Source organism: Haliotis rufescens, unplaced genomic scaffold (assembly GCF_023055435.1).
Source record: "Haliotis rufescens isolate VD_foot unplaced genomic scaffold, xgHalRufe1.0.p SCAF_4, whole genome shotgun sequence".
Classification (NCBI taxonomy): Eukaryota; Metazoa; Mollusca; class Gastropoda; order Lepetellida; family Haliotidae; genus Haliotis; species Haliotis rufescens.
The window spans coordinates 16,668,343-17,153,138 of record NW_025964112.1 but is presented as its reverse complement, the minus strand read 5'-3'; the positions used below and the strand labels follow the sequence as shown (position 1 = coordinate 17,153,138).

The 484,796-nt window shown below is 39.6% G+C and overlaps 14 protein-coding genes and 1 long non-coding RNA gene across 29 annotated transcripts; 13 read left to right on the top strand and 2 right to left on the bottom strand.

The window, feature by feature from the left end:
• Positions 1–2,496: 2,496 nt before the first annotated feature.
• LOC124149215 (ubiquitin-conjugating enzyme E2-24 kDa-like) lies at positions 2,497–61,817 on the bottom strand. 3 transcript variants are annotated; one of them, XM_046520655.2, is made up of 6 exons: positions 61,799–61,817; positions 61,617–61,684; positions 60,992–61,184; positions 60,489–60,539; positions 13,404–13,536; positions 2,497–7,410 (listed from the first exon to the last, which is right to left on the bottom strand). In XM_046520655.2, exons 3-6 carry the CDS (start codon positions 61,153–61,155, stop codon positions 7,165–7,167), a joined length of 594 nt encoding a protein of 197 aa, XP_046376611.1. In that variant the 5' UTR covers positions 61,156–61,184; positions 61,617–61,684; positions 61,799–61,817; the 3' UTR covers positions 2,497–7,164. The 3 variants fall into 3 exon arrangements, with proteins under 3 accessions (XP_046376611.1, XP_046376613.1, XP_046376612.1); XM_046520657.2 differs by lacking the exon at positions 61,799–61,817 and having other exon boundaries at positions 61,617–61,738; XM_046520656.2 differs by lacking the exons at positions 61,617–61,684; positions 61,799–61,817 and adding an exon at positions 61,303–61,459.
• A 39,363-nt stretch (positions 61,818–101,180) lies between these two features.
• Positions 101,181–101,816, top strand: LOC125372466. The gene has a single exon (XM_048382551.1). The coding sequence runs from the start codon at positions 101,181–101,183 to the stop codon at positions 101,814–101,816; it is 636 nt and encodes a 211-aa protein (XP_048238508.1).
• An 8,971-nt stretch (positions 101,817–110,787) lies between these two features.
• LOC124149214 (protein phosphatase 1K, mitochondrial-like) lies at positions 110,788–118,409 on the top strand. 2 transcript variants are annotated; one of them, XM_046520654.2, is made up of 4 exons: positions 110,788–110,947; positions 114,121–114,707; positions 115,140–115,453; positions 115,818–118,409. In XM_046520654.2, the coding sequence occupies exons 2-4, from the start codon at positions 114,149–114,151 to the stop codon at positions 116,091–116,093; spliced, it is 1,149 nt and encodes a 382-aa protein (XP_046376610.1). In that variant the 5' UTR covers positions 110,788–110,947; positions 114,121–114,148; the 3' UTR covers positions 116,094–118,409. The 2 variants fall into 2 exon arrangements, with proteins under 2 accessions (XP_046376610.1, XP_046376609.1); XM_046520653.2 differs by having other exon boundaries at positions 114,118–114,707.
• A 2,090-nt stretch (positions 118,410–120,499) lies between these two features.
• On the top strand, positions 120,500–134,636 carry LOC124149213. The gene is made up of 5 exons (XM_046520652.2): positions 120,500–120,663; positions 121,700–121,810; positions 124,092–124,240; positions 129,164–129,233; positions 132,597–134,636. Exons 2-5 carry the CDS (start codon positions 121,721–121,723, stop codon positions 132,621–132,623), a joined length of 336 nt encoding a protein of 111 aa, XP_046376608.2. The 5' UTR covers positions 120,500–120,663; positions 121,700–121,720; the 3' UTR covers positions 132,624–134,636.
• Positions 134,637–143,633: 8,997 nt separating this feature from the next.
• Positions 143,634–238,211, bottom strand: LOC124149212 (ankyrin-2-like). Of its 7 annotated transcripts, XM_046520649.2 has the most exons (25): positions 238,118–238,211; positions 203,267–203,338; positions 200,818–201,684; positions 165,347–165,469; positions 161,150–161,343; positions 160,562–160,634; positions 160,134–160,261; positions 159,663–159,766; positions 159,341–159,500; positions 158,977–159,135; positions 158,578–158,645; positions 157,987–158,107; positions 157,593–157,663; positions 155,893–155,998; positions 155,516–155,590; positions 154,867–155,080; positions 154,195–154,400; positions 153,713–153,846; positions 153,052–153,134; positions 151,846–151,960; positions 150,900–151,015; positions 148,994–149,202; positions 147,763–147,881; positions 147,144–147,287; positions 143,634–146,769 (listed from the first exon to the last, which is right to left on the bottom strand). In XM_046520649.2, exons 3-25 carry the CDS (start codon positions 201,611–201,613, stop codon positions 146,736–146,738), a joined length of 3,552 nt encoding a protein of 1,183 aa, XP_046376605.2. In that variant the 5' UTR covers positions 201,614–201,684; positions 203,267–203,338; positions 238,118–238,211; the 3' UTR covers positions 143,634–146,735. The 7 variants fall into 7 exon arrangements, with proteins under 7 accessions (XP_046376605.2, XP_046376602.2, XP_046376604.2 ...); XM_046520646.2 differs by having other exon boundaries at positions 200,818–203,338; XM_046520648.2 differs by lacking the exon at positions 238,118–238,211 and adding an exon at positions 222,924–223,011 and having other exon boundaries at positions 200,818–203,338.
• On the top strand, positions 205,342–221,791 carry LOC125372465 (extensin-like). The gene is made up of 2 exons (XM_048382550.1): positions 205,342–205,617; positions 220,766–221,791. The coding sequence occupies exons 1-2, from the start codon at positions 205,342–205,344 to the stop codon at positions 221,789–221,791; spliced, it is 1,302 nt and encodes a 433-aa protein (XP_048238507.1).
• A 3,327-nt stretch (positions 238,212–241,538) lies between the features above and the next one.
• On the top strand, positions 241,539–268,045 carry LOC124149232 (krev interaction trapped protein 1-like). Its single transcript, XM_048381826.1, has 17 exons — positions 241,539–241,777; positions 245,752–246,017; positions 248,012–248,116; positions 248,453–248,591; positions 250,490–250,760; positions 251,676–251,755; positions 252,937–253,080; positions 254,499–254,649; positions 255,662–255,775; positions 256,640–256,744; positions 259,201–259,267; positions 261,243–261,397; positions 262,684–262,850; positions 263,355–263,478; positions 263,861–263,956; positions 264,934–265,002; positions 265,927–268,045. The coding sequence occupies exons 2-17, from the start codon at positions 245,756–245,758 to the stop codon at positions 266,119–266,121; spliced, it is 2,244 nt and encodes a 747-aa protein (XP_048237783.1). The 5' UTR covers positions 241,539–241,777; positions 245,752–245,755; the 3' UTR covers positions 266,122–268,045.
• An 11,565-nt stretch (positions 268,046–279,610) lies between these two features.
• Positions 279,611–316,060, top strand: LOC124149208 (mutS protein homolog 4-like). 2 transcript variants are annotated; one of them, XM_046520642.2, is made up of 25 exons: positions 279,611–279,900; positions 281,113–281,242; positions 281,632–281,849; positions 282,411–282,559; positions 283,235–283,358; positions 284,240–284,306; positions 284,741–284,862; positions 285,433–285,576; positions 286,440–286,711; positions 288,570–288,689; positions 289,120–289,132; positions 289,343–289,396; positions 289,737–289,921; positions 290,995–291,007; positions 291,478–291,523; positions 292,005–292,129; positions 292,934–293,028; positions 293,438–293,485; positions 294,336–294,503; positions 296,826–296,898; positions 297,782–297,846; positions 307,088–307,158; positions 309,721–309,824; positions 311,613–311,701; positions 313,143–316,060. In XM_046520642.2, the coding sequence occupies exons 1-25, from the start codon at positions 279,870–279,872 to the stop codon at positions 313,311–313,313; spliced, it is 2,697 nt and encodes an 898-aa protein (XP_046376598.2). In that variant the 5' UTR covers positions 279,611–279,869; the 3' UTR covers positions 313,314–316,060. The 2 variants fall into 2 exon arrangements, with proteins under 2 accessions (XP_046376598.2, XP_046376599.2); XM_046520643.2 differs by lacking the exon at positions 281,113–281,242.
• A 142-nt stretch (positions 316,061–316,202) lies between these two features.
• LOC124149210 (chitinase-3-like protein 1) lies at positions 316,203–366,009 on the top strand. 5 transcript variants are annotated; one of them, XM_048381769.1, is made up of 8 exons: positions 316,203–316,892; positions 352,632–352,702; positions 355,073–355,509; positions 356,092–356,216; positions 358,531–358,651; positions 361,962–362,150; positions 365,051–365,170; positions 365,359–366,009. In XM_048381769.1, exons 2-8 carry the CDS (start codon positions 352,642–352,644, stop codon positions 365,644–365,646), a joined length of 1,341 nt encoding a protein of 446 aa, XP_048237726.1. In that variant the 5' UTR covers positions 316,203–316,892; positions 352,632–352,641; the 3' UTR covers positions 365,647–366,009. The 5 variants fall into 5 exon arrangements, with proteins under 5 accessions (XP_048237726.1, XP_048237727.1, XP_048237725.1 ...); XM_048381770.1 differs by lacking the exon at positions 316,203–316,892 and adding an exon at positions 331,888–332,148; XM_048381768.1 differs by lacking the exon at positions 316,203–316,892 and adding an exon at positions 332,965–333,067.
• Positions 366,010–369,539: 3,530 nt separating this feature from the next.
• Positions 369,540–401,199, top strand: LOC124140533. The gene is made up of 14 exons (XM_048382537.1): positions 369,540–369,618; positions 374,944–375,018; positions 377,098–377,540; positions 378,873–378,991; positions 379,914–380,034; positions 380,570–380,758; positions 381,725–381,844; positions 382,836–383,929; positions 390,874–390,876; positions 391,468–391,535; positions 392,993–393,402; positions 397,642–397,760; positions 399,270–399,390; positions 400,765–401,199. Exons 2-14 carry the CDS (start codon positions 374,958–374,960, stop codon positions 400,981–400,983), a joined length of 3,087 nt encoding a protein of 1,028 aa, XP_048238494.1. The 5' UTR covers positions 369,540–369,618; positions 374,944–374,957; the 3' UTR covers positions 400,984–401,199.
• A 1,688-nt stretch (positions 401,200–402,887) lies between these two features.
• LOC125372318 (acidic mammalian chitinase-like) lies at positions 402,888–407,741 on the top strand. The gene is made up of 2 exons (XM_048381772.1): positions 402,888–403,040; positions 405,504–407,741. The coding sequence occupies exons 1-2, from the start codon at positions 402,903–402,905 to the stop codon at positions 405,846–405,848; spliced, it is 483 nt and encodes a 160-aa protein (XP_048237729.1). The 5' UTR covers positions 402,888–402,902; the 3' UTR covers positions 405,849–407,741.
• A 1,373-nt stretch (positions 407,742–409,114) lies between these two features.
• On the top strand, positions 409,115–417,115 carry LOC124128697 (multimerin-2-like). The gene is made up of 3 exons (XM_046492139.2): positions 409,115–409,737; positions 412,088–412,225; positions 416,695–417,115. The coding sequence occupies exons 1-3, from the start codon at positions 409,446–409,448 to the stop codon at positions 416,943–416,945; spliced, it is 681 nt and encodes a 226-aa protein (XP_046348095.1). The 5' UTR covers positions 409,115–409,445; the 3' UTR covers positions 416,946–417,115.
• Positions 417,116–453,698: 36,583 nt separating this feature from the next.
• On the top strand, positions 453,699–454,718 carry LOC125372354. Its single transcript, XR_007218086.1, has 3 exons — positions 453,699–453,808; positions 453,955–453,987; positions 454,607–454,718. It is a non-coding gene; the product is annotated as an uncharacterized LOC125372354 (long non-coding RNA).
• Positions 454,719–455,288: 570 nt separating this feature from the next.
• LOC125372462 (sushi repeat-containing protein SRPX2-like) lies at positions 455,289–464,283 on the top strand. Its single transcript, XM_048382536.1, has 5 exons — positions 455,289–455,302; positions 457,859–458,001; positions 460,950–461,123; positions 462,704–462,886; positions 463,976–464,283. Exons 1-5 carry the CDS (start codon positions 455,289–455,291, stop codon positions 464,281–464,283), a joined length of 822 nt encoding a protein of 273 aa, XP_048238493.1.
• A 418-nt stretch (positions 464,284–464,701) lies between these two features.
• Positions 464,702–484,075, top strand: LOC124140530. The gene is made up of 21 exons (XM_048382657.1): positions 464,702–464,916; positions 465,568–465,771; positions 466,485–466,967; positions 467,596–467,751; positions 468,630–468,791; positions 469,933–470,128; positions 470,709–470,890; positions 472,891–473,058; positions 473,499–473,741; positions 474,470–474,634; positions 475,035–475,220; positions 475,558–475,827; positions 476,249–476,404; positions 477,664–477,837; positions 479,708–479,863; positions 480,173–480,409; positions 481,250–481,418; positions 481,845–481,960; positions 482,489–482,627; positions 482,810–482,913; positions 483,325–484,075. Exons 1-21 carry the CDS (start codon positions 464,709–464,711, stop codon positions 483,432–483,434), a joined length of 3,984 nt encoding a protein of 1,327 aa, XP_048238614.1. The 5' UTR covers positions 464,702–464,708; the 3' UTR covers positions 483,435–484,075.
• Positions 484,076–484,796: the final 721 nt, after the last annotated feature.

Sequence of the window (484,796 nt, the reverse complement as noted above, 5' to 3'; positions counted from 1 at the left end):
TGGCGAGACAGGCAGACCAATGGTCGGTAGTGAGGTGAGACGGGCAGACCAATGGTTGGTAGTGTTGTGAGACTGGCAGAGCAATGGTCGGTAGTGAGGTGAGACTGGTAGACCAATGGTTGGTAGTTTGGCGAGACAGGCAGACCAATGGTTGGTAGTGTGGTGAGACTGGCAGTACTGGCAGAGCAATGGTCGGTAGTGAGGTGAGACTGGTAGACCATAGTCGGTAGTGAGGTGAGACTGGTACACCAATGGTCGGTAGTGAGGTGAGAGTGGTAGACCAATGGTCGGTAGTGAGGTGAGACTGGCAGACCAATGGTTGGTAGTGAGGCGCAACTGGTAGACCAATGATGGTATTGTGGTGAGACTGGTAGACAAATGATGGTATTGTGGTGAGACTGGCAGACCAATGGTTGGTAGTGTAGCGAGACTGGCAGACCAATGGTCGGTAGTGAGGTGAGACTGGTAGACCAATGATGGTATTGTGGTGAGACTGGCAGACCAATGGTCGGTAGTGAGGTGAGACTGGTAGACCAATGATGGTATTGTGGTGAGACTGGCAGACCAATGGTTGGTAGTGTGGCAAGACTGGTAGACCAATGGTTGGTATTTAGGTGAGACTGGCAGACCAATGGTCGGTAGTGTGGTGAGATAGGCAGACCAATGGTTGGTAGTGAGGTGAGACTGGCAGACCAATGTTTGGGTGTGTGGTGAGACTGGTAGACCAATGGTCGGGAGTGCAGTGAGACTGATAGACCAATGGTCTGTATTGTGGTGAGACTGGTAGACCAATGGTTAGTAGTGTGGTGAGACTGGTAGACCAGTGGTCGGTAGTGTGGTGAGACTGGTAGACCAGTGGTCGGTAGTGTGGTGAGAATGGTAGACCAGTGGTCGGTAGTGTGGTGAGACTGGCAGACCAATGGTTGGTAGTGTGGTGAGACTGGTAGACCAATGGTCTGTAGTGTGGTGAGACTGGCAGACCAATGGTTGGTAGTTTGGTGAGACTGGCAGACCAATGGTCGGTAGTGTGGTGTGACTGGCCGTTTTGGCAGAGCAATGGTCGGTAGTAGGTGAGACTGGTAGACCAATGTTTGGTGAGGTGAGGTGAAATGGGGTTTAATGTCGCGTCCAAGATTATTGCACTTATATAGCGACGTGCATGTACTTGTGTGTGTGTGGCTGCTTGTACTAGTCCGGACTGATGCCGATTTATAGTGCTAGATCACTGAGATACCATGCCGCAGTTTAACATGAATACCCCGCTCAGACACAGTATACTGACTCCGAGCCGACCAGTCCTTGTTTTAGCCCCTTAATGCCGAGCTCCAGACAGGGTAACAACAAGTACCATCTTTTAACGTCTTTTGGTATGACGCGGCCGGGGATCGAACCCCGGACCTTCCGCTCTCCGGGCGGACGCTCTACCACTAGACCACGGAGGCGGTCAATGTTTGGTAGTGTGATGAGACTGGTAGACCAATAATTGGTAGTGAGGTGAGACAGGCAGACCAATGGTTGGTAGTGTGGTGAGACTTGCAGACCAATGGTTGGTAGTGTGGTGTGACTGGTAGACCAATGGTTGGTAGTGTGGTGAGACTGGCAGACCAATGGTTGGTAGTGTGGTGAGACTTGCAGACCAATGGTCGGTAGTGAGGTGAGACTGGCAGACCAATGGTTGGTAGTGTGGTGAGACTGTTCAACCAATAGTTTATGGTGATGAGACTGGTCAGAGCAGGAAAACAAATGATCTACAGCGTGACGGTGCAAAAGACAAATTCAAGAATTGGAAGATAATCAATGTCATGGGCGGATACAGCTTTTTTGAAAAGGGGTGGTGGTGCATAATTAAGGTCTATTTAATGTCTTTGGTGGTAATTTATACAGAAATAAAAAGGGGGGTGCGCATCCCCCCTCTGTATCCGCCCATGAATGTTCTTGAACACCATGAGATCCGAGCTGTTAACACACTCAACAAAGTATAAAAACCAAGCTGTACTTGTGTTGAATGAGTGAGTGAGTGAGTGGGAAAATTAAGCAATATTTCAGCAATATCAACTGGCAACAAGAAGAATGGGCACAGATTCACATCCCGATCATTGAAATAATGACAAAATTTAACCAGAAGGTTCCCTGAGGACAGAGGGTTTTACTGCATCAGGAAAATATTTGTTCTGACTTGGCAGATTTGACAGGACGTACTATCCCCTTGTTGAAATACATTTCAGTAACAGCTTTGATTCATGAACAATACTTCAACTTTACCTTTGGTAATGTCGACAACACTACCAGATTCTGAATAACAATTGTTTCCCTCATGAAGAAATGGCAAGTGCTTTCGTAAACAGCAGGCAATAATTAGTATAAATGGTGTTATCTACCACTGACAATGTGATTTGATCATCCAGTCTCCAATAATAATCAAACACAGAAGGCAATGTGTCACATTCATTCTAAATATCCAGTACAAATGGAGTGAAAAAAACAAAACAAAGTCTATTAATAGCACATAGTTTATATCATTGATAAACCACATACATACATATACACATATATTTACATACACATGACAAACCATGTTGTTATCTGTTGAACGAAGACTATACCCCTGACAGTATGCAATGAAGCGGATACAGAGGAAACGGGTTTCACAAGGCTCCGGGACTGTTCATGTCATCCTCGGGGGGTGGTGGGGGGCTGGGATATTACCTAAAATATAATCTAGTCTGAAAGGGGAAAAACATAACTTCTGCACAAAAAATAAACTTCTAGATGATGGAAGGGATTTTGGTGTGTAATGGATGCCCAAACTAATGTCAGGTTGAAATAATAACAACAAAAGAGAAGTATTTTCTTGAACAAAAATCCCAAGGCTACCCCTTCCTATTAATCAAAAAAATTTGAGGTTTGTATAACAGCTTTTACATATTACCCTGAAAATTTAAACATATGAACATTTGTGACAGTGTATCTTGGGAGTATGCATACACTACTTGTAACAGAGGTCAAATATTCCAAAGTGTCACCGTTATCTAGCTCAGATTTCATTCTTTTTCAAACTTTCCTGCACACATACAGTAAGGTCTTGAAATTTTAGTGGCATTAAATATATCATGCACAAGCAAGTGAACACCAGACTGCCAAAATTAATATTTTTTCTCTCCATGCTACAAGAATATACTAAATGAGGTAGCAATTCACAGCTGAGACGAACTTATGTCAATAAATATTTCATAATTTTACAAACCAAGAAATACAAAATGTCAAACTCCAGTTAGATCCACCAACATCAATGGGTCAAACAGGATGGCATGAAGGAATCAAACATATCATGGCAACTAATTTCTTATGGTTTTGGGTCAAACTCAAGTCAAACATGATCAAAACTCAAAGTTGCAGTCTGCTAACTGTAACATAATGTTAAATGCGAAAACAGGCCAAAGATATTGGTAATGTTGGTACTCTACTCATAAGAGAATAACTAACAACTGAAACAGAGCAACTAATATTGATGAAAGGAACTAATATCATACACTGACTAAAATCTCAATTTTGTCACAAATAAATACAAATTATATCCATTACACAATTATCCACAGTTTATACCGTTCAAATTATCTTGACATTAAACCAGTGAGTCTACAATACTAATTACAATTAAATACATTTAATTTTTACTGTAGTAATATTCCCTGAAGCATCAATAGTTTAAATACATTGTGTACAGAACAAAGGAAAATACCAGACAAACATCATCAAATGGAATATGATACAGTCAGGCATAATTAATCCCTTGGGCAGTCGATCAACTTCCGCAGCATGTCCTTGGATGAAGCGATGGGTTGTATTCAAGTAAAACATGCTCTGTTTTATCGACAGACGTAAGCATGGTAAGCAACCGGACAGGCACATCTACTTGTGCTCAAGAGTCAATGTCAAGGCTTATACATGTTGGATTTAGCAATTTGAAAGCCTTGTTAGGGGTGTAACATTATTGTATTACAATCAACATCACTGATATGCATCCTTTTACAAGACTCAGATGACACATAGTGATGTTATGATGAATGATTAAAAAAAAAGATTTACTAGTTGCACCAAAAATAAGTACTTTATGGATACATTGTCAGGAAAAAACAGGAAACAGTTTTTGAATAACATTCTGTAATTTGAAATTATGATGAAAATGGGCACTGACATGTTGGGAAAACATATGAAACGGAACCAATTATGATGAATTAGTTATGACAAAAAGATTATGATCAATAATCCTCAATGAAATCCCAACAAAACTGCAAATAATGACTGGATGTATGTGAAAAATTATGAATACTAATTCCGACCTTAAAGACATGTTACTTCAGCTTACCCAAATACATGTTCTGCTGCAACCCATTGATACTGTTCCCCTAACAAATGGCAACTGTCACAAAGGTTATGTACAAGAGTGATCTCTATGTCCAACACTGTAAAGAAACATCACTCGTATGCGACATCAAACATAAACCTGGTACTTCGGTGCTCTTGTTGTTGAGAAGCAAGTCCTGATCAATATCACTGATTTTATACAGCACATGCTGTCATAGTCATGATTAAGACAGAAATCTTATATCAGCTAACAAAATAGCCACTGGCCTATCAATGCATCTTGGTAATACTAGGGTCCTTTTTATTGGATGGCTTAACTGGACACAGATAGATGAAAAGGCATGTTTGCTGCTGTCATTGATGTCTTGTATTTCATAGGATGAAACAGCTAGGAATCGTATTTTGAAAAAAAAGAAGCAAATATGTTTCTGAAACGATTGAGTAAGCCCTTCAAAGTTGACATACAAGGGACATATTCGAAAGAAACTAAAAGGCTAAAGTAACAATTTAGTAACATCCATATAACTCTTGGTTGAAAATTTGACATTTAAAATAATTATATAATCAATTTCAAAGACGTCTGTGAGTTAACTTAGTCTAACTCTCCTGCTCCTCTCCCGGGGTCCAGTTTCCACCAATATATACCCAGGTGAGAAGTAATATTTTAGATCACTTTTGTTTTTGCAATATTGCAGCAATATCACAGCAGGGACACATGCAGAGTGGTTCAAATAATGTTCAGGGATTTATCTAGGATTCAAAATAAAGGCTCTTATTTTCTTTATTTCAGAGACATATTAACATTGCATTCGATACAATAATGCAAAATTAATGTGAAAGTTTCTTCCTCTTCATTGGTCATGTTGTCAGTGAAATACAGGTCACCTGGACCAAGTCATCACACCATTAATAAACATTACCATGAAGTTTTCAATTTGGGATTTTTTCTGACATTTACAGCAGACTTGGAGCCAGAGATCGGCATTTAAGCAGGTCCATGATGGGCTTCTTTGCGACTGATGACTACGTTAACTACTAGACTAACCCATGCCCTCATAGATCATGATAGATGGCATCATAACAGGTCACATTATTTACTCCCTGAAATTATTTCTTCCAACCCTTCCATACATCTTGCTCAAAGGAATCCATGTGCGACACTTAACACAGGTATGGTGTACTACTGGAGAGAATAATTTTGGCGATGAAATTTCCTTCAGCAAGAGATGCTTGGGTTGTTGGAAAAGAAGAACCTGCCAGGTGCCAAACAAATGGAGTTCCGAGCAGACTTTTCGGTGTGGAACAAACTGAATACATTCACCAACTATATTTATATACAACTGCTGAAGACTGGGACTGTGTACTGCTGGTGGGGTCCCAAAATTACTTGCAGTTTTCACCCTTGACACATGGTATAAAATAGCCACAAAAAACAAACAGATCAAAATAATTCCACAGTAAATTTACATGAAATATGATAGGATGAAAGACAAGCTATTTCTTGGGATTGCAGCTACTTTATACCGTGAATCGAGGTCAGGGTTAGATTGCGACGGTCTGGTTTGGAGAACAATTTGGGATACACTAGTTATGACACCAGGACCGTAACTAAGTGACTAGTGTTTAGGAAGTTTATCACCGACAAAGATTGCTCCATGAAACAATATTCTCAAAAATATTGTTCCCAACAAATTCTTTCTAACATATATGACATATACTCATTTTAGAATCCTAACATCGTAAAAATACCCCTCAGTACTAGTAAGGGTAGTATATGATTTCAGCATTCGTAAATGGGTTTGAAAATACAAATAATTTGTACAACATTTAAGTTGACATACAATCATACCATCAGTATCATAACATATTTAAGTCTCTTTTTATGGAATCCTGAGGCAAATATACAAAGGTCTTACCATTCACCAATATGAAAGATTATGGTTAAACATTTCAAAGCCAACCATTAACTTCTAAATTGTTAATCTTTCAACCAAAGTGTTCAAACTGACATGTTAATCAAATCTGCAAGACACTTCTCCAATATGATTCTTTTCTAAAAGCAACGACAGAAGACATAGTTTGCAAAAAACAAAACGCATAGACACCTTACAAGAGTGGATCAACTTAAACATGCTGAAATTGTTACCATGGTTACTAAGCTGAAACAGTTAGCATGGTAACCATGTTGAAATTTACCATGGTAACCATGCTCAGGTGATCTGTACATGAGTAAAGTGCTTCACAAAGTCTGACTATATCATCCACAAACCTCATGGCAAGTTTAAACTTACAATCAGGCAAAGAGCTTCAGAGGGTGGCTTAAACAGAGGATTTGTCCATTCAGCACTGAGAAATAGAGCTGAATCCAACCCTCTTATCTAGCTCAGTTGTAGTGATGAATCTACAACCTTACTGTTCAAGGACAAATCCCCTCAAAGCCTCATCTTATCCTACAGATATTAATTGAATATTTTGGCAGTAATATCAGAAAAAGCTTCGTCTAAATGAACCAAATTGTACACTAATTCAAGCACGTGACTCCACATCAGTCCAGGAGCGCACAGACTTTCAATGACGAAAAACAGTCCAGAGTGACCATGACACCTCTTGTTCTCTACTTTGATTGATGCGGGTAATTGGCACAATATATAGCCACTCTATTCACTCGCGAGAAGTTTAATGGCTTCATGGGAAGTCACATTTACTGCACATTTTCCGCATTCAGAAGGTGCACTTCAGCATACATAACATCGACTCTCAGTCATCAACCCAAGCAACTCAAACATCCAAGGAACTATTTTACGTGGCGTAGCGTTTTGTCCACTGTCGTGCAATGCGGTCGTGCTCCTCGCGGTTGTTGGTGTATTGTTGGGCAATGCTGCCAACCAGGGGGTCGTTGGGGTTGCAGTCTGTTAACAAGGAACATACAGACAGCAGGACTTTAGAAATGGTAAGTGCTGGACTCCAGTTGTCCTTGAGTATATCCAAGCATATGGTGCCTTGACTGTTTATGTTGCAATGGTAGATGCGGGTACGGAATATCACCTGAAAGAAACAACAGCTTGTTTATCGACCAACCAGATATATTTGAAGACATAATTAAACATTCAAGTGACAATAAATCCCACCACTTAACCTTATATCATTCAACTGGTGTCATGTTACTTAATACCGACTGAATGTTGTTTAATGTCAGAGTTAGCCTCTGAAATGCATGCTTTCATAACAGATTTTGGATGGCTACCCACCTGCCCTACGCTTATCTCTTCACTTGTTAATACATTGGATTTATCCAAATTAATATTTGTTGAAATTGTCAGCTGTAAAATAGTTTTGTTGGTTTGTTGTTTAATGCCGCACTCAGCAATATTCCAGCAAAATGACAGCGGTCTGTAAATAATTGAGTCTGGACCAGACAATCGAGTGATTGACATCATGAGCATCGATCCATGCAATTGGGATCGATGACATGCATCAACCAAGTCAGCGGGCCTGACCATCCGATCCCGTTAGTTGCCTCTTACGACAAGCATAGTCACCGTTTACGGCAAGCATGAGTTCCCGGAGACCTATTCTATCCCGGATCTTCACGGGTCAGTTGTGAAATAGTACTGTGGTAAATCTTGTCTAGGTCATCTGAATGGCGACAAGGTTTATGATATTGAACACCAATCAGACTTGACCTGTTCCACAAAGCGATCATAGCGCCAAGATGATCATAGCGCCAAGGTGATCGTAGCTCCCATACTTTAACATAGACTTACGACAGTTGTAGTGCTACGATCGCTTTGTGTAACGGGGCCCTAATAACATTATGAGACGATTCTTCAGGTTTTACCTCCTATGTTGGAGGTTCAAACCCAAATAAAAAATGTTATACCTTAAACCACAGGGCCCAACCCATAATAAATTGTAATGCAGGTTAGTCTGCCTTATGCATGAATTCAAAACTTGACCTGACAACATCATAAGATGATACGTGATGTCTCATCGCCCATGTTGTCACAGATCACCAAACACACTCAATATGTATCATATATTAGGTAAGATCTAACCAGCATATCATCACTGAGTTAGTATTTTCAGTAATATCATATTGTGTCAGCAAAATCTGGGATTCAAACTCATGACCAGTAAAGTGTTGCACCTTTAACCACAGGGCCAACCCATAATAGATTGTAATGCAGGTTAATCTGCCTTATGTGTGAAATCAAAACAGGGTCTTAAGCAAATGTCCTAACCACTTGGCTACCAACCCAACCTCAACTTTTTATGAAGTTTGTCAACTGAAGATGTTCTTCACAACAATCAGCATACACAGGTACTTGAGAACTGAAATACTGTATTTATCCAGAAAATATCAATATTTCACTTGAGTGAAGAAAAACTGAATGTCAAAACTACTTTCAATCACCTCTATGACAATGGTTTTCAGAGCGAGTTCTTAAGGAAAAAACAAAAAAGAGAACATTTGTCTCTTCTTGTCAAACAACATGTTTATCTCATCTTGTGGCCTGACAATGTTGACATTTTCACATAGCTGTGTCACTCACAAAAAGATCAGAGATGATCTAAACATGTCATTTGACAAGATAACTCAAATATCCTGTTGAAAACAGTACTTTATGCAGCTGATGCACAGCTGTCAATACAAAGGGCACTGGACTCTAAATATGCTGTTTGATTCATTACAGTACATTATGATGTTTGTGAGACAGCTCAAATCACAAATGTCTGTGTGCCTGCATCATCTGATGCACAAGGAAAACAGTGGCATGAACTACTTGTCATCAAACACCACCAGGGGGTACGGGTGGCCCAGTCGTCTAAGGCGCCGCAATTCGCTGTGCAGAGTTGTGTCTCTTGGACACGCCAGAAACCTATGATTGTGGGTTTGAATCTCGGTTCGCCCCAATTATGTTTCTAGGCTTGTCAGCACCATACCCGTGCTCGTGGGTTTCACCGAAGTGGTAAACGTCTGAGACTTGCATCACTTCGGGCTTTCCTCCCACATTAAGCTGACACACCGTGATATAACTTGAATACTGTTATAAGCGGCGTTAATCCCAACTCACTCACTCAAACACTTACTCAACTTACATGACCTTTGAAGTGTCTTCCATGATCATGATGATAGTATTGAACCCACATAATATACTCCCTACTCAATAGACATTTTGATCATCTGATCCTCGTTTTGAGGCAAGGATGAGGTGCAAGAACACCTGGACTCCAGGACCTGACTACAATGCATGGCCTGTTACATTGCTGTAGGCAATCTGCTGATTATCAATACACTGTCATCATACACAAGGCCATAACACACTGTGGCTGATTGTTACAACACTCCAGCCTCAGTAAAAAACACTGAGTGTCATGTCACAAAGTGCTATTTCATAAACTATATAGCCTGATGCCATTATCCAACAGTGTAATCTCATACACCAGTCATAATAAAATCAAAGCTAACATTAGGCCCAACTACTGCCTGAAGCAACAGAATAGCCAATACTGACTAAACTATATTTGCTGACACTATCCCTTCTCATATTATAAACTGCATATAGTAAGACTGCATGGTATTGCTGGTACCTAGGTAAACCGTGATAAAAACTTTCAACAGAATGTATTGCGTTATGATCTACATGGGTTGGTATATTTAGAACATACGTGGGTAGGTGTATTTCTTTGGGTTATGGCCATAATGAAATAATTAACATCTTCCTCGTACAGCTAATCTCAGGTGAGCAATATTTCGAGTACACCAAAGCAAATTGTTGCTGTGTTTCCTCCTTGATTAAATGTTATCAATGGTGGCTGAGCCTCTCGACTACAAGAATGTTCCGATAAAAGGGGTAAAGCTGATATATGCCGCTATTTTGGGTCTTAAAAGGAAGGGAAGTTCAAAAGATGCAACTCCTTCTGTCGCTACTTCCTTCTGCAACTACATCCTTCTGTAACTACTTCTTTACTACCTCCTTCTGTAACTACTTCTTTACTACCTCATTCTGACCTCTTTCTGTAGCTACCTCTTTCTGTAACTACTTCTTTACTACCTCATTCTGACCTCTTTCTGTAACTACCTCTTTCTGTAGATACCTCCTTCTGCTACTACCTCCTGTAGATACCTCCTTCTGCTACTACCTCCTTCTGCTACTACCTCCTTCTGCAACTACCTCTTTCTGTAACTACCTCTTTACTACCTCATTCTGACTTCTTTCTGTAGCTACCTCTTTCTGTAGCTACCTCTTTCTGCAACTACCTCTTTCTGTAACTACCTCCTTCTGTAGATACCTCCTGTAGATACCTCCTTCTGCTACTACCTCCTTCTGCAACTACCTCTTTACTACCTCATTCTGCAACTACCTTTTTCTGCAACTACCTCTTTCTGCAACTACCTTTTTCTGCAACTACCTCTTTCTGCAACTACCTCTTTCTGTAACTACCTCCTTCTGCAACTACCTCCTTCTGCAACTACCTCTTTCTGTAGCTACCTCTTTCTGTAGCTACCCCTTTCTGCAACTACCTCTTTCTATAACTACTTCCTTCTGTAGATACCTTTTTCTGCAACTACCTCTATCTGCAACTACCTCTTTCTGTAACTACCTCCTTATGTAACTACTTCCTTTAGCAACTACCTCTTTCTGTAACTACTTCCTTCTGTAGATACCCCTTTCTGCAACTATCTTTTTCTGTAACTACCTCCTGCAACCACTTTCTGTAGCTTCTGCAACTACCTCTTTCTGTAACTACCTCTTTCTGTAACTACCTGCTTCTGCAACTACCTCTTTCTGTAGCTTCTGTAACTACCTCTTTCTGTAACTAACTCTTTCTGCAACTACCTCTGTCTGACCTCTTTCTGTAGCTGCCTCTTTCTGCAACTACGTCCTTTCATAACTACCTCTTTCTGCAACTACCTCCTTTCGTGACTACTTATTTCTGTAACTACCTCTTTCTGTAACTACCTCTTTCTGCAACTACCTCCTTTCGGGACTACCTTTTTCTGTAACTACTTCCTTCTGTAACTACCTCCTTCTGTAACTACCTTCTTCTGTAACTACCTCTTTCTGTAACTACCTTTCTGTAACTACTTCCTTCTGTAACTACCTCCTTCAGCAACTACTTCCTTCTGTAACTACCTTCTTCTGTAACTACTTCCTTCTGTAACTACCTCCTTCTGCAACTACCTCCTTTTGTCACCACCTCCTTCTGTAACTACCTCCTTCTGTAACTACCTCTTTCTGTAACTACCTTTCTGTAACTACTTCCTTCAGCAACTACTTCCTTCTGTAACTACCTTCTTCTGTAACTACTTCCTTCTGTAGCTACCTCCTTCTGTAACTACCTCCTTCTGTAACTACTTCCTTCTGTAGCTACCTCCTTCTGTAACTACCTCCTTCTGTAACTACCTCCTTCTGTAACTATCTCCTTCTGCAACTACCTCCTTCTGTAACTACCTCCTTCTGTAACTATCTCCTTCTGTAACTACCTCCTTCTGTAACTACCTCCTTCTGTAACTACCTCTTTCTGTAACTACCTCCTTCTGTAACTATCTCCTTCTGTAACTACCTCCTTCTGTAACTACCTCCTTCTGTAACTATCTCCTTCTGCAACTACCTCCTGTCACCACCTCTTTCTACAACTACCTCCTTCTGTCACCACCTCTTTCTACAACTACCTCCTTCTGTCACCACCTCTTTCTGTAGCTTCTGTAACTACCTCCTTCTGCAAATACCTCCTTTTGTCACCACCTCCTTCTGTAACTACCTCCTTCTGCAACTACCTCTTTCTGTAGCTTCTGTAACTACCTCTTTCTGCAACTACCTCCTTCTGTCACCACCACTTTCTACAACTACCTCCTTCTGTCACCACCTCTTTCTGTAGCTTCTGTAACTACCTCCTTCTGCAAATACCTCCTTTTGTCACCACCTCCTTCTGTAACTACCTCCTTCTGCAACTACCTCTTTCTGCAACTACCCCCTTCTGTCACCACCACTTTCTGCAACTACCTCCTTCTGTCACCACCACTTTCTGAAACTACCTCCTTCTGTCACCACCACTTTCTACAACTACCTCCTTCTGTCACCACCTCCTTCTGTCACCACCTCTTTCTGTAGCTTCTGTAACTACCTCTTTCTGCAACTACCTCCTTCTGTCACCACCACTTTCTACAACTACCTCCTTCTGTCACCACCACTTTCTACAACTACCTCCTTCTGTCACCACCTCTTTCTGTAGCTTCTGTAACTACCTGCTTCTGCAAATACCTCCTTTTGTCACCACCTCCTTCTGTAACTACCTCCTTCTGCAACTACCTCTTTCTGTAGCTTCTGTAACTACCTCTTTCTGCAACTACCTCCTTCTGTCACCACCACTTTCTGCAACTACCTCCTGTAACCACCTCTTTCTGCAACTACCTCCTGTCACCACCTGTAACTATGTCTTTCTGTAACTACGTCTTTCTGCTACTATGTCTTTCTGCAACTACCCCTTCCTGCAGCTACCTCTTTCTGGGGCTACCTCTTTCTTCAACTACTTCTACACCTACATCTACAGCTGTCACTCTCTGCAACTACCTCTGCATCCTTGTTCCTCTCTGCAACTTGCCACCTCTACATCACTCTCTGTAACTACCTATAAGCCCCTCTGAGCAACTACCTGTACATGACTTTCTGCAACCAACTCTACTTCACTCCTTCAACTACCTCTATGTCACTCCCTGCAGCTACTTCTACATCACATGAAGAATTGTGATCAGTGGGAATATTCGATCCGAACCCAAGGCTAGTGGATACTTGAACTGTGAAAATGGGCCTGCCTTAAACTGCTGGGCGGTCATTGTCCCTGTTAACAAATACCCCAGACTGCTAGCTAGATGTGTTTTGGCTCTGGGTTACATTACTATCAAAAGACCCAATCCATTAGCGATCAGCACATACTTATCTCATTGGTATATTTTTATGATCAGGGCCTATTTCCACATCAGTGATCAACTCAACGTCTACTTGATGGTCAGTTGTGCCCTTGTAGTGACCTACCTTTGGTGGCTTGAATGGATAGTCCTGAGTGAAATGTATATCCAGGAAGAAGACTCCTCCCTCGTAAACTGACCCCTTGGGTCCCAGGATGGTGGACACCCACTCATACAGGTTGTCTCCCTTTGGTCCAGCACTGCAACAGAAGGTCAAGGTCAGGTTAACCAGTTCAGAATCATAACTGTTTGCGTAATTAATGCTTAAGTAACATGTGATCAAGCAATGTCATTACATGTATGCTTTTTGCTAACATTTGTAAATAATAAAATGAAGCAAAAGGAAATAAAACAACTTATTTTGAAGGTTCTTAAATTCTCTAAAATGTTCTGGCTGGGTTGCTGTTTAATGTTACAACATTCCATGACACTGTTTATCTGGCCTGCATGAGCGACATCTCTTCTAGGATATTTGTGCTCAACTGATTTTGATGTGCAGAATTGTGTGACTTCACAGCCGTAAAAAGCAGTGTTAATGCTGATGCAGCTATAAACATTCACTCACTCACTAATGCTGACTGATTTGGTTAGCTTCTGTGTCAACATGTCAAACATGTTTTCTTATATTCAAATCCAACAATCTTTGCCACTGTTAATCATGCAAAAATGAGTCTTTCACGAGTAATAGCCTGTTCCTGTGATCTATGACCTACTGGATATTGACCAAATGACATGCTGTCAAAATTGACAAATATGGTATTCGGGAATGTCCATAAAGCACAATCAGGTCAAAATAATCAATATCAAGTAATCTGGAAAACAAAAGTATTACCAGGATGAGGACTGTTGGCCTGACAACTGAATACCACCATGCTTACTGCATGAGCTCTATCATCTCCAACAACTAATAAATACAGAAAACAAACCAGTTCATCAAAATGTCAACACACTTCTCAGGCAGCCTTCTGTCAACATGTCCCTAGCATTATTTTTTTATACTCCACCAAACTTCCAGGAATTCTTTTTTTCTCTATTTTACACCAGCAACTGCTGACAGCTCTCTATAATTCACTTCTGACACCTAATTGTATGGAAAAGGCAGGCTGATGATCAAAGTGGACTGATGACAAATCAAATCAATACCTCAATGGGTTTTTATTCATCACAATTGCTACACATCAGTGAAGCAGCACTTGTGGACAGCTGCCCCAGATTACAGCATCTGTCATTGATCTATCAGAACACAGTTTAACTTATTTAAAAGGTATCAAAAAAGAAAGGTTTCATACACACTTCATAGTGACAATATTTATTTTAACAACAGAATGTAAATGACAATGAGTACAATATCAACCAGAGCTGTTTGTGGAGACCGATAAGATTGTCTCTCTCAGAAATCAGAACAAAACGCTTCAATATTGGCAAAAGAGTGACTTTTGTTTGCTCTTGTGATTAAAGGCGCTTAATTCAATTCGCTTAAAGATCTGGCCCTTAATTCAAGCAGTACTCCATGAATCAGATATTTATTCAAACATCTATTTCACATGTTTAAATTTTGCCCCCAAATTCTATTCACTGTAGGTTGTAAACCCTTGACTACACTATGTTCTTAAAACTAAACCCAAAAAGAAAGAAAAAAGTATTGTTTTCATTATCTTCAATTCCATTACTTTCTTAAAGTACATCAATCTACTTAAACTTTCAAGAGAAAAATATTAAGGAGATATTCCAAGCCATATTTCAGCAGTATAATTTCACTGCACAAGGCACGCTAACCAGGGCTTGATAATGTGGGCACAAAGGTACAACATTCTCTCTCTCTCTCTCTCTCTCAACATGTTTAAATCAAAGATGACAGACTTCTGCAGCACAATATGTACTCATTTGTCCTCATGATTGTAACTGAGGTTGGTTGGCTGGTTTGTTGTTTAATGGCAATATTCCAGCTTTATGATGGTGGTCTGAAACTAAGAGTCTGGACCAGACAATCCAGTGATTGATATCATGAGCATCGATCCACACAATTGGAATCGATGACATGCATCAACCAAGCCAGCGAACCTGACAACCCGACCCGTTAAATGCCTCTTACCACAAGAGGTCTGTATGAGTCAAGTTTGTTTTGTTTTTTGGGGGGTTGTTTAACGCCGGCTATATGATGGCAGTCTGTAAATAATCAAGTCTGGACCAGACAATCCAGTGATTGACATCATGAGCATCGATCCACGCAAATTGGGATATGATGACATGCCTCAATCTAGTCAACGAGCCTGACCAACGGACCCGTTAGATGCCTCTTACCACAAATATAGTCACCTTTTACTGCAAGCATGGGTTGCTGAAGACCTATTCTACCCCGGATCTTCACAGGTCTATTAGTCAAGAAACGATGTTAGAAGTAACTTAAGTAACTATCCCCTACCAATGGTTGATAGTGAGAGCACCTGGGGCGCCATGACAGTCAGTCAGGGCACAGCAGGGACTTCAATTACAATCAAACCAAAACACACCAGACAAATGTGGATCACATCACATTAATTAAACCACTTGTAAATAGTCATTAATGTCTACTCAAAATACCCTAACCTGAAAATGTTAACTAAATCTGAGGACAATTTTATCCCTTACGAAGCCTTCCCAAAATTCCTTACACCTCAACTCACCAATAAGCACATAACTCTATTCATCAAAGCATTAGGACATATGTTCAGGTTCGGAGTAACAGATGCACTTTGATGGGGCCCTCAACGGGTTGGAGAAATATTGATTTTCCCCTTTTCTATAAAGAAATAAGCAAGGCTGACGTTGTGTGTTCCATGTCTGTATAAATATTTAAGCTGACAAGTCAATAGTTTCACTAGCCAGTCATACCCAGTCAGCCAAAAAAGCCATTTATGTCCTGAGGGTTGCAAAAGGTTTGAGATTCAGAGCCGGCTATTTCGTGAAAATCTGTACCAGTTAAAAGCAGCAGTGTTATACCCTCTAAGTTTAAGGTTTTCTCATTTAGGTGTATAAGTAAATTTATTAACAGACTTTGAAGGAATCATTTAATGATTATAAATCCAACTGAGCTACTACCAAATACACAATTATATTACAAAGAGACTGAAAAGTAAAAAAACATTGAATAATGTTTGAAACATCAGTAAACATTTAACTATATCAGATACTATCTTGTCAGAGCAAGCCATGCATTAAATAGTGTCAGAGTTGAATATCTTTTATCTGTCAACACTGTTTAGAATAGATATGCAGCAATTATGCATGCAACTGATATGCTTATGCCTTGAATAGCAGACTGTCAGCATAATGTCAGCTTAGATGTCTGTCGTGAATAGTAGGGTTGGTTGATCAAGCCTACAAGTGTAGACAGCCTCCACTTTCTCAAATGTTTGAGAGAATAAATATTTTGACTTGACACTTAAGCTGAATCAATAAAAATAACTGCTCTGGAATGACTGTGAAAAACAACCAGAGTGAATAAACATGCTAAAAGCAAAAATAAATGCCTTTGTCGGACTCGTTTAAGTTAAGTTTTTCAAATTAGAAATATGTTTTTCATGTTCATTTAGAATGGGTTAAATTTTTATATTGAAAGTCTGTTTCTTTGTTATTGAAGCGTGTTTAATTGAAAACACTTAACTAGTCATTTTAACACCCCTTCCCTCCCACGCTTTCTCTGCACTACAACACCTGCAACCTATTGCAAAATTCAACTTCAAACAGCTGTTGCAGGAAGATGACTGCACATGGAAAAGAAGTCATACAATATCTTGTCACATGTCCCCGTTTCATGACATTCCAATTTTGTCCTCACTGGATAACATGACATGATATATATAAGAAAGAATTATTACAGAGAGGCCATCACAAGAATGAAGGAAAAGATAGGCCATCACACAAGAATGAAGGAAAAGAGAGGCCATCACACAAGAATGAAGGAAAAGAGAGGCCATCACACAAGAATGAAGGAAAAGAAAGGCCATCACACAAGAATGAAGGAAAAGAGAGGCCATCACACAACAATGAAGGAAAAGAGAGGCCATCACACAACAATGAAGGAAAAGAGAGGCCATCACACAACAATGAAGGAAAAGAGAGGCCATCACACAAGAATGAAGGAAAAGAGAGGCCATCACACAACAATGAAGGAAAAGAGGCCATCACACAACAATGAAGGAAAAGAGAGGCCATCACACAACAATGAAGGAAAAGAGAGGCCATCACACAACAATGAAGGAAAAGAGAGGCCATCACACAACAATGAAGGAAAAGAGAGGCCATCACACAACAATGAAGGAAAAGAGAGGCCATCACACAACAATGAAGGAAAAGAGAGGCCATCACACAATGAAGGAAAAGAGAGGCCATCACACAACAATGAAGGAAAAGAGAGGCCATCACACAACAATGAAGGAAAAGAGAGGCCATCACACAACAATGAAGGAAAAGAACATCCATCACTCAATAATAATCAGAGAGGCCATCATCTCACAGCAAGGAATGATGACAGATAGAGGCTAACTCCCCTGTCACTCACTATCCCATTTGTTGCAATTATACAACTAACATGCAGTCTAATGAGCAATCAATGAGACACATAATAATAACACCTGCTTGAAGAGCCAGCCCAGCTTCCATATTGATCAGGGAAATATAGCAGGGTAAACATGTGCTCCGTCAACACATCAACTTCACTCAGCAGAGCCCAACAGGGAATGTTTCCGTTTATTGTAGTTTCTTTTGAAAAGTAAAAACAAACAGATCTAGCAAAGCTAGTTTTTATGTGGCGGCCTGAATCTGTCAGATAAAACCATGTAAGTTTCACTGTAGCTTTGGCAGAGCTTATCTCAGTTTAACAAACCATTGGTGGGAAGTTAATCGGACGTTATAATATCTATGGTAACTATAAAACAGTGCTGGAAATTGAGCCCGCATGTTGCTCTGATATCTGCAAAAGTCAGCTGAACAGATATATAAAATATATTTCTCTTTAATAATAGAGTTTCAGAAATGCTTCAAAATTGCTTATGTTGTGTTTGTTATATTTGTGTACAGATACTGTTGTTTCTGTGACTCCTAGATGCAGAAGATATCCTTTGGCGCTAATAAAAGATCATCTCATCTCAAACTGACTCGACAGTTTCAAGCTGCCCAAGTTTCAGACCAGAAATGCCTGAGTGAGGATTTACCTCACCCTCAGCAATATTCCAGCCCTTTCAAGGCAGAGGGCACTACAATAGGCTTCCCACATTGCACCTATGAGAGGTATCTGACACAGGTCTTCAGAAGCGACCTGGCAACGCTTCATCCGCTAGGCTACCCCACCTGTCAAGACTTGAAATGAAACTCAGTCACAACAAAAGTAACCTTCATGAGCTTTCATTCAACACAACTATGACCAGTGGGTACACATCCATGTTCTCCACTTAGTTCATTCCAACGGTCACTTGAGCAATACGTTAGTTATTGCTTTTCAACTTGTTTGTTGTTTAAGGTGACGTGAGGTAAAACGGGTTTTATCATAGTGTTTAAGATTATTGCACTTATATAGCGACGTGCATACGTGTGTCTGCTTGTGCTATAAGGACTAATGCCAGTTTTTACAGTGCTTGCCCCCTGAGATGCCATCTTGTAGTTTAACATTGATATCCCACTCAAACACAGTATATACTGACTCCAAGCCAACCAATCCTTGTTTTAGCCCCCTTAATGCCAAGCGCCAGGCAGGGTAACAATTACCATCTTTTAACTTCTTTTGGAATGACACGGCTGGTGATTGAGTTTGGAGTTCGTTGATTAACACCACACTCAGCAACATTCCAGCTATGTCGGACCGACACTCCCTGCTGTTCGCATACAATGATGACATCTACCACGTCACCATTTCGTCGCCTGTTACAACCAGCAAAGGTTTCTCTTTGCCCATGGTCAAGCAGTAACCAGGCTTCACAGTCTAGGATGATTCAAAATCTCAGCACAATTATAACAATGCATCCAATCAAATAAATACAATATTCTTTATGCTAAAGTTTTTCTTCACAGAAGGAGCTCAGGTCATTAGTTAAAATGTTTGCAAAAATAGCATTCTTACTGGCAAAGTATAAAATAACATGAACAATTTGGGATCTTCACTGCCATATTGTTGTGGTCTACATCACATTTATGTGATCTGAATGGCTTGTCAAGTTACTTCCCAAAAGTATTGCAACAGGACTTGCCAGACAAATAACAGGATTTTTTCCCCTCCCGCACTGATAAAAGTGATTTAATGGCTTACACATGAGACCTTCACAAAAACAGCATTTGTTGTCACTGAAGTTTTTCTGTGCCCAATACAGTCTGTGGTTGAAAACAATTGTATTCTGAGAAACTGAATCTATTGCTACTGACACAACAATCACAAACCTATGGGGGAAAACAAGATGGAATGAACATAGGACTTCATTTTCTTTCTGATGAAATAGTCTAAACAGACCATTCGGTCTCATGAACGATCATAACCACGGACAGGAAGACAAAACAAAGCCTCCAACAATCTGTTGTGTGTCTGTATGTCAACATCTTGTCAACTTTTGAAACAAATTTTTTTTTTGTGAAATACAAAGGAAATGGTTAAGACAAAACCCTGAGGTGATTCTGGAATCAATGGGCACCAGTTTGTTCAATATCATATATATCAGTGAATATTCCCCAAAACATTAAGACCATAATAAATGTTTTTGATCTATTGCTTCACATCAATGACCCTAACCTGCAGACAAAATATGTGTGCCCTTCTTTCTTCTTTTGATGAAATACACCATATTATGGAGCAAGATGCTTAATACAGCAAATACATTAAGTACAATTTTGACCACCCACTCCCCACAGCATGCACGTCCTTCTCCCCCTCACAAGTGGAGCCTCCAAGCAGGGCAATCACCATAATATTCACCTTCTCCTCCTACACACAACAGGGAGCCTCCAAGCAGGGCAATCACCATAATATTCACCTTCTCCTCCTACACACAACAGGGAGCCTCCAAGCAGGGCAATCACCATAATATTCAATTCCTCCTCCTACACAAAACAGGGAGCCTCCAAGCAGGGCAATCACCATAATATTCACCTTCTCCTCCTCACAAGGGGAGCCTCCAAGCAGGGCAATCACCATAATATTCAATTCGTCCTCCTACACAAAACAGGGAGCCTCCAAAGCAGGGCAATCACCATAATATTCACTTCCTCCTCCTACACACAACAGGGAGCCTCCAAGCAGGGGAATCCCCATAATATTCACCTTCTCCTCCTCACAAGGGGAGCCTCCAAGCAGGGCAATCACTATAATATTCAATTCCTCCTCCTACACAAAACAGGGAGCCTCCAAGCAGGGCAATCACCATAATATTCACCTTCTCCTCCTCACAAGGGGAGCCTCCAAGCAGGGCAATCACCATAATATTCACCTCCTCCTCCTACACACAACATGGAGCTTCCAAGCAGGGCAATCCCCATAATATTCACCTCCTTCTACACGCAAGGGGGAGCTTCCAAGCAGGGCAATCCCTAAAATATTCACCTCCTCCTCCTAAACACAACATGGAGCTTCCAAGCAGGGCAATCCCCATAATATTCACCTCCTTCTACATGCAAGGGGGAGCTTCCAAGCAGGGCAATCCCCATAATATTCACCTTCTCCTCCTCACAAGGGGAGCTTCCAAGCAGGGGAATCCCCATAATATTCACCTCCTTCTCCTCCACACAAGGGGGAGCTTCCAAGCAGGGCAATCCCCATAATATTCACCTCCTTCTACACGCAAGGGGGAGCTTCCAAGCAGGGCAATCCCCATAATATTCAGCTCCTCCTCCTACACACAACAGGGAGCTTCCAAGCAGGGCAATCCCCATAATATTCACCTCCTCCTCCTACACACAACAGGGAGCTTCCAAGCAGGGCAATCCCCAAAATATTCACCACCTTCTACATGCAAGGGGGGAGCTTCCAAGCAGGGGAATTCCAAAACATTTCACCTCTTTCTCCTACACACAACAGGGAGCTTCCAAGCAGGGGAATCCCCATAATATTCACTTCCTCCTCCTACACAGAACGGGAAGCTTCCAAGCAGGGGAATCCCCACACAACCATAAGAATAAAAAATCTGCAGTATTTGGCACGGATATTAAGCTTTGTTGACACAAAGTGTTAAAACTTGCCAAACAAATAAACACACACATGGATAATTTTAAAAGTTTTTCTATTGTCTGTAAAGAAGACTGATGAGAGACTTGATTAAGACCCAGACAAGCGTGTGTGTTTTGTCTTTCTGGAATACAAGGGAAACGCTACCAGAGATTGTGCAGTGGGCTGTGTAGGCTGTGCGTGGTGGACTAGTTGCTAGGAAATGTGTACCAGATCATGGATAGGGAATCTGTATGTTGTTGCTTGTCAGGTCATGGGAAACATGGGAATGAACATTGTACAGCATTTCCTTAGTAGGACATGAAAATATACGCGAACTTTACAGCGACAATTGTATGGATAGAGTAGGTTTGATAAATTGTCAATATTAGTTAGTTGGGATAAAATGTTGAGGTGGAACTGACAGACGTTGAGCAATACTGAAGTGGATACATCCAACTCCCTTTCCCCATTTTTCCAACTCTACCTCCTCCCACACCTTTTTCGCCCCAGAAACCACGTGTCAATTCAGTGTGCAGTCGGTCTTGGATGTGTTGTTCACTTCTTGTCTTTGGTCGTATGCAGTGTCCTTTTTCAAATTCAGACTCAGTTACAGAGACACTCACACAGACAGAAGCGTACTGTGAGACTGAGAACAAAGTCAAATACATACAGTCAGATTGAGACAGACAGTCAAAAACAATCACACATTCAGTCAGATTCAGACAACCAAACAGCCAGATTCAGACAACACATACTGCCAGATTCAGACACAATCAGCCACAGTCCGACACAACCACATATACTGCCAGATTCAGACACAATCAGCCACAGTCCAACACGACCACATATACTGCCAGATTCAGACATAATCAGCCACAGTTCGACACAACCACACATACTGCCAGATTCAGACACAATCAGCCACAGTCAGACACAACCACATATACTGCTAGATTTAGACATAATCAGCCACAGTTCGACACAACCACACATACTGCCAGATTCAGACACAATCAGCCACAGTCAGACACAACCACATATACCGCTAGATTCAGACACAATCAGGCAGTCAGACACAGATACATGGTAGCCAGGCACACAGACGACTCCTTACACAGGGGTAGTTGATGATATCCCATGTGATGGTCGAGGTGCCTTATGCCTGGTAGGATGAGAAGCTGCATCAGATTGAACCCTGTCTCTTCTCTCTCCCAACAACAAAATGCAGGCATCCCACAGTGTTCCCTCTGACCAAAAAACAATACAACTACTTCCCTTTCATTCATGTTGAATTATTTCCTGTGATTTTTTCCCCATGGCAACTGAGAACTAAGTATCAATGACAGACCGATTGGTAGGCATTCACTATCTTGGACTGGCTGGAAGCAAAGAGCTCATGAGTAACAGCCACAACAGATTCAGCTATTCTGGTCTACAATGGCACTGGGAACACAGAAGGTCATTAACATTCTTCAGATTTGCCAACCCAAACTGGGCCCCCTGCTACAAGTCAGGCATTCTCTAGGCAGATTGACTGAAACTGACAGCCTGGCTGAAGACAAGATGGACCAGTCCACTTCCTGCCAGGGGGGATGGGCTGTGATTCCTATCAGCTGTTGGGTCAATAGTGATATTATTATCTTTATTAGCAGGTGATTAGGATGAATGAATTCGATGGCCTGGGAAAGCAATTCAACTATTGAATTGCAAATATTCACTTTGAGAATCTCGGAGAAATTTGGCAGAGTATGTTTGCAGTACTGAATTAGAAAAGAATATTGATTTTTTTCACTCTCTTCCTGTTCATACTGGTTTAACTTTTTTGTGTATCAAACCCATTTGTACAAATCATAAATACAGCTGTTGAACCTTCATGCACAGAGTCTGTGACAGTATTTAAAGAGAATTATTTCTTGTAACAACAAGCTTTGCGCTAAATTAAAGTCTAAAGAATTTCTCAAAATTTAATCAAATTCTATTATTATAATATTACCTGTGGCTAGAAAGAACAGGTGGGATTGCAAAACAGACCTGTGAAGAAGTATTTACATTACACACACTACTCACAGAAAAACAATATTGACAAATTGTAAACCTGCCACATATTGTTTAGCACAAAAAAGAATTGAGGGAATAAAATCTGATTTCAACTGAACAGCATACTCAACACCTTATTTTTTGCCTGAAAAGATAAGATACATTCAATGTTAAAATGAAAGATGCTCTGTTGGAAACATTCCAGGTTGTTCTTTAGACATATTGTCTAAAATGGGATGTTAATATTAGTGAGCGACAAAATTCTTAGTTTTATCATTGCATTACAGTTTAACATTAGTGAGTGAGTTGGGTTTAATGCTGCTTTGACAATACTCCAGTTATATTACAGCATGTCTTAACTCTTTCCAAAATGCAGGTCGGTACACCAGCCAAGACATCCTGAGTCCCGAGACTCCGGCCACAGGTAGCCCCGTCAACATAGTATATACTTTAATGAACCTGTCATATCATTCTTTTATAAAATGTATCATTTCAATTAATCATATTTTGTTGACAGATTAAAAAATTAATTATCTATTTCCCTCAATGTTATTGGAAAAAAATATTCTCAGACAAATGCTTTGACGATTGGTCCATACTTACATGTCAAAGAGCAAAATAAAAACATTTCAAGCAAATCCTTAAATAAATTATATTGGTGTTGAAAGAGAATATGTGAGGAAAGCCTGAAGTGATGCAGGTCTCAGGCATTTACAACTCTGGTGAAACCCACGAGCACAAGTGTGGTGCTGACAAACAAAGAAACATTATTGGGTCGAACTGGGATTCTAACCCACAATTTTAGGGTCCTGGTATGCCCAAGGGATGCAACTCTGCACAGCGAACTGCGGCACCTTTAACAGATGACTGTGCCACCTGCGCCCCAGTTTAACATTAACTGCCCTGCCTTGTAACTTTAGTAACTGTAATTACACTTGATTTCCTTCTACACCAATGTCACATTTATATTCTAAACCTTGCAGTAATTAACCAAGAAAGCCAACTTCTTTTGTTTGTTGTTTATTGGTTGTTCAATGCAGCGACATTTCCAAAGAAGGTGGCCAGAAGATAATCCAGTCTGAACCAGACAAACCAGTGATTGCAGTTATGAGCAACCACTGTACGATGACCCGATCAATGCTGCTGATGACCCATTGTAACCCAGATTCCAAACAGGGTAGAACATACAAAGCTCAAGTTTGCTAATTAAGGACACCATGAAAACACTGTAACTATTAAATAAGCCAAAAGGTTGATTCAAGAGAAGGGGAGTGATTGAATAACTGAAGGGGGAGGTAACTCTTCATTTACTATATGTTTTTGTCCTTGACAACTACTTCAACAACTCTGGTTAGCATTGGTTAGCAACTTAAACCTCAAATAAAACATTTATTGTATAACTTTTAATTTACATGGCTGGTCTGGATTAGCAATTCTTATTTACCTTTGTTGATGTCCGGATGATGTCTGACAGTTCCGAAAATCTGACAGCCATTTTGGATTCATTTCGATCGAATATTCCAAGATCGTAATGATTCAAGTTACAGTTACAGCTATAAAATAGGTGGTGAGGAGTTTGGTGGCCAAGGTCATTCCAACCAGATTGTTTACAGTCGATGATGCCGTCACAGTCAAGGGTTTTCATCTACCGATGTTATTACAGGAAAATTTAGGGTTTGTCTTCATGCTGACTTATCATTCAAAGTCATGTGACTTCTGGAATGTACTGTTTATTACATTGCATGGGTCCAGTTCTGGATGCAGCCAAGTTCGTACACTTTCAAGTTTCAAAGTTTATTGTACAGTTCAATTGTTTTAACAGTTCAGATATATCAATTGTGGGAGGGATACAGACAAGTACCGGATTCTAGAGCCAGGATGTGACAGACAATGCCGAGCGACTGATGTTTCCAGTACAGCTGACAGCCAGTATCGTGTCTCTGATCTTGAGACCATGTACAAAAAATTTCAGTTCAATGATTAATTAATAAACTAGTTATTGAACTTTACCTACTTGTTGTGTGGTCCTTCTGCATTTCCCTAGTTTCTACATTCATAACTTTGGAGATTATTTTGATATACTTTTAGTAAACCTTGTCTCCCAGCTCTGGTATTTATCTTGCCACATTTTCTTACTGGCAGCATCATCCATTTATTTTAGTAGTGCATCCTCTAGTAATGATCAGCCAGTCTACGGCCGTTTCATTATAATACATTCAATTTAAGGAAGTAATTGTATAGGTGGGTGACATAACCCTGTGTAGAAGCTTGTGAATAAAATGGGCTATCGATGTCTTCCAAACCATAATAACCTTGGCCTGAGAATTCTTTATCAGTGTGTGATAAAAAGTGCTCACCTATGGAAGCAATGATCTTAAAATTTCATTCAAATCTCATTATGCTTTCAATCAATAATATTACCAGTGGCTTTTTAGCCAGAAAGAATTTAATCAATTTTATCAAAGAGTGGCAAAGGAATATTAAATGGTTATTTATCAAACATATTAAAGCAGAATAGCATATTTATTCAGGACAACAAACTTTAAAACCTGTTTAATCTGGATGGTGTAGATTCCATCAATATTATCCCGATAAAGATAGTGGAGAAATGAAAGAATTATTGACAATCAGATTAGCAAGTTTGTTGTTAGTTGTTCTGAGGGGATAAGCATATTCAATCAAAGGCTTACTGTAGGTAAGGCAACAGAAGAAAACTTTCAGTTACCATGAACACCTGTGAAAATATTCCACCTTCTGAGTTGGATTTAAAGTATCTAGCCTTTCCTATTATGACTTCAGTTAAAAAAACAAAAAGTATTAATTCCCCATGTTCTAAATGACCAACCAAACAGGTCTTTCAATCGTCTAAGGTGCCACAATTCACTGTGCAGAGTTGCATCCCTTGGGCATGCCAGACACCTATTTATCTTAAGTTGTTCGTCTGCACCATATCTGTACTTGTTGGTTTTACCAAAGGAGTTAATGTATTACACCTGCTTCACTTTAGGCTTTCCACCCACATCAATCTGGCACACCGTGATAGAACATAAATACCGTTGAAAGCAATGTAAAACCAACCCACTCACTGCTTACACTTCCATTACCACCACAAACTCAAAAAGTAACCTATCCAGTTATCGATGAAATCCTGTAATTACCACTGTAAGTAAATGTATCACTTTCACTGATAAAGCAGAGACTTCAATGACAAAAGATAGTGGGCTTCATAAATCTTACTGCTGTACATTGGCAAGCTTGACTTTCCCCCCTTAAAAATGAAAGAAAATAATCTTCTTTTGAACACACTATTCCTCCGTCAGTCTTAAAAATTTATTACTGGAAACTGTAAAAAGCATGGTCAGTAAATATTTACGCCTTGAAAAAAGCCAGGTTTTGTTTTGTATGGCTCCCTGTCAAAATTTGTCCCTGGCTTGGGAATTGAATGTCTTGTTTTGTGTGAGACAAATGGACGCTACAAGGCTACTGGCTCGCTCTGAAGCTTGTCAGGAAGCAAGACAAGTGTCTCCAGAATGGACAAGCATCCCCCTGCAGATAGTCCCCGTCCATCTGTACTGGTGGCAGATGCAGCTGCAGCAGCTTCAGCGGCTCCATCGGCTCCCGCCCCAGACACAACCCATGATGGACTTGCTTGGGTCAGCTGCCATGCTTCTAGACATACTTAATGGGTGTGATATATGCAGGATGATATATTGATATATATATATATTGATCAAGGCTAATCTCTCATGATCTTTCATTCTACTTGTTGAATGGACAGACGGAGCAGGGTGAGTGACTAAGTCATTGTACTGTTGGAAGGGAGTGAGTTGAGTGTGATGCCGCTTTGAGCAATAATTGAGTTGTATCACAGCTGGTCAGCTCAATATGGGAGGAATCCTATAGTTACACACGTTTTAGACATTTACCACTTTAGTGAAACCCATTAGCACAGGATAATATCAGTGTCAATCTGCGTTGGAAACCACAATGAGAGAATCCTAGCAAGTCTAAGGGAAGCAACTCTGCACAGCAAATTGTGGTACATAAGACGCCTGGGTCTAATGTCATTGTCTCCATCACAACCACCCAATCCACATTATAATCACTTCAAACATTTACAAGCACGATGTAAATGACACCCACTCCATCTGCATTCCTGAAGCAGCTGATGAAGCCAGGAAAAGACTCACAACTTACACTGCAGGCAAACATTCAAGCTATGGCAAACTCACACACCTCCACATGATGTTGATGGAAGCTAACTTTAAGATAAGTTTCAGAATAAAAACACCATGTTATCGGAGACAAACAAGTGTTGATACATGGAGAAATGTTAGGAGAGATTTGCCAATGAAACACCACTCATGAAATGATACCACTTCCACACTGCCATGAATGAAAGTTAATACTTCTACATAAATATCCTTCATTAATCAGTTTCATAGCTGAAGGCTAAATATGTTAGAGAGCTATTAGAGAGAGAGTTGGTGTCCTGTAATCAAGCAAGTTAATATACAAATGAGCAGGCAGTTTTGATAACTGGCTATTCTTGTCAAGGATTCCTTGTGTCCAACACTTTGTATAACATTTTCATTGACCAGTGCAAGGCAAGCATCTTTCTACAGCACATTCATGTGGTCCCTGGCACTAACAACTTTAATTTATACCATGTTAACACAATGAAAAGTGCTCACACCAATCTAATTCCACATAAACTGGACCACTGCAGTTACTTGATATAAATGACTGCAAGAACACAGCCATGTGAGGGAACTACATGAATCTACAACAGAATGAGGAGACGAAGGTTGACCCCCCACAGTACTATAATGGGCCAAACAAATCTCTCTGTGACTCTGAAATGGTAGGAACAAAGAGGCATGTGTGGACACCAAATATTATTCTCAAACCTCCCACACGGGTATACCCCAGACCAGTGATTTACCACTAAACAATCACCAGCAGCTGTGCTATCCCCATCAGTGGTCTTGATGTATCATTCCCTTGCTGACCACCAGAGCTACTTCAAAAACCTAATATACACAAAAAATGGCAGCAATATAAAGTTACAGTATTCAAAGTAATGGATGCCCATAGTTGCTGCATTAATACATCATCCATCATACACAACTTTGAGACTAAATGTTCACAAGTTTCAAAATCCATCCTTTGGGCAAAGGACTTGCAAATTATTCATTGCATACCGCTGTTCTCCATAACATCAATGGCTACCGATTTCAGACATGGCAATGATGTGAAGTGAAGACCCGTGTAGGCCTGTGAGTGAGTGTGTCCTGAACAAATCTACATGGAGGCAACAGGAGCAGATTGTTGTTTGGTTGTTTAATGCGCTATATGACAGCAGCCTGTAAATATTGAACAGTATCTTGCTCGGTGAGGGTAGAATGAAACAAAATCAACCAAGTCTGCCTTTCAAATTCATGATAGTCTGCCAGCCCCAGACTACTAAATTGTACTGAAGGCAAGTAAAAATCCAATGATGGTATTCCTCACTGACAAGTGGCATTTGAAGACTATAATTCTGAACCTGTTTTCAATGTTTCAACACTGCTACAAATTGGAACTTAGTTAACTGATAATTGAAATAAGGTTTACATTAGTTCTTTGAACTAGACTCAGGAAAAACAATTTCTAAAGCTGTGTCTACAAGCCTGATTCCTGTTCTATTTAGTGGCCCTTATGACATAGAGAGCCGCATGGGGACAAATTCTATTCTGGAATCCCCATGGGATACTGAAGCAGGCAAACAAGAGGCCACATCAATCAATGTCATGTTAGTATACTGACACCCTGCATGACACCATCTAGTCACTGCATCACAATCTATAACCCAATATCCAAAGGAGTTCCAGAAGATAATACCTGAGTTAGGTTTAACACCATTTTCAACACTATTTCAGTCATAAGTGACATGTACTCTAATACAACTTTAATACAGAGCAATCACAGCACTACCAATTCAGACAACAAAGCTATCATCAGAACACCCGAGAATCTTGATTTGACACAAGCTTACTGTAATGACTTCAGCCATTCATAATGTTTCGATTGACACCCTTAACCGATCAACGACACAGTGCACTGATCGAACACAATGCACATACGTCTTTTCCTGCCCTAGTCTTAAAGAAACAGTATGGCCAGTATGTTCACCAGACAGGCCACACCACCTGCAGACCCAGCACAAGTGGGAATTACTATTGATCTGTCCTTGTAAGTGACCTAATACTAGGATGACTAATGCTTTGAATGGTAATCTGCTCGTAACGCACCGAAAAAATATGAATGTTCAAGTGTCAACATTATCAGTAGCTTAAGTGTGTTTATACCACTGAGCAGGAACAGACAAGATCGTGTGGGCTATAACATGACATAGCTTAATATTGGCTGAAATATAACCTACTGATAAAGTAGGCCTGAATGTGCTGGTGCAATGTGACTCCTTGCCTTATGAGGTCGTGTCCCGATACCAAACCACACTAAGCATCAACGTGAATGTCATTTTTCTTCGGGTATGGACAAGAGTGGAGAAGCAGTTACCAGTTCACAAAATCTGTTGTGTGAAGACGTTTGTTTCTTGTTTAACACTGCACTCTGTGACCTGTAACTCATCCAAGTCAGAACCAGACAATCCAGTGATAGATGTCATGAAAAACTATCCACATTATCAGGGTACAATAACATGCAATCCAATAATTAATCTAGCCTGATAGCCTCTTTTCACAAGCATATAATCCTGGTAGGGTTGTGACGAGTCCAAATTTACTACCCGTGTACCTAACCCCCTATTACACGATCCTACCCGGGTACCCACTGTAGGTCTCAAGAGTTGGGAACACTTGGGAATAGTTTAACTATAGCCTTGGCAAAAACTGTTTAGATACATGTATAAAACCAGAGACCATATAATAGATATATGGTCTCTTATGAAACGATCGAATCATGCGTACACTGAAGTTGACTGAAGCTTTATCTTTACTCAAACATATACAAGTCAAAAGGAATGTGTGCATCATCATAAAGAAATGGGAACATTAGCGACTTGTAGTGTAACCACTGAGCTCTAGTGAGTTTTTGTCATTAAACAATATGTCATGTGACTAAACACGGGTCCGGGTAGTACTGTGGGTACCAGGGTCTTACTCAGGACCCACCCAACCCGAGTACCCGAGTTACCCGTCCCAGCCCTAGATGCTGGGGACCAACTCTAACTTGGAATGTCCACAGGGGTTATCTGAAGTCAATCTTTTTAATGATGGGTAACATCTTCTGAGAAAAGAAGTACAGTCTCGTTAATCCGACGATCGGCTTTATCCGACAATAATGATGGGAACCGATTAAATCAGTGCTATTTAGACCCGTTAATCCGACAGTCTTGCATTCCGACTCCGACACACCTAATTTGCAACGAATTACCGAAATCACTCATTAATCAGTCTCATTAATCCGACACAGTGATCTGCGTACTCCATGGTCTTCTACCTGTGAGTTCACTGTAACCACTAGGCCACTCTACTACCCTACAAAGAATAAGCAGCTCAGGGCATTTCTTTGACTCGCACAAGTCTCAAAGGCAATAAGTATTAGTTCAAATCATTATTTCTTGATAATGTAAAGAATCAGAACAAGTTGTCCCTATAAGAGACTGGAGTCCTTGTACTGTCCACAAATCTAGACTTGCCTATTAGGATGGAATTACAACACATCCATGGACTTTTCCTTTAGTTCAGCCTTATAGCAAGGCTAGGCATCTCCATGCTAAATTAAAGTGTTATACACAGGCCAACCCACATGCACCTAAATTGAGTGCCAGCAGATATTCAGAGCATCCAAAAGTATGGAACAGACTATAGTCTTTTCTCAAGGCCAGTGACTGAGGTCATCTGCTATCTGTATTGTCAGACCGCAGGGTAACACAAGTGACCACTCCGTCAGTTTCATGTACATCATGTCAATAAGCTTTCATGCTACACAACTGATCACGTATAATTTCCAACTAGAGTGGATCATGACTGTAATGGGGGGAAATTCCCCTCTAAAATATGACATGAAAAAAAGATAAAATATGGCTTCTCTTGATCGACAATTGATGGTAATTTCTGGAAGATATTCAAAAACATATGACTGAAAACAGACAGAAGTCCATAGAAGATACACATGGACACATGGTTTCTTTTTCTCTACTATTGATCATGTTGATGTTGATCTGAATTTCAGGAAAATATTTCTCAAAACAGAATGCAAGATAAGTTCGAATTCAATTAATGGATAGACCAGGATCGTAATATGTGGAAAAAATCTACTTCAAATTCAAACATAACATCAGCAACAATAATCAATGAGCCTCCCTATCGACCCCTGTGAAGATAAACGTTATCACACATCTCCCTACCAGTCTCACAAATTTATGTGGATGGAATGTCAATTATTATTGGATTTTGTTGTGTTTGTTGTTTAACGCCGCACGCAACAATATCCCAGCTGCATGACAGCGGTCTGTACATAATCAAGTCTGGACCAGACAATCCAGTGATTGACATAATGAGCATCAATCAACACAATTAGGATACGATGACATGCATCAACTAAATCCTCACCAAGCTTAGTGTTGTAATCATTTCCGAGAACATTGGCTGCCTTTTTTCCATCATGTATTGATATCACAAAAGATGGGCCCATGTGTGTAAATCTCAAAGCTTGATTAGGTTGGGTAAGTTCTGATAAACATTTTCTAAATGTTAGTCCACCATTTTTCTGTCATGATTACAACAGGTGGGTCTGCATTTATAAATTGCGAAGCTTCAATTGGTTGGCCTACCGTATTGATAATCTTTTTTAAAATGAGGCCCACTTTTACTCCATCATGATTGTAACAGGTAGGCCCACATTTGTCTTTGTTTCCATGGATAAAAACAACAGATATTCTCGTTTTGTTGTATTGATTGAAATTGTCTGTCAAAGGTGTTGTGTGCTTTGACCTCCATGATAGGAAGAAAAAGTCACTCATTGCATAAGAATTTTGCAAAAATAGTTTAAAATCATGCAACTTACTTGAAACTAAATACAAAAAGGTGTCCACGGCACTTTTTCCTAAAGATCAATAATCTAATCTTGTACATCGTCTGTCACATGAACAGCAAAATTATGTCATAATTTGGACATGAGACAAATCTATGAGTGATCACATCAAACACTTTTGGAACTTCCACAAAGAACGAACAAATATTAACGAGTCGACAACCTCGTTCTGTGTGTTCGTAGAATGGAGATATGATTTGTGTTTTCAATTCCAATTAAAAGTCAGGAACATTACATATTGTCAAAAGAGTAAAAATGGTAAGGCACATTTTTTGGAACTGGCTACATATTCTTTGTAACAAGTGCATTAAGCTTCAAATGTGGGCCCACCTTGCACCTTGCGATAAGACAGGCATAGGGAGCTCCCGCCTCGGTATGCATTCATAATGGAGGGAAAAGAAGGGGTTTAATCTTAGCACAGGACAAAGGTTATTTATTTTCAAATGTCTTATGTCTTTATTTGCTGTAGAAAATAGATCTATTTACATGATTACATTCCTAACTATGCATCACCTCTTTAACAAATATCCTCCACCAGAGACAAATCATTTCAATTCCTACTTGTGTGACGGTAGGTGTTCATAGGCTACCATAGTATTACCAGTTCCCTGTGTTGCAGGCTACTTACAGGGAAACTACTTACAGGGAAACTATTTACAGTGCAACTATTTATAGCTACAGTGGTCAGCAATCTTTTGGGTTGTCCTAGTTCAGTTTTCACGACATGAAGACCTTGCATATATATAGTCCTGATAGCCCTGTTGACAACACAACATAAACGTCCTTCACTAAGGACACATGAAACTTTCACAACAGAAGGTTTACATTTAACGGAGAACTGCCCTTACATCTACCTAGGCCTGCAGCCAAATCAACCCTACTCTAATGATTACAGAGCTTCATGGGTTAACGTTGCCTTGAACATACTCAGCTGTCAGAGTGTGAAGTGTTTGTGAGAATACATGTATCAGATAAACTGTATTTGGTTTCTTTCTCCAACTCATTTACTATTTCTTGTGATGATTTATCTGCAAAATCTTTGTCCAAATGTCACCATCCTGTATGATTTTAGATTAGGTGATTTAGTTAATTTTGTTTTAATCCAAAGTCAGCAAATTTCCAGCTGTATCTAGATAGCCTGTAAATAATTATGTTGGAATTATATCTATGATGCAAGCACATTTTCTCCTTTACTCCCTGTAACCTGCTGTTCACACCTTCAAAGAGTGAGTGAGAGTCTGGTTTAACACCGCTTTGGACAGTATATTTCCGTTACATCCCTGCATGGCAGCTAAATGTTGGAGGAAAGCCTGTGTCCTACTTAAAGTACTCTGCCTCAAAGGAAAGTGAACTCCTGTGCACAGTAGGCTTACAACAGCCCTGGACAGACAGGCTGACAAACAAAATCAGGTGACAACCAAATTGAAAGTTGACATGGCCAGGCATGATATAAGGCGATCTGAAACATGAGCATATAACCTAATTGTTGAAATTAACAAAAAGATTTGTTTGTTGCCTAATGCTACAGCTTTATCATGGCAGTCCATAAACAATCAAGGCTAGCCCTGACAATCCAGTATCTGATATCGTTCTTTCGTTCGTTCGTGAGAGTGAGTGAAAGTAATTGAAAATGTTTTTACGCCTCTTTTAGCTCTATGCCAGCAATAACAAGGCAGGTGACACCAGAAATATGCTTCACACATTGTAGCCACGTGTGGAATCGAAACCGGGTCTCCGGCGTGACGAGTGAATGCTTTAACCACTAGGCTACCCAACTGCCCCTGTGAAATCATGAGCATCAATCCATGGGATATGACTACATGCGTCAATCCTGATCACGTGATCCATGTAGTCACCTCTCTTGACCAGGTGAGGTTACTGGGGACCATTACCCACAAAAAGTGCAGCCTAAACAAGACGGTTTTTCAAAAGTCAACTGTAATCAGAGATCAAATGTTAAATAGAAAGTCCATCTCAGTTCAACCAGTTGGTAGAATATTTACTTCAGCTGATCGCACACTGACAAAATATGTCAACTGATTCACTGCAAGTACTGTGTTCGGCATAGCTTCCTTGATATATTCTACTCAAAAGAAGGTAAAGAACATTTGATTCTTTCATATGACAGTAGTCATACCATGACAGATAACTTTAGTAATATGAAAGAATTGGGTGTTCTTTAATTTCTTTTGAGTAGAACATGTTGGTAAACTCACAGGGTTGTTTAACAAAACATATGATGACAATGATAATGGATATAATTTAATTTTAACAAAAGCATGTCATCTCATGAGACAGTAGACTGACTTACTAGTCCTAGAAATAAAGTTATTCAAAAATATATATCAACAAAAAAAAAAAAAAAAAAATCCAAATGGAGCCCCAAACAATCCTTAATTTCAATCTAGACTTGCCACATCATTCTAGACTTGAGCTGGACTTCTTCAACTTAAACTCTAGGATCTGGGAGACAGACTTAGGAGACAGATGCTCAACTGAAAACCTGCCCCAGCTCAGTGTGGCAGATAGATGAGGACTGAGCCTCAAGCCAGGGACACATGAGGTGTTAGCTGCAAATGTAAGTTGCAGTGATAGAATCAGCTGATTTGATATGAACAATGGTACTTTTGTCTTCATACATGCTAGGAGACCCCAACTTGGAGGATTACATGAGTTTCCAAGCTGTTATCAGCTCCTGCCTACATAGATTTTGTGGGTTACTCATTTTATACTGAAACACTTTGAAAATGTATAGTGGAAAAGTAACAAGTAACCAGAAGCTTCTGCCCAGGTATGACAACGTGAGAGGTATGACGTGAGAGGATTCAAACTCAACATCATTACTGCAGTGCTTCATGCCTCCAGGCCCCTCTCTACAACATACTAATTTCTTTGTTCTGTCAACTGGCTGAAAATTATTTCCAAAATTCGACTGTGTTTTCGTGTGTCAGTATTCGTAAAATGAAAATCAAGTGTCACAAAGAAATACAGACTGTAAATGAACAACTGTTGAGGAAAATTGTTATACAAAATTGTATCACTCCCTCACCCCTCCGCCAACAGCTTGGTGGAGTAATATACACCTAACCTCCCATTATTCAGACAAAAATCTATATGAACTAACTTGTGAGCAGATAATCAAATTTGTTCACTGAATCACTATATCAAGATGACACAATCTTTTCTAGCTTACTCAACAACAATGTATTCATATATTTCAGGACAGAATCCATTACACTATTTCTGTATACATATTTATATTTGATTTGTCCATTACTCTGATAGACAGCCATGTTGCATGAAGCATCTCTTGTTACAAATCATGTCAACGTCTCACTCTAAAATAGATGCACCATGACATGTAATGAGTGGATGACATTTGATATTTTCTATCTACAACATGTTTTTAACACAACAGTGCTGGAGAACCTGTTGGAACTCTGCCATTATAAACACACTGTTCAGAGTTCATCAGTATAAGCATACCACACATCAATCATCAATACCTTGAAATCAATGAACGGCAGATTGTAACCACTCTACATCATTTAGGATGTGTAGCCATCTCAAACACAATTTGTATTGACCATAGATCAATTTTGTCTTTCACTGTAACGAACCATTTCAGAGACTAGTCATTATTGATAAGCAATTGTTTTATCACTCGCAAAGAAGAGAAGCGCTCAATTTATAATCTATATACAACTTGGGATTTATTAGTGTTGAAATTCACAAGACTGGTAGTGTTGGGATTCACCAGCAATGGGTGTTGGGATTCCCTAGCAATGGATGTTGGGATTCCATTGCAATGGGTGTTGGGATTCACTAGCAATGGGTGTTGGGATTCACTGGCAATGGGATTCACTAGTGTTGGGATTCACTGGCAATGGGATTCATTAGTGTTGGGATTCACTAGCAATGGGATTCAGTTATCTGGTTATTATTTCAGGACTGTTCAGAGATAATCACTTCGTTTTCCCTTATCCTCTCTGATAATGTTCCCGATAATTGTTGAAGAATGTTTAAGTAATAAATGTGTTAAAGCACCTGTTTTATCAGACTGAAAATGCACTCATTGGCTGCAATATTTATCTTGTGTAGAAATTAATACACAGATTTGATTAACAATTTAACATTTAAAACATTTTACCATCAAATAACACTTCTCTCCACAATCAATTCTGGACACTTACTATGGATTATTATATTGATACATGGTTAACAATCAATCATTAGAATATCAATACATTGTGGCATGTGCTGCCTAAATCAAATGAACTACTTATTCAAGCATAGACTTCAACATGAGGATTAATGAAATACAGCAACACTAACATACAGTATCATCTTGTGTAAAGTGCACATTTTCTTTTCCATACTAATACAGCTAGCTGCACAGATGGCAGTGTGCATCATGCATACGAGGAGTTTGGATGTGAATACGTAGCACCGGCAAGACTGATAACAAATCCATACTGATCAATGCAAGTTAATCCTGTTATTACACTATCTGATTAGAAAAAGTGCTCATTGTATATCTGGAAATGTTTATAATCTATTTAATTAATTCTATTCAAAATTTCATTCAATATTGTGTGAACTAATCGCCAGATTGTACCAACTCACTATTACTTTCAACAACCACGATAAGATTACCGCTATTTACGCCTTGAAACCAATAAATTGACAGAGCATGGATACATATATGATAATGCCATGCTTTGACTTGTTAAGAGTCATATTTGTTGTAGTTCAACTATAATATTTCAACATATTGTTTTCGTGATCAAAATAGGCAGACTCATCAAACTCTTCAATACATAAATATACCCTGCTATGCACAAAACTGCTGCGCTTAAGTTGTTTATTATTTAAATAAATGCAGTAAAAGCTGCAACTAAACATGATATGGGCAATAATTATTCGTGGTAAAACAATAGTTTAAGATACAATTTCTTCCAATCAAAATTCTAGTATTGGGTATTTTCTTAACTGAATCACCGACAGAAATGGGAGAAAATGTCTGTTCAGCTGATTGCTATTTCTGGCTTAGTTTACCAGACAAAATACACACAGTAATCTTTACATATAAAACAATGCCTAGCAGGACAGTAAATACAACTGAAATGGTAAATCATCATGTCCAGTGATCTTTTAATACAAATTTATCATTTTCTTTTACAAAGTTTATGTCTCGTTCATTCACCTGATGCTATACTACCATATTCGACGAAATAAGCGCCCACAGCAATTTTTTTGCTTATATATTGGCTATTGAACAATCCCAATTAGCACCTCTTCCGATTGATCAATGTACACAACACTTATTTATTCGCCTATAATACGCACTCGTGTGTTATATGCACCCTTTATTATGAGCAATTAAATTCTGCAAAAATGTATCTCTTGTATTTAAACATTTCAGGCTGTCAGCATAAACCACAAAATTTATCTTTCAACTCTGTTTTTTTCCACCAAAATAACATTCTAATAAGAGCCCCCTATTTCTAATTTTGAGAGCGCCCTGGGCTCTTATTACGTCGAATACGGTATGTAGTTTGTGTCTACGCATAATATTCGAAAAATCCTATTTTAAATAGTGCCTCCCCTTGACAGGTCTGCATATTATGCTTGTGCACACTACAGTCAAGCCAATATGGTACTTAATACTTAAACAAGTTAGCTCAGCAGTTAATCCATCACTTTGCCTCATCTGACAAAGTTATGTTTAACATAACGCCAGCTCGGGCATGACTAATTTATTACTGACAAATGCGAAATTAGAATATACATATTCATAAGCACTCACAGGGTACAAGAGCAACATAGTAATGGAGCTGCATGCACTAAGGTGATGGACCTTCTCAACAATGTCCCAGAGTTGTTGACAATAAACTTCTAACAGTCTGCTTAAATGGATACAGTTGTTTGAAGATAAACATCTTGATATTAAGGTAAGAAAATGATAAAAGGGGTGCAGAAAGAAAACGAGGTCTGTGCTGTGGCGAAAAGAAACTGAAGTGGCACTAACAGCCAAGGATGCTGACTAGACAATCAAATGACCCGATGTTCCAGTTTAAAAGCAATTGATTCTAAATCCTCACATTATTGTTGAAAGGATCATTTTCTTTCACTCTCCAATTAGTCAGAATTTATTAGTTTCATAATAAGATAGAGTTCTCCAGTGACAATCCTATTTGATTTGTCACTTCCCGTTTTCTTTTGTTGAACAATGTCATGTTAATTCAACTTAATACCACCAGCAGCATGCAATCCACTGAACACTTTTTTCATGTCTACTTTTGTTCAAACATCATTAAATTCACATTCAACTTCCTACAATTCCTTTCCAATACCACAATAACAATATGTTTGAGATCTCAACCAAGCTTTTGTCCTGAAAAACAAACAGCACTAATTCACTAGCTTTTTGACATAAGCATCCTCCAAAGGATGCAAGTTAGGTCCAAGAAGGTTTCACATAAACTGCCACAGGAAAGGGTTAGGTATATTTGAGAGCCTTAATCAGAACTGCCTTGGACTGACAGAGTAGCCGATGATTGCCACACATTGAGATCAATTACTGCTGACTCTGCCAGAAGCACAAGCATTTTGGTAGAATTAATTGCATGATGACATGCTAGGATAAACCTCAAACCTATATCAAGGCTTACAAATGTTACTCAGTTCATCCAAATATGGTCGGGGCCTACTTGCAGAGAGAGGTCTAACACTATAACTATAGTATCGTAACTATATGGCTGAAACAATTCTGATGCAACGTTAAATTTTAACTCATTATTACCATAGCAACTTCTGGTCCCTGATCCACAAAGCGATCATAGCACTACGACTGTCTTAGGTTAGTGTAGAGGTTGGTAGTTACAATAGTTGAAGCACAAAGATCTCTTGGTTCAAAATTGTCTGGACCACTCAGTGATGTTAGTTTTTGTAAACTTCCAAAATATTGAAATATTACAGAGTGAGTGTGGTATTACACAACCTTAGCAGTATTGCAGCAAGGTCCAGCATGGGACATCAGAAATGGACTTCACACATTGTACCCATGAGCAGAGTCAAACCCAGATTATTTGTATGATGAGGAAACGCTTTAACCACTAGGCTACCCCATAGCAATGTTAAGCATGGACACTGAGAACAGGATCTGCAAACTAGACATTAAAGTCTTCCTTCTGCCAACACTGTTCCAAGCCTGTCTGCTGACACTGTTCAAGCATCCGTATTTCACCTTCAATCTGATAAGGTGGCAAGCTGAGGGAATGCACCCATCATCTGGGATAAGGACTGCTTGGAAATGAAGCTGTCAGGGGATTTACAGTATCAAGTTGGTCAAGAAATATACTGTGTACTTCATACAAAAGCAATACAATTTTTTGCATGACGACAGAAGAGGACAGATTTGTCATGTGCATTAATTTTTTTCCCTTCATCTGCTTTGGGGAGAGTCTGCCTTGATTGAGGTTGTTGCTTTTGAACAGATGCACAGAGATTGTAATGAAATCAGCAAAATCTACCAAAAAAAATCAACATTCTCAGGCAAAGCACCTGGGCAAATGGAACTAACTTTCTTAATGGGGAGAGAAGGGGGAGAGAGTTATCTTGACATAAGGCCTGTTACTTGTTCGGTCTTGTAGCAGAAGTATATCTGAAGCTTGCCAGCAGCTCCTAGTACCCAACTGAACTGTGTAGCAAACAGGAGCTATGGCGTTTAAATTCACTCTGGGTGAGAATATACTTCCAAGCAGCCTATGCTTGTCGTAAGGGATGACTACACAGACGGGTTGACTTGCCTAATTGCATTTTATTGTATCCTAATTGCATGGATCCATGCTCCCTATGTCAATCACTGGATTGTCCAATCCAACCACAGATTATTTACAGACCCCCATCACAAAGATGGATAATATTTAGTGAGAAGTTTAAATAACCAACAAAACAAAAACCATCTTATATTAACAGATCCAGTAAGTGTGTGGCCATACAACAACACGTGGTCATTAAAGGTGGGGGACACAACAAAAGGGCTTCAAACTCAAACTTCAAGCTTCAAACTTCAGCCTACACAAGGATTTGAGCCAAGGTTTAATGCATGACATGTGAACCTTTTAAACAAGGTTACCCACGTCCCCCTACACACTGACAAGAGGAAGTGAGGTGTTTCACGGTGTACCATGGAAATGAAACCGAACAAACCAATGGTTGACATTAAACAGTTAACACAATGAACTTCAATCTACATCTCTATAGTAGATCTGTGAGTTGATCATCTCTGTGGTCAGGTATTCCAATTGATTCTCATCATCCTGACTGTCATCTCTTCTGACAAGAATCGGGCACTGGGGACCAATTCTGCCACAGACTCACATATAGCCACACTTCCAGAAGAGTTGTCCAGTATTGGTGCTGTTTCACTCTCCTTTGACGAATCCATGATTTGGACAATATCACGCCATGAGTCATGTCAAGGATCAAACCATTATTCACAAGGGCACAGTAATTGTACAGGGCTGAAAACTGTTGCATATGAAGGTCAAGGTCATGAAAATATTCTATTCTAATGAAACTGGCACAAGACGCCATCAATACTGGTACAAATAGTTCTGGTCACAACCCATGAAATACTTCGTGTGATTGGGTGAATCCCCAATTTAGGGACAAACAAAAGTGACGGGAAGCTATGCCCTCAGGGACCAAGGGGTGAGGTCATGTACAAAACTGTACAACAGCAACATCAGTCAGATCTTGGGAAAGTGTAACTGACGACTCATCAGAAACAGGGGACTCCCATGTTCTTGTTTTCAACCACAAACAATAAATTATATTACTGGAGTCCTTGGATAGCCAGACCAGGGCAAATCCCTGCCCTAAATACAAGATGTCTCGAGTCACTTTTCATCAAATGATTCAAATCTACTAAATAGTTCTTTGTTAGGCTGCTGTTAATTTCCTTTGAAGATGGAACTGTTTCCTTAACTTGACAACAGGGATGTATCGAGGCCTCCTCAGAGGCTGCAGTCTGCTGTAAAGGTCAGAAGTCCCAGCTTATATATAGGATATATAAAATTTCCTAATTCATGTTAACATAGTCATGTAAGTAGTCAGTAACTATTGGAATGGCTTTCTAGAGATGACTTGTATTTCATTGACAACACGACAAATAATAAGATATAAAAGCTTATTTTTACTTTATTGCACTGAATTCAATAATATAAAATGCAAAGGTAACATACCTCTCAATGGAGAAAATCCCATTTATGAAGAAAACAACTTGTCCCCAATTTTGCCTGACAAGGACACTGATCCCTAGTATATTGATAAATTCCTGGTCAACCATCAAGTTTTCATGTATCATATCTCAGATCCCAAACATGCTACCGAGAAACGTATAATATCGCATTGAAGTGTATCAGTACAGCCCTACAGTGACACAAGGCAAATGGGCATACTGTGAGAACAGAAAACATAGCAAGCCATACAAGATCATGGGTAAAGACGACATATACTCATCGTTCAGCCAGTCTATTGTCTCTTGTAAAACACATTCCAACATACAGATCCTACCTACCTGTTGCTGGATCTCCACACTCATAATAACACATTGCATAAGTTCTATCACATTCACAAATAAACATGCACACTTATTACCTCAAGGGTTAGAGACCAGGCTAAGAATGTGATCCCTACTCTTACAAGGTTAAGCCGCTCATCATAACAACTTAAGAGAAAGGTTGCCGTACAGGGTTAGGATTACATGTAAGGAAGCAGGTGGAACGAACAAAAACTCTGTGGGCAGCCATGCACGGTGCGTATTACTTTAAACACAAACATATCCCATTATACCTGCAGTGTCATCACAGGCGATATCTGCATACGTGTGGGATACAGTGTCATCACAGGCGATATCTGCATAGGTGTGGGATACAGTGTCATCACAGGCGATATCTGCATAGGTGTGGGATACAGTGTCATCACAGGAGATATCTGCATAGGTGTGGGATACAGTGTCATCACAGGAGATATCTGCATAGGTGTGGGATACAGTGTCATCACAGGAGATATCTGCATAGGTGTGGGATACAGTGTCATCACAGGAGATATCTGCATAGGTGTGGGATACAGTGTCATCACAGGAGATATCTGCATAGGTGTGGGATACAGTGTCACCACAGGCGATATCTGCATAGGTGTGGGATACAGTGTCATCACAGGAGATATCTGCATAGGTGTGGGATACAGTGTCATCACAGGAGATATCTGCATAGGTGTGGGATACAGTGTCATCACAGGAGATATCTGCATAGGTGTGGGATACAGTGTCATCACAGGAGATATCTGCATAGGTGTGGGATACAGTGTCATCACAGGAGATATCTGCATAGGTGTGGGATACAGTGTCATCACAGGAGATATCTGCATAGGTGTGGGATACAGTGTCACCACAGGCGATATCTGCATAGGTGTGGGATACAGTGTCACCACAGGAGATATTTGCATAGGCTTGGGATACAGTGTCATCACAGGAGATATTTGCATTGGTGTGGAATACAGTGTTATCACAGGAGATATTTGCATAGGCGTGGGATACAGTGTCATCACAGGAGATATTTGCATTGGTGTGGAATACAGTGTTATCACAGGCAATACTGGCATAGGGGTGGTTTATTGTTTAACACCGCACTCAGCAATATTCCAGCTATATGACGTCTGTCTGTAAATAATCGAGTCTGGACCAGACAATCCAGTGATTGATATCATGAGCATTGATAGATGCATTGATCGATGACATCCATCAACCATGTCAGTGAGTCTGACCACCCGATCCTGTCAGTAGCCTTTTATGACAAGTATAATCGCCTTTTATGGCAAGCATGGGTTGCTAAAGACCTATTCTACCCCCGATCTTCATAGGGGTGGGATACAGTTGGAGTGAGTTGGAAACTGAACAGTATTTCAGTTCAATCAAAGTGTGTCAGCATAAAGTGGGACAAAAGACCAACATGACGTAAGTCTTACACAATTTAACTTTTGGAGAAAAGTATGAGCACCAGGTAGGTGCCAACCAACCTTGGATAATAAGCGCCACAAATCTGAAATCTGAACTGCATAAACAGTAGACCTGGTCACAATCACGGGCCTCTGAATGGCAGTATCTTACATCAACGGACATCACAATTCATTGTTGCAATAGTTTCCAAATTAATTGCATAAATTGTGCTATTAATATTTACGCCCAAATGCCGGACTGAATTTACCTCAGTTCCTACTTACAGCAAATCAAAGTTTTAACAATAATTTTTTTTATCATATCTTACTGCATTTTCTATTTAACATGCTTAAAGACTGACAATTACAATTAATGGCATAGATAGCAATGGCAAGTATTAACTATTACCCCGCTGCTATCCTGATAAATTTGTGTTTCAGAATGAACAGCTAGAAATCAAATACCTGACAGCAAACATTGCTGACTTGCAACATGCTCTATATCATGTGGAAAGTTCTTACCATGTACGAGGTATTTCCCAAAAACTAATGTCTAACAACATAAAATATATCTCCTAACACTAGATGCTATCTGTCTTACAACATACTAGATATTTCCCCAAACCAGATACTATCTGGCTTACAAAATACTCAATATTTTCTGAGACCAGATACTATCAGTCTTACAACATACTCAGTATTCCTAAAACCAGATAGTGAATGTCTTACAACAATTAAGATATCTCCTAAAACCAGATAGTATACAGCCACATATTTCTCAGCCCCATTAAACTAGATATATCTCAATACCAGGTACTATCGGCCCTAAGACATATTGACCATCTCTCACCAACAGAAACTATCTGTCTTGCAACATACCAGAAATGTCATAACACAGGGTACCATCTGTCATGCAACATAATTGATATAACAAATACTCTTCCAAAATACAACACATTTTGTACCACTTGACACTGACAACTTCACAACATACTTGACTTTTACTTCTTGCCAAGTAATGCTGAAAACTACTTTAATTGCCATTAACATTCTTGTCGGCAACTTTTATTTTTTAATGTTTTTCTGTGGAAGGGAAAAAATCACAAACCCACAATGTCCTTCAAGGCAGAGAACTAACCATCTTCCTCAAAAATCAATATTCCTTCATAGCTAAATCATAGCATTCTGTGGTAGCTCCCTAACCAAATAATTTCTCGAATAATAGATCTAATATCTATGCATTTAAAGTGTGTGATACCAGATGTCATACACAGACACTTGTGCACTGATGTCAATCACTTCTACAGCAAGCACAGAGTAATTTCCTCTAGTTTGGTGGCATTAGAAGTCCACTGTATATTTAAGCAGACAATCCACGACTACCGTTACAGCACGCAATAATTACCTTTTCTATTGATCGAGAGGGACATAGCATTGCCAGTCAAAAAGCCTGGCATACATCAACGTGAAGTAACAAGATTATGCTTCACAGTCGTAGTCTTACTCAACCAACTACGCATGCATGCATGTATGAATGCATCGACAAGCAGCCTACTTTATCAAGCGGTAATTCTTACATTCGCCTTTTTATTTCATGAACTAAATATTCTGTTAACGGAGTTACACAAACTCTTCACACTGCATCATGAACTATGTCTTGTCATATTAACAGGAAACTGTCTGTTTAAAGAGAAACTTACATCAGGGCAATTGGCAGCTCGGGCAATTTTGATCCTCAAACAACACTTTGTCTGCATGATGTAAGTAATGATGAACAGGAATCTAGCTGTGAGTGAGTGAGGAGTTAGGTTTTACACTGCTCTTAACAATATTACGGTGGAGGACACCAGAAGTGGGCTTCACACAATGTGCCCAAATAACCCCAACAGGTAAAGGATAACCTAAAATAGAAATGGATAACACAAACTAGCAGTAACTGATAACCCAACTAGCAGTAAATGAAAGCCCATACAAGCAGTAAATGATAACCCATACAAGCAGTAAATGATAACCCATACAAGCAGTAAATGATAACCCATACAAGCAGTAAATGAAAACCCATACAAGCAGTAAATGATAACCCATACAAGCAGTAAATGATAACCCATACAAGCAGTAAATGATAACCCATACAAGCAGTAAATGATAACCCATACAAGCAGTAAATGATAACCCATACAAGCAGTAAATGAAAACCCATACAAGCAGTAAATGATAACCCATACAAGCAGTAAATGAAAACCCATACAAGCAGTAAATGATAACCCATACAAGCAGTAAATGATAACCCATACAAGCAGTAAATGATAACCCATACAAGCAGTAAATGATAACCCATACAAGCAGTAAATGAAAACCCATACAAGCAGTAAATGAAAGCCCATACAAGCAGTAAATGATAACCCATACAAGCAGTAAATGAAAGCCCATACAAGCAGTAAATGATAACCCATACAAGCAGTAAATGAAAACCCATACAAGCAGTAAATGATAACCCATACAAGCAGTAAATGATAACCCATACAAGCAGTAAATGATAACCCATACAAGCAGTAAACGATAACCCATACAAGCAGTAAATGATAACCCATACAAGCAGTAAATGATAACCAAACTAGAGTACATGATAACCCATACAAGCAGTAAATGATAACCCATACAAGCAGTAAATGATAACCCATACAAGCAGTAAACGATAACCCAACTAGCAGTAAATGAAAACCCATACAAGCAGTAAATGACAACCCATACAAGCAGTACATGATAACCCATACAAGCAGAAAATGATAATCCAACTAGCAGTACATGATAACCCATACAAGCAGTAAATGATACCCCAATTAGCAGTTAATGAAAGCCCATACAAGCAGTAAATGATAACCCATACAAGCAGTAAATGATAACCTAACTAGCAGTACATGATAACCCATACAAGCAGTACATAACCCATACACGCAGTACATGATAACCCATACAAGCAGTACATGATAAACCCAACTAGCAGAACATGATAACCAAAACTAGCAATGCCACTTGAATTTGAAACAAACAAAAATACTTGTGTATGTTAAGTATGCATATGAAACCTGCAATCCTTAACATTACTGAAAAAACCCACCTTTATCAGTCAGGATGTGCATATTAAAATAGCAGCATTTCCCATCTACACATGAACCTTTAAAAGGAAGTATGGAGAATAACTAGATATTGCCTGTTTTTCAAATAGATTAGTTTATAGCCTAGGTAAGTGGAAACAGAACCAAGTTGTTTTCCCTGTTCTTATTATCGTGATGGTTTTCAAGCAAAAAGAACAAAATGCCAGCTACAAGGCTGATCACAACAACCGTTTCATTCCCATTACAACTTGTATAAAGCACTCTTTGAAACCCAAGTCCTGAACAAAAAAAAACAAGTACCAGCCAGATTGTGTGATCAAATATTTTTATGAGTGGAAGTTTGGATCAATAATTCCATTACTGATTGCAACATACATGGCTTGGAAACATATTTCATTTTCAAAAATGTCATTACCACAGGAAAAACTCATATTTTTCAAAACTATTTTGAGAGGTCTTAAATTATTCTTTAGAATTTTGTCTATTTGATTCAGATACAATCAAATATAACTTCCCTCAGCCTTACTTGGAATTGTGTCCATGGAGTGTTGAAACCACTGCCATGGTCTGCATCAATATTAAAACATTTCTGATAGATCAGATAGTCTCCAAACATTTGTAAAAACATTTCAATTATTAAATGGGCATTGAGCTTGGGAAATCTCGTAAACACACTGGTGGCACATCCAACACATTTATCATGACAAGTTCTTAAACGACAAGATTTGGTTTTGCTGAAATATACTAACTCAAAAGAAGTTAAACAATACCTGATTCTTTCAAATTACTATAGATAATCTGTCATGGCATGACAGATTTACTAACGTAATTTGAAAAAAATTGGGTGTTCTTTGACTTCTTTTGAGTTAGTATGTCAGTTGGTTGGTTTGTTGTTTAACGCCGCGCTCAGCAATATTCCAGCTATATGACGGCGGTCTGTAAATAATCTAGTCTGGACCAGACAATCCAGTGATTAAAATCATGAGCATCGATCATATGTAAAGGATCAATTATTAAGATATTACAAGCAAGTGACGTCATATCAAATATTATGTTTGTTTCTTGTTTAACACCGCACTCAGCAATATTCCGCTATACTGCAAATAAATGACGCCTGACCAGACATTCCAATGACTGATACCATGAGTATCAATCAACACAATTGGGACACAATGACATGTAAGCCTGACCACCCCATCCTGTTAGTTGTCTCTTAAGACAAGCATAGTCACCTCTTATAACATTCATGGGTTGTTGAAGACTTAATCTATCATACAGTGGTGTAGCGATACGGTGCATATCCCAATGCCATGGATGCAATACAATACAGTACTGTTATTTCACAAGATGATCTTCTTTAATTTTGCAGGTGAATCACAACCCTGAATCATTTGTCATTACATTTCAGAGATCAAAGATGGGATATTGTAGGGCAGAAACTTATTGGTAGGGCACTGTGAATGTTATGTTGTTTATGACAAACCTTTAAATTCCTAGAAAATCTGTGACAGCAGGTGCTTGAACAATTTCTGTTACTATTCACACGTTTTACACCAAGGTAGCTTGTAATGAAATGTATATAAGACGAAACGGGTCATAAATCAAGATATTGCATCGTGGGCCTCGTATCGCAATACCATACTGTATCAACGTATCATTACACCACTATGTACTCAGAGACCCATATTAAGACCTTCATACTAAGAGCTCCATACCAGGAGATCAATATCAAGAGCTCCATGCTTTGAGATCCATATTAAGAATTCTATATCAGGATATCCATATCAAGAGTTCCATTATAGGAGCTCCATATCAAGAGATCTATACTAGGAGCTCCATACTAAGATATCTATATCAAGAGTTCCATACTAAAAGATTCATACTTAGAGATCCATTTAAGTGAGTGAGTGAGTGAGTGAGTGAGTGAGTGAGTGAGTGAGTGAGTGAGTGAGTGAGCGAGCGAGTGAGTTCGGTTTAACACTGCTTGTAACAGTATTCCAGTCATATCATCATGATCATGGCATGTCAGCTTAATGTGGGAGGAAAGCCCGAAGTGATGCAGGTCTCAGACGTTTACCACTTCGGTTAAACCCACGAGCACGGGTATGGTGCTGACAAACCTAGAAACATAATTGGGGCGAACCGGGATTTGAACCCACAGTCATAGGTTTCTGGCGTGCCCAAGGGACGCAACTCTGCACAGCGAATCGCGGCGCCATATGCGACTGGGCCACCCGTGCCCCCAGATCCATTTAAGAGCTTCATACTGCGAGATCCATATCAGGAACTTTACACAATAAGATCAATATGTAACTGATGTAAATAGATACATCGAGGGTTCAGATCCAGTCCACATTTCCTTCATAACCATCTATGTTGTTTATATCAGCTTCAGGTTCTAGAATCCTGCTTTGCACTGATTAGCCTCCAGTTATAAGTTGCCAACTCTATGACTGTATGACATGATGACACTGCTACTGAAAGAATGTCTGGCAAACACAATACCACTTAAGAAGTCTGATCTCGCAAATGGGCAAATTGTCTACATTGAGAGTGAATACATATCCTGAATGCATTATCTATTTCAAACACTCTTCAGAAATCTTCTCAAAATAAGAAAAGAAAAAGAATTGATCATATATCAGCCATAAACGTTCTGGAATACCATTACAACAAACACCAATAGGTTACAAACCGAACACTGGTATCACACTACATCAGTGGGTTTGATATTTCACAAATCTGGTTGTAAATAACTCACAAACAGATATAAACAGTTCTAAGCACTTTTTTTTCTACGGATGTACAATTACTAAAATCACACAAACCTAGTCGTATACAGAGGAAGCATAATAAACTAAGCTCCGATAATTTGAGATAAAAACCATTTTAGTTAAGGTTATATGAACCTGACTAAGACATTGTCTTCTTGAGTACACAAGTGTCAGTAAGTCAATGCTCACTGGTACATCAAACACTTCCCAGCCAAAACGTAATGTTGATTATTTCCCCAACACATACACATACATTTCATTTCTGACACAAGCTTCCGGCCAGTCACAAAGTCCTGGTAATTGGATACATTTTCGATGGTCGAAGCACTCCATGTTAACAAGGCAAAACAAATTCATTTAAGACAAATAATGTCTTTTTTGAAACAGTTAAAGGTACACGATCATATTGGCATGTTCTAAACAATGTCCTTTGGCCTGTGATATTTCATATATTTCTGCGAGAAATTAATTTATGCGCTTAGGTCTTTTTAATATATTTTTCTTTGACTTATTGGAGCATTCAGGTGCAAATTCCAATTAGCATAGTTAAATATACAGATAACCCGGCTCTACATTGAAAACACTGCATGTTTATCTCCATTCTACCATGACAACTTTAACATGAACTCATCTGTGTTTGTTTAAATAGTGAATCAAGCAGCGCGGGGCAAGTCTAAAATGTGAAGTGGGTTTTCGGTCGGAATTAAGGCAACACCGATAATGGTCTTTAAAAAAGTAATGCAGCTGCATGTACTCAAACACTTGATTTTGTTACATCATTCCACTTTATTCGCATACATGACAGGCATTGAATGTTATGTTAATAGTACACCCTTCAAAAAATTTAAGCAGGCCTTGCATGGTTTATATCACACTTATATTTCATGATATAACATCCTTTATTGTGACACAAAAGATATGTCACTGTTGGATACAGAAAGGTGTCAAATTTTAAGCTCTCTGATGTCACTAAAACTTGAAACATATTTCAAACATCAATGAAACTGTTTTTAGAACAGTTACAAGGCAATTATATTCCGCCTCTACACAGCTGTTTATATAAGAAAACTGTAACATACACAAGAAAATACAGACTGTCACGTAAATGTTCAGTCTTAATAGCCTGCACTTAAAAAGACTATACGCACAAATTGGTCTAGAAGTTTGAGCAGGCTCTTAACATGCCGAATACATTATTAATATCACATACTTTGAAATATTGCAGCATTATAATTATACATATCAGTATTTCAAAATGCCTACTGATAATGATTAAGGAAGGAATACTACTTTTTAAATACCAGCTTCTGCAGTGATGCAGCCATCAAATCAGCTGTTTCAATAATAGGTGCTTAATGTGATTTGAAACCTCTGAATTACAAATCAGAATCAAATAACTTCCAAATTCATGGTACAATAATATATACTCCAACCCCAATCATTTACGTCCAGTACTATCCTGTACGTGGTTTTGTGTGAAAACTGATAATAGCATATCACTACCGAACACATTACAACTGTATGACAAGCTGCAAGGTTTTGTGTGAAAACATTTACTTGCATATCACTGCCTCACCGAACACATTACAACTGTATGACCAGCTGCAAGGTTTTGTGTGAAAACATTTACTTGCATATTACTGCCTCACCGAACACATTACAACTGTATGACAAGCTGCAAGGTTTTGTGTGAAAACAGATACTTGCATATCACTGCCTCACCGAACACATTACAACTGTATGACAAACTGCAAGGTTTTGTGTGAAAACAGATACTTGCATATTACTGCCTCACCGAACACATTACAACTGTATGACAAGCTGCAAGGTTTTGTGTGAAAACAGATACTTGCATATCACTGTCTCACCGCACACATTACAACTGTATGACAAGCTGCAAGGTTTTGTGTGAAAACTGATACTGGCATATCACTACCGAACACATTACAACTGTATGACCAGCTGCAAGGTTTTGTGTGAAAACAGATACTTGCATATCACTGCCTCACCGAACACATTACAACTCTATGACCAGCTGCAAGGTTTTGTGTGAAAACTGATACTGGCATATTACTGCCTCACCGAACACATTACAACTGTATGACCAGCTGCAAGGTTTTGTGTGAAAACATTTACTTGCATATCACTGCCTCACCGAACACATTACAACTGTATGACAAACTGCAAGGTTTTGTGTGAAAACAGATACTTGCATATCACTGTCTCACCGAACACATTACAACTGTATGACAAACTGCAAGGTTTTGTGTGAAAACAGATACTGGCAATATCACTGCCTCACCGAACACATTACAACTGTATGACAAGCTGCAAGGTTTTGTGTGAAAACATTTACTTGCATATTACTGCCTCACCGAACACATTACAACTGTATGACAAACTGCAAGGTTTTGTGTGAAAACATTTACTTGCATATTACTGCCTCAACGAACACATTACAACTGTATGACCAGCTGCAAGGTTTTGTGTGAAAACATTTACTTGCATATCACTGCCTCACCGAACACATTACAACTGTATGACAAACTGCAAGGTTTTGTGTGAAAACAGTTACTTGCATATCACTGCCTCACCAAACACAATACAACTGTATGACAAGCTGCAAGGTTTTGTGTGAAAACAGATACTGGCAATATCACTGCCTCACCGCACACATTACAACTGTATGACAAGCTGCAAGGTTTTGTGTGAAAACTGATACTGGCATATCACTGTCTCACCGAACACATTACAACTGTATGACAAGCTGCAAGGTTTTGTGTGAAAACAGATACTGGCATATCACTGCCTCACCGCACACATTACAACTGTATGACAAGCTGCAAGGTTTTGTGAGAAAACAGATACTGGCATATCACAGCCTCACCGAACACATTACAACTGTATGACAAGCTGCAAGGTTTTGTGTGAAAACAGATACTGGCATATCACTGCCTCACCGAACACATTACAACTGTATGACAAGCTGCAAGGTTTTGTGAGAAAACAGATACTGGCATATCACTGCCTCACCGAACACATTACAACTGTATGACAAGCTGCAAGGTTTTGTGTGAAAACAGATACTGGCATAACACTGCCTCACCGAACACATTACAACTGTATGACAAGCTGCAAGGTTTTGTGTGAAAACAGATACTGGCATATCACTGCCTCACCGAACACATTACAACTGTATGACAAGCTGCAAGGTTTTGTGTGAAAACAGATACTGGCAATATCACTGCCTCACCGAACACATTACAACTGTATGACAAGCTGCAAGGTTTTGTGAGAAAACAGATACTGGCAATATCACTGCCTCACGGAACACATTACAACTGTATGACAAGCTGCAAGGTTTTGTGTGAAAACAGATACTGGCAATATCACTGCCTCACCGAACACAATTACAACTGTATGACAAGCTGCTAGGAAGCTTCCTCACAGGCTGACCAGGCTATTTTTGCATTGAGTCACCCTGAGCTGAGAGTTGTAATAGATTCTCTCAGCATTGTGATGAATGCATATATAGCCTACAGCAAGATAAAATAGCCACATATAAAACATCCCATATCTTTTACCAGGGCACAGTAATAAAGCCTAGAATCTTTCGCCTCCCATATCAAGTACATCCATGAGCATAATGAAAATATAAAACCATTGTTGCTCCATGTACCCATGTCGGGAATCGAACCCGGGTCTTCGGCGTGATGAGCGAACGCTTGAACCACTAGGCTACCCGTTCGCCCCTATAGAGGAATGAGGAAACTAACACATCAACTTGTCAAAGATCATAATCATTCCCATTAAATCCACCTATTTCAATTACAGACCTAAGCCATATGACTAAGCCAACATTAGACCTGATCATAATTTGTTTAACACTGTGTCAAAGCCTCAGCTTCATTAAGCATGTTCAGAATGTTATTATTGTTTGTTTGTTTGTTTGTTGTTTAACGCTGCATATTCCAGCTATATGACGGCGGTCTGTAAATGATCGAGTCTGGACCAATCCAGTGATTGACATCATGAGCATCGATCCACACAATTGGGATTGACGACATGCATCAACCAAGACAGCGAGTCAGAACGTTATTAACATGTTTGAGGTAATATGACCTTTGATCACTAATTTACATCTTACAGTAACCTCCATGACTTAAATAAACTTGTTTCTAATTCACAGCAAATCAGGCACAGTTACCATAACATCCTTACTCAATCTGACCTTTGACCTAAATCTTAAGTAGCAACCAGTCTTAGAAATACAAAGAGAGTTTGGCTAACCACATTGGCTTGTAGTCAGAAACATTTACTCAGTACTAGGCTGCACTTCATACCTTTATTTACCCCCTGGGGCTCCCGGGTTACAATAGGCCTCCACCAATCTATGTTTGTCGAAAATGACAACCAAATGATTGGGTGGACCGGACTTGGTTGACTGCATGTCATCGTACCCCGACAGTTTGGATTGTGCCTGACAATATCAATCACTGAACTGTCATATAGCCGGAATATTCCTGGGTGCGGCGTTAAACAATAAACAAATAAACCCTCAAAACATCATACTATATTTAGCTGAAGCTCGTGAACAAGTTTTCTGAACCGTATTCACTATTACAATGCATCGTGCTACACACAATAGAGTTCTGTGAACATCAGCTGATATCATTATTTTCAAAAGATAAATTTTTTTGTGAACTTGTCAAACAAACCCCACTTGTGATTCTACCAGATATGGGCTAGTGTGAATGTGTTATTTGTTGTACACTGAACACCCATGTTGTTCATGGTCATGGCCACACTCAACATCCTCAACTAAACTGCAACCACTCAATCAGACAGAGTCAACTAAGTGCACCTACACTATCAACGCAAACGAGGGGAATGTACATCCAGTCTAAAAAATACATGCCTCTAAAAAGGACTGGAGAAATATTTATCAGTGAAAATGAGTGTGACTCATGGTTTTATGTCAAGGTGAGCAATATCAGCAATATATACAGCAATATATACAGCAATATCAGCACTATATACAGCAATATATATAGCAACATCAGCCCAGCAATATCAGCAATATATATCGCAATATCAGCAATATATACAGCAATATCAGCAATATATACAGCAATATCAGCAAATATATACAGCAATATCAGCAATATATACAGAAATATATACATCAATAGCAATATATATAGCAATATATATAGCAATATCAGCAATATATACAGCAATATATACAGCAATATATACAACAATATCAGCTAAATATACAGCAATATCATGGTAGGCTGTCATAATCAAGCAATCAAACCAGTGACTGATAGCGTGAGCAACGATCCACATTGAGTTCTATGACACAATCAGCCAGGCAATCAGTAGCCACCTTAGAACATGTTGTGAACACAAGCTTGAACAGGTGACAAAGTTCAGCAGTTCAAATGTATTATCTATTACACCTATCTGTACTATATCTTACCAACACAATCCCTAGTCAATGGTAAACACACAGCCAGTATGACTGTAAACTGTACCGATCATGTTTTTGTTTATTTGTTTGCCCCACTCCATAACATTCCAGCCACATGACAGCAGCCTGTAAAGTATTAACTGTAACAGACAATCCAGTGATTAATATTATGAGCAGCAATCCCGTCGGTGTACAAAACATGCTATCAACCAATGTCCGAGTCTAACCACCAGGGTTTGTATTTTCCTAGTACGTATTTCCCTGTATATAGCAATATTCCAGCCATATCATGGTAGGCGACACGACAAAAGGGCTTCGTATAATATACCCATTTGGGAATCAAACCCTGGCCTTCCACATGATCAGCTAATGCTTCAACCACTAGGCTACCAAGTCAAAACTGAATTCAAATGGTGATTAGTTTAGTTGGGATCTAAAACAACTTTGTTTTCAGTTGTATCCCAGCATGTTGATAACAGCTCAAACAAAGCAGCTCGCAGATGAATGATTCCTATTCTGGGTAAATCTTAGTTTAATCCACCAGCAGCGGCTCCTGGCAGATTCGTAACACAGCTGCATTGGGAGGAGTGGCACCTTGAAATACCAGCCCGTAACTTGTTGAGCGATTACTGTCAGGATTTGAATTTCAAAAGCCTTAATATTTAACTGTTTGTTTGTTTGTTTGCCGCACTCAGCAATATTCTAGCTATATGATGGTGGTCAGTAAATAATCGAGTCTGGACCAGACAATCAAGTGATTGACCATGTTGACGTCACAAGCTTCGATTCACAAAATTGGGATACGATGACATACATCAACCTGACCACCTGGTCCCGTTAGTCGCCTCTTACGACAAGCATAGCCGCCTAATGGCAAGCATGAATTGCTGAAGAGCCCGGATCTTCACGTGTCCCTTAATATCTAACTAAAAATGACAGAATGAATAAATATTGAGAGAACTAAATACAAATTAATACGAATGACAGATTATCATTCCAGAGTGAATAAAAGTTGTAACTGAGAGTAGTTTTTTCTGTACATTACTAGAGAAAATGTAGAAAAGTGCGAGTTTCATGATATGACCTTGTGACATCAGTAACACTATTGTTGGAACCACATCACATAAATTCACCTGTGACATCATGCCAATGGATGACTTCATCTTCAAGTACTTGCAACAGTGTGTCCATATGACTTAGTTTCTGTGGCCCCCTTGTACACAATAGAACAATTGGCGCAGAATAGCCAATCAGCATGAAGGAAAAATGACAACACTCAGTGAGAATAACTGAATATAATTGCACCGATACCCTTGCCCTAGGGTAATAATTGCTTGACGATACATAAGCACTTACACCATATGCACCTCGTTAATGAAACCTAATCATAAGTGCAAATCTGCAGACCTACAGAACTGCTCAACACTGAACATCTAAGATTAAATAACATTTTTCTCCATTATCAGTTTACATCAATACAGGGCAATGGATCAATAATTTATTACCATCAATCAATAAAACAACACTATGCTACACAACATGTTTTCTTGACAGATTTTCACTGAACGTATCATAACCACTTATGGAAAACCAGGATATACCAAACATGACCAACAAATAACTTTCAAACAAAACATCACTCTCAGAATGCTTAGCAACTCAAAACATTTCTATTTCAGGTGCACAAATGTAAATTATCAATGGATGAGCATGCTATTGCATATATATCAATCATAGCAAAGTTGCTGCCATTTTACTGTGGGGGAATGCAAGCATCAGGTTCATCACTACCCACGTGCAGCAGAACCTCGTCTGATCAAGCTGCGTGGTTCATATATGGAGACCCATGAAGATCCGGGGTAGAATAGGTCTTCAGCAATCCATGCTTGACGTAAAAGGCGACTTTGCTTGTCGTAAGAGGCGACTAACAGGATCGGGTTGTCAGACTCGCTGACTTGGTTGATGCATGTCATCAATCCATATTGCATTGATCTATGCTCATGATATTAATCACTGGACTGTCTGGTCCAGACTCGATTATTTATAAACCGCCGTCATATAGCTGGAATATTGCTGAGTGCGGCGTTAAACAACAAACCAACCAACCAACCAAAAAAGTTGAATAAAAAATCATCAATTATTAACCTATTTTCAAATTAAACACATAACTCAACATAGCATTATTAAAATCCATCTATCTTGCTTCAAAGGTCTCCATAAGCTCTCATAACACGCAAGTTAAGCTAAAACAGTCCGAAAGACCTCCTGGACATTGAATAAATGGCATGGAGTAAATATCAATACACGTACTTGAATGACCTGTTTGCTTTCTTCTAAGTGCAAATTGAACAAGGAAAGCGGCCAGTATTCAAAGCAGTGGCAATTTCCTTTTGTATCAGAAGTAGACCTGTTTTTTTCATTTACATGCCACGTACGGAAATAATTTAAATCTGACAGCTGTATCTATATTAATGAGAAGGACTACAACATGAACCAATGCATGTATATAAACAGTCATGATAAAATAGCTCAGGCCTTGAGATTTAAGGACATTCATCTTTACACAATGAGAAAACACATACTCCATCCTGTTTCCATCAGGATCACAAACCTACAGTATCTTCAATACAGAAAATGGCTTCTGTAATGAGCAATTTCAATTTATTTTCAAATGCTCGAGACCAAACCCATGTAAAAAAAATCAGGCTATTTAAAAAACCTGTGATAGGACTACGTCACAAAATACATCTTAACTTGCATTTTCGTATACACCATTTATTTTTGTTTGTTGTTTAACGTCGCGCTTGGCAATATTCTAGTTAAAATTAAATCCTATGATGATGATACTATCTAACACCTAAATGAAATTAAACAACCTCAATCAAGAAGAAAAAAACAATTAAGCAAAACATAAGCTTCACAGTTTGGGGCATATGATCCCCATGAGTAAGCAGAGACATTTTTTAAATTAAGGATGGTTTATCACATATTCATTATTGATATATAATCATAGGAAGCATTCTGGAGAAAAACCTATTGTACATTCAACAATTAATAATGGTATATATGTGGTTGTCGATGTTTGAATGACAATACCTTCACCCCTTAATAAAAGCATCTATATTCTAGTAGTCTTAGAAGTAGAGTGTCATGGTCGACTCTACAGCCAAAACAGCTTTCAGGGTTTTACGTGACGCACAAGAGTGCGTCCATTACTCACAAATGTAGAGAATGGACGCAGAAAAAAATATACTGCATCCTAAAGGATGCACAATAATATTCATTGTACCTACTGCACATCAAGAGCAGTGATGGACGCAGAAAAAAGTATTCTGCGTCCAAAAGGATGCACAATAATATTCATTGCACCTACTCCATTTCAAGAGCAGTGATGGGTGTTATTTCATCCATCAATAATGACCACTGTCCACATGGGCATTGATTCATTCAGGCTCTAAAGTATCATCAAGATGTACAGTAGACTACACCATATCCTTCCTTTACAGGACCCTCATATTGCCTGCAAGGACCCTAAGAGTAATTATTGGGGGTCTCCCGGACTCCCAGTTTTGTAAGTCAAGGTAAAACCTTTTCAATAAGCCTAATCCAGACCTTGACAGGGTGAAACATTTTTTCCAATCATCCACTGCAGTCACTCCTTTTTTCCCTAATCTAAGACATTATTTCACAAGGTTTGTTATTTACACAAAACTATTTCTCGTGTGTGTATTATAGTAGGGAGTTGCAATGCAACAAAATTACTTCCTGCAAAATATGGTTGCAACAACTCATAATTCAAACGGAAGTCTTCTATCAGATAATTTGCACATTTTGTCTAGATCCTCTTAATCAATAAGAGAACATGTTAATCTCTTATTCATACCAGGATACTTATGTAACACACCAACTATCGTTAATCACCACGTCACTCCACCCATGACAGGTGCGAAATTCATCGAGACACAATAACAAGACCCTGTAACAGTATAGTCATCCTACGATGGGTAGATTCTCAACAGCATAAAAGAACTGTCTACAGGGTGAATGTTTACATGGGAATATACACAAACTAAGGATATAATATGACATACACAGCAACCTCTTGTTACAAACGTGAAGCCAGTAATTTACAAATGTCAGTCAATCACATTAGGAGGGGCCCATAAACTTCTTTTCCTTTTTTCATCATGGTTTTTGTTTCCAGCAAGAGCACAGGTATATAAGATACATAGAAGAGCACAGTTTGGTATGGCTGGGCATACAAACTTAATGCCTATGAGACCTACTGAGAGAAAAAATGAAAGAAAAATATTTCATTGAGGGTTCGGGGCAGGTTCTGGGGGAGAGAGTTCGGGGTGGGGCCCAGGGGAGAGAGTTCGGGGCGTGTCCTGGGGGAGAGGGTTCGGATTCAGTTAGACTGTACACTGGGTTACCATGAGGAAGACCTCACACTTGAGGGCATGTGGCATCCTGGCCAGGTAACGTCTTTATCCTGTGCAGGGAAGTTCCTCTGGGGAGAATATTCCAGTCAAATTGTAAAATATAAACGCTAACTTCAGCAAATTAAGCCTACCAAATACAAGGCCCAGGCAAACACTTGTCATTTGTTAATCAAAACTTCTGAAACTGTAGAGATAAAAGCACCACTGAGAATATTCCGCTGTCAGATAGACTACATCTAGTGGTCGGTCACACTCATCAGTCACTTCACTTTCTCAACTGTTGGAGTTAATCCTCAGTGTACTGGCTGGTGTCCTCTTACCTTCTTGAAAATTGTGTACAGGTAAATTCCTAGGGTGGGAACTATAAGAAAGTCATTACATAATGACAGGCTAATTAAAGCTTTTACTGCTCCTGTTTAAAAGACAGTAAAGCTTTCATAGGGGATTGTAGGCAAATGCATAGAGATATTTTTCAAAGCAATACCGTAATAATATCAACATAAAAAAGGAAAAACTTGGTTATGGTGATCAAGGTCAATAACCTCCTATTAAATCATATCATTCATATTCACCCGGTTGGCTGTAATATTATCAGTGCTTGAGGATGTTGACACATTACAGGGCCTAAAGTTTTACAAGCTGGAAGGGGGTGTGGGGTGGGTGTTTGGGGGGGGGGGGGGGGGGGTGTTGGGAGAAAAGCTATAAAAAATTTAGATGTCAAACTAAATTCATAAACTGTATCCCTTGATTTGATAATGACATTCATTATGGGGAATCAGCTCTTCAGATTTCCGAATCTTCAGAATTGTAATGCGTTGTTAACAGATCTTATTTTGCATACTGGTATGTATAATACCAGCACAAATTGAATGTTTTGTTATCATAATAACTGACAGTGCTGGAATGGAAGTGTGAAAAGAAAGTATGTTGAATATGTAAATAATCGTCACGCTATCATCATCTCATCACACAATCTATAGGTAGGCACATGCTATAAGGCTGTTATCACATGAGTTAGTAATAGTATTGAATGTACCTACCTGCAATTTGGTGGCGGATCCAATGTTATTTCGGCCAGTTCTCTTTGCAATCTAAACAGAATGAAATACCATGTGTCATGTGACGCTGCGAAACTGATCACAATCTACAATGTACGCCAAACTTGTCTTTGATTAGGTCAACTCGAGTAAAGATCACCAAACAATATGGCGATCGAAGGTTTGGAAAGCCACGAAGGGTAATTCGCAAATTATCACTTAACCGTATATCGGATCCTAAATTGTCATACACCATTGGAAAGATCGTATCGAGGGCTTTCCAAATATGTTCTTACTTTGACCGTAGAGTGTTTTCACAAGCGACAAGAGGGCGAAAAAGCTTATATGCAAATGAGCTAGGGTAGAGTTGTGCACGTGGGGATATAGCGAATACACTGCTGCTGCTATTGAACTGTATCAAGTTATAGAGCGTGGTATGCGTTGTATACACTGTGCAGGTATATTGAATCAATCTGTAATATAAATATATTCAGTAAGACAGTTACCTGCGTGCACTGGTGCTAGGAGCCTTGCTCAATTTTGTGGGTTTTGTTTCTTTTTCGCCTTGCCCCCCTCTTCCACTACTAGCACTGGGGTTCCGCCCGCTGGTCGCCCCCACCCCCGAGGCCGAGCCTCCGGAGGGTCCGGGCTGTGCATGTGACGTAGACATATTCAGGTAGATCCAGTATCCCTTCTGAACTGAAACAGAAATAAAGGCCCTCGGATCTCAATCTCGTTCACCACCGATAACAAGGATCGAGTGACCACAACACAGGAGAAGTTTTAGCCAACTTCCTAGATTTCGTGAAAATATTACCTGAACGGGTGAATCAGGACTCGCCTGTATGTGGCGAAGAGGTAGAATAAGAAGTATAGGTGATCAGAACGGACAAAAAAGGCAGGCAATAGTTGAGATAAACCAAATGTTCTCCAAATACACTCAGTCGACAAACATGAGTTATTTGCACACAAAGGACTCGGCTCGGATCAACCTAGACGGGCACTCATGCCGTCTTGTTGGCTATATTTTATCACAAAGTGAAGAACTATTAGAGACCTATTACATCAAACAATAGAAATCGATCAAAATATAACAAATACTCAATAAAATAACATAGAAACAAGTCACACCTCGTAGACGATTCGCTCGCGCGTCTCCGACTATCAAGTTGTCATCAGGCTGTTCCGTTCTCCTCCCTCTGAAAACACAAAGTGCAGAATATTCACCGGTGTCTGACGCACAATATACACCATATCTTCACAAAATAATCACGGATATTTATTCATTGGAATTTATTGTGTAAGCTCCATACAAAAAAATCTACTCATCGACCACGATTGCTTTAATATTTTCTTTGTTCTGTGAATTGTCCGATTTGTGCGGAGGGGGGAAATCAGTAAAATCCTGTCAATTAGGCGTCCGGGCGAGAACATTTTGAAGGAGAGGGGGGAAGGGTTGAAAGTTGTTCCATATCGCGGTCAGATGACTCGCTGACCTCGTGTGTGAAGTTGAATAAACCATGAAAATAAAATCGTTTCACGTCTCATGTAATCCACCAGGCATCCGGGATTGGCGTTTGTGTATTGCTGATGGATTGTCTCAGGTTAACTGTATCTCAAACCTACTGCCGATCCCGTTTATTAAGTAGTAATCCTTTTTTGCCTGACTTGCCTAATTCTATCATTAAATTTAGATGGGTTGATTATCAATTAATACCATTGCCGTTTTTCACTTCGTTTATTAGGTATGTCACAGTGCGTCCCGTATCTGACACACATTCACTATAGACAATCGAGCGGTGTGTGTGTTTGTTGTTTAACGGCACACTCAGTAATGCTCCGGCTCCAGCGGTCTGTAAATAATCGAGTCTGGACCAAGCAATCCAGTGATTGATATTATAAGTAACGATTCACTACGTCAGGTTAAGTTGACACGTGATCACCCAAGTCACCGAGCCTGACCACCCGATCCTTTAGGCTTCAAAACCCTGAATCCCCACGGGCAGTGTGGAAAGGAATAACCCGAACGTCTATCGGAATTATCAGTTATACGTCTCTTTAATTTTCACATAATTTCATATAAAAATAGGAAGGACGTACATACGTTATACGCGATGGCACGTGCCCCATTACATTTCTCCGAAATATACAACGGCTAACTACACATCATTCGATTACTATACTCGCACGACAGTGATGGAACGCCGCATTGGTGTATAATTTTAATTTCCGGGTTGTGTAATTTCCACTTTAAAATTCAGGGAAAATTGAAACTTGATTTATGATTCTTTTCAGAAATACCTGTCTGTAAAATAGCTATCTTCCAAATCATTTCTTCTTATTATTTCTTTGCTATGTAATTATGTTATTGTAAAAGTCATATGGTACTTTAAGCAAAGGTATATATTTGGTGAAGAAAATACTGCATTTATATTCAAACAATTATTCATAAAGATGCTTGTCTCATTTGATAATGAATGTTTGACATATCATATTGGCATTGTGAGTCATCAGTTCGGATTCATTATTGAGCAGTGATTGTCGTTAAACTTAGACCTGACATACTAGATTCTTCTTCATGGAACATTTAGCTCATGCATTTTATATTTGTCCGAATATTAATTGATCTTGCAATAGTTAATAGAAACGCGACAGAAAGGGTGTAAATGTGTCTGAAAGTCATGAGAGAGAGAGAGAGAGAGAGAGAGAGAGAGAGAGAGAGAGAGAGAGAGAGAGAGAGAGAGATTTTGATCGGGGATATCAGAGATATAGTACACTTAAAGGTGTAGATATGTCTGTTTGTTTGTTTATTGTTTAACACCGCACAAAGCAATATTCCAGCTATATGACGGCGGTCTGTAAATAAATCGAGTCTGAACCAGACAATCCAGTGATTGACCACCCGATCCCGTTAGTCGCCTCTTCCGACAAGCACAGTCGCCTTTACGGCAAGCATGGGTTGCTAAAGTCCTATTCTACCCCGGATCTTCACGGGTCATGTCTGTTAGTACCGACCTTAGCCGGACCGGACTCAGTAGAAATAACCAACAATTAACGACGTCACTCCGAATTAATGAATGTGTTGTGCTCAAAGATTTTATAAAAACAAAGTCATATATAAATACTTCTCAAAAGAATTTAAAGACCACCCAATTTAATTTTTTTTTTATTTATCTGCCATGCCATCACAGATACGCAAAAGAAGTTAAGAGAACACCCGCTTATTTTCATAGTACTAAAGTTAATCTGCCATGGCATGACCGATTAACTGTAGTAATATGAAAGAATGTTTTTTCTTCACTTTCTTTTTGCTTGATTAACTATAATAACATATAGGAATTGAGAGTATTAATAGGAATACTATATCTGGGCAAACCCTGCCTACCAAATCAAGATTTAACGATTATCAAACGTGACAAAAATATGAAGGAAGAATTTGTTTAGCATTTATCGTTAGGCAATACAAAGGTCGTTCATAACACTTCCCAATTTCCTGTTCTGCTCTGTTTCGTTTTCGATGTAGTGAAGCTCTTAGCCATTTATTATTTGAAAATAATAGCAATACTCTTCTTTTTACGGCGTCGGAGAAATAGATTCCTCCCATCCATAACCATTCATTTCAGTAGGAAGAAGGAAGATATGTAATACAGCGAAGTATGGGGCCCTTCCCCGCCCACCTCATTATAAGAAGACTCATCATGTATACAGCCGGACCCATTGTGCTGTAGTATTACCCCCTCCGAAATTTACTTGAAAATAACCAACGTTACCAGAACGTTACTTGACCGAAAACTGTCGCCGAAACACTGCAAAGTTAATGTCCAAAACACAACTATGATACCTGAATACTTCCGAATAACCATTTCCTGTTGATTTCATTTTTAGCCACCATTTGAAATATATAAGAACTCGTAGTATATAGTATTATATTGTCCGGTCACATACGTGTAACGTGGGCAGCTGTTGGGGAAATCAACGGGAACCTTTCACAAAATCTTCCGGTTCAGTGAGCGGAAGAACATATTGAAAGAAGTAAACCTGCAACCTCTCCCAAATATCCCGGATCTCCCCACCCACACAAATATCTCACGGGGGGTGGGGGTGAAGTTGGTGGACATTCCTCATCACGTGAATCACTTGTTTTGCCGTGAACTGAGCTCACTAGAACTTGATTTGGTAGATTTCGGTTGGTGTTCAGACAAGGCGATGTTCTTGTTCAGCATTTATTTATGGTATATGTCACTAATTATATGTTTCAATGTCATTGTCGACACATGACCCCTGTGTTGGTGTTCTTTCGTATCTAAACATTACTGTGCATGCCCACATATGTTGAAATAATCTCTATGCATATTGATTGTCCCCAAGCCGGTTATCGATTGTTTGTTTTTTAAAGGTGAGGTGAGGTGAAATTGGGTTTAACGTCGCGTCCAAGATTATTGCACTTATATAGCGACGTGCATGCATGTGTATGTGTGTGTGTGGCTGCTTGTACTAGTCCGGACTGATGCCGATTTATAGTGCTAGCTCACTGAGATACCATGCCGCAGTTTAACATGAATACCCCACTCAGACACAGTATACTGACTCCGAGCCGACCAGTCCTTGTTTTAGCCCCTTAATGCCGAGCGCCAGACAGGGTAACAACAAGTACAATCTTTTAACGTCTTTTTGTATGACGCGGCCCGGGATCGAACCCTGGACCTTCCGCTCTCCGGGCGGACGCTCTACCACAAGACCACGGAGGCGGTCTTGTTTTTTAAACTTCGCCTAATAACATCAATGCAGCAGAACACTGCTATTCTGAAACTCGTGGCCATTACAGTCGTATAGAAAGTATTTATCATAAATTATACGCCCCGCGAAATGGATCTACGTTATAAAAAAATATTTAAAAAGAGGCGACTGAGTTGGGGATCCGGTGGCCACAATGATTGCTGTGTGTGTATGAGTGTGCACGTGCGTGTGTGCCTGTTTGTTATTTAACGCCGCACTCAGCAAAAGCCCAGCTATTTGACGGCGGTCTGTAAATAATCGAGACTCGACAAGACATTCCAGTGATTGACATCAAGAGTATCGATCCACGCTGCAGGAGTACGATAACACGCCAATAACCAAGTCACCGAGCCTGACCGCCAGAACCATTAAGTCTCCCTTACGACCAGAATAGGTTGCTGAGGACCAATTGTAACCTGGAAACCCCACGGAGGTACGGCTGCAGCATGAGTACGAGTATGAGTATTCATTATACATGGGGCAGATGGACACTCAGTTCTCACATGATCATGATTCAACTCGGAAATATTTCTGTAAAAGAAAATATTCCCTGCATATGTCAAAAAGGAAGATATTTGCATTATTTTATTTTATTTAAAAAAACACATTGCTAACATGAAGGCTAACATCATGGCGCAATATTGCCGTCGGTCCTCAGTCGGGAATACGTGAGGTGAGGTGAAATCGGGTTTAACGTCGCGTCCAAGATTATTGCACTTATATAGCGAAGTGCATGAACGTGTGTGTGTGTCTGCTTGTACTAGTCCGGACTAATGCCGATTTATAGTGCTAGTTCACTGAGATACCATGCCGCAGTTTAACATGAATACCCCGCTCAGACACAGTATACTGACTCCGAGCCGACCAGTCCTTGTTTTAGCCCCTTAATGCCGAGCTCCAGACAGGGTAACAACAAGTACCATCTTTTAACGTCTTTTGGTATGACGCGGCCCTGGATCGAACCCCGGACCTTCATCTCTCCGGGCGGACGCTCTACCACTAGACCACGGAGGCGGTCCAGTCTGGAATACTCAGCAACACGGGCTGATAAGTCGAATTCCCGAATAACCGGAAACTCATTGGCCCCATGGGGATTCCGGGTTAGAAGAGACCCCTGGTAACCCATGGTGGTCATAAGTGATGTGTCGGATACTCCGACGGCGTTGGAAGTTGCTCAGATCTGTTTCCAGATTCGGAATCAAACCCGAGTCTTCTTCTTTATGAACAAAACATGAACTTGGTCATCCATCGCCGCACATGAACATTGCTGTCTGTACAAACTAGTTGTATTTTAGAGTTTGTTTGTTGTTTAGTCAGAAATATTCCAACTATATCACAACGTCATGTAAGTAATCGAACCTGCATGGTTTGTAGGGGCGGTCGGGTAGCCTAGTGGTTAAGGCGTTCGCTCGTCAGGCCGAAGACCCGGGTTCGATTCCCGACATGGGTACAATGTGTGAAGCCCATTTCTGGTGTCACCCGCCGTGATATTGCTGGAATATTGCTAAAAGCGGCGTAAAACCACACTCACTCACTTACTGCATGGTTTGTATTTGTTTGTTTGTTTGTTGTTTAAAGCCACACTCAAGAATATTCGAGCTATATGACGGCGGTCTGTAAAAAAACCCATCGAGTTTGGATAAGACAATCCATTGATTGACATCATGGGCATCGATCTACGCAGTTGGGATACGATGACATGCATCAACCGAATCAGTGAGCTTGACCACCCGATCCCGTTAGTCGCCTCTCACAAGCACAGTCGCCTTTTACTGCCAGCATGGGTTGCTGAAGACCAATTCTAACCCGGATCTTCACGGGTAGAACCTGCATGGACCACCCAAATAGGTTATTAATATTACAGTATAATAAATCATCCGTGAACCTCTGAGAAACGCCTATAAAACAATTTGGTATTAAGAGCAACGTCCCTCGCCGTCGGGCGCGATGACGGCAATCAACCAATACACTGTCCAGTCAATCCATTTAATCGCCTCTTACAATAAGTATAGGTTGCTGGGGCCCTATTCTAGCCATGAAACCCCAAGGGGTGGTAACGGTAAGTACCCCGCCCATAACACGTATCATTATCCATTCTGTCCCCAGCGCGGTAGACGAACATCTAGTCTCTGAAATGAACTTTCATCTTCAGATACTGATACTGCAGTAATCTAGACTTGCCAAATGTTATAGACTTGCATGGGCTGTACTGGATATATTTGTTTGATGGTCTGTATGACAGACCACCAGCGCCGCTTCACTATAAGTTTTTCACAAGCGACAGATGACAGGTGGTCTCAATAAGAAACAGACTATATTCAAGTCACTCCCTTCGGCGTGACTCAAGATGCGTGGTCACGCTCGACTGATTCTCGACGTCTGGAGAACCACGTGTGTTGTCAGGCGGGACAAACAATGAAATTACGTCAGTGGGAGATAATTATATAATCTCATCTAACCTCCAGTGACCATGTACCAAATGACTTAATGATACCATCGGTAGAGCAATGTATACATCGATCCCGTCTCACTTGCAAGGATGTCAACACATCACCAATCACGTACACTCGACTGTGTGGGTCGTTAACGATGCCTTTGGTTCAGTATAGCAATTAGTTAACGCCGCTGTAAGTGCATCTTGTTCAGTCATCTGGAGAGTAATACCATTAAGGATACTACATGTTTAACATTTAGACAGGTAATGTTTCAACAGTGCTATTAAAGTGAACTAAGGGTCGTGAATGGTTACACTTATTACCCGGAGTATGATAGTCATCGGGTATACGAAAATACGGGACGCGGTGAGGTGAGATGCTGTTTCAAGCCGCGTTCAAGATAATGCACTTATACGTGTGTATGGCTGCTTGTACTAGCCCGGGCGTTTCACGACAAGTAGACACAATGTATGGAAAACAACTTCTTTAATTACTGTAAAGGCGACGTTTCAGATTCTTATAGGTGGAGAAGGATGATGGGATGGAAGACGGATGGATGGAGAGGTAGATGGATTAATGGGGATGGTAAAAGGATGGAGGGGTAGATGGATGGATGTGATAGTAGATGGATGGATGGGGATGGAAGAAGGATGGATGGGGATGGTAAAAGGATGGAGGGGTAGAGTGATGGATGTGATAGTAGATGGATGGAGAGGTAGATGATGGATGGGGATGGTAAAGGGGTGGAGGGGATGGTAGACGGATGAATGGAGAGGTAGATGGATGGATGGGGAGGGTAAAAGGATGGAGGGGTAGATGGATGGATGGGGATGAAAGAAGGATGGGTGGAGAGGTAGATAATGGATGGGGATGGAAGAAGGATGGGTGGAGAGGTAGATAATGGATGGGGATGGAAGAAGGATGGATGGAGAGGTAGATAATGGATGGGGATGGAAGAAGGATGGGTGGAGAGGTAGATAATGGATGGGGATGGAAGAAGGATGGGTGGAGAGGTAGATGGATGGGGATGGAAGAAGGATGGGTGGAGAGGTAGATAATGGATGGGGATGGAAGATGGATGGATGGGGATGGTAAAAGGATGGAGGGGTAGAGTGATGGATGTGATAGTAGATGGATGGAGAGGTAGATGATGGATGGGGATGGTAAAGGGGTGGAGGGGATGGTAGACGGATGAATGGAGAGGTAGATGGATGGATGGGGAGGGTAAAAGGATGGAGGGGTAGATGGATGGATGGGGATGAAAGAAGGATGGGTGGAGAGGTAGATAATGGATGGGGATGGAAGAAGGATGGGTGGAGAGGTAGATAATGGATGGGGATGGAAGAAGGATGGATGGAGAGGTAGATAATGGATGGGGATGGAAGAAGGATGGGTGGAGAGGTAGATAATGGATGGGGATGGAAGAAGGATGGGTGGAGAGGTAGATGGATGGGGATGGAAGAAGGATGGGTGGAGAGGTAGATAATGGATGGGGATGGAAGAAGGATGGGTGGAGAGGTAGATAATGGATGGGGATGGAAGAAGGATGGGTGGAGAGGTAGATGGATGGATGGGGATGGAAGAAGGATGGGTGGAGAGGTAGATGGATGGATGGGGAGGGTAAAAGGATGGAGGGTAGATGGATGGATGTGATAGTAGATGGATGGATGGGGAGGGTAAAGGGCTGGAGGGGATGGTAGATTAATGGATTAAGAGGATGTAGACGGATGGTAGAGGGGTGGATGGAGGCGTAGATGGATGAGGGATGGTAGGATGGGTGAAGAGGATAGTTAATGGATGGGGAGGATGGTAGATTTATGGAAGGGAATGATGGTAGATGGATGGATGGATGGATGGATGGATGGATGGATGAGTGGGATGGTAGATTGATTGCTGGGAAGGATGGTAGGTTGATGGAGAGGATCGTAGATTGATGGAGAGGATAGTAGATTGATGGAGAGTATTGTAGATTGGTGGAACGGATGGATGGATGGATGGAGAGGATGGTAGATTGATGAATGGGAAGGTAGATTGGTGGATGGAGAGGATGGTAGACCGATGGGTGGGAGGTTGTAGATTGATGGGTGATGGAGGGAGAGGATGGCAGAGAGATGGATGGAGAGGATGGTAGATGAATGGAGAGGTTGGTAGATGGATGGATGGAGAGGATGGTAGAGAGAGGGATTGGGAGGATGGTAGATGGATGGAGAGGATGGAGATGGATGGATGATAGAGGGAGATGATGGTAGACAGATGGATGGTGAAGGGAGAGGATGTAGATGGATGGATGATGGAGGGAGAGGATGTAGATGGATGGATGATAGAGGGAGAGGATGGTAGACAGATGGATGATAGAGGGAGAGGATGGTAGACAAATGGATGATGGAGGGAGAGGATGGTAGACAGATGGATGATGGAGGGAGAGGATGTAGATGGATGGGTGATGGAGGGAGAGGATGTAGATGGATGGATGATGGAGGGAGAGGATGGTAGACAGATGGATGATGGAGGGAGAGGATGGTAGACAGATGGATGGTAGAGGGAGTGGATGGTAGACAGATGGATGATGGAGGGAGAGGATGGTAGACAGATGGATGATGGAGGGAGAGGATGTAGATGGATGGGTGATGGAGGGAGAGGATGTAGATGGATTGGTGATGGAGGGAGAGGATGTAGATGGATGGATGATGGAGGGAGAGGATGTAGATGGATGTATGATGGAGGGAGAGGATGTAGATGGATGGATGATGGAGGGAGAGGATGTAGATGGATGGATGATGGAGGGAGAGGATGGTAGACAGATGGATGATGGAGGGAGAGGATGTAGATGGATGGATGATGGAGGGAGAGGATGTAGATGGATGTATGATAGAGGGAGAGGATGTAGATGGATGGATGATAGAGGGAGAGGATGTAGATGGATGGATGATAGAGGGAGAGGATGTAGATGGATGGATGATAGAGGGAGAGGATGTAGATGGATGGATGATAGAGGGAGAGGATGTAGATGGATGGATGATAGAGGGAGATGATGTAGATGAATGGATGATAGAGGGAGAGGATGTAGATGGATGGATGATAGAGGGAGAGGATGTAGATGGATGGATGATAGAGGGAGAGGATGGTAGACAGATGGATGATAGAGGGAGAGGATGTAGATGATGTATGATAGAGGGAGAGGATGTAGATGATGGATGATAGAGGGAGAGGATGTAGATGGATGGATGATAGAGGGAGAGGATGTAGATGGATGGATGATGGATGGAGAGGATGTAGATGATGTATGATAGAGGGAGAGGATGTAGATGATGGATGATAGAGGGAGAGGATGTAGATGGATGGGTGATGGAGGGAGAGGATGTAGATGGATGTATGATAGAGGGAGAGGATGTAGATGATGTATGATAGAGGGAGAGGATGTAGATGATGGATGATAGAGGGAGAGGATGTAGATGGATGGATGATAGAGGGAGAGGATGTAGATGGATGGATGATGGATGGAGAGGATGTAGATGATGTATGATAGAGGGAGAGGATGTAGATGATGGATGATAGAGGGAGAGGATGTAGATGGATGGGTGATGGAGGGAGAGGATGTAGATGGATGGATGATAGAGGGAGAGGATGTAGATGGATGGGTGATGGAGGGAGAGGATGTAGATGGATGTATGATAGAGGGAGAGGATGTAGATGATGTATGATAGAGGGAGAGGATGTAGATGATGGATGATAGAGGGAGAGGATGTAGATGGATGGATGATAGAGGGAGAGGATGTAGATGGATGGATGATGGATGGAGAGGATGTAGATGATGTATGATAGAGGGAGAGGATGTAGATGATGGATGATAGAGGGAGAGGATGTAGATGGATGGGTGATGGAGGGAGAGGATGTAGATGGATGGATGATAGAGGGAGAGGATGTAGATGGATGGATGATGGAGGGAGAGGATGTAGATGGATGGATGATGGATGGAGAGGATGTAGATGATGTATGATAGAGGGAGAGGATGTAGATGATGGATGATAGAGGGAGAGGATGTAGATGATGGATGATAGAGGGAGAGGATGTAGATGGATGGATGATAGAGGGAGAGGATGTAGATGGATGGATGATGGATGGAGAGGATGTTGATGGATGGATGATAGAGGGAGAGGATGGTAGACAGATGGATGATAGAGGGAGAGGATGTAGATGATGGATGATAGAGGGAGAGGATGTAGATGGATGGGTGATGGAGGGAGAGGATGTAGATGGATTGGTGATGGAGGGAGAGGATGTAGATGGATGGATGATAGAGGGAGAGGATGTAGATGGATGGATGATGGAGGGAGAGGATGTAGATGGATGGATGATAGAGGGAGAGGATGTAGATGGATGGATGATAGAGGGAGAGGATGTAGATGGATGGATGATGGAGGGAGAGGATGTAGATGGATGGATGATAGAGGGAGAGGATGTAGATGGATGGATGATAGAGGGAGAGGATGTAGATGGATGGATGATGGAGGGAGAGGATGTAGATGGATGGATGATAGAGGGAGAGGATGTAGATGGATGGATGATAGAGGGAGAGGATGTAGATGATGGATGATAGAGGGAGAGGATGTAGATGGATGGATGATAGAGGGAGAGGATGTAGATGGATGGATGATGGATGGAGAGGATGTAGATGATGTATGATAGAGGGAGAGGATGTAGATGATGTATGATAGAGGGAGAGGATGTAGATGGATGGATGATAGAGGGAGAGGATGGTAGACAGATGGATGATGGAGGGAGAGGTTGGTAGACAGATGGATGATGGAGGGAGATGGATGGAGAGGATGTAGATGGATGGAGAGGATGTAGATGGATGGAGAGGATGTAGATGGATGGATGATAGAGGGAGAGGATGGTAGACAGATGGATGATGGAGGGAGATGGATGGAGAGGATGTAGATGGATGGAGAGGATGTAGATGGATGGAGAGGATGTAGACAGATGGATGATGGAGGGAGAGGATGGTAGACAGATGGATGATGGAGGGAGAGGATGTAGATGGATTGATGATAGAGGGAGAGGATGTAGATGGATGGATGATAGAGGGAGAGGATGGTAGACAGATGGATGATGGAGGGAGAGGTTGGTAGACAGATGGATGATGGAGGGAGAGGATGTAGATGGATGGATGATGGAGGGAGAGGATGTAGATGATGGATGATAGAGGGAGAGGATTTAGATGGATGTATGATAGAGGGAGAGGATGTTGATGGATGGATGATGGAGGGAGAGGATGGTAGACAGATAGATGATGGAGGGAGAGGATGTAGACAGATGGATGATAGAGGGAGAGGATGGTAGACAGATGGATGATGGAGGGAGAGGATGTAGACATATGGATGATGGAGGGAGAGGATGTTGATGGATGGATGATAGAGGGAGAGGATGTTGATGGATGTATGATGGAGGGAGAGGATGGTAGACAGATGGATGATAGAGGGAGAGGATGGTAGACAGATGGATGATAGAGGGAGAGGATGTAGACATATGGATGATGGAGGGAGAGGGTGTAGATGGATGGATGATGGATTGAGAGGATGTAGATGGATGGATGATAGAGGGAGAGGATGGTAGACAGATGGATGATGGAGGGAGAGGATGTAGATGGATGGATGAATGAGGGAGAGGATGTAGATAGATGGATGATGGAGGGAGAGGATGTAGATGGATGGATGATAGAGGGAGAGGATGTAGATGGATGGATGATGGAGGGAGAGGATGTAGATGGATGGATGATGGAGGGAGAGGATGTAGATGGATGGATGATAGAGGGAGAGGACGGTAGACAGACGAATGGAGGGAGAGGATGTAGATGGATGGATGATAGAGGGAGAGGGAGATGATAGAGAGATAAAATTGTAGAATTGTTATTCAGTTTTATCACTTATAGCTTAATGTGGGATAAAAGTAGAATAAGAGGGTAGAAGGTTGTGTGGAGAGGGTGGATCGAGGACTGAAAAAGGTAGATGATGACACTGCTTTAACAACGCTTTATACATTGCAGTTCAGTTTTATCACAAAGTTAAATGTGGGATAAATGCCCAAAGTGACGCAGGTTCACCGCCTGAAACCCGCCATTGTGGGTTTAAAGTTCTGAGGTATAACATCCCCGGGGTGAACCACGTACTAGTTGTTTGTAGTGTCTGTCTTAGCTACATGGTGCATGTTTGGTATATAGGAGTGATGGTGATAGAAGTAGCTTGATGAAGGTGCATACGTTGTATATAAGGTGAGTGAGTGAGTACGGTTTTACGCCGCTTTTAGCAATATTCCAGCAATATCACGGCGGGTTGTATATAAGGATTGGTGTTACAAGATTAAGATGCATACTTTGTATATAAGGATGGGTGTTACAAGATGAAGATGCATACTTTGTATATAAGGATGGGTGTTACAAGATGAAGATGCATACTTTGTATATAAGGATGGGTGTTACAAGATGAAGATGCATACTTTGTATATAAGGATGGGTGTTACAAGATGAAGATGCATACTTTGTATATAAGGATGGGTGTTACAAGATGAAGATGCACGCCCTGTACATAGAGGGAGAGGATGGTAGACAGATGGATGTCTGTGTGAAGGTGGGCAATGCCGAACGAACGTTCCTCTGTACACGTGTGGCAACTGCACATACTCACATGGGGCGGTCGGGTAGCCTAGTGGCTAAAGCGTTCGATCGTCACGCCGAAGACCCGGGTTCGATTCCCGACAATGTGTGTTCTGGTGTCCCCCGCCGTGATATTGCTGGAATATTGCTAAAAGCGGCGTAAAACCACTCGCTCACACACACACACACACACACACACACACACACACACACACACACGTACGTGAAGTATGTATTCCTGGCTACGAACTACGAACTCTGACAATTTTCTTTGTGCAAACCTTGTCCAAATCACAATTATATTGAAACACATATACTTCCGACGTGAGTGAGTTTGGTTTTACGCCGATTATAGCAATATTCCAGCAATATCACGGCGGGGGACACCAGAAATTATCTTCACACAATACCGACATGAAATAAGGGCGCTTAAGATTAGAGTGTAGCTATCGGTAGTATATGTCGTATTCTTAGAACCAGACTGATGAAATCAAGTTAATATCTTTGTTGATTAATGTAACATGTGTTGGTCCCACAAAGGGATCTGAATGCTGCGATTACCGTAAGTACGTGTTTATGCAAAGGAGTACCAAGAGCTCAGTGCTGAGGTCGGTTTGTGCACGTTGTTCTTGAACAGTTTCCAGTCAAGATATAGTCACGTCAGATATAGAAGATGTTCAATGCGAAATAAATAATTTCTAGTCTTTTTGATAAAAAGGAGCAAAGTAGTGTTTTAGGCCATTGAAAATGTAACGACTTGAATCTGTATTTATTTCATAGGCAAATACTCTCTTTGTCTAATATTTATGAGAAAGGTCAACGCGCTCAAGCTAAAATGTCACCACTACTATTATATTATTATTAACGAGAGGTGCAACCTTTGAAATAGTATTAAACCCCTCAGCTTGGCACTTACAACAATGTTCATTAGCATTGCTGATATTTTCGAATTGATTTGGTTTGTTTTACACATATTTTAGATTGTTACATCTGTAATCTTCTTTAGGTATTTAATTTGTCACGAGATATTGGTCATAACCAAGAGATCAGGCACATTAGTTCGTTTACAAACGTGTAATTGTACGAATGTGTGACTCGGTCAATGTGAAAGCTGCACGAGTCTATAAAAATACAGTAATGTGTCAATCAATCTATTGAAGAAATGTATACAACAGTTCCTGCTATATTTAGGGTCTAGTCGTGATGTATGTACTGTATTTCCTCTAATTATCACCGGGCATCCAATAAGCGCCGGGTCTCTAATAAAGCACTTGTCTCCAATACGACTCGGGTCTCTAAAAGAGCACAGGTATACCATAAGCGCCGGATCCCCAATAAACGCCGTGTCTCTGATAAACGCTGGATTTCCAATAAACGCCGGGTCTCTGATAAGCGCCGGATCTCGAGTAAACGCCGTGTCTCTGATAAGCGCCGTATCTCCAATAAACGCCATGTCTCCGATAAGCGCCGGATCTCGAGTAAACGCCGTGTCTCTGATAAGCGCCGTATCTCCAATAAACGCCATGTCTCTGATAAGCGCCGGATCTCGAGTAAACGCCGTGTCTCTGATAAGCGACGGATCTCCAATAAACGCCGCGTCTCTGATAAGCGCCGTATTTCCAATAAACGCCGTGTCTCTGACAAGGGCCGGATCTCCAATAAACGCCATGTCTCTGATAAGCGCCGTATCTCCAAAAAACGCCGTGTCTCTTATAAGCGCCGGATCTCCAATAAACGCCATGTCTCTGATAAGCGCCGCATCTCCAATAAACGCCATGTCTCTGATAAGCGCCGGATCTCCAATAAACGCCGTGTCTCTGATAAGCGCAGGATCTCCAATAAACGTCGCGTCTCTGATAAGCGCCGTATCTCCAATAAACGCCGCGTCTCTGATAAGCGCCGGATCTCGAGTAAACGCCGTGTCTCTGATAAGCGCCGTATCTCCAATAAACGCCATGTCTAGGATAAGCGCCGGATCTCCAATAAACGTCGCGTCTCTGATAAGTGCTGGATCTCCAAAAAACGCCGTGTCTCTTATAAGCGCCGTATCTCCAATAAACGCCGCGTCTCTGATAAGCGCCGGATCTCCAGTAAACGCCATGTCGCTGATAAACGCCGGATCTCCAATAAACGCCATGTCTCTGATAAGCGCTGGATCTCCAATAAACGCCGTGTCTCTTATAAACGCCGTATCTCCAATAAACGCCATGTCTCTGATAAGCGCTGGATCTCCAATAAACGCCATGTCTCTGATAAGCGCCAGATCTCCAATAAACGCCATGTCTCTGATAAGCGCTGGATCTCCAATAAACCCCGTGTCTCTTATAAGCGCCGGATCTCCAATAAACGTCGCGTCTCTGATAAGCGCCGTATCTCCAATAAACGCCGTGTCTCTGATAAGAGCCGGATCTGGAGTAAACGCCGGTACTGATTCATCCCTGATACTGTTGGTCGCGGCTTAGAAATAATAACTAGCTGGCCTTAACTTGACAGAGGACGTCTACATAAATGTTGAAGCTTGATGAAATACTAAGCGCTTATTAAAGGAAAAACGGTAGTCCGAGTCGTTGAAGAAGTTATGTTAGGCCCAACTACCGCATTGTTTGTTCGTCGAATTTACGAAAAGGTTCGATAACAATACTACAAAGTTACTCCGCTTGCGTAAAAACCCCTCCGACCCTTACTTATGTATTACGAATGCAATGGTAGATAAAGGCTTGGGCAATATGTTAAAAATGCGGGAATATTTACTTTGTATTTGAAAAAACATGTCCTGTCATGCCACTTTGATATAAATATCTGCCAAGTAAACAACCCTTTTTGTGGACTGTGTGTGTATGATAAGAATGTATTCTCAGTGTACCCCCACCCCACCCACCCCCACTCCCACCACCCCCAAATCTTTTAAACAACTTTATATGCTCTACAGCTCCGCTTGCACAATCAACTAATCAATCCTACCGATATAATTAGTGTAATCATGCATAATAGATATCATCTTTGATGAAAAAGTACATGCATGGATACAATTTAGGCCAAGTAATATATAGCATCACAGTTTAGAGATAATCTTTATAGGTCAAGATCACTCAGTTATCAGCTTCAACTTATCAAACTGAATTAGACTGAGTGGTGGGGTATTGGAGGTTGGTGGGTTTGAAACACAACATGGTATACTGAACCGCAAAAGAAACGTCACCCCAAGTAACATTGCATGAAAGGTTGTCATTTAAATGTCTGGGTAATTATTGTCAAAGTTTCTAAAATTTAACATTACCTTGTCCGGAAAATGAAATTTTATAATAAAAAGACAAAGCAGATGACAATAAAACCGATCGCCTAAACGCATCACGGCAACGGCCATTGTAACCCGATGCAGTTGAAATGTACATGGGTTCCCAGATTTCTTGCCCAACAAAATTTCACCCAGATCGGATAACATTCATTTGTTATTGAACTGCTACCACATGCCAAGATTGACAAGAAATCAGCGACAACAAGCCCTTGGACGATTGCATGCTGGACAAACCGCCCGGCAAGTAGCCAATGCATTTCATGTCCACGTAAGGAGCATAAACAGGATCCAGCAACGGCACCAGACCACCAATACTACAGATGACCGACCACGTATTGGAAGACCAAGGGTCACCACCGACGTCAGGATCGTCAGATTGTGCGACAGCAACTTCAAGATCACATTGTTACTGCTGCGGAAACTGCGCGACAGACCATGGGGATACACAAGCGACACATTAGTGCGGACAGCGTGCGTCGACGATTGACGAGCAGACACCTCCACTATCACAGGCCACACCGAGGACCCATTCTGACACCACGTCATCGCCGGGACCGTCTTCAGTGGGCAACACAGCACTAGCATTGGCGCAACCAGCAGTGGAGAAAAGTCCTCTTCTCAGACGAGAGTCGTTACTGTATCTCAACAGCAGATGTCAGGGAGAGAGTCTGGCGACGCCGTGGGGAACGTTATTCGGATGCTTGTGTTGTTGAGAGAGACACGTGGGGTAGTCCGAGCACCATGGTGTGGGGTGGAATTGGTCTTGCACAGAGGGTCGGCCCTGTGGACTTTCAGAATATCGGTCCAGGGAGAGGTAACGGTGTCACAGCATCTCGGTACATTGATCAAGTCTTGAGACCACACGCTATGCCTGATTTGGCTCATCGCCGCAACCACGAGTTTCAGCATGATAACGCCCGTGCCCACACTGCGAGAGCAACAAGAGAATTGCATCAGAACCATGCAGTTGCCTGCCCTCAGTCCCGATTTAAATCCCATTGAGCACCTGTGGGGCGAGATTCAAAGACGACTGGATGACGTCGGACCAAGGCCGACAACTGCAGCTGAACTGCGTCAGGTGTTCCTCAGAGTGTGGGCTCAAGTGCCTATGGCCTTCATCAACCGCCTCATCCATTCCATGTATCGACGTTGTACGGCAATCATCAATGCACATGTCTGACACACGAGATACTGACTTGTGATGCCATTTTCTCAGAGACTAGTGTTGTGTTTCACTTGAAGAACTTTTGACACTTTAATTTCAACCTTAATGATCAGTTTTGCCAAGTTTCATCTTTTTCATATGTCTCAAAGTATGTTTACAGTGTTTGGACAAATAAGGTTTCTCATATATCTATCAATCCTGACGTTTCTTTTGCGGTTCAGTATATAATTGTTTCTTTTTTAAACACACAAACATGTCATTTTCAGGCCCCCGGCGCATTTGGTGTTGGGCGTGTCCATCTTAGTTAAGCCACACCGAAATACGTTTGTTTATTCATATTTTGCGTGTAGATAAATACTGTACAAAAAACGGTTAGGGATCATGAATATTGTAAGAGTTCTTTATTAAAAAATTGTGTGCTCAGTCTACAAAAAATATCCCCCAAATCCAAAGATATTCTTGATCCCTAACCTGTTTTGTTCAGTCTATATTATCATAAAATATTTTTACAAGATAAAAAGGCAATTGATGATGAAACGATCTGTTCCTCGTTCGGTTTCTCCTCGCCAAATTTTTCTATTTATCATGGGTAAAATATATACATTAACACAATCCATCAATTAAACCTATCCTCGTGCTAGCAAACCACACATTTGTCTGTCCAAGCTGAATTGTTAACAGACCGCGGTGATGAAGCTGAAATATTAAAGCGCCGTAAATCAACATTCACTCCCGTCCTTGTTGCGTGGCGAGACACGGGGTTGTTAGTGTACGTGACCTTAAAGGTACATTCAGATTGTCGCCACAGGAATCATATTTCTAACAAATGTCTTCAACACAAAGGTTCCACTGCATGTTCTACAGCGCTGAACGGGATGCTTTCTCGAGCATGCATCTTTTATGACGAGAGGCTGTCGAACTGTATTGAGTGTCACAAAGAGCGTTAGCATTCCACGGTGCTACGCATGAGCCCTTTCAAAACGATCCGTCGTTAAGGTGAGCAAACGCCCACGACGAGAGTTCGATTCAGACAAAGCGGGGGGAATGTCGATATGCTGAGAGAATTCTGCAAGGCGAACTAATTGTCCATTTAGCACCGAATTATTCACTGAGTAATTGATTGCCACTTACATTTCAAAACAATCCGCTTCGGATTAAATATTTACCATAAATGTTTAGTAAGGCAGGCTAAAACGGGAGTTTATTATTTTACGTGCAAGGTTTCAGATTGATTTTTTTCATGTTCAGTTGCGAAATTGTTACTGTCCAATCACAGGTTTCTGAAAAGAAAACAATATAATGGTGTTTTCACGGATCAATATTTCCAAACATAAACTAAAACTTTTGATTGTTTACAGTGTTGCATTTAATCAATGAAAAGATCAAAACACATAGATGAGGTCCTGTCTAGTATCCCGATACCTGCTCTCATCTAAGGACGACCGCGCATTCCAGCACTAGAACCTGATAAATTTAGACGGCCCAGGCATCCGGTCTTGTTTTCTTCAGTTGACGTTGTATTTCCGCTTTTTACAAGCTCCATACACTAACGTTTCCGTTCCCTTTACTCCCCTATGGGATTTAAACAGGAAGTAGTGTGTGATGTATACGAGTACAACAGTCACGTGTAGATTAACGCTGGATCTTTGGTCTCCTCTTCAGATGAAATGATTGATCAATTCTTACACCTCTCTAAGTATCTTCGGCTGTGTATTCAGCGCCGTCGGCTGGGAATCCGTCTACTGACATTGAAACTGAAAGACGATTGTGTGTACTCACGAAACAGAGAGCGAGAGTAATGTTTTAAGACAATATTCCAGCATTTATTGTACCCAAAACTGGGCTTCACAAATTGGGAATTGTGTTCATGCACGAATCTACTGAATCGAACAGGATCCTTGGTGTGACTAGCGAAAGCCCACAATCTACCCTACTACGATATTCGTGTAAAGGCCTAAAACCATTGTTACGCGTTAATGAAAATTAATGAAAGAAAATTAATATGTTTGTTTGCTTGTTTGTGGTTTACCACCGTACTCATGCTTGTTGCGAGACGCGAGACGTTTTACGCAACAATAAGACAAAAGTATATTCCTGTAAGATTCTATAACAATCCATGTATTAAGACTTTTAGTAATCTCTTAAATAGCAAAAATGACTGTATACTCAGAAATGTAGCTAAGTATGTGAAGGAAGCCCTATTATTACGTACCAAGTCCTAATATTATACCCTTAAGATTGTTTGCAATGTAAATTGTCTCAATTGTATATTACTATATATAACTGAAATGTACATGGGCCTATGGCCTCCCATACATGAATAAACACACATATAGAGAGACGCTCGCTGACTTGGTTGCATGTCATCGCATCCTAATTGAGTAGATCGATGCTCATGATGTCAATCACTGGATTGTCTGGTCCAAACTCGATTATTTACAAAGTGACGTTACATCGCTGAGTGCAGCATTTAACAATAAAGAAACATGCAGACAAAGTACTCTTGTGCTATCAACATGCTAAATTTGACATTAGGTAGTTCTACCGAACATTAATTCTTCATTTGAATCACATCCATCGACAGTTAATGCGTATAGATGCACTGAAAAGTTCGCTTGTGAAAAACATAAAAAATAAAATGGCACCCGCCTCACATTTGGGTGGAAATCTAATAATTAATTTATCGAAACTTAACCTGGAAGTTTTAACAGCAGGCTTTCAAACGGTAACAAGTAACCCCAAACAAACTTGACGTGTGAGTTAGGCTACTTGACCCCTTTCACTTAGCTGCACGGTTCTGACATAAAAGTTGACCTGTTAAGGTTTTGAAATAGAAATATATCGCATATCAGGATATATTTCAGAAACACTTGTCTCAACCCGGTCTGCAACGTGATATAACACGAAACCAACTCTATACACTGCGTCGCAGTGGTAACAGCTTACCGTAAACCCTTGAACCCGTGAACCCTTTCAATTTCAAGGGCGACTTCACCCGACGTCTATTCAATGCAGGCATATTTTTTTAATTACAGTAAATACTTTTAATTAAATGAAGATGGGACGTGTAATTTGTGTGGTTTGCATTATATATGATAACGGATTTCGCTACAACACACTTTATTGAGTACATAAAGGAATATCTATATGTTTAGAGATTTTTATCTGGCGTCTATTGAAGGCAGACGTTTATTTATTTCGCCCGTCTGCCAGACCCGCCGTGTATTTAAGGTAGTGTCTTTTCAAGGATTTACTGTAACAAGATTCCGATGCTCTCCATCACAATGCCTCGTCATTGTATAGTCGCTAGTTTCTGGACGATGTTGATGACGCGAGGCAAGTGGGAGGCTGTAACTTCACCTTGCTGTCGACTCGGGACTACAGTCGACCTCCGCTCCCCTGATTAACAACTGTACTGTAGGACAGTAGCTTCTTATATTCTTCTACGAAAGTAATGGTGCGGTTCGAGTTGTCTGGTCAATTGGCAATGTCGGAACTTCTCTTTTCCCTTATCATTTATCTTGGTGATAGAACAATTTCATGGAAAACGTTTGTCGCCAGCGGGATTCGAACCTGCGAAGTCCGCACTGAAGGCTAACGAATGTTGTCAACGAAACGAAGAGATAATATCATCTTGATCAGGGCTATGTTTGCTAATACATGATAGGCCCATCAATGTGGGCAAGTAATATTTAGGTGACTGATACATGTGCTCGAGTTGGTCCAAAATGAATGGTATACTTGCCCAAGGATATGCATTTCATAACCCAAATCGGCGAGGTGCTCTTGCGAAAGGCCCGGGGAACACACACACACACACACACACACTCTCTCTCTCTCTCTCTCTCTCTCTCTCTCTCTCTCGCTCTCGCTCTCTCTTTCGCTCTCTCTCTCTCTCATAACGAATAGGGATAGTTGATTTTTCTACATCGCAATGGCATACTAAACAATAGGTACATCGTAGACGGCATTGTTCATCGTTGGTCGTGGACGTCTGAACCACTTTACGACAAAAGCTTTCTATACATAACTCTACACAACATCTTCATCCTTGTTATGTTGTCAGAGTTGATTACTGAAGTAGACAGGAGGACTTACAGCCCTGTGTGGTGAATCAATTCCGTCAGGTTTTCACGGTGACAGTATACAGGTCATTCAACTGATACTGCTATAGCTGTTTGTTTCCGTGTTTATTCAACCGCCTCCGTGGTCTAGTGGATAGAGCGGTTCGAACCCCTGCAATACAGTCACTTAAATAGTCCGTTACACAGCAATACAGTCAACTATATAATCAGTTACACAGCAATACAGTCAACTATATACTCAGTTACACAGCAATACGGTCAACTATATAGTCAGTTACACAGCAATACAGTCAACTATGTATTCAGTTACAAAGCAATACAGTCAACTATATAGTCAGTTACACATAAATACAGTCAACTATATAGTCAGCTACACAGCAATACGGTCAACTATATAGTCAGTTACACAGCAATACAGTCAACTATGTAGTCAATTACAAAGCAATACAGTCAACTATATATAGTCAGTTACACAGCAACACAGTCAACTATGTAGTCAGTTACACAGCAATACAGTCAACTATGAAGTCAGTTACACAGCAACACAGTCAACTATAGTCAGTAACACAGCAATACAGTCAACTATAAAGTTAGTTACACAGCAATACAGTCAACTATGTAGTCAGTTACACAGCAACACGGTCAACTATGTAGTCAGTTACACAGCAATACGGTCAACTTATTAGTCTGTCACACAGCAATACAGTCAACTTTATAGTCATTTACATAGCAATACAGTCAACTATGTAGTCAGTTACACAGCAATACGGTCAACTATATAGTCAGTTACACAGCAACACAGCCAACTATATAGTCATTTACATAGCAATATAGTCAACTATGTAGTCAGTTACACAGCAATACGGTCAACTATGTAGTCAGTTACACAGCAATTCGGTCAACTATATAGTCATTTACACAGCAATATAGTCAACTATGTAGTCAGTCACACAGCAATACAGTCAACTATATAGTCAGTTACACAGCAATACAGTCAACTATATAGTCAGTTACACAGCAACACAGTCAACTATGTAGTCAGTTACACAGCAACACAGTCAACTATGTAGTCAGTTACACAGCTACACAAACATGAATATATAATCATCTGTACAGTTGCTCAGACATCAATACAGTCAGCTAGACAGTAACACAGACATCAATACAGTCAGCTACACAGTAACACAGACATCAATACAGTCAGCTATACAGTTACACAGACATCAATACGGTCAACTACACAGTTACACAGACATCAATACAGTCAGCTACACAGTTACACAGACATCAATACAGTCAGCTACACAGTTACACAGACATCAATACAGTCAGCTACACAGTTACACAGACATCAATACAGTCAGCTACACAGTTACACAGACATCAATACAGTCAGCTATACAGGTGCTCAAACATCAATACGGTCAGCTACACAGTTACACAGACATCAATACAGTCAGCTACACAGTTACACAGACATCAATACAGTCAGCTACACAGTTACACAGACATCAATACAGTCAGCTACACAGTTACACAGACATCAATACAGTCAGCTACACAGTTACACACACATCAATACAGTCAGCTACACAGTTACACAGACATCAATACAGTCAGCTACACACGTGCACAAACATCAATACAGTCCGCTACACAGTTACACAGACATCAATACAGTCAGCTACACAGTTACACAGACATCAATACAGTCAGATACACAGTTACACAGACATCAATACAGTCAGCTATACAGGTGCTCAAACATCAATACAGTCCGCTACACAGTTACACAGACATCAATACAGCCAGCTACACAGACATCAATACGGTCAGCTACACAGTTACACAGACATCAATACGGTCAGCTACACAGTTACACAGACATCAATACAGTCAGCTACACAGTTACACAGACATCAATACAGTCAGCTACACAGTAACACAGACATCAATACAGTCAGTTACACGGTTACACAGACATCAATACAGCCAGCTACACACGTGCAGCTACACAGTTACACAGACATCAATACAGCCAGCTACACAGACATCAATACAGTCAGCTACACAGTTACACAGACATCAATACAGTCAGCTACACAGGTGCACAGACATCAATACAGTCAGCTACACAGGTGCACAGACATCAATACAGTCAGCTACACAGTTACACAGACATCAATACGCGGATCCAGATTGCGGCGGGAGGGGGGGGGGGGGGGGGGGGGGGGGGTTGGTCCAGGATCCTCGTTGACAGCTTCATCAAGAAAACGTCTGGATTCCTTAGTTTGTGATATTAGTGAAGTAAATTGATATTAAAATCACAAACACTTTGCTGTGCAGAGTTGTGTCCCTTGGGCATGCTAGGAACCTATGATCGTGGGTTCGAAAGCCAGATCCGTCCTGGTTGTTTCTAGGTTTGACAACACCATGCTTGTGGGTTTCAGTTTGTGTTTTTTCTTTTGTCGTTTGACGTCGCACACAGCAACATTCCAGCTGTATGTCGGGGGACTCTAAATAATCGAGCCTGGGTGCCGATGTACACACAACGATCACCTGAGGGCTGAGATCGCTTTGTACAGCGGCACCCTGGATCATACAGTCCAAAGACTGACATCATGAGCATCGATCCACGCGATTGGGACACGATGACAGGCAATGAAACAAGTCACGGAGTCTCACCATCCGATTCATTTAGTCGCCTCTTACGTGCGACAAGCATAGGTTGCTGGGGACGTATATTGTTACCTGAAATCCCCAAAGTGGTTAACGCCTCACTCACTCACTCACTCACTCATTCTGTTCATTCTTGTTAACCCCAACAATTCGTGCTCCTCCTCTTGTACCGAGTTACACGGCAAATCTCTCCATGTACGCCATACACAACACAAGCAGTATTTACTCGAGGCCTCGTTTGTATCATTAACAGGTGATAAGAGCTTGAGTTATCGGCACAACATGTTGATAAAACCCATTACTCAGTCAGGAGAGTAAACTCATTACCTGTAAAAATAATTGGAGCCAGTTTATGATCAAAGCAGGAATTTCAATGTAAGTAAGCTCGTCACGTGATTACAAAAACGACCAGCAGGCTTCAGACATGCCCTCAACAATTACCGCATCGATTCGTTTCCCTGGATAAGATGTACACACACGTTAAGTCGTCGGAGAAGAATATCTATGACATTTTGAAAACCTGGTTTCGGGGTGAAACGAAAAACCCTTCCGGAAAAGTATACTTGTGTAATATTTTTCCGTGATATGCAAGTTCATTTCCTGATTCAAAATAACATATAAGGAGTAAAAAAAATGTTGGCTTAGGGAGGCAGTACACTCACTCCCTATTAACTGTTCTTGTCCCTCTACGCATCCTCATCTATCCAGGGTGTATATCTCATTTCTATTATAATAAATACTCTGGATTCACCCTCTCCATAGCTTCGTTCCGGAAGTGACGTCACGTCTTTATCTCGACCTCTTAACTCCGCTCAGCATTTCACTCGCTCATGGATGTAATTTAAGTGGACGGCTATTTTTACCGTCGTCTATTTCAAATCTAACTCTAAACGTAGCACTGATGGCAAATGGCAGTCCTACACCATGACTGGAACATGTTTACTTTATGAAAACAAAACCAATTGGGATATATATATATACAAAAGCAAATACAAAAGTCTAGCCAACTATAGCCAGCTCTATTCCATCAGGAAGATTATTTGTTTTAATTTTAGAAAAGAAACGTATTTTGTCATAAAAGATTTCATAGACTATATGTTAGTCTAGGCAAATAAGTCCAGGGTATTTGTCCTATCAGATTGAAGACATAGTACCCAGGATTATCGAAGATGTTATCTGGCATAAATCCTTCCCGATATAATCATGCGCTTATTATCATTCATATTATTATAGAAATTAAATAGGATATACGGGTCCTCATGGGTGAAAAATCACATTTTGACTTCTCATTATATTTCAAAACTACAGTATTTTAGGAACACAAATATAATACACAAGCTTCAATTCGTATTTATTACAGAGATACATGGCATCAAATATTTGGACTCATTTTCTGCAAAGTCCCATTTTCAGATTTATAACTGTTTATGTCGTAATTGCAGATTTTAGATATACTGTTTGATATTAATTGAAAGAAGACATGTATGCTGATGGGTTTTTTAAATGATGTTTTTTATTACATTTGGAACTAACAAGAAAAAAAGAAGATATTTCTGTAGTCCGTACACGTGGCCATTTTTGACGGAAGTGAGTTGACACCAAACGTCCCTCATTACGACGTCACAGCACAATTGTATCCTATCATCCATACGGTCCCCTTTCTTCTGGTTGGTCACACATATATTAAAAATGAAGTAGTTTAAACGCTTCCTTCGAAATAGTGTACCTCAGGTGTTGAATCATTCGGATCGATTTCCCACCTGGGTGCAATGCGTGAAGACCTTTTTCGGTGTTCCCTCTGTGATATTGTTGAGGCATTGCTCAATGTGGCGTAAAAAATATAATCCCATTAATGCTTTCGAAATGATTAACAAAAGAATACAAAATCCACTCAACGCTACACTGAATAAATCAACTGCTCGCATAACGTATATGTGATATCCCAATGACTACTGGAGCAATGCCTACACAATACAAAAATGATAAGCTAAAACAATTGTTACTGGTTGACAGTAAATTCATATTACTATATATAATCAATATATATTACAAATAATTTACAAAATTATAAAGAATAACTCCTGCTCGACAATTGTGACACGTGACTTTCCTGAATGCTTTTCATGCAACGATACATGCATTTCACACTATTATGCACGTTTTGAATTATTTTCAATTGCTTCCGTGTTTTTAACCTGATATTGCGCCAGTCTTCAAACAACCTACGTCAAACGAAAAAATACTTTTTCATTTCGTGTATGTAAACATGTTTCATACTTCACGCTTGTCCACAATACATGCTGTCTGATTTCCTACTGATTTGACCCAAATCACTCACATGAAAGCGTGGTTGTGAAAGACGGATAAACGGATACATATATAGAGACGAGTTTACATTATGACAGCCGGCACCACGTGTTGTGACTGCAGATAACGTATTCATCATATAACACATGTTCCAGGGCTGAAACATCCGTCAACCGACCTTCGCGTGTATAGAGTACGTGGGGAAAGCACTCGGATTTAGTCGTTTTGTCAATCAGAATGTTCCTGTCGGGGGCACGTTCTGTTGTGACACCTGTTCTGAGTTAGTCATCTGATGTGCACAGTCGTGCGAAAGTCAAATGTCACTATGAAAATATATGCTTTTCACGTGTGAAATTATAAACCTTATTAGTCAGTGTCAGTCAGAAACGATGCCATAACTGAATTGTTTGGGTGTATGTAGATCACGAATTGACAATGGTTTTTTTGCTGATTTGTATAAACTTATTGTTATAGACAGCGCTTTGAAATACCTTTCCCAAAACTTCCGAGGGCTATAATAAAACAATTGACATAGCACACTGTTCATTGACGTCACTATTCCGTCATGAAACAAAAACATGACGTCATCGAATAGTCACACCCAGTCTGGTTACAATGTTTTGCTGTGTCATTTTTTCAGATTTAATGTGTCCTAGGCCTTTTGAATGTTCATCTAAGGAGTCCCATGTTATTGAACAATAGAAAAAATCGTTAAAAATTCGATAACTTGAATTCCATTACTACCATATATCGTCTAAAGCGATGTAACGTTATGTTCTCCTCGGTATTCTATCGCCCAATATCAACACTCCATTTGTCTGAAACTATGGATAACCCGAAAAAATTCGATAGTCGAAGGTCATCATGTTATCAACCATTAGTTGAGGAGTAAGCGTCTACTGACTCGGAATTGCATGACTTTCAACATGCGTTTTCCGTTTGGGTACATTCAACAGGGAATAGTTCCTTGCAGGATATATTCAACAGGGTATAATTCCTTGAAGAATACATTCAACAAGGAATAATTCCTTGTAGGTTATATTCATGAGGGAATAATTCCTTGAAGGATACATTCAACAAGGAATAAATCCTTGCAGTATATATTCAACAGGGAGTAATTCCTTGATGGCACATTCAACAGGGAATAATTCATTGTAGGTTATATTCAACAGGGAGTAATTCCTTGAAAGGCACATTCAACAGGGAATAATTCATTGCAGGTTATATTCAATAGGGAATAATTCCTTGAAGGGTACATTCAACAAGGAAATATTCCTTGCAGGCGTCATTCAATATTTGATTTGTTCTCGTTTCACTCCTTATTTGATACCTTATAATTTTCGATAAATTTATTTGCACAATTTGAACGTTTCTCGCAAGACCAAATGTTCTTGTTAACGCCATGAATAAATCGGATTCCGGTCAAGGTGGTCGAATCTTTCCTTATTTTAAAAAAGGCGGACGACGAACAACGCCAGACTCAAATTTGTACCCGATGAAAACTTAACGTTATCCAAAACGGAAAGCCATGCATTTTCCTTTAAAATTAATGAACATTTTGGGGAAACAAATATATGAGCCTAAACAAAACGACTCGGAAGAACCCGCTTCTAAAAAAATGTTCAAGTTTCCCAAGACACGTATTCTAACCACATGCAAACGTGTTCTGGTATGAATGTTGTCATATCGTAAAGGAATATGATTTATTACCGCGTTATGCCTCGTTGATGATCGGAGACATCAACGTCACATACGCTCAGCGGGGTGCGCCAGTATTTGCCGACCCAGCTCCAAGTCTATAATTACACCTAAACCTGTGTTGTCGACACTCAGGAATCTCAATCACGGTGCACTGATATGATTAATATGTCCCAGTCAAGGTAATTTACCTTCCACTCCATGCGACAATTATTCATAATTAACATATGCCCCACAGAGTTTCTCGTCGGACGTTTTTTACAGGGGCATAGGTAATGAGCCTTACGTGATTCGGTTCACAACGTTGGTAAATGCTGCTATCAATATTACATTCATGTCATGGTGTTATTCAGTTTCTTAATGTAGGGGTGTCGAGAAAGCAAATGTGTAGCGGGGCGTAACACGTAGATTTAAAGAGGTTTTCCCAGTTTTTTAAGAGTAAATGTATATGCAGTATAACTCGGAAGAGCTGAACAATTAAATACTATTATAAGGGTAACGCTATTTTCCAGGGCATCATCATTTGCAGAAGCCTGAGATTTTCCATTAACTGACTGACGGAGGGCAGTTGAAAAGACCGAGGGCTTCTGCAAATGATAATGCCCTGAGAAATAGCGTTACCGTTATTATCGCTAAACGTGGGTCAATGACATTCGTTTTGTGCTGATTGCAGTATATAATTCAAAACCGATATTGTTGTTTATTTTTATTTGATAAATTCTATCCATTTTAGCTATAATAACGATTACGCTATTTTTCATGGCATTATCATTTGCAGAAGCCCTCGATCTTTTCAACTGCCCTCCTTCGCCGGACAGTTAATGGAAGACCTCGGGCTCCTGCAAATGATAATGCCCTGAAAAATTGCGTTACCGTTATTATCGCTAAAAGTGGGTCAGTGACATTCGTTGTGTGCTGATTGCAGTATATGTTTCAAAACCGATATTGTTGTTTATTTTTATTTGATAACAAATTCTATCCATTTTAGCTATAATAACGATTACGCTATTTTTCATGGCATTATCATTTGCAGAAGCCCGAGGTCTTCCATTAACTGTCCGACGAAGGAGGGCAGTTGAAAAGTTCGAGATAATACCTGGCCCAACTGGTTTTGCGTCATCTTTACTCCGGCGGCATATATTGCGTCTGTAACCAACCGCTGGTTATCCCTTTCTGGCCCAGGCTCGATTATGACGTTTACAGAATGAACAAAGGCGTCATACATATATAGTTGATTGTGGCGTAAAATACATTCATTGCATATTCCAACAACATTAGTTGTCAATGACAATAACCTGTGAACCAGTTCTTAATCATAGAGAGCACGGAAGGAAACTAATACTTGCTTTAAAATAATCCTGTATTAAAAATATCTTAATATTTTTTCCTATTCCTACATTGACGCCCACGCTTCTATTTATAGCCATAAATAGTGACAGTTTACATGTCTAAGCTGTGCCCTTGTCTGGGAAATACGCACCCCGACGTCAGGACTTCCTTATGTCAATTTCATGCACGAAATTCTCCTGCCTTGCTCGCCACACATAACTCCCCACACGACACCTGCACTGCTTTGTTATCGAATACCTCTGCACGTGCTGCACGTTTAAATCTCCGGTACATTGACAACGGCGTTTACACGGCGAACTTCTCGTGTCACTCAAAAGCTCTCAAGGGGACAAAGCCTGTGTGACTGTATCTCTATTCAATCGTACTCCAAACATTATACCAATGCGTTTTCTGTTACAAGCGGGTATGGCTATAGTCTGTTTCATTCAATTGTTTGTGTGGGTGCATTCACGGGCGGCCGGCGGCCGGGTGTTAGCTGTTTGTTAAAAGACGGGTTTATTTGTCAAGTTGTTAAAGCCATGGCATCAATTTCCTGGAAATTGAAAGGAAGATTAATTTGTTCAGGAATTATCATGGCAAGCAAAACTTGTATCCTTGGTGGAATTGTTACGAATGTTTATCGTCAAAATGTAAATTACTTCCTGATAATGTTAATTTTGATAACTTCATGGCGAATCTATATGTCAATTTCAAGAAAGTTATTATCTTGATAATATGTTTGACAAATATACATTGAAAACAGATATTTATTTGATAATCTAGGTTTTCTTAATGACTTCCAGTGTGAAGTTAGATGTTTGGTTCGACACACTGATCGCACATCTTTTGGTTTATTATTGTGTTGATAACAGGGGTTATGTATAAGTGACTGAATGTTGTTTAACGCCGCATTCACGTTGTATACTTCTTTCACGATAGCTCGAATATTGCTAAGTGCGGCGTTAAACAAAAGAGCTATATCACATGGGATTGTAATTAATCGAGACGGGGAGAGGCAAACCTGTGACTGAAAACATGAGCAACGGTCCTCTTCGTCGGGATGTCAGCCAAGTCACTATTTTTGTCGGTTCTTACAAGCATTGGGTCCTATGGGACTAATCTGGCCTGGCATCACCCAGAGAAATACATATGGTGCATTGAGAGACAAGAGTAGTGGAAACAAAACAATAATGTATGTTGTTGTTTGTTGTTTAACGCCGCACTCAGTAATATTCAAGCTATATGACGGCGGTCTGTAAATAATCGAGGTTGGACCAGATAATCTAGTGATTGACATCATGAGCATGACAAAACAAATGCACTGAATCCATGTTCTTTGTTCAAAAGAGTTATTTTGGAAGTAGTTTCCGAAACGTGCACCCAATGGCGAGAAGAAAGTGAATGTTGCAGAATGCCGCAGTAAGTGATATAGTAAGATATAGTACAGTCAAGTAATGTCTAAATGCCTGTAAATAATCGAGTCTGACGAACCAGAGGTTAACAGAATGAGCAACGATCCACAATTACAGGGTACGGAGAGGGTACGATAACACAAAAACAGCCAGGCGATATGTACAATTAAACGTGTCACCACCTGATAATGTTCTTGTCACCTTTACGATCTCTTCAGCTCTGAAACCAACAGGACGGGAAGAGATATGTGTAGTTATATGTCTAGTAGCCATGTTATTTCTTGTGTTTCCCAGGTTCAGAGGGTGCGGGTAGATAGCAAACCCCTTGAACAATTTTGAATAAAAACAAGCCTGCCTTTTAATTGTTGAGAAGGATGCTGATAACGTTACCCTTGTTTTAGATATGTGCAACATTGATTCACAATTAAGTCGTCTATATTGTGGTGTCGGTGTAGACAACTTTGAAGGTGAAACAACTGAGGCTTAAAACAACGGAAAAACAAACAATGAAACAAACAAAATACCCTTCACGATAGCTCAGTCTAGCTCACTTTGCTGAAATTTGGGTTAGCTGCCACGTCGACGTCACTTAACCATCTCCTCAAAGAAACACACCGGAATTTGTTCAAAACATCTGATTCTCCATATGACTCCCAGACCAGACAGTCCAGTGATTGATATCATGAGCATCGATCCACGTCATTGGGATCGATGGCATGCATCAACCAAGTCAGCGAGCCTGATTGAACATGGATTGAACATGTAACCACAGGACCCCTACCATTTTTTCAATGTAAACTTGTGCCGAAAAATTACATTTATTGATAATTATAAGATAATTTGTCTAAATTACCCATCAGCAGTTATGTATTATTCGACTTTTTAAATATTTAAAAGTATTAAATCAAATTAAAAACAACACCTATTCTTTGAGTGCTGACTAAGCACCAGTAGAGTTCATCTTTTGGATATAACAGCGCTAACTTGAGATATTTTCAATTAAAAATCAAACACTACATGATAAAAAAACGATAACAGTCAGGACTAGTTCAAGCAGACACGTACACACGTGGATGCACGTCACAAGTCAGATAATCTTGAACACGACGTTGAACTCCAATCTCACTTTTATCCCCGAGTCATCACGATGCCTTTAAATTACCTTGTTCGATTACGATTGTTTGATTCGATTAACGTAAAAACTAACGTTAATAAATGCTGTCAAAAGGCTTTGAATTGATTCGTTTGGTATTTACAATCATCATTCAATAGAATATACAATTGGTTCTTCCAGCGGAGAAACATTGTACACATCAGCGCCAGATTGTGTTTTCGAGATCCGTGACTTGTTATTTACATCTGATGTTTATAATGAATCACGACACACAGCGAGTGGGCCTGCCGCAGAGTTCTACACCACGTGGGGTCCTTGTACTGGTACGTTAACTATGTACCAGTCACTGGCGAAAGACTAGACTAACATTTAGTCTCTGAAATCTTATATTACACAATATCCTTCTTGACTCTAAAAATAAAAAAATTCCCTATGCTGATTTCAGAATAGAGCTAGCTTGAGCTGGCTAGACTTGCTTTTGTATGCATTTCTAGATTATTATTTTTTCATAAAATAAATATATTCCACGGTCATGGTGCAGGACTAGCGAAAGACATGCTATATTAATAAACTGTGGACAGCTTACGTTAGACTGACATTTTGTCCCAGAAATACGTTAGACTGATATTTTGTCCCAGAAATAAAGTTATCTTATTTAAAATATACATTTACGAAATAAAAAAACTCCAAATGGAGCCCAGAACAATTCTTAATTTCTCTAGCTGAGGCAATCTAAACTTGCCAAATCATTCTAGACTTGAGTTGGACTCCTTTTTCAATTTTATTCTTTAGGGTGAGTGAGTGAGTTGGGTTTATGGTCGCTTTCAACATTATTCCAGTTATATCACGACGTGCCAGCTTAATGTGGAAGGAAAGCCCGAAGTGATACAGGTCTCAGACGTTTACCACTTCGGTGAAACCCCAGAGGACGTGTATGGTGCTGACAAACCAAGAAACATAATCGGGGCGAACCTGGAGTCGAACCCACAATCATAGGTTTCCTGCGTGCCCAAGGGACGCAACTCTGCACAGCGAATCGCGGCGCCACCCTCTCAATATGTTTCAATATTCGTTCGAAACATTAAGTGCATGAATGCGGTCAACTCTCACTTGTTTGGTTGAATTCTAGTAACTGTCATTTCAGTAAATATATTAACCATATTGCTGCCGGGTGTAGGGCCTGCCTTGATCCAGTGAGCAAGGTGACTTCAAAGCCTGTCGGCTATTTCTAACACATACCTTTGTCAGCTGATCGCTGTGGTGATTCATGCCTGGTAAACAATGTTCGCCGTACGTGTTTGATAACGCTGATACTATAACCAGATTTGAACCTTGCTTTATCACGTTCAACCCACAGTAAGAGCCTAAACGACACGAACGATATTTCATACAAGTAAGCCATTCATTGCGTGTTGTAAAATATTTTTTCAGTCGTTATTTTCTAAAGTGACCTGTATTATCTTAGCTCATGTAATACTTATTGTCCCAGGTGATATATGACAGATTTACAACTTCACGTCATCGGCAATATTTCATCCATTAAGTGTCGAGAAGAAATGTAAGAACATACGTCAAGCTCTATACTATACATGTAGATAGTTAAGTATATTTGTCGAAGTCGTGAGTGAGTGAGTTGGGTTTAACGCCGCTTTTAACATTATTCCAGTTATATCACAGCGTGTCAGTGTAATGTGGGAGGGAAACCCGAAGTGATGCAGGTCCCATACGTTTACCACTTCGGTGAAACGAAACCCACGAGTACGGGTATGGTGCAGACGAACCTAGAAACATAATCGGGGCAAACCGGGATTCGAACCCACAATCATAGGTGACGCAACTCTGCACAGCGAATCGCGGCGCCCTAGACGACGGGGCCACCCGTGCCGTCTGTCGATGTCGTGGTTTTGTGAACATAGTTATCAAACATTAAAACTGTTGATAGTTTATTTCGACGTGGAAAAATAAGCTCTTATTCAGAACTGTTGTTGTGTGAGATTAATCCAAGAGCCAAATCTATTTACTGCTGGGAATAGCGTCGATCATGTCTGACCCACAAGCAACACAGCACCAACATATGTGCAGAAGTAACGATATGAGCTCCCCACAGCACAAAGTAGGAAGCACTACAATGTGATCTGAAACCACACACCTCTGTGGAGTAGATGTGGTTTCCTCAAACATGTTCTTGACAATAATCACCCTACTTCCTGATCAAGAATAGAACGACACCAGCAGTCTGCGCAGGTCACCTTGACCTTGTGCTGCCAGAAAGTGCGTTAGCTATTGCTATCTGATATTTTTTCTCGTGCATTGTTTAAAGTGATCATGTCAATTATTTAAAATATAAACTTGACTTTGAAATTATATTCCGTTTGTTGTCAAAAGTTGAACTTACAGCTATGTGACTGCAGCCAGTGAGTGAGTGAAAGAGTGAGTGAGTATGGTTTTACGCCGCTTTTAGCAATATTCCAGCAATATCACGAAGGGGGACACAAGAAATGGGCTTCACACATTGTCCCCATGTCGGGAATCGAACCCGGGTCTTAGGCGTGACGAACGAACGCTTTAACTACTAGGCTACCCGACCGCCCCTATAAAGATGTCAGGACCAGAGAAACAGGTGATTGATCTCATGAGCAACGTCCCATGTTGTCCGGGTACGATGACACGCAATCAAGTCACCGAAACATTAAGTCGCCTCCTCGCACGACAAGCATATTAAGATGCTAACTCGGAGTTGTATACATAAATAAATAGATAAAAAAAATATCATATCATAATTAAAAAGCCGAAGGATTGTTTGACTGGTATGAATCATCGTGTAGCTGTTTTTATAACACATGTAGCTTACGATGCCTTCGCAAATAACAAATATATTTCTTATAAATGTTTTCGTACTCCGATGAAACCATTCGTACTTATTATGCTAGTACAGAGTTGCGTCCCTTGGGCAAGCCAGAAACCTATGATTGTGGGTTCGAATCCCGGTTTGCCCAGATTATGTTTCTAGGTTTGTCAGCACCATACCCGTGGGTTTCACCGAAGTGGTAAACGTCTTGAGACCTGCATCACTTCGGGCTTTCCTCCCACATTAACTGACACGCCGTGATATAACTGGAATTATGTTAAAAGCGGCGTTAAACCGATCTTACTCACTCACTATTATGCTAGTACCACAAGATTATAGCAACTGAAATATGTTTAAAGCCCAACTATACCACGAAGGTCCATACACAATCGAGTCGGTTCCAGGTAAGCAAGTGATTGATAGCATGATCACCGTTCCACGCCATTAGGTTACGGTGACAACCGATCCACGAAGTCACAGCTGACATTCCATTGCCTTCCCGCAACCCAGGGAGGAGTGGAAATATGAAACTAAAAGACTTACCGACCCCGTGAAGATCTTGGTTAGAACTGGTCTTCAACAATCAATTGTCGTAAGACTAACGGGATCAGGTTAGCCTCGCTGACTTGGTTAATGCAGTCATCGTATCTAAATTGCGGCCAAACACAACAAGCAAACAAAGCGTTTCGCATAGAGATGGGTTAAAATTTAAATTTAACGTCGCATTGGCATCGTTTCAGCCATAAAGCGACGTGTTTCCCATATATAATAGTTGTATCTTGTTGTTTAAGTAAATACTGACATAATTATTTTACCATCTTATATTCCCAAATCTGAGTCTACCGCATTCCAAAATACTTGAAAAGTGACTGCATAGCATTAAGGCGCCAGCATCAATTCTCGAGATACTGAAATTTTAAAGAGAGCGACAAAGCTTAAATCATATCTCTCAGGTAAAGTCTGATTCATCGCAAAACGTCGCGTCTCATTTCAGACATTGACCTTTAAGTTGTTTTGTTTTTGGTCGCACTCAACAATATTCCAGCTATTTTGGTCCGTAAATAATCGAGTCTGGACCAGACAATCCAGTGACTGACATCATGAGCATCGATCTACGAAACTGGTACACGATGGCATACATCAAACCATGTCAGCGAGCCTGACCACCCGATCCCGTTAGCCTCCTCATACACAACAAACATGGGTTTCTGAAGACCAGTTCTAACCAGGAATCCTCACGGGGTTTTCCTGCACTGGTGAGGACGTTAGTGATTGGGACAGTGTGGCATACAATGTAGTTGTGTAGTTGATTTGGGAAACATCCCCATGGTAACGTATTGTGTTTACTCCGCGTAATGAGGGTAGCGTCAGCTGACTGTCGCATCAATAACCAGTTCAGAGACCACTGAGAGATTTTTAAAAGAAATTAAATCGCTTATTTTACATTTTATGGAACGCGCCGAAATAGATCACATAACTTCCTTTTTTATCCCCGTATACGTTTATCATGTTGGATAAGAAGCGAACAAGCTCGTCTACATAAAGCATTTATTTATAAGGGCCCTTCAAACTAATGGCGACGTTTCGAATCTAAACTGTTATCTGTTTCAGATTCCAGACACATACCCAGGTCAGGTTCGGCATTTCCCGGAAATCTGAGTCGACTTTTGTCATACATTAAGATCACATTCTGTTAGACGGGGTTTATACCTTTAATAGTTGTGCCCGGAGACTGGAAGGTCGGTGGTTCGATCCCCTGGACGCGTCATACCAAAATACGTTAAATGATGGCACTTGTTGTTACCCTGCTCAGAATTATGGGGCTAGAACAAGGACTGGTCGGCTCGGAGTCAGTTTACTGTGTCTGAGTTCGGTATCCATGTTAAACTACATCTTCCCGAAGCAAGTGATTTAACTGACTTTAAAAGTCCAGTTTCCACCCTTGCCGAACTAGGCTGGTATTATGGAGTTACATTTTGGCTGGACTTACGAGACTATGTATAGTCCAATCAAAATCGCGCAACGAAATCGAAATCCGGCTCGTAAACTGTCATGCAGATTTCGGTGGATCAAAACATGTGCACCGCCAACTCGTTGTCAACAGATATTTTCCAAATTTTTCATGTTTTTAATCAAGAAGCTCACGTGATTTGATGCACTTCGCGATGTACGACCCGTTTTATCACAATATAGATCTTGATTATCGATCAGATCGTCTTGACCGGGCGCCGCCATTTTGTTTGAAGCAAATGCAAGTGATACGAGTGTTGGAATGAGAGGCCATAGGGGGGACATAGCTCGTAATAGCCATTGGTGGCGCTACGATCGAGCCCAGGAATTCCAGCCTGGTTCGGCAAGGGTGGAAACTGAACTTTCATAGTCAGTTAACTCCCTTGCATCGGGAAGATTGTTATACTACGGAATGGTATCTCAGTAGACAGCACTATTAAAACCGTCAAAACTCTGGAGTAGTACAAGCAGCCACACACACACAAACTTACACACACACACACACACTTACACACACACACACCCTCTCTCTCTCACACACACACACGCGCACGCACGTCGCTATAAGTGCAATATAACCTTGAACGTGACGTGAAACCCTACACACACATACACACACACACGTCGCTATAAGTGCAATATAATCTTGAACGTGACGTGAAACCCTGTTTCATCTGAATGCACCAATGCCATTTCATATAGGGGGACGAATCCAACATTCTAGGTGCGTCAGCACCATATCTGTGCTCGTGGGTTACGCCGAAATGCTCTGTGCTAACCGTGATGTAACTCAAAAAGTGTTCAAAGCTGCGTTAGACAAGATATACTTACTCATATCTTTGTTTAATAGTAAATAGAGGCGACTAACGGGATCGGTGGTCAGGCTCGCTGACTTGGTTGATGCATCGTATCCCAAATGAGTGGATTGATGCTTATGTCAATAACTTGATTGTCTGGTCCAGACTCTATTATTTACTGACCGCCGTCATATATAGCTGGAATATTGCTGAGTGCGGTGTTAAACAACAAACAAACAAAAGAAAAACCTCATAAGACAAGCATCTAAAACCAACGCCACTTTCCTCTCACATTTAGCAGACATGCCGTGATATAACTGAAATACTTATCAAAGCGCCCTAAAACACAACTCACTCACATAATTACATCAGTAGTCCGTGCTTCACGTGCATTGGTCTACACAGATAGTTGATTTTCACACGACCAACCAGTAAACAAACATCGCGCCGTATAGTGATTCCCGGTTAAAGGTCGCTAGCAACTGATGTTGAACGACAATTAATGTATCGGCTGGCGTGGCTCGGGTTGCGTGTTGTGAGTGTTTGAGAGAACGACGTTATTTTGCATATGTGAGTGTGAGTTATGTTCTTTCACTCGGATGTTTACACCTCTCTAACAATGGACGGCACTGCTGGATATCACCGAAGGCATAAAATATAAACACAAACAAACACATGGGAACACAAGATTAGCAGCATGCGTATGCATGGACTTGACGACCATCTACAGCAAGACGGATAAAAACAGCTGATAAATGACCTGTTTGTCATGTTCATATTCCTCATTTTCCAACCCGGTTTTCGTATATGTCATGAGTGGGCAATTATAAACACGATTCGTTAGCAGGGCTTACATGATTATCTTGGATAAGTTGACGCTTTTGATTCAGACATCTTTATTGACAATCAATGGGATTAGAAATACTCTTTTTCAAAAGTACAGATTGGATAATACATCAATATATGCAATAACAGTATGTTTTACAACAAACATAACTGGATACAAAATCATGAATCATGCAAAAGACTTATGACAGAATATAGTTATATAGTAAAGGAATTTCTTGACACTGTCATCTAAGTTTGGGTCGCCATAAAGCATAATGTTAACTTTTAATTTCAGGCCAAATTTGGAAAATTCATGTAGCAGTAATCTACGAGATCTAATGATATTACAACATTCGAGGAAATAATGGTCCCGAGTCACCTTCTGCATGTATGCTTGTCGGGGTTATCTCCCAAAACCCCTACATCCCATTTCCCCTACAACCCAGTTCCCCTACATTAGTTAAAACAACACGCGGCATTTACCTGTCTGGCATTATGAACTCACCTAAAGGAGAGATTAAGGTCTGGAGTAGAGGTAGTAGAAATGAAAGGGGTAGAGCTTTAGGGGATTTGATGGTTATCTTCACACTAAGAACGTCGAGAGACTGACTTGCGTACACTGGAAGTGTGTCAAGTCCACATGTAGAGGAAGACTCACGACAGTAGGAACCGTGATGAGGAAAGCTACAGAGCATAACCATGCCCCTGAGGATAGCCAGAAGGTCCGGTTTATGAGCACCCTGGGGAAGAGAGCGAGAGAAGAGTCAACCCCGATGCACACCCTCTACAACGACGAACTCTCCAACTTGAACAACGACGAGACAGGAATGATGCCATCCTTCCCCACCACGAGCAGCGCGTTGTACCGGCACAGACAGGAGACGATTCCTGTTTTACCACAGACAAGATCGGAGGTGGATCTTCAGGATTCCTGGACGCAGACAGCAGATGGACGACCGTTCCTCCTTTTTGCTGACGGTGATGATGACAAGATTCTGGCGTTTGGCAGTCTAGAGAGTCTCGAGGCCTTGCAGTCATCTGAGATTCTATACATGGATGGGACGTTCACTGCCTGCCCTGGACTGTGGAATCAAGTGTACATCATCCATGCAAGACTCGGAGCCACGACCTATCCCCTCATCTGCGCCTTACTCATCGACCGTCAGACAGACACCTACTCAAGACTCTTCGGGCTACTCAAGGATGAAGTTCAACAGAGACTAAACAGACCACTTTCCCCGTCATGCATCCAGACAGACTTTTAGATGGCTGCTATTCGAGCTGTCCAAGTCGTGTTTCCTACTGCCGATGTGAAGGGGTGTTTCTTCCATTACTGCCAGGCGATATGGAGGAAGGTCCAGGATCTGGGACTAGCTGTCACGTATCGAGAAGATCCTGAAGTCTGCAATTGGATAAGAAGAGCAGCTGGCCTACCCCTACTCCCCCAGAACAAGATCCAGGACACGTGGGTTGACGCAATGGACAACACACCAGATGTACCAAGAGCTGTCGCCTTCAACGACTACATCGTCACTACCTGGGTCGTCCACGGAGCACGATTCCCCCTACCACTGTGGAACCATCACGGTACAACAGGTCCCAGGATGAACAACAACCTGGAAGGCTTTCATAACCGACTCAACCGAGGTCTCCCTCACCGACATCCCAACATCTACCGATTTGTGGAGGTAGTCAGGAAGGTGGAACAGGCAGAACGAGCTAAGATTTTACAGCTCGACTTTGGAGCAGCTCCAAGAGGCAGGAAGAGAGTGTACAGAGAGGTGGAGAACCGTCTCTGCCGCCTGAAGGACGAGTTGAATAGAGGAGAAATCCCCAATGCAGTTTCTAGATGCGGTTGGCCATCTCCTCAGGCTGGGATAAAGAGTGAATTGAACATTTGAGATGAAATTTATTATAATGTATTATGAATTTTGAAAAATGAACATTTTATTATAATGTATTATGAATTTTGAAAAATGAACATTTTATTATAATGTATTATGAATTTTGAATAATATCGTAATCGTAATTAAATATTTATCTCAATCTATTCGTGTTTCTTGGGTTGTTCCATTGTATGAAATAGGTAACAGACTAGGGATTAGCAGTGCCATGGACCGTGAACTTTGTTGTCTTAAGCTGTAGGGGAAATGGGATGTAGGAGTTTTGGGAGGTTACCCTTGTCGGGGAGGGGGGAGGGGAAGCCATGTGAATGGATCCGTGGTCTTGGGAGTGCACATGCAAATCATGCAGCTGGCTGACCTCTACAGTCGCACGATATCCGCACAGATCGCAGCTGTATATTTGCCCCGGCTTTGTTTGCAGGTCGTACTTCATATGCACATGCCGACTCCGTGGTCTTGTGGTAGAGCGTCCGGGGTTCGATCCCCGGCCGCGTCATATAAAAGACGTTAAAAGATGGTACTTGTTGTTACCCTGTCTGGCGCTCGGCATTAAGGGGCTAAAACAAGGACTGGTCGGCTCGGAGTCAGTATACTGTGTCTGAGTGGGGTATTCATGTTAAACTGCGGCATGGTATCTCAGTTTGCTAGCACTATAAATCGGCATCAGTCCGGACTAGTACAAGCAGCAACAAACGCACACACACACGTACATGCACGTCGCTATATAAGTGCAATAATCTTGGACGCGACGTTAAACCCAATTTCACCTCACCTCATATGCACATATTGCTGTTTCGAATTTCGCTGAAAATACCTTTCGTGACGACAATTTACCTATGTCAATACGCGGCAGATATCTTCAAGTGTAGGTGGGAAGCGTGTAAAGTTGTTACATCTTTACGTGCTTTCATTATTGAATACAATCAAAATATGATGCGAAATCATTTTCCAGGATATTTGGGAACGAGCGAGCGAGCGAGTGAGTGAGTATGGTTTTACGCCGCTTTTAGCAATATTCCAGCAATATCAGGGCGAGGGACACCAGACATGGGCTTCACACATTGTACCCATGTCGGGAATCGAACCCGGGTCTTCGGCGTGACGAGCGAACGCTTTAACCACTAGGCTATCCGACCGCCCTATTTGGGAACGAAAAGACAAAAACGATGTCCAGAGGTTTGTTCTTTAGCAAGAACGCCTCAAGTATAGTGTTCACCGTCGAGCACTACCCACGACCACTGAAATGTGAGTCTCCCGTTTGTAACATGATATAGTCATTACACAACACGGCAACCTTGGAAGGTCAGACAAAAAGCATACATTGGCAGCTAACCCTGCCTCCTTGTATGGTGAGTTAGGAATAAGACCAGACCGTGCTGAAATATTAATGTCACTTGGCTGTGCTGATATCTAAATTAATGAATTAATTATTCAAAGTTTATTTTACGTCAGGCTGTGGAGTGCATAAAACTGATCGATACACATATGTAGTGTTGGCACGATGCATATGTTGCACCTCTTAAATGCTTTTGGGAAACAGAAACTCCGATCTGTTTATGGGTACCCGGTAGAAAGTGAATAAAGGAATGATCACCCTAAAATCATGATTGACTGGGCTCCTTCTACCTCTCGACTAAAAGGACTGGCTGTGAGGTCCAACTTTTGAACTAAACTGCCGGACGACGTTGGTAATTTTTTGGTCACTTCAATTTTTAAGTGTATACTTATACTATCTATCTTTTGCCCCGCAATTTAGTTTAATCATTACAGGACATGTGGGGGAGTTGGTCCGTTATTTCATTTTGATTTCTTTTGATATTAAAATTGAAATACATGTTACAGAGCCCTAGTTCTTTTTACCAGATTGCGGCCAAGGATGAGGTGAGGTGAAATGGGGTTTAACGTCGCGTCCAAGATTATTGCACTTATATAGCGACGTGCATGTACGTGTGTGTGTTTGTGTGGCTGCTTGTACTAGTCCGGACTGATGCCGATTTATAGTGCTAGCTCACTGAGATACCATGCCGCAGTTTAACATGAATACCCCACTCAGACACAGTATACTGACTCCGAGCCGACCAGTCCTTGTTTTAGCCCCTTAATGCCGAGCGCCAGACAGTGTAACAACAAGTACCATTTTTTAACGTCTTTTGGTGTGACGCGGTCGGGGATCGAACCCCGGACGTTCCGCTCTCCGGGTGGACGCTCTAACACCTGACCACGGAGGCGGTCTTGCCAAGGATGAAAAGCGAGTACTCATTAAGACTTTACATAACCGACCCGTAAAGATCCGGGTTAGAATTGGTCTTCAGCTGCAACCCATGCTTGTCGTAAGAGGCAACTAACGGAATCGGGTGGTCAGGCTCGCTGACTTGGTTGATGCATGTCATCGTAACCGATTGCGAAGATCGATGCTCATGATGTCACTCACTTGATTGGTTGGTTGGTTGGTTTGTTGTTTTACGCCGCACTCAGCAATATTACAGCTATATGACGGCGGTCTGTAAAATAATCGAGTCTGGACCAGACAATCCAGTGATTGATATCATGAGCATCGATCCACGCAATTGGGACCTGCATCAACCAAGTCAGCGAGCCTGACCCCCCGATCCCGTTAGTCGCCTTTTACGACAAGCATAGTCGCCTTTTACGGCAAGTATGGGTTGCTGAAGAGCTATTCTACCCCGTATCTTGACGGGTCTCTCACTTGATTGTCTGGCCGAGACTCGATTATTTACAGACCGCCGTCATAGAGCTGTAATATTGCTGAGTGTGGCGTTAAACAACAAACAGACAAATCCTAACAATGAGAGCCTATAACGTGACGCAGTGAAACAAAAACGCATTCGACTTGAAATTACAGTTGACGTCACGTCTAACAAAACATCGAATTCAACAGCTGCAAGTGTGGATTTAAATAATGGCTTGTGTAGTATAGCCGATAAAAATCTCCAAATCCTGTTCAAAGCTTGCACAAACATATTGTGTTTCGGGCTTCAATCATGACCCAGCCATTTATTCAAATCGAATACTCATTTTATCAGCGCATCGCGACAGGGGAAATATCTACCCTTTCTTTAACCCTTCTGAAACCTGAGCCGTGACGGCCAAATAAAACATAAGTAATATTTGCCCCGATGTTTCTACCTGGACATAAAGAGCAGCTAGTGTTTGCCACCAGCGTGATGCATTCCCTGTCACAATGAGCCGATCCGCACAGCGCGGGCAGTCAATAGAGGTAACCAGGCGTAAAGGTAAAGAAACGGTGCATCTAGACTTGCTGAATGTCGAAACGAAAGCCTATCTTGACACATTGCTTTTTGATATGTTGCAGCTTATACCATGTTAATAAAAGTTAAATGAGGTATTAACACAATTAATCTAAATTTGCTGCGCTGGAGTCGCTCAAGCCGTTGAGACCCGTGAAGATCCGGGTAGAGTTAGGTCTTCAGCAACCCATGTTTGACGTAAGAGGCGACTAACGGGATCGGGTGGTCAGGCTCGCTGACTTGGTTGATGCATGTCATCGTATCCCAGTTGCGTAGCTCGATGCTACTGGTGTCAATCACTGGGTTGTCTGGTCAAGACTCGATTATTTACAAACCGCCGTCATATAGCTGGAATATTGCCGAGTGCGGCCTTAAACAACAAACAAACAAGTAAGCTGTTTCCCGGTGTCTGTTCTGTTAATGGCAACTCGCTATACCTTACCGAATCCCAGATTCTACATCCATACAAAGGGTACATTTTAGAGAACAGGCGTCCAATAGAGGCCTGTTCTATATTTTTGGGACAGGGTGTATATGGTCCGGCATCAGTTAGAGGTGGATACTGGGCGTCTAATAGAGGAAATACGGTATTCTAATCGGTGTCCCCACGGGAAAATGTTTGGATTAACGTAAACATATCCAAGGTAATCATGAAAGCCCTGCTAAAGAACCGTGTTTATAATTGCCCACTCTTGTCATATACGAAAACCCGGTTGGAAAATGAGGAATATTAACATGACAAACAGGACGTTTATCAGCTGTTTATGTCCGTCTTGTTGTCGATGGTCGCCAAGGCCATGCACACAGCATGCTGCTAATCTTGTGTTCCCACCTGTGTGTTTGTGTTTATATTTTATGCCTTCGGTGATATCCAGCAGTGCCGTCCATTGTTACATTGTTAGATAGGTTTAACGCCGCACTCAGCAATATTCCAGCTATATGACGGCGGTCTGTAATTAATCGAGTCTTGACCAGACAATCCAGTGAATGACATCATGAGCATATCGATTTACGCAATTAGGATACGATGACATTGCATCAACCAAGTCATCGAGCCTGACAATCCGATCCCGTTAGTCACCTCTTATGACAAGCATGGGTTCCTGAAGACCTATATTCTCTACCCTGATCTACACGGGTCTGAAATCAGTACATACCCACACAAGAACAGTTAATACTTATCAAATCATATTGAGACACACATGATAAGGTTTACAATCATAAAATACAATACAATGGGTCAAATATGTGGCAACAGCACTATTTCATAAGTCAATGCACACACGAATTTACAGAATTCGTATCTGTCGAATGTTTTGAGTGTTCCGTTCTAAAATCCGACAGAAATGTCGGCACTTTCAGAAAGGTAAAAGTAGCATGTCAGTTCGTTGAAGGCGTCGAATCACCCTAGTCTCGCTATTTTGTAGGTAAAGCCGGTCTTTTAGAAACCGTTCCCTCGCAAAACTTTACGAATGACGGAGGAAGTCCCGAAAGCGAATCAACGCCTGTAACAAGCTCATCACAGCGCAGATATCTATAACGGGAGGATAACAAAGGTGTCAAGCGGTGAGACGGAGCTTCTACTGTAAACAACTAAGGGAGGTCACTCTTATTTACGATCCCTTGAATTTGTTACAACCAACAATCATCAGAAATAAACTTACAGCATTTAGAACCAGCTTGTGATCACGGGGACAAGGTCAATTAGGGCATGACAAGCAGTTGACGTCACAGCAAATATTAAGACGTCATCTTGTCCGTGCAGGACGGCGAGTTGACTTGTCTGGATTTTCACAAGATGACGACTGACCAATCAGATAGCCATATATTCTTTAACGAGTAATGATAAATGATAATCCGGGGAAAATACTTTTTACATATTAACAATATTAATATAGATAGGTAACGTACTTCCTCTATTAATTTCGCGCAAGCTGTTGTATATTCTGTTTAATGCTGTCACAGTGGCAACTCACTACATTACCGAATCCCAAATTCTACACAATTCTACACTCATTAAAAAGGTACATTTATAGGAAACGGTCATTGTTAATAAAATTCCGGCTTCTTTTATCTGGACAGACCCTATGACCCGGCGTCAATTAGAGTCCGGTGTCTAAAAGAGGAAATACGGTAAACTAATATGTGTATGTGAGTGAGCGGCGTGTCAGTTTAATATGTGAGTGAGTGCAGTCAGCAATAAATAGCCTATATCAAGGCGGCCTGTAAATAATCGATCTCAGATCAGACAAGCCAGTGACTCCAAACTGAGCAACGATCGGGGCATGACACGCAATCAGCCAAGTCACGCAGCCTCGTCGCCCGATACACGAAGTCGCCCCTTCCGACAACAAGCAATGCAGAGTGTGGGCCTACTGTGACCAGAGTGACCAAGGAGGTTTATGTTGGAGGAAAGTGGCGCAGGTCAAACACGTTTAACACTTTGGTGTAACCCACGAGCACAAGCAGGATGCTGCTAGACCAAGGTTCGTAATCAGACCGAATCTGTAATTCGAAGACACGATCAGAGGATCCTTCCATGACTAAGGGACGCAACTCTGCACAACAAATTGCGGCGGCCTGTTGGCCACCTGAGCCCGACGTGCGGCCTTCTTTTTTTATTTCCTGTTTCTTTTTAATCTATCTGCAAACATTGTTTAGAAGCTTACGTAACGTATGATGCTTCTGGTTGGTAAACAAAATTACATCTGTTGAAAGAATGACGAAGAAGGTAATTTGTCGCAAACTAAATTTGCCACATAAAGTATACACTTAATAAGTGGATTTGACCAGAAATTACAAACGTTATCAAAACGTTATTTTGATGAAAACAGTCGCGGAAACACTGCAAACTTAAGGTCCCATTCGTGACCAACTCGTCCCATTCCGGGACAAGCCTTGTTCATTCGTGACCAACCTTGTGTTATTCCGGGACAAGGTGCAGGTTACGGAAAGGGGCGAGTGGTGACGAATGAAGCCTTGTTGTAGGTTACGGAAACAACCAAGACACAACTAAGATACCCGAATCAAATACATCACCATCGAAAAACAGTTTCTTGTTTGTTCCGTTTTTAGCCACCATCAAACATCGGTGTATTTTTTCTTCAGCCTGGCAGTTCAGATGACGCTTGGCGGATACAGTATTGACGTGTCTGGTGGGTTTACTGGTTCCTCGCCTCTGTTCCGTCACTGTTGTGTGACAAACTGGGTATCTTATCCTTACGCAACCGTCAACGGGAAGCAGTTTACTGTTTCAGTTTTCCGTTGTTGTGTTTAACACTCGACTTCTTCCAATGCCTATTATACGGCGCTTGGGCTGGCGCAGAGTCGTGTCCGACAAGCCGCGGTATAACGAGGTATGGAAACTCCCAGGTATGTGCGTGATGAGGTCAGCGAACTTGTCACATGGACAAGTGATAGGCATAGCTATTACAATTACAGTAAAGTAGTTTTTACAACAGTGTCGTAAAGTTTTGACTTGGATCACAAACCATTATGAGTGTCGTTACGTGATGTCAGGAGCAACAACGCAAGTAGGGGCACGGATGGCTGTGCATAGGGCACACCAAAGCTTCTGAAGAGCTGAATGAGTGAGTGAGTTGGGTTTAACGCCGCTTTTAACAGTAGTCCAGTTATATCACGGCGTGTCAGCTTAATGTGGGAGGAAAGCCCGAAGTGATGCAGGTCTCAGACGTTTACCACTTTGGTGAAACCCACGAGCACGGGTATGGTGCTGACAAACCAAGAAACATAATCGGGGCGAACCGGGATTTGAACCCACAATCATAGGTTTCTGGCGTGGCCAAGGGACGCAACTCTGCACAGCGAATCGCGGCGCCTACACAACTGGGCCCCCGTGTCCCCCGTGAAAGGCTGAAACATACCGGAGCAGGTGTGTGCGTGCGTGCGTGCCTTCGTGCGCCTGCGCGTGCGCGTGCGTGTGCGTGTGTAGAGAGGGGTAACATTAGTGTTAAATAACATCTTTCTAGCGATATAGTTGTCCTTGTTGCCATACACCGTCAACTATAAGCAAATGACAAAGGTTTTCTGTACAAATACAAGTTCAGTTTCACCGACAGCAGTTGGGGCATTTCCTAAATGTTTGGTAGATATCACCTACCCCATTAAATAATTATTACAGTCCCTTAAGTAGAATTTATGCCTTGAAATATTACTTCAGACTCGTCCCCTGTGAAGATCCGGGTTAAAATCGGTCTAAAACAATGTGTTGTCTCACCCCGCACTCAGCAATATTCCAGCTATATGACGGCTATCTGTAAATAATCGAGTCTGGACCAGACAGCCCAGTGAATATCATTAGCATCGATCAACGCAAATAGGATAAGATCACATGCATCAACCAAGTCAGAGACCCTGACCATCCAATCCCGTTAGCCTCCTCTTACGTCAGGCATTGATTGCTGAAGACCGACTGTAACCCGGATCACCACAGGTAGTAGTAGTAGTAGGAGCAGCGTAGTAGTAGTAGCACAGCAGGCTGTGAAGCAATATTAGTAGTAGTAGTAGTAGCAGTAGTAGTAGCAGCAGACGCAGGCTGAGGAGCAACAGCAACATTAGTAGTAGTAGTAGTAGTAGTAGTAGTAGTAGTAGTAGTAGTAGTAGTAAATAATCGAGTCTGAGCATCGATCAACGCAAATGGGATAAGATTACATGCATCAACCAAGTCAGCGAGCCTGATCATCCGATCCCGTTAGTCGCCTCTTACGTCAGGCGTGGATTACTGAAGACCGACAGTAACCCGGATCACCACGGGTAGTATTAGTATTAGTAGTAGTAGTAGTAGTAGTAGTAGTAGTAGTAGTAGTAGTAGAAGAGATACAGGTTACAGTTGTAGTTCACATCACCTTCCCCTTGGTTTTTGACAGAAACCCTGTGTGAAGAGTTCCATTTGAAACATAATTACTCCCACCTTTGATGGTCATTTTACTGGTGTATCTTTCAATCGCATCGCTACGACATCACTTGAAGAGTTAGGCCCCTTACATAACTGATGCATTGCTTTTGCAATTTAGGTGGCATTTCACCAGATGTTTTGTCGGCATCTGGTGAAAAAAATAGTGAAAGTTATTTTAAAAGCACTACGTCCTTTAAAGGATGACACCATACAGAATAATGTTATAAAAAGAGGATGAATCATCAACAAGTTGCATGGTAGTATTTCAACGTCCTTGTGCAACAAACAGAGAATAAAAAAAAAGGTGGAAAAGGAAATATTAACAACAAAATATTTTAGGATATGAAAAAAAACAACTAAGTAAAAGATCAAATAAGCCGCAATTATGTTTATTTGTGACTGGTAATTTATTATAGGGGTGGATAGGGGGAGATTGGTGTCAAGACTATTCATATTTGCCTGACACCCCTCAGTTTTTTTAAATAATTGTCCATGACACACCCCATAACAAATTATCAGTCTAAATAATTTTTAAAAAATAACTTTTTATTGGAAAAAGTAAAACTGTATAAACATTACGTATGGCTTTTGTTATCTGGCTAGTATTCGTATAGATCTATATTTTCATTGAAAAAAGATTTGCGGTCTAAGTGGCAAATAAGGAAAATGTTAATAGCAGTCGTAGAACTTTGGGCGAGCTTGGACCAGTAAAACTTAGGTCTTGAACTAACTTGAGCGAACGGAAAAAAGAACAGCTGGTGCGGAGTTGCCTCCCCTTGCACGAGCACTTGACAACATCCGGTGAAAATACTGGCAGACTAGCAGACGGGACGATCTCATTTCTTGACCTCAATACTGCCTCATCTGGAACTACGGTCAATTAGGTCATCTTCTATCGTGCCGGGGACGTGATAGAAAACAGTGTTTGCAAACTTTGTATTTGCGTAAGTACGTTTATAAATAGAATACAGAGGCCGAAAATGGCTTCATGCAAACGTGTATTTAGTGAAGATCTAGGCCCCAAGATCTATCTTCATGATCATGTGATGTCGGCATGTTGGGGTGTGTGTATTGCTTTTTGCCGGGTCACTTGTCTCACCGTGGACCCAAACCTATAAATACCCCACAATAACTCCACTCTAATTCCTAGGTATGTGATTTAAACACATGGTAAAGATGCAAAAGTTCCAGCACAACCCTAAGCATGCTAAGTGTACGATGGTAAAGGGGTCAAGGACTAAGATCATAAAGTAAGCGAGATTAGTAAAGTCAGTTTGTGAGATGTGAGGCAGCAGTACTTAGTTACCAACTCTCTTGTGCACATCAGTGCCATCTTCTGCATTGCATCAATGTGCTGTACAAATGAGTACATATTGGACCCATGAAGATCCGGGGTAGGATAGGTTTTCAGCAACCCATGCTTTGCCGTAAAAGGCGACTATGCTTGTTGTAAAAGGTGACTAACAGGATCAGGTGGTCAGGCTCACTGACTTGGTTGATGCATGTCATCATTTCCCAATTGCGTTGATTGATGGTCATGATGTCAATCACTGGATTGTCTGGTCCAGACTCAATTATTTACAGACCGCCGTCATATAGCTGGAATATTGCTGAGTGCGGCATTAAACAACAAACAAAACAAACAAACCAGTATTATATAAATACATGGCTCTTGACTTACAGCCATGTATAAGGGGACAACTTTCCCTCATTCTGACCAGGAAACATATGCATATATACATAATTGTATTGATCTGTACTCAAAAGTGTCTGTGACATTATCAGGTATACATAGGAACCACAATAGGCCTGTTCTGAGTGTTCAACAAATACTTTCAGGAAGAAATGACAGAAAGATTGTTACCAATAACAGAGTTATATGTGCAAGTACCATGATCATCTAGTTGATGGATTTTTGTTTCTGTGAACTAGTCCTTTCTGAAGTTGTGTTGATGGAAGGTGCTTATCTGGTGTATAATATTTCGGACTACCTTTAGAATACAGGACCACAAACTTTTCAAACACGTGACAATACCCTATGACGTAATTTGTAGTATTTTGTTGCCAGTCACACCGGCGAAACAATGCCCTGTGACGTCAGGGGTCATCGAGTGTGCTTAAGCTCCTCCCAGTGATCTATCATCTCTACACGAAATGTCATTGAATACGCCAAGCGCTGTTGAGAGTTTTGAATATTTGTTTACTGAATATAGCCTGCAGCGGCGCATTTTATAGCAAGCGCAAGTCTACGAAAGCACTTTTATTTTTTTTATATTTTATATTTCGTTTATCTCGTAACTCATTTTTTCGGTGCATTAATTTTCATTATTGTGCACAAGAATGTAGTTTATTGGGGATAATATATTGGCGCTGAACACATCCAAATATCGCTAGTGTTAGGGTAGGTTACCCCGAACTCTATCCTTAGCCCTTGGATCCCCTTTACGATCAATCACCCATTTTCGATCATTAGGGTTAGGTACCCATTTAGTGGCTATTAGATTACCCGAATTCTGACCTTAGCCCTTGGATCCCCTTTACGATCAATCATCCCTTCACGATCATTAGGGTTCGGTAAATCTGCCCGTTTAGTTTCTATTATAGATTCTATAGCAGCTCCTAAGATTCTTCACACAAAAACATCGAGTAAAAAGAATGAAATGGTTTTGTGTCGAATACTTTGGCTACTGGAAACTGTCCTGGAACATTCACACAAGCCACTTTCACCGGCTACATTTTTTCAGTACTGATTCAAAAGCAAACTCACTGTTGTGTCGTCACTAGCCATGCACATGCCTTCCTCGTTCCTTAATATTATCCACATCATCCTTACAGTGTTCCATTGTTCCCTACCACACTTTTCTGTCACAAAATCCATCTGACGAATTATTAAATAACACGTCATTCATGCGTACCTGTGAGTTCGACGTCTGATGCCTGGAGCCGTTTTCAGTTCTCGCCATTTCGGATCATTCCTCGCCACTCGGTATCTTGTAGATTACAGAATGGCACGAGTGTGCCATATGGCATCGGGATCATTCGTAAGTGTAGATAGACTAAAGTCACGAGACACCATGCCTACTCATAACCTTCGTAAGGATCCGTCACCTATTCGACCCTTTTTGTTCAGTTCAGTAACGTCGTGGCATGACTAGGTTAATTTGCACTTTGTTTCACAGTGTGGACGTAGCTCAGTCGGTTAGCTGTCGGGCTAACAATCTGAAGGTCACGAGTTCTCGTCTGACGGATTCTCACAAAAACTGGTTGCTTGTCTTTGAGACATGTGACCTACGGCAGAGACCGTCCTCACGAGAAGTTGTGGTACTGTATTCTAAAGGTGCTCCAATATTTCCTTACAACATGTACAGGAATCAATTTTCCTCATCACTTTCCAATAAAGTAAAAGGAGCCGCCGTCATGTGCACTCTATAACATATATCATGTTGTGTTGGCGATAATAGGTACTCTGCAATTACAGATGACATTGTGTTGTACTGAAAGATCACGACATGAGCCATGTTGACCATGTTAACAAATATAGGTTCATAGCTTAATATATCAAAACTTGAGACTTATTAACATGATTAAGTATTGCATACTCATCATGTTCAAACAGGTTATGGTACTTTTCAAAGACAAATTGCAACAAAATTTATTAAGTGTATATTATCTTTTTGAATTTATTTGTCCCCAAAATGACTTGTGTCCCTGGTGTGATTGTGAAGACATACCTGCATCAAATGTCAATCTTTTTAATTTAACATGATATCAATCATTAAATATGTATAATGACCATAATGACATTCTTCAATTATTCCAGGCTTAACATCATCAATTCTTTGTCCTAAAGACTGCATAATTTCTGTCTGCTGATTGTCTTCATCATGTTCGTAGCTGGCAAACGTTTGTTTAGAGTGATTAGGAGCCAGAAGTGTATAGTAATCACAGTAATTGCATATGAACTGTATGCAGGGGTCTTGCATTTTCTACACAGCCATTTGCTATGGGCTTTTTTAAACTATGGACTCCCTAAATGTACATTTTGATATTTAATTTCTTTGATTTTGAACAATGAACATGTCTCATAATAATCAAAGTCATCTTTATGTTTCAGAAGGCCTCCAACAGACAATACTGATAATTGAATGTCTGCACTCCAGGAAACTTTTCTGCTCAAATGGCGACAGCTTTATGTGCTACTGTCATCAACTGCCAACAGCTGTCAGCCAAGAACAGCTAACCAGCTGCAGCCAAGACGACATGTCCACCAGTCATGCAGCCACAAACATCGGGCCATGACTGACCCAGAGAACAAGGGTCATCACAGTCGGGGAGTCAACTTTGACACTCTCGGGTCATGGAACAACCGTCTGGATATGCCCATTTGGTATGAGCAGAGTATCATTAAAGGGATACCAATACCTCGTATCCCCCTGGATGAAATTGGAATTGCCAGTGTAATTGGTCGGAGAAAGGTGAACGAGGATAGATTCATATTCAAGGAGCTGGCGCCACAGTCTCTGCTTTATTTTGGTATGTTTGATGGACATGGGGGATCCTATGCTGTAGACTATGTCTGCAACAACCTTGAGAATCATATGCTGTACTGGCTCACCCAGACGTCTGACCTCACTAAAGTCCTCCACCAGTCATTTGTGGATATCAACAATGTATTAACTCGCCATATTGTTCACTATCACGCTGGTAAGTCTGTACAAAGGGAAAAAGGGTTAGTCATTTATTATGTTTACAGGTCTGTAGAAATCTGTAATGGTTCACTTGTTCAAAACTTCATCAGATACCCTATAAACATATTTGGCCCATTGGGTCAGTATGGACTTCTAGTTGACTGGCTATTTGTGGACACATCTTGTTTTCTTTTCGTCTTTTGGAACCATCTGGAGTTTGAATTTTAATTCCAGTCACAATTTGTCCATTTTGAACTTACATCGTGATTATTGCATGGCTTCTGGTAAAACAAAGCATTGCTACATGTCAACATGCTCAAACAAGGTATCCCAAATATTTCAAAATTTTTTTTGTATCGATGTTAATCCAACTGTACATTCAATCGTCATCCCGTTCACAGCATCATCCTTAACAACCGACACCACTGTATCCTTCCATTGTTTACAGGCAAGGAGACTTTCAATACTGGAACAACAGCTACTGTGTGTTTGTTGAGAAACAGTGTGGAGTTGGTAGTTGGTCATGTTGGGGACAGTTGTGCTCTACTCTGCCGGAGTGGGAACCCGATACGCCTGACACAAGACGATGACCCAGATAATGCTGAGGAGAGCAGGCGAATCCAGGAACATGGAGGCAAGATCGTGCACAACAGTCTGGGTATTGCCCAGGTGAACGGGCGGCTCTCTATGACCAGGAGTATTGGAGACGTGGAACTGAAGCAGTATGGTGTCATCGCCAAGCCTCATGTCAGGTCTATTGAGGTGAGCAGACTGGGAAGGCTTAGTGATGCTGCTGTTATAATTTTGTGTTCAGTGCTCACTTTGTGTGACATCATAGCACTGCATGGCATCACCATTGAAAGTTGTTGCACAGTTGAAAATGAGGGAAATACATTAACATGGTAAATGCACATGTGTTTATCCATTTACTGTGTTAATTATTGTTAAGTTCAATTGTGATAAAAAAATACAATTAAAAGGTTGCATTTTGTGCCTTACTCTGCTGGTGATGTTTAATAAGTATTGCGATGCATATTATATCATGAACAAAGTACCGCGATATGTTTCATATTGGGAGATAGTCATATCGTGACATCCCTACTGTATTTGTTACTTTCTGTTGCAGGTGAAACACGGGAAAGATGCTTTCCTGGCTCTGGGCACGGATGGGCTGAGTTTTGTCATGGGCGACCAGGAAGTGGTGGACATCGTGGGCAGCTGTCGTGATACCAATGAGGCTGCCAGTATGCTGACTGACCAAGCACTTCAGTTCGGCTCGGAGGACAACACAACAGCAATGATTATACCGTTCGGGGCATGGGGGAAATATCGCAGCACTACCAATTCCATTCCATACAGCTTTGGGAGAAATTTGTTTGGAAATAGATTTAAATATGGTTAACTTGGTTAAGCATGTTTGTCTTTCAGGAGAACAGTATTATGACATTTGCTGATAGTTTGATAGACTTGTCAGAGAATTATTATTTGGTTTGGTTAAATCTGTGAAAGAAGATGTATTTGTTTAAGCAATCATGTGTTTTCAATCTCCTTACAATGACATTGTTTTGTTGAATAAAATTGTATCAGTTGTTATTGATATACATAATTTTCTCTGCTTGGTCAAGCTGACTGAATTCATTACTGATCTCACTGACAGATTCTTTAGCTTACAAATAGTTATTTATCAAAGGAACATTCTTCTATGATAATAAGTTCCAGTTGGGATGGGTTACCCCTAACTCTATCCTTAGCCCTTAGATCCCCTTTGCAATCTTTGGGTTAGGTACCCTTTTCGATCAAACACCTCTTCATGATCCTTAGGATTGGGGGCGCCCCTTGTCAATAAAACACCCCTTTAGAACCTAGGGGTTAGTTTTGTGTAAGGATATAGGTTATCTCTTTGGACAATTTTATCCAATTTAATTTGAGGAAAATCCTAGCAATTTTTATCAAGTTTCAAGTTTCGCAGAGAAAATGGCTTCTGCACATGTGCTTAAAGGTGAACAGTCAGGTGCTGATCACTTGGTAAGTGAGACCTAAGTACCGGTATTTGTGATAGCACCTGTGGTATTAGATTAACTCACTAACCTAGCTTAGCTTCAAGCTGGCAACATGAGTTTGATCCTCCACATTGTGCTATTTGAAATCCGAAAGAAAGTGGGCCTTGTAAAGTTCATAACTCCCTAGTTTTTTTCAGATTTTTTTCAGACCAGTTTCAAGAAAAGGGTGTCTAAAATTACCAATGCATTCATAAAAAATATATAAAATTCCAGTACCAATTTTAATTAAATGTATTCTAAAATGACCAATCCTGTCATAAAAAATTAGAAATACCAGTAGGACAGCTTGAAAAAACTATGGTCTTCATATTTCACTGAACAACTGAAGGTTAAGATTATGATTCACATGATATAGATTGATCCTTCTGTCTCTTTGTTACCAAACAGAAATTTCATCACCTCAAATTCCTTGAACTTAAAATATGGTTGTAACTTAAGGCCCTGTCAGTATCCCACACAACCACACTTGGATCCCGGGGTGGTGCCCAGCAACATTAGCTTGGTGTAAGAGATGACTTGGTTGATAGCATATTTACATTCATGATGTCAATCACTGGATTGTCTGGTACAGATTGGATTATTTACAGGTCATTCTCATATATACTACTCAACATTTGCTAAGGTTCACACCGTTGACTAAAGGTTACTGTTTTGGTCCATGTCAGCTGTTGAGTTGTACAGTTGGAAAATTGCTTAGTTAGGGATTAAACAACAAACAGTATCGACACTATGGCTTGATGTCAGAATTCTGCTTGTCTCAAACTTGGTAGAACTTAGTGTAATTTGGGGGCGGTCGGGTAGCCTAGTGGTTAAAGGGTTCGCTAGTCACGCCGAAGACCCGGTTTCGATTCCCGACATGGGTACAATGTGTGAAGCCAATTTCTGGTGTCCCCCGCCGTGATGTTGCTGGAATATTGCTAAAAGCGGCGTAAAACCATACTCACTCACTCACTAGTGTAACTTGGGTAGTTCTTAATTTTCTCTGAAAAGTTGAAGTTGTTGAATAACAGATTAATGGAAACCTGTATGAAGCACTTGAATCAGTTAATGGAATGCCATCATTTCTTATGTTAGTTGAGCACAGTGGATCACACAGACTAGTAATCTTCTTTTGTTATTTATTGCTTGTGTATGATAGTGTCAGCTGCTGTATTCGTGATCTGAGTGCCCACCTTATATACTCCTGTTACATACAGATTTATTTCACATTTGGACATGTTGAAGATTTATTGAGCTAAGAAACTTATCACAGATTTGTTATGTAATTATAAGGGTTTAGAATAAACTTGTGACAATTAAAAATGAAATCCATCGGTTATCTAGTTTGGGCTTTCTTTGGGGTGATTAACTGAATTGTTTCATAAGAGAAAATCTTGGGCTTAACCCTAGTACACATGGTGGTAATATCCATTGTTGTGTCAAAGTATTGACTAATGCAACTGAAATCAGATTCCAAAGTGTTTTCTAAATGATGTTATAATAATTTTATTGAAACGTAATTTGATTTCTTGTGTTCATGCTGGTCAGCTTGCATAACATTCCCATTTATCAGCAGCCAAGAGGCTTAATGTGATCATGTAATATACATAGTTATTGGCTAATGTTGCAAGTGCTTGTATTATGTATGTGTAGTTTGCTTGATAAAAGATTTGACTATACATTGACTTTATTGTACTTTCATTGACAAAGTAAGACCTTGTCAAGGGCCCCATCCACAAAGCGATCTTAGCACTAGGATTGTTTTAAGTCTATGTTATTGTTTTGGAGTTATGATCGTCTTTGCACTGAGACCATTTGTGGAACAAGTCCCAGTTGAAGTTTACTTCAGCCTATGAATGTCATTATCAAGTTATGAATTTCTTTACCAAGACTCAATGACATGTTTTTTAAGTGATTTCTGAAAAGAATTGTGGGTCATGTGAAATAGGGAACAAATGAAGTTTTCAAGGATCACTTTGCTTTGAATATTGACCAACTTTGACCCTTTTTTTAATTAAATCGCTATGGAGGGTTGGGGGTGAGTGGCCAATACATCATGTTTCTTTTCATACTGCATTAGTGAAATGTTTGCTCTATGGGCCACTTGAGAAAGCATACCTTATGGATTGTGTTTGCTGGAATGGTCCACATGGAGAGGTTACTGCAGAAACAATGTTTGAATGTTGTTCGTCATTCATCTAGAGGAATTACAGTGATGTTCAACCATGATGGTCTGGTACTAGGGAAATGGGAGAGTTTATGGAACCAACATAATTTGGCTCATAAAACTATAACAAACACACTGACTTGTACAAGGCAGACTGTATTGCTGACATATGTTGTATAGAAACTTGTAAACACCATCAATATGGACAGGGTGTTAACACACTGATAAAGGAGACAAATAACTACATCAGAGGTGCCAAGAGCAGCTACATGGGTACAATGTGGTGGACACTGAGATGCGGAGATGTGAAAAGTAGGCGCCATGCAAGCAGTGTATAAACTTCCCCAAAATTCCAGTCAGACAACCAGACTGACAACATTGCAGAGGTATCAGACCAGAGAGAATGTTGCCAGTCCAATTCTCTTCAAGGTGGTGTTAAAACCATCTCACTCACTCTTATTCCAGATCAAAAATGGGTACAGGTACATTATGCACTGACATTTTATTGTGTGCATAATGACTAATAAGAGACGGAGTATATGGATGTCAACTTCTTTTTTCAACAGATCATGAAGGAGGAAGCATATATTCCGAAACGTGTTCCTTATAATAAAGAAGTTGACATCCATATATTCTCTGTGATGTTAGTTCTCTTCTAAATGCCGTTCAAAGACTTGATACTGACAGAGCTAATTCTACACAGCTAATGTTCATTTCTTAGACCACTGGGCCACCAAGTTATTACGTATGAGGTCCATGTTAAGTGTATGAGTGTGTTACAATTTTACAGCATCCAAATACTTTGGCCATATAGCAGTTAGAGTTAACAGATCAATAAGGTGGTATATGGGACAGGTAGTGTAATATAAAGAAGCCACAGCCTTGGGATACTCTGCCTGACTGGCAGATGCTTTGGTGACGGGTTTGCCATTTATAGACACGGTGCTAATTGTAAGGTTTGGTAAATCTTTCATGTGACCTGTGCACCCCTAAACTTGCCCTCCCTCATTATAGTCCTATTTATATTACCGGTAAAGAAAAAAACTTTTCAATTCACAGTTTGTCTTAAGATCAGACTTTTGCACATACAATGGCACATGTTCTCATAATGAGTCCTATTCAAAGGGGAACCTGATGGTCATCACCATGGCCTCAGTCACATCACTTCCTTCTTCTAGTTTTTGGGGGGAGGTCATGGCATTAGAATTAGAGGTGATATGGTATAATAGATTCAAGCTAATACATTTGTAACCTGATAATGAAATTAAGAACACACACAAACACAGACACTCCATACACAGTCAGTTTAGTATAGAGTCATGCGAATCAAATCTTTTTTTTAACCAGACCTGGTCATGAGATGATCTACATAATCTTTCTTATAATATCTGCCAAATTTTTTTTTTTTTTAAATGAACTTCTACAGATAAAATCACATCAATTGTGACTTTCCTGTATAATCCAACAAACTCATTTCGTCATACGAAATACAAAAAAGGAAAGGCAAATACGGATTCGATCTTGGTCAACAGCGCGTATATATCGCCAGCTTAAAAACCTACGTTACTAATGTAGAGTTGCGTCCCTTATTATGTGTCAAAGGTCAGGATCTGTGTGCTAGGCAACGCAAGTCAGGTGTGGATAGGACCCGTTTCAGTGATTCAGTGTGCAAGTGATCTCAGCGGTTGATCGACAGGTGGTTTGTTACAGAGCTAGCTGTGGTGCATTCCAAAGTTTGATTTCTAACTGTCGTCACTTTTTATAAGGTAGGTTGAGTTTTATACCCATTTGAATATAGCGTACGTCCCATTTGAAGCATCTCAACAAATGAGCCATCTCACCAAATCCACTTTTAACCAGCAGATAGGCCCTAATCAAACGGTCGATGCCATTTCATGCTGTGTTGCTAGGTCTAACAAATACATCATTTATAATTAATTAACTCTTTCTTAATTTACATTCTTTGGCGTTTTTTTTCTTGATCGCATTATAAAAGGTTAACGTATTGGGAACACTAAGTCTTGTATTATTGGTCCAACAAGGAAATCCGAAATTATGTTTTGAACTGTAAATCGAATAATATGATCACTTGATTATTTGATATAAATATATCCTAAATAACAATTATTTATAGTAATAAGAACTTATGAACTCCCAGATGTTTATATATTAGCATATCCTATTTCATTTTATTCTTGCAGTTATAATTTGGAATTTACTAGACAAACTTCAAGATGCCCATTTTGTTTTGTAAACACACAGTTATAACCATTTCTGTCTTGAGTTCTCATTCAAAGACAAACTAATATACAATATATATTTTTATGTGTATATTAGGTTTCTAATTAAGTCATGAAACAGGAGGTTACCATAGTCAAGAAAATTACAGTAATCAGTGTTTGAAATTAAGCATGAAATTCCACATAGACAACAGTGCATGGTCAGCTGATGATACTTGACAGTGTTATTTAACTCAATTACAGAATGTCTTGACATGAAGTTTAAACAGGGTATGCCCCATGTTGGTTATTGAATATTGTACGAAAAATCTGAACTGGCAACTTTTTAACCAGGGTTGCTTTTGGATAGTTAACACTGGTTAAAAGTGGATTATTTAGAGTCCCAGGATACCATTGGAGCAAACCTCAAACACCCAAGTGGCCTCCATTAATTTCAAACACCTAATTTAATACAAATATTTGCTATAAAAATGCTTAACTTCATTTTAAAGTCATCTAGTTTCACAAATAGTATGATAATTAACCTAATTTTAGAACGTTATCAAACTGAAATTGTTTTCAGGAAACAGGAGTTTTGATAAACATGGCTGCCTCTGGAATAGCTGAACATGCTGAAGCTCGCAGGAAACAGATCGTCATCAACAGGAGAGCCTACAATATCAAGAATATGATTGTAAGGAACATACATCTTATATATCCTTACATCAAACAGTGTTTGAAATTGAGCCAAGAGTCTGCCATCTTCAAATCAGTTACATTTCTCTAGTCAATTAAAGGGTACCGAAACCCAACTGTCTGGAGCCTGTGTCCTGTCTTGGTCTAGACTTGGTACTTGTTCCATGTATGATACTGTGACATTGTCTATTTGAAAAAGGTGTACTATTGAACTGCCACACTGACGTATACATGTTAACTTAGGTTAGGAGACAGCGTGGTGTTTGAGAGACATCCATTCATTTTGTTAAAACTGTAAAAAAAATGTTTCTACCCCAGTGCTTCTTTAAGTTAATTTGATTTATTTTAATTATTCTTACAATGGATTATTTTCATATGAGTTAAGCACTCAATGTTAATGAGGTATTGTCAGTGAAACATATTATATTTTGATGATTAGATCTGACCCTGCTTTCTGAACTAAGTATTAGACTTGGTATTAACATTTAGCATGCAGAATTGTTTTAGCATAAGGCACTGTAAAGAGGGTGTATGGTTTCAAACAGTCAATGCTTCATTAAACAAGTGACAATTGTAGAACTATTTTGCACATTTATTCCCGATAGAAAACTATACCTTACTATACAAAAATATCCGGATGTTTTCAATCATACCAAGGTTAAGACCAAAGCGAACATAAAATTTGTAAATTTTCTTGAACTTTCCTGAATTACATCATTGATACTTTCTTAACTTGAAATGTTTTCTTTTTGAGGTAAATAAACAACTGAAAGTTTTGATATTTTGCAAGCTGAGCATTTACGTATATTACACGTAACTTAAATGGTATGCAATGGCTACTCGTTACACTGTTATTGAGGGTGTCATTTGGAGGGTGCTTTGACTAAGCGCTGGTTGAATGGGTTTGAGAGTTTTAAGGTCACTGAGTACAGTAAATGGTGTGGATTAAAATTTCTTTGAGTAATGTTTTATATCAAGCATTTGGAAGATGTAAATTGATTTAGTTTGGGAATAATTAATATTGTGAAAAGAATATCTTTCTACTTATGTGAATATTTTTAACTGTCCTAGGAACAAAATTAAGTACCTTTTACAACACATCTTTCATTTGAAAAATTCATAATACTATGTTCAAATGGAATTAACACAAGCACTGAATGTACTGAGAGAGATAAGCAACAGGTGTCATTGTATTTTCACATACCGGTATTTTTCTTTCTTGTCATGTGAATATAGTGAGATCACCGTGAGGCCTTATAATTAAATGCCTTTAAATTGCTAAGATAGACACACGAGCCACAGTCAACAGACAGAAAAACTCAACAAGCACTAGCGTCTGCCAAGTAGAGTTGAGTCATGTTAGTTCGGACCTCATTAGTCAGTTTCTGGAGGATTCTGTTGGCTATATCGGCAGACAAAAGGCATTATCCTGTTACAATTTAATCCAGATATTTGTTAATCCGGATATAGTGTTCCTGGAAACAGTATCATCTGGATTAACAGGGTTTGACTGTATGTAAGAATTATCCCAATGCTGGTCCAGGTGTATCAGCTAGTACACCAACAGTTTTGTTGTGGGATCTGGGAAACTTTAGCCTAAGATATTCAATAATAAAACTGTTGGTGTATTTGGTCGATGCTCTGTGAAAGGTATGGGTATAACTTATTAACATTTATTTCAATCATTAATTGTGATGTTCATAGCTGACAAAAGTAACTGAAAAAGCGATAAAATATTTTCGAAAGCTGTCCTTAATACATAAAAAGTTAGTTTCCAAAGGTTTGTTCCTCTACTCAGTGTCGATATCAGTGACTTGACAATCACACTGTTCAAAGTTTGTTAACACCAAGGTTACGGTTCCCAAATTGTGTCTATTTGACAGACATCATAGAAAACAAACTCTTTATGTAGGATACTTTTTGAGATTTAAAAAAAAAATTTAATCTGATTATTCACTGCTGTGAGTGAGGGTTCAGTCTACAAGTACAACTGGGTAAAATTACTCCATGTTTAAGTTAGATTTACTCTACACCAGTTATTACATTGTTATTTTTGCTGGGGAAAAAACCCTACGAATTTTCTTGTTCTGCAGACACATCTACAATAAATTGCCAGTATCAAAAGGTCAAATATAATTTTACATAGACTAAACATTCCATATCATTTTGTTTGTAATTTTCTCAAGATATTCCATATCTGAAAACAAGAAAAGTTGTTGGTTAGTCCTTTAATGTGTTTCACAACTTTAAGAATTGTAATAAATATTTTCCCTTCACAGGAGGAACTAAGAGACAACCCGGATATGTACATGCCCCCACCAGCAGAGCGTCCCCAGTCTAAGTACGACACAGAGTACTCCTCCTCACACATGAGGAAAGTTGGCAGTCCGCCAGGGATCTCCGACCATCACGCCCCCATCATTGACAAGTAAGTTACACTCTGGGAGGAGACGGTCTTGCAGATCTGATGGAGGTCAGAATCTTGTTTCAGCTAACTGTAAATAATCCAGTCTTGACCAGACAAACCAGTAACTGAAAAGGAGGGAAAGAGCAACGATCCACACTATCAGTGCGTGATGACACGGTGTTAGATTAGTCATTGAGTCTGACCAGCTAATTCTCTTTAGTCGGTTCTTACAACAAGCATGAGATAGTGGGGATCAATCTACTCCAGAATCCTCAAGATGTACAAATCTAAAAGAAGGTGAAACGAGGAGATCCTGTGACAGCTAAGGGATGCAACTCTGCATAGCTATTTGCAATGGCTTACCTTTTCTAAGGTAATCCATTTGGCCTCCTGTGTATAAATTCAATATTAATTTGATATGCTTTTTTTATTGGGTATACAATAGCATACATATCTTTGCCTCAGGAGATTAAAGCTTTGTTTGAATAAAACTATTGGTTGACCTTGCTGGTACTTTGTCCATTGCCAACTGTGGCTTGCTCATGAGAAGAGTTAGGAAAAGGATTTGATCTTCTACCATTGCCATTCACTGGTGACCCTCATTGTATCTTTTCTCATGAATCTCCCTGTGATGTCAAACTGTTCTTTTATAACCCACCCCTGGCATGGGTGTGTGTGTGAGAGTGCATGTTTGTTTGTGTGTGCGTGTGTGTTTTGAGCATGCTTATCATCTTGATGTAGAAAAAAAACATAACTAAATCATTTGATGACATATTTTCAACAAAACAATATTCATTAGCTGACCGATTCCACCATTTTTCCAGTCAGCCCATCCCTGATTAAAAACAGGTCCCTAATACTAAGCTTTAAAATCTATCACCCAAGACATGGTAGACCTGTCTGATATAGCAAAAAATAATGTTAATTATAAGGAAGCACAAGACCTAAAGTTAAGCATCAAGTTTCTGAGACTGTAGAATAGGTTATAAGAATAGCTCAGTGACCGTGAGGACCCGTGAAGTCCCGGGTAGAATAGGTCTTCAGCAACCCATACTTGCCGTAAAAGGCGACTTTGCTTGTCGTAAGAGGCGACTAACAGGATCGGGTGGTCAGGCTCGCTGACTTGGTTGATGCATGTCATTGATCCCAATTGCGTGGATCGATGCTCATGATGTCAATCACTGGATTGTCTGGTCCAGACTGGATTATTTACAGACCGCCGTATGAAGCTGGAATATTGCTGAGTCCAGCGTTAAACAACAAACAAACAAACAGTGACTGTGAAATCAGCTCTGGTCTCTACTACTTACATTCATTGAAGACTCAGCGTCTCATAAACAAACACATCTTCCCGAGGCAAGAGAGTTAAGTGACTTTAAAAGTCCAGTTTCTACCCTTGCCGAACTAGGCTGGTATTATGGAGTTACATTTTGGCTGGGCTAACGAGTCTTTGCATCGTCCAATCAAAATTGCGCCCCGAAATCGAAATCCGGTTCGTAAACTGTCGTGCATAGGTCGATTTGCAAAGCATGTGCACCACCAACTCGTCAGCAAATATTTTCCAAATCTTTTCATGTTTTTAATCAAGGGGCTCACATGATTTGATGCATTTCCAGATGTTTTATCACAATATACATCTTGATTATCGATCAGATCGTCCTGACTGGGTGCCACCATTTTGTGTGAAACAAACACAAGTGATACGAGAAGTGGATTCTGATTGATCCATAGGAGAGGCTTAGAATGGACATAACTGGTAATAGCCACTGGTGGCGCTACGATCGAGCCCAGGAATTCCAGCCTTATTCGGCAAGGGTGGAAACTGGACTTTTAAAGTCAGTTAACTCTCTTTCCTCGGGAAGATGAAACAAACAATACAGTATACAACATGCATGTCAAAACAGCTCCTTAGACACTTGATCTGCCAGGCTTCCTCTCTGTGGACAGTTGAATAGCTACACTTGTTCACTTGTCCTATGGTTACCATCAGTATATGTCATAGAGTGGGTATATTGCAATATACGATCGAGCCCAGGAATACCAGCCTTGTTCGGCAAGGGTGGAAACTGGACTTTTAAAGTCAGTTAACTCTCTTTCCTCGGGAAGATGAAACAAACAATACAGTATACAACATGCATGTCAAAACAGCTCCTTAGACACTTGATCTGCCAGGCTTCCTCTCTGTGGACAGTTGAATAGCTACACTTGTTCACTTGTCCTATGGTTACCATCAGTATATGTCATAGAGTGGGTATATTGCAATATACGATCGAGCCCAGGAATACCAGCCTTGTTCGGCAAGGGTGGAAACTGGACTTTTAAAGTCAGTTAACTCTCTTGCCTCGGGAAGATGAAACAAACAATACAGTATACAACATGCATGTCAAAAACTGCTCCATAGACACTTGATCTGCCAGGCTTCCTCTCTGTGGACAGTTGAATAGCTACACTTGTTCACTTGTCCTATGGTTACCATCAGTATATGTCACAGAGTGGGTATATTGCAATAACCCGAAGCCTGAATACGCTATATACCATGTATACACTACCAATAACTAAAACCAGTTTGGGAAAGAATTGTGTCCTTTCGATCCATTAGTTCATTAAACTCGTATCAGTTGTGAGTGGTATCAGCTGGGCGCTTTCAACATACAAGCTCAATACACTGCCGTGACAGACATACTCTGTAAAGAGTTGTGGCCACAATCAGCATGGTGTTGGTGTAATAAATATGGCTTGACGGTGAAAAAGCTATCCTTTATCGCCACCTAATACTTACTGTGCCTTTATATCAATGATCAGAAGTTTGTCTGGCTGTGAATACGTGTATTTAACTGGGCTATGGGAAGCTTGTACAGGAAGATCGATATCAAGCGACTTGACATTTTCACAGGTGAAAGATTAACTGTGATTATATCTCTGAACTTTAAAAGCCTATTCCTAAGGCGTCAGACTTGTTTAGAGATACAATGGCTTCTTAAGAACCTGTTGATCCTGAAAATATAATAAAGAGGAAAATATTTTCATGGCGAAAAAGCTGATAAAAACTTTATTATATATATTGTTAACATTAACATGATTAGGTTAGTCGAACTTTATTATATTTATTGTTAACATTAACATGATTAAGTTAGTCTAACTTTATTTTATCTATTGTTACCATTAAAATGATTAAGTTAGTCTTGAATTTTAAGCTACATGGTTGGTCATTACCTATATGGTACATCCCATGTCATCCCATGAGGGGTTGAACAAATTAAAAAAGTTTATTTCGGGATGTTTTGTTTATGTTTTTGGGGGACCTTTTTTTTCCTCTGATCTTTTGGTTTGTTATTACTCACTGGCCATTGCAAATCTTTGAAACAAGAAATTCAATTGGTTGGCCTCGTAAAGCATCATGAAAAGTATCCCTTGTCAAATGATATATTTTCATAAATTTTGTTCAACAAGTTAGGTTTAATAACTTAATGTACAAAATCTCCCCAGGTAGTTAAAATTAATCAAGCCACTTACTTCCTATCTCGCTCACGGGACTTAATTCTCAGGCCATCGAAAGCTATTAAGTCGTCATCAAATGAAAGGATTAATACTTCAGTCACTTCGACACTTCTGGCTATTTCTCCTAATCCCTCAGATCAGGGACATCAAATACCATTTGTGCAATCAGCCAGGCTGTTTTATACCAGAAATCTCACTTCTCCCGTTCGGATCTATTTCTCGTTAGAGACAAACTCGGTCCCAGTCAGGAAACTGGTGATTACCCTACAGCATGCTGATCAATGAATACACGCTATTCACCGCAGGCGTCGAAGCGTTGTGGCGTTTCCCTGTAGCTGTCAGTAGTCGATATGGACAAGCCAAGCCATTGATCTAAGCTAAGAATGTTTCTCTGTGGCTTTACTGCCTCTACCTGACTGTATTAGCAAAAGAACTGCTCATGAAATTAACCCGACCAAAGGGCCATTTTCCGCAGACTAATATACAGTGTCTGCAGAACTAAAAGACTTGAGAGTGCTTTGTGTTCTACATTGTTGTCTAACTATGGGATATTGCTGGTTTCAAAAGGCAATGAACTTGGGTTATTTGACAGCAGTCTGTAAACATTTCATGCCAGGCATGTAGAATGCTGTCTTGTTACACAGTGTGTATGGGTATTTGCTTCTGATCAAAGAAACTGACTCACTTAAACAAACTTTTTCTAGACTGTTGAGCTTGATGAGACTGACACTCTGGGAATACTGGGTAGTTGCTGAGTGCTTGGTCATCAGATGTTTGGTTATAATGATGTAATGGAACTTTATCAGACAAACTGAATCATCGTGAGTACTATATGGACATGTCTGAAATGCTGTTCCTTCCTGAAATTGTTGAATATTTAGCAGTATATATATAATTCTTTCATGTTTATTGATATACCAATTGATTCTCCTGTATAACATATTTTCATTGTCATTATGTCTCAAGTATGTGCAAAAGATAAATAATCACAAAAATAGAAGTTAAATCCCTAAAAATATATATGCTTAAACAATAATGCAAACATATTCATTCATTCATTCATTCATTCATTCATTCATTCATTCATTCATTCATTCATTCATTCATTCATTCATTCATTTATTCATTCATTGTCTTGTGTGTAAAACAAGAGAATTACTTATTTTATTGTAAAACAAAATTGAGGGACAAACAAAATAAAACAGCAGCATCCATCATTTCTGTGGGATTACCAAACATCTATTCAGAAAGATTCTGCACTCATATGCTGGATTTGGTGCAAAACTAAATCAACATTTTCGAGGGTAGCCTAATTGTTAAAACGTTTAGTTGTCTGTCGAATAACTCCGGTTTGATTTCCCACATGGGGGCAATGTGGGAACTCCATTACGCGTGTCCCCGCGGTGATATTACTGTTCAGCTGATGTTTTTATTCCTGTTCTTCAGACTGCGGCGAGAGCAAGTGAGACAACAGCAGCTAGTGGACTACTCCGCCAAACTACCTGGAAGGCTTTCTGTGAGTACCTTGTTACACTGAAACCTTCTTAATCTGGAAAGTCCTATTTCCAGGGAAAACATCTGGATTAACAGAATTATGAATACCGTATTCGACATAATAAGCTCTCAAAATTAGAAATAGGGGTCTCTTATTAGAATAATAATTTGTGAAGAAAAAACAAGAGTTGAAAGATCAATTTCGTGGTTTATGCTGACAGCCTGAAATGTTTATATACAACATATATATTTTTCCAGAATTGAATTGCCCATTATAAAGGGTGCATATAACACTTGAATGCATATTATACACGAACAAATAAGTCTTGTGTACATTGATCAATCGGAAGGGGTGCTAATTGGGATTGTTCACTGGCCAATATATTAGCAATTATCGCCATGGGCGCTTATTACGTCGAATACGGTACACGAACCATGGGTTACTGAGTAAGCTTCCTGGAGTAATCTGGTAATCGTCCAGGAGGGGCATCTGTATTGATGGAGTCTGGAATAATGAGCTTTCACTGTAATTACACTGTGAATGTGAATTTCACCATTACTAGGAAATACTCAATTGTGATTGGCTTATCAGAGGTTTCAAATCCCAGTAACAGGCTTCTTATAACAAGAAAAATGCTTATTTAGAACACGCATCATCATGTAAGCTAATAGAGAGACTGGGGAGATAAAAAATAATGCTTTCTTAAACCTGGTCAGTGGGAGTTTCAAATATTTATATTTGAAGTGTATGTAACATAATGATGAGTTATAATTATAAGTATAATTCAAATTATTGCCAGTGCAACTTCAGGCCAAACAAATATGGATACGCTGACCCTAACAAAATGAAAAAAGGAAAAAAGAAATACTGAAAATTATTATACCGACTGCAAATGAACTTTTCACCACAAAACAATTGTATATACAATAGTTTAAACTGGAAAACTGATTAGACCAGATTCAGAAACACTGCAAACATGGCAGATATTTGAATAACTTGAGGAACAAACCCTAAATTTGAAATCTTTTTATCGTTTTTTGTTTTTCCAACCTACCAACCTGGATTTTTCAAAGACAAAATATGTAAACTGAGAAATTCCTCTCTTAGGAGCTTTATATTAAATGAAAAATCTGCAGTCCTCTCTCATCCTTTCTCCAGCTCTAGCAGTCTATACTCATCCCCTGTTCAGCTCAAGATAGGGGCCACAGGTGGCCCAGTCATCTAAGGTGCCGCGATTCGCTGTGCAGAGTTGCGTCCCTTGGGCATGCCAGAAACTAATGATTGTGGGTTCGAATCCTGGTTCGCCCTGATTATGTTTCTGGGTTTGTCAGCACCATACCAGTGCTCATGGGTTTCACCGAAGTGGTAAACATCTGAGAACTGCATCACTTCGGGCTTTCCTCCCACATTAAGCTGACAAGCCGTGATATAACTGGAATACTGTTAAAAGTGGCGTTAAACCCAACTGACTCACTCACTCACTCAGCTCTAGCAGCCGAAACCCATCCCTTCTCCAGCTCTAGCAGCCTATACTCATCCCTTCTCCAGCTCTAGCAGCTTATACCCATCCCTTCTCCACTTCTAGCAGCTTAAACCCATCCCTTCTCCAGCTCTAGCAGCCTATACCCATCCCTTCTTCAGCTCTAGCAGCCTATACCCATATCTTCTCCAGCTCTAGCAGCCTATACTCATCCCTTCTCCAGCTCTAGCAGACTATACCAATCTCCTCTTCAGCTCTAGCAACCTATACCCATCTCCTCTCCAGCTCTAGCAGCCTATACTCATCCCCTCTTCAGCTCTAGCAACCTATACCCATCTCCTCTCCAGCTCTAGCAGCCTATACTCATCCCCTCTTCAGCTCTAGCAGCCTATACCCATCCCCTCTTCAGCTTTAGCAGCCTATACCCATCCCTTCTTCAGCTCTAGCAGCCTATACCCATCCCTTCTTCAGCTCTAGCAGCCTATACCCATCCCCTCTCCAGCTCGAGCAGCCTTTACTCACCCCCTCTCCAGCTCTAGCAGCCTATACTCACCCCCTCTCCAGCTCTAGCAGCCTATACCCATATCTTCTCCAGCTCTAGCAGCCTATACTCATCCCCTCTTTAGCTCTAGCAGCCTATACTCATCCCCTCTCCAGCTCCAGCAGCCTATAGGGGCGGTCGGGTAGCCTAGTGGTTAAAGCGTTCACTCGTCATGCCGAAGACCCGGGTTCGATTCCGACATGGGTACAATGTGTGAAGCCCATTTCTGGTGTTCCCCGCCGTGATATTGCTGGGATATTGCTAAAAGCGGCGTAAAACCATACTCACTCACTTACTCACTCTAGCAGCCTATACCAATCCCCTCTCCAGCTCTAGCAGCCTATACTCATCCCCTCTTCAGCTCTAGCAGCCTATACTCATCCCCTCTCCAGCTCTAGCAGCCGATACCAATCCCCTCTCCAGCTCTAGCAGCCTATACCCATCCCTTCTTCAGCTCTAGTAGCCTATACCCATCCCTTCTTCAGCTCTAGCAGCCTATACTCATCCTCTCTTCAGCTCTAGCAGCCTATACTCATCCCCTCATCAGCTCAAGCAGCCTATACCCATCCCTTCTTCAGCTCTAGCAACCTATACTCATCCCCTCTTCAGCTCTAGCATCCTATATTCATCCCCTCATCAGCACTTGGAGATTAAGAGACTTGAGGGCCCCTTGATACATGAGGGTTACTTTGTAGAATCATTAACACTTGACCTGATATGACTCTATTTTGGAGATTATACATGTATAAAAAAGTGTCAGTTTTTTTTAATGAGATTTAAAACCTGAATCAAAGGGAGAAAATCAAGGGGTTCATAGCTCATAATAACCCAAGGGAAAGTGTGTTTATCTAACTTAGAAACCGAAAAAAGAGAAACTTAAAACAACATTTGTCAACATTGTTATGTTTCAAACATACTTTACACGAACATAAGGAAACGGACATCTCTGTTGCTGGTGTTCAGGTACTTGAAAAAGACATTCTTAAAAGCATTGTGGTTTATCAGCGCCTCTGTAGCCTATATACTAATGGAACACTCACTGGGCTACAGATACAAAGGTCGGGTGTTCGATTCATGGAGATATAAAGAAAACATTTGCCATTTGATGTGACATCATTCCGCCCCTTTCATTACAATATTAATTTCTAGCAAGAGACATTCACATGTTACAATATAAACGGAAGTTGCATAAATAAAATCCCCGGGATATTATAACTGCCCTGGTTATGAGATTTAACCCAATTTGAGAACAATAGGATGATGTCACTAGAGGTACATCTAGAACTTTCCTCACACCTTTGCTGTTAATGTAAAGAAATCTGTTTTAGTCGTGTGAATTAATTGTTTTATCTTCCTCTTTCAGTCCACAGACTACACCCAACAATGGTAGAAATACAGTATCACCTGTCCTACTTCGACAACCTGTCTCCATGGCAACCACTGCGCTTGGAAGAGCTTTGCCGATTGTTAATATAAGCTGTCCTAACCTACTTTTGGGTGTTTTTCAACAATGCAACAGGGTTTTATGAAGTCACCTCTGCATTAAGTATTTAAATTTTGAAAATTGATCCAAATGTATAATTGTGATGAGTGATTATAGTGTTAAGACCGTCAGTATTACTTTATCCATATACAGTATTTTTCATGTTATCTGGTAACACAATCTTCCTTTCAAAGAACAGCACAAAAGCCGTCAAAGCTGGAACAGAATAATTTATGATTTTTCCATTTGGCATTTTAACTGTTCTTTAATAAGATGTCATTTCAAGTTTGTGATCATTTTCATATATGTTTTAAGTGGCAATATTTCCTGTTTTATGAATATTATAACACTGTTAGAACTTTTGATTTGAAATACATCTAGAAGTTTGCCCTGTTATTAAGCTCCTGTGATATTTCTGTTTTGTTAGTGTCAAGTGATACATTTATTTTATGTCACCGAGTAAGCTATTCTTATTCACCCTGAAAACACTTAACATTCTTTATTTTATTTTCACAAACATAATACTGTGACTTCTTTATCACAAGATTTGAGGCCTGTTTGTCATGTTAATTGCCCCATTTGATTACCTAAGTTTGAATCGTCTATTGATTTGAGAATCAATGATCTATCTTGATTTTCTTACGAGATATGAATAAGCCTTTCTTTACGTTTATATCTTCCTAACTATCAAGGAACTTATGCTACAATAATCATGATAATAGTATTTTATTGTACTGTCATACTCATCAACCAATCAAATGAGGACCACAGATGTTTTAGTGCATATGAACAAACAATGATTGAATACCTCTTTGGATCAAAGCCAGTCACACAACATCCTTCAGAGTGACCTCTGTTTAAGGGGAACTTGCCTAATCAGGGCTGAGATTACTTTGTCCTGAACACTGGAAGTCAGGTCTGACTAACATTGAACATACCTAAGCATTCTGTTCCAATAAGCTTTGTTTTGAAAACTACAATTGTGAGTGTTTTCATTTTGATATTTGAATGAAGTACTAGTATTCCAGAGCTAACATAGGGGTAAGTATTCTTTAATAAATGCCTGCCTTTAATTCTTTTTATGTTTCTCTGGGTGCAGACAAGTAATACCGTATTCGACGTAATAAGCGCCCCGCTCTAATAAGCACCCACAGAAATATTTGTTAATATATTGGCTAGTGAACAATCCAAATTAGCACCCCTTCTAACTGATCAATGTACACAAGACTTATTTATTCGTGTATAATATTCACTCATGTGTTATATACACCCTTAATTATGGGCAATTAAATTCTTGAAAAATTTATCTTTCGTGTATAATAGGAACAGACTTTTCTTTTGTATCATTTCAGGCTGTCAGCGTAAACCACGAAATTTACGATCTTTCAACTCTGGGTTTTTTTCACTGAAATTTTATTCTATTAAGAGACCTCTATTTCTAATTTTGAGAGCGCCCTGGGCGCTTATTACGTCGAATACGGTACATCATGTATTTCAAGGGAATCAGAATAGGCTAGTCAAAGATATCTTGTTTGTAGTAACTGCTTTACACACTTGTTTTTGTTGAACAATGTTACAGTGTCTTACATCAAATCAGATCCCTTTTCAGAGATCAAGTTTTGGTATAACCTTTTAATTACTGTTCACTTATCATGCTTAAAATATAAGAATCAATTCATTTGTATATATTCTTGACTTAAAGACAGTAACTAGTAATGATACATCATCGTTGCAAGAAAAATCAAACAGGTGAAAACCTTTTATAAGTATTATTGTCAGGATATTTACTCAGATATGCACACATGTATTTGAAGCACCATTCAGTATTACTTTTGTAGGTTTGCTTTACTGTGTATATTGTATGTGTTTATCATGCACTGGCTGCCTTATGATTTATACAATAAACTGTTTATCACATGATGTGGTTTGTATTTTAGTTCACTTCAAGTGAGTGAGTGAGTTGGGTTTTACGCCGCTTTTAACAGTATTCCAGTCATATCACAGTGTGTCAGCTTAATGTGGGAGGAAAGCCCGAAGTGATGCAGGTCTCAGACGTTTACCACTTCGGTGAAACCCACGAGCACGGGTATGGTGCTGACAAACCTAGAAACATAATCGGGGAGAACCGGGATTCGAACCCACAATCATAGGTTTCTGGCGTGCCTAAGGGACGCAACTCTGCACAGTGAATCGCAGCGCCTTAGACGACTGGGCCACCCGTGCCCCCCAGTTCACTTCAAGACAGCAAATATGTATCCTGTATGATTTATGACATCAGCAGAAAACAGAGCAGCCAGGTGACCAATGGTTCAAGTCTTGTTTCTTATGCTGATGGCCGAATTTGATTCCCCTAAGGAAAACCATGTGAGAAGTCTATTATTCATTATGTGCGTGCATGCGTGCATGCATGTGTGCGTGTGAATGTTGTTTACATCATACTCAGGTACCGGTATATTACAACCATGTGACGATGGCCTGTGTGTTGCTGAGTTTTTGAATGGCAAACCAGTCGTTAACAATAGGAGCACCAATCCATGCCATCAGGCACAGGGACACACAAACAGCCAGGTCACAGATTGTAACTGCCCAGTGCTCTCTACTTGACACTCCTGACACGAGGGGGGACGGGTGGCCCATTCTTCTAATGCACCCAGATTCACTGTGCAGAGTTGCCTCCCTTCGGCAAGCCATAAACCTATGATCGTGGGTTCAAATCCTGGGACACCTCAATTATGTTTCTAGGCTTATCAGCACCATACCCATGCTTGTGGGTTTCACCAAAGTGGTAAACGTCCGAGACCTGCATCACTTCGGCCTTTCGTCCCACATTGGGCTGACACACCGTGATATAATAATAATACTGCTCAAACCCAACTCACTCATGACAAACATGGTATAATGATGAATTCTTCTACCTAGAATCACTCTAGGACAACCTTTATTTGAAGAATGAAATAGTGCTAAATATTGTATTAAAAGATAAACCTTGTACACACTGCACACAGGGTAGACATTTCTTATCACAGTTCACAGAGTATTTATTGAAAATGTCTTCAAAATGTAATCTGTATATACAACCCTGTGCACCATGTTTATTAAACAGGTCAAATATTCATCTTGCAATGTAACATATTGTAAGCATGATCGTGTTGCAAGATGTGAAATATGAGTAACTTTCTTACATGGATAAACAAGCTTGGTAAACATAGATGAATAACCCTTATGTTTTTATTTGTAATGGAATTAGGTTGCATCTTTTCTTGGTAAACATGTACATGTAAGTTGAGGGTTGCATTCATACTTCTTCCCGAGGTAAGGAAGCTAACTGACTTGAAAGATCCAGTTTTCACCCTTGCTGAACTATGCTGGAATGTACTAGCTTGACCAGTGGCTATTATGAGTTATGTCCCTTCTATGTCCCCTCTACTGACCAATCAGATTCCACCTCTGATATCACTTGCATTTGCTTCAGACAAAGTGATGGCGCCCAGTCAAGACGATCTCATCAATAATAAAGATCTTATTGTAACAAAAGGGGTTTTACCTCGAGAAGTGCATTATGTCACTTGAGCATCTTGATTAAAAACATGAAAGGATTTCGAAAGTATGCGTTGACGCCCAGTTGACAGCACACATGCTCTGCAAATCCTGCTATTAAACGAATTCGGCGTGGCAGTTGCAATAGTGGAAATGAACTGGATGTCGATATCGTTACAGGATTTTGATTGGACTATGCATAGACTCATTAGTCCAGCCAAAGTATAACTCCATAATTCCAGCCAGTTCGGCAAGGGTGGAAACTGAGCTTTTAAAGTCAATGAACTCCCTTGCCTCGGGAAGATGGTATTCATAGGAGGATGTTAGGTAACAGATCCCCCCACCAAATGAGAATTTGATTGCACTAAAGGCTGTTGAGTGAGGACAGTTTGATAGTTGTTTGTGACATGGCTGATTGAGTGTACTCTGAAGTAAGTGAAAGCTGACATTGATTCATGTGCCTGATACACTTTGCAGGCTGCTGTGATATAGCTGGGTACAATCTCACTCCATCACCTACAGACAATATCAGTAATTGCCTGTCTCAGCTAACACTGTCAAGATACAAATCCATTAACTGGTTACTAATCATTTAAGAATCTTAGCTGGAAATTCTGTGACAAAATATTCAATATATGAATAATAAATACTTGTAAATAAATAAATTGCAAGTAATTCCATGGCATGGCTTACCAACCTAATTTTTAACGTTTAAGTTTCCACAAACCGAAAAACAATTAGGCCATGCCAACTAATGGACTACTGTTTCCTGATTGGCTGATATTTGGTTGGGCTTGTGTTATTTGATTGGTTTGAATGATGTCAGTTGTTTCATATTGTCTACAATTTTTTTATGTTAATGATTATAATAAAAAACAAGTCGGTGAAGTAATTATTGTTGAGGGGGACATGGGTGGCCCAGTTGGCAGAGTTGCGTCCCTTGGGCACGCCAGAAATCTAAGATTGTGGAATCGAATCCCGATTCGCCCCGATTATGTTTCTAGGTTCGTCAGCACCATACCCGTGCTCGTGGGTTTCACCAAAGTGGTAAACGTCTGAGACCTGCATTACTTTGGGCTTTCCTCCCACATTAAGCTGACACGCCGTGATATAACTGGAATACTGTTAAAAAAGTCATGAAACCCAACTCACTCACTCACTATTATCGTTGATTTATTTATTTTTAGAAGAATTTACTTCAATATTATTTTGCATATAAGATAGAAACCAGTGTACGCACCTTAAAACTACTTCCATAAAAAACAAAAACAATATTGTTTGTTGTTTAATGCTGCACTCGGCAATATTCCAGCAGTAGTCTGTGTAAATAATCAAGTCAGGTCCAGACAATCCAGTGACTGACATCAAGAGCAAAAATAAAATTAATCATACAGGAGTGTCACTATTTCACAATATATATTGTTATAGTTCAAATCACTTCCTCTAATGTTTTAATATAAATACATAGAATGTACATCAGGCTAACTTTTAGTTTGGCCCAGATATATATGAAATTCACCAGATGTTTTACAATATTTTTTAAGAGACAACACATTACAGATAATGATCTAGACAGACATAATTATTTATCTCTTTCACTATGCCCAAGTCACCCCAATTAAACTGTGCAGAGTGTTGTTTCATACCCTTAGAGGTAGAAATTTATATATATTATTCATTGATTAGATATTTGAACAAGAGGGTCGGATAGCCTAGTGGTTAAAGCATTCGCTCGTCACGCCGAGGACTCGGATTCGATTTCACGACATGGGTACAATGTGTGAAGACCATTTCTGGTGTCCCAGATATTGCTGGAATATTGCTAAAAGCGGAATAAACCATACTCACTCACTCACTTGAACAAGAAGGAACAACACATTTCATTGTTACTTGGTCCATGTTAGTGCAGCATGTTCATGGTGAATCAAGTCATAACGTTATCAAGAAAACAAAATGAAAAGTTATTTATCCTACTCAAAAGAAGTTAAAGAACACCCGATTCTTTCCTATAACTAACATATGTATAGTTAATCTGTCATGTCATGTTCTCTAACTTCTTTGGAGTATCGTATGTTATACAAATAATTGTAAATGTCAGATTGATGGAGGTAAACCAGATGTGATGCATGTTTGAGATGAGACTGCTTTGACGAAACTTACAAGCAGGGGTATGGTGCTGACAAACCCTAGAAACATATTCACCACAAATCTAGGATTTGAAACCATGATCATAGCTCTCTGGCAAACTCAAAAATATGTTCCTTATTTAATGTTGTTTACTGATCAAGAGCTTTTAAAACTATGATAAACACTAGCTATCAAAACTGTTATGAGAAATTTGTAGTGCTCCGCAGAAAGTCAACAAGTCAGTTGTTGAGTGCGACTTGGCTTCGGGGGTCGCCCCTGCCTTGAGACTCTCCCACAGTTCGTACTGGTTACTTGTATTAAAACACAAAACAACAGAAAATATTTTATGTCTTTAATATAAGAATAATCTGTCTTTTGTACAGATTAATTCAGTATACAAATATTTACAGCATTTGTACATCAGAAATGAGTCAATAAAGTGTGAAAATGACACGGATAAAATGAGTATATGAGGAACATATAAAAAATGAATTGTGTGAGGTAAAAACATAAAACAATGTCTCATCTTTCATCAATACACATGTTGACACAAAATAATATCTCTGGTGTGCCGAATGTGTTATAAAAACAAAACAAAATAACAAATTACATACCAAATAACATTTATATTAAATACAAAAACAGCTATAGCAGATTATAATATCCCATTTTCCAATGGCCACCAATAGACAAAGGTTTCTCCAAGCATACACTCTGATACTATTTGATTTTGATATTAAAGCTAATAGGTATTTCAAATCTTAAACAATCTAAAATATTGTTTGAACTAAATTTATGTTCGAAACTTCACGTCCATTAAGCAGAAAGTATTTTTGATTAAGGAACAACAGACCATCTCCTTAGGATGGTGCAGCTAATAGGATATACATGTATTATAAAGCATGGGAATAACACATTCCAGGCATTGCAGGTATCCATGACAATACAGATACATGCTACCTTGTCTCAGGTATGATATGAGGGTAACGCTATTTTTCAGTGCATTATCATTTGCAGAAGCCCGCAGTCTCCCATTAACTGCCCAACGAAGGAGGGCGGTTGAAAAGACAGAGGGGTTCTGCAAATGATAATGCCCTGAAAAATAGCATTACCTTTATTATAGCTAAAATGGATGGAATTTGTCATCAGTTGAAAAGAAATAACAATATCGGTTTTGAAACATTTACTGCAATCAACACGAAAGTCACTGACCCATTTTTATAAATATGGAAACGTCATAGAACAAACCAGATGACGTCACTATTAAACATGACCTCACTATCCCTACCTTATGGCGTCACCTATCAACGGGCGTGATAATGGCCCGTTGTTAAGCAATATGAGGGCATTATCAAGTTACAGTGGCCCACCGATTTCTGATAAAATGCGGATAGTTCAATGATAAGTCTATCCATTTTAGCTATAATACAGTTTTAGTCAAGACGGTTTCATTGAATGTAATTACATCATCACATTCCTCATTCCAGTCAACTGAAGGGAAGTGAAATACTACTTACAATAACTTAAGGATCACCCGATTCTTTCATATCACTATAGTAAATCTGTCATGCCATGAATATTTACAGCATTTGTACATGAATGATTCAGTAATGTATGAAAATTACAAGGATAAAATGAGGATATGAAAGAATTGGGTGGTCATGAATTTATACATAGGGTATGCATTGAAGTCAAGGAAGAGATATTCTCATTCACATATACACAAGAGTGTTAGTTTAGGGAGGGACTTTCTAAACATAGAGGTATCCCAGTGAGGATATTTGAAAGTGGAATTATAACTTCATCTTCATTTTATTTTGATCAAATAATGTCTCTAATTCCTGTAAACAAGACATGAAATAAGCCTACAAACAAAACATTCAAACATTCATAAATTTGAAACACTGTCAAAAGATGTTCTAAAATAAAACCCTGTCAACTTTATGCATTTGGAACACACCAGTGGTGAGGAAAACACATATCTTAGACTTTTTATATTATTTGCATTTTCATGTTGGAAGCAGAGACTGGTTCCAGTCTAACTAGACACAGACATCTGCTGCCTGACCACCTGGATAGGGAGTCTGCCCAGAGAGTGGAAGGTCTGTGGTTCAAGTCCATATATAAAGATGTCAAAAGATGGTACTTGTTGTCACTCTGCCTGGTGTTCAGCACTAAGGGAAGAAAACAAGGACTGGTTAGCTCAGAGTCAGTATGATGTATCTGAGTGTGGTATCCATGTTTCACTGAGCATGGTATCTCAGTGGGCTAGCACACACTATAAAACCGGGATAAGTCAGGACTAGTAGAAGCGCACGCACGCACGCATGCACGCACACCACACACACACACACATATGTTATAAGTGACATTAAATCCTATTTCACCTCACCTACACCAAACATCTGCTCGTCATCCATTCAGTAGACACAACATATGTACCATCTTCTCAACATGGCAACTAGACCGTTGTAAAATGAAGACCTATGAGGGGAGTGAGTGAGTGACAACAGTTCTAACACTACTTCCAACAGCATTTTAGTTATGTCACATGTAGATGTATGGTGTAGATGTCTGCCACATCAGTTGTCCAAGAGGGTAAATCACCTTGCTTGCCAGTAGATGGTCTTGACAGTTTGAGCTAAGTGGTTGTGAAAATGGTTACACAAAGCTGAATATATTTCCTAAATGTACGTTTTACAGGCTTTGAACTTGGTCTTGGGTACACCCTGACATGACCTTGGTCCAGGGTACACCCCGACATGACCTTGGTCTATGGTACACCCCGACATGACCTTGGTCCAGGGTACACCCTGACTTGACCTTGGTCCAGGGTACACCCTGACTTGACCTTGGTCCAGGGTACACCCTGACTTGACCTTGGTCCAGGGTACACCCTGACTTGACCTTGGTCTATGGTACAATCTGACATGATCTTGGTCCAGGGTACACCCTGACATGACCTTGGTCTATGGTAAAATCTGACATGACCTTGGTCTAGAGTACACCCTGACTTGACCTTGGTCTAGAGTACACCCTGACTTGACCTTGGTCCAGGGTACACCCCGACATGACCTTGGTCCAGGGTACACCCCGACATGATCTTGGTCCAGGGTACCCCCTGACTTGACCTTGGTCCAGGGTACAATCTGACATGACCCTGGTGTAGAGTACACCCCGATATGAGCCTGGACTAGGGTATACTCTGAGGTGACTTGTCTCAAATGCAACAATTTAACAGAAAACATCACTGCATCAAGATTACAAGACTCTATTAAGCATTGTTTAAAGATCAGAGAGGATTCAGGACATCAATGGAACCAAGGTGATGGACCTGCTGCCCCATCTTGCAGAATAGGCACAGCCCGGAAATATTATCCCTGAAACAGAAGGAACTTGAGAGAAACAATTAGCCCAACTCCATGTGAATCCAACAGATGGCCCCAGGTGCATCCAACAAAATGCATTATCACCTTCCCAGAAGCAAGGAGAAGCTGCAACATACGAGCCATCAACGAGGCAGAAATACCAAAGCCCACAGTGACACTGCTGAATCAAACAATTGTACACAAGCTCCAAACCCAGACAAATACACAGTAAACACGATACTTGACTAGTACACAACCATAAAGGACATGGTTTTACAGCACTTTCAGCATCTTAAAATCTCAACTCTTCAGTAACTTGTTAAAAAAAGGAATCAAATCACTTCAACCATTGTAACTCCTACACTGTAAGCTTGTAATAGTCGTAGTGTGATATATGATATAGTGGGCATCGTACAATAGACTGTTTTTAGCAGAGATTTCTTATGAATATGGACAGAATTATTATTATTATTATTATTATTATTATTATCATCATTATCATTATTCAAAACAAAGGCCTGGTCCTCCTCCCAGCTTGACATTCTTCACACAAACAGAAGCAGGCTCTAACACATAAAACACCTGTCTGCCCCCAACAACACATCAATATGACATCGCCGTGAACAAATGACAGTGGCACAGTGAAGGGGTTATATCTAAACACATCTAAATGGTATCACTGATGCAGGACCCAGTAAAGGTCACGGACATCTGACTCCACACAAGAAACACCTCCAGTGTGACCTCCTACCTCCCTCTTTGTAATAGCAAACTAACCCAGCTACTGACACAGTACCTGCTCAATGAACACATCTACAATGACAAGACTGTCGATCTGGGGGTCATGGTGAGAAGATGAATGCCTCACTGGATAACCTACGAGACTTTAATATCTCCTGTATTCCATTGTTCAGCAACTCTCGAGGAGGTTCTGGGTTTGTGTAAGACTCCAGTAACCTATGCCAGTCATAAGAGGTGACTAAATGGATCAGTGATAAGACTCTGTGACTTTGTTGGTGCATGTCAGATTCCATAATATACTGGAATGTGGTTGTAACAACAAACAAACACAAATTGTTCTGCAATCATCTCTACTCTACCTTGTGGACCCTACTGATGCCAAAACATGGTTTGGGTTTGAACAAGGTCTGACTGTTGAACAAGCAACGGATGTTGATTGTTTTACCGTGTCAGCTGGTTTGACAATCTGCATCGAGGAGAGGGTCATTTCAACTTTATTTGCAGAAATTATTAAACTTTATTCAAGGAAAAGAGATACAAATCATGTTTATGTATGGAAATAGTTATTGGAACAGTTATTTAGGACGAAATGCGAAGTTTTATTGTCAAATGCTGGGCTGGCTATCGGACGCCGATTGACATCGCCAGTGGAAAAAAAGGTGAGATCTTCGACTCCGTGTATAAGACGACCCCCCTTCTTAGCCCCCTCATTTTAGGTACGAAAAACTCGCCTTATACACAGCGATATACGGTATTTATAAAAACATGGAAGGACCAACTTGCCTGTCTGGGTAGCAGGCCTTGGTCTCAAACGTCTAAATTCAAGCATTCCTGCAAACTGTCCCAACAGTGTTTGCAAACATTTGTGCACAACCCTTCCCAAGATTGTTTATTGGTATGGGGTCGGTGTTTGTCAAAGTTCAGCTATTACAAGATCTTTACACATCATAAAATATTGATTCACCTCTTATCTGTCACATATCTGTGGAGACCTTTCCCATTTGATAACTATCTATACATAAAGTTTAAAACATCCGACATTATGAAATCTATCAAGACATTTTATTTTAGTGTCATCTACATTTGACCTGCAAGCCATGTGGTAACTATTGATCAAAAATATTGCACTGACAGTACACATGTAAACATTCCATATGAAGAAATTTAATTCACATATTTGATACATTTGAATTTCTTCCCTTGACTTCTTGGAACAGTATCTGTCATTTCTATGTCAAATAAACATATACACACCTGGATAAAGGTTAAGCACCACCTTCTTCATATTCATACTTCTACATATTCATATTTATACTCGCCCCTTGAAGATAACACTGTTTAATCAGAACAAGCTGGTATCACACAGTGTTTAATAGAAAAGCGAACGCTTATGTACTGCCAGAACTAGTTTCACTAACAAAGATTGAAAACTCCCAACATCTCCCGGCTTATTCAATGACATTGCGTGTAGGGCCCTACAGGTGATCATAGCCCATAGACTGTCCTCTTTGTTAAAGTATGGGTGTTACGATAACCTCAGCGCTTCGACAGCTTTGTGGAATGGACACCTGAATTCTAAAATTAGGCAGTTGTATGGTATTAAATAAACACATGTCAACTTTTGATGTGTTTGAAGTATTATTCTGTTAACCCCAATTGGATTATGCTCTGCATCACATACGGCAGTGAAATTTTAACAAGAGTCATCAGGAGATGACATGTCCCCCTGGTCTGGTGCAATTTGGAAATAGAATTTAGCTACCCGACTATTGGTTCATTGCCATGGTATTCCATCTTCCCAAGGCAGGGGTGTTAACTGACTACAAAAGTCCAGTTTCCACCCTTGGCGAACTATGTTTGAATTTCGTGGCTGGATCGTAGCACCACCAGTGGCTCTTACGAGTTATGTCCCTGCTGTGTCCCTCCTATTGACCAATCAGATTCCACCTCTAATGTCACTTGCATTTGCTTCAAACAAAATGGCAGCACCCAGTTAAGACGATCTGATTGAAAATCACGATCTATATTGTAATAAAATGGGTCTTACCTCACGTAGTTCATCAAATCATTTGAGCACCTTGATTAAAAACATGAAAAGATTTGAAAATATCTATCAACACCCTGTTGATGATACAGATGCTTTGCAAATCTTGCAGTTGATGGAAATCTGCAATTCAAATCCAAGTTGTTTACGAACCAGATGTCTAGCTCATTGCGCAATTATGATTGGACTATGCATAGACTCGTTAGTCCAGCCAAAAGGTAAGTCCGTCATTCCAGTCTATTTCATCAACTGTGGAAACTGGACTTTTACAGTCAGTTAACTCCCTTGCCTTGGGAAGATGACTGTTAGTTAAGTGTAGGGAAAAATAATGCTGTTCAGTATTTATCAAAACCCAAGGCACCAATTCAAGTAAAAGTACCTGTTTCAATGAATTTTTTAAAAACAATTAATAGTTTAAAGTTCTGCTCCGGAAACGGAAAACCGACGGACAGACATGGTGATCTCTATATCTCCAATTTTTCAAACCGGGGGGATAAAAACAAACGGGAATATCCACATTTGAAATTGATCTCATTGGATAAATGTGTTAGATACCAGCAACACCAGCTAAAATGTTAGTACAAAAACACAGTAGTATGTTTTGCCAGATATTCACAAGTACTATTAATGCCTGTGAACCAAAGAGGCAGAGGAAGCATAGACTGGGTAGACAAATAACTATTGCCATGGAACAGTTACAAAAAACATTATGAAAAAATATATTTTACTTCCAGTATCTCAATACAAGTATTTAACTTTTTAAACAAGATAAATATGTTTCATCAGAAAACTGACACAGGATGTAATTCTTAAAATGGCCACTTTACATTGAAGAACAAAAGGTAGTGCTTAAATTCTTCCCAGGTGTGTTCTTAGAGATCATAAGAAAAATCCCTTAAAGTTCAATACATCTATATCACATGGGTAAACATCTGTAACATCACATGTAACAAAAACAAATACATGGAATACAAAACAGTAACATATAACAGTCATAACAGGTCACATACCACATGCTGGTACATACCATTAATCACACTCGTATCAGAGCAATCTTGACTTTCTTTCATTTGTTGGCTTACAGATTTCTTTTCAAAACCTGTGACTATAGCAACAAATAAGCACTTTTGGTAGGAAACATTCCTTGTGTACCGGTATCTCATAGTCTTTGGAGATTTTCTCACCCCACCACCTACAGGAATGACGTGGGATATTTTCGAGTGTCCTGATGGTTCATATCACAGATTGATTGTCATTTTCCACATCATGAGACACTTTGTCCCATGAAGACACAGACAGGTTTAAGAATGTTGGCCAAATAATATTGCTGTCGTCTCTATACAGGTCATATATAAACAGAATATGTTGTTTTGTACAGTGTGTTAATGGTCAGTATAAACACAATGTAGGGTTCAAGTCTGTACTTTCAGAGTACTTCATTGTCTAATACCCTGTGTGTTAAACATAACCTAATCATTTTCAAACAGGCTTTTCACGTTTTTGTCAGGTAACTGGGTATATCTGTTGCTTTGTGACAAGACACTGAGGTAGATGTCTGATACTTGGAATCAGACGTCTGCTCTCCTTGTTCAGATGTCTACAGCTTGTGGGCACTGTCTGAAGTAGACGTCACCTCTCCTTGGTCAGACATCTACAATTTGAGGGTGCTGTCTGAGGTAGACATCTGCTCTCCTTGGTCAGAGGTCTACAGCTTGTGGGTGCTGTCTGAGGTAGACGTCTGCTCTCCTTGGTCAGACGTCTAGAGCTTGTGGGTGCTGTCTGAGGTAGACGTCTGCTCTTCCTTGGTCAGACACGGTTTTCAGCTAGTGGGTAGTTCTCCTTTGTCCCGAGTGAGATGTTCTATCCACACTCAGTAACCCTATACATGTTTGCTTACACCATTTGGGATCTCCACATCACCCAAATCCTACAGCTTGATGTGAAAGTGAATCCTTTGCTGCTGTTAGTTTTGTAACAGGACTGTCACACAGTCAGACACCAAACAGTGAACACACACATATCCATGCACCAACAGTAACCCTAGTGTTAAACCCTACACCCTGCCCACCTGTACTGCCTCATGCTGAACAAAAGTAAGTCCACAAAACACCCATGTCACAAGCCAGTCAATATCAACAAACGTGTATACACATGCAAAAAGTGAGCTATGTTTTAATAGTCCATAAATACCGGTAAATATTATCAAGGATAATCTTGGCTGTGAGAGTCTTCCAGTCTGAAAAATAAAATCTGTCCAATGATGGCAGAATATTATGGCCTTCAAAGTTTATTCAGCGCATTGTGACGAATAATTTTTACAAATCTTCCTAAATTTGTAAAATCCATCTTCTGCCACCATCCTTCTATAAACATTTCCTTTTCCAAATCATCTCCATTAGTCTCACAAGCTAACCAACACATCCAACCACCCCGATATTATTACATTGTTAGGGATTTCACCAGAATGTAAAGCTTTCAAAATGATGTTAAGATGAGATGTCAAAGGTGTTATGTAAGTTGATGATGTTAATCAGTGTTTCAATGAAGCGTTGCTGACGTCCATTCTCCATTGCAGCCCATGTTAATAAGTCTACAGAAACTTGACCTCACATTTTGAACATGGCCTTCGCCCGAATATCCTGTTTAAGTGTTTCATATCGCGTCTGTAGCTGATCGAAGCTGATGTTTGTTCCTTCAATGCTGGAAGCTTTTGATGCATCCGGTGACTCTGGAGCCTTAGTGTTGGGGAGAATTCTGAAATGCAGAGAATCAGCTGTCATGGCAACAAACAACAAGAAATATTGCTGTTCACCTCAAACACTATCTTTGGAATTTAAAATAATAATAATAAGCATTTTATTTCATGTCATTGATAATTGGGGGTCTTGTTTTAATATCCTACTTCAGAGCAAATTGTAAAACCTTGGAAGCATTGTATAGCCTCAGTGCTGTTAAATGCTATCCATCTTTCTGCTGAAGAAGATTTCAGTAACTGAGACAGGTGCTCTGTCATGAGAAAATATGTCTGCTGTCAGCTCAAGAAACTTGGAATCCACATCTGTCAGCTCAACAAACATGAAATCCTCTGTCAACTCAACAAACATGAAACCCTCTGTCAGCTCAACAAACATGGGATCCTCATCTGTCAGCTCAACAAACATGGGATCGATCCTCTACATGGCAGATAGTTCTTATACTGATGGTAAGGTAGAGAGAGTAGGATACATACGCTCCTGTCTGAATGAGGCGAGCCTTTTGGATGAGTTTGATAATGCTCTTGTTGGATGTCATCTCCTCCGCAAGATGTCCGTCCAGAGTGCGACAGTTCAGATCTATCTCCTCACGAGCCTGGGAATAAAACAAACAAAATAACATTGGAAATGGTCTTGAAGAGATATTTAGGAAATGACAAGTGTGATCACTTGTGGAACAACTTGATCCCATAATGTCCATATACTTCTAAAATCTCTCACAGGTTTACTTTTTTCTCAAATAATTGTCAATAAACATGACAACCAGGTTCGATGTAGAGCAGTGAGAGCAGTTAGGTATCGGTCATTGTCTAAAATAGCATGCGGACTAGCGATCGAAGACGAGTCTATACCCGCGACACTATGGGTATGTGCAAATATAGGATTTGTTTCCAAATTTAAGATATGGTTTCTTGACAGTTGCTACCAGCTGTGACAAAAACATTTGGGTATGAAGTGAAACAATGGGTCAGTCGGGTTACCAGAACCACAAAGATTTTGTTTTTGGCCTAACCCTCCTGGTTGATGAGTTGGATCTGAGAGTTGGAGTGGTGAGTTGGATCTGAGAGTTGGAGTGGTGAGTTGGATCTGAGAGTTGGAGTGGTGAGATGGATCTAAGAGTTGGAGTGGTGAGTTGGATCTAAGAGTTGGAGTGGTGAGATGGATCTAAGAGTTGGAGTGGTGAGTTGGATCTAAGAGTTGGAGTGGTGAGTTCTAGTGGTGAGTTGGATCTGAGAGTTGGAGTGGTGAGTTGTATCTGAGAGTTGGAGTGGTGTGTTCTAGTGATGAGTTGGATCTAAGAGTTGGAGTGGTGAGATGGATCTAAGAGTTGGAGTGGTGAGTTCTAGTGGTGAGTTGGATCTGAGAGTTGGAGTGGTGAGTTGGATCTGAGAGTTGGAATGGTGTGTTCTAGTGATGAGTTGGAGTGGTGAGTTGGATCTAAGAGTTGAAGTGGTGAGTTCTAGTGGTGAGTTTGGTGTGATGAGTTGGAGTGGTGAGTGCTGGATTTGTATAAAGTGTCAATGGTTTGGATGTCAGTGTGCTAGGTGTTTGGTGTTAAATTGTTACATGCCAAAGTGTGGAGGTGTAGGGCACAGAGATGGCTGTTAAAGGACCATGAATACACCTTATGGATGAATACCAACTACACAAATGCCAGTCTACAGGCTGACTTACAGTCAACAACAGGAATTCTTCACCAACACCTACCAACAATATTTCGATGGTTTTCTTTCTCCCGTTGGTGCAGGCGAGATGCAGCGGACTCAGTCCTGCATCGTTCTGGACGTTGAGACAGGTGGCGTCCTCCCCCAGTAGCGCCTTCACGATCTGAACGTTGTCCCCGCCCTCGATCGTGCGGTGCAGTGACGTGCAGCCATCGAAGAGATTCACAGCAGATACATGACTTACGCAGTCATCTGTTTGCAAACAATAAACAGAAATTTGAAACATACTCTCTCTCAGTCCATCTCTATCATGTTTTCTTTCTAATATCTATTGCCACACATACTTTGAATATTTCAGCAAATGGAATTAAGATTAAGTACATATAATTATTTCAAAATGCCTACCAAAATGATCGAGACAGAAGTTCTTGTCTACAAACATTAGCTTGCGAATTCAAACTCTGGGATTCAAACCCATGATCTTAGGATTCTGTAATGTCTAAAGGACATAACTCTGCACAGTAAATTCTGGCACTGTGATGACTGGGCCACCCGTGTCCCCAATGTGCAATAGAGTACTAGAGATTATCATCAACTAATCATCAACAAATCATCAATTCATCATTAACAAGTCATTATTTCTCTTTCAAAAGTCCTACAGAAAGTAAGAAGCCAATACTTCCACTAGCGCTGAACTTCAAATGTTTTTTTTCTCCAGCTGCATGTGTACATCAGCATGAAAGCAATCAGTAACATTCCATCCATTCCAAGGTGAGCGTAAACAAATGAATCTGGGCCATCCAAACCAGTGATTGATGTTACGAGCAACACCATCGGGGGACAAAGACACTCAATCAAACAAGTTATCACCTGATCTGACATAGAGAACAGAACAGAACAGAATTTATTTCGTATAGTCTGGCCATGAGGCCAATGTTCTGTTCTGATCTGACATAGAAGTCTTTAACGACTAGCTATTCTAGCGCAGGTTCCTACAGGATCGGATGAAAACTGATTGACATGTTACAGGCACTCTCTGGCTATCTTTAAAGGGGACTTATCTAAACTAAAAAGTAAAAACATTTCTAAAATGTCCAGTGTATCGACAGGTAAGGTGATTAATTATTCACGGACATGAAAAATAGCAACATGAAAATAAGATCAAAGTGGCTTTTCTGTTGTTATTTTTTTTATACCGCCAACTCTATTGGTATAAAAAGAAGTAACAAAAATAAATTAACATGAAATATCACTCAAATTAGTTTTTGTTGTAACGAGGATTCATTTCAAAATTTGAAAAACTGTATTTGACGTGTTAAGCGCCCAGGGCGCTCTCAAAATTAGAAATAGGGGGCTTTTATTAGAATATAATTTTGGTGAAAGAGTTGAAAGATTGTAAATTTCGTGGTTTATGCCTACAGCCTGAAATGATACTAAAGAAAAGTCTGTGAGTATTATACATGACAGCTATATTTTACCAGAATTTAATTGCCCGTAATTAAGGGTGAATATAACACACGAGTATTTTACACAAATAAATAAGTCTTATGTACACTGATCAATCGGAAGGGTGCTAATTGGCATTGTTCACTAGCCAATATATTAGCAAATATCGCCGTGGGTGCTTTATAAAGCGGGGTGCTTATTACGTCGAATACAGTATATACTGAAATGTTTACTGCAAAGTTTGAAGCAATGTAGACTGATAAAGATTTCAGGCCCTTTGATATGACATATCTGGTTATATAGTAGTTTAGGCGGAAAATTTTTTTCAACATTTTTGTGCCTTGTGAGTGCAGTCTCGGGGCATAATTCGGGAAATTCAGACATGTTCATTTGAAAATTATTTTTCCTCAACACCACCAACATTGTAAAAACAAAACAAAATTCCAAACATACCCCACCAGGAACGTAGGGAGGAGTAGATAGCTCTCGTTTGTCTCACTCACCATGATATATAAAGAGACCCTTAGGTCTGCTGACATCTCTCAGCAGTGCATGTACTGTGCTGTCAATCCGCGCCGACAACAGAGGGCGATGGATCTTCATCTCCCCAAGTCTTGGTCTGGTTGAAGAGAAATGTAACTGAATGTTTTGATGATGGAGTTACATGTAACCATTTCATGGATGTTTCATGTTTGCCAGCTGCTAACACTGTACCCACTACAGGTGTCAAGAGTTGGAAATTGTTTTATCAGAGCCTGTTCCAAAAACTTTTTAGATAAACATATAAAACAATCTGATCATGCATGTACTAAAGTTGACTGAAATTTTAGTTTTACTCAAACACATACAAAAGTCAGAAGGAATGCATGCATAGTCAGAAAGAAATACGAACACTGTCAGGTTTTATTGTTATTGTCTTTAAACAATATATCCTGTGACTGACCACAGGTCCAGGTAGCCCAGGTTCTTCCCAGAAACTAACTGACCAAACTACCTGAGTTCCCCATCCCAGCCCTACACGAAACCACTCTCTTACAAGGCAGGCAGCAGTGGTTGCAGCTATATGGTCACAGAAGATATCGGCACCGGAATAAACACTGAAATCCTCATAGTAACATAGTAACAATCCTGGTCCACTACCATGTAACTGGTCAACATCCGGTGTCCGCATATCGACACAGTGCATACACTGAGGTTACGAATTTAGCTTGTGTTACGATCTGCTAGAGACAGGTCCTCCACAATCATTGAAACCCCAGGATGATGTTTAATAGCTGGGAGTTCATCCCACTGTTGGTAAGCCTGCATGGCTTGATTGAAAACTGGCTGGGCACACCCTCAGTGGTCACTTCCACTTATGAGTATCTCTGCTCTGTTGTCAAGGCAGTAGTGATGGAGAAATAACCCCTGAGACAAGCTTCCACAAGGGTGGCAAAGCCCACTACCCACCTGGCTTCCACTTCCATGGAACGTGTGAAGTCTCCACTGGTCTGCAGTCGGTTCCCGTTATGCACCTCCACTGACTGAGAGAAGTTACCACTTGCTGCAAAGCCATCTTCACAATCTGAACAAGAAGGTAGAGAACTCAGTATCTCAATAGGTATACAGTTCAGTACTATCTCAAACAGTTGGTGTACTGAGGGGAAAGCGGTCCAAAGCCTTCAGTTAATCTTATAGAGTTCCCCCCCTCTAGTTCAGCCAGGATCCACTGACCTAAGTTTAAATCTCAGATTCCTTCTGAATTATCCTTGATCCATCTAAATCATGTACATCTATGATCTGCATCATGATGTTTTTTCCCACATTAAGCTCAAAAGCCATGACAAAACTGAAATACTGTTCAAAGTGACATCCAACAACCCACTCACTCACTCGCTCACTCGAACAGGGTTATCTGGTAGATAGCTATATCTGGTCCCTACAGGTCATCTGACCTTATCTTTAAGGTCATGAGAATCAACTGAAGACCACATTCACGTGATACTGCATCAGACACATCACCAAATCATTGATCATATTATTTATACTTATCTGGAGGGACGGAGTTCAATTTCTTTTACATGTATCTACAATACATCAACAAAAATTACATTTTTATCTGGTAATATATTTTTTCATCCAAACATGATGCATTACCGTATTTTCTTGAGTATGGTGCGCACCCAAGTATAATCCACACCCCCTTCTAGCCGATTCAGTGTTTTGGAGAAAAAAATTCACACTTCACACAAAACTTTGCCAAAATTAATTAAAATAATATTAAAAGGAAATTTGAATAAAATCAATGAAATAAGTTACAAACACAAGTCCAGATATACAATGAACACTTTTTATAGACGGACAGTGTAATTACATGATTAATTTGTGTACTTCAGTATGGATTCGTTGACATGGTATTTCCGGTGTTGCGTGCTCACAGTAATGTCTTTGCGTTTGGGGTAAAAACATCAAAACTCATTATGGCATGTATAATGTGCACCCCCTTCTACACAGCTGTGTGTTTTGGAAAAAAAGTGTGCACTAAACTCAAGAAAATACGGTAATTTCTTATCAGCTTTACATAGGTGAAGTGACTTTTTTTTCTCCTAAGGCAACAAAACTTCAACTGTACCAACCCCAAATTGACAAATTTATCTTTTCTCAGTCAGAACCTACCTTCCATGTGTCTTGGAGTTCGTGACCTCAGTGGTCCTCGGGTTGGGTCATTGACTCCGGAGTCTACATCTGAATCATCCAAACTGAAGATAGAAAATCCAGATGGTTAATATGTCAGGATGTGATGTTAGATGGTTCACAGAAGCCCCCACACCAGAATCAACAACTGATTGTTTCTACTGATTAGGGAACACAGACCAACAGTTAGTCTCAGAAAAGAAAACATCTAACTATTTTTCTTGTTAAATATTTTCATAACATATACATGTCATGGAAAAGGGGTCCACAGAATCTATTCAGTTTCACAGAACTGAAGGCATCTAGACTTGCCATAGTATTCTATACCAATATTTTTTCAGATATTTTGATTTTGGGGTCTGTATGAGAACTAAGAGATTACAACGATGCTTGCAACTGCCCAATTTTTACTAACTGATTTTATATCTAATGTTACATGACACGAGCTATTGTACAAGGATAACAATATAATGAGGAAGACAATGGGATTAATGAGAGAAACTTCATGTCTCCATATTCTTCCAACTTCTAATGCTTCCAAATACTTAACCAAAGTGATGTATGAATGACTGTTATACAACATGCTAGGGCTGCCTATATGTTGGAGCCTTGTCCTCTAGGGATAATAGAACATGTGACTCACTCCTCCTCCTCCACATCCTTGGAGTAGACGGCGGACTCCAGGAGGAACTTGACTGTCGGCAGCCGCCCCGCCCGACACGCCACCATCAGGGGGGTGTCTCCCAGCTTCGTCCGCAGGTTGTGGTCAAAACAGGGCTGCAACACAAACACGCATATCATAACAAGAGCGCAAAGATGGCTGACACACAAATCAAGTAAGTGAATACAACAACCTATTTGTACACATACATATGATTCCGGGTAAGAATATAGGTCTCCAGCAACCTGTGCTTGTTTTAAGAAGTGACGCAATGGATCACGTTGTCAGCCTCTGTGACTTGTTTCATTGCATGTTATCATGTCTCAATTGCTCGGATAGATGCTCATGAAGTCAATTACTGGATTCTCTGTTTTAGCCTCGATTATTAACAAACAGCAACATATAGCCGAAAAATTGCTGAGTGTAACATCAAACAAGAAACTACCACATAAATGTACACATACCAGCCATGATTTCTGTAACATCGCCAGAGCCTTTTTTGACTTGTCTTGCACACACTTCATGATGAGTTTGGTCTGTTTCTCTCTGTGAGTCTCAATCATGATCCGTACACCTTCGTACTCAGGACATGTGAACAGTGCACCCCGGGCATCCAAGATGGCCGTCGTGGCACCATGTTGAAGCAGAAGTAGAACAATTTGACTGAACCCTGAAAGGTAAACCAAGGTTAAGTTTTCAAACTACTGTATTGTAGTTGACAAATGAAGACACCATTACTACAACAACAGTATCCAAGGCATTAGGCAAGTTAAGCTTCTTCAATTCTTAAGCATAATCTGGGACAGTAAATAAACCTGACATTCTTGGCTAAAAATAAGACAAAGTTATGTCATATATTCAGCATCCATATTGAGACCGGCCAGTGGGGATCCATCATACCTGGCTGACATGGACCATTCCCTATGCATCAACCACTTTTTGGCCTGGACAGGAGTATTACCAAGACCTGGCTGAGATGGTGTTCGATCATGCCAAAATGGAGAGGGTATGTATCCACATTATCACTAGCCTGTCTACAGGTCTGAAGTCACTCTGCAGGGAGCCATGACAACATTGCTGACTATTGCATTCACATCATATCTTCTCTCCTTTGCCAAATCCCCCAATTGTTGTACCTTTCTCAGCAGCCAACTGTAGAGCTGTCTTGTTCTCAGCATCGACAGCGTTGATGTCCAGCAGCTTCTTGCCCCGCCCACCCTGGTCTCCGGGCGTGGCAGTCCGACAGAACTGGATGAGGAAGTCCACAATCTTATAGTGTCCCATCTTGGCAGCCCTATGCAACACAGTTGCACCAGTCGATGAATGTCGCTTGCGAATGTCACCACCTTTCTGCAAGAGCAGACCAAAGTTAAACAACTATCCCATTATTAATCAAAATTAAAATCCTGTTTCTTTTAAAAACAATTCATCTCTTTTTCCAGCTTACATGAAAAAAGATATTACTTTTTGTAATGAACCATTTGGCTACGACACTGAGCATTGAGTCAGTCTCATAAATTCTGATTAAAATAAGAACATTTCTTTCATCAAAGACTCTTTTTAATACATAACTACAACACACTGGAATCTGGTCTGATCAGAATTACAAACTGTAATTTTAGTCTGAATTTCAGATTGTTGTGATGGAGTCTTGGGACTGAATCTAACAGAGTGTAACAATGAACCAATCATTACTTCTGTGCACACAACATTTATTTTATGAGTAAGAAAGCTGTATTAACCATATTTGATATCATTCTACACCTATCTGTGCCAGGGACTGACCTCAAAGAGGAGCTTGACCACGTCGAGATGTCCGTTCTCTACAGCCAGGTACAGAGGCCAGTTCCCGCTCCCACTCTGAAGGAACCACATCAGCAATTGTTACTTTAAGCAAGTATTATCATACATACACCTGTTTCAGATTTGTCAAAATTACATTCTATTCCTCGATGAGCATAGAGATCAATGATATAAGTACTAACATAACAAAATATGAATTGAAGAAATGTTCAAAAAGACTGAAAAAAACTCTGAGCATAGACTAATACTTGCTCCTATTAGCAAAGTCAGATTCTACTCCAAGATGAGCATAGAGGATAGTGATGAATGTTTGACTGAAGCAGGTCGTGTTGGAGACACAGTATGCAATGTTTGACTACCTTGAGGTTGATGCTGTCCCCCTCGTCCAGGACACAGTAGAGGTCTTCAGCATTGCCGTTGAGGGCACACTGGATCAGTTTGGGCATGACCACCTCCTCCTGGCGTCTGTGGACATACATCTGACATTATCCATATTGCTCACGATTCACATCTGACATCATCCATATTGCTCATGATTCACATCTGACATTATCCATATTGCTCATGATTCACATCTGACATTATCCATATTGCTCACGATTCACATCTGATATTATTCATATTGCTCACGATTCACATCTGACATTATCCACATTGCTCATGATTCACATCTGACATTATCCATATTGCTCACGATTCACATCTGACATTATCCATATTGCTCACGATTCACATCTGACATCATCAATATTGCTCAAGATTCACATCTGACATCAGCCATATTGCTCATGATTCACATCTGACATTATCCATATTGCTCACGATTCACATCTGACATTATCCATATTGCTCACGATTCACATCTGACATTATCCATATTGCTCACGATTCACATCTGACATTATCCATATTGCTCACGATTCACATCTGACATTATCCATATTGCTCACGATTCACATCTGACATTATCCATATTTGTTCACGATTCACATCTGACATTATCCATATTGCTCACGATTCACATCTGATATTATTCATATTGCTCACGATTCACATCTGACATTATCCATATTGTTCATGATTCACATCTGACATTATCCATATTGCTCACGATTCACATCTGATATTATTCATATTGCTCACGATTCACATCTGACATTATCCATATTGCTCACGATTCACATCTGACATTATCCATATTGCTCACGATTCACATCTGACATTATCCATATTGCTCACGATTCACATCTGACATTATCCATATTGCTCACGATTCACATCTGACATTATCCATATTTGTTCACGATTCACATCTGACATTATCCATATTGCTCACGATTCACATCTGATATTATTCATATTGCTCACGATTCACATCTGACATTATCCATATTGTTCATGATTCACATCTGACATTATCCATATTGCTCACGATTCACATCTGATATTATTCATATTGCTCACAATTCACATCTGACATTATCTATACTTGTTCATAATTCACATCTCAAATTATCCATACTGGTTCAAGAGTCACATATAAAAATTATCCATACTTGTTCACAATTCACATCTGACATTATCCATATTTGTTCACCATTCACATCTAACATTATCCATATTTGATCAAGATTCAAGTGAGTGAGTTCAGTATTACACCACTTTTGGCAATGTTCCAGCAATATCCCAGCCCCAGAATTGGGTTTCACATATTTTACCCCTGTGGGGAATCAAACAAATGCTTTATGCACCAGGCAACCCCACCGCCCCATTCAGTGCTTAAGTTCCCGGGTTGTGAAATAAGACCTTGCCTAAGACCAATGCAAGGCCTTGCACTATCTACTGATTTCAAATATATTGTACTTCATATTTGTACAGGAAAACAGCATAGGAAAATTCAACTGGCCACATACTCTTGTCAGAAAAGTAATGCAATAAAAAATACTCTTAATCTATAATCATGATAATCAAATAAACAGAAATAAAATTATAACTTTAAAAAAATGACATAAAATGAAGCCTTTATAACTGATATTCCATTTAATGCATATGTACTGACCGTTCCCATGCCGACTTCACTTTGTGATGAATGGAGGACTTCTTGATCAGTCTCTGGGCTGTGTGCAATCCCTGGAAACAGAAATCCAATCCAATGCAGTCCGTGCCAAAACAGTTGCGTCCATTGGCCCGAAAATGGCTCAAAGCATCATTTTCAGCAGAGTTTAGAGATATCATATGGAGTATCAAACATATTGAACATAATTTTACTAGACACGGGCTTTGGACTAATGACTAAGGTCACAGACCCATGAATTCAAATGAACTCAAAATTCAAATAACAAAAAGAGAAACTATTTTCCGTAACCACCGAAACAAAATTACACAAGGCTATTATATGATTATTTCAATCTTATCTGAAATAGTATCAGCTTTAAAAAGGCAAAGGTTCTAACCACATATGTATCTGGGAAGAAATCAAGAAATAAGTCCACGACCGCTTCATGATTGTTGAGCACTGCATGGTGTAGGGGGAGATAACTCTCCATGTCAGAGATGGAGGGGTTAGCACCGTTCCTGCGAACAAAGGTTCATATTATATATGTATCTGCCTACCCTATATCAGCTGATTACCTTTACCACTACGTATTTCTCAACATAATATGCAGTCCCATGGCCCACATCACAGTTAACTTACTTAACGTATGTTTGTTTGAGGCCACACTCAGCAATATTCCATATAAAAGATAATATTAATATCATAAGGCTAAAAAAAAAAATTGTCTTGGTTCTCAGGCACTGCCCACATCATCATTAAGTTCATTGCACATTTCGTTTTTGTTTCAATTTTCAATTTTTTTTTTGTGCATTGTGAATGGAAATAAAAACAATAAAACATGCAGCAGACTTTATGATGATGTGGGTGGTGCCTGAGAACCGAGACTATTATTTATTTTAGCCTAATCTTGACTTGGCAAAACATGTGATTGATATTTCGTAATTCACCAATAAGTCCATCATATGAAGCCATTTCTTGCCCCACTTACTTGAGAAGAATCTCTACTGCCTCGACATTGCCCATCTGTGATGCAATGCTGAGAGCGGTCATTCCAGTCTGGTAAAGAGAAACAGGTTTCAAATAAAGCCTTCTCAATATGGTATTAACTCTTTACTACAAATTACATCCAATTTCTTCAAATTTCATTAAATTCAATTGAACTTTAACTTATCATCAGATACTTTGCATGATATAATTACAAGGATGATGGTTCACTATACCTTTATACCATTAAGCATAAAATTTGTTATACAGGTGATTAGTTTTAATTTCCAATAGAAATAACAATCTGGTCCATGAAAATGAGTTTTTACTAGATTTTTAACTTGATGATCACATAATTGTATGGAGAATTGGTGTATAATTCTTTCAGTTGAGCTGGACACACCTTGGTATGTTGAGCATCTATGGTGGCTTTATTCTTTGCCAGCAGATGAGACAATGTGTTACCACGGTTGTAGATGGCCGCTATCATCAGCAGCGTGTAGCCGTCATCGGCAACTACACACAGGTCAGTCGGCAGCAACATGCTGGCTTCTACATCTCCCTGCAACACACATGAAGACATGAAACTCAAACGATTACTCAATAGACAAGCGTAAAGTCAGTCCTAAGTTGGGTTAATGACTACACCTATTATATTTGGCGACCTTTCTTTTGAGTGTAGACTGTCATTTGAAGTTCTAAGCCAGCAATGCCAACAGAAGATTTGATTATGCCATTTTTAGATTTCAATTTAAATGTCAGCTTACCTTACGGACTTTCTCACTGAGTGTCTCAAGACGCTGCATTCTGTTGAAGTCAATGACCTCTTTGCAGTCATCCTGCACATTCTGGCATGATGGGATATCATCAGGGCGGCGGCCATCATGGTCCTCGATATTCACGTCTGCACCACGTCGAATGAGACACCTTGGAGACAATTAATAAAATAATTTGAAAGAAGCTTAACTCAATGTTTGGCTTGAGAAGAACTATGAGTAATTAACCTTTTAATAGTTCATAATCAGGATGTTATCTCCCCTGATAAGAGCAAGGAAATCCTAATTGTTTTTCAAAGAGATGACAACTCACTCGACAGACTTCTTGTGATTGCCTTCTGTAGCATAATGCAATGCTGATCTCCCATTGTTTGGGTTGGGTTTGTTCGGGTCCGCTCCAAACAGACACATCAACACCTGTGAAACGTAATACAGAAATTTCTACTTGTGTCTGCAAATGTCCTAAAAGAATGTTCAAACATAATTAAAACTTGAATTGTAAGCAAAGGTATCTCAAATACAAAATACTGTTTCAATGTAAAGTAAAATGTGAAATTTGAGTTAGCCTTGAAAATCAAACACACAGAATCTCCCTACAACATGAAATATTAATCATTTTGTCTAGTTTTACAAATCATGGACATGACATACATGTACTTTGTTATGTTATGTGTAGACCTTCCAAACAGAAGGCAGCTATTTCCGGACTATTTGGGTGCCACAGTATATAACACATGTCATAACTACAAGACAAGCTTGCTGCAAATAACGATGCCAAACTCACATCACAGAGTACACAGTTGCCAGCCGTGGCAGCCAACATGAGTGACGTCATCCCGTCTGCATTGCACAGCTCCACGTCTGCTCCCTGGATCTTGACCAACGCCATGACCAGCGGCAGCTGACTCAGACCTACAGAGGGAGGGAATGAGTGAATGAAGGAGAGAGAGAAGGGGGAAGGAGGGAGGGAAGGAAGGTCTTATTTAATGGTCAATTTTGCATCCCTATTACAGGTAGGGAAACTAAGAATTGGTTACCCAGTTGGGGAATCAAACATGAGTCTAATACATGTGAACAAGCCTTTTAGCTACTGGGCTCTCCCTGGGAAGGTTTACTATGATTATCACACATATGGACTGTTTCATATATTTATGAAAACAATAATATGGTCCTCTTATTATTGAATAATACATATTCCTTTTGATAACTTACCTCCCTTGCATGCAATGTGAAGTAGGAAGTCACCATTGCTGTCACACTCAGTGTTTACATTAAAGTCAAATATCTGAAAAATAATTGAAGAAAGCATAAAAAACTGACCATGAGTAACAACATTGCTGATTATTCCAGTCACTTGTATGTTTTGTTTTGGTTACATGCAGGTCATCAACTTGACCATTCAGTCATCATGGCATGCTTCATGCAATACTAACACTGGATCCCCTGACTCATTCCACAACTGACCACAGTGTTATACTATAGTAAATCTGTGTAAGAGTAGGAATTGTGGAAGTTGCAGCCCTCAGGGAGCAACTAGAAAAGTTGTGAGTGAATTGGGGTTAAGACAAAAACGAACAAGACCAATGTGATGCAGATTGTACAAATTTAGAACCTTTGTCAAAAACCCATGAGAACATGTATCTTGCTGCCAAACCAAGTATTAAGATGGGGGTAAATTTGGTGTTCAAATCCTTTTCCAACAGATCCTGTAATAGCTAAGGGAAGCAACTCTCAGGCTATGTTTCAAACATGTTAATTCTTCAGACATTTTGATACATTTGGGGAAATAATTTTACATACCTGCAACTTTTTCTGAATCTCATCAAAGAACTTTGGGTTCTTGGCGAGACTGAATATATTGTCCTTGTCTTGGAGGCTGGGGTTCATCAGCATCCTGTGTCCTGTGGCCGAAACCTCACTCTTGGACACCAGGTAGCGCTGGGGCAACTGCCGCTTGACCGAAGGGCACATGCAAACTTCATCAGCGGTACTACCTGCAGAATGTCACAAACAAACTGATGTGTTGAACAGTGTAGAAGTAAATACAGGTCCTTCTTCCTACTGACTGACTAACAGATGTGTTGAACAGTCTATAAGTAAATACAGGTCCTTCTTCCTACCGACTGACTAATGTGTTGAACAGTCTATAAGTAAATACAGGTCCTTCTTCCTACTGACTGACTAACTGATGTGTTGAACAGTGTATAAGTTAATACAGGTCCTTCTTCCTACCGACTGACTAATGTGTTGAACAGTCTATAAGTAAAAACAGTTCCTTCTTCCTACTAACTGACAAACTAATGTGTTGAACAGTCTATAAGTAAATACAGGTCCTTCTTCCTTCTTCCTACCGACTGACTAATGTGTTGAACAGTCTATAAGTAAATACAGGTCCTTCTTCCTTCTTCCTACCGACTGACTGATGTGTTGAACAGTGTAGAAGTAAATACAGGTCCTTCTTCCTACTAACTGACTAACAGATGTGTTGAACAGTCTATAAGTAAATACAGGTCCTTCTTCCTACCGACTGACTAATGTGTTGAACAGTCTATAAGTAAATACAGGTCCTTCTTCCTACTAACTGACTAACAGATGTGTTGAACAGTCTATAAGTAAATACAGGTCCTTCTTCCTACCGACTGACTAATGTGTTGAACAGTCTATAAGTAAATACAGGTCCTTCTTCCTTCTTCCTACTAACTGACTAACTAATGTGTTGAACAGTCTAAAAGTAAATACAGGTCCTTCTTCCTACTAACTGACAAACTAATGTGTTGAACAGTCTATAAGTAAAAACAGTTCCTTCTTCCTACTGGCTGACTAATGTGTTGAACAGTCTAAAAGTAAATACAGGTCCTTCTTCCTACTAACTGACTAACTAATGTGTTGAACAGTCTATAAGTAAAAACAGTTCCTTCTTCCTACTAACTGACAAACTAATGTGTTGAACAGTCTATAAGTAAAAACAGGTCCTTCTTCCTTCTTCCTACTGACTGACTAATGTGTTGAACAGTCTATAAGTAAATAAAGGTCCTTCTTCCTACTAACTGACTAACAGATGTGTTGAACAGTCTATAAGTAAATACAGGTCATTCTTCCTACTGGCTGACTAACTGACTTGTTGTGTCTGCTATTAATCACATTACGAGACAGATGGAAACAATCATCCCTTGTAAATCCCACATTATCATACTTAGGTCTCTCGAGTCAATGGGTACTCTGTCTGATGTCAGCTTGTCACGCAAGTAGTGTTAATACCACCACAGGCAGTGACCAACAGTTATCTCAGCTCTAAGATACACTGTCAGAACATCCTTGAACATTAGCACTTGTGACATAAGGACTTTATGAATGTTGGTTTATTCTGTCCGATGATTTTCTGCTGCTATGACTATACCACAATCTGGCACAATTTAATCCCATAATGCCTATGGTATACTAATCCTAGCAGTGGAACAATTCCAGTTGAACTGAAGTTTGTGTAGACTGAACTTTTTGTTTTAGCTTTGTGAGTGAACATTGCATTACGGTGCAATTTTGAAAACTATTCACAGCTTTTTCGCTTAAAAGTAAAGTGAAAAATAAGTTACTTAATAGGATTCACCGGAAATTTGTTGTTATACTATTAAAGAGAAAAATAAATAAAAAATGACAACACACCAACATCATAAACTGTTTCAACTCTGAAGCTACGCAAGATTAAATCACAACACTGACTCTTGCTTGCAATGAAAACATGCATACTCAATATTCTACATATATAGTACTTATCTCAGTCAGCTTACACAAACCCCACCTCTTCTTTCATGGTGGTCTATACATAAACATGAGTTTACACAACCCAGATTACAGACAACAACTAAAATAGGAAAATCATATCTCTTTCCATGATATACATTCATCAAATAATTTTGGTGAAACCCATCAGCCCATTAAGAAGCCTAACAAACCTAGAAACATAGTCAGGTAGACTCTGGGATTCAAACCCATGATTCAAACCTCTGATCATAGGTTGCTGGTACACCAAAGGGAAGTAACTGTGCACAGCAAATTCTGGCACCTTGATGACAGGGCTACCCGTGCCCTGACATGCAACAGAGAATGGGGGCCTATTCTCACTCCCATCCCCATTGGGTTAAAAGTTGTGATAACAAAAGCATGATTCCTATACAGCTAAATGTCACAGTGGGGTTGTTCTACAGATCTTCTACTTACCCATTGGCCTGTAATGATAACTGTCCTTAGGTCTTACATACATCCGTACATCACTCTCTGACAAGTATATGACACTATTAGATTCAGGAAACACGAATGTTCTAAAACTCTCCCCAATTACAGCCATTACGCTGAATCATGCCAATGTGATCTGTCCTTGTTATATATACCCTTACGATTCACTGACTACAAGCTGGGCATTATGGGTAATATCAGTACTTATTGACGTGAGAATCAGTGCAATAACTACCACCTCTGATGTTGAGACATCAGGATAATACTCCTAGTATTGGTCTTCATGTCTGGACACCCATATTGACACACAATAAACTAATCATGTCGTAACAACCACATTCATAATATGCTTAATTTCAGATTTATTCTAAAAGAATTAATTTTTCCTATTGACCTTTTTTAACATTTTTTCAACATCTTTCTATGAACTCAATATCCTCTAATTATAATGTACAGCTAATCCAAAGTTTGTTATCTTAATCTCTTAATAGCAACTAATTAACAACTCAATTGCTAATTCCAGATCCCCTGCTGATTAGGAGATCATAGGAGGCGGGTCTTAAGATTAATGGGGGTGACAAGTCAGGGAGAGTAAGGACCTGAGTGTTATTGAATGCAACAGTCAGAAATATTCCAGCAAACTGCAAATACTCTAGAGCTGAGCACCTTGTAATTTAGTATATTCTTGTAAATGTTCAGAGTTGGACTTGATGAATCTTCCATGTTGGTACTCAGTCCTCCACATCCCAGAATACCATTTTTATTATTTCATAGCCTTATCAAAACACGCTCTGCTGATTATTCCAATTACTGAATTTCCTGTTTGTCCAGCTACATAGAGACACCTATATACACAACATATTAAAGTAGTTTGTTTGTTCTGGGAGAGCAGGTGGTCATTGTGCTGTTTTCATGACTGGTTTCATTTGCAATAACTGGATGTTGTCAAAAAGATATAATAAAACAATTATGATTTCCCTGTTCAACCTACCATGTTCTATGTCCGTTTTTTGTTGTTTTTTCAGTTACCAAGGGAAAAGTCTGTTGTTGTTTTCTGTGTTATCTATAACTATATCTACACAGCCCTTATTTGACATTTATTGAATGGCAGCAAGAATCAAAAACCATCCCTCATGCAGACATTCAATAAAAAACTTATATCAAGGTTCGGTAAATCCTGTGGCATGCCAAACTAGTCAAAGTCATTTTAATCTTTGCAAGATATTTTTAAACTTTTAAAAATATTTTTAAACTTGGCAAAAGACTTTTAAATGTCACATTACAATAAAACTTTGCAATCCACAGTTTTTACCGGTTTGGTGCACCACCGTGCTAGTGCACACATTTCATAGGTCATACATAATAAAATATAAATAAATGAATTGAAAGAACATATGTAGGTCCCGGAAGAGAACCGCCCTGTACAGGTGTATGTGCAGTCATTGCATGATAAATAGAGATTATCAAGTCAGTGTGTTTGGGGATGGTAAATATCCTGTATTAGGAATACTCATGGTATTTAGTGCGTCTGGGCTGTGTGTTGAGACTTTCTACACTTGATTTAACACCATGTACATAGTCCTGTGAAAGACTCATGTTTCACGTGAATCACATCTGTCCACAGTTTATGTTCACATATCCCTTGAAGAATTAGTTTTAAAAAAATATAAAAATACACACATGTATTTATGCAATGCCTCCTGCCTAACTAAAATCATAATTGGATGACAATCTAATAATCTATATATTGTGGCATGGGGATCTTACCGTTTTTATCCCTCAGTTTTGGAGAGATACCAGTGTTTATCAGGTACTGTACAGCATCATTGTTGCGGGCCAGACACGCAAGGTGAAGCATTCCGCTGCCATTATCAAACTGCTGGTCCACACCTGCAATAGAGAAATAGGAACTTAGTTTCCAGCTTTATATATAATATAGCATAGATAAAGGATGAAAGATATATCTGAAGATACTCAACCATCCATGGATCACACATATCACCTAGAACCTGTCTAGCAGAGTAACTACTATGTATACATGTGCAAAACTGGACACTTATCTCTGTCAAATGTATGATCAATGAGCATACACAGGCCTTTATATGACCCCAACATGTCAGGTGGAAGAACAAGAAAAACAAATCATCCTAAGGAGTTATAACATGCCTCATTGGTAAATAATTAGTTATTGTTACAGACCCCAAAGTATATATTGAATAAAACAATCCCCCCATTCCCTCCATGCCTCTAGAACATTAAGAGACTTGGGGGTTCCTCAATACTTGGGGGTTCCCTTACAGAATTATTTTTATTTAACCAAGGTCTTTTTTTATATCTGTTGGCTTTCAGATTAATTTTTTTCTCAAAAGCTGAACTCAGTGATTGAAAAAAAATCACTTTCAAATTTGTGAAAAATATGGTCGGTAGTTATTGAAAATATATTTTGTACTAAACCCTGATGGGACAGAAATTGGAATTGTTGCTGCAGTGGTGATCCATTGTTGCGTTCCTTTGGAATTACTACACTTGCTACACACAGTAAATACAGAAATTATTCAGGGACTATATGTTAGTCTAAAGTCATACCATGCCTCAGAAGTCATAACATGCCTGAGAAAAAAAATTAAATCAAATATTGATGAATAACATATTTTTCTATGTGATATTACAAGGTTTTTTTATATTCTGGATTTTTACATTTTTTATGTTATTAATGCAAAGGCAATAGAACAGAGCCAATGCACATTAAACTGTTTGCAGCAAACATTTTATGTAAAAATAATACAGACAAAAGATGGGTAATACTCTTCTATGGACACCATTATCTTAAGTCTGACAAAGTGACTGTTAACCAACTAGCACCAGACAAGGCAGCTTGAGTTGTATACTCCCCAAAGTGTATGCAGCCTAGCACAATATAAGTACACACATTATTCACATCATGACAAACAAGCTGTCACTTTCACCACGACATGTTTAATAATAATAGTATATCCAACTGGAAGAAAAACAATATTTGCTTACCATAAACCTGATAAATCAGTGATTGAACCTTGTTGCCAACTAAAGCATATGGAATAAGGCCTAGGGTCAGTCTGAGGACATCTGACCAAGGCAAGCGACCTCGGGGGCAATAACCCCAGGCCTGTCACGATCTCAACCGAATCCTTCCCATTTAGTTTATGAGGATGTGATGTTCAGAAAGAGAACTACAGTAGCATGACTGGTAGACAAAATAGCGGCTCCTTATTGTGTCCACGTCTTTGGGAAATGATGTCACTTTAACCACACAACCCAATCATCCCTTAGGCGACACTTTTTCTAATATATGATTCTCAGATTTTTGCTCTCCAAATAGTTTGAGTCGGTCTACATAGCCAAAGAAACCTATTATTAGAAATTTGTGTAACTTTTTGTCATTCTATTTGTCATTGGACCGATGGGAGCGAATCAATACTGATAGTGTTTAAAGTGCAGGTTGTTTAGTATTTGTTAAGAGATGTATCTGTATTTACTGCTGAGAAGTTTTGTTCCTTTTAAAAGAGACTACATACAATTCGTTCATCAATCATTACACAAAAAGTTGATAGTTAGTTTACTTTCATATCATTTTTGTAGTTGTATCTTTTTATTGTTCTTATCCATCAAAGATGAAACAGAAAAAAATGAAACATTGCAACTATTCCAAATTTTGTTGCCTGAAGTAGCTTTAGGATTGGTTGGTAGAAATCATAAAGACTGTTGACCTAAATGCAATGTGTTTTTTAATACTCTTTTAACCATGCAAAAAAAACTGAAAAAATCAAGAAAGTTATAATGATAATTGTTCAGCAATCAACTGTATCCTGATTACCACACTGCATGCAAGATTATACACAGGAGAAGAAATAACTTCTGCGACATAAAAGTATCTATTGTTCATCAGATGTTTTAGCCAAAATGAGGAGCTGGTCGACTCATCCTCAATAAACTAGGTTCAGGAAGCCATAAATGCATCATATATACCTATTGTCCAAAGTACATTTAATTATGTATCACTCTTATAAGAACATTCAGTTTTGGGAGCTAATAGAAATTGCCTTCACTGCAGAAATATGAAATACCTGATTGCCACACATCAACATGATAAACATGAAACTGTTAACAAATACTTACCCAGATACCAGATTGTGAACTAATAGTTTTGCTAACACATAATGATCAAACAATCACACAGTCCCAGTTCCCCCAAGCTGATGTAAGAAGACACATTCTGCCACCAAGGACACATTAGATAGTGAATGACTTATGTAGGTGACCGAATTTCAGTTAGAAACAGGTGGGTATAGATACCACAACAGTAGTATTCTCCTATCAACTGCTACAGAATAGAAACACCTGCAGAATGTCCCACAACATGTCAGGTTGTGTTCCTGTATAGGATTATAGTCAGTGAGTACGGTTTTACGCCGCTTTTAGCAATAAACCAGCAATATCACGCTGGACACCGGAAATGGGCTTCAAACATTTTATTACATACTTCGGTGTGAAAATGAGTTTCTGAAGTTGAGAAAGAGTGATATTTTCACTGCAGTGAACATAATTATGACTTGATATTTCACTGCAGTGAACACAACACTTGATACTTACATTGCAGTGAACATAACACTTGATACTTACATTGCAGTGAACATAACACTTAATATTTCACTGCAGTGAACATAACACTTGATATTTGACTGAAGAGAACATGACACTTTGACGGAACTATTGGCACACAAGAGTTACCTCCCCAAGTCGTCTCCCTTTATTGTAAGTGTCTTGCCTGTTCATAAACTGTTAACTTCATATTCACTTTAGTTCCACATTGACAAGGCACAATAGTGACAGATGGTCACTTATGGAGTTAATAATGCTTCTTTCTGTTTGTTATTCTCTTGAAAATGTTTGGTTATAAACTGTAAATTTCTCATTTAACTCGTCAATATATAGAAACTGTTCATTTCCCCAAACACCATTTTTTCACTTGACCAGCATGTATTCTTTCGCTTCCAACAGCAGTCTCATAGATTTCAATAATCTTTTTGTTGAAGCAGAATTTGTATATAATCATACCCAAACATATGATAAATATTTTAGTAACCTCAAATATTTTGTTACTTTTGTCTATATTTTTTCAGATTTTTGCAAACACTGAACTATATTTTAAGTCGTAATTACAAGGGGTGGTGAAACGTCCCTGATGTTGTTGGCATGTACATAAATGGCACGTACACACCCCAGGGCACAAAAAAACCCACATTATCAGTGCCCTGGGGCACACTTAAAAAAACACTTGTTTTTATCACTGCTGAATTTTGTACTCTTTATTCTGTGAGCAGAATTCCCAGAGACATAATGTTTGTGCTAATTCAACAAAATATATTCTTAAATTTGTGTAGGCTGTGGGGTGACCTCAGTGGTTGACAATACAGTGGTTCACCTACAATACACACAAAATGGGTTGGATTCACCACGTGGGTACAAAAAGTAAAGCCCATTCTTGGTGTACCTGCTGTAGTATAACTGAAATATATCTACTGCCTAAACTGGTATGTACATGTATTACCAGATTTGGCTACCATGTACCAGCCAAACAGAAATTTTACTTGACTGAGTGTTTAAACTTATATGAATATATAGCTGAGGATTAAAGGTCTTGAGGTACACATTTTACATTCATGTACCAAGATTACAAACCCAACTGAAATTTTACCAGACTGGTGTAATCTCATGGTTAATGCAACGATCTTGTAATGTCAGCATCATCCTCAATAACAAAACCCTTTCCATCTATGTAACTCTTCCAACACATGCACAATGCGACTTACCTCAACAGATCAGCAAAACAAGATGATATTCATGCAGTGTATTTACTTATAAAGTCATAGCTAAATTTAGTCTTAACCAAGTTTATGTGACGACACCTGTATCACTTTATACCCGGATGAAATAAATTGAATATATACACACCTATATAGTGCTTACTGCTGCAGTCACACATGAGTAATTCTATTTATATTACAAAATAAAAGTTAGCTAAGATTAATGCGACTCTGAAAGTATTTCAGCAGTATGCGAGCATGTCAGCTTTATGAAGGAGAGAACAGTCAGAAATAACACTGTTAGAGGTTTATCATTTTGGCAAGACACTTGAGAATAGGTAAGGTGATGATGTATGAAGAATTATCAGGAAGAATGTGGGTTTCCTGCTATCAGCAGATCCTGGCATAACTAAGGGATGCAACTCTGCACTGTCAATGACAGACCTGTTAACCCTCTCGCTTTTTGTGAGAGACTTACGCAAATTGATGAAATCTCCCAGTCTCCCACATGAGGTACTATTTCTCCCATAAAACAGCATTTTTCAAGAATGTAAAATGTGCCTCCATTGTCCTACGCGTAAAAACCAAGAACAGGAAGTTGATGATTACAGAATTCTACAAGTAAGTTTTCTGATTAAATTCATATGCAATCGCCCTTCTCCGTGTAAAACTCAGAGCTTTTTGTAACACCTGATGATATTGACTAATAAATACACGTGCTTTATAATCATGGTGATTCGATTCAAAATTCAGGTTGTTTTAATTATGGCAACCAAATGCCCCACGGATGCAACACCAGGATCAATTTTGAAAAGAAGAAATTTGCTGGCATGTATCAAGAAACCTGGAAGAAAGACCATCCGTTCCTTGCTCAAGGGAAACGTGAGACAGAAGTCCTGTGTATGCTTTCTTCAGGAGGATATTATGATATGAAGTGACATATTAAAAGTGAAAAACATTCTCAGGTTGCAAAGGAGGTTTAATCCTTTCAACTGATAACATCACTCACATGTGTGGAAAACCTAGCTGCATCTGAAATGGTTGAATCACAGACACCTTGTTAACTAAGATGGTCATGGACTGCAACTTGGCATTTCACTTTACAAAGATGGTACCAAAGGTGCTCCTGGAAGGCGAGATTGCAAAACTATTCAAGTGCGGAAAGACTAAAATGAATATGACCGTAAAGTTGGTTGGTTGGTTTGTTGTTTTACGCTGCACCCAGCAATATTCCAATTTTGTAAATAATCGGTGCAGGTGATATTGAGGGCTTTTTCAGCAGTTGTTCAGTGTCGTCTTTCTGTGTTGAGTTTGTTTGTTGTTTAACGCCGCACTCAGCAATATTCCAGCTATATGATGGCAGTCTGTAAATAATCAAGTCTGGACCAGACAATCCAGTGATTGATATCATGAGCATTGATCCACGCAATTGGGATATGATGACATGCATCAACCAAGTCAGCATGACTGACCACCCAATCCCGTTAGTTCCCTCTTACGACAAGCATAGATGTGTTGATGTCACTCAGGAAGAAATAGTCACAAAGTTCCTGGATATGCCAGTGTGCAATCTCTCATCAGCAGTAAATCTTTTCGAGGCCATTGACAAGTGTTTCGAGTAAGTAAATACAGCTTCAAGATTTATCCCCAATGTTTATCATTCATCATTAATAAATTTTGAAAACTGTGGATATGTTGAAACCTCTGCAATTAATGAATTTTGAGAACCATATATGTGTTGAAACATCTGCAAGTAAATGAAAAGGATAATAAAATGAAGAGAAAATCTTTTGACTAATATTGACATGTTTCTTTGATATGTGATTCTAAATTGTTGTTTTAAAATATATTTTGTTTTCTTAATAAGATGACCTTATCATCTGTAAATGTATTGTGTTGGCATAAGAGAGAGAGAGAGAGAGAGAGAGAGAGAGAGAGAGAGAGAGAGAGAGAGAGAGAGAGAGAGAGAGAGACGGGAGTATTATAACTCAGCTGCATTTTGCCATCTGGCAAACCTTGTCATGCTTACTTGATGTTAAATATCAACTTTTATAAGTCATTGACATGTAATAAATCAATCTGACATTGACATATTATCATAAAAGAGTAGATGAATAACACAAAATTAAATTATTAATTTCAGATTGCATGTTGAAATTTTAATTTCATTATGATAGCGGTGTCTTCATCTGCTCAAAGCCTACTTCAAGCAGGAGCAGATGAAGATGATGCTATCACGTCTACAAGTTTTATGTTCTGAAATAAGTCTGATCATACTATCTCTCCATTGGTCAATCAACATCACGTTAGCATTAGATAAGCGTATTTGGCCGAAAGGTTCCAAACCCCCTGATATTGTTGGGTTAATGAGGCCTATATAATCACTTGCATACTATCAACAAAAACATGAGTGGCACCTTATCAATGAAATGATGACATGGTAGTGATACGAAGATTTCAAGTTACACAATCACGGGTGATCTGTTTATAACTTGTGACTGTATAATGACTCTGTCAACTTGAATACATATTCATAAATATATAAATCTATTTATGACAATATCATGCATAATTTGACTCTAAATAATATTCAAGATAATGATAAAATGGATGAGACAGCACTACTATTACTAAGTTAAAAAACAATAATGGCAACATCTTAAGATAACAGTAAGTTGACAATCGTAATCTGACAAAGTATTCCTGTAATTCAGCCTGTGACTTTAGACACTAGCCTGTTGCCTGAGTCTAGTAAAATATCTTTCAGTCCAGTAAGCTTTGTTCATCAAAGTCCATACATTAAGATCAACTGAACATAATTTTAAGTGACAGGTCCGGGCAAGTAAAGTCAAATTGTTTTTGGCACAGACTGTAATAGAAGTATATAAAAAGCCCATTAACAACAAACATGTTGGCAGGCACTGAAGACACTAAGTTTCTGTGAACTCATCATTCACTGTCAAAACATCTCCCACTTGCTTCATATATAAGGTGAGGTGAAACTGGATTTAAGGTCAAGTCCAAGATGACTGTACTTATATAGTGACATGCTTTCACGCGTGTGTGGCTGCATGTACTAGTGCGGAAGAGTTTATAGAGCTTGATCCCCTGACATTCCTCTCTGTGGTCTACCACTAGACCATGGAGGCGGTCTCCTCATATAGAAGGCAGGTAAAGTCCTCACATGGGAGTGAACATGAGGGATTCACAAGACTGCGTTCTCCTGTACAAGCATAGTTTCAATACAATAAGAAAACTTCATACTAAGGCTGGGACGAGTCTAAATTTACTACCCAGGTACCCACTGTAGGTCTCAAGTTGGGTACAAAAAGTTCAATTTGGAAGTTTTTTACAGGAGCCCTGGCAAAAAATATTTAGATATAGGACAAAATGATCTGATCGTGCATACACTGAAGTTGACTGAAGCTTTGTCTTTACTCAAACATATAAAAATCAGAAGGATTGTGGGCATAGTCAGAAAGAAATGCAAACATTAGCGACGTGTACTCATAAAGTGTAACCATGAAATTTTATAGTTAATGTCATAAAAACATATATCACATGACTAACCGGTAGTCCTGTGGGTACCCAGGTCCTACTCAGTACCCACCTGACCAGAGTAACTGAGTTACCCGTCCCAGCCCTACTTCATACTATGACTGTTGGTTTAGTTCTAGTGCAGTATTACTCCCAAGATGGATCACATAATGTTCAACATACCATTCTTCACAAAAAAGAACACAAATATTCAAAATGAAAAACATTAACTTTTATATATTAAATTATGATGCTTAGTGGCAGCAAGTAGCAAAAATGTTGTTCTCATTATAGCTTTGACACTTAATCAGGGAAAAGGCAATACAGGGATTGTGAAGTCTAGTCAGTATATTGTGTTAGGAGCCATATCTTCACTGCCATGGACACAGAAATGCTCTCATTAAGATTGATAGCAACGTTAAGACATAATTTCAGGTGCTATCATTATGTATCAATCAGTTTGTCCATTTCTGAAAGTCTTCCTTTTGGCTCTGAATTAACAGATATTGTTACAATAATCCCCTCAGGATCTACTCGTGTACAATATGTTACACCTGGAGGCATTATTATCAAATCTATATACATTCAATACTAAATTAGTCAGTGTATGAATCAATGTATCTGTTGCTGTCAGTGTTCAACGTAAACACGGTCAAAGACAAATTCTCACCTTTACAGGTAAAGTAAAAATATACCCAGCAGTGTGTACATTCAGATAACAGCCCTATTTCCCACCACAAATAAAGTTGTCACATGTCAAACACATCCATAAGGGTACCAAGCATAATGTACATTGACAGCCCAGCACAATACAAACAGATTAACTACTCGGGATCTATAGATTTAGCACAGATTATAAAGCTTGGAAATGGATTGTTAAGATACGACTTGCAAAGTTGAGCAATTAGGAGGGAAAAGTATTCTGCTTGAAACAAATATCCACATGCCATGGTTTATTCCAGGTAATGATTAGTATATCATCAAGTGATTTTTGGTCCTCCTAGGGTTAAATCTCAGTGTTATAAAACTTACCTTGGCTCAGAGATGGGTGTTTATACATAGTACAGGAAAATGACTTAGAAGCCCAAGCGAGAAAAGTAGAAACTTTCCCTTGTTTTGTTTATATAGTCCATTACTTAATGTATGCATCTAATCCAGAAAAACCAATACACTTTTCATCAGTATTCATTATTGTAATGAAGGCAATCAATGTTGGCATTTCATGAGAAACACGTCACAAATCTTGACAATTTAAAGGGGGTGGATTTTGTACTGCGAATGTTGATGAGTGTAAAGCAATAAAGAGTTCCAGTATTGCTATTCATACCATGCAAAACCTTCCTGAACACAGGAATCTATTCCTATGATATATAAAGCGTGCAACAAAAGTCCTTATTCTTCTGTCTTTACTGGGACACTGAGTACACAACAATCATGATAAATGACAAACTAAGACATTATCCACAGAAATAAATTAAACTGTTCAATGTTAAACAGGGCTGAATATTACACATCACTCAGATGCACTGTTAATGTCGACATCTTCTAACAATACATTGTACACAATATCGGTACATGTATGTAGGTCAGTTTACATTTTTTTTTAATACACTCATTAATAAAGTGGTTTTCAGTTCATAGCTCAGGAAACTGTCAACTTTTTGAATGGCAGTATGCTACAATTTTGCACTTACAATAATCCAAATAGTGTCAGGTATGAAAAACCCTTGCTAAAAGAAGGTTTGTGGAGATGTGATTTGGTGCTAGCTGCAATACATATCCTAAACCATGAGGTGCCCTTACCCTGTCAAGAGCTTGAAGAATGTCTTCAACTCAACTTGTCCTGCAGGGCAAGTATATATTATTTCACATTTGTCCTGCAATAAAGTTTAAATTTCAGATTTCAAAAACTTCATGTTCTAAATTAATATTACAATTTCTGTAATTAAGCAATATAAAATAAATGCTTACAAATCTACTGTTTTCTAAATCCACAGTTTGTACCTTCAATAACTCTGCAGTATTTTGTGAGAACATATTGCAGCCGTTTTTTTCGTCAACTTAGCACTTCATGTGTTTTCTACTTTCCCCGTGAAAATTTAATGTTTCTGGCTGTGTCATACTAAAAGATGGTACTTGCTTTTACCCTGTCTGGTGCTCGGCATTAAGGGGCTAAAACAAGGACTGGTGACAGCTCGGAGTCAGTATACTGTGTCTGAGTGAAACTGCGGCATGGTATCTCGGCATTAGTCCGGACTAGTACAAGAAGCGACACACACATGAGCATGCACGTCGCTATGTGAGTGCAATAAGCTTGGACGCGACGTTAAACCCCATTTCACCTCACATTTCTGAACATATTTTCTAATCCAAGCACAAGTTCAGATTTTGGACCTGACAGATGAGGATATTTACGACAGACAGTACAAAATTATTCACAGTCACTTTCATTTATGTTCTTCTCCACCAATTCAAACTCGCTCAACCATGAATCTTGAACAAATTGTTTGGCTTTTTTAGTCATACTGCTTTGGAGAAGTTTTTCCTTGTTCAGCCTGTTCCGTAATCAAATCGTGATATTCCTCATCAACCCCCACCATCCGTGATTATTAACTTCTGTATAAGAAAACTGTTTCCCTCACACAATAATTACTTTATCTTTGTCATTTGAGTGTCTGTGATGAGTAGTTTACAACAAATATAATAAAAATAATTATCTTCCTTCTAAAAGTAGTTTTGAGACCACACACTCTTTCTGTTTATTTCTTTAACAGACAGTTGCCAAGAATGCTGTCTGTTTATGTTATGAGTGACATATATATTTCATTATTATTAATAAGAATGTGAGAGAGATGAAAACTATTATGTTAGGATCAAAATTATCAAGCATATTTTTATTGAAAACGAATTGAGATAAATTGATACAATTGAATTATGTACAAGCTTTTGATTACTTCCTTATCATCCTGAACATGCTGCCACTTAATATGAGTGGACAAGCAGCTTTTCTTCAGCCGTGTCTAATCAATATAGACTCGAGAACTCAACTGCACACAATAAATCAAAATAATTATTCAAAATGAAAAAGTTGAGAAATGATAACTTGTAAGAATTGTTTTTAATTAAATGACATGATATGAAGTTTCTTTTTGACACTGAGAAGCTGAACATGCTCAGTGGGAGCTGTGTCGTCAGGATAAATACTCATTGAATGAAACTCATGACTTTTTTAAATGATTCTCATGCACTGATGTGTCACACTAACTCAGAAATAAAAAAAAGTGCACAATAAAATTTATCAAAATACATGTATATTGAGATAATGTGCAAAAAACAAATACCCTCCAAAGACTAGATGCAACCAGCTTCTAATCAAATTCACACGTGTACCAATAACTTTCTCGTCACAAGTACAAGTACGTCGATATTACTTTAAACTAGTCAGTCTGAATCAAGGTGGAAGCAATTTTGTAATTGTACAGAATGAATTATACATTCTGATGAATAAACAACAATTTCTACTTACGCGGACGTGGATGATGAATGTTTGTAGATTTATAAACATCCACTAAACCAAAAGTCATAATGGAAGCAGCCATTTTGAAAGTTCCAAAAGTTTTGCAAGAATGAAGAACTAGCTCCTGCTTGGATGAATTCTGGGAGTCAACTGAATGCTAATTGTTGTCATTGGCCTACCAATGTGACAGTGTGATTAAAAGGTTCGACAATTGTGACAGTCGGTATCATCTCTGCTCAACGTGATGTGTGAGATAAAAACAGGTTATCAGTGGCAAAGGCTTGGTGTTGACACTGTCATACATAGCATGCTTACAGGAAATATCTAAACATCAAAATATTTACTCCGCAAGACAGTACTCAGAGTTATCACAAGATTATGAAACAAATAATATTTACATGGAACACTCATAGATAACTGCGCAATAGCAAGACTGATCCAGCCACACAATTCATGTAGGTACAGTGTGTGAGTGGGTTGGGTTCTGAACCACTTTCAGCAGTGTTCCAGCAATATCACTGAATGGGCTTCACACATTGTACCAATGGGGGGACTAAAATCCTGGACTTCTTCAACAACTAGCCTGGACTGCTTTTACCACTTGTCTAGCCCACTGTCACTCATGTAGGTACACACACTTGGTGTGGAGTACACGTTCTGCACATATCATCGTCATCTCATATCATTTTAATGTTTTCATGTGCATGGACATTTGGCAAACCAGTCATGTCAAATCCCATGACTGTAACATGGGGAATGAAGGGAAATGTGTAACCAGGCTGTTTGTGGGGCATCAGGATGGATTGTGTTCATGCAGTTTGCCCAGACTGGACTAATAACAGGCGGTTGTGATATAGCTAGTATTCTGGTGACTGATGCATAAAACACCATTCACTTGCTTACATTTACTTACACTTGCACGATGCACGCACACATCTGACATGAGAACACTCAACTACTTTGCTATCTACCTTTACCATATCTACAGACAATAGCTGATTTAATTGTACTAATATATAGTGTCAGGGTCACAGTAACACAGCAGCAATTATCAACCTTGAGTGAGAATTTTTTACGCCATCTGCTCACCACCATTCGTGACCAACTTGTGTTATGCCGGGACAAGCCAAATAGCGACTCATGCCCCTCTCGTGGCCATTTTTGTGACCGGGTTCCGTCTTAGCACAAACGGGCATACTTAAAACAATTGTCAACTCGTTGTGTAGTGGTTCACATATATTTCCCCATATATTATATATATTTCAGATGCAATTTAAAGCACATCTGGACATGCGGAATTATACAGTATGACTGAACACATTAAAACTGTGTCTTGGGTATATTTTTAGATGCAAGACATATGTCAAATCAAAAATTATTTCTGAGGGATTCTTTGACGAAGAACTTGAAATCATACGCGCGTTCTGATTGGTTTGTCATATTTCTGCACATAACATTCATCGATAGGAGGACGAGTCTTCTTGCAGGTTACGGAAAGGGGCGAGTGGTGACTAATGGCTTACCACCTATTGATACGATGACAGGTTATACTAATGGTATCCAACTACTAATGGTAGTTGACATGTGCTTGAGGGGGCGGGGACAGGCCACGTAATGAAGGAGGGGTGGGTGACGAGTGTCCAACCACAAGATCATCCTCCAATCAGTGAGTGAGTGAGTGGAGTTTCATGCTGATTCATCAAACGCCCAGTCACATAACATCAGGGGACACCAAAAATGCACCAATGCGGGAATCAAATTCAGGCTTTGGAGTATGACAAGCAAACACATGAACCACTAGGCTGAGTCTCTGCCCCATCACAAACAGTACAGTGGTTTAGAAAATGTGAATCAGTTTTTGACATCCCCCCAACGAGCGATGTTTTTCAATAATTCCTAACAGTGTCCACAAACACAGTCAGTGTTTATCTCTACCCAACTATCATGTGCATCCCACAATGCACCAGAATGAGTTACATTGAGAAACTGTACCACATGTTTAATATACCTTTCTTCCTCTCTTGTTGCAAAACTGTACTGTTTATATGTTTTAGTACTTTATGCTCCAGAATTTTATGAGGGAAATTGACTTGTATACTATAAATATAAACTTATTTTCCATTAAACATAAATGTGTGACACTATTAGTATACTGATACAAACTGTGCATGGAGAGATAGTGATGTCATATGACATCCTGGTATTCATATACGCCAGCCAGCCAGCCGATTTCTATGTTTTGGACAAGATGGTGAGGCGAGGTGACATTCAAGATTATTGCATTTATATAGCGACGTGCATGGATGTGTGTGTGTGTGCCCCTTAATGCCGGGTGTCAGGCAGGGTAATCTACATAAACCTACAGACACATGATATATATCTACCGCACCACTGCATATGACGCACAGTGAGTGAGTGAGTGAGTGAGTGAGTGAGTGAGTGAGTGAGTGAGTGAGCGAGTGAGTTTGTGAGTCCTTGAGTGAGTGAGCCTGTGATTGAGTTAGTCAGTGAGTGATATATACAAAACTAAGAAACTAACCCTAGGTTTCTGATGCAACTCTGTACAGTGGTGCCACCTGTGCCCCATGTCTACAAAATGAACATGTGGCTAAAACATGGACTGAGCTGTTAGGGACCAGTTGAGTGTACTGTGTACATGAATACATCTTTAATGTCAATCACTTTTGGAATTACAACATTGATTCTGGTTTTGACAATATATCCGGAGTACTGGCAATGAAGTAAAGTAAACCTCTTTCTTTAATCTGAAGGAAAGGAAAACGTCAATGCAAGAAGTGAATGTCATCCTTTCTTACTAAACCCGTCAGCAACACTGTGTACTTGGCGACTGTGCTGTCAGTCAGAACTTGTCATAAACAGCTCATTCAAGCTGGTCAACATGAAACCACTGGGTACACACACTTCAGTTTGGAAATATATCTTGTTTTGGGAGGGAATTTAGACAGAATAATTTATATATATTCAAAAATGTGGAAGAACCAACTATCATCTATCAACTATAAGGTAGGGAGAGTGGGTGTGGCATGAGGTGTAGGATGGAAGAGCAGGTGTGGCATGAGGTGTAGGAATGGAGAGTGGGTGTGGCATGAGGTGTAGGATGGAAGAGCGGGTGTGGCATGAGGTTAGGATGGGAGAGTGGGTGTGGCATGAGGTGAAGGATGGGAGAGCGGGTGTGGCATGAGGTGTAGGATGGAAGAGCAGGTGTGGCATGAGGTGTAGGATGGAAGAGCGGGTGTGGCATGAGGTGTAGGATGGGAGAGCGGGTGTGGCATGAGGTGTAGGATGGAAGAGCAGGTGTGGCATGAGGTGTAGGATGGGAGAGCGGGTGTGGCCTGAGGTTAGGATGGGAGAGCGGGTGTGGCATGAGGTTAGGATGGAAGAGCGGGTGTGGCATGAGGTGTAGGAATGGAGAGTGGGTGTGGCATGAGGTGTAGGATGGGAGAGCAGGTGTGGCATGAGGTGTAGGATGGGAGAGCGGGTGTGGCATGAGGTGTAGGAATGGAGAGTGGGTGTGGCATGAGGTGTAGGTATGGAGAGCGGGTGTGGCATGAGGTGTAGGATGGAAGAGCAGGTGTGGCATGAGGTGTAGGATGGGAGAGCAGGTGTGGCATGAGGTTAGGATGGGAGAGTGGGTGTGGCATGAGGTGTAGGATGGGAGAGCGGGTGTGGCATGAGGTTAGGATGGGAGAGCAGGTGTGGCATGAGGTGTAGGAATGGAGAGCGGGTGTGGCATGAGGTGTAGGATGGAAGAGCAGGTGTGGCATGAGGTGTAGGATGGAGGAGCGGGTGTGGCATGAGGTTAGGATGGGAGAGCGGGTGTGGCATGAGGTTAGGATGGGAGAGCAGGTGTGGCATGAGATGTAGGATGGGAGAGTGGGTGTGGCATGAGGTGTAGGATGGGAGAGTGTTGTGGCATGAGGTGTAGGATGGGAGAGCAGGTGTGGCATGAGGTGTAGGATCGGAGAGCGGGTGTGGCATGAGGTTAGGATGGGAGAGTGGGTGTGGCATGAGGTGTAGGATGGGAGAGTGGGTGTGGCATGAGGTGTAGGATGGGAGAGTGTTGTGGCATGAGGTGTAGGATGGGAGAGCAGGTGTGGCATGAGGTGTAGGATCGGAGAGCGGGTGTGGCATGAGGTGTAGGATGGGAGAGCGGGTGTGGCATGAGGTGTAGGAATGGAGAGTGGGTGTGGCATGAGGTGTAGGAATGGAGAGTGGGTGTGGCATGAGGTGTAGGATGGAGGAGCGGGTGTGGCATGAGGTTAGGATGGGAGAGCGGGTGTGGCATGAGGTTAGGATGGGAGAGCAGGTGTGGCATGAGATGTAGGATGGGAGAGTGGGTGTGGCATGAGGTGTAGGATGGGAGAGTGTTGTGGCATGAGGTGTAGGATGGGAGAGCAGGTGTGGCATGAGGTGTAGGATCGGAGAGCGGGTGTGGCATGAGGTTAGGATGGGAGAGTGGGTGTGGCATGAGGTGTAGGATGGGAGAGTGGGTGTGGCATGAGGTGTAGGATGGGAGAGTGTTGTGGCATGAGGTGTAGGATGGGAGAGCAGGTGTGGCATGAGGTGTAGGATCGGAGAGCGGGTGTGGCATGAGGTGTAGGATGGGAGAGCAGGTGTGGCATGAGGTGTAGGAATGGAGAGTGGGTGTGGCATGAGGTGTAGGAATGGAGAGTGGGTGTGGCATGAGGTGTAGGATGGAAGAGCGGGTGTGGCATGAGGTGTAGGAATGGAGAGCGGGTGTGGCCTGAGGTTAGGATGGGAGAGCGGGTGTGGCATGAGGTGTAGGATGGGAGAGCGGGTGTGGCCTGAGGTTAGGATGGGAGAGCAGGTGTGGCATGAGGTGTAGGATCGGAGAGCAGGTGTGGCATGAGGTGTAGGATGGGAGAGCAGGTGTGGCATGAGGTTAGGATGGGAGAGCAGGTGTGGCATGAGGTGTAGGATGGGAGAGTGGGTGTGGCATGAGGTGTAGGATGGGAGAGCGGATGTGGTATGAGGTGTAGGATGGGAGAGCGGGTGTGGCATGAGGTGTAGGATTGAAGAGCGGGTGTGGCATGAGGTGTCGGATGGGAGAGCGGGTGTGGCATGAGGTGTAGGATGGGAGAGCGGGTGTGGCATGAGGTGTAGGATGGGAGAGTGGGTGTGGCATGAGGTGTAGGATGGGAGAGCGGGTGTGGCATGAGGTGTAGGATGGGAGAGTGGGTGTGGCATGAGGTGTAGGATGGGAGAGCGGGTGTGGCATGAGGTGTAGGATGGGAGAGTGGGTGTAGGATGGGAGGGTTGGCGTATGGATGGTTGCTGGTGGATGGGAGAGTGGGTGTGGCATGAGGTTTAGGATGGGAGAGTGGGTGTGGCATGAGGTATAGGGATGGTCGCTGGTGTAGGATTGAGTGGAGGGTTATTGTAGAATGGAAGGGTGGGTGTAGGGAGAGTGGATGTGGCACAGGGTGGGAGGGTGGTGACTAAGGATAACAATTTTATCTTGACTGTCTCTCCGTGTTGATGTACAGCGACCCACAACTGCTGCAGCACTATGACACAGCAGCATCCGCTATCTGAATGCAGGCACCGGTGACAGTTACGCCAGATACTGCAAGGTGACTATCTCGCCTGCAATCAGTCGCAATTCGACCAGGTCACCTTCACATTTCATCCCGACTCAAACTTCAAGGACAATATGTTCATTTTCTTTAACAAAGCAGTGTTTATTATCAAGGGAGCATTATGAAAACTTATCCTTAGAACTCAAAACCAATCTGATTGTGGTCAAAACAGAAATTAAAAGCTTAAATTGTTAAAAAAATGTCTGTGAACTTTTTTTATTGAAAGTATGGTACGTAGGACATGTAGGATGTTATACAATTTTTTTTAAATATACATATTCATTATTTTGTTAATCATCCTACATGCATGCATACACACATGCAAACACACATATACATCTTAAATTAAAATCAGGCATGTACGGTTGTATCTATGATAAAATGACAATTAAAAATATTACTTCCCTCCCTCTATTTATATAAACCTACATAATAAAATCATAACTTAGAACAGAATCATTGGGAGCATATCCATTCTGATAATATTTTTTTCATCTGACTCTTATTAATTACGTTAATTATAAAACAATTCTAAGCAGTGGTGAGATGAACATTATTTTTTAAAGATTTCTGCTGATGTGTATACAAAATAATTAACTTTTCTAAGATGGTTTATTTTATAAATTGTTATCCCCGGCCGGGTCATACCAAAAGACGTTAAAAGATGGTACTTGTTGTTACCCTGTCTGGCGCTCGGCATTAAGGGGCTAAAACAAGGAATGGTCGGCTCAGAGTCAGTATACTGTGTCTGAGTGGGGTATTCATGTTAAACTGCGGCGTGGTATCTCAGTGAGCTAGCACTATAAATCGGCATCAGTCCGGACTAGTACAAGCAGCCCCACAAACACACACACGTACATGCATGTCGCTATAGTGGTGCAATAATCTTGAACGCGACATTAAACCCCATTTCACCTCACCTATAAATTGTAGATGACTTAAACTAAATTTGTAGAAGGAAATTAGTATGCATTCTATAAGGCTGGGCCCATTTTATAACTGGTGTGCAAAATTCAGTTTGCTATACATTGAAATATAGGGAATACCCTCTTCTTATATACGCTTTTGCATAAAAGTATGATTAACAGTACGTAACTTTAAATAAAACGAACCAGGAGACGACAGCCTTTACTTGGACAAGAACAAAATTGTCTTGGAATGAATGTGGCATGAACATTAGACTTACAATTTGTTAAAAAGCTAAGCAGTAAAGTGAATGAGATGTACATCACACCACGATGAGAATGCTTACAATGAAACATTGACATTATCTGCATCAATTCAAAATGGTTCATGTCCATACCAAAGACCCAAGCTAGATATATTGTATCTGTCTCTACACATATTATGAGAGGATGGCTGTTTATGGCCATTGTACTCATGAATAAATATGAGTACCAGTAGACACAAATAAACCTCTTCACGATCAGATCTTCCTTGTATCAACCAGTACATGTTCATCAACAAGTACATTCCAGCAGGGCTCTATGACCCCTGACAGCTGACATGACTGACAGCTATGTCAGACCGACATGCTGTTAACAGTCTCATTACTTAGCAACTATAAACCAGCTGTAAATGTGAACATAAAACATAAAAAGCCAGTATCTGTTCCATCACGGACTTGTATAGGTCCGTGGTTCCATGTACATCAGATTTCAAATAAAAACTATCATGTGTAACTCAACATGCTCAAAAGGCTAGATGACCAAACAAGTAAAGTTTCTCCACTATCTCAAATTCTGCAATACTTATTAATCTCTTGTGAAACAAAGCTGACTATTTTTAGAAACTTGAATTTGGAACCTTTAGATTTCAACTGAATGTACACTGTTAATTTCTCAATTATTAAATTTGGTACCATGTGAATTAAAAACAAATTAGTAGCATGATGATTTAGGTGAATAAATCATAAAATCTTTCAATGAATGATGATCATATAACAAATTATTTAACACAATTTGGTTCTCTTTGCACCTAGCTGATACTGCTGTGGCAAATAACCATGCTTGCTTCATTGATAAAAGTACCACTCATGGTCACATGACCACAATGTGCATCCTCATTAATTATCAATGTTGACATACCTTGAAAAGGAGAATCACAGTTACACATGTGAGAAATATCAATCAAAATTCTGCATTCACTGTGAATGCAATATGACAAAATAGCTCCCCTTGCTTCACCCCAGTTGATGAATACTGGCCACATGTGTGATAACAGGGAATCATAACTGCAAGGAGTGTCCTATCTCTCTCTTTCACAAGTTGTCAATAAACAACCTTTATGATTTACTCATATTGCATTTTTCTGTACAAACAGGCATAGCTAAATGGCAGAAAAATGTATTACAATCACCATGAATCTATTGTTATGTACATATGTGACTAAATCAATTCTGTCATGGTTAATTGTGAAACAACAACTAATAATCTCTATCTACAGTGAGTGAGTGAGTGAGTGAGTGAGGGGTTGGAGTGGGGTATACGGCCATACATACTATATTTGAAGCCCTATGGAGAGCTTTTTATACGGCCACTTTAATGTGTAAAGATATATTGTCATGCACCTCACTGTTGTATTTCTAGTAGCATATCTATATAATTATGCAAAGCAATATGGAAAGTGCACTGAAAGGCTTTCTTTGGGCCTCTGTGTTCTTATTTCAGAAGAAGTGCATCTTTTACAAACAAGAGAAAAGTTTGATCATGTGTTAAGCCAACACCCACTGTGGAGTCACTGGAGCAGAAACTTCATTAACAGAGTAAGGCGAATCTAGTCGAGTAAACTCTATTGTCTATTGTTTGCAAACAATGCTCCAGATCAGTAGACGTACTGACCCTTTGAGCTGTCATGTGGATGTAGCTGCTTCTCAAAGATGCCTTGTATTACATGCTAAACGTTGAAAATATCTTCAAAATAAATAACTTGACTTGTCTTCACAAGAAAAATATATGCCCTACATAAATCTTTTCACAAACAATTGCATGCACAATGGGACTTTGTTGAATGACTAGAGAAAAAGAAGAAAAATATTTTTTTGAAGAGGCACACATGTAAAGCGTAAAATGTAAGTATGAAAATAAACATATTCATAAACTGTATACAATGTCAGGCCATGTGGCCTAGGAGAGAAACAACACAGCATCTATACATACATGCATATCTTATAGCAGAATTTGTGGCAGTTGTACATTTTGAGAATATTTTAAGTACTCTGCAATTAATTTTGCCAAGTTGTATAAATCTGGAGACAGTTGAGCAGCTGTATGTTAATAGGGACTATGGAAACTTGGCTTCTGTGAACAGTTCAGTTAGTGTTGCGTGATCTGGCTAGGTTCAGTTGATACAGTTAGTGTTGCGTGATCTGGCTAGGTTCAGTTGATACAGTTAGTGTTGCGTGATCTGGCTAGGTTCAGTTGATACAGTTAGTGTTGCGTGATCTGGCTAGGTTCAGTTGATACAGTTAGTGTTACATGATCTGGCTAGGTTCAGTTGATACAGTTAGTGTTGCGTGATCTGGCTAGGTTCAGTTGATACAGTTAGTGTTGCGTGATCTGGCTAGGTTCAGTTGATACAGTTAGTGTTGCGTGATCTGGCTAGGTTCAGTTGATACAGTTAGTGTTGCGTGATCTGGCTAGGTTCAGTTGATATTCCAGTTAATGAGGCATTTACAAGTTTGGTGAAGCCCTTAAGAATGTGAACAGTATTCAGGATCAAATAGGCTGAATCTGGGATTGGAACCATGGCAACAGATGCTGATACTGCCAAGTGATGCAACTCTGCTAGTGATGCGATGCAGCACCTCTGAGTGAGAGCATCAGGTAACCAAGGCAACAGATGCTGATAGTGCCAAGTGATGAAACTCTGCTAGTGATGCGATGCAGCACCTCTGAGTGAGAGCATTAGGTAACCGTGGCCTTCACCAATGTAGCTCAAACTTGGGTAGAATGGAGATTACTTGGTCACTATGGGTACTGAGTATGGACAGTGATGTGATGATCACGGGACGACCAGTGCACTGCACATGACTGTGTCATTTCCACCCAATGGTCAACCAATAGGCTGCTGAACCAGCAGGCCACAGTGTCATAGCTGTAATATATAGCATGTTAACTATTGGTTCTATATATTGCTGTCAAATTTCAATGCACCCATCTGGAAATGAGCTCTCATGATGGAGGTGAGGTGAAATTGGGCATAACGTCACTTTCAAGATAACTGCACTGATATAGCGATGTGCATGCATGTGTGTTTTTGTGTGTGACTGCTTGTACTAACCAAAGATGTATATACGTCCGTGTACTAACCAGGACTTAATGCTGATTTTTTTTGGTGATAGTCCACTTAAATACCATGCTGCAGTTTTACTTGAATACCCTACTCAGACACAGTATACTTAATCCAAGTCGTCCAGTCCTTGGTTTATCCCATAATGTTGAAAACAGGCAAGGTAACAACAAGTACCATCTCTTTAACGTCTTTTGGTTTGATGTGGCCAGGGATGGAACCACGGAGCTTCCACTCTCCATGCAGTTACATCACCTTGGCCACAGAGACAGCGTTATCATGAGGAAACACTCCCTACATTCAATGTTATCTGCTAATGAAGCGTACATCCCATCTCTGCTGTTACAGTACAAGGCAGTGTCACTGCTTGGATCACCAGTGTATCTTCAATGATAAGTTAAGACAAAGCAGGGACTGATTCATCGCTGGCATGTATATCAGTTGCATGTTGTGGGATCTTCCTTTATCCAAGGCACAAAGTGATTATTACCTGAATGTTCCCAGTCATAACATTTATCATCATGTATCAGGAAAAACATTATGTATAATGCTCGCATAATACAGTTTATATTTCTTATAATGTACATGATATTTATAATATGGAAATACACTCAACTAATAATCTCTATCGAGTGAGTGAGTGAGTGAGTGAGTGAGTGAGTGAGTGAGTGAGTGAGTGAGTATGGTTTTACGCCGCTTTTAACAATATTCCAGCAATGTCCCAGCGGGTGACCCCAGAAATGGGTTTCACACATTGTACCCATGTCAGGAATCAAACCTGGGTCTTCGGCGTAACGAGTCAACGCTTAAGCCACTAGGCTACCTGACCGGCCCCTCTATCTATCACCAGCATGTCTTTTTGAAAGAAAATATTTTCCTCTTTCAGCTACCACAGATACAATTTTTACTTTCATTCATTTTTTCTTCATGAATACAATACAATACAAGCTGTGCTTGTGTAACAGGACGAAACATCCCCCTGGCCAGTTCTTCCCTAGGGAGGTCACAGCATAGGCCAATTCTTCCCCACCTTTGGCCAGATATTCCGTCCTTGAATTGAGGTGGGGAAGGTTCAGCCTAGGCCAGAAATTCCCCTCTTTTGACTTCTTGACAGTTCTGCTGCAGGTACACAAACATGTATTTACATAAGGAAAGAGGTTATCACACTAAGTCTCACCTTCTTTCAGGATTTCTTCAGGAAAACCATGTCCTACATATTTCTCACATTTTGGGAAACTTCATCGTCATCTCTTCGTCTTCATCCTCATCTATTCTTCTTCACATATTTTAGATAATGTCCACATTATAGAAAGGGTAATATTTCTAATATTATGGAATATGAGAATGTTAATATTAATTGATGATAGACAAATGTTTTAAAGCTTCTAGGCTCGAGTGATATTCATGATCAAACTTTCGCACTGCCCCTCTCCTATTGGTATAGATAGTGTTCACCAAGTTTGAAAAGAATCTATGCAGTAGTCACACACAAATATGTCCTCGGAAGGACGGTCGGAATTCCTTGGTATGACCATATACCCCTGCCGTTTTAGGTCGGGAGTATAATAAAAAGCGTTTCCTTTAAACACATGTCAATAGCATTGAAATATTATTAAACACTCTGCCACATTGTTTTCATTGATGAAAATACTAATACTATTGTTATTCAAGATTCAAGATTCTTTATTCAGTATTTAGGGCCATGTGGCCTAGAGTACAATTACAATTTCAATAATTGCTGCGTCACGTGATGTCAGGAAAATAAATACATGTAGTCTTATTTCACATTAAATACACGATTTAAGTATAAGGCCAAAGCCTTTACAATGTTGATATTTTTGGAGTTGAGTAGATTACATAAACTGTGATTATCATGATGGACATTGGATAACCAAGGCAAATAGTGGTTTCTGACAGAAGAATATTTTGAACATATAAACAAAACATGAAATTCATCCTCTAATTGCCTCCCTGTACAGTGGGTACATAGATATAAACTCAAGTCTTCATTTGTATGTTTTGACTTTCGTAGCATGTTAATCTTAAAACCGTGTAGCGATATTCTGAATTTACAATATGCTCTCCTGAGTGATTTATTCGTGAGATTACTGATGTAAAATTCTGGCTGTAAAAGTGATTTCAAATTTGCATAATGTGACAGATATTTTGATGAAGAAATAGAGTCATGCCACTCTGAGTATACATATCCCTCAGCCTTTGTTTTATTTTTAGCAAAAAGAGATTTCCATCACAAATATGTTGAGAGATCCATACAAATGAAAAGCCTGAAGAAAACAAAATATATCTTACATCAGACACCCAGGTGTGTTTATCATTATCATCTAACTGTTTAAGTAGATTGTAACATTGTTTTGGATATCGACACTGATTCATACGTAGCAATCTCAACCAGTATTTAAGTACCCTTATTTTGCTAAACACGAACATATTTAATCGTCCAGTTTCACCAAGAATAGCTTTATTAGAGGCTAATTTCCGATACAAAGATAATTTTTAAAATAGGACGTATGTACTTTTTCTATACATTCATAATATTTTGCCCCCCAGATTTCAGCCCCATAAAGTAATATAGGAGCAATCTTACAATCAAACATTGTACAAGCTGTTTCGAATGTTATATAGCTATTTCTTTTGAAAACATGATAAATGACTCTAGTGGCTTTAGAAGCCTGTGATGCTAGGCTTTTACAGGCCATTGACCAGATTAGCCTTGAGGAGAAAAATACTCCAAGATACTTGTAGTAAGTGACAAGTTTTACATTTATAGAACCATAGAACCATTTTTCATTTTTTCGTATAATGCCACCGTTTCGGAAAACAATTGTTTTTGTTTTATCAAGATTCACACTTAGGCCCCAGGTAATGCAAAATTTTCTTAAGATATCTAATTGTCTTTGTAGACCAATAACTGTATATGAGAACATAGTCACATCGTCGGCAAAAAGTAGTAGCATAATATCTTCAATACTTTCTGAAACAAACACACCATGACAGCACGTTTTATAAATGTCAGTTACAAGCTCATTAATAAAGAAGATAAACAGAAGCGGGCTTAAGATACAGCCTTGTCTTACACCGGAGCTAGTTGTAAACAAATCTGTTCTGCCTTTGTCTGTTTTTACACAAGCCTTAACAGCAGAATACATACTAGCTAAGACATTATACAACTTGCCATGGCAACCTTTTTGTAAGAGCATATATAATAATTTTTTCCTTTCCACAAAGTCAAAGGCTTTCTTGAAATCAATGAAAGCACAATAAAATCGCCCCCCTCGCTTTGATAAATATTTAGTACAAAGAGCCTGGAGTGTGAAAATGTTGTCTGTTACTGAATAGTTCGATCTGAATCCAGCTTGTGCTTCATGTATTAAATCGTTTATATCCATCCATGATCGTAGTCTTTTTTCAAGTATTGACGTGAATAATTTCCCAGTTGCATTTAGCAGGGATATTCCTCTATAATTGTTTGGGTCAGAGGTAACACCAGATTTATGTATAGGTATTATAAGTCCAATGTTCCATGCTTCAGGGAATATACCGGTATCTAATATTTTATTAAATAAAGGTCTCAAGTATTTAATAAGAATTGTTTCTGAAAGTTTAAAAAATTCTGGAGGGATTCCATCTTCACCAGGAGATTTCCCGAGTTTTAATCTTTTTAACGCTTCAGCTACTTCTTCATCAGTAATAATATCTGATAACAACTCATCTGTAATGGGTAAGCTATCACAATTATCACAAGAGTGACTGTCAATGAATTCATTTACAGGTACATTAAAATCTTCATTCACTTCTGTTTTGTTAGAGTTTAACAAATCTTTAAAATATAACTGAAGAGCATCAGGAGATATTGCACATTTAGAGTGTTTGCTACATAAAACCCGTTTAAGGGTGTTCCAAAATGTTTTACAATTACCATGTTTTGCAGCATCTTTCAAATCTTCAACTATTTTACCATCAAATTGTTTCTTTTTCTGACCACAGCATATTTTGAATTTTCTTTTGGCTGCAACATATTTTTGCAAATTTTCATTACATTTGAACTGCTTAAATAAATAAAGATACCTATATTTTTCCTTTTTCAGTTGAGTACATTCATGGTCAAACCAAATTGGTTGATTTCTGGATTTATTGTTGAATAGTGTACAAAAACCTCCAGAAGAACAAGCAATGTGGATCAGTATATCTCCCAAAGTCTTGACTGCAGTATTTACATACTATTGTTATATCACCATGTAAGTTATTCAAAAATTATGTACGATATGATATATACCGGTAATGCACATATACGAACCGCAAAAGAAACATCACCATGGATAGATATATGAGAAACCTTATTTGTCCAAACACTGTAAACATACTTTGAGACATATTAAAAAGATGAAACTTGTCAAAACTGATCATCAAGTTTGAAATTAAAGACTCAAATGTTCTTTAAGTGAAACACAACACTAGTCTCTGAGAAAATGGCATCACAAGTCAGCATCTCGTGTGTATGCCTGCCGTGTGCATTGATGACTGCCGTGCAACGTCGATACATGGAATGGATGAGGCGGTTGATGAAGTCCACACTCTAAGGAACGCCTGAGGCGGTTCAGCTGCAGTTGTCGTCCTTGGTCGGACGTCATTCAGCCGTCTTTGAATCTCGTCCGACACAAGTGCTCAATAGGATTTAAATCGGGACTGAGGTCGGGCACTGCATGGTTCTGATGCCATTCTCCTGAAGGAAGTCTCCTGTCGCTTTCGCAGTGTGGTCACGGGCGTTATCATGCTGAAACTCGACGTGCCAAATGAGGTTTGGTGTGTGGTCTCAAGATCAATGTACCAAGCTGCTGTGACACCATTGCCTCTCCCTGGACCGATGTTCTGGAAGACCACAGGGCAGACCCTCTGTGCAAGACCAATACCACCCCACAACATGATGCTCGGACCATCCCAGGAGTCTCTCTCAACAACACAAGCACCAGAATAACGTTCCCCACAACTCTGACTCTTTGCCATCTGCTGTTGAGATACAGTTACGGCTCTCGTCTGAGAAGAGGACTCTTCTCCAGTACTGGTGGCGCCAATGCTGGTGCTGTGTTGCCCACTGAAGATGGTCCCAGCGATGACGTGGTGTCAAAATGGGTTCTCGGTGTGGCCTGTGACAGTGGAGGTGTCTGCTTGTCAATCGTCGACGCACGGTCTCCGCACTAATGTGTCGCTGCTGAGTCCCCTTGGTCTATCGAGCAGTTTCCGCAGCAGTAAGAAAGGATCTTGAAGATGCTGTTGCATAATCTGACGATCCTGACGTCGGGTGGTGAACCTTGGTCTTCCACTATGTGATCGATCACCTGCAGTGTTGTTGGTCTGGTACTGTATACCTGTATATGGTCCGGACGTGGACTTGAAATGCATTGGCTACTTGCCAGGTGGTTTTTCCAGCTTGCAATTGTCCAAGGGCTTGGTGTCGCTGATTTCTTATCAATCTGGGCATGTGGTAGCAATTCAATAACGAAGGAATGTTATCTGATCAGAGTGGATTTTTATAGGGCAAGAATGGGGGAACGCATTTGCATTTCAATTTGCACGGAACTAATGTGCATCAGGTTACCATGGCTGTTGCCGTGATGCATTTGGCCGATCAGTTTTATTGTCATCTGCTTTGCATTTTTATCATAAAATTTCATTTTTCCGGACAAGGTAATGTTAAATTTTAGAAACTTTGACAAAAATTACCCAGATAATTAAATGACAACTTTTCATGCAATGTTACTTGGGGTGACGTTTCTTTTATGGTTCAGTATATAAACTACATAATTTGTTGGATAGTAATTTCTCTCTCATAAGCGCCAGGTAAATTCTGTATAAAGAACATAAAATTCTATTGTATGTCAGTGTATAACTGACTGTAGCTTATGCTAGACAGTAGTTGAAATATTAAGCGCCAGGTCTCTAATTGCCAGCGGGCCTCCCACTGGGCTTGGAAACTTGTTCAAAGAATAAGAGGAAATGTGATAGTCTCGTCGTCATCTGATAAAACTCATGTGTAGACATTAGTTACATCCATGAAAAGCAAGGTCAAAGCTTAGCAACAGCATTACAAGCGATAACACATTTATATCACAGAGGTTACTAGGGTACTGCACCAGATAGTACAATGTAGTAATAACTATACTATATAACTACACATTTCTACATTTGTTCTAGTATGAGGACATGGCCATGCACCATGTAAGTGTCAATTGTCATGATGTTATGAACTATATATAATTATATACTGAAATACATGAAGTAGGCGTTATCAGAGATCATGTATGGTCCAGATCTATTTCAATATCAGACCAATTGTTCAGTATTTTCTTTATCATCAAGTTAATAATCAATGCTCTAAAAAGCATACTTACAATTTAGACACTTTCAAACTTAATGTTCATATTTTCACAAACCAGAAATTGAATTTATTTTAAAGAGTTTCATCAAAGGCTTGTACAGATTCTTCTTTCAATTGATGTAATTGCCAAAATCAGCCAATCAGATTCTAAATAATTGGTCAAATAAGAAATGCATCCAGACAAGCATATCTCATCTCTGTATCTAAAAAAAGTGTTATTGGGTAGTTCTACATGCAAAACTTAAAGCCCGGCAATACATTGTTGTTTCATATTGTTGTGCCATGGCATCTACACCCAACGGTTGTATTATGAAAGCTCCCATATATCGCTGTCTATAAAACAACCCCACCTATAATTTAGGGGACCCCCACCCATAAGGGACCCCCACCCACCCTGTAAAAACCTTCAAAATCAATGCTAATTCATATACCCTTCCATAAAGCGTTCCGGAATATAGCACATCACAAGTACCTACACAGTTCTGACAATGTAAACATGTTTGTTTCCAGCACACAGCACCATTTTGTGTGTTGATGCTGTGCGACACCAAATTGGTCAGCACCATGGCATCTTCACCCACAACGGTGTACTAGGGAGGGTATTGTGTTGTTTCTGAGTGCCATGGCATCTTCATCCACAACGGTGTACTATGGAGGGTATAGTGTTGTTTCTGAGTGCCATGGCATCTTCATCCACAAAGGTGTACTAGGGAGGGTATTGTGTTGTTTCTGAGTGCCATGGCATCTTCATCCACAACGGTGTACTAGGGAGGGTATAGTGTTGTTTCTGAGTGCCATGGCATCTTCATCCACAAAGGTGTACTAGGGAGGGTATTGTGTTGTTTCTGAGTGCCATGGCATCTTCATCCACAACGGTGTACTAGGGAGGGTATTGTGTTGTTTCTGAGTGCCATGGCATCTTCACCAACAACAGTGTAATATGGAGGGTATAGTGTTGTTTCTGAGTGCCATGGCATCTTCATCCACAAAGGTGTACTATGGAGGGTATAGTGTTGTTTCTGAGTGCCATGACATCTTCACCCAAAGGTGTACTATGGAGGGTATAGAGTTGTTTCTGAATGCCATGACATCTTCATCCACAATGGTGTACCATGGCGGGTATACTGTTTTTTTCTGAGCGCTGGGCATCTTCACCCACAAAGGTGTACTATGGAGGGTATAGTGTTTTTTCTGAGTGCCATGGCATCTTCATCCACAAAGGTGTACTATGGAGAGTATAGTGTTGTTTCTGAGTGCCATGACATCTTCATCCACAACGGTGTACTGTGGAGGGTATAGTGTTGTTTCTGAATGCCATGGCATCGTCACCCAAAGGGTATACTATGGTGGGTATATGTTTGTTCAGTAGCATTTTTCTTTTGTTAAGATCAAAATTTCCAAATCAAGGAGGCTGAATTGTTTTAGACAGTTGACATCTTGACTCAAGATCCCATGCACCTGTCATTTTCATTGGGCAGTCCAAGTTTGCTCGTGGTTCAGCTGATGTGACATGGAGGTCTTGTCAGGTCTTGACACAGAGACACATCTGACTTAAATGAGATTGCTCACACTTCAAATTCATGAATGGAAGTCCACAATTTGACATTTTTTCGGTATTTTGTTTGGATTTTCTCTTAAAATGTCTAAAAACTCTTACTGCATGTATCAGCGTAGGCCAAAAGTTAAAACAAGCAATTCAACAACATGTATCATGTGTCAGGTACTGCAATCAATACATCAACTCTGAAGCCTTGAACAAAGCTCCTTACCTATTCAAAACATATTCCCTTATGTTTTTATTTTTGAAACTATCCATCCGACTTCTGCATGCAGTTTATATTTCAGTGTCATAACCAAAACAAATATGTCAATGCCCTGATGGCCTGATGCCCTGTTTAGAATAAATGCTTTGTCCACATCTGCCACCATTTACTCTGAATAAAACTCTGTCTAATTTCAAAGTTCTGCTATCATGCAGGATAGTTCAGGTGCATGGTGGTCAAGGCTATGTTCCACAAAGCAATCTTAGCGCTAAGATGATTGTAACTCCTATACTTTAACATAGGCCTACGGTAGTCCTAGGGCTAAGATCGCTTTGTGGAATGGGGCCCAGGTCCTAATACCAACAGACTGTGCCACATCAGCCAGTCAGATAACCCCATCACTTGTATAATGTTGAAGCATTGCCAACAGTCCAGTGGTTATCTGATAAAGGTCAGTCTCTTACATCAGTGAAAGTCAAGGACAATGCCATTGATGTGATATGTCATGAACACATTAATAAGATATCATAGATGGTAGTATTAACATTCATTGGCTGAAAGAGCTCATATCAAGATTTATTAAGCGTCAAAGTGAGATTGACCAATCAGAGAGTAGAACTACTGACCCCACATGAGCACATAGAGCATCAGTAAAATTCCAAAATGATTGTTACTGACCTAATACGAGACCGTGTACCGTCAGTAACAGCCATCTTGGATTTTCCAACATCAGCTTCACATAGTTTACATGAAAATTCTGGTACAGAAATCTGTTGTTATGGTGTCTTTAGGTGCCGTATACAAAATACTGAGCCAGTATTTTTCTGCTTACCTAACATAACACTGTATACGTCCACAAAAGACACCATAACTAACATTATTCTGATGTGTGGACATCCTTTCGCAATTGTTAATTTCCAAATGTTACACATGTTATATATATCATAAGTGAATCAGCTTTAATTGTGATCATGCATATAGTGGAATCTTTCAAAATTGGACTTATCCAGATCTCTGTCAATTTACCACGTTATTTTATCATGAAGGAAAATCTGACGACCCCACATTGTGAACTGTGGGACAAATGACCAATTTATCATTCACTTTTCACAAACAATAGTAATAATATTTCTTCTGCGTCAAAATGTTAAGTACCACATGTTTGAAATATACCAGTTGCATGTTCAGATTCCTGACTCCTTGACCCTAACAAAATCTTACCAGGGAGCCAGAAAACAGGGTCCTAGGCAATTTTAATTACTTGATTTTATCTTTATTTACTTCTTTAGAAACTGGTTGGTGGGTCTCAACTGAAATATTTAACCTCCCACTAGTGATTCTATTGTAGTCACCCTTTTACTTAAAAACACAGTTCCAATGGCCTTATGTAAACAATGCATTGAAATAACTGTTAAAATAGAGAACTCTTTTCATTTCAAGTCCTCCTTGCAGCAGATGTTTTTAGTTGCCCATCCACATGTTAATCAAAAATGATCACACTATCAATGATGTTGTGGCCAACCTTTAAGATAACAGGGAAAAGATGTTCAACTGTGGCATCACTGTAATATTACAGTGAGATGTTTAACTGTGACATCACAGTAGTGTTACAGTGAGATATTCAACTGTGACATCACAGTAGTGTTACAGTGAGATGTTTAACTGTGACATCACAGTAGTGTTACAGTGAGATATTCAACTGTGACATCACAGCAACCTTACAGTGAGGTATTCAGCTGTGACATCACAGTAATGTTACAGTGAGATGTTTAACCGTGACATCACAGTAATGTAACAGTGAGATGTTCAACTGTGACATCACAGTAATGTTACAGTGAGATGTTCATCGGTGATATCACAGTAGTGTTACAGTGAGATATTCAACTGTGACATCACAGTAGTGTTACAGTGAGATGTTTAACTGTGACATCACAGCAACCTTACAGTGAGATGTTCAACTGTGACATCACAGCAACCTTGCAGTGAGATGTTCAACTGTGACATATACAGCAACCTTACAGTGAGATGTTCAACTGTGACATCACAGTAGTGTTACAGTGAAAGTTCAACTGTGACATCACAGCAACCTTACAGTGAGATGTTCAACTGTGACATCACAGTAGTTTTACAGTGAAAGTTCAACTGTAACATCACAGTAGTGTTACAGTGAGATGTTCAACTGTGACATCACAGCAACCTTACAGTGAGATGTTCAACTGTGACATCACAGCAACCTTGCAGTGGGATGTTCAACTGTGACATCACAGCAACCTTACAGTGAGATGTTCAACTGTGACATCACAGTAGTGTTACAGTGAAAGTTCAACTGTGACATCACAGTAGTGTTACAGTGAGATGTTCAACTGTGACATCACAGCAACCTTACAGTGAGATGTTCAACTGTGACAACACAGTAGTGTTACAGTGAAAGTTCAACTGTGACATCACAGCAGTGTAACAGTGAGATATTTATTTGTGACATCACAGCAAAATTACAGTGAGATGTCCAACTGTTGTCACAGTGTGTTCTAGTAAAGCAATGATACTCTACTTAAGTAGCTCTGTTCAAGTAAAACAAAACCTGGTTCAAGGTAATTACCACTCTGTTCTAGTAAAATATCACTCTATTCAAGTAAAGTATCACTCTGTTCTAGTAAAATATCACTCTGTTCAAGTTAAGTATCACTCTGTTCTAGTAATATCACTCTATTCAAGTGAAGTATCACTCTGTTCTAGTAATATCACTCTATTCAAGGGAAGTATCACTCTGTTCTAGTAAAATATCACTCTATTCAAGTGAAGAAACATTCTGTTCTAGTAAAATATCACTATTCAAGTGATGTATCACTCTGTTCTAGTAAAATATCACTCTATTCAAGTGAAGTATCACTCTGTTCTAGTAAAATATCACTATTCAAGTGAAGTATCATTCTGTTCTAGTAAAATATCACTCTAATCAAGTGAAGTATCACTCTGTTCTAGTAAAATATCACTATTCAAGTGAAGTATCACTCTTTTCTAGAAAAATATCACTCTATTCAAGTGAAGTATCACTCTGTTCAAGTAAAATATCACTCTATTCAAGTGAAGTATCACTCTGTTCAAGTAAAATAATACTCTGTACAAGTTAAGTACAACTCTCTCCCACTCTCTTCTTTCACTGAGGTTTAGCAGAAACCAAGCTACATAACAGCAAATGGCATTCACACTGTAACACAGACATCAACTATAAAAATCAATGAAGTTCAAACCATTCATGTGCAGGCTTATAAAAGCTAGTTTGTTAACATGCCTAAAAAAATCAGCTTAGTCTGAAGTTGCTGTCTTACCTGTTCATTCAGTGCAGTAGTGTCTATCTCCAGATTACAACTCATTTTTTCAAGAGAACACAATAGCAGATTGTAAGTTCACTGATTAAGTTCTACACAGTTCTCTATACTCAACTTATGCAGGAAACAAAACTGGAGAATACATTTTTTCCATACAACTGATGCTATTATGTATTCATTGTACATAGGTTGCACTGGTGCATATTATATATAGCTAAATCAAGCCCTGGTAAAACATTGAACATTTGTCTTTTCTTGTTAAACAACATGTTTGTCTCATCTTGACAAAATGTCGAGAGTTCCACATAGCTGGGTCACTCATGAAAATATCACAGATAAGCTAAACATTTCATTTGGCAAGATTACTCAAATATCCTGTATAAAACAGTACTTTACTCAGCTGATGTACAGCTGTCTTAACACAGGGCGTTGGACTCTAAATATGCTGTTTTTTAAATCAATATTCACTTTAGAGAAGTAATACTGAATGTCAGAACAACTGGTACTTTCAATCGCCTCTATGACAATGGTTTTCAGAGAGAGTTCATAAAGAAAATACATGATTAAGAGAACAGTTGTCCCTTCTTGTCAACTATCATGTTTATCTCATCCAGTGGCCTGACAATGTTGACATTGCCACTCGTGGCTGTGTCACTCAATGAGATAAAACATGTTATTTGATAAGAACAAACAAATATCTTCTCTTCATCCAATGCAAAAAAAACTCTTACCTACATTCCCATAATTTGTTGAATCTCACAGCTGCATCACAAGATCAAATTGCAGACCTATGACAATCGTGTTTCAAAATACAAATGTTTATATCCTCCTGCCATGTCACATGCTTGTATGACTTAGTTCCTGTTTGTGGTCGGTGTGGCATTAGCAAGTCATCATGGGGTTCAACAATGCACCACATCAGTATTCACATCCCTGCCTGGCTAACAATTCTTAGAAACCTCCTGTGGCATGATCTGTTCTTCTTATTTGCCTCTGATTAGGTCTGGGATGGGTAACTCGGGTACTCGAGTTGGGTGGGACGTCAGTAGGACCTGGGTGCCCACTGGACTACCCAATATTCTACCTGAAAATGGTGCAGGTGGGGTCTAGAAACACAAAATGTTGTTTGGGGAGAGAAGGGGGCATATATATTGGCAACTATTGAGTAAAGACATGCCACAGGGATGCTAATTGACACAAGTGAACTTGAGAGTATATCCAAAGGGCGAGTAGAGTTTCCGGCATAAGTGGGTGTTCTTCAGGCTTGTAAAATGTTTCAGGTTAAATGAATAAATGAGTTGGATTTAGCCCGCATTTAGCTATATCCCAGCAAAATCACAGTGGGGGACATCAGAAATGGGCTTCAAACATTGTACCTATGTGGAGAATCTAACCTGGGCTATCAGCACGACAAGCAAATGCTTCAACTATTAGGATACCCCACCTCCCCCATTTCAGGAAATGTTGCATCCTTGCCGGCATATCTTTTATATACGGTACACTTTCATGAATGTTCCACAAACATAAGTGTACATGAAATAAAATGAGCCATACAGGATAAAAACTTCTCATCGAAATTATTACCTGTAACCTGGTATACAACTCAACAACTGAGGGATTTAGGTGGGGAATAGATCAAATATCATATCCACGAAGAATATTTTATTATTTTCCTTGTTGAAGATATGCCTTGGACATGATGCAGCTCATTAAGTATCACAACAATCTCTGTGAAGAAAACGAGTAACAAATCTCCGTAGCTCACCTGAATATTTCTGGAAATATTATTTTTCAGAATGCTCATTTAAGAGTAATGAAAAAGACTAAAGATGTTGGATTTTTGCTGTTACAATATGTTGTATGAACACTTTGATATTAAAAAAGTTTCTTCTCTTCTTTCAACCTTTCAAATTTGTTTTCTGTTTTCACAATCCAACAAAGTTGGGTTTTTTATTTTATCCAAGCTTCATTCTTGCAAATCTAGAATCACCCATTAACAATGATTGTATTTATTCTTATGGAAATAAACATGGGAACACAAAAATATTGATGGATTCACAGCTGCATACACTCTCTATCACGGCAATACATACGGGAACACATAAACATAGTAATGCTTTCACCATAGATACTTCCTATACATGAAATAAGGTACATGGTGTTTCACTTCAGTTCCAAAAGAATGTTGTTTCAAACAAACATGCCATAAGTATACGCCAAGATCTCGTTAATCTGGAGGGTACTGTGAAATTTCTGGATTAAAAAATAATGGTTGCAGAGTAAATGTTGCATTTAATAATATAACATCTACATATATTAAACAAATATATAAATGTTGACAACGATATATTGTTTTTTGTACTTGGTCTGCTCTAACGCATCTTCCCGAGGCAAGAGAAATAACTACATTTAAAGTCCAGTTTCCACCCGAACAAGGCTGGAGTTACTGGGCTCGACCGTAGCCCCACCAGTGGGGATTTCGAGTTATGTCCCTTCTATGCCTCTCCTATGGACCAATCAGATTCCACCTCTCGTATCACTTGCATTTGCTTCAAACAATGGCGGCACCCAGTCAAGACGATCTGATTGATAATCAAGATCTAAATTGTGATAAAACGGGTCTTACATCCCGAAGTGCATCAAATCACGTGAGCACCTTGATTAAAAACATGAAAAGTTTTGGAAAATAACTGTTGACAATGAGTTGTTGGTGCACATGCTTTGCAAATATTGCAATCAACCTAAAACTGCATCACAGTTTACGAACCGGATTTCTATTTCGTTGCGTAATTGTGATTGGATTATGCATAGACTCGTTAGTCCAGCCAAAATGTAACTCCATAATACCAGCCTAGCTCAGCAAGGGTGGAAACTGGACTTATATAGTCAGTTAACTCATTTGCCTTGGGGTTAACGAGGGTCATCCATAAAGAATGATACTCACGTATAAGAGACAGATCGATGAGACATCGCAGCAGACGCACAGGGCCACAGGTCACGGCCAGCTTACACAGGTCAAGGACTGCACCACGTAGCATAGTCAATTGTATCCCAGGGTTCTTCAGGTGATTCTTCAGCTCCTTCTCTTTCAGCCAAAGTGAAGGAAAATCTACCAATGAATCACCATGTTTGTAAGGGTGGAAGGACAACTCAGGTGACCAGAAAATATTTCTTGGATCATCATGTGTGTCGACTTTGGAAGTCGATGAATTCAATGCTGCAATCACTTTTTCCCTTTTCCGCATTTCAGCAGCAATGCTTTTGTTGACAGGTGTACCCACCACTACAAGAGGATGGGAATGATACTCCTTGCAACTGCACTGAAATTCATGCTCACGCGTCATCTTTGCCGGAAGAAGGGATTCATGATGACTTATTCGCTCTTGAGTACCAGCATTATGATGCCTTGACACATACAATGATCTCGTCATTGCTCGTTTTTTCTCATACACTATCGAGCGTTCGATCTGCATCTTCTTCATCTCAGGATTACGAATGTTATGTTTGTATTTGGAAGCTGCCATTTCTATACTTCGCGTTAAATCATTTCGAATATCAGCTTTCTTTTCATCCTGTTTTTGCATATACTCTGCAGCTGCGTTAGGTTGGTAGATTTGAAATCCCCCTGTCGTTCGGGGTACAACTTCACAAGATTCACCCATCCAACGCTGTTGGACTGGAGTGTGTTCTCTAGGAGTCCCCGTCACAAAGACGGACTGAGTAAAATGATGGTTTGCCATTGTTCGATTTAAAACACCTCTTCTCCTCAGAATCCGATCGTTCCCACTTTCTGTGTTGCTTTGTGACTGAACTGTGTTAGGGACATATGGTAGCATGATAGTGAATCTTTATGACAAATATATTTGTTGTAATATATTATTTCTGAGAAAGGTCCATGTTCCTTGTGTATTTGTTTTATATGTTCTTTTCTTTAATTACAAACTATAAGTTATTAATTAGATATTTTCTATATAAAACTATTAATAAAATTTTATAAAAACTGAATAATAATCATTTATATATTTTCAGACAAATGTTTTTCATTAATATTTATTCATTATTTGCATTATCTTTATAACAGTCACATTTACCTTGATGGTTACGGGCAACAGTTAAAGGGACACAACTCTTTCCAATATGACTTCAGCATAAGCAAGCTATAATAATAAAGCTGTAGCAATTTATAGATTAAAAAAAATGGGCTAAGAATAATTTAAATAATAGGAATATACAGTTAGTGTTGTAAGATGCTAAGGAAATATTAAAAATATATGTTTTTTTATCACAGAACAAAAATTAAAAGCAAACACTTCCTAAAAAGAAAGATGTATTTCACAGCTACTTTAGAAGATCATAAAATATTCATGGTCTGTTTAAAAAGATTTAAAACTTTTGGCCAGATGATCTTCATGTACCTGTGCAGTGCGGGTTTTGGAATGATGGGGGTGTGACATATGTTAGTTTCAATTCAGAACTAAAAACAAATTTTCTCAGAAAACATGAAGCTCTTCTTCCAACTTCATACTCCATTTTATTCACAGACTTGTTTTTAGACAACATTTCAAATAGATATCTGTATCATTTAAGTTAATTTAGTTCGGTATTTGTACCTGTAATCTACAAACATAAACTTACATACTCATGATTCTGTCCCTCTGTTCATGTTTCTCTCAAACTTCACTTATTTTGCAAACATTATCATACTTTCATGTTATGTACACAAACTCGTACCTCCACATTATTAGACTTACAGTTTTATATTTTATTGGCAAATACCAGTGCAGTGGTGTGTACTGTATTGCATCTGCAGCATGTATTGGAGTGAGGGAGTGAGTATGGCTTTATGACAAATCAGCAGGGTGACAAATTTTGGTTCAAATGTCAGATTAAAACCAGTCCACAATGTTCTAAGAAATCAGTGTGAAGGTTGATGATGGGAGGAACTCGCTTGGGGATAATGAAGCCAGTGCAGAAGTCTTCAAATGTGCAGTATAGCGAGATACAATTGTCAAATCTCTTGGCTCTTCATAAAATCCTATGGTGCCATAGTGAGAGAAGAGTTGTAAAATCTCCAGGACTTCTCCACCTCACTGAGGAACTATAAATACTGAGCATGATGTCCAGCTCAACGTGCTCATCTTGAAATGTTTCCCTTGACGCACAGAGAGACTGGATTCAGATTTAGATCTGATCTGAGGCAGACTGAATAATTCATTATTGCAGATGATTTAATCATTACACAAACTAGTGTAATCTTATGTAGATCACTGATGCAGTGTGAGGCAAGGCAGGGTTGGAGTTGGGCTGGCCGGACACTGTCAGTGTGGTATAGGGTATTTGGAGTGTGGTATTGGGTAGTCTGGCAGGTGTTGTAGTGCGGAATGCGGATTTACCAGGAAAGACCGGGTTTTCTATCACAGGGTCTCGTCATTTTCAAATTGTAATGCATTTTTCCTGAACATCATCTGAAACAGAATTTGAAAACATGTTAGAACAAATACGAAATATCTGAATTTCTGAGTTAATGAGCTGCTGTACCTCTGCAGAATAGTATCATGAATATTGTAAATGATTGTCACAGCTCAATCACTTTGGAATCACGACCTCAATCCGCAAAACGGTCTAAGGCTACAGGTATTATAAGTAAAAGACAAATCTAACAAGGTAAAAAGTGAGCAGGACTCACTAATACACCCGACTTTGACTACAGTAAAAGATATTTCAAAGCAAATAAACAATATTTTCTTAGAAAATCCACTTAGCAAAATCAAACTTTGCACTGCACCTCTCCTATTGGTATGGGAAGCTGTACCCCAAGTTGGAAAAGAATCTATGAAGAAGTAGTTATCAAGCTATAGGTCGCACAATTGTTGAAGTAAAAACATTCAAAGTTAAAAAAGAAGAAGAAAATATTGTATTTTTTCAGAAAATTCAAACATTGAAAACAAACTATAAACTGTTCCTCTCCTATAGGTATAAAAAGTGTTCACCAAGTTTGAAAAGATGAAAAGAATCTATGCAGTAGTTTTCAAGTTATAGGTCTCACACAAAAAATGTTCCTGGAAGGACAGACGGATGGAATGAAGGACAGATGGAATTCCTTGGTATAACTTTATAGATCGGGGGTATAAAAAAAGTACCGTATGGGAGCTACAACAGTTGTATCACATAGACAGCTTTGTGGAATGGTGCCCAGGTCTTATATTTTATAACCAAGACAAGAGCTCCTCACTTTCATGTTTTCAATAACATCACTTTTACCAAAACTTTTCCAAACCAAAATGACTATAACTAATCTGGTTTCATAAACTAACATGACTAATTGTTGAAACACATCATTTAAAATTAGTTTTTTTAATTTTGTAAAATTTAGGGTAGCCTCATCCTGAAAATAAGCAAAAACTGCATCAGGCCATAGAAATTGCTTTCAAATATTCTTCAACAACCTACCGAGTAGAGTGACGATAAGTGTAAATGTCATTGGCACTGAGTATCTGGGTCACATGCTAATGTGCGAAAGTCAATCACTTGCTGTCATAAATACATTCAGTGAATAGTGTTGTTGCAAATAGCAAATTATCCATGATTAGGGCAACAATAAACTATCAAGAGGCCTTGAAAATGGATGTTTATTCTAAGACAAACAGATATTTGCGGGAGATAATTGTTATCAATCATGATACAACAGAAGTGAAAGGTCACATCTAGGTGCCACATTATGAGTACACACGTCCCATTGTTCACATGTATACTCAGTGGCAAAAGTAACTGTTCTTACTTTCAGCAATTTCACGGAGGGCAACTTCAGAAATGGGCTTTACACATGGTAAATATGAGGGGAATTGAACCCGTCTTCGGCGAAACGAGCAAATGCTTTAACCACTGAGGCTACCCTACTGCTAAGAATGTATTAACCCTCTCTTATAATACTTACTGTCAGAAGTTTTTATATGTACTTGTATTTAAATGGACTGAAAGTTGACTCCAAAAGTTTTCTTAAAGAGTTTTCTTTTTTTAAATTAAAATAAATTCAACATGTTCAAATTATGCCTCACAATTTTTGCATATTTTACACAAATTATGCCAAAGAGTCTGGTCACGTTATTTCCCCTGCAGTTGGAAAGGCAAAGAAAAGCGGAGGTGTGTCATTTTCTGACTTCTACCACACATTAATATGGCATCAAACAGTTCTTGGTTTGTTGTGTACTCAGAAGATTTATCAGTCTGCAAAGCAACATAATCCACACCATAATTATCATAAAATGACTTTTATCAATAAAAATATTATCAAAGTTATTTTTCCTTTGAATACTAAAACAATTTGCTACACAACTGATAATGTTTTCAATATGTATTCAAGGAAAGACTGTATTTACCATGAGCAGCAAAAGTGTCCTATCTACCTCATATGCAGTATATCATTCTTGAATACTCACTCCCCACAGCAGAACAGTCCTGTCTACCCAATATGCAGTATTACATCCTTGAATACTCCCAGTCCACAGTAGAACAGTCCTGTCTACCCAATATGCAGTATTACACCCTTGAATACTCCCAGTCCACAGTAGAACAGTCCTGTCTACCCAATATGCAGTATTACATCCTTGAATACTCCCAGTCCACAGTAGAACAGTCCTGTCTACCCAATATGCAGTATTACATCCTTGAATACTCACTCCCCACAGTAGAACAGTCCTGTCTACCCAATATGCAGTATTACATCCTTGAATACTCCCAGTCTCCAGTAGAACAGTCCTACCTAACTTATATGCAATTACATCCATGGATAGTCAATGTGTGAAGTCAAACAGTTCTGATTACCCCCTCAACACACACATAAATAAATGCAAAACAAATTAATATTAAATCTTCTGAATATTGTGCATTTATACTTTGCATATATAATATTCAGAATTGTTCAGTTCCATGTATTTCACACTATGTGACTGACAATGTTTCATTGAAACAAGACCAAACACAACTTCCATAATTTCCAGGAATATGTCAACACAGTGTGAGACTGTGACTGTGAGAGACACCAGTTAGTTTCACTTTTGTGATTAACAAGAAATCATATTTCACCATGCAAATAATAAAAGGTCATGTTACTGGCATTACCTGTTGAATAGGTCTGCACAGTATTACTGGTACACTGGTATACTGTGTTACGCTTTCAAACAACATGTATTGCAATATTTTTTGTGTGTTCTGGTATATTGATTTAAAAATAGTTTGACAAATGTTGTTATTATATGTTTCATTTAACCTACCATCTACACAGACATTCATCCACAAACATTTCCCTTTGATATTGATTGACAAAATGGCAGAAATACAGAAGTGATTTTTCTATCATGTTATCTCTCCTGTGTCCATGACTCCAAAATGGCGATGATTGACCAAACTGTCTAACACTTTCTTCACTGTGTAGAAAATAGGATCTGCATGTACAATCAGTGTCAATCACTGTACTTCAGCTCCCAAAATATATCGCAATATGTATCACAATACAGACGACCTGTGAAGATCCGGGTTAGAATAGGTCTTCAGCAACCCATGCTTGCCGTAAAAGGTGACTAATCTTGTCGTAAGAGGCGACTAACAGGATCGGGTGGTCAGACTCGCTGCCTTGGTTGATGCAATGTCATCTTTTCCCAATTGCGTGGATTGATGCTCATGATGCCAATCACTAGATTGTCTGGTCCAGACTTAATTATTTACAGACCGCCGTCATATAGCTGGAATATTGGTGAGTGCAGTGTCATCTTGAAGTGTTCCTGAAGGTAGTATATCCTTTCAATAAGAGACTGTCACTTCCTACAGTATTGTGAACCATATGCCATGCTGCAAAGAGGTACAGGAAAGGACAGACTAAGAAGTCTGTCATACCCGGATTCTCCACCAAATTATCAACGCGTGTCGGTCTTACGTTGATTAATGAACAATTTGTATACTCGTATATATGCAAGGGGCCGACATATGGTTCTCAGTAGGAAGTGACAACTTTGAGACGATGGCGTGCGGTATATACAGTTTTACTTTATACATGTAGATATATACATACAAAAGACACTTTGTGCCAGGTCAGCACATGGTGGTAGTGGTTGGTGTCTAGGTGCCCCGGAGCACCCAGCCTAACCCTAGCTAGGCTAAGGGTAAGACCTTTTTTTCCCCCTTTTCTCTCTCTCTCTTTCTGGACCAAGGCTTATATAGCCAAGGTCACCTGACATTTAGTAAGTAATAAATATAAATGTAAACAGTAAATCATCAGTGACATACTTGCACATCCTGTTCAGGATGGCAGACGGTCGATGTACACAAAACTGGGGATTAACAAATAGGATTAGCATCTAATAAATAACAGCAATTAAGTGTTTCAAGGCATATAGATGGCATGGCTCCAGGGTAATGAGCCTTTGCAATCAAATGTTCTTCAGACAATGGATGTCGTAAATCAGTCGCTATGACAGCAGCATTAAACAACCAACAAACAAACTCAACATAGAAAGATGACACTGAACATGTACTGAAAAAGCCCTCAATATCACCTGTACCTGACTTTTGCCTGCCAAATACAACCGGAACAATTTGTCTGTTTGTTTGTTTGTTTGTTGTTTAACGCCACACTCAGCAATATTCCAGCTATATGATCAAGTCTGGACCAGACAATCCAGCGATTGACATCATTAGCATCGATCCACGTAACTGGGATACGATGACATGGACCAACCAAGTCAGCGAGCCTGACCACACGATCACATAAGTCGCCTCTTATGACAAGCATAGTCCCCTTTTACAACAAGCATAGGTTGCTGAAGACCTATTCTACCCCGGATCTTCACGGGAAGGAACAATTTGTAGCATAATTTTAAGGCACAGGACCGTGTAACTACTAATAATACATAAACAAACTCGCAAAAAAATTGCAGACAAGTCCTCGTTTATTATTATTATTACATGGTCCTGTGCCATTAGTTATCGTTTCTTGACTGCACCTTTCAGCTTATCAATAGCAAATAAAATATCAATAATCCCCAGAGCTATAAGGCATGATAAAGTGTTTCAGGGTTTCTTTCTTAACATTTAAGCAGCCAAACAAACAAGGTCTTCCCTCACATTTCACCTAATCTAATGTTTTCCAGCTACCAGTTATTCATTAGTCTTCTGCAACAATTAAATATTCTACTCAAAAGAAGTTAAAAACCACCTGATTCTTTTATGTTAATACTATAGTTAATCTGTCAAGGCAACATGATAGAATCAGGTGGTCCGTAACTTCTTTTGAGTAGTAAATCTTGAGGGCTCACTCAAACAAGATCATGAATATAGATCTCTCTATTTTGATTGTTTGTTGATTTCAGGACCTCTGACGATGATGAGTGAGTGAAATTCTACCCTGAATCAGGAGGAGCTAGTGAGGTCACTGTAGTGGCGAGCAGGTCCAGGGTATATAATGAATGTACATAGATTATTACCTTAGATCATTGAGGACTGGTATTCATATTGAGTTCAACTCACAAAAAGAAACAGAGTGAATGTTGTTTTGCACTGCTGTCAGAATTACAGAAAACTGTGGTTATAACAAACTCAAAGGGACCACTAATTTTTGTTCGTAATAACCGTAGTTCGTTATAAGCATATATACAACAACTGGCCGGGACTAAAAATAAGTTTGTTATATCAGTCAGTTCATTACAGGCGTGTTGGTTATAAACATAGTTTACTGTCGCTTGGCAAACCAGTGGTTGATACCATGAACATCACTCCACATCCTCAGGATACAATGACAAACCGCAAATCACACTTAAGTAATCATGAATGATCGATACTCATTATAGTTACTCATACAGCAAGCTTGGGGTAGGGGAGACTGCTGCACCAAAATCCCAGAATAAAAGTTAGGAAGAAAAGCAAAAGAAAGATGAAAAAAGGAAGATAGAGGGAAGAAGTCAAGCAGTGACGATATACCTGAGATATATCTGATCTGTGCTCTCTGTGTCCAGTCATGTAGCAATGAAACATGAGACTTTTGACCAGCGTTCACTACAGCAGGCAACTCAACCTTCACTGCCCAGGAATGACGCTTAAATCCATACCAATTTGCCATAAAAAGCGAAAATTATCGATGAAACTAAAACTATTTTGAATATATATAGTTGGCAATTATATATGCCTTCTACACTGCTGTTCTTTTTTCAAACAAATCTGAAATTAATCAAGAAAATATGGACTGGCATGTTAATTTTCGGGCTGAGTAAGGGGTGGTCATAAAGATCACTTACAGTCTATAGTCTAGAAGTTGGTCAGGGATCTCCTGGGCAGACCTGTTCTGCCATGCTGTATACAGTGATCTGATCACACTGCTAGTCATGAATTATTCAGTAAGCACATGAGTTGGGAGGATGAGGACTTCAGGGATGAAAGTACAGTAGCTCATTCTTGCCTGTCACCGATCCAGTGTCAGCAACAGGCACTGACATATGAGAGCTGTGTCAATAGTGTATTAAACCAGTTTGAACAATGGGATTGCTGTGAATGATACCTACACGACTTTCTTCATGTAACTCTCTACCTTCTAACATGAGAAGCAGCCAGGACAACAATCTAGTCAAGGCTAAAAACACATATCTACATTCAACATGATCTACACATATATACCAAGGATATCCCCAGACTTTTTCACAAGTGCTTTTGGGCAGTTTTTTGTTTAAGTGTATAGATTTGACTATTATTATTTGAGCATGTAAAATTGTTCTGATTAAGTCAGTCTTTTCTGATACCTCCCAAGGCTGATGGTCACTGAGCGGCTATTGTCCACTGAGATGGCCCACTCACTGACCAGTGACAACAGGCTCCTGTTCTATAACACTATGGCCATCATTTTGTACAGTTAAATCCTCAAAGTTGTGAATGCCCATTTATAACCATCTTCATTTTGATTGTATAGTTCACCTTTATCACCATGTTGACATTGTGTAGACTGATTTGGGCAAAAAGCTACAACATATTTTCTGTCTTGTCTGTTTCCTGTTTGTAAGTTCTTCATTTAAAATAGAACTAAAAAAACGTCTACTATCTGTCCAAATGTCTGTCTTTTTTTTGTCAACCATATAATTCTATCTGCCCACTTTGTTCAAGAATGTCAGTTATGAATACAGTGTGTTTTATCAAGTTGGTACGTGCTCTTGTCTGGTGACCTTCACTTGTGGTCATCTTTTTATCACATATTTACATTACACAATTGTTGGTTGCCAGAAAATCTACTCAGCACTCCTATACCAGTTATTCTATCAAGTTTTCATATTATCAACTAAATTTAAACATCAACAGACAAACAAATTCATGTCAACCAAGTCATAGATGTACACATGGTGAGTCATGTGAACGTGATGCATCATCCAATACACTGTGCACTGGCTACATGGCTACCTAATGTTTCAATCAAGACGGCACAGTGAACAACCAGCACATCGTTATCAAACCTGGAACACAAGCCACAGATGTGTAGTGACAGTGTATCAAATGAACAATGAAATGAAACGAATCCTTGTCGGACTTGTGGTCGACTGCAAATTGATAAAATGTTCATTAAGATCCAATGCCTATTCTGTATCAAAATTTGATATTGTAGTTATTTTTTATTATAAAGTGTAGGGCATTGAAGGTTCATCAAGGCGCAACCGGCTAAAAATATTTTTGCGTCCTAACATATAAAAATTAAGAATAATACATACCGCCAGTCTCATGGGCCAAAAGCAAATTCCTGTTTGAATAATTAATGATTATCAGAGTAATCATGTGTCAATAGCAGCATATTTTATGATGTACATTTAAATTAACTAGGTTTCTATTTGAATTTAATTTATAATCAAAATAATCCCCTGACATTACAATTACAATTATTATATTTGTTTCCAACAAGGAAACCACATATGTGTATAATTATGGTGGGTTACAGAGCCTGGACAAGGTTATGGTGGTGAGGTGAGGTGAAATGGGGTTTAACGTCACATCCAAGATTATTGCACTAATATAGCGACATGGATGCACATATGTGTGTGTGGCTGCTTGTACTAGTTCGGACTGATACTGATTTATAGTGCCAGCCCACTGAGATACCATGCCGCAGTTAAACATGAATACCCCACTCAGACACAGTATACTGACTCCGAGGCGACCAGTCCTTGTTTTAGCCTGTTAATGCCGGGCGCCAGACAGAGTAACAACAAGTACCATCTTTTAACGTCTTTTGGTATGACGCGGCCAGGGATCGAACCCAAGACCTTCCCCTCTCCAGGCGGATGCTCTACCACTAGACCTCGAAGGCGGTCAACAAGGTTATGATGTCTGCCACATGTTGCCAGCCTGACGATGATAAAACCTTGGACTCCCACCTTCATGCTAATTCATGAGGATCCTTAAAAGTACTCTTCAGCTTTCCCAGGAACCAGGTAAATCCCTGGTGCATACAGCTGAATATGAACTCATTTCTTGCAGCTGGTACAAAACACGGCATACTTTAACATAGGTTTATGATAGGCGTAGTGCTATTAGGACCGCTTTGATGAGCAGGACCCTGATGCTGAAAGTCGGAAATGATAAGGGAATTAACCATGTTAACACATCCTCGATTGTCCTGGGCATTTGACTTGATTCTATTTATACAATGAAACAATGATGTCATGACTATTTACCACCACAGCTTTGTTTCAGAAGTGAAATCTCCATCTCCATCTGTATTACCATGACCAATTTAGCACAGAATGTCTCTAGTTCACATGCTGCATATCAATAACCAATAAAAATGAATCTTGTTCAAGTGAGATCAGCATAGATCTACATTCAAAATCGCAGCTTCATACAAGCAGGAATATTTGGGCGACTCAGAGGACTGTTCTAAATTATATTGTTGATGGAAAGGTTGTTATCAGGATTATGAAGATGAGAAGGATGTCCTTTTTCTACAAGGCATTCCCAGTATCATTTGAGTGTACATGGAAAAGGGTGAGACGAGGACTGGTCATATCAGGCGTCATGTTTCAATAATTAAAGAACACCTTCATTTCACTGGATAGCTATATTTAGCGTTGTGTCATTAAACGGCATAAACATGACACATAATTATTTTTTTCCGGGCTTAAATATTTTATGCCAAAATGGTCTTTTCACAGTTGACTCATTTGGGAATCAAACCAGGAAAATCTGTCAAATGAGCAAACACACTGACCACTTGCCTAAGAGGGGGCACGGGTGGCCCAGTCGTCTAAGGAACCGCGATTCGCTGTGCAGAGTTGCGTCCCTTGGGCACGCCAGAAACCTATGATTGTGGGTTCGAATCCCGGTTCGCCCCGATTATGTTTCTAGGTTGGTGAGCCCCATACCCTTGCTCGTGGGTTTCACCGAAGTGGTAAACGTCGGAGACCTGCATCACTTCGGGCTTTCCTCCCACATTAAGCTGACACGCCGCGATATAACTGGAATACTGTTAAAAGCGGCGTTAAACCCAACTCACTCACTCACTCACTTGCCTAAGAAACAACCCTGGTCCAAGGTGTATGAAATCAGACCAAAACTTGTCATTAAGCAAGATACAAAACCTAGCATACACTCACCTACATGTCAAACACGTTGGCCATTATCAGTTGTGTGTTGGCGTAGAAAAAGATTATCTTAAACCACAGAATCTATGTCCCATCTTGACCAGGCAAATAGTCATTGACTTTATTATCTTGAATATGTTCTCACAAGCTTGAAGACATCAAACAAGTGAGGTCTTGAGCCATACCTTAAGAATATCCTTGAACTATGTTTAGTGACACCATGTCATAATCAACATAATGATGACACGGGGTGAATATCATCATGTTTCTAGTTTCATATACAATCATACATTGTGTAATAAAGAGATTAACAACAACAACAATAATAATAATAAATAATAATACAGTAAACTATGTTTTTAACAAACACCTGTATGCCGAACTGACGGATATAACAAACTGTTTTGGGGTCCCGTCCATTTCCTGTATATAGGCTGTATATAATGAACTACGGTTATAAGTATAACTAACTAAAATTAATGGTCCCTTTTAGTTCGTTATAACCGTAGTTTACTGTACTATATGGAAAGTAGTAATGCGCTAGTCCATCCGTTGAAGCTCAAAGCACTAACACTATCATTATCCTGGTCAAAGGATCAGTGTGCACTTATTATCCTTCTCAGCTCCCTGGGAAGTATACAACCCAAGCTGCCTGTGAGGCATAGAAGGTTAACAGTCACGATCAGCTACTGGGTACCATTCATTGCTGGGTGAAAAGAGGCATATTTCGAACAAAGTCACATGCCTAAGAAGACATCACATGTGCTTCCTCTGCTATATATATTTCATGTGAAGAAACAAAACCTACACAATGATATTTATTTCCGTGTTACGTTCAAAGAAATTGGGTGTCAACAATATCTTCTGCTCTGATTTATCAATCACTTTGCACAACTCCAACTGTCAAGTATGTGAGTGTTGTGAGGACATAAGGTATGCTGATAATAAATATCAAATAGTCAAAGATATAACCAATAAGTCCCATCTTATAATATTGTGTAGAGCTTATTGCAAAGACGAATGTGAGTAGTACTGCAATGTTCTTGTCATCAACAAACTAAAATTTACGATCAATGGGAAAACATGATAACTTTAAAACGATAATATCGGACAGCATGCCTATCAATGTTAAGTGCCTGAGGTCAACAATGGCTGTTATGGGTGGTTGTGTGCAGAGAAATTTGAAAAAAAAATCCTTGCCTTGTTCACAATTCATGCTAACTTTAGCTGGAATGAGTCACTTGAGTAATGATACAATATCCCGGCCATACCTTTTTTTATCTTCATATATATATATATATATATATATATATATATATATATATATATATATATAGGATCAGTACAATTGTGACTATAGAACAGGATCAGTACATGTGACTATAGAGCAGGATCAGTACATGTGACTATAGAACAGGACCAGTACATGTGACTATAGAGCAGGATCAGTACATTTGACTATAGAACAGGATCAGTACATGTGACCAGAGACCATATAATAGAGGGACGGCCCTCTAGCCTATGCGCGAAACCATCAGTGCTACGGCTTGTACTGCGCAGCCTGTCCGGAAGCGAGCAGAAACGCGTTAACTGCAGTCATCGCTGTCGCCTTTTTTTCCCATGCAAAAGATATATTTTACAAAACAAAATTACACTCATGTATTTCTTAACATTGTTAACATTACAACTGAGATTTGTTGGTGCCCTAAAGCATGTCGTTGTCACTGTATTTGATGACTGTGATCACGCTTTGTCTTTGTCCGAGAGAACAAAATGGCGCACATGTAAAATCGGCAAAAGTGCAGATTTTAATTTTCAATAACGGCCTCTAATTCGCAATGAAAGTCCTTGGTTACCAAGGTGTATAAAAAGGATATATGTTAAAAATTGGCTTAGTGCCATTTACAAATTTAGGGCGGATGCGATATTTCAGATTTTGACTCAAGAAATGGGACTAAATCTGACTTTTCCCGAAATAATTACACCACAACTCTTAATTTCCGCATGCTTTCAGACGAATGTGTTCCTATCATCGGTCCTGAATTAAATAGTTTTACATTCATCACGATTTCCCCTTTGGCTTGGTACCAAAGTTATTTAGGTACGATCGGTAGTTTTTTTTGTATGATTTTTGGCGCAAGGCCATATTTTACGTCACATATTTTAAATTAAATTACCATATAGCAGACGAAATAACATGCATTTTGTCTGTGATTATCATCCGCATATATCTTTTGAAACATTATACAAAGTGACTTATATTGTATGATATTAGAATTGTTTTTGTAAGACGCGTATTTTTTTTACCTTTGCTTTCGCCATTTTTTCGTAAGTTTAACTTTGTTTCAGTTAGGCTTCTATCACATATCGCGCATATACTACATACTACAATACTACATATTTGTTATCTTCTGAAGATTTTGTCTGTATTAATCATGACTACATTTAATCAATTATTTATTTTATGCCGTGTAAATATTGATTATGAGCAAAATGATCTTGGCCTAAACCCAATCATAATAATGTAAATATGATGAAGGTACTACTTACTTTGTGTATTTACACAACAATGAAAACATCATACAAAAATAAAAATCCGTTAAATGAAATATTTGTATTATAAAATTATCATTTGCTTTGTAAATGCCAAGAAAAAAGAAGGATTATATCGGCAGTCGTCGGGAGAGAAGTTCCAGACAACAAGGTCGAAGGTGTCAAACTTATCTCGCTCCGGCAAACCCTATTATCACTGCTAGCCCCAAACTGGCATTAACCAATAACATTTGATTCTTTCGAAGCCCATTGTCAGACACATCGAAAATTCATTTAACAACGCTCGTAGTTTAATGTGTATTTTTAATTCATTGGAACTATTAGCATTATAAAATAGTAGCGAATTTACATGAAATAAAAACATTAATATGGCGTCATTTTTTTTCTGGCTAATAGTAAAGCGTTTACACCAGTCGGTGATCATGCATTTTTGCAAGTAAATCTAGTCTGGACTTAATATAAGATATGAAGTTAATCTGGAGATATATTTTGTGAACATCGGGAATATGGTGATATGTTACAAGTGTCTTCCCTGCTTCTGAATGAGTTTTATTTACACTTCCTGAGTTCCTGTGCAATTTACCGGATCGTAGTTTTCTGTGGCGTTCGTAATAGATTTGGTATATTTGTTTATTTATAATAGTTAACAATTGCAGCATAAAATGAGATATGTAAATTGAAATAAATGTCCCGGAAGACACACATGTTCAGCAAATAATTTGCAGCCAACTGACATGTCCTAATGAGAGATATCATACAAAAATCTTTGTAATCCGCTAAGAGACGTCCTTTTATTGGATTGTCGCTGGTCGTAGTCGGAGAAATCTCGGCTAAGGGAATTAACTCTTACCCCGGATATTATGTAATATTGTTTACGTGGTTACCAGAATGGTCAGTCGTGAATGTCTGCGCATCTATTGCGCATCTGCAGCGGTACAGGGAGGTTAACAGCAGGGTGTCGGGGTGTATCAGTTACATGCCAGACCGTAGCGCTGATGGTTAGTGATAAACTGTTGGTGAGGGCCGTCCCTCTATTATATGGTCTCTGATGTGACTATAGAACAGGACCAGTACATGTGACTATAGAGCAGGATCAGTACATTTGACTATAGAGCAGGATCAGTACATGTGACTATAGAACAGGATCAGTACATGTGACTATAGAGCAGGATCAGTACATTTGACTATAGAACAGGATCAGTACATGTGACTATAGAGCAGGATCAGTACATGTGACTATAGAGCAGGAACAGTACATGTGACTATAGAGCAGGATCAGTACATGTGACTATAGAACAGGACCAGTACATGTGACTATAGAGCAGGATCAGTACATTTGACTATAGAACAGGATCAGTACATGTGACTATAGAGCAGGATCAGTACATGTGACTATAGAGCAGGATCAGTACATGTGACTATAGAACAGGATCAGTAAATGTGACTATAGAGCAGGATCAGTACATGTGACTATAGAACAGGATCAGTACATGTGACTATAGAACAGGACCAGTACATGTGACTATAGAACAGGATCAGTACATGTGACTATAGAACAGGATCAGTACATGTGACTATAGAACAGGATCAGTACATGTGACTATAGAACAGGATCAGTACATGTGACTATAGAACAGGATCAGTACATGTGACTAAAGAGCAGGATCAGTACATGTGACTATAGAGCAGGATCAGTACATGTGACTATAGAGCAGGATCAGTACATGTGACTATAGAACAGGATCAGTACATGTGACTATAGAACATGACCAGTACATGTGACTATAGAGCAGGATCAGTACATGTGACTATAGAACAGGATCAGTACATGTGACTAAAGAGCAGGATCAGTACATGTGACTATAGAACAGGATCAGTACATGTGACTATAGAGCAGGATCAGTACATGTGACTATAGAACAGGATCAGTACATGTGACTATAGAACAGGATCAGTACATGTGAATATAGAACAGGATCAGTACATGTGACTATAGAGCAGGATCAGTACATGTGACTATAGAACAGGATCAGTACATGTGACTATAGAATAGGATCAGTACATGTGACTATAGAACAGGATCAGTACATGTGACTATAGAACAGGATCAGTACATGTGACTATAGAACAGGATCAGTACATGTGACTATAGAACAGGATCAGCACATGTGACTATAGAGCAGGATCAGTACATGTGACTATAGAACAGGATCAGTACATGTGACTATAGAGCAGGATCAGTACATGTGACTATAGAACAGGATCAGTACATGTGACTATAGAACAGGATCAGTACATGTGACTATAGAGCAGGATCAGTACATGTGACTATAGAGCAGGATCAGTACATGTGACTATAGAGCAGGATCAGTACATGTGACTATAGAGCAGGATCAGTGCATATGACTATAGAGCAGGATCATATTTTAATTCTCTGATCGATAATGCTAAAAACCAAAAGGACATCTTCAGGATAACAAATCGACTTTTGTACAAAGGAAAACCACATGTGTTACCAGATGATGACACAACTGATGAAGAAAAAGCTGAAAACTTCTCCAGATTCTTCTCAGAAAAGATTTGTCTTATCAGAAAGAACATTGCAGACCTTCCTTCAAAACCTGTACAACCCAATCCAACGGATACATTATATCAAATGTCCACAGATCAATTACATCATTTTCATCTGACAACAGAGACAGAGATCAAACGAGTCATCCGTGACAGTCCAGCGAAATCGTGCTCCCTGGATCCACTTCCAACTTGGCTGCTAAAAGAGTGCCTTGACGAGTTCACTCCTGTCGTTACTCGCATTGTGAATAAATCACTCGAGGAATCCTGCGTTCCAGATGATCTAAAGTATGCTCTTGTCACACCTTTGATAAAAAAACCTCAGTTGGATGCAAATGACCTGAAAAATTACCGTCCAGTCTCCAACCTCTCATTTATATCTAAAGTGATTGAACGCATTGTTGTGAAGAGGCTGACGGCTACCCGACCGCCCCTTGTAGAAAAGGAAATGTGGGGAATTCAACTCCTGAGTTCACTGAAGTGTTTTCTCCTGAAAATAACACCTTGCATTCCTGAAAAAACAATGTGTGCGATTACTGACAGACCACTCAAATATAGTAGAGGTGTAGTGATCACCTGTAGATAACTGACAGGTCAGTCTATGATCAAATCAAAAGACAGTCCAAGTTTTTGACTACAATAAGTAGAGTCTTGGTAAGTAGTTTAATAACATAATATTGTCTGTTAAAGCCTTTTGTTTACTGTAGATGGAATTTTGTATAATTTATTATTTTAGCGATTGTTGCTCATAGTTAGGTAGTTGGTTCATAGCCAGAAAAGTTGGTAAATAGCAAAGGTGTCATGGGTCACATGACTGATATTACTTGACTGGTAGTTTTATGCTGTTGTTAGTTAATGTTCAGTGTCCGGACAAACATTACAAGTTGTAGGCCGGTCTCGAGGGGGACATGGGTTGATGTACCCCCTATGTTAATTTATATTCCGTGAAGGGATCGATCGGTGGACACCAAATTTATCTTATTGCAAACCTAATTATATTGCAGGTATAACATATGCATTCATGCTTTGGTCCAAATCGGTATACCATAGTTTGGCATTAATATCCACTTAGCAGATGACAGACTTAGAGTCTTTGATCTAGTTCATTCTAAAAATATTGTAAATATCTGGAGAATGGCTTCCTTCTTCATTTATTCGAGATACAAAATTATCAGTAGGTATGTTGCGAATGTCATGCCAACAGTTGGGCAATTCCAGCAGGGAACATAAGAAAAGTACCTTACATGTTGGCGCGACAGATTGAAATAATAGAATGAGTCTGAGCCATTCAGAATCCCACATTTGTATGTAAAGTAAGATAAGAAGTTATCTATCACAGGTGTGTGAATCATGTTCAGAGAATGATGATCATTACTTCAACACATATTGATGTACTTGACACAATTCAAAGTCAATTGTGTTCATGATGTGAAGACAGATTATATTTGATAGCAAGCCATACTGGTGAGTGTCAAGGAGGTTACCAGTCAGTTGTAGATCCAAGTCTGGTTAGATAGATTGGGGGCCATTGTGCAAAGTGATCTCATTTCTGAACTTTTCATTCAACATAAAAATGTAAATTAAGCACCTAACAAGGGTCTCTTTAAAAACGATTAATGAATGTTTCACTCTTCCGCCTTATCCTAAAACTCCTGCTTAGATATGGCTGAGTGAACATGGTGTTGACAGCACATCACAAGGGGAACAAGATTAGAGAACATCACTTCCTTGCTTAACTGGCCAGATATTACTGCCGCAGATAACAAGATTCATTGTTTGTCTTGACTGAGTCTTATGTGTCCTACACTTTTGTCGAACAACAGTTAACAAAAACAACTCTCAACCCAGGATAGAATGGAGCTGTTACCAAGTTTAGTGAATGAATAGTTACACAGTAACTAGAGAGGTCTGACTACAGGTGATGGTTGGTAAAGAATAGAGAATAGTTAGACAGTAACTAGAGGTGAGTGGGTGAGTTGGGTTTAACGCCGCTTTTAACAGTATTCCAGTTATATCACGGCATGTCAGCTTAATGTGGGAGCAAAGCCCGAAGTGATGCGGGTCTCAGACGTTTACCACTTCGGTGAAACCGAAACCTAGAAACATAATTCATAACCGGGATTCGAACCCACAATCATAGGTTTCTGGCGTGCCCAAGGGATGCACAGTGAATCGCGGCGCCTTCGACGACTGGGCCACCCATGCCCCCAACTAGAGAGGTCTGACTACAGGTGATGGTTGGTTGGTAAAGTATAGTTTTAAAGTAGAGTATTAGTTGGTATCCAGTGATAATGACAAATGATATCTTACTACAGGTGATGTTTGGTATTTTATAGTCAGTAGTTGGTTTGTAACATGTGCTGTTTGACTATCTACATTTGCATGGTGTGTAATTAACCAACAATCTACCAAGCATATCTACATATGACATGTACAATGTCAGTCACTGATCATCTATCAAACACTCGAGTCGATTTACAGAAATCTGTAATGTAATGTCAAAGAGAAAATTAATAAACATTAAATATGAAAACTGTTAATTTTCATACAAGTATGAAAGTTGAAAAGATATTAGATCTTGGCCATTACATGTTAGCTTCAGTCAATGATAGGATTTGTGCTTCCACTGACTGTTGGTAGTTGGTTAAGGCCATGATTCCGTGTCTCTTCACTGGTGATAGCTGATGTCAAGATACACCTACCTATTAATACATATCACTTGAGTGACGATATGATTATCACAATACTACTTTTTGTGTGAACTATTCCATGTTCCATGTGGCCGCGCTTGCAAGAAGCTGCAACTGTCAGACCAGAGTTGTGTTAGCCCTCACTCAGTCACAATAGTGTTTAAGTACGAGGGTTACAGCCACTTTCAGGTGTTTCATAATCACTAATACTTCATGATTATCAAGTAGGCGTTGTGTTTGTCAGCAAATGTGAATGTGATACAAGCTGCAAATGTCACATGACATATCTGTATCCAACACCGTCATGTTGGATGACATTCACACCCAAATACCAGTGTCTGCCCAGTACTGACAGCTGTTGACATTCACTCCCAAATACCAATGTCTGCCCACTACTGACAGATCTTCCTTCCTGCCCTCCCACCAGTGTCCATCTCCTCTAACCACCTACAGTGTCCATCTCATCTACCATCTATAGTGTCCATCTCCTCTAACCACCTACAGTGTCCCATCTCCTCTACACACCTACAGTGTCCATCTCCTCTACCCACCTACAGTGTCCATCTCCTTTACCACCTACAGTGTCCCATCTCCTCTACCACCTACAGTGTCCATCTCCTCTACCACCTACAGTGTCCATCTCCTCTACCCACCTACAGTGTCCCATCTCCTCTACCCACCTACAGTGTCCCATCTCCTCTACCCACCTACAATGTCCATCTCCTCTACCCACCTACAGTGTCCATTTCCTCTACCACCTACAGTGTCCCATCTCCTCTACCCACCTACAGTGTCCATCTCCTCTACCACCTACAGTGTCCATCTCCTCTACCACCTACAGTGTCCATCTCCTCTACCACCTACAGTGTCCATCTCCTCTACCCACCTACAGTGTCCATCTCCTCTACCCACCTACAGTGTCCATCTCCTCTACCATCTACAATGTCCCATCTCCTCTACCCACCTACAGTGTCCATCTCCTCTACCACCTACAGTGTCCATCTCCTCTACCATCTACAATGTCCCATCTCCTCTACCATCTACAATGTCCATCTCCTCTACCACCTACAGTGTCCATCTCCTCTACCCACCTACAGTGTCCATCTCCTCTACCATCTACAATGTCCCATCTCCTCTACCACCTACAGTGTCCATCTCCTCTACCATCTACAGTGTCCATCTCCTCTACCACCTACAGTGTCCCATCTCCTCTACCCACCTACAGTGTCCATCTCCTCTACCCACCTACAGTGTCCCATCTCCTCTACCACCTACAGTGTCCATCTCCTCTACCACCTACAGTGTCCCATCTCCTCTACCATCTACAGTGTCCATCTCCTCTACCACCTACAGTGTCCATCTCCTCTACCACCTACAATGTCCATCTCCTCTACCACCTACAGTGTCCATCTCCTCTACCACCTACAGTGTCCATCTCCTCTACCACCTACAATGTCCATCTCCTCTACCACCTACTAACATGGTATTCGTGTGTGCATGCTAACAGGTGCCATGACAACATTTTTGAATTATTCAAAAGTAAAACCTTACTTCATTGTACATGTACAGAAAGATTTTATGAACATCTTTTGACAACATTCTGTACTGTGGCATCAAGTAATCAAATATGACATGTGTCATGGGAGTTATAAAAAAGCAAGTTAGTGTACGGTAAGTCATTCTACAATGGCAGAAGCACGTGTGCAATTTGTTCCCAATTCCTGGGGTGGCTAGAGTTTAGTATTCAATGGATATAAGTTTAGAAAGAAGTCAAGAAGAAATCAAACTGTCAACTGGACATGGGCATGTCTGGTATTTCAGCTTTTGCTGATTACATCACCGAGTTTTGGGTTGAGGGAGGGGATAGGTTGATGTGGAACCACTTCTGCACCACTGGCCCCAGAACCACCAATCATGTGGAAGGGTGGCATTCCAAACTTAACAACATTGCTGCAAGCCACCCAAACATGTTCAAATGGATTAACATCATCAAATCAGAACAATGCTACAATGAAGTGACCATTCTTCAGCTGAAGGCCGGTGGTTCCCTGACACCAAAACGAAGAAAATATAGAAACCTGGAGGAAAGAATTGACATTCAAAAACATAGACTCGGTTCCATCACACCACTTGTTTATGGTGACGCTGTTTCTCATCTTGTGGGATTGTAAATTTGTGTATTATGTCATGTGTATTAATTCATATTCATGTATATTTAGTAAATTAAAAATTTAAAATGCGTTATATACAATAAAAACAAAATGTGATAAACTTTACTTTTTTCCCTTATTTGCCTGCATACTTGCATTTAAAATACAGACTATAGCCGTAATCCCCATTGTTCTAGGGATTTAGTACGGGCCACTAATTTTAATCCCGAAACAATACGTGTCGGCAAAAAGAGAACACCCCGTTCAGTAGATCTGGACAAGAACAGACCTTACATTTCAATGCTAATGGTCACAGCCAGCCCACAGCCCATAGCCATGATAACAATTAACCTATTTTCCATTGTCGATGGTCCAAGACATACATGATGTATGTGCTATGATAATACAGCTATTCTAACATTCCTGAAAAGTGCCATGGTCATTAGCAAATAAGTTTTGTCAGATTTGACTGTAGCATGTACTCACTGCATGTCTTGCAAAGAGGACTCCAAGTCAGCGTTCAACACCTATCTTGTCCTGACATCACACAGATAGATGCATGCATGAGGAAGGCATGATTAAAGAGATGCATGAAGAAGGAACAAGGAAAAATGACATATTCATAAAAATCTCACATGCTTTATTTGTCTCACAACTGACATTGCTGCATCGCAGTTCACGAATATTGTTGAAACTACAAATGAGGAGCAGGAAGTATAACTTATACTCTTTTGTCTGCCCATTAATAGGAAAACTATTCACAGGAAACAAGCAGGAAACAAGCAGGAAACAAGCCTTCACTCATCCAAATATACCAATATGTTGTTGTTGTTGAAATTCCTATATATAAGTCCACGACACAGTGATCATCAAGTCACAAGGACGTCACACTCTCTTGAGTCAAACACTGGATTAAGAAATACAAGCCTTTATCAGTTAACTTGATACTTAGTGACAGACAACAGTGTCAAGTATACAATCAGAATTACTGTACATGCTGAAGACACAAGCAAAAGTATATTCAAATGACTATTGATTTTAGTAAAAATATTATTAATGAATTTTTTTAGAGGCATTTAGAATTTGGAGAACTAAGTAAGGATAAGATATATGGATGAACGTCTTTATAACAATTAGGAGCGACGTTTTGGTGTTGGTTCTCACACCATTATCAAGCTAGTGCAAACGGGCAATGTACAGTGGAACCCTCCTTATCCGGACCTCAGATACCCGGAAACCTCCCCAACCAGATGATATTTACGTGAACGAAATATATACTACATAAAATGCTACTTTTATCTAGAAATCCACTTTCTGGATCCAGACAGTGATTTTCAATCACACAGAGTGCAAAATACACATTTTGTGCCAGACAGCAGTTACGCCTGACCATGTTTGTTTAGCAATTTATCATCTGGCACCCAACATCATCATTTACATATTCCCTGTTCTGCTTAGCATTGTTGCAGATGTAGGGAGTAAGATTACCATGTGTATTTCTCATCAACTAAGCTGGAAATAGCAATCAGCTGTACATGCATTTCTGCCAATCTACCCGTGATTCAGTTAAAAAATACCCAATCACATAACTTCAAAGAATTTTGGTGCAATGATTGGACGAAATTGTATCTTAAACTATTATTTTATCAGGAATAATAAATTCCAATATCGTGTTATTTTAGTTGCATTTACTATATATATTTGAAATAATAATAAAATAAGTGTAGCACTTTGGTACAGCTGATTGCTATTGCAAGAGATGTTTTACATATGGAACAGTTTGATCGGTCACCGTAGAGACTTCCTGCAGGCTTGCTATTTCGATCGTGAGAATGTTACGTTGACATATAATAGTTTAACTATAACACGCATGACTACTAAGGGAAAGTAAAGCTTTAATGGCATATGAACCCATTCTTAGACAACTAAAGTTAGTTTCAAGGGAATCTGATCATAATCTCAGTAAAAAGACAGAAAGTTGGTGCGATCTGCTGATTAGTGCACTAACGATTTAGCCAAAATTATTGAAAACAATATTGTTAACTATGAAAAAAAGAGACAAATTCATACTTCCAAAAACATGAAGCTTTTACCATTACTTCTTATGGTGTTCTTGATGATTAACTTAGCCAATGTCAAGATAACCTACTTTAACAATCCTTTAACATATTGGATTATTTAGTAACAGATAATGCTTTTACTAACAGTAATGATAAAAGCTCCATCCAGTGTTGAAATTTTAATTACCGGTAGCTCTGATAATGGTAACCCATTTATTTTCTTCAACCTGTTAACAATATTGTCAAACTATTATGCAAGGTTCAGCTAATAGAGACTGGCCAAGGAACATGTATACTGAACAAAAATAGTCATGGATATACAAATGTTCAGTATAATACAAAGTGGGGGATTTTCTGCTTGAATATACAAAATTTGCTTATTGTAAGATTAAGTTACCCATACTGATCTTCTACTTGGGTTTAATGCCACTTTTAACAGTATTCCAGTTATACCTCGGCATGTCAGCTTAATGTGGGAGGAAAGCCCGAGGCGATGCAGGTCTCAGACGTTAATCACTTCGGTGAAACCCATGAGCACGAGTATGGTGCTGACAAACCTAGAACCTGGATTCGAACCCACAATCATAGGTTTCAGGCGTGCCCAGGGGACGCAAGTCTGCACAGGGAATCGAGGCACCTTAGACGACTGGGCTACCCTGCCCCCTCTACTTGAGTGAGTGAGAAAAGGTTTTACACAATGCATATGTAAGATATTCATTCCAGGTATCAAACCATAAATAGTTACAAAGGACAGTTCATAATAATATGTACATGGTTTGTACCCAATGTCATACCACATACTAAGTCACAAAATAATCTCCTTCAGTGAGACTGTAATATCCTGGCATAACTGACTTGTAGGCCTGTATGAAACAGTAACCACACAGAGAACTGAATAAGGGTCTTCAGCTTGAGGTGAGGTGAAATTGGGTTTAACGTCGCGTCCAAGATTATTGCACTTATATAGCGACGTGCATGCACGTGTGTGTCTGTGGCTGCTTGTACTAGTCCGGACTGATGCCGATTTATAGTGCTAGCTCACTGAGATACCATGCCGCAGTTTAACATGAATACCCCACTCAGACACAGTATACTGACTCCGAGCCGACCAGTCCTTGTTTTAGCCCCTTAATGCCGAGCGCCAGACAGGGTAACAAGTCTTCAGCTTGATGAGTGAACGCTTGAACCTCTGTGCTACCCTACCGCCCCTCTTCCATTGACATACAGTGTTCCCGCTGGCTTTTGAAACTGCCAGTCCCGGTGGACTGGCAACTATAAAAATTACCAGTCCCCCTAATTTGTGTCAGTCCCAACTTTCAACAAATAGAAAAACATATAAAAATTACCTGGATTTCATTCTTTCAACATCATGTTCAATGCAATGATGTCATCTCTGAAGTAACTTAGATCTACAAGTCATTCACACAAAGTGAAGCTGACTTCGAAAAATATACCATATGAACATCGCCGATGTTTTGTTCAACAACAAAGATTTATGAGGTACTTTATTTGCCGGTTCACGGGGACTTGCAGAGACATGAATTACTGGTTCAAGCCTAATTTTACCGGTTAAAAACTGGTAATCACCGGTAAAGGGGAACACTGGTGAGATGATCATCCAATAACATGCCAACCCTATGTCAATATATTTATCTGTGACAACAAAGGTTCGTTTCAAGGCCCCAATAACGATTGTCTGGTCAGTGTTGCTGTAAATGGTGGTGAGTTGGTGCTGATAATCAGTTTCATCATGATTTTGCAGGAAGTAAACTTCTCCATATTGCATAAAATATTGTATAAATCAACTGCAAGTGACTCCATGGCATTTGATCGGCTAAGCAAGCATTTTTTTTCATGTTCGTGTTTTTATATACCGAAAAATAGTTTGGCCACACCCACTAGCTAACTACTGTTTCCTGATTGGCTGATGATAGGGTAACTGGGCTTGGATTTCGTTATTGCACCAAAAGATGTCACTGATTTTGTGTGGTTGTGTGCGTTTATTGTGCTAACCATTAAATCTGTGAAGATATTATTCTTGACTTATATATTTATAACAGTTGACTTCAATATGTTTTTACGGTTTTAGAGGTATAAACGTAAAAAACGGTGAACACACTTTGTGTAAATCCTGAAGGTCATGCAAGTGTATAACAATTCACACAGTGTACACACCGGGTTTACGTTTACAGAAATATGTGTGTTGAGATCAATTCTTAAATAATATGACTGTGGTAATGAGATGCATCATAAATACTGAAAGATGGTGTTCATCACTTTATTAAATCTCAGTACCAGCATACCTAAAAGAGGATCTGTTGACATGGCATTTCCGGTGACAACATGTCCATGGTAATATCTTCACTTTGAAATAAGTCAATATTCATTGTCTGCATGTATAATATGCAGCTGTTATTCCTGGAAAATATGTGTATTATATAAAAGATAAGATGGTCGGTTATGTAACCAACCATTAAGTAACTGTTATGTAAACATTATTTGCAGACTGGACTAAAATATGGCCGTTTGGAGTGCTTGTTGGAGCAGGGTGCCTAATACCCAAATGTTCATCCAATTGTTTATCCCACCTACCTTTCTGATTAACAAAACATTTGTTTCTCCTCTAACACCCTTCCCCCCCACCAAAAAAAAAATCAAAAAATCTCCATCAATGTGTTAGAAACTTCTACAAGAACAATTACAGGGTAGGAACCATATCCTGAATACAACATATGAACGACCACAGTCTTACAACACTTCACCATGACTGTCACATATCTCGCCTACCTCTGAGTGTCCGACCACATCAACTCCTGCTTCAAAGTCAGTGAGCACGGTCAGAGAAAGTTGTGTGATAACACAACCAATACTTGATAACCCAAACCCTCACTGACACAGCAATACATAGGTGTGTGTTGATGATACATGAGTGAGCTCGTTGCTGTGTTTCAGTTACCGGTATATCCCAGAATGCTGGCTCAATTTGGGAGAGAGAGTAATGCAGGGCTTGCTTTGGTTTATTACCAACAGAACATGAAGATAAAGACATCCCCGGCCAACTTTATGGGTTTACAGTTGTATGGTAACATTCTGTGAAACAATATATAGGCACCAGTCCCATCTAGGCCAAAACAATGTATTGAGGGCCTAAGAACATGAAGAACATTGGAAACACAACCAATAAAGATTTCACAAATTTCTAAATACATGTAGCAGAATAGCACCAGCTCAGCATTTGTCTGTATACAAACTTTCACAAAGAAATGTTGAATGATATATGAGTAATACAGTAAACTATGGTTATAAAACTCAAAGGGACCACTAATTTTAGTCTGAATAACCCAGTTCGTTATAAGCATATATACAGCATATATCCAACAAATGTCCGGGACTAAAAAATAGGTTCCTTATATCGGTCAGTTCGTTATAGGCGTGTTCGTTATAAACGTAGTTTACTGTAGTTAATAATGAATGTAACACTCATTTGTACCAAAGTAACGGTACATGTGTTTGCCTTGGAAACTCAAAAATGATTAATTTCAGAAATTCCTTAATAGTAAAAGGCACCAGTTCAACACAAGCATGATGGGTGTACAAGGTTCACAAAGCCATACTGAAAGGTGTACAGGCAGATGGACAAAGCCCATTTCTATATGCCATGCATAAATGATTTTGTTTTGTTTTTTATCTCTGTACACAGCAATATATCTGTTATATGATGTGGCCTGTAAATAATCATGTTGAGACCAGACCGTCTTGTGACTGACATCAATCAGTGCAATTGGGATACAATGACATGCAATCAATCAAGTCACCAAGCCTGACCACCCACTCCCATCCATTTGACCGCCACTTATAACCAGCATAGGCAGTTCTAAACCAGAATCTCCATGCTCTCTGCCCAAAAGAATGATAAGGAGAGGCATGCTATTTTACATGCATATATTATCTCCATGTCAGTGGTTAACAGAATCTTGATCAAATACTACGTATCCCGCCTGGACGTTGTTTACGAGTCATAGAAAGTCACGTGACACAGCACAAGTTCACCTACGCTCAATCGAACAGCTGTTGTCTATCAGTTATCAATTTGTTTTAATTCTTTTACAATAGCCGATTGAAACAGGTCAGCAAGATAAATTTGTAGTAGCAGTATGTGTAGGGTAGATATGGCTTTAGGTGTCCCTCATTAGATCTTATACCACTCGCTGCAACCTATAAAACCACGTGTACCCTTACTGCGGTAACGTTTAATAGTGTACAAAGTCTGTGGCCAGGTAAACAGTTGATATATCTTCAACACCTATAATCTTACGTACCGGTACTTAAAATGCCCAGTATGTGGAATGTATGTACAATTATGTCAGTCTGGATGTATCATGGTCTAATTAATTATCATATCTGGGTGCCGTTGTACAAAACAACCTTAGCACTATGACTGTCGTAAGTCTATGTTAAGGTAAGGGTTTTACAATCACCTTAGCGCTAAGATCGCCTTGTACAATGGCACCCTGACATTCAACGATAAACTAACCATGTTAACAAGGCAAAAAAAAATATTTGACAATTTATTGTCTGTACAAGAGGAAGAAGGGAGGTAATTCTGAGCACCTTTTTCCCTAAGGAATTTTATCTCCCTCATTTCACAATCACTTCAGATCATCAACAGCCAGGACAGCATGGAGAAGCTAAAAATAGCCCTCATTTAGTGTTCCTCATTGTCATTTAGTCAATTGTAACTCTTCTTACAGCTGCATTGACATCATCGTTCAAGTCATAATAGGTTCCGCAGTCAACACCAGCTGATCAAGTCACTGACAACACACTGACACCATCAGCTGGTCCTGTCACTGTCAGCATCAGATGGTCCAGTCACTGTCAACATTAGATGGTCATGTCACTGTCAGCATCAGATGGTCCAGTCACTGTCAACATCAGCTGATCAAGTCACTGACACTATCAGCTGGTCCAGTCACTGTCAACATCAGCTGGCCCAGTCACTGTCAACATCAGCTGGCCCACTCACTGTCAACATCAGATGGTCCAGTCACTGTCAACATCAGCTGGTCCATTCACTGTCAACATCAGCTGGCCCAGTCACTGTCAACATCAGATGGTCAAGTCACTGTCAACATTAGATGGTCCTGTCACTGTCAGCATCAGATGATCAAGTCACTGCCAGCATCAGATGATCTAGTCACTGTCAGCGTCAGATGGTCCAGTCACTGTCAACATCAGCTGGCCCAGTCACTGTCAACATCAGATGGTCAAGTCACTGTCAACATTAGATGGTCATGTCACTGTCAGCATCAGATGATCAAGTCATTGTCAGCATCAGATGATCTAGTCACTGTCAGGGTCAGATGGTCCAGTCACTGTCAACATCAGCTGGCCCAGTCACTGTCAACATCAGCTGGTCCTGTCACTGTCAGTGTCAGATGGTCCAGTCACTGTCAACATCTGCTGGTCCAGTCACTGTCAGGGTCAGATGGTCCAGTCACTGTAAACATCAGCTGATCAAGTCACTGACAAGACACTGACACCATCAGCTGGTCCTGTCACTGTCAGCATCAGATGGTCCAGTCACTGTCAACATTAGATGGTCATGTCACTGTCAGCATCAGATGGTCCAGTCACTGTCAACATCAGCTGATCAAGTCACTGACACTAACAGCTGGTCCAGTCACTGTCAACATCAGCTGGCCCAGTCACTGTCAACATCAGCTGGCCCACTCACTGTCAACATCAGATGGTCCAGTCACTGTCAACATCAGCTGGTCCATTCACTGTCAACATCAGGTGGCCCAGTCACTGTCAACATCAGATGGTCAAGTCACTGTCAACATTAGATGGTCCTGTCACTGTCAGCATCAGATGATCTAGTCACTGTCAGCGTCAGATGGTCCAGTCACTGTCAACATCAGCTGGCCCAGTCACTGTCAACATCAGATGGTCAAGTCACTGTCAACATTAGATGGTCATGTCACTGTCAGCATCAGATGATCAAGTCATTGTCAGCATCAGATGATCTAGTCACTGTCAGGGTCAGATGGTCCAGTCACTGTCAACATCAGCTGGCCCAGTCACTGTCAACATCAGCTGGTCCTGTCACTGTCAGCGTCAGATGGTCCAGTCACTGTCAACATCAGCTGGCCCAGTCACTGTCAACATCAGATGGTCAAGTCACTGTCAACATTAGATGGTCATTTCACTGTCAGCATCAGATGATCAAGTCATTGTCAGCATCAGATGATCTAGTCACTGTCAGGGTCAGATGGTCCAGTCACTGTCAACATCAGCTGGCCCAGTCACTGTCAACATCAGCTGGTCCTGTCACTGTCAGTGTCAGATGGTCCAGTCACTGTCAACATCTGCTGGTCCAGTCACTGTCAGGGTCAGATGGTCCAGTCACTGTAAACATCAGCTGATCAAGTCACTGACAACACACTGACACCATCAGCTGGTCCTGTCACTGTCAGCATCAGATGGTCCAGTCACTGTCAACATTAGATGGTCATGTCACTGTCAGCATCAGATGGTCCAGTCACTGTCAACATCAGCTGATCAAGTCACTGACACTATCAGCTGGTCCAGTCACTGTCAACATCAGCTGGCCCAGTCACTGTCAACATCAGCTGGCCCACTCACTGTCAACATCAGATGGTCCAGTCACTGTCAACATCAGCTGGTCCATTCACTGTCAACATCAGCTGGCCCAGTCACTGTCAACATCAGATGGTCAAGTCACTGTCAACATTAGATGGTCCTGTCACTGTCAGCATCAGATGATCAAGTCACTGTCAGCATCAGATGATCTAGTCACTGTCAGCGTCAGATGGTCCAGTCACTGTCAACATCAGCTGGCCCAGTCACTGTCAACATCAGATGGTCAAGTCACTGTCAACATTAGATGGTCATGTCACTGTCAGCATCAGATGATCAAGTCATTGTCAGCATCAGATGATCTAGTCACTGTCAGGGTCAGATGGTCCAGTCACTGTCAACATCAGCTGGCCCAGTCACTGTCAACATCAGCTGGTCCTGTCACTGTCAGTGTCAGATGGTCCAGTCACTGTCAACATCAGCTGGTCCTGTCACTGTCAGCGTCAGATGGTCCAGTCACCGTCAACATCAGCTGGTCCTGTCACTGTCACCATCAGCTGATCAAGTCACTGACAAGACACTGACACCATCAGCTGGTCCTGTCACTGTCAGCATCAGATGGTCCAGTCACTGTCAACATTAGATGGTCATGTCACTGTCAGCATCAGATGGTCCAGTCACTGTCAACATCAGCTGATCAAGTCACTGACACTATCAGCTGGTCCTGTCACTGTCAACATCAGATGGTCCTGTCACTGTCAACATCAGATGGTCCTGTCACCGTCAACATCAGCTGGCCCAGTCACTGTCAACATCAGATGGTCCAGTCACTGTCAACGTCAGATGGCCCAGTCACTGTCAACAGGAGATGGTCCAGTCACTGTCAACATCAGATGGTCCTGTCACTGTCAACATCAGATGGTCCTGTCACTGTCAGCGTCAGCTGGTCCTGTCACCGTCAACATCAGCTGGTCCTGTCACTGTCAACATCAGCTGGCCCAGTCACTGTCAACATCAGATGGTCCAGTCACTGTCAACATCAGCTGGTCCTGTCACTGTCAACATCAGATGGTCCTGTCACTGTCAACATCAGATGGTCCTGTCACTGTCAACATCAGATGGTCCTGTCACTTCAGCGTCAGCTGGCCCAGTCACTGTCAACATCAGATGGTCCTGTCACTGTCAACATCAGATGGTCCTGTCACTGTCAACATCAGATGGTCCTGTCACTGTCAACATCAGATGGTCCTGTCACTGTCAGCGTCAGCTGGCCCAGTCACCGTCAACATCAGCTGGTCCTGTCACCGTCAACATCAGCTGGCCCAGTCACTGTCAACATCAGATGGTCCAGTCACTGTCAACATCTGCTGGTCCAGTCACTGTCAGGGTCAGATGGTCCAGTCACTGTAAACATCAGCTGATCAAGTCACTGTCAACATCAGCTGGTCCAGTCACTGTCAGCGTCAGCTGGCCCAACATAAATCCACCCCTGAACAACAATTAACTGGCAAAACAAAACATTCTAAGACTGCCCAAAATAATTCCAGACCTCACCTTTTAATCTTTATCATTATACACCATCCTTCAAGATATAATATACAGATCATGCAGATAGAGCAGGTTCTGACTAGGATAAGCCAGGATTAAGACAACAATACCCATCCTCAGTGTGGCCATGATAACACAGAGCTGTCTCGATGGTGGGTATATCACTGTTACTTGGTTACTGCTAGGGCTGCCTCCAGGTCAGGTCACTGTGAGACTTAATGTCCCACACAAACAGCATGACAAGATAACAGCCATCTGTCACTCAGATGTTAACAATGTTTATACATATTTTTTTTCCCTAATTTAACAAAAGACTATCAGACTACTATTTATTTAAAAATAGATATTTCTCTCAGTCAAACTGGGCTTATTTAAATGCTTAGATCACAGGTAATCCTGCTCAAGTCTTATTTAAGGTGGGGGCACGGGTGGCCCTGTCGTCTAAGGGGCCGCAATTCACTGTGCAGAGTTGTGTCCCTTGGACACGCCAGAAACCTATGATTGTGGGTTCGATTCCCCATTTGCCCTGATTATGTTTCTAGGTTTGTCAGCACCATACCCATGCTTGTGGCTTTCACCAAAGTGGTAAACGTCTGAGACCTATATCACTTCGGTCTTTCCTCCCACATTAAGCTGACACGCCGCAATATAACTGTAATACTGTTAAAAGAAACGTTAAACCAAACTCACTCACTCACTTATTTAAGGAGTTGGGGATTAAAATTGGGGATAAAAATTTGATTTGACTTCATCCTTTCTTGTGCCACCTAACAGCATGATTGAAAAGTATTATTTTCATTCAAAAAGTCAAACATACAGAAGGCTCTTTTGCAACTCTTTCAAACAAGGAAGAGGTTTTTTTGGTTGTGAAGAAATAAGTTGCGTGTTTATTTGTACTTTTCCTTGCCTATTCAATGAAGGTTTTTATTACCAGTATTAACACAATCAATTCCTCTTGTTATGCACATTCTGGTTCAATCTATGTTTGTATTATGTTGAAGGATAAAGGAACAGGGATACATGGAAGTTTTGTAATACATTGAATAAACCTTGGAAGTTGGGGTATGGAAGAAATCTCTACGAAATAAAATATTTGTATATCAGAGGTAATGGAGAAATCACTCAAAACTGTTGATTCCAGAAGTATAATGAGAATTCTATGATTTAAACATTTAAACATATGGTTTACATATAATTTCTCAATAATTTTGCATAATGGCAGTTGCGTCAGTTTTACTTGTTGAAAATGCATTCAGAATGGCTGGTAATTCCTAGATTTGAAATCAGCTGCAACAACTACTGTTTGACATCATCATAACTGTTTAATATGAAAAAAATCATCATGAAAGTATGCACAGACATTAATAAATCTATTACTGTCCATGACATAGGCTACAAAAAATAAAATTCTCACTGCAACTTTGGTATTGCTCCTTCTCGAGCAAATCTGAAGTCATAGCAAGTTTTCAAACACCACTTAGCTTTGACTGCCATGCGATTTCTGTTTATCAATCCATCAGTTACTGAATATCCTAATTTCACAGAGATATTATTTCAGTATAACACACTGCAGTAATCATGATAATGAATACAAGTTTACAACATCTACATCAATTAATACTGGAAATGGGCAACAACTCTGAAGCAGCAAAACAATATTGCAACATGTTGTACATTGTGATCCTGGAGACACAGCCTGTTGCAATAAGCATGTTATCCAACATCAGCCATATTAAATGAAATAGCCCTAAAAAAGAAACATATACAAGGTATGGTGCATTGATATTCCCTCTCAACACAATGACATAAATCATGTCAGGCTTGGACATCAGCCACTATATATAGTCCAAAGTCCAAGTTTCATCAAACTGTCTTTGATCTGGTACACTTATCGAAGAGAGTCCATATTAATACTAATATAATGCTAAAATCTACTAATAATGATGCCAAGAAACAATTTTGGGAAGTAGACCCAGGAGGTTTTGGTAATTAAGCTGTAATGTTTACAATAAGAGTTTGTTTTGTTTGTTGTTTACTCCATGATCAGCTTTATTCCAGCTGTATGATTGCAGCCTGTAAACAATTGATTCTGGACCAAACAATCCTGTGATTGTTATTAACAGCAACAATATATCTTGGCCATCAACCAAGTCACCAAGTCTGACCACTGAACCCATTAAGCTGCCTCTTGCAACAAGCAAGGATTCCTGTGGACCAATTCTAACACTGAATCCTGAAAGAGTTTTCATAAAAAGAGAAGGACTGGACATATATATTACAATGATATGCCACTGCCGGGCTGCAGACAGACATCTGGTACCTGCTAACTGTCATAAACTACCCATATAATTCCAAACATATAAAAATGGTCCATGACAACAACAATGTGGGACATTAGCAATATAGGCTGACAGCCATAATCTATAGTAACAGTAACTTGACTTGATTGTGCCAAACCTATCTAAATGGTCTGTGACAATATTTTTCTCATGTCTTTGATGGGTATTTTTTTCTTGTTAATCTGATCAAAATTTTATAAATATGACGAATGGTCACAGATATTATAATAATTAAATATTATGTAATTAATGTGTAGTCTCTGTACCCTACATCAGGGCCCACTTGCACAAAGCGATCTTAGCGCTAAGACTATTGTAAGCCTATGTTAAAGTATTGGCGTTACGATCATCTTAGAGCTAAGATCAATTTGTGCAAGTGGGCCCAGGTATTAACATTTGTATCTTTATTGGTTACTTCTCAGTCATCTATGAGGGTGCCACCCCCGACCCTCTTTGCATCCGGTATACCACTTAATTTGTCTTGGCATCCAATTAAATAACTCTGGTCATATCAGTGTACACTGTGCGTGCATGCTGAGGAGCTTAAAGGGGCACTGATCTAAAGCAATTCCCTGGGACTGGTTGTTGCCTTTGTTATTGTTTTTTCCCTGTGAGTACCCGGATGTATAGCAGAAAACGAGACTAGTTCGCGACCTCTGCTGCGCCATTCGTAAGTGCATTAATCACTTTTATGGGTAGTTATAAGGGCATATGGTCACATTGATCAACAAAATGAAATACAGTTTTCGAGATAATAAGGAAATGTAGGTATCTTTGTGGGTAGCATCGGTAATGGTGACGAAGTTTTGATAAGTCACTTGTTTTGGTAATTTTGCGATTTTCGTTTACACTATTTTGACTTGAAACACAAAGAAAATATTTCACCTGAGCATTGCTTTTTTTATAGTGTGTATATTTCTTTACTGTCAAAATGTGTAACATTTTCAAATTTATTAAACGCCTAAATATTCAGTTTTTTTACAAAGTGACTGAAAAACATTTCCATCTGTATTATTATGATAACGAATTCCAAACATTTTGATGTTTAATGTCATCACCAAGAGACTGAAAATGATACGTTGAAAAGTACATTTCTATGTTGTTTGGCTTCTAAATCCTACATAATAATCTGTTGTAATGTTTTTAGGCCATTTTGATCGTCTTAATCAATTTAAGTCAATCTGGACAGATTTTTCCGTCAAAATGACAGAAATATTTACAAATTTTATAAATTGCCTGAGAGAATCACATTTTACAAATTCGGTAATATATACACGCTTACAAAGGAAAAGCCTTGTGAAAACAACGTCTATCACGCATTGAAGAATTTCCCAACCAAGACGTAGAGGAACAAGAACGAATCAGTTCAATGCTACAGCAAATGAAGGAAAACAAAATGCAAATACCATAATTACAACCTACCAAATTTATGTATATAATTTTAGGCAGCTTCCTTATTCGAGGAATGTATCCGTGAATATCCACACAAAGGAGCAATTTGCCACTCATCTGCAGCTGTACAAAGAAACTTATTCGATGTCACGTGTCTCTGTAACAATCAAATACTTTAAAAGATATATATCGTTTCGGGATATTATAATCCGTGTTCGTTTCTCAACTGATCACTTAGATTGTTTCAGGTGTTTCACATAGGTGTCAAGTCTCAAGGGTCGGCTGAGAAAACCCACGTGACAACTATTTTCATAACGTCCACGGTTCCTAAAAAATCAATTGAGTGATAGATAACAATGAGCAATCAATCAACGTATTATCAGTTAACCCTTTGAACAAAGTATGTTATCTTTACATCGGCACTTCACGCCATGATATGAGTGTATTCCCTTTGTTTTAGTAAACCTAGACATGTAAACACTCACTTTTGACATATCCACTGTGCAAGATAACAGTGATTAATCAATCAACGTATTTCTGTTAATCCTTTGATGACTACGAACGATCCGTTGATTTACAAAAAAAGTAAATCAACTGATCATTCACCTCTTGCTGGGCTGCCACATGCATATTAAACAACACACATTTCACCTTACTTCAAACCTGGATTTAGATTGAATAATTACCCCAGACACAATAAATGCCAAATGGGAACCTTTGTCAGGTAATCTTAGTGGCGCCACCACTAATTGTACCTGTAATAAATTCATTAACTGAGCATCAAGTGAATGACGACAAATACACAAGTGTAGGGTTATACCAGAAAACGTGGATGACAACAAGGGAGTAGTAATCGTATTATCGACACAATCCGAAAACCGAAAATGCTATCACTGCATGGATACTCTTTTTTATTATTAAACTATAACCATCTGGGGTATTTCCAAATGATGACATCCGATGAGCTCCGCCGTTCTTTTTGTCTGTTTGTTTAGGCTGAAGAAATTAATTAACATGCGCCCTTTGTCGAAATCTTTATAGATCACAGTTAACCCATCAGTGTTCAAAAATGCGTAAAACAAATATTGCCTCCAACCTCTAAGTTTATTTAGCTGTCCTTGCAGACGGTAGCCCAGTCTCTGGTCACGCTCAGTTGCGTTGCGTATCATCCGGGTACTCACGGGGAAAAAACAATAACAAAGGCAACAACCAGTCCGGGGAATTGCGTTAGATCAGTGCCCCCCTTTAAGGCGAAATATTTTAGTGATTTATCACTCAAAAATATATTTCAACATTGCTATACAAGCATCCATACCAGATAAACATTTCATGGCATCCAACATGCTACATTGCAATGCAGACAGTAGAACTAAAGGGGCTGTCATCAAGTGATCAGGTAGATGGGTCAATCCTAAAAAAAATCACAAAGTGTCACAGTAAGTTGTAAGCCTTACCTCAGACGATCAGCTGATGATATTACTCGGCTAACAGACGTCACTATATTAAAGCATCATTTGAGAGAAAAGCGACCAGCGTTATACGATGTGACATGACATTTCCGCGTTATGAAATAAAATTACACGTGACCCAAAGGTCTATCCACAGGTGTAAACAATGATATAAGACATTCCGTCTGCTCCACCCCTTTTCATTCAATACACTTTAACGTGGTAAAGTAACGCTGGCGATCACATGTTGTGCTCGTTTACAAATATGCAAAATAATAAATTTCTCCTACCTTCAGAAAGAATATTCCACAAAACTTCACTCTCAACACCTGCCGATATGTTTATTGTGGTTGGTTCATTGACCACACATTTATTCACCTGTAGTTACTTCCCTTTGAATGACGAACACACATCCTGTTATGACTGCAATGTCACAGGTTCATTTGTGCTGCAGATGCCCCTTCGAATGTATGTTTCGTAAGAACTAATGTTAATGTATTCATATTAGTAACGCATTTCTTTTAAAATGAATTTATTCGCTTATCAAATATAACAGAATCAGTTATTTCAGTAATGTGTATATAAAAATAGATATAGTTTGTAATTATATATCAACAGTGCATCGTCAAATTCATAGAGAAGACAAGCTAAATAGCTAGTTGTAAAGAATAGTACCTTGTATTCGTGCTCAGGGAGCAGTTATTATGCTGACATTTTAAAGGCACCACTGATATAAACTGGATTCACGTTACATGGCTAAACGTCATTTTACCCCTGTGACGCGCCGTCTACGACGTCTATACCAGTCCAGTTTGGGACTATATATGGATCAAATATTAGTCTTATATGTGTGATGTTTTGGATGAGGCTAGATTATTCAAATACATTTCAGAAGTGTTCTACAAACGTCCAATATCTCGAAACACAGGCACTGTCTCCAAATACCACCATGCACTTTGAGAGATGCCTAGACCCACATGGGAAACAGACCGTGGAAGATTGAAATCAACGTGCACAGATCAAACACAACTTATAATACTAGTTAAACACTGGTTAAAACCTTGTAAATCTGTATCCTCTAACGAGTTGAAGAATCTTACTCTGCTCACAGTTGGGAGATGCTCATTAATTAAGTAGGTAGGCAGGGATACTGGTCACACTGTCCGATGATTGGCACCTCTGACATTATTGGGAGTGAACCACAGTTAATTGATGTTAACCTTATATCACTTGTGTACATAACAGGCTTCGCCACTCCAATGTAACTACACCCAAATCTACTCAACTGTATAAACACTGCCTCATACCTGTATCCCTATCACTTGCTTGATAACGGTGTTAGAACCTACACCGAAACGTCGCTCCTAATTGTAATAAAGAAGTTGTTCATCCATATATCTTATCCTTACTTAGTACTCCAACTTCTAAATACCTCTCAAAGAAGTCACAGATGAAGATTGTTGACGTCATTCGACAATTGTGGTTTTCTGAGATGGCGTTCGTTATCGGTGCATTTTTCTAAAGGGGCGCTCAAAAGGATTAAGAGAAAATGGGTATCAAAGAAATTATTACACTCGCATGTGTCATCCTGATTTGACGAAACTCGTGTAAGAATTCATATATTATCCTCTCTTCTCGCGGAAATACAGGAATAATGACACTCGTTTTGTATAATCAGTATGACACACATGCTCGTATAATAATCTCTATATATTCCAAACAGCATTGTAATACGGAGAGCGTAAAATAGTGACGTGATGACGTCACAATGATAACGTCACCGAGTCGTGTTTACGTCATGTTGACCCTGTTACCAGACAATCCAGTGATTGATATCATGAGCATCGATCCACGCAATTGGGATCGATGACATGCATCAGCCAAGTCAGCGAGCCTGACCACCCGATCCCGTTAGTCGCCCCTAACGAGAAGCATAGTCGCCTTTTACAGCAAACATGGGTTGCTGAAGACTCAGTAATAATCTATATCTATAACCCTAAAAATAGAACACATGCATGTGTCGCAAAGATATGTTTACACATTTCATTCCATGTAACCGACTGTACAATGACGAAAAGGATTCTATAAGTTCAGCTATGAACATAATTGCATATTGTTCATTGTTATGTTTTAACGGGGTGTTTATGATGTGAAATAACCTTGATTAGTTAAAAAATAAAATTAAAAAATCTACTTTTGGTTTTACTGATAACGACGTCATTAAAGGGGCACTGATCTAACACAGTTCCCCGGACTGGTTGTTGCCTTTGTTATTGTTTTTTCCCCGTGAGTACCCGGATGATACGCAACGCAACTGAGCGTGATATAGAGACTGGGCTACCGTCTGCAAGGATAGCTAAATAAACTTGGAGGCTGGAGGCAATATTTGTTTTACGCATTTTTGAACACTGATGGGTTAACTGTGATCTATAAAGATTTCGACAAAGGGCGCATGTTAATTAATTTCTTCAGTCTAAACAAACAAAAACAGACAAAAAGAACGGCGGAGCTCATCGGATGTCGTCATTTGGAAATACAACAGATGGTTATAGTTTAATAATAATAAAAAAGTATCCATGCAGTGAAAGCATTTTCGGATTTCGGATTGCCTCGATTACTACTCCCTTGTCATCCACGTTTTCTGGTATAACCTACACTTGTGTATTTGTCGTTATTCACTTGATGCTCAGTTAATGAATTTATTACAGGTACAATTAGTGGTAGCACCACTTAGATTACCTGACAAAGGTTCCCATTTGGCATTTATTGTGTCTGGGGTAATTATTCAATCTAAATCCAGGTTTGAAGTGAGGTTAAATGTGTGTTATATAATATACACGTGGCAGCCCAGCAAGAGGTGAATGATCAGTTGATTTACTTTTTTTTGTAGCATTGAACTAGAGACCATATAATAGATTATTATATGGTCTCTGATTGAACCGATTCGTTCTTGTTCCTCTACGTCTTGGTTGGGAAATAGACGTTTTCTCAAGTCTTTTCCTTTGTAAGCGTGTATATATTACCGTCAATTTGTAAAATGGGATTCTCTCGGGCAATTTATAGAATATGTAAATATTTCTGTCATTTTGACTGAAAAATCTGTCCAGATCGACTAAAAGTGATTAGGACGATCAAAAGGGCCTAAAAACATCACAACAGATTATTATGTAGGATTAGAAGCCAAACAACATAGAAATGTACTTTTCAACGTAACATTTTCAGCCTCTTGGTGATGACATTAAACATAAAAATGTTTGGAATTCGTTATCATAATAATACAGATGGAAATGTTTTTCAGTCACTTTGTAAAATAACTGAATATTTAGGCGTTTAATAAATTTGAAAATGTTACACATTTTGACAGTAAAAAAATATACACACTATAAAAAAGCAATGCTCAGGTGAAATATTTACTTTGTGTTGCAAGTCAAAATAGTGTAAACGGAAATCGCAAAATTACCAAGCTAGTGACTTATCAAAACTTCGTCACCATTACCGATGCTACCCACAAAGATACCTACATTTCCTAATTATCTCGAAAACTGTATTTAATTTTGTTGATCAATGTGACCATACGCCCTCATTACCACCCATAAAAGTGACTAATGCGCTTACGAATGGCGCAGCAGAGGTCGCGAACTTGCGTGCAGTGTGAGAATGCCGTATGTCAGTTTCCCTAAATGACTGCTCCCTAGACTGCGACTCTCCTGTCACAAATAGTAGCAAACTTTTATGGTCGAAGTTTATGGAGTTTACTTCCGTGCAAAGTTTTCTAATTAAACGCGATGTTTCATATGTGAGATCTACATAGTTGCAAGACACCTCGGTTAGCAATAAATGCGAAGTAGCTGAAATAATGACAGTGTTTCTGCAGCGGCCGCCCTGACGATAGGCTCTGCCACGGCAAGTTCATGTAGAAATACGGTCATTAATGACTTCAGATTGCGAATGTGAGTACGATATCTTTTGTTGCTACCGTCATATTTCTTTATACACAAAAGCAGTTAGCTTATATTTCGAGAGACTGGTTGTCTCTGACATAAAGGAATCCCTCAGTTAACTGCTAAATGAGTGGAAGTTCGAAAGCCTTATTTTATTACTTGTAGATTGGAACAATGTTGCACATACTGCATATAACAACACTGTAGTAAAATGTTTATACCAATGTTTAAAACTGTTATAGGGTTGGTTGGTTTATTGTTTAATGCCACACTCAGCAACATTCCAGCTATATGATGGCGGTCTGTAAATAATCAAGTCTCGACCAGACAATCCAGTGATTAATGTCATGAGCATCGATCCACGCAATTGGGATTGATGACATGCATCAACCAAGTCAGCGAGCCTGACCACCCGATCCCGTTAGTCACCTCTTACGACAAGCATAGTCGCCTTTTACAGCAAGCATGGGTTGCTGAAGACCTATTCTACCCCGGATCTTCACGGGTCCTAAAACTGTAATAACATCAGCATGATCAAGACAATATATACATCAGGACAAAATGATAAAATTTTGCGGTTTTGATTACAGTGCTTGGATTAAAATAAAATGCAGAGATCAGTTGGAAATTAATCAAAAACATATTGGTGTGTGAGTTAGCATGTTAGAAGCTTGTGATGTTTAGGATGTCACTTCATTTTGAAAGTTATGTTTGGTGACATGACTGTCAGTTTTTTTGATGGGAGGGAGAAAAGTCAAAAGAACTGAAGTATTTGGCATGTACTACTTTGGTGGACACTCTTGAGGTTCTGGGTTAGTATTATTCTCCAGCAGACTATGCTGGTTGTAAGAGTTGACTATGTAGATTGGGTGGTCATGCTCCGTGACTTGGTTACATGCGTCTAACATTCATTTCTAGACATATTTCCCCAAAATTATATTATGATTACTTTCTTTAGTTTAGTGCACACTTTTTTCCAAAAAACACAGCTGTGTAAACTTATTGTGGAGGGGGTGTGCATTATACTCGCCATAATGACTTTTGATGTGTTTTTTTCCCAACACAAAGACATTACCATGAGCAAGTAACACTGTAAATACCATGTCAACAAAACTGAACTGAAGTATGCAAAGAAATCATGCATTTATACTGTCTGGTTACCAAAAGTGTTAATTCTATATTTGGACTTGTTTGTAACTTATTTTATTACTTTTATTCAAAATTTCATTCAGTGTTGTTTGCATTAATTTCTTCGAAATCGTTTGTGAAGTGATCAGTAGATCACATAACTCACCATGATTTACAGAAACCACGGTCAGGTTACTGTTACTGATGGCTTGACACAAACTTTATTTGACAGAGAATGGATACATGGATAATAAATGCCATACTTTGACTAATTGAAAGTCATATTTGTTGTGGTTTGTCTGTTATATGTCAACATGGCGCTTCTAGCGCGAATGCAGGGAGCCTCGACAGTGACTGGTTTTATTGTTCAATACGTAATATATGTCTGGCAATAGCGATCTGCTGTACGAGAGTTAGTAGTACGCTAATGCTTATTATTATTTTAGATATATGTAGTACGGCTGCAACTAAAATAACATGATATTGGAATATATTATTCTTGATTTGATAATAGTTTTCAGGTACAATTCTTCCGATCATTGCATCAACATTCTTTCAAGTTATATTAGTGGGTCATTTGTAACCGAATCACCGGTAGATTGGTAGAAAATGTGTGTACAGCTCATTGCTGTTTCTGATTTAGTTTACGTGAAAATACACACAGTAATCTCAATCTCTGCATGTAAAACAATGGCTAGTAGAACTGGAAATACAATTTAAACAGTAAATCATCATGTCTAGTGATATTTAATCTCAAATTTCAATATTGTATTTCCTCAAATATGTTATCATCTGTTCGTTAACCTGACTTTACTGAAGGGGATTTGATGTAAAAGTATTCTGCTCATAATACTCAAATTCCCCCCAAAATACTGAATACTCCAGAGGGGAGTGCGCATTATGTACAACCATGAAGTATTATTTATTGTTTATTGACCTGTTTACATGAGAGTAGAAATGCTGTCATGCATATCTAAAATGAAATACAAGATTAATCCATTAAATTCCATTCAGCACTCTAAGTGTATTCTTTAGTTTTGCCAGACCTTCTACAGTAAAATAAGAAGTACATACTCCTGATGCTGAAAAATTATCTGGAGCCCTGTGGAATATTAAGGTGTTAAACAACAAACAAAGTTTGGTGAAATCCCAGCACAGATCTGATGCTGACTGTTAAACTTCCAAGAATCGTAACCTTGGATTCAAACCCACAGTTATGAACTCCAGGGCCCACTTGCACAAAGCCTACCTATGTTAAAGTATGGAAGTTACGATCATCTTAGCGCTAAGACTATTGTTAGTCTATGTTAAAGTATGGAAGTTACGATCATCTTAGCGCTAAGATCGCTTTGTGGGCCCAGATAGGTATAATGTACAATTGTATGGGCCTTAGCCTCACAGCAAGTTACTACGCCTTACATCATGTAGATCACTGGACCAGCAATTTTCTATATTTATGTCAAAATACTGGGTTAAACATAAAATATATTTTGGTTACGTTTTTGATTGTATAATAAAGATTAAGAGATTGTGAAGATTGAGATGGTGATGTCCCTTCTGTGTGGAGCTTTGGTGGTGAATGGGGCTAGGGTGTTTATATAAGAAAGAATGAAGGGTTGATACACTGGATAATCGAGGATGTAACATGACTTGCAAGTTCCCTCCATCCAAAGTTGCCACCTACGTTTGTACATTTAGCACTAATCTGATTTACAATATGACCTACACAGCAGCTGTGTGTGGAACGTAAGCACGTTTCTCCAACAATTTTAAACAATGAATTCATGATGTCAGTATATACATGCTCACAAATGTGTGCAATTTCTCAAGGTGTTGAAATGTGTCTGATATGATATAGCCAGGTGAGGTACAGTATACAGCTGTTTTTATATCTTCAGGTACATTCATGTTATTTTGATGGCGTGTCATTGACATTATTTCAGAAATACACCTGTGAAGATCTGGGTTGGAATCAGTCTTAAGAAACCCAATCATGTTGTGAGCTGCAACTTACGCGATCAGGTGGTCAGACTCACTAACTTTGTTGATGCATTCCATCGTAACAATACGCATGATGCCAATCACTGGATTGTCTGGTCCAGACTTGAATATTTACAGACCGCCATCATATAGCTGGAATATTGCTGAGTGCAGCTGACAAACCAACCAAATATATCATTTCATAGATGAGGTGGGAGCTTGGAGTGAGGCACTGTGTCATTGCAGTAGTTGATGCTTGGTTGGACACAACCAATCAAACAATCACTAAAAATGTTTCATAACTTAAGTCAGGAAAAGTTACACAAGGTTTGTCTTAATGAAGGTTTATATTATTGCTCATTAGATAGAAAATTAAGCTAGTGTGGTACCTAAATATATTTTCTGTAGCCAGAACAAAAGAAAGTAGCCATGGGCTACTGGACAGGCATTAATTACGCTAACATAACTAACATAACTAACATAACGATATATTCATTGTCCTAATGGTGTGACACAAACAGTGAAGTGGGTTCACCAAGTGTGAATGAAGAGAAAGAAAGAGTGAATGAGTATGGTTTAATGTCACTTATAGGAATATTCCAGCAATATCATGGCAGGGGCACTAGAAATGGGCTTCTCACATTGTACCCATGTGGGGAATCAAACCTGAGCTTTCGCTGTGATGAGGAAATGCTTAAACAACTAGACTACCTCCCCTCCCCAGAAACACTAAGTATCTGATGGTAGGTGACTATAGTTGGTCGGTTGAAAACAGTAAATTATTTTGGATTGTTGACCATGTCAATCGATTCCAATCTGTAGTAGGTAACAACGTTAGCGCTGAAAGTAAAACATTGTAATCATTATGTTTCCAGATAGATGATTATCGACCAGAACCCACACAACATGGAAGGTGTTTTAGCAGTCATACGCCCCAAGGCCAATGTTGCCAGGGGCGACTACCGTCCACGTCTGTACGATATCCTCTTACTGGACAGCAAGACGCCTCCTGGGGACAAGGTCAAGGCCGCCAAATACCTGCCGATGGTCTCGATGAAGCTAGGCGAGGATGAGCCGAGAGAGATGGTCCTGACCCACCTGTATACGCTGACGGGAGGAGATATGGGGCTGGGGATAAAAGGTGGGGGACTCAGATAGACAAATATGGAATACTAAACTCACTCCTGAGTTATAACAATTTTATGAAACGACTGAGTATCTGATGAGCGAAAGTGAGTCAGATACCAGAACTCTTCATGAGTTTAATACATTTGTTGTTACACAGGAGTGAGTTTAGTATTGTGTTTATTACTTGCTGTTTGTAACTTAATGTAAAAAGTTCACTGTCGTGTGTAAATAGGCAGACATCTGTTGATCCACAGCATTATCCCATTGAGTTTAACAGAATAATACTTCAAACACATGGAAAGTTGACACATTAATTTAATGCAATAACAGTCTACCATTAGAAATCAGGGGTCCGTTCTAAAAAGTTATCATAGCGCTAAGGTTAATGTAACTCCCATACTTTAACATATATTTACAACCGTTGTTGCAAAATGATCGCCTTGGGGCAGGGGCTCTTCACCAGAAAGTTTACAATCATGTCACAATACCCTATGACAAATTTGTGGAATTTTGATGCAAGATCTACCGGCAAAACAATGCCATGTGATGTCAACAGGGTTGGTGGGTAATCGAGCATGCATAAGCTCCTCTTAGTGACCTATTATCTCTACACGCAATGTCGTTGAATAAACCCAGGGATGTAGGGAGTTTTCAATATTTGTTTGTGAAACTTGTTCCCACAGTACATAAGCACATGTGTTGGTATTACACAATGTGTAATACAGCTGTAAATGTATTAAACGGGGCATCTCTTAATGGTCGAGTAGTAAATAGAGTTTAAACCTGTGGGGATTCCAGGTTAAAACAGGTAGCAACGTATGCTAGTCATGTGAGTCAACTAAATGGATTGACTTGTCAGGCTCAGTGACTGGCTGAATGGACAGGATGTGATGTGGGATGATGCTCATAATATCATCCAGTGGTTTGTCTGGTCCAGACTCAATCATTTCCAGCCCAATGTCATACAGCTGGAATATTGCTGAATATTACTCTACCATGGAGGCCTCACAGGATGGGGAAGGTGGGAGGTGGAGTGTGCCTCAGTCAGCTGTATTATCACTAAAGCATACGTCAGTCAGTATACCTTGGCCAAAATAAAAATTCTGCGGTCAATAAACACCCAATCCTCATTGTTGGTAATCCTTTGCATCATGTGTCAATAAAGGCCTACACTACCATGGAGGCCTCACAGGGTGGGGAAGGTGGGAGGTGGAGAGTGCCTCAGTCAGCTGTATTATCACTAAAGCATACGTCAGTCAGTTTACCTTGGCCAAAATAAAAATTCTGCGGTCAATAAACACCCAATCCTCATTGTTGGTAATCCTCATTGTTGTGTCAATAAAGGCCTACTCTACCATGGAGGCCTCACAGGGTGGGGAAGGTGGGAGGTGGAGAGTGCCTCAGTCAGCTGTATTATCACTGAATCATAAGTAAGTCAGTCCCCGCTTTATTCCTAGGCCAAAATACAAATTCTCAATTTTTGTAAATTCTGCAACCAAATTTTGATTGTTCTACACACAATTCTGCCAACTTTTAACTTTAGTTTTCGTAAATTTCATACTTTTGCACCTGTTTGACTTGTGGCAGGCATTTTTTGATAACCCTATCCCTGTCTAGGATAGCTTATTGAAGTGAATCAAGAGATCAATAGTTTAGACATACAGACATGCACTTTCGGTAAGCAATTATACAAAAGTCAGTTTCACTTCAAAACGAAATCAATGTCCGTTTTCATGTTTAAAACCAGGTTTGGACTCACATGCTAAAGTTCTGCAGTGCATTTGATGAATTCTGCAGCATATAAATGCAAAGTTCTGCTCAAGTTTGGCACAGCATGTGATTTTTCTGCAAGATAGGTACATTTATGCACTGAGTGGCCATTTCTGCAAAATATTCTGCAACCACGGAATCACGCAATACACTGGGGACTGAAATGGACATTGTAACAGCTGATACTGAGAACATGGAATACAGCTTGGACTTCAACTACTGATGTATCTGTTTCAGGAGAGAGGGCAATACTGGTCCCGCCACATCAGTCCGACAGTTCCAGAGGCCCCCGGGAATCCCTGTCTAGATTTTCCTTGTTCTGTGTGCCTATTTCACAGCTAGGTAAGTTCTCACGAGATTCACACCATGCATAAGAGGCAGGTCCTTGGTTTTGAAAAGTGGGAGCAGTGCACAAGCAAGCAATGATCATTTTCTCATTCTGACATGAAATTGGTAATAGAAGATGCAAGGGCTTCAAAACCTATAATCCTACACAGGTTTTAGTACAGCTATTAAATTATGTTCATTCATGCTTTCTCCAGTTCAGTATGTGTAAATTCGATGGAAATATTTTACATCCATTAGGTCCCATGAGGTTTGATAAGGAAGCTTTATGAATTCGATTTTGGAAACAAAATCTGAAAACAAATATGACAGTGAGTTGGTGTGATGTTGCAGAGAAGCTCAGTAAGCGCTATGTGGACCAGGCACAGAACGCTCCGGGCTTCTACTCCATGGAGGCAGTCATTGAGATGCTCAGCAACGGCAGCGTCAACTTCCCCTCGCCAACATTACCACTGCTGCAGCACCTTGGAAAGTGAGGAGAATGTTTAAGGGGAGGGAACTCATTCCAGGGCCTTAAAGCTTTGTGTTTCATAACTCCATACTTTACCATACAATATGATAGTCACAACTCTGAGGTCCCTTCGTTGAGAGAGGGGCCGGGCACTAGACTGGAAAGCCCTTGGGAGTCGCGAGGGTATTTCAGTGTGACCTGACGGCATTGGAGGTTTGATGTATCCTACATAGTTGATACACACATTCTTGCTCTCTGGCTGAACAATAAATCCAATTCCTTGTAATAATTTACATTATTTATCAGGCCTGGCAACCGGGCAAATTCCATAGTAGCAAATATCAAGGAACCCAGGACCCTAAATTTCAAATGTAGTCATGCTTGGTGGTTCAACAGGTTTTTTGAGGGGCGGTCGGGTAGCCCAGTGGTTAAAGCGTTCGCTCGTCACGCCGAAGACCTGGGTTTGATTCCAGACATGGGTACAATGTGTGAAGCCCATTTCTGGTGTCCCCCACACTGATATTGCTGGAATATTGCTAAAAGCGGTGTAAAAGCGCACTCACTCACTCACTCAACAGGTTTTCATAGGCAGTGCAGTGAAAATATTTGTTGTGCGGAGTTGTGTCCCTTAGATCTGCCCAGATCTGCTCATTGTGAATTTGAATCTTAGGTTTCTCTGATTATGATGGTGCCTGCACCCACCTCAATCTCCATATCCCAGATACTCTGTAATTTGTCATTGCATCCCATCTGCTGCCCCTTCATCTGCTGCCCCTTCGTCTGCAGACCAGTCGGGCAATGACCACATATATTGTGCAAGGTTCATATTCTGTACGCCATGAACACAATGACGTACTGACTGGGTCTTATTGTTGTATGTTGAGCAAACAAGTTCCTGATACATTTTACACTTTTGACATCTTCGAGTGATTTGTGTAAAAATATGCCGTTATGATAAATAGATAATTTGTTTTGGAAAATAATCATGACACGAACCACACTTCTGCATCATGAGTCCTTGATAAATGAGTGAGTGAGTTTGGTTATATGCCGCTTTTAGCAATATTCCAGCAATATCACAGCACTGGAAACCAGAAATAGTCTTCACACATTGCACCCTTGTGGGGAGTAGTAACCCAGGTCTTTGGCATTATGGGGCGGTCGGGTAGCCTAGTGGTTAAAGCGTTCGCTCGTCGCGCCGAAGACCCGGGTTCGATTCCCGACATGGGTACAATGTGTGAAGCCCATTTCTGGTGTCCCCCGCCGTGATATTGCTGGAATATTGCTAAAAGCGGCGTAAAACCATACTCACTCACTCACTTTGGCATTATGAGCAAACGCTCTAACCACTAGGCTACACCACCACCCGAATACTCTATGAGAAGGCCATAAATCTTGCATACCAACACAGAGACACACACCTTCTCACATGGTAAATGTTATTCTACACTTCAAGCTCCTTCCCACGGGTCGTGTGGCGGTCGGGTAGCCTAGTGGTTAAAGCGTTAGCTCATCACGCCGAAGACCCGGGTTAGATTCCCGACATTGGTACAATGTGTGAAGCCCATTTCTGGTGTCCCCCACCGTGATATTGCTGGAATATTGCTAAAAGCGGCGTAAAACCTCACTCACTCACTCACTCCCACAGGTCGGTCGGGTAGCCTTGTGGTTAAGGCATTTACATGTCACACTGAAGGCCTGGGTTTGATTCCCTACATAGACCATTTCTTGTGCCCCCTCCATCCCCGCCTTGATACAGCTGGAATATTGCTAAAAGTGTGATAAAACCATACTCAGTCACTCCTTCCCACATGAGGTTGACAAGTATAATACACACTATTCAAAACAGGATTAAACCATACTCACTCACTCTTAAAATGGGCAATGATTTGAAGTGTGACACATGTTCCTGTCTGCAGCTGGCTCCGAGAGAAGCACATGCGGTCTGGTTCCGTGGAGGCGTTGTTCCGGTCTCGGGCGGAGTACAGGATGCGTCTGACGGTACACAACCCCGTCTTCCTATCCAGCAGGATCTCCCCCGAGGACAGCGGAACTCAGAACTTGGGTGACCTCCCCGCGGAGATACAACTCACAGCCAATGAAGCCCGAGCCAAAATGTTGTCCATAGAGAAGTGTGATATTGTTGTTATCAACCCCTTGTTTGGGTCCGGCCTACAGTATAAGACAAAGGTTTGTGACCAAAATATATTCTTCTATTTAGGTTGAACTGGCCAATGTTTTCTATGATTCGCAATGAGAGTTCCTCCATTTGAAAGTTTCAGATAAATTCTGGAAGTGTTTTCAGTGTTGTCAAGGCAAAGGGCATGACATGAGTTGTACGATGACACGCAATCAACCAAGTCAAAGAGACCAGCACACCCGATCCATTTAGTCGCCTCTTATGACCAGCATAGGTGATAAGGCCAACAGGGTGATAAGACAGTCAGTTTGTCAACCATTTTGTTTGTTTGTGCATTGCTGCAATATTCCTGCAATATGTTGGTGGCCTGTAAATAATCAAGTTTGGACAAGACAATCCAGTGATCGATATTATGAGCAGCATCTAATGTAGGACCATGTCATTATACCTTAAACATAACATGAATGTTTGCAATAAGGAGAAAGGAACAAACCAAGCTTCTGCAGAAAATGGTATAATTTTGATTCAGATGTAGATAGTCTGTCTACCGCCTCCGTGGTCTAGTGGTAGAGCGTCCGCCCAGAGAGCAGAAGGTCCGGGGTTCGATCCCCGACCGCGTCATACCAAAAGACGTCAAAAGATGGTACTTGTTGTTACCCTGTCTGGCGCTCGGCATTAAGGGGCTAAAACAAGAACTGGTCGGCTCGGAGTCAGTATACTGTGTCTGAGTGGGATATTCATGTTAAACTGCGGCATGGTATCTCGGTGAGCTAGCACTATAAATCGGCATCAGTCCGGACTAGTACAAGCAGCCACACAAACACACATACGTACATGCACGTCGCTATATAAGTGCAATAATCTTGGACGCGACGTTAAACCCTGTTTCACCAGATAGTTTGTGATGAGTTTCCAGCATCCCAGTGATTGTCTCCCTTACCCAGAAGAACTCTGTATGTTTGCAGGTGAACAGACTGATAGAGAACAACTTCTGGCCCCAGAAGCCTGACTATGGAAGAATAGTGGTTCCAGACCCCATACCAGAGTATGTACACAACAACACAAAAGTTTGATATCGTATTTTGTTGTAAAAGTACAATTAATCTGTGGATAATTGGTGGATATGTTGTGAATGATTTGTGAATAGTCTGTGGATATCTGCAGATTTCTGCGAAACTATGTTAGTCTTCTATTGGACTATGACGCTCATGCGTGTCAGGCCATGGCAATACGCTCCATACGTGTACATGTACAATGGATACTAGGATACTACGCTGTGAATGGATTGCAGGTACATGTAATGTTTGATAAATATGTGTAAACACCAGTTTGTAAACTATTCCTGCTATAATAATGCTGTCATTAAATCTTTTATTTGAATATTTGATTTATCATCACTTTCCCTCATCAGATACCAGAACTTTTCACTCGTTTCATAAAATTGGTATTAAATGGGAGCTCATTTTAGTATTCTGTATTTACACAACACCCGATGAACTTATGTTGATATATGTCTGTATACAAATATTCACATACATGTATGTTTCTTTTAGTACATATTTTCAGTGAATGTCTTTGGTCTGTGGAGAGTTGTTGCATGGCATTGCTTCCCACTGTTGACTAACAATACCGATGCTTTGTATGCCTGACAGGGTGTTACCATGGTTACAGACACTCTTGCTCTCACTATCAACCCCTAGCCCACCTGGCTTCCTGATACTGTAGGGACCATGATATTGGCAGGATGCCAAGACTGAAATCCTGCCGTCATATAGCTGAAATATTGCTGACAACAAACCAACCAACCAAGACTGGAATGATCCACTGATTGTATATCACATGATAATGTTCAACAATGCCATGCCGTGTATGCATCATGTCTATTAGTGTCATTTACAAAACATTTTATTATCTGCAAATCAGATGGCTTACTAATCTCACCACAAACTACCTAATTTCATCTCACTACAGGGGTGGCCGAGTAGCCTAGTGGTTAAATCATTCGCTCGCCACGCCGAAGACCTGGGTTCGATTCCCAATATGGGTACAATGTGTGAAGCCCATTTCTGGTGTCCACCGCTGTGATATTGCTGGAATATTGCTTAAAGCGGCGTGAAACCATACTCACTCACTCACTCACTCACTCATCTCATTGCAAGTTCTGTAGATTTGCTGATTGCTCTGACCCAGCAAGCTAAACACTCTGTACACTGCATGGTATTACAGAGCCCTGAAGTGGAGGGAAAAGTACCCCGTCCACAGCTGTGCTGCCGAAGGTGACCTTGATGGGGTCAAGACACTGCTGAGTCAAGGCCAGCTGCATTCCAAGAAAGATTCCATATCGTGGGCACCTATACACTATGCAGCATGGTAACTGCTTCCTCAACCTCTCTCGCTTCACTCATCCTCGTGTAGCAGGGTCCTTCTTCTGTTACCATGGTGACAGAGAAGTATAGTTGTTTTAAAACAATTGCAACACTAACATAGATAAATGTTTTATCCATATGTGGTCAAAATATTTTAAGAAGTTATGTACAACTAATTATATTTTTATGCGATACTTTTAACACAGTGAATGATTTTCCAATATTCCTCAGTAGTAAAGTGGGAATTTGGAGCAGTAGTTAACAATTCTGTCTCGCAATAAAATGCACACTAACCCCTTTCTTTTCTGATTTGGACAATTAGATTAAATAATAACATTTGCTACAAATACCTATCTCAGTTTAATACTCTGAATACAGTTCAATGGACACCCTTGTAAATTTGAAACATATGTCTCTCAAGATGCATCAATTATTTGACTTGTTATTCCCACTGGGAAATGCCAAACTTTTTAACAATACTAATGACATGATTATATGATCTCAAAATTGAACCTCTATCATATGCACTTTAGCGATCTTTACTGAGCATATCCAGGTGTTCTGATGCCTTTGATCTGTACTTACTCAAGGTCAAGTTGCAGAAAGTGTCCATCTAGAACGGTCTTGTCTTGTAGTAAAACTGTCAGCAGGTCAGTAATGTGTTGTCAGCAGACCTTTCAGTGTTCCCCACCCAAGTGTGACTCAAGTCTGCATCATACAACTGTAAACAAGCGTTGTGTCTAGCCAGTATAGGAGGAACTCAGTTCCCATCACAAACCTGGTCGAAATTGACCCCGTTCCACAAAGCGATCGTAACTACAATCAATCTTAGAGACTTATGTTGATTCTAAAATTGTCTAAGCTAAAGTTTACAACCGTTCCACAAAGCAATCTTAGGGCGATTGTAACTTAACAAGTTCTTAAGTAGCCGATCTTAATAAAGATCGGAATCTTCAGCCATGAAGATACGAAAGTTTCGCTTAGAGTGACCTCCCTTGGTCATGTTTAGCAGACGACGCATTTCCTTGCACACCATAATAAAAGTCGCCATCTTTGTTGTTATGGTACAATATTTAAGATCGATTTTAGCAATCCTAAGTTGGCCCGGAGCAACTTAGCATTTTGATCTTAACTTACAACTCTCTTAGTGGAACGGGCGGCTGATCGTAACAAAAATTTAAAATCGTATACTTAGTGAGTTACAATCAACTTAGCCCTAAGATTTCTTTGTGGAACGGGGCCCTGATGTCTAATTGACTTTGACAGGCACCGGCTGTAAACAGGACAGAGCTGTGTGGTGCACGAGTTAAGGCAGGGGTATTAGGTACTTGATTTTCATAGTCTATGGTGATTTTCATAGGAGTATAATGTACATTTCAAACAGGGCTGCTGGTTATTGAGCATTCAACTGCATGTTGACAGGTATGGTTACTCTAATGTGGTGACGGCCCTCCTAGATGCTGGCTGCTCCCCAAACATTGCCGACCGTGAGGACAGTACACCTCTCCACCTAGCAGCGCGGAAAGGTCACTCGCTTGTTGCAGAGACCTTGCTGGTGCACAGAGTTGATGTGGTAAGGGTTGGAATGGAGAGTGGTGCACTCTGAGATAGACATTGTAATTTGTGCTGTGTGATGCATATTTATGACAATATTTGAGTTAGCAGACATAAACATGCTGGGACTGCCAATTTGGACCAAGCCTTGTCCCCTTTAAGTGCCTGAGGGGCAATGTACACACATAGATCGGATAAAGATGGAGCATAGATGGCATATAGATGGGATATCAATAGAATAAAGATGGGATATAGATAGGTTATAAATAGAGTATAGATGGGATATAAATAGAATATAGATGGAATATGCATGGGATATAGATGGGATGTCAATAGATTATAGATGGAATATAGATGGGATATAGGTAGGTTATAAATAGAGTATAGATGGATATAAATAGAATATAGATGGGATAAAGATGGAGCATAGATGAAATATGCATGGGATATAGATGGGATATCAATAGAATAAAGATGGAATATGAGTGGGATATAGATGGGATATCAATAGAATATAGATGGGATGTAGATAGGTTATAAATAGAGTATAGATGGGATATCAATAGAATATAGATGGAATATGAGTGGGATATAGATGGGATATCAATAGAATATAGATGGGATGTAGATAGGTTATAAATAGACTATAGATGGGATATAAATAGAATATAGATCGAATATTGATGGAATATAGGTGGAATATAGATGGAATATAGATGGGATATAGAGAAAAATAGATGAAATATAGATGAAAGATAAATGGAATATAGATGAAATGTAGATGGAATATAGATGGAATATAGATGAAATATAGATTGAATGTAGATGGAATATAGATGGAATATAGATGAAATATAGATGAAATATCAATGGAATATTGATGGAATATAGGTAGAATATGGGTTTCCCCAATGTGTTAAATGTTTTATACCTGCATCACTTATGCTTTCCTACCAAAATGAACTGACATGCTGTACAAACTGGCATCAAGCTGAACTCACTGTCACACTTTCTACCACCTCCCAACACAGGCTGCACGTGACAAGAATGGCAAGACAGCGCTGGACATTTGCCAATCGGGTCCGGACCACACCTGGAAACACGAGCAGGTGGCCAACTTCATCAAACAGTCAGGCACACGGCCGGTAAGCTGTGTCTCCTTCCTCACCACTCTGGGCTTGTTGTGATGGATAAAACAGGGGCTAGGTTGGAAATGTCTGAGGAGCTGTTGTGATGGATAAAACAGGGGCTAGGTTGGAAATGTTTGAGAAGCTGTTGTGATGGATAAAACAGGGGCTAGGTTGGAAATGTTCGAGAAGCTGTTGTGATGGATAAAACAGGGGCTGGGTTGGAAATGTTCGAGGAGCTGTTGTGATGGATTAAACAGGGGCTAGGTTGGAAATGTTGTAGGAGCTGTTGTGATGGATAAAACAGGGGCTAGGTTGGAAATGTTCGAGGAGCTGTTGTGATGGATTAAACAGGGGCTAGGTTGGAAATGTTCGAGGAGCTGTTGTGATGGATTAAACAGGGGCTAGGTTGGAAATGTTCGAGGAGCTGTTGTGATAGATAAAGCAGGGGCTAGGTGCTAGGTTGGAAATGTTATAGGAGCTGTTGTGATAGATAAAGCAGGGGCTAGGTTGGAAATGTTATAGGAGCTGTTGTGATGGAAAAAACAGGGGCTTGGGGCTGGGTTGGAAATGTGTGTGGGATAAGGGAAAAGCATGCAAGCTGATGACCCTGGGATTTTTCCTGCATAGGAGTATTTACATTTCCAACCAGACACTTCGAAAACTGTTTTATCTGCCCATGGCCTGCTTTCACTTTTGAACACAGCACTCTGTACCTGCCCAGTGCCTGCTTCCAATTTGTCATGGTGAAGTTGTGTACACTTACAGTATTTACCCTGTGGTTGGATACCAAGCAGTGTCTAACACTGGAGGATGTGCATGTGACTGTTGTATTGACTGTCTTGGGGTGTAAGAGTTGTAAGAGTTGTGTTTATGTTGTAGAGTCCCACAATCGCTGTCAACACAATGGATGCAAACATCATCAACCTCAGACTGACCTCTGGATACCATACATCTGTCAGACAGCTCAATGAACAGATGCTAAAGGTTAGTACACAGTCATTATTAGATGTCATCTTTGAACAGGTCCTCAATGTCAGATATCAGTGAACAGATTCTCAATGTCAGATATCAGTGAACAGGTTCTCAATGTCAGATATAAGTGAACAGGTTCTCTGTGTAAGATATCAGTGAACAGGTTCTCAATGTAAGATATAAGTGAACTGGTTCTCAATGTCAGATATCAGTGAACAGGTTCTCAATGTCAGATATCAGTGAACAGGTTCTCAATGTCAGATATCAGTGAACAGGTTCTCAATGTAAGATATCAGTGAACAGATTGTCAATGTAAGATATCAGTGAACAGGTTCTCAGTGTAAGATATAAGTGAACAGGTTCTCAATGTAGGATCAGTGAACAGGTTCTCAATGTCAGATATCAGTGAACAGGTTCTCAATGTCAGATATCAGTGAACTGGTTCTCAGTGTAAGATATCAGTGAACAGGTTCTCTGTGTAAGATATCAGTGAACAGGTTCTCAATGTAAGATATAAGTGAACCGGTTCTCAATGTAAGATATCAGTGAACAGAATCTCAATGTCAAATATCTGTAAACAGGTTCTCAATGTCAGGTATCAGTGAACAGGTTCTCAGTGTAAGATATTAGTGAACAGGTTCTCAATGTCAGATATCAGTGAACAGGTTCTCAATGTAAGATATCAGTGAACTGGTTCTCAGTGTCAGATATCTGTAAACAGGTTCTCAATGTCAGATATCAGTGAACAGGTTCTCAATGTCAGATATCAGTGAACAGATTCTCAGTGTCAGCTATCAGTGAACCGGTTCTCAATGTCAGATATCAGTGAACAGAATCTCAATGTCAAATATCTGTGAACAGGTTCTCAATGTCAGATATCAGTGAACAGGTTCTCAGTGTAAGATATTAGTGAACAGGTTCTCAATGTCAGATATCAGTGAACAGGTTCTCAATGTAAGATATCTGTGAACAGATTGTCAATGTAAGATATCAGTGAACAGGTTCTCAGTGTAAGATATAAGTGAACAGGTTCTGAATGTAAGATCAGTGAACAGGTTCTCTGTGTAAGATATCAGTGAACAGGTTCTCAGTGTCAGATATCAGTGAACTGGTTCTCAGTGTAAGATATCAGTGAACAGGTTCTCAGTGTAAGATATAAGTGAACAGATTCTCAATGTCAGCTATCAGTGAACCGGTTCTCAATGTAAGATATCAGTGAACAGAATCTCAATGTCAAATATCTGTAAACAGGTTCTCAATGTCAGATATCAGTGAACAGGTTCTCAGTGTAAGATATCAGTGAACAGGTTCTCTGTGTAAGATATCAGTGAACAGGTTCTCAATGTAAGATATAAGTGAACCGGTTGTCAATGTCAGATATCAGTGAACAGGTTCTCAATGTCAGATATCAGTGAACAGGTTCTCAATGTAAGATATCAGTGAACTGGTTCTCAGTGTCAGATATCTGTAAACAGATTCTCAATGTCAGATATCAGTGAACAGGTTCTCAATGTCAGATATCAGTGAACAGATTCTCAGTGTCAGCTATCAGTGAACCGGTTCTCAATGTAAGGTATCAGTGAACAGAATCTCAATGTCAAATATCTGTGAACAGGTTCTCAATGTCAGATATCAGTGAACAGGTTCTCAGTGTAAGATATTAGTGAACAGGTTCTCAATGTCAGATATCAGTGAACAGGTTCTCAATGTAAGATATCAGTGAACAGATTGTCAATGTAAGATATCAGTGAACAGGTTCTCAGTGTAAGATATAAGTGAACAGGTTCTGAATGTAAGATCAGTGAACAGGTTCTCTGTGTAAGATATCAGTGAACAGGTTCTCAGTGTCAGATATCAGTGAACTGGTTCTCAGTGTAAGATATCAGTGAACAGGTTCTCAGTGTAAGATATAAGTGAACAGATTCTCAATGTCAGCTATCAGTGAACCGGTTCTCAATGTAAGATATCAGTGAACAGAATCTCAATGTCAAATATCTGTAAACAGGTTCTCAATGTCAGATATCAGTGAACAGGTTCTCAGTGTAAGATATCAGTGAACAGGTTCTCAATGTAAGATATCAGTGAACAGGTTCTCAATGTCAAATATCAGTGAACAGGTTCTCAATGTAAGATATCAGTGAACAGATTGTCAATGTAAGATATCAGAGAACAGGTTCTCAGTGTAAGATATAAGTGAACAGGTTCTCAATGTAAGATATCAGTGAACAGGTTCTCAATGTCAGATATCAGTGAACAGGTTCTCAGTGTAAGACATCAGTGCTTACACAAAACAAAGTTGGCTGTTGGTATGATAATAAAGTGTTGAGTAATCATGTTCATATAAACTATTCTCTTAAAGCTTTCTCAGTGTTTTAGCATGAAATTCCAAAGTTGTTCTGTTGAAACAGTATGAAGGCTGTAGACAGCAAGCACCTGCCGACATTCATGGGTTGTACTGTGTGTTTCAGGAGTTTGGGATGCCGCCTGTTCCATATGCTCAGATCTTCACAATATGGATCTGCTCTAACAGTCTCGGTAAGTTGTAAATGAAACCGTATATAGTTTCCTGTATGATACTGTTATTTCTTTATGATGTCTTTGTATTATATCTGAAATGGATGTTAGGGTAGCCAAGTGGTTAAAGTGTTTGCTCATAATGCTGAAGGCCCATGTTCAATGCCCTGTGTGAGTAAAATGTGTGAAGCCCATTTCTGGAGTCCCCTGCCATGATATTGCTGGAAGTGCTTACAGCAACTTTAAAACCATATTCAACAATAATCGGAAACATTGTTTTATCTAACTGTCATTACTTCACATGCTGTAGGCGGGATGGTCGGGCATCCTAGTGGTTAAAGTGTTCGCTTGTCACGCCGAAGACCCGGGTTCGATTCCCGACATGGGTACAATGTGTGAAGCCCATTTCTGGTGTCCTCTGTCGTGATATTGCTGGAATATTTCTAAAACACGGTGTTAAACCATACTCACTCGCTCACTTCCATGCTGTAGGCACTGTGTTCCTCCTTCAGCCCTGAATACATAAACCTTTAGAAGTGTAGTGGTGAGGCATCTCTATTTTCTGTCAGCTTTTTAAATGAGGACCTGACTCACAGAAGTCAAGTGAAGCTGTGTGTAGAGCTGATGTTGTGCATGTTGTCAGGGTACATTTGTGAATTCTGATTTTAGCTAGGGTATATTTCAGTGTATGTCTGTAGTACTGTAGATTACAAAGACCCCTTTAGTGTAACAGCAAACCCTGGCAAATAAACCACATGTACTCAAATGCCTTGTCATTTCTCCTGTGAGGATTCCATGGCAACAGAGGTTCCCATCACCCTATGACTGTCATGAGAGCCCTATTTTAGGATCTCCTCTCGTCCCAAGTATCCTAAGCCCTATTTTAGGATCTCCTGTCGTCCCAAGTATCCTAAGCCCTATTCTAGGATCTCCTGTCGTCCCAAGTATCTTAGGCCCTATTTTGGGTGCTCCTGTCGTCCCAAGTATCCAAAGCCCTCTTTTAGGATCTCCTGTCGTCCCAAGTATCCTAAGCCCTATCTTAGGATCTCCTGTCGTCCCAAGTATCCTAAGCCCTTTTTTAGGATCTCCTGTCGTCCCAAGTATCCTAAGCCCTTTTTTAGGATCTTCTGTCATCCCAAGTATCCTAAGCCCTATTTTAGGATCTCCTGTCGTCCCAAGTATCCTAAGCCCTATTTTAGGATCTCCTGTCATCCCAAGTATCCTAAGCCCTTTTTTAGGATCTCCTGTCGTCCCAAGTATCCTAAGCCCTTTTTTAGGATCTCCTGTCGTCCCAAATATCCTAAGATTGTCATAACAGCTATTGAATGGATTGAGTCAGTAGGGCTGGGACAGGTAACCTCAGGTACTCAGGTCAGGTGGGTCCTGATTTGGACCCAGGTACCCACATGGGTCGTTTGAGTAAGGATAAAGCGTGTATCAACTACAGTGTATTTATGATCAGATCGTTATATACGTGTATCTAGATATTTTGCCAGGGCTGCAGTTAAACTATTCCCATTCAGACATTTTGTACCCAACTCTTGAAACCTATAGCGGGTACCAGGTAGGGCCGTGTAATAGGAGGAGTGGGTACCCAGGCAGAAAATTTGAACTCGTCTCTGGACTTGGTTGATTGCTTGTCATGGGAGCCCACAACTGAGCTCTAATGGTGATTCTCAGTTAGAATAGGTCCTATGTAACCTCAGTGACGTGATCGATTGCTTGTCATTGTAAGCAGACAGCTTGGAATGTTGTTCGTAATATCAATCACTGTTTTCTTAGGTCCAGACATGATCATTACCAGGCCACTGTGCTAAGGCTGATGTAAAGCAGACTGCATCGCTTGACAACAAATATGCAGGGGCGGACTGGTAGCCTAGTGGTTAAAGCGTTCTCATTTGGAGCTCATTCTCTCATCCACTGGTTTGTACTTATAACAACTGCAGAATAAAACAACATTCACTCAATCACTCACCCCTCCCTCTTTGTCATGCAGAGCTGCAGCTGAAACCGGAGCATGAGCCGATGAACCAGTTGCGAATATGGCAGACGCGCACTGTGGGGATGTTGTCGGACGCTAACCCCGACCATGAGGAGCCGGTCCTGAAGTGGAGAAGAAATGCCAAAATTGGTGTGGAGATTGAAAAACAGGTATATTCACTTCTAACATACCACATGCCTGCTTTATTCTACAATAGCAGACAAACAACTGACAACATGGATCTTACTTGACAACATGGTTTTCACACCTTAATGGGGGGCACGGGTGGCCAAGTCGTCTAAGGCGCCGCGATTCGCTGTGCAGAGTTGCGTCCCTTGGACACGCCAGAAACCTATGATTGTGGGTTCGAATCCCGGTTCGCCCTGATTATGTTTCTCGGTTTGTCAGCACCATACCCGTGCTCGTGGGTTTCACCGAAGTGGTAAACGTCTGAGACCTGCATCACTTCGGGCTTTCCTCCCACATTAAGCTGACACGCCGTGATATAACTAGAATAATGTTAAAAGCGGCGTTAAACCCAACTCACTCACTCACTCACACACCTTAATGGGTACATCGGTATCCAACAAAAGTAGTGGGATGGATTTCCTTGTACATCTCTGAAATGCTTAGTTATTTATTAGTCAGACGATTGTGAACCATTTCCTCAATTACACACACCAGTGTTTCCATTGGTCCAGAATTAACTTGATCAACAAGCAAATGTTCAACAAGAAATTAGTATTGGAAGACTTGATTTAGCATGTTTAGTCTTTGACGTTTCTGTCTGGACATGAATGAGAGAGTGTTATTTTATATGATGAGTACTGCAATTGACACTTTATACTTGTTTGTACAAAAACATAGCGGGAACTAGCGGGAGATGAGTACAAAGTTTCCAGTGCCTCGTGTGAAGGGTCCAACCATTGGATGTTTTGGAGCCAGATATTTTGGGGAAACAAATAATTACGGATAGTTTGTTCCAGAAAATACTGGTTTGATAGGCATGTTTTAGAAGTTGACGGATGACAAAGTAGACACAATTTATGGACAACAACTTCTTTATTTATTGTAATGGCGATGTTTCGGTAAAGAAAATTTCCAAGCAGAAAATACTTGACAAAATAATTGTCCTTCAGGTATTACCACAATTAAGTTTTTGTGGGACATGCTAGATGACCTGAAAAAATTGTGTTGAGAAAAAATTATTGCATGCCGCCTCTATTCATTGATAATTCATTTCTCTGACAAAATATTCTTTCTATAACCAAAATCCTTGGCCCCCCAAAATATTAAATGATTGGTCCCTAAGAGCCAACTAATACAGTGATGGCATGGTATTATGCATCTACACTTTAAGTGAGAGTGGTATTTGACTAAAAACTTATGGCTGAAACAAAAGAAACCATGGCCACAAAAGTGGGATATGATTGTCAGATAATTATCTTCTGTACAGCTGACACATCAGAAGGCCATCGACCTGCTCTTCCACGAGGCATACTACAACTACATCAACGCCCTCTACCCATGCAAGGAGCAGGATGCAGTTATATTTGCCGCCATCTTGTTTCTTCTCTGGCATGGCAACTTGGACTCCAGTTCAGCGAAGTCTTTCCTGTCAAAGTAAGTCATTGTGATTATCTCACTGCCACGGTTCAGTCCCTGTTGGGATCCCAGGGAAGGACAAGCATTTATTCCATAATTATAAACTTATCCTATCTCACACTTTGCATTTGTTCCTTCTTCTTTCGATCCTTATGTGGAAAAGTGTTTGAACAAAGTTTCCAGCTTCTAAAAACATTTTGCCCGAACACATCCCAGCATCACCATGGTCATTCACTTATTTTTTCATATGTGGTTTGTTATTGGTACACAACCTGAAAATACAACAGTGTATGGTTGTAGCCCTGACATCAAGATGTTCTCTGTGTCATGTGCTAGGTATTCAACCTGCAGAAGCAGATCCAGGATTTTGAAAAAGGGTGTGTGCCCATAACACCCAAATAAAAAAAGTGACTTGGTCGAGGGTGGAGTTAACGTGTATGGTGTCTGAAAAAAGGAGGGGTGTACACTCCATGCCCCCTACCTCTGGATCGTCCAGTGACCTGTGACTGGTTCTCATTGCAGCAGAGAGAAGCAGCAGGAACTCGTGCCTCAGCCTATCCTGGTGCAGAGGGGAGCCACACACTGGGCCAACAAGATCCTCAGAGAGTGCCGGGAGATCATTCAGGGCAAGGACAGGACTCCTCTGGTAAGTCACACACACGAGTGCCATGAGATCATCCATGTCTCCTCTGGTAAGTCACACACACGAGTGCCATGAGACGATCCATGTCTCCTCTGGTAAGTCACAGAGACGAGTGCCATGAGACGATCCATGTCTCCTCTTGTAAGTCACAGAGAAGACTGCCATGAGATCATCCATGTCTCCTCTGGTAAGTCACACACACGAGTGCCATGAGACGATCCATGTCTCCTCTGGTAAGTCACAGAGACCAGTGACATGAGACTACCCAGGGGTAGGACATATTTCCTCATACGTCACACACAATCATCACTCATCTCATCTGATAAAGATGCACAGTTTGATAGCTGCATCAACTTTTTAATTTGATTCTTTATGTTCTTTGCAGGCATTGAAACGTCAGTTTTTAACACACTGTCACTACCTCACTGTCTACGGCTCTGCTTTCTTCACTGGGACTTTACCAAACCCCCAAGGCATTAGGGTAAGACAGCATTCACCTCAGACTTAACGACATTCAGTGTATATTCATATGGCTGTTGAGACAGGAATGGGCGAAACATTAAAGTGTTCATATTAGAACAATACAAAACCAACCCCTGCTTGGGGTGGACTGGTGAAGCCGTGAATAGTATCAATTGATGCTAATCAAATTGCAAGATTTTTTTCATTTGTTGACAATTTTAGCTGTTTAGGTTAATATGACATAACTTTTTGAGCTGATGAACTTTATAATTTTCTTCTCAAGTTTTCACAGTAAACTAAAAGTAATTATGATATTACTGAGAAAATAATCGGTCCTCGGGTTCTGTTCTTCACAAGTTTTAATTTTGGGCCTTTATTTGACCTTCGTACTTTGACCATGTTTCCAAATTCTCTCAAAATGCGCAAGTGGCTTTGTAAACTTGTCCTCTTCTGGAACTGCCGGACTGGGGGAGCTGAATTTTGGCTTGTATGTTAATCCTTATGATCACTTATTTTTTCGAAATGATTTGAAAAAATATGTTTTTGCTCAGGATTTATGCAGAACATATTTGAATAATAATACTGGCAGCAACTTTTCTGAAGTGTTTGCCAGTGTTGACATTTTAAACTACATATCCAGGTGAGCTACAGAGCCGCGGCACTAATTTTATCCCATGCCACGAAGTCTCTTGCTACGTGTTTCTAGATTTTGTGCATCCTGTCTTCAATGAAGACAAATTTCCTGAGAAACTACATAAAACTTTACGTGCTTAATAGAGAAACTTGTCAAGGCTGAGATAAAAAATAGATGGGATGTGACCAAACAAAGTTCTAATGTGTCCCTTGGCTTGGGATAGTGATAACACTGTTTTCTTGTTTAATACTTATTCGACCTTTGTGGTAAAACAGAAAAGGGTTCTGTTGTTGAGGGTACTTTTACAGTTGCTGGGGGAATCATTTCCGTGTATTTAGTCTCATTTCTTTCTTTTTTCCCAGGGTTCGCCAACAAAATGTCACATAGGAGTGAACGATGTCGGAATACATATCATCAGCATGCAGAACAAGGTGAGGACTACAGTTAAAAAGATTAATTAGTTTTCAACAGTTACTTATGCCTCTTTACTTCCTTTTTACTTTATACTTTTTCTTTACAAATTTAACAAATCTTTTGATATAGTTTGTTTGTTTGTTGTTTAACGCCGCACTGGATTGTCTGGTCCAGACTCTATTATTTACAGACCATTTCCTTCCTCATATAGCTGGAATATTGCTGAGTGTGGTGTTAAACAACGAACAAGCATATGAAAAAAATATGTAAGGCAGGTGTGGGGGTAAATTTGTTAATTGTTGGCGTTGCTTAACCCAAAACTCACCTTTCCCATAGAGGACATTTAAAGTTGTATAGCATGTGGTGTTTGAGCCAGGCTTTGTTAAGATTTGCATTGTGTATGATAACTTCAAAATCTTTGCTGTACATATTCAAATATATAATATTTGTTCTACGAGGCATATTATGAAAGAAAATGGTTGGCTGGAAATACAGTCTGGATGAGGAATCTTGTTGATGTGTAGCTCATCGTTGTAATGGTTCCAAGTTATATGGGGGGCACGGGTGGCCCAGTCGTCTAAGGCGCCGCGATTCGCTGTGCAGAGTTGCGTCCCTTGGGCACGCCAGAAACCTATGATTGTGGGTTCGCCCCGATTATGTTTCTAGGTTTGTCAGCACCATACCCGTGCTCGTGGGTTTCACCGAAGTGGTAAACGTCTGAGACCAGCATCACTTCAGGGTTTCCTCCCACATTAAGCTTACACGCCGTGATATAACTGGAATAATGTTAAAAGCGGCGTTAAACCCAACTCACTCACTCCAAGTTATATGACACATTGTTTTAAACATGAACATAGACAGGTGAGCTGCAGTGTTATGGCACTATTGGTTCTGTGCTTGGATTGATCAGTTCATTAAGTGTGCTCTGTCTTTCTCCCCAGTCAATGCTTCAGTCATACAAGTACTCTGAGATTGAGTGGCAGCATGTCCAGGAGTATTCTCTGCTGGAGATTCACGTCACAAGGCCGGAAGGAAAGACTGGTCGAATCTCACCCAAAACTGTCACCAAAATCCGCTCCAAACAAGCTGGTCTCATTAACTTTCTCATGGTCAAACTGGCCCAGATGCATGACTGAAGGCCAAGATGGTGGCTGTCAACAATTTGTGATATAATGGACAAGAAATTTGGAAGATCGAAGTGCTTAGTTTCTTTTATCTTTCAGTGTGAGAGTAATTTGGAAAGTCAGCAGTGAAGGTAACTGTACAGACTAACTGCTACATTTAAAAGTAATTTGTAATTATTTATTCAATGTCAACAATAAGATGATATTTTTGTAAAAAGCAAATCAAATTATTTGAAAAGAGTTTTCAGACTGCCATGCAATCAACAGGATTGAAAGAATCTGGTCACAACTGTAACATGGAAGTATGACAATGTATATGTCGAAACATCCTCAAGTAACGACTGTCAGCATCCTTGCTGCTGGGACAAGACCAGGGTCAAGCTGGGCACAATATCTTGCATCCTATAGCAGGAGTGGATGCAAATGGTTTGACTGCAAGCCCCACTGCTCAGTTATGGCGTTAAATTTAGCATACATCTTAAACTCTACTGTCCAAGTCCGATTTTCTTCACTTAATCAAAAGGTTTTGCTTCAAAGAAGAAATGTCCCATATGATTGTGATAATTTGTTGTATTGGAATGAGGATTTGGCTCCCTTGGTTTCTTACTTTCCCTATCAGTTAGATTGAATCATTTTACAAGGCCAACATTTTTAGAAGTCACATAATTTGCAGTGAGAGTTATCCATGGTCTTATCCCAGGGCTGGGGGTGAAGTGAATAGTAGACATATATCCCTGTTTCGAGGATGATCCTTAAAAGTTATCAGTGATTTTGATGACCAGTATAAGAATCAGATTGTGAGCCCAAGTCAGAGATGAAATTGCCACAGTTCTCTCTGATTGGTGTAAAACCTGACCAATCAAATCAAGATGACCACAGCTTTGAATGATTCAGCTCCCATATGAACAGTGTGATATGGGAAAACTAAACAGTCAAGATTCAAGTATTTCTCCACAAACTACCAAAAAGGTAGACAAGCATGATGTACATCGAGAAAAGGGGAATATTTGCAATATTGCTCATCTGAAAGTATATAGTTCAGCGTTTGTGATACATAGATGGTTGTGTGATGTCAATATGACTCTGGAGGTCAAGACGACATGTCAAGATGACATATGTCAGGTCATTATGACCTACTTGCCACATGTTATGCTTATGTCAAGATACCCCCACCTCAGTGCTGAAGCTCATGGCTTACTGTATACCTCATGGAAACACAATGCCTCAGTGTCGACTGATGTGGTACATCTGGGCGTCCCCACCATAACGCGGGGTCACTGACCTGCATTGTGTAATACACAACATTTCTTAAGGACAAAAATAGTCATCTTTAGTCAAAGGTGTGGTCCTTAGCAAATGTTGAGAAGTATATTAGAACATTTACAACATATGGTATAGAAATAGACACAGTTTGTCCTTCTCGATTGGTTATTTTCAGAATATTTTCAAACCCTACTGGTACAAACAGAAAATGATGAGACCTCCATTGTGACCTCAATGAACAGGATGTGTGGCCTGGTCAGAATGTTGTAGGATTACAGCTGCACTGTTGACTGTGTAATCATGAATTTAGGTGCAACCTCTGCATCTTGGACATGTGCACTAAGCAGACTACCCTTTGGGATCATCCATGACACCCACTGCGTCGCTGTGCACCTTCAACACATCTGTGTATACCAGTAGATACAGTACATTTATCACCATGCTCAGACTTCTGACCCGTGCATCAAACATTATGCAAATTTTAAGTGTCAGTTATCATCCTGACTCACCCCAAGTTATATGATCGACCTTGACCTTGACCTTGTGTTCCAACCAATACGAACATAGATCTGATGGGCTGTACATTGATATTAGCTTTTTCCGATAGCTGAGCATAATGGTGCAAGGTATTGGGTTTGGATGTTTTTCATGAATGAAGGCTATTTGATTGTTACCTGTTTGTTGTTGTATTGTGAAGGTCCAAATTGTTGTAACAGTTACAATGCCTGATGTACAACATATCATTTGTACATTTTGAAAATACCCAATATGTGAAGTTAATGTACAATTGCCGAAAAAAAAGAACAACAGTGACATTTCAATCCGAAATTTCAGATTGTGTTTATTGTTTTTAGTAATTAATCTGTAAACTTCCATTTCAACAATCTCGTCACAGCTGGAAGTTCTACTTGCCCTCAGATTAAGTATGTTTAACACAGGGAATACTGGCACATATAAGTGATTCCTCAACAATGATTTTTCCTTCTAAAAATGAAAATAGAAAATGATGACAGGCTGTAATTTGTTAATATACGCCCAGTGCACTTTCCCTGTCATAATAGAGATGATTGAAATATTACAATCATTGCTCCCACAACCAAACTCAGCCCTAGCTATGTAATATACAGGCTGCCTTTCGGAAGCTGGTGGCAGCTTTTTTCTCACTCATTCACTCTGAATTCTGTATTGTGCTGCTCAAGCAACTAATGGTTATGAAATAGCTTGCAGATGTATTTCTGATTTTCCGGCAGTTTTTAGTAAACCTTTTAAACCGATGGCTCAAGCAAGCTTATGTCATGGCGCTTTGTCTTACCGCTTTTAAACCTCTACATTTTGAAACCCCTCCTTCTGAAACCACAAGGCGGTCAGGTAGCCTAGTGTTTAAAGTTTGCTTGTCACGCCTAAGACTCGGGTTCGATTCCCAACCTGGGAACAATGTGTGAAGCCCATTTCTGGTGTCCCCCGCCGTGATATTGCTGGAATATTGCTAAAAGCGGCGTAAAACCATACTCAATCACTCCTTCTGAAACCACAAGGCCTACGATGAAGAAATTTGGCATACATGATTCCAACAATGGCTTCTGTAAAATTCTGAAATGATTTTTGCATGACCACCATATTGAATTTGTCATTTTTGCAGATAAGTCATCTGTTTTTGCATATATTGTTGTGAAATTTGATGTGCTGTTAGTATGTGGCATGTGGAAAGACATGTCAGAAGTTTTGTCCTGTTTTGAATTCTGACCCTGAAATGGCCGATCATGAAATGTTCAGGTTCTTTTATTTGTGTGGAAATATTTACGCTTACATATTCTTGTTTACCATTTTATGATGAACTTGAGACCCTATTTTGTAAATATTCCAGACAAGTTGAGGTAAGCTTCAGAGCTGTGTGACTATTTTTAAAGCATTTGTTGTTAAACTTGTGTCAGGTTTGCTCAAAGAATTAACCTGATTTTTAAAAAAAGTAATTGTTTAGTACAAAGGCAATTTGAGTATGTGTTTGAAATAGTGCATGTTGAATTTTAGACCTAGTTTAGATGTTTAGTTGTTATCAGACTTTAATCAACTTATTTGCATTTGTCCATAAGTTTGATGCAGAACAACATTCCATAAGTACATCTCTACCACATTACAGATTTTTCAGGGAAAAATGTTCAAAGATTTCTTTCAGTACCCAATAATCTAGGTCAGTGAACATGCTATATAGAAGTAGACAAGAAAATACACAAAATGAGATCTGTTGTAGAATTGGACATTTCCAAGACGATATTGAAATTCCTTGTTCTCAGCCAACAAGATTGGTGTGATTGTATGAGCACAGAAGTGTCAATGTTTGCCAGTTGAGCTGTTAATTTCTGATTTTATTTCCCAACTATAATTTGTACTGATTAAGAGTCAGTCTAAATAATAAATAGGTCCAAGTTTCAGTGTCCCCTGCTCCTGAATAGGAATAGGTTTAGGAATAGGAATAAGTCCCGGGCAACCTGTTCTTGGACCCGTGAAGATCCGGGGTTGAATAGGATTTCAGCAACCCATGCTTGCTGTAAAAGGCGACTATGCATGCCATAAAAAGCGACTATGCTTGTAAGAGGCGACTAACAGGATTGGATGGTCAGGCTCGCTGACTTGGTTGATGCATGTCATCGTATCCCAATTGCGTGGTTCGATGTTCACTGAATTGTCTGGTCCAGACTCAATTATTTACAGACCGCCGTCATATAGCTGGAATATTGCTGAGTGCGGCGTTAAACAACATGAAACTGAAACAACCTGTTCTTGCAACGGATCAGGTCCAACTCCGTGACTTGGTTGCTTGTGTGTCATCACACCCCGTGGAGTTTTGCCTTTAATATCAATCACTGGATTGTCTGGTCCAGATATGATTATTTACAGGCCACTGTCATATAGCTGGAATATTGCTGAGTGTGGTGTTAAACAACGAACAAGCATATAAAAAGTATATGTAAGGCAGGTGTGGGGGTAAATTTGTTAATTGTTGGCGTTGCTTAACCCAGAACTCACCTTTCCCGTAGAGGACATTCAAAGTTGTATAGCATGTGGTGTTTGAGCAAGGCTTTGTTCAGATTTGCATTGTGTAATATAATATGAAATTTTGCTGTACATATTCAAATATATAATATTTGTTCTACGAAAGAAAATGGTTGGCTGGAAATACAGCCTGGATGAGAAAAAGGCTGTGAGTGTTTAGTCAGATATCTTGTGTGGTCGATTGTATTTGTCTGAGTGTGTTTCGTGAGTGTACCACTTGTGAATCGTTGCCTTCCTTGACTATCCAGGATTATATCTCCATTCTGTTATGCAAATATACCCTGGACTGCTTCTCCACCAGAGCTTTGTTTCTGTGACATCTCCATGTCTCCCACCATTAACTTTCATTTCTCTTTCTTGTGAGCTTGGAACCGAAGAGGTGATCAAATGACTCTGAACGAGAGTTTGGCATAGACCTACATTTAGAATTATGCTCTCAAACAAGTGAGGCCTTCCTGTGTTTTATAGAAGACGACTATTACTAATGGGGGGAGGGCAGTCGTCTAAGGCACCGCAATTCACTGTGCAGAGTTGCGTCCCTTGGGCACGCAAGAAACTTATGATTGTGGGTTTGAATCCTGGTTTGCCCTGAATATGTTTTAAGGTTTGTCAGCACCATACCAGTGCTCGTAGGTTTCACCGAACTGATATAACTGGAATGCTGTTAAAAGCGACGTTAAACCCAACTCACCCACTCACTCACTATTACTAATGGTCTTTTAGTTGAAATGGGCGGTTTGGTACCCTAGTGGTTAAAGCGTTCGCTCGTCACACCGAAGACCCGGGTTTGATTCCCTACTGTGGGTGAAGCCCATATTCTGGTGTACCCTGCTGTGATATTGCTGGAATATTGCTAAAAGAAGCGTAAAACCATACTCGCTCACATTTTTGTTGAAAAAGGTGTTATCCTCATTCTGCCAGGCTTTCCTAGGTGTCTTTAATATAGTGTGCAACATGGTGACTACGGTAATGTGATATCATGTGATATTGCCCCTTGTACTAATCATGAAATAACTGTACCGTACTCGACGTAATAAGCGCCCAGGGCGCTCTCAAAATTAGTAATAGTGGGCTCTTATTAGAATATTATTAAGATAAATTTCTGACAGCTGACAGCCTGAAATGTTTATATTTTTCCAGAATTTAATTGCCCATAATTAAGTGTGCATATAACATATGAGTGCATATTATATGCGAATAAATAAGTCTTGTGTACATTGATCAATCGGAAGGGGAGTTAATTGGGATTGTTCACTGGCCAATAAATTAGCAAATATCGCTGTGGGCGCTTATTACGTTGAATACGGTAATTTGATTGGATGGCTTTTTGTCAGTCAAACTGAACTAATGGTGGTGAATGGGCCCAGGGTATTATAGAATGGAGACTACCATACTGGGTAATGGTGGATGCTTTAGACGTTGCTGTGTCCTTTATACATCATCTGTGTAACACGATTATTGCCTGTAAGAACAAATAATCCTAGATTGATAGTGCAATTTAGTCATTACGTATCATCATGCAATATGGTTTGAATTTCTATGCAATATTGTCGAGGCTGGTCGTGCTTTATACTTTATTTCAGATCAGAGACTCATACTTTAGGGATGGGAGTTGTCATGAAATGAACATATCCACAGCAAGTAAGCATCATGCAGGATTTAGAAAGATTAGAAGTGTCTTTATTTCCCATTTATTTCCCAGAGTACTTTGGGAAAGCACATGTTGAGTGAGCCAACACATCCGTGTCTTGTCTTGACGGCTTGTCCATATTTACCTGCTATTGGGTGTATACCTCATCAAAGGCTGTTGTTCATCCTCAACTGTTGAGATATGTCAGCTTTTGCATTGTTTCTGTGAGTCAGGTTCACAAATACAGCGCGTTTATAGAGACTAAGACAGACTTTAGAAAATAACTTATTCTGTAGCCTGTATAGCAGATCAGCACACTATGATTATGTTTGAATGATTCTATAAATCTTAGCTTCTGTTATTGATTATGTTGGTTTGAACCCCAGAAAATGTTCAGATAATTGTCAATGGTCTGTTAGTACCATAGCCGTACTGGTGGGTTTCTTCACAGTGGTAGATGTCTATGACCTTTCTCACGTGACCGGTTCCCCCCGATTATGTTTCTAGGTTTGTCAGCACCATGCTCGTGGGTTTCACTGAAGTGGTAAACGTTTGAGACCTGCATCACTTCGGGCTTTCCTTACACATTAAGCTGAAATAACTGGAATTCTGTTAAAAGCGTTGTTAAACCCAACTCACTCACTCACTCTCACGTGACATTTCCTCTGACATAGATAAGAAAAGGTGTTGTCAATCTAAACTCACTCATTCAGTATCTCAAATTGTTCTGGTGAAGGTCCTGCTCTATCTGTAACATTGTTTACCATGTCAAGAATCTGTGTATATTGTTTTCTGTTTGACTACACCAATGATAGATACAGCAATTTTGTTCCTAACAAAATGTTTATGATGTAGAAACTTGCACGTTTATAGATGTTGTTTGCAGTCTAGTCTTGTGTCTCAGTTGGTGGGATGTAACATGGAGATTCTTGGTCAGCACCATTTCACTACATCACCTGGAACTTCCCACCCACTGCATGTGTTAGACCAGCTCCTTCAGATAGTTCTCACTGAAGAACCTTTCACGATCTTAAGTGGTTTACTATGTTCATGATGTTCAACTGACCAAAATGGTTATCACTCCATTTCACTATCTGGATCTATGGGTGGCCCAGTCATCTAAGGCACCGCGATTCGCTATGCAGAGTTGCGTCCCTTGGGCATGCCAGAAACCTGTGATTTTGGGTTTGAATCCCGGTTCGCCCCCGATTATGTTTCTAGGTTTGTTAGGACCATACCTGTGCTTGTGGGTTTCACCGAAGTGGTAAACGTCTGAGACCTGCATCACTTCCGACCTTCGTCCGACATTAAGCTGACAAGCCGCGATATAACTGGAAGCGGCTTTAAACCCAACTCACTCACTCATTTCACTATCTAATTTAGGGTCTACCCACCCTCAATGAATAAACAGGATCATATCTCCATTCTTTCATGTAAAGTTTCCTGGACCCACACGTCCCTATATAAGTGTAATAATCTTGGACGTGATGATAAACCCCAATTCACCTCACCTCACCATTCATAACTTCCTTGAGCCTGATTCCAATGAAATGATAATAAGAATGCTTAGAATACCTGCCCAATCCAAATTGTATTTGTGAGCAAGAGACATTCTTTGTAACAAGAATATGGATAGTGAAAATCACTTCTGAAACAAAGCTTTAGTAGTGAATGGGTCCAGGGAATGTATCATGATAGAATAGAGATAAAATACCCAGGGAAATAAAGGTATGGCCGTGTCTGGCACCAGAATCAAAGGAACTGGTAGTTTGTCATCTTGTACATGGGCGGATACAGCTTTTTTGAAAAGGAGGGGTGCACAATTAAGATATATTTATTGTCTTTGGTGGTAATTTATACAGAAATAAAGATTTTTTTCGAAATAAAAAGGGTGTGTGCGCACCCCTGCACCCCCCCCCCCCCCCCCCCCCCCCCCCTCTCTCTGTATCCGCCCATGTTGTACATGGTAGAGAAAGTGTTTGACACATAGAAAGATCTAATCTGATTTGGGTGTGAAGTTAATTGATAAATGTGGCGTTGAGTTGATGGTTCAGTGATAGTTAGTCATTAGTTGGTTTACACTAACTTGTAACTGCTCTCTGCTTCATATATCGAGATATTCCGTTTCACTCACATTTATTAATCCGAACACAACTGCCTAGATTTTCCCTGAATCTGATAGCTTCCATAATATTCTGGATTTTTAACACTGAAAATAGAATGTGCAACTTATGCCAAATATTGCATCAAAAAGTAGATGTTGAGTACTTTTTCCAAAAGTAGTAGTAGTATTTTTAGATTTTTTTTATATATTTAAATTTAAATATTTTGTGACTATTGTTTTCAGAAATGCATTCTTAGTGGTTTGGATGGTTGGATATATGAGAGAAAGAAGCATAATATATTTTCAAAGTGAAGTCATGGTTATTTTTTTGTAAATGATTATTAATTTTATGCCATTGTTACAGTGTTATTACCTCTTAAAAGAGGTTTCAAAGTGTGTACAGTGTGGCGTTTTTAGTGTATATTTACCCTTTGTTCTCAGTAACACTTCAAATGTCTCAGACCATGAAATGTTGAACATAATATTTACATGTATATTTTGAAGTCATGGGATGGGACATATTTGTTATCGCAGCATCCACATTTTGTATTAATAAAGATTTTCTACAATGTTTTTGTGGGGTTATTTGTTGCACATGCCCATGTTCACTAAATCAGTGAAGGCAAATACATGGCATCAACCAGCTGCTGAGAATGAATGTTACCGTATTCGACGTAATAAGCGCCCTGCTCTAATAAGCGCCCACGGCGATATTTGCTAATATATTGGCTAGTGAACAATACCAATTAGCACCCCTTCCGATTGATCAATGTACACAACACTTATTTATTCGCGTATAATACGTACTATGTTATATGCACCCTTAATTATGGGCATTTAAATTCTGGAAAAATGTATCTCTCGTATATAAACATTTCAGGCTGTCAGCATAAACCACGAAATTTATCATTCAACTCTGTCTTTTTCACCAAAATAATATTCTTTCTTTTTTCCAACATTTTTATTGTTCCCAGAGTTGTAGAATAATACCGTATTCCTTCAAAGACATATTTCGGATTGCATAGAATGGCACAATACACTCTTTATAAAATTAAAGGGTTGGAAACAAACAATGTCCTATTTCAAACAGAAAACGGCTGCAACACACAATCAGACTCAAACATATCATGTATCAACAGAGAGCTATGAATCAAATGTTGAGAATAAAGGTGACCATTTTCTGTTAAAGTTACTTTTGTCATCCTTTTTTATAGCACCAAAATAATATTCTAATAAGAGCCCCCTATTTCTAATTTTGAGAGCGCCCTGGCCGCTTATTACGTCGAATACGGTATCCCTTTTGGGGACAGGGCCAATTTAGGAACTTGAATTTACTTGCACAGAATGCATGTAGACATGTAAACCCCATGCAGTAGCGTCAAACAAAACCAGGCTGCACCTTGGTCCCAGAATTATCAACAGATCTATCATTAGATCTACCAAATATTTGACAATCTAAACATGTCTGGTCGACTGGCACATGTAGTGAAAAAACCCATCACCACTCGCTGAGGAGCTTGGTTTTGTCATGGTCAAAGGGAGACAATTCAGCTCATTTTTTTTTCCAATTGGTAAAATTTGTGGTCAAAGGGAAGTAATTCAGCTTAGTAGACTGTGCTCCTGTTTGTCTAAAAGCGCTAAACTTGCAGCGCGTACCAACAGTGGAACCAGTTTACTTCAAACGGAGTTACGTCCCTTGTACAAGCTCCCTTCAGGGTTGAGATGTAAACTTCAGACACTGCGTTGTAACTAATCAAAGGGGAGTAACTGTGAAAATAATCTGCGCATGTCCAAACTAAATTATGACGTCATTAGACCTTCAAGCTCCTTCCCAGCGCGTGACACCTTCGTTACACTCTCCGGGAACGTACTATCGCTGTGAGGAGCTTGTTAGACCTTTAGCAAGGGAGATAACCATACATGTCTAAGCTCTTCGTCAGTGCGTGTATGGAGCTCATATACAAGGGACTTTACCCTTACTTATTATTAACATATCATAACACGATTATTTCCCTTAGACCATTAACATTGACGGCGCTACACGGCTTGCCGCCTTCACAACACACCGCACTGGCGGTAATCTTTCAACGACGTTTATATATCTTGATTCATTGTTCGTTATTCATGTACATCTATATTGCGATCGCACACGACATTTTATGTAACAGAACAGACCTACCCGAAATATCCTATTGTCCTCGCCACTTGAAATAGAATCACGAAATATTTGCATGTGTGCTGATACGTATTTCCCGTTTTTATAATGAAAACAAGCCATTCCGCCGACAACGAATATTACTTACAGTGATGAAAAAAATGCAAAGAGCCCTTTTCAAGAAAGAAATCCGGTTTCATATATAGCGATAAACATCATCATTGAGTTTTGATCACATGGTTGCAATCCCGGTAATAATCAACAGCAAGGTGACTGCGATCGATTATATTTACCTGACCAGGGTCAATAGCTCTTTAAATACTACATCTGCACAAACATTTCTTTCAGTCCGTGCTGGTAATGTACGTACGCTGCTAAACATAGTCCTCATTCGGGTTTTATGCACATGTCGATAAAAAAGAAACCTTCAGCCTAAAGTCATATTGTATTTAAAAACACATTCTTGCCTTAGACCCATTCTTACTCATAATACAATACACAGGTTCGAATCAATTCTAAAATCACTTCAATTTTACACATATGAATCCTCTGATATACAGACCCCGGAAAAATGGAACCGGAAACTGTATTGTAGAACAACGAACGACTGAAAAACCTGCACAGATTTAGAACTGGATAGTTCTTAAAATGTTTTTTTATTCATTAAATTAGGATGACAGATGGACCTGATTGAAATTTTACAACAAAGAAATGCACATTATGTTTTCCTTGGTGAAGCATGTTTCATATTTTAAACGCATTCGTATAACAAATTACAACACTATTTACATGGATATAACATCAAATGTTTGTTTTCAATTTTCACAGCTGACCGAAAACAGGATAAATATACAGTCAACGTGGTAGAAAATACACCTCTCATATGACACACAGATCCCAGAACTAGTTAATACTGTAAGCATGGATTAAACTGAGGATTCTACAAAAAATGAATCAGAATGTCTCTAATCTTCTTGAAATAAGACAGCCGATCGAAGCACCACTGGTTTTATTTTAAATAATGTATGTATTTGGCTACTTTCGTATGTATGTATGTATGTATGTATGTATGTATGTATGTGTGTGTGTGTGCGTGCGTGCGTGCGTGCGTGCGTGCGTGCGTACGTATGAGTGTGTGCGTGTACGTATGAATGTGCGTGCGTGCGTGCGTACGTATGAGTGTGTGCTTGCGTGCGTATGAATGTGTGTGCGTGCGTGCGTGCGTATGAGTGTGTGTGCGTGAGTGCGTGCGTATGAGTGTGTGTGCGTGCGTGCGTACGTATGAGTGTGTGTGCGTGCGTGTGTGCGTATGAGTGTGTGCGTGCGTGCGTACGTATGAGTGTGCGTGCGTGCGTGCGTGCGTATGAGTGTGTGTGCGTGCGTGCGTATGAGTGTGTGTGCGTGAGTGCGTGCGTATGAGTGTGTGTGCGTGCGTGCGTGCGTACGTATGAGTGTGTGTGCGTGCGTGTGTGCGTACGTACGGACGGATGTATGGGGGTATAAAATGACAAAATATACGTCCCAGATGGAATAACTGCAAATGCTACCAAATTGGCTCATTGCAAGTGAACCAGGTGTATATTGTTGATGTCGGGAAACCTGAACAGGCTGGGTTGGTGGGAGTCAAACCATTTGTGGTATAAAGTAACTTTAACTCTCTTATCGCTGAGAGAATCACCAAAGGTAGTACTCAGGAGGCTTTCAAATGTGGTGGTCACTTATGTCTACTTTTACGACCAGGTTGCATCCACTCAAACCGTCGCAATTAACAGAGAGGCCAATCTGTGTGATTGCCATTGTCGCAGGTTTTCATGCCATGTACTTTCTCAAACATCAACACATTTCTAAATATTATAATTCAAAAACATTTACGTAACAAATATTAAAGGAATAAACAATGTTTTAAATCATAAAGAAATACACGGAAAGACATTGATAATGACGAGTTGTTCCTTGCAAGAAGTCTAAGGCGCCGCGATTCGCTGTGCAGAGTTGCGTCCCTTGGGCACGCCAGAAACCTATGATTGTGGGTTCGAATCCCAGTTCGCCCAAATTATGTTTCTAGGTTTGTCAGCACCATACCCGTGCTCGTGGGTTTCACCGAAGTGGTAAAGGTCTGAGATCTGCATCACTTAGGGCTTTCCTCCCACATTAAGCTGACACGCCGTGATATAACTGGAATAATGTTAAAAGCGGCGTTAAACCCAACTTACTCACTCCTTGCAAGAAGAAACAGAACCATCATTTCTTTTACTAAAACGAGGAGCGTAATGGAGAAAACCATAATGAAGGCTCATTGATTTAAGTTTGTTGTTTAACGCCGCACTCAGCAATATTCCAACTATATGACGGCGATCTGTAAATAATCTAGTCTGGGCCAGATAATACAGTGATTGACATCATGAGCATCGATCCATGCAATTGGGATCGATGACATGAATAAACCAAGTCAGCGAGCCTGAACACCCGATCCCGTTAGTCGCCTCTAGCAACAAGCATATAGTGGCCTTTTACGGAAAGTGTGGGTTGCTGAAGACCTATACTACCCCGGATCTTCACGGGTCCTCAAATTCATGTACCGAGGGAAAGCTAACAATGCACCGTTAAATTGCAACTTCATTTCAACGTTAAATATTCACTTGAATGATGATGTTCTTGCAAATGGTACTACTATAGCTGAAGGGCTGGGACGGGTAACTCGGGTACCCGGGTCGGATGGGTACTGAGTAGGACCCGGGTACCCACAGAACTACCCGGAACCGTGGTTAGTCACGTGATACTAGTATATTGTTTAATGACAAAAAATATGCACCCATTCCATCTGACTTTTCATATGGTTGAATAAAGATATAATTTAAGTCAACTTCAGTGTGTGCATGACCAGATTGTGTCTAAATACGTTTTGCCAGGGTTATGGTTAAAAAAATAAATCCCAATTGGACATTTTGTACCTATCTCTTGAGGCATACAGTGGGTACCCGGGTAAGGTCGGGTAGTAGGGGGTTTGGTACCCGGGTAGTAAATGTGGACTCGCCCCAGCCCTATATAGCTGTGATCTCAGAAATGTTTCTTTAAAAATAACTTGATATGTCGGATGTGTTTGGTTGGTTGTCAGACGGATAGGTCCTTATAATATGACCCACGCTTACAATCTCATTAAAATCAGATCTGCGTCATGCTGAGAGGTATCGTATCGGCGCGTAAAAGAAATGATTTCAATGAGATTGAACGAGACCAAATAATATTCACGGTTTAGTCTCAGTTATGTCCCCTGATGCGTCAAGGGAGATTACTCTAACCAAGGTGCGCGATCTTGAAATCGTCTGCTCGACAATAGAAGGGAAAGTGCAAACGAGTGCTCAACTTTTCATAAATATTTCGCCGAAGAATGACGCATATATATCAAACTCTACTAGTTTTCATTGCGATTCCTGCACTGAGGGATGACCGTCCGAACTGACGGACGCAAAGTTGCTGCGAACGAAACCCACGCCACGTTCCTTGGGTCCTTATTACGAGAATGCAAACTGTAATCAAATGGCTTAAATTTCTACAATATGGCGTCCAAACCTAAACAGCCGAAATATAGTAAGTGTCCCCTTATTTTAGTCAGAACTAGTCAACTTGTACACACGAAGTCTCATCGTCGTAGCCTAACCGAATATGTTGCTAATAGTGTTGAACGTGCATTAGGCTCGCCTACAGTTTAGCTGACTGTACACAAGAAAATCACAGTCGCACTCACGAGACGTTCATCAAACGTTACAAACAGGGGTTAGTAATAAGTCGGTATTAGAATTTAGACACCGCATGACCCCAGATGATGGTTAAAATGATGATCTTTGAACGGAAAGAGACTATTAAAAACCGGAAAATATAATAATCATAACAGCTATCATAATCAAAATATCTTGCCAAATTGTTTATGAGTAAGCCAGTTAATTAAGCTTGTGAGCCCAGACTGAATATTAGGAGATTATGAGACCTCATTATTAACATGTTCAACAGACACACATGGAAACAACAGACCTTAAGGAATTAGGCTGTTCTAGTTTAGATAACATATTTTGTATTTATGCTTAATGAAAGAACTGTTAATTTTGAATTTATTGATATGATTGATTGAGTTTTCAATGCAGAAATTATGAAAAAATCTATCTGAAACGCTTTCATATAATTTTGAATCTGTATCAACATATCAAATGTATTCAGTGTTCGAAATAAGCGCCTGTGGCGGGTAGATCTTGTCGGGCCGTAGTTTCAAATTTGTATGGGTCCTTATTGCCTTCAGTAAATTTACATGCCTTGTTTTGTGTCACAGATTTGTACATGAGGGCCTGTAGAGTTTGGTCAGGGGCTGCAGCTTCTAAAGTATTTGTGTCCTCATGGCAGCTAGATATCTTTTTTCTTTCAAACACGGTGTTTATTATTCTTTGATCTGTGATCTGTTTAATGGTATTATGTATCAATCAAATTGATTATTTATTGGGTCAACCAATGCCTAAATGTTCTTACCCATGTAAACATATGGTTATATCAGTCATCAGTGTATGCTTGAACCAATATTTTGACAAAGTCACAACTATTTTTTCACAGGTGTGCCAAATTTCATGCATGGATCTCCTCATCATGATAATCATTAATGCTTGTATTTTTTGCCACAAAAATGAGCTTGAATATTGAGTGGTGTTATGCTTCACTGGAACAAAAGAAATATAAGCTCTTGGGTTAGAATTATAATTGACAGTAATTTTCAAGGTTTAACTTTGATATTGTTGCAATGGTATGGTGTAATAACAGATTTTGGACTTCTTGAGACACCAGACACCACAGATCTATCAAGCTCTAGTTATGTACCAAGCTCGAAAAGTGACGTTCACCAACAAGCTCATGTGCCTACAGCCTGTTGTGACAGCACCTCATCCAGGAGGTATAGTGACCAAGACATCACTTTTTATGAAAACAAATTGTTATTGTTATATGAAATTGCATCTAAAACTTGGACCTGTCCACTACTCTTTCATGAGATTCCTGATAGAAATGTTCAGGACACAAGTTAAAATTTTAGTTGAGTAAGTAAGCATTGATTTTTTTTGGACTTCAGATTACTGAAATGTTTGTTTGCTGCACTTGCAGTGATAAGACATTCAAAACAATTATCCATAATTATGGCAAAATTGTCTAAAAAGGAAAAGATTTTTCTGACCTTATTTCACATAACCCTAGCTGCTCTAAATAAATCATATCTTAGACCAAAGAAGTAGAACATCTGTCATTGCATGTTAAGTAGTTTCAATTCGAATGGTCTTTTCTATGTAGTTCCTCTGTGTCGAAGTACCCTCAAGAATCCTCTTCCTTTGCCACTCCGGCCATCCCACATCGCCGCTCGCTGTTCAAGACACCTGCCTCAAGAACACCATTCATCACACCGAGAGGCCCATCCTCTAACATGCGCACCCCAGGGTCAAGGAGAACTCCATACAACACCGGAGGGTCCACCACTACACCGGCTGACCATAACTCATCAGTCATTGTTGGTAAGATACTGAAAATCTTGAAATTAATTCTTACCAAATTAATCTGAGTGCTGTCCCCTGTCCTAAAATGTGTCATGTAGTTATTGCAAGTATCCCAATGCCTTTGAATTTGAAAAACACTATCTCCTTAATCAGCAATCAACAACACCAAGGCTGTTGTTAATTTAGAATACCAGTATATGTGTGGGGAATCATTACCATTGACTGAATATTAGAATTTCCTTTTCTCACAAACTAAACTCCTCCTCCTTGACAAATGATGTAACTCTGCCAAATCTGGCATATTCAGATAACATTGGTCAGGTCAGTCAATGAAAAATGTAATGGTTCCAAGTTATATTACACATTATTTTGAACATGAACATGGACAGGTGATTTTATATATTAGCTAGGCATCACCAAATTTACTGTTACTGTACTGGACATTTTCACTATGTGGATGAGCAGTTTTGTGCCTTTTAATTATAACATTATTTGACAAGGCTACAAAAACGAAGACACCATCAGACATGTTTGGCAAGTGTCATAACTGCTTAGTCGACATATATTATGGTGTTTCAGCCATTGTTGAGGGACGTGGTCTGGCTCGTGGAGAGATTGGCATGACAAGTTTGGATCTGAAGTCACCTGTTCTGAATCTCTCCCAGTTCTCTGATACACAGACGTATGTGAAGACCATGACAAAGCTGGAGATTCTTCAGCCAATAGAGGTGAGAACTGCATGTATCTGATCAACTAGCACTCTCTATCAACTATCACATGAATCAACAATAACAGTTGATGCCCAATGTCTGTCAGTGTATGATTTTGAAAAATGAAAGTAGATACTGTCATTCAAATAAATCCAAAAGTTCAAATAAGAGAAGTAAATCAGAAATTGGTAAAAGATCTATTTAAGTAGTGAAAAAAACAACAATAAGGAATTGTTAAATCATTTACTTAGAGTGCTTTCCTGGTACATATTTATTTTTTTCTGAAGTGCAGCGTTAGAAACTAATTATTTTAGTCCACAAGTCCATATAATGATAACATATAGCAAAATCCATAAGAATGGAAAATTTCTACTTGTCCTTATGATTCCTTAACTATTGGGCAGTTTGGCAAGGACTACAGGACCAGTGCCAATTTCTGGTCAGAGATGACTCCCTTTAAAATGTAAATTGTTTTGAGTGACTATGTTTTAACAAGTATATTACAGTATTTCAGATTCATGTGGGAGGGAAGTCAATATTGATGCAGGACAAAGATGGTGTGATATTGGTGAAACATGCAATCATGGGTATGGTGCTAACAAACCAAGGATCATAATCATGGCCATGACGGCTTATCTGAAATTCGAACCCAATACCTATGATTTTGCAATTGTTTTTGGACATTTTGTTCAGATTATCATGCCCAACACGGCCTGCGAGACTGGCAACATGACCAAACTTTACACCCTCATCAACGATCACTTCCAAAACTCTACAGTATCAACTGTGCAGAGAAAATACTTTAATGAAACAAAAGGTATGTTAGTTGGCTAACTAGTGTTTGTTTCAATAGTCCTTACAAGTGACCACTCATATCGTTCATTGAGATACATTTAATTTCTCACATTGTATGATATGTATTGTATTACATGGACTTTAGGTTGGCAGCAGGATATGTAACAGATATCATGGCAATGTAAATTATATCCTTGAACTAGAATTTTGAATATATGTTGTGTTTCATACTAGTACTAACTGATAGAGAGGGAGTTATTATTGTAAGAGAAAAACAGGAAAATGGAGACTGGCAACTTTTGAGCTGGACTGGTGGTGATTTTGTGACCAGTTTTCACCCCTGATAGAGACATGATATAAGCTTGTGAATATTATTTTACACCACAGTCAGTGATATTCCAGCTGTATCATGCAAGCTGTTAATTGAGTTAGGGACAGTCAAACAAGTAGTTGATACCATTGTCAACATTGGGTAGCCACTTGATCCTCGTTCTATTGAGTTCTTTTGACCAGCATTGACAAGCATAGGGGTACTCAGGACATTCTTCTCTGGAGTAATCTGACTTTAACTAAACAGATGCCCCGAGCTCACGTTGTTGGGATAGGGACCATTCAAACATAATGTATTGACTTGTTTGTGCCCAACCTACAATTTAAGATTTGAGTTAAATAGGTAGGTCTTTTTTTTTTTCATCCTTGTCATTCTAAGATGAAGTGAATATTTACTGTAAATTTAACAAGAAATAAGACAAGTAAATTGTATTGAGCTGAGCTGGTTTTGGGGTATAATGAGCAATCAAGCTGTAGATTTCAATCATGCATAATAAAACTGCACTGGTTGAGGATGTTTTGTGGTAGTCATGCTTGCTGATATGTTGACAGTATGGGTTATCTCCCTTCCAGGCCTGCAGCAGATCCGCTACCTTGTCGTGCCAGACCTGAAGACTGTAGAAATAGAGGTGGCATCCAAGTACGTGAAACATTTGCTCTGGGTAATAAATATGTTAGGAAGGAAATGAAGGATTTTGTTCTTTATATTTTATTATATTGCTCTTTGAAATGAGCAAAAGCTTAAAATAGGGTTGTTTTAATGAATTCAAACATTGTAATAGGAAAAGAAGAAAAACAGAGACATTGTTTCAGATTGGTTCATTTTCTACTTCTAGGACACTGACTGATTTTTTTCTGAGATGTCCCACAGATCTTCTTCAAATTTGATAATGATATAGAAAAGAGACTTACATTATCATGATTGTTAAAACACTTGTGTTGGTGCAGACATTTAATTCCACTGTTATGTATTTATGTTGTGTGTTCAAGCCTTTGAATATTGCTTCCCTTTACCGAAAACAAGTAAAACTACCGGTATATCATCCATACTGATGCCCTACTGCACACCACTAGGTACTACTGTCTGGCAACCACAGCAGCGCTGCTCAAGTACACAGAGTTCATACAGAACATCATGTATGCTCCAGCCTCCGTCAAGGTGATCTTCAAGGGCAGTGAACAGACCACAATGATAGGTGAGATATACACAACTAGATATTGATATCAGGACATATGAAAATATGATTTTTTCAATAACCATATGCTAAATAGACATATTGCAAAAAAAAAAATCCACATCTTACAAGAGGAAGTGTTATATGTCTGACATTATGTATGGAAATTTAAACTTTTGGTTTGTGTATATAGTTATCATTCTTCTTGGATATGGTTATTCTTTATTCATATCACACTGTAGGCCGACAACCCATTGTACATTTGGGTAGTCAGGTCCACAACTGACATTAAAGAACTTCTAACATTCATTGCATTGAACATATATAATGAGAGGTTTTTCATGGTTGCAGCATGGCATGATGACTATTTATTTAATGTAGGATGGACATAATATTTTCCTGGAATATATTTATGTCTAAGATTATTATATGTTTTACAAATTAACAGAAAGTGGTATTCATTTTCGATAAGACCAATGTTACAGAGGTTACAAAATCTTTGATCTCTTGGGACATTATGATATCTACCCATTTCAATATGATCATTCTTCTTGTGTGACACATATTCGAGCAGTGACATGTATACTGCAGATGCATCAACTGCAAAGAACTTGGAGTTGCTTCAGAACAGACGAGATCCAAAGAGTGAGCATACACTGTATGGCGTCCTGAATCACACCAAGACGCATGGTGGGGCCAGGATGCTCCGCTCCAACATATTGCAGCCCCCATCAGGTTCACATCTCTATCCTAATCTGTCAATATTAAATACTGGGATCTAACTCCAACATAATGTAGTATTCCCTCAGTTTCACATCGCTATCATTATCTGATAATGTTACCGGTAATAGCTTGTCCTTTCTCTGCTCTAACATACTGTTGTCTCTCTTAGGTTCACATCTATATCATGACTTGTCAACATTAATTAGATTGTTTGTTATCAGTAGGGAGTTAAAGGTTTAATGTTGCATCTGCAGAATTTCAGCTGCATATAAAAGAAATCAAGTCTAGTCTGTGGATAAATAAAGTTGTTATGATAATTGTCTTTGCTCTAAAAAGGGTTTCCATAACAGAATATGTTTACAATGCCGACTCTTTAAGCTACACATAGTAGACCTACATTTACTTGACTTGGCTGGTATCTGGACTGCTTTTGTACAGTTGTAGATTCAGTAATGCATTGAGTTTGACTGCTGTATTACTTACATTAACACTGGTAGCACATGCAGCTAATTGGTCACTGTTGAAAATTGTTCAGATAGCCCCACATATACAACTTATAAGGATTTTTTGTTGTATTCTGATTGAAATTTACCACTTTCTGTGTACATGATACCAAATCGATGAAATAATGAACTGTCACGTTTGTTATCATGTGTTTAACACCAGCCATGCTAATATGTCACATAAGATAATATGTTCTCAAATTAGGCTTAAACAAAACATTGTCATATGATGGCACATATGGAAATATCTTCATTCTATTGTAAGGCAAAAAAAATTAACATTCTGGACCCCCAAGTAATATATCTTTTCCCATTTCAAAACTGTCTTAAAAAGTCTTTTCCAGATATGAAAACATTTCTTTTCTGTTGTAGATTTTGAAACAATATGCACCAGACAGGACATCGTGGCGGAGCTGACTGAAAAGGAGGAGATATTTCTGAACCTGCAGTCTGTGGTCAGTCGCTTCCTGGACATAGATCACCTCATCTCCCTGTGTGTCCAGCTGCCCAAACAGGAGACGCTCAAGACTGCCGAGTCGAAGATCACCAACATCATTCACCTCAAACACACACTGGAGCTGGTGTCTCATCTCACTGAGTTCCTCAAGGACTGTGAAAATGACTTACTTAAAGCATACTGCAAGGTAAATATTTTATGAAACAATAATAGTAATATTTCATTCCTGATTTTTATGATAATATTTAAAAATAAATAAATATACAATATGTTTGATGTAGTAAGCGAGACAGTATGTTTGTTTCCATTAACTGAACATGTTTCTGGCTCACAATACACTTGTTATGAAGAAGTTAACAATTCAATTCAAACCTGTATCTCATGAATTTGTAGTCTGAAATAAACAGATTCATCTGCATATGATTATTTCTGCCAGTATCGTGGTCATAATGAAGATACATATACATATATCTCTGGTGCTCTCCTTAACAAGGTCTGTCGTTTAGATACTCAATGTAGCTATGATTACAGGCATTTAAGAATTGACTGTGCTACACAGATTCATCCAGTTTGCACATCATTTTTGTAATCCATACCTCAATGAACCGAAAAAAAAATACACAATCAATCGATCCTTACAATTAAATTTGACAACAAACACATGTGTTATCTACAATAGTTTAATAAAATACAATTATATAAGTCAAAGAAGACAAATATGACAAGATTGATAAACAGGCATAGGAATACATGCTGTGACATGACATGAATCAGGTGATTGTCTCATTTATGCACATAACTTGACATGCCCGCAAAGTCTGCAACCAATCACCAGGGTAGCATAAAAAAAAGTTCATAGCACATGTCAAGCGGGGCAAGAGGCAAGAACTGCAACTATCAGACTGTCACGAATGGAACAAATATGTCAGGGATAAGGCGTCTGTTTCAAATGACATGGTCAGTAACCACCAGATTCAAACATTAGTTCCCTGAGAACGGGAAGACACAGTGAAAAAATGCGAATTAGAAATGAGACCCATAGACATGAAGTTTATGGAACCCAGGCAAGCGAGTCTGCATGTTTGCTGTTTTATCCCTTCTTGGCCTTCAGCCTCAAAGGATAGTTTGGTCTATGAATATGCATGAATTTCACTAAAAACTCCTTTGAATGATGATACTGGTAATCAGAATGCAGGAATTGCAGTGAACACAACAAAAATTTAATTAGTTTTAAAAGTAAATACAGTGTTCCCTTGTTATTGTACCCTTCGATATAGCGTTAACTCGGTTTTAGCGCGCGGTAAAGCATGGCTACCAAAATTTACTAACATTTTCAATGAACTCAAGTTTTCCAATGACGCGATGTTTTCCCCCCCATCTCAGAAAACATTATCAGCTGATCACCGCGATCACGTAACACCGGAAATACCAGTCAACAAATCCAAAATGAAGTACGCAATTTGATCCTATTATTATAATATCTGGTAATAAAAAAAATGTTCATTGTTTATCTGGACTAATGTTTGCAATATATTTTTTTAAATTATATTCAAAATTTCATTCAATAATGTTTACAATAATTTCAGTGAAATCGTATGCGAAGTGATCGCAGAACTCACCGTTATTTACAGCAACCACGGTCAGATTACCGCTATTGACACCTTGAAACGAACTTTAGTTGCAAGAGAATGGATACACATATCATAAATGCCGTACCATGACTCGCTAAAAGTCATATTTGAAGCAGTTTTGACTAGAATTAATGAAAAATTTGATGGAATTGACTACATGTATATATATTTATGGCTTTACCATTGTTTACAGCTTGATCATTTCTAATTGTGTAAACAGGACTTAATTCAGTTACACTCTGCAATGACATTTGTGGTAGAAAAGAAAGTCATCTAAAACTTATCTATTTATCAGCTGCTGTACATCACTAATGGGAAGTTTTGAAGTTTTGAAACATGATAACAGTTACTTTTTCCTTAAAATATTTGTTATATGAAATGAAAACAATATATGTATTTATCATGAAAATCTAGTCTCTTGAGGATCCACGTTTTGAGGCAATCATGTCAAAGATCCACACAGTGATTCATGAAGACACAAAGTACGAGAAAGGAACGCTCAACATAAGGACACAGAAGTGTTTTGCTGTCAAGGTAGGCATGTTGAAATCCTGAATAAAACATTACCATCTATTTCTGGGGAAAAATATCTAATGAATGTAGTTATTAGTATTTCATGTTAAGTAAAGCTTATCTTTGCAAATTTTCTTACATTTCTACATAAGAAATGGATGTTTGTTTAGTTCCATGCCTAACAGCTTTGTTATGCAAACAATAAACACCAAGACCAGCAATACCATCTTGGCATGGCACACATGGCAACATGAAGAACAGAAGAATGTCTTTTTTCCCCCTTACTGACTAATATTTTTTTACAAAAGGACTTCCCTCAGAACCATTTAAACTTTTAGAGGTAATATCTGTTTGCCAGAACCACATCACAAGCTATTCAAATGATAAAAATGACCAAAATTATACTTGTTGTTTATCATATGATGGCATAATTTCATTTGTATTTTTTCAGCCAAATCTCAATGGTGAGTGGATAACAGTGTATCTTATGCACAAGAAATGAATCACATTTACCTCAAATGTTCATTCACACAATGTGTAGACTTATTTGAAAGATTTAATGTGATGTGTCACATGTTTCTAATATACTAATATTATTAAATATTTCTTTTAAATTTTCACTTCTTTGTATTACCTGTATATAGCAGTAATATTGCTTCTTCTATTGATTCCAGGTTTGTTGGATGTTGGTCGGAGGACGTACACTGAAATTGTGGATGACATTGCTGGTAAGTGCCTGTTACTGCTTTCTGCAGCTATAGACAGGTATACAGTGTACCCCACCCCATTGCCCTATATCCCTGACTCCTGGCCAATCTTTTTTACAGGTACTGGTTCAAGTGACCATAACTATTCACATCAGTTTGCAGTGTTGGATGCACCATACTCTCACAGATCAAAACTATTTCAATTTCTTCACCTAATATCTAAAATATTAAAATAACTTTGAGAGAAAATAATGGGACCTTTGTGCTCTTCTATTGTGAACACCACAAAAAACGGGTATTTTTGTGGTTGAAAGCAACCCCTGATGTCATTAGCAGAGACCCTGTTGTGGCAATGTTCCAGAAATGGTGAAACAGATTGGTGAGAAGTACAGCCTCCCATTACGGACAGCATACAACACAGTGCGTGGGTTCTACATCCAGCTGTACTGCGGAGGGAAGGAGGCCTACACACAGGAGACCCTGCCGGGCATCTTCATCAAGATCACCAAGTGCAAGAGCACTCTCAGTTTCACCACGTCAGACTTGGTAAGTAGTTCACCTATTAGCCCAGATGGGATTCAGGATAGAATAGGTCCCCAAATCATATGCTTATTGCCAGTGCCCAGTAGTGAGGATTGGGTAGAAACATTGTGTGACCTGATTGAATGTGTGTAATTGTGGCCAGAAAATAATTGGATGTTTGATCCCAATGTTAGCCTCTGGTGTGCCTGGTCCACTTCTGATTATTTATAGGCCTCTGTGAAATAGCTATGATATTGCGTCCAGCAGCATAAAACATAAATTAACTCACTCCCACTATTTTGAAAATAAATTGGATGAAAATTTAATAGTTCATTTATTGTGGTCTAAGGAGGAGGATACATGTACAATAGTTGTGTTCTTTGGGTGATATGTTTATGAAGTATGTGAAAGCTGCAACATGTCAAGAGTTTAAGTTTGCCAGGAGGCACAGGTCATTGACCAGTTTTGTTGACCCTGAAGAAACCCAAATGATTTTGATATTCCTGAAACCCTGTTTGTACTGGGCATCATTTGACCCTTAAACACATGTTAAATGTTGAAATCAACATTATGTCATAAGATAACTTGTAAATTTTTGGCATTGCTAAATGCACCCAAAGTATCTGCTCGTTCAAATTTTATGAGTCTGTTGCCCTGTATTTAGACATCCTTATCAAAAACAACTCTTGATAGACTTATACATACAAGACTTATACACAATTTGTACATGTTATGTATTGTATTGTATTGTATTGTATTGTATGTATTTATGTATTTATGTATGCATGCATGCATGCATGCATGCATGCATGCATGCATGCATGTATGTATGTATGTATGTATGTATGTATGTATGTATGTATGTATGTATGTATGTATGTATGTATATGTATGTATGTAATTGTATGTATTGTATGTATGTATGTATATATGTGCGTGTGTGCGTGTGTGCGTGGCAAATTAGTCCTTTGTTAATTTGTGTTTTCAAATATTGAACAAATAAAATATGGTGGATGTCTCAACTGTGTTAGATGATGAACCTTATGGTATAATTATGTTGTGAAAATACGATGTTGGTAAAATCCACTTATCCACAGATCAAACTGAATGGTAAGTTGTGTTTGGTTAACAGAGAAACTCATCCTCTGAGGTTATTTTGTTACTGTAGAGTTTATGTTGTTTATAGTTGGCTGTTCACTTGGGTGAAGAAATGTATCATTAGATGAAAAATTGTTAAAATCATTGTTCATATTCCTTAGTAAAAGGCCGTTAACCCACAGAGATAATTTACTGTTAACTCATGTTTTTTGTTTTTTCTTTGATGTTTTTTAACTTTTGCCCAGCTAATATTATTATCATGAAATTGTTTATATGATACATCGCTTATTATTGATTATATGTGGTCTATACCAGTACATAATTACCATGTTGGTGGTAACGGATCAGTAAAGAAATAAGATTGAGTGATTGAATATGACCATGATGACATGGGGAAGTATGTCTGCCTCTCAAATCCTTTAAAACATACAGCCTATATCTGATTACTGGTCTTTTAGTGAATGCATTTATTGACTCTTCAGATCGTATTAAAGAATCACTACAGGAGATTTATCTCATGACAAACATGTAAGTATGCATTTTGCAAATCTGTTAGCATTTGCATATATTTATATGTTACAGTTACTTTAATATATCTTCATTCTTCAAGGTCATGATTAATATATTAATAGATTTTCTTATGCCTCGTCCTGCGTTACATAATTATAGTGTCCTCAAGAAGAAAATTGCTGTGTATTCACTTCTTTCGTTCCTTGATGAAATACCGCATATACAAAATTCTACCAAACATCTCATCCATCAACAACCAATGTATACAGATGTTTATATCAGTTTGTTTTCAAAATATAGAATATAAAAAATGTTATGCCTTCTGGCTTACAGGATGAAAGTATTTTGATGAAAATCTAATAATTAATTTATTGTTGCGTAATTGCTGAGAATTCTTATTCATTGAATGTTTAATGTATCAGGGAATTGATATGGATTTCGATTAGACTCACAGGTGACCTTATCTGTTTCATGTGATAAATTACAATGTTTGTTCCAGTGTCGTGTCTGATCTCCTAAGTGACATTCGAGAGCATATTGGCTGCTTGTACAAGCTGTCTGAATGTGTTTCAAACCTGGATATGCTGCTTGCATTTGCCAAGGCCTGTAGTCTTTCCTCGTATGGTAAGTTGTTTGTTCAGGAAACCAAAAAAACCCCTAATTTAGCCTAATCAGCAATCAATCAGTGACAAACCATCACTATTGGTATGTAAACCCTTGTCTGAGGATTAAAAGGTACCCCTGGTATATCATTTTTGTCTTAAATGTGAATGTCTGCATAAAACCTTGGTAATTTGAAATGGTATATGACATATTAACATGATTAAAATGTGATTTCTCTTAATCATTTAATGATTACATTGAGAACATGTTTCATTCACTACATTGCCTCAATATTCATCTAATTTGGTCATGCATGTTCCTATTTCTTTTGTTTTAAGACTTTTGAAAACATTATTCATGTATTTTAATGAGATTTCATGTTAAGTTCTGTATTTTGTGTTATGTTGTATAAACATCATAAAGTATTGTTCTGATCCTGTTACTAAAGGAATACCCAGTACATATATTGTAAGACTGTAAGACTATATGAGATTGAGAAAATGAGAATATTATTTAGTTGAGAAAGAATGTTAAAGTTAGCCTGCTTTGATGACATCTTGACATTTTTTTCATGATTTGAGCTCTAATTGTTGAAACAGATGAGTGCAACTGTAAGTTATCATACAAAAGAGGGCATTGTGGCCTAGCAGTCTCTAGTGTGACCTTACTCTGTGCAGAGTTGCATCCATTGGTTGTCCACTGGCAAGATCTGCTGATAATAGGGTTGAAACCCAAGACTGACCTGATCCTTGGTGTGTCTGCACCATGGTTTGACATGAAGTTTCAGGTACAATATTACTGTCAGTGGTGTATTCTTTTCTACAGTGAGACCAGAATTTACAGACACATTAGCAATCAAGCAGGGCCGTCATCCCATTCTAGAAAATATTGGAGTAGAAGCTCCAGTACCAAACAATACTGTGAGTATGTACTGAGTCCTTGGATTAAAACTGTTTTGATTGTTGTTTGTTCGTTTTCGAGCTCAATTATACCGATGGCAGTCTGTAAGTTATCAAATCTGGACCAGACAATCCTGTGTTTAACATCTTAGCATCGATCCACAATTTGGGATATAATGCAGTAACATGATGTGCATTCAACCAAATTACTGAGCCTGACCTTCCGATCCATTTAGTCATCTATATTCTTACCAAGAATCCCCAAGGTCATCTTTAAGTCATCAAGATATATCTTCCTTGCTGCTAATGTATGAAAACAATGAGATATGATTTGAAAAGTCAGTCCTATTTGGTAAGGATAAATTAGATTGTTATCTTTTTGTAAGTGAAACATTTATATGTGCCTAACTGAATCTTTTCCTGTTTTCAGTATGCATCTGAAGACAGTAACTTTATTATCATCACAGGTCCTAACATGGTTTGTATAATAACATCTCTCTGGTTATTTGATAACAAATCCATTGACCTGCTCTTTGTGAAGGAATTATGTGTTGATCAAAAGGACACACGCATCAAACGTTTATATGAATAGATTGTGAACGTCACTTATCAAAAAACTGTTGTAGTGCAAGGAGTAAGTGACTGTTGCTTAACACAACATTCAGCATTACTGTAGCTTTATTTGGGTGGCCTATAAGTATGTTTGGACCAGACAAATGTAACCAGGAACAGTCCTATACAAGGGGGTTAAGTGACACATTCAACATGATTCTGAAAGATGAGATATTTTAGAATGCTTGTGCATCTGTGCATGTGAGTTATTGGAGGTTGGTGTGTGTTTTGGCAATTTGATTGACTGGAGAAATGTTTCTTTAGGAATGACCAATTTAATTACTTGTTTACAGATGTTTATGCCAAAAGTAACTGAACACAGGAAGGAGGAAAAATAAATTCACATGTCTTAATTTATTACTGCGTTATTACATGTTATTTCATGTCATACACTCACATTTGGGGGTTAATCCTTTAGCAGTGTTTCAGGGACACAATGCTTTTTTTTCCATTCAGGTGAATTATGAATGTAACTGTAAATAGTGAGATGAGATTACTAGTCACCATTCCATTAGTTCCTGGTTCCCTTCCTAGATGTTTTTTACATGATTTATAGATGACAGATTTTGCCTGTAAAACAAGTGATTGCCTAATCTGGCCTTTATAGTACAAGTTTATGCCAACTTGACACAAATGGCCATTGAATTGAAATACCAAGGTTATATTTTCCCAGTGCAGCTCAAGTGGTATGCATCAGCTTCCATAACTTATTTCAGAGTGGGAAGTCGACCTACTTACGTCAAGTGGCTCTTCTGCAGATCATGGCACAGATTGGGTCATTTGTTCCAGCACAGTATGCATCCTTCCGGATTGCCAGTCAGATCTTCTCCCGTATTGGCAGTGATGATGACATGGAAACAAACTCATCAACGTTTATGTTGGAGGTTTGTCAAACTTTGTTTAAATTAACCTGGCAGTAAGCAGTTGCCATCTGCTGATATAGGAGGTCATTGATAGGCATTTCTTGCCTCTTCATCAGGTGAAAACTGAGTGTGAAAATGGACATCTTGATTGTTAACTTTTTACGTTGTCATATTGTAATCCTTGTCAGCTCTAAGTTAGCATGCTCAGTCCTATCACTCTGTTTTCACTGCAGTTATTTTAGCTTCTTGGTTGTTATCCTACTGGCTTCTTCATTGTACTGTTTATCTTTGTACATTAACCTTCACCCTGTGTAAACATATCAGCATAGGTGTATATTTTAAATCACATAATGTTTTCTCAGTAGTCACCTGATAAAACTGCCAATAGAATCCCTGATACAAAATCACAAAGTTGCAAATAATAAAGAAATGGTTATATATATCAATAAAAGTTTCATGTCTTCATATTTTTGTCATATCGGTTGTAAGTAAGGCAACACATTTATGGATTCGACCGACTACAGCCAAAAGACACAATAAGATAAAATATTTATAAACCAGAGATTAAAAATAGGCCCTAATTTGTAGTAAAATCTTCTATAATAGTTCAGTTTTCCTGTGTTCAGTTCTAACCATGATACTTACATGGGACTTATCTACACCTGCTCCGAGGCCAATATTCAGCTCTAAATCTGCAGCAAATTATGGAATAAAACATGTCTCAATTCATGCTATGATATTTATGACTCATCATGCTAATGCTTTGGTTTGTCAATAAGACTTGTATTTTACTGATAACAAGACCAATCAATTAGAAGAGGATTTAAAGCTAATTTTTAAATTACAACTGAATGCAATGTTTATATACAGTGTTAAATGTCTCTCATGTAAGGAAAATAAAAACTATAACAAAAATCTCAATTTTGAACCAAATAATGATTTTTGTCCCAATTTGGTCACTTAGTTTAGAATCCTGGATAAATTACTGTGCTATGTTAACAACACATTGTGACATGAATGTTATAAACATATGGAAGCAGCGTTAGAAATTGGCACAAGTCCTGTAGTCCTTGACAAACTGCCCAATAGTTAAGGTATCATAAGGACTAGTAGAAATTTGCCCCTTTTGAGGGTGTTGCTATATGTTATCATTATAAGGACTAGTGGATGAAAACTGTTAGTTTGTAACCCTGTGGAAGGAATGATATGGAAAGTGGCTTTGTGAGAAGATATGTATGATCAGTGATGTTAAAGTGAAGTTATTTACCAGTATAGTTTCTCTCAGCATTCTCATACACTGTATACACTCACTATTTTCAACACAAGTGATGTGTAGTGGTATGCATGTTAAAGGCCACACTAGATTTATCATATAATTAAATTTTTGAGGCAACAAATTAACTTAGGTACACCAATAAAAAAAACTGTAACTCAATATTTTAGGTTGGTCAGTTTAGTGTGAAAAAAATAATTACTTCTTTTAATAGTGATGAGTATTTATTTCTGTCAGAAAGGGATTGGTTTCTTCATCATCTGTTTGCAGTGATCTCAGATTATACTGTTCTTTTCTAAGATAATTTTTTTTTGGTAGTTATATAGATATGGGATCTGTCCGTCCATCATGTTTCATTTTCAGACATTCACCATATGGTGTAGATGTGCCTTTGGCTATTTTGGTTTCCCCTGCATTATTAATATAATATTTTATATAAGTTTTTGAACTTTGGACTTAGTCTCTGAACCGACTGTGAAACAGTGGTTTTTCAGTTCTGGAGCAGAGTTCGAAAACTATTCGAGCCATCTTCTGAAACTTAGTACATACATTTACCATGTAGTGTAGATGTGCCTTCTGCTATTTCATGATATCATACAATTCATGATATCTAAGTGAGTGAATTGTCCTAAGGTGGGGGATATAGATGACCTCTTCTTGTCCATTGTCCATTATCCATTAGAAATAGAATTGTTGGGAAAATGAAACTCAACTTATCATCAGATCATAGGTTTTTGGACATAGATGTAATATGTTACTCGTGCTATAATTGGGGGTGTAGCATCACACAAACATTGTAAATACTCGATGATGGCTTGTTTTTAATAGAAAGTTGTCTGTTATATGTGCATGAGATGTTTTACAGTTGTGCATGTGATTAGAGAGAAAACTAAAAATGTTTCTGAAGCATCCGAAAACCCATAACACAGCCAACATGATTTTGATGGTGGCCTTTGGCTTTGTTGTTTCATAAATGATTTCTTTTGTTTTATGTTGTGTAACAACAAATACTCCTACTAATAATGTGCACCACCTATCTCACTGAAGCGTGTGTAAAATATCTGCTTCAGATGAAGGAAATCAACTATATCTGCCAGAATGCCTGTAATGACAGTCTCATCATCATTGATGAACTTGGAAGAGGTGAGACATTAAACATTACCAGTATTTAAATCAATTACTCCTCTGTTTGAAAACAGCTTTGTCTAATCACAGGCTTGTTTGCTTATTATAGGCAAATCAACATGGGCAAGCAATATCTTGGTTATTGATAAATATGTTCAAGTTTTTCCTATATGAATAGGGCAAACAGTATTTTGGCAATTGTTAAATATACTTGAATTGTCCTGTATCCTTGCCCTGGGACATGCATTTCATAATCTGAGTTGCCAGTGAGCTAGGTGTATGAGTGTGCAAGGCTCAGTGAACACATTTCATGTTCATCATTAAGAGTGACTCACACATAGGTCTCACAGTTAAGCATAGATTTCACAAATATCTTTTGAAATATGATTCTTGTGGAAGCATTTTGAGTCCTTAGGCTCTTTGACTTTTAGCCATAGTTTAAATAGGTTAGACCATTTGGACCCAAGTGTAAATTTACTGAAATTGTTTGGTAGACTAGTTAGTGGAACTGGCCATTATGACAATTAAACACAAGCTCAGCGTTTCTTTATCTATCATCCTTTTCTTCTCATTTACTCAAACAGATAATATAAACAGATTTCAAACTTTCAAACATCATTGGCAGAAAGTGCATTTTAGCTCATCCTCACGTTTGACATTTACATTTCTTTTTCAAACAGTATATATATGTTTGTCTTTGTATATTTATATGCATCATTATCCTAAGATAGAAAACAAACACAGTAACCGAAAAACAATTCTCATGAAGTCATCTTTCAAACTTGGATTCTTGAACTTTTAAGATTCTAAGGCACCAAAAAAGCAGGTATTTATGTTATGTTATGTTTTCCCATTGAATTAACACAAACTATGGAGGGTCCTTGTTTTTTGTTTTTTATAGGCACCAGTGCTGAAGAGGGTGTTGGGATCTGCCATGCTATTTGTGAATATCTGCTCAAGTTCAAGGTAGGCTAGTGAACAATATCCTGTTAGAATGCATGATACTGTGTGAAATGCAGTGAAACAATCGATCATTGAAAAGGTCTGCTGTGTACATATTGATACATAATACATGTACTTCATTGGTACTTGCTACTTGCTACAGTCAGTGAGAGAGTGATTAGTAAAGGTCAGCAAATGTCCAGCTGTCATGGTAAGTAAAGAAGTTTTAGCCATGGAAATCATTGGTTTATGAAATGAGCAAACTCCCAGATTTTAGCTTTCCTGGCTTATAGTCAAGTAAAGTTATGTTGTGGTCCGTTTGTCCATCGTCCATTGTAAACATGAAGACCAAGACCAATGAAGCTGACGTCACTTTTTTCTTCCTACCAATTGTGCCAATCCAAATTGTTCAAAGATTCGAGTCTAATTTTTAGTATGGCCTCCACAGCAGTCCTATTGAAAAACTTATTTATGGCTGTTACTCAGCCATTTTTGTTAAAAATGTAATGAAATTTGGTATTGTTCTATGCTTAGCTAGTATGGGTCATATGGTTGTTTTTGGTGATAATTTAAAGATGGACCTTGAATTAAGCTTGGTGTTTTGACAATTCTCATAAATTCCCTCAAACTGCATTTCTTTGCACTGTAAGCATCATCTCTTTAGAAACTAGTTTAAGTTGCTCATGCTTATTCCCACCAATGATGACAGCAACTTATGGTGAGAAGCTGTCTTTGTTGACATTTTAATCTCTTGACTACGTGTTCCTGTGAGCTACAGTGCAATGGCACTGCTTTTATTTTTTAAAGGCTACTAGACATACTTGTAACTGGAATACCACTAAACAACATTTGCTTACTCAATGTAGGTTGATTTTGTTAACTTTTTCATATATATACTACCGACCACCATGACACTACCACCTCTAATATCGATCAAGGCCAAGAATTGTTGCCCTTGCATACCACTTTCCGCAACATCGCCAACAACGTTTTCTGCAATCGGTGAATAGGAGACAAAACCTTGATTTGTTGGTGCACAATTTGTCCCTAGGTTTGCATAGGCTATCCCAATCTTTGCCACCAGCTGTTAGGGTCACCCCCTTTGCAGGATGCCATGCTTTCAGGCTACCTGCATAGAGCATTTTTTAATGGTAGATGTTGAAATTTGCCTTAATTTTTGTTATTGTATGGAAGTTGCTTTGATAACAGGAACAGATTTGAATCTGTTGTGTAGTGTAATTAATGTAATGAGATGATCTTGGCTAGGTGTCATTTTTCTGGCCTGACACTGTGACACACCCACGCCACCTGTTTGACTGTACTTGTCCCACAGTTGAAAAATTACACTTTTTGATTTGCCAAACATTTGGGCAACTTGGGATATTGATGTCCCCATTCTGTCGTACACACAAGTCTCTATTCTGCCTTTTTGTTGAGATACTGTCTCGGAGGCAGTTTTAAGTGTGTGCAAAGCTAAATTACATTTGTGATGCCCTGTTGGCACACATGACTGACTCCATGGTCTAGTGGTAGAGCGCCTGCCCAGTGAGCAGAAGGTTGGGGGTTAGATGACCAGCTGCGTCATACCAAAAGACGTTAAAAGATGGTACTTGTTGTTACCCTGCCTGGTGCGTGGCATTAAGGGACTAAAACAATGACTGATTGCCTTGGCGTCAGTACACTGTGTCTGAGTGGGGTATCTGTGGCATGGTATCTCAGTTGGCTAGCAATATAAAATCAGCAATAGTCCGGACTAGTCCAAGCAGCCACACACACAGTTACACAGACACGTGCATGCACATTGCTATATAAGTACAATTAACTTGAACACGGCGTTAAACCCCTTCTGTGTTCATGTGCATCACATGCTTTATGTCATATGCCTGATGAGAAATTTCATTAGATGTTACAGGGTTTGACAAATGTCTTATCTACACGCTAGCCCACTGGTCAAGTAAGAAATATTACAGATATTAAGTTACAAGTCTAACAGAAATTCAGAAATTTAAGAGAGCAAACACTTGTCAATATAGTTAAGGTCATTTTATTCATGACTTTACTGACTTTGTTTGTTTCATGCTCTTCTGACTATGGAAATTTGAGCTTCCACGACTGTTGGAATGTCCTTCCCCTCTTTCTTACACTTTGTGTTGGTTCATAGGGCTTTTCCATTTGCCGCAGTGGCTTTAGGTTTTAAATAATTCCACAAAGCGGATCCGGCTGTGACGGCCATTACAGAATAGCGGTATGTGAAGCGTAGAAAGTAGCATTAATTTGAATGGTCACATTAATCACTTCCTGTTTGCTACGATGGAATTTATTGGTTATTAACAACTGGTCTCACACTTTCCTATGTAGAGTTCTTATCATAGCATGTACATGCCACACGGACATAAATAGCGAGTTTTCAGATATTTTATACATCGTGTTACGGTCTCAGTAAGGGAGGTAACTAAGATTGGTAGTTGGCAGAGACATGTTAGTGTACGGCTTTTGTTTACTGAATAAAAGATCGAGTGAGTTTTAACCTGACTTAAAGCGATTGGTACACTATATTATTTCAATAACCAGCTGGTCCAGTATAAATATAAAATTACCGGCCCAGATCAAGTTTCACTAGCATTTGTCTAGTTGGCCCGGCATATTTGTCGAACCCTGTGTTACATTCAGATGCAATGCCACGGTAATGAACATGTGCTCCTCAATCATAGCTACATTGAAATCATTAGTGATTTTGTGTCGGTAGAATATGTACTTGTAGTTTTCCTAACCATGTTACCAAGGTTAGATATACCCTGAACTATTAACTTCTCAGGTATCAGTTTGAGATTGTGGACCCATATTTACTTAATCGAGCTGTCTGTAATTAAGATGTGTTTGGTGAAATCTTGATGTGGCAATATACCCTGGGTACTTTCTTGAAATAGAAAGAAACAGGATGTTAATCTCATGAGTAAATATGTACACAGTATCAAAAGCATTAATTTTAGTTCAGCGGAACACGTCAGCAACAAGTTGATCACACTAACAGTTGCCCAAGTAAATCAGTTGATACTTTTATCTCTAAGTACATGAGTCGTATTTTGAATCCGGTTAGGAATTTGTACCCAAATAGCCAATACTTGTCAAAGTTGTCATAACAGGCAACCATGTGGATCGGGTGGTCAGATTCAGTGACTTTGATGATTGTTTGTCATTGTGTCCTGAAGGACTAAGCTCATAATGGTAGTGTCAATTGCTTAGTTTGTTGATCCAGACTTCATTATGTACAGGCTGCTGTTATATAGCCGGATCATTGCTAAGTGAAGCATTAAACAAATATACAATCTATTGTCCTTATCTAGATCAATGAGATGAATTCAATATTGTGGGAAATATCCTCCCCATGTTTGTACATATATCACAGTTTGTTATGAAGTGCATGCATTCAAAAGTGGTCTACCACTTAAATATCAATGGCTAATAGATCACCAATTGTTTCAGTCCCAATCCACTTGAATATAATAGTTAAGGGCTACTGTTACTTGCAAATCTAGCATCGAAAATCATTCTGTATAAATGTGTGTCAAAGATGTTTTGATCATGAAAGATTTAAGTTTGACGAGTATCTTTGGTATGAGTTGATGTAAGACCTTCCCTTGTATGACTGGATTTGTGAGAATGCAAAAGAAAATATTTGCTTTCTTCCTACCTGTACTGATAACACTGAGCAGACATGGAATGTGCTTTATCATGGACCTATTTAAATGTCTTACCTATCCCACGTTCATGTTAGATTGGTTGAAATACCCTTTATTAATCACCTATGCTCTGTTGTAGTCTCCTGCCCACCCTAACTGAATGAGTCAGTTTGTCATTACCGTATATGACCATAGATAAGTCGATCTCATAGATAAGTTGAGGTTTTAACTTGGTCCTTGAAATCTGTATCAAAATGTCATGTGCAGTAGATAAGCTGGACCTCGACCTAAAACTTTGTCTCATCATGATCCCTCATGATAGAATATAAACAAATACATATTTAATTACGCAAGTTAATCCTGTCGTTACACCATCAGAAGAAATAGTGTTCATTGTATATCTGGACTCATGTTTGTAATCTACGTAATCTATTTTATTAATTTTAATCAAACTTTCATTCAATAATATTTACTTTAATTTCGGCAAAATCGTGTGTCCTTCCGGTACTTACAACATCTGATTGCCCCATTCCTTAATGTCGGCTTTACCAACTCACCGTTATTTTCAACAACCACGATCATATTCCCACTACTGACATCTTGAAACGAATCTTAGTTGACAGAGAATGGAGACATACTTTGACTCGTTAAGTCATATGTGTTGTAGTTTGATGATTAAATGTATATCAAAATATATGTTGCCCCTAATAATCATCTGATCAGTCACTCAATGGTTGTAACTGATTAGTTGAAGGGGATGAATCATCATTGAAGATTGGTTGCTAATATATTACGTATCTTCAACATATTTGCATTTCAATGGGCCTGTTTTATCATTTTGAAATTAGAAAATGATAGAACATGAAAAAACTGTCTACTTGAATAGTGTATGATATGTACTTGGTATCATGTAAAATAACAGTGTCTTTTTCATATATACTTGGAGTTTAAAATGTGGTAAAAGTGTACATGATGAATATAAATTTCACCCAAATTGATTAGATTCTATTTTTCCTCAAAACAACAAAATGAAAATCGTCATTTGTTTCCAAAACTAACTTGCATGAAACAAGAAAATGATTCAGTGTAACTTTAGAAAGAGAGTTTGATTTTATGTATTTCTAGATACCACCTGTCCATAATGATAATACAAGCCTTTGACTTGGGAATAATAAAACTGACTATAAATAATGCCAAGATACTTTGAAATGCCAAGAAAAACTAGATTTAATGCATCTTACAACAATGGAATTTGCCACTAAAATTTACACCAATGCCTACAGATAACACAAATCAAACTACTGATAAAAATGATGATGAGGTTGCAAACTGGGTAAAATATGAGTGGAATAAGGAAAATGCAAAATCTTTTCTAATTAGATTTCAGGGTTTATTTCTACCAATGTATGATCAGATATCTTCAACAATTGAAGATAACATCCTGGAAGGACTAGATCTGTTAGTTAATATTTTTCAAAATGTAGCTGAAGACTCAAGAAAATTATATATGGGCAATAAGAAAAAACACATATCAAATAGACAACCACCCTAGTGGGATAATTACCTTCAATGTGCCAAAAATACAAAATATTCATCTCTTAGAGCCCACAGACACTATGCTTTAGATATATGTAATTACAGAACTAACTGCAATAGATTTAAAAGACTATTTGCCCCAAAAAAGAGAATATTTCAGAAAACAAAATAAATAATGATCTAGATAAAGAAATCTCAAATGAAGAAATTTACTTTGGCTTAAAGTCATTGAAAAATGGCAAATTGCCAGGTCCAAATGGACTCTATTAAAGTAACAAAGCATTATACAACACCTATTTTTTCCAAATTGTTTAATGAGATACTGAATAAGGGTGAATTCCCATATGACTGGGGTAAAAGTATTATGTGTCCAATCCACAAATCAGGTGTGACCAATAACCCCAACAATTACAGAGGAATATCTTTAATCAACTCAATATGCAAACTGTTTACGTCAATTGTAAACAATAGAATTAAAACATGGCGTGAGTCTAGCAATATTGTATGAATCGCAAGCTGGCTTTAGACAAAATTATTCAACAATTGATAATATTTTTGTATTACAGACTATGGCTCAGAAATATTTATTAAAAAAAACCATGGAAGATTTTACTGCCTCTTCATTGATTTCTCAAAGGCCTTTGACAGCATATTTTTTCACATGTATGTAGAGGAGCAGTGTTTGTCAGCAGCAAATACTCAATTCAATGGAAATGTTTCCATGCTTGCTATTACTCTAGCCCTAGGTGTCACAGTGATTTGTAAAGATTAATTGGGATCTGTTGAATGAATGTTGTCTTTTGGTTCAGCTTTGTAGCCCTGTTTTGTGATGCCTAGACACTGAACAGCACAACTTCGCATTGCAGTATCACAGTGCCTACTTGACCCACACCCTTTCAATAGGTAAAGGGGAAAATTCATTCGTATTCAGTTCTTAGCCAAGTGTTTCAGCACAAGACTTTGATAAGCTTTATGTAACTTCAACAAGGATTAGTTTTGAAACAATGGCAGAGTTATTGTTAAGGCTGTTGTGCCCTTAACACATTAAGAAAAGTGTGAACAGTGATTTCAGTGCCTATTCATAATTTTTTTTCACAGAGGGTTCTGTGTATTTTCTAATGAATCTCCTTGAGGAGACTTTAAACCTTTATTGGAGATTGTTTGCTTGTCTCACCTTTCCCTGTTAATAGCACAGGGAATGTAGAGCATATGGGACATTTTGGCCACATGAATGGCATGTTTGAGAACATTTTTTGCACTCCTATGACAGTAGTGTTGACAAGAATGTAAATAATTCAAGGGAGTGCAGGGAAAATGACTCACTTTTCACAGCACTTGTCTGAATAATGATAACAAATGGGCAACTGATAAAAATATGAAATTTGTGCATATTCAAAGAAAACTTTCAACACTGGACCAATTGCTTGGTTGAGTGAGCACCTTGTGTTTTACCTTAGAGTATTTTATATCAACATGATCAATAAAGTATCCAGTATTTACAACACTCACAATTTATATTTATTTTTGAAGAATAAGAAAATCTTTCACAGATCATCTATATGTTTGGTTATAGAATTATTATAGATATTGATATGCTGTTACAATTTAATACATATTTATTACATTTAGCACTGTTTCACTTATATAACAGTTTATTCGTAACTGGTGCTTAAACATGACAGTTGAAATGTATCATCTACACCTATTTACAATGAATTGATGAAATGAAGGGTGACAGATGACATCTCGTTCCTTTTGATTTTGATATATGTATGATAAATGTCTCCATAATTCAATTTATGAGCACCCCTGGGCCATGACACATCTATTGAGGTAACACAAATGAATTTATGGATCTTATGTCAAATTCAAATGCTTGTACAAGGTATAAAATTCCTAGCTTGTTTAATATATTAATGTTACAAAAAAAATATAATTTATGTATTAGGCTACCATAAATTATTATATGTATTCAATTTCCATCCAAATTTCTAAAAAATCTGAAGTGGAAGGCATTTTAATGAATATGTTTTATATTTTGTAAACCAACTGTTCAAGACTTCTGCGTACATTGATTGTCATGTCACGAAGCATGAATGTTTGGGAGGACTATGTATATGGTGTATTTCATCAAGTAAAGAAAGGAAGGAAAACACAGTGATTTATAGTGAGGTATTTCTGGGATAATATAATGGTGTGAGGCAGCATGTTTGGTATCGAACCACATCTTCGGGCCACAGTGACAAGAGATCAGCCAAGTCACATGGTTGCCACCCAGTCCTCATAATAGGATTTTACAACATTTAATGCCCTTAGGCTAATAGCTTGTGTAAACTTGTTATAATAGTCCCGCTAAAAGTACAATAGGAATATTGTTTTGAAATCTTTGTCAACAGTATGATCTTCATTTAGATTTGACTTGTTATAGATTAGTTCAGTGTACTGAGACTATTCCATGAGTCCCTGTGTCATACTGATTTAAATATTTTTAGACAGGCTTTTGTATTTCTTGAGTGTGAAGAAAATACAGGATTTCTGACACAACTTTAGTGAAATCAGTATAACACACATTTGCAATTTTAAGATCTATGTCATCAACAATTCATGACAGCGTGACTGTGTTTACAGTATTAGTCACCATCCCACTGGCAAGGATTGTGGCACGACTGAGGCTGTCCAATTGGTGTTTGTCATTTGGGGTCATGCATTACAATTATATCTAAAATATGTACTCCTACATATAGACTTTGTACAACAGTGCCACTGAGCTGCATACATGTACAACTAGACTAACTGCATGAACACCTATGCCATCTGTTCGGCGCTTTGAGTAGAAAGTAAAAAGTGATGTTTGTGTTTTGCCTTAACCATTGTTCTTACAACTACCATTATAGCCAATAAAGTACTGTCACTCGTCTTCTACTACTAGGAGGTAGTGTCATTACACATTACTTCAACATTGTTGTGTGTTTTGTAGAGTGGTGTCTTCATGATTAAGTCAACAATGCTGTAGGCACGTGAAGTCATTATTACATGTGTGATTCATATTGATTTTAGCACACTTCAACTGAAAGTTCAAGCTTCTCTGTAATGTCTGTTGGCTATGAGAACTAAAGGAAGCCTGATATTAGTCTCTTAAAAACAATGTTTAGTTTTCTTGTGCATTTATCTGATATTTAAGTAAATCTAATGCATGGGTACAACCTATCTAGGACATAAATGTATTAGGTAGGGGTGCGCAATATTACCATTATGACCTTTTTGTTGCAATATGGCTGTCAGTTTTACATCAGTCATGTATCACACTATGACTCTTGTGTATTGATATTTTCCAACACAGTCACAGAAGAATTGAAACATTAGTATATTGATTATATCTACTACCTTGAGGCTTTTAGGTGAACTGGGGTTTGCGCTGTTTACACTAACATTCCATATTGATCAGTTTGGGGCTTTTTGAACAGTACAAATATGGTACAAAAAAAGATACTTTGGTCATCAATATGTATCGCTATATGTATTGCAATACAGCTCTCCTTATTGTGATATATCAATACAGACTTTCTTCCAATACCCACCCCTAGTATTTAAAGGAATGGAATTTGAGTCATGTGACATGAGGTGTTGTTGAGAGTTTTGTCTCTGGAATCTCCAACGTGTTTCTAAGTTGATTAGAAAGGATACATATTTTTTAACTTTTCAGTTGGTGCAGGCTTAGCACCTACAATTTACCAGACCAACAACCAGTACTGAAACAGAACTTTCTAAATCTCAGATATGTGAAGTTTGTACTTGTATTAACATTTGAACAATTGTACTTATTATCTGCTCTGTTATGTGTGTTCATGACAATATGAATGACAACGTTAACAATGACAATTTGTATTCTTTGTTTGTTAAGTAATTGAGCACAGGCTCATTCTGAAGCACTAATTTTGTATGCATGATAGTTTTGAAATGAGTCAGCAAGAAAAAGAATCTCTTTTTATATTCTCTTCTGAATGTTAGGCATGTTTTCATGCTTTAAAAACAATAACTTTTTTTTTCAGGCATATACGTTCTTTGTGACACATTTCATGGAACTGACAAATATGGATAGTCTCTATCCAAATGTGGAGAAGTAAGTGGGACAAATACTAAACTGCTTGAACAACAATCAATCTCATACAGTGTTTGGCTTACCTGAACTTTCAGTATCAAGTGACTTATGGAATGGTGTGTTGTCCACAGTCCATCTTTTCATCTTTTACATTTTCAACATCTCCTTTGAAAACACAAGGCTTGGGAACTTTGTAAGCATGTTTCCAGCCATGGTGTCTCTAATAATTGCTCACAGAATTCTGATCCAATTTTTCATATTAAAATGTCATTATTGCCCATTACTCAGATATTTCTGCATGAACCATTTTGAAATTTGATCGACAAGTATGTGGTATACAGAATTCTAGTGGATGCCACTACTGGGAATTGCCTTTTTGTCTATCACAACATGTCTATTAAACCTGAAGCATTAAGCATTGAGCATTTTTGTTTTGATGGTGTGACTTGTGCCTATTTCTGAAACTGCTTATAAAATAAATAAATATTGACCGATTGAATACTGACCATGATGTATACAATCAATCATTTCAGTGTTACTGAGTATCTGATTGATTACTGATTATAATAAGTAATAATTAGTGGTAAATGTGCTATCATTTGCGAGTGTGTGAATGTTGTTTTATGTCTCAATCAGCAATATTCCAGCTATATCACAGCAGCCAGCAAACAATAAAGTTTGGGCCAGAAAAGCAAGTAATTGATATTATGAGCAATGTCCAATAATGGCATGCAACAATGAACAAGCGATAAAATCTAATCACACAATCCATTTACAAGCATTAGGTAGTGAGGACCAATTCTATCTCAGAATCTCCACAGGATGCTTCCATACTTAAATATTTTAATACAAATAGACAATATTACTTATACATACTGCTATATCTACTGCCACCTTGTGAAGCTAGCTATCATTTTCCAACTTTAACATGAGAGTGTTAGAAATTGGCACTAGTCCTGTTGTCCTTGCCACACTGCCCAATAATTATGGTATCATAAGGACTGGGAGAAATTTTTAAGGGTTTTGCTATATGTTATCATTATAAGGACTAGTGGACTAAAAAGGTCAGTTTCTATTGCTGCATAAATCCTCAGCTTCAATAAAAGGAACTTTGCATATTTTGCCGAAGTGCGTCTTTACTAGGAGAAAAGAGATTCATACAGTTAGCGACAACTACTTTGCCAAATTCTCTTGAAATTCTCAAATATTGACCCAAAGGAAAAAGTTAGCTGTGGTCTCATGGATGATGCCTGATATTTACTGACTGGTCAGTGTTTCGGACATTTCAAGTTCTGTCACAAAATGGTCCCATATTTGTCAAGAGTTTGGAATATTGACTGTCATGATGGCAGCACCACAATGGCCACTGTCTGTCAATATGGCACAACACTGATGAAAACAAAATTTCAAGAGCCATGTTAACACAACAATGTTTTGCAAACTTTTCGATTTGTTTTAATAAAATTTCAGTTTGGGTGAAGAGTGAGTGAGTAATGGGTTGCACCGCTTATAGCAATATTCCAGCAACAACACGCAGGGGACACCAGAAATGGACTTCGCACTTTGTACCCATGTGGGTAATCGAACCCGAGTCTTTGGCGTGACAAGCAAAATCTTTAACTACTAGGCTACCCCACAGTTCAAGTGAATGTTTGGAGAAGTATCCCCCTTAAATAATGTTCATGCAGTTGAAATAAAGATCTCGGTTGAACAGTTTCTGGTTACATGCTAAGACAATGTGCTTTAAAATAGTATTTCTAAATCTCATCAAATATGTCATGAAAAGGGTGTTAAATCATCAACTGCAAGAACATCCCAGTTTGGTTTACAAAATCAAGACTATAGATTTTCACTCTCCGTTCCCAGTGGATTATGTGATATGTTAGAATTTGGAAACAGAGATTTGTGCTCATCCTGTTTACAAATGGCAAAGCAAGACTTGAAATAACTTAGTTTGAACACTTCTGGAACAATGTGACAGTGACTGTTTGATAATATCAATAAAAAATGTTACGATGTGCATGCAAGTCAGAAGTGAACACTGGGCAAAACTTTTAACTAGCTATTGTTAATATTTAAGAAATTGATACATGATCTTAGATTGTTTAAGATTAATAGCCAGTCCTTGGTCTAAACTGCTATTATTTGACATTCAGGGAAACTTCGGTAGTCTGGACCATGTTTGCCTTGAGCAACCAAACTGTGGAATATGTGCACACTTTAAACAGAAATAGCCACACTAATTACAAACAAGAGACAATCCCAATTAAGTATCCATGTAATGATGAAAACCTGCCACATTGTCAGTGGAACCAATAATGTACGCATTTAGTTTATTGCTGTCTCCATTGAAAAAATGGTGGGTTTTAATCATTTTGATGCACACTTCATTGAGATTGAGTCTCTTTTCTTATTTGTGTGGCTGTTTCTATTTAAAGTGTGTACATATTCAATGGTTTTATTAGTTGCTCTCTAGTTACAGTCTAAATGGAAGTGGAATTAATATCTCTACGTGTGGTCTGAAAGACTGCAAATACATGTCATAGTTTATCATCTCGAAGCTGGGTTGTAACTATGTTTCAGCTATTTCTTCGAGGTTCAGCGAGTGTTTAGCACCGAGGGTAACTGTGAGAAGATCAACTACACGCATGTGCTGTCAAAAGGGAAAACACAGGAGAAACATTATGGTATGTCTTTTTGGTCAAATTGTCTTTTACTTAACAAAACTGTTCACAGGCATTAAAAACTACACAAACGCATTCAGAAAGTTACCTTGTGGACAGAATATATGACAAAACTGTAGGAATGCAGCAACTGAAATGACTATATTTAGTTACTAGAACTTAACTATCAAAGTTTAGCTATACCTCTTGATGTGATAAGTACCCCATCTCTTTCCAAAAGCATATGCTTTCAACTTATTATTATTTTTCATATTTACCAAACTGTCTTAGTTTGGGTGTCCAGTATGTGAATTTACTTGGAAGCTGAAACTATTGATTTGTATATAAATCCTTAAATGAAAGAAATCCCAATTACTCACAACATTGTTTGTGATGTTGGTATGCTGAAAAGTAACACAGTGTTAGTATAACTTAATTGATTTAAATGAGAATGGGTCTGTTTATATAAAATGAGTTTTCAACAGATGAAACATATAAAGTTACATATCTTAACTAACAGTTTTTTCTCTATGTATGTAAATTTATCTTCTCATACATGTATTAAAATTTTGGTGTTTTCATCATGTAAATTTTATTTGTTTCCCTTTACTTCTGAAAGACAAGGTCTATATTACAGTACATGCTAAAATAATGTTTACAAACTAATTATAAAATAGTTGAATTGATTTGATCTATGATGAGAAATTCTGTTAAATGCAATGGAGCTTCTGTGACTGAAAAACTGATCAACAAATATACATTATCAGCCAGAAACTAGAAGACAGTTTATAGCACTAATATGCACATTTTTCATTGTCTGTGGTTAAAACAGCAGCATTTCTGAAGCAGTGATAGTCAGTGGCCGTGATAATCGGCTGTCCAAGGTTATCCATCTGCATATAGAGTTCTGTAAAAGCATATGATTCCCAGGTATTAAAGTTGTGTTAGATATTAAAAGTCTGCAGCTGAGGTATGGATTGGTAGGACAATAAGCCGATGTGCTAAAGTACAGACAAAGCTTCCATTATTTAAATGTTGACATGACTGTAAGAAATATTCCAGCTGAAGCTCTTCTCATATCTTGATTATGTTTGACATGCTGCAAATCTCAACCCAACTTGTGAATTGTCTGAGGAGTATCCTCCAACCTCTGCATTTCTGAGGTATGTGACAAGGCTTCTATTCTTGTCTCTGAGATTTCAACACAGCCAACTATTTCTCTTTGCACTGCTTGGAATAACTATTGTTCCTGATGCTACTTTTTGTAACAAATTTATTTCCTTGTGTAGATGTACAGTCACATCTTAATTGGAAAGTAGTATTTCTTCCAAAGTCTAGACATTTTCAATAAATGTTTTCTGTTCATTGAATACTTGGAGGAGAATATTGGTTCATGGTTTACATTTGTGTAGCCTTCTTTGTACACAAATATCTTTGATCATACTAGCAGACACACAAAGAGATATCAATGTTTGAAAACCAGCAGAAATATTTAACAAGTCTGTAATTATTTCCTCTTTTTGCTAGTGGCAGAATGGATGTGGCTAATGTTACTTCATTATACATGATTGTTTAGTGACTTTTGACATCTTCAGAATACTTCAAGCTTTAAATACTTGTTTCTCACTACAGTACATCCTACAATGTTTTACCTTTCACGAGGACATTGCTACAGCATTCACATTCATTTCATGTGATATGTTTCATGTATATTTACTGTGTCTGCTTTGAAGTTTGACTCACTTATGAGCCAGCCATACCAGTTTGCATGGAAGGAGTTTAGGTAAACTGTTACATGATCTTTCCTTATAGGGCTTCAGCTTGCAGAGGTGTCCACAATGCCAAGAGCAGTTACAGAGGAGGCAAAAACACTGGCCAAACATCTCGAGGAACAGCGAAAGGTAATATAGTGCAGGAATTTACATCATATATTCTGTACATGCTGATGCCTTTTGTGAATAGTAGGGGTTAATGTGGGGCAGGAATTCACATCATACTGTCTGGACAGGCTCATGCTTTTGTGAACTGAAGGGGTGAATTTAGTGCAGGAATTTACGTGATACTGTCTGTACATGCTCATGCCTTTGTGAACTGTAGGGGTGAGTTTGGTGCAGAAACAGAAATATTACTGTCTGTACATGCTCAGCCCTGCTTTGGACAGTAGGGAGTAATATGGTGCATGAATGTACATACTGTCTGTACATGCTCACCCTTTCTTTGAAGTTCAGAGGGTAATATGGTGCAGGGATTTACTTCATGCTGTTGGTCCTTTCTGAGGATGGTAGAGGGTATGGGACATATTAGGTGTCCATGGCACCAAAAACTAACAAATTAGGTAAAAAACTGACCAGACTGTTTTGGAACAGCAATATCCAATATGGAATTTACATCATACTGCTTGTACACACTTTTCTGTGAACAACAGAGGGTAAAAAGAATTAACAGTACACTGCAGGGACAAACCTCAGAGCTAAATTCCACAATTCATTGTACTAGTTTTCTATTGTAACATTACTACCATTTAGGAGAAAACTACTTGTCCACACACCTATTTGCTAGTCTGGGACCAGTTTACCATGATTGCAGTGTATGTGCCGGTATCGTTTCTCTTCCCCTATGGGGACACCTATTATGAACAGTAGCCTAAGAATCTATATTATTTTGCCACCTTTGTATGGTGGGAGCTGTTTACATCTAGGGAGCAAATACGGACATGATGGATGACACTTTAACATTGTTGCAGTTCCTGCTACACATTTTATTAGTAAATCTAACAGACATGGACTGATTCTTAGTTTAATTTTGTCAATTGTTTTGATCCACAAATACAAAGATGAAGAACATCATGAGATGAAATGGTCTAAACTCTTTAGCATCACGTTCAAGATTATTGCACATATATAACGATGTGTGTGTGGGTGTGGCTTCTTGTAATCCCGGCTAACATAGATACCCCACTCAGACAGAGTATACTGATTCCAAGCTGACCAGACCTTGTTTTATACCCTTAATGCCAAGCACCAGGCAGAGTAACAGCAAGTACCATATTTTAATGTCTTTTGGTATGATATGGCAGAAGAACGGAACCCCAAACTTCCGCTCTCCATGCAGATGCTCTATCAACTTGACCACAGAGGCAGTCTTATTCATTATTTTAGCTGTGTAGCTTGGTGGACAAATCCTTCTTAAGTCCATTTTTAATGCAGTTGATGTATAGTAGGTAAATGCAAGGTCACTGGTATTTCTGTGTGAAACCTTTTGCTTTGGTACTTTCTACCTTAGATAATTAGCTAGTTTCCTTCCATTTATCATAGTAATTTATCAGTTTTATGTCCATTTCAGAAAAACAGGACAAGAGATTCAGAATCAAGAAAACAACGAATGAATTTCAAACTAGCAACTAAGTTGGTTCAGGTAGCGAAGAATTCTCGACTTGATGATGAAAGTTTAAGGCTGTATCTTAGCAACCTGAGATCCCAGTACACCAGGGAGTTTACCGACATGGAAGAATAAGCCACTGACAGTCTGATGACAAACAATAAGTGTATTGCAACTGTCCTCATGATACTCTTTACTCAACTGTGAAATAGTTTCCTTGTGTGCACAATGCTGTTCTCTCATATTCTTTATGGAGCGGTGGGTTAGCCTAGTAATTAACACATTTGCTCGTCACATTGAAGACCCAGGTATATTCTCCACATGGGTACATTGTGTGAAGCTCTTGTATGGTGATATTGCTTTAATAACGCTATAAGCAGCGTAAAATCACATTCGCTCTCTCACTTATATTCTTCATAGTGATCCATAAATGATCTTATACCAGTTTAGAACACCTTTTTAAGTGTTCTTAATTTCAAGGGTTTGATATGACAGATGTCATTATCTTCTGTAAGATACCCTATTTTTTATTGTTAATTAACTGCCTGTATGGAACTAACAAGGCAGTGTTTTGGAGAGACATTTACCTGTTGTTGTGAATGATGACAGTAACACATCATTACTTTATAAAGCTTTGATGACTTCAAAATATTTTTTAAGTGCACATGCTTTATCTGAGTGCATATTTGAAAAGTAATGTAGATTATGTCCATCTTATGTTAATTACTGTATATACTGCTGTATATATGCCAAACTGCTGATGATATGTGAAGCATCCACTCATTCTCTCAGTAACACACTCTTACTTGTATGAATAAATGTAGATGTGGCTTCCTTTGTTTCACCTACATATATTCATGAACTAAAATGAAACTCATGAAAATTAATTTCTTTTAGTCAGACACTATGATCAGGCTTTCAAGAAAATGTAAAAAAAATAAGCTTCAAGTAAAGCAAATTTAAGAATATGTTTTAAAAAAAATGAGGAAAAATATTTTGAGCAAAGCTGAGCCTTTGGCTGTTGTCTTTGGATGGAAAACATAGCGAATACACACATCACAAGTTTTCCAAGTTCGTCTGGCAAATCTACACTGATCTGTATGAAGAGAACAGGCTTGTCTCCTTCCTTGTTTAAAGCCCAGCTTGGCTGTCTCCCATTCAGGCAAATACACCCAAGCTTGTGGATTACCTGCTGGGGATTAGCCATGACCAGCAAAACAACTTGGACATTTGGAGATGCGTCACAGATCACTGTTAAACTGTCATCAACCTTGATGTAACAAAATGTGTGAAAAAACATATTCTGGCAAGATGTCCTATATCCCATCCTTTGGAAATCATTAGAATGTATCCAACATGCCGATGGGTTCAAGGTTTACTGTTACTTATTTACTTATTACTTATTGGATATGTGTGAAAATTAATAAATAGTCAATTTGTTTGTCCAAAAGAAGAAACCATTCTTTTCATGTGTTCATACAATGTAAGTTTTGTTATCTGTTATTATTTCTATTTCATCATGGCCAGCTTTTGCAGAATTTCTGCATGAATGATGGTATCAGTAGTTTTATTTAATGACTGTTCATGTTCAAAGTCTTGAAAACATTGAAATTATGGCTGAAACGAGTACTGTACTCGTTAATGATTACTGGTTGAAAGCAATCCCCAAGCCACAGCTCACACCTGAGACTTCTAGAAAATGCTCATGCCGTCCTGAAAAATTGCATCCAATGGACTTTATCACAATTTACCCTCATATATTGGTCAGATAGCGAATCACCCTGTCTGTTTAACTGCCAAATATGTAGAAAATAATTTATTTTTTCTACCGACAGTACTTTTTTACAATCTCCCCATTTTCGGGTGAAAATTAAAATGTGTTTGTCAATAATAGGGATGTTTGAGGCTGTAAGTCTCGAACCTAAAAAATAACAGACAAATTTGTTTCTATTTAAAAAAACCCTATTCCCAGAAAATGCAATTTGTGGAATTTCAAGCATTACAATGTACCTTTAACTATTTTTTGTTTGTTTGTCCTCCATACTTTTCAGTGATCAGTGATCAAATATATTTTTGTGTTATATTGGTGCGCCACAATTAATACCCGATCAGATTCCACAATGCATCGATAGAAACTAACATGTTTACTCCACTGGACCTTTTATCATAGTATATTGCAAAACCCTTAAAAATGGCAAATTTCTACCAGTCCTTAAGACAGTTTGGCAAGGACTGCACGACTAGTGCCAATTTCTATCGCTGCAATGGCTTCTAAAAAGGGAGATAATTACACTGAACAAGATAGATAACTGTCCAATTACTTGAATATTAATTTACTACTTGAGTAGTAAAAATACTCGACATGCACTCGAATGCTCGACATGTACTCGAATACCCAGGTAACAGTTTCAGCCCTAATTGAAAGATCAATTATCACTTAATTTAAAATGTGTTGCAGTCCTGTTTTGATCCTATTCTAAGTTCTTGCATATTCTTGAAAGGATCAAACATGGGTCTGATACACGAAGGATATAAAAACATAAAAACTGTCAAGAAATCATTCAGGTTTGATAAAACAAAACAGGATTAAAAACTGTTCACAGGTTGTGTGCCCCCAAAACCGTTCCTTTGGTCATTTCAGAGAAAAGAGAGTGTATTAAAGCCATGACCGAATCAATGACCCATGTCAATATCCATGATGTCAGGCGGTCATGCGAATATGAGATAATACTTCGTCTGCTTGTATGCTCCCGACGATCGTTTGGTCATATGAACACATAGCATTTATACATTCGGGATCATATACACCGAAACATCCCACACCCGTGTACCACTGATGTTGTTCCATCTCAGTAGCCATCCCATAAACTTCTCACAATGTATGCTCTTGTCACTTCTGTATATCTGACTGTCTGTCTATTTGTCATGAGACAGCCCCAAGGCGAGACCAGCCCCGAAATTATATGAAAGCCTTGGAAGGCGTCTATTTCTCCTACATCACTGATGAGCAAGTTATGTCTTCACGCTGATAGTCAAAAATGAACTTTTAAAACTGTTACCATTCTTTTACTAGTGTCATTATGGTTGTTTAAACGGGGGATAATTTTACTAATGCTACCTGATGTATGTTTATACAGAATGTATTTTCACAAGCAATTTATGGTCATATAAACGAGTTTTATGTTGATAGCGATAACTTTCTAAAACTCTAAAGGCTTTGGTCTTTGTATTGATGCATACTAACTGACATGATCAGCCAATTACAATATACATTGAACTTTTATTAAGCACACTTATACGAACCCATACTCACAGTTAAATAAATATTAACTTGTAAACAGCCGTAAGGCGTAACATGCATGTGAACTCTATCTGTGTGTGCTTAGATTACCTGCATCCTCAAGGCTATTTCATGTAAGTAACTTCAAATATGTACATGTATTTTAACAAAGCGTCGCTTTGAATGTATTTTCCAGTGTCTATTCAAGATTAAATAGTTGCTGTCGTAAGTTTCTTGCTTATCGGCGAAGTCGCATTCGCTTACCGCGCCTAATGCTGTAGGAATTCCCAAACAGAAAGCGGATCTCAACAGCATTGTAGCGACACAATTATTTAGATACAAGGATCTCTGTCATACCACAGCCAGTCAGAGCGAGAGGCACAACAGCACCACCTGTGCTGGATTTATACCTCTGCGATTGTCGCAGTTAACAAGTAAGTACATCGTGCCCATGTGTGTAATTGCTATTTGATTTGCTTTTGAACTCAATTAACAACATACTGGTCTTATTAAATGAGTTCATAGTTAGTTTGAGTCAGTAAGTTTATGATGTTCATATCAAGTTGGTTTATTTGACATATCTGGGTTGGCAGTGTCATCTTAAAACATGGATCTCACTTTTAGCACTTCAGTACACCTGTTCATGAGCTTTATATTCCATTCATGTGTGGCTGGTTTATAAAGAATTGTGTAATCTTTTGCTGGTTGGTATAAAATATTCACTTCGTGGATTGTGTGTAACAGCTCTTTGAGTGAATATTGTATATTGTGTAAGGACCGTGACTGTTTTTTGTGGATTATTCATTCCGGTTATCGCAATGGGTAAGTACGCACATCAATAAAATTATGTCGTTTTGTGATTTGGGTTTAAAAAAGAACGGTGTCACATCGTTGTGGACGTCAATTGGTTATTTATTGAGGTTGATACGTGGATCATGGGCTACGTCATTTTCATGTGAAGGCTCATTATCCGTATCCTTGGTTGCATCAGATGAGTTGTCCAAATTTATTATATTTTAAGTTTGGTACTAGGGGGTCGCTGGTTCTAATTTCATATGCTAGTTACGGTCTGATATGTATTATGTAGGTTTTGTCCTTAACCGTCGCTTTATAAACAAGTACATGCTGATAAATTAATGAAAATATACGAAACTATATTAAGAATAGGCTTCACATATTGTATCCATGGAGAATTAGGAACCTGTGTTCTCGTCGTGAAAGTAAAATGAACAAACCCTGAAAAATAAACTCATGAAAACTATTCCAAAGGAACTTTTGTTGTTCACCTAATTCCCGTCGGATACAATGACTACTCTGTATGCACACATTTTGCCAATTTTGGGTCGTTTCCGCCAGTGAAATATGAGGCCGTTTTGGCAAGGGGTCGTTTCAGCCAACACCTTTCACACCTGGAAGTCTCATTCTCATTTACGCATTTGGCATAACAACAGCAGCGAGGGGCCTGCATTGTGTGTTCGCCAGGTTGAGACATATTGCTGAAGCTCGCCAAGAGTTGGTTCAGTCCGATCCTAAGCATAGCAATAATTGGTTTAAACAATGGGACAGAATATTGTTCTGCATGATGCCAAAGAGACATACGAGACATTATATTACCTTTTTAAAAAACTATTTTCATAAATCTTAATATATCCACATAAAAGCAATAACAGCTATTGTTACCTCCAACGCGTAGACATACTAACATATAAAATCTAATACAGAATACCATGTGATTGTGCATTAGCTGGTTCTTTTATATCTGGCTTTGAGAGAAAATGTTCTTGCAAAATCGATAATTGTAATGCAAAGATGGGTACATGAGTGGTCTGGTTGCTAAAGACGTAGCAGTTCTCTGTGACGAGGTGCTTGAGCTGGCATATCTCAGGTTCGGATACTAGATTCACCTCGACAGTAAACTTTGTTTGGCAGGTGGAGGATTCCACCAAGGTATTAGACGTTACTGCGCCATATTGTGCTCTTCTCGCAAGTTAAGACAAACCGAAATACTGACTGCCAAGCTGACCTAAAAATTCCAAGTCATTAAATTAAATATAGGATGATATTCTCAAGATGAAAGAAGTCTCTATGTTAGATACGGTTGTTTCCTTCGGTTGGTAGGGATGAAATGATTTCCAACTTGCACTATTATGTTTTTGGTGTAAAATGTATGTGATATAATTCTTACGCATGTAATGTGTTGCATTATAGTTGAACGTTGTTTGTTTGTTGTTTAACGCTGCACTCAGCAATATTCCAACTATATGACGGAGTTCCAAATAATTGAGTCTGGACCAGACAATCCAGTGATTGACATCACGAGCATCGATCCACGCAATTGGGATACGATGACATGCATCAACCAAGTCAAGCGAGCCTGACCATCCGATCCCGTTAGTCGTCTCTTTCGACAAGCATAGTCGCCTTTTACGGCAAGCATGGGTTGCTGAAGCCCTTATTCTACCCCGGATCTTCACGGGTCGGCTGAACGTTGAGGGAAATTGAGTGGATAAGTGTCAAGTTTTATGTTGCCAGTATTTCAGGTATACCATCACTGCAGCGTATAGGCTTAATTGTAGATGGAAGTCGTAGACTTTGCTCTCCACTTCTTTGAAACCTACGTACATAGGTATTTTCCTGACAATATGTTCTGCTTTTACGACAGTGTTATTGTGAAAATATCATCAGGAGAATGCATACAACAACCAGAGAAAACGTAAGTTATATATTTATGACGAGAAAGTTTGTTCAGATTTGACATCGCGTCGGCAATATCTCAGCTATTTTGCGACCTGAACAAAATAGTCATACATTATTAAAACGTCAGTACAGTGCATGAGGCAGTAACAGTAACTAGATACATACACGTACAATGATTTATGAACTTCAACAAACTCCGGTAATTCATACACGTACTGTACTTTGTTGCGAAATTGAAGCTACAAGTTATAGCCGACTTTCACTTGAGTAAATGCTATATCGTTTTCTAAAACAAAAAACAATCCCCACACCAATACTTCTGTGTGGTTATGGGAAATATCGGCTTAAACCTTTCAAAAATATTTATCTACTTGTAATGTGATATTTGTTATTTTCTATACTTATCATATACATACAGATTGATAAGAAAAAAACATGCAACATTGTGTCAATAAACACCCAAAAACAAAACACCTTATAGACATTGAAATTTTCACAGAGATATCTAATTTTGACTGAATCATTGCCAAATGGTTACCATGCCCTCAAGAGCAAGAGCTCTCTGAAGCCATGCTATCCTTAACCGCATTAAACAGCATTTTCGTCATTTTTTCATTAAACTCTAAGATTTATCCGATCAAACGGTTGTCTACTTGTTGATTTCCATGTTTAAACGTCAGCTTGTGTCTGCAACCTGCCCTTCAGTGCTCAACAGATGGTTTAGGCAGAGAAAGCTTTAAGATTTACTCAAGAAACAGCCTAAGAGTCGCAAGTCATAAATGGGCACAGGCGGAGCCGAGATTATCATCGACCACGGAGGTTATTGCTAAGTCTGAAATGGATAAATTGCTTGTGTTCGTTTTTCAGGATTAAAGTCGGTCAAAAAGTTTCTAGAATACACAGATTCTCATTAAGACGCTTGCTTGCGCACCCTGAAAATGTCATGATTTGAGAGAGATATGAAATTTGATTTATTAAAACTGATATTCTACTTTTAACATTCTTTTAGACTACTTTGTATTATTTTATCTTTTAAAAACATCGGCGAAGTGCACAGGTTTGTTATACATATACTTATAAGCACGTGAAGAACAGTTTTCATACATTAAGTTTATAATTTGTAAACTGCATTCACAGAAAGTGAATACCATCAGACTCTCACAGCAGAAACTCGCCGTTTTTTAAAACTCAATATGGAACAAACGTTAAATCTGGTAATCTGAGGAAATAGAAAGCAACTTTTGGCATACGCGTGCGTACAACTTGCCGACAGGGTATAGGATCAGTGGTCTTAGGAACATCAAATAAAGGTACCGCGGGTTATCCTGTTAGGCCATTGTGAAGGACCTCGTCGCCCATTTGTAGAAACAGGTACAGCTTAATTCTCCCGGCTACTTGTAGAGCGTTGCTTGTGTGATAAATGTTTGCATTTGCCATCGACTTTTCGTAACAACATGTCTGAAATGTTGAAACTAATAGTGTCTTATCACACGCGTAATAGAGCACACGCTTTTGATAAGAGTGCTAGCATTGGAAGGTAGGTGTCCATTTTAAAACTATCACTATTATATTATGTCATTGCCTGAATGGACCTACAAAATAGTTCCTTAATAAGGATTGTCTGTAGATTTGTCCGTGTAGCTACATAGGTACACTTTGTTGAATGGACAGTGACTTAAACAAGTCTTATTTTGAGGGCCCCCATATCACTACTTTCCTGTGAGAGATTGACATTGTTGGCCTCAGTTGAGGAAATTCAATCGTCATTTGTCTAGTTTATATTCTGTACATTTTCATAGTCACTCAGAACTGACTTTATAGTTAAAGGTAAACCAGTCAGTGTATATAGTTAATCTCACGATTGTAAAATACCTGTATGCAACTGTGTCTGCGTCAGGGAACATATTTTAGTTAAAAGTTTACACTTTGTCGGTGTGTATACTCGTGAAGATCCGGATAAAAAACTATGCTTGTGAGAGGCGACTAACGGCGACTCGGTGAATTGGTTGATGCATGTCATCGTATCCCAATTCGTAGATGGATACTCATGATGTTAATCACTGGATTGTCTGGTTAGGTCTCGATTATTCAGAATGCCGTCATGTACATATAGCTGTTAATCCTCCAACTTCTAGATATATTCTTTACCATGTTCACCACTGAGTCTTACTTGACAACGGTATAAGGATCTATACCGAAACCCCGTCTTGACAGTAAGTAATGAAGTTGTTATCAAAAATTGTGTCTACTTTTGTCATCCTTCAACTTCTAAGGAATGCCCATCAAACAAGTGTACGTTATGTATCTTCCCACGTGACCTTGGTAGCCTAGTTACATTAAATGTCGGGGACCTGCAGTTACGCCAACCCATGTCCAGCTTGTCATACTGTCAGCCCATAGACACGTGTGTCCTCACTGCATTGATCTCTGGCCAGTAATCCTAAAGCCAAGTTTACAGAGTCACAAAGGGACACTGTGTTTGTTGACAGGACTGACTGTCGACAGTATTTACTTCACCTTCGCGAAATCACTACTGATGTTTCAGTGTAACTGTGGTTAGATCCTTTTAAGTTCCACATATTGTATGGAATATGCTCAGGTTAATGTATTGCGAAACCGAAGTGTTGACTTAGAAGGGTAGCTTGTAGAAACTAGAAAAATTCCAGCATTTTCTAGGCAATTATCAGAAATCCATACGTATTTCCTAGTGGCGTTGTGTTGTTTAATGTCACGTGATTAGCGGTCATCACTTGACTTGCAGCCGAGAATGTTTTGCAGAGACATCGCCTGTCATTACCACTCAAGAATATAACTCAACTACAACAGGAGATAAGTACACGTCCAGTAAACCCACTCTCTACTACGGAAACGTCAACGCCAGAGAATATTCTGTCTCGATTATCTGCCGAAACAGATTTTATTGGACGTGAAAGAGAAGTGAAATTATATGAATGAATCACACGTATCTGTGGAAACATAGTTCTAACTTCAGGTTGTTATAGGTCGGTTGGGTAGTCCGTTGGTAACTGGGCTTGTTATTTCATGTGCACATAGCCTGGGTTCCATTCCCAACATCTATGTATATATTATTCCGTTTGTTTTGAAATCAGCATTCAGTGATATGAATGTGAAGCGTTAATGCATGTTTTTCAAGCTTCATTCAATGCAAAGTTATTAATAGTGATAATTATCGTTTCCAGTAATATACTTAGTAGTAATTAACTATATCTTTTCTTTATTTTTTACGAGTTACGTTTTCTTGGATTTAACATATTTGGTTTAAATGTTTAATTGCTTAATATTATCTGACGCAAATACGTCAATAGGCTACATATGCAACATTAATGAGACTTTTTAGTTCAGACAGAAAGATTATTTCACCTTGGAACTACGGCTTTTTACAATATGTAGACAATTAGTCCTCGACATGGCAACCATTCCTCGTCCCAGACTTCAAGGAAGTTGGAACATCGTATTTTCATCTGGTGTTTCAAAGTTTGAAGCTCAAACTATTTATTCTTTTGGGCGAGATCGATGACTTGCAAATGAACTATGCAGATAGCAATGACAGTCTACATGTTTCTCATTTGTCTATCAAACTGCACAGTGAATCCAGACTGCAAGTCAATCAACATTACGATACAATTACACAGCTACGACCAATATTGGAGCTTGGAGTCTCGACTTTTTACCGCTCACATTGCTGGTATTCCTCCATGCATCTATGGTAAACCCAGTGTGTGTTTATTTGATTTGAAAATCAAGGCTAGAATTGGACGCTTGTCTCGTGTCAACATCGTCGTATCGATTCCACCATCAAGCGTCCACGCTGGCTAAAATCCCCAAACAAAGACTACCTTGTCTCTCTCATTTGACTCCAAGTTCCCGAAAACCACACCTTCAAGTTGTCCCGTACTCGTTGTACAGACACAACGCGATCTATGGTTATCATGTGTGACGTGTTTGCAAGTATCACGCGGTAGGTGCGGTAGACTTTTTTTTAACTCTTTGGGTGGTGGTGTTTCAGTATGTTGGTCATTTTGGTCGTGTTTACATAATAATGAACGTGTACTCTCAAACACTTGACCTCATTCTATGAGGGTTTGTTCAGAGATAATGTGTGTTTCGATAGGATACCTCTACATACAGTCATTAATCGATCTTCAGCGTCCACAGGCTATACTCTGAGATTTATATTACATATTGACCATACACATTGAGCCGTACCATCAGGTTTTTATGTGTGTCATGACGTATGTGCAAATGCGTGTTTTATAGTACAGCAGCGGATTATCATTATGTGAAGGTTTTTTTCAGAGACGGTGCATGTCGTTAGCTTAGTTTTACATACATCTAGTTACATATCGACATGTGCGAATGTGTGTTTTATAATACAACAGAAGATTATCATCTGTTGTCTGCAGGTGAGAAAGACGCAAAGGTATCCCCCAATTTACACCGTGTACTATACTTTCTATTCATCCAATTATGCATTACCAGTCATTTCCTGCAATATTGCTGTATGTGGCGTTAAACAACAAACAAACAAACAATTATGTATTACCCGTCATATATCATTGCTGAGTGCGGCGTTAAACAACAAACAAACAAACAAGTATGTATTACAGATACAATCCCATCTCTACGAGGTGAGGTTATCACTTCCATAAACTGTTTTAGGCTATAGGGAACGTTAACATGAACTAGAAATCTGTAAAATCCTACCTACAGAAACAGATACGATGGTTAACACAATTTATCAGTCAACATATTTTCAGATTTACTATCTTATCAGTGATGAAAATGATTACGTAATTGAATTACCTATTTAATATATCTGAACTATACAATGGGATTCCACTCAGTGGGCGTTTCCTTCGAGGTCTACCTCAAACGTCTTTAATGCATAGCCTGATTTTCCAGAGATTCAAATTACCAAACCACAGATTCTTCAGAGCATGTGCTGATCCCATCCAAAGTATGTTCAAATGAACCTGATCCAAACTCAAATATTGCCTCTCTGGCTTATTACAATGTTTGTTAATCGATCACCAGATTTAAAAAAACCCATCAAACACAAGAAAAAGACAGCTTTGGGAGATTACCCAAGTTTAACTAAAGGTACGATCAAATTGGTAACATTTCGGCTCTCGAGGAAATCTAATGAAACCATTCTATTTCTTTTTCATTTTTTTGCAATCGTTTCATAACGTATTTCCGCCACATTCGACATGCCTCTTTCTCAAACATCGGATCAAATAATTCAAACGCATACTATGGACATCTCAAAGTCATTGAATGTTTTTTTTCCTGCAAACCCCATATCTCGCCACCTGTTATTGGGTTTTGAAGTTACTAAGCTACCTGATGTTTTTTTAGCCTTAGGAAAAACCCTATTAAGACAAAGCACCACTGTATCGTCTGTCATGGTCTATCCGCAGTGGATTCTCACAGGGTTACGTCGCCGCTCTCAGTACTGTAAAACACCGTGATGCTAAATAGGATCAATAGCTACAGCACATTTACGTTACATTGTGCGGAAACCTCACAGTCAGGAATAGACCAGGCAAGCTTACGTTTATTACTGACCTTGGTGTATATGTAGGTCATTCAGTGCACTTGTATGACCATAAACACAAAACAATATCGACAAGGTTTTAAAACATATAATTACGCGTCACATGTTGAATATTTAAAATACCTTTTTTTAACATGCAGTGATGTCAACAGTCACGTGCATTAAATTGCAGTTTTCATCTCTATACACATTCGTAACTTTTAATTTATTATTCTGTGATCTTCAACCTATTGTATGATATTGCCGTTGGTTGTAAGTTGCCCGTTTTTTTACTATATTGAAAGCCTATAATTTGTAATACGCATTCGGAAGTTTTTTGTTTTCATTGTGTAAATTTACTGAACATAAATAAGTTAGGGATCATGAATATTTCGGGGGATATTTTTATGAAATTGTGTGCTTAGTCTTCACTACAAAAAACATGCCCTAAAATATTCATGATCCCTTACAATTTTGTTCAGTATAATGCTAACAATTATAATTAAGAAACTATTAACCGTAACAGCGTATATTTGAGAATTTTATTGTTTATGCAGTGGGTTCGATAAATGCTTTTCCTTGCGCATTTCTGCAAACTGGTTGATGCAACGTTAAACAGTGTTCACTCACTTATTCATGAAATGATAATATATATTCAGCTGTTTCACAAGGAGTGTCTATCATTATGGCGACCGAACGTGTATTATCAAAATTCATTGTCCCCTAAAACACACAAAGCTCCTTGGTACACATACCATAACGTCAAGGTGAAAAAAATCCACAAAGAGCTCTGAGACGATTCAGGAGAGATAAGATACACGTTTGCATTGAGGCAGTTGTTTCCATTCCGACCAAATCGGGGCAAATAAGAGAATCCCTTCACAAAGAAAGGTGTCAAACTTCACACAAGTCCAATCTCGCGAACAGCTCACCTAGCATTTTTATCTTTCATAAAGCTGTGATTTTATTTGTGGTTCCCATGTCGCGTAAAACAAACAATAATTTTATATTTTTAATGAAAGATGTTTTAGTCAAAGACGATCAAACTGAAAAAATATGATATGACATAGGAATGTCTTTTAGACGAAGGTTTTAGATTAAGTTGTATCTGTATAAAGAATGGTGCACGTTGGACATTCACATTATGTGGTGTGTCAGCCACAATATTGAAACACCCTCGTCCAAGTAGGAAACGCTCCTCAGATCACGCCTGTTTGTAATTCACATAATGTTTCAATTTCTACTGTCGAGTGTTTGAGCTTACTATGTACAAGTAGGCTTGTGGGCACAAAGCAAACCCTGGAGGCCAATGAGGTTGAAGACGCTTGTATTTTACATCATAAGTTAAATACTAGTATTCAATGCACCAACTGTGTTCCTTGTGTTGACTATAGTTATTTGTGTTTAGTAATCCTGGTTAGAGGTAATTGTAATTATTAAACGAAGGATAATTATTTAGATGACGGCGGAATTGAAGAGCTATGCCAGTTGTGCATCAGTTATCAAAACTGCTGAATTCGGCTTTATATTATGTAGAAACATTTTGCTGCTTTTTTGGTTGTCCTTGTACATTATTGATTCCGTTGGACAAGTAGTAAGTGAGAGAGTATGGTTTTACGCCGCTTTTAGCAATATTCCAGCAATATCACGACGGGGGACATCAGAAATGGGCCTCACACATAGTACCCAAGTCGGGAATCGAACCCGGGTCTTCGGCGTGACGAGCGAACGCTTTAACCACTAGGCTACCCGACCATCCCCGTTGGACAAGTAATGAACATCTTAAATATTGTTCATTCATTCTATGGTTATATCAGCCTCAGCCATAGTGTGTGCGAGGTGTATTTGTCATTTTACCCTGCACGCAGGTGTATTCAAGTTGTATCTCGGCAGTCAGTAAGTAATTGAGTCTGGACCAGACAAACCAGTGGTTGAAATTATGAGCAACGTCCCATACCTTCGGGGTACGATGGTACGCATTCTGCTGAGTCAACTAGCCTGACCACCCGATTTAATATAGACGCCTCTTACGACAAGCATGGGTTGCTGAGGACCAGTTCCTATCAGGAATTCCAACGTCAGCATGCAGTGATTGATACATGTACATGTACATTTCAATCTCAGTAACTCGATTTCCATACCTCGATGCCTCGTTTCAGACGATGAAGCTTTATGATGCCAGAAGAATCATGTTGATACTATGGTAACAATCAAGGAGGGAACGAGTTTTCACTGGATATGTTTATCATGGTTTCGTCGATGATGTCATCCGTCTTACGTGAACAACAGACGATTACGATGTTTTAGAAGTACATTCTGGAATATGTTTCTCCGGACTACAGTGGAAGTAGACTGAGAGTAATTGGTTATCTCTATATTGAATTTCATCTACTCTAGGGGGGCACGGGTGACCCAGTCGTCTAAGGCGCTGCGATTCGCTGTGCAGAGTTGCGTCCCTTGGGCACGCCTCAAACCTATGATGGTGGGTTCGAATCCCGGTTCGATCCGATTATGTTTCTAGGTTTGTCAGCACCATACCCGTGCTCGTGGGTTTAACCGAAGTGGTAAACGTCTGAGACCTGTATCACTTCGGGCTTTCCTCCCACATTTAGCTGGATATGCGATATAATTGGAATACTGTTAAAAGCGGCGTTAAACACTACTCACTCATTAACTCAAGTAAGAGACATTAATAGAGCTCGCAATTGGTTACACGGCTATGAGGCCATAGTGGGCCCTTATTTGTGTCTCAAATGTCTCAAATAAGGTCAGAACATACGTATTGTGTTTTTGTTGTTGCTGTTTAACGACCCCCCCCCCCCCCCCCCCCCCCCCCACACACACACACACACTCACACACAAGCCCTGAAACCCTACAGGAGTCAAAACATAATCATTTCCGAACATGGCAAAAAAGGGTATTTGAACAAATACTTTGATTAGACGTAACGAAATATACTACCTTAATTCCCAACTGTATTAAGATATATCACCCTCCATAAAAAAAGGATTCTGGTTCAATGTGCCTCTGATGCTATAAGGGATCGCGACATTGGGTAAATCGATAAGCCAATATTGCTACAAGTGGACTCGCTGACTGTCCATGTCAATACAACCACTTTTGCTGTACTGAGTAAACTCAGCAATTTACGCTATGGGACGAAGTGGTTTAAACTGCACTTTTTGTGGTTACTCAAAACCTGTTTAAACTGTCCGTAATAATGACAGACACATACCTTTCTTGTAAGTGTTACCTGTCAAGTGTGTAATAAAAAATTATTTACCCACGATAAGGGCCGAGAAATATATTTACCAGCCCTGAACAAGGACTTAGACTCGCATTATGTTTTTAAGAATAAATCAAGAGAGAACCTGACACACCTAATTGGCAGTAACGCACAACGAGGGCTGTATACTCCCACTTTGCAGCCCTCACTGAGCATGAAGGTCATCTTGTGTTGGTTGCGCTGTACATGAAGGCGTCTGACTAATTGGCAGTGAGATCAAGAGAGCTTTCGACACAATTATCCACACAGTAGCTCCACCGGTGGTGACTGATGGACCAGACATCAGGGTCAATAGACTGGGTGGGCCTTTTAGACACAAGGAGATCACACTGGGGTGCAACATAGATTGTTCTTTTGGAGATTCTAGAGAGGATAAGTCCCCAGTTACCCACCGTTGTAAGATGCTACCCAATGAGGACGGGTTACCCATAGTTGTAAGATGCTAACCAATGAGGACTGGTTACCCATAGTTGTAAGATGCTACCCAATGAGGACGGGTTACCCATAGTTGTAAGATGCTACCTAATGAGGACTGGTTACCCATAGTTGTAAGATGCTACCCAATAAGGACCGGCTACTCATAGTTGTAAGATGCTACCTAATGAGGACTTTTTACCCATAGTTGTAAGATGCTACCTCATGAGGACTCTTTACCCATGGTTGTAAGATGCTACCCAATGAGGACTTTTTACCCATAGTTGTAAGATGCTACCTTATGAGGACCTTTTACCCATAGTTGTAAGATGCTACCTAATGAGGACCGGTTACCCATAGTTGTAAGATGCTCCCCAATGAAGACTGGTTACCCATAGTTGTAAGATGCTACCCAATGAGGACCGGCTACTCATAGTTGTAAGATGCTACCCAATGAGGACTTTTTACCCATAGTTGTAAGATGCTACCTAATGAGGACTTTTTACCCATAGTTGTAAGATGCTACCTCATGAGGACCGGTTACCCATAGTTGTAAGATGCTACCCAATGAGGACCGGTTACCCATAGTTGTAAGATGCTACCCAATGAGGACTGGTTACCCATATTTGTAAGATGCTACCCAATGAGGACCGGTTACCCATAGTTGTAAGATGCTACCCAATGAGGACTGGTTACCCATAGTTGTAAGATGCTACCCAATGAGGACTGGTTACCCATAGTTGTAAGATGCTACCCAATGAGGACTTTTTACCCATAGTTGTAAGATGCTACCCAATGAGGACTGGTTACCCATAGTTGTAAGATGCTACCCAATGAGGACTGGTTACCCATAGTTGTAAGATGCTACCCAATGAGGACTGGTTACCCATAGTTGTAAGATGCTACCCAATGAGGACTGGTTACCCATAGTTGTAAGATGCTACCCAATGAGGACCGGTTACCCATAGTTGTAAGATGCTACCCAATGAGGACGGGTTACCCATAGTTGTAAGATGCTACCAAATGAGGACTGGTTACCCATAGTTGTAAGATGCTACCCAATGAGGACCGGTTAACCATACTTGTAAGATGCTACCCAATGAGGACGGGTTACCCATAGTTGTAAGATGCTACCCAATGAGGACCTGTGTGCACGATGTCCATGGAGAGTACATGGAAGACAGACCAGCGATATTAACAGCTTTTAGATGAGACTTTGTTTGTTGTTGTTTAACGTCACACTCTATATGACAGCAAAAAGGCGGCGGTCTGTAAATAATCAAGACTGAACCAGACAATCCAATGATTGACATCATGAGCATCGATCCACGCAATTGGGATACGATTGTTGCCGTGATACAGCTGTGTTGCCATGATACAGCTGTGTTGCTGTGATATTGTGGTTAAAGCGTTCGAGATACAGCTTTATTACCGAGATATAGCTGTTCTTTTGATGGCAACGGCGTACCCAGTATTTGGTCACTTACTGTATTTATCTTTAGATATTCACGTGTAATGGTCGCCCGAGTGTTGCAAAAGTACCGTCCTCTGAATTCATGGACATCGTTTCAAACTTAGACGGAGTAATTACAAAAAAAGGGTTTACAGAGACAAACTGGAGAGGGGTGGTGAACTGATGTGTTTGGATACTTTGGAGAACGGTACACATGTAAGACCTACAGACACTGTCAACAAAATTCATTGTTATTGTTTCAGAATTTAACATGGGTTTACATATATTGACAAGAAAAAGGCGGGGTGGTTGACGTTATTCAATATTAAAACACATCTGTGACGTCATTCTATTATTTGAACGCTCCATTATTTTTCAGGAATGGAGAGTTGTTTATCAACTATACATTATCTTGAACCAACATTTGAATTAATTTCCACTTGGAATAGAGCGAACTATTTTTACATTTATTGACAAATGAATAATTTCATTTTTTTCCGAAAACATGTGTCGCCCGCATCGTTTGATTTGAGAATGTGTAATTGTCAACCTCAGCTACGGCGGCACATGAAGGTATGGTGTGAAAATAACTATTACATATTTTCATAATTTTGCATAATGCTTAAAAGCTCAAAATAATATGTACATAGTTTGTGTTACAGCAGGTTACCTACAACAATGTTCATATTTATAGCAGTTAGATAAACCTTTGCCGAGAAAAAACAAATCAGGTGATATAAATATCCCTAGTTCGGGTCAGTGATGCAGTCTGATATGTGTTTGTGGTTTGTTGGAAGGTGGGCGAAATAAGGATTGGACTCCTTGTTGAATAGCTCCACTCATCCTTCCTCGTTGTGAGGCTCATACTTTCCTTCATTATTCCTGTTCAAATACCAGATCCTATACAACATTATTGCCACTCGCAAGACAGGGCATTAGGGGCGAATAAATAATTGCATAAATGTTACTAACCGCGCGGCAATTGTTCCCATTTATACTTATTATATACGTATCATTACGCTTAGTGATTTACTTTATAGCCACTGACTGATGATAGTGAGCTTTGACACGGTGACTTGCAAGACGCCGACTAAGTTTAATGTTTAGCCGGAGGTAACAATTCAGCCGTTTCACCACATGTGAACCTTATCCGTGTCTGACTGGCGAGAGACCGATGGCATCTGTAACGAGAGGCTGGTTGAGCAGATTTGACGTTGTTGTTGATGTTTTGGATGAGTGAGTGAGTCAGTTAGAGCAGTCTCCCTTTCCGCAAAAAGCATGTTCTTTAACATAGACTTATTATAGTACAACTGTATACATTAAATCACCATACGCCTCTAGGTGTTATTGTTTAGGGGATGCTGAAGACTAATTCAAAACTCCCACGAGTGTGTGTGTGTGTGTTTGTTTGATTGTGTGCGTGTGTGCGTGCGTGCGTGCGTGTGTGTGTGTGTGCGTGCGTGTGTGTGTGAGTGTGTGTGCGTGCGTGTGTTTGTGTGTGTGTGTGTGTGTGCGTGTGTATAAGAAATGTTGTGCTTGTACTCAGAAATATTCCACCTATACTACGACCCACCTGTGCGTTGAAATATGTACCAGACAAGCCAGTGATTAATATCATGAACATCGATCCACGTCATCGGGGTACGCCTACAGACGTATCTTACAACCAGCATAGGTTGCTAGGGACAAATTCAATCCGCAATCCACAAGGGGTGCTGTACTCATATATACACATTTATCACATGTTCGTGATTTCCTGAACCCGTTACTATCCTATTGCAGTGATTACAAAATGAGACATGGGATTGTGACGGGAGCGCAGACGGAAGCACGACAATAATAATTCACTTGTTCTACCAAACAGGACATATAGTCCACTACGACATTTGTTTAATTATCTCGCGTCAACGTTACTTTTCACACATCACTCGGGGCAATTAAAACCCATAAATTGTCTTGTGTCGACATAAATGCACATTTATAACGGCAATAACCACCCAACTCGGTAAACCGAATGCAGCTATGACTCAATTCTTTCACAACGCCCGGCTTTAGCCCGAGGACAGGTTATCCACGGATCACAAGCAGTGAGACCGGGGCGGACGTTGAACAACGTTACACGCGGAGACAACTTGTGGATGAAGGCTGGCGCATGTGTTTCTGTATCTGTACTTCTGAGTGGTCAGTATGTACGCTGCATGACGTGCCTGGGTCTGTGATATAAACATACCCTTTGTGGATACCGGTTGGAGTACTCGAACGTGATTGAGATTCGATTGCAGGTAAATTTGGACTTTTTTGACGGAACATTGGTGTTCTTTTAGAAATTTCAAAAATAACATCTTGGGGAATTATAATACCTTGCATTATCTGACCAGAGAGAGTAGCGTGTTTTAACAAAGAATGGTTTCTGTTTTGAAATGATGATTTCTTTATTATCATTATTGTTTTAGTAAAGTTCTCGGGGCGGTGGGGTAGCCTAGTGGTTTAAGCGTTCGCTCGTCACGCCGAAGACCCGGGTTCGATTCCTTACATGGGCACAATATGTGAAGCAATTTCTGGTGTCCCCCGCCGTGATTTGGCTGGAATATTGCTAAAAGCGGGTAAAACCACACTCACTCACTCACTTATATATGTCTTACGTAAGTATAATCCCGGGATTCTATTGGATTTGTATTGCATGAATACAAGTGTTTTTTTATTTAATGTCGTCACACATGTAAATATTGCTTCCTGGTTGGAAAGTGAACATTTACTTGTAAGGGTTATATTATTACCGTGTCCTGGAATATTGATTTTAAATTTTTACACCCCGTGTGATATTGATTTATTATCGCCCACCTTCGTCTACAGTTGTTTCGCCTACAGTGGTATCCAAATAAAGTTATTAGTGACTAGGGGAGTAATAAGCTGACCCGTTCAGAAACACGGTAGACTAGCCCGTGTAGAGTATTTTAAATTATTTGGCTTTATTTCAAGATTGAATTGAGTTGAGGTTTTTGTCTCAAGTATTATGGAGTTTGGACCTGTCCATTATCAAGTGAGGGGCGGGATTAACTGAGTGTACGGGCGTAGAGATAAACACCATTTTCAGATATCCGTGTTTGAAAAACGCAACAGTGCGTTTGTATTACCTCGTGAGACAGTCGAACCACGATGCACAGTTGGATTTTTTAGACACAGGCATAAATCCACGATGAGGTTAGTGTCAGTTTCTTGGTGGGATTAAAACACGTACAACGACATTGAAGTAGCTTCTGAAACTCAATTGTGCGTTTCTGCACGAGAATCCTTCTATAGAGAGGCAGGCTCCAAAGTGTATGTCTTGTCGTACGTTTAACGGGGATGTTTAGATAATAATTCTATTTGGTTGAACAATGAGACGATAATTTGATAACTATATTATACCGAGCTAACGAAACTAACATTTTACGGTTTAACTGCAACGTGTACGTAACGAATGGAACTGAGGTCATATTATGTAAATGTCATATTTAAAAAGAAGATCAGTTGGTTTGCCGCCAGGACTTATCACCAGATTGATATCTCCAACATTTTCCTGAAGTTGGGATAACCTAAGAAATGTTTTGAGGCTCACTAAATTTTAGATGTACACATTACTACATACATTTTGTAGATAAATACCGGTCCAGAGTCCCAGGTACTGCTGTAAAGTGATACAGTACTTGAAGGTACTGCTGTAAAGTGGTGCAGTACTTGAAGGTATTGGTGTAAAGTGATGCACTACTTCAAGGTACTGCTGTAAAGTGATACAGTACTTGAAGGTACTGCTGTAAAGTGATACAGTACTTGAAGGTACTGCTGTAAAGTGATACAGTTCTTGAAGGTACTGCCGTAAAGTGATACAGTACTTGAAGGTACTGCTGTCAAGTGATACAGTACTTGAAGGTACTGCTGTAAAGTGATACAGTACTTGAAGGTACTGCTGTAAAGTGATACAGTACTTGAAGGTACTGCTGTAAAGTGATACAGTACTTGAAGGTATTGCTGTAAAGGTACTGTCTTAGGGATGAAGTACTTCAAGTACTGTCTTGGTGAAAACTATTTAAAGGTTCTGTCTTAGTGATGGATTTCTTCAAGGTACTGTCTTAGTGATGGATTACTTCAAGGTACTGTCTTAGTGATTGATTACTTCAAGGTACTGTCTTAGTGAAAAATACCTTAAAGGTACAGCTGTAAAGTGACTTTAAGGAAATGTTGTAAAGTGACGAAGGACTTCAAGGTACTGTCTTAAGTGATGAAGTATTTAAAGGTACTGTCTTAAGTGATGAAGTACTTCAAGGTACAGCTGTAAAGTTGTGAAGTACTTCTAGGTACAGCTGTAAAGTGGTGAAGTACTTAAAGGTACTGTCTTAAGTGAAGAACTACTTCACGGTATTGCTGTAAAAATGATGAAGTGCTTCAAGGTACAGCTGTAAAGTGGTGAAGTACTTAAAGGTAGTGTCTCAAGTGATGAACTACTTCACGGTATTGCTGTAAAAATGATGAAGTACTTCTAGGTACAGCTGTAAAGTGGTAAAGTACTTAAAGGTACTGTCTTAAGTGATGAACTACTTCACGGTACAGCTGTAAAGTGGTGAAGTACTTCTAGGTACAGCTGTAAAGTGGTGAAGTACTTAAAGGTACTGTCTTAAGTGATGAACTACTTCACGGTACAGCTGTAAAGTGGTGAAGTACTTGAAGGTACAGCTGTAAAGTGGTGAAGTACTTTAAGGTACTGTCTTAAGTGATGAACTACTTCACGGTATTGCTGTAAAAATGATGAAGTGCTTCAAGGCACAGCTATTAAGTGATGGAGTACTTCAAGGCACTGTCTTAATCGATGCAGTACTTCACGGTACACAGTTGAAAGTGATGAAGTACTTGAAGGTATGGCTGTGAAGTGATGAAGTACTTCAAGATATTGCTGAAAAGTGATGAAGTACTTCAAGGTATTGCTGTAAAGTGATGAAGTACTTCAAAGTATTGTCGTAAGTAATGCAGTACTTCAAGGTACATCAGTTGATCACCATAATTATTTGTTTATACAGCAACCATGTCTAGTACAGTACAGGTCTAAGCCCATGTCTGTAAATACAGCAACCAGTAGTACAGGTCTGAACCCATATCTGTTTATACAGCAAGCAATAGTACAGGTATATTTATACGCGAATACATTTACATCCCACAGCGGTAATACAACAATACACGTCCAGAATATTCTTTATTGGCGCTGTAAGATGTAAATTTACTCGTTGTTTGTTTGTTGATCCTCATGACATGACTGTCATCTTCCTTCATGTTCTGCGCATGCCTAGTTTGGAAAGCCATGGCCTGTGTGTTTAGGTGCTGCCGTTTCCATGTTTTCAGCAGCGTGTCAGATTTATAATGCCGTTTCTCAGATTTTGGTTACGAACTCATTGTTTTATGTTGCCAATTCCTTCTGTATTGTAGACATATGACAGTGTTCTGTTGCAGTCTGTCAGTTTCATTGGTAGGCCTGACAATGTGAGGAGGAAATGTTTTCACTGTGTATGACTGGAGTATGGCTTAAGCATACTCACTCACTCACTCACTAACATATCTACTGCTACTATCACTTCTACTGAGAGTGCTTTTCTACAGGTTCAGGGAACTCCCATCTCCCTGGGGCTTCTGTTCAGTTTAAATGCAGTTGCCTGTTACTATGATATGTTAAGAGACTGAACATAAGTGGAATAGAATTCCTACCTGCTGAGTAAACTTGTACATATTGTAATGTCAAGATTCAAGCATCCAAGAATGACATTATGTAATACAGATATTAAATACTCGCTTGCGCCTGCGTGTCTACATTAACACAACAACTACTACTTCTACGACTACTACTACTGACCCGTGAAGATGATCTACTACTACTACTACTACTACTACTACTACTACTACTACTACTACTACTACTACCACCACCACTACTACTACTACTACTACCACTGACCCGTGAAGATCAGGGGTAGGATAGGTCTTCAGCATCCCATTCCTGTCGTAAAAGGTGGCTATGCTTGTCGTAAGAGGTGACTCACAGGATCGGGTGGTCAGGCTCGCTGACCTGGTTGATGCATGTCATCGTATCCCAAGTGCGTGGATTGATGCTCATGATATCAATCACTGGATTGTCAGGTCCAGACTCGATTATTTACAGACCGCCATCATATAGCTGGAGTATAGCTGTGTGCGGCGACTTCTACTACTACTCCTCCTTTCTACTCCTCCTCCTCCTCCTCCTACTACTTCTACTACAACAAAACAGAAAGTAACACAATTTCCAAAGCATAAATTCTATTATTCCAGTGAAAATGCTCGCTCTGTGTGGTTGTCTACGATTCGTATCTAATGCTCGTGAGAATAGAAGCTGAAGGTCTGTGTTTGGTTAGTCCCAAATGTGGGCGCCTTCTTACATCTTGACATTCTCACGTGCCAAATTAATTTGTCATCATACGGTCATCTGTCGGACCGGTATGGTGTGTTCTGCCTGCGCCTTTATTGTGTAACTGGGACGTTCAAAACATTTTCTTCCTCATAGTAACTGGTATTTGTCAAGCTTAAACATATTGCAGTTGGCAGATACTGCGTCTTCTCTTCGTTATCTGCAGTTTTTGAAATGGTGTTATCTCTTTGTATGTCCGCGTCAGTGTCTTGTCATTTGTCTGTGTCACCCCGCCCCCGAAATACGATACGTTATTCAACATGGGAGGAACATATATGAATTGAGTAGGATCAGTCTGAATCATGATCTAATGCACTCGGGCGGTCGGGTAGCCTAGTGGTTAAAGCGTTCGCTCGTCACGCCGAAGACCCGGGTTCGATTACCCACGTGGGTACAATGTGTGAAGCCCACTTCGGTGCCCCCCGCCGTGATATTGCTGGAATATTGCTCAAAGAGGCATAAATCCAATCTCACTCGCCCACTCACTCCAATGCATTCGTCACATGTTTGATTGTTTGTTTGTTGTTTAACGCCACACTCAGCAACATTCCAGGTATACGGCGGTATGTAAATAATCGAGTCTGGACCAGATAATCCAGTGATTGACATCATGGCATCGATCCACGCACTTGGGGAAAAGGTGACATGCATGAACCAAGTCAGCAAGTCTGACCACCCGATCCCGTTAGTCACCTCTTACAACAAGCATAGTCGCTTTTTACGGCAAGCATGGGTTGCTGAAGACCTATTCTACCCTGATCTTCACGGGTCAGTAGTAGTAGTAGTAGTAGTAGTAGTAGTAGTAGTAGTAGATCATCTTCAGGGGTCAGTAGTAGTAGTCGTAGAAGTAGTAGTTGTTGTGTTAATGTAGACACGCAGGCTTGGATGCTTAGTCGCGTCTTACGACAAGCACGGGTTGCTGAGATGTAACCCGGATCTTCACGGGTCTTCGTCACATGTAGCTTACGACCTTACGGAAAGCTGACATCACCTTGCATATTTTAGTATACTTACTGTAAATCGTATGCAAAACTGTATGTCTGAAATCTTTAAGGTATCATGATCTGAAAAATAGAAAAAAGAAAAGAAAGATTATGATGAAGATAGTTATGTTATTGTTATAGAAATGATCATGATGATGGCTATGTTGATTATGACAATCGAGATGCTTTTGGCAATAGACGAAGATGTGTTATGACCCAAATGGTTATGAATGTGATGACTGGCCTAGTGCGTCGCCTACATCGTGTGTTGAACTCTTCACAATGCCTATCTGATAAACACATCAGACTCCATGCCCAAATGTCGCCTTTGACCCGTCCGTCCCTGAAACGCGCCATCAAGTCAGTCAAGCCGAATAGACCCGGTACATCATTTGTCTCGGATCGTATGTCTGCACACCTCCACTTTACATGTCAGCCTGTCACATTGCTATCACAGATATGGCTTCCTGTCACAAGTCCCGGCATTTTTCTGACTCACCTCGCTGTCTTTGTCTTTACTGAGTAGTTCAGTTAAGGTCGATTTGCCCAGACTATCTATTTATAATCATCGAACCCTAATTTATAACGTCTAAATACGCCTTTCATGCGTGTCTGTGATCGTGAGCATACATGTATATATATCAGTGGATTTTAAAGTTTAATATCTATTTTCAATTCCTAGTCTTTATCAAGATTACCCAGTGCATCATATCTTAAAACTATTGTTACACATAGCCTTGAGCTCATCCTCTACCATAGCTTCGATTCAAATATAGCCGTCCTCTCAAATAATATGGGAAATATATTAGGTGGGAGGTTGCTGGTCAAAGAGCTAATGGTTTTGGGTTATTTATCACAACTGAATAGAGATAAAATACCGTAGGGAATTGAGGATGATCAGTATGTTGAGATTAACGTCACGGCAACTTCAGGGTTTATCGACCAAACTACCCAGAATATTGTGGGCCTTGGTTGGGATGCTGATCTTTTTCGAGAGAAGTTTATCAGTGTATTGTTAAGTGCACTATTTTTCATGTAATGGATACTGTTATTTAAATAAGATCACCTGACATTTAATAAGCCCCATGCGGAAAAGAACTTCTACCTAATGTCCGCAGTTACTGTACCGGGACTTCTGAATGTTTGTGTTTCTGCCAACGAACATGTGTGCATTTGGCACTGTGTCATAAATTGAGCAAATTCTAAAAGTACTTTAGTGTGTTAAATTACGCCTTAAGCACTCAATATTTTAAGAATGACATTATATGAGAAAGAGATTATGACCTACTTGCGTTTACGTATCGTTTGTATTCTAAGGAATTAAAATTAATATCGAGAGTAGCTTGTGCAGATTCTAACTGCTACTACTACTACTACTACTACTACTACTACTACTACTACTACTACTGCTGCTGCTGCTGCTGCTGCTGCTGCTGCTACTACTCTTCCTCCTCCTCCTCCTCCTACTGCTGCTGCTGCTGCTGCTGCTACTACTACTACTACTGCTACTACTACTACTACTGCTACTACTACTGACCCTTGAAGATCAGGGGTAGAATTTGTCTTCAGCAACCCATGCTTGTCGTAAGAGGCGACTAACGGGATCGGGCGGTCAGGCTTGCTGACTTGGTTGATGCATGTCATCGTATCCAAACTCTATTTCTTTACAGACCGCCGTCATTTTGCTGTTATGTTGCTGATGCGGCGTAAAGCAATATTTATTCCTACATACTACTACCCTGACAGATTCTCATTGTACGTATTTAACGACATGCTCGAAATGAACTTACAAGCGATTGCGATCTTATGTTTTATTATTGCATAGGAGTCACTTGAAGCGCAAGTGATACCATAAATGTCTTAAACTGCCAAGTCAGCGCCTTGGGGCATTCATTAACATGTCACCCGGGTGTCATTTGCGATTCTCCAGGCAAGTTACAGCCCAAACAGGGAACCGTATATTTTAATTAGTGCTTTCAGGTCGCTTTATAACCACAACGGACATCCGTAGATTTTTGTTCCCGGCTACGAGCGTAGAGTTGTGAAACATTACTTCTCTTCTGACTCATATACCCCCATCAATATTGATGGACTGTAACTCAATATCTTCTCCGAAACCTCTCAGTTTATGAAGTTGAAAACTGTACACGACCCCACCAACAGTGTCTCTAAACATGCTCACAGGAGACGGATCTGACTTTTAAAATGTTGTCATTTTGATTTTATGGCGCATGTGATATGCAGAATAACAAATTACTTGCTAGGACATAATTTGTTTTGGATCCTGCAGCGACCTTTCTGGTCCTTTCTGTTGTATCAAAGTATGCGAGGCTCTGTACATTTTAGTGTGTTAAACCACATTACGACCTTTATAAGTTAATGGTTGCATTAGGTGAGCTACAGTCTTGTCATACCAGTTATCACTGGTGAAATTATTGTTTTACAAGCCGTTGTCTCGTTGACATAGTACGGACGTGAGCACGATTTAACCCACGCAAATATTGCGGATAACATGGTGAGCAATGAAAGAATGAGGAACGTTTAATTGCCGCCCTGTCAAGAACGATCATCGCCTGTTTCATAGTCTAACCACTGGCTGGGTAAGAGGTGAGGTGAAATTGGGTTTAACGTCGCGTCCAAGATTATTGCACTTATATAGCGACGTGCATGCACGTGTGTGTGTGTGTGTGTGTGTGTGTGTGTGTGTGTGGCTGCTTGTACTTGTCCGGACTGATGCCGATTTATAGTGCTAGCCTACTGAGATACCATGCCGCAGTTTAACATGAACTCAGACACAGTATACTGACTCCGAGCCGACCAGTCCTTGTTTTAGCCCCTTAATGCCGAGGCCAGACAGGGTAACAACACGTACCATCTTTTAACGTCTTTTGGTATGACGCGGCCGCGGCGGGGATCGAACCCTGGACCTTCCGCTCTCCGGGCGGACGCTCTACCACTAGACCACGGAGGCGGTCGGCCGGGTGAGAAGGAAAGGATCACTATTTGCTTTAAGCAGGCGATTTGATTTAGTATGTATTGATTGAAACTATTAACTGTTTTGAGGAAACCGTTTGAAGTTTGAATAATGAATTGAGATGTAATAAATACCACTTTAACATGTTTTGAGCCGATGGTGGTTTTATCTAACCTGTACTTAAGTGACATCTGTGATGTTTAATTGAGATTAATTTCATGGTAAGTGGTTTGCACTTTATAATCTCGTGTGATGTGATCATAATTTATAGCTTTGTGCAGTTATTGTGCGATATCGAGAATTCAATTATGTTGAACCTATGACTAGGCTGGGGTTATGATTTATGTTTCAAGTGTTAATGGCATGTTTGAGAGAGTTGGGTATAATTTGTTTGTTTGTTGTTTAACGCCGCACTCAGCAATATTCCAGCTATATGATGGCGGTCTGTAAATAATCGAGTCTGGACCTGACAATCCAGTGATTGATACCATGAGCATCGATCTACGCAAATGGGATACGATGACATGCATCAACCAAGACAGCGAGCCTGACCACCCGATCCCGTTAGTCGCCTCGCACGACAAGAATAGTTGGGTATAAGGATAACTTGAATAGTATATTTCAGCTATATCAGATCGTGTCAGCTTGATTTGGGTGGAGATTCCTAACCGATGCAGGTCTTAGACTTTTACAACTCTGGTAAAACCTGGGTATGGTGATGACATTATTTGAAATGAGGAACTCATGTATCTGGCAATATAATATGTGCTCTATACACAAATACGATACAACTAAACAAAAAACAAATCAATGTTCCGTTGTTCGTGTGGACATAACGACCGACGACCAACATACATCCTTGCCCCGTCGTATGTGACAAAATGTATACATGTTTTAAATTGAAGCAGATGTAGGTCAAGATACCTAGTGAGCCATGATTCTCTCTTTCTTAAGTACCAAGAAACGTAGTTAATCCGGACTGTAGCTATCCACTGCAATCGCCCAGATTATCAAATATCCGGACTGTAACGGTTCAGGGGGTGGGTATTGGGGTACAGCTTTGGGTAGCGAATTGTGGATCACTCCCAATACCACCAACCAAACAGTTTTAATTTTTTAACTTTTCAAGAATAATTTCACAATTAAGAATTGCACCATAACATTTATTACATTACAAGAATAGAATTATTCTTTTCAGTATTTCTTTCACTTAGGAAAATGTACAATAAATATAAAATACTTGAATGTCAACTCACATATCTCGGCTCGAACCGGCTATTAATTACTCTCACGTTTTAGAAATTCTACACCGATCAAAACTGTCAACAAAGTGACGCCATCCCGGAAGTAGTCTCTCGCACGAGGATACGGTCGGTGGAACGTGGGGAAATTGCACTCCACCAGTGACAGAAGTAATTTTACTTCGTGTCACGGCTATGAAGTAATATACAATGCATTTAGATGGACTAGATGCAATTTTGTAGCCGTACAAGGCAGATTGAAGCCATTATGCCACAAGAAATAGTTTCGTGGAACAGACTCACGAATATAGGCGACGTCACACGAACTATCACGTTGCCAAATCGAAACAGGTGATTTAGAACGGGTTCACATTTTGTTTTTGCACATTAAACAAACAGTCAGTAAGCATGGCTGCTTATGTTCGGTTAAACCGCTCGACTTGGCCATTTGCCTGTGGTCGGAGAGAAGTTGTCCTAGTTTTAACAACTCCCAACAATTACATAGTTCCTGGAACAGGTTAGCCTCATACTGTCTACCTTGATCAGTATGTATAAGAGCTGGGGTACCATAGAGACAGACCCACTCCTCGACAATCTTCTTTGCCACTGTTTTTGCCTCGATATTTGAAATCGCATAGGCCTCAGTCCACTTAGTGAACGAATCAGTGACAACAAGTATGTACTTGTTGCCACTGGAGGTACGGTCCAGTGGGCCCATGATGTCGGTAGTGAGTCTCTCCATGGGTGAGCCTGTTGTATACTCTTTCATGGGTGCTTTCTGTTTTCTAGGACTCTTCCTGGCAACACACTTGTCACAACTGATGCAGTGCCGACGCACATCAGTTTTCATACCAATCCAGAAGTAAGTCTTGGCAAAAGTCTTGGAAACCCCAAGATGGTCTCCCATAGGTGAGTCATGACACGCTTTGAGGATAATTCGCCGCTTGATGGATGGAACAACTATCTGCCAATGCCAATCCTTTCCATCCTGACTCTCCCATCTTCTGTGTAAGATACCCTGCCTTACCGACAGTCGATAAACTGACCCCACAGCACTTTGCATGCCTCAGAATATCCTGAAACAGTTTCCCATTCAGGTCGGGTATTTTGATCTCTAGCCTTGTATATTAGGCTGATATCGGGATCTTGAAGCTGCAGGTCGTGAATCTCCTCAGGACTGAAGGAATTTTCCTCAACTCTACCTAATTGGTTTGAGCTGGAACAGGAGGTATCCTTATCCTGTTTGGCAGTTTGTGATCTGGTGATGGCATAACAACTAGGATTCGACTCTACCAACCCTATGATGCAAGGTCTACTCTCCCTCTTACATTGGGGACAGGGTGCCTGAGGTCTGCGACTTAGTGCATCAGCATTCCCATGCACTCGGCCTGGCCGGTGTACTTCGGTCAAATCATAATTGCCTAGCTCTTGTAGCCAGCGAGCCATCTGGTTGACAGGACTCTTAATTCTTTTTGCCCAGACCACTGCAGAGTTGTCAGTTCTGATAGTGACAGGCCTACCAAAGACATATGGATGCCAATGGCGACATGCAGTTACTACAGCCAGCAATTCTCGACGGGTGACACAGTAATTCTTTTCTGCCGGTGTGAGACTTTTGCTGTAGTAGCCAAGAACGACTTCTCTGCCAACTTGATTTTGTGACAGAACTGCACCTATACCTTCACCAGATGCATCTGTGTCAACAGTTATCTCGCCTTCACGCCTTGGAAATCCGAGAATTGGTGCTGAGGTAAGTGCTTCCTTCAGGCTGATGAAAGCTTGATCAGTCTCCTCAGACTAAAGAAAATCAACCAATGGACTGGTAAGTTTGGTCAGTGGCCTGGCAATTTTAGAGAAATCTTTTATGAATTTCCGATAGTAGTTAGCCAGACCCAAAAACTGTAGTATCTCCTTTTGAGACTTTGGGGTAGGCCAACATCTTACTGCCTCTATTTTCTCTGTCTGGGTGTGAACACCATCAGCCGAAATAACATGGCCTAAGAAATCGACTCTCTCTTTAAAAAGGTGACATTTTTTAGGCTTTAATTTCAGGCCAGCTGAGGTCAGACGGTCGAAAACTGATTGAAGCCGGAACATTGTTTCTTCAAATGAGTTCTGAAGACAATGATGTTATCCAGGAAACATAGACACTCATTCCACTGGAGACCTCTAAGCACCATTTCCATAAGTCTCTCGAACACACTTCGGGCGTTACATAGACCGAAGGGCATGACATTTCACTCAAACAGTCCGTTTTTCTCAAGATCACGAGGATGCATTTCTACCTGCCAGTATCCTGCTTGCAAATCCATTGTGCAGAACATTTTGGCACCACCCAGACTGTCAATACAGTCTGCAATGCGAGGTAGGGGGTAGGAATCTTTCCAAGAAACCTCATTTAGCCTAAAATCACAACAATATCTCCAACGGCCATCCTTGCGTTGCACAAGAACTGTCGGGGAAGCCCAAGGACTTTTCGAGGGACTGATTACACCTTGCTCTAACATTCGAGCCACTTCTTTCTCCTCTGCCTCTTGCTTCGCCAGCGTCTGACGACGTGGAGCCTGTTTGATAGGTCTCACATCACCAGTATTGATGCTGTGTTTAACAAGGTTAGTTCGACCAAGATCATCATCATCTTTTGCGAATGTATCTCTCTATGAGTACGGGAGATCTCTCAGCTCATCCTGCTGCTCAGAGCTGAGGTTTGTTTTACTGCGATCAAATAAATCTGTTAAATGATCAGGCTCGTGATACTTTCTTTATTTGCCTATCTGGTAATACATTGACACACTGACACTGACCAATAATTCTTCCCTTAGCTAAAGTGAATTTGGTATCAAGAACATTGATAACCTTAACTGTAGCTGCCTTATTACTATTTGTGACTCCTGAATTGCCCATGATTATACCATGTGTGAATGTGCAGGGTCCTATCAGGATCGAGGACTGTTCCCGATGAAGTTGAGGCAAGCTCACTTGGATAAAAGATACAGACTGGGGCGGCAAAGAGACATCATCTGCAACGATGACAATTGTTTCAGCCCTCACAGTTGGTAACCACCTGCCCATCAACCGGATCCTTGACCCAGGGATGTCGATCAGACCCTCGAGTCTATCCAGTACATCTATACCCAGAATACCATCACAATCATGGGAATTATCAACCTCTGCAACCAAGAATTCCTCCACAGTGGGGTTCATGTCATCACTAATGTGAACAGGTGCTTTGAATATTCCATGTGCTTAGAATAAGCTCCCATTAACAGCCTCGAGAACCATGTCAATGGAGTTGACAGCTACTGAAGACGGTAAGCGCTTGCTTGCAGCTGGGGAAAGTAAGGTCACCTGACTACCTGTGTCAACGTGAAGTAAATGTTGCCAATCTAGACATTCACTGATTGGCCCTTATCTTTAACTTTAAAACAAGCCTGGAAATTTGTCTTCACCTTGACTGGGTCAGATGGATTAAGGGAGGAATCAGGGGTTATCTCCCCTTGACCAGAAACCAGACAAATCTCTCCCTCCATCTGACCACTTGCTTTATTAGCTCTCACTTCCTTAGGATTTGTGGTTTCTATTTCAGAACTCTCCACCGAAGCCCGACCTATGTCCGGGTCGGTGGGGTACCGTTTCCCTGACAACTATATTTGTCTTGGAATTCTGAGGGCACTCGGAAGACCAATGACCGTTCTCACCGCATGAGAAACAGGCAGTGTTTCCTCTCCTAGAAGCACTTTGGGATCGCGAATAACTACGACCATTGGAATGCTCTCTCCTATCTTGAAAGGATTGAGGTCGCCCCTCATTCTTCTGAAATGTGTTGCTCTTATTGTTCTCAAAAGGTCTTCCTCTACCAATGCAACTTCGTGAGCGAGATGGCTGTACCTGCATTGATGCAAGCTTCTCTACTGTCTTTTGAAGATCAGCCAGCTGACTGGTCAGAGTAGTAAGTTTCTGGTTGACAGATTTCTCCTCCAACTCTGAGTCAAAATGAACTCTCCTTACTTCAAGTAAGGACTCAGTGCCCGCACCGACCTCTGTTGACCAGGTTTGCCTACAACTGACTCGTACAGCTCACGTACACCCACCGCCTCCTGTAAGGTACGTACACCTCGGTCCATGAACCGGAGTTTCAAATCTTGATCCACAGCCCTCTTCAATGCGTCCAGGGCCAACCTTACATGACGTTCATAAGGAAGATCGGGGTATGCACCTTGAGCAAGATGCCAGAGATCATCTCGGAAGTCGGCAATTTTCTCACCAGACTTACGTCTTCGCCTCATCAGCTCTTCACGTTTAACATCTGGAAGACTGGTTCCATACCGCCTGCGCAGAGTGTGTGAAAGCCACTGGTAATCCAGTCGCTCCTGCTCAGGAAGGCCTGCATAAAACCGCTGGGCTACGCCCTCCAGAGCACATCCCAAATTTGGGCTGCCTGGGTATTATCCCAGCATGACTGTGCGGCCAGATTCTTAACCTGTGCTTCGAAAGCACGATAATCTCCTTGGCCATTAAATTTAGGCAATTGGAGAGATATTTTTCCAATTGAATGATCTCCCCTTGGGGGGTATCTGTCCAGAGTGTCAATCCTTTGTGCAAGACCCAGCACACTACTAGACAATTGTGACATGAGACCAATTAGATTTTGGTCTGAACTCACCATTGGTGGTGGAGCAAGTACTGGGTACCCGGTCTGACTGATGTAAGGGTAATTGTGACTAGTCTGTGAAAACTGATTCTCAGGGTACACACTAGGAACATTTGGCAAACGATCTTCACTGTGTGACCTGGATGGATGGGGGTGGGTATTGGGGTACAGCTTTGGGTAGCGAATTGTGGATCACTCCCAATACCACCAACCACACAGTTTTAATTATTTAACTTTTCAAGAATAATTTCACAATTAAGAATTGCACCATAACATTTATTACTTTACAAGAATAGAATTATTCTTTTCAGTATTTCATTCAGTTAGGAAAAATGTACACGGATTATTGGAACGGAATCACTTTGTTCCCAACATTCCACGCTGCAATGAAACTGAAGAAGGGTGTCTGGAAGACCTGGGTGCAGGTTAACGAGGTTTTAGTGTATTTTATGGATATGGCAAATCGTGTTCTTAGTGTATATCTGTCTACCTGAGCTGCGTCAGAAACCTATGATTGTGGGTACAAATTCCGGTTCGACCCGATTATTTCTAGGTTTGTCAGCACCGTACCCGTGCTCGTGGGTTTCACCGAAGTGGTAAACGTCTGAGCCCTGCATCACTTCGGGCTTTCCTCCCACATTAAGCTGACACGCCGCGATATAACTGTAATACTGTTAAAAGCGACGTTAAACCGCTCAGTCACTCACTCACACACTACTACAATATACTAGAACTACTATAGAGCCTGTCGCAGTTATTGCTGGTAACCGGTAGTGACTATGATTTCAATGTTATTATCTCTATTGGTACTGATATTACTGATTCACTTCCATACTACCCCTTCTACTGCACAACCACTTGTTCTTCTACGCTACGACACACACGAGTACAACAACCTCTGCTACGCCAAAAACAGTTCGCCACTTTGGATTATTTCGCAATAATCGCAAGCATAATTTATATATACTCACACGCAAAAGAAACGCAAGTCGAGTATGCAGTATACATGTTATTTATTTTCAACAGTAAAGACAAGAAATACTAATAGGGCAAGATTGACAAAAAATTGACTGAAGACAGTTTAATGGATTAAAAGGCAGATGACATAATTGTTATTTTCAAATGTTAAGGGCTAACACAGTTTCGAGTCAATACCCAAAATGTCAGTCAATACCTGGTGTGACCACCATTAGCATTGATCACTGCTACACATCTCCTGTACATTGAGTGGATCAGACGATTTGTGAAGGCCCTATGGATCCTCCTGCACACATCCAGAGAGCTGTGCGTAGTTCATCGGCAGTTGTAGGGACTGGGCGCACATTGAGCAGACGCCTTTGAACCTCATCACACAAGTGTTCGATGGGGTTCAGATCAAGGCTGAGGGCTGGCCACAGTAGAACACGGATGTTGTGTTGTTGCAGAAAGGCCATGGTAGCTATGGCAACATGGGGACGAGCGTTGTCCTGCTGGAAAATGTGTTGTTGATGTTGTGCAAAAAATGGAACAAGGTGGGGTCTGATCACTTGGTCGATATACCGCTGAGCAGTGCCGCCGTGTCCCCGACCTTGACCAACATTCAGAAAGCACATGGGTCCAAGTCTCGGATTAAGTCCAATCCCTGCCCATATCATGACGCTAGGTCCACCCCATAGATCCCTTTCAAAACCTTTCTGTCAGCGAAACGATCACCTCGACGCCGCCAAATTCTGACTCTTCCGTCTGCATGGGAGACACAAAAGCGACTTTCATCAGAGAAAATGACACGCCTCCACTCACGATGACGCCAATTGCGATAACCCTGTGCCGACTGAAGTCGTGCCTGTCGATGCCGTGGTTGGAGAACAGGACGAGGTTCTGGTAGGCGACATCTGAGGTTGTTGGAACGGAGACGTCGGATCACAGTGTCCCGGCTAATGTGTTGATTATGTGTTTCTATGGTCTGTCGAGTACTTTCACTTGCAGTTAGGAACGGATGTCGCTGGTGTTGACGGGTAATCTGCCGATCTTGTGGAGGTGTGGTGACCCTAGGACGACCGCTCCAAATAAGGTCATCTGTGGTCTGTGTAGCATTGTATCGATGCAGGAGACGGTAAATTGTGGTTATGTTAACGTTGAAATGACGGGCAACATCTTGGACACTCTCCAGCTTCCAAACGTTCGATAGCCTGGTTTCTCTGAATTTGAGTTAGGCGTGGCATTGTTGACCAAGGAGTTGTAGGTCCAATAATCGGCCACAGTTTTATACCCACTACAGTTCGTGACAGTTCCTGCATTTTCGATTTCGCGAGAAATGGGTGCATGATACCCACATATTCATTGAAATGGTGCGTTTTGTCGATTCGTTTTTTATGTTGCGTTTTTACTCGGGGTTTCCAAAATGCAACCAAAAATACTGATAACACCATCAGGCTTCACTACATGCTAAAACTCGTATCAATTTATGGTTCCGTGTTTGTTACCTATTTGCTTAAAACCACTTACGTTTCTTTTGCGTGTGAGTATATTTACTAACCCAGCAAGTTTCATTCAAGTAAGTGAAAACCCTATGTGCTTGTCACATAAAGAATGTTCATGTCGTAATCACACACACTTTTTCAGTTTCACATAAGTCGTTAATTACAACGGGTGAATGAGCGAGTGAGTGAGTGAGTGAGTGAGTTAGTGAGTGGATCAGTCGATGTGCAACTACTGGGGCTGAAGCTTCCGTGTGTCCAGCTGTACACATGTTTACTTCGCAGATGGTATGATATATTATTCAGTCCCTGAGCAAATACTAATCTGTTCATCTTTAACATAGATAACTTTCATTGAGGCGTTTATAATTATCTTGACATTTACTCATCCGTGAAGGTCATCCGTGAGCGATGACATGGTCGTGTTTTGCCAAACGGTCATGCATAGCAAGTTTAACAGTCATGACTGTAACGTGACAGTTTGACTGACGTGATGGCGTAAGATCACACATAATTCATAGTGACAGTTTAGCCATCGTGTTCAATTTAGTGCACAATATATACAACCATAGCGATTGACAGTTTAGCCATCGTGTTCCATTTAGTGCACAATCTATACAACCATAGCGAGTGACAGTTTAACTACCGTGTTCAATATAGTGCACAATATATACAACTATAACGAGGGACAGTTTAGCCATCGTGTTCAATTTAGTGCACAATATATCCAACTATAACGAGTGACAGTTTAGCTACCGTGTTCAATATAGTGCACAATATATACAACTATAGCGAGTGACAGTTTAGCCATCGTGTTCAATTTAGTGCACAATATATACAACTATAACGAGTGACAGTTTAGCCATCGTGTTCAATTTAGTGCACAATATAAACAACTATAACGAGTGACAGTTTAGCTACCGTGTTCAATTTAGTGCACAATATATACAACTATAGCGAGTGACAGTTTAGCTACCGTGTTCAATTTAGTGCACAATATTTACAACTATAACGAGTGACAGTTTGGCTACCGTGTTCAATTTAGTGCACAATATATACAACTATAACGAGTGACAGTTTAGCCATCGTGTTCAATTTAGTGCACAATATATACAACTATAACGAGTGACAGTTTAGCCATCGTGTTCAATTTAGTGCACAATATAAACAACTATAACGAGTGACAGTTTAGCTACCGTGTTCAATTTAGTGCACAATATATACAACTATAGCGAGTGACAGTTTAGCTACCGTGTTCAATTTAGTGCACAATATTTACAACTATAACGAGTGACAGTTTGGCTACCGTGTTAGAATTAAACACAAAATTGTATCGTGACAGTTTAATCAACATGTTCGAGTAAGAGCAGGCAAACCCAGTTACAACTGACGTCGGCGGGGGACACTGGCGATCAAGTCGAGATGTCTTTAACTGCCCCCCTTCTAACCAATGTCCAAACGACTACGTATGCTTTTGAACCCATGCGCATCAGCAATGTTAACTTAGAAAAATACTCGCCAATTCCACCGCACCCCAGTTATATGGATACATAACATACATCTAAATGACTCTCGGAGATAACATGTGAGTGAGTGAGTGAGTATGGTTTTACGCCGCTTTTAGCAATATTCCAGCAATATCACGGCGGGGGACACCAGAAATGGGCTTCACACATTGTACCCATGTCGGGAATCGAACCCGGGTCTTCGGCGTGACGAGCGAACGCTTTAACCACTAGGCTACCCGACCGCCCCCGGAGATAACATGTGTACGTGGTGGACATTCAGAGGACAACATTATAACTCTTATTTCCATAAACACATATTTGTAGGTTAAGTACGACGGGAGATGTCCACGGCGTGGGGGATGTCCGTTTAATGACCTATTTGATAACTCTGTCTCGTGACGCTATGCGGAGTATGTACACGAAGCAAATATACTGTATCACTGTGTTACCCACTACCCAAGCAATGTTTAAGGAACAGCCACTTGCCGGAGTGAGGGGGTGGTGTGTGTGTGTGTGTGTGTGTGTGTGTGTGTGTGTGTGTGTGTGTGTGTGTGTGACAAAGATAATGAAGCCTTTTTTTGCTGGAACAACAGCTGACACATTTAATTCAATGTTACATGTATCTTCAATGTTTTTCACATCTTAAACTAATCTGATCACCATCCTCCATCCTGCTGCACCCAAGCATCACAAGGAGGTTCCTGTTCTTGCCCATAATTACTTAACTAATGGCTAATATTTACTTCAGAAAAAAAGTAACATGCAGATAAATGCCCAAAGTAAAGACGTCAGCATTTATAATTAAAATATATATTTGGACACCTTTTTATGTTGGAAAAATAATTGAATTTCTGAACATTTTTAATACAAATACTTATCTCGAACTAAAATCCAGACTTTCCCCCTGAAAATCAAATGGTTCCAACAAAACAGGTTCCTGGACTTACACGCAGAGGCGGTTTTCGGGTGATTTTACGAGCGTTGTGCTCAATTAGGTCGTTACAGCCAACAGTTGTTTGTTTTGTTTTGTTTGCTGCTCAGCAATATTCCAGCTATGTGACGGTGGTTGTTGGCGTTTTGACGATAAGAGCCGTCACATTCAAAGTTTGGCATGGTTCATGGGTTGAGAGGTGTCTAGAATGGGACAATCCTTCTCTATACCATCTATTGTATGGAGCAAATCATTGGTCCAGGAAGCGCTAATTCTCTAAATTATCTCCCTTTACTTGCAGTCCCAATCCCATGAGTTATCGCGGCCTGACTTCAACATTACACTGTTGTGTCAGTCGTCACACTTTATATAACTGTTGCTCCACATCAGTCGTGTTTCTAAGTTCTATAAACCCAAAGCAAGTTTCTCAAAATCGGCCGTCACGAACTCATGGGGTTCGGTACGTATGCCGTTTACAGTGAAATCAGTCACAATCTCACTTCTCAACTGCTACCCGAGATTGAACGCACGAAAGTCATGCAAGCCGAGCAGTCCCGAATATTCGTGTAACGTTTGTACCTTGACATTGCTGTAAAGCAAAGTCCTAAACCTCTCCTTCACCAGAGATGAAGTTACCTAGGAAATGTCTTCCATGATCAGAAACGTACGAACGGATTATATCAAATTATATACTTTATGAAGATGTGTCTTGCAATCTATGATAATTAAGTACCAATTTCGGGTTAAACTGTGGATGCTACACATGTCCTCATGTTACGCTGACTTCAGCCGACAGCCTCCGTGGTCTAATGGTAGAGCGTCCGGCCGGAGAGCGGAAGGTCCGGGGTTCGATCCCCGACTGCGTCATACCAAAAGACGTTAAAAGATGGTACTTGTTGTTACCCTGTCTGGCGCGCGGCATTAAGGGGCTTAAACAAGGACTGGAGTCAGTATACTGTGTCTGAGTGGGGTATTCATGTAAAACTGCGGCATGGTATCTCAGTGAGCTAGCACTATAAATCGGCATCAGTCCGGACTAGTACAAGCACACACACACACACATACACGGGCATGCACGACGCTATATAAATGTAATAATCTTGGACGCGACGTTAAACCCCATTTCACCTCACCTCACCTGACTTCAGCAAATCTTGGCAAACGTCAAACATGGAAACTATTCAACCGTGTCAGTGACTAGGATCATGTCATTCGGGAGCTGAAGCCACGATACAGGTGTACACCACTGCCCCGGGGATTGCCTGATCAAATTTCTCTGTTAGCACAAGCCTGGCATGCAAACGTACAGAAATCAGCACGTGAAGCGGTGTCATGTTGATGCTAGCATGAACTATGCATGAACTTTACACACTCGGCTGATCAGCAGGCATGTGGATTTATTGTAGCCACGAACGTGTGGTACATCGCTTAGCTGTTCGGGATTATTAGGTTGTTACCTGTCTCTTTCTTTCGTGGTAATATTATGGAATAGTTCATGTTTGTCATGTTGGGTCAACATATTCGCTCTTAAACGTCTTGTTTGTGTTTGTTTCAGAACGAGGCTAATGAGTCACTGGATACAAGGAGTGACGGTGCTGCTCGTGGCGGCGTTGACGGGTGTGCACGGTACGGCTCTCTTTTATCAATTCGGAACAAAACTGCGAGAACGTTTCTTAACCAAGGTCACACGGACGTTAAGTCCAAGAATGGTTGAATCTTCTGCAACGAGTTTTGTGTAAAAACCTGCTATGACATCAGTTATTGTAGGACACGTATCACCATGTTCCTACTGACCGGAAATATATTTAGCTTCCAATGTACATTTTGTCATCTCAGTTGTTATATATTTTTTCTTTTAACCCGTTTTGTTGGACTACTACTACTACTACTACTACTACTACTACTACTACTACTACTACTACTTCAACTACTATATTTACCAATTATGATTGGAGGGCGTGGTTTGATTAATGTGGAGGCTCTTCATGATAAAATTGTTTTGTGCACTTTTGCACACATTTATTTATCCGAGGATCCTCTCGTGAAGCATGTCAAGACTCGTGATGAAAACAAGGCATTCCACAGTTTTCTAAAACGAGCCAAGGATGTTGGACATAATCTCAGTGTCAGTGTTTATTATGTTGATGGTTCTCTACTGCTGGACTGTACAGAAATGAGTGTCAACCAAGCGAAGTGCCATATTAAATCGGCCCAAGGAGAGGCTATGTGAACGACCACTGCATCGTGTTTATATGCAGTGTGTTGATAAGGTAATCAACCCTGCAGAGCCCTTCGCTTGGATGAGGTCGTCTGGTCTGAAAAGTGAAACAGAAGGCTTTCTGTTTGCTGCTCAGGACCAGTCACTTCCCACTCGAAACCGTCAATGTGCGATTTTGCATCGAAATGTAAATATGAAATGTAGATTATGTAATGAATTTAATGAGACTGTCCAACACATTGTCAGTGGATGCCCAGCTCTGGCACAAGCACAGTATCTGAAGCGACATGATGGAGTGGCTCGATCATTTTATAACCGTCTTCGCCATGCTTATTGTTTTGACACCGAGGCTAGGTCTTCTACCACTACTAGTACTACTACACTGACACTACCACTATTGCAACTTCTACTACCACCACCACCGCTACTACTACTACTTCTACTACTACTACTACTACTACTACTACTCCCCCGTGAAGATCTACGGGTTAGAATTGGTCTTCAGCTACCCCCGTTTGTCGTAAGAGGCGACTTAAGGGATCGGGTGGTCAGGCTCGCTGACTTGGTTGAGGCATGTCATCGTATACAAACTCGACTTTTTACAGACCGCCTTCATATAGCTGTAATGTTGCCGATGCAGTGTCAAGCTGTAACAGATTGCAAGGCAATTAAAATTCCATTAAGCATAACTAAGCCACGTCTATTGCAATTAATGACCAAACGCATTGTTGTTTATTTACGTGCCAGTACTGCAATGTATATATTTATGTCATGTATATTTCCAGGCTTATTCTCACGTTCTATTAAAGGGTTGTTATTATTTAAACCCAACGTGCACTAAATGAAGAGTGCACTGTAACTCTGTCAATACATGATATTAAGACTCAAGTAGTTAAGTAGTTAAAGAACACCCGATTTTCCGATATCACTACAGTTATGCAATGACAACGACATTACATATTACTGATTGTGAATAACATAACATATCAACTATAGTCATATGAACAAATCGGACTTGACATATTACTGATTGTGAATGACATGACATATCAACTATAGTCATATGAACAAACGGACTTGACATATTACTGATTGTGAATGACATGACATATCAACTATAGTCATATGAACAAATCGGACTTGACATATTACTGATTGTGAATGACATGACATATCAACTATAGTCATATGAACAAATCGGACTTGACATATTACTGATTGTGAATGAAATGACATATCAACTATAGTCATATGAACAAATCGGACTTGACATATTACTGATTGTGAATGACATGACATATCAACTATAGTCATATGAACAAATCGGACTTGACATATTCCTGATTGTGAATATGACATACCAACTACAGTCATATGAACAAATCGGACTTGACATATTACTGATTGTGAATGACATGACATATTAATTATAGTCATATGAACAAATAGGACTTGACATATTACTGATTGTGAATGACATGACATATTAATTATAGTCATATGAACAAATAGGACTTGACATATTACTGATTGTGAATGACATGACATATTAATTATAGTCATATGAACAAATCGGACACGACAGATTGACTGCTGTACATGACATGACATATTAACTATAGTCATATGAACAAATCGGACACGACAGATTGACTATAGTAAATGACATGACAGATGGACAAATCGAGTGCTCTTGAACTACTTTTGAATAGTATGTGTAGACAAAAAGAAGAATTGAGTCATTTCCTGCAGATTGTTGAGTGTGTTTTGTTCTGCAGGCAGCCAGTACGTCAGTGTGTGCTACTACACCAGCTGGTCTGCTGGAGCCAACAACAACATCCGGCTCCCTGTGGAGGACATCGACCCAGGGATATGTACCCATCTTGTTTATGCGTTTGCAAATCTAGACCAGTACTCTATGAAACTCGTGGCGGCTGACGCAAGGTCTGAAGACCCCGTGGGTGGAAATGGACGGTACACCCATTTCAATAAACTTAAAGAAAGAAACTCGAACCTACACACGCTGTTGTCCGTAGGAGGTGAAAACAGTGCTTTGTCAGATAGGTTTGCACACATGGCAAGCAAAACGGAGTGGATTACCAAGTTTGCCAGATCTTCTTCGGAGTTTTTGCGGAAACGAGGCTTTGATGGCCTTGACATTGACTGGGAGTACCCTAACGCCACAACCAAGCATTTATATGTGAAACTTTTACAGGTAGGTGTGATTGGCGTTGAAATCTTTCATCGTCAAAGCCCCGATGGAATTGTATTCAGATCAATTGATTAGGCACATGCGGATCAAATTACCCTCTGAGTGTTGTGGAAAACCGTTCATTGCGATCACCGGAAGTTTTGATACACTGCGGGTACAAATGGTTGAACCTTTTTTTAGGGGAAAGTATTGGAGCAAGCGGTTCATAAGAAATGATTATTTAGTTTGACTTCGAGAGAAGCAAAGTAACACTGTTTGGTATTGACAAACGGGCTGGGTTCAGACGTTGTATTAATTGCTTTTATGTAAGTTTTCAGTTTCATAGTTTCTTCATGATCCCGACAACATCATGTCTCTTCTATTTGTAGCTTATGAGACAGCATGGAGACACTGTCCAAGGAGAACAACAACCTTTATTCAGAATTCAAGCATGCCCTGCGAACATTTTTATGTTGGTACAATACCTGAGGCAAAATTATTTCCAATTATAACCGGGAAAGTATTTACATATAATCATAGTCGGTTATTGACTGATATACTGTTTAGAACTCACTCACTCACTCACATCTACATTAATCTTCTAAGGGGGTCCGAACGGAGTTCGACCGTGAGGCGGAGGAGACGGGTAGACGCCGGCTGTTGCTGACGGTGGCGGTGGCGGGAGGGGAAGAGAAGATTTTGGCCGGATATGACATCAGAAGCATTACAACGTAAGATATTTAGTGTTATACTTTTACGAGAAATAAAACTGATTCAATAATGACAACACACTGACAAATAAAAATAAACAAACGAAATCGTACTGTACTCATTTTCAGCCAAAATGCCTTTTCTACACAACGAACCATATTTTGCAAATTATGTTTTTCAAGTATGGCATGCTCTTTCTAAGAAGATTTCAAAGAGCGACATATGACTCCTGCTGAAGTATGTTTGATCTACATTTAAGGCCTTCGTGAAGCTTTCAAAAAGTTTTGAAGACACGATGGACATTTCCAAATGACCAGTGACCAAAACGATGTCCGACGCAATACTCAATTTTAATTTTGTGCAGTTAGTTTCCGTGTTTTATCAGGTGAACAACTGACTTACCTTTGCATGTGTTTGTGATGGGCGCCACCGGTGGGGCAGGATACGCTCACCTCTTCGCGTACACCTGGTATCATCACTATTTGATAATTATTCCTAGGCCCATGTTGATGATGCAGTCGCTATCGAACAATGGACTCTGCTTTCAGAATAGGTTTAAAGATTCTTTTTCAAGGTTGAAGATTATTTATTTCAGTATTGGAGGCCTCGTGGTCCAGAGTACAATACATTTGTATCCAATTTATTTGTGGATCTCACACAATTGATTTACAATTTTTCTATGATATATGACGTAATACATAATACATTATGTTTTTTTTTTGTGTGTGTGTTTTTGAAATTTCTCTTCAGATACAAAGCAAGACATTTGATTGTTGAATGAGTTGTAGAGGACATTAGCTCAATTAATTTTTTACGAGATGGATGTTTATGGTAATATTGTGGAATGAATGTATTTCTACTTTGCTTATAATATGAACAGACAACCACAAAATGGTACTCGTCCTCAACAATTGCAACTAATTCATCACAATGGTCAAAGTAGAGCAGCAGCTAATCAACATTTGTTTTCACATTATAATTACCATAACGCAGTTTTTGTATGAGAAAGAGTGCGGAACTCAGCTAATACACAGATCAATTCTTTATCTGAAACACCGGATGTGATATACATCTCTGGCGCTGATAATGAATTACAATGTGACAGGAAATATGACCTCGTAATCTTTTGAAACCATTTCTGTATCTCAATATCACACATCTCTGTTTAAACACAGTGTTGAAACCCTTCGTGTTTCCACAATCCTGTGCAATCCAGACATAAGCAAAACCTGTTTGCAGTGATAACATCCTGACATGTGAAACCCAATTTAAAGCCCCATTCGCATCGTGTGACTAATATTTTATAACAGGATTATCGCTTAACAGGGTAACGCTTCGGAGTCATAGAAATAAGTCTACACCAATATTTTAAACACCTGCGAAAATAGTTTCTAATATACATAAATTATAAAGGCCAACTTCGCCCAAATGGGCACTTGAAGGTGCTTGTTTTCCGAGTTTCAAAAATCTTTCAAAGAATAAACTTTCTAAAGATTTTCTGTATGTATATCCCCAGATTTCACTACCATATTATAGAATGGGTGGACGTTTTTAATAAAACATAGCAAAAATTGTCTTCAAAGATATGTCTGGATAGGTTTTCATAAGTTGACATAACGGGAAACATGACTTTCTAGCTTGTAATGAAATAGTCTCACAAGCTTTAGACCAGATTAACCTGGTAGAAAATATAATGCCCAGATATTTATGATGTGAAGTTACTGACAATAGGTTTCTTATGCTTATTTTATTAAGAGTTTCACATTGGATAGAATGGGTTTTAACCAGTTGTTTTCCTTTTTTTCAACATTACGTACTGACTTAACACACTCTGAAATACATTCAATAGGTTCCTCTCCTCGTTTGGTTTATTACTTGACGTAGGCTGTTTTCGGGTACATTTTTTTAAATAACTGGCGAAGGTTGTTATTGCCAAGGGGACACGGGTGGCCCAGTCGTCTAAGGCGCCGCGATTCGCTGTGCAGAGTTGCGTCCCTGAGGTACGCCAGAAATCTATGAATCCCGATTCGCCCCGATTATGTTTCTAGGATTGTCAGCACGTGCACCATACCGGGCTTTCCTCCCACATTAAGCTGACACGCCGTGATATAACTTGAATACTGTTAAAAGCGGCGTTAAACCAAACTCACTCACTCACTGTTATTGTCAAAGTCATCAATAAAGAAGTCAGTCGTGATTATGTTACCAACAGGTTGTTAGCAGTGTGGAGTACTGGATATTCAATCTTATGATTATGGAAATGTGTTTGTCGCTTTGATTTTATTGTTAATATACACCAAATTAAGAAATCTGATCATTTTGTTTTGTTTGTAGACACGTGGACTATATTTTTCTGATGGCGTATGACTTCTTTGGATCTTGGAGTACAGTGACTGGATTCAACAGCCCTCTTAAAGAAAGAAGTGATCCAACATTTTCCAAACTTTATAACGTTGTAAGTAGATTGTTTGTTGTCTGATGCCGCGGTCGGCAATATTCAAGTTTTTTGACGGCGATATGTACGTTATCGAGAAATTGGCTCGTAGCCATCTTGTTAATAGACCGCCTCCGTGGTCTAGTGGTAGAGCGTCCGCCCGGAGAGCGGAAGGTCCGGGGTTCGATCCCCGGCCGCGTCATACCAAAAGACGTTAAAAGATGGTACTTGTTTGTTACTCGGCATTAAGGGACTAAAACAAGGACTGGTAGGCAAGGGGCTAAAACAAGGAGTCAGTATACTGTGTCTGAGTGGGGTATTCATGTTTAACTGCGGCATGGTATCTCAGTGTGCTGGCACTATAAATCGGCATCAGTCCGGACTAGTACAAGCAGCCACACACACACGTGCATAAGTGCAATAATCTTGGACGCAAAGCTAAACCCCTTTTCACCTCACCTCACCAGCTTGTTTATAATGACGGGTCACCGAGCCTGACCACACACTCCATTTAGCTGCCTCTTAGGTAGGACCTTTGGGGACCTTTTCTAAGCGGTAATATCCAACGGTAATGTAATTACAAGTGAAAAAAGAGCGTCATGTTTAAAAGTCCAACCGAAACGGTCAATTTCCCCAACAACGATGCTTAGAGTTAAATCTGATTCCATTCAACACGTCATTTTAGTATTATTGGTACATATGTAGTGCCTATACAATAGCGATAAGTCCGTCTTCCATTCCAGCGTTACATAAACATTTTGCCGGCTGCCGGAAAAATATAGAAAATGTCGATGCTATTTGATCAAATGTAAAGTACTTTATGAAAGCCAAGTACATGTCTTCAACCAGTCAGAGTATCTACATATTTAAAATAGCATCGCGATAAATCGCAAAGAACAATGAAGAACGAAGCGTGGTTTATTTCACGATAAAACATTGTTCTGTCATGAGGTCATTTCTGGAGACTGGAACATGCCCTGGCTACTTGATGACGTCGTAAATAGGACGACGTTATTGTTGAGAGGGAAGTGTCGAGTGAGTTGTTCCTCATAGATGTAGCTGGGCAGCGGAGATGAACGCTAATTGTCGAACGATCGCACCAAAAAGTGGGAGCGATATGACAATGAGTACTGGAAGAATAGGTGCTGATAATCTACGTGAAAATTGTGAGAATACCAACCTTAACCCCATGTACATAAAATGGAGTTGTCCGACATTACAGAGGTCGGATTGCATTCGGGGAGTCATCGTTATTTAAATACGGGTAAATGTGTTTAAAGCTTGTACAACTTTGTCGACATTCTTAAAAAGGTTATACACAATGTTGATATCTCATACAATAAATAAACGATCGTTGTTTATCGTACAATTAAACGCTGCAGGGAGAATAAACCACTCGGGGTTGCGCCCCTCATGATTTATTCTTCCAGCAGTGTTTTATTATACCATATTGTTACTCCTACTCATCGTCATTTCTTAAAATAGACGGATACCGTAGTTATTGACAACTGGCATATAAAAGGAAGATAATGAACGATACTTAAAGGCTGGAAGACATGAAGTAACACGTGCCCTAACTGCGTCACAGTGGAATCCACTTTTTGGACACGACTTCTAACGGTTTCACGGGCATTACGTTGAACATTATGCACATCTCTGGGTTTCAGAGGTTGTGGAGTAGATTCACAATACCTAGGAATGTGGAGAGGCTTATAATACCTAGTTATGTGGAGAGACTCATAAAACCTAGGAATGTGGAGAGACTAATAATACCTAGTTATGTGGAGTGACTCATATTACCAAGGAATGTGGAGAGACTCCATACACAGGAATGTTGAGAGACTCATAATACCAAGGAATATGAAGAGACTCCATACACAGGAATGTTGAGAGACTCACAATACCTAGGAATGTGGAGAGGCTAATAATACCTAGTTATGTGGAGTGACTCATATTACCAAGGAATGTGGAGAGACTCCATACACATGCATGTTGAGAAACTCACAATACCTAGGAATGTGGAGTGACTCATAATACCAAGGAATGTGGAGAGGCTAATAATACCTAGTTATGTGGAGTGACTCATATTACCAAGGAATGTGGAGAGACTCCATACACAGGAATGTTGAGAGACTCACAATACCTAGGAATGTGAAGAGACTAACAATACCTAGGAATGTGGAGAGGCTAATAATACCTTGGAATGTGGAGAGACTCGTGATACTTTGGAATGTGGAGAGACTCCATACATAAGAATGTGGAGTAGACTCATAAATATCTAGGAATGAGGAGAGATTTATAATACCTAGGGATGTCGTATGGATTCATAATAACCAGGAACGTGGAGTAATTGTGGAATGTTGTGATGCTCCAGTGCACAAAACAGCAAATGTCCACACGTTGGATCAACAGGAATTACCATGCACAACTTTTGAGGTTCAATCGAGCATGATCCTTCTACAAAGATACGGCTCTTGCTCGAAAGCTGTTTGCATGGTTACAACAGCCAAGGCCTAAGTAAAGCTTTGAAAAATGTTTATGGTGGACATGGGGAGCACATTTACATAACTGATGCATCAGAGACCAAGATGATGATCGATGCAATTCCATATTTTGACTAATGCCGTATGTCCCCGTGTTTCTTTCTTCAGATGAATAATTGATTTGCCTTTGCATGTGTTTGTGACGTGTGCCCCCTGGGGCAGTATATGTTCACCTTTTCGCCAACACCAGGAATCATCACCATTTGATTGTGATTCAGAAACGTACAATGGACTCTTTTTTTTGCAGTGATGTCTTGTACGTATGAAAACCGCACAGACTTTACTTTTTAACATGCCAAAATGTAGAACTCTGTGCCATCGACTACCAACTGAGAAAGGGAGATGGAATAACGTACCTATGGATAAAATACTCTGTACATCATGTAATCGTGATGATGTAGGTGATCCTTTATTTTTGCGACTATTTTAACAACATTGGGAATTCATGATATCTGCAAATTTGATAAAACACACCACCTTTCTGTATCTAAATGTGTTTAATGCAACATGCAAATGTCAGTAGAATAATTGTAAAAATAAACATAAAACCGAAACAGATTCCATAGGGTGTAAAGAAAAATAGCCAAGGAAGTATATGAATGGATCCCTGTAAATCAACGATGACACGGGTGTTCGCGAAAAGGTGAGGCTTGTCCTACTCTACCTGTAGCAATCAAAAACAAACATGATGCCCTGTTAACACGAATATTCTATGTAGTCTCACAGAGTGGAATGTACGTTCTGTTCTGCCAGCATGAGCATCATGTAACTATCGAGGGTTATTGCAGGACCATGCCGTCCACGTGTGGGTGAACGGTGGGGTGGACAAGCGGAAGCTGGTTGTGGGGATGACGGGGGCTGGAGCCAGCTTCGTCCTCAACGACACCGATGACCATGCAGTAGGCGCACCCGTGAAGAAAGGGGGTGGGCCACCCGGTACCCTGTATGCCCAGCCAGGGAGACTCATCTACCCCGAGGTATGTATATTCGGGTATTGGGTACAGGTGTGGATTTGACTGTCGTTTGGCGCTTATGTGAGTGAGGAAGCGGACATTGAAATGTATGCATATGACTGTGGTCGGTGAAAAAACATAATTTGTTAGGATGTGTCTAAAACTGTAGGTGTTTTATCCCTGACTGTATGTAGGTGTAAGTGTAAATATTCATACTGACGCGTTTGTAATTGTGCTTTCTTATATCCATGGCTAAGGGAGTGAACGTGGTTGCAGTTGTGATAAGAATATAGTTGTGTCTGTAGTGGCTGTGGCTGTGATTATGGTTGTAGTTGTAGTTGTGGCTGTTGATTTTGGTTTGGATGCAGTTTTGGGTGTGAATGTGGATGTGGATGTGGATGTGGATGTGGATTTAGTCATGGATGTTGAGTTAGTTGTGCATGTGGATTTCGTCTTGGATATGGATGTCCATTTACTCATGGCTGTACATATGGATTTCGTTGTGATTGTGGATGTGGAATTAGTTGTTGTTTTGGATAAGTGAGTGTGGATTTAGTTTTGGATGAGGACTAAGTTGAGGATGTGGACTTAGTTGTGCTTGTGGATGTGGACTTAGTTGTCCATGTGCATTGTGGATGTGGACTTATTTGCGGATGTGGATTTAGTTGTGGATGTATACTTAGTTGTGCATGTGGATGTGGATTTAGTTGTGCATGTGGATGGGGATTTAGTTGTGCTTGTGGATGTGGACTTAGTTGTCCATGTGGATGTGGACTTAGTTGAAGATGTGCATTGTGGATGTGGACTTAGTTGCGGATGTGGATTTAGTTGTGGATGTGGATGTGGATTTAGTTGTGCATGTGGATGTGGACTTAGTTGTGGATGTGCATTGTGGATGTGGACTTAGTTGCGGATGTGGATTTAGTTGTGGATGTGGATTTAGTTGTGCATGTGGATGTGGACTTAGTTGTGGATGTGGGTTAAGTTGTGCATACATGTGGATGTGGACTTAGTTGTGGATGTGGACTAAGTTGCGAATGTGGACTTTGTTGTGGATGTGGATTTAGTTGTGCATGTGGATGTGGATTTAGTTGTCATGTCTTCGTGGACTCATCTTCCCGAGGCAAGTGAGTTAACTGACTATAAAAGTCCAGTTTCCACCCTTGCCGAACTAGGCTGGTATTATGGAGTTACATTTTGGCTGGGCTAACGAGTCTATGTATAGTCCAATCAAAATCGAGCACCGAAATCGAAATCCGGTTCGTAAAGTGTCATCCAGATTTCGGTCGACTGCAGGATTTGCAAAGCATGTGCACCGCTAACTCGTTGTCAACAGATATTTTCTTAATCTTTTCATTGTTCATGTGGATGTGGATTTAGTTGTGCATGTCGACGTGGACTTAGTTGTCCATGTGGATATGGACTTAGTTGTGGATGTTGACTAAGTTGAGGATTTGGATTTAGTTGTTCATGTGGATGTTGATTTAGTTGTGCATGTGGATGTGGACTTAGTTGTGGATGTGGATGCGGACTTAGTTGTGGATTTCGACTTAGTTGTGGAAGTGGACTTAGTTGTGGATGTGGATTTAGTTGTGCATGTTGATGTTGATTTAGTTGTGCATGTGGATGTGGACTTAGTTGTGGATGTGGACTAAGTTGCGAATGTGGACTTTGTTGTGGGTGTGGATTTAGTTGTGTATGTGGATGTTGACTTAGTTGTGGATGTGGACTTTGTTGTGGATGTGGATTTAGTTGTTGATGTGGACTTAGTTGTGGATGTGGATTTAGTTGTGCATGTGGATGTGGACTTAGTTGTGCATGTGGATGTTGACTTAGTTGTGGATGTGGACTAAGTTGCGAATGTGGACTTTGTTGTGGGTGTGGATTTAGTTGTGTATGTGGATGTTGACTTAGTTGTGGATGTGGACTTTGTTGTGGATGTGGATTTAGTTGTGCATGTGGATGTGGACTTAGTTGTCCATGTGAATGTGGACTTGATTGTAGTTTTGTATGTTGTTGCGTATGTGGTTGTGGTTGAGAGTTGTAAATGGATTTGTGGATGTTGATGAAGATGTGAATGCGGCTGGTTATTTGTAGTTGTTGCTTTGGAATTAGCCGTGGATGCAGTTGCGGATGGGACCGTGGATTTAGTAATGGATGTAGATTTCGTTGTTTGATGTGAATTTAGTTAGTGGATATTGACATGAATTGGGTTTCGTTGGGTGTGTGGATTTCGTCATGGGTGTGGATATAGTCATGGGTGTGGTTGTAGATGTGGATTTTGTTGTGGATGTGGATGCACAAGGACAACAGAAGAACGACCTGTACCGAAACGTCCCTACGGTATGATAAAGAAGTTGTTATCCATAAATTGTATCAACTTTGTCACCAGTCAACATCTTTGAAATGCCTCTCAAGCAATTCAAGTTGTGGACGTGGTTTTGTTAGTAGGTTTAGTCATGGATGTGGATGTGGTTTTAGGTACGGATGGGGGTTTAGTTTTAAAGTGGGTTGTTGATGAGGACGTGGATGTGTATGTGGATGTAGCTATGGTAGTGGGTGCGAGTGTGGATGTTGTTATTCATTACTTTGGTATGAGTGAAATGGATATAGTTTTGGACAGATGCATTACTTCAGCTGTAAGAGTGGAAATGGATGTGGTCAGTGATATCTGCATGTTTAAGGATAGATGTCACAGAGGACGTTATTTAGGATTGCGATTGACATGCAGGGGTGTCGACGGTAAGTCACACTTCCACAATAACTTTCTTCCAGAGACATCAGACGTATTTTTTTCGCCAATCAAATATAAAAGGCTCATAATTGAATATAGGTAAAACACCAGACAAGAAGAAATTGTTTTAATGCATTACCTACACAAGTAATTGTTCGTATCTAAATTTGTTTTCTTTATCATATTCAAGATATGTTTGGCCTTGAACGTGAACTGGAAGAGGGAATGGGATGAGGAACAGCAAGTACCCTTCGCTTACTCTGGAGATAATTGGGTCGGATACGATGACAAACAGAGTGTAGGATTAAAGGTATGATACTAATATTCGTTAATAACATCATTTTCAGTTTGAATTCACGTATGAACGGCCTGTTCTACTGGTCCAAACTTGTGATCTCTGTTACCCTGGCCAGGCGTTTGTCCATGCTCATTAAACCATGCAGTTACAGCATCTCCGATACTATAACGCTTCAATACAAACGTCAACCCTCTTTACAGGCGAAGTACATCATTGATCAACAGTTGGGAGGGGCGATGTTCTGGGAACTAAGTTTTGACGACCCCAAGGGCAAATACTGCGAGAAAGGGAAGTTCCCGCTCCTCAACACAATCAAAAAAGCGTTTGGACTTGAATCTGGAGAAACGCCACTCACGAAGAACATTGACCCGGATATAGTTCTAATGACCAAGGGCAAGGGGTCGACAACTCTGTATAAAACTGGATTCTATACTGTTATAAGTGCTTTAGTCTGTATCTGTCTTTGTCAATGGTTTATGAAGTTGTGATTATTGTATCTGTGTTTGTTAAGTTTTGTTTGAATGATTTACGAATTTATACTGCATGAAATTACATGATGTTTAAATGTGTTCAAAGTGTGGATTAACGTTTCAAGGAAATAACAAATCCGGATGATAACTACAAATGACTATCATACCAATCAAAATAAAGTAGAACATCTGTGTTTCTATTCTATCTCCAATGACAATAATCTGAAATGACAGGGTGAACTAACACTAATATTTCTACTACTCAAAAGAAGTCAGCGAACACCTGATTCTTTCATATTTATATTCTTAGTCTGTCATGCAACGATGAACTATCGTGATGTGAAATATTCCCCCAGAATATTTGATGATGCGACAGGCATAGTTACCATAGTTACTCGATGATCCTACTATCACAGTATTTGGAGTTTTGTGCGTGAACATTTATCAAATTTATTATCATATTTGTTATTTCAAATACAATTGTTCCTGTCCTTGCTCAGTACCATCATGGCTATGTTGGATTGTGTTACTTGTTGTGGTGTACTCATCGCTCATCTTCCCGTATGTGATCTCCTTCTCTCAACTTGGTGAGCTTGCAATTATATATTAAAAACCGTCAAATCCATGACTTGCACGTCTGTAAAAGTAACAATGATAGTTTAACGTTATATCAGCTAATAGGCTAATATATGCAGCTATTCAATATGCTTTGTTTGCATGTTACTGGAATACTGTGTATTCGCAAAAGCTTATCAACCACAACGTATGACTTGAATCCTAATCGTGAAAATGCTTATCCTATTTAATTATGTTTACTTGGATGGTTTGGGTTCTGATGAAGATACGGTTTAGAGAGTTGACCAGACACAGATTATAATATCGAAACTCCATTAGAATAGGCCCTTGGTGTCCATTGCTACATTGAACATATTTCCATAAGTGTAGATTTTAATATGGACCAACTGATCTTTGCTTTTTTTGTATATTAGGAAACGATATCAATAATCTCCAATCGGAGAATGCCATGTTAATGCTGTATTTTCAACGAAGTCAATCCATCAAAGTCAACGTGTCTCGCGTGTTTAACAAGGGAGCAAGGGCCTATTCATATTCTCACTCGAGCGAGTTCAAAGGAGTTATGCCCCATTTAAATGGTTACTAGACCTCAACATCTTAATTAATGCCAGTAATGCAAAGAAATTGGCCACATCACTGAAGATATATTTTTACATTTACTTTCAAACGGCCGCGAACCTAAGGACATTCTTGAACTTAAAACTGGTTTCTTCACGCAAGGTGTCTGCACGATGATGTATATTGATAATGATGGACATGGTACAACATACATTTTGAACACTATACTGGGGAGAATATTCTTCCTAACTTCACTTCGGATTAAATGGGTTTCTGGTGTATTTATAAGCTATCATTCCATGAGCACAGCCTGATTAAATGTAGCTAGGTTGGATGGCTGATTGGTTTGTTGTTTAACGCAGCACTCAGCAATATTCCACCTGTATGACGGCGGTCGGTAAATAATCGAGTCTGGACCAGACAATCCAGTGATTAATATCATGAGCATTAATCCACGCAATTTGGATCGATGACATGCATCAACCAAGTCAGCGAGCCTGACCACCCGATCCCGTAAGTCGCCTCTTACGACAAGCCTTTTACGGCAAACATAGGTTGCTGAAGACCTGGTTGGGTTGCTATCCTACCCCGGATCTTCACGGGTCTTGAACCAGCGGAACCAGCGTGTAACTGTTTCTCGAGTGGAAGACACTGGATGAATTGGATCGGAACCCAAAGAATGATAGTAAAGTTACATTAGTAACAAATCAGTGCCTTCTTGAGAGGAATACGAAAGTACACTTTGTGTTTTCGTACGTGTAAATAGACGCTTATGTATAAAGTCAATGTAGACGTTCTATATTCTCTTTCATATTCGGGACACGGGTGGCCCAGTCGTCTAAGGCGCTGCGATTCACTGTGCAGAGTTGCGTCCCTTGGGCACGCCAGAAACCTATGACTGTGGGTTTGAATCCCGGTTCGCCCCGATTATGTTACTAGGTTTGTCAGCACCATACCCGTGCTCGTGGGTTTCACCGAAGTGGTAAACGTCTGGTTACTAGGTTACTGTTTTGTGAGTAGTTTTTTTAAGGTTCATCGAATAAATAGCATTAGCATAAGCCTTACTGATACGTACACAATGCTTCGCAGCCCTGGCGCCATGGATGTAATAATTTCATGTATATTGCCTAGAATCTGTCAAGTATCTACCACGTCGTATGTGTTCGATTTAATGTAATTTATTGATTTTGTTTTCTGTTATTCTTGTTTGCGTACTTGGAAAATTAGATTGTTGTGATCTATCATGTCATTTTTATATCAATAAATGTTCTTCATATTACTGATGTTTTACTTGGTGTTATCCATGCTCAGAGGACCGAGGTGGATAAAGCGTCAGCCCGGAGACTGGAAGGTCGGTGGTTTGACCACCAGACACGTCAGACCAAAGACGAGAAGAAGCTGGTACTTATTTACTCTGCCTGGCGCTGACATTATGGTTTTAACGCAAGGACTGGTCGGCTCTGTGTCAGTATACTATGTCTGAGCGGGTTTTTCATGTTAAAAATGCGGCATGGTTACTCAGTGGGCTAGTAATTTAAAACTATATTAGTCCGGTCTTGTACAAGCACACACGCACGCATACTCGTACAGGGACGTCGCTATATAAATACCATAATCTTGAAATGACGTTCACCTACATGTACCTCAGGGGGCACGGGTGGCCCAGTCGTCTAAGGCGCCGCGATTCGCTGTGCAGAGTTGCGTCCCTTGGACACGCCAGAAACCTATGATTGTTGGTTCGAATCCCGGTTCGCCCCAATTATGTTTCTAGGTTTTTCAGCACCATACCCGTGCTCGCTGGTTTCACCGAAGTGGTAAACGTCTAAGACCTGCATCACTTCGGGCTTTCCTCCCACATTAAGCTGACACGCCGTGATATAACTGGAATAATGTTAAAAGCGGCGTTAAACCCAACTCACTCACTCACTCAATTCACTCAATGAGTGTGTTTGTGTGTGTATTACACAACAAAATACGGTAATAGGCACAGTCAGTAATAAATCAGTACACCTGAAGTCATCTCTGATTTTCTGTGATGCATTTATATAATTGTCGCCTCTATTTTGATTTTACCCCTATAAAGAACCTATTTCGGCGGTAATCAGGACTGATTATTCTCCAGTTTTGTCGTTACATATCTATTTATATATTTTAATAAATATTTCATCCCTTAATGTAATTTCTCGATTGATATCCGTACTAGAAATTACTTAATTGGTCTGGCCTCACGCTATTATATAATATATCACCACATTTTTATCGATAGTTGTTGGTTAAAGTTCGAGTAAATTAACGTTCAGCCATGCATGTGTGTCGTCCATTGCAATCATCAACACGCTTGTATGCAGTAAACATCCTGGCCCCAATGAACGACCAGCTCTGGTACAGGCCACCTCTCTGGGACATGACTCTTATAATCGCTGAATTGATTATTCAAACTCTTTATTGCCGCTGAAAAAAAGCATATCACAAAGAATCACATGTCGTATTATTTTTTATCCTCATGCACGTAGAGTCGCCGAGAGTGTGCAATCTGACAAACATGTCTACATGCTTAACCGTGGAAGACCATGTACCACTGGCCATCAGAAAGTATAACAAGACTTGCCAGAGCAAACTCCTGATCACAACACTAACACAATAAACAACCTGTCCTGCATTATGCCTGACAAAACAACAACGGTTTAAACAAGTACGGTCAACACGATGGCTGGGTTTGTTTTCACAAGCTACAAAATGTCGATAGAATGATCTCTGGCCGCCCCGGTAGGGACATACAGATCCTCGATGTGAAGACGCCATGTTTAAAGTGGCCGTGGTGAAGTGAGGACCACACAGGAACATCCTGGCTCAGAGGTAGGTTCAAACGGGAGATAGTGACCGTCATTGAAATAATATTCATACAGCATTAGCTTCGGCAGGTATTGGTCATACAAACCAGGGGATGGTTTGCCATTACTTCATTCGTTGTAGCGATTTATTCTTACGTTAATTAAGTATTTCGAGAGTTCGTTTGTTCATTTTATCTACTAAATGGTTGTTTTAAACGTTTTATCATATTTTTATATTATTCTTTCCATTTCGACATTACTATCACATTTTTATGTTATTCCTTCCATTTCGACACTACTATCACATTTTTATGTTATTCCTTCGAGTTTGGTGCTATTATGACATTTTTTTTATATTATTCCATCCATTTCGACATCACTATCACATTTATATTATATTATTCCTTCCATTTCGACATTGCCATAACAATTTTATATTATGCCTTCCAATTCGACATTACTATAACATTTTTCTATTATTCCTTCCATTTCGACACTACGATCACATTTTTCTATTATTCCTTACGTTTCGACACAACTATCACATTTTTATATTATTCCTTACGTTTCGACACAACTATCACATTTTTATATTATTCCTTACGTTTCGACACAACTATCACATTTTTATATTATTCCTTACGTTTCGACACTACGATCACATTCTTATATTATCCCTTCCATTTTGACACTACTTTGCAATATTTAAAGCAATCGCTAACTTTGGCCCCGCAGCCTTTGTTCTTGTCGAATGTCCAGTCTCGGACAAACAGAAACTACAGATGTCATGAACGATCCCCTCAAGTCTACATCTTTACTGCAGAACACCGAGACGCTTGGTTAGAGAGAATGTGTGTTCTCACATTGTAATAGGTGATGATTCAGACAAACCATAAACGTTTTAACTCAAATGAGACAACCAAATTGTGTAGGTGACGTCACCCTGTCAGGTACGGATACAACTACCTTCTACCTGTTTTAAAGCAACAAAACCATTTCCATAATAATCAGAAATCACTGCTCAAAATAATCACAATTTGTCAGCAAGAAACAATTTCTGAAATAAGCATCCCAAACCCATAAGATATTAATTTCCGTTTGTTACGTGTACCAGATTGTTATAATTAACTCGACGGTCATCTAAGGTCGTGCAGGATTATAATAAAAATCTCATGTATGCCCAATTAAAATGATAAAACTATAGATATAAGAGCATTACCTCTGCAGTTCTGTTAGACCTCTTTTGTTTACGGGCAGTCGTCAAAGGCGCCGTGATTCGCTTTGCAGAGTTGCGTCCCCGGTTCGCGCCGATTATTTTTCTAGGTTTGTCAGCACCATACCCGTGCTTGTGGATTTCACCAAAGTGGTAAACGTTAAAGAATTACATCACCTCGGGCTTTACTCCCACATCAAGCTGACACGCCATGATATCTAACCGGAATACTGTTCAAAGCTATGTTTCGCTTACGTGAGTGTCTCACTTTCAGTGTGAAATACTTAGGAATAGGTAGACAACTGTTTGTATTTTTGTTGTTGTTAACCCCGCGCTCTGAAATATTCCAGTTATATGACGGCGGTCTGTATATCATCGAGTTTGGACCAGACAGTGTTTTGGTTGACATCAGAGCATCGATCCATGTAATTAGGATACGATGACATGGAACCAAACCAAGCGACCGATCCTGACCAATCAAATCGTTAAGTCGCCTCTTACGACAAGCATGCGTTGCTGGGGACCTATATTGTTACCCAGAATCCCAAATAACCCATATTTGATACTCTGTAACTCTGTGAAAGTCTGAACTTAATGATAAGAAGAATAAAATAATTATATCTTTAAAAAATGTGACCGACCAAGAGGAAAGTTTCACTACGTAATCGGGTTGAGTGAATGTTGTGCTGCCTAAACCACGGACGCCTCCAAATAGTCCTGGCCTAACACACCCGTGGTTGATATTATGATATCTACTTCGTCGGGGTATGATGACACGCAAATGACAAGGTGACCGAGCCTGACTATCACTCCAATTTAGTCGACTCTAACGACACCAATATAGTCCTGGGGACTATTGTAAATCGGTTCCACACTGGATCAATAGATATTCACACCAACAAAACGACTGCAACCACAGTCAAACGGTTATTATGCATATACGTATATTAGACCTCATATTCAATATAACATAAAACGTCAACGCCAGAAAATAATCAATGTCGAATATCCGACGAAACGGATTCCACTGGGCGTAAAGGCAAAATTGTGGTAAAAAATATATGAAAGATTGAAAATCAGAGAAGGTAAGCATGCCTGTTACGACGTAAATTGTAATAAAAAGGTAAATTGTAATAAAATTTGACGTAAATTGTAATAATCTCAACTTGCGGTAAAATGTAATAACTTTTTACGTAAATTGTAATAACCTTTTAAGTTTAGTGTCAAAGGTGTTAAATGACTAGAACCTATCCTTGTCAGGGTTGGTACAGGGTTTATCGTACAATCGTCATTAAAGTATGGGTGTGGGGGAGGATTGAGGTCGTTATCGTACATTGTTGTATAATTATATGTATATATAAACGCATTGGAATTTCATTTCTATGGTTGTCCAGAAGTTGATTAATTACTAGAATGAACTTAGTTTTCTTATTTATTTGAGAAATACTCTGTGTGTTTTGTATTATATTTTGACGAAGAATTCAAATACAACAAATGAGTGACAGATCTCCTGTGTGCAATGTCAAATGAAAAAAACCCAGTAGTCAGCAAATGCAGCATAGATTTTCCATCCATGGGAAAGGAGAATACTTAATACATAACATTATATACAATGTTTTATATATATCAAAAGAGGGGCGAGGATATTCTTTACCTACATTGCATATACTATTAGATATTGTGTATTCTCGATCTCTCTGAACTTCTCACAGATAAAGAAATAATAATAAATAAATGCAAACCATGTTAACTTATGCAATATTTGTAGCAATGTATGATTAACATATGGATCATGAATATAACATAAAATATTTCCTTTCATAGGAAGAAGTATATTTAATGAAATAAATGAATAAATGTTACTGTCTGGATTCCTTTCATATGTCATGAAGAACTAACATCAACTTACTGACAACTCCTTGCCCCAACAACAAAAACAGAATCCATCATGATAACGGCACGAAATCATAATTCACAAGCATACACAAATTTAATCCGGTATCTTCGGGCATGTCTTGTTGAGTTTCAAAGAGCATCAGAATGTATAATCAATTTGTTGCAATCAATTATTGCTGAAATAAAACTGTTTTGATCAAAATTGAAAGGATGGAAAATCTATAATGAAAAGGGTTTTGTCAATAATGTAAATATTCTCTTTGACCTTATACGAAGAGTATTCTAAGATCATTAAACTCGGCAATCGTTGGTGGATTGCGCCAAGCAACCTTGATACAAAATTTGGTACCTCACGTATAATGCGGTACATAATTTTCGAAACAGATAATTACGTTTTTCATAAGTTATCACTAATTTGTGACATATATACGGACAAAAATTACCTCAGAGGATAATCTTCTCTCGGGGTTTAAGAGGATTAAAATAATTCCAGCTAACATCAAGCACTGTAATAAAATATTGAAATTATAGCATACCTTCTTAACATTCTAATGAAAAGAATAGTGACTAACTAAGAAACCAAATTATATTTATCTCCGATACTATGCCCTCATCAGTATAGACACACACACATACATACACACAAACACACATATACACACCAACACACACACATACATACAAACACATACACACATAGGTATGTATGTATTTATGTGTGTGTTTGTGTGTGTTTGTGTGTGTATGTATGTATGTATGTATGTATGTATGTATGTATGTATGTATGTATTTGTGCGCGCATGTAGGTGTGTATGTAATAACAGTTAATGTGAGCTCTATGTCATTGGTATCACATATATGACTGCACTTCTACATACTCTAGATGACAGTATCATGTACGTAGATGAAAGTATGTAAGTGGACGATAGTATCTAGATGGCATACTATCATCTACGTAGAAGATACTATCATATACGTAGATGAAAGTATCTTCTACGTAGATGATAGTATCTTCTACGTAGATAGGGGGCACGGGTGGCCCAGTCGTCCAAGGCGCCGCGATTCGCTGTGCAGAGTTGCGTCCCCTGGACACGCCAGAAACCTATGATTGTGGGTTCGAATCCCGGTTCGCCCCAATTATGTTTCTAGGTTTGTCAGCACCATACCCGTGCTCGTGGGTTTCACCGAAGTGGTAAACGTCTGAGACCGGCATCACTTCGGGCTTTCCTCCCACATTAAGCTGACACGCCGTGATATAACTGGAATAATGTTAAAAGCGGCGTTAAACCCAACTCACTCACTCACTCAATTCTACGTAGATGATAGTATTTTCTACGCAGATGGTAGTATCTTCTACGTAGATGATAGCATGCCACAAACACCACATCACTTCCAATAAATGTCTTTCACTATGTTGACTCCACCCTTTAATGACGATTGTACGATAAAGCCTATACCAACCATCCCTAACTTAACAGTTTTGTACGTTTGTCATCATACACAGTATTTCTCGAATTGTACATGTGAAACGCAAGCTCAACTGACAAAGATCATTTCTAGTCAATTGGCGTCTTGTACACTACGGTAGTAAGGTTATTACAATTTACGTAAGAATTTATTACATTTTACCGCAAGTAGAGATTATTACAATTTACGTCAATTTTTATTACAATTTGCGTATTACAATTTACGTCAAATATTATTACAATTTACGTTGTTATTACAGTTTACGTCAAAATTATTACAATTTGCTGCAAGTATTACAATTTACCTTTTTATTACAATTTACGTCGTAACAATGCCCTTCCCTTCCAGTAGCAGGACATTCAGACATCTTACACACATTTGATTTATTTATTTCTGGCATATGATTGGTTGACTTCTAAGTTCAAGGTAACCGTAAATAATTCACTTGGGAATTCTTACTTTTAACAAAACATGTCTTCAGTAACCCCTGATTAATGGTTTCTTCTGTAAACGATAAAGGAATAATTTCGTAAAAAGTTAATTCAAAAATAAATAAATAAAATACTGAAACCAAGAACGTCATCAGATCAGCGTCGTGTGTCTTATACGAAGGTCCACAAGTGTCACGACTATACAGTTATTGCGATTTCAGTCCGCCGACAAAAAATCCAGCAATAGATATGTAGTTCTTGAAACGCTTAAGTCGCTCCGTTGCACGTAGTCGAAGGGATCTGTTTTCATGTCATTTGAGCCTTTGGCAATTATATTTTTCAGTTTTAGAAGCAACAATGGCCACGGTCGTCCTGTTGGTGGCCTTGATACTGCTATCAGTGCCAGAGAGCTGTCAAGGTGAGGTATTGAAGGACTAAGCCAGACCACAACGTTACGATATACATATGTGTGACTGAAATGGATGCCTGGGCGGTGTCCTCACATTACCCCTACACTATCATGACCCCAACAGTTGTTTGTGTAGAGGATTAGTGTGGGGCCATTACTATTTAAAGACTGTAGAGTTTATGTAAGTGTAGGGGTTATGGAAGTGAAGTTCCTGGATAGGTATCTTCTAATTCGCCAGGGGTGTCACTTTTCGGACAGGTTACAACAACAAACGGTATATTGATTGCACAGTTAATCCCCTACTTGTCATCCATTATCAGAATGTTATGGCCCTATATATAGTAAATGATAGGATCATTTCATGTATCTCATCAGTCATAATAACTATATTGTACGAGATGTCAATGGTCTCACATACCTGCTGGAATACTTAGGCCAACTTGAGCTAATATCAAACAGCATCAAGAGACTGGTAGTGTGTTTTTTGTCTGTGTAGCAGTATTGGTTCTGTATTGGAGAAATCGTGAGAATCTGTTGAGTCTAGTTTTGGAATGAACAGGCTCGAGTGATTTCTCCGACTTAAACCGACCGCCTCCGTGGTCTAGTGGTGGAGCGTCCCGGCCGCTCCATACTAGAAGACGTTGTTGTTACCCTGTCTGGCGCTTTGTGCATGCACGTCGCTATATGTGCAAACTTTTTGGACGCGACGTTAAACCCCATTTCACCGCACCTCACCAAACCTGACTTAAATCATGTTATGGTTGATGTATAATGTCTCTATAGGTTTGCATCATGACCTATAGTTACGTCAGTTTTACTTGTTTTAAATGCACGTTCAAAATGGTCAGTGAAATCCTGGCAGAATTAACTGCAAGAACAATAGCTTGATCATAATAGTTTCATCTGTGTTCTGTCTGTTTTCATCCTTTTAGTTACTTCATGTCTCACATCAATTATACAATGCATTGAGCAAGGTTCGTTCCTTGCACAAATTACGAGCATTTAAAGTTAGAAAGAGGGAGTTATTTCTGTTATATCAGCTTCATATGGAAGGATTTGTTTGTTAGCTGTTTAACGACTCACGCAGCAATTTTCCAGCTATATGATGGCGATCTGTAAACAATCGAGTGTGGACCAGACAATCCACTGATTGACATCATGCGTATCAATCCACGCAATTGGGATCGATGACATGCATCAACTAAGTTAGCGAACCTGACCACCCGATCCAGTTAGTCGCCTCTTACGATAAGTATACTCGCCTTTTACGGCAAGCATGGGTTGCTGAGGACCTATTCTACCCCTGATCTTCACTTTGGGATATAGAAGGAGAGCCCAAAGTGATGTAAGTTGAAGGTCGTTAGTGAAACCCATAAGAACGGATATGGTGATGGCAAACAAAAGTCAGGGATTCGAGCGAGTCAGGGATTCGAACCCAGGATCATAGGATCACATGAAAGTATCTTCGTGTAAGTTACTCCATTTATGTATTTTACTTGTTACCAAGCTATGCGTTCAAAAGCATCCTCGTGTTACAAAGCCCCATGAAACTAGCATTTCGTGATATACGATTGAGCATTCTAAAAAATGAAGCCAAGTGAAATGGGCCTTAAAGTCGCGTTCATGCTGGTAAAAGTATGGCAAATAAATAATGATGTACTGCTGATATTTTCCCCATTATTACCGGACATAAGAGTGATAAAGACATGGAGAGGCTATTTTTTCTCTATTGTCTACTGGTATATATTTCTGTCCTTTATTTAAGTTTTCAAATTATCTCAAACTACAAGAAATGGAATACGTCCTCAATTGGACCTGTTAAACAAAGTCAGCGCATCCTTTCCATCCTGGGTATACCGAAGCCCTACCCTTCTGTGGGGATGCTTCTAAAAATAAACAATATTCCCATGGCTCCTTTTACCAATGTAAAGACACATGTTGTTTCACTTATGTACAAAAAGATAAATCTGTTGGCACTAATTCTAAAATGTTCACCTTAAATTAATATCCAATTTAAATACTCACGATTTCTGACACATAAATGAGGTAAATGAACGCAAGTCGATTTAATTTCTTTTGTCGTTTCAGTTGCTGGCTACATCACCGCCTGTTATTTCACCAGCTGGTCTGCTCAAACCAGTCTCACCAAAGTTCGTCTTCCAGTGAAAGAAATTGATCCTAACCTGTGCACACACATAATCTACGCCTTCGCAAAACTAGACGTACCGTCCAAGTCTGTTGTTGCTATAGATCCAGGTAATGAATACAGCCACAATGGTGTTTGGGGAAACTATAAGAAGTTTAACCACCTCAAGTCAAAGAATCCGAACCTGAAGACTCTGTTGTCAGTTGGCGGTGAAACCCCTGGCATAGCCGAGGAGTTTTCCATGTTGTCAGCTTCGACACCTTCCTTGCAACAGTTTGCCAACAATACGATCAGATTTTTAAGGGAACATGGATTTGATGGCTTAGATGTTGACTGGGAGTATCCCTATACTTCAACAAAATCTCGGTTTACCAATTTTCTCAAGGTAAGTTCTTCTTTAAATTTCCAAAAGGATGTTCCTCAAGGACAAGACGTCAACATGTGTTTTAAATCTGGCCACAAGTGTAAACAATTAAAAAAGAATTATCGCATGTCTAGAACGTGTGAAAACATGCATGTACATGTGTTGTTTGGGATATAAAGTCAAAGGATTAATTCCTTTTCCTCCACATATCGACCTGATTTGGAGTTCTTGTCATTCATGGTAAACTTGACAGGAAGAATAAGATTCATATTTGTGAAATGTTGAGTCTGCGGTAATTAAGAAAACACTAACAGAGGGATCATGGCCTCATAGATCATTTGATGAACATAAAATCTGAACGAAATATAACGATTGAAATACGCTGATTTAACAATGGATGGCCATACCCTTGGGTGGTAAAACATCACCAAAGAAACGATACAATATATCACGATACAGGTGTTTTATTTCGATACAATATATGTAATCGTTGCCTTATATGTTGAGGCCCGAGTGCAGATACGTACACACACACGTGCAGATAAAGAGTGAGTGAGTGAGTGAGTGAGTATAGTTGTACGCCGCTTTTAGCAATATTCCAGCAATATCACGGCGGGGGACACCAGAAATGGGCTTCACACATTGTACCCATGTCGGGATTCGAACCCGGGTCTTCGGCGTGACGAGCGAACGCTTTAACAACTAGGCTACCCGACCGCCCCAGATAAAGAGTGCAAACTCTATAAACAATGCTGGCCATTCAAATCCGTTCATTTTGTTTTGAACCTTCTGTGTTCTTGGCCAACCCAATATCGATGGCACATGAAAGACAACTATCTTTGGTGAATAATCCCCCCCCCCCCTTTTTTGTTTGCAAATCAGTTAACTTTAGTGCAAAGTGGTGTTAGGATTACATTTGTGAAACTCGTTCTAGGTGTGAACGTCGTGATTTGGTTGTGGAATCGGTATCAGACAACTTTGATACTACGAAACATTTGATGGTCCTTGCATACAATGTTTTATATTCATTCAGGGTAGGGATTGCGATGTATGATGACGTTTACCGAGGTCAGTGTCAGCATTTATCGTACAATCAGCTCATCTATTTTGTTCCCTACAGTTACCGAGTAGTCGTGACACAATATACTCGATATACATGTATCCTTAACCTGTGTCATTTCATTGTCCCAGTAAATGTTTATGGTCTTATGTTGGAAGCCCACTCGATTTGCGAATAGTTATATATAGTCCAGTGCTCCCTTGGGCTTAAATAACCTGACAATGTTGAAGATAGATTCAGAGCCGAACAAAGCGTTTTGTCATTAAACATTCATCGAGATTCTTTCATTTCAGATCTTGCGGAAGGAATTCGACAATGAGGCGAAAGATGGGGAGCCTTTGTTGCTGACCATAGCTGCTGCAGCTGGGGTAGATAAGATAAGCGCCGGCTATGACGTTGAGGCCATCAACAAGTGAGTTGTGCACTATATCATCGTGAAACGATGTGTTTAACTGCGAAAAAACATAAAAACATAAAAAGAATCACTCACGCAAGAGCAGTTTGTCCTGCATCGGAGAGTAGGGTTGGCCCAGTGATATGAGGTGCCTCGTCTTTGTGCAGAGTTCCGTACCGTGGCTTTGTCAGGATCCGCTTGTTGTGGGCTGGGATCCCATATCCATCCCGCTTATGATCCATGGTTTGTCTGTACAATGTGAGACCTGTAAAACATTAACCCCACCCGCCGTGATGTAACTAAAATACTGTTCAAAAGCGGGGTTAAACCAAACTCATTCACTCATCCACTTTGCTGCTGGGGGCACGGTGCCCAGTCGTCTAAGGCGCCGCGATTCGCTGTGCAGGCTTGCGTCCCTTGGTCACGCCAGAAACCTAAGATTGTGGGTTCGAATCCCGGTTCGCCCCGATTATGTCCCTAGGTTTGTCAGCACCATACCCGTGCTCGTGGGTTTCACCGAAGTGGTAAACGTCAGAGACCTGCATCACTCTGGGATTTCCTCCCACATTAAGCTGACACGCCGTGATATAACTGGAATGATGTTAAAAGCGGTGTTAAACCAAACTCACTCCCTCACTCACTTTGCTGCTGTTGCTGCTGGTTATAAAGACAATGCCATTGAACAATGTAATCATAAAAAGGATGTCTGTGGATAAACAAACATATTTTACAAGGAATTGCCACAGGAGGAACCGCAGGAGGAAAGAGTATATACCATTTGGTTCACACGAAAACAGGATTCACAAATTGTAGTTACGAATAAACATGCATTCAATATTTATTAATATGTATCATTCATAAATGCCTTTTTTCATAATAGATTATAATCAATTTTTCAAAAAGTGAATTTATAACACGAATAACGACTGTGGTTTTCCAGGTATGTGGACTACATTTTCGTTATGACGTTCGACTTCTACGGAACATGGAGTCGCGTGACCGGTTTCAACAGCCCCCTCCGAGCCAAGAAGCACATCCACTTCAACCCAGCCTACAACGTGGTCAGTACTCAGATCCTGTACCCTATGTGATAAGCAGATCCATCGGTCATTAACATTGTCCGTATTTCTGTGGCTGTTGAGGCGTAGTCCTCCCTTCTAATCCAAGTTTGAGACATTCCAGTTTCGAAATTCCTGATACTTAAGTGCCGATGGCACGGTTAAATCATAAATACATGGTAAAAATACATTCACACTTACAAATAATATTGATTTTACAATACATTGTGATAAAAAATAGTTCTTGTAGTAGTAGTCCATCAGCGCAGAGTTGCATCCCTTGGCGGTACCAGCATCCGCTGGTCGTCTTGAATTCCAGATAAAATAGACCTATGTTTGTCACATGACTCCCTTTGAGTTGCATCATATTGAACCCTCCTTAACATTATACGGATGGGATTTAACGGGAATACTGTTAAAGCGGCGTTAAACCAAATTCGCTCTCTTCCTTCCACATTCAGCTAACACCCAGTGATGAAACTGAATCATTGTTCAAAACAGCTTTAAGCCCAACTCACAATGCAACATCTTCATACAGGAATACGCCGTCAACGTGTGGATCAACCGGGGAGCTGACAGGAGCAAGGTGATCATGGGGATGACGGCTGCAGGTGCTAGCTTCACCCTCAGCAACAAAAACAACAACACCGTCGGGGCGCCCGTCAAGGTCGGAGGGGGGCGACCTGGAATACTCTACAAACGAAGAGGCAGACTTCTCCTGCCAGAGGTAATTGCTAAGGCAACAAACAAACACACTTACTTTTTATGCAAACTATATGGCGGGTGCTATCGGTGGAGCACGGCGTGCTTACCCTTTCGCGAACACCTGGTGCAATCACTGATGTTTAGTGATCCATTCCTCCGATAATGTTTCTAGGTTTGTCAGCACCATACCCGTGCTCGTGGGTTTCACCGAAGTGAAAACGCCTAAGACCTGCATCATTTCGGGATTTCCTTCCACATTAAGCTGACACGCCGTGATATAACTGGAATGCCGTCAAAAGCGGCGTTAAACCCAACCAACTCACTCACTAGTGATCCATTCCTATAATTTTCCGCGCTGGTTTGCCTTTTACGCACATTGGAATCTGTTTCGGCAGAAAACTGAGACTGATTATTCTCAGACGTTGAGTTGTATATTTACTACAGTAATTAGTCTACGTGCAGCTGCTATTGCTACCTCCAGTATTCGTCGACAATAATAAAAAAGATGTCGTTCATGGTGGAAAAGTGTAATGTCGTATGCTTTGCCCGAGGAAACTTCGAAGCAGGGTAGGTGTGTTTCACATGTTACCGTTGACTTTGACTGTTACGATTAACCTAGGAATCGCGATACCAGAACCGTTGTGCGGGTCCATGTACCTATGCATAGCTCATGTAGCTCACTGAGATACCATGCCACAGATTAACATTGATACCCCACCCGAACACATGAAACTGACTTCGAGCCTGATAGTTATTCCCCTAAAGCCCAACAGCAGTGAAATTAACGTCAAATATAATCTTTTGTTATGACGCGGTCAGGGGATAAAACTACCAACCTTCCGCCCTTCAGGCAGACACTCTATCCGCTACACCACTGAGGTGGTTAGAAATAAGAACTAAAAGTACCGTTGAATGACTTATGTTGCTTAAATATAGAATCGTACCTGGGTGCAATAGGTTTGAAGGGGTATTATTTTTTTTGTTTTAGATCTGCTTGTCCTTCAAGACGGGCTGGACTCGAGTTTGGGACGAGGAGCAGCAAGTGCCCTACGCCTACAAAGGCGACCAGTGGGTGGGGTACGATGACCAGTACAGCTTTGGCCTCAAGGTAAGGCGGTTAATGTACTGATTGAGTGGAAAACTGAAAGTAAAAAATAGAAGACTGACAGGCGAGTGAGTGAGTGAGTTACAATGTAGCGTCGCGTCAGCATTATTTCAACCATATAGCGACGATAAGAGGTTTTAATAGCTACTGGCACGTCACATGACTACAAAGCAAATTTGTCAAACATATTTTAGGATAACAATACTATTTACAACTGTTTAAAAGACGAACTGTAATCCACCAGCAACACTGACGACGGAAGACTAGTACGTTTAAGTAAGGTGAGGTTGATGTGAGGTAAAATTGGGCTATTCGTCGCGTTCAAGATTATTTCGCGTGTATAGCGACGTGCATGCACTTGTGAGTGTGGCTGCTTTTACTTTTCCGGACTAATGTCAGTTTTATTGTGCTAGCCCACTGACATCCTCTTTATCAACCTGCTCGCATTTTGGTTAAACTACGCTAACAATTAATTAACATTTTACCTGCTAATCAAACGTCGAGATAAGGAAAAAGGAAATTGGTATATAACAGGGAAAGGATATACGATTGACGGTAAAGTGGATATACGATTGACGGTAAAGTGGACATAAGACTGACGGTGAAGTGGGTCTATTACCTGACGGTAACGTGGATATAACACTGCCGGTAACATGGATATAAGACTGTCGGTAACGTGGGTATAAGACTGCCGGTAACATGGATATAAGACTGTCGGTAACGTGGGTATAAGACTGCCGGTAAAGAGGGTCGATGGACTGACGGTAATGTGTATATAAGACTGACGGGAAGGTGGGCCTGAAGCTTGTCGGGAAACAGGGTCTATAGACAAACGGGAAGGTGGACATAAGGCTGCCGGTAAAGTGAGTGTATAGACTGAACGAGCGAGTATACAGAAATATAGAAAACTTAATTGATGAAGTGATGGTTAAACGAGTCTAAAGACTGTTGTATGAAGTACATGTGGTAATATATCTATCTGCGACGATTTCAGGTTCAGTATGCTGTGGAGGAACAGCTGGGAGGAGTAATGTTTTGGGAGCTCAGTTTTGACGACCCAAACAACTACTGCAAAAATGGGTCCTATCCTTTGCTTAATGTTGTCAAGAATAAATTTGCCAGTAGTCCAATAGATACATCTCCACCAAAAACACGAGAGAGGGGCCCAATAGAGGCGTATCCGCTACGAACACGGGAGCCCGACCGATCGGTGACATCTCCGCCAAGAACATGGGATAGAGGCCCAATAAAGGCATCTCCACCAAGACCATGGGTGAGAAGTCCAAAAGAGACATCTCCGCCAAGAACACGAGTGAGAGGTCAATCAGAGGTATCTCCCCCGAGAACTCGGATGAGAAGCCCGATAGAGGCATCTCCCTCAAGAACACGGGTGAGAAGCCCGATAGAGGCACATCCCTCAAGAACACGCGTGAGAGGTCCAACAGAGGCATCTCCCTCAAGAACACGGGTGAGAAGCCCGATAGAGGCACATCCCTCAAGAACACGAGTGAGAGGTCCAACAGAGGCACCTTCCTCGAGAACTCGGGTGAGAGAACCATCTCGAAAGGTGTGGAGATCTAAAGGGATAATTGACCAATACATGGCAACAATAAAGAGAGCTTCTACAAGAACAAGGGCTGCAACTTCTCCACGGCCAAGATGGGTAACGCCTACAAGAAAAAGTGTCACAATGAAGAAAAAAGAGACACCCTTCACTACAAAGTGGGGAGCAACATCAGTGAGGAACTGGGAAATATTTTTCACAACCAAGATGCCACCGACCACAGATGTAGCTGAAGAAACATTTACTTCCAAGGCAACTTCTACAAGCACAGGTGAACCTACTTCTACAAGTACAGGGGAGACAACTTCTACAAGTACAGGGGAGATTACTTTTGCAAATATTGGCGAGGTCACTTCCACTAGCTACGTACCACAGACAACAGGCGCAAATACACCGGTCGTTATGACCAAACGTATCAGTCAATTTCACGGTGGCAGAGCAACAAGTCTTACCAGTCACGCTTATAGATGTATCAGCGACCTACTCATTGTTACAGTGTGCGTTTGTGGAATCCTTATGAATATATAATGCCATCAATAGATGTAGGGACATGAATTAGAGCGTCACTCATTATTATCGTGTTTCTCGTGCTTGGCTTACAGCATTTCCAAAACACAAAATAGACTAAACAAAACAAGAAAGAGGATGAAGAAGAAGGATGAAATGAAATGATGTATTTTATGTCCTGCCCTAACAGAAATACACGTGAAGGAGATGAGAACCGTGTTTTAAGAAATGTAAAGAAATCATGTAAAAGAACGTAAAACGCAATCTTTCATCAGAGGCTAACAGAATCAAGAAAATACAAGATGTTGCCCTTTTGGTCAGAATGATAGACATTTGGATACATTTTATTACAATTTTCTGGATTAATTTCATCAATGAGACGTTCCTGGAAAATCCGTTTTACAAATTAGTGAGTATGGTTTTACGCCGCTTTTAGCAATATTCCAGCAATATCACGGCGGGGGACACCAGAAATGGGCTTCACACATTGTCGGGAATCGAAACCGGGTCTTCGGCGTAAAGAGCGAATGCTTTAACCACTAGGCTACCCGACCGCCCCCCGTTTTACAAAGATAACACGTAGATTTTAGTTGACATCTCCGAAATTAGTAGCGCAAGGGACATGTTGTGCATACATGGGATGAATGAAACACATTCGTTTTTTTAAAGAAGTAGTTATAATAAGAGTACATAAACATGTGTTTGGTTATCGTATCATTAATCGTTTAACATTACTGTATACATTTTACTTTATTAGCAAGCGACTTAGGTATACACAGCTTAGCATTGAGGCAATACCTTGCACTAGCTATTGGAACTATCTACAATTATATTACTTCGATTGATGATTGGAACACTGTTTTTTTATATCTTTGTAGTTGTAAGATACGTTAGAAATTTTGTTTTCGATACAAATAATTAAAGAAAGCATCAGAATAACGAAGTCTTATTACATGTGTTGGGGTGGTGGGGTAGCCGAGTGGTTTAGCGTTCACTTGTCACATGGGTACAATGTGGGAAGCAATGTGATGTTGCTGGAACATTGCTAGAAGTGGCGTAAAATTCAAGACACTCACTCACTCAGTCAAATACATTTGTTTGTGAAGGTTATGGATTTTGCTACTCGAACCACGCTTTCTCGAACTAACTCTTGACCGCGTGTGGCTCATGTCATTTCATTTGTATCAAAGAATTGTAAACGTTCGTAAATATCTATATTGTAATATTTGCTAAGAAATGTCGGGATAATTGCCCATGCACCACACGATGTGTTATGCTGTAGTAACATTGTTTGAGAAGTGACAGATTGCGTGACAAATCCTCAACAAAGGTTGTTTTAACAATTTTCGCTTTGTTTGTAAAATGTCAAGAGATATTGACACCCATTCTGTAACAACAGCGCTTACCCTATAAAGATGCAAATATTTGCTCCAGTTCAGATGAACTTCCACACACTGCCCACGCTGTTTCCGTAGTGCATTTATGTAGCAGCCTTCTAGTTTAACTCTCCATAGAGACAAATATAAGGGTATAAAACATGTTTACATTTTCCCTGCTTCATTTGCTTCGTAAATCATAAAGCGCACGAAGAACATTAACATTAGAAATGAGAAGAATATTGTCACGAATTAGTTTAACTTTCGCCATAGCTTCTTATGTGTCAACTGCTTGTTTTAAGAATAAAAATTTTCGAAATAATATTTGTTTGTATTTGATTCTGTGTTGAAACATAACAAGGATAATAGGCGTATAGTGTCATTTTTTGGTTTGCGGACATAACTGACAAAATGAACAATCAGAACATAACACAAGTAGTTTAGATTTCTATTTTTTTGCCCAACTGCTGAACCTTTGATGGATCAGAAACAATAAACAATACTCTACAGTAATTATTAACTTATTAAATAATAATTGATCAATAGTTTGTGTTGTTGCTGGCAATTGCAACTCTCATAATGAGAACCAAAGATAACTACACATTAATCAGGGAGCATCCATTTGATTTATAGGGTAGCTGGTGGAGATGGGGGTGGAATTATTTGAGAACAATATTCCCCCCTGCTGTACCCAACAAACCATGTATGTACTGAGCACCATCAAACAATCTATTCATTTTCACTATTAATTAACACACATCTTGGGTATTTGAGTATGTTTCACATTCCACAACCATTCATTTTTTTTCACCTCGGCACTGTACTGTACCTGTTTAACATACAGCTTGTCATCTATAACACAGCCCCCTGTGCTCTTACTGAACCTCTTGTCTTCCCTTACTCAGTCCCTTGTCTTTTATGACTCAGCCCCGTGTCATCTCTTACCGAACTCCTTGTATTCTCTAACTCAGCCCTGTGTCAGCCCCTTGTCTTCTATTATTCAGCCCCTTGTCACCTATTAGTAAGCCCCTTGTCATCTCTCAGTCAGCCCCTTGTCACCTCTTAGTCAGCCCCTTGTCACCTATTAGTAAGCCCCTTGTCACCTCTTAATCAGCCCCTTGTCTTCTATTATTCAGCCCCTTGTCACCTCTTATTCAGCCCCTTGTCACCTCTTAGTCAGCCCCTTGTCTTCTCTTAGTCAGCCCCTTGTCACCTATTAGTAAGCCCCTTGTCACCTTTTAATCAGCCCCTTGTCTTCTATTATTCAGCCCCTTGTCACCTCTTATTCAGCCCCTTGTCTTCTATTACTCAGCCCCTTGTCGCCTCTTAGTCAGCCCCTTGTCACCTCTTAGTCTGCCCCTTGTCTTCTATTATTCAGCCCCTTGTCACCTATTAGTAAGCCCCTTGTCACCTCTCAGTCAGCCCCTTGTCACCTCTTAGTCAGCCCCTTGTCTTCTATTATTCAGCCCCTTGTCACCTATTAGTAAGCCCCTTGTCACCTCTCAGTCAGCCCCTTGTCACCTCTTACTCAGTCCCTTGTCTTTTATTACTCAGCCCCTTGTCACCTCTTATTCAGCCCCTTGCCACCTTTTAGTTAGCCCCTTGTTTTCTCTTTGTCAGCCCCTTGTTTTCTCTTATTCAGCCCCTTGTCACCTCTTAGTCAGCCCTTGTCACCTCTTAGTCAGTCCCTTGTCTTCTCTTATTCAGCCCCTTGTCACCTCTTAGTCAGCCCTTGTCACCTCTTAGTCAGCCCCTTGTCTTCTCTTACTCAGCCCCTTGTCACCTCTTAATCAGCCCCTTGTCACCTCTTAGTCAGCCCCTTGTCTTATCTTATTCAGCCCCTTGTCACCTCTTAGTTAGCCCCTTGTCACCTCTTAGTCAGCCCTTTGTCTTCTCTTATTCAGCCCCTTGTTTTCTCTTATTCAGCCCCTCAACACCTCTTATTCAGCCCATTGTCTTCTATTACTCAGCCCCTTAACACCTCTTATTCAGCCCCTTAACACCTCTTAGTCAGCCCCTTAACACCTCTTAGTCAGCCCCTTGTCACCTCTTAGACAGCCCCTTGTCACCTCTTAGTCAGCCCCTTGTCACCTCTTAGTCAGCCCTTGTCACCTCTTAGTCAGCCCCTTGTCTTCTATTATTCAGCCCCTTGTTTTCTCTTATTCAGCCCCTTGTCACCTCTTACTCAGCCCCTTGTCTTTTATTACTCAGCCCCTTGTCACCTCTTGGTCAGCCCCTTGTCACCTCTTAGTCAGCCCTTTGTCTTCTCTTAGTTAGCCCCTTGTCTTCTATTAATCAGCCCCTTGTTTTCTCTTATTCAGCCCCTTGTCACCTCTTACTCAGTCCCTTGTCTTTTATTACTCAGCCCCTTGTCACCTCTTATTCAGCCCCTTGTCACCTTTTAGTCAGCCCCTTGTTTTCTCTTATTCAGCCCCTTGTCACGTCTTATTCAGCCCCTTGTCACCTCTTAGTCAGCCCCTTGTCACCTCTTAGTCAGCCCCTTGTCTTCTATTATTCAGCCCCTTGTTTTCTCTTATTCAGCCCCTTGTCACCTCTTACTCAGCCCCTTGTCTTTTATTACTCAGCCCCTTGTCACCTCTTATTCAGCCCCTTGTTTTCTTTTATTGAGCCCCTTGTCACCTCATACTCAGCCCCTTGTTTTCTCTTATCCAGCCCCTTGTCACCTCTTAGTCAGCCCCTTGTCACCTCTTACTCAGCCCCTTGTCATCTCTTACTCAGACTCTTCTCAGCTCCAGGACATTCAGAGACTTGAGGGTTTGAATGATTTGATTTTACATCACACATACCTATTTTTCGGACATTGTTTTTAGCACTCGACTTTACTGATCTGTGTCGGTGGCTCCTACTGGGGTACCTGGACAAGACTTCACTGACCGCTGATACATGTAGCGAAGCCCCCGTTCATGGTGTGGACAGAGTGTCTACCCCGAGAGCGATTGGTCGGTAATTCGATCCCCGGCCCCGTCACAGAAAGATAAGCTAAAGATGGTACTTGTTGTTACCCTGCCCAACGATCGGCAGTAACAGGATAAAACAAGGACTGGCCGGCTCCGATTCTGTATAATGTATCTGACTGAGGAATTCATGTCAGACTGCGTCATGGCATCTATTAGCGCCGCAAATAGTCAAGGCAAAGTAAGGTTAGGTATTTCCAAAGTATATGCTTTATTGCAAAACAGCCATACTAAGTTTCGAAAAAACATATTCATGAGAGCTACTGAACGTTTTCGACCATTGACAAACCTACAAAATTCAAAATGGGCGACATGTTTTCTCAATATGAGGTTAGGCTGTGCTAGGACTCATGTGCATAATTATAACTTGGCACTCACTGAAGCAGAGTTAACACTATTAGATATGAAACACCGTCACCAGAGCCCCCTGCTAGCCGAAACTTTCAAGATGGCCGCCATGAGATTGATGGATAGTCATGGAATGGAAATGCACGCACGTACGCATATATATATATATCCCATTTTACCGTCGCTAAACCCTGACAACAGGCTTCACGGTAACAATGCACACACGGTTAGTGATGCACAAAAGACTGATATTTACATCCGTACCAAGCATATCTATAAATATCTTATGTTATCATGTGATTAAAGTAAAAATGTTCCTTTTGAAATATATGAAATTCTTCTTGCTGGGGTATACGTCTAATAAGAAGAAACAGAATATTAATGCTTAGGTCTTGAAGAGAATGATTTACGGGTCCCGACTTGGCGTCTTGAAGACTTCAAAGACCTCAAAGCCGAGTGCACGCGCGTCAAACGCGGAGAACATGTGTTCCACGTGCAGCCCGATGGAACGAAGGCTTCTCAGTTCAAATGAAAAATGCTCTGATACATTTTAGAAATAGCTTGAAATACATGTAGCATTGCTATTTCTTACTGGGGCTATTATATAAGGTCTTAAGGTCTATGTGGTCCGTGGTCTACTATATCGTCGAAGTGGTGAACAGAACCTGTATTAAATATTTTGTATATCGTTGACAATGTTCAATATGTCTGCCCGGAGAGCGGAAGGTTGATGCTTCGATCCCCCGACACGTTATACCAAAAGATGGTACTTGTTGTCGCCATGCCACCCTGTCAAGCTATATAAGGCACCAACCATTTCTTGGGAGGAGGGGAGGGGAGGGGAGGGGAGGGGAGGGAGGATTTTGTAAGGAGACTAGATATTTTTACAGCTATAGCTGTAAATAAGCCTAGAGATAATTTTAGGAAATCAAACTTGCAACAAAGCTAATTTTTTTCTCCATAAAACCAGAGTTCTGTCTACGGTTTTTCCTTGAGATGTATGTTGCAGTCATCGGTTGAGATCCCGGGTAACATAGATCACTAGCAATCCATGCTTATCGTAATTTAAGAAGCGACAAAATGGATCTGGTGGTCAGGCTCGGTTGGTTGATTTACATGTCATCGTTTTCCATTTGCGTTAATCGATGCTCATGATGTCAATCACGCGATTATATTTTCCGACCATAGTTATTTCGCTGGAATGTTACTGAGTGCGTCGTCAAACAACAATCAACGACAGCATAAGCACAATTAAGGATTTTATGAACCCTTCGACCAACTTTCACGAGTTCTCATCGCATTATTTGAAAAGAGTTGGTGGTTGGCCACCATGTATAATCGGAGCAGACAAACCATCAAACGTAAGTATGATGACCTGATGATACACCACTGTAAAATGAATGAGAGTGTGTGCTGCAAGCTTATGGTTGAATAACGTTGGATGGGATTGGGATTGGATACCGGAAAACTTTCGGACTTTTCACTGCGCATGAATACTTTTCTTGGTATGTATCTTTTTCTTCTCAAATGTTAGCATTTGAAACCTTCGGTCACCACTGTCGGTTTCAAATGCAATATCCGGGCATCGAATACTCAATAACACCCGCAAATCTGAATACCCATAAATATTGTGTGCCTGGTTTTTGTTAGTCCCCGGTATCTAATGCACGTCGTATCCGACTAAATTGAGTATTGGGTGGTTAAAATGTGTGACGTGACTGATTGTGGATCATCGTACCCTAATGGAGGCGGTGGGGTAGCCTAGTGGTTAAAGCGTTCGCTTGGCACTCCGAAGACCTAGGTTCGACTCTCCACAAGGTGCAATGAGTGACGCCCATTTCTGGTGTCCCCCGTCGTGATATTGCTATACGAGTATTCACTCACTCACTCACTCACTCACTCACTGATCGTCTATTGTTTACAGGCCACCAGCATGTATTTAGGACATTGCATTATTGCATAATTCGGTCTAATACAACCCTCGCCCACTTTAATGTCGTAATCGGCCAAGCCTTGAACTTTAAAAATATGTCCAATGTATATCAGCATATTTAAATGAAAAAAAAATCATTTATCAGATATGAAAGATCGTGTTCCAGTTTGATATGACTCATCGTCACGACTTGTTTTGCGCATGGGTCATGTTGAAATCCTAAACTGATATGCGAGCGTCATGTCCAGGAAAGGACTGAAAATAACTTCCTGTTACGTTGTATTTAAAGCTTCGTGTAATCAGATAGGTATGATTACTTGACTCTGCAGGAGGTAAGTACAACATTCATAGGTCAGGGAAAACAAAAGATCGGCGTACCCGGAGTTGCGGGATACCCTTTCAGTTTTAATTTGTACAGTGATGGGTCACAATGTGTGACTCGGCAGATTGAGATGTTATCGCTCATCGCTCACACTACTGGCCGACCATTCGATATTCGGCGTGGGGTGTGGGGTGTGGGGTGTGGGGTGTGGATTTCTCTCTCTCATTGTTGTAATTAAAGAAATATTTGGCCACAATTCAAACTCCCAGGTACCCTACGTCACAAACGTCAAAGACCTGCATCTTGTACTACTCTCCTCAAACTTTAAAAAACGTAAAAACTATTTTGACAAGGGTCGCTGGAATTGTAATCTAGCAAGTGGCTTTACCGATATGAGTACAGTGTGTGAACTTTACCCCTCCCTTGCCGACATACTGTTACCAGCTGTGTAAACGTCCCTCACTGTGGTACTTTGATGTAAAACTAATGAGACTAATTGACTAATCCCAGGACAATTTTCTTCTAGCGAATATAAACATGGTATCGCAATGTGTCACATTGATGTTGCAAAATAAAGTGTCTAATTCATTACTTTTCAAAGCGTAACCATGGCCACTATCTACCTGCTGACAGCCTTGATGCTGATGTCAGTGCCAGAAAACTGCAAAGGTGAGGTATTGACGGTCTCTAAACTACATGACAACATTCCAGATCCGAACATTAAGTTCCGGTGAGCTAATGACGTGGCCAGTTGTTTGCCGTCCGTCTATTCATTTATATGTCTGTGAACTTTAATTTTTTGACATCTCCGAAGAAACGACGAGACATATGTAACTAACACTTTCATTCATGATTATGGTAATCTGGAGGGTCTCTAAGATTTGATCACCATGATTGTCACAATGACCGTGTTATTGAAGTTGTAAGTTGCATGATGAAATAGTCATGCTAATTTGTAGTATCGAATCTCATTTTGCATATTCCAGTTTAGCCTTTTCTTACGACTTTTGTCCGCCTCCGTGGTCTAGTGGTAGAGGTAGCCCCGGGGAGAGCGGAATGTCCGGGGTTCGATCCCCGGCCGCGTCATACCAAAAGACGTTAAAAGATGGTATTTGTTTTAACTCAGTCTGGCGCTCGGCATTAAGGAGCTAAAACAAGGACTGGTCGGCTCGGAGTCAGTATACTGTGTCTGAGTGGGGTATTCAAATTAAACCATGGCATGGTATCTCAGTGAGCTACCATCAGTCCGAACTAGTACAAGCAGCCACACACACACATGCACGTGCATGCACGTCGCTATACAAGTGCAATAATCTTGGACGTGACGTGTAATCCTATTTCACCTCACCAAAAAAGATGGTACTTGTTGTTACCCCCCGGCTCGTGGTATGAAACCTAACGGGGGCGCATAAAACCCGATGTACCCCGATTGATGCTGCAACAACGAATTTATCTTACCGACATGTTTTAATATGACATTGTAAAATAATTCAAACAAATTCAAAATTGATGTTCGATTGAGCTGAGGTTAGCTTGCGCTATGTCACATGACTTCCGCTGACACGGAAAAAAGCGTGCGCTTTTTGCTTTGAAGCGGGATATAAAGGATTTATTCTGCCTCTCACAAATCCACGGACCCGTGAAGATCCGGGGTAGAATAGGTCTTCAGCAACCCATGTTTGCCGTAAAAGGCGAGACTCGATTATTTACAGACCGCCGTCATATAGCTGGAATATTGCTGACAAACAACAAACAAACAAACAAACAAACACAAATCCACGGGCAGCCAGACATGCTCGCGGCGAGGTGTAAGAGATTTATTCTCCTGCTGAGTAATTTATTCCCCTCCAAGGCGGGATACACAGTATGTTATCAAGATAACGCGGACCAATCAGATCTCATAAATTCTGACATTGAGGTTTGATAATTGATATTATACTAGTTAGCTTTACTTTAATAGGTATAAAAGATCCCTCCCCAAATAACCATTTACATGATATAAGGTGTTCCCAATAACTCACACAAGCTATGATTGTGTTTTCTTCAAATGAAAGATGTATCAACTGAATGAACGCAAATCAATTCGCATCCACAGAAATCTTAAGCCATTATTTCCTCATTTTCAGTTGCTGGCTTCATCACAGCCTGTTATTTCACCAGCTGGTCTGCTCAAACCTCCAATACCCAAGTTCGTCTTCCAGTGGAGGACACTGATCCTGATCTGTGCACACATCTGATCTACGCCTTTGCAAAACTGGATGTGCAGGCCAAGACCATAGCTGCAATAGACCCAGCTCATGAATATGAGAACTTTAACCATCTCAAATCGAAGAATTCAAACCTGAAGACCCTGTTGTCAGTTGGCGGTGAGGGTTCAGCGAATGAGTTTTCCCAACTGTCAGCCTCGTCGTCTTCCTTTCAACAGTTTGCTCTAAATACTATCACATTCTTGAGGAAGTATGGTTTTGATGGATTAGATGTTGACTGGGAGTACCCCACTGCTAAAACAAAACAGAATTTTACAGATTTTCTCAAGGTAAACACCTGTCTTAATTAATGAGGGGCGGTCGGGTAGCCAAGTGGTTCAAGTACAATGTGTGAAGCCCATTTCTGGTGTCCCCCGCCGTGATATTGCTGGAATATTGCTAAAAGCGGCGTAAAACCATACTCACTCACTCACTTACTTAATTAATGAACAGAAGTTCCTCGCAGACAAAAATGGCACAAGTCATTATAGATCCGATCACTGGCTGGTCAACCCTTGAAGGTCCGGGTTAGAACCCATGCTTGTCGTAAGAAGCGACTAATGGAATCGGGTGGTCAGGCTCACTGACTTGGTTGATGCTTGTCATCGTATCCCATCGATCGAAGCTCATGACGTCAATAACTGGATTGTCTGGTTCAGACTCGATTATTTATATACCGCCGTCATAAATCTGGAATAATGTTGAGAGCGGCGCTAAACAACAAACAAACAAATAAAACACCTTGGTCATCAAAACACCATTGCTTTGTTTGTTTGTTGTTTAAAGCTGCACTCAGCACCCGATCCCGTTGGCCGCCTCTGACGACAAACATTGGTTGCTTAACATCAATTCTAAATCGGATATTAATGGGTTTACTATTGCTTAATTACTATTGCTTAAAAACACGTTGATTGGCGACGAGTTGCTGTGTCGTCCAAGGTACCACTATTCGCCGTGCGTCATTTGATGGTGGTTTTAAATCCCAGATGGGCCCTGATTATGATTCTTGGTTTGCCCGCACCATACCCGCGGTTACTGGTGAACTTGAGGCTTTGCACCTGAACACTGTCGTTATTCCCAACTCACTCATGGAATATCATTAATTTCAACACGCACGTGATAAACGTTTTTGTAATAATGGGCTTCCTGAAATCAGGTTCTCGGTAACCTATTATTCGCAACAAGCGACTAATTGGATCGGGTGCTCTGGCCCTGGCCCTGGCTCTGGCTCTGGTTCTAGCTCTGGTTCTGGTTCTGGTTCTAGCTCTGGTTCTGGTTCTGGTTCTAGCTCTGGTTCTGGTTCTAGCTCTGGGCTGATTGCTTGTCATCGTTCACGTATGACATGCATGTTGTTTTCAATCACTGGTTGATCTGTTTTTGATTAGAGGTCGCCGCCACATAGCTGTTGCGTTTACCAACATATAGGGGTCCTGACTAGAGGCCGCCGTCACATAGCTGTAGCGTTAGACAACATATAGGGGTCCTGACTAGAGGCCGCCGTCACATAGCTGTGGCGTTAGACAACATATAGAGGTCCTGACTAGAGGCCGCCGTCACATGGCTGTAGCGTTAGACAACATATAGAGGTCCTGACTAGAGGCCGCCGTCAGAATCTGTAGCGTTAGACAACATATAGAGGTCCTGACTAGAGGCCACCGTCACATAGCTGTGGCGTTAGACAACATAAAGGGGGCCTGACAAGAGGCGGCCGTCACATAGCTGTAGCGTTAGACAACATATAGGGGCCCTGACTAGAGGCCGCCGTCACAATCCGTAGCGTTAGACAACATATAGAGGTCCTGACTAGAGCTCGCCGACACAATCCGTAGCGTTAGACAACATATAGAGGTCCTGACTAGAGGTCGCCGTCACATAGCTGTGGCATTAGACAACATATAGAGATCTTGACTAGAGGCCACCGTCACAATCCGTAGCGTTAGACAACATATAGAGGTCCTGACTAGAGGTCGCCGTTACATAGCTGTGGCGTTAGACAACATATAGGGGGCCTGACTAGAGGCCGCCGTCACATAGCTATAGCGTTAGAGAAAATATAGAGATCCTGACTAGAGGCCGCCGTCACATAGCTGTGGCGTTAGACAACATATAGGGGGCCTGACTAGAGGCCGCCGTCACATAGCTATAGCGTTAGACAACATATAGAGGTCCTGACTAGAGGCCGCCGTCACATAGCTGTGGCGTTAGACAACATATAGGGGGTCTGACTAGAGGCCGCCGTCACAATCCGTAGCGTTAGAGAACATATAGAGATCCTGACTAGAGGCCGCTGTCACAATCTGTAGCGTTAGACAACATATAGAGGTCCTGACTGTGGTCGCCGTCACATAGCTGTGGTGTTAGACAACATATAGAGGTCCTTACTAGAGGCGGCCGTCACATAGCTGTGGCGTTAGACAACAAATAGGGGCCCTGACAAGAGGCCGCCGTCACATAGCTGTAGCGTTAGACAACATAAAGAGATCCTGACAAGAGGCGGTCGTCACATAGCTGTAGCCTTAGACAACATATATAGGTCCTGACTAGAGGTAGCCGTTACATAGCTGTGGCGTTAGACAACATATAGAGGTCCTTATTAGAGGCGGTTGTGACATAGCTGTTGCGTTAGACAACATATAGAGGTCCTGGCTAGAGGCGGTTGTGACATAACTGTGGCGTTAGACAACATATAGAGGTCCTGACTAGAGGCCACCGTCACATAGCTGTGGCGTTAGACAACAAATAGGGGCCCTGACAAGAGGCCGCCGTCACATAGCTGTAGCGTTAGACAACATATAGAGATCTTGACTAGAGGCCACCGTCACAATCCGTAGCGTTAGACAACATGTAGAGGTCCTGACTAGAGGTCGCCGTTACATAGCTGTGGCGTTAGACAACATATAGGGGGCCTGACTAGAGGCCGCCGTCACATAGCTATAGCGTTAGACAACATATAGAGATCCTGACAAGAGGCCGCCGTCACAATCTGTAGCGTTAGACAACATATAGAGGTCCTGACTAGAGGTCGCCGTTACATAGCTGTGGCGTTAGACAACATATATGGGGTCTGACTAGAGGCCGCCGTCACAATCCGTAGCGTTAGAGAACATATAGAGATCCTGACTAGAGGCCGCTGTCACAATCTGTAGCGTTAGACAACATATAGAGGTCCTGACTGTGGTCGCCGTCACATAGCTGTGGCGTTAGACAACATATAGAGGTCCTGACTAGAGGCCACCGTCACATAGCTGTGGCGTTAGACAACAAATAGGGGCCCTGACAAGAGGCCGCCGTCACATAGCTGTAGCGTTAGACAAGATATATAGGTCCTGACAAGAGGTAGCCGTCACATAGCTGTAGCGTCAGACAACATATAGAGGTCCTGACTAGAGGCGGTTGTGACATAACTGTGGCGTTAGACAACATATAGAGGTCCTGACTAGAGGCGGTTGTGACATAGCTGTGGCGTTAGACAACATATAGAGGTCCTTACTAGAGGCCACCGTCACATAGCTGTGGCGTTAGACAACAAATAGGGGCCCTGACAAGAGGCCGCCGTCACATAGCTGTAGCCTTAGACAACATATAGAGGTCCTGACTAGAGGTCGCCGTCACATAGCTGTAGCGTTAGACAACATAAAGAGATCCTGACAAGAGGCGGTCGTCACATAGCTGTAGCCTTAGACAACATATAGAGGTCCTGACTAGAGGTCGCCGTCACATAGCTGTAGCGTTAGACAACATATAGAGGTCCTGACTAGAGGCGGTTGTGACATAACCGTGGCGTTAGACAACATATAGAGGTCCTGACTAGAGGCGGTTGTGACATAACTGTTGCGTAAGACAACATATAGAGGTCCTTACTAGAGGCGGTTCTGACATAGCTGTTGCGTTAGACAACATATAGAGGTCCTTACTAGAGGCGGGACTAGATGCGGTTGTGACATAGCGGTGGCGTTAGACAACATATAGAGGTCTTGACTAGAGGCGGTTATGACATAACTGTGGCGTAAGACAACATATAGAGGTCCTGACTAGAGGTCGCCGTCACAATCTGTGGCGTTAGACAACATAAAGAGGTCCTGACTAGAGGCGGTTGTGACATAACTGTGGCGTTAGACAACATATAGAGGTCCTGACTAGAGGCGGTTGTGACATAACCGTGGCGTTAGGCAACATATAGAGGTCCTTACAAGGGGCGGTTGTGACACAACTGTGGCGTTAGACAACATATAGAGGTCCTGACAAGGGGCGGTTGTGACATAACTGTGGCGTTTAACAACATATAGAGGTCCTTACAAGGGGCGGTTGTGATATAACTGAGGCGTTAGACAACATATAGAGGTCCTGAAAAGGGGCGATTGTGACATAACTGTGGCGTTTAACAACATATAGAGGTCATGACAAGGGGCGGTTGTGACATAACTATGGCGTTTGACAACATCGACTATGGAGGAAATAGGTTTTGACATTGATATCATACAGGTTTGTTGTCATTTGGTAAAGCGTGTTGTTTCGTATATTTCGTTTAGATTTTGCGACAAGAGTTTACTAAGGAGGCGACGAATAGGGAGCCACTGTTGTTGACCACAGCAGTTGCCGCAGGTGAAGATAAGATAAAAGCCGGCTATGACATCAAGGCAGTCAGTGCGTGAGTATTGTACAACGCAAAATGCACAACTATTTTCGTTTTTGTCACGAGTTGCCCCGGTCGTCTAAGGCGCCGCAATTTACCGTGCTGAATTGTGTCCCTATCGTGGGTTCGAAGCCCGGTTCGCCTCGATTATAAACGTCTGAGACCTTCATCACTTCGGTCTTTCCATCACAGTAAGCTGTCACGCCGTGATATAACTGGAATAATGTTCAAAGCGGCGTAACTGTCCACTCACTCACACAGAATAGATACAAAACCCATTCGTTTCAACAGTTTTTGCGTTTGCATGAACAACAATAATCAAATATGTATGAAATATGAACAAAATGACAGTTTGATTGTCAGTGACAAGGGTGTCATTAACCAAGAATATAGAAAAAATGAAAACGTGGTAGTACATCCCACAGGTTTATTAGTATCAGCTAATTGTAACAATAGACGACAATATGAAGGATCAAAAACCTATATTGACAAGACGGTACCACTAAAGTGAGTGAGTGAGTTGGGTTTAACGCCGCTTTGAACAGTATTCCAGTTATATCGCGGCGTGTCAGCTTAATGTGAAGCGATGCAGGTCTCAGACATTTACCACTCAGGTGAAACCCACGAGCACGGATATGGTGCTGACAAACCGAGAAACATAATCGGGGCGAACCGGGATTCGAACCCACAATCATAGGTTTCTAGTCTGCCCAGGGGACGCAACTCTGCACAGCTAATAGCGGCGGGTACCACTACCCGATAGGTACAATTATATAGGTGGCAAGAATGACCATAAATACATGAGAAATATCTACAAGTACAATGTACCAGATAATCCTGCTAGTGCGTGAAAATCAAAGTTACAAAATCATTTTCAACACATGAATAAGGAAGCAAACATCTATGACATAACATATTGAAACCAAAACATGATAAAAGTGGACCATTAAATCGCTGGAGATTAGACCGTGACTAGACACGTTTTAAAACCCGGTGACATTCTTTATATAATCTGACTGCCTCCGTGATCTAGTGGACGCTAGTAAAGCTAACATTTATAACTGTAGCGTTTGACAACATATAGAGGTCTAACATTTATATATAGTGGACGCTAGTAAAGCTAACATATATAATCTAAAGCTAATTTTTTTATTCACTATCTTCTTTAATATAATCAATCTATTTGTCTGCCTGTCTGTCTGTCTGTCCGCCCGCCCGCCCGTCGGTCCGTTAAAAGATGGTGCTTTTTCGGCGTTAAAGGGATAAAATAATGACTGGTTGGCTCGAATCAGTATGCTGTGTCTGAATGGGATATCCATGTTAAACTACGGCATGGTACCTGGGTGGGCTTGCACATTCAAAACGTCCTACGTCCGGACTAGTACAAGCAGCCACACTTGCACGTCGCCATGTAAGTGCAATACTTTTGAAGCTTGTTGTCGTTACTTCGTAATATTCAGTATAATTATTATGTAATTGTAAAAGGGAATGCTTTACACGCTATTAACGACTGCTGCTTTTCAGGAATGTGGACTTCATTTTCGTAATGACGTACGATTTTTCCGGAAGTTGGAGCACTGTCACTGGATTTAACAGCCCCCTCTATGCCAGGAACGACACTCGCTTCTCGAAAATTTATAATGTGGTCAGTACCCGAAATATTTTCATGAAATGCTTGCCTATTGTCAACATGTCAAGGCTTCTCAGTCACTATATGGCTTATAGTCCTTAAAACTTGAAATAGAATCACGAAACATTGTGGTTATTAATTACGCGGTTAGCTGAATGTGTTATAAAAAATATAAAGTGAAACAAGCTATTCCGACAATAAGGAATATTTCTTGCAGTACAAGCCCATTTCTGGTGTCCCCCGCCGTGATATTGCTGGAATATTGCTAAAAGCGGCGTAAAACCATACTCACTCACTCTTGCAGTACAAAACATTGTACAAAACAAGGAACTTGCCTGCCAACTTTCAGCTTCATCAGTCAATCATTATGAAAGGAGAAGATATTCAAAAGTATGCTAAATGGCAAAACTCTTTCCACTGCAAAGGTCAGTGCCGGCCTTACTAGGGATCACATGGTCATTTAGGTAGTGCATCACAAGCAAGAGACCCGCTTTTGACGTTCTCTATGTCCCTAAGCAATGTCTGTTTAAGGATTTGACCAGTCAAGGGGTAAATGACACACTATTTAAATCCGCAAAATTGCTGGCCTGCCATCCATGGACAGGTTTGTCCTTCTTCAACTAGTTTCGCTATTTTCTCATATATCTAAAATGTATGGTGGTGAAACTTTGTCTGGATGAACCTACCGGCAGCCCTTCCCATTGCTTTTGGTTGCCATGGCAGCTATATGCGAAAACCTACTTTTTCCAATTGCACCAAACTGTGTGCAGATAATTTAATGAAATTCATAATTGTGCAAAATTTGAAACAGACATGATAGCCCTCACTACTAACTTCACCTCTGCCAAATTCCAATACATTTTGCAGAAAGATGACCGATCATTCATACAAGGTTTCAGCTCCATAGGCCTTGTGTGTAAGTGCCACCATCTTGAACGCGACCGTAAAGTCCTTTTCACATCTCCTCCTCAGAGTGTAGTTTCGAAAATGCAAATACACCAGATACATGTGGGTACTTGAAAGTCAAAGGTCGTAACTGGATAAAAACAATGCCAGAAAAATGTATCATATTTTATTTCGAAAAGCACCTACATGTACTTTCTGCACATTCAATTTAACAATAATACATGTATATATGATGAGTTATGGCCAAAAATGATATTTTCGGAATTCTTTGAGCCTGGTAGTATGAGAGGAGATGCCGAAAATTCAAAAGTTAACGACGGACGGACACACTGACAAAGATTGCGCCACGACACGAGCTTACTTGACTTTCAGTCAGCTGAACAAGTGTTTAATTATTTTAAAAAGCCTTTCGATTCATCTTGAATACCAGTGGCTTTTTATATTTTGTCTTTGAGTTTTCAACATAAATGTCAATAACTCCAGCAATACGCCCTGAACGTGTGGATCAATGGGGGTGCGGACAGGAGCAAGGTGATCATGGGGATGACGGGTGCAGGAGCTAGCTTCACACTCAGCAACATTAGCGATCATAACGTCGGGTCCCCTGTCATAGTCGGAGGAGGGCGCCCCGGTCCTCTCTATAAGAAAACAGGCAGACTTATCTATCCAGAGGTAAATATATCTATCTGCGTTTGTAAGTAGGAAACGTCATTGCAAGATACTAAGGGCAAAAATAGCTGTGAAAATTATATGAATTTCTTAAAACTCTTATGATTGATTATGCATTGCTTCTACTAATATGACTACTGCCCCTGCTGCTACTGCTACTGCTTCCGCTACCGCTACTTCTAGTGGTAATATACTGAACCAAATTAAAAACTCCACAATCCTAAAATTTTAACATTTTGACCAGTTATCATTGTGGGCCCTTATTGTGTATTTAAACAGTAATGGCCACGTATTGTCTCCAGATAACACCCGTTTTTGTGCAGGTGAATCGATGAAAATCATGTGCACAGCACTGTAGTGACAAAAGTGTTTTTTCACGTGCAACTGGCACGTGGCCATAATACCGCACGTGTTTTCAGCCATACTTGTTAGCAGTCAATAACAAAAAAAGAAAAACACAAGAAAACAAAAGTCCTTACGGCCATTTGTCATGCCACGCCTTTCAAATGTGCAACGTGAACGTGCCATAGGCATGTTGCAGACGGGAACGTCCGTAGCTGAAGTCGCAAGGACGATGGGTTGTAGTCGACGGACTGTTTATGATTTACAGACGCGTCTTCAGCAAACGGGTACCACCGCTGATCGCCCTCGGCCAGGTCGACCACGTGTGACGTCACATGCAGAGGATCGTCAGATTGTCTTACGTCACTTCCGTAACCGATTTTTGACGGCTACATCAACCAGAAATGAACTGTTTAGGGGTAGACTGAGTGCGCAAACTGTTCGAAACCGTCTGAGAACTGCTCACCTTCAAGCACGACGGCCATACTGCGGGCCGATTCTGACTCAATTACACAGACGTCAACGTCAATCGTGGGCACAGCGACACTTACGATGGACTCAGAGGAATTGGAATCAAGTCGTCTTCAGTGATGAATCCCGATTTTATCTTCGATTTGCTGATGGTAGGGCGAGGGTGTGGAGGCGCCGTCATGAACGTTACGCCCAGTGTTGTGTACAGGAAGTTGACAGATTTCGAGGCGGAAGTGTCATGGCGTGGGGTGCTTTCTGTGGCAATGCACGTTCCAGGCTTCTTGTCATCCGTGGCAACCGCAACCTCTGCTGCTTACCGCGTCCAGGTACTGGCACCAGAACTTCTGCTTTTTATGGCAGCACATGGACCCGGTTTGATCTTCCAACACGAAAATGCCAGACCCCACACAGCAATTTTGACAAGGAATTTCCTTCAGAATGCGGGAGTCAACGTCATGGACTGGCCGTCAAGGTCTCCTGACCTCAATCCCATCGAACACGTCTGGGATGCTCTTGGCAGAAGTCTGCGCACTCTCCAGAACAAACCACAGAATTTGCAAGACCTTGGCACCATTTTGCAGCAACAATGGCGTCGTCTTTCCAATCATGTGTTCACAAGCATCACAAGGTCCATGCGGAGGCGTTGTGAGGCAGTTGTCAACGCACATCGTAGCCATACACGCTACTGAACTTGTGTGCCATCAGATTCTCGTGCTTGGGACTTATGATTTAAACTGTTGATGTTATTACCGAATACCGTAGGTGCTTGGAACAAATTTTGGTTACCTACGTTAATTAAAATCCTTCTTTGGACATTAATGATTAAAAATTACCTTCTCTGATACATTTGTCCGTTGTATATCATACATGGGATTACTTTTAAAAATGTGAAGTTTTTAATTTGACTCAGTATAGTTCACAAAAACAAATATATCAAAGTACTAACGACGGATCGCGCCAAAAACCTTCATCCTAATTCTTCTCAAGTGCTTCATTTCCTGTTATCATAATAAATCAGTTTCTGATGTGATGTTCTCGAGGATAGAGGATAGACGTCCCTCTCTAAAACATATTAACTGAACTATAGACAGAGTGTTGTTTGTTGTTTGAAGTTCAAATACTAAGTGATCTGAAGCCTTATGGTTTATATTTGCAAGATCTGCGTGTCCTTCAAGACGGGCTGGACTCGAGTTTGGGACGAGGAGCAGCTGGTGCCCTACGCCTACAGCGGCGACCAGTGGGTGGGGTACGATGACAGTCAGAGCTTTGACTTCAAGGTAAAATAGCAGCATAAGTGATGTTTTTAGATTGGTTAAGGACTGAAGGCAAAGTGGGTATTTGCACTGACGGTAAAAAGGGTTTTGGAATGATGGAAAAGAAGGTTGTGGACTGACGGTAAAGAAGGTTGTTGTCTGACGGTAAAGAAGGTTATTGACTGACGGTAAAGAGGGTTGTGGACTAACAGTAAAGAAAGTTGTGGACTGACGGGAAAGAAGGTTGTGGACTGACGGTAAAGAAGGTTGTGGACTGACGGTAAAAAGGGTTGTTGGCTGACGGTAAAGAAGGTTGTGGACGGAAAGTGGGTTATGGACTGACGGTAGCATGGATTGTGTCAAGATGGTAAAGAAGGTCTAAAACGCAGGTGGAGTGGGTTGCAGAATCAAGGTAAAGGGGGTTAACTACAGGTAGAATTATTGACTGCAGGGTGAGTGGGTTATGGACTGCGCAGGTAAAGTGGGTTATGAACAGCAGGTACTGTGGGTTATGGACTGCAGGTGGAGTGGGTTGTGGGAAGATGGTAAAAAAAGTAATAGACTGAAGGTCAAATGAGTTGTGGAATAACGGTAAAGAGGGTTATGGGCAGAAGGTAGTATTGGGTGTGGACTGCAGGTAGTGTGGGGTGTGGACTGCAGGTAGTGTGGGGTGAGGACTGAAGGTAGTGTGGGGTGTGGACTGCAGGTAGTGTGGGGTGTGGACTGCAGGTAGTGTGGGGTGTGGACTGAAGGTAGAATTGGGTATGGACTGCAGGTAGTGTGGGGTATAGACTGAAGGTAGTGTGGGGTGTAGACTGAAGGTAGTGTGGGGTATGGACTCAAGGCATTGTGGGGTGTGGACTGCAGGTAGTGTGGGTAGTGGACTGCAGGTAATGTGGGGTTTGGACTGAAGGTAGAATGGGGTGTGGACTGAAGGTAGTGTGGGGTGTGGACTGAAGGTAATGTGGGGTGTGGAGTGCAGGTAGTGTGGGGTGTGTACTGCAGGTAGTGTGGGGTGTGGACTGAATGTAGAATGGGGTGCGGACTGAAGGTATTGTGGGGTGTGGACTGAAGGTAGTATGGGGTGTGGACTGCAGGTTGTGTGGGGTGTGGACTGCAGGTAGTGTGGGGTAATGGACTGCAGATAGTGTTGGGTGTGGACTGAAGGCAGTGTGGGGTGTGTACTGTAGGTAGTTTGGGGTGTGGACTGAAGGTAGAATGGGGTGTGGACTGCAGGTAGTGTGGGTCGTGGACTGCAGGTTGTGTGGGATGTGGACTGCAGGGAGTGTGTGGTGTGGACTGAAGGTATTGTGGGGTGTGGACTGAAGGTATTGTGGGGTGTGAACTGCAGGAAGTGTGGAGTGTGAACTGCAGGTAGTGTGGGTTGTGAACTGCAGGTAGTGTGGTGTGTGGATTGAAGGTAGTTTGCGGTGTGGACTGAAGGTAGTGTGGTTAATGGACTGCAGGTAGTGTTGGGTGTGGTTGGTTAGTTTTGTGGTCGGTTTGTTGTTTTACGCCGCACTCGGCTATATCCCATCCATATGTCGGCTGTCTGTAACTAATCGAGTCTGGACCAGACAATCCAGTGATTGATATCATGAGCATCGACCCACGCAATTGGGATCGATGACATGCTTCAACCAAGACAGCGAGCCTGACCACCCGATCCCGTTAGTCGCCTTTTACGACAAGCATAGTCGCCTTTTACAGCAAGCATGGGTTGCTGAAGACCTATTCTACCCCGGATCTTCCCGGGTATTGTGGGGTTTGGACAGCAGGTAGAGTGGGGTCTGGGCTCCAGGTAGTGTGGGGTGTGGACTGCAGGTAGAGTGGGGTGTGGACTGAAGGTATTGTTGGGTGTGGACTGCAGGTAGTGTGGGGTGTGGATTGAAGGTAGTGTGGGTAATGGATTGCAGGTAGTGTGGGATGTGGACTGTGAGTAGTGAGGGTCGTGGACTGCAGGTAGTGTGGGTCGCAGATTGAAGGTAGTGGGTGTGGACTGCACGTAGTGTGGGTAATGGACTGCAGGTAGTGTGGGTAGTGGACTGAAGGTAGTGTGGGGTGTGGACTGAAGGTAGAATGGGGTGTGAACTGCAGGTAGTATGGGGTGTGGACTGCAGGTAGTTTGGGGTTTAGACTGAAGGTAGTGTGGGGTGTGGACTGAAGGTAGTTTGGGGTTTAGACTGAAGGTAGTGTGGGGTGAGGACTGAAGGTAGTATGGGGTGTGGACTGAAAATAGAATGTATTATGTACTGAAAGTTAAGTTGTTATTGATCATGAATGAAAGTAATATGCGATACATATTTTACGTGTTCTCATTAAACATTCGTGCTATTTGTTCAAAGAATATTTATAACATGGTATCGAAACTATCATAGCACAAAGCCATGATCATAATATATTTTATGGCACACGGTCTAACTATCGACGATTTAACTCTCGACATATAACTGCAGAAATAACATTACTCGTATTGTATAACTCCAGGTCCAGTACGTTATTGATGAACATCTTGGGGGAGTCATGTTTTGGGAGCTAAGCTATGACGACGCCAAGAACTACTGCAAGAAAGGGCCCTTTCCTTTGCTCAATTTGGTCAAACAAACTTTTGCCAATCATCACAAGGAGACAAATCATACTAGTACAATGGAGACAAGTTCATCAAACATAGTGTCACAGACAACCGGTGCAACTGACCAGACTACGACTGCGTTCTCAAGTCCTTCTCACAGTGGCAGAGCAACCACAGCTCCAATCAATGATGGTATTACATTTACTGGTACCACCAGCATACTAGTGCTAACAGTTTGTGGAATTAGAGTGTATACCTGACTGTATTGACAGGATATTCTCAAAGTGAAGGCTAACATTGTAGAGGCGAACTATAGCTCTTTTTCTCTTGAAGAGCTGTGTTAAATCTTGCTTTCAACTGAATACATTCACAATTACAAATTCTAATTCAAATGATCTTGATGTTTAATAATGTATAGTGAGATATATTTTGCATTTTAGCTCACCTGACTGAAAGTCAAGTGAGCTTATGTCATGTCTCTTTCCTAATTTAAATCCACACTATCCATTTAACTTTTGCACCAGAAAGACTGTTTCCAGATTTGGATCTCCTCGAAGATTATAATAATTTACAGGTTGGTGTAATCTTTCACACTGGTTCATAAGTGTGCACGTACAGATTTACTTGCTATGTTCTTAATGTTTGGATATAAAGTATAACCAGTCAATTCAACCTAAATGATTATATCTAACCCAAATGTATATCATCAATGAATCAGTTTTAGTGAATTTCAGTTCAGAATTTAGTATAAAAATTCATAAAGTAACTTATCTAATCGAATCAAGTATTTCTCAATTCTCTACGAGTGAAGTGTTGTATGTTTGAAAGGTTGATTTATTGATTTCATGTGTGAGAGAAAGAATAGAGTACATGTACATGTACTTTTGAATGTGGTATTAGCCAGAACTGTTTCGGTGTGTTCCATACTTTTATAACGCTTACATATATATATATATATAGGTGCTGCGCCGTTATGTTGCTTCGTGTTTACATAAAAGTTAGTTACGCTTGGTAAATCTGGCTTGACGACACTGTAACGTCTGCACCCCAATGTCATACAAAGGGTAGGAATTACTCTCTAATATGAGTATTTAAAACTGTGTTTCACAGCTATTGAATCGGTCATGCCTGTTGCATCAAAACGTCCCTCTCCAAACCATTTCATTTGTTTGTATGGAGTCAATCAAGGAGTTATCGTCCTTTGTAGTTAATATGTGTCATGAGCTATCCCATTTGCTATCTGGGATTTTTTATGGAGGCAAGACATTTTTTTTAGCTGCAGCTTCAAAATCAGATATTTTGTTATTTAAACAATGAGCCTAAATATCTAATTTAAAAACAAAACAAAAACAACCCATCTTGCAACAATGTGTATTTTGTGGCTGAAATTTCTTTTTTCAACAGTCAGAAGAAGAATTATTTTTTTCAAGCATTTTCGCGGACAATATTTTTTTCGATAAAATCCCAGGCCCCCAACACCCAGGATATCAATGGTCAGTCCCTACCCCGGTCACAAAATGGAGTCCCAAGTGAGGACCAGCATTACGCAACAAAGTACAGCCAGGATTGCCGGTGCAAGTCCAAGGGAAGTGATCACTCAGCCACAGAGATTATCGGTACCCTGCATGTGTTTCGGGGGCCATTTCTTGTATCATTGAAACATTGAAACATAGGACATGCTAGACAAAAACACCATCATTCGTCTGAAGATGTAGTCCTACCATTGTTTAATTTATTCATGGCTGCAGCTAGTGTTTGAATCATAAATTTCCCAGTAATATAAAAATTATGTTGATACCCATAATTTTTTTATTATAGATTTTAGCATATTAGTTTAAATTTAAATCATTGTATTACTACATACGAAATTTAAGCAATAAAGATGTAATCTTTCTATTACCTTGTTGTTTCCTTAATATGCTTTGTTTATTTTACACATAGGTTATCTGTATTGATCTTAGTTACATTATTTCCTTGTGTGGTTGAGTGTGTAGGTGATTCAGCATGATCACTTTTAACCTGCCTACATAAAAGTATCAAACCGTATCAATAAATAAACATTAAATCACAGTAAACTATTAAAACTTTCATATTGCCACGATACTGTTTGATCAATTGACTGCTACATCAATAAATGTATACACACCCAGTTACGTGCGTGTTGTGTGATTGAGAGTAGAATGATTGTTTGGTGTAATTTTAAGTTTCTCTTTTATTTTATGATAAATTTGAAACGATAGATTTATCTTGAATTATAGAGATTCTCAATAAGATATGGGGCACGGGTGGCCCAGTCGACGTTTTCTTTGTGCAGATAGAGTTGCGTTCCTTGGGCACACCTGAAACCTGAAGTATCCCAGTTCGCCCCGATAATGTTTCAAGGTTTGTCAGCACCATGCCCTAGCGCCTGGGTTTCACCATAGAGGTAAACGTCTGAAACCTGAATCACTTCGGGCTTTCCTCCCATATTAAGCCCATCTGACTCACTCACTTACAGTCCGCCGGCATATGGCTTGAACACACATTGATTGATGTTATTTTTAAGCTGAGATATTTAGAGAGTACTTTGTGCTACTATGAAATTATGAATATCTGTCTTGAGCGATTATTATTAGTGATTCTGTCCCGAGGTCTTGTAAGAGGGTTTGTTGATCCCATAACTTCAGCTCGGTCATTGATGTACTTCGGAGACTCAACAAAAATATTCTGTAACGTCAAAAACAATGAATGAGGTTATTCCTTTCTTCGCGACAATGTAGTTATCTGTTTTAGGACCTCTTCGCTAACAATAGCCCGATGGAGTTGAGTCACTCAATCAGCGTGAAGTAAAAATCGTATTTCTCCGACTTATCTCCGAATCTTGGCGTATTAGTTATGAGGGGGCCTATACAAACTGACACAGGTTCGATAACAGTAACAGCTTCTAAATCCAAGGGGCGGTCGGGTAGCCTAGTGGTTAAAGCGTTCGCTCGTCACGCCGCAGACCCGGGTTCGATTCCCGACATGGGTACAATGTGTGAAGCCCATTTCTGGTGTCCCCCGCCGTGATATTGCTGGACTGCTGCTAAAAGCGGCGTAAAACCATATTCACTCACTCACTCTAAATCCAAAGTTTATACTCTCAGGCTATTACACGAAGTTGCTCCAAAACGTTCTGAACAGAGGCATAGATACATTATATTAGTACAGTATGCATATGTACCGCTATAGTTTATGTAGTTACACCAACAAAATATTTTGATATGTACAAAAGCTATGAACCTAACATTATTGTTTTTAACGTCATGTTTCAAAGCGAAAATTATAATTTGAAGAGATTGATCAGAAAAGGAACTACATATCCATCTCGCTCATTGTGGCATAATTCTTGGCTTAGTTTCCGGACCATTGAATTTACCCGGTATTTTTTGTCTGTAAAATAATATTTATAAATCGTACACAGAAATCCCTTTCAGTTTTCATGCGTGAGCTCTACCATACGACTCAAACAGTAGTGAAGAGTAGCGTCCCTTTAGACACTACCATCCAAGGCGCATTGTCAATAACGAAACAAGTGAATCGTGCGGTAGATGCGACAACTAAGTGTGAAGGTAATCGATGATTACAAAATAAATATTCATTAATGTCGTGATACAATCTGTACTGAAGAGTAACTGCTGGTACTTCAAATCAAAGCAGTCCCTATTAATAAGGCATATCTAAGAAACCCAGAGATTATTACTAGTCGATAAATCTTCTGGAGCTGTGCCTCTGTTGTGGACAAGATCTCGTGCGCTTACGACCGGGATAAACGGGGTGATCTCTCTCTGTGAAACTGTTCGTCGCCAAAATACAAGGATAATAATCGACAATAGAGCATGCCTGCACGGGGAAAAGGTGTGGGGAGAAGGAAGGCTCAATCGGACCGGCTGACAAACAGGAAATCGACTAAAGATGCAGTGGAATTGTCCATCACAACTGCTGCACCCGACAAGTCTAGTTTGCATGCGGAAGTGAAACACATGCGCAGGAATCGGAGCAGTCGCGGCGTCAAACCTGATCCCGAGGCGGGAAAACCGACCGATCGGAAGTCGCTAGTTTCTGGCAGACTGATGGACATCGGGAAGGGCTGTTCCATACTCGGTGCATCTGAGGCCGGACAGTTTAGTGGTGAGTAGATGTATCGTTCAGCGAGCATTGTCTCTCTCAAAATAGAGATCGGCCCGTTATGTCTGTCCATGTAGAAAGGCTATGCGGCACCGTTATACTATATATTCTCTATTTTATCATTTTATCCTTTTGAAATGTCAGTTAGACCGATGTGTTTTGAATTTTTACTAAATCCAATTATTGATATAAAAAATGAATTGTGATATCACAGTTTTATTTTTGATGTCGCTACATTCAGATATCACAAATTCGAAATGTATTATTGACGTACAAAATCGAATTTGTGATATCAATGAATCACGAGGTTCATGAAAAAAATGATTTTCCTTTGAAGTCATACCGCAATAGATAATTACATGCTTACAATATTGTCTGTCACGCTTATCACGCATAAAGCTAAATTTGGCATATTTATTTGGGTTGGTGACTTCTTAAAAAACCTCCCCACGCTTCTTGTCCGCAACCAAAACATCGAATTATTGATATAAAAAAAAAAAAAAATTAATGATATCATTAAATCGAATTCTTAAAATCAATGAATAATTTTAAGATATCTAAAACTGAATTTGTGATATCAATAAAATATTTTTTATATCTGAAAATCGAATTTAATGCCCAAAGTGAAAGGGTCATTTCTGCATGGATTGGGATTGATTTGTGTGGAAAGAATGAGGTACTGCAGAAATTTGTTAGAAAAAGATGAAAAAATCGCAAAAACACAACTACGTGCGAGCCTCGCGCCGAAACACAACACGTGCACGTGCATGTCATCACAATCTTACAGCAAGTGAACAGCGAAAACATGCCACGACTGACGATAGCCCAAAGCAACAATGCCGACTGCAAGTAGGAGAATCATGTTCAGCTGTAGCCAGATGTTTTTCACATAGCACCAAGCATCATTTCAATACTGTGGAACCGTTATCAAACACACGGGGCAACACGTGACCTATCCAGATCCGGTCGACCACGTCGATTACTACTAGAGCACAGGGCATATTCATACAAACACAGCCACCTCAACAACAATAGCAATACCAGGATTGCGGAGGATACCAGCCCATACAGTGAGTAACGGTTTACGCGTTGAAGGTCTTCGCGCTGGACGACCAGTTCGAGATGTCATTTTGACGGACCTGCGTCGTCGGCTGCGACGTCAATGGTGTCAAGGTCACAGAGAATGGTCACAACTGCTATGGAGACAAGTTTGGTTTAGTGACGAGTCACGTCTTATGCTTTGCTGTACGGATCGTAGACGTTGTGTTTACATGCGTCGCGGGCAACGTTATTCTGGAAACTGCAAACAGGAAGTGGACAGATTTGGTGGTGGTAGTGTAATGATGTGGGCGGCCATCTCCTACACTGGTAGAGAAGACTTGGTGTAAGATTAGGGAACTTTAACGACACAACGTTACACGGATGACACTCTTCGGCCACTCGTCCATCCCATTATACAACAAGCGAACGTCGTTTTCCAACAAGACAACGCCCGACCTCACAAGGCAAGACTGACAAAAAGGCAAGACTCACAAGGCAAGACTCACAACATTCAGGTCCGGCCATGGACCAGATTGAACCCACTCGAACATTTATGGGTTGCACTGGATCAACGACAGCGACAACGACAACCACAGAACATCCGACAGTTGGCACAAGCACTGCAGGCAGAGTGGGTGAACATTTCCCAGGCCAAGAGTCGGTATCTGATTGCTTTCATGGGACGACGATGGCAGTGTTGGCCGCTAATGGTGGCCATACAAGATATTGCTCCCCACAGACAACATGTGTGCACATGAGTTTGTTTGTCTCGCTCAATTTATTGCTTGAACTTCCCCCTTTTATTCTTCCTGGAGTAGAGACTATTCACGTTTAGAAAACGATTATGTATTTGGCTGTGAGAGCAGATAAAGTTGGGACTCGTGTCGTCCAGCGTGTGGCACAAGAGTAGTTTGGTACTGTTTTTACATTGTGAACCGCTCCTCAATTCACCTGGTGATGCTCCTTTAAATTTAATTTTAATAGTTATACCAAGGAATTCCACCCGTCAGTCCATCCCAGGACATTATTTGGGGTGGCCTATAATTTGAAAACTACCACATAGATTCTTGTTTGTTTAACACTTTTAATGCCTATAAGAGAGGTGCAGTGCGAAATTTGATTTCAATATTTGGATTTTCTGTCGCTTTTTAATTTTTTTATGTGTTATGGGCACTATCATCTCAGCCACATAGCTATTTGCGTGGGAGAGTCCTCCCAAAGTGGAATCTAACACATTATTGTTTGTTGATATGTGTTGAAGTAATGCTGTTGTTGATATGTGTTGAAGTAATGATGTAGTTGTCTTTAACAGGAACAGTGCACTTCGTAACTTCACTGACACAGGACGCAGCATTTACGTTAAAAGGCACCATAGTGTTTGACCAAGTTGACGAGAACATCGGAGGAGCGTACAACCCGGACACTGGTGAATTCACTGCCCCTGTATCCGGTACGTACCCCGACCCACAGCCCTTCCACTGTACTCATCACTTCCACTCCGTGAACCTATTGTTCCACAAACCGTAACGCCATACAGAATTATTTATGTGTTTGTCAAAGGTGACAAAAGAACGATTGATAGAGGGAATGACAAATTCCTCATGTGAAATATTAAGGGGCCAACTTATATCAGCCATTTCCTTCACAAAATCCTTCCTTTTCACTTTGACATTTGAGTGCCGTCTATTTTTGTTATTAGCAACATGTTTCTCCCGTTTTAAAGATACATCTCATAGACCAAGGGAGAGATTTTACTGCATCTTTATTGAATTTTTGAAGGCTTTCAACGAGTGAAGCACAGCATTTTTTAAGAAAGCTTAAATCGAGTGGGAATACATACTCTTTCTACGATTACTAACATCGATGTACTCTAACTTATCATCATATTTTCGAATGAAGGATGGTGGTCTTCCTGATTAATTCACCTGTTAATTGTTTTTATAATCTTTTTAAAAGAACCCAGTAGTGATGTTGGAAAAACATGGTGGTCAAGGCATATTTATTAGAAGTGAGATACCATATTTGTTTGCATTATTATACGCAGGTGATGTATCGTCTGTTGCGGACACTGCCTTGCAGATGCAGATGAAAATAAATGTTCTCGAGTATTTCGACGGGGCGGAATATCAAAAAAGCTACGAAATATTGTATAAGGAGAAAAAAATTAATGTTGCGAATTTTAATAAATATTTAGGAACAGTTTTTCACCCCCAAGTTGTCGTGGAGTAAGACCTTCAGTAGTGTAACAGCTAAAGCAAACAAATCAATCAGATGCATCAACTACTATCAAAAGAAAAATGGATACCTATCATTCACGATGCCTTTAAAATATGTGACAGTGTTGTAATATGGTACTTGGGGATTGTGGCAGGCTCCCTCTGCAATCTGTCTATATGACAAGAGCAGTTAACTATTGGTGCAAACGTCTTCGTCTGGACTCACAGATTACCCCGTCAAACCTTCTTAACCATGAATCCTTTGATGAGGTGGGCAGAGGGACATATGCTACATGAATTAAAAACATTTTGTTCAGCTTAGTTTTTGGGCTGGTCTGGTTATAGCAAGAGATCGGCGATACAACATTATCCCTAAAGTAATTTCAACAAAGATTGTCAGATAACCTGTGACACAACTGGCATTCTTCAATGGAATTAGCTTCGAAATGTAATTACTATGTTCAGTACAAATGAGAACGTTATTTAACAAATGACATTCCATATTACTTTAAAATATGTATTTCGAAGTTTAGATGTAATAATTTCCGTTTAAATGTGGGTCTTGGAAGGCACGGTTGCACTCTCATAATGAACGATTTTGTGATTTCTGTGTGTCCAATAACTGCAAATATTTTAAAGATGAATACCATAAGATGTTTATATGCCATTATAAAAAGAAAGTACCTCTCGCCATATTACACTGAATATCGATCTCTAATAACATTCACACAAATAATGCAAACGGGTGATAACCTTCATGATATGGGTTTGTTCTTAGCAAAAGCCTACAATTTAATGAATACCTTATACCTTTTTGTCATTCATAAAAAATGTTGTATGTGTGTATTTTACTCTCGCATGCGTGGTTTATCATGTTGTATCAATGTACTTTGGGCCGGTGGCCTGTCTGTCTGCACTCCGCTATCATTACTGAGAACGTACGGGCTATGATAACATATTTTAGGTTCGAGATTATCTTTCATATTTTGATGAAAACGAGTACAGATAAATTGATATGATTGATATATTTACTCGTCCGATATGACGAGCGTTTCTCAACCAGCACATGCTGCCACTCGTCAATATGAACGAACGAGTGGATTTTTCGGGCCCTGCTGAGTCCAACATTGTTGCAGTTGAAGCACGTATTATGATCCAATGTAGTCATCAGCAATTCCGTTGTTATTGAATATACATTAAAGGTTTATTGTATAATGCCCCTTGACTTCATAATGTTCCTGTAAGCCAGAAAGGTGGACAGTTTGGTATGATCCCTCATATTTTGGGTTAGAATATGTGTCCATCAACCCATGCTTGTTGCAAGAGGCGACTAACAGGATCGAGTGACTTGGTTGATGCATGTCATCGCATCCAAATTGCCTGGATCGATGGTCATATCAATCAATGGATTATCCGGTTCAAACTCGATTATTTACAGACAGCCGTAATAAAGCTTGAATAGTGCTGAGTGCGGCGTTAAACAATGAACAAACAAAACAGTTTGGGATAACTTGCGACTTGCGTCATTAACAACAAGAACAAATGTTTAGAGGAAAGGGAAAAGTGACATCAATAACAATGTTCGTTTCGAAATAGAACTATCCAAGTGCAACCTTTACAAAAACGCTTGTTTCTTCCAAAGAGTTTTTTTTAGGTAATTGCATGTTCAAAACGGGTGTTTTTACTTCATTGGTTTTGAATAGGTTCCTTGTAATGTACACTCTTCAAAAAAAGAAACGCATAGGCGTTTTGAGAATTCCAATTAGATTTTTTCCCCAGCAATCGTCATGAAGACAATTGTTATGTTTGATTTGACACATCTCAAAATGTTTTTTGTAAACGTTTATCAGCAAAAATGCAAAAGATGCACGGAAATTGCTTTCAGAAAACGTTTTCAGCACATGCACGTGCAAAGTGTTGGAAACAAGAGTAGAGACACTGACTATAAAAGACCGTACAAAATTCATCAGTTCATTACGAATTTTCTGACGTGAACGGAGATCGAAAAATGCCAAGATTAACTGCAGCTGACCGAAATATCGCCATTAGACGTTTGGAAGCAGGGGAGTCCCAGTCTGCCGTTGCAAGACACTTCAACGTTCACCAAAGCACGATATCTCGACTATGGGATCGATATAGCCGCACTAATTCGACTCAAGATCATCCCAGAAGTGGAAGACCAAGAGTGACCACCCCTGCTCAGGATCGGTACATCCGGTTGCATCACTTTCGGAATCGATTTGGTAGAGTAACGGACACTGCAGGGCAGGTGCCTGGTATGCGAAAAATTTCCGACCAAACCATCAGAATTCGTCTGAGGTAAGTGGGAATTCGAGCGAGACGACCAAAAGTTGGACCTGTTTTGCGACGTCTACACCGTCAACGACGTGTCGGGTGGTGCAACAGAGTACAGGCATGGGATCTCAGGAACTGGCGACGCGTTTGGTTCAGCGATGATTCACATTTGCTTCTTCAACGATGGGATTGAAGACAACGTGTATACCGACGTCGACATGAACGTTTTGCGCCGAACTTCGTTCGACAGGTGGACCGATTTGGTGGAGGGAGTGTCATATCCTACATGGGTAGATCAAAGTTAGTGGTTGTCCAGGTCAATCTTACAGCAAACCGATACATAGACCAAATTCTGCGTCCTCACCTCTTCCCAACTTTGGACCGCCAGAGGGAGCTGTTCAAACATTACAACGCTCGGCCCCACACAGCACGTGCAACAGTTAATTTCCTTGTAAATGAGAACATCAGTGTCCTTCCATGGCCGTCCAAATCGCCTGATCTCAACCCGATTGAACATTTGTGGGACGAACTTGATCGATGCGTCCGCCAACATTGGCACAACTCGCCAACGCCTTACAGGAGGAATGGCGAAGAATTTCCCACGAAAAAATCCGACGACTTGTGCAATCTGTGCCAAGGAGGTGTCGAGCAGTGACGGCTTTAAGAGGTGGTGTGACCAGGTTCTGACCATGACGCCCCCTTGTAGCTACACATTGCAATGACTGAACTGAATTAATGCTGACAATGCATTTGTCGATCACTGTGTCCAATTTCATTTGATTGTGTTCCCGCATATTCTGTGTAGATACTTTTACATCCGCTTAATAAATATGCTTATTTTTTAACTATACGTTTCTTTTTTTGAAGAGTGTATAATGCCCCCCAGCTTCGTGATGAAACCCCTTTTATTATCTGTATTCTCTTCTGACCTTGTTTTATGTAGTTTGGCAATCTTGTATTAATTTGTAAATGTCTAACCATGTCTGTCCATATCACACAAGCGGTTGAGAAAGTAAAGCCAGGGGAACTTACCCATTTCTGTGTTATTGTCCTCGAGGGTCATGGATGGCTCAGTCGTCAAGGGTGTCGATATTCCGGTGAAGAGTTGAGTCCGTCATACGTAGAGGAAACCCATGCTTGTTGGGTCGAATTTCCGGTTTGCCCTGATTATGTTTCTAGGTTTGTCAGCAGCACCATACCCCTGCTCATGGGTTTCATCAAGGTGATAGCCCTGCATCACTTCAAGCTTTTCTCATACATCAATCTGACATGACGTTATATCACTGAAATACTGTTCAAAGCGATGATAACCATACTCAGACACTACTGAATTATTGCCCTACTCAAATATCTGTGTGTTTTATTTCACGTAATATTACTCTGCATTGCGGTTTTCTCTTTCCACTAGGATTTTACCTGTTCACCGTTCAGGTGATGGTGACTGGTGGCCCTGGACAGGAATACGAACTCAAATGTGAAGATAGCGCCTATTCTACTCGTGTCCGTGTTGAAAGTGCTTGGTCAACTGGTTCAGGAACTGCAGTGTGCCACGTGAGGGAAGGTCACAAGGTGAAGGTCATCAAGTACTACGGCCCAGCTGGCAGTTTGAGACAGAGTCCATGGACACGGTTTTCAGGCTTTCTGTTGAGGGAATCCTGAAGCGTGTGAATCCTCCAATGCATCTATAGACTGCACAATTTACAATTAACTTTGTCTTCTACATATAGACCTTGTGCAATAGTAATGTTATAAGCTAGTCCCCGTCATCGTCGTTTAATACTTCTCTGTATTTATGTCAACAATGTTTCGCATTAAAACATTTCCGTTTATGATTTTTGATAAGCATGAGATTGCTAAACTGCTTAAAGTAATATTTACTCTCTGGTGTAGTACAACTGTATTATAGGGTTGTAAAGGAGGTACCTTGATTACATCTTCTCGAGGCAAGGGAGTTATTGACTAAAAAAGATAGTTTCCACCGTTGTCGTACTTGGCTGGATATTCTGGGCTCGATCGTAGCGCCACCAGTGGCTATTACGAGCTATGTCCCTTTTATGTCCCTCCTACTGACCAATCAGATTCGAGACTCATATATCACTTGCATTTGCTTCAAACAAAATGGCGGCGCCCAGTCGAGACGATCTGATCATTAATCAAGATCTATATTGTAATAAAACGGGTCTTACTCTGCGAAGTGCATCACGTGACCACATTGGTTAAAACATGAACAGATATGGAAAATGTCGCTACAGTACACATGCTTTGCAAATCCTGCAATCGACCAAAATCTGCACGATAGTTTATGAACCGGATGTCTTTTTCGTTTCATAATTTTGATTGGACTATGCATAGACTCTTTTGTCGAGCCAAAATCTATGAGTCCATAATTTCAGCCTAGTTCGGCAAGGGTGGAAATACGGCCCCCTTGCCTCGGGAAGATGCCTTGATTATGATAATGTGTCACAGTCACGTATGTGGTGATGGACAACGGCAGTAAAATGTAATCTACTTTAACCAAGAAACATTATTTACATTCATTATTATTGTCCACGTAATTTCAAAGGGTATGCAGTAATTACACATCCTCCAATTGAATGGTGTATATGATGTTGAATTGTGCATGACACTACGTCTGTGATAAACGTCCTCCAGTTGATACGTTTCAGGACCGCAGTTCCAACACTGACAGATAATATATTTGAGTCTCACCTCATATATACATGTAAAAGAACATAAGAATACAGTAGTATCATATAGTTATGCATGAGCCACTGTGAGAGTTACTCGTCGCTATATGGCTGAAATATTGCCGATGCGACAATTTTAACTCACTCACTGTAAGAGTTACGAGAGACTTGTGTATATAAACGGTTATGTGTATATATACACCACATAAAATTCAACGGTAAAATACAAGAAAAAAAGATAAATGAATAAAAACAGATATTACCTGTGTAGTAGATACCCACGTCTCGTGTGAATATTAAAACAGGTGTTTGCACATTTAAACATAGGTGGTTACTAGTAAAACATGCTGAGAGCTTCTCAATATCCAAACAGGTATAAACATATTGACTTCAGTACCATGGGTGATTTTAAGAGTACGATAGCAGCATCGTACTCCTGTGGCATTTGCGATCCCCCAATTGCAGTTAGTTTCCGGGTTATCGATATCTGCCCTTGTTGCTGATAGTGTAACTTGATCTTGTAAATGGATATGAGCACTGTTCTCGTATAATAAACAATGGACTCTCAAAGACCCGTTTTGCAACGGGAAGATGACAGATTGTCATTCCACGTGGAAATCCTTTTATATATATTATCTGATCACTCGTGTTCTTGAATCTGCGCCATTGTCGTACCACAGCTAGGCTCAGATTTATTCCTACAGCAAGTGATCCCAAGTCTCCCAAGTACTGCATCAGAGGGTGTATATCTCCCCACTCCCTAAAAGGAACGGTCTGCTCTTTACAGAACTGCATTGATGGGCGAGAACTCTTTTTGATCCCAGACTGTTGCTCAACATATTATTACTTAAAATAAAACCAAACTGTCATACAGATTTGTGAACACACTGTAGTCAACATAACCAAACCCTTTACAGCAGACAATGACAAGACCCAGTGCACCCCTTGCTGCTTGAGTCACAGTTGTAGCTGTAATGTAGTCTTGGTGATCAACCGATGAACAGTTTCAATAGGCAGATTACCGGCTTTAAAAGAAACCTTGGCATTGATACCTATATTATTAGTTTTACACCATGTACCTTGGTAGTTAAAAAGACGTTGACAGCCTGATTCTGTTGTTGCCATCAGGACAATGTCATCCGCACATAGCAGCACACATGCAAGCTCATTGTCAATGAATGCCGATTTTAAGACTCTTCAACATCAGTGCAAGGTCGTTTATGAATAAATTAAATAACAGAGGCTGTTTACCTGGAACCCCTCAGTTGCTACACCGTTAACTCTAACACAACTACTACCATCCCCTGTACATACCGGAAAATGTTCCAGGTCGTTGAGAGGTAACACCCACATCTTCGCGCTTTGTCCACAGAAGGGTTATACTGATAGAGTCATGGGCTTTTTTTGAGTCTATACAAGCCTTGAACGTGCTCATCTTTTGTTCTGTTTCTCCACAGTATTAGTCAGATTTTTTAAATGATGCTTCTCCCCTTACTGAATCTATTTTGCTCCCCAACAAGGGGTTTTTCCTCCGCCCAAATGGCAATATACCTTACACATGAGGTCAATGTTAAATTTACCCCGGTACGCCAGACGGTCTCTCTGGTCCTTTGTATTTCGTTTGGCTACTGGTTGAATTATACCCCGACATTCGTCCACTGTCATAACACATTTTCAGGAACTCGTAGAGAAAGGGTTTTTTAGACTGGTAGTCTTCTCACCTACTACCTTTTCATTCTTCAAAGATCTGACTGCCAATATAATTTTAGCCTGTATAGAGAAAATGGAATAGGCGAAGTATTCTGCTGCATGAGCAGATCCTGGGGCCACTCGCTGAACATTCTCCTGTGTACCGACACCCCAAGTTAAGCGAGAGTGGTCTTGTGTTCTACAGGGGTCAGTATCCTCTAAACCAAGTGGATGATGTACTAGAGTCCTATCGCATTCAATTTTGAAAGTCGCTTAGGAGGTGTAGATCTTCATATGCAACCAGGTATGAGTCAGCAACCACGCATCCCTTTGTAGATATGGGGGACACGGGTGGCCCAGTCGTCGTGATTCGCTGTGCAGAGTTGCGTCCCTTGGGCACGCCAGGAACCTATGATTGTGGTTTCGAATTCCGGTTCGGCCCGATTTTGTTTCTAGGATTGTCAGCACCATACCCGTGCTTGTGGGTTTCACCGAAGTGCTAAACGTCTGAGACCTGCATCACTTCGGGCTTTCCTGCCACATTAAGCTGACACGCCGCGATATGACTGGAATACTGTTAAAAGCGGCGTTAAACCCAACTCACTCACTCACTTTGTAGATATAGAAGTGAAGTCATTCACTCGGGTATTTTTTCAATGTAAGATACTCAAAGGTGTCATGATGAGGAGGTCTGACAGTGTTACACCATATCTGTTAGCCATAAAATCGCGAGAGGGTAATAACTCCAACTATGTCATCTTTTATGTCCTCACACCTGCTATTAAGAACTCCAAACACTTACACAATATCTCACTTCTGGTATATGTATATGTTAACTGTTACGTCTTCAGAAAACTAGTACATCTTCACTTCACTAGTTGAATTTATTTTCTGGAGGTAGATAACGTCACAAAAAAGCATGTAATGTGACGATGAGTAAAGTAGGTTGGTGAGCATATACAATAGTTTATATTGCATCTAGGGGTGGGACTGCACCCCTTTTTGAGTAGCTAATCCATCATGCTAGCGTATAGAAAAATAACATAATCATTTGGAGATTTATTCTTCCAAAACAATTATTTCACTAGATTTTAGTTTATAAACGGAACTTGTGTCCCTAATTAATTCTTAATTCATCTGGCATTGATTTCTAAATATTAAGTGCACCCAATCCCCCTTTCAAGAAGCTGTATCCGCACCTGATGGTGTGCATACTTGTATAAGCATATTACTACTGCTGTCGCTCATATTCATGCTGTCCACGTGTACCACTCTGTTGGAGTGTTTTCATTATCACAACACCTGAGCTGAACACTGGAGGAGGACTGTGGACGACATCTGCGACAAATCCGAGGTATCATCCCGTGAACACTTCTTTAACGCGTGTCCCATTCAAGTCGTCAACACTCGCAAAACTAAATACTCTTTTGTTTCATGGAAGCAGTCTAGGATTTGTGATACTCGTTCAGTTTCTCACGACTCCTACCGTACATACCTTTTGTTTTGTTTGTTTGTTGTTTAACGCCGCACTCAGCAGTATTCCAGCTCTATGACGGCAGTCTGTAAATAATCGAGACAATCCAGTGATTGGTTCCATGAACATCGATCGACGCAATTGGGATCGATGACATGCATCAACCAAGTCAGCGAGCCTGACCATCCGATCCCGTCAGTCTCCTCTTTCGACAAGCATAGTCGCCTTTTACGGCAAGCATTGGTTGTTGAAGACCTATTCTACCCCGGATCTTCACGGGTCCCGTACATAAGTACTGAGTGATGTTACACGGTCACTGTAACCGCATCCATCCTCGATTATCCAGTGCATTATGTCTTCATTATGTTATCATAACAAATCAGCCTTCCGGTCAAATTAGATACATTTTATTGAAAAATTATCAGAGACATTGATATGGCGGCACTTCTAAAACCAAGGTATTTATCATGCTGGGGTGGAAACATAATACACGGGTACATAAACTGTACGAGGCACAGGTTCCAAGGCATCTGAGGCGCAATGTATTGGGTTACGCCTCGGTAACCTATACTCGTGGGTTGGAATCTCCAATTTACGCTGATTGTGTTTCTTAGTTATCAACACCATACTCATGCTTTTGAGTTTCACCCAAGTGGTAAACGTCCAAGATTTGAATTACTTCGGCTTTCCACCTACATAAAGCTGACACGCCGCGGTGTAACTAAAAAACCATTGGGACGTCAAACTAAACCCACTTACATCACGAATACCTGTAAACTAAACGGGTATTAATTTGGGGTATGTACGGTTGCGCAACGACTCGTAAGATCGCTTCATGTGAAGGACCCTTGGCCCTGCTGAAGCATTTCTGCCTTAGTGGTCGGTCATTTTTAGCAATCAATGTATCCACAATATTCGTTAAAGAGACCGTTGTTTGTTGGAATAACAGGTATGCACCTGAAAGCGATTTTGAGAAGTACAAATCTCTAGCAATTTGCCAGAAATTTGATTTTCAACGCAACTGTTAGTTATAAATGTATTTAAGATGACCATTTGTTTAGTTAACACATTGGAATAGTTTTGGTTAAAGTGTAAAAAGCTTCATCAACCCACACTTGCCGTAACAGGCGACTATGCTTATCGTAAGAGGCGACTAACGGGATCGGGTGGTCAGGCTCCCTGACTCGGTTGATGCATGTCATCGTGTCCAAACTGCGTCGATGTTCATGATGTCAGTCACTGGATTGTCTGCTCCAGACTCAATTATTTACAAACCGCCGTCATATAGCTGGAATATTGCTGAGTGCGGCGTTCAATTAAACAAACATGAATATGCTTTGACAACCTTTCATTATTTGAAAACGGTAGGCTGATTTTTCTTGTTTGTATTTAACTTTTAGAATGCATATACGAATAAACTATGGTTGTTTTTATGATCAGTTCATGTGACGTTGTGCACGGTATCGGATGTGCGCAGCGCGCAGGTTTCCATCACTACTCACTGCAACCTGCCGCCAACTGATGTTGAGCCTTCCAGTTTGATATTAGTATTAACACACTGTGAAGTTGTGAACACGGATGGAACTATGTAAACTATTACTGAGGAACAATTCTCCCTTTGTTATTTGCTGTTTAACGATTTTCTCTCAAACATGTCTGCATATCAAACAACACATCTTCATCCCCGTATCAGTTACTTGCTGGTTTGGGTGGCACTCGTTACGATGTCACTGAAAGTATCATGTATCTTGGAAGAAGGTGTGAGGATTAAAGTTTCGACAGCTTGTGTAATCACTTATAACGATTCACGATGTTTTTGAGGGGAGGCATGACTATATAGATACACTGAAACGGCTACCGTGCACATGGTCATTGAGCAGCAAGCAGGGCTCTTGATCAATACGTTGAAAGAAACTATCCACAGCAGCCTTGGTCTTTGTGCCTTCAAATTTCACCATATCTGCCGTAAGTACATTTATTATATCATGGATAGTGTTATCGATGCGATAAAACAATCCGATTACCTAAGTATCACGATCCGAGAAACATCCAAATGAGATCATCTGGCAGAAACTATAGTGAATAAGTTCCATACATGATGGAATACATTGAAACTCATTTGAAAATTGCATAGCGTTCCCCAAAAGATGATAAAGAGGATTCCTGATGTGCGAGTACATATGTAAATAATTAATTATACAATCATTGGCACAATATACATTATCGAGGTTTGAGATCTGGACATGTTTATTCATTGAAGTAACTTCAAAAACCAAATATATACAGATATATAGCCTACTCACACACACGAGTCCCAAAGAGGGGCAGGTCAGCCGAAATTGCAAAGGCAGAATGCGACCTCTTAACCCTCTACTTCATACTCCCAAACGTATCAGTTCATACCCTGACAGACCCGTGAGTCGCTGTCCGGCTGTTACGAGAAAATTACGAGACGAGATGAGGCTTCACTCTAGATTTGGCGGCGGAATTGTTTGTTAAGCACCGTGACACCGCGATTCCTCCGTGAAGCACAGACTGAACGCCTCTGAAAGGGTGAGTGAGTTGGGTTTAACGCCGCTTTTAACAGTATTCCAGTTATATCGCGGTGTGTCAGCTTAATGTGTGAGGAAAGCCCGAAGATCTCAGATGTTACCACTTCGGTGAAACCCACGAGCACGGGTATGGTGCTGACAAACCTTGAAACATAATCGGGGCGAACCAGGATTCGAGCCCACAATCATAGGTTTGCACAGCAAATCGCGGCGCCTTAGACGACTGGGCCACCGGTGCCCCCGCCTCTGAAAGAGACTATTTTGAGAATGTTAAAAGGAAATTAAAGGACTTCACTCTAAACTAACGTGTTTGCTTTAAATACGATGAACAGTGACATTAAAAAGTGATATTTAAGTAAATATAATAATTCTATAGATGTACACACATTAGATGATACATCTGTGAAGTATAAAATGCTTTTTACAGCCGAAGTTCATCATTGGGCAGACCTAACACTTGTGACAGAGAGTATGGGAACACGGGCTTCACTTTGAGCAACATGGTTGCTCTAGATACCACGATCTGCAACGCTTTAAGGCGATAGTCAGGTGGATATAATACTAGTATATAGAGGTAAACAAATTTGGTGGTCCATATCTTAAAATTGAAGTTACTTTTGACAGTTTGGGCCAAGTGGGACCGAACACTTGTAACAGAGACCATGTATTATTACCTTCATAAAAGATATCGACCACCGCCATGGTCTTGTAGCAGAGCGTCTGGTTCGATCCCCGGCCGCGTCATACCGAAAGACGTTAAAATGTGATACTTGTTACCCTGCCTGGCGATCGGCATTGAGGGTGTAAAACAAGAACTGAGCAGTATACTGTGTATCTCAGTGAGCTAGCACTATGATATCGGCACTAGTCCGGACTGGTACAAGCAGCCACACACACATGCACACGTGCATGCACGTCGCGATATAAGTGCAATAATCTTGAACGCAACGTTAAACCCAATTTTACCTCACCTCACTTATCATTAACGCATCATGCTACACCTATACAATTGTCGACTCACACCGACCACGTGGACAAAATGGCCTCTCACCACAGAGAGCACGACCCGACCATTTACACAATACACACCGTCACTGCGACACACCGACTGGAACAAGAAAACTGAGAGACAGGTAATGTCACTCACCGGTGGCGTGTACACAAGCTACAGGAACTCGTTATTGGTCAGAAATAAAAATATATACCCCCTATATGAAAGTAGGGAAAAGGAGCGCCACCCTCCATCTTGCCGGTTTGTTTACATTTGATATCCAGGTCGATTTCTTTATGATACGCTTATTGACAATATTGACATGGTGCATATGTTAACAATAAAATTATAGGAATCATGGGAGTGGACATATATTAAATATTCCAAAAGAATACAACTTTTGAGGAGATAAGTAAAAATGTGTGACAGTATTTAAAGTGTAATGTCACACTTAAAAAAACATTGTCTCAGAGATAGTTACTATGACAAGTATATTAATCTTGTGACTGCACTATTCATGAGAATAATTCCTACATATTAATAAGTTAAAGATAACCTTTGTTGTGGTAGGTTGATGATTACATGTCAAGTTTTAAACTGTTTAAACTGTATTAATATTATGATTTGTGATGGAACTGTGAAGATGATTTAGCTTGGATTATATACATGTTCAAATAATTTTCAGCTGATCATACTTATCTCATCAATGATCACCACATCTGTCTCCTTAAACCTCTCGTAGACATCTGAATACTGTACTGTATGTATTATTACCTTCTAAGAGATACTATGTATGATTACCTTCGAATCAGATAGGATGTATTATAACCTTCATAGGAGATACCATGTGCGATTACCTTCAAAGCAGATAGGATGTATTATTACGTTCATCGGAGACACAATGTACGATTACCTTCCAAGCAGATGTGATGGATTATTACCTTCATAGGAAATACCATGTACGATTACGTTCAAAGCAGATATGATCTAGTTTAATCATCATGGGAGATACCATGTACGATTACCTTCCATGCAGATATGATATATTATAATCTTTATGGGAGATACCTTGTGCGCTTACCTTCCAAGCAGAAATGATATATTATAATCTTCATAGGAGATACCAGGTACGATTACATTCAAAGCAGGTATGATGTATTATATTTTTCATGGAATATACCACGTACGATTACCCTCAAAGCAGATATGACGTACTAGTATTATAATCTTCATAGGCGATACCAAGTACGACTACCTTCCAATCAGATATGATGTATTATAACCTTCATGTACGATAGCCTTCAAAGCTGATATGATGTATTATAATCTTCATAGGAGATACCAGGTACGATTACATTCAAAGCAGGTATGATGTATTATATTTTTCATGGAATATACCACGTACGATTACCCTCAAAGCAGATATGACGTACTAGTATTATAATCTTCATAGGCGATACCAAGTACGACTACCTTCCAAGCAGATATGATGTATTATAACCTTCATAGGAGATACCATGTAGGATTACCTTCAAAGCAGATATGACGTATTATAATCTTCATAGAAGATACCATGTACAATTACCTTCAAATCAGATATGATGTATTAAAACCTTCATGTGCGATAACCTTCAAAGCAGATACGATGTATTATAATCTTTATAGTAAATGCCATGCACGATTACCTACAAAGCAGATAGGATGTATTATAACCTTCAAAGGAGATACCATGTACGACTACCTTCAAAGCAGATGTGATGTATTATAATCTTCATGGGAGATACCATGTGCGATAACCTTCAATGCAGATATGATATATTATAATCTTCATGGGAGATACCATGTGCGATTACCTTCCAAGCAGATATGATGTATTATAACCTTCATGTACGATTACCTTCAAAGCTGTTTTAGAATCTTCATAGGAGATACCATGGACGATTACCTTCAAAGCAGGTATGATGTATTATAATCTTCAGGGAATATACCACGTACAATTACCCTCGAAGCAGATATGATGTACTAGTATTATAATCTTCAAAGGAGATGCCATGTACGATTATCTTAGAAGCAGATAGTATGTATTATAACCTACGAAGGAGATACCACGTACGACTACCTTCAAAGCAGATACGATGTATTATAATATCATGGGAGATACCATGTGCGATTACCTTCCAAGCAGATATGATGTATTATAATCTACATGGGAGATACCATATGCGATTACCTTCAAAGCAGATATGATATAGTATAATCTTCATTGGAGAAACCATGTACGATTACCTTCCAAGCAGATGTGATGTATTATAATCTTCAAAGGAGATACCATGTACGATTATCTTAGAAGCAGATAGTATGTATTATAACCTACGAAGGAGATACCATGTACGACAACCTTCAAAGCAGATACGATTTATTATAATATCATAGGAGATACCATGTGCGATAACCTTCCAATCAGATATGATGTATTATAATCTTCATGGGAGATACCATATGCGATTACCTTTAAAGCAGATATGATATAGTATAATCTTCATTGGAGACACCATGTACGATTACCTTCCAAGCAGATGTGATGTATTATTACCTTCATAGGAAATACCATGTACGATTACCTTCAAAGCAGATATGATATAGTTTAATCTTCATGGGAGATACCATGTACTATTACCTTCCAAGCAGATATGATGTACTATAATCTACATGGGAGACACCATGTACGATTACCTTCCAAGCAGATATGATGTATTATAATCTTCATAGGAGATACCATGTACGATTACCTTCAAAGCAGATAGTATGTATTATACACTTCATAGGAGATACCATGTGCGATTACCTTCAAAGCAGATATGATATATAATAATCTTCATGGGAGATACTATATGCGTTTACCTTCCAAGCAGAAATGATATATTATAATCTTCATGGAAGACACCATGTACGATTACCTTTCAAGCAGATATGATGTATTATAATCTTCATGGGATATACCATGTGTGATTACCTTCCAAGCAGATACGATGTATTATAAGTTTCATGGGAGATACAATGTAAGATAACCTTCCAAGCAGATATGATGCATTATAACTTTCATAGGAGATACCATGTGTGATTACATTCCAAGCAGATATGACGTATTATAATCTTCATAGGAGATGCTATGTGCGATTACTTTCAAAGCAGACATGATGTATTATAACTTTCATTGGGGATACCATTTGCGATTACCTTGAAAGCCGATATGATGTATTATAATCTTCATAGCAGATACCATGTACGATTATCTTCAAAGCATATATGATGTATTATAACCTTCATTGGAGATACCATGTACGATTACCTTCAAAGCAGATAGGATGTATTATTACCTTCATAGGAGATAACATGTTCGATTACCTTCCAGGCAGATATGATGTATTATAATCTTCATAGAAGATACCATGTACGATTACCTTCAAAGCAGGTATGATGTATTATAATCTTCATGGAATATACCACGTACGATTACCCTCGAAGCAGATATGATGTAATAGTATTATAATCTTCATAGGAGATACCATGTACGATTACCTTCAAATCATATATGATGTGTTATAACCTTCATAGGCTAAACCAAGTACGATTACCTTCCAAGCAGATATGATGTATTATAACCTCCATAGGAGATACCATGAACGATTACCTTCAAAGGAGATATTATGTATTATAACCTTCATAGGTGATACCATGTACGATGACCTTCAAAGCATATGTGATGTATCGTTAACATTCGTAGAAGATACAATGTACGATTACCTTCAAATCAGATATGATGTGTTATAACCTTAATAGGCTAAACCTAGTACGATTACCTTCCAAGCAGATATGATGTAGTATAACCTTCTTAGGAGATACCATGTACGATTACCTTCAAAGGAGATATGACGTAGTATAACCTTCATAGGTGATACCATGTACGATTACCTTCAAAGCATATGTGATGTGATGTGATGTGATGTGATCATAAACATTCGTAGAAGATACAATGTACGATTACCTTACAAGCAGATTTGATGTATTACAATTTTCATGGAAAATACCACGTACGATTACCCTCGAAGCAGATATGATGTACTAGTATTATAATCTTCAAAGGATATACCATGTACAATTACCTTCAATTCCGGTATGATGTATTATAATCTTCATAGAAGATACCATGTAGGATTGCCTTCAAAGCAGATATGATGTATTATAATCTTCATGGAATATACCATGTACGATTACCATCAAAGCAGATATGATGTACTAGTATTATAAACTTTCAAGGAGATATCATGTGCGATAACCTTCAAAGCAGATAGGATGTATTATTATCTTTATAGTAAATACCATGCACGATTACCTTCAAAACAGATTTGATGTATTATAACCTTCATAGGAGATACCATGTACGATTATCTTAGAAGCAGATAGGATATATAATAACCTACGAAGGAGATACCATGTACGACTAACTTCAAAGCAGATACGATGTATTATAATCTTCATAGGAGATACAATGTGCGATTACCTTCAATTCAGATATGATGTATTTTATCTTCATTGGAGACACCATGTACGATAACCTTCCAAGCAGATATGATGTATTATAAGCTACATGGGAGATACCAAATGCGATTATCTTCAAAGCAGATATAATATAGTATAATCTTCATTGGAGACACCATGTACGATTACCTTCCAAGCAGATATGATGTATTATAATCGTCAAGGGAGATACCATGTGTGATTACCTTCCAAGAAAATATGATGTATTATAACCTTCATTGGAGATACCATTTGCGATTATCTTCAAAGCAGATAGGATGTATTATTACGTTCATCGGAGACACAATGTACGAATACCTTCCAAGCAGATGTGATGGATTACAATATACATGGGAGATACCATGTGCGACTACCTTCAAAGCAGAAATGATGTATTATAATCGTAAAGGGAGATACCATGTGTGATTACCTTCCAAGAAAATATGATGTATTATAACCTTCATTGGGGATTCCATTTGCGATATCCTTCAAAGCCGATATGAAGTATTATAACGTTCATAGGAGATACCATGTTCGATTACCTTCAAAGCAGATATGATGCATTATAACCTTCATAGGAGATACCATGTGCGATTACCTTCAAAGCAGATATGATGTATTATTACCTCCATAGGAGATACCATGTACGATTACCTTCAAAGCAGATATATGATATAGTTTAATCTCCATGGGAGATACAATGTACGATTACCTTTCAAGGAAATATGATATATTATAATCTTCATGGGAGATATAATGTGTGATTACCTTCCAGTGTGTGAGTGAGTTTGGTTTTACGCCGCTTTTAGCAATATTCCAGCAATATCACGGCGGGGGACACCAGAAATGGGCTTCACACATTGTACCCATGTTGGGAATCGAACCCGGGTCTTCGGCGTGACGAGCGAACGCATTAACCACTAAGCAACCCGACCGCCTCCGATTACCTTCCAAGGAGATATGACGTATTATAACCTTCATAGGAGATGCCATATGTGATTACCTTCAAAGCAGACATGGTGTGTTATAACCTTCATAGGAGATACCATGTGTGATTACATTAAAAGCCGATATGATGTATTATAACCTTCATAGGAGATACCATGTGCGATTACCTTCAAAGCAGATATGATGTATTAAAACTTTCATAGGAGATACCATGTACGATTACCTTCAAAGAAGGTATAATGTATTATAATCTTCATGGAAAATACCACGTATGGTTATCCTCAAAGCAGATATGATGTACTAGGATTGTAATCTTCATAGGAGATACCATGTACGAAAACCTTCAAAGCAGATATGGTGCATTATAACCTTCAAAGGAGATACCATGTACGATTACCTTGAAAGCAGATAGTATCTATTATACATTTCATAGGAGATACCATGTGCGATTACCTTCAAAGCAGATATGATATATTTAATCTTCATGGGAGATACCATGTACGATTACCTTCAAAGCTGATATGATTTATTATAATCTTCATGGGAGATACAATATGCGATTACCTTGAAAGCAGATACGATGTATTATAACCTCCATATGAGATACCATGTGCGATTACCTTCATGACAGATAGGATGTATTATTACCTTCATAGGAGATATCATGTGCGATTACCTTCGAAGCAGATATGATATATTTCAATCTTCATGGGAGATACCATGTGCGATATCCTTCAATGCAGATATGATGTATTATAATCTATATGGGAGATACCATATGCGATTACCTTCCAAGCAGATATGATGTATTATAACCTTTAATGGAGATACCATGTGCGATTACCTTCAAAGCATATAGGATGTATGATAATTTTCATAGGAGATACCATGTACGATAACCTTCAAAGCAGATATGATGTATTATAACCTTCATTGGAGATACCATTTGCGATTACCTTGAAAGCAGATATGATGCATTATAACCTTCATAGGAGATACCATGTACGATTACCTTCAAAGCAGATAGGATGTATTATAACCTTCATTGGAGATACCATTTGCGATTATCTTCAAAGCAGATAGGATGTATTATTACGTTCATCGGAGACACAATGTACGAATACCTTCCAAGCAGATGTGATGGATTACAATATACATGTGAGATACCATGTGCGACTACCTTCAAAGCAGATATGATGCATTATAATCTACATGGGAGATACCATGTGCGATTACCTTCCAAGAAAATATGATATATTATAATCTTCATCGGAGACACCATGTACGATTACCTACAAAGCTGATATGATGTATTATAATCTTGATTGGAGATGCCATGTGCGATTACCTTCATGGCAGATAGGATGTATTATTACCTTCATAGCAGATATCATGTGCGATTACCTTCCAAGCAGATATGATATATTTCAATCTTCATGGGAGATACCATGTGCGATATCCTTCAATGCAGATATGATATATTATAATCTTCATTGGAGATACCATTTGCGATTACCTTGAAAGCAGATATGATGTATTATAACCTTCATGGCAGATACCATGTGCGATTACCTTCAAAGCGTATAGGATGTATAATAAATTTCATAGGAGATACCATGTACGATAACCTTCAAAGCAGATATGATGTATTATAACCTTCATTGGAGATACGATGTGCGATTAGCTTCAAAGCAGATATGATGTATTATAACCTTCATAGGAGATACCATGTACGATTACCTTGAAAGCAGATATGATGTATTATACACTTCATAGGAGATACCATGTGCGATTACCTCCAAAGCAGATATGATGTATTATTACCTTCATAGGAGATACCATGTACGATTACCTTGAAAGCAGATATGATGCATTATAACCTTCATAGGAGGTACCATGTACGATTACCTTCAAGGCAGATAGGATGTATTATTACGTTCATCGGACACACAATGTACGATTACCTTCCAAGCAGATGTGATGGATTATAATCTACATGGGAGATACCATGTGCGATATCCTTCAAAGCAGATATGATATATTATAATCTTCATGGGAAATACCATGTGCGATTACCTTCAAAGGAGATGTGATGTATTATAATCTTCATTGGAGATACCATGTGCGATTACCTTCCATGCAGATATGATATATAATAATCTTTATGGGAGATACCCAGTGCGATTACCTTCCACGCGGATATGATGTATTATAATCTATATGGGAGATACCATGTGCGATTACCTTCCAAGCAGATATGATGTATTATAACCTTCATGGGAGATACCATGTGCGATTACCTTCGAAGCAGATATGATGTATTATGATCTATATGGGAGATACCATATGCGATTACCTTCAAAGAAGATATGATACAGTATAATCTTCATTGGAGACACCATGTACGATTACCTTCCAAGCAGATATGATGTTTTATAATCTTCATAGGAGATACGATGTGCGATTAGCTTCAAAGCAGATATGATGTATTATAACCTTCATAGGAGATACCATGTACGATTACCTTCAAAGCAGATAGTATGTATTATACACTTCATAGGAGATACCATGTGCGATTACCTCCAAAGCAGATATGATGTATTATTACCTTCATAGGAGATACCATGTACGATTACCTTGAAAGCAGATATGATGCATTATAACCTTCATAGGAGATACCATGTACGATCACCTTCATGACAGATAGGATGTATTATTACCTTCATAGCAGATATCATGTGCGAGTACCTTCCAAGCAGATATGATACATTTGAATCTTCATCGGAGACACCATGTACGATTACCTTCAAAGCTGATCTGATGTTTTATAATCTTGATGGGAGATACCATGTGCGATTACCTTCAAAGCAGATACGATGTATTATAACCTCCATAGGAGATACCATGTATGATTACCTTCAAAGCAGATATGATGTATTATTACGTTCATCAGAGACACAATGTACGATTAGCTTCCAAGCAGATGTGATGGAATTTAATCTACATGGGAGATACCATGTGCGAGTACCTTCAAAGCAGATATGATGCATTATGATCTACATTGGATATACCATGTGCGATTACTTTCCAAGCTGATATGATATATTATAATCTTCATCGGAGACTCCATGTACGACTACCAACAAAGCTGATATGATGTATAATAATCTTCATGGGAGATACCATGTGCGATATCCTTCAATGCAGATAGGATATATTATAATCTTCATGGGAAATACCATGTGCGATTACCATCAAAGGAGATGTGATGTATTATAATCTTCATAGGAGATACCATGTGCGAATGCCTTCCATGCAGACATGATATATAATAATTTTCATGGCAGATACCATGTGCGATTCCCTTCAAAGCAGATATGATGTATTATAATCTATATGGGAGATACCATATGCGATTACCTTCCAAGCAGATATGATGTATTATAACCTTCATGGGAGATACCATGTGCGACTACCTTCAAAGCAGATATGATGCATTATAATCTACATGGGAGATACCATATGCGATTACCTTCCAAGAAAATATGATATATTATAATCTTCATCGGAGACACCATGTACGATTACCTACAAAGCTGATATGATGTATTATAATCTTGATTGGAGATGCCATGTGCGATTAGCTTCATGGCAGATAGGATGTATTATTACCTTCATAGCAGATATCATGTGCGATTACCTTCCAAGCTGATATGATATATTTCAATCTTCATGGGAGATACCATGTGCGATATCCTTCAATGCAGATATGATATATTATAATCTTCATGGGAGATACCATTTGCGATTACCTTGAAAGCAGATATGATGTATTATAACCTTCATGGCAGATACCATGTGCGATTACCTTCAAAGCGTATAGGATGTATAATAATCTTGATAGGAGATACCATGTACGATAACCTTCAAAGCAGATATGATGTATTATAACCCTTATTGGAGATACCATTTGCGATTACCTTGAAAGGAGATATGATATATTATAACCTTCATAGGAGGTACCATGTACGATTACCTTCAAGGCAGATAGGATGTATTATTACGTTCATCGGAGACACAATGTACGATTACCTTCCAAGCAGATGTGATGGATTATAATCTACATGGGAGATACCTTGTACAATATCCTTCAATGCAGATATGATATATTATAATCTTCATGGGAAATTCCATGTGCCATTACCTTCAAAGGAGATGTGACGTATTATAATCTTCATTGGAGATACCATGTGCTATTACCTTCCATGCAGATATGATATATAATAATCTTTATGGGAGATACCATGTGCGATTACCTTCCAAGCGGATATGATGTATTATAATCTATATGGGAGATACCCTGTGCGATTACCTTCAAAGCAGATATGATGTATTATAACCTTCATGGGAGATACCATGTGCGATTACCTTCCAAGTAGATATGATGTATTATGATCTATATGGGAGATACCATATGCGATTACCTTCAAAGAAGATATGATATAGTATAGTCTTCATTGGAGACACCATGTACGATTACCTTCCAAGCAGATATGATGTATTATAATCTTCATGGGAGATACGATGTGCGATTAGCTTCAAAGCAGATATGATGTATTATAACCTCCATAGGAGATACCATGTACGATTACCTTCAAAGCAGATAGTATGTGTTATACACTTCATAGGAGATACCATGTGCGATTACCTTCAAAGCAGATATGATGTATTATTACCTTCATAGGAGAAACCATGTACGATTACCTTGAAAGCAGATATGATTCATTATAACCTTCATAGGAGATACCATGTACGATTACCTTCATGACAGATCGGATGTATTATTACCTTCATAGCAGATATCATGTGCGAGTACCTTCTAAGCAGATATGATACATTTGAATCTTCATCGGAGACACCATGTACGATTACCTTCAAAGCTGATATGATGTATTATAATCTTGATGGGAGATACCATGTGCGATATCCTTCAATGCAGATATGATATATTATAATCTTCATGGGAGATACCATGTGCGATTACCTTCAAAGGAGATGTGATGTATTATTACGTTGATCAGAGACACAATGTACGATTAGCTTCCAAGCAGATGTGATGGAATTTAATCTACATGGGAGATACCATGTGCGAGTACCTTCAAAGCAGATATGATGCATTATGATCTACATTGGATATACCATGTGCGATTACTTTCCAAGCTGATATGATATATTATAATCTTCATCGGAGACTCCATGTACGACTACCAACAAAGCTGATATGATGTATAATAATCTTCATGGGAGATACCATGTGCGATATCCTTCAATGCAGATATGATATATTATAATCTTCATGGGAAATACCATGTGCGATTACCTTCAAAGGAGATGTGATGTATTATAATCTTCATTGGAGATACCATGTACGAATGCCTTCCATGCAGACATGATATATAATAATTTTCATGGCAGATACCATGTGCGATTCCCTTCAAAGCAGATATGATGTATTATAATCTATATGGGAGATACCATATGCGATTACCTTCCAAGCAGATATGATGTATTATAACCTTCATGGGAGATACAATGTGCGATTACCTTCGAAGTAGATATGATGTATTATAATCTATATGGGAGATACCATATGCGATTACCTTCAAAGAAGATATGATATATTATAATCTTCATTGGAGACACCATGTACGATGACCTTCCAACCAGATATGATGTATTATAATCTTCATGGGAGATACCATTTGCGATTACCTTGAAAGCAGATATGATGTATTATAACCTTCATAGGAGATACCATGTACGATTACCTTCAAAGCAGATAGGATGTATTATTACGTTCATCGGAGACACAATGTACGATTACTTTCCAAGCAGATGTGATGGATTATAATCTACATGGGAGATACCATGAGCGATATCCTTCAATGCAGATATGATATATTATAATCTTCATGGGAAATACCATGTGCGATTACCTTCCAAGGAGATGTGACATATTATAATCTTCATTGGAGATACCATGTGCGATTACCTTCCATGCAGATATGATATATAATAATCTTCATGGGAGATACCCTGTTCGATTACCTTCCAAGCTGATATGATATATTATAATCTTCATCGGAGACACCATGAACGATTACCTTCAAAGCTGATATGATATATAATAATCTTCATGGGAGATACCATGTGCGATTTCCTTCCAAGCAGATATGATGTATTATAACCTTCATGGGAGATACCATTTGCGATTACCTTGAAAGCAGATATGATGCATTATAACCTTCATAGGAGATACCATGTGCGATTACCTTTATGACAGATAGGATGTATTATTACCTTCATAGGAGATATCATGTGCGATTACCTTCCAAGCAGATATGATATATTTTAATCTTCATGGGAGATACCATGTGCGATATCCTTCCATGCAGATATGATATATTATCATCTTCATGGGAGATACCATGTGTGATTACCTTCAAAGCATATAGCATGTATAATAAATTTCATAGGAGATACCATGTACGATAACCTTCAAAGCAGATATGATGTATTATAACCTTCATTGGAGATACCATTTGCGATTACCTTGAAAGCAGATATGATGCATTATAACCTTCATAGGAGATACCATGTGCGATTACCTTCAAAGCAGATAGGATGTATTATTACGTTCATCGGAGACGCAATGTACGATTACCTTCCAAGCAGATGTGATGGATTATAATCTACATGGGAGATACCATATGCGACTACCTTCAAAGCAGATAATGGATTTAATCTTCATGGGAGATACCATGTGCGATTACCTTCAAAGCAGATGTGATATATTATAATCTTCATGGGAGATACCATGTGCGATTATCTTCCATGCAGATATGATATATAATAATCTTCATGGGAGATACCACGTGTGATTACCTTCCAAGCAGATATGATGTATTATAATCTTTATGGCAGATACAATATGCGATTACCTTCCAAGCAGATATGATGTATTATAACCTTCATGGGAGATACCATTTGCGATTACCTTCCAAGCAGATATGATGTATTTTAATCTATATGGGAGATACCATATGCGATTACCTTCAAAGATGATATGATATATTATAATCTACATTGGAGACACCATGTACGATGACCTTCCAAGCAGATATAATGTATTATAATCTACATGGGAGATACCTTGTGCGAGTACCTTCAAAGCAGACATGATGTATTTAATCTTTATGGGAGATACCATGTGCGATGAACTTCAAAGCAGAAGTGATATATTATAATCTTCATGTGAGATACCATGTGCGATTACCTTCCAAGCAGATATGATATATAATAATCTTCATGGGAGATACCATGTACGATTACGTTCCAAGCAGATGTGATGGATTATAATCTACATGGGAGATACCATGTGCGACTACCTTCAAAGCAGATATGATGTATTTAATCTTCATGGGAGATACCATGTGCGAGAACCTTCCATGCAGATATGATATATTATAATTTTCATCGGAGATACCATGTGCGATTACCATCCAAGCAGATATGATGCATTATAATCTACATGGGAGATACCATGTGCGATTACCTTCCAAGCTGATATGATGTATTTAATCTTCATGGGAGATACCATGTGCGAGAACCTTCCTTGCAGATATGATATATTATAATCTTCATTGGAGATACCATGTGCGATTATCTTCCAAGCAGATATGATGTATTATAACCTTCATGGGAGATACCATGTGCGATTACCTTCAAAGCGCATAGGATGTATAATAAATTTCATAGGAGATACCATGTACGATAACCTTCAAAGCAGATTATGATGTATTATAACCTTCATTGGAGATACCATTTGCGATTACCTTCAAAGCAGATATGATGCATTATAACCTTCATAGGAGATACCATGTACGATTACCTTCAAAGCAGATAGGATGTATTATTACGTTCATCGGAGACACAATGTACGATTACCTTCCAAGCAGATATGATGGATTATAATCTACATGGGAGATACCATGTGCGAGAACCTTCACTGCAGATATGATATATTATAATCTTCATCGGAGATACCATGTACGATTACCTTCAAAGCTGATATGATATATTATAATCTTGATGTGAGATACCATGTGCGATTACCTTCAAAGATACGATGTATTATAACCTCCATAGGAGATACCATGTGCGATTACCTTCATGACAGATAGGATGTATTATTACCTTCATAGGAGATATCATGTGCGATTACCTTCCAAGCAGATATGATATATTTTAATCTATATGGGAGATACCATGTGCGATATCCTTCAATGAAGATATGATATATTATAATCTTCATGGGAGATACCATGTGTGATTACCTTCCAAGCAGATATGATGTATTTTAAACTTTATGGGATGGGAGAAACCATGTGCGATATCCTTCAATGAAGATATGATATATTATAATCTTCATGGGAGATATCATGTGCGATTACCTTCCAAGCAGATATGATATATTTTAATCTATATGGGAGATACCATGTGCGATATCCTTCAATGAAGATATGATATATTATAATCTTCATGGGAGATACCATGTGTGATTATCTTCCAAGCAGATATGATGTATTATAACCTTCATAGGAGATACCATGTGCGATTACCTTCTAAGCGCATAGGATGTATAATAAATTTCATAGGAGATACCATGTGCGATTACCTTCAAAGCGTATAGGATGTATAATAAATTTCATAGGAGATACCATGTACGATAACCTTCAAAGCAGATATGATGTATTATAACCTTCATCGGAGATATCATTTGCGATTACCTTGAAAGCAGATATGATGCATTACAACCTTCATAGGAGATACCATGTGCGATTACCTTCATGACAGATAGGATGAATTATTACCTTCATAGGAGATATCATGTGCGATTACCTTCCAAGCAGATATTATATATTTTAATCTTCATGGGAGATACCATGTGCGATTAACTTCAAAGCAGATGTGATATATTATAATCTTCATGGGAGATACCATGTGCGATTACCTTCCAAGAAGATATGATATATAATAATCTTCATGGGAGATACCATGTGCGATTACCTTCCAAGCAGATATGATATATTATAATCTATATGGGAGATACAATATGCGATTACCTTCCAAGCAGATATGATGTATTATAACCTTCATGGGAGATACCATGTGCGATTACTTTCCAAGCAGATATGATGTATTATAATCTATATGGGAGATACCATATGCGATTACCTTCCAAGCAGATATGATGTATTATAACCTTCATGAGAGATACCATGTGCGATTACGTTCCAAGCAGATATGATGCATTATAATCTTCATCGGAGATACCATGCGCGATTACCTTCAAAGCGTCTAGGATGTATAATAAATTTCATAGGAGATACCATGTACGATAACCTTCAAAGCAGATATGATGTATTATAACCTTCATTGGAGATACCATTTGCGATTACCTTCAAAGCAGATATGATGCATTATAACCTTCATAGGAGATACCATGTACGATTACCTTCAAAGCAGATAGGATGTATTATTACGTTCATCGGAGACACAATGTACGATTACCTTCCAAGCAGATATGATGGATTATAATCTACATGGGAGATACCATGTGCGAGAACCTTCACTGCAGATATGATATATTATAATCTTCATCGGAGATACCATGTACGATTACCTTCAAAGCTGATATGATATATTATAATCTTGATGTGAGATACCATGTGCGATTACCTTCAAAGATACGATGTATTATAACCTCCATAGGAGATACCATGTGCGATTACCTTCATGACAGATAGGATGTATTATTACCTTCATAGGAGATATCATGTGCGATTACCTTCCAAGCAGATATGATATATTTTAATCTATATGGGAGATACCATGTGCGATATCCTTCAATGAAGATATGATATATTATAATCTTCATGGGAGATACCATGTGTGATTACCTTCCAAGCAGATATGATGTATTTTAAACTTTATGGGATGGGAGAAACCATGTGCGATATCCTTCAATGAAGATATGATATATTATAATCTTCATGGGAGATATCATGTGCGATTACCTTCCAAGCAGATATGATATATTTTAATCTATATGGGAGATACCATGTGCGATATCCTTCAATGAAGATATGATATATTATAATCTTCATGGGAGATACCATGTGTGATTATCTTCCAAGCAGATATGATGTATTATAACCTTCATAGGAGATACCATGTGCGATTACCTTCTAAGCGCATAGGATGTATAATAAATTTCATAGGAGATACCATGTGCGATTACCTTCAAAGCGTATAGGATGTATAATAAATTTCATAGGAGATACCATGTACGATAACCTTCAAAGCAGATATGATGTATTATAACCTTCATCGGAGATATCATTTGCGATTACCTTGAAAGCAGATATGATGCATTACAACCTTCATAGGAGATACCATGTGCGATTACCTTCATGACAGATAGGATGAATTATTACCTTCATAGGAGATATCATGTGCGATTACCTTCCAAGCAGATATTATATATTTTAATCTTCATGGGAGATACCATGTGCGATTAACTTCAAAGCAGATGTGATATATTATAATCTTCATGGGAGATACCATGTGCGATTACCTTCCAAGAAGATATGATATATAATAATCTTCATGGGAGATACCATGTGCGATTACCTTCCAAGCAGATATGATATATTATAATCTATATGGGAGATACAATATGCGATTACCTTCCAAGCAGATATGATGTATTATAACCTTCATGGGAGATACCATGTGCGATTACTTTCCAAGCAGATATGATGTATTATAATCTATATGGGAGATACCATATGCGATTACCTTCCAAGCAGATATGATGTATTATAACCTTCATGAGAGATACCATGTGCGATTACGTTCCAAGCAGATATGATGCATTATAATCTTCATCGGAGATACCATGCGCGATTACCTTCAAAGCGTCTAGGATGTATAATAAATTTCATAGGAGATACCATGTACGATAACCTTCAAAGCAGATATGATGTATTATAACCTTCATTGGAGATACCATTTGCGATTACCTTCAAAGCAGATATGATGCATTATAACCTTCATAGGAGATACCATGTACGATTACCTTCAAAGCAGATAGGATGTATTATTACGTTCATCGGAGACACAATGTACGATTACCTTCCAAGCAGATATGATGGATTATAATCTACATGGGAGATACCATGTGCGAGAACCTTCACTGCAGATATGATATATTATAATCTTCATCGGAGATACCATGTACGATTACCTTCAAAGCTGATATGATATATTATAATCTTGATGTGAGATACCATGTGCGATTACCTTCAAAGATACGATGTATTATAACCTCCATAGGAGATACCATGTGCGATTACCTTCATGACAGATAGGATGTATTATTACCTTCATAGGAGATATCATGTGCGATTACCTTCCAAGCAGATATGATATATTTTAATCTATATGGGAGATACCATGTGCGATATCCTTCAATGAAGATATGATATATTATAATCTTCATGGGAGATACCATGTGTGATTACCTTCCAAGCAGATATGATGTATTTTAAACTTTATGGGATGGGAGAAACCATGTGCGATATCCTTCAATGAAGATATGATATATTATAATCTTCATGGGAGATATCATGTGCGATTACCTTCCAAGCAGATATGATATATTTTAATCTATATGGGAGATACCATGTGCGATATCCTTCAATGAAGATATGATATATTATAATCTTCATGGGAGATACCATGTGTGATTATCTTCCAAGCAGATATGATGTATTATAACCTTCATAGGAGATACCATGTGCGATTACCTTCTAAGCGCATAGGATGTATAATAAATTTCATAGGAGATACCATGTGCGATTACCTTCAAAGCGTATAGGATGTATAATAAATTTCATAGGAGATACCATGTACGATAACCTTCAAAGCAGATATGATGTATTATAACCTTCATCGGAGATATCATTTGCGATTACCTTGAAAGCAGATATGATGCATTACAACCTTCATAGGAGATACCATGTGCGATTACCTTCATGACAGATAGGATGAATTATTACCTTCATAGGAGATATCATGTGCGATTACCTTCCAAGCAGATATTATATATTTTAATCTTCATGGGAGATACCATGTGCGATTAACTTCAAAGCAGATGTGATATATTATAATCTTCATGGGAGATACCATGTGCGATTACCTTCCAAGAAGATATGATATATAATAATCTTCATGGGAGATACCATGTGCGATTACCTTCCAAGCAGATATGATATATTATAATCTATATGGGAGATACAATATGCGATTACCTTCCAAGCAGATATGATGTATTATAACCTTCATGGGAGATACCATGTGCGATTACTTTCCAAGCAGATATGATGTATTATAATCTATATGGGAGATACCATATGCGATTACCTTCCAAGCAGATATGATGTATTATAACCTTCATGAGAGATACCATGTGCGATTACGTTCCAAGCAGATATGATGCATTATAATCTTCATCGGAGATACCATGCGCGATTACCTTCAAAGCGTCTAGGATGTATAATAAATTTCATAGGAGATACCATGTACGATAACCTTCAAAGCAGATATGATGTATTATAACCTTCATTGGAGATACCATGTGCGATTACCTTCAAAGCATATAGTATGTACAATAACTTTCATAGGAGATACCATGTACGATAACCTTCAAAGCAGATATGATGTATTATAACCTTCATTGGAGATACCATTTGCGACTACCTTCAACCCAGATATGATGCATTATAACCTTCATAGGAGATACCATGTACGATTACCTTCTAAGCAGATAGGATGTATTATTACGTTCATCGGAGACACAATGTACGATTACCTTCCAAGCAGATGTGATGGATTATAATCGACATGGGAGATACCATGTGCGACTACTTTCAAAGCAGATTTGATGTATTTTAATCTTCATGGGAGATACCATGTGTGATTACCTTCAAAGCTAATATGATATATTATAATCTTCATGGAAGATACCATGTGCGATTACCTTCAAAGCATATAGGATGTATAATAAATGTCATGGGAGATACCATGTACGATAACCTTCAAACCAGATATGATATATTATAACCTTCATAGGAGATACCATGTGCGATCACCTTCAAAGCAGATAGGATGTATTATTACGTTCATCGGAGACACAATGTACGATTACCTTCCAAGCAGATGTGATGGATTATAAACTACATGGGAGATATCATGTGCGACTACCTTCAAAGCAGATATGATGTATTTAATCTTCATGGGAGATACCATGTGTGATTACCTTCAAAGCTAATATGATGTATTATAATCTTCATGGAAGATACCATGTGCGATTACCTTCAAAGCATATAGGATGTATAATAAATGTCATGGGAGATACCATGTACGATAACCTTCAAACCAGATATGATATATTATAACCTTCATAGGAGATACCATGTGCGATCACCTTCAAAGCAGATAGGATGTATTATTACGTTCATCGGAGACACAATGTACGATTACCTTCCAAGCAGATGTGATGGATTATAAACTACATGGGAGATATCATGTGCGACTACCTTCAAAGCAGATATGATGTATTTAATCTTCATGGGAGATACCATGTGCGAGAACCTTCCATGCATATATGATATATTATAATCTTCATGGGAGATACCATGTGCGATTACCTTCCAAGCAGATATGATGCATTATAATCTACATTGGAGATACCATGTGCGATTACCTTCCAAGCTGATATGATGTATTATAATCTTGATGGGAGATACCATGTGCGATTACCTTCAAAGCAGATGTGATGTATTATAACCTCCATGGGAGATACCATGTGCGATTACCTTCATGACAGATAGGATGTATTATTACCTTCATAGGTGATATCATGTGCGATTACCTTCCAAGCAGATATGATGTATTATAATCTTGATGGGAGATACCATGTGCGATTACCTTCAAAGGAGATGTGATGTATTATAACCTCCATGGGAAATACCATGTGCGATTACCTTCATGACAGATAGGATGTATTATTACCTTCATAGGTGATATCATGTGCGATTACCTTCCAATCAGATATGATATATTTTAATCTTCATGGGAGATACCATGTGCGATTACCTTCCAAGCAGATATGATGCATTATAATCTACATTGGAGATACCATGTGCGATTACCTTCCAAGCTGATATGATGTATTATAACCTTCATTGGAGATACCATTTGCGATTACCTTCAAAGCAGATATGATGCATTATAACCTTCATAGGAGATACCATGTACGATTACCTTCAAAGCAGATAGGATGTATTATTACGTTCATCGGAGACACAATGTACGATTACCTTCCAAGCAGATGTGATGGATTATAATCGACATGGGAGATACCATGTGCGACTACCTTCAAAGCAGATTTGATGTATTTTAATCTTCATGGGAGATACCATGTCCGAGAACCTTCCATGCAGATATGATATATTATAATCTTCATGGGAGATACCATGTGCGATTACCTTCAAAGCAGATATGATGCATTATAATCTACATGGGAGATACCATGTGTGATTACCTTCAAAGCTAATATGATGTATTATAATCTTCATGGAAGATACCATGTGCGATTACCTTCAAAGCATATAGGATGTATAATAAATGTCATGGGAGATACCATGTACGATAACCTTCAAACCAGATATGATATATTATAACCTTCATAGGAGATACCATGTACGATCACCTTCAAAGCAGATAGGATGTATTATTACGTTCATCGGAGACACAATGTACGATTACCTTCCAAGCAGATGTGATGGATTATAAACTACATGGGAGATATCATGTGCGACTACCTTCAAAGCAGATATGATGTATTTAATCTTCATGGGAGATACCATGTGCGAGAACCTTCCATGCATATATGATATATTATAATCTTCATGGGAGATACCATGTGCGATTACCTTCCAAGCAGATATGATGCATTTTAATCTACATTGGAGATACCATGTGCGATTACCTTCCAAGCTGATGTGATGTATTATAATCTTGATGGGAGATACCATGTGCGATTACCTTCAAAGGAGATGTGATGTATTATAACCTCCATGGGAAATACCATGTGCGATTACCTTCATGACAGATAGGATGTATTATTACCTTCATAGGTGATATCATGTGCGATTACCTTCCAAGCAGATATGATATATTTTAATCTTCATGGGAGATACCATGTGCGATTACCTTCCAAGCAGATATGATGCATTATAATCTACATTGGAGATACCATGTGCGATTACCTTCCAAGCTGATATGATGTATTATAATCTTGATGGGAGATACCATGTGCGATTACCTTCAAAGCAGATGTGATGTATTATAACCTCCATGGGAGATACCATGTGCGATTACCTTCATGACAGATAGGATGTATTATTACCTTCATAGGTGATATCATGTGCGATTACCTTCCAAGCAGATATGATATATTTTAATCTTCATTGGAGATACCATGTGCGATAACCTTCAATGCAGATATGATATATTATAATCTTCATGGGAAATACCATGTGCGATTACCTTCAAAGCAGATGTGATGTATTATAATCTTTATTGGAGATACCATATGCGATTACCTTCCAAGCAGATATGACGTATTATAACCTTCATGGGAAATACAATGTGCGACTACCTTCATAGCAGATAGGATGTATAATAACTTTTATAGGAGATACCATGTGCGATGTCCTTCAATGTAGATATGATATATTATAATCTTCATGGGAAATACCGTGTGCGATTACCTTTAAAGCAGATGTGATGTATTATAATCTTCATTTGAGACACCATATGCAATTTCCTTCCAAGCAGATATGATGTATTATAATTTATATGGGAAATACCATGTACGATAACCTTGAAAGCAGATATGATATATTTTAATCTTCATGGGAGATACCATATGCGATATCCTTCAATGCAGATATGATATATTATAATCTTCATGTGAAATACCATGTGCGATTACCTTCCAAACAGATATGATGTATTATAATCTATATGGGAGAGACCATATGCGATTACCTTCCAAGCAGATATGATGTATTATAACCTTCATGGGAGATACCATGTGCGATTACCTTCCGGGCAGATATGATGTATTATAATCTATATTGGAGATACCATATGCAATTCCCTTCAAAGAAGATATGATTTATTATAATCTTCATTGGAGACACCATGTACGATTACCTTCCAAGCAGATATGATGTATTATAACCTTCATGAGAGATACCATGTGCGATTACCTTCAAAGCATATAGAATGTACAATAACTTTCATAGGAGATACCATGTACGATAACCTTCAAAGCAGATATGATGTATTATAACCTTCATTGTAGATACCATTTGCGATTACCTTCAACCCAGATATGATGCATTATAACCTTCATAGGAGATACCATGTACGATTACCTTCAAAGCAGATAGGATGTATTATTACGTTCATCGGAGACACAATGTACGATTACCTTCCAAGCAGATGTGATGGATTATAATCGACATGGGAGATACCATGTGCGACTACCTTCAAAGCAGATTTGATGTATGTTAATCTTCATGGGAGATACCATGTGCGAGAACCTTCCATGCAGATATGATATATTATAATCTTCATGGGAGATACCATGTGCGATTACCTTCAAAGCAGATATGATGCATTATAATCTACATGGGAGATACCATGTGCGATTACCTTCCAAGCTGATATGATATATTATAATCTTCATCGGAGACACCATGTACGATTACCTTCAAAGCTGATATGATGTATTATAATCTTCATGGGAGATACCATTTGCGATTACCTTCAAAGCAGATATGATGTGTTGTAACTTCCACAGGAGATACCCTGTGCGATTACCTTCATGAGAGATAACATGTAATAAAACCTTCATAGCAGATATAACGTTACGGTACTACAATTCATACTATCATCTCCATGGCAGATATAATGTACTAAAACCTTCATAGAATATTTCATGTATAGTAACCTTCACATGTGACATTCATGTGTGTACTATTTCATGGAATATATCATAGAGTATTACATTCACAGCATAAATGATGTACCATTACCTTCACAGCCGATATAATATACTTTAAGCTTCATAGGAGACAATTTTATGCCTTAACCTTCATAACAGATATCATGTACTATTACCTTAATATTAGATATATTATGTACTATTACTTTTATAAGATATATTATGTACTATTACCTTTATATTAGATATATTATGTACTATTACCTTTGAAAGATGTATCATGTACTATTACGTTTATATTAGATATATTATGTACTATTACCTTTATATTAGATATATTATGTACTATTACCTTTGTAAGATGTATCATGTACTATTACGTTTATATTAGATATATTATGTACTATTACCTTTATATTAGATATATTATGTACTATTACCTTTGAAAGATGTATCATGTACTATTACGTTTATATTAGATATATTATGTACTATTACCTTTATATTAGATATATTATGTACTATTACCTTTGTAAGATGTATCATGTACTATTACGTTTATATTAGATATATTATGTACTATTACCTTTATATTAGATATATTATGTACTATTACCTTTGTAAGATGTATCATGTACTATTACGTTTATATTAGATATATTATGTACTATTACCTTTATATTAGATATATTATGTACTATTACCTTTGAAAGATGTATCATGTACTATTACGTTTATATTAGATATATTATGTACTATTACCTTTATATTAGATATATTATGTACTATTACCTTTGTAAGATGTATCATGTACTTTTACCTTTATAAGATATATTATGTACTATTACCTTCAAAGGAGATATCACATAATATAACCTTCATAGCAGATATAATGTACTGTAACCTGAACAGCAAGTATAATGTACTATTACGTTTATAGAAGATGTATTGGAGATATCATGTACTATCACCTTCATAATAGATATTGTGAACTAGATCGTAGTACCTTCATAATAGATAACATGTACTAGATCGTCGTACCTTCGTAATAGATAATATGTACTGGATCGTAGTACCTTCATAATAGATAACATGTACTAGATCGTAGTACCTTCATAATAGATATGATGTACTAGATCGTCGTACCTTCGTAATAGATAACATGTACTAGATCGTAGTACCTTCATAATAGATAACATGTACTAGATCGTAGTACCTTCATGATAGATAACATGTACTAGATCGTAGTACCTTCATAATAGATAATATGTACTAGTACCTTCGTAACAGATGTCATGTTCGATTACCTTCATAGCAGATATCATTGTGGGGTTCATTGCACTTGGGAGCAGCAGTGTGTATCACTTTCACAAAATCTGTCATTTTCTCCTGTTTGAAATAACTGCAAAACACAAAACTTAGAACAGTAATGGATAAGGGGCCAGATAATCCAAATGGTAAATCCAACGTTTGATGTTAACACTGTTGGACAATGTATCTGCTGTTGTTGACCTTGAACATTTTGTATAGAGCTGATAAACTTACACTTTGCTCTAGCTTGGGTGTGCTAAATCCATCGACCACTGGCTATTGTGCTGTGTCAATGGGCAGCTGTCGGAACTCCGAAAAAGCGTAAAATACGTTGTGTACAAGGAACTAAACGGGCTTCTTGAGAAGGGCGCGATAAACGGATACCAATCTATGTCACTCAAATATCTTCTGGAATAGTTCCTATCAAACATTGTGAAGTAAATGTTGACAACGTTATGACTGTCCCTCCATTTGATAAAAGATAAGCTGGTGAAAGTCGATAATACCCAAACAGCTGTCACTTTCAACCCTACAGTCCACACATGGAAGAATGGATGCACTGTCCAATGGGAACTAGGTTCTTATGCTGGATTACCATACCATGGAAATGGATAATGATATGTTTGCAGTTACTGAGACGTGACTGGGAGACAATGATGAAGCCGTTTTAAAAGAGCTTGTTGCCAGAAGGTTACAACGTAGTACAGACCAACAGATCACACAGGAAAGGAGGTGATGTTGCGATTATTATTGTACAATCACTTCCGGTCCAACGCATCCAGTCCAAATCTCATATACATGTATGTACATATATGTTCATATAACCAGCGAGCTTGCATGTGACGTGCTTAGACCAGTTCTACTCTGTCGCCGTCCAAAAAGCAAAAACTCTCAAATGAGGATTTCTTGAAGGGATTTTCTGATCAACTTGAATGCTTCGCACTTGAATCAGGTCACCTTATACTCTTTCTTTTAACATTCTTGTGGAGAAAGAAACGGACTGCCATTCTAAAAGCTTTTTGTGATTTACTCTCTTACTTCAACCTTAAGCAGCATGTAACTGGTGCCACACATCAGTGCCACACACTTTAAGAGCTAGGGTATGTTTATTTACCCCGAAAGGTCCCTTACGTTTTGAATTCTCGTAACAATATCATTATGTTTGGGCGATTCAAACATATACTGAACATCAAAAGAAACGACACCTCAAGTTACATCGTATGAAAAGTTGTCATTCAAATATCTGGGTAAGTTTTGTCAAAGTTTCTAAAATTTAACATTACCTTGTCCGGAAAAATGAAATTTGATGATAAATGGTAACCCGATGCACGTGAGTTGCGTGCAAATTGAAATGCACTTGGGTTCCCCCATTTCTTGCCCTATAAAAATCCACCCAGATCGGGTAACATTCATTCGTTATTGAATTGCTACCACATGCCAAGATCGACAAAAAATCAGCGACACCAACCCCTTGGACGATTGCAAGCCGGACAAACCGTCCGGCAAGTAGCCAATGCATTTCAAGTCCACGTAAGGACCATATACAGGCTACAGCAACGGTACCATGACCGACCACGTAGTGGAAGACCAAGGCTCACCACCCGACGTCAGGATCGTCAGATTGTGCGTCGGCATCTTCAAGATCCCTTTGTTACTGCTGCGGAAACTGCTCGACAGACCATGGGGACACACCAGCGACACATTAGTGCGGACACCGTGCGTCGACGATAGACGAGCAGACACCTCCTTTGTCACAGGCCACACCGAGGACCCATTCTGACACCACGGTGGAGGGTGGAATTGGCCTTGCACAGAGGGTCGGCCCTGTGGTCTTCCAGAACATCGGTCCAGGGAGAGGCAGTGGTGCCTATGGCCTTCATAAACTGCCTCGTCCATTCCATGTATCGACGTTGCACGGCAATCTTCAATGCACATGGCGGACACACGAGATAATGGCTTGTAATGATATTTGCTCAGAGACCAGTGTTGTGTTTAAGAACATTTGACACTTTAATTTCTATCTTGATGATCAGTTTTGCCAAGTTTCATCTTTTTATTATATCTCAAAGTATGTTTACAGTGTTTGGACAAATAAGGTTTCTCATATATCTATCCATGGTGACGTTTCTTTTGCGGTTCAGTATATATTTCTTACAAAATACGTCTTGACCATTTTGTCAGTAGGGGGATACTAAAGGCATGACTCAGCCCTTTTTCCTGAGGGTGACAACATGTTTTCAGAGATTATCAAGGTATGTGGGTTTTACCTAAAGAAGTCAAATTCCATGTTAAATCAAACTTCAAAAGACAAATATTTTGTTTAAAAACAGTAAATTGACAAATTTGAGTTTAATTATAAATAATTTCTCCAGTTAAAATGGTTCACTGTTGTAAAACTTCAACTTTTAATTTGATTCAGAAACAAACTAATCCACAATTCATGTATGTTAATATGAGACATCGAAATATAATACTCTTTGTATACTGGGGGACATCAGAAATGGACTTCTCACATTGTACCCATGTGGGGAATCGAACCCGGGCCTTCAGCGTGACGAGCGAACGCTTTAACCACTAGGTTACCCCACCGCCCCTCTCATCATCATGAAGGATAATGACACAATGTGGATGTTGTAGATATAAATGTATGTGACAAACTGATGTCAGGTCACTCTATTATCTAGTGCTGTGTCAAATTCGCCAAACCAAAACCACAGCTACAGGAAATCGAGGAATATTGTCATGAATAATTTCTCAAATGATGTTGAATCTTCGAATACGCTTGAATCTTTATCCAACATGGAATATGTCAATGACAAAGCAGCCTCAGTCACATGAACACCATCTAACATATTGGATTCACATGCCCAATTGAAATCAAGATGCATTGTGATCCGGTTTCACTCTTGGTGGAAAATGATGATTTTCTTGAAAAGAAAAATATTTGCTGCGCAGCAGAGAAACGGTGTCGCTCGTCTAAGTTGAAATTGCACCGCCAGCACCACAAACAGTCTGGAAGCGATGTCAACACGGCCCTATTGCAAGCTAAGCAGACTTTTATACGCGTCTGCATTGAATGGAACAATGCAATACGAAGTAACTGTTCACATTCGTCCAGAGGAAGTAGTTGATCTAGAGTAGCGATTTGCAGTCTTTTTTAACTCCAAGATTACAACATATCCGCAGTGAACAATGCGTTGCTGAATTTGATTTCAGTTCCTTTGTTGTTTGACAGTATAGTACTACCTCTGATAGATGTAATAAACACATCTCTGACCATGTCGAAGTCCCCAATGTTTTCAAGCAAGCCGTAGTCACTCGAAGTCACCAACAACTTGAAGAACCACAGACGCGTGTCAAATCTGTCATTCATTTCCAAATATCCAAGTCTCACGTCGTCTAGCAGAACACTTAAGCTATTAGAACCTTCCAACTTGCGGAAACAGCACTTGTTAATCTTCATGATGACATAATGAAGCCTACGGAAAGTCAACAATTTACACTGTTGGTTTTACTAAGTTAGATATTTCCATTATGTTCGACGCCACTGATAACTCGATCTTATACCAGGGGTATTGACACGAAGAATCGCTTGGGGAGGTCAAAACATTCCAGTGACTTCCAAATCCATTCGTGAGGTACAGAATCAACACATTTAATCTATCCAACACAATGAGAGGTTGCGGTGATCAGTTTTATCTTCAAGGATCATTCTGAACTAGCAATTGATCCTTACAACCCCAACATCCCTTCCTGGCTCCTTACTGCTCCATGTAAATAATGACATTGGAAGCGCAAGTGATGACACAAGATCTGTAAGACACCCAGAAAATATTTGGTATTGTGTATTCAGTCAAGTAATATGGCGGACGTTTTTGGGATCTGTCAAGTCACCTTTCCTTGGGAGAAGTATTGTTCGACCTTTGCACAACCAAGGCGGGGTCATCCCCTGTATGCTTAAAAGATTTAAAACAGTGATGTAATGGTGTTTGAACACATGGGAACAGTTTCCTTAACTTGTTTCGAATACCATCAGGCCCTGGCGCCGTATTAGATTTGGACATTTTTCAGGCAATCAGGTGTAATGAAACACAACAATGGTGACCTTATGTTTTTTTCAAGTTCACAATCATTGTAATCCTTTACCCATGGTTCCGTGGTTGTCGTGTGTAGATCACAACTGTTTCCAAAACCTTTCAGAGGAATTTATGGTGGGTATTTTCTTATCACTGCCATTGGTTGAAATTAATGGCCTGTAAAATTGTTTTTCAATAGATTTGAACAATTTGTTTTGTTTTATGAAATTATTTTTCTTGTCCCACTTTCTTCTTCTTTCTGTCCAAACCTTTAATTTTGCCTTCAGAGTTTCAAGAATTTGATTTAGAATTTTCCCTTTCGTTGTCTTCTATTTTGTTTTCAATTTTTTCCGAACTGATTTTTGGCGTTTTGACATTGATTGCCGTGATGAACGTAATTTTAAGCAAAGTTCTGTCCAGGATTTTCCCTAGATATTACCCTTTTGTGGTTCAATGTCTTTGGAAACAGTATGGAGTTCCTCCAGTGTTCGAGCAGCAGCATAGACGCAACAGTTAATATCATGCAAAGAACAGTCCGCATTGAGAGTAACAGAAATAATGTCATTTAGTTTATCAAGTTGATTCTGCGGAAATGATTGGTTTGTTTGTTTTATTGGCCTCCTATTATCACCACATTCATGACGGATAATCTGCACTGCAATGAATTACTTTCGTAACAGATAACATATATATTTCCTTCGTAACCAGATACATGTAGCATGTACCGTGACCTTTACAACAGACGTGCTTGTCGTAAGAGGCGACTAACGGGATCGGGTGTTCATTGCGTGGAGCGATGCTCATGATGTCAATAACTGGATTGTCAGATCCAGATTAGATTATTTATAGACCGCCATCATATAGCTGGAATATTGCTGAGTGTGGTGTTAAACAACAAACAAACAAACTACAACAGACGTGTACTATTGCGTGTCATAACAGTTTCAGATTTGTTTTCAGATCCTAAAAGAGATTGATGGGGCTGGGATTTACGTCCGTTCTTTTAGCAGGTATTGTGTATTTGAATGGCATATTATCGTGTAATGATTAGGTATATTGTCTATTGTTAATCGACATAAAATCAAATCATCATCTATCAATGTTTAATATTACTCTAACAACATTACCTATAAACATATGAATATATGTGTTGCAGTGAGCGTACACTATGCGTGCTGCTGTCATCGACGTGAGTATAATATGTTCTGTAAAACAGTTTTGGTGCTTATAAACAAATGCAAATGACATACGAGCCCATGATCAGCGGATAATATCAAATCTAAGGGATGCATGTACGAGAAATAGTTTCATTCTATAGTAATAACATTTCTCGAACTGAGTACTGAACAAAGCAGTCAGCAACCTTTGAGCGAAGTCACGAAGACCTGTTAACAGCCGATGGCCACTTTAGTCCTCTGTAGTTTACAAGAATCAGCTGACACGTACACAGGGTGACACGCAAGTCCATTCATGTACATTTGTGCTTACATAGCATATGCATGTACCATCCTTTCTTATTCATTATCTCAAAGCATATCAGGTGATATAAACATGCATTTAAATGTGCTTGTTTGTTCGTTGTTTAATGCCGCACCCAGAACCTTTATATATGAGCATCGACCCAAGCAATTGAGATACGATGATATTCACGCAACCAAGTCAAAGAGCCTGACCACACAGTCCATTTAATCTCCTCTTATGACAAGTGTAGGTTGCTGAGGATCAGTCTTCTCATCCGGAATCCCTACGGGTAACCAACTTAAATATGACATTATGATTGGTCATGTACTTTTACTATTTCTTTTCAGGGCGTCCACCTCCATCTCCACCAACTCCATGGAGCCCAAGTATAAATACAAATTATTTTGCCGACAAAAGAAAGGTTACAGCCAATGTAAAGTGGCCCGTTCAATCAAACAGGTGATTAGGCATTCAGTTTTCTATTCAATTCAATAATATAACGTTGGTGGGCACGGGTGGCCCAGTCGTCTAAGGCACCGCGATTCGCTGCAGAGTTGCGGCCCTTGGGCACGCCAGAAACCTATGATTGTGGGTTCGAATCCCGGTTCACCCCAAATATGTTTCTAGGTTTGTCAGCACCATACCCTTGCTCGTGGGCTTCACCGAAGTGCTAAACGTCTGAGACCTGCATCACTTCGGGCTTTCCTCCCACAGTAAGCTGACACGCCGTGATATAGCTGGAATACTGTTAAAAGCGGCGTTAAACCCAACTCACTCACTCACTGATGTCAGGATTGATATGAATTTATATAATACTAATGTATGGACTGATATGTTGCTGATGTCAGGATTTATATGGATTTATATAATACTAATGTATGGACTGATATGTTGCTGATGTCAGGATTGATATGGATTTATAAAATACTAATGTATGGACTGATATGTTGCTGATGTCAGGATTGATATGGCATGGATGTATGGATTTATATAGTACTGGTGTATGGATTAATATGTAAATAGATGAATATGGGAGATTTCAGGTAATACTTGTGTGGATGTTTGATTTGAACACGTCTTTGACTTCAAAGCTATTTGTATTTGACCTAACATACATGAATGTTGAGTCATGCTTGTACGCGCCGACACCAGAGATAATCGGTCTCGATTATTTGCCGAAACAGATTACATTGTGGGGAAATGTTGCAATGTATATGACACTGCCATTATAAAGTTAGATAACTGATCCATTTTCTGTCACTTCGAGAGTGGTTTGTATCCAGTCTGTCTTAAATTTGGTTGAGAGGCGACATGGTAACTCAACCTGTAAGTCTAATCCCAAACGCAGTTCAGTGACGTTCGGTTGTCGGCTGGTATTTCAAAGGGTTATTTTGAATACAATGGGATTAACAATTGGGTTTAACATCTTATAAAAAATGGCAAATTAAGTAATTATAGACATATGCATGTCATGGCTATGTGTAACAATACTGTTTGCACACAAAACACGTTGGAAATCGACGAAAAGGTGTATTTAAAGTTTACAAGACAACAGAGAGTTTGATATTTGGTGTTTCTCCATATGTGACGTCAGATAGTTTGTGTCACAGTCAGCGGCTAGAAGTAAACTTGATATATACTGATAGTAAGCGGCTAAAAGGTGTACAACAAAACATTACAAGGTTTGCTTAATTTTCTTTAAAGTGCCCAGTTGATGTTAGCTGACGAAGCAGCTGAGCTGCATACCTTCAATGCCTGTCACATTAAAGTGAAGTGTAATGATGTAAAACTACAATGTTTAAGCATATAAAGCGCCATATTTGTTAAAATGTTATTATCAATGTTTCATTAATTCAATTAATTCAATCAATATCTTTGCTGACAGTTCACGTTTATTGTGTCATGGATCCAATATAGGTAACCTAGATTTAAAATCCAAACACAGTGTGTTAATGTCTTACATAACTCACTTACTATTTTGGGGTGAGTTGGTTTTAACGCCGTTTTGAACAGTATTCCAGTTATACGGCAAATATATCAGCAAATCGTGGGAGGAAAGCCCGAAGTGATACAGGTCTTAGACGTTGACCACGTCGGTAAAACCAACGAGCTCGGGCATGGTGCTGCGAACCTAGAAACATAACCGGGGCGAACCGGGATTCAAACCCACGATAGAAGGTTTCCTGCGTGACCAAGGTTAGCATTTCTGCATAGGAAATTGCGGCACCGTAGATGACTTGGCCACACTTGCCACACTGATTTTGAAGGAACAGAACTTTCTAACAAGTGAGACAGTTGCAGCTTCCTGATTTGTATTTAATAAGACCAGTTTCGTGATTTAAAACAATGTTACTTATCAGATGAGATGAACACGTAGATATCACCCTGTTCTTAAGAATCTTCATCGGCTCATAACCCTCACGTCAACTAAGTATCTGCCTTACGATTCCAGACACCAAGACAATATTGGCTTATAGAACTTTCTTCAGTGGCTTCTGGAATTCCCTTCCAGTCGACCTCAAACAAGGTCCAAGGAAAGAAACATTCTGAACATTCAGAAACTCAAACATGATTCTGCACCCATCTTATGTAAAAATACTGGACTAACTGTCATATCGCCGCTGAGCAGCGAACGCCTTGGTGGAAGTTAGGAACTTTATGATAGCTACTCCTTGAAAAACTGAGTCTGGGCAGATTAGATATAGCACTACGATTGATTGACACCCATTTCTGTACCGCCTAGCTGAACGGAACCATCAACAAAATAAACAATGACATTGAGATTATGTCCCACAAACTTGGCTCGTTTACGTACACTGTGGAATGCCTTGTTTTCATCTTGACATGCTTCACAAGAGGATCATCAGACAAATAAATGTTTGCAAAAGTGTACAAAACAATTCTATCATGAAGAGCCCCAACGTTAATCAAACCACGCCCTCCCCTTATGATTAGTAAATATAAGCAATTGAGGGAAGAGCGAGGGTGGTGGGATCTATTGTCTGATATGACTCTTTGTGTGAAGGTGTCAATACTCTGAATTTCTTGTTTCGTCTAATCAACAAATTTTTTTAAATCAAAAGAATATGAAAGGACGGGTACAGCATATGTATTTGTGACTTTAACTTTATTGCGAGCGTTCAGCTCTGAGATTTTCTTAAGTCTACATTTGTACTCTGCCCGACGTTTTCCCTTGATTTGGGCATTCTGGTGTTTGTAAAAAACCTGCATCCCTAAGTACGTATAGGCCTGACCTTCCACGAGATGTCCAATAACTCCTCCTTAATTTTATGACGTCAGTTTGCCATAACCATGCATTGGGAAGCCTCCACTTTCAGTTTCTAAGGTCATCTTAAGTGCTACCACTGCCTCACTTACATTCAAGGGTGTTATGTCTTCCAAGAGATGATATTCTTCATACTCCCGGTGAAAACCTCACCTAACACAAAGCAATATCTTTGAGGCCACAAACGTTTTGATTTACCATCGGACACGTACACTAGTCACATGTACACTTGACAATGCATATAAAAAACACGACATCATACACACATGACATTTCACTCGTTGTTAATGCAAATGTATCATATCGTTTTCAGACGATGTTTCGAGCTGACCTTGATCAATGGTTTCCCTCCTGGTACTCCTTTAGCTGAGGGGAAACACTGCATACAATATAAAACCACCGACACTTGCACTCATCTTTGGTCGATTTGCCCCGACAAATGTTTTACGGTTAAAGGTAAGTCCTTTGTTTTATTCCCTTTTGAATAATTATGTTTACATACTGTTGTTATTCCAAGGGTCACGACTGGCCAAATTGTCTAAGACTCTACAATTTCACACGTCCCTTGGGTGTGCCAATGATGGTGGGTTCGAATCCCAGATTTGCCCAGGTTATGTGTCTCATGTTTTCAGCACCCATGTTTTCGGTGTTCACCAAAGTGATAAAAGCGGGAAAAGTATAAAACCTACATTACTTCGGGCACTCCTCCCACAAGAAGCTGACACACCGTGACATAACTGTTTCAGATTCAGGATCAGATTCAGGATCAGATTCAGATTCCATATTCTCATGTTCAGAGGAGAGTGAACAAATATTACATATACAATACATGACATCATCTCTATGGATGACACAAGACACTTATAATGGATACGATGTACTATTATAATGCATTTGGGCACATTCTTGATTTAAGAGAATGTTGGGACAAAGTAGTCTTCAGATGTAAAAGGGTTATGCCACGTATAGAAATTTGAAGGGATATTTACTGATCTGTAAAAAAGTTTGACATTTAAACAGACAGTGAACTAAACTCACTCACTGACTACTTGGCTCATGGCATTTACAAACTGACGCAACTCTGCACAGCGAATGGCGGCACGTCAGACGACTGAACAACCTCTGCCAACCCGCCTCCTTGACTGTAACACAGATGTTTGTTTTGTTTGTTACTGTAAAATAATTGAGTCTGGACCAGATCATCCAGTGACATCATGAACATAGATCCATGCAATTGGGAAACGATGACATGTAATGAAAATCACCGAACCTGACCCCTCGATCCATTTAGTCGCCTCTTATGACAACCATTGGTTGCTGGGGACCTATATTCTCACCTGGATACATATAAATGAATTAACATATCAAGATGGCAAGATGCTGACCTCATGTAACAGGATACTAATGAATCGTGATGGATAGTGTTTTCATGTTTCTAGTGTTAAGGAGATTCTCTTGTTTATTAAATTAGGAAATTTATAATAATTTTCGGGTATATAGTGTTTTCTTAAGGACGTAAATAATCACACCGAAATAGATAGTGAAATTCGTCGGCTATTGCGGGAGAGTTAAATAACAGGCAAGTTCTTTCCTGTTTGGAATGTTCTGTCAGCGGCCTGTTTCAGTTGATAACATGTCCTAAAATTAAGTAAAGGTGACGAAACAGTTTTGTTTAGTAAAAGATATCTTTATGGTTTTGATAATGTATGGTTGATGCAAGATGTCGGAGACTGTGATGTTTTTATGTATACATTGAAGGAAAGAACAAGAGATTCGTTTATGCAAGAATCGCCAGATTGTATATCTAATTCACCCAGGCTACATTCATATTGCACTTACAAATCCTTACCACAACCTGAAAAAATATCTATCATTGATTAAGACTGTAAATTTAAGATCTTTAACAAAATTTACTTGTTGTTTAAATGATTTTAAAATACATAAATATAGAATGTCTAGTCACCATGACTTTGTCTATGTCTAGTGACCATGACCATGTCAATGCAATTTCTATAAAGAAGACTTTGATGATGAATACCACGCACTATTTATATGTCCAGCTTATACTAACTTAATTATAACTTAAAGGTATTTGCTCTCGTATTATTTTCAAAACCCTACCCTGCAAATGTTTGTATTTTTACTCACAACAAATGACAACTTTTATTTCAGCTAGCTCTTTATATTGATAAAATGTTTAAACTTAGAAATTCCAAAGCCAATATTTACTGAAGCGCTCTGTCACAATATGTCAAATATTATCCAACCATCTGTACTATTGGCCTCATGGTCAGACTATACGAAATAAATTCTGTTCTGTTCTGTTCAGATATCTTTCAAAGTACACTGTATAAATGCGGTTTTAGGTGCTGATAGAGGGTGCCTTTTGAGCGATATGTGATCTGGCCTATCCATTCTTGAAGAATTTCAAAAAATGGCTTCAACATGACGGATTTAACAGGAGAGAATGAGTGAGGATTACTAAATATGTTGCCCAAACCACACGTATCATAATATATAATAAAAGTAATAAACTAATTGAGAAAGTTGTTTTACTGGTTATTGTTTTATGCCAGGTATTTGTCATTCTTTTGTAGACTTTATTATGAAGAGACATCCAACCTTAAATAAAAGCTACAAAACCCTGTTCATATATTCATGAGAAATCTCTGCCAAAAGCCTGAAATTAGAAATGAGTTCTGAAGCCCTATTGCTATCTTCATAAACGTACGATTTCGTATCCTCACATTTTCAGACCCGTATAATAATATTAGGAAAATCATAACATCTAAAGCAGAAAACAGACACTCAAGGGGAAGATAAATATCTCTTGCCTTTTTAAGTATTATATACAAAACATTGCTTTGAAGCATTTCCTGTGGATGTTTTAATTATGATTAACAAACTGTATTCCCAGGTAAATAGTATACTCGTCTACAAGTTCTAATGTCTAATGACTTTTCTTGGTCAAACACTGTTACACGAAATGCAGCTCCTTGTTGTTGTTGTTGATGTTGTTTAACACCGCACTCAGCAATATTCCAACTATATGACGGCGGCCTGTAAATAATCGAGTCTGGACCAGACAATCTAGTGATGGACATCATGAGCATCGATCCACGCAATTGGGATACGACGATATGCATCAACCAAGTCAGCGAGTCTGACCACACGATCCCCTTAGTCGCCTCTTACGACAAGCATGGGTTGTTGAAGACCTATTCTACCCCGGATCTTCACGGGTCAATTCCATACAGTGTTTTTGCATATTATTTCATTATGTTTTCAAAATATGTTTCCCCTGAAAGGTAAGTTCACAAAAATGAGGGCATTCAATTGACATCTACATGTGGTATTTTTGTATGATAGCAAAGACAAATACATTGTCATTTGTTTCATATTAGTTCACAGGTGCCCCGTATTGATTTATCCAAACAACGGAAAGGTGAACTGTCTTCAGGGGAGGAAGTTCGGAGACACATGCAAGTATTCCTGTGACAAAGGCTATAATCTGGTTGGATCAAGACAAACTACTTGCGAGATAAACGGATGGTCGACACCGCCTCCGACCTGTAAAGGTTTGTAATAAATACAATGAAATGATCTCTCTGATCCGGACTCTGGCTAAACCAGTTCTGTCAACGCCGGCCACACTTACGGTCGCGAATTTATTATGTTCATTTAAAATCAAGGAAAATCTGCTTAATCCGTATTTTCTTGACTAAGGTTTACGGACTGGAATTTTATGGCAATGGACAAGTCATCATGTACATGTAATAAACGCTCTCCAGATAAACGATTCACACATCTCACTCGCACGTCCGGTAGGACGGTTTTATCAGTAAAAAGATTATTCACAATTTAGAAAGATGCCGATTGATCCTTTGTTTGTTTGTTTGTTGTTTTACGCCGCACTCAGCAATATTCCAGCTATATGACGGCGGTCTGTAAATAATCGAGTCTGGACCAGACAATCCAGTGATTGACATCATGAGCATCGATCCACGCAATTGGGATCGAAGACATGCATCAACCAAGTCAGCGAGCCTGACCACCCGATCCCGTTAGTCGCCTTTTACGACAAGCATAGTCGCCTTTTACGGCAAGCATGGGTTGCTGAAGACCTATTCTTCACGGGTCGATTGATCGATTGACGTGTATGGTACATGTATTTGATATGATATGGAAATACCGCAGGGAATACACTTTGAAATGCCCTGTACTGATGCAGTGATATGATTGTAAGCACACTTCACATTTCTCAAGTGTATATCAAATACATGTTAGGTGATGTGGACAAGCATGTCAAGACCACATGCTTCGGAACCGGGGGTCATCTTGTCACTAGCTGGGTTAGCATAGGGTAATATCCTAATGTATTTGTTAGAAGATAAAGTACATGTAGGATGTTAAGAATGAACAAGATGTTTGTTCAACAGATCAGCAGGAAAAGTAGAAAAACTTACTCAGTGCAACGAAAACCAAGTGATTGTTCGCCTAAGTGACCCCAATCATTAGATCAATTGGGGCTTAAAGTACTAAGAAAAGGTGATTTGGATTCAGAAAGAAAGTGAAAGTGAATTGATTGTAATTGCATGCTTCAACATTTGTGAGCAGCATATGTGACACTGAATGTACACAATAGGAATAATTCCGTCTGTGTCAACAAAGTATACGAGGGTGCTTTAATAACGAAATGGAAACACAATCCGGATTCATTAAAAAAGACGTGTCATTTGGAATGGTAAGTCCCCTATTTTCCTCACCTGCTTTACAGACACCTTTAATAAAACGCAGGGACGTTGCTTGAAATAAACATAAATATATAGTTAATCAATTCTGGTAAGTGATCTTAAAATAATTGCATTGGTTGAAACATTCTCTATGAAATGACTCAATGAGGCAGTTTCGATGGGAAAAAGACTAATAAAATAATTTAATTTCACGTGTGTCCAATTTTCGGTCAGCGGGTCTGCAAATCCAGCAATTTAAAAGGATGTCTGCCTGATTGTTGTTTTAATCTCCTGCATTAACGCCGTGTGTGCCAGGAAGTTAAATATCAGTGACTTCACATATGTCCAACGTTAGAAAATACGGTATCTATCTTACGCCGAATGTAGACGATATATTTACATGGCATGGCTGTTTCTGCTTTCAGTAAAATCTTGCAGTGCTTTGATTCCTCCAAAGAATGCAGGCAAATTTGAGTGTGACAATGAATGGTTTTATGGAAGTGTATGCCAGTTGAAATGTGACCGAGACAGAGGATACGCTGCAACAAAAGCAAGATACGCTAAATGCGGTGAACAAGGCTGGTCCACAACTGATTTCGAATGCGCAGGTATTTATTTGGTATAATTTCATCTGACAAACTCAAATCCGTCACCCGTAAGAATGACATGGCCGTAACACGAATCTACATCCTACATAAGATTGGTCTTACTAAAGTTTGTCAAATGGCATGATATATAATACCCTCTCACTTAGTGCAGAGATCATCTTTACATGTATGTGTTAACAATGTAGACATGTGCACAATACATTCTATGGCGTTAGGCATACTTGGAATCGAACGGGTCAGCACATTAGGGTTAATAGGTGACAAGGCTCAGGCGACTTTGCAGTCCCAGCAAATTTGATTTAAGTGGTTAAGCTCCACTTTACAAACCGTGTGATCAATCTAGCTTATCGTCGTGAATACACAGAGCCAATGTCTCATTCCGCACATGGCCATTCTTCCAACTTTTGGAAAGTACTGGTAATGGGCACAAGACCGTGGAGCATGACCCTGTCGTGAAGTCGGTTTGAACAGTATCTCAGCTACATCCTGGTCTATCATTTGAACAATATTTCATTTGTGTCGTGGTCTATACATTGAACACTATTTCAGTTATATAATGGCTTTATAAATCGAACAGTATTTCAGTAAATTCATGGTCTATCATTTAAACTGAAATTAAACAGTATTTCAGTTATATAGCGCAATATTAAATGAACAGTACTTCAGTTATATCAGTGTATCAACTGAACAGTCATATTGCGGTATATTAATTAAACAGAACTTCAAGTACATAATGGTATATAAATTGAACAGTATTTCAGCCATAACACGTTTGAAAGTAATGCAAGGCTTAGATGTTTACCATGTTGTTGAAACCCACAAACACGGGTATGGTGCTGACAATACAAAGATCATATCTACTCAGGGTGAATTGCGTATTCGGATCAACGCTTATACGATTCCTGTAGCCGCCTGTACAGCAAATTTCGGCGCCTTAGATAACTGCCGTGTCTTTGCCGTATGCATTACATGGCTCATTGAACACAGGTGTTTTCATATGCCATTACGCAAAATAGGTCAGATGGTCAGATATATTAACGTATTTTGTCTTTCTTCTTATGGTTACTTTCATTAATGTACTTTGTGTAGATGTGGAACCCCCGGTTTTCAACAATTGTCCATCACAGAAGATACACCAGACATCGGACCCGGCTAGTAACCTCACAAAGGTGATATGGCCGACAATAACGGTATCAGACAACTCTGGTCAACAGGTGACCATGACACCAACGTTTGCTCACACTGTGACAAGCATCGGCGGCAGCTTCCCAGTTGGAACACATATAGTGCGGTTTGATGCCAAGGATGCAGCTGGCAACAAGGCAACGCAGTGCATCTTCGTTGTTAAAATTGAACGTATGTTAAACATGATACATAGAATGTACACAAACAGTTGATCCATTTAGGGATTCTCGTTTAGAATAGTTACCAAGTAACCTATCCCTGCCACACGAGGCTACTAAATAGATGACTGGTGTGTTTTGCAGTGAAGATATAATCAGTAATTATATATTAAAAACTATAATAATACAGAAAACGAGAAGACATTAGTTTTATGATAATTAATCTAAAACGAATTTTATGAGTAATAATATTTTCAGTGGTCTAATTCTATCTATCTATGCATAACAACATACGCTATAAGCGTCGAATCAATTGCCTAAGTTGTCATTGATGTTTTGAATATATATAGAGTACGTCTATTTAGTTCAGTTTTAATTATAAATGACTTTGACACATTGACCTACAATTCTTACTGCCATGTTATTATGCTGAATTTTATTGAAACATTTTTCTCGTAGGGGTTGAGTGTGACCCTCCGATGTTTAATGGAGATTACATTGATACTCCCAACTGTCTTCCTCCTTTTGATGTTGGCAAACAATGCCGAGTTGAGTGTGGCCTGGCGCTCCCACTGAGAGGGAGGAAATACATCAACTGCAGCATGGACACAGGAAGTAATCCTGTTACTACATTCTGGGACTGGGGGCAGAAGGAATCTCCACCTTTGATAAAACCATATTGCCAAGGTAACAATTGCTGGAATCCATTTAGGTATTCGTTGTGAACTGTAACGTAAGTACCTTTATGTGATTTATTTGTGATGTGTTTTCGCTTCTAAGACGCCTGTAGTTCATATGCTTTCGTAACGAGTTCAATATCAATTAGACACTTTGTTTCCCTTCCGCGCATTTAAAAAGGAGAAAAATATGAACTTTTTATGTGTGTCTGCACATGCTTCAACACAACAGTCGGTAATATTGCAGTTATATTATACTGCAGTAGGCCTGGACCAGGTAAACAGTGACCAAAAACATGAATAACAGTCCACTCAAGCCTGACCACCCAATCCAATTTAGTCGCCTCCAACGACCGTCGATAGGGTGTTGGGGATGTATTCTAAACTGCGTCCAAACGGAGTTCATATTTACATATATTTATCACTCACTTCTTGTGTCATCAGTAACATTGAAAATCGATGCCTACAACGTCTGGAAACTTTTTGGCTTTTAGGTTTCTGGGTATTGTTCATTATTCGAAACCTGGTATATTTGGAAGATAGCATGTTAGCCAGAGCAGTCCAATATTTAGAAATAAATGAAATCATATATGTTCACTTCAAAATAGATTAAATCTGAAATCAGAAAAGTGAAGGATATACACTGTTCTATGATTTACAGTGGATATGTGTATGAACCTTACGGCGCCAAAGAACGGCGCTATTTCCTGTGGGTTCTGGACTGGACAGCGGCTCTGTAACGTACACTGTAACGACAAGTACGACATTCCAGACCGAACCGATTATGAATTCAAGTGTTATGGTGACGCTCAAAATGATCCAACGTGGCATCCAGGTGTCCACCGTCTACCGCAGGAATGTACATGTAGGTGGAATTGGTTTATGTGTGCTCGGTGTGTGTGTGTGTGTGTGTGTGTGTGTGTGTGTGTGTGTGTGCGCGTGCGTGCGTGCTCGGTGTGTGTGTGTGCTCGGTGTGTGTGTGTGTGTGTGTGTGTGTGTGTGTGTTTCATCGTGCGTGTGTACGTTTGTGTGCGTTTTTGCGATGCTTTGTTGGGGGTAAGGGGAGGAATTTGTACAGGATTGAAGGGTAGGCGGGCATTATTTGGGTACCACCAGTACTTGTATCATTTTGATATCAGAAATGTGCTAATTCCTTGCCCGTCTTATTTCTATCAAACACATGGTGAGTGTGCCATTAGTCAGAATGAACATGCCATCAGACGAGGTTCGGTGACAGCTGTTTGTGTAAGGGTGTTAGTCTTAAAAAATCCATGTCATATTAAATATCAAATCTAGCAAATTCCTTCTTCCGGGATAACACCCATCCTCTCCTGTGTCCTCTCATCCCATGCCAAAATGAAACAATCTCCGTCCAGGCAGATAATAATACATAAATAGTCAGTGTTCACACCTGGCGAATTATTATTTCATCTGATATGGTGACATAAGCCGAATTTATCACTATTCCCATCCAAGATCATCCAATAACCAAGATGATAAATGGTTATTCTGAAAGAGGAATATTGTTGACAGTTGAATTGTTATGAAGTTAATTTCTTCTACGTTTATAATTTGTAGTGTTTGTTAAGACGCCATTCAACAAAAGACGTTTACCAGTATACCTAATGTATGATGGACCTTGCAACAGTGCCATTGGCGACATTAAACAGGGATTCATTGACAAAGCCAAGCGTGTTACAAGTCGTATATGTTCTGGGACAGCGGCACCGCACTGTAACGTCAACAACGTGCAGGTTTATTGTGGAGGAACAAGGAAAAGACGGTCACTTCCAGCAGGAGTACGGCGTTCTCGACGATCAACAACAAACTACATCGTCTTTGACATCGACGTTGAAGTAGAGGCCTCACCAGGCCTATCGAATGATGAACAAGTCAGCAAAGTTAGAGGCACTCTCGATAACGTCTTCCAAGACTTGAACAAAAACTGTGAGTTTCAGGTAAACGGAAAAATGATTTCCCCATCAGGACTTACCAAGCTGCCAGAAAAAGAACTCTGTCAGAATGGATACGTGAAAAGCAAATACTCTGGATCAAACTGTGGTGAGTGTTCTGTGGTGAGCTTTATGGAGAACAAGGGACCGACCATTAAATATCTAAATTAAAATGTATGTAGCGGCGACCAGTAGCATGTGAATGCCAGTGGACTATATTAGAATATTACCGTGCAGGATTCTTAGCTTTGTATCAGCATCGACAAGTAGATGTTGGATAGTAAACGCGGAGCAGTACCTGTCGTGAAACAATCAAACACTAAGCTCAAATTGGCAAACTACAAATATTGTTTTTCTTAGTGGCGGTTACTAATAATAAATTCCCTGCTACACATGCCCTTTTCGTTAATATGAGCAAAATGCATAAGTATGCAATCGTTGAAATAAAGATATATTATTCTTGAGGTACTGTGCAATTCTGTCACAGTAGAAGACGTCACATGTTCTATCATTGTTGACATCATATGGACACTGTTCGCATTTCGAAACGTTTGTGAATATAGCTCGGCACTACAGCTTATTGTGTGGGCGATTATTATTGAATTGGTATGTGTATAATACTGAGTTTATAAGACTGACACTTTTTATAAAGCAACTACACCAGTGTAATCAACTCTACAGCAGACAGCGTGAAGATATATGAGGCTGCTTCTTGTTTATATCATATTTGATTCCAGTTCCATGTCCAAAAGGAATGTATTATCGCGAGGAAAATTGTGAGTTGTGTCCCCTTGGTCACTATCAGGACATCACAGGGTCAACTGAGTGCAAGAAGTGTCCGGCAGGTTATACCACTCTCCAGCAGGGCAGCTTCAACGCAAGTCAGTGTAAAGGTAAGGACTATAGACTGACATTATGTCTCTAAATTTAACAGATATCTTAAATATTCTTTGGTAATTTATCTTTTAATAAATAATTGGAAAGATCCCTGAGAATCCCTTCATTTTCATTTCCTTGAATCTGAAGAATAATAAACAAGCTAAAGTATTGTAGACTCGCTTGGAAGTTTTCGGATATTTTTGTTTCAGATTCTGTATGGGAGACAATATCTATGAATTGTACAATTAAAGACAGCAATGCACCGATGACGCATCAAAATGAACAGCTTAAGTCTGCACTATCGATATCTAAATAACATCCATATAATCGCCAGCTCTATTAGGGTTTGCTTGTCTCGCGCGACAGTTAACAATATTACAGCTATATCACGTCAGTCTGTAAAAAATAAGCATGGACCAAAGAAAGCAACTGAGCACAACTACCCATGTCATCGGGGCCAATGACACACCACCAACCAGATCACGGATCCTGACCACGAGATTCACTGAGTTGAATCTTACAACAAACGTGGGATACTGGTGACCTATGTAATTCTTCCCCGCTCTCCCCACAGGTATCAAAGCATGAATAGACTCTTCCCCGCACCTCCCACAGGTATCAAAGCATGAGTAGATTCTTCCCCGCACTCCCCACTTGTGTCAAGGCATGAATAGACTCTTCCCCGCACTCCCCACAGGTGTCAAAGCATGAGTAGATTCTTCCCCGCACTCCCAACAGGTGTCAAAGCATGAGTAGATTCAGACATGCTCATTTCAAGTGGGGAACCAGAAAACGTTCACTCAAGAATGCATCGACTGTGCTTTGTTGTTTTGGTATTGGTATATGCTTTCAATATTTGACAACTGATGTCGAAAAACTCTTTCCATTTCAGAAATGTGCAAGCCGGGCAATCTGTCTGCAAATGGTTTGACTCCATGTTCACCTTGTCGCCGAGGGCGTTATCAACCTGAACAAGGACAGGAGTCATGTATACAATGTCCCACTGGATTCACCACAGAGAAAGTGGCCTCCTCATCTAAATCACAATGTGTTTGTAAGTTCACCTTCAGCTTTTCTGTTAATCTACCGGCTACCCGATTCATGGCGCAATAATGTTCTTTCAAGGACCATATTGTCTGTTGATGTTGTGATGGTATTTTTTTTATCAATTATTGGAAATTAGAGTAAATTCGAGTCTTTGTGTCTGGACCGCCTCCGTGGTCCAGTGGTGAGCGTCCACCCTTTAAACAATATCTTTGAAAAATGAAAATGAAATTAATTGTATTTTCAACTATTTTCTGTTAGTTTCATATCTCTTTACCTTTTCATAGTTTTACTTGAATATGTACATGTGTGCCTATTATCATCACTATTTATTATAGGAACGGAGTTCGTCCGTCCGTCCGTCCGTCCGTATTTTCTTCCTTTCGTCCGTTATTGCCATTGCTCATTGTCGTTATTTTCTTTGCGCCGTGCTTTTCAACTTAGTGCATAGTGTCTGCAATTGGGACACAATTGTTCTGAGAAACTACTGACGTTACATGAATGAAACTTTGCAAGCTTATCTGAGAGATACTTGTCAAGATCGAATCCGAAAATTGGTGCCGTCAATTTTTTCTTTTACAAAGTTACGGCCCCTAATCGATGTTGTTTTACTTAAGGCATAGTGTGTGCAATGGGGACAAGTTTTCTGAACTGGAGTTACATGAATGAAACTTTGCAAGCTTATCTAAGAGATACTTGTTAAGACTGAGTTCGTAAATTGGTCCCGTAATTTTTTGAAGGGTTACGGCCCTTCTTCCATATTCTTTTACTTGGTGCATACATAGTGTCTGCAATGGTCACACGTTTTCGCGGAAACTACCGAATTTAGTTTATCTAAACGATATTTTATCAAGAGAAGGGGCCTTTTGTGTGTATTAATTTCACGTTTAATATTTTTTCTGATGACATTAAGCTGCCCAAGTGCTTAAGGCTTATAGGACTCTTTTTTATAGTTTATATGCACTACAATTTGAACAAATATGGAGGGGGATAGTGATAACGCTGTTTTCTTGTTGACATTGTGATATCGTTTTGTAGATTTTCATGTTGATGTGATTCCTAAATTTTGACCATTTAAACGACGATGCTGATTAACATCTCCTTTACGTACATAAATACGGTATTTAAGGATTCCTTTTAATGTATCACAGCCTACGATGTCAGTATGGAGGGCCCTGTGAATGTCAGCATGTCATCAGGTTGTCAATCTGAAGTTGGAGAGTTCACCTTTAGTATGTGGGTCAAGGTCGATTCAAAGGGCAATCGTATCAAATTTGAGATGTTCCTGGAAGACTCTGTTTCCTTCTCCGTGTCATTATCGTCTGACATTGAAGTATCAGCCGTAAGGTAATCACATTTAAAACGACGTGACAGCACTTCTATTGTCCGTTAATGCCCGTTTTACTTCGTCGGCCTGTAATTTTGTGCATGTCCGTAAATATATGTATGTTCATTCCCAAATTTATCAAATTATTAATCCAGATGATTTAAAATATCACTATGTTATGTGTCATTATAAGTAATTTAATGGATGTCATGTGATTTTAGACTGAATTAATCACAATAAATACTGTCTGTTCATTCACCTGAATTGGAAATATCATATTGCATCTCCCTTCTTCAATATATAGAAAACGATTGAGTGAGGTGAGCTACAATGCTCATCATATTAAAAAGACGAGACTCAACATAAACCATCATCCCATAAAGGTCAACGATGTGTTTACCATAAAGAGTTTACCAATATTTCATAAATAATGATAAATAGAAATCCTTTATTTATACGCAATGTGAAACCAGATCGCCTCACCTTGACATGATTGCAGAAAGGTAACATAAACAGTCTTCCTTTTATCTTTGGATTGTAAATGATCTTCTCAAAATGAATTACTACAACACCTCAATGAAGCATCGCTTGTTCTTGCAGTAACAACATCATCAAGAAAAATGTTCTGTCAACCTCTTGGGTACATGTGGCCTTCACTTGGACCACAAATAATATAACAATCTTCAGAGGCGGTGATCAGATTCATCATCAACAATTTTCCTCCTCCGTTTCTACAATTCCGCCCAGAACAAGGATGAGAATAACAGTCGAAGACAAAGTCAGTAAGTTGAGACTTAAAATGTATTTTTTCAGGTGTTATTAGATATTTGATGCCAGAGACTATCATAAGAAACCATTTATATGAGCCGCATTTATAGAGATTTGTCATAGTAATGTGACGAAATGAGTGTCAGAATTCATGTATTTCACGAGCGAAAGTAATCAGTATAACACACATTCGAGTGTTATCATTTCTTTATTACCCATTGTTTCTTCATCTTTTTGAGATTCCTGATCACGACCGCCGTCTTAGAAAACAATTATCGAATTATCGAATGACGTCAACAGTCACAATAAGATTCGAATGACGTCAACGACAACAATGACATAGAGATTACTACACGAGTGCCTGTCAGATACCATTTATCTTACGCCGAGTTGTTCTAAGACGTATCTAACGAGCGAAAGCCAGTTACATACGCTTCGAAACAACGAGTTGTAAGATAAATGGTATCTGACAGGCACGAATGCAGTAATCTGTTTCTTACACACCCTAAAATCGCACCTTTTTCGCATCGAATCGATGCATTTTGTCTGTTCTCCTGATCACAGTGGCGCATTAATACATAACACAACGGTCAGGAGTGACGTCATCCGAAGAACTGCTTACTATTCATAAATAATCTGACCCTTCACATAAACCTAAAAATGTTTCCGCCATCTGTGGATTACAAGGCGATGATGATAGTGCCAGATAAGATCAAAGAACCCGCATGATGCCAAGTTAAACAAATTTACCTCAAAGAAATTACCAAATATGTACAACAATGTTTACTACCGTATGACATCACTGCCGGTGACCGACTTCTACAAAATTGCATGTTCGCTTACAAGAGTACGCGGGATATTCAGAGGAGGATTTTCGTTGATTGTGGGATGGTATATACATAAATGCGTCATAGTAGTAATTGGAAACAATCAGACAATTTGCGTACTGTTATTTGTTTTTATGTTTCCAATGTAACCAAGAGAATTTGTCAGAATGCAGATAACTACCGTCGTCGTTGTGCGTGACTTTGCGTCAGTCATGGCGTCACACAGGACGGGAACTTTTACAATTTTAGTTGAACTTCCTTGATCATTGTAATATATATTATAATTTTAATTCCATAATTCGTGCTACGATACTCTCCCCATGAATATTCTCAGACGCGTCAGCCAATGTTTGCAACAATTAAAAGAACTGATCTCTCAAAATGGGAGAGTGTAAAATCTGAATTTTGCTTTGTTTACATTTTATCAAATACAGCTTTCCGAGCACAGTGTTCGTTTCTGCACCTAATTTATTTCGCTTGATGTCATCTCCATAATTTGTATTGGTGACAAAGACCATTTGTCACTTGATTCTACAATGTAGGAGGAATTCAGGGATGCATGTATCGCAGCTGAGTTTGAAATATACGGGATCTAATATGCGTTTCATAACCCGAATACGCGAAACGTGATTTTTGTCAACACTATCCAAAAAGTGCACTTCGGCGGAAAGTGCACTTCGGCGTTCGTGTTTGGGTTATTTCCAGAACATTCTAAACGATTCCAGTTTCCTCGGCGAGATTTCCGATTTATCATTGGTGTTTTGGTGAAAAACAGATTCCCGTGATCACTAATGTGTTATTTTGGGTCCGATATTTAGATTTCTAAACACACAGTAATTTTGCTTTGCCTAAAATGACAGTGGATGATATCACAGGAGAGGGAATTTCCAACAGGGCTTGGAATTTCGATCTCACACTTATGTTTGATACCAGTTATCTCAAACAGGTTGTAAGAAATAAACAATACTGGCGCGCGTGAAGTGATACTTGCACTCAGTGATTTTTATCAACTCGGTTATTGCAAACCCTATGGGTAACAATACTGGATATTTATATCTCAAAACACACACGAGTGATAGCGTCTATGCATCTACATTTTCCGTAAAATATCAAACTTTCCCTTTCATCTTTGAATTCGTGTCTGTCACATGTTTTTACATGGTTATATCAGCCTTTTATTTATTAAGCTGTTCAACTCAAGAGTTTGGCGTTGGTGTCGTCAGTTGATGCCACCACTATTGCACCCCTAGCAGGATCGTGCGAGGCAATGTTGCCAAACACTATATTTTCGGTGGAAAACCTCAACATGACTTATCTCGACCGAGTTCTGGAGGTCGTTCCATCTTCATGCCAAGGTAAGACTATGAATGTCTTGTACAGCTCACTACTGGGCCAAAGTCATACATATTGCTCCCTATGAATTTATAGATTCGTCCCTTCAGGGAAGTTGAATATGGCACTTAAGCTATGATTAGTCCAGGTCCCTAAATACAATAAGTATGCCCATGGTTTTCATCCATAATAATAATATTCTGTATTTTGGATTACACCAAAAATGGAAATTCGTAGAATCCCTTGACTTAGTAAATTTAAAACAAATCATAAGCAAAAAAAATTAACAAAATGTGTTAAATAAAAAAAAGTTTATGTAATATTTGCGTCTGAGGTACCGTACGTGAATTGGTTATTATGCAAACAGATCGGTACTTTATGCATTTTGCAAATTGCTGTTTTGTTGCTATTGCTGTTGTCACAAGATTGGGGGTACTAATTAAATGTTTAATGTTTACCCCAGAAATTGACCCATGTGAGGGGTTCTGTGGCTTATTTGGGAGGTGCTCTTTGAACGCAACCATGGAGCCACAGTGTGAGTGCAGTGGAGGGTACACAGACCCTCGGTGTCTGACCCCGCCAGACAAGTGTGAAGACAACGACTGTGCTCAGGGCTCAACATGTCTGGCAGGACCGGGGGGAGGGGCCGAGTACACTTGTGCTTGTCCTCCTGGATTTACTGGAAAGCTGTGTGAAGATGAACAGCGTAAGAGAAAAAACATTCCTGTACCAACTTCCTGAACTATTCAAACATTCAGTTAGTGTTTGTGTGTGTTTTGTGCGTGTGTGTGTGCGTGTGCGTGTGCGTGTGCGTGTGCGTGTGCGTGCCAAACTTTTACCGATGCACAATGGGAACCCATCTATTTTCATAACGGATAGGGGGCACGGGTGGCCCAGTCGTCTTCGGGACCGCGATTCGCTGTGCAGAGTTGCGTCCCTTGGGCACGCCAGAAACCTATGATTGTGGGTTCGAATCCCGGTTCGCCCCGATTATGTTTCTAGGTTTGTCAGCACCATACCCGTGCTCGTGGGTTTCACCTGAGTGGTAACATCTGAGACCTGCATCACTTCGGGCTTTCCTCCCACATTAAGCTGACACGCCGGGATATAACTGGAATACTGTTCAAAAGCGACGTTAAACCCAATTCACCCATTCACTCATAACGGATAATTCCCATTCTATAAAGTATAACGTTTTGACCTTACTGTCTGAAAAGTAATATAAGATGTCGACAAAAGTCGTTTACAAATCTATTGTAGTATATGACAATGAGTAGTATTCTTCGCTTTTAAGAATTATTTTTCTGTTACGTTTTCCATGTCACTGTTACAGTTGCAAACACAGATGTAAGTTATGAAATATTTGACAGATGCCTGTTAAAGTACCCGCAAGACAATGCCGTAAAATTACTGTTATGAATTATCTTTCCACAGCTGATGGTGAGTGGGGCATGTGGGATGATTGGGGGGCGTGTTCCGTGACGTGTGGGCGTGGCCATAAAACAAGACATCGCTCCTGCGACAGCCTAAAAGACGGCAGCAAACCTTGTGTGGGCAGCTACATAAACACTGCGATTTGTAACGCCGAACCTTGTCGAGGTAATTAATGCTCTTAACATTTACTGTTTTCATCTTACAACAGGAACATTTTATTTACTTATCATAAACACACTTTAGATTTAAAAATCGTTTTTTCGGTTATTTTTCTTGTAGTATTTCAATTGAACTCATATTTGTTGTTAAGGTGAAAATGTTGTTATGTCAGTATTTTCTTTGGAGAAATATTTCGAACACATTTTCTTGACACGCCCACCTTCAGGTCACTGCAACAGTTTTGTGAACCGATTATCACTCAAGGTCTGTTTTTATATATCTTTTTGTTGTCATCATCTTGTTCTTCATCTTTCATTCACTGGATATTGGCAGTGAAATGTCGTGTTGTTGCGATCTAATGAATCAACCGACTTGGTACTTGAACCTAAAACATTTTCATTACCAGTCTGCCACGAAGAGTTTCTTCTATATAGCCGGGATATCACCGATGTGAAGTGTACAAAAGACAGGGATGGCGTATTGAGATGTCACAGTAAATGCCGTCTTGGTCTGGTACCGTTCCACCCTGACATGAAATATACTTGCAAAGGAAGAGAGTGGACGCCAGGACGGGTCATACAGTCATGTGCAGGTTTGTGCTTTGTCTTCATCTGGTTCAGCAGCAGCAGCAGCAGCAGGTTGACCTTGTGGATTATGTTTAAATCATTCTATTGCCACATGGGGTTGATTCCTGATAATAGTAATATACTAATATTACTAACCCCTTTTTCAGCTGTGTCTCTAGTTATCCTTTCTGTTACATTCAAAGCAGAGGATGAAATCTCATCTGGGGAATTGTTCTTATGCCGCGAAGAGGGTGGGGAACATATCTGACAAAGTATTTGCTCAATTTCCAATCTGGGTACCCTGGAGAATGAAAACAATTTGCACTTGGAGGAGATATCACTAAATTGTTTTATCTTTTGTAGAACCTGCATCTCCTGCCACAGTCCAGTTGAAATATAATGTAGTTCACCGACAAAGGGTAGCCTCCCTGGAAGAATCACTCTCTGGAATCGCACAGAGTTTTGCATGTGTGAAAGATGGGGTTTGTAAATGGTCTGTTACCGTCATGGACTGTGATGATGACATTACAATGTGTACAGATAATTCTGGTGTGCAGCTGGGTATTCTGGCTCTCGACATTGACATTGTTCCCGGTGCCGTTGATGTCTCTCCGATGCAGACTAATCCAGAATGTGAGTATTTTGTCCTTTCGTTGTTAGGTCTACATTGACATGGGGCATATGTTAATGTTCCTGGTGCAGACTAATCAGGATTATGATATTAATTAGTGTCACTTGCTGTGAAAGGCGACTTTGCTTGTCGTAAGAGGCCACTAACGGGATCGGGTGGTCAGGTTCGCTGACTTGGTTGATGCATGTCATCGTATCCCAATTGTGTGGATCGAGGCTCATTATATCAATCACTGGATTGTCTGGTCCAGATTAGATTTTTTACAAACCGCCGTCAAATAGCTGGGATATTGCTGAGTGTGGCGTTTAACAACAAACAAACAAAACAAACACAATGTGATATGGAAGTTTTAAAATATTTTTTCTATAAATATTTTGTTTCTAACAAAAATACCAGGTTTTATCTTCTGGCAAACGTTTTCAGTTGCATCCGTCAGTGAAACTCTGCTGTCTTCCAACGGTGGATTTACGCACGAAAGTAATGAAAGTCACCCTCCAGCCCACCGAGACATTGAAATATCAATTCGTCATGGTCATATGATGGTGCAACCTTACGGACACAAGAAGAGCGGGATAGAAGGTTCGTGAAAATAAGTATTATTCCATTGAAATGAATGTAGTAGGCATCAGTACGATCAAAACATTTTCAAAATGGAAAAGTTTTTCTGTAATATATTTGAGGCACCTTCTCCACTGGCGTCCATACTCATTGGTCAACATGACTGTGTGATAGGCGTTTATGTTATTGTTGGTAGTACTTACTCGTTTATGAGTGCTCAGTCGCTCGGGTATAGTTCCACACCAATCTTATGTCATAAGAACAGATTTATAGGGAGAAACATATTTACAGAATTAAGCTTTAACATAATTATTTTTAGTTACGCTTAGTTCAAAGATTCAAGCCAGCTGTGTGTAGGAGTAAATGTATGGGTTTACGCCACTATTAGCTGAACTCTAGCAATATCACGAGGGAGGACACCAGAAATTGGTTTCACACAATTTACTCTTAAAGGAAATCGACTCAAATCTTTCGGCTGGAGGAGAGAGAGTTTTGGTCATTAAGCTACCCAATCGCCCTGCCTTTGCCTGGTAAAACATTGACATAAAGGGTTATATGACTGATAATTCACTTAGTGAGTTTGGCGGATCATAAGTTATATGTAATTGGCACTTCAAAGTATCTTATTGAAAACAACTCACACGGTTTAACGAATGGTAAATCACTTAAATGGCATGTTGTACATGTTTTGTGAATTGAAACATGGCTGTATGAGTTGTATGATATTGTTTGATATTGTAGAAGCTAAAACATCTTTCAGCTCGTACATATACCGCATACCCTATGAAAAAGGCTATATTCAAGGTCCCCCTGCCAATTTCTTGTCTAGGTCTTGCGTGAAACTTGATTTGTCTCTATGTTCTCTATTGGTTATCATTAATTACGTAATTTGGTGATACGTAATGCAATTAGGAGATAGACAAAATTGCCCAATCAAGATCAGGGTTAGAAATTGTTTTCAGTAACACATGCTTGTCATAAGAGATCTAGTGGTGAGTCTCGCTGACTTGGTAGAAGCATGTCATCGTATCCCAATTGCGCAGATGGATGCTCATAATATCAATCACTGGATTGACTTATTTGATTATTTACAGACCATCGTCATATCCTTGGAATATGCTGAATGTGACCTTAAACAACACACAAACACATGCACAGACATGCAAAGTTGTATTCGATCTATTGACACGGACTGAGATTCCTTTTAACGACGCATTCCTCTTATATTAGAGGACTAGACCGGAAGAAAAATCAAGAGTATAATGTTTTGGTTTGCACAGTTACTGGGGGACTGGAGTCAATCGCTGCCGCTTGGGATACCCTGGATAAAGCCAACTGGGAAGTAAGGTCCGGGGGTTACACGAATTTCACAGCCGGAGACAAGGAACCCTTTCTGATGGTCGAACAAAATGTCACGTGTGCTGCCGGCCGTGTTCCTGGGGGAATATTCTGCTGTAAGTGTTCATAGACTGTAAAACACAAGAGTTAAACACTAGGAGGTTCCCAAACCATAAACCTGTCTATTGACTTATATATTAGAGGAAGGAAATAACACTGGTGGTAAACTATCATGTAAGTGTAACAAATGTTATATTTGGGATAAAACTTTCTAAGTGAGTAACAGATTCTTGTACTTGTTGAGGTTGAGTCCCATCCGGGATTCGAACCCACACTGCCAGATTAAGGCACCTAATCGCCAGCACACAAAGTGAGAGATCTAACCCACTCAGCATGGAGGCTTTAACAAAAATGAAAGTCCGACAACTGGTAGTCTAGATCACGTACTTTGTGTACCCCTATGACAAGTGTTAATTGGCACGGCTCCCATGGCCGAAAGCTATGAACATACAATGCCATTTAGAAAGTTGTCGAATGTAACCATTGTTATATTATGGATAACACTTTCTTAGTAAAGTACAAATTCTCGTACTTTAATAGGTTGAGTCCCGTACGGGATTCGAACCCACACTGCCAGAGTGAGGCACCTAAACGCCAGCACACAAAGTGAGCGATCTAACCCACTCAGCCACCGAGGCTTCAACAAAAATGAAAGTCCGACAACTGGTAGTCTAGATCACGTACTTTGTGTGCCGCTGTGTGTGCTGGAGATTAGGTGCCTCTCTCTCTCTTAATTCGTAACAGTCATTATGTCAACATGTAATTTTATTGATAAAAGCTTGAAACTTATGACATATTCATGTACCTCATTTACATGTTTCGTAGGTAACTGTAAAACTGCTTGGACTCATGACAATTCTTTTGAATGGTATTTCAATTAAAGGTAATTGATTGGACGTACTGCAGACGCTCGATCTGTTCACATAATTTTGCAATTTCAGGTTTCCCTTTTCTGGAAATACGTCCTATTGTTTAGAAATAACCATGGCAATTAAGAGTGTTGACTTTACCTTGGATTCTCTCTTGGATTCTCACTTTTGTCCCATACCTAAATACGGGCAGTTCATTTAGTCCAATACTCTGGAAGTGTGGCCAGGGGTTTAAAAATTGATTCGTGTAAGATAGCGATTTTTTAAACTTATATGAGTTACTTTAGCATTGCATACACATGTTAAAACTTGTGAAGAGGGAGATGCTTCTGACATTTGCTTCCTCTGAGCAGGTCTAGATACACCCCTGATGATATACCCAATCCCGTGTTCCAGATGCTCAAATAGAATTTTATAGCTTATGTTATGATCAATTAACACGATTTACACGAGGCATAATTCATTTTCATTCACCATATTTGACAACTACAATATACCCCCCCCCCCCAAAAAAAAATAAAGGAAGAAAAAAAGAAGAAATTAACAAAAATAATAAAAAGGAATTATATTAATAAAAATAACAAAAGAAAAAAAAGGAATGAAATATGTTCAACCCCTTCTCCTCAGATATTTTTGACAAACGACTGGTACGAAAATATCCAAAGCCAAATTCGTCGCTTGCGCTGTCAAGTTCCGGTCGTGACGACATAGCGATTAACCAGTGGTTGTGCCCCCTACAGTAAAAAAACGCAGACGGAAGCAAGGGAACGGGGCTTTTCGGCCGAGACTGGGTCGGTCTGTTACCACTTTGGCGAAACCCACGAGCATGGGCATGGTGCTGACAAGCCAACAGTCATGATCAAATGTCATTTAATGAGGAAACAAATGAGTACAAATAATGTCTTTTAATGGTTTGTTACTAGGTAGGCATGTACGACAGTTGTTGTATTTAGCCCTTTACTGTTAATATTGCAGATCGACGTTAGTTATGTCACTGTCAGAAAAAGAAGCGTAGGTAAAATGTTACTTTTTCACACTTTTATGTTGATTTTATCAGTGAAGTGTCCCCTTGGTACTTTCTACTCTGATGGCATGTGCGAGGCATGTCCCCTTGGCTTCTACCAAGAACACTCCGGACAGTTGGACTGTACGCCCTGCCCGGGGTTTGCTACAACACCCGACACAGGGATTCCATACCACACCATGTGTCTCGGTAAGTGCAGTGAGGAATGTTGGTTCATGCACTGATTCACTGAATGTTTTGTTGTTTTATTTGTTGTTTAATGTCGGACTCCATCTATAAGAGGGCAGTCTGTCAATAATCGAGTCTAAAAGATCCAGTGATTGTCATCATAACTAATTCTAACCATGATCTTCACGGGGGCTACATCCCCAGATTGAAGACAAGCGTATTCCATATGATGACAGTAAAGAATGCGAATCAGTTGAAATGTAGATACCGGTTCATACGCCCTCTATATACCTCCACTTTGGACACAGCTTTCTGCTTTACATTTATCAGCCCCTGAATCTCCCGACCAGTACCTGCTGGTGGCCAACGGTCAAAATACACTGACCAAGACCCACCTGACATTCCGAAATGAGAGTATTATTAAACTCCCCGACATCACCGGTAGTGTAACGCATCACGTATACAGCGCCACTGACAACTTCATCTACTACAGCACGCAATCTCCAGCCTCCATTAGAAGAATCCGATGGGATGGAAATTGGAAGCTTACGATCATCAAGCTGAAAGGTTTGTGGAATCTCCATCTGTTTTACTCTTATCAGTGTATGTAGGCGGCAAGCAACCATGACTAGTTAGAGGTTTGTATGTGTCATAAAGTTAACATAGCAATGAACGCCTGCACCTTTGCTATTTATATTTTGAAATAATATGACCTCATGTAATCAAGAATTCAAGGAGCTTTCTCAGAATGACATTAAAGTGTTTCCAGGCTCGTTGAGATTTCGGTGGGTCTTTGAATCTTGTTGTTTGATACTTAAAGAGGGTGAGTGGATGTTTAACGCCGCTGCCATATTCCAGCTGATTCAAGGTAGCCTGTAAATAAATCGTCAAGAGCTAGCAACTCGGAGACTGAAATATCTGTACAAAATGACATTGACCACCCGATCCCCGTTAGTCGGCTCGCTGGGGAATCATGGGATGCTTGGGACATGCATTAAATAATACGGAATGACCCTCCTGATAATTAGAACGTTTTTAACATAATATTAGAGATCGTTTTGTCTTGGCAACATTGATATTTGCTGAGTTATGACATCGTATATATTCTTCATATTGTTTTCCAAATGGTCTGATGAATCACGTGCGGATTAGCGTAGAAACACTGACAAGCAACTCTTGGAGCCATTTCCAGATTTCGTAAAGTTGTAGAATTGTTCCAGGAGTCAATTATGAAGTGACCTCGACGTCCAGGCACGAGGGTTGGTACCGGTTGTACCGGTGGGGTTCACACGTTTAGCATCACCTTGCATTATTGTACTTTTACAGATTAGTATCGCTTTTTTAATGAATTGGTTGGCTTCCGTTCTTACACGAACATCACAGAGGCTTTAATTTATTGTGTTCAAGGTGAGGAAGTTACAGGATTGGCTGTGGACGAGAGGTCAGGGCTTGTATTTTATACCCTGCGCACTGGTTCCCTCAGGGCCGTGACCTCTGACCGTTACATCAAAAACGACATGGTGATACTCGATGGACTCAATAATCCCCGTGATCTTGTCCTACATCAGGAAAAATTGTATGTTTTCGTGTCCTTTTATACTGATGTATTTTAACTATTACAATAAAATCTTTGATGATGAAACAGGACTTCGATTAAGATTGACATTTGAAAAAGAAAAAGTAATTTACATTTTTATAAACCATACTTATGACAGTGTTGCACATGGCAAATTGGTTATGAGGCCAAAACAATAAAATATATATTAACATAAAAGTTGAAAAAGAACTATGTCTTTATTAGAACATCAAAACAAAACATAAGCCATACATCAGGAGCTCATCTCTGTGGTCAAACATGCCCGGGAACCCAAAACTGACTGAGTGAATGAGGGAGCGAATGTTCGATTTCGCCGTGAAATGGTTTGCATATTGATTACTGCAAAGACATAAATATCGCCAAATATCCCGAAGAGGTTCAAGTTTACAATAATTTGTTTTACAGCGTGATGTACTGGTCAGAGGGGCAGACGATCCAGCAATACGGTTATGGCAACGACTCGAGAACTTTACTGAAGAACACTGGACAAGACGTTCTTGGTCTTAGGCTCCAACCAGACGGTAAACTTATAAAATGCTGAAATAATAAGAGTAAATGTGTACTATATCAACATCCACTGCATCATGATACACTAGTGTCTGTGTTATGTGGGGCGGTCGCGTAGCCTAGTGGTTAAAGCGTTTGCTCGTCACGCCGAAGACCCGGGTTCGATTCCCGACATGGGTACAATGTGTGAAGCCCATTTCTGGTGTCCCCCGCCGTGATATTGCTGGAATATTGCTACAAACAGGGTAAAACCATATTCACTCACTCACTCTAATGAGTATATTTTGGGTTATTGCACGTGAAGCCCATTTCTGGTGTTCCCCGCCGTGATATTGCTGGAATATTCTCAAAAAGGTCGCGTAAAACCATACTCACTCACTCACTCACTCACTGTGTTATGATTGACACCTGTACTTGGGAAGTTGGTTGTCTTCAGTGCATCGTACAAATGATGTTATCCATCCCATTTGCAGTGTATATGAATACATTTGAGGTAATGGTGTGATGTTAATGTCATTGAATTCTTACCATCCCATTAACAGTTGACAGACTGATGTGGTACAGCAACGGACAACTCAAGAGCTGCGACACCGACGGCAATGACGTCACAAATCTAGTAAACAATGCAAGTCCACTCTTCGGTATCGTGAACGACTACTACTTCTATGCCAATGGAACTGGGTAGGACTTATTTAAGAATTGCTTCCAGACATTGTCATAAATTAATATCTTATTACATCTTGAGTTACTTGATTTTAACGATGTTGTTACGTCTTCCGATTTCAGTGTTACAATATGGGAATCAATAGGCTTAGCTGGTGCGTTTTGATGCTTACCACCAGCACTGCCTTTTCTATTTTTAGACTGTACAGAGTCAATGCTGACGGTGTTACACGCGCGCAAGTGATGTCGTTGACGTCACCTCCAACCAGCGTCTCGGTCATCTCCACCAACCAACAGGATTGGGGTAATAAGAATAGTTAGCGTTTCAGTCATATGCATATGCTTTCAGATTCCAAAATGTATGTTGTGATTAAGCGGTGACAATGCCTTACAAATTTTCACAATTTATTAAAAGCGACTTAACCCTTTCCATTATCATAAGAAATCTCAATTGAACTATTCTGACCATATCCGAAACTTTATATAATATTATTCAACTTTAATGTTTGCTTTATGATGAACTGTCTATAGTATCTGTACCGACACATCACGGTAAAGCAATAAAATAAGTTGAAATCCATACATCAACTTGATCATCATTGATCTACAGCTCCTAACATGCAACTTACATATACTCTACTCCACTGTTTACCCAAGGTACATGGTGTGATTCAGTCAATTAATACTGTTGTTAATATGATTCTTGTCTTCACAGGACCTCTGAAATGTCATGGCGATGTTCCTATTGGTCAGATGTGTTGGCAGATCGATCGTTTCGAGACCAAACGTTTGGCAACTGACGCGAACCGTCGCGACATAATGTAATTATTAACATGTACAGAAACGCATTCCGTGGAAATTGATTATTTTATGTTTTGCGAAAAGGTCCTTCATATCCATTGACATTCAATATATTTAACTTGAAAACTTGAATGGAACATACACATGCTTAAATCAAATGAATGGTAGCTGAAAAGGCAGCTACAAACAAATTGTTAACCTTTTCAATTTTAAATTGGATTCCTTATTATGTTATATTTTCTTTGAATGTATTAGTTTGTGTTTGTTTGCTTAATTAATGTAAGAGTTGTTTTTCATTTTATTGGTGTTGATTGATTTGTTTGTTTACGTTTACTTCTCATAACATATATAACCATTTGTAATTATTTTGGGTCTTTCGGAACATTAGCCGAATATGTATTTGCTTTTGCAATGGAACAACTATAAAAGTGGTCACCGACCTATGTTATTTAGATTGGCTGCCTTGAACGTCGAAGGCTTCAGTGTCGACATTTTGATATGGTGTTTAATGATTTGGAACGGGGCTTAGATGTATGTCTGTGGTTAGTATTAATTCAAAATATTCTTCACATTTGTGGTATATCATTATAGTTACTTTATATTTAATGTACATGTATATTTCATATGTTTCTGTGACTAGATAAAACGCTTGTTTCAACTTTCAACTTCTGGATTGTCTGTTATCTGTAGCGAGATGCTAATTGAATAGGGGATATGGAAATGTACGTGTACCATACCATCAAAAGGATTGCGAGAGCATTACTGTAACTAGCACCACTCCTTAATTGGCTATAATACCATACCAATTCACAGGACCATCACTGTGTTAGGTAGCAATGCCATCACACAGAACCATTACACTGGCAGTGGCAACACCGCATCATCCCACAGGACCATCACACTGTCAGTGGCAACTCCACATCATCTCACAGGACCAAATACAAGTCTCATTCTTTCCCGCAGGACCATCGCTGTGTTAGGTAACTTATAAACGTCAACTTATAAACGTCAATGACAGAGAAAAAAAGTTCGAGAATCTGCCGAAACAGATTTATTTGGGCTAAATAGTGGTGAAAATCGATGAATAGGTCACTGAAAATCAGTGATGATACCACGTGTTCGCGAAAGGGATAACAGTACTTCTGTCACACGACGGCGGCCTGTAAACAGTCGAAACATTATATTATCCTACAGAAAAAGTACACTGACAGTGTCAATACCAGGCCATAATACAATCACACTAAAGGTTGCAATACCACTAGGTTAACATTGTCAAAATTCGACAATGAGTTCAACTATTGAGTGCCAAATATCAAATGTCACGTTGCCTAATCGTTAATAATGATGTTTCTAGATTTGTCTATATGGACATATGGAGCGGGATTT

Coding starts and splice junctions, on each gene's coding strand:
- LOC125372318 (XM_048381772.1), top strand. CDS start 402,903: ATGGTTTATATTTGCAAGATCTGCGTGTCCTTCAAGACGGGCTGGACT. Junction 403,041..405,503: donor GTCAGAGCTTTGACTTCAAG/GTAAAATAGCAG, acceptor GTATAACTCCAG/GTCCAGTACGTTATTGATGA.
- LOC124149215 (XM_046520655.2), bottom strand. CDS start 61,155: ATGTCTACGTCACATGCACAGCCCGGACCCTCCGGAGGCTCGGCCTCG. Junction 13,537..60,488: donor GATCCGCCACCAAATTGCAG/GTAGGTACATTC, acceptor CTTCTGTTGCAG/TGCTGGACCAAAGGGAGACA. Junction 7,411..13,403: donor ATCCATTCAAGCCACCAAAG/GTAGGTCACTAC, acceptor TGTTTCTTTCAG/GTGATATTCCGTACCCGCAT.
- LOC124149210 (XM_048381767.1), top strand. Junction 356,217..358,530: donor GACATCAGAAGCATTACAAC/GTAAGATATTTA, acceptor TTTTGTTTGTAG/ACACGTGGACTATATTTTTC. Junction 358,652..361,961: donor TTTCCAAACTTTATAACGTT/GTAAGTAGATTG, acceptor GGGTTATTGCAG/GACCATGCCGTCCACGTGTG.
- LOC124149232 (XM_048381826.1), top strand. CDS start 245,756: ATGATTATCGACCAGAACCCACACAACATGGAAGGTGTTTTAGCAGTC. Junction 253,081..254,498: donor CCTATACACTATGCAGCATG/GTAACTGCTTCC, acceptor GCATGTTGACAG/GTATGGTTACTCTAATGTGG. Junction 255,776..256,639: donor AACAGTCAGGCACACGGCCG/GTAAGCTGTGTC, acceptor TTTATGTTGTAG/AGTCCCACAATCGCTGTCAA.
- LOC125372466 (XM_048382551.1), top strand. CDS start 101,181: ATGGCTGCTATTCGAGCTGTCCAAGTCGTGTTTCCTACTGCCGATGTG.
- LOC125372462 (XM_048382536.1), top strand. Junction 461,124..462,703: donor ACCGCCTCCGACCTGTAAAG/GTTTGTAATAAA, acceptor TTCTGCTTTCAG/TAAAATCTTGCAGTGCTTTG. Junction 462,887..463,975: donor AACTGATTTCGAATGCGCAG/GTATTTATTTGG, acceptor TACTTTGTGTAG/ATGTGGAACCCCCGGTTTTC.
- LOC124149212 (XM_046520646.2), bottom strand. CDS start 201,709: ATGCTACCATATGTCCCTAACACAGTTCAGTCACAAAGCAACACAGAA. Junction 160,635..161,149: donor AGATTCAGAAAAAGTTGCAG/GTATGTAAAATT, acceptor ATTATTTTTCAG/ATATTTGACTTTAATGTAAA. Junction 159,501..159,662: donor AATCACAAGAAGTCTGTCGA/GTGAGTTGTCAT, acceptor ATTGTCTCCAAG/GTGTCTCATTCGACGTGGTG.
- LOC125372465 (XM_048382550.1), top strand. CDS start 205,342: ATGCAGTATTACATCCTTGAATACTCCCAGTCCACAGTAGAACAGTCC. Junction 205,618..220,765: donor TTGAATACTCCCAGTCTCCA/GTAGAACAGTCC, acceptor TACCATCTATAG/TGTCCATCTCCTCTAACCAC.
- LOC124140530 (XM_048382657.1), top strand. CDS start 464,709: ATGTTTAATGGAGATTACATTGATACTCCCAACTGTCTTCCTCCTTTT. Junction 475,221..475,557: donor GGTCATACAGTCATGTGCAG/GTTTGTGCTTTG, acceptor TATCTTTTGTAG/AACCTGCATCTCCTGCCACA. Junction 482,628..482,809: donor TTCTATGCCAATGGAACTGG/GTAGGACTTATT, acceptor TTCTATTTTTAG/ACTGTACAGAGTCAATGCTG.
- LOC124128697 (XM_046492139.2), top strand. CDS start 409,446: ATGCCTGCACGGGGAAAAGGTGTGGGGAGAAGGAAGGCTCAATCGGAC. Junction 409,738..412,087: donor TGAGGCCGGACAGTTTAGTG/GTGAGTAGATGT, acceptor TGTCTTTAACAG/GAACAGTGCACTTCGTAACT. Junction 412,226..416,694: donor ATTCACTGCCCCTGTATCCG/GTACGTACCCCG, acceptor TCTTTCCACTAG/GATTTTACCTGTTCACCGTT.
- LOC124149208 (XM_046520642.2), top strand. CDS start 279,870: ATGGCGTCCAAACCTAAACAGCCGAAATATA. Junction 293,029..293,437: donor CTCCAGTACCAAACAATACT/GTGAGTATGTAC, acceptor TCCTGTTTTCAG/TATGCATCTGAAGACAGTAA. Junction 296,899..297,781: donor CATTGATGAACTTGGAAGAG/GTGAGACATTAA, acceptor TGTTTTTTATAG/GCACCAGTGCTGAAGAGGGT.
- LOC124149214 (XM_046520654.2), top strand. CDS start 114,149: ATGTCTGCACTCCAGGAAACTTTTCTGCTCAAATGGCGACAGCTTTAT. Junction 114,708..115,139: donor TATTGTTCACTATCACGCTG/GTAAGTCTGTAC, acceptor CATTGTTTACAG/GCAAGGAGACTTTCAATACT. Junction 115,454..115,817: donor CTCATGTCAGGTCTATTGAG/GTGAGCAGACTG, acceptor TTTCTGTTGCAG/GTGAAACACGGGAAAGATGC.
- LOC124140533 (XM_048382537.1), top strand. CDS start 374,958: ATGGCCACGGTCGTCCTGTTGGTGGCCTTGATACTGCTATCAGTGCCA. Junction 391,536..392,992: donor AGTGCCAGAAAACTGCAAAG/GTGAGGTATTGA, acceptor CCTCATTTTCAG/TTGCTGGCTTCATCACAGCC. Junction 399,391..400,764: donor TCTCGAAAATTTATAATGTG/GTCAGTACCCGA, acceptor CAATAACTCCAG/CAATACGCCCTGAACGTGTG.
- LOC124149213 (XM_046520652.2), top strand. CDS start 121,721: ATGGCTGCCTCTGGAATAGCTGAACATGCTGAAGCTCGCAGGAAACAG. Junction 121,811..124,091: donor ACAATATCAAGAATATGATT/GTAAGGAACATA, acceptor TTCCCTTCACAG/GAGGAACTAAGAGACAACCC. Junction 124,241..129,163: donor CACGCCCCCATCATTGACAA/GTAAGTTACACT, acceptor CCTGTTCTTCAG/ACTGCGGCGAGAGCAAGTGA.